The sequence below is a fragment of the Triturus cristatus genome, chromosome 4_1, assembly GCF_964204655.1.
Source record: "Triturus cristatus chromosome 4_1, aTriCri1.1, whole genome shotgun sequence".
Classification (NCBI taxonomy): Eukaryota; Metazoa; Chordata; class Amphibia; order Caudata; family Salamandridae; genus Triturus; species Triturus cristatus.
In genome coordinates, this window is record NC_140585.1 from 1,208,479,950 (window position 1) to 1,209,056,665 (window position 576,716).

General features: G+C 47.2%; 1 protein-coding gene across 1 annotated transcript; it reads right to left on the minus strand.

Annotated features, from left to right (window-relative positions):
* Positions 1 to 51,613: 51,613 nt before the first annotated feature.
* On the minus strand, positions 51,614 to 371,448 carry TMPRSS12 (transmembrane serine protease 12). Its single transcript, XM_085654544.1, has 5 exons — positions 371,355 to 371,448; positions 282,346 to 282,544; positions 259,919 to 260,184; positions 208,891 to 209,033; positions 51,614 to 51,940 (listed from the first exon to the last, which is right to left on the minus strand). Exons 1-5 carry the CDS (start codon positions 371,446 to 371,448, stop codon positions 51,614 to 51,616), a joined length of 1,029 nt encoding a protein of 342 aa, XP_085510670.1.
* Between the last annotated feature and the right edge of the window lie 205,268 nt (positions 371,449 to 576,716).

Consider the following 576,716-nt stretch of genomic DNA (forward strand, 5'->3'; position numbering starts at 1 on the left):
GTAGAGTCTGCGCAGAAACATTCTTTGGCTTTCCGGCTGCCACACCCTTTCCCAACTTATCACAGCAGGGTGGGTCCCACCACTCCCTGTAACGATGTTGGGAAAGGGTGGGGTGACAAGCTCTCCACTCTCTGATTGACATGGAGAGTTAGTGATACCAGGCTTGTATTTAAAATATATATATCATACGAGGTGGGGATCAAAGCATGGATACCTACACCAGTCTTAACGTCCCTACTTATCTGAGCAAAAAAAGGTGCAAAAAGGGCTTGAGACACAATCCCCTAGGTCTCAATGTGAAGAGACCAAAGACAACCCACTTGGTCTCCCCAATACCATACAAAAACAAACAGCCCTGCACACTTATGAGAGGTCAAACATGTATAATACACAGATGATAATTTTTGTGAATGCGAACATGTTTCTAGCCGGGACGGGTACGTGAAGACGAATCGTCGATCTACTGACATATGGTTATCATTGTAAACCTCTGAGTGGATACAACTTTACCGCCCAGAATATTGTTCTAAATCAACTGGCCCTAATACATTGGCATAAGCAAACGAATTATAACATATATTGTGAGCCCTGAAGAAGTTCGATTGTGGACGAAACGCGTTGGCGGTTGCAAAAAACGTTTTTAAGAGATTAAGAAAAATGAATAAAGGATAAAATCAAAAAGCACAAGATGACATCGACCTTTCTTTGGGAAGACAAAAGTTATCATCTGTGTATTATACCTCTCATAAGTGTGCAGGGCTGTTTGTTTTTGTATTTAAAATGCCTGGGGCTAACTTTACCTCCAATTCTTTATCCTGCACCGCACAGTTAACATTTAACATCAGAGCGACTTCAGCGCCACTATCCAGACTCGCAGTTCCCCTGCCCACGCTGCCACGCCCCTAGCGCAACATTCCTGCACATTTTCTGGAACTGCCCCATGCTGCAGCCCTACTGGGACACCATCTACAATGCAGTGCAGGAGATCACGGGCACCGAAATTACTACTTTAGCGGCATGGACAGGAGCATTCAATAAATGGGAAGCGGCAGAGGAGGAAGCGTTCAGTCACCGAGCTGTACGAGGAATATGCAAACGATGCAGCTCCACTGAATGGGTCGCACTCCTCCAGAGCTTCTGGTACCCAAATCGAAAACACCCAGTGCCCCCCTACACTCCCGCGATTGTCCGGGACACCATATTGCACACACCCTCTCGGGGTTGCAAGCAAACCCCCCTCCCTCATCAGAGCCCTCTACACAGCATGCACGAATGATCGACACAACTAGCCCACCCTGGGACCTATCAAGACCACACCTCACCTATGCCCGCACCCCATGACACGTGCAACACACCCAACCGCCCACCCACACCATCTCTATCTTTCAACTCTCCCCAGTGTGCCCCCAAGTTCATAGTTGACCATCCTTCCCCAACTATAGTTATTACCTTCTAACTATCCTCTTCCATTATATATTCCCTTAAAGGTTATTACTACAAGAGGAAAAACTCACCCGAAGGGTAGTACCAGCTTCTGTGTACCATAGCCTATTGCCAGTAAGATGTTAATCCACAAAGTTTCTCTTTGCAACTGTCACATGTCATATGTGCTTCGATTCCCAAAACTATGTATTTGTAATCATACCCAATGACGAACTGTATTACTCTTGAAATGTTTAAAACCCCAAAAAATGGTTTTTTAAAAAAAACAAAAAAACAAGCCTTCCCCTTGGGACGACCCAAGCACTCGACCGCTCTCCTACCCCTACCAACCACTGACCACGCACGCAACCTCTGAATCGTCCTGGACAGCCAACAGGCCATGAAGCAGCAGATCAACGCTGTCTGCTTTCACACCCTCCACATAATATATCAATAGATCCCCGTGTCAACCAGGAAGACAGTCCTCCAGGCCCTTGTCACCATCCCCTCCCCTACAGCAGCTCTCGGAAGATGGAATTTGAGGAGCTAGATCTCGCTCTCTATAGAGCGAGGGGTCCTCTCCCAACCTGAGAATCCTGAGTTGGGATATCCACCGGTTTGAACGCTTTAGGAATAGTGGTGAGCTCAAGGAAAGTTTAAAACCCTTTGATTTGGTGTTCCTTCAGGAGTCCTGGGTGAGAGACGATCAAACAGTAGAAGGTTTTATGGTATTGAACAGCAACAGTCAGAGCTGGTGTAAGGGGAGAGCCTCCCAGGTATTCTAACCCTAAAATCCACTAAGATGATTGAGAAATAATTGGAGGTCATAAATGTGTCAAGTGGTTTACAGTTTTCTGTGGTTGAAATGGGCTTGAGCAATAACACACATAGATGCTTCCTTCTTTTAAATGTTAGACCACTGTTGAATGAAAGGCTTGCTGGAATTATTTAAACTTTATTTCCAGAATCTAGTAGCAAATGACTCCGGAGCAGCAATAATAATGACCAGATATTTTAATGCTCGTCTTTTTCCTGTACAGATGGACTTACTGTTGGAGGAAGCTTTGTTTTGTTTTTTAGAGGTTTATATAGCGCGAACTAGATCCGAGACATTGGGTATCAGAGTGCTTTACATGAGCACTAGTTTAGTTACAGAAGGACACATTTATTTTTGTTAGGCACGGGGAGATTAAGTGATTTGCCCAGAATCACAGGATCTGGAGCGTCATTGCCGAGACTCAAACCCGGTTCCCCAGCTTCGAGGACGACCGCTCTAGCCATAAGGCTGCATCCTATAACATTCCTTCAGCACTTTTTCCTCCTGCCATTATTAAAAAGGAGGCTAAAGTGCTGAGCCAATGGCGGGAGAATAATGGTTTGATCTATTTAAGCGGCCGATATAAAAGTGATTGGCCAACAGGTGCGACCTTTCGTCAGGGTCTGTCTCCAGGACCTATTGACTGTATAATCACGTCCCTTTGGCACTTCAATCTCTTCTTGAACTTTGAAGTGGCAAAATATGAGGGTAGTGACAATTGGGCTACCTTAGTAGTTCTTAGCCTATACAAGGCGGTGGCCCCCAGGTGGGTATTGCCACTAGGGATGGCATATCGGCGGAGGCTTACAACACGCCTAGATCGCATTGATATCAAACATCCAGCTGCTTTTCAATTAAGTGAAAACATTGACATCCTTCCCTGTAGTTTTGAGAATATTATTGTGTGGTACAATGAAATTGTACATCACTGTTCGGGCTGTATAATGTAAATGTAAGAGAGAAGGAACTGAGCAGACCCCCGTATTTAAGGGGGGGGGGGCTGGTTTGATTTTGCTTGCCAAGAGCTGAAGTGATTGGTGAGACTGAGGCAGGAGCATTAGGCAACATCCAGGTACTGTATCCCTTCAGTCACTGCCTAAGCTTAAATTACAATATAAATCCCTAGTAAAGGTGCAACAAGCCTCCTACCACAGTAAGTGGGATGAGATTCAGGAAATTTTCCTCTCCAAGGATCAACAAAAGTTATCGGTGAAGGTCAATGAATCCAGTGACCTTAATAGGGGTACCTTGGTATGCATGATTCCAGAAGATCAGTGGGCTACCTATTTAATAGATTTATATAGGAGACCTTGTATTCTAGCTAGACCCCAGGGAACTCTTGGACAAAAACTCCCTCCTCACTTGGTTTTCAATAATGGAGGTAAGAGCAGTCATTGAGAAAATAAAGCAATGACATTGACTCTGATCATGTCGTCAATGGAGCCATATAAGTCCCCTCTGGTGCGTGGGCATCAGTTTTTCAGCTCTGTAACGCGGATCCGAAGAAGCGGTTCCTCTGGTTGGTTTTTTGACCTGCTCGATACTTTGTGTCGGTGAAACAGCGTGCCTTTGTCTAATGTCTACAGGTTTTAAACCTTGTGGGTCTTGTTGCCGACATATGTCGGTGACGGACCTGCATACAATTTGGATGTGGTTTTTAGGCGAGCACCACGACGATTGTGGCTCCTGCCAGAAACCATAACCAAAGTTGCTAAAGGAGCAGCCTTTGAAGTTGATGGTGGCACATGTGTCACAGTCCTCGGTCTTCATCGTCTCGGGAAGAGCATTTGAGTGGTCGATCTAGGAGCAGAAGCCGTTCTGGAGGACATCGTTCACTGAAGTCAAAAGGTAACCGGGTAAAGTCCCGGCAGTCTCGGACTTCACTGCGTGGAGACTCTGTCTCCTCCCGCGCGACGGTTGAGGAGGCCATATGCAACTTCGCATCGCGTCTCCCTATGTTTCCTGGAGCCGGGGCGTTGATGGCTCAGATGAGGCAATATTGAGATTCCTTACACCTCATCTTTGGGACCCAATCTTCCTCTGGAGTGCCTTTAGGCCCCAAGGAGGTGAGTGGGGCGCCGTTGGAGGATTTTCCCTTGGTGACGGTTGAGCCATTGGAGTCAAGGGGTTAGCGCCTGTTGACGTTGATTGGCGCCAGTCCACAGTCCCTCAGGATCTCGACCTACGAACCTGGACTTCGATCAGCCGACTCCGGAACTGATGTCGGAGGCATCGGTCGAAGTTGCTTCTCCTCCTCCATGTAGGCGTCAGATGCGGAGTTGAGTATTCAAACTGAGGGGAATATACAGGTTTGGATTGCCTCTCAGGAAGATGTTGTGGGAAGACAGTCTGTGTTGATTGAGGCAGAATCCTTTCGACCCATTTCCAACATTAATGTGCCTCAGATGGAGGAGAGCTGGTTGTCTGCTCTGGGAGAGGCTAGTGGCCTGGACTCTTTACCAGCTTCAGGGTTGCTTTCTCGTCCTGGTCTTGCTACAGAGGTAAGTTCCTTTTGAATACATGGTTTTGTGGTTAATCCTTCATTAAAGTCCTTTTGCACATTGTGTTTTATTGTGCAGGGTGGTTTTTCTTTCTGAGCGGACTGCATATCTACATTTTTGTTATACGTGCTTAACGTTTTTGGAAATTGGGCAAGTATCCTCAGAGTTTATGGTGTATTCTTTGGAAGACACAGTTAGTGGCCTTTTCTTCTGTGGGAGAGGCTAGGTAATTAATGTGTTCATTCCTAGAACATGATGGGGGTGAACACTGTATCTTAAGTTGTGCGATAGGTAGTGTCGGAAACAATCTGATGGAGACTTCTAGCTGCAGATTTCTACCTGTTTTCGGTCATACAGTTCATGGTTGGAGTTTTTAGGATTTATAGTAAGCTCTTCTTGTTATTCTCCCACAGTGCTTTTTGCATCTGTCTGGAGGTTATATATTACCTGTCCTTTTGGATATGTATCTATTTTCTCTGTGTTTCACAAGTCCTTGGGAAATCATGATTGTTACTTCTTAAGGTAGACTTGCGCTCAAAATGTGTTTCGGATCACAAGTGTTGTAGCATGCACTTGTTCCTAACAAGGATTCATTTTATATATTATTTCCTTTTAATGTTTAATTTTTTCCTTATTTAATGTTTTGAAACTGCACTAATAGGTGTGTTCCCTTTTGCAATATACATATTTGGCTTCGTTAAAAAAAAAAAAAAAAAAAAGAGAACAGGAAGAAGTTTTTAACTTGAGTTGTGGTTACTTCTCTTCTTTCGCTTGCCTTGGTATTTGGAGCGTGCCCACGGCTCAGAGTCATATTCAGGCTTTCAGACCATGACACTGAGTTGGTAGACCATTCGGACTCTATTGTGACAACATTTTATATATATTATGTATATGTCCAGGTGATGCACCTTTTTTTTTTAACCATATTTTATTGGCTTTTAAACAACTTCAATATACATGTATATTCTCAGTCTCGTATCCAGCGCTTATTGTATATGGCATTCTACCTACATTCTCTGGTGCATTTTCTTCAACATCCCCTTTTAAACAAAACCCTCCCCCCTTGAGTTGCGCTTACGTGAACATGTGAGTGTTTCTACATGCTGTTGGGTTATCATGCTTCAGTCTCCCAGATTCCGTGCGTTGTAGTGCTATATTGTTGGATTTCTTTAGGTTGAATGTCCCTCCTGCCCAGTCTCCTGTTCTGGCTCTGCCAACCTCGGGGTGCCTGCCACACTATTGTTGTCCTGACCGTTTGCCACCATCTCGCACACCAGGCTTTCCCATGCTCTAGCCCTCTCCATTTGCCTATTCCCCGGCTGGCCTCCCTGAGCAATAGTCTGCCTTATGCTCCTGCCCTCTTCTCAAGCTCTTTTTTCCAGGTGGTAATCCAGGGCCCTCCCGGTGTTTTCCAATTCCTGGCTATCTCTCTCTTGGCTAGGACATAGGCAAGGTCCTGGAACTTTCCCGTTGTTTTATTTTTGGCTGTTTGGGGAAACCACCCTAATAGGAAGTGCTCTGGGGCCTACGGAAGCTCTTTGTCAATAAGGTCGCCTACCACCTGCCTTATCTCCTCCCAAAAGGATTGCAATATGGGGCAGCTCCAAAACATATGAAGTATGTGCGCCTCCCTCTCCCCGCATCTTGGGCACACTGCCGTTTCTGTGCCAAAATGTCTCCTAATTCGGGCCGGCGTTAGATACGCTCTATGTAGCGCATAATAGTTAATCAATTTAAATCTCGCATTTCTGGATGCTTTCGGGGTGCGCTCTAGGATTTTGCCCCACTCTCCCTCCAGTATCTGTTTACCCAGGTCTTCTTCCCATTGTAATCGCAAGCGCTCTAGCGGCTTTTGCATATACCCTGTATAGCCTTATATAGGCAGGGCACCGTCTTAATTCTTCATGCTGACGCGCAACATATCTACACCCACCAGTGCCCGTGGTTCTGCACCCCCAATGTTCCAGTGCTTTCAAATCCTTTGTGTGAGTGCCCCATGCTTCAAGAAGTGACCCTTGGGCAGATCGTATACAGTTTGCAATTCTTCAAATTATAGTAGTGTGGAATCTTGGTACAAGTCCCCCATCACTCTTAGTCCTGCCTCAACCCAGTCCTCCAGCCCTGCCCAATGCTCTCCCTGCGGTGGACAGTGTAGCATTGTGATAGGTATGTCAGGGAAATAGGAGGTCGCAGCTCCCGTTCTCCTCAGGTATCTAGCCCAGCAGCGCATCACCACCCTAGTTTTGGTTGTGTCTTCAGATGTATTCCGACGCACTTGCAGCAGGATTTTCGCCAGGGTTGCAGCATCTGGTGCAGCCGGGTATTGTTCCCTGTCTGGGTTACGATCCGCTGCTAGCCATTGGATCAGCCAGTATAGCTGTGCAGCTAAGTAGTAACTCTCAAAATCAGGCACCGCTAACCCGCTGTCTGCAGTGGGGCGTCGCAACGAGGCCAACGCCACTCTCCTACGTCCTGCACCCCAAAGGATTGACGTAACCATTGAGTCAAGCTCTTTGAATATCGCTCGCGGGATCCACACCGGGAGAGTCCATAAGTAGTATAGTAGGCGCGGAAGCGTTACCATCTTCAGGACGTGTTGCTTAAGAATAGCAAGAGGTCGTCAGCATACAATGCTATGAAGTGTTGCACCGTTCCCGTCCCCAGGCCCTCATAGTCCTGGGGAGAGGGGGCATCCTTGCCTCGTACCTCTCTCAACCCTCTGTCTAGACGAGATAGTCCTCCCAGTGCGCACTCGGGCCGTTGGAGATGCGTACATCAGCCGCACCCATGCCAGAAATCCCCCCAGGCCCACTTTAGCCAGGAATTCATAAGAGATATGACTACTCCAGGCTGTCAAAGGCCGTCTCTATATCCACCGCAAACACTGCCGCCTCTCGTTTATCATACCCCTCAGAGCCCATCACAGCCAGGAGTCGCCTAATATTTATGGCCGTATTCCGCCCCAAAATAAACCCTGTCTGGTCCGCGTGGACCAGATTGGACATGTGGGGGGAGTAAACGTGTCGCAAGAATTTTACTTCGGATTTTGTAATCCATGTTTAACATGGATAACGACCTGTAAGCTGTGTAATCGTGTGGTTCCTTCCCTGGCTTGGGTACTGCAACAATAAGGGCTTCCCTGGCACTTTTGGGCTGCACTCCGATTTCTCGGGCCTCTTGGTACATTGTGACCAGGTGAGGGGCCAACTTCTCCGCATACATTGCGTAGAATTCGGCTGGCAAACTGTCTGTGCCTGGGGTCTTGTTTCTCGCCATACCCTTAATGGCAACCTGCAACTCCCGCTGTGTGATGTCTGCTCCCAGCTCTTCCGCCTCTTCTGGGCTCAGCCTCATCAGCCGCAAGTCTGCCAGATATTCCCCTACATCCATAGGTTCGCCTTCTCGCGTCTTGTAGAGTTTGTCATAATAGCAGGCAAAGACTTCATTGATCTTTTCTGTGTGTAGTGTCTAACCCCTTACTCATCCTCTATCTCCACCAGGGGGGAACCCTATTCACCGAGTTCGTCAGCCATGCCAGAAGCGACCCTGACTTGTCCCTCTCAGCGTGAGTTCGCTCTAAGTATTTCTTATAATTGAGGTTTCTAAGCCTCTCCGTCTGCTTCGTCACTTCCTCCTTGGCTTCTAAGAGTGCCTGCTGAAGCTCCAGATGCTCTGGCCTTCTGCATTCCAACTCTCTGAGGGCTGTCTCTGCCCCCTCTACGTCTCTCATGATGACGCGTCTGACTCCCGTGGCACGTGTAATGCATTGGCCCCTCAGGACCACTTTGAAAGCGTCTCACTCTGTGTTCGGCGATGCGGCTGTCGCGCATTAGTTTCGAAATAGGGCGCTATTTCGCTTCTAATCTCTTCCCGGAAGACCTGGTCCTCCAGGGTGTCCGGGCAAAGTCTCCATGTAGGAATTGCTGTTACAGGTGTGCACCCACTTCAGGGATACAACTGGCGGGTGTTGATCTAAAATTGTTTGCGCAAGGTATTCCGCAGCAGCAACATGACGATGAGCATCTACTGAGCACAAAAAGGCATCTAGTCGTGCATGCACCTCATGGACCACTGAGAAGTAGTAGTAGTCCCTTTCCTCGGTGTATAGGGTCCTCCACGCATCTATCAGTCCCCAGCTCTGCCTCCATGTAGTGAATGCATGAGAGGCACACGCTGCTTGAGAGTTTCACAATGTAGGGTGGGATCTGTCTAAAAGTGTGTTGTCTACACTGTTAAATTCACCTCCTACTATGGCAGTACCAGTTAAATATTTCGTTAATCTGTGACTCAGCGTCGCAAAGAAGGCCGGCTGTTCTACATTAGGGGCGTAGACACTGATTATGCTAATCTCTCGACCCTCTAGTCACCCTTTATGGCTGCATATCGACCCTCCAGATCCACCATTGCGCTCATCGGTTGAAATGGAACTCCCGCTTGAATCCATATTAGAGTCCCCCCCCCCCCCCCCCCCGCATAAGTCGTATAAGTGGTGTAAAAGAGCTGCCCCCTCCACCGTCTTTGTAGTGCCTGTCCCTCCTTCTGCGTTAGGTGCGTTTCTTGTAAAAGAGCTATCTGGGCTCCCCGCCTCCGAAAGTATAAGAGGACTTTGTGACATCTTGAAATTGTATGCATGCCCCTAATATTCCAGGGCATACACTTGTATTGCTGTTTATCAGCTATTATTAGGTTTTACTATGCCCTGTTCGCCTCTCTGGCTGTGTTGCGCCACATGTGTGCGCCTGCCACTCGGACCTGCGTGATTTCTTGTGTGCTGCAACTCAAGGTGTCCCCCCACCCCCCAAATCAACATTAAGCATTTTCCCCAACCCCCATCCAAACTAGCATGATGTGTCCGCAAGTGACTGGTTGTAGTTCGATCAGTCAATCACAGGGGGAAGGCTACTCGCCCGTTGCTCTCCCAGTCTCTGCGGCTGCCATCCCCTTCTGTAGTGTTAGAGGTCCCCCTCCGCAGCACTCTCCCTTATCAACCCCTGTACCTTATGGCAGAGGCAACAGCGCCTTGTAGCATTCCAAACCTGTTCTTCGCAGTCCACCTGTCTCTCCCACTAAACTATGTCATGTGCCGTCTGCGGAGTGACGTCTGGGAGCATCACACACTGCGCCTCAGAGTCACCGGACTGGACCCCCTCCATCTCCCGTCCTCACGATGTCAGCCTGTTTGTGCTGGCCGCTTCAGTGCTGCTATAGTCATTGTTCACCGCAGGACCTTGGCAGCGGTCACCTGGGGGCACTCAATTGCCTCTGCTGCTCCGATGCCCGCCCTACCCAGCTGCCAGGCTTGTCACGTGGGGCCCTACGGGGTCCCGATCTCCTCTCTGCCTCGCTCCCCCGGAGTTACTTCAAGGGACCTCCGGGCCCAACAATCAGAACTTGCGCAGGGGGGCGAGGGAAAGCAACTCTAACCGGCTCTCCGCCTCAAGCAGGGCCGTGCAGACAATCCGGTACTCGCTGTGGCTCTCAGTGACCAATGTGCTTGGCCACCTCCCTACTGCTTTTTCGTCCACATTCGTAATATCCAGCTCCCCAGGGGGCATTCAGTCATCCCCACTGCAGTCCCAAAACTTCCCTCTGCTTCACTTCTCTCAGGACTTACTTCAAGGGGCCTTTGTGCCCGGCACTCAATCCTGCACAGGGGGCGGGGGGAAGGCACTCCAGGCCCCGAGCAAGTCCGCACCGATAGACAAGCACTGGCTCTGATTTCCTCAGTACCCGATGGGCACCGCCATTTTGCCGCTGCTCTGAGCCGTATCCACCGCGTCTAGCTCCTCCGCTCCCAGCTCCAGGGGGCCTCCGGGCTCATCACTCAGCTCGGCGCAGGAGGCAAAGGGAGGGGTGGGGCACTCCAGGCCCCTCTGTCTCGGTCAAAGCCACTCAGAAGACCGATGCTCGTCCCGATGTCCTCATTGTACACTGGGCACTGCCATCTTGTCTGGCTGTTCGGCCACGCTCCCAGTCCTGAGTTTACCTGATCTTAGACCGCAGGGCAGGCTCTCCTCGCCTCTCGGGCACACCTCTCCCTTCTCACAGCTGTGGGGGTGCTCTGCAGGGATTCTTGTCCCATTTAGGGCGTCAGGATGGCAGTCAATGGCAGACAGCCGACTGGAGCTCACGAACCCTGCTGCTCACTCCATCGGCGCCAGGCCACACCTCCAGGTGATGCACCTTTGTGGCAATCTTTTTTACAACTTGCGTAATTGATGAATATCCATATTAAATTCTATCAAAAGCCAAGCTCTTGCTCTGCTATTCCTACGTACATTTGGTTGGTTGTTAGTTATGACCGGCTGGTTCTCTTTGAGAACTTTTGTAGGATTTGTTCGCAGACCCTCCTCCAAGTACAAACAAGCATTGGTAACCGTATAGTTTGGAAACTTTTGAAAAGTTTGAAAGAGTTGTGTTTGGCTACTCTGGTCAAAGTAGGAGGACTAAATGAATCAAAAGAAGGTCAAGGGGGCACTAAGTAGTAAATACCTAGCTACCAAAGCGTTTTCCAGTCCAGTTCTGAACTGTACACCACAACCTCCATAGACTTTGATGGTTTAGTCCTGATGCTGTGGATGCAATAGTTGAAGGATGCTCTGGGTGTTGTGCAGTCGACCGAGGTGTCCTGGTTACTCCTCAGTCCACAGGTCAGATAGAGTGACTTTGAACACAGAGTTTGGAGTTCCTTGAAGTCCTCTTTGAGCCAGTAGAAGGCCAGCTGCTGCTGGGATACTGGTCTCCGGTCACAGTAGGTGCAGTTGTATCCTTTGGTGGAGGCTAGTGTCTCTCTTGGGCTACCAATCTGGACTCAGATGACACTTCTGGGACCAGCAGACTGGGTGCCACCTTTAGCCATCGGGATTGCTCTCTTGTGGCGCCCAGCGGCGGGTAAGTGGCGATTATCCAATAGTGCCTACCGAGTTTGGCTACTTCAGCTTTGATAACCCTGATGCTGGTTCCAAGGGGTTAGCCGATGGAGCCTTGGAGTCACTTCTTTAGTCTGGGGCTTGGGAGCGACTTTTCCTCAAGCCAGGCACCACAGGCACAGTCCTAGTCTTTGCTAGCCTAAACGACAGCAGGTGCAGTCCAGAAGATGGTGCAGCCTCTTTTTGCCAGGTCCAGGGATCAGCAGGGCCATCCTTCTTCAGTCCTTTCTCCAGTTCCATGGTGATCTGAGGTTCAGGTTGCCAGGGGTGCCATTTTTATGCCCAGAAAGAGCTCTTAAGGATGATGTGGTCACCAGTGAATGGTCTACTAGGATCCCTTGCCCCCCGTGACGACTTCTGGCTGTTTGCGGCATCAAGCAATCCCAGGGTGCCCTATTCTGCCTACTCCCAAGATGTCTGAACCCTTCCTTGGATGTCAGGAACTTGGTAGCCCACCTCTAAAAGTGTGGCAACCTGTGGTTTACATGCTCCTGGGAAAACTAGTTTGGGCACTGGTCTCCCATCTCTGTTCCAGCCACAGCCTTTCTACCTGAACAAAGGGGCAACCCCTCAACAGTGTGATCGCCATTTGACCACCAAAGGCGGCTTCGCCTTTTGGGCCAAGACCCAAAATGATTGCCTGCACGGGGGAGTTAACACCTCCCTCGAGAGAATGGCTACCATTGTTCCTAAGCCTGGGAGTCATTCACACTATTCCCCAGGAAGGCAGTAAGCTGTCTGCTGGCCAGAAACTGTGAGGCCACTGGACAAACTTTTACAGAGTGACAACTTTCTAAAAGTTGTCTTTCCTTAATAGTGATATTTAATTTGACTTGGGCATCACGTTGGGTTTAATGCCACAATTAATTTGATACCTTGAAGTACCCATTTTAGTAGTCCTGTTGTGAAGTTAGCTGGGTTAAGGGGCAGCCAGCAACTCTGTGTTAGCCAATGGGGCTACTAACTTCCACAGCAAAACAACAATTTGTAAGTGGTATTGTCAGAACAGTTTAAAAGCAAATCTCCTACTTAATAATATATAGCTTTCTGCCTCATGGCTCCATAGGCCTTCCTTAGGGGAGACTTACATATAAAGATAAGGGAAGTGTGGGCTTTGCCATTAGTTTAAATGGTAAAGTCGGGATAGCAGTCTAAAAGTGCTCTTGCAGGCTGGAAGCCATTTTGTATTTTGTCCCACACAGGGTGGCACAACCAGTGCTGCAGCCCTGGGGGGGGCACTCTGGCTTACATGCATTGAGTAACTCTGGTATCATATACTTGGGACTTATAAGTAAGTCAGCCAATGCCAATTGGGGGTAGCAAATTTAACATACACTTTGCATGGGGTTAGAACACTGGCACTGAGGTCTGCTGGCAGTGTTTTGGGGGTAGATGACAGGGTAGAAGACAAGGTTTTGTGGGGAGGGAGCTAGTGTTTTGGGGGTAACATGGGAGGGTAGATTTAATTGTTTTGGCAAAAGTGGGCAGAGTAGGGGTTAGTGTCTTTGGGGTAGTAGACAGTGTTTTGGGGGCAGGGTAGGGGTAGTGTTTTTAGGTGGGTAGCAGGCTAGATGGAGCAGTGTTATTGCTTGGGGGTTTTATTTTGGAAGTTGTGGCAGGGTAATGAGATTGAGGCCAGGGTTTTCGGTAAAGGGGCAGTGTTTTGGGGTAGGGTGGCAGGGAAAGGGGCTAATCTGTTCCAATTGTTTTTTTGTTCTTATGTGGAGTCCCTGAGGGAACAATCTTCCTGTTCTGGAATGGTTGGGCACTTTGGTAACTATATGATGCACTTTGGTATGGGGAGGGAAAAGGGCGAGGCTAAAATGGAGTGTGCTCACGCGCCCGTACGTACAAGGCGGGCTCGATATTCCTGACTTCGAACTTTACTATAACTGCGCGCAGGCACACTATGCGTACTATTGGTATCGGCCTTCCCCTTTCATGCCGCAGACTGCGGTTGAACACTGGTTGGCAGACCCGATCCTGCTGGAGGGAGCGGTCCTAGCTGAAGTGCCTTCGTCTCGCGCAGCACATAACCCCGTCCATACTATGGTACATGCCTGGAGTTTCCTTGCTGGTCACATGGGTACGACGCTACTCTATTCTCCACTGATGCCTCTGGTGTATCACCCGGCCCTCCCACTCTTAGGAGAAGGGCTGTTTCAGCAAATAAAACAAAAAATGTGGATCACTAGTTGGGGTGACCTATTCCATGAGGGGCAGATTTCGCGACCTCCCGCTCCTCTATGGGGACACTGTCCCCACCCCCCTGGAGGTCTTCGCTTTCATCCGGCTCCGCAGTGGGCTACAGAAAATACTGCCGGCATATCCGGATGAACCTACTGTTCTGGAACCTTTCCACTACATGATTGACTCCTCCTCCCCATCGCACATGGTCTCCTCTCTTTATCGGCGCCTATACAATCATATCGGGGGGGAAATATTGAGGTCCCGGGCCTGTTGGGAGGCTGAGATCGGCATTGCCCTCACGGACGACCAGTGGGAGTTTTGTTGTCTACAAACTGAAATGATCTCCTCTAGCAGTAGGTTTTGCGTTATTCATTATAAGTTCCTGCATCGCCTCTACTGTACTCCGGTACAGATGTGCAGGTTCAATCTTCGCGATAATGATCACTGTGACAGGTGCCGCTCTCCCCGGTCGGATTTTCTACATCTGGCCTGGACGTGCCCGAGCATAGATGAGTACTGGAGCCAGGTATACACGGCCTGGGGGAAATGCTAGGGTCCACACTACAACCTTCTCCCTTACCGGCACTACTGGGATACACCCGCGACCTACCTAAGCCAAGCGTCGTATAGCGTGTCGGTGGGGAAGGGGGAGAAGTCCCAAATTTAAGGAATGGCTGCAAGATCTGCTCACTTACCAGGAAAATGTCCTTCTATACTCGGAGCTGCTTCCGCCCGCCTCCCGGCCCACTGACATTTGGGGGCCCCTGACGCGGTACCTCGCTGCACATAACGATCGGACATCTCCCCCTGCTGTCACTGAGGGATAGCCCCCTACGGTCCGGTCTCACCGGGGGGGGCAGATTCCCATGGGCGCCAGTCACGGATAACATCGCATGCTGTCTGCTCACCCTTGCAACGGTTCTCCTGAGACGGATCCTGTCACTTGGGATGTCTGGCCGCGGCCTGCGGCGTCCCTTTTCTGACCCATTCCTTTGCACTAACATAGCACTGCAGTGCTGTCACTCTTGGGGCGGGTCGCGGCTTCCCTCGTTAAGGGGGTTCTGGGGGGGGCACGGAGGGGGGATGACTTCGATCATTAATGGACTTTGGAGAATTGTGCAGCTGACCATGGCCGGAGACCCTCCACCTACTGAATGGGATCATCGAGGGGGCTTGGTTGGCCGGATGGGACTTTCAAATAAATTGGCTGCCGCCCTGGGGGCCCACCGTGGGGACGGGCTAATAAGACTGTGTAATAATACCCAGTGTAAGATGTCAAGGATAATGATGATACTAAGTCTATTCTGCATATGGCCAAGTGTGTGATTTTACTGTTTCTTGTTGAATAAAGACTAAATAAAGAGTTAAAAAAAAAAAAACTATATGATGCACTTGCCCCTGGACTGTATGGGGTTATGTTTACATTTGGGGAGACAGTGCACATTCCAAGACACAGAACTTAAAGGTTTGGGTCCAGAGTTATGGCACTGTCAATTGATGGGAGTAACCTGGAAGCCCCTCACAAAGTTGGCACTGTTGCGGTCCTGGACAGTGCTTGCGAGGTTTAAAATGTGGCCCTTTCACAGGAGCAATACAACTTCAATATTTTCTTTTTCTTGTTTTGGCAAAATATTTTACTTTTTTTGGACATTCATTAGAATCAAGATTGTTTTTGAATATCTTTCCAAAATTAATTTCAGTTACAAATTATATTTTTGGCTCCAGTAACGATTTTGAGTCCATCCATTCACGTTTCATTCTTTAACTGTTTCAGTTATTTTACATCAACAGCATTTCGTTTTTACCGGTGTCCCTTTTCAAACTTCCTTCCTGTAATTCAGATTCAAAAGGTTTAAATATTTTTTGTTCTTGAGTGACTGTTCTATTTTTAGCCTACGTTTGTGGGTCTGTTCTAAATGTTTTCATTTTTTTTTTCATTCTTCATGTCCACCAGTGTTCCATTGCGATGTTGGTGTATTATTTTATGCAGATACTTTAGAGAAGACTTTGTATGACAATTTGGATTTTTCTTACTCAATTTTACTTTCACTTTTTTCCCCCAGTGATTGTTGTCTTCCATTGTTTTCTCACCAACTTTTTGTACTACTCCCTTTACCTTTCCCCTGTGGTACATCAAATAACACTGAGTATAAATACAGACCAGTCCAGCAACATTGCAGAATGCCAAACACCCACCAAAGGACTCCAACTTTCCTAGAGTGATACGTCATCTGCACCACCTGCTTGCAAAGAACCATTGTGTTCCTGTATCATCATCATAAAACTTTATTTTGGTCTCAAGACCATAAAAGTACAAATGCAATACAGTTCGTACAAATATATATCCCCAGGTATTGAAATCCATCCGAAGCATGCCTCAACTGGGACGCCCATGTGCCCCTGCCCTGATGGCCGCAGACCGGGGGCAGCACCGATTTAGCGGGGTTAGTGTGGAGCCCGGAGTTCTGGCCGAAAACGCGTAGGATCTGCAGGATGCGAGGACCCGAGATCCAGGGGTCGGTCATATAAAATAGGACGTCATCCGCATAGTGTGCTATGCGGTCCGGCTGGGATCGCGGCCAGTCAAAGCCCCTGAGCACAGGGTCTCTTCGGACCCACGCCGCCAGGGGCTCCACCGCCAAGGCGAAGAGAAGAGGGGACAAAGGGCAACCCTGATGCGTTCCCTGACCAATCGGAAAGTAGGGGGACTGATACGATTCGCACAGTTGCCGTAGGGGCAGTATATAGACGTCGCACATAAGCTATAAAGCATGGACCGAAGTTGATTGCTTCCAGAAGTCGAAAAAGGTAGTCCCAGCTGAGGGTTTCAAAGACCTTAGCAATATCAGCCAGGAGTAAAGCCGCCGGGCGTCCCAACTCAGGCGCCAGGGCCATCGCATTGTATACCCGGCGAATATTATGTCGTGTGGCTCGGTGCGACATAAATCCGGATTGGTCCGGGTGGACCAAGTCCTGTATACACGACCGCAAGCGGTCTGCCAGGACCTTTCCCAACAATTTAGATTCAAAATGAATTAGGGAGGTAGAGCGGTACTAGGACAGGTCCACTTGTGGGGGGGCCGGGCTTTAAGAAAAGGACAATTTCGGCCTGACGCTTGTCTTGAGGCAGCAGACGCTGTTCCAGGGCTTCGTGGATCGCACCAAGTAGATGCGGGCAATGTGTAAGCGGAGGAAGTCGACAGGGAACCCATTGGGGCCTGGGGCTCGACCGAGATGCAACACATTGACTGCAGCGGAAAATTCTTCTTTTAAGAAGAGCGTCTAATTGATCCCTCATCTGGGCAGACAGTCGCTGAGGGGGAATATCTCACAGGAACTCCGCAATTATATGACCGGAGACCTGTTCTCTCCGGGTATACAGCACGGAGAAGTGACGTACAAACTCAGCCAGTTCCTCCTAGGGGGTAGTACGTAAGGCACCGTCCTCACCCCGAATGGCCGGGACCAAAGCCGGGCCCAGCCTGGCTTGACACATTCTAAGCAGCATTTTGCTTGACTTATCCCCCCACTCGTAGATCCGGTATTGGGACGCCAACCAGATCTCTTTGGCCTCTTCCGTCAGATGTTGATGCACCTGTTGCTGCACCAGAGACAGACCCCTCTGAAGGGTCGGGGTGGGCGCCAATGAGTATTCCGTTTCCAGGGAAGCGCACCTGTCCTCTAATTCGTGCCTCTGAGCGGCACGTTTATGCTTATCATTGGTTCTATAACTAATGTCTACCCCTCTAATGGTAGGCTTCATGGCCTCCCACACGGTAACTCTGGAGGAGGTGGACTCAAAGTATTCAAAGAGAAATACTCTTGGATCCCTACATGAAGGCACTCTTGGTACTCAGGGTTGCGCAGATGCCATAGGGACATCCGCCATCGAAAACGGGGCTGCTGGAACTTCAGGAGGAGTGTCACCCGGACAGGCGAATGATCCGACAACCCTCTAGGGAGGTGTGCAACCCAGGAGAACCTATAGATGTAGCTCCGTGGTGTAAACAAGTAGTCTAATCTATCAAAAGAGCCATGGACCGCCGACATGTATGTAAAGCCCGTCTCAGCTGGATGGTATTCCCTCCAAAGGTCCGCCCAACCCAGTATCCCGGCCAGCGATGACAATTAGGAGGTGCCTACGTGGGGAGCCACCCCGGAGCCCCGTTTCCTATCGATTGGTGCCATTATGCTATTCCAGTCTCCATCCAGTACAGCCAGACCCTCTGGAAGCTCACCCCATACCCGAGTCAAACCCTTAACAAACATAGCCCCAAGAGATGGAGGAGCATAGACCCTGCCCAACGTGAGTTGTTCACCATGTAGCGTCCCTGTCAGGAATACCTACCTACCCTCGGAGTCAGTCCAAACTTTATTATGGGTGATGGGGACTCGGGCGTGAATAAGAATGGCCGTCCCACGGGAACCCCTGGTAAACCCAGAATGAAACACTTGTCGGAATCAAAACCTGCAGAGGCAGGGGGCTTTGTTGCCCAGAAGGTAAGTCTCCTGCAGGAAGAGAATGTCAGCCCTATATTGTTTGGCCTGCCTGAGGATTGCCCCCCTTTTCACTGTGTTGATCAGCCCCGGATGTTTCACGTCACTATCATCAATTCACCTATATGGGAAACCATAGGCGAAGTAGCCATTTGTCTACTCTGGGTCTAAGAGCCATAATTTACCAAATAGAGAGTGGGATGTGTGTCTGCACGTGTAAACCACAATTAACATAACTGTACAAAACAGAACCCCCACGTCCCCCTTCCCCCCCACCCGATACTGCCAATAACAAGGAGGTGGTGAGGGGAACCTCAGGACCCAAACCACAGACCCCCAAGGCCCCCCCTCCAATGGATCCCAACCCCCCCATAGAACATGAACCTTGGGGAACGAGTGGCAATGCAAGCCAGCCACCATTATTAACTTCAAACCCCACTATATCGTATACTGATCAGAGTAGGTCCAACCCCTGGATATGCAGTCATTTATTTGTGGAAGAATCGCCGACCAGGAGTCTTTCCAGAGGCCTGCACCGGACTAGAGGAACGGCACTCCAAGCCAGAGCGATGCCGTCTTTTGGACACTGTGCAGGTGATTCCCCTTTGCGTGATTACCTGGCCTGGCTCCCGATTAGTCCAGCAGAGGACCTGTCCAATGGCCGGCTCAAATGCTCGCGTGGCTGCTCAATCCCAGTGCAACTGGTGGGCACCGCGCCCCTCACCAGCAACTGCAAGACTTCTTGTGTGGCCTAGCCACGAGCAAACGGCTGCGCCTCATCGCCCGGCGCCCCCCTCCTGGGAGAGGCCTCGCACCACCAGGGGGCTCCACAGATGTGGCACACAACACTGCTTCCCCCTGCCCGAGGCCCCAAAGTAGACGGCCCTCCGCGCCAACCAACACCCGGGCCGGAGCAGGCCCCACGGCCGCGGCCGGAAATCCAGCCAGGCAAGAAACCCTTCCCCAGCCCTATTACTAGCCAGCAACTGGTCCACCACACAAGGAGGCTCGTAAGGGCGAGGACGCGGCAGCCAGCCACCCCCGCCAAACGCCCCAGTGCCCCCGTACCTCAGGACAGGCCCAGGCCCCGAACTTCTGCCCTAATCGAGCCGCTACAGAGTCTTTAAGGGCTCCCCTGCATCGGGCGCCGTCCTGCACACTGCTGGTGGCCTAGATGCGGATCAAGTGGGGAAGGATAAGGTCGGATTTATGTGGAGGCCACGGGAGCTTCCTCAAGCTGCGTCCGCCATACTTGCTAGCCAAGCCCTTAATATCATTTTTTGAAAAGTCTTTATCTGTGACATGGACAAAATCCTGGGGGGCATCTTGGAGGGCCGACGCATAAGGCCCTGAGTATAAGAGAGAAAAGTGGTTTATACCATGCTGTAATGAAAATATTAGTCGGAGGTGGTGGCCATTGGTGTCCCCACTAGTTACTAGAAGCCAAAACTTCTGTGAATCTTTCCTAGCACAGGCCTCCATCTATTGTCTTCCAAGTCCCTTTTTGCTCTTACCTGAGCTAACTTGTAGGACCTCTTCAATCCCCCCCACTATGGCCAGATTCTTTGTTCTGATTGCCTGAGAAAGTTGGTGTCTGAGGACTCTTCACTCCTGGTTAAACCAAGCAAACTGAGATCATGACATAAGGCCAGGATTAGGGGGGCGTGAGGGTTTGACAAAATAAGTGGCCATCTGATCAAAGAGGTGAGAGTGGCAGGCTGGGATCTCTTCCAGCCCTCTCCGATGGTTAATTAGGCTTTGAATCTCTGCTGTACTTCTCAGTAGGTTTTGCTCAATTACTTCAAGCTTGCCTTCTTCCAAAGCTACCTTGGGCCATTTATGATGCGGTTCTCATTTGTTGGGTATAACTCCCTTGAGGATAAAACAGGTTTTGGAGAACTGAATGGACCCCCCTCTCCCCCCCCCAGGCGATCCCAGATTAAATTGGAGGGGATTATGATCACTCTAGGTAGTAGGAAGGACACCCATTTCGATCAAACTGGGCCATAGCCTTTGATCCAAGAGAAAATAATCTATATGGCTTGTGATAGACCTGTTGAAAGTATTTGCACCCATTTTGTCTGAGCTAGTACCGCCGTTGGCTGCCCTTAATCCAAACTCCAGGGAAAGGGCGTTAAGCTGGAGAGCCACTTGGGACCATTTTTTAATAGGGGGTTGATCAAGGTAGCCACAGCTCGTCTACTTCCCTTATTCCACAAATGTCCTCCCTCTCCAGTGGTTCGAAAGTAACGTTAAAATTACCAGCTACAATCAAGGCTGACAGTGTGGACCTATCGTCCAAGTGCTCTTCCAACTCCTATATCATAGCCGAACTCCTTCCCACCCTGGTTCCTCTAGCATAGACATTATAAATGTCCAGCAGGACACTATTCTGGCCTTTAAGATGGATAGCTAAAATTATAGGCTTCTAGACGGGAGCTCTCGGATTGTACAATTAAGTGCAATTCTTACCCAAATTAGTAATCCCCTGCAGGGCAGCCGGGCTTGCTAGAGCGCGCTGGTTGATGAAATGTTGCAAATCCTGGAATGTAAATAGGAGAAGTGCTCCAGCTCGCCATTTTCGACCTTACCCCGGCCCTATTCCATGACACTAGTTAGAGCATGCTGGACTCTAGCTCTGCCGAGCTATTTATAGGATTCGCTCGTGACTCGTCTAAAAAATGTCCTGCCTGTACATAAGGCTGTATTTGATTTGTGAGTAGTGCTCCTCTATGCAGCCTTCTTTGAGTAGAAGATAACTTTTTATTGTTTCATTCACCATCAGGCAGGGGAATTATATAAATAATCTTTAAAAGGTTGGCCTCTAATTATATTGGTAGTCTGGGTATTATGAATGTTTTTGAAATATCGTCTTTATAGTCTGGGTATTATGAATGATGAGCCAATCGACCAGTGGGGACTTTGGACGTAGGTGTGTGCCTAAGGTCTGAAGTCAATCATTAGGTGCCGGATTAGAATCTAAATCAAGGTGGGGGACTAAAAAGTGGGCAATAGATGGTGAGGAATGTTGTGGCAATCTATACTTGAATGGAATGCTTGTGGATGTGGGAGGACTGGTTCTAGCTTCAAGAGACATCAGAATGTGGGTCATCTTCCCATCAGCCAGACTCTGTTCAATACAGTCCATGGAGTTGCTAGGACAGGTTACCCTTCTGGCTCTCAGGTTATCATCCCTTATAACTGAGTGGCAGCCCCTCACATCGTGGATCCAGTGAATGGTTTTGTTTAAGAAGGAGTCTTCTCATTCAAACCTTGAAAAAAAGGTAGCTTTTGGTTTATTGATCATGTAGATGGTTTTGGGGGGGGAGAATGGAAAATGATCTCGCCACCCTAGAGGATTGTCTGGATGATTGTGGTCTCGAGTGGGTCTAGGTAGAGGATCAAAAATGGGAAGTAGGCCCCGTTGCATCGGGTGGACCACTAGTAGCTTGCGAGTGAGGTATGCTATCCCCTGGATCTCTATGAGAGGCCACTTCAACAGCGCTACACTTGTGGTTTGTAGTAGCGGTTCATGTAGAATAGAGGATTGTTGAGGCACAGTCTCCGCTAAGTAGATTGGGTTAACATGATTGGTGGGGGTCTGAATGGGGAGTTGAGTATCGCTTTCACCTCCAGCGAATAGGAGCTTGTCATGTCTTGTGAGTTGATTAATTGCTGATTTCAACTTACTAACGTCTCCCCTCAAGTCATCTATAATCCTAGAAACAGAGGAGTCGAGCAAGGGTAACCTTCTGGTTAGTGTATCATCTCCAGCTTCACCTCTATTGTCACCCCCGTCTGCCACTCCTTCTCCTCCCCCTCCGTAGCCTCCCTCCCCTCATGGTCGTGACACAGTTTTGGAGGGGTGCGAACCTATTACTCAGGGTAACGTCACTGTCAAGTAGGCTTTGGGCTGCATAAAATGCAATTGGGGCAAAACTATCTGGTTCTGTCCCAGCATCTGAGCCAGTTGTCTCAGGTTGGATCGACTTGCTACTGCGCGTTAGGTTCCCTAAACATTGCAGGAATGGAAACCTCAGTATAGAGCCAGATGAAAGACCATTCGGGCTACAGGTGGAAACTGGCACAGAAGGATCCAAGATTTTCTCGCATACAACCAGCAGGTCGTCAATGCAATCTAAAACACCATTGCTCCCAGTATTCTAATGGGCCTGCTTAGCTTTATTGGGTTTGGCTGTGCCCCCCCTCGACCCCTCCTCTCCACAGTCTACAGATTTTCTCTTCCCCATTTCTAATCTTAAACCTAGGTTTTATAGGTACAATGGGAGCTAACCACATGAATCTTAAAACCAACAGATAAAGCTTAAAATACCTTGGCTCCAGTTAGCGCCCCTCCCCCCGGTAGCACCACTCTCAAAAAGAAGCGCAATCACTCCTTGCTACTGGTTGCAGTCAATTAATAAGATTAAATGATTGGAGCTGGACAGTCTGGACGGTCCTTCAATTAATTAGCTGAGAAGCCACTCGGGCTCTTTAAATATCCTACTTCATATTAATGGCCTATAGAAAATTATAAACCTGTCCTATAGAACAAAAATGGTTGCAATGGCACTGTACCTTGAGATGGCGAAGATAACCATCAAAGTGTCACAATAGGTAAACGCCGAAGGGAATGGCCCTGCCCTGCCTCTTCCTGTCAATGACGGACAAGGATGGACCCGCCTTTGGCCCGGGCACCGCACGCGATGTAAATTTAAGCACCTCCAGCGCAACGGTGATGCAGCAGGGTCCGGGCCAGGACCAGAGGAGTCTGGGGAGTGTAGTCCTCTTCCCTGTGCAGTGGCTGGTAAGTGCGGGCTTCTCGCACCAAAGGACCCACAATATAAATGTAAGCACCTCTAGGCGTGAAGGTGATGCGGTGGGTTGCAAGCCAGGACTGGAGGAGTCTTGGGAGTGTAGTCCTCTCCCCTGTGCAGTGGATGGTGAGTGTAGGCTTGTGTTCCTGTATGTATTACTGGTTTCAGGTTTTCCTTTCTCTTTATACTGCATTTGTTTAACTTCGTATGAAGAGATTTAACTTTAGCATTTCGTCTTCGTTACAGTTTCATGACTATTTTCTTTGCAGGTATTTTGGAGCAGATCATGGTGCATTTTGAAATTCCATTTACCTAAAATTTTAAATTATTGTATTTATCTTGATTGCTTTTTTATTTTCCTTTGGCGCATGTGCAATAATACTCAGTATTTCTGCAGGCCAATCCAGTAACAGTGCACCACACTATCACATAGGACTCCAAACTTGCCTTAAGGGATCCGACTAGTGAATCAGCTTCCTGCGAAGTGCGTTTGGACTGCCTAGGGAGCTTCCACACGAAGGCGTAATGGTGAAGTTCATCCAGTCTATAAATCTCATGAAGAATCTATCACGGTCAGATAACAGCAGCAGGCTGGGCCAGAGAGTACGGTGATGAAATGCATACTGATGGTGTCATAATATGTTTTTTTTATGCAGCATGGCAGTTAACTGTGCTTAAAGCCCATAGACATGTGCGATCCAAACACCAAATTGAGTGCTGCACTGATGCTGCAGATCCCCACTTTTCCCTGAAATTTGCTGCTGATGACCATGAACTCGTTTTTCACAGAAAGTACAGCTGTTAGTGCGTCAGCCCATGAAATGAGTGGGTCAAAATCTGTACAGCACTGAACATTCCACTGAGCAAAATCGGCAAGACCGTGTTTTTCAAATTCCCTCCTATGTTATTACTAAATGGTAGCACAATCCCCGCAAGTCTTCAGCAAGTTATGCAGGAGATGAGGTTGAACTGGAAAAGCAAACTCGAAATATAGAGCTCAGTGTCCTATTTAACGAGACATCGGATATCGAGAGACGCTGTTTACTGAATGTTGTATTTGCAGTGGAATCATCACAGGGTGGAGGTCAAATCCAGATCCACCTAGCAGAAAAAGGTGTTTCTCCTTCAGTGCAACCATGAGACTTTAAAACAAGCAGTTGTGAGGGTCCTCACAGATTGTAACATTGTCCTTCAGAACGTTCTTTCACATGACACTGTGTTGAAGTCTGTATACAAACTTAATAAGCACCTGGTTGGCATCCATCATCAACATTGTTGGGGGCATAGTTCTTGAAGCCTTTGGTGGAGCTAAATGTTTTCTAGCTGTACTTGCAAATAGCAGAAAAAGAAAGTACCTGCAACTTCTTGGGGAGGCTAATCAAATAAACCTGCACATCGCCTATCCCATGCAATACCCGGTGGACTTCTTGGTTTGCTCGTGTCCACTAACACTGCACCCACGTCTAAACTAGGTTTGTTGAGCCTGCAACTCAACAATTCTCTCCCTGATTTTCGTAATAATCTGCAAAGCATTCTGAGCAGTGACATCAAAAACTGCACTGAAGTTGAATGAGACATTGGGGCAGACAAATGCCAAAACATTTTAGGTCTGCTGGACCTATTTCAGAGTCAGACACCTGTGGAAATCGAAAGCATGATTTTCTTGAGGACCTCCATATGAATTTAACCAATAGTTCCGTTTTCTCCGTGGAATTTCTGTGATCATTCCTTGATTCTGCTGCAGGGGTGCACTGAGACTTGGTCTGAAAAAAAGCAGATAATGAAGCGTTTAAAAACGCCCTTTAAAAGGTTGAAAATCGTTTTAAAAAAAAAAAGCAAAAATAGCAAGTCCGCCTCTTCCATCCTTTATGTCTTTGCATCCTAAACCAGGACACAAGTAAATATTTGGTCCTCCCTGGTTTGAATAAGGATGCTGATCTGGAGCTTTGCCTCTACTTTGAACATGTAGGCCCAGATGCAGTTCAGGCATCAGTCCCTGGGCGGTTGAGACAGACCTCTATTCCTGTGGGATGGCTGACCACATGCCAGTTCTTTCACGGGTTGCAGCTGTGTACAAGGACTGCATAGCTAGTTCTGCAGATGCAGTGGAGCATCAGAATCTATAAAGTTATCATACCAGCCATCACGGAACAAGCCTCCTGTTATGTTGCTGTTTTTGCACTACAAGCAAGAGCAGGATATTCAACTAGAATTTGAAGTACTGGGTTTTTCAGAACCAACCCAGCGGTGCCAGGGGACACACCCAAAGACTTCGAGTTCTTCCTGTTTCAGACCACAGAAACACAGAGTCTTCTAGGTGAAGTCAAAGATCGTATTTATTGGCTGCAGACCAATCACAGGTATCCGAGAAGTACACCACGATGTATGTTCTCAGGAGACTGCTCCCAACCAAAAACCAGTCTTTTCTTATATACAGAATATTACGCTCTGGGCAACACCGCCCCTATTTTACAAGTGGTCGTTCACATATTTTCGCTTCAAAGAAAGAGCACAGTCATGATGATAATCCCACATTTCAGCTCGGTCAGCACGTAATTATTTACCCAGCGAGGCTCAGAACCCTCATCAGATATCAGCAGACCCCAATAAAACTGACATCTCCTACTCGTAAAACAAGCCATAAAGTAGGAAACAGAGTCAGGTGTAAAAGAGATTAGTCAAGGTTCGTGTGGGAAGAACGACTTTATGGTGTGTCAAGCCCTGGTGCTAATCCCATTTGGCCGCAGTAAAAGGAACCGGCCGAACAGGACTGACCTCGGGTCGTGGAGTCAGGTTTGCACAGGTCACGAAGAAGGCACAGAAGGTGTGCGTGTCCTTTAGGCCTAAGCATGGCCTTATTTCGCTGCCTATGTGAGGGCAACAACAGCATGGTTACCGTTCTAAAATGGAACCCGAGGGTACGATATGTAGTACCGTATACACGGTGAATTCATCGGTGAAACGTGACGAAAACACTCATACATACCGCATTAGTCATTTGCGGTTCGCTGATACCAAAATCGGCATGGTGGGACCATGCCTCCAACATGGTTCCGAAATTTACAGTACCACAGACCCTCCTTTTGCCCTTACATAGGCAATAACTATACTCATACTAATCTGATATAATAGTCCAGATCTATATTCATAAGGCCATGGAGGTGTTGCTGTAGCATCATCCTATTGCTCAGCTCGTCCCTTGATACAGGTCTCCTTACACATGATGTAACACAGAGGCTACACATTACAGGAGCACACGGTACACATAGACAGAACAGGAAAAGAATGGCTAAGATCGTCCCGGTGACCATTAGAATCTTCCATCCCCAAGCTGATATCAGTCCCCAGAACCACCCCATCATCGACCAATCTCCTTTATCCACGTGAATGGATTCGGAAATCTTATGCAGTTTGGAGATGGCTTGATAGACTGTCGGAGCGTTATCTGGTATGAAAATACAGCAGCTTGATTGGATAACCTTACATACCCCACCACGGTCTGCAAGTATGACATCTAGAACCATACGGTTCTGCAACGTCATGAGGCGATCCGCTTGGAGCTCAGCTGTCAAGTTACCAAGGGCACCAGCCGTTACATTAACAGTGGTTTCAACTACACGAGTCAGTTGTCTCAGGTTCCTACTATTGACCATTGGTCCCCAAAACTGCAGGAAACCCAGGAAAAAGTCTCCCGCTTCCTGACCGGCAGTATCCTCCTGACTAGCAACGCCTCTCACAACTCTGGTCTTGTGATAATCAGAGGCGGCAGTAAATGTCGGCGGTAGCAAATTTGCAACATAACACGTGCCCGAGAAATCAGGGGGCAACCATGTATATGCTCGATCATTACAAACAAAGTATGTACCCTTGGCAGCCAAAAACGCAGGGGAAAACTGTGACGGAAAAATGTATGTTTCAGTACAGTCACTCTTCCCTAATTGAGCTCTTGGATTCTGACCATTACCTTGTAAACAGAACCGACCTATGTGGGGTACGACCCAAAGTGGGGATGAACTTTTACGCTGTTTCTCGCCCAGACTAATGCTATACCCCGTCGCGTTCCAACCCACATAAGCTCGCAACTCATCCTTGGGAATAGATGAATATGCATCGATATCTCTGCTCATATCAGCAACTCCTTTCATCAAGGCCTTATTATTCGTGCTAGGTCTAATGGAACGCGGTGGTCGTGGGGAATAGGTCTCAAGTGCAAAAAGAAACATAGTCTGGAATGCCCATGATGACCCATTATAGCTAAACGGCAGCACTAGATATGGGATACCCTTATTAATGGTATGCGGCATCAAACCACACACCCAGCAATTTGTCGTATTCATAACTAGTTGGTGCTGGTGCAGAAGTTGAATAAACGAATTGTTTACAAACTCAGAACTTCTAGCTTGTTCGTGTTCAGGCAGAGGGTGGAAAGAGTGTGAGGAAACAGTAGGAGGAGGTATGGGCTGTATAGTGGGTGCAAACGGCACTTGAAAGGACAATAATTCATAACCTACAGAAAACATCATCATGCTAAATAGGACAAACGGACATAATATTACAAAACGTTTGCTATTCATTACTTTACATATTCTGCTCTTAAAATTTATTTCCTCAGCGGGTCTCTTCATCTCGAAAAACTCCATCCTCTAACCATGCTGTTCGCGGCGGATGAGTGTCTTCTGCTAAGGAGTACACCTGTCAGTCCAGGGAACGCCCTAGACCAACCAGACCGTTGACCTAACATCTCCAGCTTGTACCCCAAAGTCTTGGCACCGCGACCCTGCAGCTGAACCCGGATGGCGGTTCGAAAAAGCAAAAATAAGAAAGTTTCTCAGATGGAAGAGAGAGCTGCACTTCTCAAAAAATATAAAAGAAAAATAATTTTTATTTGTCCATAGTTCTCGGCCTCAAATTGTAGCGACTTCTTGTAGGTACTGTTTGATCTTGAAACAGGAGTTCAGGCTCTGTAGTGTCCAATTGAATTGACGGTGGCACAGTTTCTTGCAAGAGGTCATCGCTTTCCTTCTCAGAAAGCGTTCCTTTTACTCGTGCATCACTAAACGGCAGAAAACGAGGCACAGTCTCAGTCTCTGAGTCAGCGATCCCTTCCTGGACCCACTGGTCGTAAGGCAAAGGGACCCTCTTGCAGTGAACGCCGTGTATCCAGTTCTTTTTCCCTTTTACTCGAACAGCCGATCTCGTGGAAAGAAGGACGAGATGGGGGCCGGTCCAACGGGGCTCATCATTCTTTGTCCTTTTGAAGTTTTTGACCAGCACCCATGATCCAGGATTGATAGGATGTCCTGGAGTTTCAGAGACCTGAGGCAGAGTATCATGCACCTGTTGGTGTAAAACACGCAATTTAGCCGTCAATTCATACAAATAATCAAGCAGTACTGGATGTTCGATCTCACTGAATTTTGTAGGCCTTGGCACTCCCCATATATTGGCCGGGCGGCCAAACACGATTTCGTAGGGACTAAGTCCCACTCGTGAATGCACAGTCATTCTTGTTGATAGGAGTGCTAAGGGCAGAGCGTCAGGCCATTTAAGACCAGAACTTGCTTGAATCTTAGCCAGCTTAAGTTTCAAAGTGCCATTGTAACACTCTACTAGTCCAGCTGATTGGGGGTGATTTGCAGCGTGGAATTTCTGCTTTATCCCTAGTCCCTCACATACATTCTTCATCACTCGTCCCACAAATTCACTCCCATTATCACTCCATACCATTCTTGGCATTCCAAACCTAGGGAAAAATTCCTTGACAAGGACTTTAGCTGTGGATAAGGCAGTATTGTCTTTTAGGGGATATGCTTCTATCCACCTTGAAAAAGCGCAGACAATAACAAGTACATATTTCAAATTGTTGCACCTTTCCATGTGGATGAAATCTAGCTGCAAAACCTCGAACGGATACGTTGGAGGCGCAAAATGACTAGCTGGAGTTGGGGTTCCCCTACCAGGATTGTATTTCAAACATACCATGCAATTTTTGACCACATTCTCTGCACACTTGGGAATTCCAGCATTCTGCCATTCTGGAGCTAACAACTTACAAATCCCTTTCACACTGATATGCGCCATTCCATGTGCCATCGTGACCACTGGAAGCACATATGCATCAGGTAACAACCATCGCCGGTGCTCTGACAAATCAATCCAACAAACATTTTCATCCAATTTTCCCTTACTTTCTTTCCACATACTCAATTCTTTCTTTGTGGCTTCAGCTTGAAGGGACTTCACACTCTCTATCGTGTCTTCACACATTCCAACATCACCAACCCATCTTGCAGGGCCTGCAACATACATTCGATTCGTCACATCTTTTGCTGTTTCTTTCGCGATTTCGTCAGCAAACGCATTACCACGACCAACCTCATCAATAATCTTCTTGTGGGCACTGTATTTCACAATCGCGACTTGTAATGGCAAGGTCAACGACTCAAGGAGATCATTCACCAACTGACCATTCTGAATCTTAGTTCCATGCGAAGTCAGGAACCCACGTTCTTTCCACAAGCGCCCAAAACTATGGGCCACGCCAAAGGCATACTGACTGTCAGTATATATGTTCACTTTCATTCCTTTTGACAACACGCATGCTCTTGTAAGTGCAATTAATTCTGCTGCTTGAGCCGATTTATGTGGTATACGTGCAGTTTCAACAATCGTGTGCAAAGTCGTGACAGCATATGCAGCAGTCGTATCACCATTCGCAAGCTTGAAGCACGAACCATCCACCCATAAGGTACCATCACACTCAACCAGGGGAGTATCTTTGAGATCCACTCTCCCTTTTGTTTCTTCTTCTGTTCTGAACAGACAATCATGCTGTTCAATCTCATCTGTGTCTGCTGAAATCGGTAATAATGTAGCTGGATTCAACGTATTGCACCTCTTTATGTGCACATGACTCGCTAGCAGTGTCAACTCGTACCCTGACAATCGAGCACTAGTTAAGTGCTGTGTCTTGATCCTGTTTAACAATGTGTCCACTGCATGTGGAACCATTACAATCAACGTGTTATTCATTACTAACCCAGCAGACTGTCGAATAGACACAGCTGCTGCCGCTGTGGCTCTCAAGCAACTTGGCAATGCCTTAGCTACTGGATCCAAAGTCGACGAAAAATACGGGCATGGACGCTGTCTGTCTCCAAAAGACTGTGTCAGCACTGACAACGCACAACCTTCTTTCTCGTGAACATACAATGTAAAAGGTTTACTGTAGTCGGGGGTACCCAACACAGGAGCCGAACATAATGCCTTACGTAATTCCGAAAAACTTTTCTGACACTCTTCAGACCATGGGACGGGATTCGGTGTATCTTTGCATGTTAATGCTATCAAAGGTTTTGCCAGCAAAGAAAAACTCGGGATCCACTGCCTACAGTATGAAGTAATACCCAAGAAAGCACGCACTTCTCTCTGTGTTCTTGGCACGCTCAATTGTGCAATGGCCTGAATTCTTTCTGGGGTCAGTTTCCTTCCCTCCTTCGACATGAGATGACCTAAGTAGGTGACTTCTTGTTGACAATATCGCAGTTTTGAGAGAGACACTTTGTGATGAAAGGCAGACAAATGACGCAACAATGACAATGTAGCTTCTTTACAAATCTCCTCAGTATCCGCGGCGATTAGTAAATCGTCAACATAGTGAATAAGGGTAGCACCACTAGGCAAGACAATTGCATCAAGCTGCGCTTTTAAAGCCTGACTGTATATTGATGGACTTTCACAGTAGCCTTGCGGAGCGCGTTTAAAGCGGAAGCTGCGGCCTCCTAAACTAAAACCAAAAATATCCCTGCTTTCCTCTGCAATCGGAATGCTAAAGAAAGCATTCTTTAAATCAATCACTGAGAACCAAGCAGCGGAAGCTGGGATCATAGTTAACAAGGCAGTTATATCAGGGACAACTGGAAACTGTGGCACAACTATCTTATTGACCTCTCTAAGGTCGATCACAAATCTGTAAACAGGTGGCTGAGAGGGGTCAGTACGTTTTAAAACAGGCAAAACAGGACTATTGCAAACGTTGCCTCTTGTCTCTTCGATTACATCCTTTTCAATCAAGTCATAGATGATCGCTAACAACGCTTTCTCACCTTCATTAGAGACCTTGTACTGGGGAATGCGTGGCAATTTAACATTGGCTTTCAAAGTGACCACATATGGCGGTATTTCCAAGAGACCCACATCGTTAGGACCAGTAGCCCAAAGGACATCCGGAAGAGACGACAATTCAGCTGGCAGTTTATTCTTCGACAAATACATTGGAGAAATCACTTCCCTACCCAGTGTAAGTTGTACTCCCGAGGGGGAACAATATAATGTCGCATGTAATCTCTTTAACAAATCCAATCCTAACAGGTTTTCACCACATCCTGTCGTTAGGATAAGGGGTGCTTTCAGCTCACAAGGTCCAACAGAAAGGGGCATAGGACTAGAGATCGGGTTCCTAACCGGGGCGCCAGAAAAACCTACTGAAACATTCATTTCGCCAGACAAAGGCGCGCCAGGGAGTTTTGAGTGCATAATTGAACTCTTTGCAGCACCAGTATCCAACAGAAAAGGCTCTGACACACCCGCTGTAGTCACCTTAACATACGGTCCACTCTGATCCACTGGTACTGAAACAACTCCCTCTCTTTGTCTAGGGCTGTCCTAGTAATCATTATCTTCCGCATTTCCACCTTCTGCATAATAGTCGTTATTATAGTACTGAGCTGTCCCACCAGTTACATTGGCCTGCTGATCAAAACTGTTCATCGTATTTTGAGGCGGAAGAGGACGCACGTTCTGGGGAACGTTCCCACGCCCTCTACCTCTAGGAGCTTACTGACCACCTCTACCTCTCGCACCATAAGCATTATTCGTGCGCTGCAACAATATAGGACAACTATACTTAAAATGACCTTCTTGTTTGCAGTACGAACACTGATTGGGACCCACAGGAACACGCGGTTGGGAATACCCGAACCTTTGCGAGTTACTCTGAAACTGTTGGGGTTGTTGATAGTTATTCTGACCTTGCTTATAGTTATTCTGATCTCCACGGGGCGGGTAAGCCTGCTGAAAAAGAACCTTCGTCTTTAATTCTTTTGTTTTCTTGTCTGCTCTATCCTTCTCATCTTTATCCCTATTTTCGTAATACTGTGTAGTAGCCAGTATTTGCGCTGATGAGGAAACAGCCCAAGAACTCTCTGAATCTTTTAATTTCTTACACAACTCGGGAAGCAAATTATGCACAAATTTATCAACAAATAACCGTTGACCACCTTCCGTACTCATGTCTTGACCACTGTGGTCGATAATGTTGACCACCTTCCGTACTCATGTCTTGACCACTGTGGTCGATAAATGTTTCTTCAAACCTGGTGAAGAAATCAGACACTGTTTCGTCTTTCTTTTGTTTGCATGCGGATAATTTATCCTAATTCACACGCATCGCCGGCATTAAAGTCTTCATGTAGGTAATAATTCTACCAGGGAGTTCTGCTACTAAGGGCTCAGGTTTCGCACCACCAACTTGTCTAGTGTCTGTAGCAATGCTATTAGCCCATGTGCCACCTAATTCTGCAGCATGATCTGTATTACGAATCAACCCCCACAAAGGCTGCGGAACAACATTCCCGAACAACATATCAATGTCAGCTAAATTCATGACACACGATTCTGCGGTTTGTGATAACTCCTTATAATATCCTGCAGGGTTTTTACGGGGGTCAGGCAATGTTCGCTTAAGGGCTAAAACTTCTGATCGCTTCCAAGGAACATGTACCCAAACACGCTGAAAATGAGCTGGCATAGCAGCGATACCTCGAGCGGCATCAGCTGCAACGGCGTCCTTCCATACTGGAGGGACTTCTCTCATAGGGTATTGTTTAACCTTCCTATCAGAGGAGTCATGTTCAAACAGTGACTGAGAAGGACCCTCGATCCTAAAAGACAATAATGTTGCAACTGCTTTCTCAACATCGGGACCCACAATCGTACCTTTTCCAAATTCAAACCGTACATGACACAATTCCTGCGGGCTTAAGTCTAAACCATGATCTTCCAATTCCTCACAGAGGAATTCACACATTTTCTCAAACGTATCTCTGTTTTGGTGCTTCCCATTGATGAAAAACATTTACAACAGATTCTACATCATATCTTGAAGGAAAAACAATCCATTTATATGCCATGTGGTCTAATACTTCTTTCTCTTCAGAACCTGGCAGCTGACTACGCAACTGCGTACGTTGTGAACCAGGGGTCGTACTAGATGACTCGAAGAGAGGCGACATAAAACTAGTGACCGCACTAGCTATTCGTTGTTGTGTAGAAGGAGAAGTTGAGGCAAGAACAGGGGGAAAGACAGAGGGAAGAAAAACGGGTGCAGATACAGGTACAGGGGTCGTATCGGGAAGAGCGCCGAGGGAGGCAGCTGATGTACTAGGTAAAGTCGCAGGAAGCGCAGAAGAGATAGGCAGCGAAACCGGCGGCCCTTGAGAGGGCTGCGCCGTAGGCATAGCAGCCGGCTGAGGTGGAGCTGGCGGCTGCGGTAAGGCTTGCGGCAAATTAACTAGAGGCTGTACATTTAAGGGTTGCGGAGGTGCTGTAGCACTCTGCGCATACGGGGGTGGTGAACTCAGCAAATGTGACATTAGGGGATCTTTCTCCTTTTCTTTTGATGCATCTTGCTGAAGGGGCGGCAAAACTGGGTAGCATTTATCAATCACTAGTTTACGTTGCCTATGCAGCTGCTCATTCATTTGTTCTTCTTCATTGTCTTTAAACTGCAAGGTTGCTTGCATTATCGACACACCTTTCTCTCTTTTATTTTTCTTAGCTAATTTGATTTCTTTCTGTTTGGCTTCTTTTCGCCATAGGCGGAAAGAATCAAACATCGCCGGCCGGGCTTTCTTTTTAAATCATTTAACTTCTAAGTTATCTAGGATTTCTGTGTCGAAACTACCATTTTGGGGCCATTTTAAAACACCATCCTTCTTGGTGTATCGGATCCATACTTCATTATACGCAATGGGGCCCACGCCATGTTTCACATAAAGCTCATACGTTGGAGTTCCAATCGGAGGAACCGGACACGAATCCTCTAATCGGGAGTCCCTATTACAACCCAAACAAAACAAATTTCCAAATATACTAGAACCAGGCATCGTCGCTCACTAGTCTAGTTTCAAACTTCAAAGGATTATCGAATACGATAGTCTCGTGAATACACGAGTCCTTCGGCTTTGGCACTTGCAAGTTCCAAATCAAAGCGATCCCGAAGGGATACCAAACTAAGAACCAAACTAAGAACTGGGAGACGCTCCACTTATACTTAACTGAGGTATCGATGACGTCACCAGAAGACTCGTTCAATCGTTTCGCTCTACCAAATCATCAAGGGTCCAAAACAGGGCGATAGTCAGGGCAGCAGTCCTTTGTAGCCGTCGGGACGCGGAGAACCTCGCAGTAAAGACTTTCGGACCACGTCGACATGCAGGGGTCGATGAAGTGGCGGCCTTCCTCCAGAATTTTTACACGAAGCTCCTCACGAACCTCTGGCTTGGACCGGTACCGCTGAAATCGCCCCACGTTGGGCGCCAACTGAAGTACTGGGTTTTTCAGAACCAACCCAGCGGTGCCAGGGGACACACCCAAAGACTTCGAGTTCTTCCTGTTTCAGACCACAGAAACACAGAGTCTTCTAGGTGAAGTCAAAGATCGTATTTATTGGCTGCAGACCAATCACAGGTATCCGAGAAGTACACCACGATGTATGTTCTCAGGAGACTGCTCCCAACCAAAAACCAGTCTTTTCTTATATACAGAATATTACGCTCTGGGCAACACCGCCCCTATTTTACAAGTGGTCGTTCACATATTTTCGCTTCAAAGAAAGAGCACAGTCATGATGATAATCCCACATTTCAGCTCGGTCAGCACGTAATTATTTACCCAGCGAGGCTCAGAACCCTCATCAGATATCAGCAGACCCCAATAAAACGGACACCTCCTACTCGTAAAACAAGCCATAAAGTAGGAAACAGAGTCAGGTGTAAAAGAGATTAGTCAAGGTTCGTGTGGGAAGAACGACTTTATGGTGTGTCAAGCCCTGGTGCTAATCCCATTTGGCCGCAGTAAAAGGAACCGGCCGAACAGGACTGACCTCGGGTCGTGGAGTCAGGTTTGCACAGGTCACGAAGAAGGCACAGAAGGTGTGCGTGTCCTTTAGGCCTAAGCATGGCCTTATTTCGCTGCCTATGTGAGGGCAACAACAGCATGGTTACCGTTCTAAAATGGAACCCGAGGGTACGATATGTAGTACCGTATACACGGTGAATTCATCGGTGAAACGTGACGAAAACACTCATACATACCGCATTAGTCATTTGCGGTTCGCTGATACCAAAATCGGCATGGTGGGACCATGCCTCCAACATGGTTCCAAAATTTACAAGCTTGAGCAACCCGACTGATCATTTTTGCCCAGAATCTTAATTGCTCAAGGGTATCATAAGGCTGTAGAGATGTCTACATATGCTAATTGCATTGGCTCTACACCAGATCTGATTGCAAGTTGTACCAAGGTAACCAGTACCACTGCATTAAGAATTGTCAACATCCCCTTTCAGTCTTCAGAGGTGGCAAAATCTTACGTTCATCAACCCATTTCTTAGAATGATGTCCTATTGAGCAAATAATTTTGCAAAGGGGTGTAACGTGGGCAGAAGTCAAACATTTTCTGGCTTTTGTCATACTCCCTTTTTCGTAGACTGACACTAGATGTGCCACTTTCCAAACCTCTGGGACCACTCCTGTGTGTACGACCCAACATTCAAAATTGCAGCGTATGACAAACTATCTGGTGTGATGATCGTTGACTTCTTTAACATTCAGATACCACCTGAAGCATAGTGATTGCTACTGTAGGTTAACAGCCCGTCCTCTTGTACTAAGTGATATAAGGCGACTGCATGGTTCATCCATAGAAAGATACTAGTACCTATATCACTATTGCAAGTCATGTGCAGATTCTGTGTCCACTAGTTTCTAGAAAAGACTGTACTCACGATCATTCTCTCTCCCAATCTTTGTCTGCAACTTCTTAATCCTTGTATTTTATTAAAAAAAAAGCTTGTACTGTGGCTTCAAACTGGCAATTAATCCACACTTGGACCCTCTACTCAACAAACAACTCCAAGCTTACCACAGCTCTCAAAGATATTCTTGTTTAGTCCTATATTCTTCCAAGTCTAGCCAGACTGGGCTGGGCTTTGGAGTCCGAGTATTAGGAGATTCTTGGATAGACAATTGAACAGTGAAACTAATGATGAATTCATAATATATCTCAGTCAGTTTCTGATATTCCAAGATCCCACATATAAGGCGCATTGCTCATTTATCCTTCCATCATAGCCTAATGATGTTTCTTAGTTTAATTGCTTAGTGAAACTCATCATGAATTCATAATACCTCTCCGTCAGTTGCTGATTGTCCAAGATCCCACATACGAGGTGCATTGCTCGTTCACCCTTCCATCCTAGCCTAATGATATTTCTTAGTTTGTTTATTGCTTAGTGAAACTAATGATGAATTCATAATATCTCCTAGTCACCTTCTGATTGTCCAAGATCCCACATAATTGCGCATTGCTCATTCATCCTTTCATCATAGCCTGATTATATTTCTTAGTTTGTTTAAATTCTTAATAAATGACTTAGTTCACCATCTACTGTTATATCAGACCAAGCTATTGGGTTATTTAGCCATATTAAGGTACATAAAGGGCACTGATCACTTTCTACTCTACTCATTATCCTAAATGAAAACAGCTATTAAAGCTTTCCCAATTAATAATAGTGATATCTGCTGCCATGCTACTTGCATCTGCAACCTTGATTTCTCTTCCACTAAGTCAGGCCTCAATCTAAATTCAGACATCAGTGATTGCAAAAATCCCCCATTACTTCAGTGCAATTGATTTCGTACTGAGAAGCCATTTTGGATTAAAATAAAGTCTCAAAATGTTTTCTTTGGAGGAGAGGTTACCTTGCGTAGTCCTCAAATGGTAGGAACTCCAAGTACACTTTCACACCGACGTACCTTTATTTATATTTCCTTAGCGGGGTCACCTCTCATATTTCGTTCTCCCTTGTTTACACCCTGGGGGCCATAAGCTATGACCATGAGCCTGTGCAACCCTGTTTGACTCAAAAGCACCCTGCTGTTATCCATGTGAATCTTGCTATTTGGATCTATATTAAGTCGTTTCTTGCAAATTCAATAAAAACATCTTTTTTTTATTTTTTTAAATGATAGGAACTCCAAACAACACTCCTACCAAAATTCAGGGCATTATCATCTGAGATGGGCAACGTGGCCTTGTGTATTATGTTTCTGGAGGTTCTTGCGGACCAGCTGTACCAAAGTATGGCATACTTGCAAAAATGGCTGACGTCTCAGGTGGCTGTTGAAACCTTTGCTTTGAGGGTAACAATAAAAGAGCATTCTGATACGGTCCATATTTATGTTTTGCCTGCGAAATATCATGTGATGAAAAAAAAATCTTAAAAGAGGCTTAGAGTCTGCCCATTACTTACCATTGCCTGACTCCTGCATCGCTCTTGTTTCCTATCTTCCTTTTGGTCAGCGCTCCTCCTGGCCTCTGACCTTCTTCTGGACCTCAGAGTCTTAGTCCAAGCCGTGGAGCTTGGACCTAGTACTGCATACTGTGGCCAGTGTCCTTCTACTGGCCGCAGGTAGTTTTTTTTTCTTCTTTTTTAAACATTTTCCACAAGCACTCTTCAAGAGCGCATATCTGGTGTCCTCTCCATGTGTCTGCAATTCTCTCCTTCGCCCTTCCCTGCTCCCATGGTTTCACTCAAAGCCCACCCTCGCTCTACTTTGCCCAAAGGTATTGGAGCACATTATATGAGTACCAGTTACATTACACCGAGAACACATATCTTTGGGTTTTATTCCTTTTTATTTCTTTTTTTAAGGCACTGGGGATATATATGATTTGCCAACAATCACAGAATGTTGAGCCAACGACGAAACTCGACCTCTGTTCCCCAAGTCCGCAGCTCTTTCATTTTGATGCAGTGTCCAAGTCTTGGGCTTGCTATCCTCCTACACCCTGGTAGGGTCAGACGGATGCCGCGTGGTTCATAAGGCCTTGGTCGTCTGCTATCCTTTGAAGAACCTCTGCAGTAATGCAATCTGCCTCCCTGTTTGGTGGCACTACGCCCTACTCAGGGTTCAGCTTTCATTTCTCCAGTGCGGAACAGCATCACATATACATATTTATGCCACTTCTCTTGTGCCCGGATTAAATGTGTTTTGTTCTCGGGGTTAAATTATGAATATTTGAGCAGGGCATGGTGTTCATATATAACTGATCTGAGCTTTTAAAACGCCAACCATGTTAACTCCGGAGTCGAAATATTGAAATATCTAATTATGAATATTGCAGATGTTTGGTGACTGCTTTAAGATGGTGTGCTACTGGCTGCAAGCTGTAGTTTTCTACTAACTGATAGACTTCTAGCTGCAGATTCCTTACCTTTGAATAACCCCAGGCGTCAAACTGAATCCAGAAAGAGTTTCAAGAAATACCCCTGTGCACCGGTGGGTGGCATTGTTCGGCTTTGTGTCGGCCATGCCGGAAGTAACGTGCATAGTACAAATATAGGCGCCACCTCAGCATGCTGGCATTAGTTCTTTGCTTTCTGTGCCAGTTAGCTCTGATCCGGATTGAGCTACCCCCTCAGTCATTTTTCGAGAGGCCTTTTTCAACTTTTTGTCTGCCTTTTTTGTGAGACTTCATCTCATGGTGTGGGGATGTTGTAGGAAGCGGGCTCTATATAGTGGACCAAAACGAGGTATACTGTGTAAATGGTCCAGGCAACCCTAATTGGTTTATGGAGGCAAAAATGATAACACTAAATGCTCTCTTTTGTGGTAGTGTGGCAAGCAGTTTAGGTTTAGCAGCAGGTAGTGCTAAGCATTTGTTGTACTCACAAGAGGCAATAAAGGAGACACACACTCTAAATCTGAGACCAATTTAGAAAAATTACTTTTGTTTTTATATAAATTTTGATACAAAGAACTTCTTTATCAATTAAGCACTTTTTTAAATATGAATTTTCACAGGTAAGTAAACAGTTCACTTAAATGCGTCTTTACGCAGCAATGCTTCCCTATTGGAGGAAAAGGCATATGTTGCATACAGTTCTGTAGTAGGGGATCTCTGTGTATAGTCATAATCTAGTGAATAGTCCCGCCCATGTGCGCGGACCCCGGAGCAATAAAAAATAATCTCTAAAAGGTGACAAATCATGCAGACCTGCATACACCTTTAAGAGAGAATTTAATTTAAAGACAGATAATGCAGCCTATACCCACAGGCTACACTGTCCAGTACTTCAACTAGAATTCCACCAATATCCACAAACAGCACTGCCTTTCTAGTTTTTCTCCACATAGGAAAAAACCCTGCCTCTACCAGCAAAAGCCTCTGGAATGATAGAGAGGAAGGAGTGGACAGACAAGCCCCATAGGCTGCCATTATGTGGCTTGGAACAGGATACTGTGCCTTTAAGAAAACTTTCCAGTTTTCCAGAACTTTCCCCAGTATCCCAGAATGCCCAGCAGGTCCCATTTACTTTCAGTTCTTTTTTCCGGCTCCTGCTAGCAGGACCCTGGAGCATTGAGCTCTCCCTTTTGCAAGGGTTTCATTGAGATTTTGGCAATTTTTGTCATTTTTTCTTGTGTTTAGTAGCTGGTACTGTCAACATGCCTGGCTTGTTCGACAAGTGCCCGGAATGTGGTCGAAAGAAGGCTAAAACTGACCCACACGAGGTGTGCATAGCTTGCCTTCCCCAGTCCCACGTGCCTGAAAGCTGTACCATCTGCCACTCGTTTTCAGCCAGGACCCTGAGGGACAGGATGAAGAGCAGGCTTCAAGCTCTGGAGGAGCGAAGACTGAAGGCACCAGATGGGTCTGGAGGGGCTGATTTGGCCCATACTGAGGCCTCTGGGGGGCTCCCCAGGGGCAGGAAGACCAGTAAGCGCTCCCGCTCCCCGTCGACGTCGAGGGCGTCGACGTCGAGGAGGATGACCACCGTCTGTTCGCCGTCTCCCCAGGGCTCTGGGGAGAAGCGGCGTCGACGATCGCCGTCGAGGGACCTGAATAGGCCGCCGTCGACTACATCGGCGTCGTCGGCTTCGTCCAGTGGTCGGCGTCGAGTGAAGACCCGGCGTCGGCGTTCGGCGTCGAGGGATCGCAGCTCGCCGTCGATGAAGAGAAGGAGATCGCCGTCGAGGCGGAGGTCGCCGTCGAGGCGGAGGTCGCCGTCGAGGCGAAGATCGACGTCGAGACAAAAGTCGACGCCGAGGAAGAGATCGACGCCGAGAAAATCGCCGTCGAGGCACAGGTCGACGTCGAGGCACAGGTCGACGTCGAGGAGAAGATCGACGTCGAGGAAGAGAGAGTCGCCGGGATCGGTGTACTCGGTGGTGTATACCCCGCCTCGGATGCCTCCGTCGCCTCCTCCTCTCCCACCTCTGCCACCACCACCACCACCTCCTCCTCCACCGCCGCCACCTCCTCCACCAACGTCTCCACCTCCGCCACCGCCTCCTCCGCGGCCGCGGACGCTGTCTCCGCCACCCCAGCCTCTGTTGCTGCCACGCACTCCTGCGGGACCGCCGCCGGTTCCCCCGAGGTCGGTTTCCCTTCGACGGTACCCGACTCCGACGCAGGGGACCCCGAAGCCACGACGCCCACGGTCGCCTGGACCAGCGAGACCGGCGGACAGGCCTAAGCCGAAGAGGTCGCGCTCCCGCTCTCACAGGAGGCGACGATCGCGGAGCCGAGGGCGATCCTCGTCAGACTCAAGACGACGCCGCAGGAGGTATAGGTCCAGGTCGCGCTCCTCGGACAGGGACCTTTCCCCGACGCTGTCGGACTCCCCGGGGACTAGGGTGTCGCCGGTGGACGACTTGGTCTCGTTCCAGGAGGTGCTGTTGCGAGGGGCTGCGAAGCTGAATATCACGGTGACGGTTCCAACACCCGCGACGTCCGTGATATTTGAGACGCTTCATAAAAGACACTTGTCTCGCCCCCTCCTGCCTCTCGTGCCTGGACTGGTGGAACCAGCCTTGGAACTGTTCCTCACTCCCGCAACGGCGAAGGCCGCTCCGTCCAGGCTCATGAAGAAGTATAGGGCCCCGGAGTCGGATCCGTCCTTTTTGAGAGTGGACCCGAAGCCGGATTCGGTTATCGTGACGGCGGCGAGAAAACAACATGCGACCGCCCCGGCCTCCACGGTTCCACCGGACAAGGAAAGCCGCTGGCTGGACTCTGCGGGCAGGAAGGTGTGTGGTACCGCCGCCACCACGATGAAGGCGGCGAGTGCAGGGGCGTTGTTGGGCCGTTACGACTGGGCCCTGTGGGAATCCCTGCAGCAATATGCGGACCTCCTGCCACGAGACAAGAAGGAGGACTTCTTGGAGACGGTGCGCGAAGGCATGCTGGTTTCTAACCAAACGATCAGCGCAGCGGCGGATGTATCGCTATTGGCCGCCCACGCCTACTGTCATGGCGTCCACCAGCGGCGCCATTCCTGGTTGCGCCTGACGTCCCTCAAGCCGGAGGCGCAGCAAAGAGTGGCCAACCTGCCCTTCTCGGGGGAAACCCTGTTCGGGAAGCATGCGGACGATGAGATGGCCCGCATGAAGGCTGAGGCGGAAACCCTGACGGCCGTCGAGTTAGAGAAGGCCGAGAAAAAGAAACGACCGTTCCAGAGGAGGTTCGGGTCGTCAGGCCGAGGGCGTGGGCAGGGCTCGGGACAGCAGCAGCCACAACAGCAGCAGTTCCGCAAGCCCTTCCAGAAGCGCCAGAGGGGTAGAGGAGGCCAGCAGGCTACTACCACAAACAAGGGCCCGGCCGGGTCTCGGCCCTGAGCTGTTACTTCCCCCTCAACCGTTACCCACTCCAGTGGGGGGAAGCATTCAATTTTTTCCGGCAGAGTGGAGAAAAATTACTCAGGACAAGTGGGTGCTGAATATTGTTTGCAATGGATACAGTCTTCGGTTTATCAGCCCGCCTCCAGCGATTCCGCCGGTCAGCTCTCGCTTCCAGCTGAGGGAGCTCCAGGCGGAGGCAGACATCTTGTTGAGAAAAAAGGCGGTAGAAGAAGTACCTTTGTCTCAAAGGGGAAGAGGTCTGTACTCTCGGTTCTTCCTCGTTCGCAAGAAGGACAAGAACGAGTTCAGGCCCATTCTGGATTTGCGACAAGCAAACAAGTGGATTCGCAGAGAGAAGTTTCGCATGCTATCGTTGCACCAGATTTACCCTCAGCTGCAACGGGGAGACTGGCTCTGTGCCATAGATCTACAGGATGCGTACTTCCATGTGCCCATAGCACGGAAGCACAGGAAGTTCCTGCGATTCCAAGTCGGCGCCAATCACTATCAATACACAGTACTGCCATTCGGGCTAAAGTCTGCTCCCAGGACCTTTTCGAAGTGCATGGCGGTGGTGGCGGCACACCTGCGGAGGAACAAGGTGTTTGTCTACCCGTATCTGGACGATTGGCTGATCAAGGCATCATCCTTCGAGGAAGCGCAAGAACACTTCCGATGGACGTGCGAGCTCTTGAACAAGCTGGGGTTACACGTCAACATGTCCAAATCGGTCCCGTCTCCGGTACAGTGCATACAGTACCTGGGGGCCTCCATAGATACGCGGTCAGCAAGCGTGTCTCCTTCGGAGGAGAGACGGTTATCACTCCTTCGGAAGGCTCAGGACCTCAGGACTGCTCCATCGACGACTGTGAGGAAGGTGTCGTCTCTACTGGGATCGATGGCCTCCTGTATCTTCCTCACTCCGCACGCACGTCTACACATGCGACCGCTGCAGGAGTGCTTGGAGGATCAGTGGGATCAGAGGACAGGCTCTTGGGACGACAAGATCTGACTGTCTCTACATGCTCGTCAGTCTCTGAAGTGGTGGTGTTCGGCGGAAAACCTCCTCAAGGGGGTTCCCTTCCACAAGGACATTCCCACGACGAATGTGGTGACGGATGCTTCTCTCCAGGGCTGGGGTGCGCATTCCGGGGACCTGCAGATTCAAGGGAAGTGGTCTCCTTTGGAATCGACGTACCACATCAATTTCCTGGAACTCAGAGCTGTCTTCCTGGCACTGAAGGCTTTCCTTCCGTCCTTCCAGACCAACTCGCTGCTGATACAGACGGACAATACAACCACGATGTATTACCTCAACAAGCAGGGGGGGTCGAGATCGCGCACTCTGTCGCAGGAGGCGCAGGCGATCTGGCGCTGGCTGCTGGCCCGAGGACTGACGATTACGGCCACGCATCTGCCAGGGGTGCAGAATGCTCAGGCGGACGCCTTGAGCAGGCTGATTCAGGAAAACCACGAATGGGTCATAAACGACGAAGTACTAGGAGAAGTCTTCGCAAGGTGGGGGACTCCAGACGTAGATCTGTTCGCCACCGCCGAAAACAGCAAATGCCGAGACTCCGCATCCAGGTACTACCAGCGGGGGACGCTGGGGAATGCGCTATGGATCGATTGGTCGAACAGCTTTCTGTACGCTTTTCCACCCATTCCCCTGATTCCGGCGGTGCTCATCAAGCTATCCCAGTCCAGGGCGCGGATGATCCTGATCGCCCCGGAGTGGCCCAGGCAGTGGTGGTTCACGGACCTTCTTCACCGGTCTCTCCTTCCTCACATGCGATTGCCGTGCAGGCCGGACCTTCTCACGAAGTTCGGGGGGCGGATGGTGCACCCCAACCTCTCGTCTTTGAGTTTGGCGGCATGGCTCCTGAAATAGTGCAATATGGTCATCTGAATCTACCAGTCGATTGTATGGACATTCTGAAGGAGTCTAAGCGACCTTCCACTAGGACATCCTATGCTTACAAGTGGAAGAGGTTCTGTATCTGGTGTAAGTCCAAGAACTTTGATCCGACAACATGTAAGGAAGATGTCATCCTTCCATACCTTTTGCATCTGGCGCAGTCTGGCCTTAATTTCCATTCCATTAAGGTTCATCTGGCTGCTTTGACTGCTTACAGGAAGTGCCCTTCACAGACGTCCTTCTTTCAGATTCCTGTGGTCAAGGATTTTTTGGAAGGCTTGAAGAAGGTGTTTCCTCCTGTCAGACTTCCCTCGCCTTCTTGGGACTTGAATGTGGTGCTGTCCAGACTGATGAGGGAGCCTTTTGAACCTATTCACAAGGCTTCATTGCAGCACCTATCCTGGAAGGCGGCGTTCCTAGTGGCCATTACATCGGCCCGCAGGGTGAGTGAACTTCAGGCATTATGTTGTCAAGAACCTTATACTGTGTTTCATGCTGCTAAGGTTGTGATGCGTACTCACCCTAAGTTCCTTCCTAAGGTTATCTCTGACTTTCATGTCAATCAGACCATAACTTTACCTACGTTCTTTCAGAATCCCTCTTCACCAGCGGAAAGGGCTCTCCATTCCCTGGATGTTCGAAGGGTGTTGAAATTTTATCTGGATAAGACCAAGGATATTCGTAGGTCTGACCAATTGTTTGTTAATTATGGCTCAGTCAGGACTGGTCTTGCGACCTCTAAGCAGTCCATCTCTCGGTGGATTGTGTCCTGCATACAGTTGTGTTATCAAAAGGCTAATAAGACCTTAGGGGGTAAACCTAAGGCTCATTCCACCAGGGGCAAAGCTGCCACGACGGCTTTGCTGCGTAATGTTCCGATTGCGGAAATCTGTAAGGCGGCCACTTGGAAGTTGGTCCATACCTTTGCTGCGCATTACTGTCTGGACACGGATGCCAGGGCAGATACTCAGGTTGGGCAGGCTTCGCTGCGAAATTTGTTCGCACAGTAGTGGTAGTGTCTTGTGTGTTCTCCACCGCTTTTGTTGTGTGGGGATGGGCTTGCCATTCTATTCACTAGATTATGACTATACACAGAGATCCCCTACTACAGAAGGAGTAGTTTCTTTTCTGTAACTCCAGTTCTGTAGTAGGGGTATCTCTGTTATAGTCATAAGCGCCCGCCCTCCTCCCTGGTGGAGAGATACTTATTCATATGTAGAATGCTACAGGTCTGGCGTGCTACGCCTTCAAAAAGAACTGAAAGTAAATGGGACCTGCTGGGCATTCTGGGATACTGGGGAAAGTTCTGGAAAACTGGAAAGTTTTCTTAAAGGCACAGTATCCTGTTCCAAGCCACATAATGGCAGCCTATGGGGCTTGTCTGTCCAATCCTTCCTCTCTATCATTCCAGAGGCTTTTGCTGGTAGAGGCAGGGTTTTTTCCTATGTGGAGAAAAACTAGACAGGCAGTGCTGTTTGTGGATATTGATGGAATTCTAGTTGAAGTACTGGACAGTGTAGCCTGTGGGTAAAGGCTGCATTATCTGTCTTTAAATTAAATTCTCTCTTAAAGGTGTATGCAGGTCTGCATGATTTGTCACCTTTTAGAGATTATTTTTTATTGCTCCGGGGTCCGCGCACATGGGCGGGACTATTCACTAGATTATGACTATAACAGAGATACCCCTACTACAGAACTGGAGTTACAGAAAATAAACTACTCCTTATTTACAGTCGATTTCTGGGGGTCTCCTTTGGGGCTTAGGGTTGTAGGGGGTCAAGGTCCAAAATACTACCAACAGTTACTCGTTCCCTGCCCTGGGATGTCTGGGTGCAGAGGTGCTGGTCGGGTTGATAGCTGTGCGTACTTTCCCAGTGGAAAGAAGGGAGCCACCTAGAAACAGACTGGAGAGGGGGACTTTGGGACAAGTCTGAGAGGTCCCAATGCAGGGCTTGGGCCACAAGGGTCCTGGAAACGAGGGGTCATAGCCGGTATGTCGTTAGCGGGGCTGGACTGCTCAGTTGCAGAGTGGCAAGGTCGACTGGGCTTTGTGCATTATAGGGCCTTGGGGTTGACGGTCTTGCCGGTGGAGGGTGCAAAATCAGGACAGCCGGGCAACTCTGGAAGTGGGTCTCTGTGATGTTGGCGTCCCTCGATGGCTACTCGGTCTCGGTGCATTGGGAGTCCAGATTGGATTCTCATGGGCTCTGTCTGCTGCAAGGGGTTTGGTACCCCGGGGTGTTGATACTGGGCAGTTTCGGTTGGTCCTGGTGTCCTCTCTCTAGGTGGGGGGACAGATCTGACATTCAGCAGCACATGGGTAAAGATGCCTTTTGTCGGGTAACCAACTCCTCAACCCATTACCTTACGCATTTAACAGACTAAGTTTTATTTGCAACTAGACGGCATGCCTAACCAGTAATTAATTCATATAAGACCTTGAAACCCCAGGAGTACCTGATAGCTCATTTTCCCCTTGCTTCAAAGCAGCAGTTCATATCTATTTAGGATTTTAGAAACTAAAGAATCTATCCCAACCTGGAAGAATCCGTCAACAAACTTAAGTTGCCACCTTTGCTGACATAAGCAAGAGTCCTTATTACATATCCTCTGTCTATGCCCAGTGCCCATGGTTCCAAGGAAAAAGTTGTTGAAGCCAATTTTTAAAACTCCAAATTCGCTCTTGCAGGCGAGCAGTTACCACCTGGCTAAGTGGCACCTCCATCCCTCCAGCCTGGCAGGGATTAGAATTCTGAAAACCGCTTCTAAAGGAACTGAAGGGCCTTGGGCCAGAAAAGGTGCAAGACCAGGCAACATTTTAGGAATTGTTTTTGCACAAGTGCCTTGCACTTTACAACCTGTTTCAAGGGGATGGCATTTGCACTATTCCAATGCTCTCTACAATTGTTACAATTAAGAATTGTGGAGATCATGGTTACAATCCCTCAAGCCTTACAGGGATCAACAATTCTTAACTACTGTCTCTGAAGGAACTGAGGGGCATTGGGCCAGTGAAGGAGCAAGTCCAGGGAACATTTGGAGAAATCTTTTTGGACAAGTCACTTGCACTTTACAACTGGTTTCAAGGAGTTGAAACTAATCTTTTTAAAACTTCAAATTCACTCTTGCAGGAAAGCAGTAACCACCTGGCTAAGTGGCACCTCAATCCCTGTAGCCTCCCAGATATTAAAATTCCTTAAACTGCTTTTAAAGTAACTAAGGGGCATTGGGACAGAGAAGGTGCAAGACAAGGCACCATTGAGGAACTCTTTGCACAAGCCACTTGCACTTTTACTTGCACTAGTTAAACGCACTTCACAATCGAAATAAATAAGAACCGAGGTCATCAAGGTTTCGATACATAAGAAGTCTAAATTGCGTCAATGTTTTTAACAGTTTTTAAGTTCTTTTGATCACACATGAACGTATTAGTTATTGTAAGAAATAGTTTTATTTAAATCTGTATGCAATGGTTTTAAATAGGTACGCAAATAAATAAACTTCAACATGTCAAGTTTTTTTTCCAAAGACCATCTCATATTGTGTAGTTTGAGGGGCATATAGCCTTCAGTAACCAGGGACAATGGAATGGAGAAGCTAAACTGGATCACATGATATTCAATCCCAGTGACAGGGTAGTTTTTTATAACTGAGATGCTGTTGAAAGGGGCAAATATGCTATATGAGGAGGCCGAGAAAACCAGTCCGATGAAAGCTAATTGCTTGGGTGTATGCTGGATGTCTTAGGTTATGAGAAATGTGGATGTGAAAGTTGAAGATAGATGCTTTGGATGAGTAGATTTCCATTCCGAGGCTGCATAGTCCTGGCTACATTTAATCGGAAGGGTAGTTTTGTGGTGGTTAGATCTCTACTAGACAACTTCTTATAAGTATTTTATAACTCGAGTATGAGGTTTCATATAGTTTATATGCTGCATAGTCACATTAGACATAACAGCAGATCAGGTTTGCAATCCTATATAATTCATATTCGGATAGTTCTTGTTCATCGACCTTGTGTTAATGAGTGTACGGTTGAGGAAATGACTAAGCTTTAGAGATATATCGGAGTTGATAGCGGATGAAGTCGGTGGTCTAGGTGCATAAGATCACTGTCTGATTCAAGCAAGCTCAGTAAAACAAATAACAGGTTCTGGAAAAGGTGGGGTGAAATGTACAGGAAGAGATGCATTAGGAGAATTAGTGCGAGGTTTATTTTGATGGAAATGAGTCCAGGTGGAAGAGGAGAAGAACGACTGAGGTGGAGAGTAGAGGGGAGCATAAGAAGAGGACTGGGTTACCCTTAAATGTACCTGGAAGCGTGGTGGGCTGGAACTACCTAGCTTGGAGTTATAATATCTTACTGCACAGCTAGAGCATGCGGTGCATTGGCTAGACAAAGGGGAGAACTGGTTGAAAAGACTGCTGTGCTGCACGTGTGGTGGGAGGCCTCTGCCTGAGCTCCTGATGTTAAGGGTGGGGGCACAAGATTTGATCCAGCACGTGAGAAGGTAAGTGTGTCGGGCCAGGCAGGGGGTGGTCCTGTGGGTGATACAGCACTCTATGTGTTGAACTTATCCATATAGTCTTAATGGCTGTTTACAAAAATAGCACAAACAATGGCATTAGATTGGTGGCGAGCGGGGGGGTGGGTTGGACACATTGTGGGATCTTTATCCAAATGAAAGATTTGCTACTCTGACAGATGTGGTGGAAACGTTTAATTTAGGACATGGGCAATTCTTGCAATTCGCTAAAATAGCTGCCACAGCACGTGGTATCTGGCCTTCATTCCTAGATGGGCAAAAGAGTTGCATACAGTGACTTTACTAAACTTGGCAAGGGGTCGTAAGTTGACCTCCTTTGTGTACAGGGCGCTATGGGCAGATATGCCACTTCATGAATTACTAGGTCTGGGCAGGTGGCAGGACATACTAGAAGAACCATTTACAGAAAAGGAGTTGGAGGGCATCCATGAGGGAGTGAGGATCACCTCAGCTAACATAAGATTTGAATTAATACAATGTAAGGTTATACACCAAGTATATCTCACCCCAAAATACTGCATGCTATCGACCTGAGGCGGGCGCCCACCTGCCCCCGCTATTTGGCAGGGGCAGCAGACTTTATGCATATGTTATGGTGGTGCCCGAGCTGGACACATACTAACAGGCCATAGTTGATAGGTTAAACAAGGCCAAGGGGTGAGGGGTCTCCAGGGATGTTAAGCATTCCCTGTTTGGTTTGATACGACGCGTAAGAAGAAAGGCCTTAGTGGGAGTATTTTGGTGCTTGGGTTGGTCATCACTAATCACAAAGTGGCTATCCACTGGATGTCAAATACTCCTCCAGAAGTGACCAAGTGAATGAGGGATATGATTGAATGGGCAGTGGCTGAAGAGAGCCACATGCAGAAGTTCTGGAGAGACAATAAATCAGCAGATGATTTGCAGACCTGGGCAGCAATGCTCGCTGACCTACTACAGTTATTGGATGCTAGGCCCTCGTGTGAGGCGAATTGGACAGCTCTGTGTGATGTGAATGTGATGAGTGGTCAGGACCTTAAATGGGGCAGGGGCGAGGGTGAGTGACAGTACAGACGTGCTGGGTGAAAAGAAGAAAGTAAGCACATGACTCTAGTGCTGGGACAGGCTACTCCAGACCCCACAGTCTCTCTTTTTTGACCACAAAGAGCATCCATTGATCAGTCTTTTGTAGAGGTTGCAGTAGAGCCGGGGGAGGGGGGAGATGGAGTAGGGTGGGGTGGGAGGCGTTGGGGTGTTGTCTTTATACCATAATTTAGAATGCATCTCATTGTCTTAAATGCCAATAAAAATCTATACTACAACAACAACAAAAGAAGAGGATTGGGCTGGTTGCAAAAGACTGAATTAGTAATGGCATCAGATGGGAGGCAGAGGGAGTTTTAGGGTTAATATTAGGAGGTACATTATGAGGGGTATGAGCTTGTGTAGGAGGTAGGTACAATGTGCAATTTGTAAAGGAGGACTTGCATAGATCAAATCAAATGGTGAGTAGTGTACAGAATGATGGTAGTGGAGGTTTGTAGCTGATGACGAGGTAGGAAGCGATCTAAAAAGTAATAGAGACATAGTGGTGTAGGGCAGGATAGATGTAGATGGAGAAGACAGGTATTGGTGAGGGGACGGTGGTAGGTTTGAGTGGGAAGAACAGGAAAAGACATTAGGAATGGTGTAAAGAATGTAACTGGCCATTGCAGCCCTTGAATTTCAGCAATAAATGATCCAGCAGAAGAGCCAAGCCTTTTGGGAGAGCATTTTGATTAGCCCTGTACCTAAATATGAAAAGGTTTCCATGATTCCCTGATCATGAAGCACACAAAATTAACATTGGCTCATTCATCATAGCAGGTGGCCTGTACTGACAGGTGAATGTGAACTAGGAAGTGACATCGGTGCTAGGGCATCTCTAATGTATTTAGTTATAGCCACAGTAATCAGATTTGAGTTAGCACTATAAAATATATTTATTTACTGCAGTATTTTGTAAAGCCTGACATACACCAAGAATAGGGTTTCTTGGTGCTAAGAAGATGAGGATCAGATGTAAACACCTGCATGGATCTTGAATACCAGTGAGGTTTGGAGATGAGCTATGAATTGACATGTTTTCTGAAAGGGAGAAGCTTAACTTTCAAATGATTTAAGGGAGCGAGGGTAGAGTCTAAATGAAGGAGACCATGTCTGAGAAGGCCGTGCCAACAAATATCTTCTTTTCGAATCTTTGGAAGTGTTAACAGGCCTAGTATACTTTGCATGATTTTTGAGGCGCAGCAATCGAAGAATGGTTGGTGGTGTGGCCTACTCATGCACCTCCCTGAGTTCAAAGTGCTTGGCCCACAAACGTACATATTGCTCACTGACCACTAAGTGTCTGCCCCCACACCCTGTAAAATATGTAAAATCGTTGACTTTATATCTTCCTTCCCATCTACGGCTTTCTTATTGTACCTTCGTTGTTTGTTTTGGCTGAAAGGCTCGAAAGAGACTGCAAGGGGAAGTGATATCTTCCTCACACACATCTACTATTGTTTACCTGTTAGGGAAAAAGCGGTTGGGCGGCCGAAAGGCTACATTCTGACACTATACAATATAAGCAAATTTATGCTCAGTGCTAGTATGTGTAAGGTTAGTTGAGAAAGGGCTGGGTATATGTCCTTGCCTGCCTGCTCCCCTGGTCAGTACTGCACGTAGAGAAGTAGGTGGAGACCGTATTTACCGTTTGACTATCCCTCTCCAGATGGTTTCGGTGCTACTCCTGGAGCGCCTGTGAAGAATACCATGATATGCTTTGAGCTTGTAATTAAATTACGAAACGTTTGTAATCTTTTCAATTCTTTACATATAGGCTGTCACCTCTCGATAGCTCTGTGTACTGAGACAAACTTTTAAATGGGTAAACGTAATGGCTACTTTGAGTAAACATTGTAATTTTAAAGTGTTTCCTAAAAAACAATTCATGATCTAAGAAAAATGTACACATATGTACTATGCAGCTTACATACAACGTTTTCAAATAATAATATCACTTTGTTTATTAAAGAAAAAAATAACAGTGCAACACCAGAAAGTAAAGAAGGCTGTAGTTTTAAGTGACTCCCTGGGAGGGGAGTTGCTAAGTCTGACTTCCTGGGTGTCCATCGCTGCCGCACTGTTTTCATCAAAGATTAATGGCTTGTGCAGTATATTGTATTTTATCCAGTTTCTGTAGTTTTCCACGCGTGTGTAAACTCCAGGATGAGAAGGCTTCCCGCATTCATATCCAAAACTGGTAATGCCCATCTGATAATACCTCATGTATTGTGGAATATAGCATACAAATGGCCCTCCGCTATCTCCCTGAAACGAAAAATGCAGGAGTTTATTTAAGTGCAAAACAGAGCAGTGTTGCTGAACAGACACAGCAGGTTCATTTGAGGCATAGAAAACTTTGGCAGCTTTTTGTTTCATAAGAATTCTGCAACAGAGGGGCGTGGTTTGGCCACGTAGGAAGATGGCCGCCTAACTGTGAGGCTCTGCTCTGGGTCGGCACTCAAATGGATTGAACATCTATTTGCAGGTGTCTAAGGATGTTCTTTTGGCATTTCTGAGTAATCGGAACATTGAAGCTGTCAGCTGTGAAAATTCCGTCCTGCTAGACCATCTCTAACTGGCTTTTCTGAGGTGTGGATGCATTGTGGCTTGCCGGGCCTAGCAGATTCCTAGGATCCCCGGTGCTTGCGTAACTCCCGATGACCTCACTGCTAATTGGGCTGTGACTCCAGAGACACCGGCTGGAGGAAACATTCCCCGTCAAAATTATTTTTTCTTTATGAGGTAAACCGGCCCTTTTTATAATCATCTATAACTGAAGTGTTGTATTCTGAGGAAAAAAACACGTCACAATTCCCTTTTATTATACAAGACTGCTAATACAACAATTTTAAGAAATACTGCTCCTCTCATTTTATTAAGTTGCCTTTTTAAGCATTTTTCCACAGTTCCTTTTCAAGCAAGAAACATTGTTTCAATACACTTCTGCCAGGCCCAGCAGTAATTTATGTTCTCTGGGTTAAGGTTAAGCTTTTTTCAACTGCTTCAGTGAAATAAGAAACATTGCTTCAACACAAGGCTGCCGGGCCCAGTAATAATATATGTTCCCTGGAACATGTGTGACTTGTATTCCTGCTGACTCCTCTGCTAAATGGACTAAGAATGGAACAATGTGAATCTGGATTTAAGAAACAATCTTTATTTATGAAAAAAGGCAGCTTTACTTTTTGCTAAAAGTAATCGGTGTACAGACATGTGTTAAAAAAGGAAGTGAGTTGATAGCACATTATATTCACTACTTACCTGCTAATTGGGCTACAAGTGTTGCAGGCGTCAGTCTGGATGTAATATTCCCGGTCTCATGTTTTATATATGATGAATGACGACTCCACTTGAGGCTTAACATAATCAAAGTGCAGAACTACGCAATCTGCATTTTTTTTTCTCTCACATGAGGATTGTTACTCAAAGAAAGTGAGGGAAATCATTGTTGCAGTGATTTTTCCAGCATTCCCTGAAAGGTTTAATGCTGTCTGCATGTACATCAATATGCATCAATGCTATTCATATAGAGCAAACTCCTCATTTCTTTTTCTCCTCACAACTTAAGTCTTTACAATATTCCATTTAGACATATGTCTATCAGCTTAAGAGCTCATTTTTGTTGGTCATGCTTTTCATGCTCTACCACAATACTAAAATGATATCATCAATATTTATACGCAACCTATTTCTCTCATGATAATTTTTCATTAAAATAAGGAGATTTTTCAGCTGCAGGCCTACTGGTTGCTTACTCTACTAATCTACATAAAACTGCTGCGATATTTTCCTCAATGCTTTTTGACTCCAATAGCACTTGATTATATCTTGCTTTGTGGAATCTGGCTCATATGTCATTTAAGTGCTAATTCATTTAATATCCTCATAATTATTTATATATTCACAACTGAAGATTACTCATCTTGGTGCCTTACATTCGCTCTACTTGAAGGGTTGTTTGTCTGCAGTTTTAAATATTCCCCGACATTTGAAGTTAGAAGTGAATGTCTAATAACAAGAGTGGAAACAAACCTTCTCATTCACTTTTATTTGCTGATGTATTAAAACAACCACGCAAGATGTCTAGGCAAAACTCCACTGCATCAACTTCTAATAAGGCACATAATACTTCCTCGGCGGTATCCAATGCTGCCATGGATCGTCTTTTCCAAGAAATTTCAACAATCAGCTGTCGGCTAACAGGCATGGATATAAACATTTCATCTCTTACCTCAGAAACTAAATCAATACGAGCTGACATAGCACTATTCCATGCTAAAATGGAGGGTCTTGATCAACGTTTGACAATTGTTGAAAATTAAATCGCTTCAACGCAGTCTAGAGATGAAGAACTTCTTTTTCTGCGTAGTAAATTAGTGGATTAAGAAGACCGCAGCAGAAGAGACAATATTCGTTTTTTGGATTTCCAGAAAAAATTGAAGGCCAGAATACCAGAGCCTTTTTGTGTGATGTAACCGCTTGAGATCCAGAGAGCACATCGATTAGGTTTTCCACGGAACGGTAAAGACACGCGTCCAAGACCCCTTATTGCTGGTTTCCTAAGGCATGAGCAAGTTCGACAACTACTGATAGCAGCACGTACTCAGGGTTCCTACTCTTATGAAATACGATTGGCAGCTGATTTTTCCCGTGACACCAATGAAAGGAGAAAAGCGTTTCTCTCCATGAGACCTCAATTGAGGAAATTAGAAATTAAGTTGTTTGATCCAGCACGCTTTCAAGTCTCTAAGAATGGGGACACCAGAGACTTCTACAATCCAGATGAATTACAACGTTTTTTGGTTGACATGACATCTCAAGACATGGACACACAGTCTGCTCCTACCCCTGCTCCTTCTCGGAATCCTCAAGCTATTCCCACATCTGTGGATGACATGCGTCGCAATCTACATGAATCCCGTCAAAGAGGCAGAGAATTTGAACGGTCTATTCGCAGTCAAGATGATACATCTTCCGCCTTAAACACTGTCTCCACCTTAACTCAGGAACAACGTCGAGATAAGTCCCGTTCTCCTCTAAAGTCTGCCTTTAATGAGAAATAATTTTGATGTCATGGCTCCTATATAACTTATTAAGCCATAGGTTGCAGCTACTTTTGCTTATGTCTCTCTAATTGACAGATATAGAGGAACTCTGTGCTGTTTAACTGGTTAAATTCTCTTGTCCTTTTGGAATGTTCTATTTATTTTCCTGTATTCATGAATAGATAGTCACAACTCTGTAGCATTTTACATATATTAGCCATCAAAATGTCTCAGTATTAACTTTTCATGCTTATCTTTTATTAGGGCTATTATTTAGGTTATGGATTTTGATTATTCACTACTATTATATTTCTTGATGATGTCCTTTATAGGTTATTAGTGCATGATTTATCTATCACATGCAATATAGTTATTTTATCTATGATGTTGACTATTTGACCTATTCTTAGATATTTATATATTTCAAATTCTATATCTTTATCAATATTTAGTTTACTATGACTTAAATCTTCTAATATATTTCCAAAATGTTATATTATAAATGTTATGCTCTCTTAATATGCTATCCTTTAAAGGGCAGATTTTATATCCCTTCATATTCCTTACCAGCTTAGTTCATATTTTCTATTTTTACTTTATTCTTTCAGGGTTTTTCTTTCCTAGCTTCTCATATCAATGTTATTGGCCACTTTAAATAGTTTTTTTTTTCTACTTTTTTCTCTCTTTAAATGTTCTAGCCCTGGATATTCCTTATTAATGGAGTCCCGGCCCAGAGCTGTGCTCTAGTGCTCCCAGACCCGCGGTTAAAAGTCTATAGTTATTCTATTATACTCTTTCTATTATTCTTTTGTAATCTATAAATCTTTCTTTATTTGCTTTCTATATCTTTATTTATCTTTCTTATTGGTGGGTTTTTTCCTTTCCTCTTCTATACCCATTTCCATCACATCTTTTTGCAAGTCTCTCTTTTTTTAATTTTTGTATTTATTTTTTTATTTTCATTTCTAACATGGTCCTTGCTCATGATTTATGTGCTATATCCTGGAATCTCAATGGATTAACACACTATATCAAACGGAAGAAGGTTCTTTCCTATTTACAATCTAAAAAGGTGGATGTGGCTCTTCTTCAAGAGACTCATCTTAAAACACTCAAGTCTGACAAACTTCGTAGAGATTGGGTGGGTAAAGTTATCCACAGTAGTATCAGCAATGGGACTTCTTCAGAAGCAGGCCCTACTCGAAAATGTGGGGTAGCAATCCTTATCAGAAAAACATTACCAGTTCGTGTACTTAAAACATGGGAAGACTCACAAGGCAGATATGTTTTTGCAAAAATGTGCATTGGTAATTTTCATATATGTGTGGGTTCAGTTTATGCTCCTACTGGTGCTAAAAAGATTTCTTTATACGTTTGAATCGTTTGCTGTCGGAGATTGATGCCTCACAATACATCATCGGAGGCGATTGGAACCTGGTGAGAGATCCAGTTTTGGACAAAACTGGACCTCTTGATAAGAATAATGCAGCGGACAGAGCCTTTATGAATGATATCATTGCAGACAACGGCCTTATAGATCATTGGCGCTTATCACACCCAAATGATGTTGAATATACATTCACATCTCCCTCCCATGGCACCTTATCGAGATTGGATTACTTTTTAATTTCTCAGAGAACGTTCCAATCGATCTAAGATTCTTGTATGTTGGAGGCATCCATCTCTGATCATTCTCCGGTCCTCTTGTGTCTACAGACTGGGACACCCAAACCAGGTCGTAAACCCTGGAGAATGAACATCCAACGTCATAAAACACCCCTTGGTAAAAAACAATTGCAAGAACATCTTCATGATTATCTCACATTTAATCAAAATTCAGTGGATTCTCACAGGGTCATATGGGCTGCTGCTAAAGCTGATATTCGTGGTAGACTTATGCGAGATGCAGCCCAGTTCAACAAACAAAATATTGCTAAACAAAATCAATTGGAACAGGACATTAACAATTTCACACGTTTATATACTAAAAGCCCTACTTTACAAAATCGCAAATTACTGGAACAATCACGCATGGCATTAAATTCTCTTTTCACCTTTAAGGCGGAATATGCCTTACAAAAAATGAAAGGGAGGCATTATGAACAGGGTGAAAAAGCGGGTAGAATTCTAGCAGCACAATTGAAGCAAAGAGAGGTTGCTATGGCTATCCCTGCTTTACAATCCTCTAAGGGTTCCATGTTAACATGTCCTCAGGATATTGCTAATGAATTTGCCACATACTATAAATCTTTATACACTCCAGACGCCCATATAGATCAGGGTAAAATGTTGTCTTTATTAAATGGATTAGAACTACCATCTCTTTCTGATGAAGATAGATCCATACTGGATGAAGACATTAGTAAAGAAGAGATTTCTCACGATATCCTTACACTTCCTTATCACAAAGCACCAGGAGAGGATGGTTTTCCAGCAGAATTTTATCGCTGGTCCGGAGATAAAATTATAGACTGCTTGCATGCGGCATTTCAAGAAGCTGAACGTACTTCCACCTTAGGTTATATATCTAATAAAGCAGTAATAGCAGTTTTACCAAAACCAGGAAAAGATCCACTTCTTTGTAGCAGTTATCGTCCCATTTCACTTCTTAACAGTGACATTAAAATATTAGCTAGTATTCTTGCTTCTCGTCTGCGCAGAGTTATTCCCTCTCTCATTCATAATACTCAGGTGGGCTTTGTACCTGGTCGATCTACCAGAAATCATTTACGCTCCCTAGCTCACACTCTGCATACTGCTAAATCTTTACAGGATGATGCTTTGGCATTATCATTAGACGCTGCAAAGGCATTTGATAGAGTGGAGTGGGATTATTTATTCCTAATCTTAGAAAAATTTGGTTTGGGAGAATAATTTATAAGAAAGATTAAATTGTTATATGAACAACCCACTGCACTGGTCAATTGTGGAGGATTTACTTCTGATACTTTTACTATACAGCGAGGCACCTGCCAGGGATGCCCCCTCTCCCCGCTTTTATTTTTATTAGCCATTGACCCTTTAGCGGCCGCTATTCGGCAATCTTCCAATGTGGTTGGTATTTCCTTACCGGTGGGTGAATCTAAACTTTATCTATATGCGGATGATATACTGCTCACTATTACTGATTTAAACAGATCTTTACCATCATTACTTCAAATTATAGAGGAATTTTCTTATTTTTCTGGGTATAAAATAAATTAGGATAAGAGTGAAGCACTTCCCATTTCAGATGGCACCTCAAGGGATGTGATACAGGGATATCCATTTTATTGGCAACCTTCTCGGTTAAAATATTTAGGTATCTTGGTAAATAAGGGATTGGACGCCATGGTATCAGATAATTTAGGGCCTTTAATCATTCAGATGCAACGAGATTTTGATAAATGGAAAGCGCTGGGTCTGTCTTTATGGGGTAGAGTTCAAACGGTGAAGATGGTTACGTTACCGCGCTTTCTTTATATTCTTGTTATGCTTCCTCTTCATGTTCCCTTATCCACATTGCACCTTATAGATTCCAAAATTAAATCTTTCATATGGGGTTCTATTAAACCTTGTCTGGCTATACATAAATTAAATGCTCATCATTCCTATGATGGTCTCAGTCTTCCCTCCATTGAACATTATACCATTGCCTTGCATTTATCTCAGCTCTCATACATGCTCCAAGATAATTTAAATACACCACATTGGGTCCATGTTGAGCGACATCTTCTCTCTGCAACAAATGGTCTTGCAGTTTTATATGGATCTGGTTCAAGCCGAATAGATCCACGTAACCCCCTATTGTCTGCAATGCGTAAGGTATGGCAAAGAGCGCATGGTATTTTGGGCATTAATTCTCGATTGCATGTAAAGGCTCCTATATGGAACAACTCCAGAATACGCATTAAAGGTAGAAGCTTTCTATGGCCTCATTGGAAATCAGCAGGCATTCTCACGCTAGACCAAATTCTCCATGACGAGGATCTTAAACCTTTATCACAGTTAATGGATTAATTCAACTTACCCCCGCTGCAGCATGCCAAATACGATCAACTTAGAAAATCTCTTCTCAAAGCTCTTGGTTCCACACCTTGGTCATTATCTATATCACCAATAGTGTTTTATTTACAAATTTGGGGCAAACAGAAAGGTGTTATTTCAGGTCTCTACAAAACAATTACACCTCAATTATTTTCACACCCATTATCCTGCGATCTCCGACATAAATGGCAAACACGTTTACAGACTTCTTTTTCAGATATGGAATGGATGAATATACTAGATGGTTTGGATAAGGGAGCTCGAGAAGCTCGTTTAAAGTTTTGCTTATTTAAAATTCTACGTGACTGGCATTGGTCGCCGGTTAGATTATATAAGGCAGGCTTGTTACCGCATTCCAATTGTTGGAGATGTAATGCTTCTGGATGTGATATTGTTCATATTCTTTGCACGTGTCCATTGGTTAAACATTATTGGTCTTACATAGGTCAGACCTTACATAAGTCTATCTCACTACATTTGGCCCTTTCCACAGCTAATATCATATTACATGATTTCAGAAATATTCCCACTCTTTCTAAACCACAATCTCGTTTCCTACATACCGCGCTTGCAACTGCTAAAATCTGTATATTAAGACAATGGAAATCTTTCACTCCACCATCTCAAGAGTCCTGGTTATCTGCTATGATTCAAAATGCTTCGCATGAAAGGATTATATATAATATTCAAGGTCAACTAGAGTTATTTTCACAGATATGGAATCCTTTTTTACTTTCTTAACATGTTTGTATTTATCATTTAGTTTTTAAAACTTGATTGTATATGCTTTTTCACTCTTTCCTTTATATATTGTTATATATATTTATTGTCCTAGATAGCATAATATTAAATATTGTTTTATATATGGAAAAAAAAAACAGAATTCTGCAACAGCAATTCCCCAGTCAAGGGAGCAGAACAATAAAATACCCCCTTGAATCCATGCCTCAAATAGGTCTGAGCGAGGGAGTGAGGCAAACAAACCCCACACTTGATTCGGAGATTGCTCCCGGCGGGAATTCTGAAAGTCTTAACATTCCTTCCTTGCTTTTCTCCATCCTTGTTTCAGTCCTGTGTCCTTCTTTCTTCACCCTTTCTCTACTTGTTCCACCTATCCTTCTTCCTCTCTAGGCTTTTCTTTTCTCTCTTCACTTTCATCATGCATCTTTTTTTCTTGCCGTCCATCCATCTGTCTCTCCATCATTCCTTCTCTCTAGCCATCGCTCCCACTATTGCTTCATCTTACCTTCCTTCTTCCAACCATCACTCTTTTCTCTCCATCCATTCATCCTTTTCTTTACCCATCCCTATATCCTTCTCTCCATTCAGTCATCTCTGCACCCATCCATGACGCTCTTGTCCCCTGTGAGGCAACACCGCAGAGCCTGGCAGCATTTAGGAAACATATAGGTACTTATCTGCAACATTCACCTCAGACGGGAAAGTTTTAAGAGTGTGATTATCAAAAACGTATGGTGGGCGTCCCCCACACTAGCGTGGAATTATGTCTTTTTGTGGATACAATTTCTGTAGCCCTTTGTAGCTCAAAGGCCTGGTTAGAAACAATAGATTTTAGTTTATGTAGAAAACTGTACTGGAGCGATTAGGCCAGGACTATGTTGGAATTCTGTGAAGTTCCTTGTTAATACAGACGACTGCTTTTGGTTCGGTCAGTCGGTCTAGCATGGTATTCGTTCATTCTGAGGCTTAATTCCAGAGAGAGATTAATGAGAAGACTAAGATGAGGTCAGCTCCGAAAAGTGCAGTTGCCAAAGTTTCGATTCCACTGATGTCTTTTGAAGAGAAGGCGACCACCTGGGACATCATTTTATCTTCAGTTAGCCCAAGCGCAATCCCTTCAGTTGGTGCTTTGAGACACCCTTGACCTGATTCGCAAAGGTAAATTTACACTTTTGTGTTTAAAGTTTATTCTATTTTAGTATTCACAAACTACAATTTAATAGTTACGTTACGACTGCGGAGACTCCGTAGTGGGGGGGGGGGGCTCAAAACATTAAAAGATAGGCCTGTACTATAGCGAGTGAAAGCAGTAGCTTGTTGATAGTTTTTTGTCGCTAAGCTTTTACCAACTCCTTTTTTACTGTTTTTAAGGCTTTTTTTTTACTCTGACGTTATCAAGAGGTCCAAAAGATGTATTTTTGTAATTTTAGTGACTTTAAAAAAAAAATTGAAATCCATCATAGCAAAATGCAGAATCACCATGTACTATACACCAGTACCTACATACATGTGCAGAACACATTTCAAACCAGTCAAAATCCATTAACAAACAGGTCAGACCTCAGATTACACAATTCATTATACATGGAATATCAAAGCAACAATCTGCTCTTTTACCCCTTACCCAGGGATTTCCGCCATTAATTGACCCAAAATGTTATCAAATTTCGTAGTCCCCCCACAACGAAGAGCGTACAGCCACTCTTTATCTTTCACTTGCTTTATCTTCACCACACACTCACCCACAGAGGGGATCAGCCAAGTTTTCCACCTTCGAATCAATTAAGATATGGCCACCACATTTGCATCATATAGTATTTTTTTTAATCTGGCGGCTAAACGAATGTCACAATCACAACCTATGAACATCAACCACATACTAGGAACTAGTTGTATGTGCCAAGCTGCTTCCAGAAACTGGAATATCTCTCTCCAGAATTCTTGAATGGTAGCCCACTGCCCAACTACATGGGACCAATTCGCAACAGCACCTGAATCGCATTTAAAACAACTACTTGCAGGGTTTATTTCGGCTAAAAATGGCAGGGCTCTACAGAGAAACTGCTTTGTGTAAAATTGCATTCTCTGCCAATTGGCCACTCTCAAGATCTTAAAATGTGATCTATTCATTTTATTCCACATCTTCCTTGTATATTTGAGCCCTTCATATTTCTCTCACGTACGTTTTCGTCCTGGCCCCTTGAGATACCTCTGTAAAACAATTGATGTCCAGAGATTTTCATTTTTGATTTGTGCTTTTGTATCATTTGAGAAGTTATTTAGCTTGGTCAGTTATTGCAAATCCGGGCTAAATTTATCTGGATGACATTTTTTTAAATGGCAGAAGTGTTGCAGTGATGATGTAGTATTTCAGGAACCATGAGACCTATATACTTCCTTTTTGTGTGAAAACATAAGTTTTCGGGATCAAGTATTCTTAAAGAGATAGAAATTAAATCCTCAGAGCAACCCTTCCACCATTTTTCAAAATGGTGGCTCTATAATGATGTGTTTTGTCTATCAAATTGGTAATTTATTTTAATATTGTTTTTATTTCAGGTTTTCCATTGATTCAAATTCATAAACCTGAGCGAAGCAGGTGGTAGTAGAGGATCTTTACCGCCTGACAGAGTGTTGCTAACTGCAAATTCTGAGGACTCCTTCAACAAATAAAAATTTATCATATGCCAAACTAATCCGAAAGAAAAGTTAACATCAGCTGTAGCTGGACAGAAGAGAATATGACATGCTGCAGAAATACGGCAAGACGGAGTTCACAAAAGATTAAAACTGATGGGTGAAGAGGATCAAATATTTTATTATTCTAACAACAAGTGCTACAAGTAGTATACAATGCAAAAAGGCCTGGATTGTTTTGGGGCAAACAATAGCAGAAACCAGTGAATCACAACAAGATTCTGAGTCTTCTGAGAAAGCGACAACAATCAGACCCAATGCCCATCCACTTACAAGATCGATGCCTACACTTCAATCCACTTACAAGATCGATGGCTACTCCTCGTCCATCTCTTACAACTGACCAGAAAGCTGAGGTCTGTGGTGTAGCTAGAACAAGGCTCAAAGGGATTGACGAAAGAACAAAGTATAGAGTATGTGAGTCTCAAAGGGCAAATGTGTGGTCTTACCAAAAACACTTGGGTCTTACACTATCATTTTTTTTTACAACATTTTCCCTCATGCTTAGAATTTTCTCATGAGTCATATGTTACACCTGTTCCATCTGGCATCACATTGCTTTTATATAGAGATCAATTATTTGAGGTTTCACTAAGGGTGACTTTAGAGCACATCATGTACACTCTTCGTCACGTTTTGTTTCTCGTGTTTTATACCGCCACGATGCTTGCGCCATGCAACAACCCTTATGATAGATCATTTGGAATTCCTTCTCTTCTCATCTCTATAATGTGAGCTCCCGTTTTCCTGTTTGTTTCGAATATCGATGCACATGTCTTACTTACCGACTATGTTAGTCGTATTTCTGTAACCTCATGTCAACCTTTGGTGACATATTTTATTCTCCTTATTTGCTTCCAGCCCTGAAGAAGTCAAGGGTTTCATACCCGTTTGACGAAACACGTGTTGACTGGCCTATGAAGTGATACACCATTAATAAACAATACTTCCAGAAAGAACATTTGATTTCATCTTTGTTATTGTTTACACTGTATATTGTTCATTCACTCTCTTGCATGTGCACAGGGCCTGCTGTTGTTACCCGCTTAATGCCTTCCTGTGAAAAGAAAAATTCAAGCTTCTCACTCTGGCCCAGGTCTTGTCTGATCCCGACCATGGAGACTGAAAGATAGCGTTGGACCTGCAGGACACTTATTTACACACCCAGACGCTATCTGCGGTTCACGGTGGGGCAGGAGCATTTTCAGTTTTCTGTGCTCTCCTTTGACGTCACCAGTGTTCCTTGGGTGTACACAAAAGTCATGGTGGTAGTTGCAGTACATCCTCAGAGGTCAGGGGATGCAGTCTTCCCCTACTTCAACGATTGACAGTTAAAGGTGGGCCTGCACCAGGCAGTCATCACCCACCGCCAGACTACAGCAAACCTCCTCAATTCATTGGGGGTCACTATAAACATGCTAAAGTCAAATATGAGTCATTTGCAGATGCTCCCCTTCATTGAAGACGATCTGGCCACAATGCAGTTTTGTGCTTTTTACCTGGGAGGGAGAGTCCAACATTCAGGCTATGAGTCCAATGTTTTAGCCTCTGTCCTGGATCTCAACGAGGATGACTCTGAGGCCGCTGGGACTGATGTCCTCCTGCAAATTTATGGTCAAGCATGCAAGGCGGCATATGCAGACTCTACAGTGGGATCTGAAGTCACAGTGGGCACAGCATTAAGGGGACCTCTCCTATCATGTCTAGATTTTAGAGGAGACTGCCAAAGATATGCAGTGGTGGCTGCTGGACCAGGATTGGGTCAATGGCAGACCCCTCACCCTACCCCACCCACAGCTAACACTTGTGACCGATGTTTCACTTCTGGGTTGTGATGGCTACTTGGTAGAGATAAGAAGCTTCCGGTCTCCAATGGAGTCCCGGTTCCACATCTACTTCCTGGAGCTATGGGCCATCCGCTTGGCAATTAAGGCCTTCTTACCATCCATCAAAGGGAGTCTGACAGAGGTTCCCAACAATAGCATCACTTACATGTGGTACTGCAACAAGCAGGGCTCGATGGGGTTTTGGAGATACTACAACTCTGGAAATAGCTGGAATGTCGGGGAATATTCCTGGTGGTACACCATGTGGTGGGTTCTTTAAACAACAGGGTGGAAAAACATAGTCGCCAATGCCTAGCGGATGATGAATGGCATTTATACCCGGAGAGGGGGGTGAAGGGCAAGTTGTGTGCCATTATTGGGGATAACCGTGGCTCAATCTGTTTGCCACCGCTGCAACAGCACTATGGCAGCATTTTTCCATGTTGGAATTACCAAGGTGTCTCCTCCTCAGGGACGCATTTCGCCTAGAGTGGAACTCGGGACTCCTGTGCACCCTCCCACCAATACCTCTCCTGCCCAGAGTTCTGAACAAGATCAGGAATGACCGGGCCCAAGTCATCCTAGTGGCATCAGATAGGGCAAGGAGAGTGCGGCATCGAGAATTTCTGGGCATGAGGATGTTTCCTTCAATCAGGTGGCTGCCTCGGGCGAGCTTCTGTCACAACAGCAGTACAGGGTTCTGCAATCTTCACCTCCATGCTTAGAGATTGAGCAGGGACAGCTGACTGTCCTTGATCTCCCTCCTGCTTTGTAGATGTTATCTTGGCAGCCAGATGTCTCTCGGCCAAAGCAGTATACGCCTAACGCTGGGACAAGTTTGTGTCTTGCAGCGGTACAGAGCATTTTGACTCACTTCAAGCTAGTTTAGTTGAAGTTTTGCATTTTGGAAGGACTTTCTTTGGGCACAGCTAAAGGGTACCTGTCAGCTCTTTCAGAGTTTTGCGGTTGCCAGATCAGCCCTCTTTGTTTAAAACACCCATTAGAATGCTTTTTGAAGGGATTGCAGAATTTCTTTCCACCCCCTTTCTTTATTATACCACAGTGGAGCCTTAACTTGGTCCTCACCTTCCTGGTGTGTGCTCCCTTTGAACTACTAAACAGCTGCCTAAAACAGCTTCTTACCTGTGAGACAGCATTTCTCATCTCCATAACATTGGCATGACAAGTGGAGGAGCTGCAAGCCATCTATGTCAACATACCATACACTACTTTCTTCCAAGCCAAGCTGGGTCTGATAACCTCAGCTTCCTTTCTTCTGAAAGTGGTGACTCATTTTCACATTGTTCAAAATATCAACCTACAGTGTTCTTTGCTCCACCTCACCACTCTAAGCAGGAGGAGAGACTCCATTGGCTGGAGCCTAAAATATCTCATAGCTTTTATATTGATCATATCAGGAACATCATGTGGACAATCAGCTCCTTGTGGAATTCGCTGGATCGAAGATGGGCACGGCAATGCAGAAGAGGGCCATCTATCGATGGGTAGTGCTCTGCATCCAAATTTGCTATGCATTGGCCAAGAAGCAGCTCCTGCAAAGTTTACAGGCTCATTCCCCCAGAGCCAAGGCTGCTATTACTGGGTTGGCATGCTCTGGATATTTGTCAGTTGGCTAAGTATTTTGTCCCTCCGCACGTTAAAGAAGCACTACTGTCTGGACAACCAGGCCTGTCGAGATGATGATTTTGCTGGCTCAGTTCTGCAGGACTTTTTAGTTTGAGGAAGTTCACAGACCCACCACCTGGGAAGTACTGATTTGATATCTGTTCAAAAGGTATGGAATCTGTGCTTAGAAGTATCTATCATAAAATCAAGTTACTTGCCTTCGGCAATGCTTTTTCTGGAAGATACTCTATCTAACCCAAATTCCTCACAACCCTCCTGCCTCTCCGTTCTGTAAACCGGGCACTTTTTCACCTAAAAGGGTCCTAAATATAGAGATCTGCACACTGGTGAAGCCTATTTGCTGTTGGCCATTGGGGGGCAGGAACAGCGTAGAAAGTAATTGACATCAGCACAAGCAAGTTGTGTTTATATGAATTTCTGCTCGTCACTTCTGGAGCGGAACGTCAGTGCAGAGCCACATAACTCCATCTACCGGATCGAGGGTACTGCTTTAAATGTTTCTAATTGCATTTGGATGTCTGTGAAATATTCAAAATCTAAGAAATCTGTGGATAAATGGAGTATCTACGAGAAAAAGTGCTATTGAAGATAACTAACTTGTTCTTCTCTCACTTTAATTCCTGCCTCTCTGCGTTCTTCAAGGGCACTGGCCCCTTGAATTATAAGAAAGTTTTCTTTATATGACTTACACAGCCTTACACAGGCTGAAAGAAACTGACGATTCTATAATAATACTGTGGTATCAAAGTTTAAATCAAAATTGAAGCATAAAAGTTGTCTTTACCAACTGAAAAAGTCTTACTTTGGTACTTTAATCAAACATGGCTCAAATTCTGTTTAAACCTTGTTTAAAGTTGTTGGAGACCGTATTAGTGCCTCTTGTTTAACCAGCATTAACCACCATGCAGGAGCAATATGACAGACTCTCTTCTGAAGTCAGAATCCCTTTCAGAGGGCCATGGGGCAAGCAGGGGTTACTGAGCCCAAATGTGGAGGATGAAGCCTTTTACTCCTGATGTCCTAGGACCCGACTTACCATGGGCTCTGAGTAACTGGGCCATGTCCTACCCCTTCAGCACTTGCTCTCTGTGAAAGTGAGGGTCAGGCAGTCCAGGGCTTTCTGGGGGGGAGGTAGATGCTTGGTTTCACAACCACAAGACTCAAAATACACACAGTAACCCCAATAAATGGATGTCCAGCTAGATATTTGCTTTTATGAAAAAAGTAGTATTTATATACGAGCACAAAGTGAAATACAGCACACCACAAATAATACACAGTGGGATATATTCTCAAGAACGTGGGATAACCATCGCAAAAGTTACTTAATGCAACCCTCAACATCGCAGTCCATCATTGGAAATTTACGCCATGTTAACCAGGTATTCACAACACGGCGGTACCATGCGATCATCAAATGGCCGCGATAAAATCAACGCCTTGCCGTAATAATGCGAAACACGAACGCAATAAATCCTGCGCTGAGGCCAATCGCGGTACAAAAAGCACCGAAAACCAGCGACCGGCCTGCAAATCCCACGCGTCTGGCGGGAAAATGTAACATAAAAGCAGAGTAAACCAACGGTGAGATGACAACCTGCGAGCACAAACCCACAGCTGTGACACAGAACAAATGACCATTGTCCAAATCAGTTAGGCATTTCGCCACAATGCACATAGACATGCATTCAGTATGTAACCTGCGCCAATTCGGAAACAAAAATGGTACACACTGTGAAACCGCATCTCCCTCTCACATTGCAGAGGAACAAACAACACCCCCCTGCACACCAACGTGCCATGTCCATGAACAAACAAGAATGAAAGCACGGACTAATGTAGGGGCAGTGACTCCCCCTTATGCACATGTTGCCCATGTCGTGGGACTTGAGTCACAGGGTGCATCCCTGCATCATGGCGGCACATATCAGAGCACAAAAGAATCCCTGTTGTCACCTGTAGGCCACAAATGACAGCCAAAATGGAATGATTTGGGACACATGTGAAACGCCGAAGAGTGGGATACCGTAACAACTGTGACACACAGAACTGGCAGTTAGAATACGTGACACCATAAACCGCCTCACTGCACAGAGGTGACACACCCACCGTCCATCAACAAATCCCTCAATTGACAGCACAACATGTCGCACCCACACTTGTCTGAGTGAAGTGCCTGAACAGATGAGTGACATGCACGCAGGGAATGTGTATCGGAATGCTTTTATTAGCACATGCAGTGCCTGTGGCAGTCAACGTACTGTGCCATTACTGCGAAGGACCCACACAATGTGACGTCAACCAGAGAAGAAATTGTCAATGATGTAGTCCCTACGGGCTATTCCTGCTGCGGCTGCAGTGGGGTGTGGTCAACCTGCCTCATCTTCGTCATCATCGTCCAGTGCATCTGGCACTCGTATCCATGGGGATTTGATGCGTACACATATGTTGTGCAACACACAACAATCATCTTGCACATGTGGTCTGGGCTGTACAGGAGCCTTCCACCTGTGACGTCCAGGCACCTGAAACGTGACTTTAACACGCCAAATGTGCGCTCCACGATGACCCTGGTGCGTTTGTGGGCCAAATTGTACTGCCTCTGGGGCTGCGTGTTCGGGGCCCGGAGGGGTGTCATCATCCAAGCGCGGAGTGCATATCCTGGGTCACCTGTGACAGTGCAGAGACATGAGTCAATAGTTGGTTCTGCATGATGTTTTGGCAGGCTTACTGGTTCATTGGTGTGTGATATGTGTGACTTTGTGATTCCTGTATGACATGTACTGCGCTGCGTGTTTCAAATGAGCTGCATCACTGTGTACTACGTAGCCTCACTGCTGCACCTCCCCCGAGCACATTCACTAGTGTGCGCAGCGCGATTACATCACATGCAACACTACGGCACACCATTGACATGCCTGTCTGCGCATGTCTACAAGCCAGAGTACTACACAGTGATGATGCTGCGCAGAATGTGTCCGGCTACGTGTGTGTATGCCCATTGCAAGGACAGTGCTGACACAGATGTAGAGCACCTGCCTGGCTGAACTCGACATGCCGCTGAGGGTACATCTTTGGCTCATGCTGCGCTAATAGCGACACACACAACAGTTGGCATGTGTGATCCCTGACCCCGACCAGGCATGCCCTCCCCCATGTACCCCTTCGGCCGACCATGCACACTGGGGACATGTCACATAGCAACGTTGTCGACTGCGTGACGGGTGGCGCAGACACTTCGACAGAGACCCACGCATCAGCCACATCCTTGGCAAGGCCCACAATGAACCACACCCAGATCCATGTGTGGAGGAGCCACACCCCTAAGCAGTACTGTCGTACACCTGTCCACCCCGCTTACGCTCACATGAAGATATGACACGGTTACATGTCCCAGGTCTTCACCACTGCCTGCAGTGACATGGTTGCGCACGCTGTACACAACACAATGTACTGTGGAATGGCCCCGGTCCCACATGCATATATAATGACCACACGGACAGACTGAGTGAGTTTCTGGGACTGGCTACGTGTACGTGCGCCCGGCCCCTTTTATTGCCAGGGTCACATCTCCAGTGACGCCTGTGCTGGATGGGTGTTGGGTAGTGTAAGCCACCACTCAGGGGTTAGTTGGTGCTGGCAAAAACCACCACAGTGAGCAGACAATCAGCAGTACACAGAGTTTGTGGCCCCGGATGCACAGCGGCCGGCACTGGCACGCCACCAAGGGACGGTGACTTGCGATGCACTGAGGTAGGGCCACGTGAGCTGAGCATGTACTTGTCGGGGTCCAAGGGGAATGTCACGGAGGGGTGCGGGGGACAGTGGAAGGTGCCCCTCCAGGGCATGATGCAGAGGCCAGAAGCAAGCAGGAATAGGCAAATTGCAGAGTTGAATGCTACAGACTCCACTTTTCCACCTTGTCAGTATCAGCTACATGTAGAGGAAGACGACCTCCAGCCCATGGGCCCAGACGCTACAGACATACAGACAGATATCGACCATGAAATTCAGGGCACACACTCGGGGGCAACAGAGCTGGAAGAGGATGCAGTATTCGAGGAGGCCTGTACAATGACATGGACTCTGCCATGTAGAGGGCATGACTCAGTTCCAAATGTGTGACCTACTAGTCCACTGTGTATGCCGGTGGAGTACGTCAACGAGAATGGAGCACTGCGCGTCTGTGTCGCCTGTGATGGTCTGAGGAGGCTGCCAAGGTTGCGGGCCTCGGGTTAGGAGCTTGCACTGGCACGTGGTGGGCCCTCTTCGACACACGCCGGTGTCGGCAGCTGGGCATTGAGGGCTGGGTGCGCAGGGGCGGGAAAGACTGGTTCGGGAACCAGCTGCCTGCAGTGGCGGTGTGTCCATTAAGGGCGCTTGGGCGTTGCCCCACAAGCCGCCCGCACCGGCAGCTCCCTCGGCGTCGAGGGAGAATTTTGTGACAATCATGTCAGTCACAGTCAGCAGACAGCATGAACTCGGACTGCCCACCCCCTTCAGATTCTGAAGGGGGAGGGCGGTCCGACGTCATGCTGCAGTGCTGAGTGACTGACATGCAGCAGACCAGGGATGGCGCAGAGCGATCAGCAGGCAGGAGTGCGCATGCTGGGTGAAGGAGGCGAATTTTCGCTTCGTGCCCAGTCATGCGCACTACTGTCTGCTGTGGCTAGCGCATGCCCATTAGGAGAGCGAGGGTTGAGCAAAGGCTCAAACCTCGGTCTCCTAATGGGCAGGCGGGCGGTGAGTCACCCTGCTCTAAGCCAATGCTGGCGCTGCTGGAGCAGCGTCAGTATTGGCTTAGAGGGGTTGCCAACCAGTGCTGTGCCTGTTCCTTAGAAGAGGCGCCAACAGGACCGTCACCCGGCCGAGAAGCAGAGAGGCGCCGCACGGACCTGGTCTGGTAAGCTTAGCTTTCGTTTTAAATTGTAATCCCCCCACCCCCGGCGACCTCCTCCCCTCTCCCGCTATGTCTAATCATGAATTTATTTCAGGCTTTCATTTCAGACATTGTAGGTATTTTAAGATAAGTGAGATGTTGTCCTACTCTTTTTGTAGATGATAAAAGTCTTACTATGGAGTGTAGTGTGGTTAACGCGCATGATTTTTGTACTGGCGCCTTTTACCTAACGTGGATCTTGGCAACCCTGAATTTTATGTGAGTGACTGACGAACCTTGCATGTTGTGACAAGAATTTTAACGTCAAAAAGAATCTCCTCTTTAATTTATATTCTGAGGGATTAACTCCACATTTCTGGGTCATGTCACGTCAAGATTGGAAGCTGTGTTGTTATCATCCTCCTCCCCAGCGGCACGTAACAAGCAGCTAATTGTCTTACCTCATACGGCTTCTTCCTTATGACATTAGGTGCGTATTATCGTGAAAATCATTTTACAGCGCAGCGGTGTATGTTCAAGCATTCTTAGTGGAAAGTTCTCTTGTCAAATTGTCGTAAGCAATAAAGCAACATGTATTGATAGTCCTGCTCCAGTTACGTCATCGTCTAAATCTTTATAAGGAACAAATATATACTTTTGAGTGCGGCGAGGTTGAACTGCAAGCACATCTTATTTATGGTAACTGTTGTACATTACCAAGCAGATTTCTTTCTCAAATAATTCGGAACTGTGACTTTAAAAGGTACTATATGTACTGGGTCATACCAGGCTCAACTGCTACATTCTGGAAATATTTTGGAGGTTCTAAACTTGGAGAAGATATTGACATTGTTTGAATTGTCCTTTGTTTTAATCATATTTCTCAGGTTGTTCTGTATTGTTCATAAATGTATCTTATTTTTTGAAATTATTACTGATAGTTAACATGGAGCTATGGAGTTTAGAACTGTTTTCAGTAGTGTGAGAGAGGACTGAGGTATGCCCGTCAATAAATTATCAAGATTCGAAATCGCAAGTGCTTTTGCACCAGAATTTAAGTGGGTGGGAGAAAAGAATTTTAAAATATTTTTAAGTTCATAGGTGTGATAATTAGCTGCTCTTAGTATGCAAGGATAATGGTAGAGTGGAGTCAAGGATGAAGCTCAGAGATTTTACTGTGGACTGAATGGATGGGGAAAAGAATCTACATTGACTTAATGAGAAGTTAGGGATTGTTTTTTTATTTATTTTTCCTCGATGAGCAGAAACGTTATGAATATACTGTCAGAAGGTTCTTCAACATTCTTTGTCAAGCAGGAGGGATGACAGGCATGGAGCTGAATTAATACGTTTTCGAGAAAAATACACACATATTAATGAAAGTAAACATCTTCCGGTTCAAATAATGAATGCAGCAGTTGTAGATAAAGGTTGAAAAGTGTGAGTGCAAGGACTGACACTTGTGGCTGGCACACTGCAAGACATCAGTGTTTTGTCCAAGATGTTCATGATGGGGACGTTGAGAACCAGCTCAGTTCTCGTCTTTACAAGCCCATGCAATTCTCTGGTAAAGAGACAAGGGACGGATGTCCTTGGATCCATCTTCTTAAAGCTCTGCAAAACCCAGCTATGTGCAACCCTTTCAGCACTTGACTCAGTGTTAATGATGGGGAACTACCACAGGCTTCTCAGGAAGGTTAGTGTGGGCAATACAGCAGGCTCAATATTCAACCGCTACACTACAGCAAATTAACTGATTGTCCAGTCTAGAGCTTAGCTTTGTAAAAAGAAAATTACTTTGACACAGAGTGAAACTTAACAGTACACACTACACAAAAGTATTTGGTACTCGGAGTCTCTGGTAGCCCTTTGGCAAGAATGTCCCATTGTGCCCCCTTCTACCACCACTAAATCTGAATGTATCCTGGTGTGGGCTAAAGCACAGGTGCAGGGCACCTCCCTTTGGTCTGGTAGGCATTAACAATACTCAGTCCCTCAATGTTCAAATCCCCTGTATTCAAGGCCTGTGATTGGCCTTGCATCATCCGGCTACTCTTCTGTCCTGGCTTTCCTGCAATCAGGGAAAACTGTGTCAGCCACAGGTGTGTGGCATGGCTACACCCCTCCTTGGCGCATAATGTGGGCTGCAGAAGAGTCTGAAGGCAGCGGTAGTGGCAGCAGCAGCTATAATCAGCTAGCCGCTCTCTTCCATGCAATCGGTTGGCAGTGATGGGTGGCCACACAGCTTGTGTTAGGGCAGTCTCAAGACTTTAGTGAGAAGGTCAAGTGAGTGGCTTTGTTCTCCTTGGTCAATGTGGTGATGCAGTCCACTTCTGGCGTGGATCCAGAGAAGCAGTTGAAGAGCTTCAATGTGCCTCAGCAGCAGTGGTTGAGCTAGGATCATGGCACACTTCCATCAGTAACTCAGTAGCTGCACAGTCCTTTGGGCACCCTCTGGCAAGTGCTGCAAGTCAGCAGCTTCGTTCTTAAAGCGTTGTACATACAGGTAGATGATTGGCAAGTGCTCCAGGGCTGGCCACTATCCGTGTGGGCACACGAGGCAAGAGTCGTGTGCTTACTCGGTCTCTTCTTTAGCAGTACAGACCTCTTTGGAACACTTTGGAGCATGTATCATGGATGCAACAGCGAAGACTTTAGCAGCACATTTGGCAAGTGCCATGATCTGGTAATAGTCAGGTTCAGGATGTTATTACAGATCCTGTCATACTACTTTCGCAAGTGCTTTATCAACCTTCCTGCTTCCTCAAATTTGCTTGAAAATGCTCCATTTAGCCACTCTTTTTTTCAAAATTTTCTCGGAGGAGTTATTAGGGCTCGCTCGCCTCAGTGCAGTACCATGATAACTTTACGCCGCACCACTTTCAAATGTCACCAGCCGCCACTGGCTGCCTGGGGTGCTTCAGGCCCACAGGATTGTAGGCAACACCGCTCACGGCAACGGCTTCGTGGCGGGGCGAGAGGTGCCGCCCTGGCAGAGACGTTGGGCATTCCGGATGAGGACCACGCCCAAAGCTAGGTGCTTTTTATTCACACCCCTACGCTGGCCTGGCGTACGCCGGGCCAGCCCACTCCACTCACGCTTACAGGGGGGACCTAACAAGCTACATATCTGCGATCTTCCCCACTGGCTGGGGTGACATGGTTGCGTCCACTGTCCACTACACTCCATACACCAGCGGTGTGTGTCGACATGGATATGTGTGTGGTCTGCATACTGCAGTGTGGCCAGCACATCCACGCCACACTTGGCATTGTGTACATGCTTATTAATGGGTCACTTGCCTCCTTCGCACATGCCTGGTTCCCACCTCTCCCCACAATCTGCTATTGTGTGGCTGAGATGCCATGCCATTGATGGCTTGTGTACATGGCTAGCCCAGATTAACACAGTAAGTTGTGCTGTCGTGTCTGGTAGGTGGCCATGTTGTTTGGCATGTTGTATGTGAGTTTGTAACGTGCATTCCCAGAGTTGTGAGTTGCACGATTGTGGAGTTGAGGTGTGTGGTGTGTTCATTTGGTACTTACCAACGAGCAGAGCATTTCCGTAGGTGCCATCCTGGAAGCGCCGGTTGATGATGGACTGTCGGAAGATTTATGAGTCATGCACACTGCCTGGGTAGTTGGCGACGACATTGGTGAAGAGTCCCCGGTAGTCCACTATTGCCTGCACATTGATGAAATGCGTGTGCTTTCTGTTGCAGTAGTTGTGTGCAGTGTCGGCAGGGGGCACAAGTAGGACATGTGTGCAGTCAATTGCCCCCAACATATGCGGGAATGCAGCTATGGCATAGAAGCCTTGCTTGGTCTCCAGCTGTTCCTGCGCAGTGGGGGGGAAGTATAGGTATTGAGGTACCAAGCTGATGATGGCATCCATGAGAGGTTTGAGGAACTTTGATAGGGCTGGCTGTGAGATCCCTCCGACTCTGTTGGTTGGAAGGTACCAGAGGCCAACAGGTGCAGCACAGCCAGCAGCCTTGTCTTAGGTAGGATGTTGGTTATCCGCTGTGTTGGTACCGTCAGCCTGTGGGCAATGATGTTCAGGATGCGGAGGATGGTTGTCCTTTTGAGCCTGTAGTGGACAATGACATACTCTGATGTCATGTCTGTGAGGCTGGTGCATTTTCTGAAGGTCCGCGGTCTGCGCTGCCTCTGTGGTGGTGCGGGGGGGCATCCGGGGGCTGGTTGCGGTTGGTGTTGTGGGCCTGTTGGGGCTCCGAGCTGCATGATGAGTAGCTCCATGGCATCTGTTGTTCTTCAGGTGTGGCTGTGGGCTGGGCTCCCTTTTCTGGTGCCTGCTCCCGTCCGACTTTACACCAGGTCAGAGCAGTGTTAATTTCCTGCTGCTAACGCGCCTTAGCGCATGTTTTGTGGTCGTATCGCCGTTCTGGCTGGTCGTTGTGAATATTGCGGTGTGGTGGTGTTGCGGATTTTTGCTCGGGAACGCCTACTCTGCATTTCATTAGCGATAGTTGCCGGGGTCATCTGTGGCGATGTTTTTTGCTGCTGCTATCACAGGTAAATTGATGCTATGGGCTGTTAGCACCAGCTTGTGAATGGGGTGATAAATTTATCGCGAGTTTGACTGCGCTAAAGTGCCATTAACTCAGCGATAGCTCCTTGAGAATATGGCCCAGTATTCGTAAGGCCAGCACTCTAGTGTTGTCTGGGTAAGATACTGACTTCCACTTCCACATCTCTGGAGTGTGGTTGTTCCTCATTTGGTTGAGGTAACTTTTAGCTTCGGCCCTGCTAGTGAGTCCAAGTCTCATAAGTTCCACAATAGCTTTTTGAAAAAAGTAAAAAAAAGAAAGTCAAAGTTTCCCAGTGTGTTGTGCTACAGTAACAGTAAGGTTACCTAGTTACAAATTCCCTAAGAGGCTATGTGGTCCAGTGATCAGTGTAGCAATGCAGAAGGCCCGGACACATGTCAACGGCTTGGTGATGAGCTGGTCAAGTGGTAAGTCCTCCTGATTCCAGTGCTGTTTTGGCTTGCTTTGGTGGTTAAGTCGATGCTCTGCTTACATGGGTTGCAGCCTGTTATGCTTCACTTTTACACGCAGAGGCACACAAGGCAACAGCACAGTGGCCACTGGCGACGGACCCTTAAGGCCACAGCAATGTACCAGAGTGATGGCCCTTAATCTTTATTGTGGCCCCTACATGCCATATGAGGATTGCGAACAGCACTAGAGGGAGACGGTCACTCAGAGTCACAGCACTGCACAGGGGCAATGGCCCTCTTCGTCACAGCAATGCACCAGGGTGAAACTCTAAAACTTCACTATGACACATCTGGTAGGTGGGGTCATGAACAGTGGCACATGGGCAGATAGCTCTATCGATGCAACAGTCTGACAGGTCTGGAATCTCAAACTTCACTTCAGGGATTCACTCGACAGGATCCTCAATTGGACTCTGTTTTTGATGGCAGGCAGATGCTGGTGCTCCAGTCTCCAGGGCAGGTGGTCTTCATTCTCCCTGTGATGTCCCCTCACCCAGCAGGGAGACAAGCAGACCTTGGTTCCCAGTCCTAGTTACAACTGTCAGAATTTGTGCTGAACTTCTCCATGGAGACGTACAGACACAGTTGGCTGTCCAACACTTGACAATTTGGGAGAATCAAGCTCCCCTTTTTATAATCCGATTCCAGACATAGATATGAGAAAGTCTCTCAGTCTTTGAAGTTCAGTTTGTGGTTGTTCCTTCCTTTGAATTACCAATTCCACCAACCTGTCCTTCATCGAGGAAGTAGTTTGTCACAACAAGAAAGACTCCAACTTTGATAGCAAAAGAACACAGGCCCTGAGAGTGACTCGAAGTTCACATCTGAATGTCAGCCTCATTGATATATGCCACAGAATAGGTTACAAAGGCCCCAGCCTTACTCTTTATGATTCCCTGTCTCTGCAGTTGTCTGCATTGCTTATCTTTTATGCCCCATCCTCTTCCTGATGATGTGCCTGATCCTCAGTAACGAATAATCTTTTCAGAATCAAACAACCCTTTTGAAGTACACAGAAGAGCCGGAGTCTCCCTTCCTTTAGTGCGTGTCCCACCAGCTTTTAGCAATGGGTCAATCCATAAATCTGACTGGGATGGCTCCTACGCTGCCACATGGTTTCCAATATGGAACCACAAGTCTCCATGTACTGTAGCACATGCAGGCACACATACATCACAGCATTATATACTAACAGGGTGTACCCAAGGATGAGTTAAGCAAACACACAGGCAACTCTTTACCTGAGAGGACCGGAAGGCCCCACTCTAGTGACACAGGTAAAAAGGCCTGTTCACTCTACTGATAAATATTACAAAAATACAAAAACACAGTGTTTTACCACCACAGCGTTTGTGTTACTTAACTCTTGCTAAGGGTAGTAGCCCTTTACCACTGCAAGGGTAAAGCTTTGTATGCCTCTCCTGGTCTCACAAGTTCACAATCCAAGAGACAGTCCTAAGTCTTGGCACACACACACAATCTGTTTTTGCCCATGACCAAAAATTAGTACCAAAGATCCAGATATCACAGCAGCTGGAGCACTCAGGGAAAAGAAACACGTCTGTCACCATGAAGTGGAAATTTCCCTCCCAACTTTTTACTTTGTTACGAAGATCCAAACAATTTACAACATCAGAAGTGATCTAACTGAACATGGAGGTGTTTTAAGTTCTTGTGAGGCAAGACGAGCTTAGAGGAGTTCTTGATCTTTCTGAGACGAGAAATCCCAAAAGCAAATTCCATTCCAGATACTCCTGGGTCTCCTACACTCAGTTAGGTTCTCCAACTGCACTACCAGAATTCTATATGTCATTGCTGAAACAGTAGTTACCGCAATTAGTTATTCTGAAGCATTATTTTGATTTAGCCAAAAAAGTGGTAAGAAAGTGAAGTGAAACCTGATTTGATTTTTTTTTATCTGGACCCATAGCCATCTCTTGGATTTAACAGGCCTATATCTCTTCTTCACCTTACCATAAAAATTGGGGAGAAGTATCTTGCCGAATGGTTATCGAATCACCAGGAGCAAAACATCTTTCTAGACTTGATTCAAACTAGCTTTCGACCTCAAATGGATACGGAAACAATACTGATCTCCATCCTAAGATAAGGTTGACTATGAAAATTGGACACCCAGCAGGTCTGATTCTTTTGGACCTGTCCTTGGCTTTAGATACAGGCGACCATGCCATTCTGATTGATTTATTTGTGGATGTAGGATTTGCAAACACTGCTCTTGCTTGGTTCTCTTCTTTTCTTGCAGATCAAAGTCAATTATTATCACTTACACCTTTCTAATCAAAGTGACACAGGTGAGATGTGGAGTTCCTCAAGGTTTGTCATTGACTCCGAGTTTGTTCAATATCCATACAAACCTTGATACTGCTCATCCATTCCTTAGGCCTTTATTGTAAGTCATATGCTGAAGATATTTAGCTCCTTTTTCACTTCGACCACTCTCTTGACATGATACAGCAATTTCTAAAGCCTTGCCTTCCTGCTATTCAGTTGTGGATGAGCAAAAATATGCGCAAATGAAATAATGGAAATAGAGACCTTCTGATCTGTGGTTCCGACTACTTTTGGAGTGATAACTTCTGGCCAGTAAGCTTAGTATCTCCACCTAAACCAGTTAGTGTTGAAGGTGACGTCTGAGTTAGCCCACATGAATTTCGTTCTATGGGAGTGGATGCATCCACCCTCTCCAGGCTTGACTATGCCACTGCTTGTTACTTGGGTCTTGTCTGGAAAACTTCTCTCCAGATTGCAACTGATCCAGAACACAGCTGTGAGACTGCACAAATTTGATCAGATCACTGAGGCCAGGCATAAACTGAACCAGCTACCCGTGAAACAGAGAGTACTTTTCAAAGCCTTACGTTTGGACCAAAAAGGGATTAATTGTATTACTAAGCACATTCTATACAAGCTCTGCATTCTGCTTCGCAAGACATGGCAGTTGTTCGCCTTTTAAAAAAAAAAAAAAGCGATATGGAGGAAATATGTTCACAGTATTGGCCTTGAAGGGATGGAATCTACTACCATGTGCTCAGTGAACCATTGCTTACCATAGAACTTACAGTAAAAACCGAAAAAATTATTCTTTTTGTTTAAATAAGGACATGAACAAGCCATTACGAGTAGTTCCTGAATGTTTCTTAATGAACCTGCTTGCAATGTTTTTATTACCTCTTGTGCTCGCGTAGCCTAGATGCCTTATTGGTGTACTTTTTGAGCTTTAAAATTATTTGCATTCATTCAACACAAAACAATCAAGAAAGAAATTGTATAAATACTTATACGGCAATGTGTCATGAACATTGCACTTCAGTCTGAGGACCTTTTATATAGATATGTTTAGTGCCTTTCTTAATGATAGCTGGAAAGATGGCAGTCTCAAGCAGCACATTCAAAATGATATGGTTGCGGCAGGAAAACATTTGACTTGATGCTTTGCCTTTCCTCATTTATGCACTCTCAAGTGTCATCATGATTTACTGCTTGTGTTGAGGCCATTTCCTGAGATTGTTAAGTTATTGCTAATGTAGGTGGGTTGAAGGTGAGGTAGAATCTTTGTGTGATAAAAAGTGATGCACCAGTGGCACATGGGACTTGTAAATAATCCCCTTTGTTTTCACTTTCTTGGTCTGCCATGCCTTGCATGTAGGATCCGAGATGAAGAAATCAGTGGTGGTCAAGTCACACCACCTTTGACTGATGGGCCACTGGGTCAAAAAGTCTGACACCAGGCCTGTCTGTAGTATGAGAAATTTGTTAATGTGTTAGTTTATTGTAATACTGTGTCTATGATATTAATGTACACAGTTGTTTAATGCTGTTACTGTTGTTGTAAGTAATGCATCACTGCATTCCAGAAGGAGAATGTAGGCAAGGTTCTTGGATCACTCAGGAAGTATTCTTTCTTCTGCTGATGAGAAGATAGAGCCTCCTACCCTTCTCTCCTCTGTTGTGGGTTGTGATGTCTGGATTTAGAAATAAACCACTGCTTTTCTACCATCTGCTGGCTGCCATTGTTTATTTCCCCATACCACATTTCCCTGCTTTTTGTCAAGCTAGACTGGTTGGAACCTTGACAGGGGAAGAGAAGAAGTTCCCAGAAGTGGGGCTAAAATAGAGAATCCCCCACTTTAACCCCTTCGCTGCCAGTCCTTTCCCCCCTCCTGTGCCAAGCCTTTTTTTGGCTATTTGGGGTAGTGCGCGATGAGGCCCCTGTAACTTTTTGACCACATAAGGTATCCACGCCAAATTTGCGTCCTTTTCTTCCAACATCATGGGGATTCTAAAGGTACTCGGGGTTTGTGGATTCCCCTGGAGGGGTCACAGAAATTAGCCAAAATACAGCAAAATGTTGTTTTTTTTCGGAAAAATGTGAAAAGCGGGCTGCAAATGAAAGCATCTGGGTTTTTCCCTGCAAATGTTATCAAAAAAGGGTTTGTGGGGTTGAAATCACCATTTTCTCAGCTTTTCGGGAATACCAGACTTTTGTTAGAAACCCAACATTTTTTACACAGTTTTGGCATTTTTCTGGGACATAGCCTATTTTTGCTATTTTTTGTGCTTTTGACCTCCTTCCAGTTAATGGTAGAAATGGGTACAAAAGCAATAATGGATCCTGGAAAGCTATACATTTTAGAGAAGTAGACAAAATTCTGAATTCAGCAAGGGGTCATTTGTGTAGATCCATCAAGGTTTCTTTATAGAAACTAACAGTTAAATAGAGGATACATTGAAAATTAGTTGAAAAAAACGGCCTTTTGTGTCAACGTTTTCACCTGTAACTTCTTCTAATTATGACAGCTCTTTGAAAGCAATATACCATTACATCCGCTGGACATTACTGGTTGTGGGGATATATAGGACTTGTAGGTTCTCCAAGAACCCGACGAACCCAGAGCCAAAAACTGAGCAGCAACTTGCAATGGTTTTTTATTATGTACCGGGTATATAGTAATTATTCTGTAAAAATGTGTACATGGAAAAATCGGTATGAAAGACACCTATGTATTTCTGAAATGGGAACAAAATATAGAGTTTAGAAACAGTAGATATTTGCACATTTCTGAAATTGGGAATACTCATACTAGCATGGGAATTATCAGTCATTTTTTAGACTTACTTCTTTTTTACACAATATCTTTCATTTGGAAGGCAGAAATGCATCGAAAGTCAATAGATAATAACAGTTCCTTTACAAATCTGAATTACCCTAAGTCTCCCGATAAAAATGTTACCTCACTTGTGTGGGTAGGCATAGTGCCCGCGACAGGAAATGGCGCAAAACGCAACGTGGTCACAACTCAATATCGCAGTGAAAAATGACCCTTTTTTGGCAAAATGTCTAGCTGTAGTTTTTTAACCCTAGCTCTGCGGGCACCTTGGGTAACCTAGCAAACCTATACATTTTTGAAAACTAGACACCCAGGGGAATCCAGGATGGGGTGACTTGACTGCCTCTCACCAGGGTCTGTTACCCAGAATCCCTTGCAAACCTAAAAGATTGTAAAAAAAAAACACATTTTCCCCACATTTCTCTGGTGGAAAGTTCCGGAATCTGCCTGGATCCACAAATTTCCACCCACCCCGTGTTCCCCAAGGTCTTATGAGAAAAACCGTACCTCACTTTTGTGGGTCGGCATAGTGCCCGCGACAGGAAATGGCGCAAAACGCAACGTGGTCACAACTCAATATCGCAGTGAAAAATGACCCTTTTTTGGCAAAATGTCTAGCTGTAGTTTTTGAACCCTAGCTCTGCGGGCACCTTGGGTAACCTAGCAAACCTATACATTTTTGAAAACTAGACACCCAGGGGAATCCAGGATGGGGTGACTTGACTGCCTCTCACCAGGGTCTGTTACCCAGAATCCCTTGCAAACCTAAAAGATTGTAAAAAAAAAACACATTTTCCCCACATTTCTCTGGTGGAAAGTTCCGGAATCTGCCTGGATCCACAAATTTCCACCCACCCCGCGTTCCCCAAAGTCTTATGAGAAAAACCGTACCTCACTTTTGTGGGTCGGCCTAGTGCCCGCGACAGGAAACGGCGCAAAACGCAACGTGGTCACACCTCAATTTCGCAGTGAAAAATGACCCTTTTTTGGCAAAATGTCTAGCTGTAGTTTTTGAACCCTAGCTCTGCGGGCACCTTGGAAAACCTAGCAAACCTATACATTTTTTAAATCTAGACACCCAGGGGAATCCAGGATGGGGTGACTTGACTGCCTCCCACCAGGGTCTGTTACCCAGAATCCCTTGCAAACCTAAACAATTGTCCAAAAAAACACATTTTCCCCACATTTCTGTCGTGGAAAGTTCCGGAATCTGCCTGCATCCACAAATTTCCACCCACCCCACGTTCCCCAAAGTCTTACGAGAAAAACGGTACCTCACTTGTGTGGGTCGGCCTAGTGCCCGCGACAGGAAACTGCGCAAAACGCAACATGGTCACACCTCAATTTCGCAGTGAAAAATGACCCTTTTTTGGCAAAATGTCTAGCTGTAGTTTTTGAACCCTAGCTCTGCGGGCACCTTAGGAAACCTAGCAAACCTATACATTTTTGAAAACTAGACACCCAGGGGAATCCAGGATGGGGTGACTTGACTACCTCCCACCAGGGTCTGGTACCCAGAATCCCTTGCAAACCTCAAAAATTGTCAAAAAAAACACATTTTCCCCACATTTCTGTCGTGGAAAGTTCCGGAATCTGCCTGGATCCACAAATGTCCACCCACCCCGCGATCCCCAAAGTCTTACGAGAAAAACGGTACCTCACTTGTGTGGGTCGGCCTAGTGCCCGCGACAGGAAACGGCGCAAAACGCAACATGGTCACACCTCAATTTCGCTGTGAAAAATGACCCTTTTTTGACAAAATGTCTAGCTGTAGTTTTTGAACCCTAGCTCTGCGGGCACCTTGGGAAACCTAGCAAACCTATACATTTTGGAAAACTAGACACCCAGGGGAATCCAGGATGGGGTGACTTGACTGCCTCCCACCAGGGTCTGGTACCCAGAATCCCTTGCAAACCTAAAAAAATTGTCTAAAAAAACACATTTTCCCCACATTTCTGTCGTGGAAAGTTCCGGAATCTGTCTGGATCCACAAATTTCCACCCACCCCACGTTCCCCAAAGTCTTACAAGAAAAACGGTACTTCACTTGTGTGGGTCGGCCTAGTGCCCGCGACAGGAAACTGCGCAAAACGCAACATGGTCACACCTCAATTTCGCAGGGAAAAATGACCCTTTTTTGGCAAAATGTCTAGCTGTAGTTTTTGAACCCTAGCTCTGCGGGGACCTTGGGAAACCTAGCAAACCTATACATTTTTGAAAACTAGACACCCAGGGGAATCCAGGATGGGGTAACTTGACTGCCTCCCACCAGGGTCTGGTACCCAGGATCCCTTGCAAACCTCAAAATTGTCCAAAAAAAACACATTTTCCCCACATTTCTGTCGTGGAAAGTTCCGGAATCTGCCTGGATCCACAAATTTCCACCCACCCCGCGATCCCCAAAGTCTTACGAGAAAAACGGTACCTCACTTGTGTGGGTCGGCCTAGTGCCCGCGACAGGAAACGGAGCAAAACGCAACATGGTCACACCTCAATTTCGCAGTGAAAAATGACCCTTTTTTGGCAAAATGTCTAGCTGTAGTTTTTGAACCCTAGCTCTGCGGGCACCTTGGGAAACCTAGCAAACCTATACATTTTTGAAAACTAGACACCCAGGGGAATCCAGGATCGGGTGACTTGACTGCCTCCCACCAGGGTTTGTTACCCAGAATCCCTTGCAAACCTAAAAAATTGTCAAAAAAAACACATTTTCCCCACATTTCTGTGGTGGAAAGTTCCGGAATCTGCGTGGACCCACAAATTTCCACCCACCCCGCATTCCTCAAAGTCTTACGAGAAAAAACGGTACCTCACTTGTGTGGGTCGGCCTAGTGCCCGCGACAGGAAACGGCGCAAAACTCAATGTGGTCACACCTCAAGTTCGCAGTGAAAAATGACCCTTTTTTGGCAAAATGTCTAGCTGTAGTTTTTTAACCCTAGCTCTGCGGGCACCTTGGGAAACCTAGCAAACCTATACATTTTTGAAAACTAGACACCCAGGGGAATCCAGGATGGGGTGACTTGACTGCCTCTCACCAGGGTCTGTTACCCAGAATCCCTTGCAAACCTAAAAGATTGTAAAAAAAAACAACATTTTCCCCACATTTCTCTGGTGGAAAGATCCGGAATCTGCCTGGATCCACAAATTTCCACCCACCCCGTGTTCCCCAAGGTCTTATGAGAAAAACCGTACCTCACTTTTGTGGGTCGGCATAGTGCCCGCGACAGGAAATGGCGCAAAACGCAACGTGGTCACAACTCAATATCGCAGTGAAAAATGACCCTTTTTTGGCAAAATGTCTAGCTGTAGTTTTTGAACCCTAGCTCTGCGGGCACCTTGGGTAACCTAGCAAACCTATACATTTTTGAAAACTAGACACCCAGGGGAATCCAGGATGGGGTGACTTGACTGCCTCTCACCAGGGTCTGTTACCCAGAATCCCTTGCAAACCTAAAAGATTGTAAAAAAAAAAAACACATTTTCCCCACATTTCTCTGGTGGAAAGTTCCGGAATCTGCCTGGATCCACAAATTTCCACCCACCCCGTGTTCCCCAAGGTCTTATGAGAAAAACCGTACCTCACTTTTGTGGGTCGGCCTAGTGCCCGCGACAGGAAACGGCGCAAAACGCAACGTGTTCACACCTCAATTTCGCAGTGAAAAATGACCCTTTTTTGGCAAAATGTCTAGCTGTAGTTTTTGAACCCTAGCTCTGCGGGCACCTTTGGAAACCTAGCAAACCTATACATTTTTGAAAACTAGACACCCAGGGGAATCCAGGATGGGGTGACTTGACTGCCTCCCGCCAGGGTCTGTTACCCAGAATCCCTTGCAAACCTAATAAATTGTCAAAAAAAACACATTTCCCCCACATTTCTGTGGTGGAAAGTTCCGGAATCTGCGTGGATCCACAAATTTCCACCCACCCCGCGTTCCCCAAAGTCTTACGAGAAAAACGGTACCTCACTTGTGTGGGTCGGCCTAGTGCCCGCGACAGGAAACTGCGCAAAACGCAACATGGTTACACCTCAATTTCGCAGTGAAAAATGACCCTTTTTTGGCAAAATGTCTAGCTGTAGTTTTTGAACCATAGCTCTGCGGGCACCTTGGGAAACCTAGCAAACCTATACATTTTTGAAAACTAGACACCCAGGGGAATCCAGGATGGGGTGACTTGACTGCCTCCCACCAGGGTCTGGTACCCAGAATCCTTTGCAAACCTCAAAAATTGTCAAAAAAAACACATTTTCCCCACATTTCTGTGGTGGAAAGTTCCGGAATCTGCGTGGACCCACAAATTTCCACCCACCCCGCGTTCCTCAAAGTCTTACGAGAAAAACGGTACCTCACTTGTGTGGGTCGGCCTAGTGCCCGCGACAGGAAACGGCGCAAAACTCAATGTGGTCACACCTCAAGTTCGCAGTGAAAAATGACCCTTTTTTGGCAAAATGTCTAGCTGTAGTTTTTTAACCCTAGCTCTGCGGGCACCTTGGGAAACCTAGCAAACCTATACATTTTTTAAAACTAGACACCCAGGGGAATCCAGGATGGGGTGACTTGACTGCCTCTCACCAGGGTCTGTTACCCAGAATCCCTTGCAAACCTAAAAGATTGTAAAAAAAAAAAAACATTTTCCCCACATTTCTCTGGTGGAAAGTTCCGGAATCTGCCTGGATCCACAAATTTCCACCCACCCCGTGTTCCCCAAGGTCTTATGAGAAAAACCGTACCTCACTTTTGTGGGTCGGCATAGTGCCCGCGACAGGAAATGGCGCAAAACGCAACGTGGTCACAACTCAATATCGCAGTGAAAAATGACCCTTTTTTGGCAAAATGTCTAGCTGTAGTTTTTGAACCCTAGCTCTGCGGGCACCTTGGGTAACCTAGCAAACCTATACATTTTTGAAAACTAGACACCCAGGGGAATCCAGGATGGGGTGACTTGACTGCCTCTCACCAGGGTCTGTTACCCAGAATCCCTTGCAAACCTAAAAGATTGTAAAAAAAAAAAACACATTTTCCCCACATTTCTCTGGTGGAAAGTTCCGGAATCTGCCTGGATCCACAAATTTCCAACCACCCCGTGTTCCCCAAGGTCTTATGAGAAAAACCGTATCTCACTTTTGTGGGTCGGCCTAGTGCCCGCGACAGGAAACGGCGCAAAACGCAACGTGTTCACACCTCAATTTCGCAGTGAAAAATGACCCTTTTTTGACAAAATGTCTAGCTGTAGTTTTTGAACCCTAGCTCTGCGGGCACCTTTGGAAACCTAGCAAACCTATACATTTTTGAAAACTAGACACCCAGGGGAATCCAGGATGGGGTGACTTGACTGCCTCCCGCCAGGGTCTGTTACCCAGAATCCCTTGCAAACCTAATAAATTGTCAAAAAAAACACATTTCCCCCACATTTCTGTGGTGGAAAGTTCCGGAATCTGCGTGGATCCACAAATTTCCACCCACCCCGCGTTCCCCAAAGTCTTACGAGAAAAACGGTACCTCACTTGTGTGGGTCGGCCTAGTGCCCGCGACAGGAAACTGCGCAAAACGCAACATGGTCACACCTCAATTTCGCAGTGAAAAATGACCCTTTTTTTGGCAAAATGTCTAGCTGTAGTTTTTGAACCATAGCTCTGCGGGCACCTTGGGAAACCTAGCAAACCTATACATTTTTGAAAACTAGACACCCAGGGGAATCCAGGATGGGGTGACTTCACTGCCTCCCACCAGGGTCTGGTACCCAGAATCCTTTGCAAACCTCAAAAATTGTCAAAAAAAACACATTTTCCCCACATTTCTGTCGTGGAAAGTTTCGGAATCTGCCCGGATCCACAAATTTCCACCTACCCCGCGATCCCCAAAGTCTTACGAGAAAAACGGTACCTCACTTGTGTGGGTCGGCCTAGTGCCCGCGACAGGAAACGGCGCAAAACACAACATGGTCACACCTCAATTTCGCAGTGAAAAATGACCCTTTTTTGGCAAAACGTCTAGCTGTAGTTTTTGAACCCTAGCTCTGCGGGCACCTTGGGAAACCTAGCAAACCTATACATTTTTGAAGACTAGACACCCAGGGGAATCCAGGATGGGGTGACTTGACTGCCTCCCACCAGGGTCTGGTACCCAGAACCCTTGCAAACCTAAAACATTTTTCCAAAAAAACACATTTTCCCCACATTTCTGTCGTGGAAAGTTCCGGAATCTGCCTGGATCCACAAATTTCCACCCACCCCGCGTTCCCCAAAGTCTTATGAGAAAAACCGTACCTCACTTTTGTGGGTCGGCCTAGTGCCCGCGACAGGAAACGGCGCAAAACGCAACGTGGTCACACCTCAATTTCGCAGTGAAAAATGACCCTTTTTTGGCAAAATGTCTAGCTGTAGTTTTTGAACCCTAGCTCTGCGGGCACCTTGGGAAACCTAGCAAACCTATACATTTTTGAAGACTAGACACCCAGGGGAATCCAGGATGGGGTGACTTGACTGCCTCCCACCAGGGTCTGGTACCCAGAACCCTTGCAAACCTAAAACATTTTTCCAAAAAAACACATTTTCCCCACATTTCTGTCGTGGAAAGTTCCGGAATCTGCCTGGATCCACAAATTTCCACCCACCCCGCGTTCCCCAAAGTCTTACGAGAAAAACGGTACCTCCCTAGTGTGGGTCGGCCTAGAGCCCGCAACAGGAAACGGCGCAAAACGCAACGTGGTCACACCTCAATTTCGCAGTGAAAAATGACCCTTTTTTGGCAAAATGTCTAGCTGTAGTTTTTGAACCCTAGCTCTGCGGGCACCTTGGGAAACCTAGCAAACCTATACATTTTTGAAAACTAGACACCCAGGGGAATCCAGGATAGGGTGACTTGACTGCCTCCCACCAGGGTCTGTTACCCAGAATCCCTTGCAAACCTAATAAATTGTCAAACAAAACACATTTTCCCCACATTTCTGTGGTGGAAAGTTCCGGAATCTGCGTGGATCCACAAATTTCCACCCACCCCACGATCCCCAAAGTCTTACGAGAAAAACGGTACCTCACTTGTGTGGGTCGGCCTAGTGCCCGCGACAGAAAACGGCGCAAAACGCAACATGGTCACACCTCAATTTCGCAGTGAAAAATGACCCTTTTTTGTCAAAATGTCTAGCTGTAGTTTTTGAACCCTAGCTCTGCGGGCACCTTGGGAAACCTAGCAAACCTATACATTTTTGAAAACTAGACACCCAGGGGAATCCAGGATGGGGTGACTTGACTGCCTCCCACCAGGGTCTGGTACCCAGAATCCCTTGCAAACCTCAAACATTGTCCAAAAAAACACATTTTCCCCACATTTCTGTCGTGGAAAGTTCCGGAATCTGCCTGGATCCACAAATTTCCACCCACCCCGCGATCCCCAAAGTCTAACGAGAAAAACGGTACCTCACTTGTGTGGGTCGGCCTAGTGCCCGCGACAGGAAACGGCGCAAAACGCAACATGGTCACACCTCAATTTCGCTGTGAAAAATGACCCTTTTTTGACAAAATGTCTAGCTGTAGTTTTTGAACCCTAGCTCTGCGGGCACCTTGGGAAACCTAGCAAACCTATACATTTTTGAAAACTAGACACCCAGGGGAATCCAGGATGGGGTGACTTGACTGCCTCCCACCAGGGTCTGGTACCCAGAATCCCTTGCAAACCTAAAAAAATTGTCAAAAAAAACACATTTTCCCCACATTTCTGTCGTGGAAAGTTCCGGAATCTGCCTGGATCCACAAATTTCCACCCACCCCACGTTCCCCAAAGTCTTACAAGAAAAACGGTACTTTACTTGTGTGGGTCGGCCTAGTGCCCGCGACAGGAAACTGCGCAAAACGCAACATGGTCACACCTCAATTTCGCAGGGAAAAATGACCCTTTTTTGGCAAAATGTCTAGCTGTAGTTTTTGAACCCTAGCTCTGCGGGGACCTTGGGAAACCTAGCAAACCTATACATTTTTGAAAACTAGACACCCAGGGGAATCCAGGATGGGGTAACTTGACTGCCTCCCACCAGGGTCTGGTACCCAGAATCCCTTGCAAACCTCAAAATTGTCCAAAAAAAACACATTTTCCCCACATTTCTGTCGTGGAAAGTTCCGTAATCTGCCTGGATCCACAAATTTCCACCCACCCCGCGATCCCCAAAGTCTTACGAGAAAAACGGTACCTCACTTGTGTGGGTCGGCCTAGTGCCCGCGACAGGAAACGGCGCAAAACGCAACATGGTCACACCTCAATTTCGCAGTGAAAAATGACCCCTTTTTGGCAAAATGTCTAGCTGTAGTTTTTGAACCCTAGCTCTGCGGGTACCTTGGGAAACCTAGCAAACCTATACATTTTTTAAAACTAGACACCCAGGGGAATCCAGGATCGGGTGACTTGACTGCCTCCCACCAGGGTTTGTTACCCAGAATCCCTTGCAAACCTAAAAAATTGTCAAAAAAAACACATTTTCCCCACATTTCTGTGGTGGAAAGTTCCGGAATCTGCGTGGACCCACAAATTTCCACCCACCCCGCGTTCCTCAAAGTCTTACGAGAAAAACGGTACCTCACTTGTGTGGGTCGGCCTAGTGCCCGCGACAGGAAACGGCGCAAAACTCAATGTGGTCACACCTCAAGTTCGCAGTGAAAAATGACCCTTTTTTGGCAAAATGTCTAGCTGTAGTTTTTGAACCCTAGCTCTGCGGGCACCTTGGGAAACCTAGCAAACCTATACATTTTTGAAAACTAGACACCCAGGGGAATCCAGGATGGGGTGACTTGACTGCCTCCCACCAGGGTCTGGTACCCAGAATCCCTTGCAAACCTAAAACAATTGTCAAAAAAACCAAATTTTCCCCACATTTCTGTCGTGGAAAGTTCCGGAATCTGCCTGGATCCACAAATTTCCACCCACCCCACGTTCCCCAAAGTCTTACGAGAAAAACGGTACCTCACTTGTGTGGGTCGGCCTAGTGCCCGCGACAGGAAACTGCGCAAAACGCAACATGGTCACACCTCAATTTCGCAGGGAAAAAGGACCCTTTTTTGGCAAAATGTCTAGCTGTAGTTTTTGAACCCTAGCTCTGCGGGCACCTTGGGAAACCTAGCAAACCTATACATTTTTGAAAACTAGACACCCAGGGGAATCCAGGATGGGGTGACTTGACTGCCTCCCACCAGGGTCTGGTACCCAGAATCCCTTGCAAACCTCAAAATTGTCCAAACAAAACACATTTTCCCCACATTTCTGTCGTGGAAAGTTCCGGAATCTGCCTGGATCCACAAATTTCCACCCACCCCGCGATCCCCAAAGTCTTACGAGAAAAACGATACCTCACTTGTGTGGGTCGGCCTAGTGCCCGCGACAGGAAACGGCGCAAAACGCAACATGGTCACACCTCAATTTCGCAGTGAAAAATTACCCTTTTTTGGCAAAATGTCTAGCTGTAGTTTTTGAACCCTAGCTCTGCGGGCACCTTGGGAAACCTAGCAAACCTATACATTTTTGAAAACTAGACACCCAGGGGAATCCAGGATGGGGTGACTTGACTGCCTCCCACCAGGGTTTGTTACCCAGAATCCCTTGCAAACCTAAACAATTGTCCAAAAAACCACATTTTCCCCACATTTCTGTGGTGGAAAGTTCCGGAATCTGCGTGGATCCACAAATTTCCACCCACCCCGCGTTCCTCAAAGTCTTACGACAAAAACGGTACCTCACTTTTGTGGGTCGGCCTAGTGCCCGCGACAGGAAACGGTGCAAAACGCAACGTGGTCACACCTCAAGTTCGCAGTGAAAAATGACCCTTTTTTGGCAAAATGTCTAGCTGTAGTTTTTAAACCCTTAATTCTGCGGGCACCTTGGGAAACCTAGCAAACCTACACATTTCTGAAAACTAGACACCCGGGGGCTTCCAGGGAGATATGGCTTGCGTGGATCCCCCAACGTTTCCTTACCCAGAATCCCCTGCAAACCTCAATTTTAGCTGAAAATATCACATTTTTCACACATTTTTGTGTGGGAAAGTTGTGGCATCACCGGGCTCACTCAAATTTCCCACCACCCAGCGTTCCCCTGGGTCTCCCGGTAAAAATGGTGCCTCACTTGTGTGGGAGGCCCAAGTACCCGCGACAGGCAAGGGCCCAAAACGTAGTGAGGCGACATCAAAATTGCCTATCTCAAAACCACCTGGTTTTGCAAGGGGCGTCACTTGGGTTTTTGGCCCGGTGCTCGGCGGCCATCTAGGGAAACCTACCAAACCCATACATTTCTGAAAACTAGACACCCAGGGGCTTCCAGGGAGGTATGGCTGCGTGGATCCCCCAACGTTTCCTTACCCAGAATCCCCTGCAAACCTCAATCTTAGCTGAAAAAATCACATTTTTCACACATTTTTGCGTGGGAAAGTTGTGGCATCACCGGGCTCACTCAAATTTCCCACCACCCAGCGTTCCCCCGGGTCTCCCTGTAAAAATGGTGCCTCACTTGTGTGGGAGGCCCAAGTACCAGTGACAGGCAAGGGCCCAAAACGTAGTGAGGCGACATCAAAATTGCCTATCTCAAAACCACCTGGTTTTGCAAGGGGGGGTCACTTGGGTTTTTGGCCCGGTGCTCGGCGGCCATCTAGGGAAACCTACCAAACCCATACATTTCTGAAAACTAGACACCCGGGGGCTTCCAGGGAGGTATGGCTTGCGTGGATTCCCCAACGTCTCCTTACCCAGAATCCCCTGCAAACCTCAATTTTAGCTGAATAAATCTCTTTTTTCACACATTTTTGTGTGGGAAAGTTGTGGCATCACCGGGCTCACTCAAATTTCCCCCCACCCAGCGTTCCCCCGGGTCTCCCGGTAAAAACGGGGCCTCACTTGTGTAGGAGGCCCAAGTACCCGCGACAGGCAAGGGCCCAAAACGTAGTGATGCGACATCAACATTGCCTATCCAAAAACTACGTTTTGGGCCCTTGCCTGTCGTGGGTACTTGGGCCTCCTACACAAGTGAGGCACCATTTTTACCAGGAGACCCGGGGGAATGCTGGGTGGTGGGAAATTTGAGTGAGCCCGGTGATGCCACAACTTTCCCACACAAAAATGTGTGAAAAATTTGATTTTTTTCAGCTACAATTGAGGTTTGCAGGGGATTCTGGGTAAGGAAACGTTGGGGGATCCACGCAAGCCATACCTCCCTGGAAGCCCCCGGGTGTCTAGTTTTCAGTAATTTATGGGTTTGGTAGGGTTCCCTAGATGGCCGCCGAGCACCGGGCCAAAAACCCAAGTGACCCCCCTTGCTAAACCAGGTGGTTTTGAGATAGGCAATTTTGATGTCGCCTCACTACGTTTTTGGCCCTTGCCTGTCGCGGGCACTTGGGCCTCCCACACAAGTGAGGCACCATGTCTACCGGGAGACCCGGGGGAACGCTGGGTGGTGGGAAATGGAGTGAGCCTGGTGATGCCACAACTTTCCTACACAAAAATGTGTGAAAAATGTGATTTTTTCAGCTAAAATTGAGGTTTGCAGGGGATTCTGGGTAAGGAAACGTTGGGGGATCCACGCAAGCCATACCTCCCTGGAAGCCCCCGGGTGTTTAGTTTTCAGAAATGTATGGGTTTGGTAGGTTTCCCTAGATGGCCGCCGAGCACCGGGCCAAAAACCCAAGTGACCCCCCTTGCAAAACCAGGTGGTTTTGAGATAGGCAATTTTGATGTCGCCTCACTAGGTTTTGGGCCCTTGCCTGTCGCGGGTACTTGGGCCTCCCACACAAGTGAGGCACCATTTTTACCGGGAGACCCGGGGGAACGCTGGGTGGTGGGAAATTTGAGTGAGCCCGGTGATGCCATAACTTTCCCACACAAAAATGTGTGAAAAAAAGTGATTTTTTCAGCTAAAACTGAGGTTTGCAGGGGATTCTGGGTAAGGAAACGATTGGGGGATCCACGCAAGCCATACCTCCCTGGAAGCCCCCGGGTTTCTAGTTTTCAGAAATGTATGGGTTTGGTAGGTTTCCCTAGATGGCCGCCGAGCACCGGGCCAAAAAGACAGTTGACCCCCTTGCAAAACCAGATCGTTTTGACATAATTCGTTTTTGGTTTCTACAGCGTGAGAATTACGGCACAATATTGCAAGGAAAATGTGACAGACATTTTGAGGTTTGCAGGACATTGTGTATAAAATTACTTTTTGGAATTCACAACAGAGACATCACCATGAACTCCCGTGGGTTTACGACAACATCTACAGTTGGTGGGTTATTCTTACATGGAACATACACCTTGGCAGAGAATTAAAAAAGACAAAGATTCCTGCACAGCCATCTATTCCTCAAACACACACACATACTGGTTGGATTTGGCACGAGGGCGAGTGATGGTTCAGTATATTACATTTTATTAACAAGAGATTTCACAAAAATGAAATGCACTGTCAATAATTAAATGGAGAAAAAAACTGAACCAATGACTTGCATCTCGTGAGCTGTAAAGCCACGGCAAGGCACCAGCCGCTTTACAGGCCATTCACACACCTTTCATACGTGATACACACAAGACCATTTACACCACCAGGCACAAAACCAACATATCACAACATTCACAAAAAGGGACAAGGTACACCCTGCTTCAGGAAGACAAAAAAAGACAAATATTACTGCACAGCCATCTAATCCTAAAGCACACACACATACTGGTTGTATTTGGCACGAGGGTGAGTAATGGTTCAGTATATACAATTGTATTAGCAAGTGATTTCACAAAAATGAAATGCACTATTAATAATTGAAAGGACGAGAAACTGAACCATTGACTCACAGCTCGTGAGCTGTAAAGCCACGACAAGGCACCAACCTCTTTACAGGCCATTCATACACCTTTCATACATGTGACACATACAAAACATTCACGCCGCCAGCCGCGGGCCCATCACATTACAACACTCACACCAGCAGACAGCGCCATTCAAGGGCCCATCACTTCCACACGCCCACATTCCTGACACAGCAACTACACAAACTGATGGATTGTGTGGAGTGGCGCTCAGCTAGCAGTGTGTGTAGTGACCAGCAGCAAGTCACTACTCACACACCGCCAGCCGAGCGCCAGTCCACACACACCGCCAGCCAAGTACCAGTCCACGCACACCGCTAGCCAAGCACCCTTCCACGCACAACGCCAACCAAGTGCCAGTCCACACACACCGGCATCAAATTTAGGATTTTTTTAGACAAAAATAAAAACACAAACAAATCGCAAATAGATACAAATCTACAAACACAAAATCAGAAACTAAATACATTGCACTAACGCCAACCTTGAAACAGAATCAAATTTTTCAAAGAATACAGACCAGGCAGTTCACTTTACCACTCATGAATGCTCCCAAAAATTCTTTTGCGTGTGGTACGCTCTAAAACAAGCAGGGACACACAACCCAGGTTTAGAAGGACAGTCGGGGCAGTACATACGAATCTCCTTCCGCGTACCTCTTCGCCAACAGACTCTACATCTCCTACATGGAAAATCTTTTGAGGGTGTGGGAGGAATGAGATCAGGAAAGTGGCGATCTCTCAATCTAGCAACATCCTCCACCACTCCAAATCTAGGAACACTTGCTTGTTCCACAACAACAAGGCTAGCTATCACAGAGTGCTGAAACTGAAGAAATGTCAACTTTGACGCAGGAGAACACTCCTTGAACACAATAAAAGCATTGAAATTTGCTAATTCGAAGAAATCGATGGCCAACTTCTTATACCAAACATAAGCCTTCCGAATAGCAGAGTAAGGTTCCAACCTCTGATCTACTCTGTCAACACCACCCATGTGCTTATTGTAGTCTAGAATGCACACAGGTTTGTGCACTTCAGCAACCTGACCCCAAACAGTCACAGGTGAAGTACTCTCATCATGGATGGTAGTCAGCATGTACACATCCCTCCTGTCCACAAATTTTACAGTTAGTAGTTCATCACTACGCATGGAACTGCACTGCCCCCTCTGAAGTTTTTTGCGAACAAGCTCTTTCGGATAACCTTTACGGTTAGAGCGGATTGTGCCACATGCAAAAGTGTCCACTTTATACAATTCCTTAAATAATTGCACAGCAGTATGGAAGTTATCAAGGTACAAATGGTGGCCTCTGTTAAATAGTCTTCTTGCAAGATCCCACACAATTTTCTCTGAAACTCCAAAAGTGGACGGACAACCTGGGGGGTCAATAGTAGAATCTCTACCAGTGTACACACGAAAATTAAAAACATATCCTGTCCTACTATCAGACAACATATACAGCTTAATTCCATAGCGTGCCCTCTTGCTAGGGATGTACTGCCTAAAAACCAAACGGCCCTTGAACAAGACCAAAGACTCATCAATAGATATTTCTTTCCCTGGAGTATAGATCTCAGAAAATCGATCTACAAAGTGATCAAGAACGGGCCGAATCTTAAAAAGACGGTCACAGTCAGGGTGATCTCGTGGCAACGCCATAGAATTATCAACAAAATGCAGCATACGTAGCAAAAGTAAATACCGATTACGAGTCATAACTGCAGGAAATATGGCAGTTGCCAACAAGGGGCTAGTAGACCAATATGAAGCCAAGGTTGGCTTCCTTAACACACCCATCAATAAAGTCAAACCCAAAAACTTCTTAATCTCTTCCAGATATGTGGGAGTCCACCGGGTAGCTCTAGACTGGGGCCTAAGTTTGTCACTGTTGTCCCTCAAAAACTGTTCAGCATACAAATTCGTCTGCTCAACAATCTCACCCAAAAATACATCATCCATAAACAACTGAAAAAACTGTATAGGCAAAAAGTGTTCACAATCCACTGTACACCCTGCATCACCGCTAAAGGCAGGCAACACCGGCTGCACCATGTTTGGATCAACCCGAAGTCCAGCACTTCCAGTAGGAAGCCTAGCAGCCTCAGACTGCAATCCAGATGCCTCTTGCACCATCGGCACAGCAGTTTCCTCCTCTAAAACAGGCACTTCATCCGCACTGAGAGTTGCTTCATCCACACCAAGAGTACCTTCATCTGCACTGAGAGTACCTTCATCATCCGATGATTCCATGTGGAGAGAAAACACACTGCCAGAATCTTCCCCTCCCTCCTCTCCCTCAGACGCACTGTCAGTCTCATAATCATGCTCAGAGGAAGATTCAAGAAGCATACCAACCACCTGTTGAGCAGTCATTCTACGGCTAGCCATAATGCTTACTAAAAAAGGTAACTTGTCAAACAAGTCAACAACAACAAAAACTTTGTAAAATAAGTAATAAACAAAAAGCACCTTTATCAAAAACACATATATACTCCAAAACAATACCACTTACTTGCCAGAGGCAGCTAAACTACTCACCACCACCTACTCTGCACAGACACTGTATGGATCAACAATATCCCACTAAAAAAGAAAGAGAAAAGAAATTACACATAAGACTATGCAAAACACATCGCAAAGCATTTCATGCTCAAACCACTAACTAAATATGCTGCCATTATGACATCACTTACAAAAAAATTAATTAAAACATTACAATATTACTCATTTGGAGTAAATACAACAACAAACAAATTCTTACCAAAACAATGCAACTACACAAAACTGCAGAACAACCACTGTCGAAACCGGAAACAGGAATCAAAAGCTTTAGACTAGAATAAAAAGGAGAAAAAAACATTAATGTCACATATGCATATAATGCTCTAGACCATCACGTACTGCGCAAAATGTATTGCTTGAACCTCCCACTTTCAAGAAGGAAAGATCGATGGCCCAATCCTTTACAGGCAACGCGTCGAGAATCTGGAACTCACGCTCAGCTCCGGACCACCCCCTCTTCCCAGTCCTTCAAAACTGACCTCAAAGTTCTCCTCCTGCAAAGACACTTCCAAACTTAATTCACGCCCTCTCTATTGTCTGAAGGAAGTCTTTACATTATAGGAAATTCTGTTCTCCATGCCTATAGAAGTGCCTTCCCAGTGTGTTCCTGTGGTTTGAGTGTCTGCCATTTATTGCACTTTTATACCTCTACTTGTACTTTGTACTCTTTTGTAACTTGCACACATGTCACTTTTCCTCTTGTAACGTATTGTTTGCTACCTCTTGTATTTTGTTTGCTTTTGATACATGTACAATTACCACCGTTGCCTCATGTAACGTAACGTTTGCTCTTGTTTTCTGAGTGTCTGCCATTTATTGCAGTATTTTACCTCTACTTGTATTTTGTACTCTTTTGTAACATGCACACATCACTTTTTCCTCTTGTAACGTATCTTCTGCTACCTCTTTGATTTTGTTTGCACTTTAAAATATGTAAAAAATAATGTGGCCATAAGGGGAGCGACCTTTGACTAAGGCGCCGCTCCCACAAACAACCCCAAACCTAAAACACGAAGAAAAAAAAACTGGCGCTAGTGGCCATTCCTGCTGCACGATCGTGCAGCAGGAATGCATAAAAGAGACATTGGGGGCAGAGGCGTAGCTAAAGCTTGTGGCGCCCGGGGCTATCTCGCAGATTGCCGCCCCTGGGGAGGTGGGGTTGCTTGGGGGAAAAAACAGCGACCACTTGAAAGAGGTCCGAGAGACACGTAGTATCGCCGCTAATAGTTACCTCGATCATGCAAGTTACATGCACATACATGACACGGTCCAAGGCTACACAGTTGAATACACCGGTGACTGGCAGTACAAAAGAGAACACACAGACTGCATGATCTATCTCGGGGCTCAGAAAAACCACATGTGACATCCATCAGAGAGCTGCGTGAATAGTTACCTGGTAATCCCCTGAGCACAATGCAAACATGCACAACCATGACACTGTTCAGGGATCTATCATCTACAGCTGACATTAAATGACCATTCATCATGGTCCCCCCATTAAAGCAGTGCACTTTGTGATCTGCATGGTACATGTTCTTTGCAGCAGGCACATTAACCCTCTGTGCTACCTTTCCAGGAGTCAACCCTTCCACTAGACAAAACTCAATCTCTCTCTAGGAAGAACATTAATCACCAAAGTTATCATGACATTTTTGTTGTTTCTGAAAATTGCTGGAGGCCAGGAAGGAGGCAGCAAGTTTTTTCCAAACCATAATATACTTGCAAACGCTACGCACCCACCCAAAATAGGTACCCAGTGAGGTCACACTGTTCGCATCGCCCTAATGTGCTCAAGGTTCATGTGACCTCAGTGACAGAGTCACAGCGACTGGATCACTGTTGCTCTAGGGTGTGCTGCTTTGTAGGCCTGCCCGCAAGACTGGAGATGGATTGTGGTGGACAGGCCTTCAAGGTTAACCCACAATAGACACCACTAGGGTACACCTGCTTGTGCCAAGACTTCAAGCCTTCTAAGGTCTAGTGGGGCCTTCTACGGTCTAGAATGGGAATGTGCTCCCTCAGTAGAGTGGTCTGGTGGACTGGTCATGAAGGCTGAAACCGGTTCCCCAGTTCCAAATTCAACAGCTCTGGCCATAGTGCCACAACCTCTCCCCCACTGAACACCATACTTCCCCACTGAGAGAAACTCGCTCTGCCTTCAGCTACAAACTAATTGTGCCCGCTATAAACACTTGGGTGTGGCTCAAAACAAATTATGCACTTGATAAGAGTAATATGCTGCCTTAAAAAAAGTAAAAGCAACCACTCATAGGGAATGCAAGATTAAGTAAAGCATGTGAAATGTAAGCAGAAACAACATGGTTACCTTAACGATCTCTCACTCACTATTCAGAAATCAGCGAGTGGTTTCACCTGAAAAGTTATGGACATGATTAGAGAGCCCTGAAGGGAACAGTTTCAATGTCCATTGCTTATATCCTTACAAAACGTAAGCAGTATGGTATAAAAAGACCACATCCATAAACACAGAGTCATGGTACACATTGTGTTTTCCAATCCACCCATCAACCAGGTATTGCAGTACCTCCAGGAATGGTACACTCTCCCAACCTGGGAACAACAATGCTGTTCAAAGAAAGACGAGAAAACGAAAGTAGCGCTTCACTGGCAAACTGTGATGCTGGTGTATTTGGATGTAAATAAAATCAATCTGGCCCCTTTGCAACCCCTCTGTCTTGCTTTATTTAGCTAAGCATTTAATTTTCGTATTTCTCTCCAACCCGCTGCACTTTGGAATGGAACAATGAGAGAAAAAGGGCATCTCTCGCAAGCATGTGTTACTTTTTTGGATCTATTTCACAGGGAAGCAACTACAATAAGCACGAACCGAGCGGAGCCTTGACTAAAACATTTGTCCTCCCCCCAACATTGTGCCCCCACCCTACCTAACCCACCGATCGCGAAATACCCCCCTCCCCAGCCCCAAAACTCACCTTTCCTCTCTGACGCGCAGGAAGCAAATGGCTTCCTGCGCCTCAGAGAACAAAGGGGAAACCTCCAATGACGTCAGCGCGGCTCGCGCGCGGACGTCATTGATGACGCGGGGGCGGGGGGAGGCAGGGGAAGGTCTTCCCCTGCCTTCCCAGTAAAAAAAAAAAAGATTGACCACTCACGGGGGGAGCGCCAGCGCTTCCCCCGTGGGTGGGTGTCATGACGTGCTGGACACGTCATGGGCACAGCGCGACTGTGCTCCATGACGTGTCCAGCACGTCATGGGCACACAAGGGGTTAAACACTGGCACCAGGTATAACTGTTGGAACTCCCGAGCCACTCATCAGTACATCCGTTGACCTGTGGCGATTACAGAAGAAGGACTGCCTTTCTCCCCAGAGGACTGTACTGCTGCTTGATGTCTTCCTTGCTCCCCAGAGGCCTGCCCTGCTTTTAACAGAGGACTGCCATGCTGCTTGAGGACTGCCTTTTCCCTCAGACGGCTGCCCTGCTGCTTGATGACTGCCCTACTCTGAACCTGCTCCCTTCATCCCAGCCTAATCTGAGTGACTCCAAGGGTCAGTATGCTCATCTGTCTGAGCTAAAGGGACACAACATAGTCCAGAGGCCTCTGTGCAACTGCCCAGCTGACCTGCTGCATTGGACCTGCCTGAGCCCTTCTGGCCTCTGCTCAAGTAAGTTGCTGATCTCCAAGAGGTGCCTCCCCATGTCCTGGACCATTGGCTATTGTCAGCTGAGCTTCCCCAAAGAGGAATGGTGAAATCCTGAAGCTTTGGCCTCTTTGCAACCGCAAATGGTCCCCTTTACGCTGAGACTCTGCTGTTGGTGACGACCACTAACGTGAAGCTCCAGTGACCCGACACTTTACGTTACCGCAATCACCACTGATGACTGGCAACACTAGATCTGCACTTTGCACTACAGCAATGACAGCCTGTGGGGACTGCCAACGTGCCGGACTTTGAGCAGGTAATTTTTTTAGCGGGACTAACCTGATCCCTGTATCCGGCCCACCCTCCATCGCGGTTGACCTGAACTTGTGACTTTTTCCAGGCCTAACACAACCAAATGTCTGCGGGCGGCGCTTTGTGCTTTTAGGCACTATAGCTACCTAAAACTTTGAAATTGCATATCTCCAGTTCTAGTGATTGGATTCTTGTTGTTCTGATATCAATTTATTTATTAAAATCGACTAACTTTATTTTACTAAATTGGTTTGGGATTTTTTATGTGTTGTGTTTTTACTTTATTACTGTTTGTGTGTAGCATAAACACTTTACACGTTGTCTCTAAGTTAAGCCTGACTGCTTTTGTGCCTAACTACCAGAGGGTTAAGCACAGGTTAATTTAGTGACTTTTGTGGTTCATCCGGACAAGGATTTTGGCTGTTGTCTGAGTGGGGCTTCCACCCTACTCAACCAATAACCCGATTTCTTGCAGGGTCCCAACAGTGGACAGAGTTTTTAATACAGTTGTCTGGGGAGCCTAGTGGGCCCTGGTGTCTTGCTGTTCTGCATTTGTATTACAGCCTTCATTATCTCTTCCAGGGAGAGGTCTTCATCCGGGAGTTCCTGCCTTCAGTGCTTAAATTTGCCAGGAGTAGTTCTCCCAGGAAGTCACTGATATCACCCTCTGGTTTTTCCCTTTAAGCTGTACATAGTGTCTGGTAGTAGCTTGGAAATGCTTGTGTTATGGATCCATCAGTGTCATCTTTCGTACTGTTGTCTCTCTACATTTCCCCCACAACCTACATTTCTCCTCTCTCTTCCCTAGCCAGGCCATAAATCGACCAGTCTTGTCCCGTCTCATATAACTTCCTCATTTTTGAGAAAGAAAGTAGTGTTTGGAGGTTTCCCTTGTGATGAGCTTATATTCCTCATTCTCAACTCCAACTGACCCAGTATTCAGGCGCCATTGTGTCTTCATAAAGTGTTTCTCACTCCCTAAGTTCCTGCTCTAGGGTACGTTGGAGTTTTACGCTTCTTACTTTGTGCACTCAAATTTTGAGTACTTGTGCAATCACATTTTGGGTCCTATCCTTAAGTACGTCTTATAAGCTTCCCACATGTGAGTGTATTAAACACTTGTTTTCTAAAATTTACACTTTAGTATCCGCTTTGAGTATGTCACTGTCTTGCAATGCCCAGGTGTCCAGGTGCCACAATCTCCTCTCCTGTTCCGACGTCTGCTCCCCCAACACAACCAGGAGAGAGGAATAATACAAAAAGGCTTGTGGCTAGGTAGTCTGCCTTTTGAACTGGTATGGCCTCTACTTTTGAATATATATTCTTGAGAATGTCTTGTGTGCTCCTGAGTAGAACGAGTACTGCAGATCAAGTAAAACTTTGAGTCTCCACATGTCCGCCAGGCCAAGCGTGTGGGTAAACTGTACTAGGCTAGTGACCTCACGTACTGGTCCAGTCTGGGAGTGCTTCGGTCAAAGTCTCTCTCAACAACATTGTTAAAGTCTCCCCAAACTATATGTGTGGATGCCGAAGCCTCTAGTAGGATTGGACCTAAGTTAGCCAAAACATTATGTTGAATCTTGGGCAGGGCATACACATTCAGGATCATAAGTGACCATCTACCAACAATTCCTGTAGTCCAACATAGCAGTCACTAGGGTCCACCCACTGCCTAGTCAACGGAATTGGAAGTGTCTTCCTAGCGAGAATTGCTACTCCTTTAGAATCTCTAGTGAAGCCAGCATTGACCTCTCTGCAGACTACTACAGTTGGTTCCCAACAAATGTGTCTCCTGGAGCAAAACCAGATCTGCAGTCTGTCTGCGAATGTATTGGGCCAGCACACCTCTCTTGACCCTTCTGGCTGAAACCATAACTATTCCCGCATAAACATTGGTGCTGCTTTTGCATCAGGTTGGTTTCTAAGTAACCTCTTAGGACCACATCACCTAGGGTCCTAAAGCCGCTGGGCCTTCACACAAGATGACACTGGGAACTTGGATAACACACACACCCCAGTGTCTTCTCGAGTCAGTAATTACTCCTACTAAGCGACATAAGGCAGCAGAAAAGCTCTTCTCCATAGGGCTTGAAAGGGCCTCCTTTGCTCCTTACGGACCTCAAAACTAATTCCCCTGTCCTTATGGTGGTACCACAACAACGAATATGCACAATTTTAAAAATGCCCCAGCGCCTAATTGGTTGCTAATACTCCTCAAGGGCGTTTTGTTTGATGTAGCTGCTATGAGCCAATAAGTCTTTACTTCTCCTTTAACGCGCCCACCGGCGATGCTACAACTTGCTGTTGCACCTGTCCTTTTGGGGCACCCACGGTCCGTCTTCAATCACGTGGTCCCACAGCTCTCCAATTCATCTAGCTTTTGTTGCTAGAGGCCAAAGAGAGAAGATGCTTTCTGTTGCATTCCTCAAGCAGCTGACTCTAAATGAGTGTAATGGGGCTCAAGAGTATGATTACTGTCCAGGATGCCTGAGACACTTTCTACTTTACAGTCATGATTCTCTGGCCCGAGGGCCCCCCCAGGGGGATTGGTTCTGGCTGTAGTCCCACACCTTAAAGTAAGAGGGTAAATTACTGAAACTGTGCAACCTCACTCAAGGTCCTATGAGAGGGCGCCTGGCCCCACAGGTTTCCCGTGGGAAAAGGAACAATCCTACTTTTGATTCTCTGACATGGCGGGTGTTACTTTCTTCCATGGCACCCTATCCAGCACACATTCCATAGCACACAAGTGGCTACTTCTTTCTACCATATCTCCGTTCCCAGTCCACAGATTTGCACATAGTTTTAAGCCTTCTGCTACTAGTGATAGATTCGAGCCATTAGTGCCACTTTCCAGTGGCCTCCTGATCCCCAGAATTAAATGATCTTTGTGTTTTTTGACATTCTTGCCAAGCTTGGCTCTAATTTTTTAGACAGTGTACTCCTGCAGAGGGCATTGACATTCCCTTTTAACAGTGAATCTGCTTCTTTCTCCAAAGCTTATTCCACGTCTCGAGCAAGGTAGGACTAAATAATGGTGTGATATGGAGTAGACGGTAAAGTCCTTACCAGTTGGATTGTAGAGTCTCTAGATGTCTTTAGCATCGTGTGTTTTGCAGAGGCTGGACTTTTGTCTGTGCAATCTAGGTTTTTTTACTGGAAGAGTATGATTTTAGTACAAATCCTACACTAGAAAGCACACACGCCCCTCTACACCACTGTTCAAAGGTTGTGCGTTGCGCTAGGCAGTCTGTGTGTGCTCCAGCATAGTGGTAGTGAGCAGCAGTAGGCCATTTTGATTAAATATGGATGTGTGCTGCTGTCTCCCCGTTTGCGCAATGCAGCACAGTAACATTGGGTGCTTCGCTGCCTAGCACTAAAAAAATGAAACCTGCCCCCCTTAGTGTGCATGCCTGCCTAGCCTTGGCAATTAAATTAAAAAAATAAGCTTTTTTGTGATTTCCCTCTCCTTAGTTCACCCCACCTCTTCTACCTTAACCCTCTCTCTTAACCTCTCTATCTAGCCCCATTTCTCTATCTACCTTGATCTTTCTCTTTATCTCAAGACAGGCGATAAAATTATCGCCGCTTTAGCGGCAGAAAACTGCCGCTAAAGCGGCGTTAATGGGCTTGATAATATGCTCTATGGAATTCCAATTGAAGCCCATGTTAGATGTCCTTCACATCTAACATGGGCTTCAATAAGAATTCCATAGAGCATATTATCAAGCTCATATCAAGCTAATATGCCCCTATGTCTCTACTACCCTACCTCTTTCTCTCTCTACCTCACCACTCTTCCTTACTTCTGTATTTCATTTCTCACTCTTTTTCTACCCCACACTGCCTCTCACTACCTAACCTCTCAACTTACCTCACCATTAGTTTACTGCCTACCCTCTCCATCTCACCTTATTCTTGTTATACCTCTATTCCCTTTCATTCACCTCTCTATCTTACTCCTTTCTGGCTATCTCTAATTCACTCACTCTACCCCTTTTACTCTATCATTAGCTCCTCTCTCTTTTTCACAAACACATATCTATCTGAACCTTCTTCTCCATTTCAGCTCTTCCCGTCCAGCTTAACTCCCTCTCGCTTCACCTTTCTTTTCTATCTTTATTGATCTTCAGCTCACAAGGCTAAAAACACCTCCTCTTTCTCATTATTTCACAGAAGCCTCTCAACGTTCTCTTTTCGCTCGACACCACATTTCTCTTTCAACATTTCACCACTTTCTCTACCTTTCTCTCTTCCCCTCCACTCTCTTTACCTACCTGACTTCTTTTCTATACCTATTCTCATTTTGCTGTTTCTCTACTTTACCTCTTTGTTTTTCCTCAAGTCTGTGTAACTCTATTTCTTGCTGCCTTTATCTCTAAATTACCTATTTTTCTACATCACCCCTCTCTCCACCCACTCCTTGCAGTACTGTAGTCCTCTGTCTATCTACCTCAGTCTCTCTCTACCACACACTTTTCTTTCCCCTTTCTACCTCCTCTTTTACTTTCCTGGCTCTTCACTCACGACCAGAGTCCAGTACCAACGCGCAGCACCTACCTGGCTCCATTGCTCCGCTGCAGTCTGTCTCCCCCGCCGCCTCTCGCTCCTAGAGGCCGCTGTAGGGGGAGACTACAGCCCCCAGCATCCCGCCTAGGCCCGCCCACTTCTGGCGGAAAAGCGCGCCCGGAGGCGCTACATCAGCTGAGGCTCCCTCGGTGGAGCGGGGGATCTTCACTCACGACCAGAGTCCAGTACCAACGCGCAGCACCTACCTGGCTCCATTGCTCCGCTGCAGTCTGTCTCCCCCGCCGCCTCTCGCTCCTAGAGGCCGCTGTAGGGGGAGACTACAGCCCCCAGCATCCCGCCTAGGCCCGCCCACTTCCGGCGGAAAAGCGCGCCCGGAGGCGCTACATCAGCTGAGGCTCCCTCTGTGGAGCGGGGGATCTTCACTCACGACCAGAGTCCAGTACCAACGCGCAGCACCTACCTGGCTCCATTGCTCCGCTGCAGTCTGTCTCCCCCGCCGCCTCTCGCTCCTAGAGGCCGCTGTAGGGGGAGACTACAGCCCCCAGCATCCCGCCTAGGCCTGCCCACTTCCGGCGGAAAAGCGCGCCCGGAGCCGCTACATCAGCTGAGGCTCCCTCGGTGGAGCGGGGGATCTTCACTCACGACCAGAGTCCAGTACCAACGCGCAGCACCTACCTGGCTCCATTGCTCCGCTGCAGTCTGTCTCCCCCGCCGCCTCTCGCTCCTAGAGGCCGCTGTAGGGGGAGACTACAGCCCCCAGCATCCCGCCTAGGCCCGCCCACTTCTGGCGGAAAAGCGCGCCCGGAGGCGCTACATCAGCTGAGGCTCCCTCGGTGGAGCGGGGGATCTTCACTCACGACCAGAGTCCAGTACCAACGCGCAGCACCTACCTGGCTCCATTGCTCCGCTGCAGTCTGTCTCCCCCGCCGCCTCTCGCTCCTAGAGGCCGCTGTAGGGGGAGACTACAGCCCCCAGCATCCCGCCTAGGCCCGCCCACTTCCGGCGGAAAAGCGCGCCCGGAGGCGCTACATCAGCTGAGGCTCCCTCTGTGGAGCGGGGGATCTTCACTCACGACCAGAGTCCAGTACCAACGCGCAGCACCTACCTGGCTCCATTGCTCCGCTGCAGTCTGTCTCCCCCGCCGCCTCTCGCTCCTAGAGGCCGCTGTAGGGGGAGACTACAGCCCCCAGCATCCCGCCTAGGCCTGCCCACTTCCGGCGGAAAAGCGCGCCCGGAGCCGCTACATCAGCTGAGGCTCCCTCGGTGGAGCGGGGGATCTTCACTCACGACCAGAGTCCAGTACCAACGCGCAGCACCTACCTGGCTCCATTGCTCCGCTGCAGTCTGTCTCCCCCGCCGCCTCTCGCTCCTAGAGGCCGCTGTAGGGGGAGACTACAGCCCCCAGCATCCCGCCTAGGCCCGCCCACTTCCGTCGGAAAAGCGCGCCCGGAGGCGCTACATCAGCTGAGGCTCCCTCGGTGGAGCGGGGGATCTTCACTCACGACCAGAGTCCAGTACCAACGCGCAGCACCTACCTGGCTCCATTGCTCCGCTGCAGTCTGTCTCCCCCGCCGCCTCTCGCTCCTAGAGGCCGCTGTAGGGGGAGACTACAGCCCCCAGCATCCCGCCTAGGCCCGCCCACTTCTGGCGGAAAAGCGCGCCCGGAGGCGCTACATCAGCTGAGGCTCCCTCGGTGGAGCGGGGGATCTTCACTCACGACCAGAGTCCAGTACCAACGCGCAGCACCTACCTGGCTCCATTGCTCCGCTGCAGTCTGTCTCCCCCGCCGCCTCTCGCTCCTAGAGGCCGCTGTAGGGGGAGACTACAGCCCCCAGCATCCCGCCTAGGCCCGCCCACTTCCGGCGGAAAAGCGCGCCCGGAGGCGCTACATCAGCTGAGGCTCCCTCGGTGGAGCGGGGGATCTTCACTCACGACCAGAGTCCAGTACCAACGCGCAGCACCTACCTGGCTCCATTGCTCCGCTGCAGTCTGTCTCCCCCGCCGCCTCTCGCTCCTAGAGGCCGCTGTAGGGGGAGACTACAGCCCCCAGCATCCCGCCTAGGCCCGCCCACTTCCGGCGGAAAAGCGCGCCCGGAGGCGCTACATCAGCTGAGGCTCCCTCGGTGGAGCGGGGGATCTTCACTCACGACCAGAGTCCAGTACCAACGCGCAGCACCTACCTGGCTCCATTGCTCCGCTGCAGTCTGTCTCCCCCGCCGCCTCTCGCTCCTAGAGGCCGCTGTAGGGGGAGACTACAGCCCCCAGCATCCCGCCTAGGCCCGCCCACTTCCGGCGGAAAAGCGCGCCCGGAGGCGCTACATCAGCAGAGGCTCACTCCGCGTCGCGGGACGCGCGGGCGGCGCCAGGCTGAGCCCGGGCAGAGGGCGGGCCGTCTGTGGCCGTCTGGGGCCAGAGGAGGCCGGGTCGGGCCACCCCCCTTGCGACGTCTCCCTGATGTACTGTTAAAATCTTCCTGACCGGACACTGGAAATCATCCACTGTCGGATTGCCCTACTCGGACCAGCTGAAGACATCAGACGGTATCTTGCACATTAACTCTTCCTTATAGCTCATTAACATGGAATCACGTAAAAGTACAGTGGGCACTTTAGATGCGTATCTACTGAGAGCTGAATCCCTACTCATCCAGGAAATACAAACCACCGAAAGAAGACTCTCACTAGAACCATCGTTAAGATCAATCAGACTTTCTGACGCTCCCAGCCTACCCTCACCGACTAGATCTCCCACCAGGACAATGGCCACTATGGACCCCCCAGCCCACCTCCCCTCTATCTCACCGGGCCAAAAAGGAATACAGCAGAAAGTCACCTCTCCACAATCAAAAGGGCCCTTAACATGTGGGAAAGCTAAAATAAAACCAAGTATTGGGAGGGGGGCACATAGAAAGGGCCAATTTGCTAAACCTGGGAAGACACTAACCCATTTAATTACTAATGACACAGGCACCCAAACAGATGAACCAATCCCACTCTCCCACGCTCGACTAGATACCCTCGAAGAAATGATCAAGATGACAGCACAAAATAGTATGAAGGAAATTCAAATAGCTGTTAGCCATGACATAGAAGAAAAACTGAGTGAAATGATTTCTTTACTTTCCTCGGTTTTTTAAGACAAATTTGCCCAACTTACGAAAACTTTACTCGATGGCAGCACACAACCACATCTTTCTAACACCTTGTTTGCATTAAGTCAATCCAACCCCCAGCAAGCACGAAACCCATCTCTACCAACAGAACACCTAAATAATCCCACTGCAATTACTTCCACTACTGTCTCAAAAGCAAGTTCGCCGAGCAAACAGGGCACAAAGGGAGTTGCCACACCACACATAGCAATGGAACAATCTGTGACATCTCGCACAACTTTAAATTATGACAACAGGGTAGACCCGACCACCACCACAATCCCAAACAAAGAAAGTTTACATCTACCGCCAGCTGCTCGACCATACGTTTTGGTCCTAACAAATGTCCCGCCCCTACAAAAAGATTCTAAAGAAACATGGGTCTCATTAAGGAACAAGGTTGCCAACTGGCTCACTAACAACACCTATTTCCACTCCAGGCATATAAATCAGATCCTGATGGTGAGAAGAGTGGGCTGGATTGGGGACCTTAAAAAAAAAAGCCCTGGAGACTGTATAGTCATAAACTTCAGGTCTCCAGGTCTAGTTCGCTCCCTTCTCAGGATCAATAGGGGAATAATACACGAAACCACTAACATCAACCTGGTGTCACTTGATTTTTTCTATCGTATTGAGCAAACTAAAGCTTACAGAGGGAATGGGTGCATCCTCACTCAAAACAGGTACGAACAACTCTCCACGCTAGAGGAGGTGGAATGACAGCTAATACCATCGGATACTCCTACTCCTCCAATTTCCACTCTGCCCCCTCCCACATTAAACAAACATTCTAGCTTACATCCTGACAAAAATAAGACCTCGACCATACCTCCCCTTATCTACCCATCACCAATAGCTCAATCGGGGACCCTTTTAAACCCCGATCACAGCAGTGCTCCTGAAAACATCTCGTTCCAAACAGCTAGATCCTGTAGGGTGGACGCCAACACTCCCACAGAGCACACTCTTGTGGGCAAACAAATTACATCTAGGACCCCTAACAGAAGTAACGGAGAAAGCTCCGTTCTAACCACAACATTCTGGAACATTTCGGGCCTTCTCTCAAAGATCCAGAATGAAGAATGGATCAAATTTTTGAAAGCAACCGAAATAATTGCTCTCCAGGAGACATGGGTAACCACCCCTATCCATATAAACGGTTTCAAGACTTTCTTTAGTCCAGCACTCCCCTCAACATCTGGTAGAGCAAAGGGAGGACTAACCATCTACGTCTCGAATTTAATATCCACTCTGGAAGCCTACCCCCTTAAAAACGAATCACAGTATCAGATTCTACGAGTTACCATAAACAGAATGCCACCAATTCTAATAGTTAACATCTATAATAACCTCACGGACTCCAGCTTTATGGAGGTCATAAAAGAAATTCGTTACTTCTTACAAAAACAACTCACTCAAAGAAAAGGAAATGACCCTATAATAATCTGGGGGGGGATTTTAATTTGACACAATGCAAAAGTACCTTAAACGGAAACTGTGGTTATATGGACCATCAACAAAATTATATCCCCCACTTTGTGCATTCACACAAGGGGTCAATCCTGAACGAGACTATGATTCTTTTGCAATTAGCATTTGCAAACGAACACACTGTACCTCTAGCTCCCTTTGCTCCAACTTTTAATGGCAGAGGCCTATCTTCCTGTATTGACTATATTTTAGTGGGGAATATTCGCCCAAATCAGATCCTCGATGTTACTACACACGATTGTGTTTTTAGTGACCATTTCCCACTATCTGTTGCCATTCAAATTACCACTTCGCGAGCAAACCTTCAAACAATACTTCATGACGATCTTATTTCTATGTCTCGTCCAAATGGCTACGCACTTAAATGGTCAAACATCGACCCCGCAGACATTCTAAAAACTGTCATCACCGCAGCTCGTCCAGCCTTTGAAGTCTGCTTGACAGAAACTTCATCTCCCGCCGAGATAGTGACCAACTACGAAGAAATAATCTCAGCGGTAAGAAATGCCCTGACAGTGTACCCCAGGGGACAAAAACCGACAAAGGACAAACCTAAGTTCAGATGGTTTAACCCAGCATGTTCCAAAGCCTATAAACATCTTAAAAGATCTTTAAAAAAAATCCCCAGAAACACGCTCGAGGTCCAAATGGCCAGGCAAACTTACAATAAAACAACAGCATCCAGAAAAAAGGAACTAAAAGAGGAACACTGGACTGCTTTACATAATAGTTGCCTAAGCAAAGACTCGGTTACTTTCTGGGAGATTGTAAATTCCCCTTTCCTGACGGGTCCAAAAGGCAGTGGAACACTTGAGTCGACCATCTCTGAACAAGAATGGTTCACCCACTTCTCAAAAATATTTTCAGCCCCAATAGATCAATCCCCACAGACCTTAATCTTACCACCGGCCAAAACTAACCTTGCAGCGATGAATTTCAATCTTGCCGAGGTGGAGCAGGCCCTGAACGGCAGTAGATCAGGAAAGGCCCCAGGACCAGACTCGGTTCCTATGGACCTCTACAAATCAAACATCGACTTCTGGGCCCCCCTGCTACTAAACGTCCTAGTGGCCCTGGGACAGGTAGGACTGCCAACATCCTGGTCAGACTCGATTTTAGTCCCTATTTTTAAAAAAGGAAATAGGAACTGCCCTACGTGCTACAGACCTATATCCCTACTGGACTCTTTTGGCAAAGCAGTTGGTAGAATTCTTTTAGTATGACTACAAAACTGGGCAGAGACAAATAACATTCTATCTGACATCCAGTTTGGTTTCAGAGCCGGAAGAGGCACTACAGAACAGGTTCTTAACCTCACTCTCTTGAGAGGGAAGTATGTTCATGCAAAGGGTGGCAGCCTTTACATGGCATACGTCGACCTATCGGTAGCCTTCGACTGCGTAGACCATAACAAGCTCTGGGCCATAATGACTAAACTGGGAACTGATATAAACCTAGTCAATTACATCAGAGAAATCTACTCGAATACTACCACAAGAGTTAGATTTGGCACAGGGGGCCAGCTAACGTCATCTTTTGGTGTCGAACGGGGAGTCAGGCAAGGCTGTGTCCTGGCTCCCTTTCTTTTTAATATTTACACCAACGGTTTAGAAGCAGCTCTGCTAAAAGGTAGCCAGGACCACCCACATATCCAACTGCGCCCAATCCCCGCCCTTCTTTATGCGGACGACGCAGTCATAATAGCCCGTACCCCTCTGGAACTACAAAGGACTTTGGACAGATACACAAATTTTATGCACTCATTGGGCTTAAACATCAACGCCAAAAAAACCTTCACAATGACATCAGGTAAACAACTGCGCAAAAGGAAAAATATCTACTCAAGTGACTCTATAATAGAACATACTGCTACCTATCCCTATCTGGGAGTCATAATAGACAACAAATCCACCTGGAATAGTGCCGTAGAGAACAGAAACTCACAATTCCTAAAAGCAACAACGGCACTGAGAGTGTTTGCTCGGAGACTGGGAAAAAGAGCATCCAAAGAAATGCTAGACATTTACAACTCAAAATGTCTTAGCACGGCGATCTACGGGGCAGGGATATGGGGTAGCGCACGAGTCACCTCAATCCAAAAAACAGAGAATTCCTTCCTGAAATTTTTGCTGGCAGCCCCGTCATCCACCTCAACTTTTAACATTCACAGCGAACTGGGCCTCCCATTTATCACAGACGTAATACGAATGCAGCCAATTCTTTTATGGCACCGCATCTGGTCCACACCGGAACTAAAATTTACACAGACACTCATTTTAGACTGTATGGAACTGGAGTACGGATCACGCATCACTTGGCTCACTTATGTCAAAAACTTTCTTACCGATTTAGGACTCGAACATTTTTTTACCAATCCCCTAAATACCAATCAAATCTCCAGAAAGAAAATACGCGACATATGCACAACCCATCTAACAGACCTACGTCTGGCACTTGAATCAATCAAAATTTCCGTGCAACCGTTTCTTCATATCCAGACAATAGATCAAATAGAGCCCTATCTGAACTCCGCCTTAACTAACTACGAGAAATATTGCGCTTGAATATATTCCACCGCTTAATCACATTCCCTGTGATAAACGATTGGTCAGCCCAATTGGCCCTATGCCCTTGTGATGACTCCTCTGTCCAGTCGACCCTGCACACAATCATGTTCTGTATATTTTACACCGAGGCAAGAAAGCTTCACCTGATTCCTGTTTTGAAGTATCTGGGCCTAACTCAATGTAGACCAGCTTTCATGACTCTTCAAATGTTAGAAACAGAAATGCTGGCAACTAACATGGCGAAGTTCCTAAAATTCTGCGTGCGACATAGAGCAAATCTCTAAACGAAATCTCACCCAGACGGCCCCTTGAGTCACTTAAACATACCCTACGATGAACTGGGACTAGCCCCCCTTGCACCCTAAACCTGCAATTGGGGGGTTTTGTTTTTTGGGCACCGTCTGTATATTCTTAAATTTTTAATGTTTTAAAATTTGTATGGAATTGTGATGAATTATTTTATATGTATACTTGTATGTGCTTTTATGGTATGCAATTTCCTTACCGAATAAAGCTTTTTCATTCATTCACTTTCCTGGCTATGTCACCTTCCTTTATTTACTTTACTACTCTCCAAGCAGCACATATTGTACACATCTCTATCTCTACTTTTTCCCCTCAACTTCTCTGTCTCTATCCATCTCCTGTATTCTGCCCCATCCCAATTCTCTTACTCAGCAGGGTCACAGGTTACTGTTAAGCCAAAGAAGTGCCGATACACGAAGAGGAGAAGTGGGTCAAAGTAGGGCAAGAGAAATTAGGAGAATATTATTATTGTTTTACCCAATGCTTTGCTCAATAGACAATAAATCAGAAGAAAATAATCAGACCCAGGTTATCGGGGGATGGCTATTTAAAGACAAAGGAGAAGAAGAAGAGAGAAAGAAAAAAGTGGTACAAAAGCGTCCATTACCCAGGGGGAAGACAACAGTTACGTTCTTTCATTCGATTATGGACTTGTTCTAAGCTTTCGATGAGAGGGACCATATTTTTGTGGCCCTTACCATTTCCTCCAACTCACTAAACCAGTTCAGTTTCCATTTCATTTTTCAGAACATCCATACATTCTGTAGTACCACCACTTCCTGGTACTACACCATTGCCATTCTCCAACCTCACCATATGGTTTTTAATATACATCTTAAATGGTTTCCATGTTCTATAAAGTCTAAGCATTTTATTAGCCGGTATCACTGACAATTTCTTAATTGAGCAAATATGCCAAATCTTTGCCCACCCTATACAGACTGGGGGTGGGATATTTTGCTTACTGCATGGGACTAGGGTCGTTCTATGAGCTAACAGGAAATGTGTGATCACTTTTCCCATATGTAGTATAGCCTATCCTCTCCTGGGTGGTCCATCAGTATTACAACCAGATCAAGCCAGTATATCTATACCTGTTATATATTTTAAAAAGCAAAGCAAGAATGGTATCTTTAGAGAAGTCTTGAAAGACTCCAATTTTGGAACTGTTCCAGGTTGTAGGCTGTTGCTTCCTCAAATGTGAGAGGATCATCTTACAATGATTATAACTCAAAAGCTTAAATATGATGACTCTTGGATGTAATTGTTCTTGGTTTCAGCGCTGGTAGTCTATGGGCTCTCTCAGTCTCAGACTCCCTGTCAAACCTGATGCTGAGTATTTGGAGGAATCCATGACCCAGGAAGGCTACACATAAATTTGCCTTGTCCTCCGAGCCTTCAGCGGGCAACATTGTTTTCAGATTGCCTCTCTCTTGCGGTCTTCCAGCTCTTTTTGCATTTTCAGCTTAGAATTTTCCATGCGGCTGAATCTCGCTTCAGTTTCAAAAGTTGAATCGGTAGAAAGGAGTTGACAAATATTCCTGTCCATGGAACTGAAAGTACTTCCCCTTGAGTCATGAGAAATCACCACCGGCTGCTGAAGCGTTGCCTTTTGGAATCCTCCGGTGTTGTGAAGAGGTTTACAGGAGGAGTACCTGTACTTTGAAACATAACGCACAGTTGTCTTGTGCCTATCTTACAATCATGGTAGGCAGCATCTCGTCGGCTATGGGCATCCGCCCAAACTTTGTATAAGGCTGGCACATGTCCACCATCAGTGATGCCATGTCATAGAAAACAATGCCACAGATGTTGATTTTTTGGGATAGGACAAACAACTTTGTGCCACCTTACTTTCAAATATAAGATAACATTGTCGAGGTCTGTACTTAGCAGGATCTCCAGATATTCAATGTGTGGCACAAAAGCTTCAGGGTGAGCCTGAATGTTCTGAGCTCCAACGCATGGATATATTATGGCCAATCGTGTTGCATTCAGGATCTGCTTGTTAGGAGCTCCTGAAGGTGAGCAGGCCATGCACCCCTTCATCAAATTGGCTTTCATCAGGTGGAATTAAGGATTTGAAAACACAAGCCCTGACCTGTGAAAGATGTGAATGTCTTCCATCTACCTCTGGAGGTTAAATTTGATTGTTTGTGTTAGGTTAATTAGATTGTGCCAGTTTCTGGTGGGATTGTTGCTCTTGGGGGTGCAGTAGTTCCTGTAAGGGTAAATCATCAGGCAACGTGTTGTTATTCTACCTGACCTTCACCATGCATCCTGTATAGATATGTCTGAGGAGGTTACGTATTGGCAAGTCTAATTCCATATCCTCAATCAAGCACCAATGTTATAATTTGTTAACGCAGTCAAAGGCACTCCACAAATCTATGAAGGCCATAGAAACAACACATTTTGGGCCACATTAAATTTATTAATCACTGGGGTAAGGTTTAAACATTGATCCAATGTGGCCATACCCTGTGGAAACCCATATTGCATGTCAGATAGTATCGCATCACCATCAGACCAAACTTTAAGTCTAGCAAGCAATATCCTCCCTTTCACCTTGACTAGGGAGTCCAATAGTAAAACTGGATGGTACCATTTCGGGTCATCACGATTTCCTCTTTTAAAGATAGGAACAATGATGGATTGTGACCAGGTATCCAATTTCTCAGAATTGCAGACTGAACGCAATACATTAGTGAGGAGAGGGCCACATAAATCAATTTTTTCCTTAAAACATTCAATTGGTACTCCTTCCCACAACAGACCTTTCCTGCTCCAGCTTTTAGGAATGGCTAAAATAACTTCATCTAATGTAAAACACTGGGCCGATGTTAATTGTGTTGCCTAGCTATACTTCCATAGACAATTCTACTTACCTGACCTCCCCCACTTCCTTAACGGAGATCCTATAAATACTGACAAAATGATTGACCCATTCCTGTGGGGGAATAGCCATCCTTTACAAAGGAAATACCCACATCACTAAAATAGGGTTGGTTGATCACCCTCCAAAAGGCTGCATTATCCTTTGTCTCACTTTCTGCGAAGAGTGGTGCCCAAGCCTCTTCATTTATAGCTTTTTCCTTGCTGCCAGGATTGACTTGTGTTTCCGCCTACATGCATGTATTTGCATTTCTACCGCCTTTCCTAAGAGTTCTCTTTAATTCTCTATGATCCTTGTTACAATTCTTGTCAAATCAGTCTTTCTGTTTGAGTCTCCTGCCGGATGAATTTGCTGTATAAACTTTTTTAGTTGTGTTAGAGATAGTGGCGAAGGCCTTCTTAATTTCTGTGTCTCTGGCTGAGTCATCCAACCAAATCTCAAAATACTTCTTATTAGTCGTTATTAAGTTAGATAAAAAGTTCTTGGCATTCACCTTATTCCATCTTATAGTAGGATTATTTAGCCTAGCCACGTCTGTGTCCTCCACACAGTCCGATATAGTTACAGTCTCAATAATGTTCCTAATTAAGACATCAACACTTAAAGGATTGTGATTACGCATACATTTGACCTGAGTTCTAAGGTGCATCTACCAAATATTTTAAAACCCCAGTCTGCTGAATTACAAACAACTCTTGGTGAACCTTTGAATTTACAAGAAATATGCTCTGACCAGGTAACCTTGGAAACTGCTGCACAGTAGAAAGGTACATTTTTTCTATTAAGTAATGATATCATGGCTATGCCAAGTTCATCCATTGACGTTGCTTACAACAGAACTTTCAAAACAATGCCCATCTCAAATTGGATAGTTTAGCTTTACACAGGACTTTCATGTGGGAGTAGCATTTCATAATGAGGCTGAGTTTAGCTCACTGAGAGGAGGAGGCATCGGTGGATGAATGCACCTATCAAGTTTTTCATGAGAATAATTAAAAAAACTTTCTTCAAAGACAACAGCAGAGCCAGTGGTCTAGATAGGTTTTAAACACCCAAATATGAGCTGAGCCAGCAAAATAAACACACGCTTTCCAAGATGTTTTACAAGTATTACAACAATTTATGTTCACAGTCAGGTGCATGCAAACACACTCTCGCTAACTATTAGCTCTTCTCACTCCCTCCCTCACTTTCACTCTTTCAGTCACTCTCACTTACCACCTCTTGCTTACTTACACCCTCATTTTTGTTCACTCTCCCTTTCATTCACTTCCCTTTCATTTTTGTACTTTTACTCATTAGAATTTACTTTTTCACTGACCTGCTTTCTCATGTACTCCCTCACACCCTTCTTTACTTCTACTTGCTCTCTGACTTTCACACTCCCCTTTCCACTCACTGAATCCCTACTTTTCCTGCACCCCCCTTTAACTTACTGACTCCTAGTTTTACTCACTCTCTTGCACACATTCACTCTTTATTTGTCTCCTCTCACTCAGTCTCACAAACTTTCAGACTTTCTCATTCTCTCACATGCCCAGTCACTCGCATCCTCTCTTACTCCCTCCTTCACTTTCACACACTGTCTTTCATTTTACTACATACACCCGCCTTCCTTCATTTTCAATCGGTGACTCCCTAACTTTACCTCACGCTCTTACTCTTTACTCACTCCCTCTTACTCTCCCTTACACTGTCACACCTATCTTCACTTTCCTCCACTGTCTTACTCACTCACCCCCTTCTAATTTACTATCTCATTTTCTCCTACTCAATCTTTGACTCACGTGTGACATTTATTTTACACACAGTAACACGTGCTTTTGTTCAGTCTCATTCATTTTCTGGCACCCTTTCGTTCACTCACTCAAACCCGTCTCACTCAATATCTCTGACTCGCTGTCTATCTTATTTTCATATTCACCAAGTCAGTCCCTCTCACTCACTTCCTCCCTTTCACGCACACTCTCACTTCCAGTTTAATTCACTCTTTTGTTTTGCAATTTCGCCCAGTGTTTCTCACTAACTAAAAAAACTAACAAAATATATTTTTTAGCCTTTTTTAACATTAAAGTTCGCTCTAAAAGAAAAAACATGTTTTGTTTTTGTAGGTTTCATTTTTTTGGGGTCATTTTTAGAGATGCAAACAAAAATATTACTAGTTTCCTGATACCAGTATTTTTCAGAATAAGTGCAAAATGGAAATAAAGAATTGGTATAACATAAGATAAAACATAATTTTTGCAGATCTTCAGATTTTTTTTATTTGCCTCAGCTGTGAAATGGCATCCGGCATGATTGCAGAAAATGTACTTGCCTCTTCGGAGTCCCTCTGTCTCTTAATTTTTTCAGAAATGAACTGCTATTCATACCACCCATTGAGTGCATAAATGTGGTTCTGAAGCTTTATTTTTCTCGGCTGTCCTTGCTCGGCTTCTTTTGCACAAAGGGCATATCACAAGTTTGAATATACGTTTTTTTTCACCCGGAGGAATGGTAAAAGCTTTCCCCTACATTGGATTCTGGTGGCAGCCTGGAATTATCAGCCGGAACATCTTCCGAATCTCAGTTCTTAATTTCCTTCTACTGGACTTCTCTTCAGTTCTTCTTGTCCAGAACTCATCGAAAAAGTAGAAAATGTTTTGCTTTCACAAAAAAAAAACTACAGAAAACAAAGTCTCCTTTGTTGAAGAGTGTGGCAGACACATCCTGGTTTAGCGATGCAGATTCCAGTTCTGTGAAACCCACAAGGCTTAAAATATTGAAAAAAAAATTAACACTACATGTGACTTTTAAGTTGTTCTAAGATTATCACTACTTTCAAAAAACCTAGTATAATTAGCTTAACATAAAAAAAAATTCTGGTGTTCACAGTACTTGTTATAGTGCTCAGAATAGAAATCCTGCTTCATGCGAGATTCGCAGATCTGGAACCAGATTCCAGATCCTAAAGTATTATGTTGACGGCTGGAGATGAAGAATCAATGAGGAGATGATGGACGGAATGCTGAAACATTTCACCCCCAGTCAAAGATCTGGATTGAATCCTCATCATTCTTTAGTTCACTTCGCCACCTCACTTCAGCCCCAGCTATATGCAAATCAGTCTTGACCCTGTACCTCATGGGAACAGTCCAGCCTGAACTGCCAAGCCAGGTCTTTCCTGAACTGGAAACAAGCATCCTGGGAACGGTTTCTGGTTAACATCCTTCATCAGCCAGGCTAACTTGAATCCAGTAGCAAAGTGAGCAAGAGACCCACGTCTGGGCATACCCTGCCAACTTAGGGCGAACAAAGCAAACACAAGGAGATGATGGACGGAGCACTGAAACATTTCAGACACTCACCCACAGTCACAGATCTGGGTTGAATCATCATCCTTCTTTAGCTCACTTCGCCATCTCAGTTCAGACCCAGCTATATGCAAATCAGTTTTGACCCTGTGCCTCATGGGAACAATGCAGCCCGAACTGCCAAGCCAGGTCTTTTCTGAACCGAAAACAAGCATCCTGGGACCGGTTTCTGGGTAACACCCTTCACCAGCCAGGCTAGCTTGAATCCAGTGGCAAAGTGAGCAAGATACCCACATCTAGGCATACCCTGCCAACTTAGGGCGAACAAAGCAAATACAAGATGATGGACAGAGCGCTGAAACATTCCAGACACTCATCCCCAGTCACAGATCTTGGTTGAATCCATCATCATTCTTTGGCTCACTTCGCCACCTCAGTTCAGACCCAGCTATATGCAAATCAGTCTTGACCTGTGCCTCTTGGGAACAGTTTAGCCCAAACTGCCAATCCAGGTCTTTCCTAAACCAGAAACAAGCATTCTGGGACCGGTTTCTGGGTAACACCCTTCATCAGCCAGGCTAGCTTGAATCCATTGGCAAAGTGAGCAAAGGACCCACGTCTGGGCATACCCTGCCAACTTAGGGTGAACAAAGCAAACACAAGGAGATGATGTACAGAGCGCTGAAACATTTCAGACACTCACCTCCAGTCAAAGATCTGGGTTGAATCCGTCATCATTCTTTAGCTCACTTCGCCACCTCTGTTCAGACCCAGCTATATGCAAATCAGTCTTGACCCTGTGCCTCATTGGAACAGTCCAGCCCGAACTGCCAAACCAGGTCTTTCCTGATCCAGAAACAAGCATCCTGGGACCGGTTTCTGGGTAACACCCTTCATCATCCAGGCTAGCTTGAATCCAGTGTCCAAGTGAGCAAGGGACCCACATCTGGGCATACCCTGCCAATTTAGTGGGAACAAAGCAAACACAAGGAGATGTTGGACAGAGCGCTGAAGCATTTCAGACACTCACCCCCGAGTCACAGATCTGGGTTGAATCCATCATCATTCTTTAGCTCACTTCGCCACCTCAGTTCAGACCCAGCTATATGCGAATCAGGCTTGACTTGTGCCTCATGGGAACAGTCCAACCCGAACTACCAAACCAGGTCTTTCCTGAACTGGAAACAAGCTTCCTGGGACCAGTTTCTGGGTAACACCCTTCATGAGCCAGGCTAGCTAAATCCAGTGGCAAAGTGAGCAAGGGACCCACATCTGGGAATACCCTGCCAACTTATGGCGAACAAAGCAAACACAAGGAGATGATGGATGGAGCACGGGGGCGAGGGCTTGACGCCGATGTCAGGGGAAGCAGAACTCGGAGCTCCTCCATGGCTTCCCCCCACCATCAACGATCCTGAAACACTGGGGGGGCCCCCTTACCGCATATTATCTGGCAGAACGCCTGGTGCCCTTGCAGGTCCACTAATGAGGAATGCTGACGCCGGGTGAAAGGTAGAAAAAGCAGTTTACTGCCCTGCTTGCACTCCGGAGGCGGCAGCACTAAGATGGTGGCCGCGCGCTGAAATGGAGCACCTCGTACACGGAAACGGTGGGGGGTTGCGCACTGTCGCTGGGCAGCTGAACGGAGTGCTGAGCTTCGCCCCACGATGGGGGTCCACTGAGGTAATGACCCGAGGAGAATGAGCCAGAGCAACAAAGTCACCAGCCAACCCCCATACTGAATTCTGCCCCCAAGATGGCGGCCCCGTGAGGCAAAGGTGAGCACGGGTGACGACGGAGACAGGCAGCCGAGTGAGGCAGAGTGGCGAAAAGCACTGCATGATGGAGTGCTGGGAAGGGGCTGCAGCGCTGACGACGTGCCAGAGAAGTTAACGGCGGGGGAGGGCCGGGACTAGAGCCGGCTAGATTCCAGAGTAGCTGGGAGGAGGCTCGTGCAGCGAGGTCGCGGTGATTCTCCGGGATTGAATTGGTGGAGCGGAGGGCAGCTCGGAGACTATCTGCATTGAGCTCCCCTACTGAGCAGAAAGGTGCCTACCATGAAGAATCGTCCTACTACCCAGGGGGACCGTGGCACACGTTGGAGGGCCGTGGTGCTATATTTGTGAGTCGCCATAGAGACCGCTGACTGTCCTTGGAATTTGACCCGCAATATCAAACAGAGAGACCCCGCTGGGTGGCAGCAACTGTGTGGCGGCACTGCAGAGAGAGGTCGGCTGGTGCCTGGGAGATGAGAGGCTACGGACTGGCTCGGGGCACTCGCTGGGAGACTTGGTGACGACGTGGGACCACTTGGTGAATGCCGACGGCTCCTGAAAGCCTCACTACCATTGCACGCAAGCAAGCACTACACAACGTGAGGACCCCTGTGTTCAACACGAGAGAGGACGAGCCAATGGAGGCAGTGCTGTGAAGATACACTACCTGCTGAGTGACGGAGACAGACACAGAAGAGTAAACAGTCGGAGGATCCCTCACAGAACACCTAGATCTCTATAATTGCCCGTGAGCTTGAAGTCATACGAGGGCCCCACGACATACTGTCCCTCATTGTGGCAGGAAACACGATGGGGAGAGTACCTAAACGGAAGGGGTTTGAGGTCCTGCGAGTGGAAGAAGCTGAGCAACATACAGAGGATGATGAGGACGCGCCCGGGAGACGGACAGAGAGGCCTCTTGGAGACCCTACTCTAGCCGACATTATGCAAGCCGCCATTACCTCATCAAGAGAAGCGCTGGAAACAAAAATTGATGCAATAGGGACGGATCTCAACTTGCTAAAATATGACCACCGTAAACTTAAGGAGACAGTGACCACCAATGAGAAAGCCATGCAAGACGTTCCGGCAGCGGTCTCTACCATACAGCGCGACCTGAAAGCGGTGGAAACTCAGATCAAAGTGTTACAAATAAGGGCTGAGGGCAGTGAAGGGCGCTCACGGCGCAACAACCTGCGTATAGTTGGAATCCCGGAACGAGAGGAAGGGGCTGATGCTGTATAGTTCTTGGAGGCTTGGTTAAAAGCAGAGGTGGCCCCGGAGGGTCTCTCCCCCTTTTATGCACTCGAACGTGCCCACAGAGTCCCGGCTCGACCCCCCCCCAAGCCTGGAGCTCCTCCTCGCCCGTTGGTGGCGAGGCTGCTTCACCACCGCAATCGAGACTATATCCTGCAGTGAGCACGTGAGAAACGAGATCTGCAGATTGGGAATAGCAGAGTGATGATCTTCCCGGATTTCACCAGGGAAGTCCAGCGTCAGCGGGCCTCTTTCCTGGCCGTTAAGTGGAAACTGCGGCAGCTGCAGCTCCTTTATGCAATGTTGTTACCAGCACGACTCCGGGTGACTGTTGATGCAAAGACACATTTCTTTCTTTCCTCACATGAAGCTTGGGATTGGCTGGAGACCCGACGAACTACTGCAACTGGAACGTGATCAAGCAGTACAAGCGGTGGCGGAGATTAGCCATGGAGCTCTGAGCCCGAACAGTGATATCACTGAACATGACATGAACAAATCTGACGGCTCAAGGTCGAGCAGTGTCCATGAGGCATCTGATGCTGAATTCCTGGACATTACGCCTCAAACTGCAGACGGCATAATCTGAAGGACACATGACAGGTCGTATGAAAAGGGATTGGTTCTTAGTGGGAGATGTCCTTCAGTAACACTTGAGACTGCTTGGGGCACCTTGGGGACACCATCGGAACGGGGGGGGTGGCGCTACCTGATCTACGAGGGTGGGGGGAGGGATCCGGGTCCAACGGGGTCGGCATACGTCTCACAACAGTCATGATCCACTGTTCCTGTGCCTTAGTTTGGATGGGACCTTGTTTGTGTGTACCTGTACTGGGGAGAGGGAGTTGGGGAGTTTTTAGGGTTAAGGGGAGTTGGGAATGGGACAGGAATGTCGCTGGGAAGGAGCTAATCCGGGAAAGGCTGGGGCTCACACTATGGGACCCACCGTAGGTATTAAATGTATCTCCTGGAATGTTAGGGGGATGCACACCATAATTCGGCGCCACAAAATACACGCATACCTGATCAGGAGAGGAACGCATTACAGCGCCGATGGAGGGGACAGGTGTTTCATACTACGTATTCAGACTTTGCTAGAGGGACCCTGGTCTGGGTGCGTGCAGGAGTCCCTTTTCAGTGTGTCAGACAAATAATAGATCCAGAGGGCAGGTTTGTGGTGGTGTCGGGGAGGTTAGATGGACGAGATTGGAAGTATATACTCCCCTAATGTCAATCAACTTGCATTTCTGGCACGACTATCACAGACACTAGCGCCGGTATTGACTGGCTTGGTGCCTATAGGGGGGGATTTCAACAGTATTGCGGACGTCAACTTGGACCATTCTCACCCGCCGCTCCCTGACGCACCTACACATAGAGTCGCTGAGGCTAGACGGGACTGGCAGAGACACTGGGGGTTGACTGACACCTGGAGAGCTCATCATCCGGGGGAGAGGGACTATTCTTACTTCTCTGCCCTGCATGAGTTACACATTCGCTTAGACTCAATACTGAGCACCCCGGATGTGCATGGTGGGATACTATGAGTGAGTACTTAACTAGGACGGTTTCTGATCACAATCCCTTGCTGATGTCCTTGGACTGTGTACGGACTAGACTTATCATTCCTAGCTGGCGCTTGAGACCGGAGGTGTTGGAGGATCAGGCGTTTCGAGTCACGATAGGCACTGCTATAGAGGATTATTTCCTAACTAATGCCAACACGGCAACTAGCCCACTCATCTAATGAGATGCTTTTAAAACTGTCATTAGGGGACAATGTATTGGGGAGGCGGTGGGGGTACAGAAGGTTCTCCTGGGTGATGTACAGACCGCAGATCAGCGACTATGGGATGTAGAGAGGGATAGACCGGAGATGGTGGACAGACAGGTGGATCTCCTCGAGGCTAGAGAGACACTGGCGACGCAGGTGGAAAGGCTGCGCTGCTTTGATTACAGGGCCTACACAGCCCGGGCCCATGCGGAAAGAGACAAGTCTGGTGCATTGCTGGCCTGGCTGGCCAACCCAGCACGCAGAGGGATGATGATCCTAGAACTACGGGATAGGAACAACAAGGTCTACTATAGCCAGCAGGATATTAATCGCCAGTTTCTGGAATATTATACTGACCTCTACCAGAGTAAGCTAGATCCCACAATGTTAGAGGGGGCGGGATTCTTAAAGGATATTGAACTCCCTCAGATCGATGCAGATACTATGGAGACCCTGGGGAGGGAAGTCGAAATCTGAGAGGTACTTGGGGCCATAAAGCACATGGCTAGAAACAAGACTCCGGGGCTGGATGGACTCACGATTGAGTTTTATTGGACATATGTAGATGTGTTGGCCCCCCATCTGACGGCCCTGTATAAAAGAGCGAAGCGAGATGGCCAGCTACCCGCTTCCACGAGGGAGGCGGTCATTATTCCGCTTCTAAAACCTGGCAAACCAGCTTGGGATTGCACTGCCTATCGACCCCTTGCTATGCTCAACTTAGGTTGTAAAATATTGAGTCGCTTTTTAGCGAGTCGACTGATGATTCATATGACGACGCTCGTACACACGGACCAAGCGGGCTTTATTCCATCCTGGAATGAATATACGCAGACTGCTTCGGCTACTGGATGCGACCACATGTAACAAAGAAGAGGCTTGCATTCTATCAATCGACATCGAAAAAGCTTTTGATAGCCTTGAGTGGCTGTATCTTTTCAGTGTCCTGAGAGCATTTGGGTTGCGGGAGGGGTTCGTAGCTTGGACAGGAATATTGTATAAGAATTCTACTGCTAGAGTTCGAACGGGAGGCCTGATTTTGGAGGCCTGTGCAGTGGGAAGGGGAACGAGACCGGGATACCCGCTGTCTCCTCTCTTGTTCGTGCTGGTGGTGGAACCTCTGGCCTACATGCAAGATCGGGTCGTCACTATCAGGGGCTGGAAAGGATGGGTCAGCCCCAATTCATAGCATTATATGCGGATGATCTCCTGATGTTCCTAGCTAACTCTGGGGACGCCTTACAGGGAGCCAAAGATCTCTTGAGTAGACTGGGGAGAATTGCAGGGCTCAAGGTCAACTGGACAAAAATGTACTTTTCCCTTCTTTGGCAGGAAGGGTTGGCCCACTAGCCACAGCAGATGTGGTGTGGGAAATAGATGCCTGACTTATCTGGGTGTTAAGATATACCATGACCCCGCAAATGTATTAGAAGGTAATATAGGATGAGCGATACGTGGCACCAAGAGTAACTTCGAATTCTGGGGGACCCTCCCGCTGTCAGTGGCAGGTAGGGTGGCACTCTTAAAGATGGTCACACTGCCTAGGCTACTCTATTATTTCGGCTCGTTACCACTCTGGATCCCGCACAAATTCTTTGCCCAGCTCAACACCACGATCACGGGTTTTCTGTGGGGCACCAGGAGACGCAGAGTGGCGCTTACCGTCATGATGAGGCCGAGAGCGGAGGGTGGCTTTGCGGTGCCAGATTTTGAGGCTTATTATCATGCAGCGCAATTACAGTGGTTCACAAAGTGGATGGTAGGACGACCCCGAAATGCGGAGGACCTTGAAAGTTCGGATCTGGGTTTGCGACTCTTATCCCGTGTGTTGTTATGCCTCCCTTTGAGGGGGTGGGGACGCCCCAGCGGACCTACGAGCGATGCACCGCTGCTGGAATAGGGCCTGCGGCCGAACACGAACGAATCCACGGTATGCACCAGAGATTCCACTACTGACCTGCGAGGCACTGCCTCATGGGGGAGACTGGCACAGACTGCGAACGTAGGAGGAGGTGAGGATATCCACTATTGGAGATCTCTATGAGGACAATGTTTTACTCCCTTTTAATGACCTATTAGAGTGATACGACCTTTCCAGAGGTGACTTCCTTTTATATGCGGACCTGACGGCAGCTATCTGTAAACATTGGTGAGAGGGACTGACGGAACCCCCGACCTCGCTGGCTTGCCAGTATATCGTAGTAGCGGTTGGAACGGTTAAAGCAGTCACCTGTCTCTACCGACACCTTACGCAAGAGGCACGGTGACCCCTGACAGCCCTGCGTCTCAAGTGGGAGGCAGACCTAGGCGAGCCCATAGATGAGAAACCGTGGGCAGAACTGGTAGAAAGAGCTTGGAAAAGCTCTCAAAATGCGCGCTTCTAGCTGATACACTTTTTTGTCTTCCATAGAGCATACCTTACCCCATGCAAGATCAACAAATATTTTGGGGCCCGATCTGCCTGCCCACGGTGTAATCTGGAAAATGCGGGATTTTAACATATGTTCTGGGATTGCCCGTTACTGGTAGAGCTTTAGAGAGGGGTAACGATGCGATTAGAGGACACTTCGGAACATGACATAGCCCTGACACCAGGGTATTGCCTGCTACACTGGTTTCCCCACACTGCCAGGAATAAAGTCACCAGCAAATTAATAGACCTGGGATTAGTATTGGCCAAAAGAGAACTCACTAGCCATTGGAAGGCGAAAAGAGCCCCTAGCATACTGAGATGGACAAGGGAGTTTATAAAGTGGGTGGACTGCGAGGGGATTTTTAGATTACAAATGGCCCAGAGGACTGGAAGCGAAAAGACACTGGAGGTGGCGAGAGCATGGGGGGTGTTAGTGGAGGTGCTAAAACAACAGGCGGTGATACTGACACACCCCCTGGTTGAGCGAACCAGGAGGTGAGGAACTAAGTACCTGAATTAATGAATGTCTGTGGTGGCCGTCCAAGAGATCACGAGATCCACAAGGGAACTGGTTAGGAGCAGACACTTATGGGGAACTAATCTACCTGGAATAGCATACCTGATGCCTAACATTGACATGCAGGGAATTAGATGACTAAGCGACATGCCTGGGGGGCGGGTGAGGGAGGGCATTGGGACGGCGAGTGTTTTTCTTGTTAGGTGTTTTGGGATACGAATGAAACAGAATGCTGCAGCGCTGGGTGACTACTAGGGAGTACAGAGACTGATAAGCCCGAGAACCCTGAACTGTACTAAGGGACCTCACAATTTCTTGGGCTAGAGCAAGACCAATGATTCCTGGAGGGCGTCGGCCAGAGATTGCTGTGTAAGGATGTAGATAACTAAATGTTAGCAGTGACCTGTATGTCAGGCTCATCTATGTAATGTTACTGATTGACCTGTTGCCAAATAATAAAATCTGTTTAAAAAAAGAAAATGATGGACGGAGCGCTGAAACATTTCAGACTCTCACCCCCAGTAGCAAAGTGAGCAAGGGACCCACGTCTTGGCATACCCTGCCAACTTCGAGCAAACAAAGCAAACACAAGGAAATTATGGATGGAGCGCTGAAACATTTCAGACACTCACCCCCAGTCACAGATCTGGGTTGAATCCATCATCATTCTTTAGCTCATTTTGCCACCTCAATTCAGACCCAGCTATATGTAAATCAGTCTTGACCTTGTGCCTCATGGGAACAGTCCAACCTGAACTGCCAAGCCAGGTTTTTCCTGAACCAGAAACAAGCATCCTGGGACCGGTTTCTGGGTAACATCCTTCATCAGCCAGGCTAGCTCGAATCCAGTGGCGAAGTGAGCAAGGGACCCACGTCTGGGCATACCCTGCCAACTTAGGGCGAACAAAGCAAACACAAGGAGATGATTGACAGAGCGCTGAAACATTTCCGACACTCACCCCCAGCCACAGATCTGGGTTGAATCCATCATCATTCTTTAGCTCACTTCGCCACCTCATTTCAGATCCAGCTATATGCAAATCAGTCTTGACCCTGTGCCTCATGGGAACAGTCCAGCCCGAACTGTCAAGCCAGGTCTTTCCTGAACCGGAACCAGGCATCCTGGGACCAGTTTCTGGGTAACACCCTTCATCAGCCAGGCTAGCTTGAATCTAGTTGCAAAGTAAGCAAGAGACCCATGTCTGGGCATACCCTCGTCTGCAAATACCTGAGTGTTGACTCTGACGCTGTTAAGTACGACTCGGGAGGATGCCAGATGCTAGGCCCTGGACTCCAGATGCTGGACGGTTCCGGGGGATCTATTGTCATTAATCTCTGACCAGCCCACTGGTTAGAGATTGTTCTTGTGTCCTGCTGTCCTGCTGGACACAGTTTAGTGTTTTCCTTGCTTCTGTCTCGAGGACACCCACCCCGCACCCATCCAACACAGGCGTCACCGGTCAGGTGACCCTGCCAATAAAAGAGCTCGAGTACACGTGCTCGTGGACAGTTCTAGGTACACTAGTAATAAGTCTGTGCCTCACTTATTTACAAAGTATGTGGGCCTAGAGCCCACGACTTTACATTGGCGACGAGGAGTCGACGTGGTGCGAAAGTCTTTTCTGCGAGGTTCTCCGCGTCTCGACGGCTACGAAGGACTGCTGCCCTGATTAATCGCCCTGTTTTGGACCCTTGACGATTTTGGTAGAGCGAAACAATCGAGAGAGTCTTCTGGTGACGCCATCGATCATCGATATTCAGTTAAGTATAAGTGGAGCGTCTCCCAGTTTGTTTGGTATCCTTAGGGAATTTGGTATCCTTCGGGATCGCTTTGATTTGGAACTTGCAAGTGCCAAAGCCAGAGGACTCGTGTATTCACGAGACTATCGTATTCGATAATCCTTTGAAGTTTGAAACTAGACTAGTGAGCGAAGATGCCTGGTTCTAGTATATTTGGAAATTTGTTTTGTTTGGGTTGTAGAAGGGACTCCCAATTAGAGGATTCATGTCCGGTTCCTCCAATTGGAACTCAAAATGGTAGTTTCGATACAGATATCTTAGATAATTTGGAAGGTAAATTGTTTAAAAAGAAAGCCCGGCCGGCGATGTTTGATTCTTTCTGCCTATGGCGAAAGGAAGCCAAACAGAAGGAAATTAAGCTAGTGAAAAGGAATAAGAGAGAAAGAGGTATATCAATGGTGCAAGCAGCTGTGCAATTTAAAGATAATGAGGAGGAACAAATGAATGAGCAGTTACATAGACAGCGCAAACTAGGGATCGATAAATGTTACCCTGTTTTGTCACCCCTTGTGCCAGATGAGACAAAAGAGATAGAAAAGGATTCCCTAATGTCCCATTTGCTAAGTTCGCCACCCCCGTATGCGCAAAATGCCACAGCGCCTCCACAGCTCGTGAATGTGCAGCCTCCAGTAAATATGCCGTAAGCCTTCCCACAACCGCCAGCTCCTCCTCAGCTGGCTCCTATCCCTGCAGTGCAGCCCTCTCAAGGGCCGCCAGTTTTGTTACCTGTTGCCCCCGCGCTTCCTGCGACTTTGCCTAGCACATCAGCTGCCTCACCTGGCGCTCTTTCTTACACTACCCAGGTACCTGTATCTGCATCCTCTTTTCTTCCCTCTGTCTATCCCCCCGTTTTCGCCTCAACTTCTCCTTCAACACGACAACGACTAGCTAATGTAGTTACTAGTTTAATGTCGCCTCTCTTTGGGTCATCTAGTATGACCCCTGGTTTACAACGTAAGCAATTGCGTAGTCAGCTGCCTGGTCCTGAAGAGAAGGAGGTGTTAGATCATCTGGCGCGTAGGTGGATTGGTTTCCCTTCACTCTATAATGTGGAATCAGTTGTTAACGTTTTCCACCAATGGGATGCCCCAAAACAGAGGTATGTGTTTGAGAAAATGTGTGAATGCCTCTGTGAGGAATTGGAGGATCATGGTTCAAACCCAAACCTGCAGGAGTTGTGTCGAGTGCAGTTTGATTTTGGAACAGGTACAATTGTGGGTCCCGATGTAGATAAAGCAGTTGCGACTTTACTGTCCTTCAGGAATGATGATTGTCAACAATCATTGTTCGAACAGGAATTCCCTGTGGGGAAAAAGGGAAAAGTGCGACAATACCCTATGAGAGAAGTCCCTCCTGTATGGAAGGAAGCCGTTGCGGCTGATGCCGCTCGAGGTATTGCCGCTGCTCCAGCACATTTTCAGCGTGTTTGGGTACATGTCCCATGGAAGCGTTCTGAGGTGTTAGCGCTTAAGCAGACATTGCCTGACCCCCGTAAAAACCCTGCAGGATATTATAAGGAGTTATCACAAACTGCAGAATCGTGTGTCATGAATCTGGCTGATATAGATATGTTGTTTGGGAATGTTGTTCCACAGCCTTTATGGGGATCCATTCGTAATACGGATCATGCTGCAGAACTAGGGGGCACATGGGCTAATATCGTTGCCGCAGACACTAGACAAGTTGGTGGTGCAAAACCTGAGCCCCTCGTAGCAGAACTCCCTGGTAGAATTATTACCTACATGAAAACTATAATGCCCGCGATGCGCGTGAATTGGGATAAACTATCCGCATGTAAGCAGAAGAAAGATGAGACAGTGTCCGATTTCTTTACAAGGTTTGAAGAAACGTTTATCGACCACAGTGGTCAAGACATGAGTACTGAAGGTGGCCAACGGTTATTTGTTGATAAATTTGTGCAGAATCTACTTCCCGAGTTGTGTAAGAAATTAAAAGATTCAGAGAGTTCTTGGGCCGTTTCCTCTTCAGCGCAAATACTGGCTACTGCACAGTATTACGAAAATAGAGATAAAGACGAGAAAGATAGAACAGACAAGAAAACTAAAGAACTGAAAACGAAGGTCCTTTTACAGCCGGCTTATCCGCCACGTGGAGGACAGAATAATTATAGGCAAACCCAAGGTATCTATCAGCAACCCCAACAGTTTCAGAATAACCAGCAAATGAATGGGTATTATCAACCACGTATCCCTCTAGGTCCCAATCAATGTTCATATTGCAGAGAGGAAGGTCATTTTAAGTATAGTTGTCCTAAATTAATGCAGCGTACTAGTAATACGTATGGCGCAAGAGGTGGAGGTGGTCAGCAAGCTCCTAGAGGTAGAGGGCGTGGAAATGTTCCCCAGAACGCGCGTCCTCTTCCGCCTCAAAATACGATAAATAGCTTTGATCAGCAAGCCAATGCTACTGGTAATACAGCTCAGTACTATAATAATGATTATTATGCAGAAGACAACAATGTGGAAGGTAATGATTACTAGGACAGCCATAGACAGAGAGAGGGAGTTGTTTCAGTACCAGTGGATCAGAGTGGACCGTATGTTAAGGTGACTACAGCGGGTGTAACAGAGCCCTTTCTGCTGAATACTGGTGCTGCAAAGAGTTCAATTATGCATTCAAAACTCCCTGGCGCGCCTTTGTCTGGCGAAATGAATGTTTTAGTAGGTTTTTCTGGCGCCCCAGTTAGAAACCCGATTTCTAGTCCTATGCCACTTTCTGTTGGACCTTGTGAGTTAAAAGCACCCCTCATCCTAACGACAGGTTGTGGTGAAAATCTGTTAGGGTTGGATTTGTTAAAAAGATTGCATGCAACGCTATATTGTTCTCCCTCGGGAATACAACTTACATTAGGTAAGGAAGTGATTTCCCCGGTGTATTTGTCAAAGAATGCAATGCCACCTGAATTGTCATCCCTTCCGGATGTCCTTTGGGCTACTGGTCCCAATGATGTGGGTCTCTTGGAAATACCGCCATATGTGGTCACTTTAAAAGCCAATGTCAGATTGCCACGTATTCCCCAGTACAAGATCTCCAATGAAGGTCAGAAAGCGTTAGCAATTGTCAGTGATTTGATTAAAAAGGGTGTAATTGAAGAGACAAGAGGCAACGTTTGCAATAGTCCTGTTTTGCCTGTTTTAAAACGAACGGACCCTTCACAGCCACCTGTTTACAGATTTGTGATCGATCTTAGAGAGGTAAATAAGATTGTTGTGCCACAGTTTCCAGTTGTCCCTGATATAACTGCCTTGTTAACTATGATTCCAGCCTCCGCTGCATGGTTCTCAGTGATCGATTTAAAGAATGCTTTCTTTAGCATCCCAATTGCAGAGGAGAGCAGGGACATTTTTGGCTTCAGTTTAGGAGGTCGAAGCTTCCGCTTTAAACGCGCTCCACAGGGCTACTGTGAAAATCCATCAATATACAGTCAAGCTTTAAAAGCGCAGCTTGATGCACTTGTTTTACCTAGTGGCGCTATCCTTATTCAGTACGTTGACGATTTACTAATCGCCGCGGATACTGAAAAGATTTGCAAAGAAGCTACATTGTCATTGTTGCGTCATTTGTCTGCCTTTCATCACAAAGTGTCTCTCTCAAAACTGCAATATTGTCGACAAGAAGTGACCTACTTAGGTCATCTCTTATCGAAGGAGGGAAGGAAACTGACCCCAGAAAGAATTCAAGCCATTGCAAAATTGAGTGTGCCAAGAACACAGAGAGAAGTGCGTGCTTTCTTGGGCATTACTTCATACTGTAGGCATTGGATACCGAATTTTTCTTTGCTGGCAAAACCTTTGTTAGCATTAACATGTAAAGACACACCGAATCCTATCCCATGGTCTGAAGAGTGTCAGAAAAGTTTTTGGGAATTGCGTGATGCATTATGTTCAGCTCCTGTGTTGGGTACCCCTGACTACAGCAAGCCTTTTACATTGTATGTTCATGAAAAGGAGGGTTGCGCATTATCAGTATTAACACAGCCGTTTGGCGACAGACCGCGTCCATGCGCATATTTTTCGTCAACCTTGGACCCGGTAGCTAGGGCATTGCCAAGTTGTCTGAGAGCTACAGCCGCAGCAGCTATGTCTATTCGGCAGTCTGCTGGACTAGTGATGGATAATACATTGATTGTAATGGTTCCACATGCTGTGGACACATTGTTAAACAGGACCAAGACACAGCACTTAACTAGTGCGCGATTGTCAGGATATGAATTGACACTGTTGGCAAACCATATACACATAAAGAGATGCAACACGTTGAACCCAGCTACATTATTGCCGATTCCAGCAGACCTAGATGAGATTGAGCAACATGATTGTCTGTTCAGAACAGAAGAAGAGACGAAAGGGAGAATAGATCTTAAAGATACTCCCCTGACTGAGTGTGATGGTACCTTATGGGTGGATGGTTCGTGTTTCAAGCTTCCGAATGGTGATACGACTGCTGCATATGCTATCACGACTTTGCACACGATTGTTGAAACTGCACGAGTGCCACATAATTTAGCTCAAGCAGCAGAATTAATTGCCCTTACAAGAGCATGCGTGTTGTCCGAAGGAATGAAAGTGAACATATATATCGACAGCCAGTACGCCTTTGGTGTGGCGCATAGTTTTGGGCGCCTATGGAAGGAACGTGGGTTCCTGACTTCGCATGGAGCTAAAATTCAGAATGGCAAGTTGGTGAATGATCTCCTTGAGTCACTGACCCTACCGTTACAAGTTGCGATTATGAAATGCAGTGCACACAAGAAAGTCACTGATGATGTTGGTCGTGGTAATGCGTTTGCTGATGAAATCGCGAAAGAAACAGCAAAAGATGTGAAGACTCGAATGTATGTTGCAGGCCCTGCAAGATGGGTTGGTGATGTTGGAATGTGTGAAGACACAATAGAGAGTGTGAAGTCCCTTCAAGCTGAAGCCACAGAGAAAGAGTTGAGCAAGTGGAGAGAAAGTACGGGTAAATTGGATGAGAATGGTTGTTGGGTTGATTTGTCAGAACATCGGCGATGGTTGTTACCTGATGCATATGTGCTTCCAGTGGTTACTATGGCACATGGAATGGCACATATCAGTATGAAAGGAATCTGTAAGTTGTTGGCTCCAGTATGGCAAAATGCTGGAATTCCCAAGTGTGCAGAGAATGTGGTCAAGAATTGTATGGTATGTTTGAAATACAACCCTGGTAGAGGAACCCCAACTCCAGCTGGTCATTTTGCGCCTCCATCATATCCATTTGAAGTTTTGCAACTAGATTTTATCCACATGGAAAGGTGCAACAACTTGAAATATGTACTGGTTGTTGTTTGCGCTTTTTCAAAATGGATAGAAGCACACCCCCTAAAAACACTGCTTTATCCACAGCCAAAGCCCTTGTGAAATAATTTTTCCCTAGGTTTGGAATGCCAAGAATGGTGTGGAGTGATAATGGGAGTGAATTTGTGGGTCGAGTGATGAAGAATGTGTGTGAGGGGTTAGGGATAAATCAAAAATTTCACGCTGCAAATCACCCCCAATCAGCTGGATTAGTAGAGTGCTACAACGGCACTCTAAAGCTCAAGCTGGCCAAAATCCAGACGAGCTCCGGTCTTAAATGGCCTGACGCTCTGCCTTTAGCACTCCTATCCACCAGAATGACCGTGCATTCACGAGTGGGACTTAGTCCATATGAGGTGGTTTTTGGCCGCCCGGCCAATGTATGGGGTGTGCCAAGACCGAAGAAATTCAGCGAAATCGAACATCCAGTACTGCTTGATTATTTGTATGAATTGACGGCTAAATTGCGTGTTTTACACCAACAGGTGCATGATACTCTCCCCCAGACCTCTGAAGCTCCAGGACACCCTATCGACCCTGGCACGTGGGTTCTCGTGAGGAACTTCCAGCGAAAGAGCAACGATGAGCCCCGTACTTCTGACGACAAGGTCAGCGGTTCGAGTAAAAGGGGAGAAGAATTGGATTCACGGCGCCCACTGCAAGCGGATCCCTTTGCCTCTACCATATGACCAGTGGGTCCAGGAGGGTATCGCTGATTCTGAAACAGACACTGTACCTCGTTTTGTACCATTTAGTGATGCACGCGTAAGAGGCACAACTTCAGAACAAGAGAGTGACAATATTTTGCAAGAAGCTGTGCCACCGTCAATTCGATTGGACACCACAGAGCCTGAACTCTTGTTTCAAGACCAGACAGTACCCGGCAGAAACCGCTACCACTTGAGACCAAGGCCTATGGACAAATAAATATTCCTCTCCCTTACCTTTTTGTTTTTGATATCATAGCTCTCCCATCTGAAGAACTTTTTGATTTTTGTTTTTCGAACCACCATCCGGGTTCAGCCGCAGGGTCGCGGTGCCAAGACTTTGGGGTACAGGCCGAAGACGTTCGGTCAACGGTTCTGGTTGGTCTAGGGCGTTCCCTGGACTGACAGGCGTACTCCTTAGCAGAAGATACTCACCCGCCGCGAGCGGCACGATTAGAGGATGGAGTTTTTCAAGATGGAGAGACCCGCTGAGGAAATGAACTTTAAAGCGAAAATATGTAAAATAATGAAGAGCAAACGTTTTGTATTACTATGTCTGTTTATACTCTGTAGTATGATGGTATTTACTGTAGGATTTGTATTCTTCTCCTCTCAAGAGCCCTTTGCACCCACTGTACAGCCTATACCTCCTCCTACTGCCTCCTTGCACTCTTTCCACCCTCTGCCTGAACACGAACAAGCTAGACAATCAGAGTTTGTAAACAACTCGTTTATTCAGCTCCTGCACCAGCACCAACTAGTTATGAATACAACCAATTGCTGGGTGTGTGGTTTAATGCCACATACCATTAACAAGGGTATTCCATATCTAGTGCTGCCGTTTAGTTACAATGGATCGTCATGGGCATTCCAGACCATGTTCCTTTTTGCATTAGATGCCTACTCCCCGCGACAACCGCGTTCCATCAGACCTAGCACAAATAATAAAGCTTTAATGAAAGGAGTTGCCAATATGAGCAGAGATATCGACGCATACTCATCTATTCCCAAGGATGAATTGCGAGCTTATGTAGGTTGGAACGCGACGGGGTATAGTATTAGTCTGGGTGAAAGGCAGCGAAAAATCTCATCCCCAATTTGGGTCGTACCCCACATAGGTCGGTTCTGTTTACAAGGTAATGGTCAGAATCCAAGAGCTCAACTGGGGAAAAGTGACTGTACTGAAACGTACACTTTTCCATCACAGTTTTCCCCTGCGTTTTTGGCTGCCAAGGGTACATATTTTGTCTGCAATGACCGAGCATATACATGGTTGCCCCCTGATTTCTCGGGCACATGTTATATTGCAAATCTGCCACCGCCGACATTTACTGCTGCCTCTGATTATCACAAGACCAGAGTTGTAAGAGGCGTGATTAGTAAGGAGGATAGTGCCGGTCAGGAAGCGGGAGACTTCTTTTTGGGTTTCCTGCCGTTTTGGGGACCGATGGTCAATAGTAGGAACCTGAGACAACTGACTCGTGTGGTTGAATCCACTGTTAATGTAACGGCTGGTGCCCTTGGTAATTTGACAGCTGAGCTCCAAGCGGATCGCCTCATGACTTTGCAGAACCGCATGGTTCTAGACGTCATACTTGCAGACCGCGGTGGGGTATGTAAGGTTATCCAATCTAGCTGTTGCATTTTCATACCAGATAACGCTCCAACGGTTTATCAAGCCATCTCCAAACTGCATAAAATATCTGAATCCATCCACGTGGATAGGTTCTGGGAACTGATATCTGCCTGGGGTTGGAAGATTCTGATGGTCATTGGAATGATCTTAGCCATTCTTTTCCTGTTCTGTCTGTGCATACAGTGTGCTCCTGCGATATGTGGCCTCTGTGCTACATTATGTGTAGGGAAACCTGTATCGAGGGACGAGCTAAGTAATAGGATGATGCTACAGCAACATCTCCATGACTTCGTGAATATAGACTTGGACTCGGATTGAAATGAGCCTAGTTATTGCCTATGTAAGGGCAAAAGGAGGGTCTGTGGTACTTTGAAATTTGGGACCGCGTAGGAGGCAGTACCCTACACCTGTCTATTCCGGTATTAGCGAACCGCGAATGGTCAATGCGGTATGTACAAGTGCTTTGTATAACGTTTTAGCGATAAATGCACTTTGTATACGATATTTTACATTGACTTCGTGGGTCCCATCTTGGAGCGGTGGCCATCTTATGGTTGCCCTCACATAGGCTACACATTACGAACTAGTACGGGCCTTTAGAACACATGTACTTTCTGTTTGACTTCTCTGTGACCTGTGCAGCTTGGCTCCGCTGCCCCAGGTCAGTCCGGTCCCACGAGCTCCCCGTCCTACGGCCACCTGTGATTAGCATCAGGGTTTGACACACCATAAAGCCTTTTCATCCCACACAAGCCTCCGGCTAATCTCTTTCAGACCTGACTCTTCCTGCTTTATGGCTTGTTTTACAAACAGGAGATGCCCGTGTTTATTGGGGTCTGTTGATATCTGATGTGGGATCTGAGCCTCGCTGGGTAAATAATTGTGGGCTGGCTTAAACTGGAATGTGGGATGGTCATCATGACTCTGCCTTTTCGTTTGTAATGAATACATGTAAATGACCATATCGTAAAACAAGGAATGTGTGCCTGAAGCATGATATTTTGTATTTAAGGAGAAGCCCGTTTCTGTAACTTTAAGCAGTCTCCTGAGAACATACATTGTGTTGTACTTCTCGGATACCTGTAATTGGTCTGCAGCCAATAAATCGATCTTTGACTTCACCCAGAAGACTCTGTGTTTCTGTAGGTCTGAAACAGGAAGAACCCGAAGTCTTAGGGTGTGTTCCCCTGCACCGCTGGGCTTTAAATTCCCAGTACTTCAAGGAATGCAGAACCCCCGCGTAGTTCGGCCTGCGGTCATCTGCGAGAGGGGCCGATAGCTCTCCCATGGTACCGCCGCTATTGCCTGCATTAAGGGGAGGGGGTCATGTCGCCCCATGTAGAGGGGACCCTCTCCATGCTGTGAAGGGGAGAGGAATGAGACTGCTTTACCTCTGACCCCCGGTGGCAACGCTCAGGTCCTGCGGAGGAGGAGTTCATGCAGTGCCGCCATGAGCGTCCCCCACCCCAAAACTAATCACCTGATTGCAGGACAGGACCCTGTTTTACATGCAGAAGTACTACGGCTCGGCAAAGTACCGTCCTGGCCTGCTGCTGGCACCGACAGTCAAATACTGCATCTCCAGCCGCAGGAGAGATGTGCATGGCCAAGGGCCCGAGGCTGCACCAACATGGAGGTTTTTTTCTCGCAAAGACAGCGCTCGAATGTCAGAAGGACGGGCAGCCGTGACCCCACATTTCCTGCAGACTCGCTTTTTACTTACTCTGTATATTTAAATAAAATGCAGGCACCCTAACAGAATATGTGAGAAGCTGGCCTGGTATATGCTGTCCACTAGTTATAGTGGGCACCTTGCACCAGTCCAAACAACCCTTATTGATGATTAGGTTTAAGACAACCTTCATTGAAAGCTATCCTAGTGGTAGCTATGGAGAGCAGCCTTCAGGCTAAGTCTTGAAGTAGTGTAAAGCAGCTTGGTTTACCAGATTCTAACCTCTTGAATATTCTAAATGAAAGGAGATCCACACAAGGTATATATATAAAATATATGTATTTATTTCTAAACACTCTCTACTAACCTCTTTATGAAGTTAGAGAGCAAGGCACACAATAATACAGTTATTAAACGACAGTAAATAGCACAATATACAATGGGCCCCAGGGGGAGACCAAACCAAATATTAACAAAGTGGTATAAGAACCTAGAGCAAGTAGAATCGCTGGGACCCCAAGGAACCACCCAAGGCAGTGACACAGGTGACCCATGGGGGACGTGTGCAGTGTGAGAACACAGCCGCGAGCCCCGTACAATTCAATGGTAAAGTCGCGGTTGGAATTTTAAAGAATAAGGACACTTAGGAGGGGACTTTGAGCAAACCCTTTCAGACTTAGAGGGTTCTAGGGCCAGCACCCATGGGAGCACCGGAGTACTCGTGTTACCTCACCCAGGGAAGCCGGGTGCATAGGTGTCAAATGGTGTCGGAAATCGTTGTTGATTTCAATGGCGATGTGCTGCAAAGTGATGCTGCTGTGGAAAGGAGAAGTGTCTGGTGTAATCCAAGCCTGGATCGAAGATGTGAAGAACCTGAAAGCAGAGGGGACAGAGTCTGGGCACGATAGACGAATGCCCACCAATGTCGGGTGTTTCAGGTGCGTAGAGGTGAAGCTTGACTCCACTGCCACGGAGACCAGGAAGCGTTGATAATGACCACAGTCTGCAGGCGAGCTGTCCCACGAAGGATGTCGAGTGCTGGGGGTGTCGGTGTCCGGATTGGAGACCAACAAGCCTTGACAACGGCAACCCACGTGGTGAGAGAAAAATGGCTTTGGTGTAGACCAGCAAGGTCCTGTGGACTCCCCAAGTGATGGAGAGTCAGGGCACGTCTGGAGCAACCAGGTAAGCCTGTTGAAAGTCAAAGTACCCTTCTCAGGGACCCACAAGTCGATGGACAAGTAATCGCGAAGGGACCTCGAGAGGAATCACTAGATACCAGCCCACGGGTCACTCGAGGAGTGTAGGCCAGCAATATTCGGTGGAATCACTGCTCGGGGTCTGGAGGGTTCGGGTTGCACGGTCCCCACGAGGGCTTTGGATCTCTGGTTTGCTGAGAGCACGGATCGGCCTTGGGGAAGCTTGGAAACCCACCTCCTGTGTTGCAAAATCGTCGGTGTCCTTCGAGAGCAGCATCGATGCAAACCAGACAGATGCGTCTTTGGTGCCTGCCTTGCAGGGGAGTAACTCCTTTACTCCAAGGGAGATTCTTCGGTTATCCAGCGTCGTGTAGATAGTAGAAGTTCTGGGATTCTGTGGCAGAGTTTCGTCCAGGTAAATCTAAAGTCCTGTAGTCAGGGGTTCCTCCTTTATACCCAAGGAAGGGGTGAGACAAACTCTGGGGACCCACCTATGGGAGGGTCAGGACAGAGGGGTGGCTACACCCATGTCCTTTGTCCAGTTTCGTGCCACAGCAGGGGCTGAGTGCCCCAACAACCGGTTTGAGCAGGACTATGCACAGGGACACTAAATGTGCCCCCACTGCAGACATCAAAGCACTCTTGGAGTGCACCCACCCAGCCCCAATACACTAAAGCCTGTCTGGGAGATGGTTACACCTCCCTGTGACAGGAAACCTATTGTCCAGACCTCCCCTGCCGGTGTTTTGTCCAGCAGCAGGAGGGCAGACTTGTGTCTGTGGCTGGCAGCATCAATTTTGTGATGCCAGGGTCTGTGAAGCTGGTACCGGGTGTACCGTTGAAGTCATGGTTCTCTCTCTAGTAGGGTGGAATCGTATGTGGAGGTATGACTCCAAGGTGTTTAACACCAAACACAACATGTTTCCGTGCAACCATTCCAAAGTTAGCATTTTCCGCAAGGTTATAATACACTATAGAGTATATGGTTTGGCTGCATCACAAACAACCCCGGAATAAAGGTTACGAAGGCTGCAGAGGGGCTCTGCTCATGCATGGGCACCCTCTCCCATAAAACCCAGCACCCTACCTGCAGGATTGATAAGACCTGCCATAGGGGTGACGGATAGGTTTATATGTGAAGTGATAGGGAGAGATATAGGGAACCTATATCTCAGTAAGGGGTGCATACACCACCTTACACAGGCTGCTGTAGCTGACCTGTTGTGTCATTTTAAATGGCTTCCCAGGGGTGGCACAATACATGCTGCAGCCCCTCGTAGGCCTCTGGGGTACCTATGCCCTGGGTACATAGTATACCATATACTAGGGACTTATAAGGGTACCCCAGAATCCAATCTGGAGTGTACCTAAAGTACATGCAATCAATTTAGAGAGGAAGCAGCTCGGCTGGGGCCCTGAATAGCAGGGTCCCAGCCAAACTAAAGTCGAAAAACAGTGAAACATCAGCAAAAAGTGGGGCTAACCATAAGAAGCAAATCCTACTCTCCTACAGAATATACAAACCAATTACTGCAGGCTATGCTTCACGTGTATTGAGCTCAGAACGAGACGTGTTTGACAACACAGCAGTCCAGTAGTTTTCCAACCAGCTTCTTGTTTACGAGCAACAGAATGCAGAAGTGATTTCTACCCTTAAGTATTTTGCAAAAGTGGTGGATGAGTGTAACATTCTTCATAACGAGTTTGTAAAACAGCTGGCAGACACAATTATTCCCCCCCAGTAATGCAGTTTTCTACAAAAAGAAGTTAGCACTCTGAGGAACCTGTTTTGTATGGGCTAGTAGCGAACTGACATATCAATTGCAAAGTACAGAGGTCTGCCAAAATGAAGAGAGAATGAAAAGTTGAAAGCACAGATTGCAAAGCAGGTGGCGAATGCTAGAATAAAAAAGCATGTTTTATCTCTACATCACTATTGTGTGCCCAATGCTCGGCAGTACAGTAAAAGAATAGCTGTGATGGAACCGATGCTGTGTTACACACAAGGGCAGATCCAGTTTTTCAAGAAGGAGCTCCAAAATCACTGCATGTTGAGCAAGACAGAAGGCTGACCTGGGGCATTGAAGGTGAGAGGTTGTTCCAGGCCCGTGGTCAATATCGCCCCTAGTGGCCGCCTGAAGAGACTGTGTGCTTTTAACTTTTAACTTAATTACTTTGAGGTGAGAACTGAAGTAGTTGCTCAGTTTCTACAACAAATTTATTCTTGAAAATGTATTCTTTGTTCTTATTAAAACGCATATGCCACTATTCTGATATTCATCTCCTGAGAACTAGATGCTTCTCGCCATTTATAATACTACGATATGAGCGAAGGTAATGGGATATCTTAGAGTAATGTGTATATACATAGCTTTTTTCCTGTAGGGTTCTATGTATGTCTCCGACCTTAGTTGGATGAAGGACCATTAAGCAATATACAAGTCTCCACATATGAATGGGAGCTTGATAATAATCAACACACACTATATAATATAGACAGACAAGTACATATAGACCTGTACCCGGATGTTGTGTGGCATTAAGTTGTGAAAGATACAGGGTGTCTGTTATGGAACACTCCTAAAGGATGTGTAAGAACTTATATATTCTAATTGTGGCTGTTTAACACTAGACCTACATGCCCTTATGGTATAAGGACTGATAATGTGAGAGTTTTGTGAAGAACAAATATTTCTGACTTACTTTATGATGACAAAAGTTTCTGACTTTTATTATGACGATAGATGTCTTCAATTTTGAAATGCCATAATTGAAAAAAGATTTTTGATGCATTATGTGGGGAAATTTTTTTTTTTAATTTAATTAATTTGTATTATGTATTATGTTAGGTACACTAATTGATATTGAATAAGGAAGGAAAATCATTGTTAGTCCTGAAGAAGGTGGTCTTATCCATTTATCCCCACCGAAACACGTCGACGCAGAGAGTTTGGTTAAATTTGATATGGGATAAGAATCATAGAAATCAGGGACAACAGTTCTCTGCTAAGTCTTGTCCACATAAGGTTCAAATGAACACTGTAAAGGCATAATTTGAATGCCTTTGTATATTTCCCTTCCATGTGGTGTTCTTTTGTTGTACTTTTTAATGATGAGATATTAACTGTATTAGTCATGTACTTTTGAATATGTCTTTTTAGCCCGTGTAGGGTACCATGTTACTCTTTGATGTGTTTTTATGATGAATTTTTATGTGATGATTTATTGCTGTGAATTTCACTATTGATACATTAATAAATCTTTTTTAATATAAGGACTTTCATATCTTGAGTGGAGTTGTTCCAAGTGTGTGATAGATCTGACAGAGTGTTGTGACACTGGTTACTTGAGAAAACAAAAAATACAAGTTCAAAGGGAATCTTTATAACTATATAGTTGCTTTTAAAAGAAGCCATGCTGAACTGGTCAGTACCATTACACCCACCACTGCACAAGCTCTGCCACAGACTGGAGCGACTACATTAAAAGGAGAGTGGTGGAGGAGCACCTCCTGGTCGTCAGTTGCAGGAAGCACAAGAGAGAAGCAGCCACCACGTTCAACGCACATGACAGACTGAGCGTCTACTCACTGGTGTGCATAGACAGTGAGTGGCTACACGAAGGAATGTGTGCCAGCCAGCTGCCTCAGCACCGAATGGCCACTGTTGTTCCATCAAAGGAGATTGTCACACGGAATTACCAACATTGCCAAGTGCACGTAAACCTAGGCAGGATCTAGCACCATGATGGAGCAGCATCGAGGCACAAGCGCTGCACCCTCGAGCGAAGAGGAGGCAGAAGGGAGGTTACCCACCATTAATGAAGCTAAGCACCAAGGAGATCCCAGAGGTGAGGTCCTGTGTGGCCTGAATGCAGAAAGAGTATCATCTACGCACCTCAACTGCAATAGCAAAGCCCTGCAGGGGCCAGAGACTATTCAGGGAGTGCCCCCAACACTTCTTTAAGACTGTGTCGCACATCGTCCCACTACAGGCAAGAGGAGAATCGCATGTCCCCTAGTGGCAAGCTGCCACCACCGCAAAATGAAGGAGTCTCTTGCCTCCTACAGCGATCCTGCGGTTCAGCTAGAATACCTTGTTGAGGAGAAGAAGGGTATGGAAGACGCTGACGAACAGATCCATCAAAGCACACCTACCACCACTGCCGTCAATGAAATGGCTGACGCACCTGAGAAGGCGCACAGTCCTTCAGACAGGACGGGAACTGCGAGTAGTCATTGGCAGTGACGTCTCGGGAGATAGTTCAGTAGGAGTACCAAACGTTAGCCGCCTAAATGCGCGAACTGTGTATCTGCCCCATGCTTCACAGTGTGACCATCCAGCCACCTGTCACCGGCTGCTTAAAGTCAATAGCATCCCTGTTTGCTTACACACATGCCGAATAAGAAGAACTGTACCAAGTGTCCAACGAGCTACATGACTGCAAAGATCCTCCAGTCACCCTTACTCCATGGAAGTCAGCACCACCTGTCGTGCAAGTCGTCTCATGGCAGCCACTCCATCATTTGCCATGTGGAGCATCAAATAACATGACTGTAGTTCTGCACCATTGCCATACAGAGTGACGATCTGAAGAACCGGTGACCATTTGTTTGGCTTACATCCTGATCCTGGTATCGGGAGCATGTTCTGACCAGGACACATCCACCCCCGACGTTGCACGAGTGACTAGGCAGTGGCTCTGAGGTAGTCTTGCGGCTGTCCAGATGCAGACCCAGTGCAACCCATAGGCAGTTCTGTGGCAGCTCATCCAAGGGGCCTCCCCCATTTGTGAGAGATGGACTTTACTTTGCTCCACCAATGGATTCCAGGAAGTAGCCAGGCCATGCAACAGAGATTTCAACAGGTCACCAAATGCCAAGACTGTCTTCAAAGGATCAAGCAACATTATCATCAAGGGTTCACAATGGACTCCACTCATGCTCCTGATGCACCTACATTTGAACTATAAGACACCAGTGTCCTCACAGCAAGAGTATGCTGGACCTACTAACATCACATAGGTGGACTGTCACTCAACTGACGCAAAGCTGAAAGGTCTGGACTTCATCAGTACCGTGTTTGTTTCCAGATGTACCTGGTTAAAGTATGGATATGTGCCAAGATGCCTGGGTGCTCCCAGCTGCACCGGTCCACTGCTGTCCTGCAGTCTGCCTCTCAGAACTGTGAGACTTCAGTTATTTGTAGTTGTCTTCTCATTCCTTCCCACAAGTTAGACTCGTTTGTTGTGTTTTTAATAACATTTGGGAGGAATGTTGTGTCCTGCTGGACACAGTCTAGTGTTTTGCCTGCCTCTTCCTTGAGGGCTGGCCCATACACCCACCCCACACCTATCCAACACAGGCATCACCAGTCAGGTGACCCTAAAATAAAAGATCCCGAGTGCACGTGCTCGTGGCCAGTTCTAGTACACGACTAATGAGTCTGTGCCTCACTTATTTACAAAGTATGTGGGCCAAGAGTCCACTACTTTACAATCGTGTCACTTGGTCACCGGTCCCACCCTCCATATGTTCCTAGTCAGTAAAGTAAGATTATGTCTTGAGTTAGTTTTGCTTTCGCTATAATGTTGTGCCCATGAGAGCCACTCTGCAGCACCCCTCGCATCCACAACTCCATTGCACAGAAGCCATCAAGAAAACAAAAATCTATCCCAAACTCCCCAACCCGAGAGCAGTCTGGCAACGTCCGCCCACCCAAACTTCAGTGTAAAAACAGTGGTCTAAACATGGCTCCTCTACACCTCAGACAGGGCCCAAGCGATGTGGGAAAGGCGAGTGCGTGCAGTCTATTCTGCACCAGCCCGATTGTAGAAGTGTTCGTCTGATGCCAGCTGGTTCAGGTCAGTAAGTAGCCCTCTATCTCCCCCAGGAGGGCCGACGTCTGTATCCATGGCTTGTCTTTGTGTTGTCAGGTACTAGGGCAGCAGTAGTTCAGACAAGCAGGTTGTCACTCCATCGGACGTGGGCAGGGCACTCTCGGTTTTACCCCGCGGTCGTCAGAACGTGCAGCACACTCGCTGCTGCAAGCTACGAGCTACAGTGAGCCCAAACTCGGCTCCACCGTTTGGTCCACTAATCTGGACCTTCCAGAATTTCAGAACTTTGACTTTCCCAATCTAGCCGGGATGGAAGTACAACCGGCAGAGAGAGCTACCACATATTTTCATCTTGCCTATAAGCCCTGAAGAAGACTTGGGGTATTCCCCAGATGAAACACGTATTGGCTGGGCAATCGTTCAGAAATAAAAAAAGAAGAACAATTAAAACTCCTGAATGTTCTTCTTCTTGTGTAATTTACTGTGATAACACTGTCACACCAATGTATCTGAAATTTTGATACAGAGAGATTGCTTTCCTTACACCATCAACGTGTGCACAGGCCCATTGTTACTTTGCTGACCATGTGTCTATTTTCAGGGGTTCAGGGTTAGCCCCCACCTGTGGCACCGTCATATAGTCATTCTAGCTCCATACCAACGCACACCCGCAGCAGGTGCCATCGAATACCACATACCCTTAAACCCTGTCCTTTGTAGATTTCCCTGTTATGACAAACCTCAAATCCTGAAACCAAAGAGGAAGGTGCACCAGCAAAAGAGTCCAGATTCGAAGTAAAGTCCTTAATATTTCTTTTATTCATCATCAATAGACCGATGAACAATATAATCTTTCACAATGGCGCATTGTGTGTGTTTTTTGTATGTAATTGTATTGCACATTCTGTGTATGATATCATGCCCTTTGTTTAGTCATTTTTCTTACACGTGATTTATTGTCTCATGTTTGTGTTTTGTTTTGTAATTTTTGAAAGTTTCTTTTGTTCATTGGTCTATTGAGGATGATTATGGGGCTCCATAATTGCTGACTTATATCTCCATTTCAGTCTTTTGATGAAAATACTTCTGTGTTATTTATATTAATGTTTTATACTACACTTGAAAAGCTAATAAATGTATCTTTTTGACTATACTACTTGTCTATGGGATATGTTAACTAGTGGATATATTACCCGCTCTGAAAACTATATATAGGGAAACTGTACTTGTTGTTGGCCATTGTATTTCCCCTGCTCTCCCTATTTATCTGCATCAGGGGCCCTCCGATGTTTTGCCGGTCAGCAGTGATTCAAAGAATGTGGCTACTGAGTTGTCAGAATGTGCTACTTCAACTTTGGTCACCCAGATGCTGGTTCCAGGAGGTCAGCCGACTGACTCCTGGAGTCACTTTTTTAGTCTGGGGCTCAGAGGCGACTTTTCCATGAGCCAGGAGCCACTGGCACAGTAATCTCTTTGCTAACTCAAGGTGTGGCAGGTGCAGTCCAGCAGTTGGTGCAGCCTCTCTGCCCAGGTCCAGAGGTATTTTCTCTAATTCTGTAGTGATCTGAGCTTCAGGGTGCCAAGGCTGCAATATTTATGCCTAGAACGTTCCCAGGGGGTGATGCCTTCACTAGCCAATGGGCCAACAGAATACTGCCCATCCTGTGATGACTTCCTGCTGTGTGTGGCATATGGCAATCCCAGAGTGCACTGTACTGCTCACTCTTAAGATGTCTGAAACCTTCCTTGGATGTTAGGTGCTTGGTAGCCCACCCCAGAGTTGTGGCCACCTATGTGCTACACACCCACGTGAAAACTGGTTTGACCACTGGTTTCCCCTCTCTGTTCTCGATGCCAGTCTATCTACCCCGGCAAAGGGCCAGCCCTACCTGAAAGTGATTGCCATTTGCCCTCTATAGATGACTTTCCCCCTTGAAACTCGTATTTTGGGCCACCAGCCTGTGTGACTTCATACAAGGGTCGAGGTGAAACCTCCCTCAGTAGAAGGCTTCTATCTTTGTTGAGCCTGGGAGTTATTCACACTACTCCTCAGGAGGGTAGAATGCTGTCTGATGGCCAGCAACTATGCTGGGCCACTGGACAAACTGGGCAACAGATTTGCACCGTTATGAAAGTTGCTTTACCTTAAAGGTTACATTAAAATCAACTTCAGCATCAAGTCGGGTTTAATGCCATGAATAATTTGAATTACCCACTTCAGTAGTCCCATGCAGAAGTTAGCCGGAATGAGAGGGTCAGCTGGTAACTCTGTGTTATCCACTAAGGCTACTAACTTTCCAACAAAAACGACAATGTGAAAGATTTTCTTGGGACACATTGGAAGAATATGTCCTACTTAACAATATACTCAAAAAAATCCACAAGAGGGTCGTATAACGGAAAAGGAACATTTTCGGAAAAACATAATGAGAATGGAATTTACATGAACATTAAAACAAGAGAATGCATCAACTGGTTTAAAAATGACTACATCACCCACAATCCAAAGGGTGAATGGGTCAGAGGCATCAGGAGATGATGTCAGAGAACTTCCTTCAATTTACTTTATTAAAAGAACATTTTGTTACATGCATTGAGCAAACAAACGACCGTGAACAAGGTATATGGTATACCGAAACGCGTTGGGAATTGTTGGTTCTGCAATCACAAGGATTAAAAAACGGAGTAAAAGCTGTTTGGAGTGCGACCTCTTCTTCCTTCTGTGGGAGTGCTGTGGTGGATATATATATACATATATATATATATATATATATATATCTATATATATATATATATATATATATCCTAACTATAACTATCTACTGGCGACCGCCAGTAGATAATATATATATTATCTACTGGCGGTCGCCAGTAAATAGTTATAGTTAGGGCCGAGTTTCCATAGGAAATCTGAAAATTCTATTTTGAATATCTTTGGCGTCGGTTGACGAATCCTCGCGAAATTTTCAAAACTAATGGGGCGCTCCGCTCAGCTCCTACCCTGAAAGTCTCGGGGTGATTCGTCAAGCGGGGGCTGAGAAAAAAGGGGGGTCCCAAAACGCGTTTTCCCCATGCATTTTCCCATAGGACCTTTAGTCGAAGGTACAGCCCGAACGGCTGAACAGAATTACTTGAAATTTGGCAAAGAGGTAGTCCTCAGGTCAGGGATGTGCCTTTTGCATATATGGAGTCAATCTGTTCAGTAGTTCCGGAGAAAATTGCAGTTAAAAGTACATAAATATCTATAGGCGCGCACCGTGCGCGCACCTTAACGTGCGCGAGCGTAATTCTGATTGGTGGTTACATGTCAGTCAACGTTCGAATCGGTCGAAATCAGGAAGTGTCAGCCGCCGTTTTGTGTGTGACAGTGAAAAAGAAAGGTGGAGAACGTGAAAAAGGGGCAGGGTAGAGAGTTCCTGACCCCCTAGTCTTTGTCAGGGGGTCCCTGAATGACCCCGAAGGGTGAAAAAAACATTTATTTTTTTTCAAAAAAATCGCTGGGTGCGCGCACGGTGAAAAACCTAAAAAAAAAAATATATATATAAAAAATATAATAAAACATACATAACTTAGCATTTAAAAACCTTACAAATTCACTTAAAAAACCATAGGTTTCACACACGTTATAGTTAGGAATTAGCATTTAAAAAACCTTGCAAATTCACTTAAAAAACCATAGGTTTCACACATGTTATAGTTAGCTGGACATTTCACTCGTAAAAAAACATTGAAATTCCCCCGTTATAGTTAGTTCAGATAACTATAACTCGCGCGACCGCCACTCTATCACAAGGATGATGTCATCAGTGATGTCATGAGTGATGCCACTGACCATGTCATGAGTGATGTAATATGTGACGTAATGAGCAGTGGATTGCGGGCGCGCGAGTTATAGTTATCTGAACTAACTATTACGGGGGAATTTCAATGGTTTTTTAAGAGTGAAATGTCCAGCTAACTATAACATGTGTGAAACCTATGGTTTTTTAAGTGAATTTGCAAGGTTTATTAAATGCTAATTCCTAACTATAACGTGTGTGAAACCTATGGTTTTTTAAGTGAATATATATATATATATATATATATATATATATATATATATATATATATATATATATATATATATACATATATATATATACATATATATATATATATATATATATATATATATATATATATATATATATCCTTTCAAGATTCCCCAGCTTCAGAGGCGCACTCCACAAGGAACAGTTCATCCGAACTTTATTTCACAGCAGACAGAATTACCAGCCTGGTAAGTTAATGTCCTCGACGCGTTTCGATGCTGCCAGCATCTTAATCATGAGGTGGGTGATTCGGAATTTCAGAAACGGATTGCCACTTTATTTCCCCTTGCGTGCCTTCTCCAGTGAAATGCATGCTGGTAGTGGCAGTCCCAATTACTCCCCTTCGGTGGGGTCCGTTATTCCAAACATAGTTGTTGCCCCAATTTATCGTTGCAATGTTTGTTTACCCTCCAGTGGGTCCCGGGTTGGTAATTTTGCCTTTACTCCTTTCGTTCCTCGCGCTGGATACAGGCTGCACAATGGCATCCACACAGACCTTCAAACGGTGTAGGCGGCGGTGCGAACCTCCCACGGTCGGAGCCACCGTGTCAAAACATCCTTTCAAGATTCCCCAGCTTCAGAGGCGCACTCCACAAGGAACAGTTCATCCGAACTTTATTTCACAGCAGACAGAATTACCAGCCTGGTAAGTTAATGTCCTCGACGCGTTTCGATGCTGCCAGCATCTTAATCATGAGGTGGGTGATTCGGAATTTCAGAAACGGATTGCCACTTTATTTCCCCTTGCGTGCCTTCTCCAGTGAAATGCATGCTGGTAGTGGCAGTCCCAATTACTCCCCTTCGGTGGGGTCCGTTATTCCAAACATAGTTGTTGCCCCAATTTATCGTTGCAATGTTTGTTTACCCTCCAGTGGGTCCCGGGTTGGTAATTTTGCCTTTACTCCTTTCGTTCCTCGCGCTGGATACAGGCTGCACAATGGCATCCACACAGACCTTCAAACGGTGTAGGCGGCGGTGCGAACCTCCCACGGTCGGAGCCACCGTGTCAAAACATCCTTTCAAGATTCCCCAGCTTCAGAGGCGCACTCCACAAGGAACAGTTCATCCGAACTTTATTTCACAGCAGACAGAATTACCAGCCTGGTAAGTTAATGTCCTCGACGCGTTTCGATGCTGCCAGCATCTTAATCATGAGGTGGGTGATTCGGAATTTCAGAAACGGATTGCCACTTTATTTCCCCTTGCGTGCCTTCTCCAGTGAAATGCATGCTGGTAGTGGCAGTCCCAATTACTCCCCTTCGGTGGGGTCCGTTATTCCAAACATAGTTGTTGCCCCAATTTATCGTTGCAATGTTTGTTTACCCTCCAGTGGGTCCCGGGTTGGTAATTTTGCCTTTACTCCTTTCGTTCCTCGCGCTGGATACAGGCTGCACAATGGCATCCACACAGACCTTCAAACGGTGTAGGCGGCGGTGCGAACCTCCCACGGTCGGAGCCACCGTGTCAAAACATCCTTTCAAGAATCCCCAGCTTCAGAGGCGCACTCCACAAGGAACAGTTCATCCGAACTTTATTTCACAGCAGACAGAATGTGCGCCTCTGAAGCTGGGGAATCTTGAAAGGATGTTTTGACACGGTGGCTCCGACCGTGGGAGGTTCGCACCGCCGCCTACACCGTTTGAAGGTCTGTGTGGATGCCATTGTGCAGCCTGTATCCAGCGCGAGGAACGAAAGGAGTAAAGGCAAAATTACCAACCCGGGACCCACTGGAGGGTAAACAAACATTGCAACGATAAATTGGGGCAACAACTATGTTTGGAATAACGGACCCCACCGAAGGGGAGTAATTGGGACTGCCACTACCAGCATGCATTTCACTGGAGAAGGCACGCAAGGGGAAATAAAGTGGCAATCCGTTTCTGAAATTCCGAATCACCCACCTCATGATTAAGATGCTGGCAGCATCGAAACGCGTCGAGGACATTAACTTACCAGGCTGGTAATTCTGTCTGCTGTGAAATAAAGTTCGGATGAACTGTTCCTTGTGGAGTGCGCCTCTGAAGCTGGGGAATCTTGAAAGGATGTTTTGACACGGTGGCTCCGACCGTGGGAGGTTCGCACCGCCGCCTACACCGTTTGAAGGTCTGTGTGGATGCCATTGTGCAGCCTGTATCCAGCGCGAGGAACGAAAGGAGTAAAGGCAAAATTACCAACCCGGGACCCACTGGAGGGTAAACAAACATTGCAACGATAAATTGGGGCAACAACTATGTTTGGAATAACGGACCCCACCGAAGGGGAGTAATTGGGACTGCCACTACCAGCATGCATTTCACTGGAGAAGGCACGCAAGGGGAAATAAAGTGGCAATCCGTTTCTGAAATTCCGAATCACCCACCTCATGATTAAGATGCTGGCAGCATCGAAACGCGTCGAGGACATTAACTTACCAGGCTGGTAATTCTGTCTGCTGTGAAATAAAGTTCGGATGAACTGTTCCTTGTGGAGTGCGCCTCTGAAGCTGGGGAATCTTGAAAGGATATATATATATATGTATACCTTCCTCAGGTAGTACAAGATGGTTTGCTCTGTGACTGCACACATGACACAGCTGCATTTTTCAGAAAGCATTATGAGTGAAGATTCCATTTGGAATGTGGAATCAATGCAGTCCTGAGAGCTCTTGAGATATGCAGTAATCAGGTTGTGTTTTATTTCTTCGTGACTCATTGTATCCTTTGGTATCCAGATTTTTGCCCTGGCTGGCTGTTGTTTTCTTGCGATCCTTCATCTTCAAGTATATCTATATATCTATATATATATATATATATATATATATATATATATATATATATATATATATATATATCACACACACATATTGTTAATGGAAATGGGGGCGTTGCCATTGGTTTAAGCGGCAAAGTCGAACTAGCAGTTTTAAAAAACTGCTCTTCCAGACTGCAGTGGCAGGCTGGGAGCCATTTTGCACTTCTTCACACACTGGGTGGCATAATCAGTACTGGTGGACACTCCAACCTACATGACTTGGGCACCATTGGTACCATATACTATGGAGGGACTTATAAGTAAGTCAGCTTATGTCAATTGGGAGAAGCCATTTCAACATGCACTTGGTAATGGGTTAGAACACTGGCACTAAGGTCTGGTTAGCAGGCCTCACTCAGTGCACTCTCAGAGTCAAAAAACCAGCAGCATCAGTCCAAAACTTTAGGGTGATCATGCAAAAAGAGGCATTTCTTTACAGTCGTGATTTAGAATATGATGGTTTTAGCTCTGTCCATCAAGGTGGCAGAGGACATTATGTCCACCACTCTGACGGACGGAGGATTGCCATATTTAGAGGTCACTGCCAGCTCAAAAATGATAGGTGTCTGTCCTTAAGGAGGCCGTGCCCCAAACTTTTTTCTTTTTCAAACAGGAAGTTTATTTTTGAAAATCAAATATATAATGACCCAGACATGTTGGGAGTTTTCTCCCACAGCGTGGGGTGGTTTTTTTTCTGTTTGTGGCCACCAGGTTTTCCCTGGCAGCAATGGATCGAAATACAAGGACATCATACCACCTGCTCTTAATAAGGCAGGTGGTTTGATGTCCTTGTTTTGACTGTGCCTACTCTGCTGGACCCTTAAAGTATGTTTTCCAACCGTGAAGCCGGGGAGGGGGGGTTACCGCCAATGAAAACTCATAGGGGCAAATTAGCAAGGCTGAGCGATAATTATCGCTAAGCGTGCTTAGCGCTGTATTTTTTATCGCCGGCTACCGCTGGTTTACATCGCGGAGATAACGCGTTATTATCAACGTTTATCTCCAAGGCGATAATAAACCAGCGATAGCGGCGATTCACCAGCAATAACGCGGGAATTCCAGCGATAAATTCCCATCGCTAAGGAAAAGGTCGCTAATAGGCAAGTGAGGATTCAGCCGTAGAATCCACCTCCCATAGAAAACAATGGCTACGTCAGGATTTTAGCAGGTGTTAAAATCCAGCGATAATCGCGGTTAGCGCGAGTTTTTTTATCGCTTCGCAGGCATTGCTAATAGGGAGAAGTTGTGTTAGCGAATTCTTCCTATTACTTTTAGTGAGGAACGCCTACTTTGCATGTCATTAGCGATAAATATCGCTGACATGCAAAGTGGTAAAAAAACGGCCGCTATCGCCATTAAGCTGTCGCTAACAGCTGTTAGCGACAGCTTGCTAATAGGGCAATACAAATATCGCCGCTTTATCGGCAAAAAGTGCCGCTGATGCGGCGATACTGCCCTTGCTAATATGGCCCATAGTCTCCCTGAGTTAGAATAGGGCAGGTAAGCCAAGTTGCATAACAGTGTGCCCTCGCCGCCAAACTCTAAATGAGGCCCTTAGTCTTAGATTTTTGTGTACCTTTTACTGTGTACTTTGTTCCAATACTTTCCTGTTTGTTGTAGCTTCTCATTTCTGGATTTCAGTGTTCCTTTATCCGCTTACATTGTATCTAGTTTTATCGCTATTCTAATCTGATCATGCTTTGCCCTGAGCTTCCTTGCTCTGTTTTCTTTTGTCCTCTCTTGTGGTTGTGTTGGCATCTTGATTATTACAGAGGGTGCAAGTGAGATCCCGAGGCTCGGTGCCTCTGGCACAGAGACTTACCCAGCACTCTTCTTCCATAGGAGCTGCTGGGTGTCTTTCCAGACTCTGTGAGATTAACTGCTCCTTACCTTCTTGTGAGATCTTTTCCCTCACATAGAGTGATCACTTTGGAAGGAGCATACAAACTGTCCTTTTTTTTTTTTTTAACTTATTTGTATTGCCATATTCATATTTTACACATTGTACATCATACAAAACTTTCAAATAGTTATGTCAGATTGTACATCCAATATTGGTACACATCAACTGTATATACCGGTGATTCGTCACCGAGGAACATAAACAACGTACAGATTTATCGTGATGTGTATACCCTGTTGTCTCAGGTTCCAGATATGGCACAGAAACTGGGGTGTAATGCAGGCATAAACTAGGGGACGGGCATGGAAGAACACATCCAGCTACTCTGGCAAGAGTATGTAGCGTCGTATGGGTAAGGCACCTCTGTGACTCAGGATCGCCTATCCTATTTGGGTCGACCTAGAATTGCGATAGCATAACTGACGCTGGGGTAAGTTATGAGATCATGTGGTCGGAATTTCGAGAGATTGGTTGGGCAGGGTCTGTGACTGCGTGTGCAGGGCTGACGATGTGGGCGGGCCGTCTGTTGGATCTGCTCCCGGGGATAGCTGCTTGAACTGATATAATAGCATGGCCCATTCCATTGATATAGGGTGTTTGCGGACCCCTCTCACCTCCTCCTCCCGCAATGTCTCCTCCTCCGCCCACTTGTGTGTAGCTCCCACCCAAGCCGCCAACGGTAGACCGGTGGGGGAACGCCAGTGCATGGCGATGCAGCGTTTGGCCAAGAGCACCGCAAGGGAGAGGAAGCGAGTCCACACCCTGTGCTGCTTACCTGCGCGGAAGATGCCTATGGCGCTGGCCTCCCATGTGGTCATGCAGGTTAGCCCTGTGAGGGTACCCAATGCTGTGTGAATGTGGTGCCAGAAAATTTTAATGATGGAGCAAGTCCAAAACATATGTTGGAAATCTGCATTCCGTTCATGGCATCTGGGACATAGGAACTGAGTGTCAGGGTAGAATCGTTGGAGGCGTGCAGGTGTTAAATAGGCCCTGTGCAGAATGTAGTATTGAATGTTCTTAAAGCGTGCGTTTCTAGAGACCTTCTTAGGGTACTCCAAAGCTCTCCCCCACTCCCCCTCATGGAACACATGCCCGATTTCAGCCTCCCAGGTGGCTCGCAGGGTCTCCAGTGGTTTGTTAGTCAGTTCCCGTATGGCATTTTAAAGCCAGGTAGTGAGAGGGCTCCCCGCGCCCATGCGTAGAATCGTGTGGAGTACTGGGTGTGTGTGTGGCTCCCCTTTGATTAGGTCCTGATACGGTCGGTAGCTATCTAGGAGTTGGCGGTGAAGCAAGAATTGTCCCGGGGGAAGATCGTACTCTTCCACAAGGCTATGGAACGGTCTTAGTTGCCCCTCCTCGAATAGGGACTCCACCTCTGTTAAGCCACACGATGTCCACGTGTGGAGCACGCTATTTGTGTAGTAGTGTTCCTGTTTGGGCCATCCCACCAGGGTGAGCAGAGGGGAGTACAACGGAGCCCCCGGGGACATACGGTGTATCCTCAGCATGCACCTACGCGCCACCAACACTTGTAAAGGGTATGTGCGTTTTGGTTTAGTGCCAGGAAGGAGTAGGCGACGGATCTCCGGAACCGATATCCGTCCTGCGATGGTATGAGTTTCCACAGTATACTTGTCCGCCGTCCAGTGAGACAACCATTGCAGCTGCGCTGCCAAGAAGTAGGCCTCGAATGAGGGGGCTCCCAAGCCACCCTGTGTGGTGGGCAACTGGCATACAAACTATCCTTAATGAACAAGTTACTTACCTTCGGTAACGATGTATCTGTAAGAAACATTAGTTAGTTAGATTCCTCACCTTAGAATATCCCCAGGCGTCAGACTGGATCCGGAAGATTTTTCGTCAGCAATACCCCTTGCGCGTCGCTAGGCGTCGTCTGCGGCTCCGCGTCCGTCGTCGGCGTCGTGCGCCGGAATGACGTCGTCGGAGTACTTAGACGCCGCCCTCGCGCGCTGACGTCAGTTCTTGTACATAGCCTTCCGCGCCAGGAACGCAGAGCCATGCAAGATACCGACACTGGTGCCCAAAAATTCTAGGGCCCTGAAAGGGATAGCCTTAACCCTAGATGTCAGTTCGCAGAACGGGGAGGATGGGTGGGTCGGTGAGGAATCTAACTAACTAATGTTTCTTACAGATACATCGTTACCGAAGGTAAGTAACTTGTTCATCTGAAAGAAACACGTTAGTTAGATTCCTCACCTTAGAATAGATACCCAAGCAATACCATCCCCGGTGGTGGGTCTGCGAACCAAGATCACACCAGAAAGTCCTGGAGGACAGAACGGCCAAAGAAGCCATCCCTCCGGACTTGGCTGTCAAGGCAATAATGCCTGGCAAACGTGTGTAGCGAAGCCCACGTCGCCGCCTGACAGATGTCCTGCAAAGGGACACCCCGTCCCAAAGCAGTAGTAGCCGCTGTGGCCCGAGTAGAATGGGCGCGCAGCCCAACAGGAGGGTCCTTTTTTGCCAAGGAATAACAAATTTTGATGCACAAAACGACCCACCGAGAGATGGTCCGTTTGTGCACAGCTTTCCCCTTCTTTGCACCCACGTATCCAACGAAAAGTTGGTCGTCCACCCGGAACTGCTTTGTGCGGTCCAGGTAAAAGGAGAGCGCACGTTTTGGGTCCAGACGGTGGAGCCTCTCTTCCTCTTTGGAAGGATGCGGAGGCGGAAAGAAGGTGGGCAATGTGACAGACTGCCCAAGATGAAAGGGGGTCACCACTTTCGGAAGAAAGGAGGGACAAGGCCGAAGGACAACCTTGTCCGGATGAACAGAGAGAAAAGGAGGCTTTGATGATAAAGCCTGGAGCTCACTCACCCGTCTAGCCGAGGTGATGGCTACCAGAAAAGCAGTCTTAAGCGTCAGCAGACGAAAAGGACAATTATGAAGAGGCTCAAAGGGAGCGCACATTAGAAATGTGAGAACAAGATTCAAGTCCCACTGAGGCATTACAAAAGGGACAGGAGGGAACGTGTGAGTAATGCCTTTTAGAAAGCGTGTAACTACAGGGGACTTGAAATGAGAAGGCTGATCAGGAAGCCGCAAGAAGGCAGAGATGGCAGCAAGATAATCTTTCAAGGTGCCCAGGGCAGAGCCCTGCCGGGCCAAAGAAAGAAGAAAGAGGAGAACCTCAGAAAGAGGGGCGGAAAGGGGATCCACAGCCTTTGCTGTGCACCATGCCACAAATTTGTTCCACTAGCAGGCGATACCGTCTTTGTGGAGGGACGCCTGGCTGCCAGAATGATATCACAGACTTCAGGAGGCAAGTCAAATGGCATCAACTGCCGCCGCTCAATCTCCACGCATGGAGGTGGAGGCTGGACAGGTTCGGGTGGAGGACCGTCCCCTGCTGCTGCGACAGAAGATCCTCCCGAAGGGGCAGGCGTATCGGAGGATCGGTCAACATACTGAGTAGATCGGGATACCAGTACCTTCGTGCCCAATCCGGAGCCACAAAGATGACTTGGGCCCGGTCGCGCTTGATCTTCTTCAGCACTCTGGGCAGAAGTGGTATAGGCGGAAAGGCGTACAACAGACCGCAACTCCACTCGCGACGAAAAGCGTTGCCGAGCGAGTGCCGCCTTGGAAATTCCAATGCGCAGAACTGCTGACATTGCGCGTTCTCGTCGGTGGCGAATAGATCTAACCAAGGCTCTCCCCACTGCTGAAAGAGACCTTGTGCCACCTCGGAGTTCAGACGCCATTCGTGATCCATCATGCACCGGCGGCTGAGTTCGTCTGCTCTGGCGTTCAGAGAGCCCGCCAGATGTTGAACCACCAGGGTGACGCCCTGGTGTTCCAGCCATGTCCAGAGGCGCAGAGCCTCCTGACAAAGGGTCCACGACCCCACCCCGCCCTGTTTGTTGCAATACCACATGGCGGTGGTGTTGTCCGTGAACACCTGCACGACACTTCCCCTGACAGAGGGAAGGAAGGCTTTCAGTGCAAGTCGGATCTCTCTCAGCTCCAACAAGTTGATGTGGAGGCGAGACTCCGCCGGAGACCAGAGGCCTCTGATCTCCGCCTCTCCCATATGGCCACCCCATCCCAGGAGGGACGCATGCGTCACTACGACATGCTCCGGTTGGGGAAGGGAGAGGCTCTTGCCCGTGACCCAATCGCGGTCCATGAGCCACCACTGCAACTGCTGTGCAGTGCCCTCCGAGATCAAGACACGGTCAGACAGGTTGCCGTGATGCTGGGCCCACTGAAACTTCAGGTCCCACTGCAGAGCCCGCATGCGCCGCCTGGCGTGATGCACTAGTAGGATGCAGGAGGCCATCAGCCCCAGAAGCCGCAACACTAGCCTGACCGAAACCCAGGATCGAGGCCGAAAGATGGGAATCAGGGCCTGAATATCCCGGACCCGCTGTTCCGGTGGATAGACCCGGAACTGCGCCGTATCGAGAACCGCTCCGATGAAGAGGAGTGTTAGAATCCGGGGTCTCTGGTTGGCGCAGGTATGCACTTGCGACAAGCAGGGACCCTTTTCATCTAAGTCAGGGCAAAGGATCACCTCTTTAAAAATAACCCCTGCTCACCCTCTAGGTAACGTGGCGCGAGCAGTCAGGCTAAATTTCCAGAGGGCATATAGGTTAAGCGTTCAAGTTGTCCCACACAATAATCACCACCCCACCACACAAAGACACAAGGCTGTATTTATGTCCAAAATATAATTCTTTATATAAAAGGTTTTCTTTCAGGCAGGTTGCATAAATACAGTTCTCTTGGTAAAATAATCCAGTTACTCTCAAAATGCTTTACGGGCAGTCCACAGTTGTAAAAATGGCACAGTTCTCTTTAAAATAGGTTTCTTAGGTCTTCTGGGCACTTCGTAGCGCCTTTGGGGTGCCTTTGGCAAGGTTTTTACAGTGCCTTGCCGTTTCCCACGCTTCTCGCGTGAGCCGGAGTACGCTTGCCGAGTCTCACTCTTCTCGAGTGAGCACCGGTAATGCTTTTCAATGCAGTACGGTTAAAACGTAGGTACGGTTCGAACCTTGCTGTTCCCAGGGTAAGTACGGGTCGAACCAAGGCTGTTACGGCTCGAACTCAGCCAAAAGGAGCACTTTTCAAAGCGCCATTATTTCAGCTGGCAGTACGGTGCGAACCAGGCACAAGTATTTACAAGGCGGGTACGAACCAAGGCACTTCACAGGCAGTACGGTGCGAACCAGGCACAAGTATTTACAAGGCGGGTACGAACCAAGGCACTTCACAGGCAGTACGGTGCGAACCAGGCACCCGTAGTTACAGGGCAGGTACGGTTCGTACAAAGGCAAGTACGGGCCGTACTTTTCACGCGCTGGCACAATACCTTGCAGATTTCACGGGGAAGGTTCGTGGCGGCCTCGCGGTCCAGTCCAGGGGTGTCCCACGTCGCGCTGGTGTCCCCAGTGTCCAGGGGACGGCGGAGCTTCGTGGGGCGCTCGGGCAGGATGCAGGTTGCCACGAAGGGGGTCAGAAGCAGGAGGGCAGCCTCGGGGTGAGATCACAGCGCCGCGCGCTGTTAGCTTCGGCCGGAGACGCGAACCAGGGCACTTTAGTCCTTTGCAGAAGCCTCTACAACCCGGCAGGGGTCACAGGGACTCGGCGCTCAGGCGCGGAGATCTCCACCTTACTTTGCGAGCTACGGCTCGAGGGGGCAACTGTTCACGGTGCTCGGGCTGTCAGGCCTTTACGTTGTTTGCAGCCACGCCAGCAGCAGAAGTCGCGTTGCTCAGCGAGATCAGGGGATGCACAGGTTCTCCGGGGTCAGCTTGCTGAATCACTTCAAGGCACTTCTCCTCTTCTTTCAGGATGGTAGCGCCCACTGTTCCTGGGGCGCAGGTCAGGGGGCAAGTTCACACGCAAGCCCTTGGAGATTGTTTTAAAGGCACAAGTTGAATCAAAGTCCTTTTCTTCAGGCTTTCCCTCTCCTTCCAGCAGACAGGCACCCACTGCAGGCCAGTCTCTCAGGCAGAGAGACAGTATTCCTCCTTCAGCTTCTCCAGGTCCTTCTCCTTCAGGCAGAGTTTCTTCTTGGCGCAAACAGGATCTGATTTCTTAGGAGCCAGGCTCCTACTTTTATAGTGCGATTCTTTTGTTCTTTAGCGCCAGGGGGCCTGGGCCTGGCTCAGTCCAGTTCTGGAGCACTTTGTTATGGTGACTCTGCTCTTTCCTTTCAGCAGCAGGGCAGAGACATCAGCCGCTCCACAGGGGGCGGCGCCGGCTTTGTGCTGTCAGAGCACAGGTCTATTCAGAGTCAAGGGTGGACTCCTCCCACCCATCCTGGTGTAATCTCTCTACCCACCACCTGGCAGCCAGCCTGTCTCCTGGAATTCCCCAGCCCTGCTCCTTACTGTTGCTAGGCAGAACACACACACACACAGCGCAGAGGCGGACTGAATGGCCAGATCAGTAAATACTAACTTTCTAAAAGTAGTATTTACAAACACAGGATATTAAAATAAACTTTACTAAAAGAAGTATTTTATTATTCTGAGTCCAGGCATACTAAACATGACTTTCTACCATGCTCTATGAGTCCACTGGGGTCACAGCGTGTAGTGACTCCAGCAGCCCATTCTGGCCTATGGAGAGCAGGTAGCCTTCAATAGTGAAAAACGAAAATGGCTGTAATTCACTATTAAGACATGCCACACACATCAGGGCATGTCCTACCTTATGCCTACAATGCACCCTGCCCTTGGGCCTACCAGAGGGGTGACTAATATGTAGTTAAGGGAAGGTTTAGGGACTGGCAAGTGGGTGCACTTGCGCAGTCAGCGCGACGGTACCAGACCGCACGCAGGTTCTGCAGTGGCAGATCCTAGACACATTTTACTAGGCCGCTTCTGTGGGTGGCACAACCAGTGCTGCAAGCCCACTAGCGGCATTTGTATTTACAAGCCCTGGCACTCCTGGTGCACTCTACTAGGGGCTGACAGTAAACCAAATGAACCAATCATGGACACCAATCAATGTATACATTTTACCATAGGGAGAGCATATGCACCTTAGCACTGGTCAGCAGTGGTAAGGTGCCCAGAGTCATAAATCAGCCAACACCAGGTCAGAAAAAATACAGGAGGAAGGCAAAAAGTTTAGGGATGACCCTTCAAAAAGGGCCAGGTCCAACACAACCCCCTTCCAGCCAAAACGCAGGGTAGACCAATCACCACCGTGATGGTCTTCCCTGCTTGGGGCGATAGAACAAGGACCTGGCCCGCAACTGCAGGGGCAGACTCCAGTTCTACGCCAATCTGAACCTATTGGACTCCCTCTGTCCATACTCTCAGGGCCCACCAAGCCAATCCATGGGGAACCCTTCTCCTCACCTGTGGACACCACCTGTGCAGCACCTAACCTTAACTGGCCCACAGGTGTGTCCCACCAGAGAGACAGCAAAATGCTACAGTGGCCACTGACAGTAGTCAGGGATGAGACCCAGGCCGTATGCCTCTCAGGGCTCTCAATCCTCTGTGGTGCCAGGGAGCAGGGGCCAGTAGCCCCAGGTGCTTGGCACCCTTTGTCCATTCTCCCCCTTGTCAGGTCAGGTATGACATCCTGGCACTGACCCACCAGCCCCGGGACTGTACCCAGCGGCTGGACCAAAGACTGGGGTGGCCTCTCCCACACCCGGTCCTCCTCCTTGGGGCTCTGTACCCTCCCACCTGGAGTGGCACCCCCTTCCAGAATTGCCACGGCACCTGTGGCAGGTGTCCTGCGCAATTCGCCCACCAGTTCAGGGGTTCTATCCTGCAACTGGGTGCCCAGGTCAGGGGGGACACCCTGAACCTGGCCCTTCAACCTAGGGTCTAAACCCTTCAGTTGAGCCGGGGTCAGAGGCGAGGACTCCCTCCCTCTGCACCCCCTTCCAGAGTACTGCCCACTCCCAACTGGCGTGGTACCCCTAGAAGCAACATGGGTCAGGACACTGATTACAGTGGTCCCACCCTCCAGGTCAGACAACACCTGAACCTGGCTTCCCAACCCTGGGTCCAACCCATGCGGTTGAACGCTCGCCTGGCGCACCAGGACTTCCCGGGGAGCACGCATGCCCCCCCTGAGGGTGACACATAACTCATGTGTCGTGTGACAGTCTGCCTGGCGCTGATCTCCAGACCCCTGTCCATCTGACAGTGCCTGAAGATCCCCCAGGACAGAAGTGGTGTCACCATGGTCACTCACGGGGGACGCAGCCCTTCTGGCTGGCCCCTGACCCACTGGTTCTTCCACTGGGGACTCTTTCCCCCTCTCACCCCTCAATCTGGACCTCTGCACCCTCCCAACTGGAGCGGTACTGCCAGACACCAGAACTGATGGAGGCCTGCTTACAGACACTCCCAGCTCACCAGACACTAGGGGATCCCCCTCAACGGGTGGCCCATCAGGACAGCCTAGGCTCCCCGCCTGGTGTTCCCTTAAAGAACCATCCAGGCTCTGAGACTGGGTTTCGGGCACCTGGGGGCACGCAGCCCCACACTCACTCCTTCTCCACTGAGACAGGACGTGAGCCCCTACACCCCTCCCACTACCATGGGACCTAGCTGGGCTACTCTGCACCACTTCCACCACTCTGGGTTGGAAGATACCTGAGCCACTCCCCACAGGGTCACTCCCCAATGCCTCTCCAGACCCTCTGGAATCCACCAAAAGGTCTACCTCCAATGTGAGCTCTCTGCGGTCAGAGAACTCGGTCTCCAACAGGTGTTGACATAGCTCTGGAAAACAGGGACTTAAAATATGCTCTCCCACAATTGGATCACACAGCCCCCTAGCAGGGTTAACCAAACTAGCCTTCACCTTACCATCCAGTGCCTCACACACGTACTCCACACCACTCTCCTGAGACTGGCAAGACAGTATCTGACTGTCTCTGTCACACAACCCACACTCTTCTGGGCGGTCTTCACACTCACCTACCAGGACTTCAATGTTGGGGGAACCCCTCTCCCTGCGCCTCTCATCTAGAGCCAGTAGAGTGTCCCTCCCGCCACTAGGACTATGAACCCCTGCGCCAGTTACCCTATTCCCTTCAGGGATACTGCGCACTACTGGAGCTACCTCATGCCCTTGAACCTCCTGGTGTGTGTTAACCCCCTCCTTCAAGTCAGGCGCCACATCTCTGGGTGTGCGTACTACTCTTTCAGCACTAGAGAATTCTATACTGCTGCCACCATCTGAGCTGGATTCCTCCTCCCACTCAGAAAAGCTCAATCTCTGAGCTACGCACCTTTCTTGCTGCTGGGCTGAGACACTCATGGCCTCAAGCCTCTCGAGCTCCATATCATATTTCTTCATTAGGAAGTCATGCTCCATCTGAATCTTTCTTTCTTCAAGAGCCATTTTCTTTTCTTCCAGAGCCAGCTTTCTGCTTTCTAGCTCCAATTGGATTTTTAATTCCAGCTTTGCCAATAACACTTCGTGATCCCTGGCGGCCTGTCTGTCTGCCAGCTCCTCTGGCAACAGGCCTCTGCCAAAACTGCGAACGCTTTCCGCTGGTTTCAATGGTGTAACTTCCTTAGTTGCACCCCTTGATTCAATCCAGGCTTTCAGCATCTTGTAGAGATCTGATCTGTTCTTGCATCCTGCATGTGGAACCTTGAGCTTCCTGCAGAAGTACTTGAGTTCAGTTCTCTTGTAGCTGTTCAGTTTTGACTCATCCCATTCAACCTCTCCAGCCTCAGAGGCTTCAGACGCGGTTTTCTCTATGCTGTTTGAGCCCGGCATGGCTTCAAACGCAAGGGATCTTCTTTACTTGGCAAGCGAAATTAAATCATAAAAAGTTCTGTGGCTTAAGCTACTGGACCGTCTACTGTGCAATGGTTAGTAATCACTGCGCAGACACCAAGAACGCAAATCCGTAAATCCCACCGCTGCCACCAATGTTAGAATCCGGGGTCTCTGGTTGGCGCAGGTATGCACTTGCGACAAGCAGGGACCCTTTTCATCTAAGTCAGGGCAAAGGATCACCTCTTTAAAAATAACCCCTGCTCACCCTCTAGGTAACGTGGCGCGAGCAGTCAGGCTAAATTTCCAGAGGGCATATAGGTTAAGCGTTCAAGTTGTCCCACACAATAATCACCACCCCACCACACAAAGACACAAGGCTGTATTTATGTCCAAAATATAATTCTTTATATAAAAGGTTTTCTTTCAGGCAGGTTGCATAAATACAGTTCTCTTGGTAAAATAATCCAGTTACTCTCAAAATGCTTTACGGGCAGTCCACAGTTGTAAAAATGGCACAGTTCTCTTTAAAATAGGTTTCTTAGGTCTTCTGGGCACTTCGTAGCGCCTTTGGGGTGCCTTTGGCAAGGTTTTTACAGTGCCTTGCCGTTTCCCACGCTTCTCGCGTGAGCCGGAGTACGCTTGCCGAGTCTCACTCTTCTCGAGTGAGCACCGGTAATGCTTTTCAATGCAGTACGGTTAAAACGTAGGTACGGTTCGAACCTTGCTGTTCCCAGGGTAAGTACGGGTCGAACCAAGGCTGTTACGGCTCGAACTCAGCCAAAAGGAGCACTTTTCAAAGCGCCATTATTTCAGCTGGCAGTACGGTGCGAACCAGGCACAAGTATTTACAAGGCGGGTACGAACCAAGGCACTTCACAGGCAGTACGGTGCGAACCAGGCACAAGTATTTACAAGGCGGGTACGAACCAAGGCACTTCACAGGCAGTACGGTGCGAACCAGGCACCCGTAGTTACAGGGCAGGTACGGTTCGTACAAAGGCAAGTACGGGCCGTACTTTTCACGCGCTGGCACAATACCTTGCAGATTTCACGGGGAAGGTTCGTGGCGGCCTCGCGGTCCAGTCCAGGGGTGTCCCACGTCGCGCTGGTGTCCCCAGTGTCCAGGGGACGGCGGAGCTTCGTGGGGCGCTCGGGCAGGATGCAGGTTGCCACGAAGGGGGTCAGAAGCAGGAGGGCAGCCTCGGGGTGAGATCACAGCGCCGCGCGCTGTTAGCTTCGGCCGGAGACGCGAACCAGGGCACTTTAGTCCTTTGCAGAAGCCTCTACAACCCGGCAGGGGTCACAGGGACTCGGCGCTCAGGCGCGGAGATCTCCACCTTACTTTGCGAGCTACGGCTCGAGGGGGCAACTGTTCACGGTGCTCGGGCTGTCAGGCCTTTACGTTGTTTGCAGCCACGCCAGCAGCAGAAGTCGCGTTGCTCAGCGAGATCAGGGGATGCACAGGTTCTCCGGGGTCAGCTTGCTGAATCACTTCAAGGCACTTCTCCTCTTCTTTCAGGATGGTAGCGCCCACTGTTCCTGGGGCGCAGGTCAGGGGGCAAGTTCACACGCAAGCCCTTGGAGATTGTTTTAAAGGCACAAGTTGAATCAAAGTCCTTTTCTTCAGGCTTTCCCTCTCCTTCCAGCAGACAGGCACCCACTGCAGGCCAGTCTCTCAGGCAGAGAGACAGTATTCCTCCTTCAGCTTCTCCAGGTCCTTCTCCTTCAGGCAGAGTTTCTTCTTGGCGCAAACAGGATCTGATTTCTTAGGAGCCAGGCTCCTACTTTTATAGTGCGATTCTTTTGTTCTTTAGCGCCAGGGGGCCTGGGCCTGGCTCAGTCCAGTTCTGGAGCACTTTGTTATGGTGACTCTGCTCTTTCCTTTCAGCAGCAGGGCAGAGACATCAGCCGCTCCACAGGGGGCGGCGCCGGCTTTGTGCTGTCAGAGCACAGGTCTATTCAGAGTCAAGGGTGGACTCCTCCCACCCATCCTGGTGTAATCTCTCTACCCACCACCTGGCAGCCAGCCTGTCTCCTGGAATTCCCCAGCCCTGCTCCTTACTGTTGCTAGGCAGAACACACACACACACAGCGCAGAGGCGGACTGAATGGCCAGATCAGTAAATACTAACTTTCTAAAAGTAGTATTTACAAACACAGGATATTAAAATAAACTTTACTAAAAGAAGTATTTTATTATTCTGAGTCCAGGCATACTAAACATGACTTTCTACCATGCTCTATGAGTCCACTGGGGTCACAGCGTGTAGTGACTCCAGCAGCCCATTCTGGCCTATGGAGAGCAGGTAGCCTTCAATAGTGAAAAACGAAAATGGCTGTAATTCACTATTAAGACATGCCACACACATCAGGGCATGTCCTACCTTATGCCTACAATGCACCCTGCCCTTGGGCCTACCAGAGGGGTGACTAATATGTAGTTAAGGGAAGGTTTAGGGACTGGCAAGTGGGTGCACTTGCGCAGTCAGCGCGACGGTACCAGACCGCACGCAGGTTCTGCAGTGGCAGATCCTAGACACATTTTACTAGGCCGCTTCTGTGGGTGGCACAACCAGTGCTGCAAGCCCACTAGCGGCATTTGTATTTACAAGCCCTGGCACTCCTGGTGCACTCTACTAGGGGCTGACAGTAAACCAAATGAACCAATCATGGACACCAATCAATGTATACATTTTACCATAGGGAGAGCATATGCACCTTAGCACTGGTCAGCAGTGGTAAGGTGCCCAGAGTCATAAATCAGCCAACACCAGGTCAGAAAAAATACAGGAGGAAGGCAAAAAGTTTAGGGATGACCCTTCAAAAAGGGCCAGGTCCAACAAGGAGCTTCTGAGAGGGACTCAGGTGTGACTTCGGCACGTTGTTGGAAAACCCCAGCAAATGCAGGAGATCCGCCGTAGTCTGGAGGTGGGAGACGACTGCCTGGGGCGAGCCCGCCTTCAACAACCAGTCGTCGAGATAGGGGAAGACTGGAACCCCTGATCTGCGCAGATGAGCTGCGACCACCGCCATCACTTTCGTGAACACCCGAGGGGCACTGGTGAGGCCGAAGGGGAGCACGGTGAACTGAAAATGCTCCTGGCCCACCGTGAACCGCAGGTAACGCCGGTGGGCCGGCAGGACGGGGATGTGGAAATATGCGTCCTGCAAGTCCAACGCTACCATCCAGTCTCCAGGGTCGAGGGCAGCTAAAACCTGAGCCAACGTCAACATTTTGAACCGTTCCTTCCGGAGGAATGCATTGACGTTCCGGAGGTCCAAGATAGGGCGTAGGCCCCCTTTGCCCTTCTTGGGAACCAGAAAGTAGTGGGAATAACAACCACGACCTACTTCTGGGCTCGGAACGCGCTCGACGGCCTCTTTGGCCAAGAGGGCCGAAACTTCCTCTCGCAGAAGATTCAAATGATCCTCCGAGATACGGTGGTGCTGCGGTGGCATGGCTGGAGGGGTCGTCTCGAAGGGGAGGGAGTAGCCCCTTTGGACGATTTGCAGCACCCACCTGTCCGAAGTGATGGTACGCCAGTGGAGCAGGTGATGGCGAACTCTGCCGCCCACTGGCGAGGAATGGGCCGGAAAGCTCGGACTAGGAAGGCTTGGAGGCGGATGCTGCCGGGGTGGATGTGGGCTGACCGCGTCGTCCTCCAGAACCGCCTCGGCGGAAACCACGTCCGCGACCGTGCGCAGGTTGGTTCTGCGGCTTGTGGCTAGGCGTACGTGAGGAGGCACCCCTTACTTGGCCACGAAAGGGCCAAGTTTGGCACCGCGGGGCCGAGAGGCCCAAGGACTTGGCCGTAGCCCGGGAGTCCTTAAAGCGATTCAGCGCACTGTCCGCTTTCTCACCAAAAAGGCGAGTGCCATCAAAGGGCATGTCCATGAGAGTGCTCTGGACATCCCCCGAAAAGGACGTGGACCGCAGCCAGGCATGACGTCTAAGCGCCACCGTGGTAGAAATCGCCCTACCCAGCGAGTCCGTAGTGTCAAGCCCACATCGGATTGCATGTCGTGCTGCATCCCTCCCATCGGCCAGAGCATGGGTAAGTCGTGTCTGGGCCTCCTCCGGACATAGGGGCAGCACGTCCTCCATCGTATCCCACAGAGAGTGGGAATAACGGTCCAAAAGACAGGCGGTGTTCAAGGACCGCAGACCCAAACTAAGGGAGGAGAACAGCTTTTTGCCAAACTGTTCCAGTCTCTTGGAATCCCGGTCCGGCGGAGCGGTCGGGAAGGAGGATTGGGAGGTAGAAGCCTGGATAACCAGGCTCTCGGGGGTTGGGTGTTGGGACAGAAAACTGGGGTCGCCCGGAGCAGGGCGGTGGCGCCTGGCGACGTTCCTGTCCACAGGAGGGACTGTGGAGGGCTTGGACCAGGTGCCCTGCAGAACGTCAATGAGGGCCTCATTGAATTGCAGCAGAGGCTCAGTGGAGCTTGCTGCAGACTGAAGCACCTCAGTGAGGACGTTAGTCCTCACAGCCACGGCAGGCAGCTCGAGCCCAAGGGCTGCGGCCGTCTTGCGCAGCACCACAGAGAAAGCAGCACCCTCCTCCGAAGCCACAGTCGGAGGAGAGATGAATCCAGTGTCTGGTGAGGTATCCAGACCACTGGCCTCCCCCAGTTCATCTGCCCAGTCCTGTGACAGCTGGGCCTGAACGGCCATAGGGTCATCGGACCCCTCCCAGTCGGCCCCGTCATCCGATTCCTGGTAAACAGGAGGAAGGAGTGGAGCCGGACGATAGACATAATGTGTCTCTAACGGCGCCGAACGCGGCGTCCATCGACGCCGTAACGGCGCCGGATCCGGAGCGGGGCTGAACTGGGGCTCGACGCCGAGCGGAGCCGGCGTCGGAGGTGGAACCGGTGTCGACGCCGGCGGAGGAGGCGTGACGAGGTCGGCCGGCGTCGGCGGGGACTCGGGGACGAGTCCCTCGGGAACCTGCGGCGTCGGGGCCGAAGCCGGCGACGGCGCCGCTGCCGGAGCCGCCAGCATGCAAGGTTGCCCAGTCGGGTCCGCGGGGCCCGAAGGCGCGCCAGCGGGCGTCGACGGCAGAGCCAGGCTCCTCATGGCCGCGAGGAAGGCACTGACTTCCGCCGGCGCCGCGTCAGTCCCAGGGACCGGCGGGTATGGGGACTTGCGCGGCGCCTGCGGCTCCGCTGGAGCCGCGGGGGTGGAACCACCCTGACCCTCGGCCGAGTCGCGCGACCGGCGAGGGGAGTCCGAAGAGCGGTGTCGCCTCTTGGACTTCTTGGGGTGCTTCGACTTACCCGAAGACTTGGAGCCAGACGAGCGATGATGACGTCGGCTGCGGCTTCCTGACCGATCCTTGGACCTCCTCCTGGACCGGGATCGAGAGGGGCGCGGAGCCGAGTGGCGAAGCTCGAGGAGCTTACGGGACCGCTCCCGTCTAGCCTTCGAGGTCAGGGCCTTGCAGTCCGAACACGACTCCGCGTCGTGGTCGAGGCCCAAACAGTAAAGGCACCGGCGGTGATGATCCGTAACCGACATCAAGCGGTTGCAGTCAGCACAGGCTTTGAAACCAGGCATCCTACCGGCACCGGAGTCGAGACAAGATCAAAAAGGATCAAAAAACTTAGTCAAAAAAGACTAAAAGGGGTAGCTCTCCCGGATCTGCGCTTACTGGTGCGGAAAAAAGAAGAACTGAAGTCAGCGCGCGAGGGCGGCGTCTAAGTACTCCGACGACGTCATTCCAGCGCACGACGACGGACGTGGAGCCGCAGACGACGCCTAGCGACGCGCAAGGGGTATTGCTGACGAAAAATCTTCCAGATCCAGTCTGACGCCTGGGGATATTCTAAGGTGAGGAATCTAACTAACGTGTTTCTTTCAGATGATGTTTTTCCTATCCTTCTTGGATTACCAGTCTGTTCTAATATTCGGATTCTTAGCTTCTGCCGTGCACTACGTCTACCAGACTTTCCACTCTGCCCCTGTGTAAACTAAACCGGAATAACCATGTCCTTGCAAAGACCAAGCTTTTCTTGCTCGATAGTCCTGTTTTGATCTAAGCAGGGCCCCTGGCACCTGGGGTATTAATCTTGTTGCTGCATTGCAGAAATTATTTGAGTTAACAAAGGGGTGCACTTTTGTATGGTGCACAAGGGGACCTCGGTGGATGATCGGCGGCCATTTTGTGACTCTGCTTCTCCATCTTCTCCCAGGCGGCCATGTTGTCTTTGTCTGCACGGGCTGCGGGGCCTTCATGTGGGGGCTAGTCTAGTCTTGCGCCCGCGATCGGGCCAGGGCTAGATTGATTTCTATCACCATGGTGTCGCGGATGGGCTGGACTGGGACTGGAACTGTCTGCATATGTTGTGCGCACTCGTCGCGATTTGTCTGCCTTCATTTATATGGTTGTCACACGTTATCTTCACACGACCGCCTTCGGGTGTAGTGGGTTCTTAGTGTGTGGAGACGTAGTTGGCCGGTGGTTTCGGGCGCTCCGAGGTTACGTGGGCTCCTCCCCGCTTTCTTCTTTGTTTTCTTATTTTCTTTACTCTATTCCTACTTTCTCTCTTGTCTATATTTCGGGTTCATTGGGCGACAGGCACTATGCCGGGGGGGGGCAGGCCGTAGCCTCCGCATTGGTGTAGGGTGGGGGGGTAAATTACCTTTTCTTTTTAGTTCTATGGGCCTCTTTCTTCTATGTCTCTGCGCTATACTTGTTTCCGATTCGGGGTCCGGGTGTGGGGTGGATTGAGTGAGGGCGGCTTTGGAGGGGTGCGTATTTACTCATGTGACTATCCTGTTCTATAACTGCATCACCTCACTGTCTGAGATTTTCTATTGCCGTTTTAATGATGCTGCTGCTCTCCCGTGTGATGAAGCCATCTTGCGGACTCGAATCTCCTTGGTTCTATCCTCTACTGACTTTTTCCTCGATAAAATTATTTTGAAAACCTTAAAATTAACCTTTACTTCTCCTTCCCCTGGTGTCCAGGATCTCTCCAGTGTATAACTCCTGAATCGTTGCTAATCTTGACCATTGACGCACAGGGGTTGTAATGTGTGTCTCAGTGCTTAACCGTTTTGTGGCCGGCCTGATGGTTGTAGGCCCGTATTTGTCCTTTTCATATGCACAAATAAAGGTTTTTAAAAAAATAAAATAAAAAAATAAAAACAAAGGGGTGCACGAGTAGCAGCATGGACGACTATACAACAGCTGGGGATGGGTGGGGAGAAGGACTGCTACATCACAGGAGATATAAATGGAGCCTTCTATGGATGTGCACCACGGGTGGAGGGGTTGAGGTCTGGGACTGGTAATTGAAGTTCCTTTCGTTTACCATTCATAACTGTATTACTATGTGAGCATCAATTTGGATGTAATGTGTGTCTTGGGTATCTCATGTTATATTTAATGTGAATGTTATATTCAGATATAAGAAAATGCTGATCTGAAAAAGTGTTCCAGGACAACAAACTAAACAAAAGTATTTATGATTATCAATAAACATTTTTAAGATCTAGCATTACAAGTAAGTAACTATTCTCTTTTCACTGTGGCTGTGTTAATCTAAGGGCCAGACAGAAAGTTTGGTATTTATTTTTGCCATGGCTCTTCTATGCCTTTTCTACTTAGGTATAACTAACAGTTGAGGAGGGGCAAGTCCCTTTCCTTTTTCTAGAGCTTCAATAACCACTACATTTTTAGGTCTCACCTAGGCAGCGCTTGCGCTGTCTCTTCGAGACATGCTGTATTAAGAATATGTGAATAAAGCTCCGCCCACTTTTCGCCCATCTTTTTAAATGGCTCCTGTCCCTGTCCTTTGTAAATGGTGGCTTTTCATTGGGCAATAGACTTAGTAGTCCCTCCTTAGTAACCACCTTGTCTCTTCTTGCAACCTCCCATAAGAACATCCGCTGTTACGTGTGCTATTACTCCCTAGATATTAATTGCAACCTCAAGGGACTGTTTTCTTAAAAGGCTTCAGGCAAGACAGACACTTGCTCCTAAGCTAGGCTTGCAGTGCTGATTTTACTCACAAGAACATCTCACATTTATATGAGAGTGTCTATTAATGTCCCTTCATCAGCTCCACACAGAGTGGAACCTAATCCGGAATTAATTCTTTTGTCATGTTTCAAAGCTATTAATTTTATATATGGACATAGCTAGTTGAATGTACTCGTAGTACTGTCTTGCATGCAATGCATTATGGTTAGGGTGGATTTACCATATCTTCTGCAGGGTGCAGTACCATATGTGGCCAAAAGAGGTTCCCTGGGACCTCTTTTGGCCACATATGGTACTGCACCCTGCAACATGTCTAGATAAAATAAATTGGCATTTATAATGCCAGTAACTCCAACAAATGCAAGACCAATTGCATTTCCAATGCAATAGGTCTCACGTTTGTTAAAGTTAGAGCTGTTGGTATTGAAAATGACAATGGTTTTTACTTTTGCTTTTTTATACCATTGGCAATAGTGCAAAGCAAATATAATAATTCCACTGCAAATAAAAACAAAACTAAACATTCTGCCCCATTTTTTTGATTGGTTCCTGTCCTTTGTAAATGGTGGCTTTTCATAGGTCAATAGGCTTAGTACAGCAGAACACAAGCTATGACATCTGAAAGGCTGGCAGTGGTTACTTTACTCACTAGCACATCTCACATTTATATGAGAGCGTCTATTAACTTCTTTTCATCAGTTCCACACAGAGTAGAACCTTATCCGTAACTAATTATTTTGTCATGTTTCAAAGCTACTAATTTTATATATGGACAGCTCACTGTCAAAGAGAAGAAACCCCTAGACAGGTTAGTGTGTGTATCAACATTTGGCCCTGACACAAACAAATTTGGACAAATTGTTTTGAAGAACTGGCACCTCCCTGAAAACCTAGAATGCCCTTTTCCCAAACCACTATTTGCAATGAAAAAGAGCCAACGTATTGGCCAGCAAATAGTCAGAGCCGATACCTCCCTACCTAAACAAAAAAGTGATTTATTAACACATGGAACTTGAAACCTATTGAAGGTCATCACAAGTGCGGCAATTGTGTCGCTTGCCACTCTACAATAGAAGGCACGGAATTCATCCACAACAATATCAGATGGAAACATCATGATTTCACTAATTGTAGAACCAAGAACGCGGTATACGCCATAGTTTGCCCATGTTCTAAAATATACATAGGCAAAACAAACCAAGTCAATGCTAGGATCACACAACACAGATCACAAATAAGGAAAAAAGTGAACACTGCACCAATGGTAAACATTTTTGGGAGAAATCTCACAGTGAAAACGACTTCAAATGGACTATACTGGCGGTCATTAAGACTTCTAAACATCAAATTGATATTGATGATGCGCTACTTAGAAAGGTGGCTTACCTCATTCTTAAGTACAACTGTACACTGACAGGTCTTAATAGTATGTCAGAGTTATCAAAAACTTAAAAAACTACTGCACCCAGAATGCATTGTAATGGTTTTTCAAGGTAATAGGGTCCTATTGGCCAACACTCAGGAACTACAACCCCCAAGCAAATGGATGCCATATTAGTTTGAACACCGAGAATGAACTCCATTGCTGGCTAAACAAAGAAGGAGTTGAAAGCAATTGCAGAATAGAGATCTAAAATGAGGTAAGCGGAAAAAGCTAAAAAAAGATATGGCAGCAATAGTTTGCCAAAATAGACACAGAACGATAACCAGTAACCTCGTTCTGAAATATATTTCCTGCAGAGTATGAGAGTGAAGAACAAGTTACTTACCTTCGGTAACCCTTTTTCTGGTGGATACAGTATCTGCCTGTGGATTCCTCACCTTGTGAATATCCCCTGCGCCAGCATTCCACGGAACTTTTTTCCCCAGCTCGCTACGCCGACGTGGACGACGTCATAATGCATCGGCTCCGCTCGCGACTCCGTATGATGTCACCGGAGCCATAAGAGAGCCACGTCGGCGTGATGACGTCAGTTCCACCCATTTTTTCCGTGCCTCCGAGGCGCACAGGTGGACCAACGACAGATTCAAAGTATACACAGTATACAATATACAATCAAATATACATAGTACATAAACAAAAGGAAAGCTAAATAAAACAAGCATTTCCTACCAATGTACTCGAAAGCATAACAACATCTCAAGCAAGACATCTTTTAAGGTGTACAAAGGTGGACAACGGGGAGGCGGGTGGGCCAGTGAGGAATCCACAGGCAGATACTGTATCCACCAGAAAAAGCGTTACCGAAGGTAAGTAACTTGTTCTTCTGATGGATACATCTGCCAGTGGATTCCTCACCTTGTGAATAGATTCCCACAGCAGTCCCCACTCCCGGAGGAGGGTGTCCACCTTCCTATACCAGAAAGTCTTGCAAGACAGAGCGCGCGAAGTGGCCCTCCATTCTCATCTCAGAGTCCAAGCAATAATGCTTTGCGAAAGTATGGAGGGAGGCCCAAGTCACGGCTTTACAAATATCTGCCACAGGAACACCCCGGGCCAAAGCAGATGTAGATGATTTAGCTCTAGTTGAATGAGCCCTAATACCCTCAGGAGGAACCTTACCAGCCAGGGCATAGCAGATCTTGATGGCAAGGATGATCCATCTTGATGGAGTGCGCTTGTGCACCGCTCTTCCTTTGGAATGTCCAACATAACCCACGAAGAGCTGATCGTCCAGACGAAAGTCCTTCGTTCTGTCCAAGTAAAAGCTCACAGCTCTCTTTGGGTTAAGGCGATGAAGTCTTTCCTCCTCTTTGGAGGGATGAGGAGGAGGATAAAAAACAGGGAGAGTAATAGACTGCCCCAAATTAAACGGAGTAACAACTTTGGGCAGGAAAGCAGCCCTGGTCCTGAGTACCATCCTTTCAGCATGTAATGTTAGAAAAGGGGGTTTAGAACTAAGAGCTTGAAGCTCACTCACCCTCCTTGCCAAGGTTATGGCTACAAGAAAGACCGTCTTAAAGGACAACAGCCTCATAGGACAACTATGAAGAGGCTCAAACGGGGACCCCATCAGAAAAGTTAAGACAAGATTAAGGTCTCACTGTGGCATTACAAAAGGAGTAGGAGGAAACTTGTTTGTAAGGCCTTTGATAAACCTCAGTACAACCGGAGATTTAAATAATGACGGTTGATCAGGTAGACATAGAAAAGCCGATAAGGCCGAAAGATAGCCCTTTACCGTGGCCACAGCACAGCCCTGCTGAGCCAAGGAAAGGGCAAACTGGAGCACCTCAGAAATATGTGCTCTTAAAGGGTCAATGGATCTCTCTCCACACCATTTTACAAACTTGGACCACCTGTAGGAGTAAATGGACTTGGTGGAGTGTCGCCTGGCCGATAAAATAACATCCACCACATCAGGTGGGAGAGAGAAAGAACTCAGGTTGCCCCGTTCAATCTCCAGGCATGAAGGTGTAAGCTCTGGAGGTGGGGGTGTAGAACCTGCGCCTTCAACTGCGAGAGGAGGTCTGCCCTCAGAGGGAGACGGTGCGGAGGGCACGAGGAGAGGTGGAGAAGATCTGTGTACCACACCCTTCTTGGCCAATCCGGGGCGATCAATATGACTTGGGCCCGGTCTTGGCGAATCTTCCTCAGAACCCGAGGAATCAAGGGTATGGGAGGAAACGCGTAAAGGAGTCGTGAGCCCCAACTCAACTGAAACGCATCCCCCAACGCCCCCTGCATCGGAAACTGGAGACTGCAGAATGACGGGCAGTGCGCGTTCTCGCGGGTGGCGAACAGATTCACCCGAGGGATTCCCCACGTCCGAAAGACGTAACGAACCACCTCCGGATGGAGCCTCCACTCGTGGTCGGCGGAGAACTGCCGACTGAGACTGTCCGCACACACGTTCAGAACCCCGGACGGATGATTTGCCATCAGACAAATCCGATGGTCCTGAGCCCAGGACCAAAGACGCAGGGCCTCTCTGAAGAGACAATGCGACCCCACTCCTCCCTGCTTGTTGACATACCACATCGCGGTAGTGTTGTCCGTCAGGACTTGAACAGACTGACCGCGAAGGGAAGGTAGGAAGGCCTTGAGTGCCAAACGAATCGCCCGCAATTCCAAAAGGTTGATGTGAAGCAACCTCTCCTCTGGAGACCAAAGACCCTTGATCTCCAGATCCCCCAGATGAGCACCCCACCCTAAGGTGAAGGCATCCGTTATCACTGTGGCCACCGATGGAGGTAGATGGAAGGGCTTTCCTTGAGACAGATTGCCCTCCACGCTCCACCAAGATAGATCCGCTGCAGCTTCTCTGGAGATCCTGATCGACTCCCTGAGATCTCCGTTGTGCTGATACCACTGCCTGCGGAGGCACCACTGGAGCGCCCTCATGTGCCAGCGTGCATGGTTGACCAACAGAATGCAGGAAGCTAACAGACCGAGCAGGCGAAGGACCTTCAGAACCGGAACAACCGCTCTATTGTGGAATAAAGGGACCATCTTCTGAATGTCGAGAATTCTTTGAGGTGGAGGAAATGCTCGACACACAGTAGTGTCCAGTACCGCCCCTATGAGCAGGTTGCGTTGAGAGGGCACCAGGTAAGATTTGGGCACGTTTATCGAAAAACCCAATTCGAACAACAGCTGAGATGTTACCTGCAGATGATGCTGCACCATCTCTGGGGACTCTGCCTTCAGAAGCCAGTCGTCCAGGTAGGGGAAAACCGGAATCCCCGACCTCCTGATATGGGCCGCTACCACTGCCATCACCTTCGTGAAGACTCGAGGTGCGGTAGTAAGACCAAACGGGAGGACCGCAAACTGGTAATGTTGCGACCCAACCGTAAAACGGAGATACTTCCTGTGCGACTTCAGGATTGGGACATGGAAGTACGCGTCCTGCAAGTCGAGCGACACCATCCAGTCTCCTTGCTGCAACGCTTGAAGAACGTGTGCAAGGGTCAGCATCTTGAACTTCTCCTGTTTCAGGTAAAAGTTCAAGACTCTGAGGTCCAGTATCGGACGCAATCTGCCGTCCTTCTTGGGAATCAGAAAATACCGGGAGTAGCATCCCTGACCCCTTTCCTGCTCCGGAACCACCTCTATCGCACCTTTTTGAAGCAAAGCTAACACCTCCTTCTGCAGAAGAAGCAGATGGTCTTCCGAGCAGTAACCTTGGCAAGGAGGGTAAGCGGGAGGAAACTCCCGAAAGGGAAGGGCGTACCCAGTCTCCACGAGGTTTAAAACCCAAAGGTCTGTTGTAACAGATTTCCAACCCCGCAGAAAGTGGGACACCCGACCCCCCACAGGTCTTACATGTTCCAGGATCTAGGGATGCTTCCCTGAAGCTTCATTGGGAACAGAGGAGGCAGAAGATGAAGAGGGGTTGCGGCCAGAACCTCTCCGACCTCTTTGTCTCCCTCTATAGGACCTATAGAGGGGATTCTGCTGCTGCTGCTGCTGAGGCTGCCGGTAGGAGCGAAACGAAGACCTCCCGAAACCCCTGAACTTCTTAAGTCCAAATCCTTTAGCAGGAGCCTGCAGACCTAAAGATTTAGCTGTTACCCTACTCTCCTTAAATCTCTGTAGGTCAGAGTCGGCCTTCTCACCAAAAAGTTTTTGACCGTCAAAGTGCAAATCCACCAAGGTGGCCTGAACGTCCGTAGAGAAGCCAGACGAACGAAGCCACGCCTGCCTCCTAGTGGCTATAGACGACCCCATTATTCTCGCCACCGAATCAGCCGTATCAAGGCCCGACTGAATCACCTGTCTCGCAGCGGCCTGAGTATCTGCGACCACCTCCATAAAGGACGCCTTATCACCATCTGGCAGCTTAGGGGCTAAAGATTTCATCGAGTCCATCAAAGCATGAACATAGCGCCCTAGCAAGCACGTGGCATTAGTGGACTTAAGCGCCGTGCTCCCAGATGAAAAGGTTTTCTTAGCGGCTTGATCAACCTTTTTGGACTCCCTGTCCGCAGGAGTCTGAGGGAATGCCCCTGAAGCATGCTTCGAGCATGACGCCTGCACCACTAGACTTTCTGGCGAAGGGTGCGAAGATAGAAAATCTAGATCCCCAGGAGCCACCCTATATCTTCTCGCCACCTGCCTAGAGACCGCTGGTGAAGATAACGGCTTACGCCAGACTTCCACAATTTGCGCCAAAATAGCCTCATTGAAAGGCAGCAAAGGCTCACTTGTCGAGGAAGGTGAGTGTAACACCTCCGTCAAAAGGTTAGGCTTATACTCCGCAGAGGGCAACTGCAAATCCAACAGCTCTGTGGCCTTTTTTATCACCATATGATAGGGAGCCAGTTACTGCGGTGGAGAGGACCTAGTTGAAGAATGCTCCCACTCGGGAGTCGTGTCCAGGCCACTAGCCTCCTGAATCCCCTCAAACTCATCAGAGGACGTGTCAACCTCGCCTTCCTCCACCTCCACTCTATATCGTTCTTCATCCAAGACCCTTTGGGCCTCTCTTCTTGAGCGGATCCGTGGAACCGGCGTCGCCGGCACCGTACACGGAGTCGGTGGAGCCAGAGGTGTCGAGGCCGGCGGTGCCGGGGTCGGCGGCGCCGGACGCTGCGCCGAGGTAGATGGCAACTGCGTCGAGGAAGGCTCCGAAGAAGGTCGATCCATTCGAAGCCGAGATGGATCCCCATTCGGCGCCGGAAACTGCCACGAAGGCGCCATCGGCAGGAAGGGCATAAACGGGGCCTGAGCGTAATGCTGCGGCACCCCCAGAGTATAAGCCATAGGACCCACGGGACCAGTAGGTGCACCGGATGGGAAGGCAGCCCGTTGGAAGATTCCATACATCGTATTCAAAAAATGAGACGAATCCATACCCGGAGCCGGAAACTGTGGATAATGGCCTGGTCCCGAATCCGTCTGCGGAGTACCTGGTACCGGCGCCGCAGTATCCTCCACAGGCGCCGCAGGCTCATCAGGCTCTAGAGAAGACTCTTCTCCTTGCTCTTGCTCAGCCTCAGAAGCCAAAGACTCCCCTGGAACCGGTGACGGCGCCGGTGACTGCGCCGGGGACTGCGCCGGGGACTGCGCTGGAGCCCGCTTCGGAGAAGGAGATCCCCCAGGAGACTTAGAAGGAGAAGGAGAAGGAGAAGGAGATATATCCTTACTTCGGCATCGAGGCGAAGTCGATCTCGACGCCTTGCTCTTCGAAGACCGGCGCCGAGAGGAATGCTTCCTCTTCTTATGGTGTTTCTTCGACTTCGAAGAATGCGAAGTCGACGACTCCGGCCTCGATCTCTCCTTCTTCCTACCTCTCTTCTCCTTTTTGGCCTTGGCCATGAAGAGCTTCCACCACAAACAATCATCATGGGGGTCTGTCATAGACATGTAGCCCCCACATTCCCTACAGGGTTTAAAATCCGACTTCCTTGTCGAAGACATGACAAATTTTTTCCAACAGTAACACCAAACGACTACAAAGTAACAGAAGAGTGCTGGAAAAACCGTTGCGCGTCGACGGCGCGGAAAAAAGGGAACTGACGTCATCACGCCAACGTGGCTCTCTTATGGCTCCGGTGACGTTATACGGAGTCGCGAGCGGAGCCGATGCATTATGACGTCGTCCACGTCGGTGTAGAGAGCTGGGGAAAAAAGTTCCGTGGAATGCTGGCGCAGGGGATATTCACAAGGTGAGGAATCCACTGGCAGATGTATCCATCAGAAGTTAAAAAGCAAGCCCCGTAATTGTAAGGAGACGCTGCAACACAGATTTGAAACGCTGTGTGCACAGCAGGTCGTGAATGCCCAGCCAGAAGGTACAATATATAACGAGTCCATACCGAGAGAAAAATAGAATAAGTTAAACTTTGTTCCTCTAATGCAAAGCGCACCATTAAGCCTGTTTATTGTTTACAGGGCTGCAACTATCACCACACAACTTTGATAAACGGACTTAAAAAGAAAGAAAGGTAGGAGACAGCTGCTGTGAGAAGTTGGCCTGATGTATGATGTCACTAGTTCTAGTGTACACCTTATATCAGTCCAAGCAACCCTTATGGTGATTGGTTGTAAAGTCAACCTTATAGACCAGCTATCCTAGTGGTAGCATGGACAAGAGCAGTCTTAGGCTAAACTCTAAATGGCATGTGAAGCCAGCTGTTATACCATATGCAATCCCTTGAATACCAAATGAAAGGACACCACAACAGATATATATTTATAAAATAAAGTGTATTTATTCTAGTCAAACCCTCAGCACTCTTTATGAGATTCGAGGTAAGTACAACACAGTCTTATTTAAGCATACATTAAGTCACACAGGTAAGTAATACAGTTAGGCCCTAGGGGCCATGCAAACCATATACTAAGTAAGTGGTATAAGGACCACTGTCACGGAAATAGGATAGGTCTAGGCCTAGGGAATCGCTGGGGCTACACTATACTACCCAAGGTTAGGAAGTGGGAGGCCCACGGGATTCAGGTGCAGAGTGGAAACACTCACGCGTAATGCGTATAATCGATAGAAATAGTTCAGTTTGGAATTAATAAGATTTAGGACACTTCTGGAGTAACTAGGAAGTCGAGACTTGAGAACTAGACACTAGGATAGTCAATACCCTGATGAGCACCGGAGTACCCAAGTTACCTAGCCCACGGGCTGCGGGTGCATAGGTGTGAACTTGCGTCGGGTTTCGTCGTCGACTCCTATGGATGCCTGAAGGAAAGATGCTGACTGGCAGTCAGTGAAGAGTGTCCGGTGGATCCCAAGGCCGGGATCAAGAAGGAAGGATACCTGCAAGCAGAAGGGACAGAGTCTGAGTCACTAGCCAGTGACCACGTGGAACCAGGAAGGAACCAGGCGATGTCGGGAGATTGCAGGTGAAGAGGTGAAGCTTGTCGCAGCAGCCACGGCTACCAGGAGGCGTCGAGGACGACCAGGAGGCGAGCTGTCCCACGAAGGCTCTTGCTATCGGTGGCGTCGAAGTCGGACTAGGACTCACCAAGCCTTGGCAAGCGGAACCCTCGAAGAATGGAGGACTTGCTTCTGGTGCAGACCAGGAAGGTCTGGGGTGCTTCTCGGTTACAGAGGAGCAGGAGCCAGTCTGGAGGAGCCAAACCAGCAGTGGAAAATCAAAGGTGTGTCGTCGCAAAGGTTGCTAGCCAACGGGCAAGCAACCAGACAGACGCGGCAAGCAGGAAAATGCAGAAGGGCCCCACGCAGGACTCGTGGAGTGTGGGGGGCTGATCTTCGGTGCAGATGGTGCTTGGGGTTGGGGCTTCTCAATCCCCGGTGCACAACCTCGAGGGTGCCTCAGAAGCTGCGCTGGAAGATACTCGCCACTTTTCCCAGGTAGCCGGTCCCACGTCTCTCGTCGCCTCCACGGATCTCAGCTCGGCTGTGGATGTGGATCAGGGTCGGAGAAGTCTGGAAGTCAAGGCTCTGGTCGGGCTCTGCAGTCAGTCCCTCGTGGAACTTCAGCAAAGCAAAGGGTAAGTCTCTTGATGGTGCCTGTTCGCACAGGGTGGCCACTCCTTGGCCACAAGGGAGATTCTTCAGTCTTCTTCTTTCGTCGAATGTCGAAGGTCCAGAGTTTCTGTGCAAGTTGCAGGTTCAGGATAATCTAATCTCCTGGGGCCCAGCTACCACACTTATACTAATCTGGGGGGTTGGGTTGCCTTCTAGGTCACACCTTATGGGTGGGACCTGGGAGGGGGGTGGTTACACCCCCTTCCCTTTGTCCAGTTTCGCGCCAGGACTGGGGCTGGAGTGCCCCAGCACTGGTTTGAACTGGACTATGCATGGGACACCTTGTGTGCCCCAGGCAGTGTCTCGTTTCTTTCATCCCTCCCTGCCCCAATACACTAAGGCCTGTCTGGGGTGGTGCTCGCACCTCCCAAGGCAGGAAACCTATTGTCCAAGCCTCCCGTGCCGGGATCACTCCCAGCAGCAGGAGGTCAGACTTGTGTCGTGGCAGCAGCATCCATTTTGTGATGCTGGGGCTCTGGTTAACTTTAACCGGGTAAGTAGGTTTCAACATGTCTTCTCCTTCTAGAAGGGAGGGATAATATCCTCATCACCAGAAATGGGATGGGGGTATTATTCCAAAGTGTTAGACACCTTACACGACATGTTTTGATAAAGCCAAACCATAGTTACCATAACCGTTTAAGATTATAAGGCACTTTAAGAGTATATGGTAGGCTATATCATAGAACAGCTATAAGGACATGGTTCCGAAAGCTGCAGACAGGCTCAGCTCATGCTAGAGCACTATCTCACATGTTACCAAGCACTCTGCCTCCAGGATTGTTAAGGCCTGCCATAGGAGTGGCTGATAGGTACACATGTGTCTATATATAAGGTAGGTATAGGAATACTACACCTAAGCAAGGGGTGATTACACGACCTTGCCCCAGCTGAGTGATCAGCCAGTTGTGTCATAATGGAAGGCCAGGCCAGGGGTGGCATAAAACATGCTGCAGCCCCAGGTAGGCCTAGGGTACACCTATGCCCTGGGTACCTAAGGTACACTGTACAGGGGCCAATAAGGTGACCCTATCCAATTGGGTTATGCACCTAAAGTACATAGTATTAATTTAGAGAGAGAACAGCAGGGCTGTGGGTCTGATTAGCAGGCCCACAGCCACATCTAAGTCGAAAACCAGTAAAGCAAAAGCAAAAAGTGGGGGTGACCATAGAAAGCAGACCCTACTCTCCTACTCAACCCCCCCCCCCCAAACTTAGGGACATTAAACTAACCTTGACCAGTTGAGTCTTCATGTTCTAAGTGGAAATATCTGGAGAGTCCATCTGCATTGGCATGGTCAGTCCCAGGTCTATGTTCCACTGTGAAGTCCATCCCCTGTAGGGAAATGGACCACCTAAGAAGTTTGGGATTTTCACCCTTCATCTGATTTAGCCACAAGAGGGGCTTATGGTCTGTCTGAATCTTGAAGTGAGTGCCAAACAAGTATGGCCTCAGCTTCTTCAGGGCCCAAACCACAGCAAAGGCCTCCCTCTCAATAGCTGACCAACGTTTCTCTCTAGGGGTCAGCCTTCTACTTATAAAAGCAATGGGCTGGTCTTGACCATCTATATTAAGTTGTGAAAGAACAGCTCCCACACCCAACTCAGAAGCATCTGTCTGGACAATAAACTCTTTGGAGTAGTCTGGACTTTTCAGAATAGGTGCACTGCACATGGCCTGCTTCAGGTCATCAAATGCTTTTTAAAACACACAAGATGATGGACGGAATGTTGCACAATGGCAAAACACTCACCCCCAGTCACAGATCTGGGTTTAATCCATCGTTATTTTGCTCACCACACCACCCCAGTTCAGACATGGCCATATGCAAATCAGTCTTGACCCTGTGCCTCATGGGAACAGTCCAGCCCGATCTGCCAAGCCATGTCTTCCCTGGACCGGAATCAAGTATCCTAGGACCGGTTTCTGGCTATCAGCCGTCATCAGCCAGGATAGCTTGACTTCAGTGGCGTAGTGAGCACGGGACCCACGTCTGGGCATACCCTTCCCACATAGGGTGAACAGCAAAACACACAAGATGATGGACGGAATGTTGCACAATGGCAAAACACTCACCCCCAGTCACAGATCTGGGTTTAATCCATCGTTATTTTGCTCACCACACCACCCCAGTTCAGACATGGCCATATGCAAATCAGTCTTGACCCTGTGCCTCATGGGAACAGTCCAGCCCGAACTGCCAAGCCATGTCTTCCCTGGACTGGAATCAAGCATCCTAGGACCGGTTTCTGGCTATCAGCCGTCATCAGCCAGGATAGCTTGACTCCAGTGGCGTAGTGAGCACGGGACCCACGTCTGGGCATACCCTTCCCACATAGGGTGAACAGCAAAACACACAAGATGATGGACGGAATGTTGCACAATGGCAAAACACTCACCCCCAGTCACAGATCTGGGTTTAATCCATCGTTATTTTGCTCACCACACCACCCCAGTTCAGACATGGCCAATGCTTTTTGACAGCTTACTGTCCACTGAACTTTCTTTGGCATTTTCTTGGAGGTCAAGTCATTAAGTGGTGTCACAATGGACCCATAGTTCTTAACAAACTTTCTGTAGTACCCAGTCAGGCCCAAGAAAGCTCTGACTTGAGTCTGGGTAGTTGGAGGAGTCCAGTCCTTTATGGTGGATCTTGCTCTCCAGTGGTTGAACCTGACCCCCACCAACTAGGTGGCCCAGGTACACAACCTTGCTCTGCCCTATCTGGCACTTAGTGGCCTTGATATTGAGGCCTGCCTTTTGCAGGGCCTCTAAAACATTCCTCAGGTGGACCAGGTGATCCTCCCAGGTGGAGCTAAAGACAGCAATATCATCAAGATAAGCTGCACAGTAGTCATCCAACCCAGTAAGGACTTGATTCACCAGCCTTTGGAAAGTGGCAGGTGCATTCTTCAAACCAAAGGGCAATACCACAAATTGATAATGTCCTCCTGGGGTTGAGAAAGCAGTTTTGGCCTTTGCATTCTCAGCTAGTCTGATCTGCCAGTAGCCTGCTGTCAGGTCAAATGTGCTCAAAAACTTAGCAGCTGCCAGTCTGTCAATGAGCTCATCTGCCCTAGGTATTGGGTGGGCATCTGTCCTAGTGACAGCATTGAGACCTCTGTAGTCCACGCAAAACCTCATCTCTCTCTTACCATCTTGGGTGTGAGGTTTTGGCACAAGAACTACAGGACTAGCCCAAGGGCTCTCTGAAGGTTCAATGACTCCCAGCTCCAACATCTTTTGTACCTCAACTTTTATGCAGTCCCTGACATGGTCAGGTTGCCTGTAGATTTTACTCTTCACAGGCAGACTGTCACCAGTGTCCACCTCATGGGTGCACCAGTTTGTCTGACTTGGGGTCAGAGAGAACATATGTCTGTAGGATTGCAGAACTTGTCTGCAGTCCTGTTGCTGATGGACAGTGAGGCTGTCAGAAAAGACCACACCATCAACTGAGCCATCATCAGGGTTCTGAGTCAACAGGTCTGGGAGAGGGTCACTCTCTTCTTCCTGCCCCTCATCTGTAGCCATGAGTAAGCCCATGTCTGCCCTGTCAACATATGCCTTCAATCTGTTGACATGAAGCACCCTGTGGGGGCTTCTGGGAGTCCCGAGGTCCACCAAGTAGGTGACTTCTCCCTTTTGTTCAACAATAGTGTGGGGTCCAGACCATTTGTCTTGGAGTGCTGCTGGGGCCACTGGCTCCAACACCCACACTTTCTGCCCTGGCTGGTAAACAGTCAGCACAGCCTTTTGGTCATGCCAAGCTTTTTGGAGTTCTTGGCTTGCCTCAAGGTTTTTAAAAGCCTTCTTCATATACTCTGCCATCCTGGAGCGGAGACCAAGTACATAATCCACTATATCAAGTTTGGGTTGTCTGAGAGGTCTCTCCCATCCTTCCCTTACTAAACATAGGGGTCCTCTTACAGGATGCCCAAACAAAAGCTCAAAAGGGCTGTAGCCAACCCCCTTTTGTGGGACCTCTCTGTAAGCAAACAGAAGGCAGGGTAAAAGGATGTCCCATCTTCGCCTAAGCTTGTCTGGTAAACCTTTTATCATTCCCTTTAGGGTCTTGTTGAATCTCTCCACAAGCCCATTGCACTGTGGGTGATAGGGTGTGGTGAACTTGTAGTTCACACCACACTCCTTCCACATTGCAGTCAAATATCCTGACATGAAGTTGGCACCTCTGTCAGAAATGACCTCCTTTGGAATGCCCACTCTGGAGAATACTCCAAGTAGGGCCCTTGCCACAACAGGAGCTGTTGTGGTCCTTAGGGGAATAGCTTCTGGATACCTGGTGGCATGGTCCACTATCACCAGTATGAATCTGTGCCCATATGCTGTTTGTGGGTCCATTGGTCCTACAATATCTATGCCCACTCTTTCAAAGGGAACCCCCACCACAGGTAGTGGTATGAGGGGGGCCTTTGTGGTGCCACCTGATTTGCCAATGGCTTGGCAGGTGACACAGGAGCGACAAAACTCCTTGGTATCTTCTGACATACGAGGCCAGTGAAAGTGAGGGACAAGCCTGTCCCAAGTCTTCTTCTGGCCTAAGTGTCCTGCAAGGGGAATATCATGGGCCAAGGTAAGAAGGAAGCCTCTGAACTTCAGTGGTATGACCAACCTCCTGGATGCACCAGGCTTGGGGTCTCTAGCCTCTGAATACAGCAGCCCTTCATCCCTATACACTCTATGGGTACCTTGAGCATTCCCTGCAGCCTCAGCAGCAGCCTGCTGTCTGAGGGGTTCAAGAGAGGGGCAGTCTAATTGTGCCTGCCTCAGATATGCCCTTGAAGGTCCCCCTGTCCCAAGAAACTCAACCTGATCAGGTTCAAGTTCTTCTAGGACAGTTCCTTCAGGGCTCTCAGAATCATCCTCCTGTGAGGGCTGATCCAGTACCTGAGGCAGGGGGGAAGGCACAGCCTTTACCCTACTGCTCTTTCTCTTGGGTTGTGACTGGTCCATGGTTCCAGGATCCAGCACTTGTTCAGTGTTGCACTTTTTGGCCTGTGACCTGGTCACAGCAAGGACATGTGCATCTATCCCCAGCATTTCTGCATGGGTCCTATACTCCACTTCAGACCAAACTGAAGTTTCAAGATCATTGCCCAGTAAACACTCCACAGGAAGGTCTCAACTAACAACAACTTTCTTGAGGCCAGTTACCCCTCCCCAGGAGAAGTTAACAATTGCCACACTATGGGAAGTAGTGGCATTGCTAGCGTTGGTCACTAGGTAATTCTCACCTAGCATGATCTGTCCAGGGTCCACAAAGGCAGGTGTCACCATTGTGACACTAGCCCCAGTGTCCCTGTAGGCCTGAGCCATTCTTGGTTGATAAAAGGAGTCTGTCTGTACTTGCCCAGGTTACTGGGGCCTATAGTAGAGGACAAAGCTATGTCCCCATCACAGATCAGAACAGCCTGAGTAGGTATCCTGACTAGGCCAGAATCCTCCTCAGTTCCCAGGGTTAACCCTACTACACCCTTTTGCTGGGAACCACCACTTACAGCTGAACTAGGGGGTACAGTTGCCTTAGGGGCAATGGTGGCTGGGGGCTTATCCTTTTTGGTGCACTCACTAAACCAATGTGAGTTTGACTTACAATAGTTGAACCATGGTTTCTTTTGGCCATCTTTCTTCTTATCCTTTTTGGGACCACCCTCCCCCTGAGCCTTTTGGGGGCCTGGTGAAGACTTCTGGTCTTTTTGTTTCTGATTATTACCCTTCTGGTCTGCCTTTTTCTGATCACCGCCCTGGTTCTGGTTTTTCTGCTTAACTCTAGTCCTGACCCATCTATCTGCCTTCTTTCCCAATTCTTGGGGAGAAGTCAGATCAGAATCAATCAGGTGTTGATGCAGTAGCTGGTTTTGACAGTTGTTAAGGATTTGTTCTCTCATGATAAAATTATACAATCCTGTATAGTCCTTAACCTTACTTCCCAATAGCCAGCCTTCCAAAGCCTTAGTGGCACAATCTACAAAGTCAGTCCAGTCCTGAGTCTGTGTCTTCTGGGTATCCCTGAACAACAACCTGTATTGTTCAGTGGTTAGGCCAAACTCATCAATTAGAGCACTCTTCAGGACAGTGTAATTGTCTGCATCCTCATCACTAACTGTGAGGAGCTTGTCTCTACCTTTCTCAGAGAAGGAGAGCCACAAGATAGCTGCCCACTGACTTTGGGGTACCTGCTGTACTTTGTAAGCTCTCTCCAAAGCAGTTATCCATTTGTGGATGTCATCCCCACACTTGTAGGGAGGGACAATCTTGCTCAGGTTTCTATTGTCATAGGTCCTGTCTCTATCCTTAGGGATATTGCTGCCACCAGTGGGTTCTAACCCACTTAACTTCTGCTCTCTAGCCAGAGCAAGCTTCTCCTTGGCAAGGGCAAGTTCTTCCCTCTCAATCCTTAGATTAGCTTCCCTCATTCTGGCTTCATGCTCTTTTCTCTGGGGGGAAGTCATTCCCCTGTGAGAAGAGGCATTAGAGATGCTAGAGACATGGGAGTTGATGGATTCCCTTGAAGGGGATCTGTCTCTCCTATTTCTCTGGTTAAGTCCACTTGGGGGTCTGAATGGGGGGACCCCATGCAGACTCCCATGTAAGCTTAAGTTAGCCTGGCTAAGTCTTCTAACTTTGACCTGGCTGTCTACCTCCTCATCTGAAGTCCCATCTGACTCATCTGTAGCGGGTAGACCCTCACCTGTACCTAGGGTACCAACCTGGGAGGCCCTAAGAGCATCATACTCCTCTAGGATCTCTACTAGCTGAATGAGGGTAGGGTTTGCACCCTGTTTTAACTTTCTGGAGGTACACAATTGTCTCATCTCCTGAAAAGTTAGGGTATCATATCTAGAGGGGATATTTCTAAGACCTACCCCTCCTGAGAGAGAATCTGCTTGATCTCCTCCCAGAGACATGATCTAGTGAGGGTGTGGTGTGTGCACCTACCTACACTAGTTGTATCTACTAAACCTCTCTAGTAGTTGTAGTCAGGGTGTGCTAGGCCCTTCAACCTACAACAACTAAGTCCAGTAGGACTTAAGTATTTATAATCTATGTTATATGTACCTAAACAATATCTGTGTGATCTTTCAATTTAGTATCTCAAGATTACAATGGTATTACAACAGCAAGCTCAGATCCCAACCGCTGCTCACCAATGTGAGAAGTTGGCCTGATGTATGATGTCACTAGTTCTAGTGTACACCTTATATCAGTCCAAGCAACCCTTATGGTGATTGGTTGTAAAGTCAACCTTATAGACCAGCTATCCTAGTGGTAGCATGGACAAGAGCAGTCTTAGGCTAAACTCTGAATGGCATGTGAAGCCAGCTGTTATACCATATGCAATCCCTTGAATACCAAATGAAAGGACACCACAACAGATATATATATAAAATAAAGTGTATTTATTCTAGTCAAACCCTCAGCACTCTTTATGAGATTCGAGGTAAGTACAACACAGTCTTATTTAAGCATACATTAAGTCACACAGGTAAGTAATACAGTTAGGCCCTAGGGGCCACGCAAACCATATACTAAGTAAGTGGTATAAGGACCACTGTCACGGAAATAGGATAGGCCTAGGCCTAGGGAATCGCTGGGGCTACACTATACTACCCAAGGTTAGGAAGTGGGAGGCCCACGGGATTCAGGTGCAGAGTGGAAACACTCACGCCTAATGCGTATAATCGATAGAAATAGTTCCGTTTGGAATTAATAAGATTTAGGACACTTCTGGAGTAACTAGGAAGTCGAGACTTGAGAACTAGACACTAGGATAGTCAATACCCTGATGAGCACCGGAGTACCCAAGTTACCTAGCCCACGGGCTGCGGGTGCATAGGTGTGAACTTGCGTCGGGTTTCGTCGTCGGCTCCTATGGATGCCTGAAGGAAAGATGCTGACAGGCAGTCAGTGAAGAGTGTCCGGTGGATCCCAAGGCCGGGATCAAGAAGGAAGGATACCTGCAAGCAGAAGGGACAGAGTCTGGGTCACTAGCCAGTGACCACTTGGAACCAGGAAGGAACCAGGCGATGTCGGGAGATTGCAGATGAAGAGGTGAAGCTTGTCGCAGCAGCCACGAGTACCAGGAGGCGTCGAGGACGACCAGGACCAGGAGGCGAGCTGTCCCACGAAGGCTCTTGCTGTCAGCGGCGTCAAAGTCGGACTAGGACTCACCAAGCCTTGGCAAGCGGAACCCACGAAGAATGGAGGACTTGCTTCTGGTGCAGACCAGGAAGGTCTGGGGTGCTTCTCAGTTACAGAGGAGCAGGAGCCAGTCTGGAGGAGCCAAACCAGCAGTGGAAAATCAAAGGTGTGCCGTCGCAAAGGTTGCTAGCCAACGGGCAAGCAACCGGACAGACGCGGCAAGCAGGAAAATGCAGAAGGGCCCCACGCAGGACTCGTGGAGTGTGGGGGGCTGATCTCCGGTGCAGATGGTGCTTGGGGTTGGGGCTTCTCAATCCCCGGTGCACAACCTCGAGGGTGCCTCAGAAGCTGCGCTGGAAGATACTCGCCACTTTTCCCAGGTAGCCGGTCCCACGTCTCTCGTCTCCTCCACAGATCTCAGCTCGGCTGTGGATGTGGATCAGGGTCGGAGAAGTCTGGAAGTCAAGGCTCTGGTCGGGCTCTGCAGTCGGTCCCTCGTAGAACTTCAGCAAAGCAAAGGGTAAGTCTCTTGATGGTGCCTGTTCGCACAGGGTGGCCACTCCTTGGCCACAAGGGAGATTCTTCAGTCTTCTTCTTTCGTCGAAGGTCCAGAGTTTCTGTTCAAGTTGCAGGTTCAGGATAATCTAATCTCCTGGGGCCCAGCTACCACACTTATACTAATCTGGGGGGCTGGGTTGCCTGCTAGGTCACGCCTTATGGGTTGGACCTGGGAGGGGGGTGGTTACACCCCCTTCCCTTTGTCCAGTTTCGCGCCAGGACTGGGGCTGGAGTGCCCCAGCACCGGTTTGAACTGGACTATGCATGGGACACCTTGTGTGCCCCAGACAGTGTCTCGTTTCTTTCATCCCTCCCTGCCCCAATACACTAAGGCCTGTCTGGGGTGGTGCTCGCACCTCCCAAGGCAGGAAACCTATTGTCCAAGCCTCCCGTGCCGGGATCACTCCCAGCAGCAGGAGGTCAGACTTGTGTCGTGGCAGCAGCATCCATTTTGTGATGCTGGGGCTCTGGTTAACTTTAACCGGGTAAGTAGGTTTCAACATGTCTTCTTCCTCTAGAAGGGGGGGATAATATCCTCATCACCAGAAATGGGATGGGGGTATTATTCCAAAGTGTTAGACACCTTACACGACATGTTTTGATAAAGCCAAACCATAGTTACCATAACCGTTTAAGATTATAAGGCACTTTAAGAGTATATGGTAGGCTATATCATAGAACAGCTAAAAGGACATGGTTCCGAAAGCTGCAGACAGGCTCAGCTCATGCTAGAGGACTATCTCACATGTTACCAAGCACTCTGCCTCCAGGATTGTTAAGGCCTGCCATAGGAGTGGCTGATAGGTACACATGTGTCTATATATAAGGTAGGTATAGGAATACTACACCTAAGCAAGGGGTGATTACACGACCTTGCCCCAGCTGAGTGATCAGCCAGTTGTGTCATAATGGAAGGCCAGGCCAGGGGTGGCATAATACATGCTGCAGCCCCTGGTAGGCCTAGGGTACACCTATGCCCTGGGTACCTAAGGTACACTGTACAGGGGCCAATAAGGTGACCCTATCCAATTGGGTTATGCACCTAAAGTACATAGTATTAATTTAGAGAGAGAACAGCAGGGCTGTGGGTCTGATTAGCAGGCCCACAGCCACATCTAAGTCGAAAACCAGTAAAGCAAAAGCAAGAAGTGGGGGTGAACATAGAAAGCAGACCCTACTCTCCTACAGCTGCGAACAGCATAAACATTTAAATATAGTAATACAGATGAACAACAATGACGGTTTCTTCTGTTTCACACAGAACTACCGCCTACTGTGAACAATTACCTGCTGGTTTAAAATATGCAAAGAAGAGAAAGATAAATAAGAAGCCTAAGGTTAATTACCCAACCACTATTAATGAGACAAGTGAATTAAAGGCAAATAGAAAGGAGCCCCTTGTAATAATTGTTTTATGTCACATACCCTTACAGAAATCGCCATTGCTGTTTAAATACAATTGCCCTGATGAGTTTCCTGGTACTTCGCGCCCAGGAACAGAAACGCGTCGGCAGATAAATATACACAGGGTTACTGAACAATTTAAACTTGTGATCAGAGAGAAAAATCTCCAGCTTTTCACAAAAATCCAATGTGCCCTGTATAAGATTGGATATCGAATATAGACATTAAAGAGTCTTAAGAATCATAACCAAAAGCATACCCCCAATAGCGATATATGTATTGGATGTCTTTTTTGTCAAAATGTTTTTTCATGTAAAAAGTGTTTGTGATATATGTTGTATTGCACATTTATGTCTTACTTAAGTGTGTTTGCTAAATAGTTTCGAGAACAGCACATTTATGTTTTATTTAATTGTGTTTGTAAATTGTTTTTTGAGAACAGGGATGTATTGATATGACAGGACACATGTCTTTTTTCAGATTGAAAGAAATAACTAAGAATAAAAAATGGTGATAATAAAAAGGTGAAAATAAACACACCGGTTCAAACTAAAATCAATGGGTTTGGCTATTTAGCAAAGACATTTAGCTTTCAAATAAATGCGAGGCACAGGCACATTCTTCTTTAACAAGTTATAATACGGCCCTGCTTGTGCCTCGCCCCCTTGGGCCTGACTCCTCTCTTTTTCCTGTACATAATAAAAATGGCATTTATAATGCCAGTAACTCCAACTAATGCAAGACCAATTGCATTTCCAATGCAATAGGTCACAAATTTGTTAAAGTTAGAGCTGTTGGTAATAAAAATGCCAATGTTTTTTACATTTGCCTTTTTTATACCATTGGCAATAGTACAAAGCAAATATAATAATTCCACTGCAAATAAAAACAAGACTAAACATTCTGCCCCCTTTTTTTAATTGACTTCGGTCACTGTCCTTTGCAAATGGTGGCTATTCATTGGTCAATAGACTTAGTACAGCAGAACACAAGCTATGTCTTCTGTAAGGCTGGCAGTGGTTACTTTACTCATTAGCACATCACACATTTATATGAGACCTTCTATTAATTTCCCTTAATCAGCTCCACACAGAGTAGAACCTAATTTTGTCACATTTCAAAGCTACTAATTTTATATATGGACATAGCTAGTTGGATGTGCTTGTGGTACTGTCTAGCATGCAGTGCATCATGGGTAGGGTGGATTTATCATATCTTCTGCAGGGTGCAGTACCACAAGTGGCCAAAAGAGGTCCCCTGGAACCTCTTTTGGCCACATATGGTACTGCACCCAAAACATGGCTAGGTAAAAAACATTGACATTATAATGCCAATAACTCCAACTTTTCAAGGTGCAGTACTATATGTGGCCAAAAGCGGGCCCATGGGACCTCTTTTGGCCACATACAGTACTGCACCCTGCATCTTGGCTAGGTAAAAAAAGACATTGGCATTTATAATGCCAACAACTCCAACAAATGCAAGACCAATTGCATTTTCAATGCAATAGGTCTCGCATTTGAGCTGTTCACATTGAAAATGACAGTGTTTTTTACTTATGCTTTTTTATACCATTGACAACAGTGCTATGCAAATATAATAATTCCACTGCACATAAAAACAAAACTAAACTTTATGCCCCATCTTTTTAATTGGTTCCTGTTCTTTGTAGATAGTGGCTTTTCATCGATCAATAGGGTTAGTAGTTCCTCCTTAGTACTACCTTATCTCTTCTTGTCTCCTCCCATGAGAACACTTCCTGATACATGTGTTGTTACTCCCTAAGTTTTAAGTACAGCCTCAAAGCTCTATTTTCTTCAGGGGCTTACAGACAGGGCACAAGCTTTGTCCTTTGTAAAGCTGGCAGTGGTTACTTTGCTCACTAGCACATCTCACATTTATATGAGACCTTCTATTAATTTCCCTTCATCAGCTCCACACAGAGTAGAACCTAATCCGGAATTGATATAATAGTTATTTTGTCACATTTTAAAGGTACTAATTTTATATATTGACATAGCTAGTTGAATGTACTCGTGGTACTGTCTTGCATGCAATACATTATGGGTAGGGTGGATTTACTATATCTTCTGCAGGGTGCAGTACCATATGTGGCCAAAAAGGTCCCCTGGTACCCCTTTTGGCCACATATGGTACTGCACCCTGTAACATGTCTAGATAAAATAAAACAAGCATTGAAATTGCAATAGGTTTCGCCTTTGATTAAGTTAAAGCCATTTGCTTTGCTAATGGTATTGTATAGCAAAGCAAATGGCTTTAACTTAATCAAAGGCGAGACCTATTGCATTTTTTTTTTTTTTTTTTTTTTGAAACCGTTTATTACAAATCTCGAGAATATACAGGTATGGGCCTACAACCTTCCGGCCGGCCGCTAGGATGACATGAGCATATGTCATACGTTCATAAAACACTTGGTGTTGCAGAGGAGCATAATCAGGAGGTATCAATGCCGTAAGCCATATCAGTCAGACCCCACAATACGGTTTCATTTTATATAAACAACAAGAAAAAAACACACCCACAAGGAAACCCGCAATCGTCAGTAGCAGCACGTGCTCCCCGAATGGGGGACCCCAAGTAGCCACAGGAGTCTAAAGAGGGGAAGGGGAACAGAGCAAGGACTGGGGGAACCCTGTGCCCGGAGCTGGGGGAAGGAGTCAGCTAAGGGGACGGGCCGGTGAGGCAGCAGGCAGCAGTGGTGGCGCGCAGATACCCCCACGATAGGCGTTCCAGGGGCCCCATACTTTCACCCATGTCCCAGGCTTACCCCTCGCCACATACACCACCTTCTCTCGAAACATGCACCAGTCCATGTGTTCTTTCCAGGCCGACACCGCCGGGGGCTTCTGGGATCCCCACAGTTGAGCAATATCACGCTTAGCTACCATATATCCCAGAGTCACCCACCACATCTGCGGAGCCGTGTTGTCAGTCGGTTCCCACACATTCAACAGGCACCTCCTCGCTTCAGGCAGCAGCGCGACACGCGTAACCACTCGCAGGACCTCGTGCACACCACGCCAAAATCGCTCCACCTTCGGACATTCCCACAAAATATGCATAAAGGTCGCCAAAGCACCACACCCACGCTTACACAGCCCATCCTCAGCATAGCCCATACGCAGAAGCCTTGGCCCCGTCATGTAGACCCGGTGGAGTATCTTAAGCTGGACGAAGCGAAGGCGAGCCGGTATGGCCACCTCCTTCGGAGAGGCCACCGCGGAGGTCCAGTCCTCGTCGTCCAACTCCAGCCCATCGGCAACCCAAGCCTCTCGGAGGCCGGTTAGCAAGCCCGAGCGGTCATTAATCAGCTTTTTGTAAATAAGGGAGATCGTGCTGTCTGGGACATGGCCATCTAGCACTCTGTCCTCCAGGGGGGAAGACTCCGGGATGGAGGCAACGTCTGGGAAGACGGAGCCCAGTGCATGACGGACCTGCAGGTACCGAAAGTATTCACTGTCCTGCAGCTGAAACTCCGTCTGCAGCATCTCGAATGTTTTAAATCCCCCCCTCGTCCAGAGATCCCCGACTTTACTGATGCCTATCATGTCCCACTTCTCGAAGCCCTTCGAGGTCCACAGGGAGCCCAACCTCTCAGATGCGTACAGCGGTGACGCCCGGGTCAAACGGTCCTTCCACCCCATAGCTGCATTAGCCGCGTGCCATACTCGCACCATGACACGCGTAGGTCCCGTCAGGCGAGCGTCGGGCGCGCCAGAGTAGAGCGCTCGATTGTAGTCGCCACCGGGCAGTAGCATCTTGTCCATTTCAAAGGCCGGGTTCAAGGCGGGCCCGTAGAGGCCATGGTTGATTGCAGCTAACTGGGAGGCCCAGTAATACCGTTTAATATCCGGGAGGGCAATCCCCCCGTCGTACCATGGGAGCGTCAACTTCGCCAGGGCAATACGCGGCCTCCCGTCCCAGAACAGGCGGCGCTGTAGACTCTCCACCTCACGGAAGTAACGCGCCGGGACTAAATCCATAGTGTTCTGGAGAGCGTACAGGAAGCGTGGCAACGACATCATTTTAAACAGCGCCGCCCGGCCGAGCGGCGAAAGCGGCAGGCGCCGCCAGCGCGCGACGTCCTCCTTCAAGCCCTGGAGGGGGGGAAGCAAGTTCCGCTCATAGCGGGCCTCCGGGTCCAGAGTAATGTAGACACCCAGGTATCTAAACCCCTGAGCGGCAATCTGGATCGGACAGCCCCGCGGGAGGACGGGAGCCTCCCCGGAGAGCACATACACACATGATTTAGCCCAGTTGATGACAAGGCCTGAGTTGCGGCCAAATGAACGTAAAACATCAACCAGGACTATTAGTGATTTACGTGGGGAGGCTAGGTACAAAAGGATGTCATCAGCGTATAGGGACACGCGGTCCTCGTACTCGGGGGTCCAACGGAGACCACGGATGGAAGGCTCCCACCGCAGCCACTCCGCCAGGGGCTCCAAGGCCAGCGCAAACAGGAGCGGCGACAAGGGGCAGCCCTGCCGCGTGCCCCGGCCCAGCTCGAATGGGGCCGATACTCTTCCGTTTACCACCACCTGCGCCAATGGGCCCGAATACAACAATTTGACCCAACTGATGAAACCCGGGCCAAATCCAAACTTCGCCAGCATCGCCCAAATGTATGGCCACTCAAGCGTGTCAAACGCCATGGTGGCGTCTAAGGACGCCAGTATGGCCGGCTCCCGCACGAATGGAACACGTGCGAGCACCCCGTGCAAGCGCCGCAGATTAAGGGCTGTGTTGCGATGGGGAATAAAGCCGGACTGGTCTTGGTGGACCAGATCGCCCACCACGCCGACCAGCCGATTGGCCAGCACCTTGGCAAGAATTTTGGGCTCCGCATTTAAGAGCGAGATAGGCCGATAGGATGTAACCCGGTCCCGAGGTCTCCCTTCCTTGTGGATCACCACGATTGTAGCCAGACGCTGGTCCAGCGGGAGGGAGCCCAACGAGTGGGCCGCTAGGAACATCGCGCGAAGGTGGGGTGCCAATGCATCCGGTCGCAACTTATACAACTCGATAGGGATGCCATTCGGGCCCATGGCCTTGCCAGAAGCGACCGAGCGTATGGCGAGGGCAATTTTGTCGGAGGTGGGAGCGGCATCCAACGACACCCTGTCCTCCTCCGAAAGGGAAGGGAGCGCGATATCCCTAAGCAGGGCATGGGAATCCTCCTCCAAGCAGGGAGAAACCGGGGAATACACTTCACGGAAATAATCCGCGAAACAGGAGACAATTTCTTCTGGCTCGGTTACACTCACTCCATCCATCCTCTCAATCAGCGGGACCACACGATTCGCTCTCTCCTTTTTATCCAACCACGCGAGCAGTTTACCAGCCTTATCACCCACATCATACAGTCGCCCCTGTTGCTCCCTACTGAGGCCCCTGGCCGCCTCCGTGACGAGGGCCCTGTAGGCCGCCTGCTTAAGCTGTAGGACATGTAGCGCAGCATCTGTCACCCCACCCTCTAGATCACCCTCCAATTCGACAATTTCGGCCTCCACCCGGGTCACCTCCTCCCGCTCGCGCCTCCGGGCATGGGAAATAAGGGATAGGGCCTCCCCTCTGAGAACTGTCTTGAAGGCTTCCCACAGGGAGATAGCCGAAGAGACAGACCCCACATTCTCATCAAAGTATCGCTGTAAGGATTTAATCAAGTCAGCGCGAATGATGGGGTCGCGCAGGTACCAGGCATTGATTGGAACTACCCTGCCCTCACCCCTCGGGAAGACATCAATGTGTAACAGGAGCGGGGAGTGATCTGAAATACCCCGCGCCAAATGGCGCACCTCTCCTACCCTCCAAACATAGGCCACCGGGACAAGGACATAATCAAGCCGTGAGAGGCTACCATGGGCCCCCGAGTGGAAAGTGTACTGCAGCTGCGTGGGATGTTTTAAGCGCCAGCAGTCCACCAATCCCAGTGTATCCAAGAGGCCGGACAGCCACGCCTGTGCCCGGGGGAGGTCCCTAGGGGGGTGACGATCCACAGTCCCAGAAACCACCGCATTGAAGTCCCCCCCAACCACCAGAAGCCCCCCCGGAAGGCCAAGGAGAAGGCGCCCCAGGTCTGCAAAAGTGGTCGACTGTAGTCCCGGTGGGACGTATACTGATACAAAGACAACTACTTTGCCCTCCATTCTCCCCACCAAGACAGTGTAGCGTCCCCTATCATCATGAAGCACCTCATCAATTTCCAACGGGAGCGAGTTCTTCACCATGATGCCCACACCCCGTGAGCCCGACGTGAAGCCCGAGTGGGCCACTAAATGGTAGCCACGCCGATTCATGGCACAAAAAGAATTACCAATAAGGTGTGTCTCCTGCAAAAAGACTACATCGGGTGAGATTCGTTTCAAATACTGCAGGACCACACCTCGTTTGATCCTATCCCCCAGTCCATTAACGTTCCAAGACAACAAAGTCAAGTCCCTACCCCCCATCACACACAAAAGCCATCATTCGTCCCCCGAAGAGCACCTTAAGACCAATACAAAAAAGGGTTTGCCTTGTGGTAAAAACGAACAACACCCCACCCCAACCCACCCACCCCAACAGAACTCCCCCCTCCCTGCACCCCTGCATGAGCCCAAACAGCCCCCCCAAAGTGCAGTGTGCCTGTCGCCCCATAGATGGTTAAACTAACTAAGCCCCCAGAGGAGGAGGGAGAACCCCCAAGAGACCCCACACGACCTCCACAGGAGGGGAACTTACTCGAACAGACGAACAGTCCAAAGTGACATCAATTTTGTCCAGAGCGAGGCCTAATATTAGTCCCTCAGTCCTGATCCGGCGAGCCCTCTCCCCCAACCGCTCCCCCCCCGCCCCCCCGAGCCCGATCCCCAGGTAAAGTATCCAGCCAGTCCCCAGCCGCTTCGGGACGATCAAAAAAGTGCGTGCGGCCATCCACCTCCACCCGCAACTTAGCTGGGAAAAGCATCGCATACTTGAGGTTAAGGTCTCGTAGACGACGTTTGACTCCGAGAAAGCTCAGTCTCTGCTTTTGGACCGCTGGAGTGAAATCAGGATAAAAGTTGATGTCCATGTTGTCGAGTCTGACCGGTCCCTGTAGTCTGGAGGATTGCAGAATAGCATCTCTGTCCCGAAAGTTGAAAATCCGGGCGATGAGAGGCCTCGGAGGGGCTCCGGTCTTAGGCCTTCCCCCGGGAACCCTGTGGGCCCGTTCCACCGCGAAGAATTTACTCAGCCCCCGGGGCTGGAGATGAGTGAGAATCAAGTCCTCCACGAATAGGTCCGCCGCCGCCTCCTCACGTCCCTCAGGCACCCCGATAATGCGGACATTGTTCCTCCGGGCCCGACCCTCGGAATCCTCCAAGCGGCGGTCCATCAGCGCACTCGCCTGGCCAAGCCGGCGCACCTCCTTTTGGAGGGTCGCCACATCTGTCATGAGGCCCGATGTGGTGTGGGCCAAAGAATCGACCCGATCATTCGTCTTGGATAGATCGGCCCTCACCAAGCCAACATCCACGAGGACCGAGTCTATCTTCTGCGCCAGTGTATCAAAACGCTGGCTCACCGAGGCCTTTATCTCGGCGATAGCACCCATGACATCCCGCAGGGTCAGATCCGCGGGCAGGGCAGGAGCATCAGTCGGGCCCTCGGGGGACCTACGCGGCACTTCAGGAGATCCCTTCTGGAGGGTGTAGCGGTCCATGCAGTTAGACTGCTGGGCTGCGCCACGTCGGGTCGATTTCACCTTTGCCCGGTCACCATCTTGCTTTGTGGACATGGTTCCAGTCCCCCGATCGTGCCAATCACGTCGCAAAGGGCAGGTAAGCCGGTTCACGGGCTCCGGGGGTGGGCCACCACAGACCCGCGGGGTGGATCACAGCCGGCGGGCCGGCAGGGTACCCCAACGAGGCCACACCACCTCACAGTGCCCCGCGACCCAACCTCGCCAAGACAGCAAGGAGGGTGCAAAAGCAAAAGTGAAAGTGCGGGGTACGCGAGTCGCCGAGCCCTGCCCGCCGCTGTTGTTCACTTTGTCTCCGGATAGCCCCACAGATCTAATCCGGGGTCCGGCGTGGAGAAGGCCGCAAGCCTCGATCGATGTTTCCGCCGGTGTCCGAGGTCCAATTTGGAAGCGGAAAACGGGTGCCGCCTCAGCCCGGGCTCACCAAAACAGTCCCCTCATCTAGGACAGGATATTTTCAGGATATGTGTAGGAGGTCACGGAGGTCCTCGGGAGCCTCGCACCTACGCGGCCATCTTGGTTGCGCGCTAGGCTCCTCCCTCCTAAAATAAGTTTGAAGCGATACTTGGCTACCCAGGCAGTTCACCGTATTGCATTTTTAATGCTTGTTTTGCATTGTATAGTGTTATAATGCAAAGCTTGAAATGGCCACTAAATTTACAAAGACATACAGTACTGATAAAACTATATTGCACACGGATGCTAATGTTAGAAAGTTGGGTTTCAATGAATATTTATAATGTGTGCATCACCAAGTAGTCTTGATGTGTTTTGATTCTATTAAAATCTTTTTCATCACACTTCAGAATTACAAACAAATGAGCTTCATTTTTGCTTTCCTATCTGCTTAATGGGCACAGTTTATTTCCATTTTGTTAGTTCCATTTTGTTGTGTTGCAGTAAAATAGCCTCCTACAGCATTTCATTTGAGACTGCACCAGCAACATTGTTACATAATTCACTTTACTTTTCTTTCTTTGACTGGAAAGTGAGAGGAGTTTGTAAATACCAATTCCTATGCCAAAAACCACGAGCAGCAATTTGTCAGAAGACATAGCCTGACATTTGATGTCTGTCTTTGTAGCGCACTAGTTGTGACAAGATAAATGCAAAATTTACATGCATCTTTATTTATAGTTTGGACTTGGCGAAACGCCCAAAAAACTAGTCAATTCAGTATTTTATCACATTTTATTAACTTTATGCATTCCCAGGGACCCAAATAATGTCAGTGAATTCCTGTGGCTCCCTACATCACCTACCTACATGCCCGCTCTCCAGGGACTCGTGAGATCCCATTTAAAATAGGACTTTATCAAACCACCTTATGCATCGTAGTGGCCCAGCCATGTTATCAACAAAGCAAATGTTAGGACATGCATGCCTGACCCGTAGGTCCCGACGTTAACATTTTAAATATGTATGTTTTTAACATGTACAATTACTTTTTAAATACTCACCAGCTTACATTCTTTTTTATAGAGTATTTTTAAATTGTATAAATTAATAATACAAATAAAGGTATACTTCACTAAGGCTCTGGCAGAGTTAGAAGTAGTCACCAAGATTCAAAGGAATTCCCCCCCCCCCCCCTTCCCTCCTCACCCACCGCCCTGCAAAAGAGCTGTAGCATAAAGTTTTAGAGGCATATTAACAAAGAACAGGGAAAATTAACGCTAAGGGCGCTTCGTGTTAATTTTTTTAACGCCCGCTATCGCTGGATAATATCGCCTGGTTATCGCGTTGTTAACAACGCTAACCGCCTAGGTGATAAAAAATCCAGCGATAGCGGCATTTTGGGAGGCTATCGCTGGTAATGCAGCGATAAAACTACAAGGATAGGGATATCCTTGTTGATAGCCCATGGGTGACTTAGCCATGTAATCCACCTCCCATTGGATTACATGGCTAGGTCTGAAAATTATCAGACGTAAAAAAGCAGCGTTAACCGTGGTTAGCGCTGCTTTTTTTTGTCTCTAACAGGGTTAGCGTGAAGCTTGTTAATAGGAGAAATGTCGCTTAGCGACATTTCTCCTATTATTTTGCTCTGGAACGCCCACTTTGCATCTCATTAGAGATGCAAAGGGAAGCGTAGTGAAAAAGGGTGCTAACATGCGATTTTGCATGTTAGCACCCTGTTGTTGATAAGGCGATATTTTTATCTCCGCTTCTTTGGCTTTTAAAGTCAAAAAAGCGGTGATAAAGCCCTTGTTAATATGCCCCTTAGTTACCATAGTAGTGCAAAGCAGCTCACGGTAACGTCCTGCCGTGGTTTTGGGATGCCAGAGCTCTCATGTTTCCCGGACCCAACCATGAGCAGCTCATCCAGTTCGGGTTTTTGCTTTTCATTTTGACACTTTTAGTCCTTTTCCTTACATTGTAAAATTAGGAGAAGTCAGAAATGCAAAACAACAACAGACAGCATCAGCTGTTGGTGCATAAAACTCGAGAGACCTGGTATAAGAGATGCCTATCAAAAGGCACGACGATACGAAGTATTTTACGAGCGTGCACCCACTGGACTACATTATCAGTTACTGTTCTTTTAATCTCGCCAACCATCTCCACTGACCTCTTATGGTACATAGCAATATGGTGCAATATATGAAATCAAATCACTTCTATTTAGATAGACGCCGCAAGATGTCAGCTAATAACTAATCCCTTTACTACGGGCCTCGTGACAAGTTGCCCCAGATCGGTCACAAGTCTTATTACGACCCCCGGAATGACATTTTAGTTTCCTCAAGTTCCCTCCATTTTGCGGCACCGATGGGTTTCCGTCGTAACCTGTGTTGAATGGCGGAAGCAACTGATAAGAGTACCAGCAAATTCACAAAGACGCCCCACCCTTGAAAGCCAGCTTAGCCGAACAAATCATCTATCAACAAGGATTCATTTCCCCGGTTTTCACAGAGAAGGGCAGATTCATCGGAAGCTCTTGTCAACAAATCTCACAGATTTAGAATAATGCTTCCACAATTAACTCACCAGCAGACACCCGGGTGGAGCCCAGCCTGCTGCATACATCAGCCGCATCCCTGGACTGGGGCACACGGACTCAAAGCGACAATTGACCTCATTGTTCCTATATTCCCTCCACCAGGAAGACTCCCGGGGAACCAATGGATCGCGATCCTCCACATGCCAGGACCACTTTCCACCCACCTGTAATCCCTTTATGGGCACTTATGGCACATTTGTGAAGCCCTCAGGGCAGCTTGTTGGATTTGGGCGCGCTACGTGACCACACAGACTGCGCCGTCTCATGCAATCCGGTGCCACTGTTGGGCTTCTATGAAAAAAGACACACAATAGTGCACCTAGCGCAGAGGTGGAGGATTAAAAACCAAGCAGTGCCCCGGGGCACAGAATACTCAAGGATGACACCATTACAGGTGGTGCCAAGGATAAGCCACACAAATAGAATGAAGCTGGAATGGCAACAGATGCAAGTCCAACATAGTGCTGCGGGCAGTGGCGCTCCTTATGTAAAACTCTTTACACTGCTCGCCCAGCTCTCAACTAAGAGTTAGCCACAGCACGACTATTTTTCACCTAGAAAAGTTGCATAGCAGCACACGGATTTCATCTGAATCTACACAAAAAAGGCACGGTGTGGATACCAATTAAAAACAAGCGCTCGCCAGGCAGCCGCTGTTTATTTTTGCATCGCGCTTTCACTTTAAAGTGAAAGCGCGATGCAAACATAAACACGCGGCACCCTCTCTCCTTTTGAGACGGCCCATCCGGACTGGCTCTCATGGCTTGTTTATCTAACACGCCTCCTAAAGATAAGAAATTGCTTTGCAACAGCCGCAAAGCAGACGAGCCAGTCCGGATGGGCCGGACCAAAAGGCGAAAGGGTGGTAACAATGAAGCCTCATTTTCAATGGAAGGCCACCGTTTACCATAAACGATGACGCATTCCAATGAAAATGAGGGGCGGGGCTTCAAGCCCTTTTCACAAAGTGTGCAATAAATCTCGCGAGGCGAGCAGCGCATGCGCTGCCACGCCACGCGAGACCTAAAAAATGGCATTTATAATGCCAGTAACTTCAACTCCAACAAATGCAAGACCAATTGCATTTCCAATTAAATTGGTCTCGAATTTGTTAAAGTTAGAGCTGTTGGTGTTGAAAATGACAATGTTTTTTACTTTTATATACCACTGGCAATAGTGCAAAGCAAATATAATAATTCCACTGCAAATAAAAACAAAACTAAACGTTTTGCCCCATTTTTATAATTGGCTTCTGTCCCTGTCCTTTGTAAACAGTGGCTTTTCATTGATCAATAGGTTTAGTAGTTCCTCCTTAAAATTGCCTTGTTTTTTCTTGTAACCTCCCATGGGAACACTTCCTGGTACATGTGTTGTTACTCCGAACCTGTCTTTTGTAAACCGTGGCTTTTCATTGGACAATAGATTTAGTTTAATTATAGCTTTAGATCACTGCTTTCCTAAAGGATTTACAGACAGAACACAAGCTAAGTCCTCCATAAGGCTGGCCATGGATACTTTACTCACTAGCACATCTCACATTAATATGAGACCTTCTATTAATTTCCTTTCATCAGCTCCACACAGAGTAGAACCTACTCCGGAGTTAATATAATAATTCTTTTGTCACATTTCAAAGCTACTAATTTTATATATGGACATAGCTAGCTGAATGTCCTAGTGGTACTGTCTTGCATGCAATGCATTATGGGTAGGTTGGATTTACCATATCTTCTGCACGTGCAGTACCATATGTGGCCAAAAGAGGTCTCCTGGGACTCCTTTTGGCCAGATATGGTACTGCACCCTGTAACATGTCTAGATTAACAAGCATTTGCAATGCAATAGGTCTCGCATTTATGTGAGTTTAAGCTATTGGCATTGTAAATGACAATGCCTTTTATTTGTGTTTTAAAAACCAAAACATAAATAAAAGGCATTGTCATTTACAATGTCAATAGGTCAAACTTGCTTAAATTCGAGACCTATTGCATTGCAAATGCTTGTTTATTATTGAGTGGGGCCTTGACTAAACCGCAATAGATTTTCACATCAGAAAGGCTCCATATTGAGCAAGGGATGCGCCGGAATCAAAGGTATGAAAAAAGATGAAAAGAATTGCGGGGCATATCATCAAGACAATTATCGCCGCTTTAGCGGCCGTTTATGGCCGTAAAGCGGCGATAATTGTAACGCGGTATCAACAAGCACACGCTAACAGGCTTTAGCGTGTGTTTCCTTGTATTATCACCCATTTCACTAATGCCTTGCATGTCATCGCTAATGAGATGCAAGGTAGGCGTTCCCAACTGAAATTCAGCAAAAATAGTCGCTAACACAGCTTCTCACTATCAACAAGGATATCGCTAACCCGCCTAGCGACATAAAAAGTTGCGCTAACCATGTATATATCGCCGGTTTCTATGACCTGCTAATTTTCTGACTTACCTATATGTATCATGGGAGGTGGATTGAGAAGCTAAGTCCACATCTCCCTATCAACAATGTTTTCCCTATCGCTGTTTTTTATCGCTGGAAATCCAGCGATATTGCTGCTTTTCGCCGCTATTGCCGGGATTTCTGTCGCCTCGGCGATGCGCGTTGTTAATAGTGCGCTAACCGGGCGATAGAATCTGGCGATAGACGGCGATGGAAATGTTCACGCTACACGCGGCCAGCGATAATTATCGCTGACGCTTGATGATATGCCCCATAATGTTTACTTAGCAATACAGTACTATGTGAAAAAGGCATGCAGTGTGAAAGGGTTTTTGCTCATCCTGAGAGTTTGGAGAATGTATGTCAATGTAGTTCCTCACCCAAGGAAGACTTTTCTTGTGTAAAGTGTGGGTATGGTAACTGGGAACAGTAACCAGTGCAATGTTTGGTGTTGGTGCGGGATTTAAGCTTTTACCTAGTGGCCAAGTCACCAAGAAACTCCAGGTGAGGATGCCATTGAAGATGCAGCACATTCTGTTAACTGCAGGAGAAGCTGGGGTCAGCAAGGGGGCTGAAGGAGTACCCTTTACAGTATGTGGAAAACATTAAACACCACTCGTCTAGGAACCTGCAAATTAATGAAGAACATTGGCAGTTTTTCGTCCCTGCGGTTGGTGTTCAGTCTTGCCTGGGAAACAAAGAAGCAAGTCCCAAATGGGAAAGTAACTATAGAGAGAACTGTAAGGACGATTCTTCAGCCCATCTACAGAGATTGCTAAATAATTGTTATGGAAGTACTGTGAAGAATCAAGATTCAACACATTCTTCATCAGGAAATTTCTATAGCCTCCATAATATATTGTAGAGAAGGACTAGGTACTGACTTCAGCACTTTTACTTCACCTGATTTCAAGGAAATCTGAATTTTTCAGCGTACTAATAGTTCTTTTCTCCTTTTGTTTTTATTCATGTGTTTTTTGATCAAACATGAGGCAGGAGATGCTCTGGAAACAATTTCTAGTGTCATTAAAATCACGAGCAAGCTTTCTATTCTTTTAAAAGTGCTCATCAAGTAATTTCAGGATAGGACCTTGTGTTTTCGAGTTTTCCGGTATAGAAGTACTGATCCCAGGTTCTGCCAGCACAGATGCTGTATCGGAACCTAAAAAGAGAAAATTCAACCTTGAAGTGAGGACTAGTCCAAACGCCCAAAAACCTCTTTGGTATTTTTGGCTACAGGGGCCTTATTAATTCCAGGAGGATCTACGCCCATTCTATCGAGTTCAGAGGTAGGAGTGCTAATCTGTGGTATTGTTTTAATTAAGATCTGGAATGAACACGTCATTTAGTACTGGAGAATGAAAAATGTCCTAGTACACATGAAAGAAAGTTTCAGTTCTATTAAGGACAATGGAGGCGAGGATTATGCTCAACTTTCTTTTATTTCCATATCCAGCAGTGTTTAATTTTAACAAAAAAACTATCATTCCCAAGAGTCCTAGGGAAAGGTCAACAAGAAGGTGGACCAATCAGACGTCATGAACTCCCTGAAAGGCACAGGGCTTCTGGAATACGTCCTCTTTCCCACTTAGCGCTCACGGTGCAAACACAAGTCTGTGCACCAGACGAAGACCAGAACACTGCAGTGTATTACAGAAAATGCACTTTTCCCAGAGCAGCTGCGGACCCGCGCCTGTACTGAGGACAGCACATTAGTGAAAGGGTGACCGGCTGTGGCAAGGCGCCTGTCCAACTATCACTGTGCAGGTGAAACCCCGTCCTGCATTTCAAAATGAGGCGTGATCGACGTACAGGTGCGTGCAGTTAGTGCAGGAAGATGCCTGTGACCCCTTTTACTCTCTTTCATGAGGGGCACCTGGAGCGCGCACTGACGGCGTGCCACCTCTGTGTGGTGACGGCCTCTTTGCCTCTGCAACAGCATTTCTATTACAGCGCAGGAGCAAAGGATTCCTTCATCCGCATGGGGCCTTACCCTTACCTCATGCAAAAGAGGCAGCATCTTTGCCTCTGCACCAAGCATTCCCAAACAGCGCGGGAGCATAGGATTCCTTCATCTGCATGGGGCCTTACCTCATGTAAAAGAGGCGGCATCTTTGCCTCTGCGCCAGCATTTCCAATACAGCGTGGGAGCAAAGGATTGCTACATTAGCATGGGGCCTTACCTCATGCAAAAGAGGCGGCATCTTTGCCTCTGCGCCAGCATTTCCAAACAGCGCGGGAGCACAGGATTCCTTCATCTGCATGGGGCCTTACCTCATGCAAAAGAGGCGGCATCTTTGCCTCTGCGCCAGCATTTCCAAACAGCGCGGGAGCACAGGATTCCTTCATCTGCATGGGGCCTTACCTCATGCAAAAGAGGCGGCATCTCTGCATGGGGCCTTACCTAATGCAAAAGAGGCGGCATCTTTGCCTCTGCGCCAGCATTTCCAATACAGCGTGGGAGCAAAGGATTGCTACATTAGCATGGGGCCTTACCTCATGCAAAAGAGGCGGCATCTTTGCCTCTGCGCCAGCATTTCCAAACAGCGCGGGAGCACAGGATTCCTTCATCTGCATGGGGCCTTACCTCATGCAAAAGAGGCAGCATCTTTGCCTCTGCACCAGCATTTCCAAACAGGGCAGGAACACAGGATTCCTTCATCTGCATGAAGCCTTACCTCATGCAAAAGAGGCGGCATCTCTGCATGGGGCCTTACCTAATGCAAAAGAGGCGGCATCTTTGCCTCTGCGCCAGCATTTCCAATACAGCGTGGGAGCAAAGGATTGCTACATTAGCATGGGGCCTTACCTCATGCAAAAGAGGCGGCATCTTTGCCTCTGCGCCAGCATTTCCAAACAGCGCGGGAGCACAGGATTCCTTCATCTGCATGGGGCCTTACCTCATGCAAAAGAGGCGGCATCTTTGCCTCTGCACCAGCATTTCCAAACAGGGCAGGAACACAGGATTCCTTCATCTGCATGGGGCCTTACCTCATGCAAAAGAGGCGGCATCTCTGCATGGGGCCTTACCTAATGCAAAAGAGGCGGCATCTTTGCCTCTGCGCCAGCATTTCCAATACAGCGTGGGAGCAAAGGATTGCTACATTAGCATGGGGCCTTACCTCATGCAAAAGAGGCGGCATCTTTGCCTCTGCGCCAGCATTTCCAAACAGCGCGGGAGCACAGGATTCCTTCATCTGCATGGGGCCTTACCTCATGCAAAAGAGGCGGCATCTCTGCATGGGGCCTTACCTAATGCAAAAGAGGCGGCATCTTTGCCTCTGCGCCAGCATTTCCAATACAGCGTGGGAGCAAAGGATTGCTACATTAGCATGGGGCCTTACCTCATGCAAAAGAGGCGGCATCTTTGCCTCTGCGCCAGCATTTCCAAACAGCGCGGGAGCACAGGATTCCTTCATCTGCATGGGGCCTTACCTCATGCAAAAGAGGCGGCATCTCTGCATGGGGCCTTACCTAATGCAAAAGAGGCGGCATCTTTGCCTCTGCGCCAGCATTTCCAATACAGCGTGGGAGCAAAGGATTGCTACATTAGCATGGGGCCTTACCTCATGCAAAAGAGGCGGCATCTTTGCCTCTGCGCCAGCATTTCCAAACAGCGCGGGAGCACAGGATTCCTTCATCTGCATGGGGCCTTACCTCATGCAAAAGAGGCGGCATCTCTGCATGGGGCCTTACCTAATGCAAAAGAGGCGGCATCTTTGCCTCTGCGCCAGCATTTCCAATACAGCGTGGGAGCAAAGGATTGCTACATTAGCATGGGGCCTTACCTCATGCAAAAGAGGCGGCATCTTTGCCTCTGCGCCAGCATTTCCAAACAGCGCGGGAGCACAGGATTCCTTCATCTGCATGGGGCCTTACCTCATGCAAAAGAGGCGGCATCTCTGCATGGGGCCTTACCTAATGCAAAAGAGGCGGCATCTTTGCCTCTGCGCCAGCATTTCCAATACAGCGTGGGAGCAAAGGATTGCTACATTAGCATGGGGCCTTACCTCATGCAAAAGAGGCGGCATCTTTGCCTCTGCGCCAGCATTTCCAAACAGCGCGGGAGCACAGGATTCCTTCATCTGCATGGGGCCTTACCTCATGCAAAAGAGGCGGCATCTCTGCATGGGGCCTTACCTAATGCAAAAGAGGCGGCATCTTTGCCTCTGCACCAGCATTTCCAATACAGCGCGGGAGCAAAGGATTGCAACATTAGCATGGGGCCTTACCTCATGCAAAAGAGGCGGCATCTTTGCCTCTGCACCAGCATTTCCAAACAGCGCAGGAACACAGGATTCCTTCATCTGCATGGGGCCTTACCTCATGCAAAAGAGGCGGCATCTCTGCATGGGGCCTTACCTAATGCAAAAGAGGCGGCATCTTTGCCTCTGCAACAGCATTTCCAATACAGCGCGGGAGCAAAGGATTGCTACATTAGCATGGGGCCTTACCTCATGCAAAAGAGGCGGCATCTTTGCCTCTGCGCCAGCATTTCCAAACAGCGCGGGAGCACAGGATTCCTTCACCTGCATGGGGCCTTACCTCATGCAAAAGAGGCGGCATCTCTGCATGGGGCCTTACCTAATGCAAAAGAGGCGGCATCTTTGCCTCTGCGCCAGCATTTCCAATACAGCGTGGAAGCAAAGGATTGCTACATTAGCATGGGGCCTTACCTCATGCAAAAGAGGCGGCATCTTTGCCTCTGCGCCAGCATTTCCAAACAGCGCGGGAGCACAGGATTCCTTCATCTGCATGGGGCCTTACCTCATGCAAAAGAGGCAGCATCTTTGCCTCCCTTGCACCAGCATTTCCAAACAGCGCGGGAGCACAGGATTCCTTCTTTTGCATGGGGTCTTACCTCATGCAAAAGGGGGAATACCTTCTTGAGACTACCCTAGCACACATTTAACACCAACTAGCTCAGTATTACAAAAAGTGACTCAAATGATTGCAGCGTCGTGCTTAATACCAAAGTGCCCCGGGGCGCAAACATTGGGTGAGGAAAGATAGGTCTTGAATCAAGATTGGGGAAGTCATAACATGAGAATGAAGCAGTAGTTACCGAGGAGTCTGGTGTAGGACGACATGGTATTGTCCTAAAATCATGCCGGAACTTGATGTATAATATGAACCTTGGGCATATTTAGCAGACTCTCTGAAATGCAGGACACAACATAAGGCAACTATTTTAAAAAGGAAATAAGTGTTTGTAAAAACATTTTGTATCTGACCCAAACGTGAGCGAGATGATCCGGGAAACATCCCACACTGTCTTCCTTTAATGACTTTTCTGATCAAAGCCAGTATTATGTACCACGAAAAAGAAACAGTTTGTTTTACTAAATCGCCATAGACAAATTTAACACATATATGTGCTTAAATATTTAGCAAATTACCAACTATAAATAATGACAAGGTACCTATCCAAAAAAAGAATTTACCTGGCAAGAATCAATACCTCCATCTGCATAGCCGGCACAAATCATATTTGATGAAATGACACCATCATACCATCCTGGCTTGTTACATAGAGAAGTAGAGAGGATGTCCACTTGTGCTTCCTGTAAGAGTATAGATGATGTGCCTATAATAGAACAAGTCATGTTTTAATACTGTACTTGTGTGCTCTTAGAGCTTAGGGGGTTGCTAAAGCCAAGGGAGTATCAAAGTGTGGAGTTCATGTCAATGGGGAAACTCAATCATCCTGTAGATTATATTCCAGCAACAAGAACCTCACCCGGAAAGTAATTTACCAGCTAAAAATGTCAGTGCCTCCCCCATCAATATCAGGAGGGCCAGAACGGAAAATCCTATGTTATTGCTGTAATAGTCTAACATTAATCATCAGAGTAAATGCCAAAGTGATCTCGGTGAAATTTCAGTTTGCCATGTAGGAAGTATACCATGCAGGAATTGAAGGCTTCTTGGAAATATTGAACATTCCCTGGTGACCTTGTGTGTAGTGGAAGCAGGAGAAGTGGATATAAGTACTTGCATTATTGGTGCAAATTCTGTCTCATATTGAAATGATTCCATATTTTATCAATGGAGGTTTATCAAACTTAGAAACCTGAGAATGAATATAAAAGGCTAGTGAGAAGCTTGAAAAGGTCTTATAAAGAGAAATGCTGGGAAAACCTGTTGTAAGCCATCGAAACAAAAAATGTACGGAGGTTCTGGAAGCAGATAGAGGCAGCATCAGGACAACCAGTTGGGGCCATGAACTGTGTGGTTGAAGAAACCGCATGGGAAGAATACCTGAAAGAATTGTATGGGAAAAGTAGTACACCAGAAATAGGTGAACCATAGCATTGGGGGGGGGGGGGTGTTTAGTGAAAGATCTAAAACTAGACTTCACAGTAGAGAAGGTGAAGAACATGATGAACAAGTTACTTACCTTCGGTAACAATGTATCTGTAAGAAACATTAGTTAGTTAGATTCCTCACCTTAGAATATCCCCAGGCGTCAGGCTGGATCCGGAAAGATTTTTCGTCAGCAATACCCCTTGCGCGTCGCTAGGCGTTGTCTGCAGCTCCGCGTCCGTCGTTGGCGTCGTGCGCCGGAATGACGTCGTCGGAGTACTTAGACGCCGCCCTCGCGCGCTGACGTCAGTTCTTGTACATAGCTTTCCGCGCCAGGGACGCTGAGCCATGCAAGAGACCGACACTGGTGTCAAAAAATCTAGAGCCCTGAAAGGGAGAACCTTAACCCTAGATGTCGGTTCTCAGAACGGGGAGGCTGGGTGGGTCGGTGAGGAATCTAACTAACTAATGTTTCTTACAGATACATCGTTACCGAAGGTAAGTAATTTGTTCATCTGAAAGAAACACGTTAGTTAGATTCCTCACCTTAGAATAGATACCCCAGCAATACCAAACCCGGTGGTGGGTCTGCGAACCAAGATCACACCAGAAAGTCCTGGAGAACAGAACGGCCAAAGTGGCCATCCCTCCAGACTTGGCTGTCCAGGCAGTAATGTCTCGCAAACGTGTGCAGCGAAGCCCACGTCGCCGCCTGGCAGATGTCTTGCAAGGGGACTCCCCGTCCCAGTGCAGTCGTGGCCGCTGTGGCTCGAGTAGAATGGGCCAGTAGCCCAACAGGAGGAACGTTTTTCGCCAAAGAATAGCAGGTCTTAATACACAACACGACCCACCGAGAGATGGTCCGCTTGTGTACCGCTTTACCCTTCTTAGCCCCTACGTATCCAACAAAAAGTTGGTCGTCCACCCGGAACTGTCTTGTGCGGTCCAAATAAAAGGATAGCGCACGTTTAGGGTCCAGACGGTGGAGCCTCTCTTCATCTTTTGAAGGATGCGGAGGCGGAAAGAAGGTGGGCAGCGTGACAGATTGCCCGATGTGAAAGGGAGTCACGACTTTAGGCAGGAAAGAAGGACGTGTCCGGAGGACAACTTTGTCTGGATGAACTGAAAGGAAGGGAGGCTTGGATGACAAAGCCTGGAGCTCACTCACCCGCCTAGCGGAGGTGATGGCAACCAAGAAAGCAGTTTTCAAAGTCAAAAGACGGATGGGACAGTTATGAAGGGGCTCAAAGGGAGCGCACATCAGAAAAGTGAGAACAAGGTTCAAGTCCCACTGAGGCATTACGAAAGGAACAGGAGGGTAATTATGATTAATGCCCTTGAGAAAGCGTGAAACAACAGGGGACTTGAAAAGAGAAGGCTGATCAGGAAGCCGAAGGAAGGCGGAGATAGCAGCAAGATAACCTTTCAAGGTGCCCAGAGCAGAGCCCTGCTGGGCCAAAGAAAGAAGAAAGAGGAGAACCTCAGAAAGAGGGGCAGAAAGGGGATCCACAGCCTTTGCTGTGTGTGAGAAGTTGGCCTGATATATGATGTCACTAGTTCTAGTGTACACCTTGTATCAGTCCAAACAACCCTTATGGTGATTGGTTGTAAAGTCAACCTTATAGACCAGCTATCCTAGTGGTAGCATGGACAAGAGCAGTCTTAGGCTAAACTCTGAATGGCATGTGAAGCCAGCTGTTATACCATTTGTAACCCCTTGAATACCAAATGAAAGGACACCACAACAGATATATATATAAAATAAAGTGTATTTATTCTAGTCAAACCCTCAGCACTCTTTATGAGATTCGAGGTAAGTACAACACAGTCTTATTCAAGCATACATTAAGTCACACAGGTTAGTAATACAGTTAGGCCCTAGGGGCCACGCAAACCATATACTAAGTAAGTGGTATAAGGACCACTGTCCCGGAAATAGGATAGACCTAGGCCTAGGGAATCGCTGGGGCTACACTATACTACCCAAGGTTAGGAAGTGGGAGGCCCACGGGATTCAGGTGCAGAGTAGAAACACTCACGCGTAATGCGTATAATCGATAGAAATAGTACAGTTCAGAATTAAGCAGTTTTAGGAAACTTCTGGAGTAACTAGAAAGTCGAGACTTGGAAACTAGACCCTAGGATAGTCAATACCCTTGTGAGCACCGAAGTACCCAAGTTACCTAGCCCACGGGCTGCGGGTGCATAGGTGTGAACTTGCGTCGGGTTTCGTCGTGGACTTCTATGGATGCCTGAAGGAAAGTTGCTGACAGGCAGTCAGTGAAGAGTGTCCGGTGGATCCCAAGGCCGGGATCAAGAAGGAAGGATACCTGCAAGCAGAAGGGACAGAGTCTGGGTCACTAGCCAGTGACCACGTGGAACCAGGAAGGAACCAGGCGATGTCGTGAAGATGCAGGTGAAGAGGTGAAGCTTGTCGCAGCGGCCACGGGTGCCAGGAGACGTCGAGGACGACCAGGACCAGGAGGCGAGCTGTCCCCCGAAGGCTCTTGCTGTCGGCGGCGTTGAAGTCGAACTAGGACTCACCAAGCCTTGGCAAGCGGAACCCACGAAGAATGGAGGACTTGCTTCTGGTGCAGACCAGGAAAGTCTGGGGTGCTTCTCTTTTGCAGAGGAGCAGGAGCCAGTCTGGAGGAGCCAAACCAGCAGTGGAAAATCAAAGGTGTGTCGTCGCAAAGGTTGCTAGCCAACGGGCAAGCAACCGGACAGACGCGGCAAGCAGGAAAATGCAGAAGGGCCCCACGCAGGACTCGTGAAGTGTGGGGGGCTGATCTTCGGTGCAGATGGTGCTTGGGGTTGGGGCTTCTCAATCCCCGGTGCACAACTTCGAGCGTGCCTCAGAAGCTGCGCTGGAAGTTACTCGCCACTTTTCCCAGGTAGCCGGTCTCTCGTCGCCTCCACGGATCTCAGCTCGGCTGTGGATGTGGATCAGGGTCGGAGAAGTCTGGAAGTCAAGGCTCTGGTCAGGCTCTGCAGTCGGTCCCTCGTAGAACTTCAGCAAAGCAAAGGGTAAGTCTCTTGATGGTGCCTGTTCGCACAGGGTAGCCACTCCTTGGCCACAAGGGAGATTCTTCAGTCTTCTTCTTTCGTCGAATGTGGAAGGTCCAGAGTTTCTGTTCAAGTTGCAGGTTCAGGATAATTTAATTTAGCAGGGCCCAACTAGCTGCTAATATACTGGGCTAGTGGGCTGGGCTACCTGCAAGGTCCCTCCTATGGGTGGGACCAGGAAGGGGAGTGGCTACACCCCCTTTCCCTTGTCCAGTTTCGCGCCAGAGCTGGGGCTGGAGTGCCCCAGCACCGGTTTGAACTGGACTATGCATGGGACACCTTGTGTGCCCAAGGCATGTCTCATTCCTTTCAGCCCTCCCTGCCCCAATACACTAAAGTCTGTCTGGGGAGGTGCTAGCACCTCCCCAAGCAGGAAACCTATTGTCCAGGCCTCCCTGGCTGGGAGGGCTCCCAGCAGCAGGAGGTCAGACTCGTGTCTGTGGCAGCAGCATCCATTTTGTGATGCTGAGGCTTTGGTGAGAGTTAAACAGCAAAGTAGGATTTTAACATGTCTCTCCCTCTAGAAGGGAGGATTAATATCCTCATCACCAGAAATGGTATGGGGGTATTATTCCAAAGTGTTAGACACCTTACACGACATGTTTTGATAAAGCCAAACCATAGTTACCATAACCGTTTAAGATTATAAGGTACTTTAAGAGTATATGGTAGGCTATATCATAGAACAGCTATAAGGACATGGTTCCAAAAGCTGCAGACAGGCTCAGCTCATGCTAGAGCACCATCTCACATGTTACCAAGCACTCTGCCTCCAGGATTGTTAAGGCCTGCCATAGGAGTGGCTGATAGGTACACATGTGTCTATATATAAGGGTAGATATAGGTATACTATATCTAAGCAAGGGGTGATTACACGACCTTGCCCCAGCTGAGTGATCAGCCAGTTGTGTCTGATTGGAAGGCCAGACCAGGGGTGGCATAATACATGCTGCAGCCCCTGGGAGGCCTAGGGTACACCTATGCCCTGGGTACCTAGGGTACACTGTACAGGGTCCAATAAGGTGATCCTTACCAATTGGGTATGTACCTAGGGTACATGGAGACCATTTTAAAGAGAGAGCAGACAGCCTGAGACCCTGGATGGCAGGATCTTAGGCCAACTAAGTCGAAAAACCAGCTAGACACTAGGCAAAAAGATTGGGGGTAACCATAGTCAGATATTCACCTTCCTACACAACCCCCCCCCCCAAACGAAAGGATATAAGGCTGTCCTTGACAAGGTAAGCCTCTATTGCCTAAGTGGCCTTATAAGGAAGAACCAGCACTGGCAAGGTTACCCCCTGTCTCATGGTCCACTAAGCAATCCCTCACCCTAAAGGTATCATAGGGTCTCCACCATAGGGAATCTCTACCTTTGGTGTGTCTTTGCAAAGTAAAAGGCTGGTGTTGAGCTGGAGTACTGAAGTGAGTGTCCTCAAAGTGAGGCCTCAGCTTCCTCCAATCATCCTCCACCGTGGATGCCTTTCTTTCTTTCACTGAGTTGCACTGTGCTCTCAGGGTCAGCCTCTGGCTACCTAAAGCTGGAGGCTGGGTCCCTTTTGTGTGCTTACTGGAGGGACAGGTCAGGTTTGGGGCCCTAAGGTCCCATGTTTGCCTGTGCCCATCAGAATCCCTCTGGGGGAGGTCCCTAACTACCTGTAAAGGGGATCCCTCAGGAATGTTTTTAACCATCACCTGGCTAGGGCTACTAGCCAGGCAATCCTCACTCTTTTGATGGGGGGGTTCTTGTGGACAGGGGCCCTCTTGGGGTCCACTGGCCTCCCTGTCCTCTGCAGCCCTGGGCTGACTGAGGCAGGGTAGAGAGAGGCAGGCTACCTGCACCAGACTGGGTCCCACCTTGGAAGGGTCCACTGACATCAGAGGCTCTTCCAGGCTAGGTCTGGCTACCTCTGGGGCAGTTCTTTCACAAGGTGTGAGGTCAGATCCCTGAGGAGGCTGACCTTTTCCTAATTTCTGGGGAGAGGGAGACTTTTCTTCCTCCCCACTACTCTCTGTTTGTGTGGAGTGATCCATAGTTTCAGGCTTCACTACACCTATGTCAGTCTGAGTATGGACTGAGACCATTACAGTCCTGCCAACCTTTTCAGGGAGGCACTCAGTTTGGGTTTGAGCTGTGACTGTCACAGCTCTGCCAATCTCTACAGGGAAGTCTGTCTTTGCCTGGGCTGTGGCTACCACTGCCCTTCCAACCTTTTCAATGAGGAAATCTACTTGGACAGGGGTTGTGGCTGGCACAACCCCACTACCCTTTTGTTAAAGGCCTACCATTTTAGAATGGGTGTCTTGTTCAACTCCAGCCCAAGCTGAGAGTTCTAAGTCATTCCCCAGTAATCAGTCTACAGGCAAGGTTGGGGACACTGCCACCCTTTTAGGGCCAGTGACACCTCCCCAGCTGAGACATACCTCTGCCATGGGATGACTGTTCTGTTTGCCATCAATGTTAGTTACCTGGTATGAGAAACCAGGCAAAAGCTGCTCAGAGGGAACTAGCCTATGGGCCACCATAGTGATGCTAGCTCCAGTGTCTCTGTAGGCCTCAGCTTTTCTACCATTGATGTAGGGCTCCTGTCTGTACCTACCCAAAGTGTTGGGACAGGCAGGAAAGTTGGCGAACCCCATGCCACCATCACAGACAAGAGTAGCTGCTGTAGGGGAATTGGCTAAGCCAGGGTCCCCCTGTGTTCCCCAAGAAAACCCAACCAAATGTTTGGGGGCACTCCCACCACCTGGGGGATTACTGCTGACAGTAATAGGTGGTGTGACAGGAGTAATTGGAGGAACAGTTTTGTTTTTAGCCTTTGGGCAACTGCTGTCAGTTTTCCAATGCCCAGGAATTTTACATTCATGGCAGTAAGGCTTTTTAACTGTGGTAGAGGAGGGAGCTTGGGACCCACCACCCTGTGTGGAGTTTTGGGGCCCTGAGGAAGATTTCTCTTTTGTTTTATCCCCACCCTTCTCTTGAGGCTTGGTGGTATCTTTCTTTTGGTCACCACCCTGATTTTTAGGCCTAATCCTGGTCCTGACCCATTTATCTGCCCTCTTTCCCAATTCTTGGGGAGAGGTCAAATCTGAGTCTACCAGGTGTTGATGGAGAAGCTGGTTCTGACAATTACTAAGGATCTGCTCCCTCATAATCAAGTTGTACAATCCTGTATAGTCCTGCACCTTGCTGCCAGTTAACCAACCCTCCAAAGCCTTAGTGGCACAATCCACAAAATCAGACCAGTCCTGTGTCTGTGTCTTCTGGGTGTCTCTGAACAACAACCTATATTGCTCAGTGGTTAAGCCAAACCCATCTATCAGAGCACTCTTCAGGACTTTGTAATTGTTAGCATCCTCATCACTGACTGTGAGGAGCTTGTCTCTACCTTTGTCAGAAAAGGAGAGCACAAGATAGCTGCCCACTGACTCTGGGGTACCTGCTGTACTTTGCAGGCCCTCTCCAAAGCAGTCATCCACTTGTGGATGTCATCCCCATTCTGATATGGGGGGACTATCTTGCTTAGGTTTCTATGGTCATAAGACCTATCCCTATCTCTAGGAATGTTGCTGCCACCAGTGGGTTCTGACCCACACAATTTTTGCTCTCTGGCCAGAGCAAGCTTCTCTTTGGCAAGGGCAAGTTCTTCCCTTTCAATCCTCAGTTTGGCTTCCCTAATTCTGGCCTCATGCTCTCTCCTCTGGGGGAAGTCATCCCCCTGTGGGATGAAGCATTGGAGCTTCTTGAGTGATAGGAGTGGAGAGAGTCCCCTGAGGGAGATCTACCCCTCCTATCTCTCTTTTTAAGATTACTTGGGGGCCTGTAAGGGAAGCTCCCATGCAAGCTCCCATGCAAGCTTAAATTAGCCTGACTAAGTCTTCTGACTGAGGTCTTGCTACCTCCCTCTTCCTCTGAGGTCTCTTCTAACTCATTTGTATCAGTTAAGTCAGGGGTCTCTTCTGTGGAGGGGAGGCCCTTATCTACAGCTATGGCACCATACTTGGCAGCTCTTTCAGCATCATAGGCCTCCAGAAGCTCCACTAGCTGTCTAAGGGTAGGGTTGGAACCCTGTTTTAATCTCCTGGAGGTACACAGTTGTCTCATCTCCTGGAAAGTGAATGCATCATATCTAGAGGGAATCTGTCTAGGATTCTCCTCTCCTGAGGGAGTATCAGTGTGAGCTCCATTCAGGGACATGATTCTAGTGAGGGTGTGGTGTGTGCACCTACCTACACTAGTTGTATCTACTAAACCTCTCTAATAGTTGTAGTCAGGGTGTGCTAGGCCCTTCGACCTACAACAACTAAGTCCAGTAGGACTTAAGTATTTATAATCTATGTTATATGTACCTAAACAATATCTTATGTGATCTTTCAATTTAGTATCTCAAGATTACAATGGTATTACAACAGCAAGCTCAGATCCCAACCGCTGCTCACCAATGTGAGAAGTTGGCCTGATATATGATGTCACTAATTCTAGTGTACACCTTGTATCAGTCCAAACAACCCTTATGGTGATTGGTTGTAAAGTCAACCTTATAGACCAGCTATCCTAGTGGTAGCATGGACAAGAGCAGTCTTAGGCTAAACTCTGAATGGCATGTGAAGCCAGCTGTTGTACCATATGTAATTCCTTGAATACCAAATGAAAGGACACCACAACAGCTATATATAAAAATAGAATGTATTTATTCTAGGCAAACCCTCAGCACTCTTTATGAGATTCGAGGTAAGTACAACACAGTCTTATTTAGGCATACATTAAGTCACACAGGTAAGTAATACAATTAGGCCCTAGGGGCCAAGCAAACCATATACTAAGTAAGTGGTATAAGGACCACTGTCACGAACACAGGATAGGCCTAGGCCTAGGGAATCGCTGGGGCTACACTATACTACCAACAGTTAGGAAGTGGGAGGCCCACGGGATTCAGGTGCAGAGTGGAAACACTCACGCGTAATGCGTAAAAGTCGATAGAATCACTAGCAGTTAGAAATAAGCAGTTTTAGGACACTTCTGGTATAGCTAGAAAGTCGAGATTCGGAAACTAGACCCTAGGATAGTCAATACCCTTGTGAGCACCGAAGTACCCAAGTTACCTAGCCCACGGGCTGCGGGTGCATAGGTGTGAACTTGCGTCGGGTTTCGTCGTGGACTTCTATGGATGCCTGAAGGAAAGTTGCTGACAGGCAGTCAGTGAAGAGTGTCCGGTGGATCCCCAGGTGGGGATCAAGAAGGAAGGAACCTGCAAGCAGAAGGGACAGAGTCTAGGTCACCAGCCAGGAGCCGGGAAGGAACCAGGAAGGAACCAGGCGATGTCGTGAAGATGCAGGTGAAGAGGTGAAGCTTGTCGCAGCAGCCACGGGTACCAGGAGACGTCGAGGACGACCAGGACCAGGAGGTGAGCTGTCCCACGAAGGCTCTTGCTGTCGGCGGCGTCGAAGTCGAGTCAGGACCCAACAACCCTTGGCAAGTGGAACCCACGCTGGATGGAGGACTTGCTTCTGGTGCAGACCAGGAAGGTCTGGGGTGCTTCTCTTTCACAGAGGAGCGGGTGCCAGTCTGGAGGAGCCGGACCAGCAGGATGAAAGTAAAGGTTCGTCGTCGCAGAGGCTACTAGCCAACGGGCCAGCAACCGGACAACACGTCGAGCAGCACAGGTGCAGAAGGGCCCCACGCAGAACACGTGAAGTGTGGGGAGCTGATCTTCTTTGCAGATGGTGCTCAGGAGTGGGGCTACTCAATTCCCCAAGCACAGCCTCGAGGGAGCCTCGGAAGTCGCGCTAGTCAGTTACTAGCCACTTTTCCCAAGTCGCCGGTCCCACGTCCCTCGTCTCCTCCACGGGTCTCAGCTTCGCTGGAGATGTGGATCTGGTTCAGAGGTGTCTGGAAGTCTCGGCGCTGGTCAGTCTCTGCAGTCGTCCCTCGTAGGATTCAGTCGCAAAGCAAGCAGCGGTCGCTGGATGGTGCCTGGTTGCCCAGGGTGGTCACTCCTTGGCCACAAGGGAGATTTCTTCGGTCTTCTTCCTGAGGTCGAATGTCGAAGGTCCAGAGTTTCTGTTCAAGTTGCAGATTCAGGTTAATCTAATTTAGCAGGGCCCAACTAGCTACTAATATACTGGGCTAGTGGGCTGGGCTACCTGCAAGGTCCCTCCTATGGGTGGGACCAGGAAGGGGAGTGGCTACACCCCCTTTCCTTTTTCCAGTTTCGCGCCAGAGCTGGGGCTGGAGTGCCCCTGCACCGGTTTGAACTGGAGTATGCATGGGACACCTTGTGTGCCCCAGGCAGTGTCTCGTTTCATTCAACCCTCCCTGCCCCAATACACTAAATCCTGTCTAGGGTGGTGCTCGCACCTCCCGAGGCAGGAAACCTATTGTCCAAGCCTCCCTCGCTGGAAGGACTCCCAGCAGCAGGAGGTCAGACTTGTGTCTGTGGCAGCAGCATCCAATTTGTGATGCTGGGGCTCTGGTTAACTTTAACCGGGTAAGTAGGTTTCAACATGTCTTCTCCCTCTAGAAGGGAGGGATAATATCCTCATGGCCAGAAATGGTATGGGGGTATTATTCCAAAGTGTTAGACAACTTACACGACATGTTTCGATAAAGCCAAACCATAGTTACCATAACCGTTTAAGATTATAAGGCACTTTAAGAGTATATGGTAGGCTATATCATAGAACAGCTATAAGGACATGGTTCCGAAAGCTGCAGACAGGCTCAGCTCATGCTAGAGCACCATCTCACATGTTACCAAGCACTCTGCCTCCAGGATTGTTAAGGCCTGCCATAGGAGTGGCTGATAGGTACACATGTGTCTATATAAGGTAGGTATAGGAATACTACACCTAAGCAAGGGGTGATTACACAACCTTGCCCCAGCTGAGTGATCAGCCAGTTGTGTCATAATGGAAGGCCAGGCCAGGGGTGGCATAATACATGCTGCAGCCCCTGGTAGGCCTAGGGTACACCTATGCCCTGGGTACCTAAGGTACACTGTACAGGGGCCAATAAGGTGATCCTATCCAATTGGGTTATGCACCTAAAGTACATAGTAGTAGTTTAGAGAGAGAACAGCTGGGCTGTGGGTCTGATTAGCAGGCCCACAGCCACATCTAAGTCGAAAACCAGTGAAGCAAAAGCAAAAAGTGGGGGTGAACATAGAAAGCAGACCCTACTCTCCTACAAGGCCCCTAGACTTTTTTGGCACCAGTGTCGGTCTCTTGCATGGCTCTGCGTTCCTGGCGCGGAAAGCTATGTACAAGAACGGACGTCAGCGCGCGAGGGCGTCGAATAAGTACTCCGACGTCATTCCGGCGCATGACGCCAATGACGGACGCGGAGCCGCAGACGACGCCTAGCGACGCGTCTTTCCGGATCCAGCCTGACGCCTGGGGATATTCTAAGGTGAGGAATCTAACTAACTAATGTTTCTTACAGATACATCGTTACCGAAGGTAAGTAACTTGTTCATTAGTGCACATGTTTCCCCTATGCAAAGAAAAAGGGGAGGAAAAAAAGTGTAAAAACAAACTCACGAATTGTGTGAACATTTAAACAATGTGAAGCTAAAGAGCATCTACTGGGACGATTAGGTCAGAATCTGTCAACGTAAGGTGAAAATGACTTAACAAAGCAGTTTTACAGTATTAACTTCGAGCAATACAATCCCAACAGTCATAGCGGCAAGTCACCCCAGGCCGCTGCATTACCGTGAACCATACCACAATGTTCTTGAGTCTCTCATTGAGTCAAGCTGCTAAAGTGCCAAGTTGACCCCGGCCTATTCAGACTCTTAATATAGCCGTCGTGGAAGTACAGTGAAACCATTTAGCATCTGTGCCAAGTGGGTCAGCGCCTGCGTTGCTGGCACTTGCGTCTCTGAAGTTGCAAGGGGTCTATACCAGCTGCTTCTTGTCCCCCATCTGTGTTGTCTTCTTCTTCTCCTCCCCCTTCTAGATCTTTCGGTACTGGTAGATTCAAGATGGTTGCTGCCTCCATGAAGGTAGTCGTGTTAATGGCGTCCTTCCTCAATTTCTCTGTGATAGGGTGAAACTGCTGGCGCCGAGCCAGGGTAGCAGGTGCTATATCCTGGAACAGTGTACAGATAAAGCCCTGGAATGACACCTTCCCTGCTCTCTGTGCCGCCTGTAGGATTGTTTCTTTTATCTTGAAGGAGTGTAGTTTTTAGAAGTCCGTCTCTTAGTCTTTTGTTGTTTCCTGGGGTTGGAGGCCCCACTCTGTGTAATCTGTCTGTTTTTACTGTGGTTCCGGCAGTGCCCAGCAGTTCCGTGAATAGTCCCAGTACAAACGCCTCCAGGACGGGTCCCTCGGCTCCTTCCTCCAGGTTGCAAATGCAAATGGTCTCCCTCTGGGATCTGTTCTCTAAATCTTCGCATTTTATTAGAGATGCCTGGAGATTTATCTGGAGACGTTTCGCTGTGGTCTCCACCTTGTGTAGACTTTGTTCTAGATTTTGTGTTTTAGTCTCTAGATCCACAGTGCGGGTACCCACTGAGTCCACATCTTGTTGAAGAGAAGTGAGTTTGCCTTGAAGATCTGCGTGCAAATTATCCAGGGAGGACTTTATATCTGCCTTCAGGTCTTCCCGTAATTCTTGTTTGAACTCCCTAAGAGATGTCATTAGGTTTTCCCTGGTGAGCGACATGTTATCTTGTCTATTCTCAGGGGCTCCACCCCTCGTGTCCGCTGATGTAAAATAATTAGAGACTCTATTTGCCTGATTTTTCTTCGGAGGCATGAAGTCAGGAGGTGTCTGTCTGGCATTTTGAGAGCAAAAGAAGGCCTCTCCTCACCACTCGTCTGGTTTACAAATGCCTTAGGGGGAGTTATCCCGTATGCGGAGGTCTGCAGTGTGGGTGCCACCGTCCCTCCTAAAGAAGAGAGTGATTAGATACCTCTGTAACTGTTTTATTGTCTCTCTTTCTCAGGAGTACAAGCTACGGCTGTATTCCTTTCAAGATGGTTTAGTTCTAGAAGGATATAGTTGGGATAAAGGTCTCACATGCCCCCCAGGGTAATAGGAGTCGCTCAATGCCAAGGGCTTCCCAGGCCCGTTAAGACTGTCCAATCTCCATTAGAACGGAGTGTCTAGCAACACCAGGGATTACGGAGCCAGGGCCTCTCATCAGCAGACAGTAGAGCCCGACGGCTCTCGGAGCACATCTCTGTCCCAGGGGGCCACCATCTTGGGGTCAGACAGCCACGATCTCCCGTTTCCTAAGCGCACTAGCTCTCTTGACCGTCTTCCTAATAACCCTGTGTAGGACTTGGTCTTTTTGACTAAAGTTCCCCAAAGTTTTTGCTTTCCCCTAAACCGTTTTCCTGACATAGAGTTGCCAATTTAGATGCTTTGGGTACTTTGCCACTGCAGATTAGTGTCAAAGTACAAGTGTTCCCCGTGTAAAGTGTAATGGTAATTGGTTGGCCATGATTGGTATGTTTGCCTTACTAGTAAAGTCCCTAGTGATGTGCACTGTGTGTGCCAGTGCTAATAATGCAAAGGTGCGTGGAGAAGGGAACTCAGGCCTGCAGTGTAGGGCCTGAGCGCAGTTTGCCAAGTTAGCATGCTGTCCTGACAAGTGCAACCACTTGTCAGGCCTTACTTTCCCTTTTGCGTACACAGTGGGCACCCATGTGATAGGTCCCAGGTAACCCCTGGGCAGTGTACAGTGTAAGTAAAAGGCAGGACATATACTGAGGTGTGTGCTATGTCCTGACAGTGAAAAACACTCCACTTAGTTTTCACTGGTAAAAAGGCCATCCTGCCCATAGGACAGAATGGGGGAGGCTGGGTATTTTGTTTGTTAGCCTAGTTTCCCATAAGTTTAAAATGGAGAGGTGAAGTTTTGTATGTATGAACTCACAGTGTCGTAACACATCTTTCTATGAAAGTGTTTTTGTCACTGTGTGTTCAGAAACCACTCTTTTAGAAAGTGGCTGAGTTTTGTGCTTTAAGCATTTCTGTGTGTTTCTGTGGTATGTTGATTGACTGTCTGGATCTGAGAGGTGAGAGGAGCTGGGGGAGGTCTTGACCCAGGGAGAGGTTGAGATGGCACCATGCTGACCTGCATCTGGAGAGTAGGCGGAGGAGAAGCCCCGGGAGGTGAAGAGGCCTGGGTTGCTGCTATGAAACAATTGACCCGTCTCCTGCTGGGTGATTAAGGATCCAGACCCCCAGTATCAACGGGAGAAAAGTGACACTGGGAGGGAGACACCCAGAACTGATTTAGGCAGGGGTCAGGGACCCCTGAGCACAACAAACTTCAAAGATATTTAGGGGTATAACTATGAGAGCAGAGACCCCCAGAACGTTGGAATAGAAATGGATTGAGACTGAAAAGACTTGGACCCATTTTGTGGTCAAGAGGATCCTCTGCTAAGGAAGGAACAACTGAAGAGACTGCTGGGACGGACTGACCCTTGCTTCGTGATCTGGGGCTGGTCTGCAGTTTGCTGTTTTTCCCTTTAACCAAGGAAGAGGCTGTTGGGACTGTGCTTTGTGCGCTGGGCCCCCCTGCTTGAGGAAGACTGTGCGTTGTGCAGTGTCTTGTTACCCCAAGGGCCCGAGGTGAGCTGGCTCCCTGTTTGGAAACACAGGAACATAAAAGTTTTCGGAGAAGCTTCAAGCGACGCGGTAGGCGCGTGTTGTGGCAGCTTGAGACCCTCGGAAGGTGTGCCCTGTGATCTTGGACACACGGAGAAGTGAGACTCGGATGCGCTGGGTGTGTGTCGTGGTGCACAGGAGGCGTTGGTGAAGAGCGCCTGGTCAACGTGTGCATCGAAGGTGAAGTGAGTCTCGGATGTGCTGGGTGCGTGTCGTGGTGCGCCACAGGCGTTGGTGAAGAGCGCCTGGTCAGTGTGTGCATAAGAGGTAAAGTGAAACTCGGACATGCAGGGTGCGTGTCGGTGCACCGCAGGGACTGGTGAAGAGCGCCGGGTCAGCGTGTGCATCGGAGGTGAAGGGAGTCTTGGACGCGCAGGGTGGGTGTCGTGGTGCACAGAAGGCGTTGGCGAGGAGCGCCTGGTCAACGTGTGCATCGGAAGTGGAGTGAGTCTCGGACGCGCAGGGTGCGTGTCGGGGTGCACCAGAGGCACTGGTGAAGAGCGCCTGGTCATCGAGTGCCCCGGAGGAGAAGTGAGGCTTGGACACGGTGAACGTGTCGGGGTGCGGCCGAATGCATTGATGAAGAGCGCCTGGATATCGGGACACTGGAGTTGGGGTAAGTCTCAGTGAAGCAGTGTGCGTGCTTTGGTGCAACCTGGGACTGTGGAGGTGATCGGCTGATTATCGTGTGCACCAGAAGAAAGTGAGTCTCTGCAGCGCGGGGTGCGTGTCTTGGTGCCAACTAAGACCGCAGGAAGGAGTGCCTGGTGAACGTGCACTCGGAGTCAACGTGAAGTCCCATCAGTGCTGTGTGTGTGGCTTCGTGCCAGAAAAGACCCAGAGGGTGCTATGGTGAACGTGCATCCGGAGTAACGTAATCTCAGAGGCGTGGGGTACGTGTGCCCTGCGGCCACCTGAGACCTTCCTAACAGTCACGGCCTGGACCGGCAGCCCCGGAGGAGCTGAGCTGCCAGGCCGAGCCGCTAAGGCCCATTGAGAAAGTTCTGCACGGAAGGCCCAGTTCGCTGAAGGCGGAGAGTGGGGTCGTGCCCCCAGGTAACGTGGATCACTGCCTGGGCGGAGTGCGGGGTTGGAGGGACAATCTCTCGGCCTCTCATTCCTTCTGGCGACGTAAGCCTTTGCTTTGGCTCAGATTGGGGCCCGTACTGACCAAAGGAGTGGCAGTACTGGGGCCAGAGTGAGAAGCTGTACTTTATGTAATCGTTGATACGTGTGGGGGCAACTGTTATCGAAGAGGCTGACTGTCGTTATACACAATGCCAATATTGCCGCTAACGAACTGCGAGACTGTCTTATGACACCTGACATTATTTCTGCATAACGAAGTACACGATTGTAGCGCTACGCATTGCATTATTTCTCCATTGCAAAGTAAAGGAGTGTAGCGGCCCGCATTGCATTATTTCTTCATTGCAAAGTACATGATTGGGGTGTGACGCATTGCATTATTCCTTCATTGCGCAGTACATGATTGTAGCGGTACGCATTGCATTATTTCTCCCATAGCAAGGTACTGGGGTGTATCATTACGCATTGTATTATTTCTCCTTTGCCCAGCACAGGATTGTATCGTTACACAGCGCACTATTGTTTGTTTATTGCAACATGTGTGATTCTAGCATTGCGACCAGCATAGCATTTTGAAAGTGGTGGTTTGGATTTAAACCTACCAGCCAGCCGGAACTAATATTATCCTTTATTATATGTTGGCTTTTGTATTGTGTGGTCTGATCGTATATCTTTTTATGTAAAGTTTATACTTGTTTTATCAAACTCGTGTGGAGTCCATTTGTGGTGTCACCAGTGGGTTGCTGGGAGTGTGGTTGCACATACTGTACACTCATGCCTTGGAGATAGGCCTGGCTGCTCATACCAAGCTACTAAGGAGGTGAGCAGGGCTATCTCAAACTGTGTCCTTACTTGGCCTAACGTTGAGTGAGGAGTCCCGGGTCTCTCATTTGGTGACAGTGGTGCGGGAATGGGACTCCGGCTTTCAACACCCCTTGAGAATCCTTTGCGGTTTCCTTTTGAATGGACTCACCGGTATTACAGATGTATCTCTCAGGCTGCCCAGTTCGGTTCCACGCGTGCTGCAAGGTTTGCGGCCGAGTACCGCCCTCAGCCTTCTTCGGTCTCTTTCGAGTTTTTCTTCTCCTCTGTTTCCCCGTCTGTGTGCATGTTCCTCGACGCTCTCCCCCGTGCGTCTTGTTGCGTTGGTGCTTTAGCTGCCCCAGGGGTTGCACCAGCCAGCTCCGGGGGGTTGCTCATGTTTCACGTACTGCATGCCGCGCTCCGACCCGAATACCTCATCCAGTTATATCCCCCTCTTAATGGCCTAATCGTCAAGTCTCTCTGGGTTCCGCCATGTAACGCCGCTATTGCCGCTCTGGTAGAATAGCTGAGAGCCACTAGAAGTCTTTTTTAATGTGCCATATAGCAACCTTACACCGAAACCCTCGCGGTTCACGTCCGCTCAGCCATCTTGGCTTGCCACGCCCCCCTGTTGTTATTTTTTGTCACTGTTGAAGTTGCAAAAAGAACAATTGATGGACAATTGTTTGTTGTAACACTTTTCGCCCTAAGTGGGATGGGTATGCACAGACGTGGGTCCCTTGCTCCCTGCGCCACTGGATTCAAGCTAGGCTGTCTGAAGAAGGGTGACATACCCTGAAACGAGTCCCAGGATGCTTGTTTCCGGTCCAGTGAGGACCTGGCCTGGCAGTTCAGTCTAGACTGTTCCCATGGGGCACAGGGTCAAGACTGATTTGCATATGGCTGGGTCCAAACTGCGGTGGCGTAGTGGGTAAAAGAACGATGGATTTAACCCAGATCTTTTGACTGGGGTGAATGTTTGCATTGTCAGCATTCCGTCCATCATTTGTTTTCTGTAACACTGTTGAGGTTGCAACAACTTTTTTCGCCATGAGCAATCCTGTGGATGATTGGGAAAAGGGATAGCTGGAGCCTGGAATTTGTCATTTGCGGCGTGAGGAATTCTTTTCCTGTCACCCTGCTCTCCCTCTAGGGGTAGATCTAGAGTATGCCCCAGATTGTGGTTGACACTGCGTATACTGTGGTTGATACGGCTGAGAAGAGGAGTTGTAAGAGGGATTCTGATATTGCTGGTATCCACCTTTGTATGATGGAAGACCTCTTCCTCACGCTCCCCTAAAGGGTATCTTTGGGTACTGAGGCAACCCCAACAACTTGGCAGTGTTGGTGTCTTTCTTTAGATCCTGAAGCGTGTTGTTGATGTGTTTTCTAAATAATGCCTCTCCGTCGAATGGAAGGTCAAGGATTGTATTCTGCACTTCCAGCCTAAAAGGCGTAGCTTTCACCCATCATTGATGGGGTAACACTACTGCGCCTCCCAGTGATCCAAATGCTGTAGTGGCAATTTCCATTGCACAATCGATCACCGCTGCAGACGCCCTTTCTTGGAAGATCTTCCTTGCTTCCATTTTACTGTCCTCAGGAAGCTGATCTATGTACGGAGTTAGGTTGCACCACATTTGTCAATCATATCGACCCAAAATGGCGAGAGCATTGGCTGCTCTGACCACCAGAGCCGACATTGAAGAGAATCTTTTACCAGCGTTGTCAAGGCACCTGCCTTCTTTATCTGGACGTATGGTGATTGGAGCCAAAGGGTTCTTGGATTGTCTCTGTGCGGCCTGAGAGATTGCTGAGTCCAGTTTCGGATGACCCACAAGGCAGACAGGAGCATCTTGTGGAGCTTTATATTTTTTCTCCAATCTGGATAACATTGGAGTCACTGGGGCTGGGGTTTCATGATCTTGAGTTCTTCCTTCCATATGTAACTTACAATCGGAATAGCTCCTACTGATTTTCTAAAGGGCTCTTTCAACTCATATTTAAAAAAATCAGTTTTAGATGTTGGCATTGGTAAGTCAAACCATTTGGCAGCCCTTTCAAGCAGATTATGAAACCCACTAATGTCCTCCAGTGGTGAATCAACAGACACAGGAGAGGGAGAAGATGGTGTGGGTATGAGGTAGTCATCCAATTCTTGGTGTGCATCTCTGAGTTCCCCCTCCTGCTAGTCATCATCTGTTGTTCCTGGATCTTGCTGAGGAAGAGGTGGTGGTGATTTTAGAGGAAGTACTGACTGTAAGTCTTGACCTAGCTGCGGAGTAGATGGGATAGATAGCATCCGAGGGGGTAGTGTAGACTGTTCAGGAGGAATGGATACAGGTGGAAACCTTTTTCTGTAGTCTGCCGATGTCCGTTAATAATGACAATGGCTTGGAGACGACGTCCTCCTGATATCCATGATAATACTCCTGTTTAGGAATATAATACTGTTGCTCCCCATACTCCTCATCAAAGTCATTCTCCAGGCATTTGACGTGCAATTCTGATGGGCTATTTGCGTAACCGAAAGGTCGATCATCATCATCATCCTCATCCTCAGAATCCTGCTCTTCCAGAAGATGAGACGGTAGCAAATGTGTAACCCTGCTAGGTGAAGTAGCCTCTAGCATAATGTGTCTTGTTCTGAACTTTTCTCTCTTTTAGGCAATTTTTCTCTTGTCGCCAATGTCGTAGATGGTGGTGCCAACGAAGCCCCCATCAGTGATGCAGTTATGGGTTTGCATTTCAGATGCCATAGTTGTTGGTGTCGCCTCAGTGGATGCTGTCGTTGCTTTTGTTGTCACTGTCATTGCCATCGTTGTCACTGTTGTTGCCGTCACTGTTGTCGTCGATGCAGTCATCACCACTGGCCTCGTCGATCATGATGTAGTCAGTGGGATAAACAATGGTGATGAGCCTGAAGCTTTTAATGATGACGGTGTCGTCGGCAATGGTGTCGACGGTGGAGTGGCACTTACCTTTTGCTTAGATGCTGAAGACCTAGTGGGCATCACTACTCATCTACGACAATGAATATTTCTTCACAATGGAGTTTACGCTGAAGGTCTTTCATTAGGGAGGACAGAGGAAGGCTTTTTAAAAGAGTGCCTGCCTTGAGGTGTTGTTGAAGAAGGCTCAGAGCATGCCTTTGTTGTCTTACTGTGCCCAGATAAATGTCCTTTTCTCTCATTCCCAGTTTCGTGAGGCGATTTAGAGGGACTGCGCCAATGAGACCCATGAGAGGTCTTTTTGAAGGCTTTCTTTGGACATTTGCTAGAAAGATGAGCGTGAGGTGATCTACCCCTCTTACGAGACCTCTTAGATGATGAAGAAGCTGCCTCATACCTGTCATCACTCGAAAGCAATTCCTTTCTGGCCTTTAGTTTCTGAAGCCAAATTAAAAAGCGCCCCTCACAATCCCTCAAAGTCTTATTTGAAAAGGTACGACATACCTTACAATCCTTTTCCTTATAGTTGAGTCATGCTGAGGTGGTGGTGCAGTGCTAGTGCTCAGGTGGTGCTGAGCTGGTGCTGAGTGATGCTGAGTTGGTGCTCTGCTGGGGTGCTGCACTGATGCTGAGGTGGGGCTGCACTCGTGGTGGGGCACTGATGCATAGATAGTGCTGTTCTGATGCTGAGATGGTGCTGTGCTGATGTTGAGGTGGTGCTGTGCTGGTGCTGCGCTGGCCCTATGCTAGTGCTGCACTGGTGACGGTGCACTGATGAGGAGGTGGTGCTGTGCTGTTGCTGAGATGGTGCAGTGCTTTAATGGTGTTGAGGTGGTGCTGTGCTTATGCTGAGGTGGTGATGCGCTGATGCTGAGGTGGTGCTGTGCTGATGCTGAGGTGGTGCTGTGCTGATGCTGAGGTAGTGCTGCGTTGGTGCTGAGTGATACTGTGGTGGTACTGGGGATGCTGAATGATGCTGTGGAGTTGCAGAGTCATGCTGAGGTGGTGGTGCTGAGCTGGTGCTCAAGTGGTCCTGAATGATGCTGAGTTGGTGCGCTGCTGAGGTAGTGCTAAGCTGATGCTGAAGTGGTGCTGTGCTGATGCGGTGCTGCACTGGTACGGAGGTGGGGCTGCGCTGGTGCTGAGGTGGTGCCGCACTGGTGCTGAGTGAATGGATCCCATTGCACCGCCGGTGTGTCACTTTTATTGACACATGGCAGCGCAATGAGCTTCCCCATATTTACAAGGCCATGTAAAGTCACCCTGCATCACTTTTCATGGCCTTGTAAATATGTTTCCCTTTTATGCAGAACTCTGCGTGAAAGGGTCGTTGCACAGGTGTTGCTGTGGGTGTTTCCATGCAACATCCATGGAACTTGACACATTCCCAGATTTACAACATTTTGTAAACCTGGGAATGCTCACAATCCTACGCTTCCCTAGGGGAGACGTAAGGAGGCACACCGAGGAGAAATACTTTTTTTTCTCCTCGTTTTTCCCTTATTTCTATGCCATAGAAATAGGAAAATGACTTTAATGAGTCTCAATCATCTCCTCAGCGCAGGCACCCTTGCAAAATTACGCAAGAGTGTCTGCCGTGGCGCACGCCTGCTGTTTGTGCACCAGTGCAGGGGAGAAAGACAGGAATGTGCCTTCTCTTGTAGATACGGTGCACTCCTGCCCTTTTATTTTGATGCATGGCAGCAAAGCAGGAAGGCTTGATGCGCTGCCGTGCGTCAAAATATTGTAAATGAGACCCTAAGTGTTTTTTCTCCATTATGCACATTTTTGAGAGAATGTGCCAAGTGATCCCCCTTTCTAAACAAGAAGTAAAGAGGTTTGAAATGGGGTAGTGACTCGTATAGTACAGCTAGTACAGCTACATGTTCCTGACCCAGAGACTACACACCAAACTCCAAATTCCATTCTTAACCCTTTCGGTGTGCATGACGGAATGCTTCTGTCATGTGCCACAGTGCTTGTGTGTGCATGACGAAACCATTCTGTCAAGTGCACACAAGCACTAAATCCCTCTGCTGTAAACAGCAGAGGGATTGCCTTTTTAGGTCTCGCTGAATCAGCGGCATGCGCTGCTCGGAGAGACTTTAGTAGGTGAGTTTTCAAAGTGCTGCTGGCTGGCGACAAGCTTGTGTTCACGCGAGCGTGCACGCGCGAACCGCCAGCCTTCAGCAACACTTTGAAAACTCACCTACTAAAGCATGTCTTGTAGCGTGTTTTCTTTACTTTTGGTATAATCGCGGCACCCGCGCTTTACTTTTAATGTTATAAGTAAAGCGCGGGTGCAGCGATTATACCAAAAGTAAAGAAATAGAAACAAACATCTACTTCTTTACTTTTGCTATAATCACGGCATCCGCGCTTTTCTTTTAACATTAAAAAAGTAAAGCGCGGGTGCCGCGATTATACCAAAAGTAAAGAAATAGAAAAAAACATCTATTTCTTTACTTTTGGTATAATCGCGGCACCCGCGCTTTGCTTTTAACATTAAAAGTAAAGTGTCGGTGCCGCGATGCTTCTTTTTCTGGAGGTGAAGAGGGTAGGTAGGTGATAGATGAACCTTTGAAAGAGCTATTGGCTAAATCTCGGGTACTGTGTGTTTGTCTGACCCTCCCTGTCTATCTAACTTTCAGTACAAAGATGCTTATTGTATAAAGCTGGTGTTTCAAATAAGCTTTGCTTTCATTCACTGGGTTCCCCAACAGACAAAGATTCAACATAATAAAAAGTTATTTCATCGGCTTTGGTGAATTTCAGATGATTAAAAATCCCCCAGAATGTGACCTGGACATGATGTCCTGGAAACAGAACAAGACTGCTTCCTGTGATCTGGAACCCTGCCCTAAACACAATAGGTTATGCTGTTGGCGTACCACTTTCTAATGTATCTGAGACACTTCTTTAGAGTTGATTGGAAAATGTGACACAAATTGGTCATTGTGATGCCACCCTAGTATTCACAGTTATTAGTGTCAATTTAACTTTAAAGGGGGAATATCATGGAGACAGCGTGTCCACATTTTTCACACAGTAAGATGCAGTTAGCATCACTTTCAATCACAGAACTGTTAAATGGGCGGTAAAGCATCATGCATTTAGCATGGCTTTATCGCACTTTCGAATTTTTCAAAATTACCTTTTGTTATTGTGTTCATAGGAGCTGAAAGTTAATTCTATAACATCCAACAGATCTGTGGTCACATGGCAACCAAGAAAACACCAACAAACAGTAATAGTGTAGATTACTTAAAGTGTTTGTCTTTAGGTTTGCGAAGTTATAATGGTAGAGTTATTTTCCTGAGCTCAGATGTTTTGTTAGCTCGGTTTTTTGTTTTAAAAGAAAAATCTGTTTTTCCCATCTTTCTTTTCCTTAGCTAGCTCAATTCTGCCTGAAAAATCTGTCCCACAACCGAGCATCTTGGTACTTAATGTGGCTGATATTTCTTGCAGGCCACTCCAGTTAGGTTATTCTTGCATATCCGGTCAGCTGATTTGGTTTTGATAATTTTTGTGCATTCTTTGCGTCTGTTGCTCACACATCGAACTTCCCTTAAATTCCTGGAAAACCATGTGCATATTTTCGTCCTTTTTACATCAAATAAAAAAATACTCTTAAAAATGGTACAGTGCTATTTTTTCGTCCTGTCAGTGCTTGTTGCAATGCATCAAGATAGAAAGGTATTGGATTTCAACGACATCACTTATGAGTTTTAATATAGCGCATCTCCTGTGATTGCCATGTAGTTTTTTCTGTGCACTTTGGCTGTCCTCGGGTCATGGTCTCTGAGCTATTCGTACGCAGCTAAACTGCCGTTTTCCTTCACTCATTACTATGAGATGGCTGTTGCCATTGACTTCCAACTTCTGCAGCATTTGCATTGGAAATTTAGTTTTCTCTGCACGCTCTGCTTGCAGCGGATTTTTCCATTGCTGTTTACTAGCATGCAGGGTAGGTTCGTCATAGTTGAAGCGTTCGGATTCTTCGAAGTGAAAAGGAAGGTACATCATGGACGCATGGAATGATGAGATCTCTGTCTCTGGAGGCTCAGCAGCTATCCAGTTAGATCAAAAATGTAAGATGCCTGAGACAGCTGCCAATTGGGCTTTCGCCTTGGGCGGGACTGAAGCAGTGCTGTTGCCTGCTTGGACGCCTTTAGGCAAATCGTGGATGAGAGCAGTGAGCAGCGTTGGTACTACTTGGCAAGTTGGCAGCATTTGCTATTGTCACCAATCTCCCTTAGGTGGGGCAACAAGGGGTTAGGACGTTGATGCCCCACCTAAGTGAGACTGGCATACAGGGAAGCAGTAGTTAACTGGCCAATCAGTCTCCAACCTTTTTTCATCCATTTCAACAGAACAGTGTGGAGTTATCTATTATCACCTATCATGGCAACCAGCGCCCCTGCTTATCTTGCAAACAAGCGTACTACCTCTGTTGGCTCTCGGCACACCTGCAGCCAGGACACCATCAGACTGCAGACTATGAAGGTAAGAAGAAACAAGCATTGGCATAGCCAGTAGGTCTCGCCTTTGGGACCTTATAAGTATTTAGTTATGCAGCACAATATCCTTGGAGCAACAACATCAACTGTTGCATGGCTAAACACTTATAAGGTCCCAATGGAGAGACCTATTGGCTATGCCAATGCTTGTTATTTTTTTTGCCTCAGGAGGTGGGGAAGAGCTTCCCTAACTCCCGAGGCATTTTTTTTAATGACGATCGCCCCCCAGGCCCGAAACACACTGGAGAGGTATCATTGGAAAGGGGAGAATCTCCCCTTTCCAATGGCACCCCTGCCTAGTGGATCCCTGCTTGGGGTTTGCCGCAGGATGGCAGGGAGGTGGGAGTGGCCCCTTGGGCAAGGGCTTTTGCTCCCCCCAATGTTTCAGTCAGTCTTTCTGCCCCCTCCCGAGGGGGGGGTGAAGGACTGGGAAACTTCTAAGACCCAGCGGTGCCAGGGGACAACACCCGAAACCTTCGAGGTTCCCCTGTTTTGGCGTACTTAACAAACAGAGACACAGGACTCTTCCTCTGGCGTCAAAGATCGTCTTTAATGACTGAAGTAAGTAACAGAAGTCACAGAAGTATCATACGAGATAGATTCTAAGGAGACTGCTCGATTTGTACAAAGCAGGTCGCTCCTTAAATACTGAATATTCCTGCAAATTTACAATAATTCCCGTTTCTGTATTACAGGCAATAAGATCTCACAATATCACATTCCCATCTCCAGGTGCCTGGCCTTCAATCACATATTTCTGACATCCCCCTATTGAAAGGTCGGACCGCCCCATAATAAAATTGGTCACCTCCTCATCATAAAAGGCTAAAGGAAAATGCAGGAACAGATGCAGAAAATAGAAGAGTCAGATAAGACATATTCGTAGGCAAATAAAAGAAGCGTGGTCTATTGTATCAGGGTCAGTAATCTTGCTCAGGCAAGACAGGACAGAAAACCAGTACGGCAGGGTCCACCACAGGCGACAGGGTCAGCTTTCGCCAAGTCATGCAGACTTCGGCAGAACACGCACTAGGGACTACGTGTCCTCGAGGTTACTTAATCAGGGTCATTGTTCGGACATCGCCCATTCACTGACTATGTGAGGGCAATGATACAAAATGGACGTCGTGCACGAAATGGAACCCGTAGGTTCGAACACGAGAACCAGCAATACATGACGAATCCTTCAGTGCAGCGTTTGCGAAAACGCTCGCTCATATTAAACTCATCATTTGCGGTTCGCTAATACCAGAATCGTCACGGTACCATTAGTTCAGAAACATGGGTTCAGTTTTCACGGAACCTCAGACCCTCCTTTTGCCCTTACATAGGCAAGCACTAATCGATATCTGAGTCGATACCTATTTTCATCAAATCACTGAGATGTTGCTGAAACATCATCCTTTCCATCAATACCTCTCTAGTAACAGGTGGCCGTCTCATACACGTCGTTGCACAAAGGCCACATAAGGCAGGGCCACACTGGACACAGAGACAGCACGAAAACAGGAGAGCTAAAGCAATCCCAATGACCAGCAGAATCTTCCATCCCCACGCAGATAATAGGTTCCAAAACCATCCAGTTAGCGACCACTCCCCTTCATCCATATGTATAGAATCCGAGATCTTATGCAACTTGGAAATGGCCTCATAAACTGTCGGAGCATTATCCAGAATGAAAACACAGCAACTCGATCGGATCACCTTACACACTCCACCTCGATCTGCAAGTACCACATCTAGAACCATACGGTTCTGCAACGTCATAAGGCGATCCGCTTGAAGCTCAGCTGTCAAGTTACCAAGGGCACCAGCTGTTACATTAACAGTGGATTCAACTACACGAGTCAGTTCTCTCAGGTTCCTACTATTGACCATAGGTCCCCAAAACGGCAGGAAACCCTTGAGGAAGTCTCCCACTCCCTGACCAGCAGTGTCCTCCTGACTAACAACACCCCTCACAACTCTGGTTTTGTGATAATCAGAGGCAGCCGTAAATGTCGGCGGCAGTAAGTTAGCAACATAACATGTTCCCGAAAAATCAGGGGGCAACCATGTGTATGCTCGGTCATAACAGACAAAGTATGTACCCTTGGCAGCCAAAAACGCAGGGGAAGACAGTGATGGAAAAATGTACGTTTCAGTACAGTCACTCTTCCCTAGCTGGGCTCTCGGATTCTGACCATTGCCTTGCAAACAAAAACGATCTAAGTGTGGTACGACCCAAATCGGAGACGAGCTCTTGCGCTGTTTCTCACCCAGACTAATGCTATACCCAGTCGTATTCCAACCCACATAAGCTCGCAACTCATCCTTGGGAATGGATGAATATGCATCGATATCTCTACTCATATCGGCAACTCCTCTTACCAAGGCTTTATTGCTAGAGCTATATCTTGTGGAGCGCGGTGGTCGCGGGGGATAGGTCTCAAGCGCAAAGAGGAACATAGTCTGGAATGCCCACGATGACCCATTATAGCTAAAAGGCAGAACTAGATACGGGATACCCTTATCGACGGTATGCGGCATCAAACCACACACCCAGCAATTAGTCATATTCATCACTAGTTGGTGTTGGTGCAGGAGTTGAATAAATGAATTGTTCACGAACTCAGAACGTCTAGCTTGTTCGTGTTCAGGCAAAGGGTGGAAAGAATGTGAAGAAGCAGTGGTAACAGAAAGGGAAACGTGAGGAGGCACCGTAGACATAGCAGGTACGAAAATTAACTGGGCACCAAAAACAATTCCACCCATCAGAGTTACTAAGACAATCAAAAACATTAGGGCACACTGGATCAGAAAACATTTGTTGTGCAATATTTCATGCAGTTTCACTTTACGCTTAATTACAGTATTAACACCTCGCAGCACAGGAAGCTCCGTCCTCTACTCGAGCCGTCCGTGGCGGTTGGTTTGTACCTGTTCGGAAATGCGTCCGTTAGCCTTGGGAGTTCCCAAAGACTAACCGGGGAAACCGACCTAGTGTCTGGTAACCTTGCAAATCAAAACTAGGCACACGTCACGGCCCTACGGCGAACCCGGATGGCCGGTTCAAAAACACGCACACAGCAAACTTCCTGGCTGAGGAGAATACAATTGTCCCAAGACGAGTTGTCAGGGCAAAGGAAAACAAGGAATGGTATTCAATTTATTAGTCCTTGGAATGGGAGCGTAAAGAGTAACGATGTCTTCCAGGTTGTGTCTGCTTTTCGAACAAGGGACCAGATGGTGAAACAGTGTTCAATTGTTCAGGTGAATGTTTGAACGGAGTAATGTTCGAATCCAGGGGCAAAGGCACAGTTCCAGGTGGAGTAGCAGTGTTCTTCAGTTTGGCAGACTCAAGACCTTTAAATTGTGCATCGCTGAACGGGACAAGCCTAGGAACACATTCTGTCTCAGAATTGCCAATTCCCTGTCTAATCCATTTGTCATACGGTAAAGGAAGCGGTACAAGTTTCGTATGGGCAGCGTGTACCCAATGCTTTCTTCCAGCCAATCGAATAGCAGTTCGTGTTGACAACAGGACCTGGAACGGTCCGATATATCTTGGCTCCAAGTTTCTCGATTTCCCAAAGTTCTTTACGACCACGAAATCGCCAGGCTGTAACTTGTGTCCTGGTCCCTCTGTTGGTTTTGGCAGAGCCTCAAAAACCTGTTGATGAATAGCACTTAGTTTAGCAGTCAAGTCATAAAGGTAATCGATCAACATGGGATATTCGAGCTGGGTAAATTCCTTAGGTCTAGGGACTCCCCAAACGTTCGCAGGACGACCAAACACAATTTCATACGGGCTAAGCCCTATTCGAGAGTGAACAGTCGCCCTAGTGGATAGAAGAGCCAAAGGCAATGCATCTGGCCATGACAATCCAGTAGTCGTTTGGATCTTGGCTAACTTCAATTTCAGAGTCCCGTTATAACCCTCAACAAGACCTGCGGACTGTGGGTGATTTGCACTATGGAACTTCTGTCTAATCCCCAAACCCACACACACACTCTTCATAACCTTTCCCACAAACTCACTTCCATTATCCGACCATACAATCCGTGGCATGCCAAACCTAGAGAAAAACTCTTTGAGAAGGACTTTGGCTGTGGACAGGGCTGTATTATCCTTCAAGGGGTAGGCTTCAATCCATCGTAAAAATGCGCAAACTACAACAAGGACATACTTAAGGTTGTTACACCTTTCCATATGAATGAAGTCTAATTGGATAACCTCAAAGGGACAAGTCGGGGGAGGAAAATGACCAGCTGGAGTTGGAGTTCCCTTGCCAGGATTATGCATCAGGCACACCATGCAATTCTTAACCACCCTCTCCGCACACTTAGAAATTCCATCATTCTTCCATACTGGGGCCAACAGCTTGCAAATTGCTTTCGCACTAATGTGTTGCATTCCATGTGCCATTGTAACTACTGCAAGCACATACGCATCAGGTAACATCCATCTTTGATGTTCAGACAGATCGATCCAACAACCAGTCGAATCCAATTTACCCGTACTGTCTTTCCACACATTCTTCTCACTCTCAGTAGCCTCATTCTGAATTGACTTCACACTCTCAATCGTGTCTTCACACATTCCAGCATCCGTAACCCATCTTGCAGAACTTGCAACATACATTCGACTCATCATGTACTTTGCCGTCCCTTTCGCAATCTCATCTGCAAATGCATTACCACGACCAACATCATCCGTGACCTTCCGATGAGCACTACACTTCACAATCGCAACTTGCTTTGGCAAAGTAAGTGATTCCAGCAGCTCATTCACCAATTGTCCATGCTGTATTTTTGTCCCGTGGGACGTCAAAAATCCTCTCTCTCTCTCTCCATAATCGTCCAAACGCATACTGACTATCGGTAAACACGTTCACTCTCTTTCCCTCAGCCAAAACACACGCTCTCGTCAACGCAATTAACTCTGCAGCTTGTGCAGAATTCGGACTTACTCTCGCAGTCTCAACAATCGTACTCAATGTCGTCACAGCATACGCGGCAGTCACATCACCATTCGGCAACTTAAAGCACGAACCATCCACATACAAAGTACCATCCGAATCTGACAAAGGGGTATCTTTCAAATCGATACGACCCTTCGTTTCTTCTTCAGTTCGTAAACAACAATCATGTGGTTCTGAATCACTCGACTCTACAGTAGTCGGCAACAATGTGGCTGGATTCAACACACTACATCTCTTAATCTGAATATGACTTGCCAAGAGTGTCAGCTCATAGCCTGACAACCTAGCACTCGTGATTTGTTGAGTTTTCATTCTGTTCAATGGAGTATCTACTGCATGTGGAACCATTACCACTAACATATTATTCATGACCAGACCAGCAGACTGTCGAATAGACACAGCAGCTGCCGCTGTCGCTCTAAGACAACTCGGCAATGCTCTTGCTACTGGATCTAAGGTTGAAGAAAAATACGCACACGGACGCTGTTTATCACCAAATTGTTGCGTCAACACGCTCAACGCGCAACCCTCTCGTTCATGAACGTATAGTGTAAATAGTTTACTGTAGTCGGGGGTACTCAACACAGGACATGAACACAACGCATCGCGTAGCTCAGAAAAACTCTTCTGGCAATCATCAGACCATGGCAGAGGATTTGAAACATCTTTGCACGTAAGACCTAACAAAGGCTTCGCTAACAATGAGAAGTTTGGGATCCATTGCCTGCAGTATGATGTGATACCCAAAAAGGCACGTACTTCCCTCTGAGTGTTTGGCACAGTCATTTGAGCAATTGCTCTAATTCGTTCTGGGGTCAACCTTCTTCCCTCCTTTGACGAGAGATGACCTAAGTAGGTTACTTCTTGGCAACAATATTGCAGCTTAGAAGGTGACACCTTGTGATGTAAATCGGATAAATGCTGTAGCAAAGAAATCGTAGCTGCTTTGCAAGTTGTTTTGTCATCAGCAGCCACTAAAAGATCGTCTACGTACTGGATCAAAGCAGCCCCAACAGGCAATACAAAGGTATCAAGCTGGCTTTTCAGAGCCTGACTATATATCGATGGACTCTCACAATAACCTTGAGGTGCGCGCTTGAATCTGAAGCTACAACCACCCAAGGAGACACCAAAAATGTCCCTACTTTCTTCTGCTATCGGGATGCTAAAGAAGGCATTCTTCAAGTCAATCACCGAGAACCAGGTAGCTGAAGCAGGAATCTATGTCAATAAAGCTGTGATGTCGGGAACCACAGGAAACTGCGGAACCACAATCTTGTTCACTTCTCTAAGATCAATTACGAAACGATACACAGGAGGTTGGGAAGAATCGGTACGTTTCAAAATCGGCAAAACAGGACTATTACACACGTTACCTCGTGTTTCTTCGATCACACCCTTCTGGATCAAATCGTGGATGATCGCTAAAAGTGCTCGTTCACCATCGCTCGAAATTCGATATTGCGGAATTTGCGGTAACCTAACATTCGGTCTGAGCTGAACAACATATGGAGGAATTTCCAGAAGACCCACATCATTAGGACCCGTAGCCCAAAGAGATTCGGGGAGCGAACGCAATTCTGGTGGAAGCCTATCTGTCGACACATACATAGGAGAGATCACTTTCCTGCCCAATGTAAGTTGTACTCCCGATGGGGAACAATGCAATGTCGCATACAATCGTTTCAACAGGTCCAAACCCAGCAAGTTCTCACCACAACCAGTAGTCAAAATCAACGGTGCTTCTAACTTACATGGTCCAATTGAAAGGGACAAAGGACTAGAGACTGGATTACGAACAGGGGCGCCAGAGAATCCTACTGAGACATTAGTTAAGCCAGACAAGGGTGCGCCAGGGAGTTTAGAATGTATGATTGAACTTTTTGCCGCACCAGTATCCAACAGAAAAGGCTCAACCACACTTGATAAAGCTACTGAAACGTAAGGCCCACTCTGATCAACTGGAACTGACACTACTCCCTCTCTTTGTCCATGGCTATCCTAGCAATCATTATACGCAGTACTCTCGCCCTCGACATAGTAATCATCTACATGGTACTGCGGAGATCTACCAGATTGCACCTGCGATTGGTCAAAACAATTAAGAGAACTTTGTGACGGAAGAGGACGCTCATTCTGAGAAAGCGTGACACCACGTCCTCTACCTCTAGACACTTGTTGACAACCACGACCTCTCTGAACTGGTACACCATTCATACGCTGTCGCAAAGCAGGGCACTCGTTCTTATAATGACCCTCTTCCTTGCAGTATGCACATTGATTCAGTCCTAACAAGTGCCTGGAAGCGAAATACTCCGGTCTCAGTTGTACTTTCGGAAACGGTGTCTGTTGCTGAAATTGCGTACGTTGCTGCGAATCGTTCTGATTCGAGCGAGGCGGATACGCCTGCTGCAACAATACCTTAGTCTTCAAGTCCTTCGTTTTCCTCTCTACACGTTCTTTTTCTTCCTTATCTCTGTTCTCGTAATATTGGGCTGTGGATAGAATCTGAGCCGTCGAAGAGACAGCCCAAGCACTTTCTGAGTCTTTCAATTTGTTGCACAAGTCGGGCAGCAAGTTAAACACGAACTTATCAACAAATAGTCTCTGGCCTCCCTCTGAACTCATATCTTGACTGCTGTAGTCCACAAAAGTCTCCTCAAATCGCGTGAAAAAGTCGGACACACTTTCATCCTTCTTCTGCTTACAAGCCGACAATTTATCCCAGTTTACTCTCAACGCTGGCATCAACGTCTTCATTAAATTAACTATCCTATTTGGTAACTCCGCTACTAGGGGTTCAGGCTTTGCACCTCCTACTTGGAGAGCATCCGCAGCTAAAATAGCAGTCCAGGTACCACCTAACTCGTTCGGATGATTCTCATGGCGGATCTTTGCCAACATCTCAATATCTGCAATGTTCATAATACAGGTGTCCACTGTCTGGGACAATTCCTTATAGTAACCAGCAGGATTCTTACGTGGGTCAGGCAAAGTCTGTTTTAATGCTAATACTTCAGACCTTTTCCATGGGACATGTATCCAAACTCTCAGAAAATGTGCCGGAGCGGCCGCAATACCTCTCCCTGCATCAGCCTGTACTGCATCACGCCATACTGGCGGAACCTCTCTCATAGGATACTGTCCTAATGTTTTCTTTGCCGAGGAATCATTCGCAAACAAAACTCTAGACGGTAATACAGACCTATAGGCAAGAAGCCGTTCTAACGCATGTCTAGCATCAGAGCCCACAATCATACCTTTCGAAAATTGACTCTGGAGTTCAAGCATTTCAGCAGGGGCTGAGTCTAATTTGTCTCGCAACAACTTACACATCTCCTCAAACACATATCTCTGAGTCGGTTCATTCCATTGAGAAAATGTATCGTAAACTATACGAGAACTATACCTACCGGGTTTCAAAATCCACCTATGAGCCATCGAATCTAATAATGCTCGTTCCCCAGACTCAGGGAGCTGGCTACGTTTCTGCATAGAATCAGAAACGACGGGCGCAATTAGCGACCCAAAAAGAGGAGTCAGAAAACTAGGGACGGTGTCGGTTACTCGCCGACGAGCGGAAGGTGAAGTAGACATAAGAGCAGGGAGACAGCATTCAGTGAAAGCAAAGGAGCAAAAGGGGTAACAGAAACAGGAGTAACAGACGTAGTAAGGTGAGGTGTAGTAGTTAAAGACGAAAAAGGCAACCCAGGCAGAGGGGGTGCCGGAGGAACATAACCCTGCTGAGGAATAGGCGGTGGAGGAGGAACTACCACGTGCTGACCAGCAGCCGGTTGTACAGCAGGGGGAACCAAAAGGGCTGTAGCACTTTGTACATAAGGAGGTGGCGACTTCAATAAATAAGACATCAGAGGATCCTTTTCGGGGTCCTCTTTCGGCTTATCGGGACATGATGGCAAAACAGGGTAGCACTTATCAATTGCCATGCTATGTTGTCTAGTGAAAATCTCGGTCGCTTTCTCTTCTTCATCTTCCTTAAACTGCCTAGCAGCTTGCATAATTGAGACACCTTTTTCTCGTTTATCTTTTTTAGCCTGTTTGATTTCTTTCTACTTGGCTTCTTTGCGCCATAGAGGAAAGGAGTCAAACATCGCTAGCCGGGCTTTCTTCTTAAATAACTTCGCCTCCAAATTATCCAGAATTGCAGTTTCAAAACTATCATGTAGTGGCCATCTGAGAACACCATCTTTCCTCGTATAGCGGACCCATACCTCGTTATACGTGATAGGGCGCACACCATGCTTCGAATAGAGCTCATAAGTCGGAGTTCCAACCGGAGGTATCGGACAAGAGTCCTCCAATCTGGAATCCTTGTTGCAACATCCAAGACAAGGCAAGAAACCAAGACTACGGTTAGGCATTTTCGCTCACTAACCGAGTTTCAAACTTCAAGGGGCTATCTCTACTGTAGGAAGGTGGATATCTGACTATGGTTACCCCCAACTTTTTGCCTAGTGTCTAGCTGGTTTTTCGACTTAGTTGGCCTGAGATCCTGCCATTCAGGGTCTCAGGCTGTCTGCTCTCTCTGTAAAATGGACTCCATGTACCCTAGGTACATACACAATTGGTAAGGATCACCTTATTGGACCCTGTACAGTGTACCCTAGGTACCCAGGGCATAGGTGTACCCTAGGCCTCCCAGGGGCTGCAGCATGTATTATGCCACCCCTGGTCTGGCCTTCCAATCAGACACAACTGGCTGATCACTCAGCTGGGGCAAGGTCGTGTAATCACCCCTTGCTTAGATATAGTATGCCTATATCTACCCTTATATATAGACACATGTGTACCTATCAGTCACTCCTATGGCAGGCCTTAACAATCCTGGAGGCAGAGTGCTTGGTAACATGTGAGATGGTGCTCTAGCATTAGCTGAGCCTGTCTGCAGCTTTCGGAACCATGTCCTTATAGCTGTTCTATGATATAGCCTACCATATACTCTTAAAGTGCCTTATAATCTTAAACGGTTATGGTAACTATGGTTTGGCTTTATCAAAACATGTCGTGTAAGGTGTCTAACACTTTGGAATAATACCCCCATACCATTTCTGGTGATGAGGATATTATTCCTCCCTTCTAGAGGGAGAGACATGTTAAAATCCTACTTTGCTGTTTAACTCTAACCAAAGCCTCAGCATCACAAAATGGATGCTGCTGCCACAGACACAAGTCTGGCCTCCTGCTGCTGGGAGTGATCCCAGCCAGGGAGGCCTGGACAATAGGTTTCCTGCTTGGGGAGGTGCTAGCACCTCCCCAGACAGCCTTTAGTGTATTGGGGCAGGGTGGGCTGAAAGGAATGAGACATGCCTGGGGCACACAAGGTGTTCCTTGCATAGTCCAGTTCAAACCGGCGCTGGGGCACTCCAGCCCCAGCTCTGGCGCGAAACTGGACAAAGGGGAGTGGGTGTAACCACCCCCTCCCAGGTCCCACCCATAAGGCGGGACCTAGCAGGTATCCCAGCCCCCCAGATTAGTATAAGAGTGGGAGTTGGGCCTCAAGACTTTAGATTATCCTGAACCTGCAAAACTGAACAGAAACTCTGGACCTTCGACATTCGACGAAAGAAGAAGACTGAAGAATCTCCCTTGTAGCCAAGGAGTGGCTACCCTGTGCAAACAGGCACCATCAAGAGACTACCCTTTGCTTTGCGACCGTTCTACGAGGAACCGACTGCAGAGCCCGACCAGAGCCTTGACTTCCAGACTTCTCCGACCCTCATCCACATCTGCAGCAGAGCTGAGATCCGTGGAGGCGACGAGCGACGTGGGACCGGCTACCTGGAAAAAGTGGCTAGTAACTTACAGCGCAGCTTCTGAGGTACCCTCGAAGTTGTGCACCGGGGATTGAGAAGCCCCAACCCCAAGCACCATCTGCACCGAAGATCAGCCCCCCCACACTCCACGAGTCCTGCGTGGGGCCCTTCAGCATTTTCCTGCTTGCCGCGTCTGTCCGGTTGCTTGCCCGCTGGCTAGTGGCCTCTGTGACGACGCACCCTGAAATCTTCTGCGCTGGTTTGGCTCCTCCAGACTGGCTCCCGCTTCTCTGCAAAGAAGAAGCACCCCAGACCTTCCTGGTCTGCACCAGAAGCAAGTCCTTCGTTCTTCGTGGGTTCCGCTTGCCAAGGCTTGGTGAGTCCTAGTCCAACTTCGACGCCGCCGACAGCAAGAGCCTTCGTGGGACAGCTCGCCTCCTGGTCCTGGTCGTCCTCGACGCTTCCTGGTCCTCCTGGCTGCAGCGACAAGCTTCACCTTCACCTGCAATCTTCACGACATCGCCTGGTTCCTTCCTGGTTCCACGTGGTCACTGGCTAGTGACCTTGACTCTGTCCCTTCTGCTTGCAGGTTTCTTCTCTTCTTGATCCCAGCCTTGGGATCCACCGGACACTCTTCACTGACTGCCTGTCAGCATCTTTCTTCAGGCATCCATAGGAGTCGACGACGAAAACGACGCATCTTCACCCCTATGCTCCCGCAGCCTGTGGGCTAGGTAACTTGGGTACTCCGGTGCTCATCAGGATAGTGACTATCCTAGTGTCTAGTTTTCAAGTCTCAACTTCCTAGCTACTCCGGAAGTGTCCTAAATCTACCGTTTTCTAAACTGTACTATTGCTATTGACTTTTACGCATTACGCGTGAGTGTTTCCACTCTGCACACGAATCCCGTGGGCCTCCCACTTCCTAACTAACGCTAGTGTAGTGTAGCCCCAGCGATTCCCTAGGCCTAGGCCTATTCTATTTCCGTGACAGTGATCCTTATACCACTTACTTAGTATATGGTTTGCGTGGCCCCTAGGGCCTAACTGTATTACTTACCTGTGTGACTTAATGTATGCATAAATAAGACTGTGTTGTACTTACCTCTAATCTCATAAAGAGTGCTGAGGGTTTGCTTAGAATAAATACACTTTATTTTATATATATATCTGTTGTGGTGTCCTTTCATTTGGTATTCAAGGGATTATATATGGTATCACAGCTGGCTTCACATGCCATTCAGAGTTTAGCCTAAGACTGCTCTTGTCCATGCTACCACTAGGATAGCTGGTCTATAAGGTTGACTTTACAACCAATCACCATAAGGGTATTTGGACTGATATAAGGTGTACACTAGAACTAGTGACATCATACATCAGGCCAACTTCTCACATCTACCGATATACTCGTAAATGTACGAGACCCTCGGTTTTTGGGAACTGCAGCTACCAAATAATCCTAAGGACCAAACTAAACCAAATGCAATGGAACCATGCAAACCAAAACTAAGGACCAAAGAACTCGAGTTACCAAACAAAAGAACAAACCTAAGGACTGGGAGCGACCCACTTATACTTAACTGAAAGATCAATGACGTCACCAGGAAGACCCGTCTATCGTCTCGCCGTACTAAGGACTACGCCAGGCTCCAAAACAGGTCGACAGTCAGGGCGCCAGTCCTTTGCATCCGTCTGGAAGCGGGAACCTTCGCGGGGAAAGACCTTCGGACCACTTATGCGACATACATGGATCGATGAAGTGGGGTGCACCTCCCTCGGAAATTTCACACGAAGCTCCTCACAATCTTCAGGCTAGGACCGGAACCGCTCGATGTCGCACCACGCTAGGGCGCCAACTGAAGGACTGGGAAACTTCTAAGACCCAGCGGTGCCAGGGGACAACACCCGAAACCTTCGAGGTTCACCTGTTTTGGCGTACTTAACAAACAGAGACACGGGACTCTTCCTCTGGCATCAAAGATCGTCTTTAATGACTGCAGTCAGGAACAGAAGTCAAAGAAGTATCATACGAGATAGATTCTAAGGAGACTGCTCGATTTGTACAAAGCAGGTCGCTCCTTAAATACTAATTATCTGCTTCGGGCAAACATTCCTGCAAATTTACAATAATTCCCGTTTCTGTATTTCAGGCAATAAGATCTCACAATATCACATTTCCATCTCCAGGTGTCTGGCCTTCAATCACATATTTCTGACATCCCCCTATTGAAAGGTCGGACCGCCTCATAATAAAATTGGTCACCTCCTCATCATAAAAGGCTAAAGGGAAATGCAGGAACAGATGCAGAAAATAGAAGAGTCAGATAAGACATATTCGTAGGCAAATAAAAGAAGCGTGGTCTATTGTATCAGGGTCAGTAATCTTGCTCAGGCAGGACAGGACAGAAAACCAGTACGGCAGGGTCCACCTCAGGCGACAGGGTCAGCTTTCGCCAAGTCATGCAGACTTCGGCAGAACACGCACTAGGGACTACGTGTCCTCGAGGTTACTTAATCAGGGTCATTGTTCGGACATCGCCCATTCACTGACTATGTGAGGGCAATGATACAAAATGGACGTCGTGCACGAAATGGAACCCGTAGGTTCGAACACGAGAACCAGCAATACATGACGAATCCTTCAGTGCAGCGTTTGCGAAAACGCTCGCTCATATTAAACTCATCATTTGCGGTTCGCTAATACCAGAATCGTCACGATACCATTAGTTCAGAAACATGGGTTCAGTTTTCACGGAACCTCAGGGGCAGAGAGCAAAGTAGGCATCACAGATTTATTTGCTTTGTGTATATAGGGGTGGGGGCTGCCCAAAATGGGCATGCCAAAGCCCCCACCCCTGAAACAACCTCCACAGTCTTTCTGGCCCCCCTGGGGGGCGAAAGGGGGTTATTACCCCTGATCTGCCCCCTGGGGGCCAGAAAGCCCACTAAACACCAGGGATTTTTTATTTTGATAAGGGGTGGAGGTTGTACACAATGGGCAAGACCATGTCTCCACCCAAATGTGTTTGAGAACAGTCTTTCTGCCTCACCTGGTGGGGGGGGACACACGAGGCACCAGAGATCTAGAGATTTATATTTATGAACATTTTGGGGTGGGGCTGCCCAAAATAGGCATGCAAATGCCCCCACCTCCATAAAAAAAATTGCCACAGTCTTTTTGCCCTCCTAGGAGGCAGATGGGGGCAATAGCCCCTGATTTAAGCACCAGGGATTAGGGTTTTTTTAAACATAGGGGTTGGGGCGCTGGCATGTCTATTTTGAGCAGCCTCCAACCCTACTAATTGGCAGTCTTTCTGCCCCCCTTGCAGCCAGGCACTATTTCTTTTGTAGTTTGGGGGGGTGGGGCTGCCCAGAATGGGCATGCCAATGCACTCACCCCCTAAAAAATATGCCACAGTCTTTCTCCCCCAGAGGGCAGATGGGGACAATAAGCCCACTAGGCACCGTGATTATGTTTTGTTATTTTTATATGTAGGGGTTGGGGAGGCCCAAAATGGGCTTGCCAGTTCCCCCATTTCCACAAACTGAATGGACAGTCTTTCTGCCCCCCTTGGGGGCATAAGGGGCTAATAGGCCCTGATGTGACCCCCCCGGGAGGCAGAATGCCCACTAGGAAGCCTGGGACTATTTTTTAAACAAATTTCTAGGTCAGGGGTGGGGGCTTACTAGAATGGGCATGCCAATGATCTCACCCCCTAAAAAAGTTGCCACAGTCTTTCAGCCTTTCCCTGGGAGGCAGATGGGGCAATAGCCCCTGATCTGCAGAAAGCCCATTAGGCACTAGGGATTATGTTTTTTTTATACATAGGGGTGGGGGCTGCCCAAAATGGACATGCCAGTGGCTGCCCAAAATGGACATGCCAGGGGCTCATCGGATCCCCAAGGGAGGTTGAAAACCACTAGATACCAGGGAAAGTATCTGTGTGTATGTGAACTGGAGTTTCAGCTGACGGTCTATATAGCAAAAGCCTGAATTTCGCTGACACTTCTGACTGAGGTCAAGGTAAGAAGTAAAGCCAACTTCCATGACAGGAACTTGATCTCCGCTTTGTGAATTGGTTCGAAGGGAGGTTTCATCAATTTCAAAATAACAGTGTTAACTGCCACAGCGGAGGCCACATAGGAGAAAAAACACAAAAGTCCTTTGAGGAACTCTTTGATTATTCTAGAAGACCATAATGTCGGAGAGGAAAGAGATCTTCTATAACGGATAAATGTCTGCTAAGTGAACCTTTATCAAGCTATGCGTCAAGCCTGATTGCCCCAGATCTAAAAGGTATGGTAAGACTTGGTCTGGATATGAAGAAAGCGGATGTATTCCTGCTTGATGGCACCAGATTCAGAAACGTTTCCACTTGAGGCGGTAAGTTATATTGGTACTGTCTGCTTTGGCTAAGATTTCTCTACATTATCTGGAAATGTTCAAACATTGGAACTCATTGAACTCAGGAGCCGTGCTGATAAGTGGAGGTGCATGGGATCTGGGTGTAGGATCTGCCCTTGGTTCATCATCAGAAGATTGTGAAAAACTGGAAGTCAGATGTGTGGGACCTTGGATAGGAGAATCATCTCTTTGTACCAGTATGGACGTGGCCATGCTGGAGCAATGAGAACCAGTTTGCAAAGTTAGACCTTCATCTTCCTGAGAACTCTTGGGAGGAGAGGAATGGGAGGAAAGCATAAGCAAATATGCTGGACTATGCAATTGAAAAAGCATTCCCACATGACCCCGGTTGGGGATGCCAACTTGCACAGTACTGGCATTTGCGGTTTTGGGAATTGCAAACAGATCCACGTCAGGTCTGCCCCAGCAGAGGAAGACTCTGTGTAGGGTCTGCTGGTGGAGTTCCCACTTGTGGCATGATGTCGTGAGCCTGCTGAGTGTGTCCTCAAGCGTATTTTGTTTCCCCGGAACGTGCTCCGCTCAGAGGCAGGTTTTGTGTGCTATCACCCACTCCCAGAACTTCTGTGCTTACCTGGAAATTGGAGGAGATCTTGTGCCGCCTTGCTTATTCATATACTGCATCGTTGTGGTATTGTCCGTACAGATGAGCACTATTGAATTTAGTATTCTGGGAAGAACATTTTGTAGGGCCAGATGCACTGCTTTGAGTTTCAACAAATTTATGTGGGATTGACTTTGAGTCCGATGCCACTTACCACTTACTTGGAGTTCTTGGAGGTAAGCTCCCCATCCTTCCAGGGAGGCATCTGTAGTGATTACCAATAGTGCCGGTATTTGTTGTAGGCACAGCCCTACGGACAGATGACTTTTGTTTGTCCACCACTCCAAGGCTTTCAGCATGCGTGGAGTTACTTTGATGATGTCGTCGAAGGAGCCGACTGCTTGTACGCACTGCCTGTCCAGATCCTCCTGAATGGGACGCATCTTGAGACGACAGAAAGGAATCAGCAGTATGCATGATGACATCATATCCAAAAGTGATTTGTATATTCGGACCGAAAGAGACTTTTTGTTTTGTAATAGAATTTGCTAGAATGAGAAACCATTGTTGTTGTTCTTCTGCAGGGCACGCTTTTAAGCATACTGTGTCTAATTTGGCTCCTAGGGATACAATTGTTTACGATGGATTTTATCAGTATTTCTATAGACTGGGAGTCCGACCCAATCCCCGGAAGAGTGTTGTACAGGCTTATGTGGATGCTCTCGCTTCTGTCTTGGAAGGTGCCTTGATCAGCCAGTCGTCCATATAAGGAAAGACTTGATGTTGGTGTTGTCTGAAAAATTCTGCGACCAGAGCACGGCACTTTGTAAAAATTCTGGGCACGGACTTCGGACCAAAAGGGACCACCCTGAATTGGTAGTGGCGTCCGACCACCATAAACCTCAGTTATTTTCTGTATCTTGGGTGAATGTGTATGTGGAAATAAGTGTCTTGGACGTCTAGGGTTGTCGCGCTGGTTTAGGAGCTGCAGTACTTCCTACAATGTGACTTCAAGTAGAGTGTGAGGTTTCTGAGGTCTTAAATTGGTCATCACTGCCTTAACTTCTTTCTGATAAAAAATAAATGGGAGTAGAAACCTGTGCCCCTGCTGGATAGTGGGACCTTCTCTATAGCTCCTTTGCAAAGCATGCCCTTGACCTCTTGATGAAGAGCCTTGAGATTCCTCCGGAGGCAGGATTGTGAGTGGGGGGAGTTATCGGTGGTTTTTGAATAAATTCTACAGTGTGTCCAAATTGTACCAGGCGAAGAACCCGCCGATCTGTGGTAATGGCTTGCCAGTGGTGGAGGTAGTTGGAAATGTTGCCTCCTAGGTTCAGGTTGAGGCTGAAAAGACTGAGGAGGACGTGGAGGAGGAAGAGTTGGAGCTGAAGCCTGTATAATATCATTGTCAGCGGTTAGTATCTTTAACAGCCCATGGTGGTTTCCTATTTGATCTGATGTAGGATATCTGGGGTGGTTGTCTCTCCTGGAATTGAGGCCGGTAAGACTGGGTATTCAAAGTATGGGAAGGGTATCAGTGCTACTGATACCCCCTTCTATTGGATGGCTTCCCTCTTCCTTTTGATCCTCGAAAAGGGGTTTTCCTGAACTGCAGCGTCCCCAAAGACTTGGCGGTATCCGTGTCCGCTTTGATGGTTTTGAGGGCCTCTTCCACATGACTTCCAAAAAGAGCTTCTCCATCATACGGGAGATCCAAGATCCTATTCTTAACTTCCAGATAGAATGATGTGGCTTTGAGACATCTCTGCCTTCTTAACCCCTTCGACGCTTATGACGGAACGGTTCCGTCATGCACGTCGGTTGGGCTGTGCTTATGACGGAACCGTTACGTCATGGCCCCGCCCGCGCTCAGAACCTTCAGCACCGCGCGGAAATCCGCGCAGCGCTGAAGGGGTTAAAACTGCCGCTCCTCCTAGCTGCCTGAATCCTGTGATAGCAACGTCCATTGCCGAATTTCTTATCTTATTGGATTCCCTCTCTCCTTCATGCAAAATCTTTTTTGCTTCTTCCTTGGCATCCTCCGGCAGTTGGTCAATGTAGGGTGCAATGTCTGACCACATCTGGCGATCATAGCTCCCTAAGATCGCCAGAGAATTTGCTGCCCTCACTGTCTGTGCTGACATTGGCGAAAATGGTTTGCCAATGGAATCTAGACGTCTTCCCTCCTTCTCAGGAGGTGCAGAAAGAGGTGGGGTCCCCCGGGCAAGAAGTAGGTTATTCGACCGGAGGCGGCTTTGATGAAGGTTTGACTAAAGGCCCCTCGATCCCTGGCTTCGACCATAACGTAATAGCATAGCGTTTCAAAAATACAGATTATCTCATTAACAAACCATATGTATACATAGTGCATGCGCAATAAGTGTGCATATTTGTTTCCTTATTATAGGATTGTTTAGGAGTGGTACACACGGGGCTGGACCCTGTGGAGTCCTGATGAAAAGCCAATAGGGGAACGGCTCAAAACATGTTGGCTATCCATTACTGAGACAACCAGACACATTATCGTCTCGTTTTTTCTCTCAGTCACAACCCCTGATTTTAACCTTACCAACTAGGGGCGGGAATAAAAGAGTGGCCCACTAGTTAGGTATTTAAAATGTTTCCTTCTTCCACTCCCCTTCACTTCACCTACACCAGTAAGTGCTCCTGCATATTCACAAGTCGCAGCACGCCTCAATACGTAGAGGATTGAGATGAACCCCAATGATGAAGCATGCCACCTAGGGGAAACCCTGGTGGGTGAGGTGTCTCTAGAAAAAAAGTATTTTTTCTAGATAAGCGATTGCAGCGGATTCTCGCTGTATCCTATCATAATTTCCTTGGGCAGGTTCTCTTCAAATGACTCGATTTTTGTTTGTTGCAGAAAGAGGGGCCACAGGATTTTTTTGAGCGGCGTTGAGCAGCTTGCATGACTACTGAATCTGGTTTTGGGTGCCCTGTGAGGAATGCTGGGGCGTCATCTGTAGTCTTATATTTTTTCATCAAGGTGTGGAAGTACCACCAGTATAGAGGCTGGGGTTTTCATGATCTTAATACCTTCATCCCAGATGTAGTCAATTATGGGAATAGCCCCAACAGATTTACAAAATGGTTACTTGAAATCATATAAGAAACACTCAGCTTGTTTAGAAGGCATTGGTAGAGCAAATCTTTCCGCTGCACGCTCTAGTAGATTGTGAAATCCCCCAATGTCGGGGAATCTACCGGAGGAAGTGTTAGTGAGGCAGGTAAAAACATCATGTAATTGTCCCATTCCGTGGCCGTGTCGCGAAGCTCTCATTCTTCTGTTTCCTCATCCGAAGAGATCTGTCCCTGAAGAGGAATAGACTGAGGAGTATTTGGAACAGAAAGCATGATAGTAGAGGAGTATTTACCTGTACTGGTGATCCCACCTGAGGAGGTGGAGATTTATTAACAGACACTGAGGGTGGGAAGCGCCTTCGATAATATTCCAGCATAAACTGCAGATCCAATAGCAAAGCTGAAGGCATTATGACCATCTCTTCCTGATATTGCTGATGGCCTGGGTCCGGTTGGCCATAATAGGCCTGACTATAGTACTGTTGCTCATCCTCGTCATCATCCGGTTGACACTTAACATGTTTGTCAGACGGACTATTTGCCTTCTTCTTCTTCAGAATTTCCCTCCTCCTGGAGATTAGTGGGTAAGAGAGGCGTAATTTTACTGGGGGAAGTATGCTGTGGTGTAATCTATCTTCCTAGATGAATAACTGTCGTCGTTGACTGTGAAAAACCAATCTGTGATGGTGATCTGGTCATTAACAGTTTTTTGGCTGTGAAGGAATCCTCGCCGAGGAGAAAGCTTTCGTCGACGGTGTTCTCATCGACGATGTCTTTGCTTCCGTTATCTTTACCTTCTTATTTTTTTAAACAGAGTTTTATATAGCACGAACTTGACCCGGTATCACCAGTTGCGTTACATGAGGACACATTCATTTTTGTTAGGCACGGGGAGATTAAGTGATTTGCCCTGAATCACAGGATGTTCAGCGTCGTTGCCGAGACTCGAACCCAGTTCCCAGATTCGAGGTCGACCGCCCTAGCTGTTAGGCCAACTCCTCTTTCCTTCGTCTTTGACTGTGACTTTGTCGAAGACGGTGACCTGGTTGACAGCTGTGAATTTGTCGACAGTGGCGCCTTAATCGACGGCGGTATCTTCATCAACCCGGTTTCTTCGTCAATGAAGATGGTAATTTCTCCGACAACACTTTCAATGTCAGCTTCAATTTTAAAGGCGACGAGGAGTGCTTCGTCAACAATCGGTTGACCACTTTAGAGGAGGATGCTAGAGGAATAGTCTAAGAATTGGAGCATGAGTCGATTACGATAAGGATGTCGTCGTCGATAAGACGGCAGGAGAGAAAGTAGGCGACGTCCCTGAACTGCAGCTTTTTTTAAATCGACGGTGCTGACCAACTTTTCTTCGCCAACAGAGAGCTCGTTGACTACTTGTCAAAAGAAGGCCTTTTGAAAGTCAGTTTGAGCTCTGGAGGTTGCGTTTTCAGCTCAGATACAATGTTGGATGGCTGTTCTTTTTTGTGAGAACCTTTTTTGCGCTCAGAGGAATATTCATGAGAGACGTTCTTGGCGCACTTGTTGTAAGGTTCCTTCACTGAATGTGAAGAATCAATCTCCCTTTTGAGGGAAATTTGAGAAGTAGACTGCTCCCTTTCAGAGACTGATACAGGCTCAACCCAGGGCTTCATTTTTTGGAGCCAGATGGGAAGATGTCCTTCATGGTCTTTGAGGGTCATATTTGCAGTCTTACATTTTATGAGATGGGTACAAATAATAAATGCAGTCTTTGTGAGGTTCCTCTACATACAATCTCTTTTTCAAGCAAGTGGCACACTCTCTGAAGAGAGCCTTTTTTGCCTTTTCAGAAATAGTTCAGTCAGTTTTTATGTCAAATAAATAGATATAAAGAGTGGAATATATATCTGTCTGAGAGTATATACCAAATGAAAGTACTTTCCTGAAGAATGAAGTCCAGGACTCTACTGTCAGAAGGTGTAGATTGAGAAAAGCTGAGCAGAGCTTCGAGGAAACTCCCTAGCACAACGTGCAGTAGAAAATCTAAGCTACTGAGCTTCTCTCAGGAGTGTTCTAGAGGATGATTCATGCTGATTGGTTAGGGCAAAACGTTGGTCTCTTTTTTTAATAATGACTAAGATAGGTTAATAAACTAAGAGGCCTAGGCCTTTTTTCTAGTCTATACCTGTCATGGTACTACAATTAAAGGTACTGTGGACTACCATCATGAAGACGGGGAATGATTCAAGCATGTGAATCTGTGAAAGTTCCAATACTGGAGTAACAAATACATAGCTTTGCTGTAAAGTTCTGCACGGTAAAGATGGAAATACTTACCTGTGTGGTACTTGCCTGCATGGTAAGTGCTGTTTCCCCTGAGGCAGGACAAATTCCTGCCCCTTCTTTAAAAACTATCCTGCCATCACCCCAGCATCCCTAAATGTTTTGGGGGCACTGTCGTTTTACCCTTCAGTATTTTTGGTGGGCTATCTTCACCTCTTTGACAGTTTGCCCCTTCAGCTCCTCATGCCCTTTGCTTTACGTCTCGCTTGAGATAGAGTAAGCGCTGTTGCTTGCAAGTCATTTTGTTTAGTCACTGGTGGCTCAGCGCCCAATCATTGCTTATCATTGGTTGGTGTTATCAGCACTCTAATTTCTTTGCTTCCCTTTGGGGAGCTAAGGCTGCTTCACTTCCACTTTGTGTGTTTGTCCTCCTATGGAGTATGACCCAAGTACTGTTTCCATAGTCCAGTGTCCTTCAACTGCTCGCTACATTCAGAGACCCTTTTTCCCTTTTACTTGCACCCCTTTAATCCCTCCCGCATTGTTGCTTGCCCCTCTCCCCCACCCACCTCCTGAGATGCTGCTTGCTTCGTCTGCCCCACCCCTCCCCCTTCATTGCTTTCCTCTTCCCGCCGGCAAAAAAAGAGCCCAAAAATCACACCAATGGGTTTCAAGATGCTACAAAAATGCAGACATCACTGCGCTCCCTGCTCTGCACGGCCTTTTTGGTGCGGTCATTATGCGGGGCCAACACAGCGAACTTCAGCTCAGAGGTAAGATAACTAAACAAGTGAGTTTTTTTCCTTCAATGCCTTTAATGTATTTGTGATCCTTCTCACTTTTGACAACTTCAGACCGTGTTAAGTAGATTGCAAGCCTCATACTCATTTGTAGATGGTAGTTATCATTTATTTTTGTTATTATTGCTTGATGTGTGTTTCGCTCAGCACCCTCAGCCTTTGGCTCACATTGCCTACCCCCATTAAAAAAGATAGACGCAGAAATTTGTATTTAAATTTACTGTTAATTTACCTTTGCTGGCAATTAGTTATTGTGCTTTCTTCCTGAAATCACTTCTTTTTTTGTGAAGGCAGAGAATAATCCCATACAAGTCAAGTCAAACTTTATTTGCAATGTTTCCATCGCATAAACGCCACACAGTAAAATTGATAACAACATATTGCATTAGAGCTGAAACAGTACATCCAATGTTAAAAACATATACTAGGATATGTTCAAAGGTGAAAGCTCTCCATCATATATCTCTTTAACATCATCAGGCAACAAACCTCAAAGCCTGTTACGTCCTCAATGCTGGCTTCCAAAGAACTGTGCGACAACTTCGCCAATTTCTTTAATGACAAGATCAACAAGATCGAACTCTCACTGGTCACCAACAACACCCCCCCTACCAATAGTAGCACCTCTGGGTCGTATGACATTGCACCCAAACCTCCCACCAAACCCTGGTCACTCTTCCGCCCCATTCAGGAATCAGAGATAGTCAAATTGATCTCCACCTCCAATCCCTCATATCACGTCCTAGATCCTTTACCCCCCCAACTGACCAAAATGCTGAAATTCTCCCTAGCACCGCTCTGGTGCAAGATCATAAACAGCTCCCTGAAAAGCGGAATCGTTCCTGACTGCCTTAAAGTTGGACAAGTCACGCCACTACTAAAAAAACCGGGCCTTCACATAAAGGACCTGAATAACTTTAGACCGGTCTCCAACTTACCTCTTCTCTCCAAAATCCTGGAAAAATGCGTACTTGAACAACTAACCCAACACATGGATAGCATCAAACTCCTAGACTCACACCAGTCCGGCTTCAGAAAAGGCTGCAGCACTGAAACCGCAATCCTCAACGTCATTGACGATATCCTCAAATCACTTGATTCAGACCATTACTGTCTCCTCATTCTCCTAGACCTATCGGCAGCATTCGACACGGTCAATCACAATCTTCTCATCAAGGCCCTCCAATAAAGGGCCGGACTTGACGAGGTGGTCCTTCACTGGTTCTCCTCCTTCCTACACAACCGCGCCCAAATAATCAAAATCAAAAACTGTACGTCCGACCTACTCCCAGTCAGCAGGGGAGTCCACCAGGGCTCAGTGCTCTCCACGCAACTTTTCAACATTTACATGGAACCCCTCACCCCCCTACTCAAAAAAGCCAACATTCCCTTCCATCTGTATGCAGATGATACTCAGATCTACTTGGAAACCTGCTCCATCAAAGACATTCAAAGACTTAATGACACATTGAGAGAAGTCCAACACTGGCTGTCAAGTAACCACCTCAAACTAAATCAAGACAAAACGGAATTTCTTCCATCTCGAACAAAGAAGAGAACCCCCAAATTGCGGAATGGCTAAAAGCTATTGATGCGCTCAACGGGAACCTCACCCTGGCCGATTCTGTGAAATCACTAGGTATCATGCTAGACCCGAAACTGGACATGAACAAACACATTAATAACTCAGCTAAGAGCGCCTTCCTTAACCTGAAGTTACTGAACAAAATAAAACCTTTCATCCCGCCCAACGATCTCAAACAAGCCACCCAAGCGTTAGTGTTGTCAAGTCTAGAATACGGAAATGCAGTCCTCTCAGGCATAGCAAAATCTCATCTTGCTCCCCTCAAAACAACTCTCAATGCAGCAGCCAGAATGGTAACCGGAATCAAGAAATTTGACCACATCTCACCTGCACTCAGAGAACTAAAGTGGCTCCCAGTTGAAATGCGGGCAAACTTCAAAACAGCCTGCCTCACACACAAAGCCTTGCACACCGGCAAACCGGAATATCTGGCTTCCAAACTCAAAAAAGGTGGTCAGACCAGGAACCTCAGAAGTCCAAACACTCTGCTTCTCATCCCGCTGAAACCACGCACACAAAAAAACGCGACCCGGTCCTTCGCCGGGCACGTGCTCAAAGTCTGGAACTCTATTCCCCCTCTCATCAGAATTATTCCATCTTTTGCAAAATTCAAAAATCAGCTCAAAGTCTTGTTCCTCGACCGCTCCCTAGTGAACCGATAGGTACAGCCGGAATACTGAAGCAGACACCTCGCTACGCTTCGACTCTGTGTCCTCAATGACTTCTAACCCCGCCGCGCCCCTGATCCCGTTCATGTCACGCCTCCCCAAAAGTGGAGCTCCAATCAGGACAGTAACTTTCCTCTAAGACTTTCAAAGACCTCAGCGCCTCATGGCTATGCTGCGACCCATACTTGCTATGAATGTATTGTGTTATTTTCTGCAATACAACTGATGTAAAGCGCTCCGATACCCTTGGGTCTGGCCAGGGCTATATAAAACTTCTAAATAAATAAATCATATCTAGCACAATACTACATACAATTTTAAAGTGCTAAATGATGTATCCAATAGCAGCAAAATCAGTAAACATGTCAAATTCATCAAGAAATTAATAGGACAAAGGGATCACATTAAAAAATAATATACCAGAGAAATAATGATGAAGCACATTAACATTTCTAGATAACTCATACCTGATTACATAGACCAATTGAACCAACACATTTCTCTCATAAAGCCAATTAAGTTCTTTCCTACGTAGATAGGCTGCCCAACGAAAAGAGGTAATTATATAAAACACAGCAGGTTTTTCGAGGCGTTGTAAAAACTGTAAAACATCCTTTCGGTAAAATCCACTCCTACTGAGTAAGAAAAGTACTAAAATACGGTGCCTCTGCTGCTTGTAAAAATGGCAAAATAACAAAATATGCTCAGTAGATTGATGGGAGACTCCATCACATGGGCAACGTGAAAGATTATTATTAGAATCGGAGTTAGCTGGAAAACCCATCATCAAAAGGATGAGGTTCAATCTGAATCTCACCAACATGAATCAATGCTGTAAGTTTGAAACAAATGCCAAATATGAGTGAAAACTATGGCCCACCCAGGGAACAGAATGGTATAGGCCTACAGAGGTCTTGTTCCCATACTAATCCCGTCTTTTCAACACTGCTGAAACCTGAAAAGCCTGTTTCAGCTTAGCCGTAGGGAGAATAGACAGTTGTCAGGGGCGTCAAACAAATCGCTCAACCCCAGTTCTGTCCAAGTTGCCGGAACATACTTTAACCAGGGAATCTCCTTAACCAGATCTAATTTAAGGCAATCTTTCAAAAACCTCTTGGTTTAACATCGCTCCCTATAAAATACCACAGTAACAATGGGGCAAGACGTATAACGTCTGCTATATATGATAGACCCAGCTCGCTACGGGACTGATAACTGCAGCAATTTTTGGGAAGTGACAGAAGACCCTTAAGAAAGTTATACTCCACACGTTGAAGAGAATCAACATCTGCCATGCCCTTAACTGCTGCACCATACTTGGCAATGGTCTTAGCATTTGCCTCATAGATAAGCAGAAACTCTGGAATAGGTATGTGCCCAACTTTGTTTGCAAAAATTAAATAATGCTGCTATACGTCTTACAAAAAGGAGGACTCTATCTGCAACCATATCTTTCCACTTATATTTACTATTAAAGATTATCCCCAAATAGAGGGAGGAATAAACCACCTCAACTTTACACTGGGCTGATTGATCCTGGTCTTTAGTTCACATACTGCCTGTCACATACGTCCCCTGGTAGATGGTTTTTATTAAGTTTAGTGTTTTTTGTTACACATAAGATGGGTCACGTACTGGGGACTATTTTGTTCCATTACTAATTATATGATCATTTTGGGCATCCATTATTAGCCACACCTCAATAGTATGTTCTCTGAATCTGAGATGCATCGGACTATATATGGCAATTATTTTACAGAGACGTGAGGGAGCCTAAACTGTAAGGCTTGTCCCCCAGAGGGGCTGGACACTTCCTTCATGACACTCACTTGGTTTCCTTTGCATCTCTAAAGTTCAATATGTTTTGATCTCCTTCTTGTATTTTTTTCCTTTCTGTCTGTATTTGTTCAAATTGTGAAAATTGCTTCCTTTTGTTATGGATATTTGTAAAATGTATTTTTAGGATTATGTCTGTTCACCCTCACATGCGATTCAAGTTGCTGATAACTGAAGCACTGACGTCCTTATATGGGAAAGGGTGGAGTTATTTGGAGGTATAGTACGAACGACAGTATACAGTGCATAGAAATGTAAAGATTGTTGACTATTGATTTGGAATTTTTCTTAAATGCCAATAAAAATGATATTTAAAAAAAAACTTTACGCTGGGCTGCGTAGAAGAATGATTGTTTTTTGTATGAAGACCAGTGATTAAGATGGTAGATTTTTACTCATTAACGTGAAGACCCAGGGCCGCCATAAAACTAGCATAATCCTCAATTAATCTCAGTAGCACTCTTGGGGTTCTTGGCTACAGGAATGCATCATCCGCATAAAGGAGGATAGGGAGAGGGGATGACTCGATATATGGTACATCCTTGGCGCATGTCTTTAATACCATCTCCACTTGATTCGTATAAAGGGAGAAGAGAAAAGGGCGAGCAGGCAGCCTGCCTCACTCCACATTCTATACCCAAACGGTTGGTACATCCCCCTCTCTTCCATATCTTACACTAGCCACTAGCTGTAGCCCCTGAGTATAGCTGCCTGATGAAACGGATTATCAGGGGGTCAATTCCCATATGGGCCGTGATCTCCCAGAGTTTGGTATGAATCATGTAATTGAATGCAGCTGAGAGATCCATGAAAGCCATATACATGTGACCCTTTTTTGCTAATGAGTACTTAGCTATCATTACACTTGAATTTAAACATTGGGCGATTGTCCCTCTGTCTTTCCTGAATCCCCCCCCCTTACAGTGCCTTGAGACCCTCACAGGTGAGTAGTTGCGCTTTACAAACCCTGACTGATTGTCAAAAAATAGGCAGTTCTCTAGTTGTCCCATTAAGATAGCACTGCTGCTGTCATTCCATGCACACACTTGTAGCTTGAATAGATACATTATTACTATAAGCAGTAGTAGCTGTAAGCCTTTGTGCCCGGCGCTGTACAAAACAAAGGAATACATACAAGCAAGGAAACATTACCTACCGCCTTGAGAAGTCGTTCCCCAGCCAGTTATGAAGCACTGTAGATTAGTGGTGTTGGATGAGATTTCACCCGGTATACAGACTGGCTGTGTATAGTTGCTATACTCTACCGGTGCAGCAAGTTTAAGTAGGGCAATGTCGTTTTCCTCTGTGTGTTCATTATAATATCGATGAATGATGATTCCTTGAATAGGTCTAATTTGAGTTGAATTGCCATGAAATATCATGTTCGTTAGTCCAGTCAAAGCTCTCCAATTGATTAAATCTCTGCAAAAAAAGTAAATACAATTACAACTCATAATTGATTCTAATAAACAAACAAAAATTGCCTTGTTACTCTCCCTTGCTCCTCCTTTCCCCTCTGCATCGCACCCCTCCCCACCCAGAGAGCTAGTCTGCACTTCTAGAATGGGCACAGCCGGGTGCAAATAAGGGAGTTGCAAAGACAGTTTACTTTAGTGGGAGGATGTGCTGCTTCTGGAGAAAGGAAAAGGATGATGTGATTCCTGTTGGATGGGAGCAGAGTCAGGGGGAGTGAGTAGGCGGGATCAGTGTGGCTTTGGTATCAGTCAGAGTAAAATGTAACTGAACGCACTTGTCTGTGGAATTGCCGAAGAGATGGAGGTGGGAGGAGCGTATTTTTGTTCATGAGTGCCCCCTGGCTGCAAAGCAGGGGGGCACATAGGGTTGGCGCTTCAGGTTACGAGGTGGTAGTCTTCATTACACAGAGTCAGACAGGCAGGTACCTGTAACCATACAGATATTTTTCTTCAAACCTCTCCCCTTTCTCCAAGGGGAAGGATAAGGTCACCCTCGCTATTCACAAAGCCATACAATCATCAATGCCCACCACTCCTAGATTTGTAGTTGGACTGGACCAATAAGTATTCAGGGCATTTCATCCCTCTTCTTCACTTTAGCCAGCAGTTAAGATGCCTGAACCAAGACACCCATTTCCAGGGACACTGCCAAATTGAAGCAACACTCGACAGGGTGCATTAAACAAGAATCACACGTGGAGGGACATCCCTAAAATTCTACGCAGCATCCCCCAGCAGGAGTCAGCCTACAAGGTAATGACTCAATGGTATTATACCCCGGTTCGGCTCCAGAAGATGTTCCCTAAGACGTCTCCTCTCTGTTGGCGATGTACGCAAGCGCCGGGAGATTTCATACACATTTGGTGGTCCTGTCCCCTCCTGGCGATCTTTTGGAAGGAGGTACTCAGTCATATCAAACGGGTGTTGGGGTACCCTCTGCCTGAGGATCCGCTAGTGGTTGTTCTGGGCCTCAGGCCAGGGGCCGTGAGAGCTATGACGGGGCGGGATCGGCACCTTAGCCTCCACATGTTGGGCGCCGCCAGACAGACAGTGGCGCTCTACTGGAAAAAGGCTGAGACTCCCTCTGTAAACGTTTGGTTTACCCGCTTGTGGCAGGTGGTGGCAATGGAGCTGCTCACAGCCCGTCTTCAATCCCGTGAGACTCAATATGAGAAACTCTGGAAGCCCCTGGTAGACCATCTCGGGCGGATGGAGCATGCTCGGATGCAACCGCCGCGACTGCGAGCCTTGAGGCTTTTTGAGGACGCTGTTTGCCCGGCGGATCCAGGACGCCTTTGGGGGATGTCTGCAGACGGAATGGGGGGGCTTGATGCCGCCCCCCCACCCCCGGGGAGAGGGAGCCCCGATCCTGCATACTCGGGATCTGGTGGCCTCGGCGGATTGGCCTAGTGGTAGCGTTACTGACTCTTTTGCCTTCCATCCCCCCCACCCCCCCTCCCCTCCGCCTAGCCGGTATCCTCCCTACCCTCCCACTGTTGTTTCACTTTCCCCTCAGTTAGTTGACCGCTTTCTGGACACTCCTGGCATCAGGGACTACCTCCAGGGTCCCGTGCATGACCACCCCATTACTGCCGCACCTGAAATGCCTGGGGGATGGCTTTACGTATGACGTGGCTGGCCGGATAGCGGCTCTGCTTACCCGTACCTTTCCGGTCCCTAGGGCTCGATGCTGGGTATTCAGGGATCACCACCCCGGTCTTAGCATACTGGCTGCGTGAGCATGGGCTGCTCGAAGCGAGGCGGGAATGGTGGGGCATTCACCCGGGGTTAGACAGTTTAGACACACCCTTGCCTCCAAGGCCGGGGCCTTGGCGCATCCAATGCCATCATACAGGAAATTTAGCAGCCTAAAGGGATTTCCAGATCTCAACGCTCTGCAGGAACCTACCCGCGATGTAAGGGTTGCTACAGCTGGGGGGCTTTGACTGGCGGGAGCGGGGGTCCCTTTAGAGGATGGAACTACATGGGTTCTTGTGCTTAAGACATGACATGTAATCTTGACCTCCCGGGCCTTCGCCCTTGGTTGCTTGAAGAAGGTTGCTGCCGGCCCCTGTGGTTGTAGGCGAATAAGCTGTGTATTGAAGCCGGAGTGCTCCATTCCATTTAATAAAATAAAAAGTTGTTTATAAAACAAGAATCACACAAAAGCTCAGCACAGCTGATCCAAAAGCACTGTAGCCATTGAAAAGGCAATTTAGAACACAGTGGAAAACCCAACAGTGACCAGGTAAACCACAATAAGGCACACAGACCGGACACACCCCAAGAAGCAGACGCTTCGAAGTGGAACATACAGAAAAGGGCAGGTACTCTAGGAGAAGGTTAAAAAGAAGCCAAGGCAGATAAAAGCCACACTAGAAGGATCCCAAACGTTAACCAACACTTGATTTAGTAGAAAATCATCAGGGCAAGCTCCCTAGAATAAGGAAAACACCACTGGGCAGATAATCAGAGAAAACTCCAGGCACAAAAAACAGAAGGGACTCTTAGTGGACAACCGTTGACCGACTAAAGGAAAGTCCAAGCAGAAAAAGATCAACAAAAACGAATCCCAGATAGGGCAAAGCCCAAACAACCTGAACAGAAAAACAGTGGGCCACACCAGCACATACCCCAAAGGAAGAGCAATACAGACATATAGGCACAAAAAGCTGCACCCACAGTTGCGGAGAGACATATAAGCACAAAAATCCCAGACAGAGGTGGAACCATGCCTGTGAGAGTGCTAGGCCACCAACTACACTATGGCCAGAAAAAAATATTCCAAGTACACTGCAAAAGACTGGGTGAAAGAGCCAAGGCGATTGCTACAAGGAAGAACCTCCATTCCTTCAAAGTGCAGACCTAAACCCTTGCCCAAACATGGAGGGAAAACACCCCATCTGACAGGAGGAGAGAAAAGGACATCCAGGACACGTGACCAGACCAGAGCCGAAAAAGTCAACAGCATGCAGAACAGCACTGACCAAGGAGAGCCAGTGAACAACTGAGAATGCCAGAGCGGAGTATAAATATTACTGTGTATGTTTGAAAACGAGGGAAACGGAGCACAGAAATTCGAAGGCTTAACGTGTGAAAAGAAAGCAAGTGCAAAACAACAAGCAGCCCCAGGAGTACCAACAGTCACGAAACTCCAGATGCAAAGTGCAGGAAGAGATCAGACACCCATACAGAAGTCAGTTTGCCCAAAGAAAAGCAAATCAAGGATTTGGTAGAACAAGAAGAAGGAAGCAGCCACTGTAATGCACAGCCTGCACTAAGTTCCACAAGGAACCAACTGCAGGAGAGTGTCGGGCCTTCGCGTCAATCGAAATAGGATGGCTTCTCCTTGGCATCCCTGGCTGGGATCGATGCATCTGACCTCCCTAGGGTGGGTCTGCCATGAGAGAATTGGAGAGGAAATGGCTGTATGAGACCACAATTCATAAGAATGGTTACAGTTGTGGCAGCAAACAGCTTCCACATGTGGAAAAGAGCCATACAAATAACAGATGAATGCTTAGGGCAAGCACAACTAGCCCCACCGATGTGAAACCAGCAGGAAGGAATCAGCATTACTGTGCATAAGGATGGATGCACAATCCTGCCTGGCAATGCAAGGTTTGGACACTCAGCAAAGAGGCCATAAATACTAAGGAAGGTGAGACAAGAATACAACCAACCCTGTTAACAGGAAGAAAAGAAAAGGAAGACACTCAGATCAGAAACCACTAAGCAGCAGCAAGACTGATCAAACCACTGCATGAAGGGCAAGGGCCTGGACACACCACCAGAAGACCATGGCCAAGGGGCACAACTTAAACCCCAACTCGGATTGTGTCAGAAGTGGGATACTGCTAGCAGGTACAAGGTCCAGACCACAAAACCACAATCAACTCTTTACGATGAGTCGATTGATGCGGGCTAGAGTCCTGAATAGAAAGAGAACAGGGAGATGTACCCATATGAATTTACGGAGGCTCTTCCATGTGAGGCATGACCCCCGAGTCACAGTAATACGGGCGCCGCTGATCGCCTTGGATATTGAAAAGGCGTTTGAATCTCTGTCCTAAGAATATGTATGGGAGGTGTTTCGGCAGATGGGCCTGGGTCCGGGATTCCTGTAATGGGTACGTCTTTTATACACAGCCTCAAGTGTGAAGGTGCGTACTTGACAGGTGGATTCTGACATGTTCCGCATTGAACGGGGTTTACGACCGGGCTGCCCACTGTCGCGACTCCTGTTCGCACTTGCCATGGAGCCATTAATGATACATCTGAGAACAGAACTTCGGGACTGCGGTGTGTGGGTGGGCACTGTGACACATATTGTGTCAATGTATGCTGATGACACTCTGTTGTATGTGTCCAACCCTTAGCCCTCAGTCCCCCTCCTCCTTGACTGGTTTCCGGAGAGTGTCGGGCCTTCGCGTCAATCGACATAGGATGGCTTCTCCTTGGCATCCCTGACAGGGATCGATGCATCTGAGCTCCCTAGGGTGGGCCTGCCATGAGAGAATTGGCAGTCTCGCTATTTGTGAAGCAGATAACGACACAACCACTATCTACAGTATGAATGAATATGGGTAGAATGATGGATGGCCTCAAGGAAAACAGAAGGGATGGCCTGTGTCACCAGCCCACTTTCATGCACCAGTTAAGGATTGAATTGTAAATCCAGGATTTTGAGCTTGCAAAAACATAATGAATCCACCTTACCCAATTTTTCTTGATATCAAAACTAAAAGCCACTGCTCAGGAGGCGAACACAGTTTTGAGGAATGTGAAAATTCAGAAATGACACATTTAGACTATGGAGAACAACTTTGAAATAAATAATTACAGGAGTTTGAATTCAAATCCTGTTATTTTTTCAATGAGATACAAAGCAGTTTCTAATTACTAAACAAGAAAAGCCATTCTAAGACCAAGTGTAACCATAATTACCCGGCTAGCTTCAGAAGAAAAGAAGCACAACGAAAACAGGTGAAAACTCTTCTCAGCACTTGAAACGTCTGTGCTACAATACCCAAATAATACCCTACAAAACAGGAAACTGAAGCAAGTGAGACAAGCCCCTGCAGACGTGTGGGAGGAGTCTAGAGTTCCAAAAGATTCACAATGGAGAACACAATCTTCTGTGCCACTTATACCCAAAACCATATCTGGCAACACAAGGAGTTTAAGATGATTGCCAACAAAGAGATATTCTTTACACAATAGGAAACACCATCACCTGTAAGTAGCTATCTACGTTAGTCAATCACAGAGCTTTTCAAATGCTCATCGTGGGAACGCCGCTCAACAAACTATACAGTTAGTGCCAAGAAGCCAGAAACAGCAATGGAATGAAGCCCACTCAAGAATCAAAATTCTACTCAAAAGTTAGGTGTAGGACCAGCTGAAGTGGTCTCTGGAGCTTTATATTTCTTTACCAGGCGAGGTATCACAGCCTGAACTGTAGCTGGATTCTTCATTACTTTAAGCCCTTCTGACCAAATAAAATCCAAGATTGGAATAGTGCAGGTTTCTGATATTGTTCTTAAAAGTCGTAAAGAAAACATTGTTGATCAACGGGCTTCATAGGAAGATTACACTTCTTTGCAACTCTTTCCAGAAGAGAATGACATTTGCAAATATTACCTATCTGAGCTTGAGGGAAAGATCTATCATTCCCTTCTCTAAGAGTCACCATATCATCTTGACTTCCATCATCTGGTGAAAGTTCACCTTCTTTCTCTTTTACATCGGTATAGATAGAATGATTGGAGTCATCGTCAACCATATATCCAGGGCCTCATTTATGAAAAGTATTGCATCGCTGGTTAAAAACATCGATGCAACACTTTTCATTGCACCCTCCTTGCGACACCATGGAAGCGCTGTATTTACACTACGGGGCTCCATGTCATAAGGATTGAACAGATGCGTCAGGAATCCTGAGGTATCTAGTGGCGCAGTTATGACGCATTGATGGAATGTGTCGGAAAACACACGCAACTCCAGCAATGTGTCATTAAACAATGGGCGAGTCCCATGTGACAGGCCCTGCATCAGTTCTTACCCCTTCTTGAAGCAGGCGTAAGAATTTGATACAGTGAAGTCGTAGAAGTGGCGCAGTGAAATCTCATAGATTTAACTGCGCCACTTCTACAAGCCTTTATACGGGGGAACGCCCACCCTGCATACATTAAACCTGACGCAGGTATAATGGTGCTCAGGGCTTTACAAAGTGACGCATCTGCCTAGATGCATCACTTTGTAAATAGGGTGCAGTGTGGTGCATCGATTACGCAGCAGCAGTGTCAAAAAAATGTGATGAAACATCAGATAAGCCCTTCATAAATAAGGGCCCCAAGCATGGGTGGAACCATTGGTCTATGAACTACTCTGAGTGATGCTCTAGGAATGGTGGAGAGGGAATTGGCAACTGCTGTGGAGGAGGATTAGCTGATACAAGAGTAGGGTGTTGCGGTATTTGTTGTTCTACCAACTTTTGGAAAGTTTCCATAATTTGTCGTAATGTAGTCAGAAAAGCCACAGGCACTTGAACAACCTTAGGGCGTCTGAGTCTAGGAGTAATGCAAGACCTTGAATCATGAGAAAAGCTATACTGAGGATATTCAAAGTCTGAATAAAACTAATTTTCCTCCATGTCGCCACCAAATACCAGGACATATGGCACATTCAACTGAGTTGGGCTATACGCAGTCTGCAAACCATATTCACTTGCTAACCTTCCTGATCAGACTGCAGAATTTGCGCTGGTGGTATTGTTGATACCTTTAAGGCATGACAACGGCATTTGATGGTGTCAACAGAATGGTCGTGATGGCATTGACGTCAATGGCATAGTCGAAAATGGCATGGACGTTGATGTAATTATCGACTATGGCATTGACGTTGATGGCATTGACATTGATGTCATCGACAATGTCATCGTCGTCGAGGGCACAGGGTTTAACATCGATGGCATGGTCACCTTTGACATAGCTGTCATTGACGGGGCTGATTTCTCCTTCAACAAGGTTGAAGTTGATGGGTCCACAGTCGACACCATTGGCACTGTCATTGTAGATGGTGCTTTCGCCTTTGACAAGGAAAGTCTAGTTATGAACGGTTTGTAGATGACGCCGTTGACAAGGTCATCGGCGAGGATTGTGGTTTTGTATATTTTGTCTTCTTCTTTAGATGCTGATCCTCATTGGCATCTGATGACCACTTAGAGGCATGTTTTCTATGTTTACATTGAAAGAGGGAGACTGCAAGAGCTGTCCCTGATCCAACTCAAGAAGCTGAATAAGCCTCCTTTTTTGCGCTGCCTTTGTGGAAGTGCTTGGAGGAACAGTTTTCATTGATTCTTCCCCTGCAGAGGGGTCATCTCCTTTAGAAGGAGGAATATTCTCCTTTGCTATTAGATACAGAGTCAACCTCCTTTATCTCTCCTTAAGAGTCTCAGAAGAAAAACCCCTGCAAATGCCATATGTTTAGAATAATGGCAATAAATACACTGTAAATGCGGATCTTCAATGAAAATCTTGTAAGATCACAAGGTGAACAAGCCTTGAACAGAGATTTCTTGTCCCTGTCAGGCACGGTGACAGTCGATGAAAGTTGACTGTCCAGTAAGTTGGACCTCCCTGGCCCAGAGATTTTAACGGTTTTCCTGAAAACGACTCACAGTACTTCTGCGCTGAAGTTAGGGCTGGTCCAAATCCAGGTCAGATCAAGAAAGTAACAAATCTAAGGTTCAATGACAGCTCAGAGTAGAGCTCTGTCAGGAGACTCCCTTACACGCGCTGTGCAGAAGAAATCTGAGCTATGGTGGCCTCTAGAGGGAGTATGAGTGCTTGAGCTTCCAGTTCTTTGGCTGAAGTTTGGGTTCTTTCTAATGAGGTGGATGTGCTATTAAATATATAAGGTTGTTTCAGGCCTATGGCAATTTTACACACTGTTCTATATGTTTTGTATATTTTATACTGAATGCTGTTGTTTTAATGTACTGGGGATTCCCAGCCTCACAAGGGGAAAGGATTCAAGCATGTGAATATATAAAATATTCAATGTTTGAGAAGTACTACCTAAAACGTAGTACTTCAAAGCATATACAACATGCACAGTTATCATATTGGCGATGGGCTGCTGCGCCTTGTAATCTGCCCCACCTAGCTCCTCTCTTGGGTGCTGCCCCGGCAAGACTAGACTGATCTCAACACCCTCCCGCCCCCGAGGTTAAGTATCCCGTATCCCTCAGGCAAGTGTTAATGCTTAAGTGCTGATTACCCTTAATTATAGTACTTAACGTTCAGCGCCTTTGATGGCGGAGGCTTACAGCACACATCACCTGCTGGCTGAAGGCTCGGCCCACAATTCAATCTAGGGAGGACCACAGCATCACAGTAGCAGGAGCCAATGTACTCGCAGGCTGGTGGCAACTCTGGTGAGCTATGGACCCCCTTCTAGGTCACAGTTCAGTTGTGGTCGGCAGACTGCCAAAGTCAGAGGTCACAGCAGCACAAGGTCAGCTACCATGGGAGCCATTGGTGCAGTAGCACAGCACTCCTTCGATGCAGTTGTTTAATGGTGTTGGCATCGTCTACCTTTCAGGCAAATGTCTGGAGGGTAGAACAAGCTTCTTGTAGGTAACAACAACTACCACTGTCCAAAATTCATGTGAACATTGCCCACAAAAGAGTCTGCAGCCAACATGCCTCATGGCAAGCAGAATACTCTCCTGAGCCTTCCTTCAGCCAGCTGACCCACACAGCAATGGGGGAAAAGCTACTGAAGCACTTAAGGTCAGTTGCACCTTTGCAGGGTTGGCAGGTTTGTTCCCTCTATCAGGAACAGGCTGGCTGCAAAGTGCTTCATGTCAGAGCTTCAGCTGCAATATTCAGCTTCTTCCAGCAAGGCCAGACTAGAAAAACAAATGGGTCAGTGGCTCTCACTTGTATGCAGTCTAAGCAGATAGGGGATGCATATTCTCTGTCTGCAATTTTAGAACCATTTTTGGGTGGTTCTTCTGTCCTCACAGACTGTTCCTCAGACACAGCCTTTGTGCAAAGTGATGCTTCTCACAGCACAGTAGTCTTTAGTCGGGAGTGCCCACAACAGAAGCACTAGGAAGTGTGAGGTTTCTGCACCCAGCTCTTCCACAGCTACACTGATAGTGATCAGTAAAGAGACAAAAGACTGGTCTCAACTAAAGGAACCTTTTTCAACCTTGACAGCAGAAACAGCAGCCCCAGACTTCACCCCCACCATCCCCAAAATGGCAGTACTAAGAAAGACTTATTAGCAGCTCCTCTCAGGAAAAGAACCATACTGAATTTCAAATGGAGCACGTCTCGACTTTCCCCACTTCAGGGTCTGGTTCCCCTACCCCCAGCTTCAGTGATGTCAGCAATACACTTCCACTGTCTGAAAAACAATCTCACCCACATCTTTTCAACAGGAACAGATCATGTTCTTCCAAAATGTAATCCACAGGCCTCCGTTACCCTGGTTAACCCACACACATAATACATGTACAGCACAGGACAAGTACAAGCACAGGTATTACATACACTTGGGATGTCAGCGCTAGAACCTGGGATAGTGCATTGAAGTGTTACTTTGCATGAATATGCCTATACTCCAATGACACAGATAAAATGGTATGGTCATAGCTACTGATTCACAAAACATGGTATATTGCCAACACTGCTCTCTACGCTTACCACATGACATAGGCAATGGTCCTTGATTACTAGGTTTTTTGAATGAGGGCGCACTTGGTACAACCCTCCAGGTCACAGGACAGGTCTGGGACGTCACTCATGTAAAGGGACAGGCCTGAGCCTTCACGCACCCACTAGATAAGTGTACATTACATGAATATGCCTCCACTCCAGTGACACAGAAAAAAGGTCTGGTCATAGTTACTGATTCACAAAACATGGTATACTGCCAACACCACTCTACACGCTAACCACACGACATGGAATATAGTCCTCAGTTAGTTGAATGAGGGCACGCTTGGTACAATCCTCCAGGTCCCGGAACAGGTCTGGGACCTCACTCATGTAAAGGGCCTTCGTACACATGCTAGATAAGTGTTAGGGTGAGGCCAAAAAACAAATCACTATACAGGATACTCACAGTCGAGCACTCAAGGCATTGGAAAACGACTGTACGCCATTCAGGGTACATTTCACACACATGTAAAGCTAGAGTATAACTCATGCACCAGTTTAACCTTTGAAGTTTTGAAAGGAAGTAACCCTTTTAGGGTTGAAGGAGCAAAGCTCAGGGAAGAGGTCTTCCAGACGTTCAGTTGATTTTGCCATCTTGAAAATCCCAAGTAGGTTGTAAACGGGAGTGGTTTAGCTCCACAAAATGTCAATTAGGGGTGGAGAAGCAACGTGGCATCTCTAGATTCGGTGGGGACATCCACTTTTGAGAACTCTTCAATTCCACTTGGAAACCCCTGTGCAGAGACTTTGACAAGAGTGGGACCATAGATGAGGAAGAATGGACAAGCTTGCTGATGAATCCTTGCACTGGTGAAACCCTGTCCAGAATGGAAAGAATCTAGTGTTGAGCTTATTGGACTCAACTGAACTCTAACTTCAGAGCCACTGTTTTCTCTATTCACATTTGGGGGGGGGGGCCCTAGGCCCAGCCCCCCATTTACATGCGACCAGTCCTCTAACCAGTGCATGGCCCTTTCGGATGTTGCTTGCTGCCTTGCAGCTCCTGCTTCAATCCTTCATGTCTCTCTCCCCCGGTCTCCCACGCACCTTCAGATCACTCTCTCTTTCTGTCTCCCCCTGCTCGTCGCAGTTTCCTATCATCTTCTTGTTAGCCTTTTCCCTTTGCACTTTTGCTCTCTTCACCAGTTTTTCAGCCCTTTTAAGCTATTTCTGGTTCAGCCCATTTTGCACTTTTGCTTTAGAGCCTTTGTTCGCCTTTTTCGTTCTTTTGCTATTCAGGCCAAACCTTTGGTGCTCTCTGCTGACCTTGGCCCCTCTCACCCTCCTAGATTTTTTCCCACCTTCCCCACTGCTTCCCTGCTTCTGCCTTCCCATGCTTTTGTTCTCACTCTTCACGTAGACCTTGTCCACAATCAACTACCCCGTGCTCCTCCACCCTCATAGGATCTACTTAACGGCAGCTGCTATAGGAATATATCCGTGCCTGGACTGCACCCAGTGCCACAAACCCTGGTCCATCCACCCCCTCAGCGATACCCCACGGCTCTTCTTCTTTTACTCAACCTGGGATGCCTCTCCCGTCGCTGCTGCAGCACCACACACCACAGTAGGAGCCTTACCCTGCATCCACTGCCATTTCACCTACAGTAACCTACTGACACCCCCAAGCAAGCACCAGCCACACCAACAACAGATCCTAACAGCAACACACACAGCAGCAAACCAGCACCCCAAGACTCACTGAAATGCATGCTACTTAACACCAGCTCACTCAGCAAATATGCAACTAAAATCTGGCACCTGGTGAGCAGCGACTCGCCAAACCTCCTATTCATCACAGAAACCTGGCTAAACCCTAGACCAGCATCTGACATCGCCACAGCAATCCGGGCAGGCTGCAAGATTGCACAACAGGCCCGGCTTCAGAAGCTAGCAAGGGGCGTTGCGATCATCTACAAAGACACCATCAAATGCTCAACGACCACAGAGAACGCACCTCCGTTCATGGAGCATCTATACTTCAAGCTGCAAATCTCCAAAAACTTGCTGAGACCACTGCCACAATGTTTTTAGTGGTGGGAGTGCACTGTAGCAGTATTAGTTTGAGGGACACCTGAGACTATCCAACGTGGCTTGTGGGGAGGGGGCTTCTCCATACAAGGAGAGCCCTGCAGAGCTTACACCCCTCTTGCTACCTGTGTCTGTATCCAGAGGGAGTGGGAGAGCAACCATTGCCTGTTTGCATCACAATGCTGGGCTACAGCAAGAGAGGCAGATAAGGAGACAAGCAGCAGAAGCCACCTCCCCTGCTGACACTAATAAGGAGTGTGCCAGGTGGGCCAGGAGTAGGTTTGACTGCACTGGATTTTAGACTGCTGTAATGTCTGCAACCTGTGCTGTGTGGGTGTGCTTCAAAGACAAAGGCTTCTGCTAGGGTAGCTCCCATTCCCCATCCTCCCTTGATCGAGTGCTTTAAAGTACAAAGAAAACAAAAGAAAAAGGGTTAAAAAGAACCAACATCAAAGCAAGCATCTTTTACAGGCAAGCTACACACTAGAAGCCCCTGTGAGGTCCAAAGGAATTTGCATTTTTGTTGTGACAGCGATCCGAAAGCAGATAAGCCCTACTCACAGAGTCTGATGTCCTGGGAGCTGCCTGGAGCATGGTAGACCACTTTGGAACCCACTACCATCAATTTGGGACTCTACTCACCCTACATCTCCCTAGGTCCAGAGATAGTGACTCTGGAGAAGGCTTTAACATTTGTCAAGAACTTCAAGATTTGGGGCTATGCCCCCAGGTTTTTTAAGGAGTAGATGGACCTGTTTATGTAGGTCTTCAGTTTCTGCTAGTTAATCTTTAAGGTAGGAATACAACTCTGGAAATACATTTTCACTGTTTTATGTTTGCTAATCCAGGAATAGTATGGTAACATTGAAAGTAAAAATCAGTGCATATTTCTGGTACATCTGAATTTTTTCTGATTGTTGTAATATTTAATTGAAGCTGAGGGGCTTATATTCTGCCAATTGATTGCATATTGACATTCCTGGCATATCCAGTCGGGTTCACTTTTCACTACTACATTCCTCATGACTGCGTTAGACACAGAGGAGGGTATTCTGTTCTTAGGAATGAGGGCTTGCTAATGTGCAAACTGTTAAAGGTGCCTCTGACATTGTGGGCCTACTCTACATATAGGAGTTTATTTAACTTTTCTGATCCTTCCTTTTGTGCAATCCTTGTAGTTTGCGAGGGCCTTTAGAAGGTATTCCTATAGGCATTTCCACACACCTGTTTGTATACTTGTTAATTTGTGCCTATTATTTAGTTATGTGTGTAATTAAGCACTTATTCTTTTTTAATAAGATACTTACCTTCGGTAACGCCTTATCTGGTAGAGACAAAACATCTAGCCGCAGATTCCTTACCTTTGAATTATCCCACGGCGCCAGACTGGATCTGGAAACTTTTCTACAACAGTACATCTGCGCGTCGGTAGAGGGCGTTAAGAGACTCTGTAACAACATTATCCACCGGACGTAATGTCGACCGAGTCCATATAAGCCCTCCCCCGACACGCTGACATCAGTTTCTTCCGCGACTACTTTCCATGCTAAAAAGCCGAGTCACGTAAAGAAACAACAATGGGCCCAAAAAAATTGTCAAAATTATCTCTGTGTTTCATTTTTTTAACATCTTTGCCTATGAGGGCATGAGAAGACATAGAAAGGATCGGGAAGAAAGTGGAAGATTAATACACAGAGCGGGGAGGATGGGTTAGGTCGGTAAGGAATCTGCGGCTAGATCTTGTCTCTACCAGATAAGGCATTACGGAAGGTAAGTCACTTATTCATCTGATAGGAACGTCTAGTCGCAAATTCCTTACCTTTGAATGAGATACCCAAGCAATACCATCCCCGGATGAGGGTCTACGAACTAATCCCACTAAAGGTCCCCAACTGGGGTATCAGGTCTGGTATAAAAAAGGAAAGAGAGACCAACTGCCAGGAAGGGAGGTGAGGAAGATGAAATCTCACCCGAAACAGAGTGGAGAACTCTGTACGGAACTGAATCCGCAAATAGTGCAAACAAACATGAGAAAAACACCATGCCAGAAAAACAAAGACAAGTTGGAAAGAGTAGGACATAGAAACATAATACTACATCATCACCTTAAGTCAACCAGGCCAAGAGAACGGAGCAGTAGGCCAAGGTCAGTAGCTAAAATTGCCGAGCCAAGGTTTCTAGGCACAGAAGTAATGCAGAAAGCACCAGCTGATAGTAGAAGAGAAGCCGTGTGAGCAAGAGGAACAAGTGAGGCCACAGACACACGTGGTCAGAGGAATCACTTCCAGGGCTAGCAAGCGTAAACCCCCTACAGGGGAGGATGTGGGGGAGCAGAGCAAGAGAAAGCAAACACATGCGAAGGCCTCCCCAGAGTACAATGGAAGGCAAAACCACACTCCTCCCTAAGAGAACCAAGAGAAAATCACTTACTAAAGAGAGACTCATAAATGAGGTATAAAACATAAATAATATATATACATGCCTGAATATATATATATATATATATATATATATATATATACATACATACACACACATATATATATATTCATATTCAGGCACGTATATATATTATTTATATGTTTTATACCTCCTTTATGATACACATACATATCTATATATAGCTATGGATAGAAACAAATACATATACAGACCGAACACTGTATAACAAAAGGTGTTTAAGAAGGGCACATAAACGGTCAAAAAGCTAAGATGTAAAAACCGCGAGCTGGCAACCAACCATATGGCCTTGTACCAGTGAAAATAAAACCCAAATGGGAAGAGGAAAACCCATGTAGAGTAGAGAATTAAGACTACTATGGAGAACTGTAAAAAGGGGTCAAGATAAACAAGGCCAACAGAGGGAGGCCTATGCAGATAATAAGTACCCGTCTGAAGAAAGAATAGCAGATGGAGAAGGAACCTGGCTAAAGCAGCAGAGAAGATAGAGGAACTAGTATGGGAAGGCCAACGCCAAAAGCAAAGATCCAACTAAAGAGCCAATGTAATGAACCGAACTAACAAATGGAGAGGCAAGCCCACAGCCTAACAAGCGTAGAGGTTAGAAGAAAAGGAAAGGTTCCGGGAGCACAGGATGACCTGTGCCCGAACAACAAGATGGATGCCATCATGAGCGGGGGTTCTGACGTCACCCAAGATAATATTTAGGATGGTCCTTAGTGGAAGGGATAACTAACTTCCCCCCAGGGTGTTGGAACTGTAGCCAAGCTCTTAAAAGCGAGGGAAAACTCCCTGGAAAGAATCCCAACGTATCACCAAGCTCTGTACAAACCAACCCAGATTGGGTGGTCAAGGAATGCATGTTCGAGAAGAGAACCATAAGTCCAAAAGAGGTATAAGGCACATCTGAAGAACAGCCAGGCCAATAATAAAAAGCGGGGGTTGGTACTGAGGCATAAGGGAGATGACTCCAACAAACACAAACATATGCCAGAACAAAAAGCAACAGTAGTTTCCTGCAGACTGAAGCAGATTAACAAAGGCCATGCAGAGGCAAGAAATGAAAAGGGCCGGCACAGTAGGCCACCTGTGGCAAGGTATGGACAAGGCACGTCCACAAGGGACCTAAGAGAGAAGAGAAAGGGCAAGAACCTGTACTGCCTGAGTACAGTGTAGAGTAGCACAAGAAGAGCTAATGCCCAAAAAAACATAAAGAAGAAAGAACACCACCTCGGTCAAGGTCGGAAAATGCACCCTAGGCCAAGAAACAGGCCCCATCCTGTGTGTCTGCTAGAAAAGAAGTGCACCAGATAGAGTGGAAGGAAACACCTCCCTGGCTAATGTGTATAAACACTCAACAACAGGGGTGGGGGAGCAAGAGGAACCCCTGTGCACCATCTTCCGACTCACACTGTTGTATCAAAGCACAGCATGTGCAGTCCCCTATAAAACGTACTATCACATCAGAAAGAAATAGAGGAAGACCTGGAAGACATACAGATGAAATACCCTGACGGACATTGCACAAGGCAACTTTGCATCCGTACAACACCTGGAAATTACCCCAGTCATCACTTGGGGAGAAAACAAAAGAACACTGTGCAGCCCCCGGCTGAGGACCCAAACACGACTAAAAAATAATATGTGTCCTAGAACAACCAGGGACCACAATCTGTCATCGACAGGTAAGAGTAACGGAAAAGAGAGTACCTGCCCGGGGCAGGAGCCCCACACTGGATGCCACTCGGAGGTGACAAGTGAAAAGAAGAAGACAACTGCACTGTTTTATAATGGTTCATGCAGAAAATAAATCAAGGAGGCCATACCCGAACAGACTGAGTACAGGGGAAAGAAAGAAGGCGGTATAGCAAGCAGGGCCTAAGTTTTCGCTCCATCCTGACTATCCTGAAAATGGCGTAAAGCAGAGTCAGCTTTAGTGCCAAACAAATGTTGACCATCAAAAGGCATGCCCACCAAAGTGGATTGAACAGCCTCAGAAAAGCCAAAAGTGCGTAGCCAGTTACGCAGGCAAAGAGCTACTGAAAGAGCCACTGCTTGTCCGACAGAATCCATGCTATCTATGCCGCAACAAATCAGAAATTTAGCCTGAAGCACCTAAGTAAGAGAGTTTCCCTGATGTCATCAGGGATTGAAGAGAGAAGGTGCGAGACTGAATCCCACAGCATGTGAGAAAACGGCCCAAAACACAAGCAGTATTAAGGGATCGCTAAGCGAAACCAGTGGCAGAAAAGATATATCACCAAGAGCATCTATACTTTTAGACTCTCTGGCTTGAGGGACTGCAGGCAGGGTGCCGATGTCGGGGGAGGCTGCAGCAGCTTGAACCTCAAAGCTGTGCGGAGTAGGCTGTCGGAAGAGGCAGATAAGGTCTCCAAAAGAAGGACGATGCCTATGAGCTATAGACCCGTCCACTGAGGCCCTTGAAACGGGTTTAGCCAAAGAGCCCACCAGAATATCAAAGAGGGCTTCACTGAAGGGAAGCACAGGTTCAGACCCCATCTGGCCCTGACAAAGCACCCCGATTAGGGGATCAGTGGCCACCTCTGCAGTAGGGAGTGGCAGCTCCAGAACCACAGCAATTCTCCGCAAAAGCACGGCAAAAGAGGAGCTAGCCTCACTAGCAAGACCAGGAGAAGATAACAAGTTCGAGGATGAGGAAGAATCAAGGCCACTAGCCTCACCAAGGTCAGACACCCAATTAAACTCCGGAGGAGGTTGAGTAGTGTCACTTATGTCATAACCAACATCACCAAAATACTTGGCTCCCAAGGGGAAAAGGGCAGAAAAGAGCAGGGGGCTTCTCTGAAAGCAAAGAAAGGTAGCCTGAAAAGAACTGTTTGGCCGATGCCGTGCCCGACGTCAATCAGCATTGAGGGGACGACTCCTCGCTGTTGCTGAGGAGAGACAACGTAGGAGTGATTGGCGCTGCTGACATCGGTGTCAGCTGGTCCAACACTGGCGTCACAGGTGCTGAGGGAGATCCCACCCTGCTTGGAATCAGTCAAGGCTTCACTGACCTCCTTGGGGCCGAGACGCGCACCAGAGGGAGGTAGAGATCCAAAATTGGCATGAAGGGAGAGATAGTATTCCCTCATCTGTTCCAGAGTTGCCTCAGCACTGAGAAATACAAGAAAGCACGCAGCAGATTCTCGCTCTGACTCCGTAACTGGAGGAATAGGAGAAGTGTCAGAGACACCGCGCATACAGGGTAAAGGCGGGAAAGAGCGCAGTGCCCACTGCCTACAACTGGGCTTACCAACCTGAGCGTGAAGACGAAGAACTGCAGGAGGTGGCCCTGGAGTAGTCCTCGGAGGGAGAGGAGGACCGTGACCAATGAGGGATCTTGGACCACCGCGTCGCCAACAGCATCATGCGTTGCTCCTGCAGCGTGACGACCGAAGCTGAAGACATGAGCCGCACCCTTCGGAATCAAAGTGCATGCCCAGATGCAAATAGAACGGGGGGGGGGGATCGACCTCGTAGTTCACAGGACACCAAAAACGGCCAGAAAAAAGCACACTGCAATCGACAGACGTCGAAATGGGACAAAATGGCCTGAGGTACCACTCTCTTTGATACGCATGTAAGCGTCAAAAGGAAGACACTGACGTCAGTGCGTCAGGGGAGGACTTATATACACTCTACCAACATCACATCTGGTAGATGATGTAGTTACAGTCGCTCAACGCCCTCTACCAAGGCGCAGAGCTACTGATCTAGAAAAGTTTTCAGATCCAGTCTGGTACCTGGGGATAATTTAAAGGTAAGGTATCTGCGGCTAGATGTCTCTATCAGATAAAAGAAAAATCACTGCCTCAACAGTGGTTTAATAAGTGTTGCTTATGACGTTGATGACTTTTGAGTCACTGGCACACACCAGCTCCACAGAATACGCTCTAGAATACTCTACCTTGCAACCATGAGCCTCAAGTGCTACAAAAGGTACTTGGCTCACAGGGTTCTGCAGTTTGACAGTATCAGGACTTCAGGGGCGAAAGAAACCAATTATTACAATTGGGGCCAGTACATTCTCACGTCCCAGGAACTATATGGCCTCAATCATTTTTGGAATCAGATCCCTAACCCTTTCTAGGTCAGTGTGGTGTTTTTATGTGCAATCTCTTTTGGTGCAGAGAGGAGATCCCCTGGCTAGTTAGAAATATCTGGAGCACAGATGTGTCAGACCAAGGTTCCTGCTGTATTAAGTTGTTTGGCTAACACAGTAAGGATTTTAAAGATTCTCCATTTCTTTATTTCACCATGTTCGAGCCAGAATAGACTAGTGGCATTTCCTCTTCAGCCGCCATCAAAGAGGTTACTGCCTTCATTGACACTCTCGATAGAGCGGGAATAAACAGCCTGTGTTCACCGAGTTATCATAACATTAAACACTGAAGATAAAGGGTCTTGTACACTGGCTCAAAACCTTAGCTGACGAGGAGGAGGAATAGAGTTAGACGATTACTCTGGTGAGCTTAAATCATTAGGTCAAGAAGCTTGAAATGCAATTAACGAGAATCCTTCAAGAGATGAAAACCACCACTCAAATGTATTGGGAAGGTCTGAACTACTACTCTGAATGAGTACTTAAAGGCAGTTTGTTGACCAAACTGGGAATCAATATCAATCACCAGTTGCGGAGTACAATCAGTAGGTGCGAGAACAGGTGCCAAAAAGTAGTACTTCCTCTTCTTTTGCCTGGCCTTGCTCTTGTGCTTTTTTGTGGTGCACAACAGAAAGAGCATAAAGAGAAAGTATCTGGTTTAGAAACTCACAAAAACATATTTTTTAATTCCTTTTCTCTCATGTTATGTTATGGTGTGATTTCTGTTGTACCTATAACAGCCTTAATTGTTTTGGGTTGCACAGAACAGCCTCCCGTGATATGGGAGGAAAAAACATTTGGCAGGGGATGAATAGGGTATCCAGTACAGCAGGACCCCAATTCTTGGCATTGAGATTGTTCTCATATCTTGGTAATTTCAACAGCATGTGCCTGGAGAATATACTGCCCCAAAAGGCAGGTGATTGTCCAGCAAATGGGAGCAAAGGAGCTGGAAAGATCCTTCCACTCTGAAGCTCTCTTGAAAGCCTTGACCCTGTTGACTATGTAACTCTCTCCAACACTTTTTAAACCCTGCTCTGCTTTCACTCTAATCTCAGTATTATTATACCAAACCGCTAAATTCTTGGCACAGTAGACCTTTTTGTCCCCACAGGTCAAAGAGATCATAAACTGGAGGTAGAACCTTACACCACCTATCATTTCCAGATTCCTACACAAGTGTACACTGTTTTGACATTCATTTTTCTCAGCTTCGATCTGCAATGTGTTCCTTGCTTTACTTTTTATGACTTCTGAATTCTTTGGTATTTCCCTTTCATAGACTCTGTGTAACAGTCACGCTCGAGGCAGCCCTATGAATCCCAGTATCTTGTTAGTTGCTTACACCTGGATGTCTGTTTGCAACTGTCCTCCTTCACAAACTGTGTATTAAATAATCCCTGTGAACATGTTACTCTTTGTACTCTCATCCATTCAACCTACTTTGACATTCCTTGGCCTAGCTTTTTGTACTGGTCTGCTTAATAGTCAATTTTTTGCTCTTGCCTTTTGTGTAGGTTTCTGATTCCTTCACTCCTAGTTCTTCTCCTGGTAAGTTTGACTTTTTACCTTTCCAGAATCCTAGTATGGTGCTATAAATCTTTCAGTTTCTGAATTATCGTCCTTTGTGCTAATGTTCACTCTTTTTATAAATTCCTATTCTAGAATGTAATCCTTTTCTGGTGCTACATTTGTTTTTTGATTTTCAAAAACCTTTATTGACAAAATTGCAGAGACAAAATACATTTTTGCATCGAATCAGAGCACCGTACACAGTGATACATTTGCGGATTGCAAAGAGTGTCAGTGAAACAAATCAGCATTGGGCAGCAGTTTACATAGACACCATAAAGACACCGTTGAACAATAAACAGTTGTAGGAGTGAGGCATACCAATGTGAAAAAAAAGGGGCAGGCCTGCCTGGAGGGGAGTGAGGACAGGGAGGGGGCGGCTACTGACCTACACCGGCGTCCGCCGCAGGCAGAATGTCGGCGGGGAGCGCAGGAGAGGCAGTTTAGCTCAGGGGTGAACGAGTATAAAGGTATGTCACAAGGGGGCCCCATATGTTGAGGGGCCGAGATCTCGCAGGCATAAGGTCCCAGAATTCAGATAAAAGGGTCTGGCATCGCGATGCGTCCTCGAGCCATTGGGTGAACTTAGGCGCAAGTTTGGGACCCCAGCACATGGATAGCCTACGCCGCGCCCGGACGAGCAGCATAGCAATCAAGCGGCGGGAGGCGTTCTGGTGCTACATTACTTCTGTTTCTACAGTCCTGTAAAAATTTCTAGTTCTAGGTTCTTGTCTTTTGTGATTCTTTTGAAGCAGATGTGCTGGCTGACCTGCATTTCAGTGTTCCCGTTTCTTACTGCATACTTTCAATCCTTTATCTGTTTTCCCAGTTAGTTTAGTTAGGTTTGGTCTGTCTGCTATTTATGTGTCCTGTTACTCTTGTCCTTCAGTTGCTCTTGCTCCCTATATTTAATAAATTGTGGTAGATTAACTGTTACCTGCCTCCATTTAAAGACTTTTCAGGTAGCAAACATAAGCTCATTTATTCTATTGTACCATGCCTTTGATTTTATTATGTTAATTGTCTCTATATTTCTTCTATATGATATTACTAGATTTTCTCTGTTTTTTATGCTTCCGCTCTCTACTCTAGTTTGTTTCTCCAGTTCCAGCCCAGCCTTCAGCTTGTAGTCCACTCAAGCCTTCATGTCTCATGAAGTTCCTGTTTAATTAAATCCAGTCTTCTACTCCAGCTTGTTCCTTACTTTCCTAGTGTAACAGTACCCCGTTCTGTATTCCACACTTCCTCCACCCAAATCCAAATGTGCCTGCAGTGAGCAAGCATTCCATATTAGCTAGCCCTGCCTTAGTTTCAGTAGGGTGCCTGCCAGCGACCTTCAAATCAGTAAAGATAGGTGAAGCCAAACAGACACTGGACCCGTCGCTGAATCCCTCTTATTTAGATGTGCTTGTCTGCATGCTCCACAGCCTCAATAGTCTACTCTGGTACTGGCACTACCTCGGGCATTGACATCCCTGGGGATCTTAGTTGGAGAAGTACACTGAAAGGAGACACGCTCACTGGATGAGATCTCCCAAAAAGACACACAAATCTTGTGAGGATCAGCTACTGAGAATGATTTGTTCCCCAGAATGCATTGCTTGAAGATGGTATTCAATGGCATAGGGAGAAGAGTGGGGCATTTTTAATCCCATTAACCACTTTTTAAAATTAATTAGCAGTAGATGCATAGATAAAAACACCCTTCAAGGAAGGGGAGAGAGCAAAAGGCAAAGTTGAAATAACTTGAAACCGTAGGGAGTAAAAAACGGAACTCGAAGCAGTGGTTGGTAACACACCAGTAAGGGGTGATGCTGGTAAGGGGGGCAGTGAGCTTCATAGAACCTTTTTTCCGGTCTTGCTTGCAGTACAGAAATTTCCAACTAGCTGAGAAGAAGGGAGTGTCAGACATCAGGCATCTTTTGGAATAGCCTGTATAATCGGTATTTGGTTGCGGGAAAATACCGTACTCTTTAACGTCCTGAAACTATTTTTATAGATACATGGCTTTGTGAGGGGGAGAAGTAAGCAAATACATTGTATGTAACACGATATCCCTATTTCACTGTGGTAATGTTTTACAATCAGTCACAGTCAGGATACACAGATATTGATGTGCTTTCTTATTCTAGAAATTTTACATCCACAACACAAAAAGTTTCATTTTAATAAGAGTCATACATACCTTCTTTGTGAAAAGCAGTGTGCAGCAGTCATCACCCAACTGTTGTTGATAAGTGATCCCCCACAGATATGTCTATAACCACGTGATGGAGACATGTACTGAAGACTAACTTGCCATGGCCATGCCCCAGGCAGGGCATCTTGGCCGCCTATAATTCGAGAGCCTGACACCATATCCACCAGTGTTCGTTCTCCGCAGGCTATAAAACCAAAAACAGGAAGCAATTATGAAACTACAGTGTATCACAAAGTATTCAAATAATGGTATAAGAAAGTTAGGCATGCAAACCAATGTAGATAAAATACATTGTCTACATGTATTATGTTATTATTATTATAAATGTATAATTCTTACAATTAAAGCAATTTTAGGAACGTGCAAACCACTCCCCTTTTTTACAAATATACCATAGGTTTTCCTGAACACGGCAGAATATACCAAATGTTTTGAGGGAAACTTGATGAGCACAGTACATCAAGGACCGTAGTCAGCGGTGTCCCAAAATGTTCTTGAGTCAACTTAACTATGCCGTCACTGTCACTGACTATCCTATAAGGTAAACTTGATGCCTTAGCTTGATGGTAAGTGATATCCAATAATACTTTAAAATATGTAACAGCCCCAGCAGAAGCTATTTTCGGGAAGATGTAAAAAAGGGAATACACAAAAAGAGCCTTAGCTGAGAAGCTACATTCTAATTTTGATGAAGCGATTAAGAAGCAAAAGGAAGATAATCTAAAGGTGATCAGATGGCAAAAAGTTAGGAGGAAAACAAAATATTCTTAAACTCTTACACATAAGATTGATCTAAATCAATGGCTAAAGTTCAATGCCCTATCTAACTTCTAGCAAAGACACTGATTGTTCTTCCCTAGAAGTTAAATAAGGCAATATTATTGATCAACACATGATGAGAAGATTTAGCTATTTTGTATCCTCTGAGACTTTATCCGCTATATGTCAAGCTTGAGTGCATGTTCATTCTTGGATAAGGCACTTTATAGTTTTGGACATCAATGACTTACATTTTATTTATATGACAAACTTGCATGAGCCCCACGTATCCTTCTGTCTCCTATGGCTCAGCGCAAAGGGCTAGATTAACTGTTTTTCTTGTTTTTCAAATGTTTGCAGTTTTCTGTTGTAATTTATTTGACTAGTTCATATTGTGATACATTGGATACAGGGCCACTGGGGACTGTTTGAATTTATATGGATTGTTTATTACCCAGGGATGTAATGGATGACATAGTTTGGTTGGCATATCATTGTGTTACATGACCTAGATATTCCATATACTTTTCCCCAGTAATTAACCCACTTAGGCCACATAAAGGGATGCTCGCCTTTTGCACGATGCAGTTTAATCAAATATATTTCTCATTAAGGCAGTTTTGTGATTTGTATTTTTCTCCATTACGGTACTTTTTTCATTAGATAATTTTTTCATTTCTTATACACTTATCTGCAATGTGTACAGCACAAAACTGTCTATTTATTGTGTGACTGCAACATAGTTTATCTGTTACATTGTATTGTTAAAGCCCTTTGCAAGATGGTGCTTTGTTTTCACTTGTTGTATTTAGCACTGCTATGTAATGAATGCCATTTAGTGACCAAGGCTCTTTTGAATCAAAACGTGTCGTAGGACTTTATTGATTACATTTTCGCACCAAGTTATCTTGAGTGAGCAAATACTTCCTTAAGAAACTTAAAAGGTTTTCACCATTTTTACAACCGAGGTCTGCCCCCAGCAGATGCGCTACTCCGCTGATAGGGTCATACAGCCTGTACAACAGACTATATATATATATATATATATATTCCACAGCAGGATCCCAGGGGTACCACCATCCAAAGAAAGGCGCAACACCAGCAAACAGACTCCAAAGGCAAAGTTGAGAGTTAAATGATGATTTATTCAAGCATCAAGTGTCCAAATGACGCGTTTCGGCCGCCAGACATGCGGCCTTGATCTTGAGATATATATATATATAAAAACGCTAAATAAAGGATTTAAATTTGCCAATCACGTGAGTGCGCCTTCCTTCGTGGGTGAAGGAGTTTGTGGACATTAATATCGGCCTGGTCTCGCCGCTAAAGACGCACCACCCGACAAGAGCGCCACAATGTCCTGCCATGGACCAAGTTTGCGTGCAGTCGTAAGACACACAGGGGTATTGGCAGCCACCTCGGACCTGCCGAGGTAGGGGTCCGCGCAGCCTCCAAAGTAGGCTTGCGAGGGAACGTGACTGGAAAAACAGCGAGAAAAGAATAAATAAACGGACATCAGTAGATCAGGCATTCACCCACTGGAGGGTTGGAAATGTGCAAACCACAAGTCCCACAATGCAGTAAAAGTGACACCACCGAGGAGGTCCAATGGGAGCCAGCAGTATAAAACCAGCAACTTGTTGGGACGGAAGGTTTTGCAACGATGGTTAATGCTGGACTATATCCTTTGAGAAAGGTCGCTGAGACTGAAATGCGTCAGGTGTGATGTCCGATGGAAACGCTAAATAAAGGATTTAAAATTGCCTATCACGTGAGTGCGCCTTCCTTCGTGGGTGAAGGAGTTTGTGGACATTAATATTGACCTGGTCCCGCCGCTAAAGACGCAACACCCGACAAGAGCGCCACAATGCCCTGCCATGTACCAAGTTTGCTTGCAGTCGTAAGACACAGAGGGGTATTGGTAGCCACCTCGGACCTGAGGTACTTTAGGAGTTACGATTTTGCAAAGTTTGGAAAATATATCACTTTTGTGAGCAATTACGCACCATAGGAAACAATTAGGAAAAAGCAGACAAATGCATATAAAATCAGGCTATGCTGTCACAAGGTTCACCTTCTCATTTTAGGTCGATGTCGGGACCAGGTCCAAAGTTCCAACAGGAGAAGTTTGGGTTTTGGAAGCTGGTGCACCAAGATTAAGGGGGAAACTTGAAAGTACACTCCATAGGAGAACTTACAGGTAAATCCGATAGGGCTCTTTCGAGAGAGGAGGTTGCAAGGGCATGAGGAACACAGGGGCGCAGCAGGGTGGTCTGTGCTGGGGCCGGTGGGGCCAGGTGCAGAGCGAACATTTCAGCAAAGTGTTGTGCATCTTGATGTCCCTGCAGTCAGGAGCAGGCAACTTGGAGAGGCGATCAGGAAGTGGATCTCGCTATATATAGCAGAGAAATTTGGGGGTACACTAACCCTGATAACCTTCAAATCGCTGAAAATAAATTCCTGATACGGCTTTTATCCATTTCTCAGGGTACCTCCTCTTTCACTGTACATGAGGAGCTTGGTATGACATATATAACTGACCTGATAACGTATTGCCCTGTATCTCTTTGGCTAAAAATATGGGTCGGTAAGGGACAACGTTAAATAAAATCATTTTAAAACACTGCTTGGCTCTTGATTATGCCTTATGTGTGCAGTGGCTCAAGTACATTGAAGAGAGCATAACGAGCATGGGGAGAGGGGATCTCTTTACCAACCCGGACCAGACAACCAAGATAGACTTGAACCTTATAAAGGTGGCCTTTTTTGTGCAGCGGGTCACGGCAAGGGAAGAAAAGGAGCTCATGAAGCCCGGTGTACGTCGCTTTGTCATGATAAAAACCACCCAGATGGCAGAGCCGTTCTTTCTGGGATTCATAAACTCATACGATAGATTTCTGCTGATGAAGTTTCGGTTTGACCTTTTCCACCTCCTCCTTGTCCATCCCAGGGGTCATAGTAAGGGCCAAAGTTTGCCGTCCTGTGGCTGAAATGGTCAATCTCCACAGGACATGATTAATTTTATGATGTTTTGCAGTTTTTATGACACTCCTAGAAAGTCCTTCTTAATTCCGATTTTGAAAAAGGCTAATTTTATGCAAGTGCGCCCAGCTTTTATTTTTTCACAAATGCTGACAGGTAGCACTGTCTTTTATGTACTCAACTTTTAAAAATCTGCCATCAGGCTCAGGTATAGTTGTGATTAACCAGCTTGCTCCCTTTATCCCTTGCACAGTATCATGTATTTTATATGGTCTTACTCTTCTGTATGTCATCTCCTCAGATCTGTGTTTTACTGCATTGATCTTGATTGAATTGTTTTATTGGTATAGTATGAGTGACATTGGAGCCATTGAATCTTTGCATTTCCACTGTTACAAGTTATTTTTAAATGCCGGCTGATCCCTGTGAGGATTGTTGTTTATCAGATGTTATTATTATATGATTATATTTTATCATGTGCTTTCATGGCTTCAATATCTGAAACCGAATAAAGATTATTTGATTGATTGAGCTGGACCACTCAGGAAGTAGGTCTTGGGTCTCTCGACATCCCTCAATATGTGCTTGCCTGGTGCTTCTTCTTGGTGTTTGCAGTTGGGGGTCCATTACCCGGGGTATTGGTACGCCGCAGCTCCGATAGATCCTGGTGTCTCCAAACTTGATGAGGAGTCAGATCTGACCCCCCGGAGCCGTTGTACCTTTTCCTACTTAGGTGCTGAGTCGAGGTCGTCTGGGAGCAGCAAGTTGACACACTGGACTTCACAAGAGCAGTGCCTGATTGCAGGGGAGTGATACCTTCACTCCAAGGGAGATGCTTGACGATTTCTTGAAGGCTGGAGGTGCTACGGGGTTCTTGGAGTCCTTTTCAGGTTCAGGACGATACAGCAGGTAGTGATTGTCGAGTCCTTAGGGCAGCAGGTAGGGTTTGGCCACCTCTTTCTTCTGAAGCAGGGCTTCAGTTCTCGTGCAGCAGGTTTTCTTTGTCCTGGTCTTCTCTTGTCCATCAAATCCGATATTCATGTCTCGGGATGCCACCTAAATACTGAATTTAAGGGCGTTACAAGGGGAGACAAGTAGTAGAAACCATTTTTCCTGCCTCTCCTCCTGCCAAAAGTGGAACAGGAAAGGAGGCTTAGCTTCCCCCACTATCTGGAAGTTCCTGGGTTGGATTTCAAACTTTGAAGCTACCTGTCCTGGAAGGTCATCCTGCCCTGGAGGAGGTATGAAGCACTTCCAAACAGAGCTGGCTTTGTCTCTGTCCTCTAAGAGAGCTGGCTCTTACCCCTGAGGTCAGAATCATGTCTGGTGGTGGCAGACTGACGAAAACAAGTCAGAGACCACACCAGTACTTGGTAGGTTTCCAGGGGACCATCTAAAAGAGTCTCCTGCGTGAATTTATTAATAAAACCAAACCAACACTGGCAGTAGTGAGGATTTATTAAGACAAGATACCAAAAATCTTAGAAATCAGTGAAGCCATCATGGAGCTAGGAAACTCGTGCTGATAAGTATCCAGGCTGTGTACTCCTCATGGCTTCCCTGTGAACTTACATCTCAGAATAGACTGGACATTGTAGGGGCATATCTGCTTATGCGGCTACGCCCTCACATAGGATATAGTGCACCCTGCATTAGGACTAAAGACCTGCAGTAGGGGTGACTTACCTATACCTTATGCAGCGTATGGGTGGCATGGCACACATGTCCACTTTACGGATTCTCTGCACCAAGACCCGCAGCCTTCAAAGGCAGAGTGCATAGCCTTGGCGCGTGGTTCCTGGGGTGGCACAACCAGTGCTGCAGCCCCAGAGGGGTACCATTTACTAGGGACTTACAGGGGTAGCTGAAGTTGTGCCAATCATGGTACAGTGTTTGGGTAAAAGATCTGGCACTGCACTGGGGACCTGGTTAACAGGGACCCTGTGAATTTACAGTTCGAAATCACATCAGGCAATAGTAGGGGCTAGCCATACAAAAAGAGGTACTTTCCTACACTACAGTATCCATCAGCATCTGGAACACCACTGTGGGATCTGATTTAAGTATCAAATAACCAAATCACCATCATACAAGATGACTGCAAAGAAGGGAAAAGCCTCTGATAGGCTAAAAGTTACGAGGCTACACGCTATATAGACCTGAGTCCTGAGACATGAGGGCTCCAAGGCTTTGGCCATGCAAGCAGGGGGAGAATCTCCATTACAAGGCAACTTAGCCCTGTGTGAAATATTGGTCCCCCATATGATCCTAGAACCTTCGGGGTGCTCCTGGTCAGACAAGAGGAGACTGAATTGATGAAGATTATTTGACACAAAGTACGCCCACTGTGGAAGATCGCCATTATAATCCCCAGTGCATTTTGGTAGGAAAACAAAGCAGTGCTAGAACAGAAGAGGCAGAGGAGTTTAGTAACAGAAGCAATAGGCATTAACAACAAGAACGGTGACAACTTGATCCCAAAAATGTTGCCAACATCCATCCTCCCAGGAAAAAGACGGAGCAAGTTATTCCTCTACCAGCAAGTATTAGGGAAGATTAGAGGGTGTGTACAAACAGTTAAAGTGAGAGTACACAGGGATCCTGACCCTTCTCACCAAGTTCAAGTGGCAAGAGATCAGTGTTGAAGATAGCTGACTTATTCTTTGTGGATTTTCCTGAATGTAAAATGCCATCTGTAAGTTTGCCTACAAGTGCGGTTTGAAGGAATACCATCTTACCTGAGACCCTGCACTCACAGCATACCGTTTTAACCTCAATATTGATGCTCTTGGAGAAGACACTTGGTGGGTCTGACCACACAATAACTCTCTGCCATATTACAGATGCTTGCAAATTCAAGCAAAAATAAAAGGTTGCGATAACACAGATAGAGGAGCTCTGTCCAAAGGAGAAAGACCGAATGGGTGTAAAAACCTGTGACAACCAGGAGTACTTGACCGATGAAAGTGATACAAGTCCTGGGAGTCTAGGACGGTAGTATTGCGGGGGATGCAGAAAGATATGAGCAGTGCCTCGCAATTCTTACCCTGCCACCACATTAAACCGAAGAAGACGGCTTACAAACTGGGCAGTTGTCTGCAGACGCCCTCGTAACCTCTTCGAAATTACAGCAGGAAAAAAAACGAGAAAGAAGGGTAAGAAGCAATATATATATTCAATGAGATCTTTATTTAGACAGGTTTCTACTAAAAGGGTGATGAACGTAGCTGCAGAAGTGGGAGCCGGAGTAACTACTACTAAAGACCATATACATTACGATATGCATAGTGAGGGGATGACTAAACAAATCGATAAAATTCCTTACCCCATTTTTGAGATGAAGGTCAAAGCAAAAGCGACAAATAAATCCCCGACTATACGGCATGCCAGCAAATAAAACTCGATCGATAATCCCCAAAAAATAAATATAAAATTGCAAAAAAGAAAAAAAGGTACAAAAAGGCGTTCGCGATTACTAAGTAAGAAAAACCTCCGAAAAGGAGCGTCGATGATAGCCGTTCCTATTACAAACTATATAGCCCTAATGGATCAGCGGCCTGATGTGGAACAAAACAAAATAACAGTATCAACAGACATTAGTCTAAAACAATTGCGTGTAACAAATCTAAACCTATATGCTGACCCCTACGGGAGATGGATTATTGAGAAATGCAGAGTGGCACCCAAACACAATAAAAAAGTAAAATCCAGCGGTACACCCCCAACATGAACTTGAATGACTGGGAATAACCAGTGTTAGGACTCCAAATTATAGACTTCACGGTACACCTCCATCTGGTCCAGTAGGCAATAAAGCATCAGAGATGATGAGTCATTATGAATTTATCCAGATGCTTTCAGACCTGAACTGCTTCAATCCACTAAATAGGAGCCACCTATTTAATCTTTTCCACATGGTCCCAGCGCTACGAGTCATAACATCTAGCGATATTAAGAAAGTGCCACTGGAAACCAAGGAGGCTTACGGCTAATCTCAGAAGCACCCTAACCTCCAAGGTCGGGTTTGCCTTCACTAACTTTGGCAGACTATTACTCCAACACCTGGACGATCTTCATGTAATTGGCATAGATGTGTAACCGTTCAAAAATAATACAAATCTGAAGGAAGGAGTAAAATCATCTAATAGTTCCACCTATACAGCAGAAATTACCCAGTGGCAATCTGGGAGAGACAAATCCACAACCTTGGGAAAAAGGTGACTAATAATCAGTTCCAAGCTAAGGGCGTCGAAACCCTAAATATTACAATGATTGATAACAGCTCGAGATAGTTATAATAGCCCATGTTCGAGTCAAGTGACTGCAGAGCAGGCAATAAATATCGACTGAGATTGGGGATGGGCATCTCAGAAGCTGGGCGGCAGAAGTACAGGGAAAGTATTGGGGGAGAGAAATTTGAACACACAGATTGGAAGTATGTACAGCATGGATGATCTTGAACACAAAGCACTTCTAATAATATGGTCACAAACAATATGAATATTCTGACTTGGAACATCTCTGGACTGGGGCCAAAACTCTAAGACAGTGATTGAGTGAAGTTTGTCAATAATTTTACTATTTGTTGTTTTCAGTAAACATGGTCCTTATTCGAAGATAGTCTCCGGGGTTATCAGTAGTTCCATACCTCGGCTGTTAGACAGAAAAGGGGTGCACCGTGTGGCGGTTTGACAGTCTATGTTGAATATAAACTAAATTGTGAGACGGTCCAACGTTCCACGACACTAGTGGGCTCCAACTTACTCTATGTTAGGTTGCTGAAACCAAATGAGGAAGTTGTTTGCATCGACATAACTAATGTTTACATTCCACCAGGATGGAGGGGGGGGATGTACAGTTGATACGGTCTAATTAAATGATTTATTTAACGTCCCTAAAAAGCAAAGCCTCTGCATGGGGGAAGCCAAGGCTGAGAGGGGCAAACATCTCCTTTTGATCTGTGGGAATTTCAATGTCTGTCCAATGGACGGAATGGTTAATGATGACATTCTGATAGAGCATCGCAGTTATACTATACCAGAACCTGATATGGCATGGGGCAATCCATGCAGAAAGGGTGAGGCATTTGCCATGCAGACTGGGTGAGGCCATTAAATGGTTGCACCATTTCTGACTCCCCAGTCAAAAACACTTATAGAATAGGCGTTCAGTCATAAATGTTGTCCTAATCAACCTTGAGAACTGGGCTAATGTAAGCAACCTGCCTGTAGTGAGGCGGGTAGAAAGTGATCATGGCCATCTCACAGTGAGACATGCACTCGGAGTCAGTAGTATATAGACCCAGATCTACACCGATAACTACTATCCTGTCCCAATCAAAACAGCTAATAATAGGATAACAATACGCTGGCAGTATGATAAATATTTAGCCAAGTTGCCCCACCTAGAACCTCTATTAGATAGTATGGGAGAGGTCTTCTTTACTGTACAGGATGTAGCAAACGAAATTATGTTGGACATCTTTTAGACATTGCTAAGAGAGATCAAATTAATGTGGACACGCCTGGCTAACCCTACTATCTAAGGCCACGTTAATAAACCTAGACTTGCTTAGTATGACCAGGAATTTTATCAGGAAAAAAGGTGAGTCTCACAGGCCCTAATTCATCAACACCGTGACAGGCAAAGGGAAATGTATTTTCAGACCCGCAGGCAGCCCTACAAGCAACTGCTAACACCAGGAAACTTGGTCAACACCACCTGTTATGGGAGGAATTGAAGTAGGCAACAGTCAAGTAGAACTCCAGGTACTTTTGGAGATTAGTTAGCAATGCTGAAAGAGGACCCACCAATGACAAAAGCCATCACATCTGTTCAAAGGCCTGGGAAGATTATTTTAGTAACCTGTATAGGCTGGACAAGGAGGGGGACCAGGGTGTCCATCAGACAATGGATATGGGCACAGGAATGCAGGTCTAAGGGAGATCGCTTGTCTGCAAATTTTAAGACTAGAAGTTGAGCGACCCAGAGGGTGTACCTTTAGATATATACCAGATGGACCCAAGTTACTGGTCTTGGGTCCTGACTAAGGTTTTTAACGTTGCCATAGACAGTGGCAGTATACCGACTTCCAAGTGTTCAGCAATCCGAATAGCAGTACATAAAAAAGGTGGCCTACGGAATCCATCCAACTATCGCACAATCCCCCTCCTTGATGGAGCAGGAAAAATATTGGAGAAAGTATTAGTCCATAAACTACAAGGTATGGTAGATTCCGGAAAATTATTGACAGAGCTGCAAGCTGGCTTAAGTTCAAAAGTTGGGACAGTTGAGGAGATATGTCTCTTATACTTGGTGTACTGTAAATACACTGTTATCCATAAAACCTTGCTATACCTAAACTTTATCAACCTGAAATTAGCCTTCGACCTGGTCAGTCGCTATAAATTATAGGAAGCCTTGGAGGGACTAAGAGTTGTAAATCCATTGATACAAACTATACATGCATCCAGATAATACCACCTTCGTTCGTTATGAGAAAATGGGGAAGTGTATTGCTCCATTCTTGATTGAAAAGGGGGTAAGACAAGCATGTATTTAAGCCCCACTTCTTTTCACTTTATTTATAAATGATATAGTGGAATATCTTCGGGGAATCCCCTTTGATGTCTCAAAAATCGCAGGCATAAAGGTCCCAATCCTCTTATTTGCAGATAATGCGTTACTAATTACCAGGAATGAGAACGCCATGCATAAATTGCTGACGAGATTAATGGATTATTGTATCAGCTAAGGCCTAGTCATTAACATCACTAAAACAAAAACAATGGTAATACATCCATCCCCACCACTTAAAGGAAAGTTCAGGGTAAATGAAGAGCGAATTGAGGTGGTTAGCTATTATGATTACCTTGGTATCCATCTGATCAGTAAATTAGGCTGAAATTATCATGTAACCAAAGCAACCATTATTCTGCAACAAACCAGTTGAGTGGTATAAGGCAGGGTCCCAACACTTAAGTATTATCCTGCAAATTTACAAACAGAAGGCGGTAGCAGCCACCTTGTATGGAGCCAAGATATGGGAGTATGAAAAAATGAAGAATCTAAAGGTAATTGAAAACAATTTTTTCATCTCTTTGTTGAACTTGGGAGTTAGTACCCCGGTCCTTGCGGAACTGGGCGTTGTCTCTATTACGGACCAGACCAGAATTCAGCCAGTTTGTACTGGATTATATTAATCAGAAATGTAAAGCCCTATTACACCTTTACAAGGGATATTAAGGCCGGGAGTTCTTGACCCAGCGGTCTAATAGACTCCTATCTCAGATCTAGAACTGAGGTAGGATTTGAAGATTACCTGGACAAAATACAGCCTAACCAAATAAAGCGGTATACATACTGTTCAGACTACAGAGATCTCCAACAAGGACATATCCAGTAAAAATGAAACGACAAAGAGCGGAGGACACTATGATCCACCTGCTGCTGTTCTATACAACTTTTGCATCCATTCGATCCAAGTGGCTGCAGCTTCTTTGTGAGTTATATGGGATCCTCAGCACCAAGGACGCAATCGAGTTATGAAATAGGACAGATAGGGAGGATATCTATAAAAATGTATTAGCCTTTCTTTGGGGGACCTAGCCGGTGATCAAACAATTGATAGAAGTACTTAAAACCTCCTTTACCAAATAGGGCTTACAAACTGGTAACAAGTCATACATAGTGTACCTATGCATAAGAGATGCAGGGAACACTGCATCGCATTGCACGCACAGGTCTTATACCGACAAACAAACTTTACCTGTAATAAAATGAGCTGAGTGCACGCCTCCGTATAACCATTTCTTACTTTGCACGCACATAAACTGTACCTACAACCTAGTCTGATGTCTCTCATCATAGGCTTCTTATAACAGTTAACTTTTTATATCAAGCGGCGCACTAGCTGGTGAACAGTATGCAGATCTAAAATGATGTCTATCATACTGGGCACTCGAATATTGTTTATAGTTTATATCAACCGGTGCCTTAGCTGGAGACAGTACCCAGAGTCAAGTCATAAAAGTAGTAATTTATTGGCTTGGTTATACGGCATTTGGGTGGACTCAAAGTCCAGATTCCCTTGATATCCTAGCATTGCTTAATACAGACTGTAGTAGTGATGATCTGTGCTAGGTTGTGAAACAGCTGTAGTTACCCGTGCCTCTACCTTAAATACCCTACTATCGAACAAGTTACTTTCCTTCGGTAACGATATATCTGTAAGAAACATTAGTTAGTTAGATTCCTCTCCTTAGAATATCCCCAGACGTCAGGCTGGATCCGGAAAGATTTTTCATCAGCAATACCCTTGCGCGTCGCTAGGCGTCGTCTGCGGCTCCGTGTCCGTCATCGGCGTCGTGATCACCGGGATGACGTCGTCGGAGTACTTAGACGCCGCCCTCGCGTGCTGACGTCTGTTCTTGTATATAGCTTTCCGTGCCAGGAACGCAGAGCCATGCAAGAAACCGACACTGGTGCCAAAAATTCTAGGGCCCTGAAAGGGATGACCTCAACCCTAGATATCGGTTCGCAGAATGGGGAGGATGGGTGGGTCGGTGAGGAATCTAACTAACTAATGTTTCTTACAGATATATCGTTACCGAAGGTAAGTAACTTGTTCATCTGAAAGAAACACGTTAGCTAGATTCCTCACCATAGAATAGATACCCCAGCAATACCAACCCTGGTGGTGGACCTGCAAACCAAGATCACACCAGAAAGTCCTGGAAAATAGAACGGCCAAAGAAGCCGTCTCTCCGGACTTGGCTGTCCAGGCAAAAGAGTTTGGCAAACGTGTGCAGCGAGGCCCACGTTGCTGCCTGACAGATGTCCTGCAAGGGGACTCCCCGGCCCAGGGCAGTGGTCGCCGCTGTGGCCCGAGTGGAATAGGCCCTCAGCCCTACAGGAGGTTCCTTTTTAGCTAAGGAATAACATGCGTTGATACACAAAACGACCCACCGAGAGATGGTTCGTTTGTGCACCGCCCGCCCCTTCTTAGCGCCCACGTAGCCAACAAAGATTTGGTCGTCCACCCGGAACTGTTAGTTGTGGTCCAGATAGAAAGACAGCGCTCACTTTGGGTCCAGACGGTGGAGCCTCTCTTCCTCTTTCGAGGGATGCCGAGGCGGAAAGAAGGTGGACAGAGTCACAGACTGGCCAATGTGAAAGGCAGTTACCACCTTTGGGAGAAAGGAAGGACGAGTCCTGAGAACAACTTTGTCCGGATGGACAGAAAGGAAAGTAGGATTAGAAGAAAGAGCCTGGAGCTCACTCACCCGTCTAGCAGAGGTGATGGCAACCAGGAAAGCAGTTTTAAGAGTGGGAAGACGAAGGGGACAATTATGAAGTGGCTCAAAGGGAGCGCCCATCAGAAAGGTCAATACAAGGTTCAAATCCCATTGAGGCATTACGAAAGGGACAGGAGGAAACATGTGAGTAATGCCCTTAAAGAATCGAGAAACAGCAGGGGATTTGAAAAGAGAAAGCTGATCAGGAAGCCGTAAGAAAGCAGAAATAGCCGAAAGATATCCCTTGAGGGTGCCCAGAGCAGAGCCCTGCTGGGCCAGGGAAAGAAGAAAGAGGAGAACCTCAGAAAGAGGGGCGGAAAGGGGATCCACAGCCTTTGCTGTGCACCATGCCACAAATTTGTTCCACCTGCAGGCGTATACCGTTTTTGTGGAGGGACGCCTGACTGCCAGAATAACATTACAGACTTCAGGAGGCAAGTCAAATGGCATCAACTGCCGCCGCTCAATCTCCACGCATGGAGGCAGAGGCTAGACAGGTTCGGGTGGAGGACCGTCCCCTGCTGCTGCGACAGAAGGTCCTCCTGAAGAGGCAGTTGGATCGGGGGATCGAGCGATAGACTGAGTAGCTCGGGATACCAGTACCTTCGTGCCCAACCCGGATCCACCAAGATGACTTGGGCCCGGTCACGCCTGATCTTCTTCAGCACTCTGGGCAGAAGTGGTATAGGCGGAAAGGCGTACAACAGGCCGCAACTCCACTCGCGACGAAAAGCGTCTCCGAGCGAGTGCCGCCTTGGAAACTCCAACGCGCAGAACTGCTGACATTGTGCGTTCTCTTCGGTGGCGAATAGATCTAACCAAGGCTCTCCCCACTGCAGAAAGAGGCCTTGCGCCACATCCGAGTGTAGACGCCATTCGTGATCCATCATGCACCGGCGGCTGAGTTCGTCTGCTCTGGCGTTCAGAGAGCCCACCAGATGTTGAACCACCAGGGTGACGCCCTGATGTTCCAGCCATGTCCAGAGGCGCAGAGCCTCCTGACAAAGGGTCCATGACCCCACCCCGCCCTGTTTGTTGCAATACCACATGGCGGTGGTGTTGTCTGTGAACACCTGCACTACACTTCCCCGGACAGAGGGAAGGAATGCCTTCAGTGAAAGTCGAATCGCCCTACCCATGTGTAACGCTGTGACCACAAACTGAATGCCCAATAGCTGGAAGTTATTGGGGTGCACCGCCAATAACCGAAAAGCAGACTTTATATCACATTTTGCCATCTCTGGCCCTTTCTCCACGCTCTCAACCAGTCTCCTGGCTACCTCTATAGCTAAGTATGAAACAGAGGCTAGTTCCTCCGATATGAAATTATTTATTGGAAATCCCTCTGGCCAAAACAAGAGCTACATCAATCTGAACAGACCTGATTATTTCCCTGGAACCACCCCAATAGGTGAAATGATCAAATCTCTGATCTGCCAATTAGTAAATGGGCCTTTATTCTTCCCTCTGCAATTCTTGGAAACAGCTTCTCCCGCACCACCGCCTTATGTGAATCGACTGACCTTAAATATGCTGCCCATCTGGTGGACTCAGGTCCCTCGTACCCTAGTCTAAACCCCTCCTGGAGTCCTTGACATAACACATTGCATCCTTTTTGCCGGGGAATTATGCTAACCAAGCATAAAAGCATTATTAATTAATTGGTGTATGTGCCTGCTCCCTTAGGACCTTGCACCCTATGCCCTCCCTTGCCCCCTGATGTCTGGTGTCCCTGCTGCCCCTTGGCCAAACTGCTGTCTTAGACTAGTGAAAACCCCGTCCAGAAACATTGACGAGTGGGTGTCGTTCTGCACATTTCCAACACTGTAGTCAGACTCTGCAATACTCTCTTGCCCAGAAGTCTTTGTTAAAGTCCCCAAAAGGCTCCCTGAAATCATCCCGATGTTTCATTTTTTTTATAATCCCCCCCTCCAATGGTGCAGTTTTGAAAGGGCCAGTATACTAACGGGAGACTGCTATCTGTAGTCCATGTAGTTTCCCGAACTTAGCCAATTCCATCATCTGCTGGTACAGATCTGTCATCTCCCCTCATTTATCATCAGGGTCCCAGTCTAGCCGGGCCCTAAATTCCTCATCATAGTGTGATCAGGCATATGCTCCATGTGTTACCTGTGCTCTCCTGATCACATCCGTGTATTTGAATAAAAACACAGCTCTCAGGGTATTTCTCATAATAAACACTTGCAAAATTCAGGAAAAATTGCAGTCCTATCCCTCTATTGTCATCGGCACCTAGACCTCTTAGACAACTCTAGTTCCTGTTCTTTTAGCCCTTCCTTTGGGCTTAATTCTCTGGGAAGCAATTTTAACTTCTCCATATATTCCCCTTTCCATTTTCTCTTCAGCTGCTAACAATAAATGCTCCCACGTGTTTCGGCACTCCAATGTAAGGTAGTTTCTTTATTTCTTAATTTATAAAGTTTTCTATAGCGTGAACATGAACCGTGAGGGTATCAGAGCGCTTTATGGGGGGAGTGAATAACCCAGTACAAGACACAGTAATAAAGTGCAGTTACGACATAAATACAATGATAGAAGAATAACAAATCGGGGAGCGCAACCTCCCGAGGAGATCAAAGGGAGGTAGTCATGATCAACAGAATGAGAGTACAACAGATAAGGTCGATCGATATATGGTATGGTGATGAATATTAGGCCAACATTTTATTCATCTGGAATATTTTCACTTCTAATTTGAAGGAGGCGGTAGAGGGAATCAGCCGGATTTCTTTCAGAAGAGGATTCCAAATTTTCGCTGCGATGTCTGAAAAAGCTATGTTGCATGTTTTCTTTTTTGCAGAAAATCTGTGGTTTCAGTAGCATGGAGCTGTTACTTTGCGATGATCTACATCCGCCAGATAGTTCCAACTTTTGTACTAGCTACCTGGGAGTGTTGAAATGTAGGGCTTTATGAGTCGTGCAAGCGATTTTTAGATGAATTTGTGCTTCATAAGAGAGCCAGTTTAGGGATTTTAGGACAGGGGAGATATGACTGTTTCTTTTTGTTCCGGTGATGAGTCTGGCTGCAGTGTTAAGAGATGGGCAGTTTGTATCTGGGAAAGCCGCTGAGCAAAGCATTTATGTAATTGAGCCGTGGGATGACTAGGGCTTGGACCGCAGATTTAAGATAATCCTGGGGAAGGAAGGGTTTTAATTTCCTTAGGATGCTCATCTGGTAATTCGCTCCTGGTTGTGTTACTGATGTGGTTCTGCATATGCAGATGTTTGTCTAGTATAATTCCCAGTGTTCTCGCAAAGTCTACAAAGTGTGGTGTACAATTGAGGGCAGTTAGATGTTTCATCCAAAGGTCGATCTTAAGATTGTGTTTCGGTGGGGTAATGAGGAGGAATTCCGTTTTGATAGTGTTAAGTTTGAGATGTTTGACCGCAAGCCAATTCTGAGTATTTTGAAGAGTAACATTGAGGGTATTGAGCAGTTCCATTTTGAAGCCCAGCTGGACTGTTCCCATGAGGCACAGGGTCAAGACTGATTTGCATATGGCTCTGTCTGAACTGGGGTGGTGTGGTGAGCAAAATAACGATGGATTAAACCCAGATCTGTGACTGGGGGTGAGTGTTTTGCCATTGTGCAACATTCCGTCCATCATCTTGTGTGTTTTGCTGTACACCCTATGTGGGAAGGGTATGCCCAGACGTGGGTCCCGTGCTCACTACGCCACTGGAGTCAAGCTATCCTGGCTGATGACGGCTGATAGCCAGAAACCGGTCCTAGGATGCTTGATTCCGGTCCAGGGAAGACATGGCTTGGCAGTTCGGGCTGGACTGTTCCCATGAGGCACAGGGTCAAGACTGATTTGCATATGGCCATGTCTGAACTGGGGTGGTGTGGTGAGCAAAATAACGATGGATTAAACCCAGATCTGTGACTGGGGGTGAGTGTTTTGCCATTGTGCAACATTCCGTCCATCATCTTGTGTGTTTTGCTGTACACCCTATGTGGGAAGGGTATGCCCAGACGTGGGTCCCGTGCTCACTACGCCACTGGAGTCAAGCTATCCTGGCTGATGACGGCTGATAGCCAGAAACCGGTCCTAGGATGCTTGATTCCGGTCCAGGGAAGACATGGCTTGGCAGTTCGGGCTGGACTGTTCCCATGAGGCACAGGGTCAAGACTGATTTGCATATGGCCATGTCTGAACTGGGGTGGTGTGGTGAGCAAAATAACGATGGATTAAACCCAGATCTGTGACTGGGGGTGAGTGTTTTGCCATTGTGCAACATTCCGTCCATCATCTTGTGTGTTTTGCTGTTCACCCTATGTGGGAAGGGTATGCCCAGACGTGGGTCCCGTGCTCACTACGCCACTGGAGTCAAGCTATCCTGGCTGATGACGGCTGATAGCCAGAAACCGGTCCTAGGATGCTTGATTCCGGTCCAGGGAAGACATGGCTTGGCAGTTCGGGCTGGACTGTTCCCATGAGGCACAGGGTCAAGACTGATTTGCATATGGCCATGTCTCAACTGGGGTGGTGTAGTGGGCAAAAGAACGATGGATTTAACCCAGATCTCTTGACTGGGGGAGAATGTATGCATTGTCAGCATTCCGTCCATCATTTGTTTGTTGTAACGCTTTTCGCCCTAAGTGGGATGGGTATTCCCAGACGTGGGACCCGTGCTCACTACGCCACTGGAGTCAAGCTATCCTGGCTGATGACGGCTGATAGCCAGAAACCGGTCCTAGGATGCTTGATTCCGGTCCAGGGAAGACATGGCTTGGCAGTTCGGGCTGGACTGTTCCCATGAGGCACAGGGTCAAGACTGATTTGCATATGGCCATGTCTGAACAGGGGTGGTGTAGTGGGCAAAAGAACGATGGATTTAACCCAGATCTCTTGACTGGGGGAGAATGTATGCATTGTCAGCATTCCGTCCATCATTTGTTTGTTGTAACGCTTTTCGCCCTAAGTGGGATGGGTATTCCCAGACGTGGGACCCGTGCTCACTACGCCACTGGAGTCAAGCTATCCTGGCTGATGACGGCTGATAGCCAGAAACCGGTCCTAGGATGCTTGATTCCGGTCCAGGGAAGACATGGCTTGGCAGTTCGGGCTGGACTGTTCCCATGAGGCACAGGGTCAAGACTGATTTGCATATGGCCATGTCTGAACTGGGGTGGTGTAGTGGGCAAAAGAACGATGGATTTAACCCAGATCTCTTGACTGGGGGAGAATGTATGCATTGTCAGCATTCCGTCCATCATTTGTTAATTGTAACGCTTTTCGCCCTAAGTGGGATGGGTATTCCCAGACGTGGGACCCGTGCTCACTACGCCACTGGAGTCGAGCTATCCTGGCTGATGACGGCTGATAGCCAGAAACCGGTCCTAGGATGCTTGATTCCGGTCCAGGGAAGACATGGCTTGGCAGTTCGGGCTGGACTGTTCCCATGAGGCACAGGGTCAAGACTGATTTGCATATGGCCATGTCTGAACTGGGGTGGTGTAGTGGGTAAAAGAACGATGGATTTAACCCAGATCTCTTGACTGGGGGAGAATGTATGCATTGTCAGCATTCCGTCCATCATTTGTTTGTTGTAACGCTTTTCGCCCTAAGTGGGATGGGTATTCCCAGACGTGGGACCCGTGCTCACTACGCCACTGGAGTCAAGCTATCCTGGCTGATGACGGCTGATAGCCAGAAACCGGTCCTAGGATGCTTGATTCCGGTCCAGGGAAGACATGGCTTGGCAGTTCGGGCTGGACTGTTCCCATGAGGCACAGGGTCAAGACTGATTTGCATATGGCCATGTCTGAACTGGGGTGGTGTAGTGGGCAAAAGAACGATGGATTTAACCCAGATCTCTTGACTGGGGGAGAATGTATGCATTGTCAGCATTCCGTCCATCATTTGTTTGTTGTAACGCAGCACCCAAAAGGGACATTGACACAAACTACATTACCCAGAATCCATCAGGTGAAGCTCATTCGAGTCGCCCATCTGAGGGCTGTTAATTATAAATTAAAGGGAGTGTCTTAAGAATGCTTTCCTATGTCGGGCCTCTGAAGACGAGCAACATGGCTCAGAAACGCGTCAGGCTTTCACCCGTGACAGGGGAGCTGCAGCTGACGGCGCGCATTGGGGTCCTCTACCCGCTAAAATAATACCACTGTTTGAGTGCGAGCCTGCCAGCAGGCAACTTGGAGCTTTGAATATATATATATATCAAGGCTCACCCCAAGTAGAAACGCGTCAGGACCGTGCAAGGGAATAAAAATTATTCAAGCACTACACCGTGCTCCGTTTCCGTCTGTGCAGGAAAGCTGAGGAGTGACGGAGTGCATGCATATAAGTATATATATATATATATATATATGTATACCCAGGAACAGGCACTGATGAGAGCCATTTGAAGGCTTGAAACGCGTCTGCCTTAGCGTTTCAAGGGACTGCCAGCACCACGCGCATTTTACTTTAATAAAGCCCTTGCTTCGAATTCCGGAGTGTGCTGTGCTTTTTCCTATTTTGGAGGAGGCGTTGGACTTATGTGTTGTCAGCAAGCAGGTCGCTGACTAACAGCACACCCTCTCGGTCTGGTGCACCGTGTTAAGACCAGCAAATCTTTTGGAATGATTGCACGAACTGCAAAAACACGGAGCCCCCCCCGAGCAGCTTGGACTGCCAACATGGTGTGATATGCTGCATTGGGGAGAGAGGAGGCGATATTTTCGCCTGATTAAGGAGTCGGGTGAAAGGCTTTTGGTCATCCTGCTGGGCACTTGAGCTGGAGTGTGGCCCTGATCCAGCATTTTGGGACATCACTTGCTGTGAGGAGTGTCTTTGTTACTGAACGAACACCCCTCAGGACTACATCTACCAGCATGCTTTAGCCTGGCAGGCTGAAAGCGCGAGTGGTCAGCATACTACCCATTGGAGGAGAATGTGATGACATCATAAAGGGGAGCGGTTTTCAACTCACCTGCACCTCGTTTTGCCCATTACAGAGAGCGCGAAGACCCAGGAACAGGCACTGATGAGAGCCATTTGAAGGCTTGAAACGCGTCTGCCTTAGCGTTTCAAGGGACTGCCAGCACCACGCGCATTTTACTTTAATAAAGCCCTTGCTTCGAATTCCGGAGTGTGCTGTGCTTTTTCCTATTTTGGAGGAGGCGTTTGACTTATGTGTTGTCAGCAAGCAGGTCGCTGACTAACAGCACACCCTCTCGGTCTGGTGCACCGTGTTAAGACCAGCAAATCTTTTGGAATGATTGCAAGAACTGCAAAAACACGGAGCCCCCCCGAGCAGCTTGGACTGCCAACATGGAGTGATATGCTGCATTGGGGAGAGAGGAGGTGATATTTTCGCCTGATTAAGGAGTCGGGTGAAAGGCTTTTGGTCATCCTGCTGGGCACTTGAGCTGGAGTGTGGCCCTGATCCAGCATTTTGGGACATCACTTGATGTGAGGAGTGTCTTTGTTACTGAACGAACACCCCTCAGGACTACATCTACCAGCATGCTTTAGCCTGGCAGGCTGAAAGCGCGAGTGGTCAGCATACTACCCATTGGAGGAGAATGTGATGACATCATAAAGGGGAGCGGTTTTCAACTCACCTGCACCTCGTTTTGCCCATTACAGAGAGCGCGAAGACCCAGGAACAGGCACTGATGAGAGCCATTTGAAGGCTTGAAACGCGTCTGCCTTAGCGTTTCAAGGGACTGCCAGCACCACGCGCATTTTACTTTAATAAAGCCCTTGCTTCGAATTCCGGAGTGTGCTGTGCTTTTTCCTATTTTGGAGGAGGCGTTGGACTTATGTGTTGTCAGCAAGCAGGTCGCTGACTAACAGCACACCCTCTCGGTCTGGTGCACTGTGTTAAGACCAGCAAATCTTTTGGAATGATTGCAAGAACTGCAAAAACACGGAGCCCCCCCGAGCAGCTTGGACTGCCAACATGGAGTGATATGCTGCATTGGGGAGAGAGGAGGTGATATTTTCGCCTGATTAAGGAGTCGGGTGAAAGGCTTTTGGTCATCCTGCTGGGCACTTGAGCTGGAGTGTGGCCCTGATCCAGCATTTTGGGACATCACTTGATGTGAGGAGTGTCTTTGTTACTGAACGAACACCCCTCAGGACTACATCTACCAGCATGCTTTAGCCTGGCAGGCTGAAAGCGCGAGTGGTCAGCATACTACCCATTGGAGGAGAATGTGATCACATCATAAAGGGGAGCGGTTTTCAACTCACCTGCACCTCGTTTTGCCCATTACAGAGAGCGCGAAGACCCAGGAACAGGCACTGATGAGAGCCATTTGAAGGCTTGAAACGCGTCTGCCTTAGCGTTTCAAGGGACTGCCAGCACCACGCGCATTTTACTTTAATAAAGCCCTTGCTTCGAATTCCGGAGTGTGCTGTGCTTTTTCCTATTTTGGAGGAGGCGTTTGACTTATGTGTTGTCAGCAAGCTGGTCGCTGACTAACAGCACACCCTCTCGGTCTGGTGCACCGTGTTAAGACCAGCAAATCTTTTGGAATGATTGCAAGAACTGCAAAAACACGGAGCCCCCCCGAGCAGCTTGGACTGCCAACATGGAGTGATATGCTGCATTGGGGAGAGAGGAGGTGATATTTTCGCCTGATTAAGGAGTCGGGTGAAAGGCTTTTGGTCATCCTGCTGGGCACTTGAGCTGGAGTGTGGCCCTGATCCAGCATTTTGGGACATCACTTGATGTGAGGAGTGTCTTTGTTACTGAACGAACACCCCTCAGGACTACATCTACCAGCATGCTTTAGCCTGGCAGGCTGAAAGCGCGAGTGGTCAGCATACTACCCATTGGAGGAGAATGTGATGACATCATAAAGGGGAGCGGTTTTCAACTCACCTGCACCTCATTTTGCCCATTACAGAGAGCGCGAAGACCCAGGAACAGGCACTGATGAGAGCCATTTGAAGGCTTGAAACGCGTCTGCCTTAGCGTTTCAAGGGACTGACAGCACCACGCGCATTTTACTTTAATAAAGCCCTTGCTTCGAATTCCGGAGTGTGCTGTGCTTTTTCCTATTTTGGAGGAGGCGTTGGACTTATGTGTTGTCAGCAAGCAGGTCGCTGACTAACAGCACACCCTCTGGGTCTGGTGCACCGTGTTAAGACCAGCAAATCTTTTGGAATGATTGCACGAACTGCAAAAACACGGAGCCCCCCCGAGCAGCTTGGTCTGCCAACATGGTGTGATATGCTGCATTGGGGACAGAGGAGGTGATATTTTCGCCTGATTAAGGAGTCGGGTGAAAGGCTTTTGGTCATCCTGCTGGGCACTTGAGCTGGAGTGTGGCCCTGATCCAGCATTTTGGGACATCACTTGATGTGAGGAGTGTCTTTGTTACTGAACGAGCACCCCTCAGGACTACATCTACCAGCATGCTTTAGCCTGGCAGGCTGAAAGCGCGAGTGGTCAGCATACTACCCATTGGAGGAGAATGTGATGATATCATAAAGGGGAGCGGTTTTCAACTCACCTGCACCTCGTTTTGCCCATTACAGAGAGCACGAAGACCCAGGAACAGGCACTGATGAGAGCCATTTGAAGGCTTGAAACGCGTCTGCCTTAGCGTTTCAAGGGACTGCCAGCACCACGCGCATTTTACTTTAATAAAGCCCTTGCTTCGAATTCCGGAGTGTGCTGTGCTTTTTCCTATTTTGGAGGAGGCGTTGGACTTATGTGTTGTCAGCAAGCAGGTCGCTGACTAACAGCACACCCTCTCGGTCTGGTGCACCGTGTTAAGACCAGCAAATCTTTTGGAATGATTGCACGAACTGCAAAAACACGGAGCCCCCCCGAGCAGCTTGGACTGCCAACATGGTGTGATATGCTGCATTGGGGAGAGAGGAGGTGATATTTTCGCCTGATTAAGGAGTCGGGTGAAAGGCTTTTGGTCATCCTGCTGGGCACTTGAGCTGGAGTGTGGCCCTGATCCAGCATTTTGGGACATCACTTGATGTGAGGAGTGTCTTTGTTACTGAACGAACACCCCTCAGGACTACATCTACCAGCATGCTTTAGCCTGGCAGGCTGAAAGCGCGAGTGGTCAGCATACTACCCATTGGAGGAGAATGTGATGACATCATAAAGGGGAGCGGTTTTCAACTCACCTGCACCTCGTTTTGCCCATTACAGAGAGCGCGAAGACCCAGGAACAGGCACTGATGAGAGCCATTTGAAGGCTTGAAACGCGTCTGCCTTAGCGTTTCAAGGGACTGCCAGCACCACGCGCATTTTACTTTAATAGAGCCCTTGCTTCGAATTCCGGAGTGTGCTGTGCTTTTTCCTATTTTGGAGGAGGCGTTGGACTTATGTGTTGTCAGCAAGCAAGTCGCTGACTAACAGCACACCCTCTCGGTCTGGTGCACCGTGTTAAGACCAGCAAATCTTTTGGAATGATTGCACGAACTGCAAAAACACGGAGCCCCCCCGAGCAGCTTGGACTGCCAACATGGTGTGATATGCTGCATTGGGGAGAGAGGAGGTGATATTTTCGCCTGATTAAGGAGTCGGGTGAAAGGCTTTTGGTCATCCTGCTGGGCACTTGAGCTGGAGTGTGGCCCTGATCCAGCATTTTGAAGGCTTGAAATGCGTCTGCCTTAGCGTTTCAAGGGACTGCCAGCACCACGCGCATTTTACTTCAATAAAGCCCTTGCTTCGAATTCCGGAGTGTGCTGTGCTTTTTCCTATTTTGGAGGAGGCGTTGGACTTATATGTATACATATATATATATATATTTCTGAAGCTCACACTACCTCAATCTTACCGACCAAGCTACGCCCCTGTCTACTCCACTCTAAGTCACTCGGAACCCCTCAACGCCACTGTACGCTACACCACTATACTCCACTCTGCACCACTCTACTGTACCCCACTTCACTCTATGCCACTTCACTCCACTCTACTGTATGTCACTTGACTTGACGCTCGACTCTACCCCATTTTACTCTACCCCACTTCACTCTACGCAACTCTACTCTATGCCACTCTACAGCACTGTACTCTATGTCACTTTACTGTATACCACTCCAAGCCACTGTAGTCTAATCCATTTCACTGCACTCTACTCCATTGTACTCTACATCACTGCACCTTACTCAGCACCAATTTACTCTACATCACTCTACTCTGCACCACTCTACGCCACTGCTCTATTCACCACTGTACTCTACTCTGCACCACTCTACTCTACACCACTGTACTCTACGCCACATTACTCTACTTCACTCTACCCTACTTCACTCTATGCCACGCTAGTGTAAGCCACTCTACAGCACTCTACTCTACCTCACTTAACTCTACGCCACTCTACTGTACTTCAGTCTACGCCACTGTACTCTACGCCACTCTATTGTACCAACCCTACACTACACCACTTTACTGTACTCCATTTCATTCTACCCCACTTCAATCAACCACACTTTACACCACTGTTACTGTTTGCCACTCCATGCCACCCTACTCTACCCCACTTCACTGTCCCCGACTTCACTCTAGCCCACTTCGCTCTAAGTCACTCTACTCTACTCCACTTTACTCTATGGCACGGTACTCTATCCCACTTCACTCTACTCCACTTCATTCTACACTACTCTACTCTAACAAACTGTACTGTTCGCCACCCTGCTCTACTCCACTTCACTCCACCTCTGTTCACTCTACCCGACTTCACTCTGCTCCACTCTACTATACAGCATTTTACCCTATGCCACTCTAGTGTATGCCACTATATTCTACTACACTCTACCCAATTTCACTCAACCCACTTCATTCTACCCCACTGTACTCTTCACCACTATACTCTGCCCCACTTCACTGTCACGCACTTCACTCTACCCCACTTTGCTGTACGCCACTCTACTCCACCCCACTCTACTTTTCCCTACATCACTCTACCTCAATTCACAGTACCCCACTTCACTCTGTGCCACTCTATTGCATGTTGCTCTACTTTATGCCACTGTACTATACCTAACTTCACTCTACTACACTTCATTCTACTACACTTCACTCTACACCGCTATACTCTACACTACTGTACACCACACTACTCTACATCACTGTACTCTATGCCACTCCAAGCCACTGTACTCCACTCTATGCCACTATATTCTACTCCACTGTACACCACTGCACTTCACTCAACACCATTGCACTGTACGTCACTGCACTATGCACCCCTTTACTCTAGTCTGCACCACTCTACTTTACGCCACTGCACTGTAAGCCACTTTATTCTACTCTGCACCACTCTACTGTATGTCACAGCAGTCTACGCAATCGCACTGTATGCTACTGCACTCTGGGACACTCTCTTCTATGCCACTGCACTCTATGCTACTGCATCTACGACACTGCACTGTACTCTAGGCCACTCAGTTCTACACCACTCTTCTGTACTTTTCAACACTCTACTCTAGGCCACTACACTCTATGCCAATAAACTCCACGCCTCTGTGCTATGCACCACTATACTCTATGCCACTGCACTCTATGGTACTCTACTGTAGTCTGCACCCCTCTACTCCAGTGCACTCTTCCCCAGTGCATTATATGCCACTCCACTCTGCTCTGCCCTACTCTACTGTACGCTACTGCACTCAAAGCCAAAGAACTGTACTCTGTGCCACTCTACCCTAAGCCACTGCACTCTATGCCACTCTACCGTATGCCACTTCAAGTCACTCTTCTCCACCTCACTGTATGCCACTCTACTCTACTCCACTCTACACCACCCAATGCCATGCCACTCAAATCTAAGACACTCCTAAGGAAATTATTGAGAAAGTATTGCGGTCATATTCAATATAAAAAAAGAATAATACCAAAATAAAATCTAACATCTAACTACAGACCAATTTTGTCCAAACAAAAAAAACCCATAGAAATTCAATGAAAAAAACAAAGGTTGAAGATAAATTATAGTTAGGAAAATGTGATGCATAATTTTTATACACAACCACCTTAAACTACAAAAACCATAGAAATTAGAAAGTTATAGTTATAACTTAAAGTTTTCATTTCTAGTCTGACCAAAACTTTCTATAACTCGCACACCTTCACATAGAGTATTGGAAACTTGCTAAGCAGAACTGCTCTGAGTGAAGGAAACTTGGCATTTCCGTCTCATGAGCGTATATTCAGAGCGAGGAAAGCTTGCAAGTTTTTATATTCAGGATCTGTTCTTATTAAGGGACGCCTGTATTTGTTTATGTGTTAGACCTGTTCTGAGGGTGTGAAGCATACATGTCTTCAAGTGTATACCTTGTCTAACTGTGGAAATCTCGGAACTATGCATGTATTATACCTGTTCTGAGTGACGGGAGCTGGACGTGTTCAGAGTGTGTGATGTTCCTACTTTTGCATGTCAAAGACCTATTCTAAGAGAAGAATGCATTCACCATTCACCGCTTCCTATGTTCCGTGTAAAGGATGCTTTCACTACATCACTGTGCCTTTCACTTCACTGTTATGGAATGGAGTCAATGAGAGTGAGCACAATCTGGTCCCTTTATGTGTCCCGCTATATGCATCTGAGTGAGTGTTATAGTATGTTATGTAGATTTGTATAGTGCAACTTATCACCCGTGAGGGAATCCAGGTGCCAGAGCAGAAGCATAGGTCTGGAGTTGAACATCCAGGTCTTCAGCTTCTTGCAGAAGTCGGGGAGTGAATTGCCGGTCCTGATTTGTAGGCGGAGTACGTTCCAGCTTTTGGCTTCTATGAAGTAGAAAGCGCAACCGCCTGTCTTGCATCTGCGGATGTTTTGGATTTGTGCGAAGGAGAGAGAAGTGGAGCATAGATGTCTGGAGAGTTGGAAGAGTTGCAGTCGGTCATTGAGGTAGGCTGGTCCTTTGTTGGTGTGGATGAGAAGCATGAATTTGCAGTGTTTCTGGATGGGAAGACAGTGCAGTTCCGCAAGACTGGGCGTGATGTGCACGCTTCTGGGGAAGTCAAGGATAAGTTTGGCAGCAGTGTTCTGTATGGATTATAGTCTTTGCATGAATTGGCTGGAGATGCCGAAATATAATGCATTGCCATAGTCGAGCCTGCTGGTGATGAGGACCTGGTGACCGTGCATCTGGTGTGTGTGGGGAGCCATTTGATGATTTTGCGAAACATTCTGAGAATGTGGCAGCAGAATGCAATCATGGCTTTGACTTGTTTGTTCACCAAGAGCCTGTCGTCAAACATGATGCAGAGATTTCTGGAGTGGTCTGTGGTGGTGGATGTAGGACCCAGGTCAGGTGGCCACCATGGAGAGTTTTTATTACTGAAGATCAGGATTTCTGCTTTATCCATGCTGATTTTGAGACAGTTCTCTTGCATCCAGTTTGCTATGTTGAACATGCAGGCGGTGAAGTTGTTCCCGGTGGTGTTGTTAGTGTTGGTGAGAGAGAGGATGCGCTGAGTGTCATCGGCGTAGGAGACGGTGTTGGTGTCGTGGGTTTTATGATGCCGGCAAGAGGTGCCATGTAAATGTTGAATAGGGTTAGAATGGAGGGAGGAGCACTGGGGGCCTCCGCAGAAGAGCAGCTTAAGTTCGGAGGTGAAAGTGGAGAATCTGACCCATTGTGTCATGAGTGGTGGTGGGCGAACACATGTCCCTGTGTGTGACTCTGACTATGTCAATGTGCCATTGCCTCCAATGGTAATTCACGGAGTCACTGATGGTGAGCACATTCAGGTCCCTCAGTGTTCTTTAAGTGTGAGCCTCCTGAGTCCAAGAAAGCCAGTCATGTCTGATTCAAGACTCTTCACAAAATGGAGGTGGTTTCTTATGCATAGACTAGTGGCTCTTCCAGTCAATCACATTTGATGAAAAATTCAAATGTAATTAAAAGAAGTCCAAACAGACAGAGATATAAAAAAGTGTTAAACATTAAAAGCCCTATTTGGAACATTTTAAAAACTAATATCTGTTAAACTAATGGACAGATAAAACCAACAAAATCATGCTTTACTATCCTGCCATGTTTACTGTAAATCCGTTGAATAGTTTGGGCTGTAGGCACATGCAAAATTTCCTGTAAGACTTAAAATGAGAAATCTTATTGACCGACTAATGCCCCCACCAACCACTCAAAACTCCTTAACTTATTTTTCCCTGTACAGATCGGCAAAGAATTTGGCATTCTGGGCCTTAAATAACTACACTAAACAAATTACAAAGATGGTGCAAATCTGTTCACAGGATCAAACAAGCATTGGCATAGCCAATAGGTCTCGCTTTTGGGACCTTATAACTATTTCGTTATGCAGCACAATATCCTTGGTGCAACAACATCAACTGTTGCATGGCTAAACACTTATAAGGCCGCAAAGGCGAGACTTATTGGCAATGCCAATGCTTGTTTGAGTTTAGTACCGGCAGCTCATGCACTATCTCTGAGAGTGTGTGCTTTAGATAGTAAAATGTTTTGAAAAAAGGTTCACATCTCTGCTTTGTTCCAACGCGCACTTTTATGATATTGCTCCACACCCTAAAAATACCAAATGAAACAATTAAACGCCAATAAAATATGTAATGCTTCCTTTTTTGTGGCACTACTAAGTACCTTGAAGTCCCCATGAAGTGCCTCAAGGCAACATGTTTGAATGAATGGAAAAGTTAATTCTCTTCATGGAGCAGTAATGAATGTGTGGATTTTGACAGTCCCCTTCTCGGTTCAACCTATCCTGGACTACTCTTAAAGAGAAGAAAGATACTACCTAAATAAGGTAATCCACATTAAAAGTACATGCAAAGGCATACTTGTGCGCTTGGGAATAGTAACTAAAAAACAAGGTCGAAATGAAAAGATGCGTGCGCTCTTAAGCAGGAGATACAGAGATTAATATCGGCACGGCAGCATAGCAGGTAGATGGGAATCATACACCTGCATGAATAAAAATATTTTTGTATCATATTTATCTATCTCTATGGTCTTTCTTTGCGTGTCAGTGTGTTTAGTAAAGAGGACATTTTCAAAACACATTGAGTTAGCTCAATGGTTTCATAACTAATAACCCTTAAGCTCCAAGAAGATGATCAGTCTGTGATGTTTGCTATAAAAAGGGTTACTACAACTGAGTGTGTGCATAGGTGGCCGCTTGATGCCGATGAAGAATCTTGGGGTGCACCCCGCTGCATACTTAAAGAGACCCCAGTTCGATGCATTTTCTGTTCTCTAGACTAGACAAGTCTCCTACCTATTCTGGCCTCCTGCTCTCTGGGTTGTAATTGTTTCCTCTAAAATATAACCTGTGGGGGCGTGGCTTAACAGGCCAGTATGGCGGATGTGTGTTAAGCGAGCTCCGTCCAGCCCGCTATTAATCCTGCATGTATCCTGTTCCCCCTGACACCTAATCGATTCTGGAGGAGTCTCTGCGGCGTTGGTCCACCATAGCTACCGCCTGATGTGAGCTGGCGGCGTGTCCGCAGGTTCTTGCCGGAGCGATCGCGCAAAGAGGGCGGCGCGGCCTACCTGCTGAGGAGGAGCTGGGGTGTTGCGTGATTCTGCCTGGTGGTGTCGGGTGTCCCGTTAGATCTCACCCGCGGGCGGAGTTGGCTGCCTGAGGGGCCGGAGGACTGCGGGGGACGGCAGCGCCAGCAAGAGGACCGGCAGTGACCCGGCTGCTTTGCGGATATGCTGGTGATGGGACGACAAGAGAGTAGACGGCGGCCGGATCGGGCCGCATGGGTGAGAAGGGGCACAGCGTGGCCGGAGTGGCGGTAATGCCCTAGACCTCAGTCGGGCAGAGCGCGCTTCGGTGGGGGGGCCCCGTGCAACGGAACCAGCGGTAACGGGTGCCAGATCTGTATTCCCCCCCCCCCGCGTGGGACCGCAGCCTGGGATCGGCGGCAAGATCGAGCCGCGGGGGGGCTGCCGGACAGTGCGGATTGGTCCTGAGCCCTCTTCCTCCTCACCTATACTGAGCGCTGGTAGTGGCGGCCAGCACGACAATGGCCCTCTGCATGTGTGGGTGGTGGAGTGTTTAGGGGGCCCTAGAAGCACGGTTGATCGGCAGTGGCAGCCTCTGAGGCCGGCTGCCCCATTGCAGTGCTGCACAGTGACCTGAGTTGGTTGAGGTTCCGAGTCACACTTCCGCATGGGGTCCGCCATTTTGTACGCACGTGTCGCCACAGTCTGCCCACGGTACGGCACGACACTGCCCTTCCCTATGGCTAGCGGTCTAACTAGAGATCAGGTGACCCCCGGTGTCCTTCGCATTATCAGCTGGAATGTGCGCAGGGCCCTAGACAAAATGAATACTGCATCAGGCGAAGAGGGCCAGGGCCGACATCCTCATGCTGCAGGAGACTCATCTTATGGGGAAGAAGGCGCTCTGCTTGCAGAGATATGGATTTCAGCAAGTTTTTCATGCAGGGTTTACGAGGGGCTCCAGGGGGGTGGAGATCCTAGTTCATCGTAGGGTCCCCTATGTACACGCGCAGCAGTGCACTGACACACAGGGACGGTACCTGTTCATCCGGGGCAAGATTGGGGAGGACCCCTTGGTGCTAGGATGTGTCCCCCACCTACAGTGGACTCTTGTGGAGCGGCTACATGCCATATGGGCGGATGTGCTCTCCGTGGTGGGGGGGAACTGGAACGATGTTATGGAACTAGCCAGGGACAGGAGTGGGGCTGGAGGGGGCTCAGGGAGTGGTCATCCCACGAAATTATACTCGCTAGTGACAGATCTAGACTGGGTGGATGTGTGGAGGCGTGTCCATGGGGATAGACGAGAGTTCACGTACCTTTCGGCGGTTCATAAATCCTTCTCCATACTCGATTACCTCTTTATTCCCCGAGTGATGATTAGTAGGGTGCCGGCGGCTGAGATCCTGCCCCGAGGCCTCTCAGATCACTCCCCAGTGTCTCATGAGCTTTATTTAGGTAGGGGGCGACAACCCTTCAGATGGCGCCTCTCGGTGTGGCACCTACAAAATGAAGAATATGATACACATATGAGAGAGGCCATCGACCAATACCTAACCTTAATTGAGGGGTCAGTGCCTGGCGCTGCGACGCTATGGGAGGCCCTGAAGCCTATCCTGCGAGGCGTGGATATATCCTGGTGTGGGGCGGCTCGTAGGAAGCGTAAGGAGGAATCGATTCGGACGGAGGCCGAAATAGAAGCACTTGAACACCAGGCGCGGGAGGGGAGAGATGACCGACATGTGAGACAACTTCTTCTGGCCCAACAGTCCTGCGCCGCCCTCATGATGGAGGAGGCCCGCCAAGTCTGGTTGGTGACATGTAGCAGGGTCTATCAATGGGGGGACAAGTCTGGCAAGATGCTCCATCGGCTGTGTCAGGGCACTTTTCATTCTCAGGCCCTTCCAGGTGTTCGGGACGTGGCGGGGATGCAGATTGTTGACCCCGCTGCTATAGCAGATAGCTTCGCTGCATATTACGCTGATCTATATGCCCCCCAGGAGTGTTTGCCAGCCTACACAGTAGATAAATTCCTAGCTGACCTACCGCCCAAAGCAGTGTCGGACGAGGTGCGTGACCAATTGGAGATGCCCCTGACTGAAGAGGAGCTGAGCACGGCCCTGGGTGAACTCAATTCCGGGAAGGCTCCTGGACCCAATGGGTTCCCGAGTGAGTTCTTCAAGCGCTACAATATGCAGTTGGCCCCTCACTATCGGGCGGTGGTTGAGGAGGCCCGGGAACAGGGCTTGCTTCCCACAGATTGGTGGCATGCAGAAGTGGTGGTGTTCCTTAAGCCCGGCCGGCCCCCGGAACAAAAAGCCTCATATCGCCCCATCTTCCTCCTGAATGTGGAGGCCAAAATCCTGGCCAAGGCATTGGCCAATCGCCTTTTGCCTCATATCTCGACCCTCATACATCCCGACCAGGAGAGATTCATGCCCCAGAGGGCGACTAGGCACAATATAAGACGGGCAAATATTGCAGTGGCGGCAGCTCGACAGATGGGGGAACTAGCAGCACTCTTCTTAGCTGACATGGACAGGGCATTTGATTCCCTTAGTTGGGTATATCTCTTTGCACTACTGCGCAGGCTTAACCTTGGCACGCGCTTCCTCTCCTATCTCATGCTCCTCTATACAGATCTTACGGCTGCGGTACGGGTGGCTGGTGCGGTCTCTTCCACATTCTCGATCCAGAAAGGGCACCCAGCAAGGATGCCCTCTATCTCCATACTTATTCGCCTTGGCCATGGAGCCGTTGGCGGCATGGGTGCGTATCGATGCGCAGATTCGGGGATTCGAGTGGGCTCCGGGTGTGTCCGACAGGATTGCGCTTTATGCGGACGATGTTATGTATTTTCTCACAGACCTGGACAGGACGGGGCTGCGCCTCTTGCGGATTATGCAGATCTTTGGCGAGACTTCGGGACTCTATATGAACCCCCGCAAATCTACACTGTGGGTTCTGGGTGACCGACCGAGAGTGGGCGATTGGGCAAATACGATCCAGCTAGCAGTTGGGGGTCTGAAATATTTGGGGGTATTCCTTACAGACATGCCAGCTATTTCCTGGGAGCAGAACCTGGCCCCGGTATGGGAGCGAGTTCGTACAGACCTCAAGTCTTGGGCGCGTACGCCCTTGACATTGTACGGCAGATCAGCAATTTTTAAGATGGTAGCGCATCCTCGGCTGCTCTATCAGCTGCAGAATCACCTGTACCCGATCCCTGCTAGACGGTTCCGACTGCTGAACTCTGTGTTTGGACAGTTTCTGTGGGTGGGGGGCAGCTTCCATGTGGCTCTGCGAACATGCTTTTTATCCACCTATTGTGGAGGACTTGCGTCCTCCGATATCCTCTCATACTACCAGGCTTCACACCTACTTGTCCTCAATGAATCGTGGTATGGGGACAGGGGAGACCCAGTCTATGCATTAGAGCGGCGACTCATGGGGTCCAGCATGCTCCATACCATCTTGTACTTAGCGCAGCTGCGGAGCAGGATGCCGTCGGCCACACGGGTGGTATTCGCAATATGGAAGCAGACGTAGCGCCGCATGGGTTGGTGGAATACCCTGACTAGGGAGACCCCCATCTGGAATAATGGGTGCCTGCCTGAGCTAGCGGCCTTACAGGGGTTCCGGGGATGGGACGATATAGGTATCTCGACTCTGGGTGATGTGGTTAAAGGCACGACACTCAAAGAATTCTGTATGCCTCAATCACAATTCTATAGGTACCTCCAGTTTCGTCATGCACTGTCCCCTAGTTTGGAGGGGTTGGAATCTCTCCCCGAGTTCAGTCCTTTGGAGGCGAAGATCTTTATGGGGGACCTAGAGACCAAAAAGATTTCCAGGATCTACCAATCCCTAGTCACGCACTGCTCTACCCCACTCCAGAAGCTGCGCGGGGACTGGGAGAAGGATGTGGGCACATTGAAGGAGGAAGACTGAAGGGAGGCCCTGGCAGCTCCACGAGGGGCGGCTATAGCGATGCGCCTTCGCCTCATCCAATTTAAATACCTACACAGGGTCTATTTTACCCGGGCTTGACCCTATAGGGCGGGATTGGTTGCCTCCCCAGAGTGTCTTAGATGCAGTCGGGAGGAAGGTACATTCATACACACAGTCTGGCAGTGCCTCTCCCTGGATTGATTTTGGAGAGGGGTGTTCTCCTGTCTCTCAGAGGTTTTGGGATGGGAGCTCACGCGGACGCCGCGGCTAGCTCTGCTCCATATTATGGAAGGAATAGGGGGTAACATCTATAAAAGGCACCTCATGCAACTAGGCTTCACGCTGGAAAAGCGTGATATCGCCAGGGCGTGGAAAGCGCCACGGGCCCCATCGGTGGCCACTTGGAAGAATGGTTTAGACTTTTGCATGGGGCTGGAACAGCCTGTATTTGTAGCTAGAGGATGTCCCCGTAAACATTATAGAATATGGAAAAAGTGGGCGGATTACCGGGGTTTGTGGCTGGAGCCACCAGTGACCGTAGCAGCGCATTAATGGGGATGACCTCTGATGTACATAGAGATGTGGTGATGCAGGGTGGGGGGAAGGGGAGGGGGCATGTGTTATCGTGCTACGACTCAATTGTTATGTATAACAGCAGTGGCTAGGGCTATGCGGACTTGGTGTGACTTGAGGGGGGAGGACGAGTGAGGGGGGGTTGGTTGTCTGGGTTTGTGTATTTTCATTATTTATATGGTTGCCACCTATAAAAGTCAGTTGCTCCTGTGTCACTGTATGGTTTTATGTGGCAGTTGTCTTTGATATACAGAGCCCTGGGATGTTTATGCAATTGACTAATAAAATATGTTTTAAAAAATATATATATATATATAACCTTGTGCTCTAGTGTCTGTAGCTGGCTCCGTAATACCTTCCTGCTCTTCAGGTTGTGGTGCGGACTCTCCACTGTATACTTTACTCTTCCAACTATATTGAAAGTCTCTTAGATGTGTAGTGATTGCCTTAGCAGGTTGCACATGTCTCTCGCAACTTAAAAATAAAAGTAGTGAAAAAATAATGCGTTCTAGGTTAGCAAAGTGGTGTCTCATGAAAACTATTTCCTGTATGTGGAATGGCATGCTAGCCAATACCTTTCACTTAAGATTCAAATACTACTGCTCTTTTGACAAAAAAAAGGCTACTGATTCCTTGGAATTATTGAACTGCTTGTGCTAAAGACTGAACCTGTTAAAAGGTGTACTTTACCGAATGAGCAGGTCCTTAAAGCTGTGTAGAGGTCTGAAATGATGGCCTCGCAGCTGCTGATGGAACTAACTGAAAACACTGCAGTGCACAGCTAATGTTTCCCGGCAAAAAGATGCGTTAGCAGGGATATAACTAACTAGACTGTACAAGGGTCACTACTTTAAGTCATGGACTTTATATTACATGTACTTTTAATCAAGTCCCTAAGTATGCGACTGCTCACAATAGGAGAGGCAATATACTACTGATCGAGTTATGCAGGACACCTGAAAAAGACTATACCGCCAACTAGGCTAGAACAACACGGACTCGTGGTGATTAAGGTACTTGGGCGTTACCAAAAACTAACAATTTGAGTTGGCGGTTGAAATTGGTGAACACTGCAAAATCGTTGAGTGGCACTAACATGATGGATCTTCTAGTACAAAACACGGAGTACGTTAATACTTACCTATACGATCCTGAGCAACAACTATATCATCACACTGAAAAAGCTCTTTTTCTGCATTTATATTGGGTGTTAATTCAGCAGATGTTCAGGATGTTGGCTACAGAATAAAACAAGCATTGGCCGCGCGTGCGAGACGCCATATGTGGTGGGGGAGGGGGAGAAGCGAGAGTTGTGTGCGCGCGCGGCCAAAGCTTGGAAAACAAGCATTGGCCGCGCGACGCGGGCGGAAAAAGTGAAAGCTCCAGATGGCGCCTCGGGCGCTGAAAGCTGCCGGCTGCGCGCGTGAACGCAAGCGCTAGGCCGTGTGGCAGCACTTTCAAAACCCGGACACTAAATGTCTCGGCCAGACCAGCACATGCGCTGGATCAGGCGAGACCTAAAACTAGCGGCAAATCCAAAAATGCCTTTTCAATTGGAAATTGTGGCTGAACTATAAAAACACACTGGCGTCCGCCACTAAGTAAAATATATATATATATTTATGTTAATGGAGTTAATGGAATAGGCTACATACATATATGTAAAATGTAAAAAAAATTTAATAGACACAGAAATTAAGAAACACATATATAGCTAAATTAAATATCTGTATCATCATCTTTGTATCTTTGATTCTCTCTCTCTCTATACATATATATATGTATATATATATATATATATATTACCTACTGGCGGTCGCCAGTAGGTAGTTATAGTTAGGACCCTGTTTCCATAGGAAATCCGCAACATTCTATTTGGAATAACTTTGGCGCCGGTCGACGAATCCTCGCGAAATTTTCAAAATAGGTGGGGCGCTACGCTCAGCTCCTACCCTGAAAGTCTCGGGGGGATTCGTCAAGCGGGGGCTGAGAAAAAAGGGGGGTCCCAAAACGCGTTTTTCCCATGCATTTTTCCATAGGACCTTTAGACACAGCTACAGCACGAACGGCTGAACAGAGTTACTTGAAATTTGGCAGAGAGGTAGTCCTCAGGTCAAGGAAGTGCCTTTTGTAGGTCTGGTGTAAATCTGTTCAGTAGTTCCTGAGAAAATAGCATTTAAATCAATATATATATCTGTGGCAGCTTACGGTGCGCTTACCGTGCGCTTACCGTACGCGTACGGTGACGTGCGCGATTCTGATTGGCTGTTAGATCTTAGTAAACATTCGAATCGGTCGAAACCAGGAAGCGGCGGCCGCCATTTTCTCTCTCGCACTCAGACGTGGGGAGGCAAAACAAAGGGAAAAAACATATAAAGGAGCTGTATAGACTGCTCCTAACCACCTAGATTTGATGTAGGTGTCCCCAAAGAACCCCCAATGGCAAAAAGTCAATATTTATTTTTTACGAAAAATCGGCGATTACGGGTACGGTAAAAAATTTAAATAAAAAAAAATTAACAATATTCTCCCCACCCCGTGTGCAAATGGTGCCCGAAGGGCACCATTTTTTTGCATGGCAAAATTTTGTAATGGAAATGTAAATTTTTAAAACAAAAAAATTAACCATACTCTCCCCACCCCGTGTGCAAATGGTAGCCGAAGGGCACCATTTGTGCATGGCATCTGTATGCACGGCACTAACTGCGTAAAGTGGGCGCGCGTAAAGATATTCACTCACCCCAACAACTGTTATAACATGTAGTTTTAACTTCAGATACCTGCTGAATCAATTATTCACACATCTTTGGGCAGTCACACACACCCCACCGAACCACACACACATTCACTCTCCCATACAAATACTCAGTTAACTAATCAATAACTAATATAGACTTTCACATGGCTAGTAACCAACTGGAGAAGCAGTTTACACAACAACTGACAAAGTGATACAGATATTCACACAGTTTAGTCACTATCCAATATATTTAATGAGACACTATAAATTAGTCAAGTAAACAGTCAATCACACTGCTACTAAATGCTCCATCCAGATATTTATATTTATATATCCGCTCATTCTTCAATTCAAATTGCTATATATATAATACATATTTAAATAACGAACCAAACCACATTCACTGGATGATGTCATCAGTGATGTCATCAGTGATGTCATTTGAGATGTCATCAGTGATGTCACTGACCATGTCATGAATGATGTAATATGTGACATCATCAGCAGTGGATTGCAGACGCGCGAGATGTAGTTAGTACAACTAACTATATCGGAGGAATTTCAATGGTTTTGTTCGAGTGAAATGTCCAGCTAACTATAACATCCATAAAACCTATGGTTTTTTCAGTAAATTTCAAAGGTTTTGTAAATGAAATTTTTTTTAAAAAATTATTTTTATTAACTTTGCTCAGACCATCAAACAATACAGGACATTTAGCACGATACATGCGGTGAATTACCCATCCTCTGAACAATGACCGACCTTCAAGGACACAATTGAGACAAATAACAATAGCTGTTAGGGTCCTAGTCCTACCCCCCCCTGTCTGCCTGTATTTCCGCCATGACCCCCATACCTTACGGCATTTTTTGGTGCAACCTCTGCTTTTGTAGATAGCTTCTTCGGCCCTTTGGCACCAGTCTATGTCCTGTACCCATTGGTCCCATTGGGGCGGGGTCCGCGAGCCCCAGTCCCTCGCGATATTCCTCTTCGCCACCCCCGCCGCCAGGGCCAGCCAAATCTCCTTGTGTCTAGTCCTGTCCGACTCGCTCCTAATCATTAATAGCAGCCATCGGGGCTCCAGCGGGACCACTGAGCCCACCACTGCCGTCATCACGTCAACTACCTTGGTCCAAAACGGGACTATCTGCGGGCACTTCCATAGGGTGTGATAGAAGGTGCCCTCGCTCCCCACATCCCCGTACACAAAGGGCCGATCGGCTCCTCCCCCAGACGTACAGATGGGTGCGGGGGTAATTTACTCGGTGCAGAATCTTAAGCTGTACTGACCGGAACCTACAACGGATTGCAATCTCCCTTGGGCTCTGTAGGGCGTCCTGCCAGTCTTCGTCATCCAGTTCACCTATGTCCCCCACCCATCTCTCCCGCAATGTCACCAGGGGGTCCGTCATCTTATTGATGAGTTTGCAGTATATTGTGGAGGTGGGTTTTCCTGCTATCGGTTCCAGGAGCAGCCTATTCTCCAGAGGGGAGTACTCTGGGATGGTCGTGCCGCACCTTATGTGAGTCCGCAGGGCATGGGTGAGGCGTAGGTAGTGGTAGTGTTGGGAGTCATGTAGATCATACTCTTTTTTAAGGTAGGAAAAAGACCGCGGAGCGTCTCCCTTCCAGACGTCCCCCAGGTATTCGATTCCTATGAGTTTCCAGCCCCGAAACCCTGTCAAACGAGTCACATCCAACAGCTGGTCCCCGTGCCATAGAGGGGTTCTTCCCGTCAGGGAGTCCGACCACCCCAAATATTTATTGTGTGGTACTTTAAAATTTGGGACCGCGTAGGAGGCAGGGCCCTACCTCTGTCTATTCCGGTATTAGCAAACCGCGAATGGCCAATGCGGTATGTACAAGTGCTTTGCATACCATTTCTTTGATAAACGCACTTGGTATACGATATTTTACATTGACTCTGTGGGTTCCATTTTACAGTAGTAGCCATCTTGTGATTGCCCTCACATAGGCTGCACGAAGGCCATGCTTAGGCCTAAAGGACACGTACACCTTCTGTGACTTCTCTGTGACCTGTGCAAACTGACTCCACTGCCCGAGGTCAGCCCTGTCCGGCCGGTTCCTTTTACTGCGGCCAAATGGGATTAGCATCAGGGCCCGAGGCATCATAAATTCCTTCTTCCCACACGAACCCTGACTAATCTCTTTCACATCTGACTCGGTTTCCTACTTTATGGCTTGTTTTACGAGCAGGAGGTGCCCGTTTATTGGGGTCTGCTGATATCTGATGAGGGTTCTGAGCCTTGCTGGGTTAAAAGATTGTGGGCTGAACGAACTGGAATGTGGGATTGTCATCATGACTCTGCCTTTTCTTTGAAGCCAAAATATGTGAATGACCACTTGTGAAACAGGGGCGGTGTTGCCCAAAGCGTAATATTCTGTATAAAAGAGAAGACTGGTTTTTGTTCTGGAGACTGCCTCATTCAGTTGCTAAGGCTTCTGTGCGACGTAGTCTCACTCATTTGAGTTTAATAAAGATGTCTTTTTCATATTTCAGCTTCTTTTGCCAAGTTCTTTGTTACATTACCATGAGAGTGGAATTTTATAATACTACAGCAACAGGATAACCCGAAGTCATAGGGTGCTACCCCTGGCACCGCTGGGGTCCTAAAATCCCCGGTACTTCAATTGGCCTCCCTCCAACATTGAATCACCACTCTGGTGTGTGACGGCCAATCCCTACCCTGTTTACGGGCATACAACAGGGGCTCGCAATTACCGTTCGGCATTACCCATCGGTCCACCCTGTAGGGCGGTTCTGACTGATCCGCGTAGACCCAGTCGTTTACCACCTGTAACTGGGAGACCCAGTAATAGAGCCTGACGTCTGGAAGGGCCAGCCCCCCATCAAAGACCCCCCTCGTCAGCTTGGGCAACGATATCCTGGGACTGCCACCATCCCAGAGCAGGACACGTAGATCCTGCACTATCTTCTTAAACACCCCCGCTGGTATCGGGTATGGCGTATTTTGCAGGATGTAGAGCAAGCGCGGCAATGCGAGCATTTTAAACATTGCCGCCCGACCCATCAGGGAGAGAGGCAGCGACCTCCAGTGGTGCACGTCAGTTTTAAGACGCGATAGTTGGGGTTCCAGGTTCCTGGCAAAGCACTCCGCCCTGTCCCGTGTAATGTAGAGTCCCAGATATTTGAATCTGTACACTGCGATGGAAGCGGGACACCGGGTCAGGACTCTCTCGGTAGAGGGCCTGAGAGTGGGAAAATCACTGACTTTCCCCAATTGATCGTGTAGCCCGAATAGCTACCGAACAAATCAAAGAGGTGTAGCGCCTGTGCGATCGAGTTGTAGGGCCTGGCCATGTATAACACAATGTCATCTGCGTATAGAGAAATACGCTCCTCCCACTCATCACTCAATGCCACGCCCCAGAACGACCTATCCCTCCTAATCCAGTGTGCCAGCGGTTCCAGGGCTAATGCGAAAAGGAGGGGGATAGAGGACCCCCCTGCCTGGTGCCCCTTCGTAGCGGAAAGGCTCTAGACACCGCCCCGTTCACTCTCACCCTCGCCATTGGTTGTTCGTACAAGAGCCGAACCCAACTACGGAACACGGGACCGAATCCCAGTCTGCGGAGCAACATAAACAGATAGGGCCATTCGATACTATCAAAAGCCATTGAGGCGTCCAGCACCATCAATGCTGTCTGGATGGCCCCCACCTCCTCTGTCATATATAGCACTCCAAAGAGGCGACGTAAGTTGTGTCGGGTGCTCCTACGGGGCATGAACCCGGACTGGTCCACGTGCACCAAATCCGGCAGAACCGATAGCAGCCTATCTGCCAGGGCCTTAGCCAATACCTTAGGTTCTACATTTATGAGTGATATCGGGTGGTAGGACGAGCAAAGCTCGGCTGATTTGCCCGCTTTGTGGATCACGACAATCGTGGCTTCTCTTTGGTCAGGTGGAAGCCTGCCCACCTCTCGCTCCTCTCGGTACATCCGGAGGAGCGGGTCCATGATCATATTGGACTGTCGCTTGAAAAGATCCACCGGGAGGCCATTGGGTCCCTGCGCCTACCCAGACTGGAGGGAATTGAGGGCCCTTCCTATTTCTTCCACTGTGAAGTCTGCCTCCAGTCGGTCTATTTGTTCAGTCGACAAAGTGGGGAGCGCAAAGTCCTGCAAGATTTCCGCGCACTCCTGTTCAGTGTGGGTGCAAACCGGGGTGTATACCCCTTCGTAATAGGATGCAAAGGCCTCCGCTATCTCTGCACTCTTGGAGACCAGTGAGCCCGCAGGGTTGCGCACCTCTTCTACCCATGAGCGCTCCCTATCTCTTCGCTCGAGCCACGCCAACAGCTTGAGAGCCTTATCCCCCACACCGTAGATTCTATGCTGGGTTGCGATAGAGTAGGCTCGCGCCTCACCCTCCGCTAGGGCTCGGAGCTCCTTCTGTTTGAGAGCCAACTGGTGACTGGCATCCAGCGCATGCGATGCACCGGCCTCCCTCTCCATCTCCTCAATCTCCCCCTCCAGCCGGGTGGCCTGCAGGGACTCTTCTTTCTTTTTTGCCCCTATCAGAGCCTGGGCCTGTCCCCTTAGAACGGTTTTGAAGGCCTCCCAGAGCGTGATGCAAGACTCCACCGACCCCTTATTTTCCTCAAAATACAGCTGGGAGCCCTCGTGGAGCCGAGCACTGATAGTATCATCTCGGATGCGCCACGGGTCCACCCTCGGAAAGGAGGCCCTGTTAATCAGTGGCCCTTTAATCGTCACCCCCACTGGTGAATGGTCGGAAATTCCCCGGGCTAGGATGCGGGGCTCCGCAAAGTCGCCCAGCTGGGCGGTATTCGTGAAAAAGTGGTCCAACCTGGAGAAGGACCCATGTCTAGCCAAAAAGAATGTGTATTGTTGTTGTGTGGGGTGATGCGTACGCCATATGTCACTGAGCCCCAACGAAGAGATGAAGTCCCTCAACCCATACTCTCCCCGGGACCCCGCCCCTCGCTCGATCGGTCCAAGTTAGCATCCATTACGGCGTTGGTGTCCCCACCCATCAGGAGGGTACCCCATGGGAGGCCAGTCAGGAAAGAACCCAGTCGTGTGTATGTTGAGGAGTGAAGTCCAGGCGGGACGTAGCAGGATCCCAGTACTATGGTTCGTTCCTCCCACCTGCCTGCCACTGCGACCAAACACCCCAAGTCGTCTACCCAGGTGCCCGATAGTAAATGACAATTTTTAATGTATTAATTGTTATACTGATTTTTTTAATACTGATTTACTACATTTTTTAAACTATTTATTTTTAGATATTTTTTTTTATTACATTATAATTACATTATACATTACAATACAAAATATACTTTCTCAGAATGAATTACTTTAGTTTAAATACTTTGCAAATAGGCAATAGACTTTAAAGTACAGTAGTTACAGTTGTTGCAATGGGCAACACAATTTCAAACACAATGCAACACTGAGCTCAATGTGAATTTCTAGTCAAATGCAATTAGTTACTTTATGGATTACTTTTCTAACCACAGGACTGGATCCTAGATCCTCGCGGGCTCCAGGAGGGGGGCCACATGGCCCCCCACCCACCTTCTTCAAAGCCCCGGGGGGTGGTGGTCCCCGGGGCTCGGGGTCCTTAGAGGCCCCCCAAAAATTATCATATTAAGCCCCGGGGTGTGGCGGTCCCCGGGGCTGCGGGGGGCTCACTATTAGCAAAATGCCCCAGGGTGGCGGTCCCCGGGGGTGGCGGTCCCCGGGGCTGGGGGGCCCCTTTGGGCCCCCATAACAATTAAAACATTGCCCACTGGATTTGGCCCACCCGGGGTCTAAATAGCAACGAAGCGCGGAAGCCCGCGCTTCGTTTATTTCAGCCGAAATTCGCGGTGGGTGCGCGAATTTCGCAGATTTGTTTGTTTTTTTTTAATGCTTTTTTTGGCCCTGGGAGTCCTTGTGGGACCCCTGAGCAGGCCTAGGGGGTCAGGGTATTTCTACCCTGCCCCCTTTTTGCATTTTACGCGTTTGTTTCTTAGGTTTCTTGTGCCTCGGTTCTACCGAGGCACAAGATGGCTTCCAACACTTCCTGATTTGGAGTGTTGACAGCCAATTAGAATACAGCTCGTGCACGGCAGGGTGCGCTTAGGGTACGCGGACCCTCCGAGGCCATAGATATATATGTACTTTCAAATGTCATTTTCTCAGGAACTACTGAACGGATTTACACCATTTAAGCAAAAGGCACAAGTCTGAACTAAGGACTACCTCTTTGCCAAATTTGGTGTAATTCCGTTCAGCAGTTTGGGCTGTAAAAAGCGGCGACAGAGCTGGAGCACCTAAAATGGCCAATGAGATCCACTAAACGGGCAACGCTACCTGGAGACGGCCGCCTGGAGACTCGTGCTCGGCAGATTGAAGGTGGCGAAAGGCACATTACCCGCTGCAGCCGTTGAGTCGCGGAACCGGGATCAAGGTGAGGGAGCACTATCCTTCCCCTCAGTGCGGGAACAGGAAAACCAGCACACTACCCCCCGCACTCGAGCTACAAATCCGGATGGCCGCCCGTTCGTTCGCGGTGAGCTGTTTGAAGGTGTGCGTGTGCAGACGATCTCCCGAGAGCAGTAACTAACGCTGGGGTGGCCCGGCGACAGAGATTAACAAGAGGCCAGGGGCGGTCGGGAGAGGCCAAAAAGAAGAAGAGGAGCCGCGGAAACTGGAGGGGAGGGGGAGGGACTCATCCCCACCCCATCAGACTTGGGGGCGCTGTACTGTTGCGATGTTGGCTGGCCCCAGGCTGCATTTTACCCCGGAGGAGGGGTTTGCCCGGGTAGCAAAGTTCCTCGGTGAGATCCCTGGGATCCCCGTTGAAGGCGCTGGTGACTGTGTGGCCTGGTGGGACGGCCTTCACCCTCCTCTCCCTGGAGTGGGCTGCATTTTTGGGGATTAAGGCTGGTGGACTGACGGCCCCCCCCATCCAGGGGAGATACGGTGCTCGTCAGGGGCATGACCCCCCCCCCCGTATAGTTATAAACACCCACAGAGGCAGGGTAAAGCTAGAGACCATTGGCCATATGTTTCCTGGAGTGACCACACAAGGCTCAGTTCCTGACGCGTTTGAGGTGCCTTTGTGGGGCGCCTGAGGAGTCCGGAAGCCTGCCAGTGCCTTGTTCTCCCTGGGGCAGTTCGGCGGACCCCCCCTCCCCCCCCCCCCCCCGAGACCAGCGGTGGTGGAACGGATGTGCCCGTGATTACGGGGGCGGCCTGCCCGGTGCCATCTGGGGGAGCCCCGGACTGTGAAGCTACTGATACAGCGAGCGAATGATTGTGGCCGCGGAGCTCAAGGTGAGCGACCTGGTGACTCCCGCCCCCCTTTTGCGCCGGTGATAGCCTGTATCTATTCCAGGCGCATACACACACGGGATGAGACACTACCTCGGGACCGCTGCCCAGTGGGTCCGCTGCAAACACAATCGCCGAGTGCCGGCAAAGGACGGCATGGGCCCCGGCGCGCTATACTAGAGGGGGAGCGGGGCCTGAGGGCTGATTGCGGAGGAGCACCTACTGACACAGCGGACATTATAGGAAAGTGGCTGGAACAAATCACCACCGGACGAGGCGCTGTCTGGGGGCTGCAGCCTGCTGTGAGCGCTGGGAGCATTGCATGGCCATCTAAAAGATGGCCGATGTAGACTTAGCTCTTTTTGTGGGCCCCGGAGGTTTGGGATCGCCATCGGCAAAATCCCGAGTAAACCCTGGAAATCGAGCCTATCAAATAAAGCTACTTGCTCCATATTGCTAAAATATGACATAATATTATAATATTAATATAATATAATTGCTCCCCCACAGACTATTGTTTTTGGATTTTATCTTTTACTTTTTGAGGTTTGTGTTTGTTTACCTATTTAATTTGCTCCAATTTTACGATGTAATCTGTTTTGCTACCTAATCTGCTCTTGATTTTAATTCCTCCCTTGTTTATCCTACTCCCTTATTTTATCGTGTTTGTTTACCTATTTAATGTGATCCATATTAGCACTGGAATCTGCTTTTACTATCTTATCTGCGCCTGACTGTAGTTCCTCACTTGTTTGCCCCCTTGCTTGCTCCCTCCCCAGCCTTTCATGGTGATATTGATATCTCCATCTTCAAAACAGGTAACATCCTCATACAAGCCTCGCCATCCCACTCTCTATCTTTGAACAGCACGTTAGCACTATGTCTCTCCTCCTTAACCACTCAGCGCCTAACACTCCTCCTCACCAAACAAACAGAACCCCTCAAACCTCTTCCTCCCACCTCCCCCCACTCTACCTCCACTCTCAACCTCCAAAAATTGACCTCACCATCTCCCTCCCTGGACCCCCCTATTGATAATGACTACCCCCATCCCCAATTACCTACTTCTCATCCCCCACTTATCTCCCTCTCTCCCCCTAACCCCCTTAACCCTTAATCCTCGGACCCCTCCTTGAATAACGGTAGCCCCAAACTCCTGTCACCTACTTATCATTCCCCTCCCATGACCTGCCCTCCCCCTGTCCCCCAAACCTCTCTCCCCCTGACCCAACCACTCACTTACTCCACCGTCTTTTCCCCGCAATCACCTATCACAACTCCTCACCCCCCTACTCCTACCAATCCCGTACACCCTCTGCTCCTCCCCATCCTCTCTACCCTCCCCCTCAGGCTCTACCTACCCAACCCCTCACCTCAACCCCCTATAAACACCCATCCCCCTCACACCCCCTCACCCCAACCCCCAATAATCACACAACCCCATCACACCAATATATTTGTTTCTCACTCGCTTCATGCCCTTTTATCCTCTCTGACCACATCACCTGAAGATGTATGCCCTCTGTATAACCTAACCCCTCCACTCACACTTAACAGCTCCGTCACCCATCACTCCATACCTACTACCCCCACATAGCAGGCCTCCATCCGCAACTAATCACGACCACTCCCTATCCCCAGACCATTCTCCTCCCACCTCCTACGCCCCTTCATTCCTTCCCTGTACCCGGAATACCCCGAGCCTACACAACATTGTACTCGACCTACCTACTTTAACTACCAAACCCCTCACTCCTCCCAGCCCTATCACCCCTCACCCCACACCATCTACCACATCTCCCCCCTCACACATTAGTCCACCCTCTGCAAATAACACAGATCACCCACTCCCGATACCTCCCCTCTCCTCAATTGCCCAGATCCTACACAACATTGAATGTGACCTATCTAATTTAACTACGGAATTTGCCAGACTCAGAAAAGATTTCTTCTTCCACAGCACCAGAACCATTCCTCACCATCCTCCCTCCCTCAAACATCCCCAATAACAAACACAACCTTTAGAGATCGCTCCCTCTCCGATGCCGTAAGCATAGACCTCTCCACACCTCGAACCATCTCTCCCCGTCTGACCTCATCGACCTATGTAACTCCTACCTTCCTAATCTGCCAACCACCAACCCTCCACTCCCCTATGACCCCATCCCTGTTATCATAGGGACAAATAGAACCCCCTCCTCCCCCGCTTCCCCCAGACCACCACCCCAACTTACGCTGATCCACTCTTGCCCACCTTCCATACCCAACCCCACACCACTGAAGTGCATGCTAGTTAACTGTCGCTCCGCGGTTCCACACGCCACGGAAATCTCGGAAACCATCCTGAGTGAATCCATTGATGTTGCATTCCTCACTGAAACCTGGCTAAATGACCACTCAACGAGCATACTTGACCTACTCTCCCCCCCCCGGGATACTCTATTCTTAGAAAAGACAGACCTAACAGAGTTGGGGGAGGGCTAGCCATTATCTTCAAACAGGAACTTCAGATTTCCCTTGTCACTAACACAGGCTACTCCTCATGCGAATACCTGGAAGCAGAACTGTTAATTCAAAACTCCCTCCCAATTCTTCTACACAACATCTATCACCCCCTGGGACCACCACAGCCCTTCATTGAAGACTTATCGGATCTACTGGCGCAATCAGCATTATCCAACTCAAAAAATCTCTTTCTTGGGGATCTTAACCTCCATTGGAATGATACCAATGACCCCACCATCTCCCTCCTCACTACACTTCTTGAAATCAACGAACTCAAACAACTATGCCAGTCTCCAAGTCACACTAAAGGATCCATACTTGACGTCATTCTGTCCAATGAAGATCTGACCTCCGTTACCAATATCATCCCCATTGACTGGTCCGACCATCACCTTATACTGTTCACCATTGCTACCTCAGCAAACCTCCCCGCCCCTAAAACTACCAGACCTAAGAAATTGACCAGAAACCTAAAAGGCATCCCCCCAGGTGTTCTACAATCGAAACTCCAAGCTCAACTTCTTCTCATTCCCCCCTCACAAAATGCGAATGAGCTCACTGAACTATTTAGCAATACTGTTATAGATATTCTTGACCAACTGGCCCCGCCTAAACTCAAAAACCAAAGAAACACCCCATCAAACTCTTGGTTTAATACAGAGATAAATAATGAAAGACAGGCACTCAGACTGTCGGAAAGAACCTGGAGACACCATCCCTCACCCTCCCATCTTGCACTTCTCAGACGTGCTAGATCAACTTACAAAAAACATATCCTCAATGAAAAGGCATCATTCTTCCGCACTCAACTTGATCGTGCCAAAAACAGACCCAGGGAACTCTTCAAAATCATGCGAAACCAAACTTCCCCTGCACCTCCAAATATGACAGCCTCCTCAGACAGATGTGAAGAAATTGCCCACTTCTTCTTGGAAAAAATTGCCAAAATTGATCAATCCTTCCTTCCCACACAACTATCCTCCAACTCCCAATCCAATCTTGTCCTCACCTCTAATGCCTACTCCACATCCCCCCTTCCAGACGACACTTTCTGTCCTCTGCCCTCTATCCTACCGCTCCCAAGCGAGCCTCCTCACCCACCCATGTCCATACCCCCCCACCACTCCACAGGCCTCTCACCTTCCACATCTCCAGTAACCAACTCCCCTAAATCTCAACTTAAGAACAATGCCTCCTTGCTCAACTTTCTCCCCGTCACTGAGCTTGAAGTCCTCAATATAATTGGCAATCTAAAGCCGTCCTCCCACACAAAAGACCCAATACCCTCCAACCTTTTCCCTGCCCTTAAGAACATCATCACACCATTCTGGACCAAAATCATCAACACCTCTCTCTCCACGGGCTGTGTCCCCACCTCCCTTCAGCTTGGTCAAATCTCGCCCATAATCAAAAACCCCAATGCTGACCCCAATGACCTAAATAATCTCCGCCCCATCACTAACCTCCCCCTTCTCTCAAAGGTACTTGAAAAATGTGTCCTACTACAACTAGACAAACACATAGAAAATTTCAACCTTCTCAACCCCTTTCAATCTGGCTTCAGAAAAGGCTGCAGCACCGAAACGGCAATGCTCAATGTCACAGATGACTTCCATCAATCACTTGACAATGGCGAGACCTGCCTTCTTATACTTCTTGATCTCTCCGCAGCATTCAATACAGTCAGACCATTCAGCCCTACATAATGTGCTTAGGACCCGTTTCGGCCTTAATGGCACCGCCTACAAATGGTTCATCTCTTATCTACAACACCGTGCTCAGCAAATCAAATTTAAAAACTGTCTCTCTACCCCCACTCCTGTCTGCCTTGGAGTCCCCCAAGGATCTATTCTCACTCCTTCCCTCTTTAACCTCTTTATGGAACCCCTCACCCTCAATCGTAACCAAGCAGGCATAAATGACCACCTCTACGCCGATGACACCCAAATCTATTACAAGATTAAAACTCATGCTGACATCTTACACCTGAACAACAACCTTACCAAGATCCAAACCTGGTTCCATTCCAATCATCTCAAACTCAACCCTAACAAAACTGAAATCATTCTCTTCTCCCCCAAAAATAACCCTCTACCCGTTCTATCTTGGATCTCTGACCTCAATGCACTCAATTGCTCACTCACCCTATCCAACTCCGTCAAATCTCTTGGCATCACTATCGACAACACCCTAACCCTTAATGTTCACATCAAAAACTCTGCCAAAGGAGCCCTCTTCACTCTCCATCACCTCAAGAAAATCAAACCATTCATACCCACAGATGATTTCAAACTCGTAGTTCAGTCTCTTGTTCTGTCACGTATTGATTATGGTAATGCCATCCTTAATGGAATCCCCAAGGTACACCTAGCTCCAATCAAAGCTGTGCTCAACCTTGCTGCCAGGCTCATCACGGACTGCAAATGCTTCGATCATATATCCCCGGCTCTCAAATCTCTTAAATGGCTCCCTATTGAAGGCAGATCTGCCTACAAAACAGCCTGCATTACTCATAAAGTCCTCCACCAAAACACTCCGCAGTACCTCTCAAAGAAACTCCACATTGCGGGCTCCACTCGACCTCTGAGAAGCACCAAAACCCTACTCCTAATCCCCCCTCTGCATAAAAAGAAAGCCACACAATCTCGCTCCTTCTCTGGCAATGTCCCTATTATCTGGAATGCCCTACCAAAAAACTTTTGCAGTAATCCCTCCTATTCTAGTTTCAAAAAAGACCTCAAAACCCACCTCCTCAATTATTATTGGGGTTCCTAACCTGTGTCCTACTCCTGATCTCTTATCAATCATACTATATTTGTTCAGTAATATATACCCTGTTCTCCTGTTCACCATTCACCTAAATGTATAGCTCCTGCCCCTGTTTATTTATCCTGATTTGTATAATGCTCATGTTGTTTGTTCTTTGTATATTTCAAATTTTTGTTGCGCTACCTTTCATATGCTTTTATACCCTATGTGCCTTATACTATCCTTATCTTGTAAAGCGCTCTGATACCTCTGGGTCTAGCCAGCGCTATATAAAACCATCAAAATAAAAAAATTAAGTAGCTGCGGCTAAAGGTCCTATGGGAAATTGCATGGGGAAAAGGTGTTTTGGGACCCCCCTTTTTTCTCGGCCCCCGCTTGACGAATCACCGTGAAACTTTCAGGATAGGAGCTGACCGGAGCTGGCCAAAAGTTTTGAAAATTTCGCGAAGATTCGTCAATCGGTGCCAAAGTTATTCCAAATAGAATGTTGCGGATTTCCTATGGAAAATAGGTCCTAACTGTATCTACCTACTGGCGACCGCCAGTAGGTAATATACATATATATATATATATATATATATATATATATATATATATATATATATATATATATATATATATATATATATATATATATATATATAGTGAGGTTCATAATTAGATAAATATTAAATGGATAAGCAACCAAAAAATAGCACTCTGCATGTTTTATGCCTGTGGCCTGTGTATGCTGTTTGTATGTGTTATGCATCTGTACAGAAAGAGTGATAAATGAAAAAAGTTATAATACAACAAACAAAATTAATAAAAAAAGATGTCAGGGAAGGTCGATTTTTTTTAACGTTTTTGTTGTGATAATTAACTTAATAGATTAGCCTGGAAAATGTTTTTTTTCATACGGAATCATATTTGCCAAATTTGAGATATATCTACATTGAGAAAAAAGAAAACACAAAGACAACGATCAGGAAGAGAATTATAATTCAGTTTTTAGTGCAAACTCATGTTTACACCAAGGAGAAGATTAAAAAAGCAGGTGAAAATTTTTGGTGAAACCTGCTGCAAGTTAGTGAATGCACAATTTGTACCTGTACTTTGCTGCAAATGTGTGAAAGCTTGTACTGAAAATCTGACTTTTCTTTTAAAACATGCAAGTATTTACAAAAGACCTTTGAGTTCACACACGCATTCTGTATGCATTGAGATGTTTTGACCAACTCTTCTTCCCCAGGAAATGATATGCTGGTGCTTCCACTCAAGCAATTCCAAGTAATGCTCCAGTCCAATTGCGGACATGCTACTGACTGATTCTGGTGATGCGCACTGAGTGCCTTCTGTCAATATCCTGGACCCGGCTCGTGTATACTGACTAACCAGCACTACGGACCCAGAAGCCTTTTTAGGTCAAGAACCGAAGATTTTCCTAGTTATCCGGGACCATTACCGGCTCCCATTCCACAATGCAATCACAACTGCGACCTCCCCTCCATCCCCACTTGTACCTTGTTTCGAAGGCCCACAACTCTGCCCACTGTGCTCCACACAAGTAGCTCACACGAACAGTGCCTCGCACGTTACCTTACATGTGCCTTTGCTCAAGGGATCCGCCTTGCTACTCTGTGATGCAATCTCAGCAGTAGCTGTCTCAGATGAGGGCAGCAGGATCGCTCTGGAGTGGCTGATTCCTCAGCCCTCCAGGGCACTCCTGGAGTGCTCCTGACCCCCTAACCCTCACAGTCAAGAGGCCCCAGCTCACAAGAAGCTAGAAAAGTAGAAAAAGCAATGGTAGGGCCAGGCACCGGCAACTGCCAAGACTCTAGCCACCATCCACGCACGGCTTAGCTCGGATTGACTTGGTTAAGAACCTATGGGGGCTTGGATTGAGAGTTTCTGTAGGGTGAAGGGCAGGGGAACAAACCGAGAATAGGAGGGCCGGTGGATGCCCTGAACACTGAGATAACGCCGAATAACAAGGTAAGGCGAAGACAGGGCAGTAAGGAAGGAACAGGACCATGGAAGACTGAGAAACACTGCTAGACCTGGCTGGGACGCCGGAATCACAGGGACATGTATGCACACACTCACCTCCCGTCGAAACCAATACATTTGTTTATTCATTTATTTATCTAATTAGGTCATCTTAATGTAATTATTTATTTTATTTATTTCAGTAGTGTTTCCACTGAAACAATACAACAAAATATTAAATCATCCAATTTAAGAATTCATAAAATAAAAATTTGATACAAAATACGATTACCGTTTCAGAAAAGAACCCAAAATATATCCGTCAATAACAGATATTCATAGTTCGGTTTCGCAATACATATAGCACATCCTCATAGGTGTTACTAAGGTATAAAATATTTGACTTGAAAACTCAATAATCTCGGGCAAACAAAATAGTAGATGAGCCTTATCTTGTACATTGTTACCAGAAAATTGGCACCCGGGATCAGAACTAGTCCCATCCCTTTTAATCAATACAATTTCTCCAATTTAAACTTGATGAACACCCTTCGTGCTAATTGGCACATGTTGGCTTACAAACAGAATTGCATTACTCCGCATCTTAAAAATAAATGTGCTTAAATAGAATTTTTTTATTCTAAGGCAGTCTTATAAATAATCCTGAACACTTTTTATCCTGTTAATTTATTTAACCATGATGTCAAACGATTGCTGTATTTATATGATAACACCTTATCCTTATAAAACCCCAACATGGTCAAACAGCAAAAAATGAAATGAAAAGGAAATACTGTGACATAGGCCTTATGGACTTGAATGGCACCAAGGGCTTTGAGGGAACCACATTTGCAGGTTTTAGTTAAACATCTATGCCCGTTTGTGAAAAGAGGAGCTGTGCTTCCATCCAAAGTAGATAAAGACTCAAAAGGAAAATGCGCATTAGACTCCCACCCGCCTTTACAATACAAAATCAGCTGAACTAACTCAATATCCTTAATAGTAAAGGGCCTAAGATCGTAGAAGTTATAAAAAAGATTCAAAATAACTTGACAATTCAGAAATTAAAGTAATGTTCACCTGGAATGGGGAAAAGCTCAGTTAATATTAAAGTGCGACTGTGCTCTGGAGAGATTAGTTGACTATTAGAATTTAAGTTCGGACTCGAAGTTTCACTTTTCCTGTTCACAGAGTGCGTAGATTTTTCAACTTTTTCAGTTTTTTTTAAAAATTAAAGTTGCATATGCATCACAGTCAATAACTCTTGAACTGTCTAGATACACAGTCAAGTTGGAACCACTTATTAATGGTGCAGCCAATATTTTCTCCATGTAGCGGGAGATTAAAGGTTTTACTTCCTGGTGAGAACCGTCCAAGGTTGGATTTAGCAGATTGAGATTGATTGATAAACGTAATCTTTTTAGGAGGATTCTTCTTTAGTCTTCATAATTTTGTGCATTTGTTCTTTAAATTATATCTTTCAGAACCACCCAACGTCAGGTCATGACTATTGTTATCCCTCTTGCAGTCAATTTATTTTTCTGTAATATTAGGAATTGGTGAGTCTGAAATCCTATTTGTTAAATAAGATTATATTCCCACAACAGGTCTTGTTCACGTTTGTCTCTGGTAAAAGCAAACTTTTATTTTTATGAGTTGTCTGTGTAAAAATGGTTTCCAAAATTTCCTCATTATTGAGTCGATTGTTATTAGTAGTCTTTGTTCCCAACTAATCAGTTGGAGTAGCTGATATCCACGACCTATGAGATAACGTAGCATCCTTTGTAGCATCCTTTTTATTCTTCAAGAGCCCCTCCGGTGGTGCCTAGAATTTAAACGAGGGGCATTCAAAAAAATTATATTAGCAGAGTGACTAGGCCCAAAAAAACTATTTTGGTGGCTAATACGCATTTACTCTCCAGCAACTTTCAGCCTTTGCTCAGCCAGGGAAGCATTGTGAAATGTCTTTGAGGAGTTCATATTAGCCTGACCTGAACGGGCCAAGATGACTCCTCTGAGCGCATGAGAATATGCGTGTGTGTGGGGGGAGGGGGGGCAGTGGCAATCTGCTGACACCACAGTGTCAAACCATGCCTGACAGCCCTGTTGAGCCACATGTAACACTTTCAACACTTGAAAGGGAGTGGACAAGATCCCAGAACAATTCTTGTGCATTGCCTGTCTGATTGCTGATGGACTATGCTTTTGTTCTAGTGGACTATTGTCTCTGGATTTGTTTTGGGTTGCTTCAATTGGATCTTAGTGTTAGATATTGGAGGACACAAGTCACAGGGCTCAAAAAATCCACTCACCCGCTCACATTTGCGAGCCAGATTTAATTAGGACTGGTTATTATTAGGTCCTACTCGCCCTTTCTGGCTAGTAGGAACGCAAACTTACTTTTGACCTCTGGCACTGAAAGCGGAGCAAATGTGACAAGATAGCAAGATTTAAAGGCATCTTTATTCCTCACAAAATGAATGAGCAATAAAAATGCCTTTAAATCTTATTAACTTGTCACATTTGCTCGCTTTCAGAGACAGAGGTCAAGTGCATTACAGTTAGATCGAGTAGATGTTTCAAGTTACTAGACCTGTAGGTGTAGGGAAATTGTTATGATTTTTCGAGCCCTGAGTGATAACTATGTACATTCCCAACACACCTCAAACCCTCGGAGCCCAAGATTAGTGTAGCTGAAGACTTTCACTGTCTTGAAAATGACCAGACACATGGAATGTTAGGCCTGTTTGCAGTAAGGCAAACATAAACTCCTGACAATGTGGATAGAATTGCCCCCAGGAACTTTTACATCATGTGTTAGGGAGTGTGCAGGAGCCATCCCCAACTACCATTTGATGCCAGTAATAAAAGTGGCATCCCAAGGCACCTTGAGACAACACTTTCTGGACCTGCGGAAGAACAGAAGAGGACTGGACCCATTGTCAGTGACTCATGAGGATCCACCAAAGACTGGATCTGCTCCCTTTTGTACCCAGGGCAAAGACGAGGACTACAAGGGTTAGTTGACCAACTCCAGTATGGCCACTGGAACACAAAAAGCTTCATGAGGCCTTTTTCTTAAAGCGCCCAGTTGACGAGTGGATACTGAACTCTGACTGAACTCGGCTTTTGCCCTCTGATTGATGCCCTGGGAGTTTCTAAGTGCCCACCCCTAAGTTCCCGGAGGGTCTTGTAAGTGTACTCCTGTTTGATTTTTGGGGACTAGGACAAAGGACCTGATTTAGAGTTTGACAGACCGGTGACTCTGTCACAAACATGACGGATATACTGTTAGCTGTATAACAAGTAAATTATAGCCAATGGCACTTGTAATAAGGCGGACATGATATCCGGCACTTTTGTGACAGAGTAACCTGTCTGCGGGACTCTAAATCAGGCCCACAGTTTAGAAACCTGAAAAAACGTTTGCTCCATAAACCCTGAAGAGCTGATACTTAACAGATTATGACCATCGTAAGAGTACTCCACCCGTTGTCTGTAGAGATGTCCGCTGCCCCTGTGGACATCTGTTGCACTTCCAGGAACCAGAGTCACAGCTGTTCCTTGAAAGACATTGTAAATGTGACGGACAGCTCTATTAACATGACTGTTCCTTACGTCAAACTTCCAGCTTTTTTTTTTTAATGTTAAAAAATAAAATCCCAAAGCGGGATTTAAAAGTTTTTACTGCCCCTTGCCACCACATTTATCATGGCAGTGTTGGGCAGTGAAAACTGCTCGCGTGTCCACCCACTCTTAAGTAGAACGTGCAGACACATGACCAAATCTCCAACGGCCTGCACTCAATCGGGCTGTCACAGGTGTAAGCAGGCAGCAGAGATGGAATCATCTCTTCTTTCTACAAAATGAAGGTCTGACTCACTCTGAGGTAGGTGGACGCTGTACCCTTTCCACCAACATATAAATTAGGCCTTAAGTAAGAAGGTAAAATCTTTGACCAGGATGAAACTTGTTTGGTGTATATGACCCACACTTAATCGCGGTCAGCCTAAAATCGCATCTAGGGCTCAGTCTACCACGACCATAGACTATCACTTTGCTCTTTTTGGAACTATTTCTACATAAATCTTTAAAAATTCACATCGTCTGAGCCCATATTTGTTTTTTGGTGTCATTTTGTTTATTAAATTTCACTCTGTGTTATTAATCCAGTTTGGGATTTTTATTGCATGGTGTTTTGAATTTGCTACTATTTTGGTACTACATAAATACTTTGCACGTTGCCCTAAGTTAACCATGTCTGCTCTGAGTCATAGCTACCGGGGGTTGAGCTCAGGTTAATTTAGTGACTTTAAGGGTTTCCCTTAAATCAATTTAGATTATTCCTTGAGGTGGTCAGTTGCTTGCCGCAAAGAATAACCAATTTCTAAAGGGAAGATATATGGTTCTTTTGTTATACCCTGCTGCTAGCGAGGTTCTAATTGATTCCCGTTTTGCCTTCAAGCTAGCTTTCAGGCTAGTTCCAGATATGCTCCTGTACTGCTCTCAGCAAACACCTTTGGTCTGGTATGAGTAATGCTCTAGTGCTTGCACAAGTAACACCCTCAGTTTGGTACCCTTTGTCTGGTTTCAGTGATGCCCCTGCACAGGTTGCATTGAATCTGTGTTTGGTTCTAGCAATGCCTCGTGCTGGTTCTAGTGATGCATTCTAGATGGTCCAACTATTTTATCTTCGGGGTGATTTTGTACGATGCCCATTGCTCCTTTCAACTGTTGTCCTCATTTTTCTAGATTCCCTAACACATCAGCGGATTCTTTCAACCAGCTCTTAGTACACCGCCTAACTCGTTCCACTGATGTTCTCATATTGAGTCCAGTATTATATCCTTGAATTTATTCCACTGATTATCTTTGCCTAATTTTGTGATGCCGGCTAGATTGTTAAGCTGGTACCTGAATATAGGTTCTGTTGATATCCTTTGGTTGGTTCGGGTATTAATCCCTCACACTGCTTCCAGTGAAGCTCTCAAACTGTCTCCTGTACTCTCCTGGTTCTGGATTTGAAGCTGGGGTAGTTTCAGTAATATACAACTGGGATACAGCAGTATTCTTGAACTCATTCCAACAGTAAACTTCAACTGGTTCGATGGATACCTTTGTGTTAGGTCCTTTAGCTGGTTAGTGGTTTTGCTTTTTTACCATAAAGCCCTAGGAATGTTGGTTCCCTCACACTGGGTCTGATGATATCCACTTGTGTATGTATAGTGCTACAAGGTGCCACTCTGTGACAGAAAGCACTGTGAACTAGTAAGTAATTATTTTAAACTTGTATTACACACAGTATAAGGTAGGCTGCTACAAAATTCGGAAAAAGGATTAAGGTAAAAAAGGGCTTCTAAAATATAAATTTTAGTAATACCCAGACTGTAGAAGTGCAATTGTTTTTTATAACTTTCACTTAAAAGCACACGCTTCACAACTTAGCTGGTAGCTCCCTTACAATACCTCTTCAAAAGGATAAATGTTTGTCTTGAAGGATCTTCAAGTGATTCCATCAATCAAAGCCAATACCGGCTCCCAAGCACCCTTTACATTTGCAGATTGACCAGTTGCACACATTTGCATTTCTTTCAGGAAGGCTCGTTTAGCTGTCTGCCCCAGCCCTTGGTTTCACATCACAAGAGACTTACTCCCTGCCTTCATTGACGTCAATTCTGCAAAATGTCTGGGGTAGTAGAACTGGCATGATGTGCACTTTGACCCCTGAATGACATCACAGGAAGTGATATCAAATGACCCTTTAATCCGAATACATAATTGGAAGAGACAGAGTGTGACCTTTTAGCAAAATGGAATCACAGCAAATGACATCATGGAAGTGGATGGAAAATTAATACCAGAACATCTCACTGTGGCAGGGCTACATTTAAAACCCTAAACACAAAAACAATTGCACAAAATCAGTCAAAACTGATCCAACGGATGTAGGTGGTACCTGACAATATACTCACTTATAATTAAGGCTCCCTGTTTTCCGTTTTTACGAATTTTTACAGATAACTACAGACAGAAAACAATGTATTTTCTGTCAGCAATTTTTCAAAGTGGATAAATACAGAACATTGTGCTTCTTTTAAGTGACTCTCTGTGCTGTTGATGGAGCAGGTAAAACAACATTTTGTATACCTCCTCTATTTTGCATGAAATTAATTACGTAATCATTCTAATTATTAACTCGTACTAACTAGTGTGAAATGGCATGACTAATCAACCTTTGCACCTTGATAAACACGAGATTCACATGGGACTAAAATGCTAGGTGTATGGCAAACAATTAAAATAAATGACTGTGGTACGCAAACTAACCTTAGAATGTGGTGAAATAGAGAATTGCACGATTCATGTTGCTTTAGTGATGGTTTGGGATTAGCGTGGGTTTAACATTAGAATCTTCATTTCTATATTTTAATTATTGTTATGTTTGTTTTTGCTTAAGTTGGCATTCGGGCCTACTAGCCCGCAGTACTTAAGATGGAGTTCTGAAGAGGCCACCGTCATGTGAGCGCAATGTCTACTGCGCAGAATCGGATGGCTCTGGAGATCTCCAAGTGACCCCCAACATGAACCAGAGTGTTCCTTGTCAAGGATAGGAACATGGAGGACTGCCAAAACGGAGAATGGTGCGAATGATCGAGGGGACAATGAAGGACCTGTACAAGAAAGCTTGCATGTTGTTACTTCGGAACTTTTTGCCTGTGAATTACCAAAAAGAATACAATTGAGAAATGTCATGCCCTGTCTCATGGGAAACAGGCAAACATGGGAACATCTGGGAGACTTGCAAGTTGAAATTGGTTTAGCATATCAGAACACTTTCTACCCCTAAATTGTTGCACATTTCACTAAAAGTAAGAAGGAAAGAGGTATAAAAAGTCCATGATCTGGCAGAGGGGGGTTCGTTCGTTCGCACATTCTTGGGTTGATTTGTTGGGACTGCGCCGAGCTGAAAGAGATTTTCTGGTTTACCTGGGTTTTCTTTGAATACAAGAGGATGATTCCATCTGAAGGGTTTTGATTATTGCTGTGGGTTGACGGGTTCTTCTGGAGATTGTCGCAGAAACTGGAATAATATTCCGGGTGGTCGGAAGGTCGCCAATATCCAAAATTCGGTAAATATAAATGTTATGTAAACTTTTATGCTAAAGATCAAAAGATTGGAGGTCTCTTAAATAGATGAATTATTTGTACTGTAACCCTGAATATGCTAATGCAGAGTGAACTAAATTAAAGAAACAAAAATTGGATTAATAAGTAATGAGTTTGTACTTCTTTAATAAGGTATTGCAAGTTAACCGAATGTTTCCGAAGCTTTAATTGTGTTTTAGCTGGTTCTAAATCACCATCAACCAGTCCAACTAATTGGTCCATCGACCAAGTGGTGGAGTGCCTTAAAGTCAAAGTTAGGATTCTATAGGTACAGATATATATAATGTATATAGTGTAAAGGAATTACTCCCGATAGGTAACAAGGTATCCCCACATGTCCAGCGCTTCTTTCCCTCCTGTGCACAGATGCGATTAAGACGTATGAGTGTTGGTGTTATGGGCCTCACCAATGAATGAAGGTATGAATGAGTAAATGTGATGACGAGTCTGTGACATAGGGAGGATATGTAAATTTGCCCTTTTCCGCTGGAGCAGTTTTCTGGTAGCAGAGTTATGGTTATTTTTGGCTAGTTTGGTGATTAGTAATGGGTTTATTACATTGGTTTGGCAATTATTGATTTATGTCTAACACTTTATGTTGAGTCGTGTTGCGTTTTATGTTGTCAATTGGTTTAAAGACTTCCGGGACGTAGGAAGTTGGTTGCCCTGTACGTAGACGGGGAAATGTGTGGCAAGTGAAGTCGCACAGTACATTGTCCGGTTGCCCTGTATGTAGACGGGGAAATGTGTCGCAAGTGAAGTCGCACAACGCATTGTCTGGTTTCGAATTGATAACATCGTTGTGTGTTATCGGTAGGGACATTTTCCGTATGAATGTGTGTGGGTGAAATAGCAACAGGTTCTATTGTGAAACTCTGGCCTTAATTCTCAGGAGCATTGTAGTCTCCACATGTGTTTTATCCCCAGAGAATCGGCTAGCCTTTTTGCTTGTTAGAAGGGTAAGGTAGAGGGAAGTGCTACTTTATCAACGAAACTGAATAATTCTGTGGTAGGGTAGAGGTAAGCGCTGCCTACTGGAAATACAGAATTCTTGTGTAAATGGACAAAACTATCCCTTTGGATTAGCGAAACAGGCAATGGTGGTGTTTTTATGTTGTTACTAACAGATTTGATTAAAAGAAACGTAAGAAAAGTTTGCTGATAAAATTTGTAAAGGAGGGGTCAGCAGAAGCAGGAGTAGCAAGAAAAGCTGACGTCAGAAAGACCGCGCTGGGAGTGGCCAGCCGTAGAGAGATAAAAGCTTTCACAGATTAGGGCGTTAGAGTGAGCCGCGCTAGGAGTGGAGAATTTGCCAGTGTGATGTAGACACCCCGGATTGGTGCATTAGTGTGAGTCGCGCTGGGATTGGAGAACTGCAGGAGTGACTTAGACGCACAGGATTGGTGCGTTAGTGTGAGTCGCGCTGGGATTGGAGAGCATACGGATTAGCCGCAAGGGAAGTGATTTGAAAAGTCTAGTGATTCAGAACTAGGAAAAATAAAAACGATGTACTACGATCCACCTGAGAAAGAGAAAAAATCATGGCTTGGGAAAGTTTAAAATCTATTTAAAAGGGATAAGCTGATTGTGACTAGGGAAGGACAGATACTTCCTCCACCGAAATCGCCTGCATCTTTTATGGTAGCGAAATATGGGTACCATACATGTATTTGGTTAGAGAATTGGGCAAAGTATACAAAAGAGGATGGAGTTCTAGCGTTTCCAGAAAGTGGTTCATTCAGTATGGCTGTATTAAGAAACTTAAGAGAAAGAATGATGAGGTTAGAACCGAGACCTAGACCTACTAAGTTCGAGGCTTTGACGGAGTAGGAAGAAGAGATGTATGAAAGGGAACGGCATCGGAGTGGAAGAAGGTATAATTACATGTTTGGTAGACAGTGTGGACAGGAAAATCATGATGACAGAATGAGAAGATGGTGGAATGCAAATATGACTGATGGTATGTTTCCTTTGAGAAATACTGAAGAGACAAGTGGCAGAAAGTGTACAGAAAAGAGAAATAATACAGGGTCAGAAGGTTATAAATATGGAGTGAGTGAATCGGAGGATGAAGTGCTAGAGGACATGTTTTATAAAAATCCTCCGACGTATCAACCAAATTCTACATTGCTGATGCCGAGTGCGCCGGTAAAGGAAACCATGCTAAATAAAAATCTTGAGCAATCGTTACCCGATTTGGAAAAAATGATTCCATTTAGAGACTCTGAAATGCCAAAACCTGTTAGGACGGGAAATGAAAATTCGTTTGAACTAGCTAGAACTACTCTGGGAATAACTGAGAAAATTTGAGAATTAACCAAAAATATGGAAGCAGTGACCGTACCTGTAACTATAGGGCCGGTGATGCCTGTCTTTGATAAACAGAAAGATAGTGAGCATTGTTTAACAGTTCCCTACAATTGCGGTAAACAAATCGAGACAGAAAGAAGTAGATCTGGAGGAAATGCATGGAAAACATGGCAGGAACATCAGGTTTAAGTACTCCTAAAAATGTGACTGTAAATCAAAGTCCAGCAAGTAAGACACTGATGACAACAGAATCGGCAACAGAAACCCCATAGAGAAATACGGATAGAATAAGAAGTGAAAAAAAAACCTGTAGGTCCCACCTCTGAAGAATTAAGTGATTGGTTAAGAAGTTTACAGCGAAAAGATACAGAACCTCAACCTTTAGATGTGGCCAAATTAAAGGTAACCTTGGAAGAATTAATAGTAGGGACTATTCCAACTGAAAAATTGAAAGCATATCAGGATGAGGAGCTTATGTTCCTCACCAAAAGTATAACTTGGAGAGCGAGGAGTTTACATGAGAAACTGGAAGAGACAGCGAGTGAAATGAGTATTGACTTTGGGAAATAAGATCATTACAGAAACCATATAGAGTAGATTTTTCTGACAAGGATATTAAAAATCTGAATACTGCGGGGAGATTGACTCAAATTAAAGAACTGATTGTCTTGTTAAGGAAATGGGGTGATGTAGATAGGTGGAAAAGTAGATGGTTCTGAAAGAGAGAGGATACGACAGATAAGGCTTTTTCGGCATTTCCAGTAAGAGAGAAGGAGCCAGTGGTAACTGAATGTCCCATGAGGGAGATCCCAGGAGGGGGTTATGTACATGTTCCCTGGACTAGGCAGGATATTTTGTCATTTACCAATAATTTTCCGAGGTTAAGAGAAAAACCAGTTGAATGGTACTGACAGGTAGAAAGATTTGTTAAACTGTCGAAAGTGTTGTGGATAGATTTGAATGTTCTTTTTGATATAATTGTACCTGCAGATTTATGGGCAGAATGTAAAATTACAATAGGTTGGCCAACTCAAGAGTACCCTAGGGATCCTAAGACGGGAGCCCCTGATCCGGAGGTAATGAGGAAATATGAACAGGTAATTCCCTTTTTGAAAAATAAAGTGCCGCCAAGAGGTTACAGAATCTGTTCATGCTTACTATGAAAGGTTGCTGTTAGCCTTTGAGCAATACAGTGGAGATGAGAAATTAAGTGAGAAGGATTTAAGTCATTTTGTATATCGATTTGTCTATGGTTTAAGACCTGAGGTAAGCGAAATGATCAAACAGCATACAGTGGATTGGCAGAATAAAATGATAGATGAAGTGTTACAACATATATTTTAGTGATGAAATTGAAGCCAAACAATGTAAACTGAAAGAGAAGGCAATGTGGGCACAATTTAAGGTAGCGGAGAGACAAGAAGCCCAGCTGATTGAGCAAGCTAATGGCATGGGCCAAGCTAGACAAAAACCTAATATTGGAAAAGGAGAGGGACAAATCAGTCTAGAGGAAGCAAAAAAGAAATGGCCATGTCATAATTGCGGAAAATTAGGGCACTGGAAATCCGAGTGTAAATTGCCCCCGAGTGCTAATGGTGATAATGCTTCATTGAATCCACAGGTGCCGAATGAGGTGAGTTGTCAACCGCCGCAACAGCAGCAGGTTGTTACCCAACAGTGTCAGGTGCCAAAGCCACCTTTTCCACAGAGCGTAAATCCTCAGAGATACAGTGATGAGACAGGATTCTACACCGAGGAACAGGTAACAAAGGTACCGCGCGCTAGTGCTGTTTCGCAGTATTGGCTGCAGCGCGATGAGAGTGAGTCAGAAGAGAGTTATTGGCGGTGCCTAGGAGAGGAAGAGGAGTGCGTACTAACTGTTAGATCAGCTGACGTAAAAAATCTTCCCCTCTCTGGTGACACAATCCAAGTAGTTGGAGTTTCAAATAGACAGATAAAAACTTATCTTACTGATCCTGTTAAAGTTCAAATAGGGAAATTGACCGACATGCATCGATTTGTCGTATGTGACACTAGCCCCGTGAATTTGTTAGGGAGAGATTTGTTGTGCAAAATGAATTGCACTATTTTCTGTACCCCTGATGGCATAGACTTTCAAACTCCTGATGAAGATGTACTGTAAAGAATGACAATGGCAAACTTAGAACCTGAAACTACTGAGGCATTTGTTGTATTTAAGCCGGAGGAATTGCCTCAGGAATTGAAGAAAACAGTAAAACCCAAAGTATGGGATTTCACAGGAGAAGATATGGGATTGATGAAAAGAGTAGATCCTGTGAAAATAACTGTAAAAGAAGGAGTAAACTACCCGAATATTCCTCAGTATAAACTGACACCAGAAATAATTGCAGGAGTAACGCTTGTAATAGACAAGATGATTGAGTAAGGAATTTTGAGAGAAATAATGAGTAGTCCATGTAATTCTCCAATCATGGGTTTAAAGAAGCCCAATGGAACTTTCAGGATAGTGCAAGATTTGAGAAAAGTGAATAAAATCGTTGTTCCCTGCTGTCCCATTGTACCGAACCCTTCGGTAATCCTATATCAGATTCCCCATGATGCGGAATGGTACACAGTCATCGACCTGTGTCATGCTTTCTTTTCTATCCCATTGCACCCCGATAGCCAACACATTTTTGCGTTCCGGTTCGGCGAACATACTTTGGCATGGTGCCGTATCCCACAGGGGTATACAGAAAGTCCATCAATATTTAATCAGATTCTAAAGAAGTCCCTAGAAGATTTGAAGATGCCCGAAAGTTCAGTGCTCGTGCAATACATCAATGACCTATTGGTGGAATCGAAGACGCGAGAGGCATGTTTGGTGGACACAGTTGCACTGTTGAATCATTTGGCAGATGGAGGACTCAAGGTATCCCCATCAAAATTACAATTTTGTAAGAAGGAAGTACAATACTTAGGTCATAAGATTGAGAAAGGCCTGAGGAAAGTGACTGCAGACAGGATCAGAATAATAAAAGGAATGAGAGCACCAATGACTCAGAGAGAAGTGAAAATGTTTCTTGGGATGGTGGGATATTGTCGCCAGTGGATAAGCAACTTTTCGCTGATTGCGAAACCCTTGGTATGCTTGACAAAAGTGATGTGAAAGATCCTCTTGAACTGAATAAAGAAAAGATGAAGGCTTTTAGACAACTGAGAGACAGTTTGTTTGCAGCACCAGCTCTTGGAATGCCTGATTATGAAAAGGAATTCGAGCTCTATTGCAGTGAGAGAGATGGATGTGCACTCTCTGTGCTAGTCCAAAGGCATGGAAAACTAAGACGACCGGTTCCATACTTTTCGGCTGTACTAGATCCCGTAGCCTTAGCTTTGCCTGGTTGCTTGAAAGCAGTAGCTGCTACCTGTAAGAGTTTGGAATAGAGTGAAAGAATTGTGATGGGATATCCTGTGAGAGTGTTTGTTCCCCATGATGTTGCAATCCTTTTGACAAGGAGCCAAACCCAATTTATGACGCATAGTCGTCTAACTAAATATGAAAAGGTCATTCTGGGTGCTACAAATGTGAGCCTTGTAAGGTGCCTTAATGTAAATCCATCGACATTGCTACCTGATGCTGTGAATGTGGAAGTGAAGGATGATGTGGATCATGACTGTTTGGAAGTGCTTGATTTTTGCACTAAGCCACGTCCGGACATAAAAGATGTGCCTCTGAAAGAAAGTGACTATGTGATGTTTGTGGATGGGTCATGTCTGAGAACTGGAGAGGGAATTTTTAGTGCTGCATATGCAGTATGTACTGTAGCGGCTGTGTTGGAAGCATCTTGCCTGAAAGGAGTAAAATCAGCTCAAGTTGCTGAATTGTTTGCACTGATCCGAGCATGCAAGTTGGGAAAGAACCTACGAATCTATGTGGTTACTGATAGTCAGTATGGGTTTGGAGCGGTGCATGATTTTGGACAGATCTGGTCCCGAAGAGGTTTCCTGACGTTGAGTGGAACTCCAATCAGAAATGCTGAAGTGGTTGGAAAATTGCTTGAGGTGATACAGCTGCCTGCGCAAATTGCAGTTATAAAATGTGCGGCCCATTCACGGGGCACAGACTACGTGTCAGCGGGCAACAAATTTGCGAATGACATAGCGCAGTATTGTGCGCGGAATCAAAATTCCTTAAATCGGAATCGGGAAAAGGAAATGAACTCATGTCCCTTGCTTTTTACTAACACTGTGAGTACCTGGGATGAGGTGAGGCAGTTACAGGAAGAGGCAGGAGAGGAGGAAAAGAAACAGTGGAGAAAATCAGGATGTGCACCACGTGAGGTAGACAGAGTTTGGGTTTATCGTAATGGAAGACCAGTAATGCCCGATAGCATGGTCTCTACCATGGCACGGATGTACCATGGGCAGGCTCACATAGGTAGGGATGCCATGATTAGACTTTTCAAACAGACCTGGTATAATGCCAAGTGTAGGAAGGTGGATATCTGACTATGGTTACCCCCAACTTTTTGCCTAGTGTCTAGCTGGTTTTTCGACTTAGTTGGCCTGAGATCCTGCCATTCAGGGTCTCAGGCTGTCTGCTCTCTCTTTAAAATGGACTCCATGTACCCTAGGTACATAACCAATTGGTAAGGATCACCTTATTGGACCCTGTACAGTGTACCCTAGGTACCCAGGGCATAGGTGTACCCTAGGCCTCCCAGGGGCTGCAGCATGTATTATGCCACCCCTGGTCTGGCCTTCCAATCAGACACAACTGGCTGATCACTCAGCTGGGGCAAGGTCGTGTAATCACCCCTTGCTTAGGTGTAGTATTCCTATACCTACCTTATATATAGACACATGTGTACCTATCAGTCACTCCTATGGCAGGCCTTAACAATCCTGGAGGCAGAGTGCTTGGTAACATGTGAGATGGTGCTCTAGCATGAGCTGAGCCTGTCTGCAGCTTTCGGAACCATGTCCTTATAGCTGTTCTATGATATAGCCTACCATATACTCTTAAAGTGCCTTATAATCTTAAACGGTTATGGTAACTATGGTTTGGCTTTATCAAAACATGTCGTGTAAGGTGTCTAACACTTTGGAATAATACCCCCATACCATTTCTGGTGATGAGGATATTATTCCTCCCTTCTAGAGGGAGAGACATGTTAAAATCCTACTTTGCTGTGTAACCTCTGACCAAAGCCTCAGCATCACAAAATGGATGCTGCTGCCACAGACACAAGTCTGACCTCCTGCAGCTGGGAGTGATCCCAGCCAGGGAGGCCTGGACAATAGGTTTCCTGCTTGGGGAGGTGCTAGCACCTCCCCAGACAGCCTTTAGTGTATTGGGGCAGGGTGGGCTGAAAGGAATGAGACATGCCTGGGGCACACAAGGTGTTCCTTGCATAGTCCAGTTCAAACCGGCGCTGGGGCACTCCAGCCCCAGCTCTGGCGCGAAACTGGACAAAGGGAAGTGGGTGTAACCACCCCCTCCCAGGTCCCACCCATAAGGCGTGACCTAGCAGGTATCCCAGCCCCCCAGATTAGTATAAGAGTGGGAGTTGGGCCTCAAGACTTTAGATTATCCTGAACCTGCAAAACTGAACAGAAACTCTGGACCTTCGACATTCGACGAAAGAAGAAGACTGAAGAATCTCCCTTGTAGCCAAGGAGTGGCTACCCTGTGCAAACAGGCACCATCAAGTGACTACCCTTTGCTTTGTAAAACGTTCGACGAGGAACCGACTGCAGAGCCCGACCAGAGCCTTGGTTTCCAGACTTCTCCGACCCTCATCCACATCTGCAGCAGAGCTGAGATCCGTGGAGGCGACGAGCGACGTGGGACCGGCTACCTGGGAAAAGTGGCTAGTAACTTACAGCGCAGCTTCTGAGGTACCCTCGAAGTTGTGCACCGGGGATTGAGAAGCCCCAACCCCAAGCACCATCTGCACCGAAGACCAGCCCCCCACGCTCCACGAGTCCTGCGTGGGGCCCTTCAGCATTTTCCTGCTTGCCGCGTCTGTCCGGTTGCTTGCCCGCTGGCTAGTGGCCTTTGTGACGACGCTCCCTGAAATCTTCTGCGCTGGTTTGGCTCCTCCAGACTGGCTCCCGCTTCTCTGCAAAGAAGAAGCATCCCAGACCTTCCTGGTCTGCACCAGAAGCAAGTCCCTTGTTCTTCGTGGGTTCCGCTTGCCAAGGCTTGGTGAGTCCTAGTCCAACTTCGACGCCGCCGACAGCAAGAGCCTTCGTGGGACAGCTCGCCTCCTGGTCCTGGTCGTCCTCGACGCTTCCTGGTCCTCCTGGCTGCAGCGACAAGCTTCACCTTCACCTGCAACTCTTCACGACATCGCCTGGTTCCTTCCTGGTTCCACGTGGTCACTGGCTAGTGACCTTGACTCTGTCCCTTCTGCTTGCAGGTTTCTTCTCTTCTTGATCCCAGCCTTGGGATCCACCGGACACTCTTCACTGACTGCCTGTCAGCATCTTTCTTCAGGCATCCATAGGAGTCGACGACGAAAACGACGCATCTTCACCCCTATGCACCCGCAGCCTGTGGGCTAGGTAACTTGGGTACTCCGGTGCTCATCAGGATAGTGACTATCCTAGTGTCTAGTTTTCAAGTCTCAACTTCCTAGCTACTCCGGAAGTGTCCTAAATCTATCTATTTCTAAACTGTAACATTGCTATTGACTTTTACGCATTACGCGTGAGTGTTTCCACTCTGCACACGAATCCCGTGGGCCTCCCACTTCCTAACTAACGCTAGTGTAGTGTAGCCCCAGCGATTCCCTAGGCCTAGGCCTATTCTATTTCCGTGACAGTGGTTCTTATACCACTTCTTTAGTATATGGTTTGCGTGGCCCCTAGGGCCTAACTGTATTACTTACCTGTGTGACTTACTGTATGCATTAATAAGACTGTGTTGTACTTACCTCTAAACTCATAAAGAGTGCTGAGGGTTTGCTTAGAATAAATACACTTTATTTTATATATATATCTGTTGTGGTGTCCTTTCATTTGGTATTCAAGGGATTATATATGGTATCACAGCTGGCTTCACATGCCATTCAGAGTTTAGCCTAAGACTGCTCTTGTCCATGCTACCACTAGGATAGCTGGTCTATAAGGTTGACTTTACAACCAATCACCATAAGGGTATTTGGACTGATATAAGGTGTACACTATAACTAGTGACATCATACATCAGGCCAACTTCTCACATTGGTGAGCAGCGGTTGGGATCTGAGCTTGCTGTTGTAATACCATTGTAATCTTGAGATACTAAATTGAAAGATCACACAGATATTGTCTAGGTACATATAACATAGTTTGTAATACTTAAGTCCTACTGGACTTAGTAGTGGTAGGTTGAAGGGAGTAACACACCCTGACTACAACTACTAGAGAGGTTTAGTAGAAACAACTAGTGTAGGTAGGTGCACACACCACACCCTCACTAGATCATGCCTCTGGGAGAAGATCAAGTAGATGCTCTCTCAGGAGGGGCAGGTCTGCAGAAGACCCCCTCTAGGTATGATACCTTAACATTCCAGGAGATGAGACAATTGTGTACCTCCAGAGGAATAAAACAGGGTGCAAACCCTACCCTTAGACAGCTAGTGGAGCTTCTGGAGGCCTATGATGCTGAAAGAGCTGCCAGGGATGGTGCCATAGCTGTAGATAAGGGTCTACCCACCACAGATGAGTCAGATGGGACTTCAGAGGAAGAGGTAGACAGCCAGGGCCAAGTAGGAAGACTTAGCCAGGCTAACCTAAGTTTACATGGGAGTTTGCATGGGGTCCTCCCATACAGACCCACAAGTAGACATTCACAGAGAAGCAGGAGGGACAGATCCCCTTCAAGGGAATCCATCCACTCCCATGTCTCTAACATCTCTAATGCTTCCTCTCACAGGGGAATGACTTCACCTGAGAGAAAGGAGCATAAAGCCAGAATGAGGGAAGCTAATCTGAGGATTCAGAGGGAAGAAATTGCCCTTGCCAAAGAGAAGCTTGCTCTGGCTAGAGAGCAAAAATTGTGTGGGTCAGAACCCACTGGTGGCAGCAACATTCCTAGAGATAGGGATAGGTCTTATGACCATAGAAACCTAAGCAAGATAGTCCCCCCATATCAGAATGGGGATGACATCCACAAATGGATGACTGCTTTGGAGAGGGCCTGCAAAGTACAGCAGGTACCCCAAAGTCAGTGGGCAGCTATCTTGTGGCTCTCCTTTTCTGACAAAGGTAGAGACAAGCTCCTCACAGTCAGTGATGAGGATGCAAACAATTACAAAGTCCTGAAGAGTGCTCTGATAGATGGGTTTGGCTTAACCACTGAGCAATATAGGTTGTTGTTCAGAGACACCCAGAAGACACAGACACAGGACTGGTCTGATTTTGTGGATTGTGCCACTAAGGCTTTGGAAGGTTGGTTAACTGGCAGCAAGGTGCAGGACTATACAGGATTGTACAACTTGATTATGAGGGAGCAGATCCTTAGTAATTGTCAGAACCAGCTTCTCCATCAACACCTGGTAGACTCAGATTTGACCTCTCCCCAAGAATTGGGAAAGAGGGCAGATAAATGGGTCAGGACCAGGATTAGGCCTAAAAATCAGGGTGGTGACCAAAAGAAAGATACCACCAAGCCTCAAGAGAAGGGTGGGGATAAAGCAAAAGAGAAATCTTCCTCAGGGCCCCAAAACTCCACACAGGGTGGTGGGTCCCAAGCTCCCTCCTCTACCACAGTTAAAAAGCCTTACTGCCATGTGTGTAAAACACCTGGGCATTGGAAAACTGACAGCAGTTGTCCACAGGCTAAAAACAAAACTGTTCCTCCAACTACTCCTGTCACACCACCTATTACTGTCAGCAGTAATCCCCCAGGTGGTGGGAGTGCCCCCAAAAATTTGGTTGGGTTTTCTTGGGGAACACAGGGGGATCCTGGCTTAGCCAATTCCCCTGCAGCAGCTACTCTTGTCTGTGATGGTGGCATGGGGTTTGCCAACTTCACTGCCTGTCCCAACACTTTGGGTAGGTACAGACAGGAACCCTACATCAATGGTAGAAAAGCTGAGGCCTACAGAGACACTGGAGCTAGCATCACTATGGTGGCCCATAGGCTAGTTCCCTCTGAGCAGCTTTTGCCTGGTTTCTCATACCAGGTAACTAACATTGATGGCAAACAGAACAGTCATCCCATGGCAGAGGTATGTCTCAGCTGGGGAGGTGTCACTGGCCCTAAAAGGGTGGCAGTGTCTCCAACCTTGCCTGTGGACTGCTTGCTGGGGAATGACTTAGAACTCTCAGCTTGGGCTGGAGTTGAACAAGACACCCATTCTAAAATGGTAGGCCTTTCCAAAAAGGGTAGTGGGGTTGTGCCAGTCACAACCCCTGTCCAAGTAGCTTTCCTCCCTGAAAAGGTTGGAAGGGCAGTGGTAGCCACAGCCCAGGCACAGACAGACTTCCCTGTAGAAATTGGCAGAGCTGTGACAGTCACAGCTCAAACACAAACTGAGTGCCTTCCTGAAAAGGTTGGCAAGGCTGTAATGGTCTCAGCCCACACTCAGACTGATATAGGTGTAGTGAAGCCTGAAACTATGGATCACTCCACACAAACAGAGAGTAGTGGGGAGGAAGAAAAGTCTCCCTCTCCCCAGACATTAGGAAGAGGTCAGCCTCCTCAGGGATCTGACCTCACCCCTTGTGAAGGAACTGCCCCAGAGGTAGCCAGGCCTGGCCTGGCAGAGCCTCTGATGTCAGTGGCCCCTTCCAAGGTGGGACCCAGTCTGGTGCAGGTAGCCTGCCTCTCTCTACCCTGCCTCAGTCAGCCCAGGGCTGCAGAGGTCAGGGAGGCCAGTGGACCCCAAGAGGGCCCCTGTCCACAAGAACCCCCCCTTCAAAAGAATGAGGATTGCCTGGTTAGTTGCCCTAGCCAGGTGATGGGTAAAAACATTTCTGAGGGATCCCCTTCACAGGTAGTTAGGGACCTCCCCCAGAGGGATTCTGTGGGGCACAGGCAAACATGGGACCTTAGGGCCCCAAACCTGACCTGTCCCTCCAGTAAGCCCACAAAAGGGACCCAGCCTCCAGCTTTAGGTAGCCAGAGGCTGACCCTGAGAGCACAGTGCAACTCAGTTTGAGAAAGAAAGGCATCCATGGTGGAGGATGATTGGAGGAAGCTGAGGCCTCACTTTGGGGACACTCACTTCAGTACTCCATCTCAACACCAGCCTTTTACTTTGCAAAGACACACCAAAGGTAGGGATTCCCTATGGTGGAGACCCTATGATATCTTTAGGATGAGGGATTGCTTAGTGGACCATGAGACAGGGGGTAACCATGCCAGTGCTGGTTCTTCCTTATATGGCCACTCAGGCAATAGAGGCTTACCTTGTCAAGGCCAGCCTTATCTCCTTTCGTTTGGGGGGGGGTTGTGTAGGAAGGTGGATATCTGACTATGGTTACCCCCAACTTTTTGCCTAGTGTCTAGCTGGTTTTTCGACTTAGTTGGCCTGAGATCCTGCCATTCAGGGTCTCAGGCTGTCTGCTCTCTCTTTAAAATGGACTCCATGTACCCTAGGTACATAACCAATTGGTAAGGATCACCTTATTGGACCCTGTACAGTGTACCCTAGGTACCCAGGGCATAGGTGTACCCTAGGCCTCCCAGGGGCTGCAGCATGTATTATGCCACCCCTGGTCTGGCCTTCCAATCAGACACAACTGGCTGATCACTCAGCTGGGGCAAGGTCGTGTAATCACCCCTTGCTTAGGTGTAGTATTCCTATACCTACCTTATATATAGACACATGTGTACCTATCAGTCACTCCTATGGCAGGCCTTAACAATCCTGGAGGCAGAGTGCTTGGTAACATGTGAGATGGTGCTCTAGCATGAGCTGAGCCTGTCTGCAGCTTTCGGAACCATGTCCTTATAGCTGTTCTATGATATAGCCTACCATATACTCTTAAAGTGCCTTATAATCTTAAACGGTTATGGTAACTATGGTTTGGCTTTATCAAAACATGTCGTGTAAGGTGTCTAACACTTTGGAATAATACCCCCATACCATTTCTGGTGATGAGGATATTATTCCTCCCTTCTAGAGGGAGAGACATGTTAAAATCCTACTTTGCTGTGTAACCTCTGACCAAAGCCTCAGCATCACAAAATGGATGCTGCTGCCACAGACACAAGTCTGACCTCCTGCAGCTGGGAGTGATCCCAGCCAGGGAGGCCTGGACAATAGGTTTCCTGCTTGGGGAGGTGCTAGCACCTCCCCAGACAGCCTTTAGTGTATTGGGGCAGGGTGGGCTGAAAGGAATGAGACATGCCTGGGGCACACAAGGTGTTCCTTGCATAGTCCAGTTCAAACCGGCGCTGGGGCACTCCAGCCCCAGCTCTGGCGCGAAACTGGACAAAGGGAAGTGGGTGTAACCACCCCCTCCCAGGTCCCACCCATAAGGCGTGACCTAGCAGGTATCCCAGCCCCCCAGATTAGTATAAGAGTGGGAGTTGGGCCTCAAGACTTTAGATTATCCTGAACCTGCAAAACTGAACAGAAACTCTGGACCTTCGACATTCGACGAAAGAAGAAGACTGAAGAATCTCCCTTGTAGCCAAGGAGTGGCTACCCTGTGCAAACAGGCACCATCAAGTGACTACCCTTTGCTTTGTAAAACGTTCGACGAGGAACCGACTGCAGAGCCCGACCAGAGCCTTGGTTTCCAGACTTCTCCGACCCTCATCCACATCTGCAGCAGAGCTGAGATCCGTGGAGGCGACGAGCGACGTGGGACCGGCTACCTGGGAAAAGTGGCTAGTAACTTACAGCGCAGCTTCTGAGGTACCCTCGAAGTTGTGCACCGGGGATTGAGAAGCCCCAACCCCAAGCACCATCTGCACCGAAGACCAGCCCCCCACGCTCCACGAGTCCTGCGTGGGGCCCTTCAGCATTTTCCTGCTTGCCGCGTCTGTCCGGTTGCTTGCCCGCTGGCTAGTGGCCTTTGTGACGACGCTCCCTGAAATCTTCTGCGCTGGTTTGGCTCCTCCAGACTGGCTCCCGCTTCTCTGCAAAGAAGAAGCACCCCAGACCTTCCTGGTCTGCACCAGAAGCAAGTCCCTTGTTCTTCGTGGGTTCCGCTTGCCAAGGCTTGGTGAGTCCTAGTCCAACTTCGACGCCGCCGACAGCAAGAGCCTTCGTGGGACAGCTCGCCTCCTGGTCCTGGTCGTCCTCGACGCTTCCTGGTCCTCCTGGCTGCAGCGACAAGCTTCACCTTCACCTGCAACTCTTCACGACATCGCCTGGTTCCTTCCTGGTTCCACGTGGTCACTGGCTAGTGACCTTGACTCTGTCCCTTCTGCTTGCAGGTTTCTTCTCTTCTTGATCCCAGCCTTGGGATCCACCGGACACTCTTCACTGACTGCCTGTCAGCATCTTTCTTCAGGCATCCATAGGAGTCGACGACGAAAACGACGCATCTTCACCCCTATGCACCCGCAGCCTGTGGGCTAGGTAACTTGGGTACTCCGGTGCTCATCAGGATAGTGACTATCCTAGTGTCTAGTTTTCAAGTCTCAACTTCCTAGCTACTCCGGAAGTGTCCTAAATCTATCTATTTCTAAACTGTAACATTGCTATTGACTTTTACGCATTACGCGTGAGTGTTTCCACTCTGCACACGAATCCCGTGGGCCTCCCACTTCCTAACTAACGCTAGTGTAGTGTAGCCCCAGCGATTCCCTAGGCCTAGGCCTATTCTATTTCCGTGACAGTGGTTCTTATACCACTTCTTTAGTATATGGTTTGCGTGGCCCCTAGGGCCTAACTGTATTACTTACCTGTGTGACTTACTGTATGCATTAATAAGACTGTGTTGTACTTACCTCTAAACTCATAAAGAGTGCTGAGGGTTTGCTTAGAATAAATACACTTTATTTTATATATATATCTGTTGTGGTGTCCTTTCATTTGGTATTCAAGGGATTATATATGGTATCACAGCTGGCTTCACATGCCATTCAGAGTTTAGCCTAAGACTGCTCTTGTCCATGCTACCACTAGGATAGCTGGTCTATAAGGTTGACTTTACAACCAATCACCATAAGGGTATTTGGACTGATATAAGGTGTACACTATAACTAGTGACATCATACATCAGGCCAACTTCTCACACCAAGTTCCGGCTTGTAGCTGAAAGCCTTTGTCAAAGATGCCTTATATGTCAGCAATATAATCCAGGAAGAAAAACGGTGGTGTGTTTGGGAACTATAGGACGGGAGGGAGGTCCTTTCACCAGAATGCAGATTGATTTCATTGAAATGCCCCAGTGTAATCGGCTAAGATATGTCTTAGTAATCTGTCTGTTTTCACGTTAGGTGGAGGCTTACCCGACCAGAAGGAGTGATGGAGTTACTGTAGCGAAACTTCTATTGAGGGAGTTCATTCCTAGGTTTGGTTTCCCAGTAACGATTGAATCAGATAGAGGGAAGCATTTCCAAAATGAAATTATAAAATTGATTTGTGAAGCATTGAATGTAAAACAAAAACTACATTGTGCCTATCGCCCAGAGGCTTCTGGAGTAGTGGAACAAACGAATGGCACCATTAAAAACAGATCGGGAAAAATGTGTTTGGCCACAGGTCTAAAATGGCCAGATGTCTTGCCTCTTGTGCTCATGACTATTAGGTCGATTGCTGATAGGAGCACCGGTCTGAGCCGCTATGAAATTATTATGGGATGAGACATGTTTTCATTCCTGTCAACAAACTACTGCCTATATCTGATGACTTTGTTTTGGATTATTGCAAGAGGTTGGCTGATACCGTTCATTCTGTGTTTCATCAGGGTGGACCAGATGCAACCACCCTTGAAAAGAAGCCAGCTCATGATTTAAGTCCTGGAGACTGGGTACGAATCAAAGTACATAGAAGGAGAAATTGTCTGGTTCCACGCTGGGGGAAACCACGTCAAGTGATTCTGACCACAACGACTGCTGTGAAGTGTGCCAAGGTAAAGAATTGGATTCATGCTAGTCACACTCTTCGAGTCCCTGGTCCTATAAATAGACCTGAAGAAGAGTATTTGGAAGAGTCTGATACCAGTTCTGAGTCAGAATCAGAAGAAACAGGAACAAGACAAACCCCAAGAACGGGAGAAGCGGATTTGAGCCAAGTTGCGGAGCAGGAGAATATACCATTAAGGAGGCGACTCGAAATTTCCGATACTAGCTCAGAAATAGAGACTGAACAGGTGGGAATACAAGACAGGATAAAAGAAAATATTGAAGAAACTGAACAAGAAATTTTTGATAAAGAAGCACCAAGTACAAGTACAAGAGAAATTCCGTCTGAAATCCTAGAAATAGAAGGTGAGGAATTAGATACAGAGAGTGAGGGTAAGATTATTGCGGAAGACCCCCGAGGAGGTGTAGGGATGACACACATCCAGGTAGAGAAAGGGACAGTTAGTCAGCAGGAAGATTGCGTGGAAGAAACACGAGGAGGGATAAATGTAGATAGTGAACCTGAGGTCCTGAGAACACAATCCAAAGAAAGTAACAGTCAGACCGATACGGAACCTGAAGAGAGTGAAGAAGAAAGTTAGGGAGGAAGAACTTTGAGGAAAAGAGCTTGGAAAACATAGCGAGAAGAGAAGGAGAAAAAGTTGAAGAGGCCGTCGAGAGAAGAAATCTGGCCTAATAAACTTAAAAGATTGAGATACCGACTAACGAGAATAAAATCTTCTAATGCTGAACAAGTGAATGAAGTGTCTAGTCAAGAGAAATCAGAAGATACTGATTAGGCACAATTGAAAGGAGCAAAGAGCATAAAGAAACCAAACCAGAGGTACAAGTCATCAGAGTGGACGTATGTGGCACTTCCTGATATACAAGAGGAAGCAGATAGCCAAGAAAGTCTAGGAGTGACTGTGCAGGAAGTGGTTGAAGTAGAAGAAGATTCAGAAACCCTGAGAGTTATCTTATCTGATAACAGAGAAGAGACGGATGATCAGGAAGTTCTGAACCAAGATTGTGAAAACCGAGACAAAGACGTTCCATGAACAGGTTGAAATGACAAAGAAAGACGCAAAGGATTAAAACGCTGGACAAGACACATGACTGAAAGAACCAAGTAGGCAATCAAAGCCTCAGGTTTAGATGAAAATAAATTGTGAACGAAAAAGAGGCTAAGTCAAAAGACACTGATCATTTCCGAAATGGCAAACACAGAAGGTAGAAAACCTACATTTGGGTTTCTCCGAAGGTGGTGTAAAATGTGTTTTTGTTGTACAGGATTACTAATGCTTGTATGGATCATATTAGCAATAACGGTTTCATTTAGAGTAACATTTGAAGAGGTAGAAAACCACACCGAGAACAGGACTAATAGAGGAGAGATTTATGATACTCATGTTACTAAACTGGTAGATAGAACAGATTTTCACAAAGATAAGTCTATAAATGATTTCTCTAATAATGTTTTTTCAAAGTTGCTGTACGAATATGTAAAGACTATGGAAGTTAGAGATTATTATGTTTGTATGCAGTTACCTGCATCGGTGTCACCTATTATCACCTTCCTTTGACATATCGGATAACTTGTAGTGTGTTAGCAAGTTTGTTCTATAGAACAGGGAAATTAGAATACTATTCTACTAATGTAGATAATGTTTTCTCACAGATACCTGTAGTCCCCGAACTAAACAAGGTGATTCCTGGTAGAATTTTAGGTGAATTTTTCTTAGAAACAAGAGAATTAACTTTAGAAGAAGTGTTTAAGAATAATCTTACTTGTAGTCTGAGGAAAGAAGAAAAAACATTCTTGAACATGGTGGAGAGGAGAATTTAGATGCAAAGAAAAGTGTCTGGGGAGAAGATGGAAACAACATTTTGGGATGCTAAGAAGGAAAACTATTTAAAGGGAAAAACAAATCCTGCAATGGCTTTAGATTGGTTTCAGAGAGGGAAATTGTGCATCAGTAGAGATAACACTGCTTATTATAATCATTTTGTAGGTGCAAGTGAATGCCATGATTTATATAAAATCATGAGAGGCTGGGGATTTAACCCCTTCTGTGCCCATGACGAGATAGTCTCGTCATGGAGCGCGGTTGCGCTGTGCCTATGACGAGACTATCTCGTCATGGACCCCGCCCGCTAATGAAAGGGCCGGCACAAGAGGGGGAAAGGGCGGGGCACTCAAGGGGTTAAAGGAGGAAATGATCCGGTATTCCCTGGAATATATTACATCTGTGAGAACAGGGCTTATTATAGGTTACCGGACCACTGGTGTGGTACATGCTACCTAGGCCTGGTCTTCCCAAAAATATTTCATGTGGGAAGGGGAGAGGACGGTTTGCACGAAATAGGTAGACAACTAACACGTAGAAGGAGGGAGAGTTGGTCAGAAATTATAGGGGATATTTTTGGAGCACTGATACCAGCCGTTGGAATATCTCTGAATGCACATAAAATTAGAAAATTGTCTACAGTTGTGGATTCCTTATCGACGAGCACAGCTGGAGGGTTCTTAATGGTAAATACCGAAATGGTTGCCATGAGAGCCATGATTATGCAAAATCGACTTTTTATTAGCCAAAGAGGGAGGAGTCTGTGGAATGCTAAAGATACAACATTGCTGTACTTATATTCCTGACAAGAGTCAAAATTTAAAGAAATACATTAAGAATATAACTGATTTGCATGAAGAAATTGTTCCACTGGAGGTTGAAAGTGTTTGGGAGAAACTTGGTAAACGCTTTTCTACTATAAAGAGTTTATTAACAAAATTAGGTAGTTCATTTGTAGGTAAAATACTAATACCAGTGACTTGTGTGGTAATGCTGATACTGATATTAAGATTAGGGTGTGTATGTATAAAAAGAAGAAAGTTACAAAATAAAATATAAAGAGAGATTGAGAAAAGAAAGGAGACGGAAATAAGAGAAAGAGAAGTAGGAGATATAGAACTAGAAGAATGGAAAGAAAACATGTACAAGAAAACAAGAGACGATGAGATGGGAAATACTATGAGGTAACGTAACAAATACAAGGGAACTGAGTAATCATTTCTGTAGAAAATTTGACATTTTATTGTGGTTTGTGGACATGTTAAAAATCACCAAAGGGTTTCACACGTACCAGTGGAAACGGACAGCACACAACCCACTCCACTGATTGCTTTTGTGTCTGACCCGAAACCCCACATAAATAGGGACAAGATCCAACCTGTGCACTGTACTTCAAGCGCACGGTACGAGCTGGCACACAGGGCAAATAAATTACCTATCTACGCCCCATCACTTCCCGTTGCTAATCATCCGAAATTATCGGTAACACAAGAGAAAAAAATGACATTGCTGCTGGAGGATATGAAAATCTCCACAATGAAGGATGTCTTCCCTAATGGCAGATTCATCCAAAGAAGCGACCTGTCATTAAGCACACACAATACACCAATGAAGATGTTTGCCCACTTGCGACTGCAAGTGGCGGTTAGGGAACTATATACCACTTACCCGGAGGAGCCACCAACGCTGCACGCATTACAAGCCCTACTCATAGGGCCAACACGTCAGAAAGTAGTTACCCGCCTGTACAATGCGTCACAATCGGAACAGGTGGGATTGACAACAGTTCACTAACTAGGTAGTAAACACTGATGGGAGACCAGATTGACGAGTGGAACTGAGACTACAGCTGCACACAACTACAATTGCTGACATCAAACTGTAATTTGCGGATAATACACTTTAAATTTCTACATCAATTCTATTATACCCCGACCCACCTCCACAGATACGGCCTTAGATCGCATGATAGGCGTCATAGGTGTGACGCCCTGAATGCGGATTTTCTACACCTGGCGTGGGCATGCTCCCAGATACATAAATACTGGCAAGACGTTACGGGAGCGATCACTGCAATGTTAGCTGAATTAGTGCCGTACACTCCTCTTATGTGCTTATTGGGGATCTACAAACTAACGCCGGCAAGACGGCGGAAATTTCTAGCTGTAGTGCTACTGTTAGCGAAACGACGAGTTGCCATTAGATGGGGCAGTAAACGACCCCCTAGATTCAAAGACTGGCTTATGGACATGTCCTAATGTAGGGAAGGTGTACGTGGAAGAACTACCGCTGCAATCAAGGCCCCACGATTTTTGAGAACCACTGAAACAATACCTTTTGGCAATGCAGGAGGATGATTAATATATGTTAATTGATGAAAATGTAAGAACATGCGATGTCTGTTATATCTTTGCCTTTTTTGCCACTAAGTGGAGGAAGTATGGATGTAAGATCATTTCCATGTGTAACGTAGTGCATACCACATGACAAATGCAGTGCTGTAGACTTGTAATACTGGGGGCTTCATCGTAACACTGCAATGTGACGAAGAGTTCACTACCAGCCTCAGGCACACACGAAGACAGAAATTACTAATGTAAACAGCTGTATAAATATGCTATGATATGTACTTTGTGAACAAATTAGTTACATTGTATATGTGAATTGAAATGTTGACCAGACGAAATAAATAAATTAAAAAATATATAAAAAAATCACCAAAGGGGGGATTGATGGAGCAGGTAAAACAAGATGTTGTATACCTCCTCTATTTTGCATGAAATTAATTACGTAATCATTCTAAGTATTAACTTGTACTAACTAGTGTGAAATGGCATGACTAATCAACCTTTGCACATTGATAAACACGAGATTCACGTGGGACTAAAATGCTAAGTACATGGCAAACAATTAAAATAAATAACTGTGGTATGCAAACTAACCTTAGAATGTGGTGAAATAGAGAATTGCACGATTCATGTTGCTTTAGTGATGGTTTGTGCTTCCAGTGCTGCAGAATGGTGAGTATAATTGCTTTAAATGTTGCTACAAGCTAGGAAAATACTAATATATATTGGGATTAGCGTGGGTTTAACATTAGAATCTTCATTTCTATATTTTAATTATTGTTATGTTTGTTTTTGCTTAAGTTGGCATTCGGGCCTACTAGGCCGCAGTACTTAAGATTGAGTTCTGAAGATGCCACCGTCATGTGAGCGCGATGTCTACTGCGCAGAATCGGATGGCTTTGGAGATCTCCAAGCAACCTCCAACATGAACCAGAGTGTTCCTTGTCAAGGATAGGAACATGGAGGACTGCCAAAATGGAGAATGGTGCGATGAGGGACCTGTACAAGAAGGCTTGCATGTTGTTACTTTGGAACTTTTTGCCTGTGAATAGAAATTTGCCTAGCGCACGAGTAGGTAAGTTTCAATTCTATTAAGGACACGGAGGCGAGGATTATGCTATCTCTTCCTTCGCTTTAATACGAATAATTTTCACAGCAGCTTTATTCAAACAACATGAAACAACTACATTTCCCAAAAATCCAGGGAAAGGAAAAACAACAGTCACTAATAGTCCTTTCACAGTGTCTATGGCTCTCATCCCATAAATCTCAACCGTCTCTCTTGCACTTCCTCTTTCTTCGCTGGAGGAACTCTCCCTTGTTTACGCATCGTGTTTCAAATTATCATTCCCTGAAAAAAAAAACACTGATCAGCCAAAGAATACAAATCCTGCAAAAGCATATCCAATCAACAGTACATCATGAAAAAGATCATGTAAATCACCGTACTGAACAAACATGAAGGCACAGTTCTTGGTAAAGCATGAAGATAAATCAATTCAACACCATCAAATGACCTTTAAATCAGACTGAAAAGATTACTTACGACCATACAGGGGGGGAATCCGCAACCCGTGAGTTGGCGGAGAAGGGATAATCCTCGCCTCCGTGTCCTTAATAGAATTGAAACTTACCTACTCATGGGCTAGGCAAATTTCTATTCTATGTCAGGACCGGAGGCGAGGATTATGCTCCTTTAAAGCTTATCAATAATCACCTGAGCCACATTCAGCACTGGCTTAAAATAGAACCTTTTAAATGTAGAATCCGATGACCAATCTGCGGCGCTCATCAGGTCTTCTAACCGAGCGCCTAGGGTAAATGCCTTCGAAGCCATAGCCCCCTGTGCTGAATGGGCACCAAAAGCTCTTGTGTTGATGCCCGCCTCTTGCATCACCCACCGCACCCAGCGGGCTATAGTGGGAGAAGAAACTGCCTTGAACGGTTTTTTAAGGGCTATCAGGAGTTGTCGTTCACCTGGAGGGCGGACTTCCTCCGTAGCCTCCTCATAGGCTTTAAGGCATTGAACCACACAGAGCTTTGGAGATTCCCTGAAAGCAGGGTAAGAGATTGTGCGAGTACTGGACTTAGTACGTCTACTCACCGTGAAGGTAACCCCATCAGGGGAAAAAACTCTTGCCGTGATATCGAGGGCTCGGACGTCAGAAACCCTTTTTGCAGGACACTAGACATAGCAACATCGCCAGCTTAGCCGACAACTCCTTCCTTGAAAGGAAGCGGTTGGGTTGCCAGGACAGAAACAGGTTCAACACCTGGTTCTCGTCCCAAAGGGCTGAGTAGCGGGGTTCAGGAGGCAACGACAAACAAATGTCCCTGAGAAGCTTGCAAACAAAAGGATGTTCCCCCAAGGGCGCTCCATCCACCGGAGCGTGCCCTGCTGAAATAGCGGACTGAACCGTGTTCACGGACCTATAAGCCAAACCTTTTTTAGCGAGGCCAGACAAATAATTAAGAACGTGGGTCAAATCTGCGACCACGAGATCCACTTCCCGTCGCAAACACCAACATACCCAGCGCGTCTAAGCTGATTTGTACCTTCTGGACATGCTATCTGCCTAGGCTCTGGAGAGTAGGAGCTCAGCGTGTTCCGAAAGGCCCGGCAGTCTCCATCGCTGCCTGTAATCTGCCAAGCCATAAGCTGAAGGGATCCGTCCTCCACCACCCGGTGAGGGACACCCTCCGGACTCGTGAGTAGGAGGGGAGTCTGGGGGAGTTGGATTGGAGAATCCCAAGAAAGTTCCAGTAGAACCGGAAACCAAACTTGCGGCGTTACCAGAACCACTGAGGCCCTTTGCCTGCGAACCAGGGCTGCCGCCCGAGTGATCGTGGAGAACAGGGGAAACGCATACCCGCTCTCCTGGTTCCAATCTTGAGTGAACGCATCCGTCGCCACAGATAGTGGGTCTGGTCTCCAACTGAAAAACCGCGGGAGCTGATGATCGAGACGGCATGCAAGGAGGTCGATGGAGAACGGTCCCCACCGCTCCTGCAGACGGAGAAAAATCTCCGGATCCAGCTTCCACACACTGGTGTCCCGCAAGTATCGGGAGTGCCAGTCCGCAACTAAATTGGCCCGACCTAGGAGGTATTCTGCCATCACCGAGATCTGATTGGCCAAGCAAAACTCCCAGAACTCCTTGGCCAGATTCGCCAAGGCTTTGGACCGAGTGCCACCCAGGTGATTGATATACCGGACCGCCGACACATTGTCCATTTTCAGGAGCAGTGAAGTTTGGACCCGGTCCTTGGTCCAGCAACGGACTGCGAAAGAGCCCGCCAGCAACTCCAAACAATTGATGTGAAGTCGCTGCTCTAAAGGAGACCAACTGCCGCCGGTGGAGAAATCCCCGCACCGCGCTCCCCAGCCTGAACGGCTGGCATCCGACTCTATCCCCAAGTCGGGAACGGAACCGAAGATAGCTCTCCCGTTCCAGGCCTCCATGTACGCTAGCCACCACTCCAATTTGTCTTTCACGGCCTCTGTCAGGGGCACCACCTGCGAATACGTCAGACCTCTTCGCAGATGATGCGCCTTCAAACGCTGAAAGGCCCGGTAGTGTAATGGACCCGGGAATATTGCCTGGATGGAAGCCGAAAGCAGGCCCACCAGACGCGCAATCTGCCGCAGCGAGGTCCTCTGCTTGGCTAGAGTGTGGCGGATCTCGTGACGGATCTTCACCACTTTCCTGGAGGGCAGGCTGAGTGACGCCGAGACGGAGTCTATAGCGAAACCTAGGAAAACCGCTTTCTGCGTCGGGATCAGGAGCGACTTCTGTTCGTTAATCACAAACCCCAAGTCCTGAAGCAAAGACACTGCCAGCTGCAGATGGGAGCGCAACTGTACTGGGCATTGGGCTAAGATGAGAATATCGTCTAAGTAGACGATCAAGCAGACTCCGTGTGCCCTCAAGTATTCCACTGTCGGTTTGAGAACCTTGGTAAAGCACCATGGGGCCGACGATAGACCGAACAGGAGACACACAAATTCGTAGGCCAGACCGCACCAAAGAAACTGGAGAAATCGCCTGTGCGGTGCGAATATGGGTACTACTAGGTACGCATCCTTCAGGTCCAGACGCACCATCCAATCGAGGGGCCGGAGAACATCTTGGAGCAGATGAATGCCCTCCATTTTGAAGTGTCTGTACACCAGCCACTCGTTGAACTCCCGGAGGTTGATCACCGGTCTCCGCCCCCCATTGGACTTGTCCACCAGGAAGATGTTGCTGAGGAAACCCCCAGGATGAACGTCCGTACGGCAGACCGCTCCCTTGCGGAATAAAGCCCCCACTTCCTCGTCTATCATGATCGCGTCGGAAGAGGAGAAAACTATGGTTCGAGGCCTGTCGGCCTGCGAGGGGAACCATAAAACTCTATCTGGAACCCCCGCACAGTCTGTAGAACCCAAGCGTCCCTTGTAAGCGCCTCCCAAGCGGGGAAGAACTGCGCCAGCCTGCCGCCAACTTGCAACATCGCCACGGGCAAAACACTCCCCGTTGGGGTTCCCGTTATTGTCGCCTTTGTATCCGCCGCGGCCCCGGAAGCGTTGTCCTCTGGTCGGGTAAAAGTTGGTGAAACGCTGGTCCGTTTGGTACTGTCCACGTCCAGAGCCTTGCCCCCTGCCCTGGGGGTTTTGGGTCTGAAAGCTGCCGTCCGGACGGCCCCTGCTCCGACCGGCCCCACGGAAAACCCGAGGATGAAAAACCCTTTTCATGCTCGCCTGCGCTTTATCCAGGGAAGTAAACGTGGCGACAAACTTGCCCAGTTCCTCGACGAAAGGCTCGGCAAAAACAAACCCCCTTGCGCGACCGCTCCTGCCTCCGAGCACGCCAAGTCGCCTAACTTAGGGTCGACTTTGGTCAAGAGCAACCTACGCCTCTCAGTCGAGAGGGCGCAATTCGCGTTGCCAATAAAACAAATTGCACGTTGCGTCCACGCGGACAGGACTTGCGGGTCAATCAAGGAGCCCGAGCTACGGGCCTCCTCCGCCCTGTCCAGGATTTTCGGCATTGGACCAATGGCATCCAACAGCTTGTCCTGACAAGCGCGCCAGGAGCGATCAATCCCTTTCTTAGGGTCCTTTATAAACTTCGCCAGGAAAGTAGCCATTTTACCCTCAATATCTGGGGTCAGGGCTACTTTCCCCCCCAACGTAGGGCGAGGGCACTCCGCTCGCAATCTACTCCGGGCCTCGTTTTCCAAGGGCTTCCTAAGTCTAGACGCTACATATTGGGCCGCTTTTTCACCAGGGACCCACTCCGCCGAGCGGCAATGGATGATATCATCTGGATCTAACATATCCGAAATACCTGCCTTCGGCCGTTCCGTAGAGCCAGACGGCCGCCAAGACCTTGAGGAAGCGGCCTCATCGTCCGACCCATCGGGGGAATCTCCTGCCTGCGTCTGAGGGGAAGCCGATCGCGGGTCAGGGTCCGATGGCGTTGGTACTTGGGGTAATTCATTAGGCGTAGTGCGGTCTAAAAAGGCCTGCTTAAGGCGTGCAAACGCATCCTTGTCCACCCCAGCCTCACACTTTTTCTTGGGGGGAGGAGGTCCTTCATTGTCATTCGGGTTTCCCACTGACTCTCCGCCCGGCGCCGAAGGACCAACCGGGGTCTGACCTACTCTTGCGCACAACTGCTCAATCTTATCGACTAGGCGCTGTTCCATAGGGGTCATCATCTCGTTGACCGCCCTATAGATGGAATCATCTACCGCAGCGTAAAAATCGTCGTCCCATTGTAGGTAGGACAAAGAATCCTCCTCCTCATAATACTCTTGCGCCATGTTCACAGGTCGCTCTTTTACTGAAGCAACAAAACCTGGAGGAGCAAGCACGCAGAGCGTGAAGATTAGGGCTGAGGGTCTCTCAGGAAATGTGTGGGGCCAGAGGCACAAATTTTATCGGGTGAACCACCCTCGGACGCCAACACCCACAACTATGACAGGGTTCAAGCTGCCTGCCAGGCGTCCACAACAAGGCCTTAGGCCAAACAGTACCTACCCCACCATACAGAGTATGCAGAATCACTCACGGTGCACCGCACCACTACCGACCCGAAAAACGGGCGTTTTGTAAAGTTTGCAGGGGATAATACAGACCCAGGAGCCCTGGGCGATACAGGCAGCAAAGCAGCGCGGACAGTACCAGCCTAGCGGAGCGCGCGACAATACTCTATGATTAAGCGCGCTCCGCGGCTGGCAAGTCACGGCAGCGTCCCGCAGCGCCCTCTAGTGGCGGCGAGCCGCACCGCGGTCGCGAGTCAAAACAGGGGAAACGAACCGCGTAAGGAGCGCAGAGCGTTCCCGCGGCCACCAGGGAATCTGGAAAGAAAACGCGCATTAAAGTATCGGGTGTTCGTTTCAAGCACAGACCCCCAATCAACCGTTCCACCAAGCAATCGGTAAGGGGAAGAAAAGCACTTAACTCTAGCTGCTGAGCAGAGAAGAAAGAGGAAGTGCAAGAGAGACGGCTGAGATTTATGGGATGAGAGCCATGGACACTGTGAAAGGACTATTAGTGACTGATATTTTTCTTTTCCCTGGATTTTTGGGAAATGTAGTTGTTTCATGTTGTTTGAATAAGGCTGCTGTGAAAATTATTCGTATTAAAGCGAAGGAAGAGATAGCATAATCCTCGCCTCCGGTCCTGACATAGAATTACCAAAAAGAATACAATTGAGAAATGTCATGCCCTGTCTCATGGGAAACAGGCAAACCTGGGAACATCTGGGAGACTAGCAAGTTGAAATTGGTTTAGCCAATCAGAACACTTTCTACCCCTAAATTGTTGTACATTGACCTAAAAGTAAGAAGGAAAAGGGTATAAAAAGTCCATGATCTGGCAGAAGGGGGTTCGTTCGTTCGCTCCTTCTTGGGTTGATTCATTGGGACTGCGCCGAGCTGAAGGAGATTTTCTGGTTTACCTGGGTTTTCTTTGAATACAAGAGGACGATTCCATCTGAAGAGTTTTGATTATTGCTGTGGGTTGACGGGTTCTTCTGGAGATTGTCGCAGAAACTGGAATAATATTCGGGGTGGTCGGAAGGTCGTCGATATCCAAAATTCGGTATATATAAATGTTATGTAAACTTTTATGCTAAAGATCAAAAGATTGGAGGTCTCTTAAATAGATGAATTATTTGAACTACAATCCTGAATAAGCAAATGCAGAGTGAACTAAATTAGATAAACAAAAATTGGATTAATAAGAAATGAGTTTGTGATTCTTTAATAAGGTATTGCAAGTTAAACGAATGTTTCCGAAGCTTTAATTGTGTTTTAGCTGGTTCTAAATCACCATCAACCAGTCCAACTAATTGGTCCATCGACCAAGTGGTGGAGTGCCTTGATGTCAAAGTTATGATTCTATAGGTACAGATATATATAATGTATATAGTGTAAAGGAATTACTCCCAATAGGTAACAAGGTACCCCCACATGTCCAGCGCTTCTTTCCCTCCTGTGCACAGATGCGAGTAAGACGTATGAGTGTTGGTGTTATGGGCCCCACCAATGAATGAAGGTATGAATGAGTAAATGTGATGACGAGTCTGTGACATAGGGAGGATATGTAAATTTGCCCTTTTCCGCTGGAGCACTGTCTTTCATGAATTATAGGCCAGCAGCTAAGCAGATGTACAGCATGGGAAACTAAAAAACAGGATGACATTACTTTAAATAATGTCAACATACATTTATGGTATAATGATAGTATTATCCAGTGGCGGTATTATTAATATTTGGCAGCTTAAATAGCTAATACACAACAGACATCATAGTATGAGTGTGCGTCTATCAGTTAAATAAATATGGAAATGTACAGTTTTACAACTTCATTTATATGCAAAACACTAAATAAATTTGGATAAATACAGATAAAAAGGCCCAAAAATAAATATGGATAAATGCAGATGGAAATGTTAAAAAAAAATATACCATAAAACCAGGAGGCTTACTTATAACGCTGCAGGGAAAAACAGCCCTTCTTAACTTTACACGATTCCCATAGTGCAGTGCAGGGTTGGAGTGGGATTTAAAATCGGCCTGGGTACGCTAAAAAAAAGTGGCCCACATTGGCATATTGCCTTTCCACAAAACACTTCTTCGGCGAAGTTTTATAAAAAGAAGGGGGGGTGAGGTCTCTGACTGAGGCACGTTTTCTTAACTGTACTTATATAAAACAAAAGGTGCATGGATTAGTTCACACTGGTGAAACACACCTGAAAACAAGTGAGGCCACTTTTGCTCAGGCCCCCTGGCCCTGCTCAATCTTCAAACATTAATGGGCTGGCCCAGCGAGAGAAAGGGAGTGACAACTCTGCCCCGTTGATAAAAGGGAGGTAATGGACGCCCATCTGCCTCCAGAAAAGCCGCTCAGGCACCCACTGAGCTGCTGGTGGCATCCGAACAACAGAGACACAGCCCCAATTGGGCCTCCAAGGGTGCCCACAAAAGCAGCCCACAGCTGGAACTCGAATACCAGACCGTCAGCCATTGCCCGCCTTACCAATCCGACCCTGGTGCGATGACTTTGATAAAAACTCTACCAATGAGGCTCAGAAATGTCCAATGGCATACTAAGTGAAAAGCCATATCCTCTTTGAGAGCTCATTATATAAGAAAAATGGGTAGGGTCACCTCTGGTAACAGCTGCTGACTAGCATAACAAGAAGCAGAGAAAGAGAACCGGTTATATTGTCCAAAGCAAGATTCAGGTGTTCTCGTTATAACTTTGACTAGATACCTGTAACACTGACCGAGATTAATAGTGACTCTCTGTTCAATACTTTCTGTAACTATTTGACTGCACTACATAGCAAGCGCAGTAAGCAGTGTTAACATTGAGAACTGGTGCCATTCATTATAAAGAACAACAAATCTGCTATTTTAATTAGCAAGGACATAGCCCTCCAACATTGCATAAAAATTGAAAGGCATGATTGAATAGGATTTAAAGCAATTAAAAAGTGCCTTATTATTATTACAGAGAGTTATATTTAAATCCTGAAATGGTTAAAGCGAATCTGGGATATGATTTCATTTTTAAAGTGTAGTGACTGCACAAAGAAACAAGACCAAAACATAACTGCATTTATGAGACCCTGCCGACTGCAACAATTTCTCAAGTATGGGCACTGGCCTGCGATACATGAAAGATTCTGCTTACATTATTTTACGCGTTCATCCTTTTCAATTCTATTATCAATTGAATCAAAATGCAGCATTCATGCAATATGTAAATAAAATATTAAATCAGTATTTTATCATAGACTGCATGTGCCTGAACTACTGAAGCACAACAAGGTGCAAGCATTTTCAGATATCTGCTCATATAACACAAATTCACTAGAATTCGTTTTTTCAAAGTTATTAATTAATTAGCTGAAGTCAGGGGCTGCTTAAAAAGTGCAACCCTTGAAACTGGTGGAGCTCGGAGATGCCAAGATCGCTTACGAGCTGCGCACACCTCTAATTTGCCGCACCCGCACACACAAATTGCACCTGCAATACCACTAACCACTTCGTAGATTGATTGGAAGTTTACTTCAGGACTATGCCGCTTTGGGCCCACGTTTCATTTAATTGATCGTGCCACTATTCGCCATGTTCCTGTAAGACTGGCAGTCCCACAGAGGAAAAAGACGTTAGCCTTGCCTTTGACTTTAACTATGCTCTGCAAATATGGACTCTATATGTAAGGCGTGCACACAGCGTAGCTCTGGTCTGACTCCCTTCATTGGCTACCATTTTGCTCCTAACACCAGTGCCCATGCAACAGGAATATGCACTAAAGCTACTCACGCGCTGACGTAATGCATGACATGCAGTCAGCCACTGGGCCCCTCCACTAAGTTTGAGGTCTTTGTTAAAAGAGGAGCTAACTGGAAAATAAATAGGAGCCCAAGTCGTTTGGTCCCTCCACTTCGGCCGCTGCTCATATCACTATGCATCACTCTGCTTATGTGGCAGCCTTTGATGGCTCCTTGAAGCAGTCTCCAGTACCTGCCTCCAGCGGCTCTGCCTCTTCGGTGGTGAGCACTAGACCGGAAGAGCAAAGTAGCAGCAATATTATCGGTCCGCACAAGTGTTCCCTCATCGCCTACAAGTCCGTTACTATCGCCATTCGACACGTTGGGGGCGCAGCACGTGCTACATACAGGTTCCGCGCTTCCGCGAGAGCGTAGAACCACTTTAATTATTGGAATGAGCCGGGTAGGTTCAACAAGTAATAGGTAAAATTGTGGCGACCATATTGGTGCTTTGCGATAAGCGAAATCTCTGCATACTTAGTAAAGAAACACTCGTTTTTTTATTTTAAATATACCGAGGCGTATTCATTTAAATTTATGTACGTAATGACAAACAAAACATGCTCTTGTTTAATTTACAAAGGCCCAACCACTGGAAGGTTATTTGGAGTAAACTGGCCTTTTAGCCATCTCTCTACAGGTACGGCATCTGTTCTGCCGTGTACGTTTTCTGCACATCAGAAGCTATTTCCACTGAGTCGGCGTGTAACGTAGCCTTTCCCTCTCAACTTCCAGACAGTATCGGCGACCGATGGCAGTACACACATTCTTCTGATTTTAGTAACAGCGTTTGCTCTGGCAGACTAACCAACTAATCGATGACTGCTAAATCAATTCTGGTGAGCCTGTATACCCCATTTTTATTAATATATATACTGAGATTATTGGTTTTAGTGGGACCAGAATTCGCACTGCCTTATTGTCTTCAGTTTAGTTGAACTTCCGCGCCCTTGAAGATGCAGAGATGATCGCCGTCGTAGCCGTACAGGCGCCACCTGGAGGCAGGCAGGCGGCACCGCGCCTCGCAGAGTCCCAACACTACGTAACGCGGACTCCTCGGCACGTACTTCAAGCTCTGAGGGAGGCTGCGGAACGCGATTCCAGACCGCTTTCGCGACCGAAAGTCTGTCTCCTCGACTAAAAGAAAGAGGGAAGGAAAGGACAGAAAAAGCGGTGGAAGTTCAAGACAAAGGAGACTGGAATCACATAACTATACAAGAGAACACCGCAGAGAGAAAAAAAAGACACCTAAAGGGTGATAATCAGAGGGATGTCAAAGATAAGTAGGTCAACCGAAAGAGAAAAAAACCCTGGAAAAGTAAAGAAAGGAGGAAAGAAACAAACCACGGATAAGCACTTATAGGAAAATGACGTAGCAGATATCGGAACATGCACCCAGTCGGGTATAAGAGGTGAGCCATGGCGTGGACGCAAAAGATGGTGGGCAACACGCATGCATGACAGGGCCAACTAACACGTCATTGCACTCAGTGGTCGAAGTGGGCGGGATCGGCAGGGCACGGCGTGCCCCTACTTTTTAAATTTATTAGAATCCGTTCCCCTACTTTTTTATTTAAAAAATGCATCCCAGGATGGTAGAAATAGTCAAGGTATAGATAAGGCTCGGCTGTTTGGGGCCATTCGGAAACGGTAGGGTGTTTTCCTTCTTGCACATGGAAGACAAAGACAGTGTCCACCTCTCTTGCTCCGCTGCTGTCAGCTGCCCCCCCATTACTTCCTCTTATTCCCTCTCTTTCTGTCTCTCCTCCTCACTTGCTGAATGAAAACATTGACTTCAAGAAAGGGCTTTTACCCTGTCCTTCCTTCATAGTGACCACACCGTCATCCGCTTCAGTCAACACGCATACACAGACGTCACCCAAAGATTACACTGACACTTTATTTGTGGGTGAAGAACTGCTGCAGGTTTATTTCATACAACACAGTATGATAATAAAATTGGGTTATCTTACGGGCGATCCAGGGCAGGCAGCCCCTTGCTGCTCCGCCCGCCTGGTGAGCCAGCACACACGGTGGGTCGATGCCCGGCAGTGTGGCACATAATTATTTACAGATCATCCACTGGGTCACGTGATCTGTCTCCTACTCCCGCCCCTTCCGACAGGGGCGGAGCGTGTTGTGGCACACCCCCGGTTGGTCAGGCCCCCCAACCGCCCGAAGGACTAACGGGGCGCCGTCGCGGTCTTCCCAGAACCCCCTTCGGCTCGTGGACCTTGGCTCGGGCACCCTTACTGTGCCGGACAGGGGTACCCTTACTGTACCGCCTGTCGCAGAGGTACCCTTACTGTACCCGTCTGCATCCAGATCGCCCTGTAACTCCGCCTGCAACGCAAAAAGAAAACATTAAAACATTCCAATAACGCGCTGTGCCTGACACGTGGGGTAAGTGGAAAGGGTGGGATAACGCGTGTCCAGGCTGGAGCGGCGCGCAGGGAACAGAGGAGGAACTGGGCGAGAGGGCCTCCTAAGTAGAGGGGCAAGCCGCGCCCCCCCGCCCCCAACAGCCCGCCTCCAGCTCCACACTATAGGGGGTCATAACCCTAGTGGGCGTAGCCTCGCGCGCGAGGCAGCAAGGGGGGAAGGCTCCGACGGGCGGCCACTAGAGTGCTGCCCTGCTGATGTCCCACTGCTTGGGACGCGGGCAGCGGCATAGTGACCACACCGTCATCCGCTTCAGTCAACACGCATACACAGACGTCACCCAAAGATTACACTGACACTTTATTTGTGGGTGAAGAACTGCTGCAGGTTTATTTCATACAACACAGTATGATAATAAAATTGGGTTATCTTACGGGCGATCCAGGGCAGGCAGCCCCTTGCTGCTCCGCCCGCCTGGTGAGCCAGCACACACGGTGGGTCGATGCCCGGCAGTGTGGCACATAATTATTTACAGATCATCCACTGGGTCACGTGATCTGTCTCCTACTCCCGCCCCTTCCGACAGGGGCGGAGCGTGTTGTGGCACACCCCCGGTTGGTCAGGCCCCCCAACCGCCCAAAGGACTAACGGGGCGCCGTCGCGGTCTTCCCAGAACCCCCTTCGGCTCGTGGACCTTGGCTCGGGCACCCTTACTGTGCCGGACAGGGGTACCCTTACTGTACCGCCTGTCGCAGAGGTACCCTTACTGTACCCGTCTGCATCCAGATCGCCCTGTAACTCCGCCACAGCTCTGGGGAGGCTACCGTCGCTGCCAGAGCCCCCCTTCCTCCCTTCGCTGTTTATAGGTGCCCGCCCCTGCGAGCCAGCTTTTAGTGGGCTAAATAATGGGTCCTGTCCTGTAACCGTAAATATACGGCATTAAGTTGCAACATTAGTCTGAAGCCCAGGGCAGACTAACAACGAATGACTCTTGGCCCCAATGCCGCTCAGCTTAGGCGTGACTGGAGTTACTAGCCTTCTTAGCGATGCCACTGCAGATCTTCCTACGTAATTATGGGAAGATCTAGCACCTACATATGCTGCGGGGATTGCATGATTTCTTTAGCAGGACAGAAGATTTTTACGTAACTGCTAAATGGACGTATTCTTCTTTCATGACTCCGGATAAAGCCAATATGACTGACTGAGCTGCCGAAGGTACATCGCTCAGCTCGAGGACCCAAATTCGTGAACGTTTCCCCCCTCCCTGGCTCCAAGAAAGGCTGGGCGAGAAGAGTAACACCTAAATCTGATTCTCGGGCTGGAAAATATGGCATCGGTAACAAGGCATTGGTGAAATAGGCGCTTATGGACCTGCAATCCCATTAAGATTTTTCAATTGGCCAAATTAGGTGCCACCTGGCACGGAATTGTGTTCCCAACAGCTACAGCACCATAAGCAGGGTGAAGGTAACGTGTGATTTAACCACTTCACCTACGTATATAAACACAAGCTGACATCACGGTTACCTAAATTTGCTTCCTTTCACATCGTATTAGTCTATTGTTTACTACAAACTGGCCCCTATCTTAGCAACATCTCCTCGTTTTAGCCTCTCAGCTTGCAAATTAAGTTACCTTAAATTGGACGATAGGGTCTTATACTAGTCCCGCTGTTATCCCACTCTTTTCTTACTCTCCACTGGGACAGCGTATCCAATTACTTGCTTGTTGAATAGCAGCTAGCTTTGGACTCTATTGCTGCTGAAAGGAGTTAATATCTTTGCCTACAGTCCTTGTTATACCGGTGTTGCTGTGCTATAGGTAAGTCGTGGCACCGACATCGTGGCTTGAAAACGAAACTTCTCATTTCTATCAAATAATTTGTTGTGAGCCCCAGTTATGATTTCGTTCCTAACCCATAATTTGCAGTGTCTCTATCTTGCCAGCACCTCGGTCACGTCCTCCTTAAATCATGACAATACATCTGGCTTTTCCGCTAGCCTTGCCCATTAACCTGTCAAATGTCAGTGGAGAGCAGCACATCTCTGGTCATGCTTATTTCAGAAGGTGATAAGCCCTTTTCATCACTAGAAAGTTTAAGTGCAATATTCGAGGGGTATGGTCGCTCTCAGCTCTCTCAATTATTACCATGTAGATGAGGGCATGCCATTCCCGGGTGTCTGGTTGAAGTATGCACAGGTAATTGACACACATTCTGTGGTGTCTGGGTGAAGTATGCACAGGGCATTGCCACTCTCCCACGTGCAGTGCTGTGAACCGTTTGAAGTAGTTCATCAGATTCAGCCAACCACCCCCTAGGTGGAGGCTTGCACTCCCAAACTTCTGCTCGTGGAAAACCCGGCCACACCTTCAGTTCAGGGAATTTTAGTAATTCACGACACTGACAACCTCAGGGGCCAAATACTGCGCTGTGTAAATGCGGCCCAATACCACCATGAACAATTAGCTTGGAGGGATGGGTGTTAACCTAGGCTGGCTGAAGGCAAAACCTTTGCCAATCACTCCTGGCAAGATGTGCCACCGCAGGTAGAATAAAGAGTTATCCAGCCCTCCTGCCTTCCTTTCCCAGTTCGACACAGTTCGAAGAAGAATGCCCCTTCCAGAAAGGTCACGGCCTTATCCCTGAAGCTTATCCATCCAGCATTCTACCGGAAATCTAGAGCAGTGCCTTGTAAAGCTTTTTTTTTTTTTTTTTTTTTTGGTGTTCCACAATTATTTGTGGTTGATATGCTCTCCCTCAGTCTGAACAAATCATAGCTCATCGTACGCCTGCCTAATACCTAGGGCTGTCTGGCTTAATGCTTACGCCTTGAATAGCCCCACCAAATGAAGCCTTGAAATGAACTTAACTTGGCTTTCTCAACCATCCTTTTAGAGCTTGGAACGCCCCCCGTGCTTACTAAATACCTTTGCCATTTGTACTCCTGCTACCACGATAACACATATATATATATATATATATATATATATATACACATATATATCCATCCCCTCCCTTGTCCTGTTGCCCCACTCGGGACACACAAGGTTCGTCACTTCGTGAGAAATGACTTTACGGATGGTTTGCATGACTCCAACCCAGACCCTCCGCTTGTCTTAAAACAGCTCAGGCTGCTGACTGTCCTGTATAGACTAGGCTGAACATTACACCAGCTGTTTCCGAATAGCAAGGCTAAAGATGAAAGGCAGCAGCATCTCCTGACCTAAGCGTGGAACTCACAATAATGAATCAGTATTCCGAAACCAGACATTTAACCAATACCCGCTCTCATGTGACTATCTTATCCACCATCAGCCAGGCCTACTACCTTAATAAAATCGCGAGTGGCTGGCAAGGGGTGCGTTCGCAATATCAAAGACATGCATGTTCAACATGCAGACAGGAATCGAAGGAAAGCTTGGGGGCGATAGTGTGAATACTGAAGGTGGCATCTGGTTCACGGCTTTCAGGAATGAAAACAGCCTTCAAGGTCAATTTTTTAAGTGTATGGTAGTGCTGCACGACCAGCAAGGTATCGAGTGTTTGCGCGCTTTACCTGCGCACCAACTAACGCTACACCAGGGACACACTCTTTTCTTATTAGGCACGGGGAGATTAAGTGATTTTCCCAGAATCACTGCATATTGATAAGGCGCTGAGACTTCTCTCTTCGTATGCAAATCTACAGTTGTCTTGAGGCATCACACCAGAGGTGTTTGACTGCATTTCCTACGTAATGAAAACACGCTTATATATGATTAGATATTATGGGTTTTCCAAGCGCCACCTGTGTTTAAAACACATCTAGAGTAAGTGAACTTATTTGAGAAGCGGCATTTGTTGTAGGAGTTGTGACAGTCTGAAATTTAGAAAGTAAATATGTCCCCCCATTTCCAAACACGATAAAATATATGTTAAGGGGTTCACACGGAAGGAATTACGAATAAATACGGGTGGATTTATTATACTATATGCTCAAGGCCAATATGTTCATTGACCTCCCCTGGTTCTTACCCTTTTTGATATCTGGCTTGACAGTGCATTTTTCTTATGACATTATAGCTACAAATGCTTTAAAATTCGAAATGGGATAGAATGTGGGTTCCCCAGAGCAGCGTTACTCACATCATGTTACTGGCTGCTTGGTGGATTATTCCACCTCCAAGTGAATGCTTTCATTGAAAGTATCAGGGACTACTTAACATCTCCAAAGTACCGTATATCCTCACACTCTTGTTTTCCCCATAGATGCATCAACTAGAGTGACCAATCGTTATTGCTTTATTTTCTCTGCCTTTACGTTTTGTAGTTAGGATACAAACTGAATGCTCGCCAGGCATATCGGCTGTGCCATTGGTTGCTTAAGTTTGTATTATTGTTAGGGTCAGTCTGGTACTTTGGTGTTTATGTGTGATTTTATTTATTCTAAACATAATAATCGGTTTACATGAAGGTCAAATGCCTTACAATGTAACTACTCATATTTATCAATGTAGGAAGTTTCATGATAGATGGTAGCTATCAAGGCTGCCAGAACACTAAAACGTCTAGCACATCCGTTGCTGCACGTAGGACCCAGGTTCCTTGTTCTGTGAATGCAAGCACCGACTGTGAGGCCCCCACCCCCTCACCGGCTTAAGGCCACGGGGCTGCCGGCGAGACGGTGTGCAGACCACTGGGCACAACAAACGAGACAAACTGCCCTCGTGTAGCGGCGCCACGCACAAACACGACACCACACCTGTAAAGCGTGAACAATCACCCGTCAGGGCCACCAGGCGCCGATTCGCAGCCGGCTCCGGGGAAAAGCGAGACCTATTGCCTTGCAAATGCCAGCCCGTGTTAGGCAGGGGCAGATAGGGTGATTTGCAGGATCACAGGATGCTCCGCGTCATTCCCGAGACTCTTTCCCATTCCCAGCGCTAGGATGAGCGTTCGAGCGCACTGTTGACTATCAGGGCTTTCAGATATATCCTGCAAGTAACAAAGGATGCCTCTTTTGAACCTACGAACCTGCTGACCTATTTAAATCATACGCCCTCTGCAATCCGTTCTGCACACGTTCTCTGCAGCAGGCACACCACTCTCCGCACTAGCCACACTGAAGCACAGTGGCCCGCGGCGAAAGCAGGCATCATCGGCGCACAACGACCGAAACCGCTGCGCACCCATACAGCGCGAACTCGACCCGAAGGCAGCGGAGCGCTTCACATGAGCACAGAATCAAAAGAAGCGGAGGCGACCCCGAGACTCGAACTCCGGCACCCAGCCCCAGTCGGCAGGCTAGCCGGAGCTCCACATCCCCTCCCCGATTCATACACGGGCCCGACCACCATGTGTAGAGCGCGACTCCGCCGAACCGCCCTGGGACGCACCAACGCTAGAACCCAGGGATTCACATCGGCCCGTGACAACATCACACACCGCTGGCAATCGCGTTCAAAACAACCACAATTGTAAGGGGCGAAGCGAAAGAGCAGGAAGAGGCATGAAAGTAACCAACAGGCTTCCTCTGTAGTTTTTCCTCAACAGTATACCATTAACAAACAATGCACATTTTGCTGCGTGCTGGCCAAGCGAGAAATATAAACACAATGAACATTATGAAATGGCTGCCATATTTTTAAAGGTGGAACGAGGCATAGCTGAGGCCTAGTTTAGGCTAAGCAAAAAACACATTAAAGCACAACATAACGATTTCGTTTCAGTTGCAATCGTTTCCTGTTGTTTCACGTATATAATTCAAATGTGGTTTAACGTCCAAATATAAACACAATGAACATTATGAAATGGCTGCCATATTTTTTTTTTTTTTTTTTTTTTTTAGATGATATAAGCAACTTTGTGAAGTACAAGAGAATCACACTGAACTCCAAAACTTATAGTCATCAAGTAAAAGCAGACAACAAATCATGTGAAGCGAAGAACCAATCAAAAAGAATAACATCAGTATTATTAAACATTTTCCCTGCGAGACTGTGAGCTAGCACACGGAACTGCCAAGAATTCCGAAAATCTGCAACTGCGCAACCGGAAACCCACGGCGGCTATGCACATCGATCTCTTCTTGGCCAAGCGAAACTCCCCCTCACGCCAGAAGAGAAACTACAACCACTAAACTTGCGGCTTCAAAAGCATCACGTAGCCACAGTATATTGCGTGGCACACGGACCCAATCGGGGCAGAATCTTTTCCGTAGGCACGGGGAGATAGAATGCTGTTCCCGGAGCCAATAGCCCAACCATCGGATTTAGAACAGTGGTGTAGCTCCATGCGATGCCCCAGCCAGCGCATAGCCAGGGAAAAAACCTCGTGTTTGTAATCAGGAAGGTGCTAGTACTGGGCACTAGTACTTGTTTGGGGACTGCAGCGGAAGTTATAGAACTGTGCACGCGCCTCAGGGGTGTCTGCGTATTTGGGGGAGCCGTGTGTGCGTATGCTAGTACCGCGCACTGGTATCAGCAGAACCTGTTTTAATGGGCCCGCAACATGCGTGTGTGACGTGTACTCGAGTTGGGCACGCGTGTTGGGTGAGTCTTCGTCCTACTTGGCAGCAGTGTGTGCGAGCGCGCGAAATAGTACTGTGCACGACACGCATGTCCGTAGTGTCCACGCGGTCTGACTTGAATCGTGCATCCCTCAAATGACACCTCCCTTAATCCTCGGTTGAATGCGAGGAGCGCTGCACGGCATCCTCGGTGCGTTGCCGCCACCGGAGAAGACCCAATACTTCCGGCATGTTCCAATCCGACGTGGGCAGCAAAGACGCGCGCGGACCGGCAGTGCGTGTACTGCACGACTGGAGGGGATCCAGGGGGGGGTAACAATTTGCGCGCGCAGCGGAGGGCCGCGGACTCGACCCGAAGGTATTGGCGCCCTTACATGAGCGCCTTAAAACCGGGGCAAATGTTTGCATATTAATAAGTCGCGAACCTGACCAGGATGTATTGGAGCGCTTACATGTGTACCGTAAAGCGGGGGCAAACGCTTGCATATTACCCAGCCCCCGGGGCTTGGAGGCGCAGACCCGGCATCCCCGTCGCAGTCCGGCCAGGCAAACGGCTCCGCGAAAACTAACAGCTTCCGGGGAGCTGCATGTCCGACAAACCGAGGTACAAAAGGCTGTGACCAACCATCCCGCATAAACATGCTAGACAGACCACACCTGAAATAAGCAAATACATGCTCCACCAAATTCGTAATCTGACACTCTGCCAACAATTAATCAGGAGCCCCATCTACCGCAGTGTAGACGCGAGCCCCAACAACCAGGCCCCTTTCTCGCTCCATGCAGCCCTCACCCCACATTCCAGTATCCGCAAGGGCCAAACCCGCGACCGCATATCACTCCACATCCGTATGCACCCGTGCTCCCGACGGGACTGCGAGTCACCTTGCATATCCCGCTCAACGGCCTCCGGACACCAGACTGGGGATCCAATCGACCGGACTAAATGATGCGGAACCGCGACCAACACGCACACAACTCCAAAAATGGACACCATTTCGGCCTGAAAGCAATGTCTATACCGCATGTCCAGCCGGACACCCATAGAATACCTGGGACCCTGCGCACACTGCCTCCTGTCCCCCAACTACGTAGGCATGACTGCCCTGCCTCAGGCCCCTCCCAGCATCATACAAACACTTGGCGCCCTTAGCACGCTACCCTTACCGCTCAGCATACCTCTCGCTCCCCACCGGCCTGCCCCCAAGCCACGCCAGGAGGCCGTGCCCAACCCGGCTGCTCCCACGCCACACAGCCAGGGGGTTTGGGGACACCAACGAGTCGAGGGCCCAGATCCCCGCGAGCATGAACCAGCAAGGCACTCACCGGTTCAAGAAAACCCGACGCCAGACCAGGACGAAGCAAACGGCGTCAGGGCAGCGGGAGAAGAGGAACGCGTGTCCAGGCTGGAGCGGCGCGCAGGGAACAGAGGAGGAACTGGGCGAGAGGGCCTCCTAAGTAGAGGGGCAAGCCGCGCCCCCCCGCCCCCAACAGCCCGCCTCCAGCTCCACACTATAGGGGGTCATAACCCTAGTGAGCGTAGCCTCGCGCGCGAGGCAGCAAGGGGGGAAGGCTCCGACGGGCGGCCACTAGAGTGCTGCCCTGCTGATGTCCCACTGCTTGGGACGCGGGCAGCGGCATTCGTTCCCCGGTAAATTGGATCCAAAAAAGAAAAACGCTTTTGCTGGAAATATCTTTTTCTGACATTTTTCTATTTCAGTGTGCAGCCATGGCACAGAGAAGAAAAAAAATGGTTCGAAATACGAAAAATATATAAACTATATAAAGTAAAACAGAGTGGTTATAGAGTGGCCAGATTATTTTCATTCACATCCAAACAAATTAGCTCAATTTTACTGAGTTTGCCAGTGAAACACTGTTTGCGTTTTTCGCCTTCCCTTGAACAGCATTGTTTTTTCCGGGTGGGGAGGTGCACCATTCCTGGAGGTACTGTAATCCCTGGTTTATTCGTGGAGTGGAAAACATTTAATGTGATCCTTATCAGCTGTTTTCCTTATTTTAGTTTATGAATTGTGAGCAGGGGATGTGTTCAGGGATGTGATCTATTTAAACCATACTGCTTACATTTTGTAAGGAAAAGGATATATGCAATGGATTTAGAAACAAGTCTTTTCCAGGCCCCTGTAGCCATGTCCTTAACTTTTCAGGCAAAACACTCATTGATTTTTGAATAATGAGTCTAAAAGCGTTAAGGTAACCATGTTGTTCCTGCTTACATTTCACATGCTTTACTTAATCTTGCATTCCCTATGAGTATTTGCTTTTTCCAGGATGTTGTTATTTTTTTTTTTATCTAGCAGCATATTACTCTGGTCTAGGGCATCATTTGAATTGAGTTGCATCCAGGTTTAAATAGCAGGGCACAATTGGGTTGTAAGTGAAGACAGTGCAAGTTTCTCTCAGTGGGGCAGTATGGTGTTCAGGGGGGTAGAGGATGTGGAACTATGGCCGAAGCTGCCAAATTTGGAACTGGGGAACAGGGGTGTGAAATTTAATAAAATATCTACTTGTCCATGGGGCAGGTTGCTTCATAAATCTACTTATCCTGTAACAAAATCTACTTGTTCCTTTTGTGCCATGTAATGCGGCAACAAATTACGCAGCAATCTTATTATATACGAGTTCTGATATATTTTATTTATTTTTAGAGTTTTCTATAGTGCTGACCAGACCTAGAGTGCTTTACAATGAGGGCACAGTACGAATAAAACAATTAGCAAAATATTGCATACATAAAATCAGCATATTTTACAAAGTACGGAGGGTCGCAGGCGTGAGAGTATTTCTGAGCAGCGAGGGTGTCAGAGGGATAGAAGAGGCAAGTTTAACGGTGTAGACTTGGAATTTACAGGAGGAATTTGCACATAAGGAATGATTTTGCTTCTATTTTGAACAGAGTAGAGGAGATTTTTTTGATGTATGGAGGAAGCGAGTTCCATATTCTTGGTGCTGCTCCCGAGAATGCTCTGTCAGAGTTTTATTTCTTGTTGAAGCGAGAGGGTTTCAGGAGTAAATTATCGGCGCTCCTAGAATGTCCGATTCCTCTAGATAAGGTACGTTTTTGGGATAGGTACTGGGGATTATTGTGGTGAAGTGCTTTGTGAGTGATGCATGCCATTTTTAGGTGGATTCCAGCTTCATAACGGAACCAGTTGAGTGCTTTCAGGTGTGGCGGTATGTGGTCAAATTTCCTAGATCCTGTTAGGACTTGAGACAGGCTTTTAAAGGAGCAGTTGAGATTTTGGGAAGCCCTGCGAGGTGGTGCATCTGTACTCCAGCCTTGAGATGACTAAGGACTGAACTGCAGTTTTGGGGTCCGGGTTCTCGATGAAAGGTTTCATTTTCCTAAGATAGCTGAGGTGAAAGTGTGCGTTTTTAGCTAACAGGTTGATGTGTGTTTGCATGTTAAGTTTCTTATCTAGTGTAATTCCAAGTGATTTGGTGGAGTCCACCAGAGTTGGCGGGCAATTCAGTGCAGTGATCGACTTGGTCCATTCCTTTGTCTCCTGGGAGTTATTAGAAGAAATTCTTTTTTTTGCGAGTTTAGCTTGAGGAAGTTGGTCGTTAGCCAGTGGACGGTCTTTACGAGTGCCACGTTCATCGTCTTTATGTCTTCAATGGAGGAGATCTTGATGTAAAGCTGAGTGTCGTCCTCGTACATGTGGTAGGCTATGTTCGCCTGCTGTAGTAGTTCGGTTAGTGGTTCGACATAAAGGTTGAATAGGGTGGAGGATAGGGTAGAGCCTTGTGGTACTCCTAGAGGGTTCGTTGTGGAGGGAGAAATAGTTTTGTTCACCATGAACGATTGCGTTCTGTTTTCCAGAAAGGATTTGAACCATTGAAGGACTGTGCCAGATAAACCCATCCTATTTTCCAGTCTTCTTAGAATTTTGTCGTGATTGACCGCGTCGAAGGCTGAGGAGAGGTCGAGCAGGACTAGTGGACAGGTTTTGTTGCGGTCAAGAGCAAGGAGGGCGTCGTCCACTATATGCAGAATGGCTGTTTCTGTGCTATGGCTGGGTCTGAAACCTGATTCATGGTTGTTCAGAAGGTTGAAGTCCATGATGTGTTGGTTCAGTTGTTGTTGAACACATTTTTCCAGGACCTTGGCTAGCATCGGAATGTTGGCTATGGGTCGTAAATTCTTGGGGTCGGAGGTGTTTGCTGTCGGTTTCTTTAGTATAGGGGTGACTTGACCCGTTTTTAGGCAGTCCGGTATGTGCCCTTGAGCTAGCAAGGCGTTGATGATTTTGGTCCAGAGAGGGGAGATGACTTGGTAGATGTGGGTAAGGAAATTTGAGGGGACTGGGTCATTGAAGTGGTTGTTGAGTTTGGTGATTGCTAAAGTTTTGGTGATGTCATTAAGATCGTAAAGTTTGAAAGTGGACCAGTGAGAGTTATTTTTTGGCAAAAGCAACTCGGGTTGTTCAGCGTTTTCAGCTTGAAAGTTCTTTGGGGTACCTGAGTTAGTTGCTGCCGTGTTAAGCTCGAGTTGGAGGGAGTTCGTTTTTGCTGTGAAGAATGAAGGAAATTCTTCACTGCTAAGCTGTGATTTCGAAGTCAAGAGAGAGGAGGATTTAGCCAATTTGTTAGATTGTTGTTTTAGAGTTTCAAAGAATTTCAAGAATTTCAATATAGCCTCTCTGATTATGCCAGGGTTCGTACCATAGTAGTGTTTGAATATTAGCAATTTCCTTATTTAAAAAAAAATATATATATTTGTATTAATTTTGCAAACATAACAGTCAGAGTCCATTTACAAAAATGCGGGTTGCATATCCACTAGGGTATCATTTAGACAAGATCGGTGTTACAATCAGTCTATAGGAACCTAGTTTTCAATTGGAAATCATAATACAGAGCATTAAGTCATGCGAATACCAGTGTTCTACAGAAAAGTCTGACCAGTCCAATCTCAAGGAGATCCATGCAAGGATCAGTGCGGCTCCTATACTGAAAAACCAAATCAAATGAACCCCCCCCAGTCCGAACAGGAAATCCCTCCCCCCCCCCCCGTTCCCTCCCTCCCTACCAGACGTGGCACAAAACAGGAGAATCTATAAAAATAAAACACAGTAGCACCCGAATACATCCTGGCGGTTTAATTAAGCACAGAGATAAATCCCCCTGAATTGCAGCAGGCTCTAAAATGTAATAAGATATGTCACCCAGCAATCCCCCAGAGTCTTGGAGATACAGTACTTGAGTAATCATCAGACCATCAGGAAGTGGCAAATCAATCACTGGTAATAGAACTCGACTCCGAGCTCATTTCTGATGTCAGTAACAATGCAAGGGCTTTCCAAGCCCGGGCAGATTCTAGCGCTGTTTCGCTCTGCGTGCGGCTTGCTGCTTGTAATCGTGTCCTGCCCTCACATTCAGCCCATTTGGTCAAGACCACCCTCCATCTCTGATAGCTCGGGCCCCTCTTAGCCTTCCAATGCGCTGTTATTTCCTTTTAGCCAACAGGAGTCCCAAATCCAGAAATTTACTGGTGACTTTCGTTTTGGAAGTGTGAGGAAACCAATGAAGCAAGCTTGGGCCTGGGGCCAGGTAAATTCTGCGCTCAGTAAGCTCACATAACAGCTCTAACACCTCCGTCCAATATGGTCCCAACTTGGGACAATCCCATAGCATGTGTTTAAAGTCTGCCCCCTCTTTGCCACATCTAGGGCATAGTGCTGTGGTCACTTTGAAGTACTTGTTAATTTTTGCTGGAGTCAGATACGCCCTATGCAAGATAAAGAATTGTATCAATTGGAATCTGGCGTTCCTAGTGCATTTCCAGGGTCTTTCAATTAGTTCAGCCCAAACCTTTTTGGGGATCTCAGTGCCCAAGTTAGCCTCCCATTTTTGTTGCAAAGTCGCTAGAGGGGCAAGTCTCTCAGACGTCATCCGCCGGTATAGGCATGTTACCGCTTTTATGGTACCCGCTGCCAATACCACATATTGGCAAACCACGGATGTCTGTGACTCAGACAGGCCCTCCCACCAATATTTTTGTATGGCCGTCACCAACAGTGAATGTATCAAATAGTCCCCTCGAGCTAGATCGTATTGCTCCCTCAGGGTCTCGAATGGTAAAAGGGTGTTCTCTTCATACAAATCCCCCACTGATGTCAGACCCAGTTCGGCCCACTGATCAATCGCCGTCCAATTCCCCCGTGTGGGAGTGCAGCGTACATGGTAATGGGAATCTCAGAAGCATAGGGTCGTACTCCCTGTACTGTCCATATGCTTCTATTCCAGCATAGTCTAAATGTCTTGATCTCCGTGGAGAGTGGTTCAAGGCTGTTGTAAAATGATAGAGGCTAAGATATGTTGGGGCATGCACACTCACCTGTACTCGCGAGCCACCGCCTGAGTAAGCCATTGTAATTGGGCTGCTAAAAAATAAGATTCACAATCCGGTACCGCCAATCCCCCGTCCCCTCTCAGACGCTGCAAAGTCGTCAGGGCTATCCTCCGCCTACCAGTACCCCAGAGGAAGCCCGTGATCATTGATTGGAGTCGTTTAAACATTGTTGCTGGGATCCAAATGGGAAGGGTCCTAAAATAATACAGGAGCCTAGGGAGTGCCACCATCTTAAGCAGCGCTTCGCGGCCCGCCACTGAGAGTGGGCGCGTCCTCCAAAACTCCATGCAACCCTGTAGGCCCTGAATGGCTCTGCCCACATTACCCTCCAACAGATCTGCATGTGCATGATAAATGCGGGTCCCCAGGTAGGTCAAGCAAATATATTCCCACTGCACCCCGTTGGTAGTCAGAGGTCCTCTTTCCACCGGGTCAACAGGAAACAGAGATGACTTCTCCCAGTTCACCCTAAGGCCTGCTACCAATTCAAGATCCGTCAACAAATGCCGTGCCCCCAAGGGGGCTTCCTCCGTATCTGCCAAAAACATGAGGAGATCGTCAGCATAAAGAGCTATGTATTGGACCGCGCCATGCACCTGAAGACCGTCATACCGGCGCCCCGTCCGAGCTTGAGCCGCCAGGGGTTCTATGGCCAGTGCAAATAAGAGCGGAGAGAGCGGGCATCCCTGCCGCGTCCCTCGGCCCACCATGATTCGTGCTGTGGAATATCTATAAAGCAATGCCGTCCAACTGATAAAGTCCTCCCCCAAGCCAAAGGCACGCAACACTCGAAACAAGTAGGGCCATTCTAACTATCAAAAGCCTTTTAAATGTCCACTGAGAAAATGGCAGTGGTCGATCTACTAGCAATTTCCTTATGTTGCTATGTTTCTGCAGGTCTAGATACTGGGCTGAAGGAAGTGGTAAGCAATAGTTCCAGAGCTGGAATGCCCCTTTTATTCTGTGCAAACCTACTAAGGTGCATATTTTAAGGGTGTTCAACAACTCTTCTCTAATCTTTTCCCATACTGATAAAGGTTGGAAATTTTCTCCTGACAGAGGCAGACATAAAACTTCTTCCAGGGTTGGAAAAAAAGTGGCTGGAGGAAAAGTGAACGTGAAAACACTCAGATTTTCACATAAGCAAATTTTAAAATTTATTAGAATCCGTTCCCCTACTTTTTTATTTAAAAAATGCATCCCAGGATGGCAGAAATAGTCAAGGTGTATAGATAAGGCTCGGCTGTTCGGGGCCATTCGGAAACGGTAGGGTGGGCAGAGAATTAAAAGGACTCTGTGTTTTCCTTCTTGCACATGGAAGACAAAGACAGTGTCCACCTCTCTTGCTCCTCTGCTGTCAGCTGCCCCCCCATTACTTCCTCTTATTCCCTCTCTTTCTGTCTCTCCTCCTCACTTGCTGAATGAAAACATTGACTTCAAGAAAGGGCTTTTACCCTGTCCTTCCTTCATTCGTTCCCCGGTAAATTGGATCCAAAACAGAAAAACGCTTTTGCTGGAAATATCTTTTTCTGACATTTTTCTATTTCAGTGTGCAGCCTTGGCACAGAGAAGAAAACAAATGGTTCGAAATACGAAAAATATATAACTATATAAAGTAAAACAGAGTGGTTATAGAGTGGCCAGATTATTTTCATTCACATCCAAACAAATTAGCTCAATTTTACTGAGGTTGCCAGTGAAACACTGTTTGCGTTTTTCGCCTTCCCTTGAACAGCATTGTTTTTTTCCGGGTGGGGAGGAGTAAATTATCGGCGCTCCTAGAATGTCCAATTCCTCTAGATAAGGTACGTTTTTGGGATAGGTACTGGGGATTATTGTGGTGAAGTGCTTTGTGAGTGATGCATGCCATTTTTAGGTGGATTCCAGCTTCATAACGGAACCAGTTGAGTGCTTTCAGGTGTGGCGGTATGTGGTCAAATTTCCTAGATCCTGTTAGGACTTGAGACAGGCTTTTAAAGGAGCAGTTGAGATTTTGGGAAGCCCTGCGAGGTGGTGCATCTGTACTCCAGCCTTGAGATGACTAAGGACTGAACTGCAGTTTTGGGGTCCGGGTTCTCGATGAAAGGTTTCATTTTCCTAAGATAGCTGAGGTGAAAGTGTGCGTTTTTAGCTAACAGGTTGATGTGTGTTTGCATGTTAAGTTTCTTATCTAGTGTAATTCCAAGTGATTTGGTGGAGTCCACCAGAGTTGGCGGGCAATTCAGTGCAGTGATCGACTTGGTCCATTCCTTTGTCTCCTGGGAGTTATTAGAAGAAATTCTTTTTTTTGCGAGTTTAGCTTGAGGAAGTTGGTCGTTAGCCAGTGGACGGTCTTTACGAGTGCCACGTACATCGTCTTTATGTCTTCAATGGAGGAGATCTTGATGTAAAGCTGAGTGTCGTCCTCGTACATGTGGTAGGCTATGTTCGCCTGCTGTAGTAGTTCGGTTAGTGGTTCGACATAAAGGTTGAATAGGGTGGAGGATAGGGTAGAGCCTTGTGGTACTCCTAGAGGGTTCGTTGTGGAGGGAGAAAGATTTTTGTTCACCATGAACGATTGCGTTCTGTTTTCCAGAAAGGATTTGAACCATTGAAGGACTGTGCCAGATAAACCCATCCTATTTTCCAGTCTTCTTAGAATTTTGTCGTGATTGACCGCGTCGAAGGCTGAGGAGAGGTCGAGCAGGACTAGTGGACAGGTTTTGTTGCGGTCAAGAGCAAGGAGGGCGTCGTCCACTATATGCAGAATGGCTGTTTCTGTGCTATGGCTGGGTCTGAAACCCGATTCATGGTTGTTCAGAAGGTTGAAGTCCATGATGTGTTGGTTCAGTTGTTGTTGAACACATTTTTCCAGGACCTTGGCTAGCATCGGAATGTTGGCTATGGGTCGTAAATTCTTGGGGTCGGAGGTGTTTGCTGTCGGTTTCTTTAGTATAGGGGTGACTTGACCCGTTTTTAGGCAGTCCGGTATGTGCCCTTGAGCTAGCAAGGCGTTGATGATTTTGGTCCAGAGAGGGGAGATGACTTGGTAGATGTGGGGAAGGCAATTTGAGGGGACTGGGTCATTGAAGTGGTTGTTGAGTTTGGTGATTGCTAAAGTTTTGGTGATGTCATTAAGATCGTAAAGTTTGAAAGTGGACCAGTGAGAGTTATTTTTTGGCAAAAGCAACTCGGGTTGTTCAGCGTTTTCAGCTTGAAAGTTCTTTGGGGTAGCTGAGTTAGTTGCTGCCGTGTTAAGCTCGAGTTGGAGGGAGTTCGTTTTTGCTGTGAAGAATGAAGGAAATTCTTCACTGCTAAGCTGTGATTTCGAAGTCAAGAGAGAGGAGGATTTAGCCAATTTGTTAGATTGTTGTTTTAGAGTTTCAAAGAATTTCAAGAATGTCAATATAGCCTCTCTGATTATGCCAGGGTTCGTACCATAGTAGTGTTTGAATATTAGCAATTTCCTTATTTAAAAAAAAAATATATTTTTATTAATTTTGCAAACATAACAGTCAGAGTCCATTTACAAAAATGCGGGTTGCATATCCACTAGGGTATCATTTAGACAAGATCGGTGTTACAATCAGTCCATAGGAACCTAGTTTTCAATTGGAAATCATAATACAGAGCATTAAGTCATGCGAATACCAGTGTTCTATAGGAAAGTCTGACCAGTCCAATCTCAAGGAGATGCATGCAAGGATCAGTGCGGCTCCTATACTGAAAAACCAAATCAAATGAACCCCCCCCAGTCCGAACAGGAAATCCCTCCCCCCCCCCCCGTTCCCTCCCTCCCTACCAGACGTGGCACAAAACAGGAGAATCTATAAAAATAAAACACAGTAGCACCCGAATACATCCTGGCGGTTTAATTAAGCACAGCGATAGATCCCCCTGAATTGCAGCAGGCTCTAAAATGTAATAAGATATGACACCCAGCAATCCCCCAGAGTCTTGGAGATACAGTACTTGAGTAATCATCAGACCATCAGGAAGTGGCAAATCAATCACTGGTAATAGAACTCGACTCCGAGCTCATTTCTGATGTCAGTAACAATGCAAGGGCTTTCCAAGCCCGGGCAGATTCTAGCGCTGTTTCGCTCTGCGTGCGGCTTGCTGCTTGTAATCGTGTCCTGCCCTCACATTCAGTCCATTTGGTCAAGACCACCCTCCATATCTGATAGCTCGGGCCCCTCTTAGCCTTCCAATGCGCTGTTATTTCCTTTTAGCCAACAGGAGTCCCAAATCCAGAAATTTACTGGTGACTTTCGTTTTGGAAGTGTGAGGAAACCAGTGAAGCAAGCTTGGGCCTGGGGCCAGGTCAATTCTGCGCTCACTAAGCTCACATAACAGCTCTAACACCTCCGTCCAATATGGTCCCAACTTGGGACAATCCCATAGCATGTGTTTAAAGTCTGCCCCCTCTTTGCCACATCTAGGGCATAGTGCTGTGGTCACTTTGAAGTACTTGTTAATTTTTGCTGGAGTCAGATACGCCCTATGCAAGATAAAGAATTGTATCAATTGGAATCTGGCGTTCCTAGTGCATTTCCAGGGTCTTTCAATTAGTTCAGCCCAAACCTTTTCGGGGATCTCAGTGCCCAAGTTAGCCTCCCATTTTTGTTGCAAAGTCGCTAGAGGGGCAAGTCTCTCAGACGTCATCTGCCGGTATAGGCACGTTACCGCCTTTATGGTACCCGCTGCCAATACCACATATTGGCAAACCACGGATGTCTGTGACTCAGACAGGCCCTCCCACCAATATTTTTGTATGGCCGTCACCAACGCTGAATATATCAAATAGTCCCCTCGAGCTAGATCGTATTGCTCCGTCAGGGTCTCAAATGGTAAAAGGGCGTTCTCTTCATTCAAATCCCCCACTGATGTCAGACCCAGTACGGCCCACTGATGAATCGCCGTCCAATTCCCCACGTGTGGGAGTGCAGCGTACATGGTAATGGGAATCTCAGAAGCATAGGGTCGTACTCCCTGTACTGTCCATATGCTTCTATTCCAGCATAGTCTAAATGTCTTGATCTCCGTGGAGAGTGGTTCAAGGCTGTTGTAAAATGATAGAGGCTAAGATATGTTGGGGCATGCGCACTCACCTGTACTCGCGAGCCACCACCTGAGTAAGCCATTGTAATTGGGCTGCTAAAAAATAAGATTCACAATCCGGTACCGCCAATCCCCCGTCCCCTCTCAGACGCTGCAAAGTCGTCAGGGCTATCCTCCGCCTACCAGTACCCCAGAGGAAGCCCGTGATCATTGATTGGAGTCGTTTAAACATTGTTGCTGGGATCCAAATGGGAAGGGTCCTAAAATAATACAGGAGCCTAGGGAGTGCCACCATCTTAAGCAGCGCTTCGCCGCCCGCCACTGAGAGTGGGCGCGTCCTCCAAAACTCCATGCAACCCTGTAGGCCCTGAATGGCTCTGCCCACATTACCCTCCAACAGATCTGCATGTGCATGAGAAATGCGGGTCCCCAGGTAGGTCAAGCAAATATATTCCCACTGCACCCCGTTGGTAGTCAGAGGTCCTCTTTCCACCGGGTCAACAGGAAACAGACATGACTTCTCCCAATTCACCCTAAGGCCTGCTACCAATTCAAGATCCGTCAACAAATGCTGTGCCCCCAAGGGGGCTTCCTCCGTATCTGCCAAAAACATGAGGAGATCGTCAGCATAAAGAGCTATGTACCGCGCCATGCACCTGAAGACCGTCATACCGGCGCCCCGTCCGAGCTTGAGCCGCCAGGGGTTCTATGGCCAGTGCAAATAAGAGCGGAGAGAGCGGGCATCCCTGCCGCGTCCCTCGGCCCACCATGCATCTGTCCGAGATCAAGCCACCCGTCCGGATTCGTGCTGTGGAATATCTATAAGCGTTACAAAAAACAAATGATGGACGGAATGCTGACAATGCAGACATTCTCCCCCAGTCAAGAGATCTGGGTTAAATCCATCGTTTTTTTGCCCACTACGCCACCCCAGTTTAGACATGGCCATATGCAAATCAGTCTTGACCCTGTGCCTCATGGGAACAGTCCAGCCCGAACTGCCAAGCCATGTCTTCCCTGAACCAGAATCAAGCATCCTAGGACCGGTTTCTGGCTATCAGCCGTCATCAGCCAGGATAGCTTGACTCCAGTGGCGTAGTGAGCACGGGTCCCACGTCTGGGAATACCCATCCCACTTAGGGCGAAAAGCGTTACAACAAACAAATGATGGACGGAATGCTGACAATGCAGACATTCTCCCCCAGTCAAGAGATCTGGGTTAAATCCATCGTTTTTTTGCCCACTACGCCACCCCAGTTTAGACATGGCCATATGCAAATCAGTCTTGACCCTGTGCCTCATGGGAACAGTCCAGCCCGAACTGCCAAGCCATGTCTTCCCTGGACCAGAATCAAGCATCCTAGGACCGGTTTCTGGCTATCAGCCATCATCAGCCAGGATAGCTTGACTCCAGTGGCGTAGTGAGCACGGGTCCCACGTCTGGGAATACCCATCCCACTTAGGGCGAAAAGCGTTACAACAAACAAATGATGGACGGAATGCTGACAATGCAGACATTCTCCCCCAGTCAAGAGATCTGGGTTAAATCCATCGTTTTGTTGCCCACTACGCCACCCCAGTTTAGACATGGCCATATGCAAATCAGTCTTGACCCTGTGCCTCATGGGAACAGTCCAGCCCGAACTGCCAAGCCATGTCTTCCCTGGACCAGAATCAAGCATCCTAGGACCGGTTTCTGGCTATCAGCCGTCATCAGCCAGGATAGCTTGACTCCAGTGGCGTAGTGAGCACGGGTCCCACGTCTGGGAATACCCATCCCACTTAGGGCGAAAAGCGTTACAACAAACAAATGATGGACGGAATGCTGACAATGCAGACATTCTCCCCCAGTCAAGAGATCTGGCTTAAATCCATCGTTTTTTTGCCCACTACGCCACCCCAGTTTAGACATGGCCATATGCAAATCAGTCTTGACCCTGTGCCTCATGGGAACAGTCCAGCCCGAACTGCCAAGCCATGTCTTCCCTGGACCAGAATCAAGCATCCTAGGACCGGTTTCTGGCTATCAGCCGTCATCAGCCAGGATAGCTTAACTCCAGTGGCGTAGTGAGCACGGGTCCCACGTCTGGGAATACCCATCCCACTTAGGGCGAAAAGCGTTACAACAAACAAATGATGGACGGAATGCTGACAATGCAGACATTCTCCCCCAGTCAAGAGATCTGGATTAAATCCATCGTTTTTTTGCCCACTACGCCACCCCAGTTTAGACATGGCCATATGCAAATCAGTCTTGACCCTGTGCCTCATGGGAACAGTCCAGCCCGAACTGCCAAGCCATGTCTTCCCTGGACCAGAATCAAGCATCCTAGGACCGGTTTCTGGCTATCAGCCGTCATCAGCCAGGATAGCTTGACTCCAGTGGTGTAGTGAGCACGGGTCCCACGTCTGGGAATACCCATCCCACTTAGGGCGAAAAGCGTTACAACAAACAAATGATGGACGGAATGCTGACAATGCAGACATTCTCCCCCAGTCAAGAGATCTGGGTTAAATCCATCGTTTTTTTGCCCACTACGCCACCCCAGTTTAGACATGGCCATATGCAAATCAGTCTTGACCCTGTGCCTCATGGGAACAGTCCAGCCCGAACTGCCAAGCCATGTCTTCCCTGGACCAGAATCAAGCATCCTAGGACCGGTTTCTGGCTATCAGCCGTCATCAGCCAGGATAGCTTGACTCCAGTGGCGTAGTGAGCACGGGTCCCACGTCTGGGAATACCCATCCCACTTAGGGCGAAAAGCGTTACAACAAACAAATGATGGACGGAATGCTGACAATGCAGACATTCTCCCCCAGTCAAGAGATCTGGGTTAAATCCATCGTTTGTCAGCATTCCGTCCATCACTAGTTTGTTGTAACGCTTTTCGCCCTAAGTGGGATGGGTATTCCCAGACGTGGGACCCGTGCTCACTACGCCACTTGAGTCAAGCGATCCTGGCAGATGACGGCTGATAGCCAGAAACCGGTCCTAGGATGCTTGATTCTGGTCCAGGGAAGACATGGCTTGGCAGTTCGGGCAGGACTGTTCCCATGAGGCACAGGGTCAAGACTGATTTGCATATGGTCATGTCTAAACTGGGGTGGCGTAGTGGGCAAAAGAACGATGGATTTAACCCAGATCTCTTGACTGGGGGAGAATGTCTGCATTGTCAGCATTCCGTCCATCACTTGTTTGTTGTAACGCTTTTCGCCCTAAGTGGGATGGGTATTCCCAGACGTGGGACCCGTGCTTACTATGCCACTGGAGTCAAGCTATCCTGGCTGATGACGGCTGATAGCCAGAAACCGGTCCTAGGATGCTTGATTCTGGTCCAGGGAAGACATGGCTTGGCAGTTCGGGCTGGACTGTTCCCATGAGGCACAGGGTCAAGACTGATTTGCATATGGCCATGTCTAAACTGGGGTGGCGTAGAGGGCAAAAGAACGATGGATTTAACCCAGATCTCTTGACTGGGGGAGAATGTCTGCATTGTCAGCATTCCGTCCATCACTTGTTTGTTGTAACGCTTTTCGCCCTAAGTGGGATGGGTATTCCCAGACGTGGGACCCGTGGTCACTACGCCACTGGAGTCAAGCTATCCTGGCTGATGACGGCTGATAGCCAGAAACCGGTCCTAGGATGCTTGATTCTGGTCCAGGGAAGACATGGCTTGGCAGTTCGGGCTGGACTGTTCCCATGAGGCACAGGGTCAAGACTGATTTGCATATGGCCATGTCTAAACTGGGGTGGCGTAGTGGGCAAAAGAACGATGGATTTAACCCAGATCTCTTGACTGGGGGAGAATGTCTGCATTGTCAGCATTCCGTCCATCACTTGTTTGTTGTAACGCTTTTCGCCCTAAGTGGGATGGGTATTCCCAGACGTGGGACCCGTGCTCACTGCGCCACTGGAGTCAAGCTAGCCTGGCTGATGACGGCTAATAGCCAGAAACCGGTCCTAGGATGCTTGATTCTGGTCCAGGGAAGACATGGCTTGGCAGTTCGAGCTGGACTGTTCCCATGAGGCACAGGGTCAAGACTGATTTGCATATGGCCATGTCTAAACTGGGGTGGCGTAGTGGGCAAAAGAACGATGGATTTAACCCAGATCTCTTGACTGGGGGAGAATGTCTGCATTGTCAGCATTCCGTCCATCACTTGTTTGTTGTAACGCTTTTCGCCCTAAGTGGGATGGGTATTCCCAGACGTGGGACCCGTGCTCACTACGCCACTGGAGTCAAGCTATCCTGGCTGATGACGGCTGATAGCCAGAAACCGGTCCTAAGATGCTTGATTCTGGTCCAGGAAAGACATGGCTTGGCAGTTCGGGCTGGATAGTTCCCATGAGGCACAGGGTCAAGACTGATTTGCATATGGCCATGTCTAAACTGGGGTGGCGTAGTGGTCAAAAGAACGATGGATTTAACCCAGATCTCTTGACTGGGGGAGAATGTCTGCATTGTCAGCATTCCGTCCATCACTTGTTTGTTGTAACGCGTTTCGCCCTAAGTGGGATGGGTATTCCCAGACGTGGGACCCGTGCTCACTACGCCACTGGAGTCAAGCTATCCTGGCTGATGACGGCTGATAGCCAGAAACCAGTCCTAGGATGCTTGATTCTGGTGCAGGGAAGACATGGCTTGGCAGTTCGGGCTGGACTGTTCCCATGAGGCACAGGGTCAAGACTGATTTGCATATGACCATGTCTAAACTGGGGTGGCGCAGTGGGCAAAAGAACGATGGATTTAACCCAGATCTCTTGACTGGGGGAGAATGTCTGCATTGTCAGCATTCCATCCATCACTTGTTTGTTGTAACGCTTTTCGCCCTAAGTGGGATGGGTATTCCCAGACGTGGGACCCGTGCTCACTACGCCACTGGAGTCAAGCTATCCTGGCTGATGACGGCTGATAGCCAGAAACCGGTCCTAGGATGCTTGATTCTGGTCCAGGGAAGACATGGCTTGGCAGTTCGGGCTGGACTGTTCCCATGAGGCACAGGGTCAAGACTGATTTGCATATGGCCATGTCTAAACTGGGGTGGCATAGTGGGCAAAAGAACGATGGATTTAACCCAGATCTCTTGACTGGGGGAGAATGTCTGCATTGTCAGCATTCCGTCCATCACTTGTTTGTTGTAACGCTTTTCGCCCTAAGTGGGATGGGTATTCCCAGACGTGGGACCCGTGCTCACTACGCCACTGGAGTCAAGCTATCCTGGCTGATGACGGCTGATAGCCAGAAACCGGTCCTAGGATGCTTGATTCTGGTCCAGGGAAGACATGGCTTGGCAGTTCGGGCTGGACTGTTCCCATGAGGCACAGGGTCAAGACTGATTTGCATATGGCCATGTCTAAACTGGGGTGGCGTAGTGGGCAAAAGAACGATGGATTTAACCCAGATCTCTTGACTGGGGGAGAATGTCTGCATTGTCAGCATTCCGTCCATCACTTGTTTGTTGTAACGTGGAATATCTATAAAGCAATGCCGTCCAACTGATAAAGTCCTCCCCCAAGCCAAAGGCACGCAACACTCGAAACAAGTAGGGCCATTCTAACTATCAAAAGCCTTTTAAAAGTCCACTGAGAAAATGGCAGTGGTCGATCTACAAGCAATTTCCTTATGTTGCTATGTTTCTGCAGGTCTAGATACTGGGCTGAAGGAAGTGGTAAGCAATAGTTCCAGAGCTGGAATGCCCCTTTTATTCTGTGCAAACCTACTAAGGTGCATATTTTAAGGGTGTTCAACAACTCTTCTCTAATCTTTTCCCATACTGATAAAGGTTGGAAATGTTCTCCTGACAGAGGCAGACATAAAACTTCTTCCAGGGTTGGAAAAAAAGTGGCTGGAGGAAAAGTGAACTTGAAAACACTCAGATTTTCACATGAGCAAATCTACACCTGCACATTTGCTCATGCTAAAATGCAGTTCACAAATATTTTCTGGCCTACTTCTGTAAATTCTTGTGAATTCACGGAAACTGTACATATAAACTTAATGCAAGGATGTATACCATGGATGCACTTTGGAGACTTTCTTCATAATAATTGGGCCTCTAATTAGGCCTGGCATTAACCATGATCTTTTGTGTTTTTTTAAATTCTGTCTGTCTCTATCAGCTGGCTTCACTGTGAATGACAGTATTCTGCTCTTTTAGAAGGAGCATATTGACACACAAAGTAGTTTTATTTAATATTTAGAATTTATTTTTTTATTTGTCCTCATTCACCTCAGGAGCACTGTCCATTCCTTCCGCCCTTATTTCGAGAGAGAAACCAACCAATTGCGGGCATTTCCAAATGAACCTTATTCTTCCTGCGGCTATTTCCCTCTCACAGTGTTAACTACACACCGGCAGCTGCTTTAAGTACAAACAGAGGGGCCCTGCAGAAGAGCAGAGAGTTTTTACCGGTGTAATCATCGGACAGATTTATAGTTCATGAACCCCCGTATCTTGCAGCTCCCTTTCCAGACCCATACTCCATACTTGTAAGGACTTCCAAAACCCTTTTCTCTTGGAATCTTTCCCTGACCGGTCCATCCTAGACATATATAGGAGAGACTCCAACCACTCCGAATGCTGCGGCGGTGTAACACTCACCCATTTACGGCAGATTTCTCTTCTAGCAAGTAAGATTGGATGGAACAACAAGTCTCTAAGAAAACCTGTAAGGTTATCCATCACACCAAAGATAACCATTAAAAGGCTTACCTTAATTTGCAATCCCAAATTACCTGATATAGTTGTTTCAACTTCGTCCCAAAAACCCTCAGATTGCAGGACATTGGTAAAACATATGGACATCTGTTGCTTTTTCCAGGCCACATTTTGCACAGCTGGTTCGACTTCCTTTCCCCATCTTTGACAATTTTTCAGGTGTTATGTATGCCCTGTGTAGTGAGAAGATGTAGTTTCTCCTTAAAAAAGCAGGCTTGACAATTACGTAAAGTGTGCACATTGAAACATGCCAAATATTCTGTGACTGCTCCCTCGGCAAGTGTCTTCCCCACAGCTCCTCTGCCAGCATAAAGTCTCCGTCCATAATGTCATGTATTTCCCAATACCAGAATGCGACTTCCTTATTTCCTGATGGATTTGTGACCAGTTGTTCCTCCACGATATTTACCACTCCCAACACCAATTTTCGACTTTGCTCCCAGCTTTTTAATTGCATATATTTAAACTTTGAAAGACTACCCATCGTCAGCCCATCGAGTTCTTACCACGATATAAGAATCCCATCCTGCATCAGATCTCCCCAGATCCTTAGATCCACGTTTATTATGGGTATTGCCAGTTTGTCATTAAGGCACAGAGTTCCTGGTGAATCCCAAATTGGGGCATAGTGGGAATAGTAGTCTAGTTTCGAGAGTCGCCTAATGTGGTACTTTATCCTTACCATTAATTGCAATACCTTTTGCTTGATTTTGTAAAAGTATTTTGGGTCTCCAAATTTAAAGCCGTCTGCATCTCCTTACTTTCTTTTAGCATTGCTGAAAACATAGAGCCTATTACAGAACCGTCTGGTGTCTTTTCAAGCATTCTAGAGTTTGTCAGTTGAAAGGCACATGCATAGTATTGTATATCTGGTAGGGCAAATCCTCCCTTCTCTCTTTTTCTCCGTAGCTTTTTCCAAGAGATCCTGATCCCCTTGTATGCCCAAATAAAAGCATTTATTACCTGCTGGATTTTGTGTATGGTGGCTTTATCAAAATACAGTGGTATGGTATTAAATAGGAAAGTGATCTTTCGCAGTATAGTCATCTTGACCAAATTCACCCTCCTCAGAATTGTAAGCGGAAGGTGTGCCCATCCCTTCATTAGTTGCACAACCTCTTTTAATACTCTCCTCAGATAAATGTTTGCGAGATTTATATTTTGTACTATCTTTAAACCCAAATATCGCATTTCCTTCTTATTCAACTGATTCTCACTTCCCTGATTCCATACCATAACCTCTGTTTTGTTTTCGTTCACTAAGTACCCCAACACCTCTCCGAATTCCAAAGCCGTCCGAAGAATGATTGGTAAGGCCGACCCAAGATCGGAAGAGAAAACCATAAGGTAATCTGCATATAGGGAGACCTCTCTCACCCATTCTCCCTGATGAAAGGGGAGAATGTCAGTTGTGGTTCTGAGTTTGTGCGAAGGGTTCTATATAAAAATTAAACAGAAGGGGGGAAAGAGGGCAACCCTGTCTTGTACCCCTAAGTATTTTAAAAGATGAGGATAAGTTCCCATTCACCATGATTCTTGCTGAAGGTTCTTTATATATTAATTGGATGGCTCTGCAGAAATTATCTCCTAGTTCATATTTTTTTAAGATGGAAAACAAATAGGGCCACCTCACCCTATCAAAGGCTTTGGAGCCATCTAATGTTGTTATTGCTAGTTGGGTTTCATAAATTGTTGCAAAATCGATAGACTCTATTAACTCATAGGTAAGCTCATGTAGATCCCTTCCCTTTACAAAGCCCCTCTGATCTTTATTTATCACTTCTCCTGCTATCCTACTTAATCTTCCTGCTAGAACTTTCGTAAAGATTTTGTAGTCTGAATTCAGGAGGGATATCGGTCTATATGATTCGCACCTTGATGGGGCCTTTCCTGGTTTCAAGATGAGAGTAACAGTGGCCTCATTCCAAGAACGTGGTACCTTCACCCCCTGATCTAATATCTCACCTATCACTAGTGTCAAAAATGGGGATAGCACCTCCCCAAGGGTTTTATACAGTTCCACTGGAATGCCATCTGGCTTGGCAGCTTTACCCCCCTTACTTGACTGAATGGCCAAAGCAACTTCTTCTTGGGTAATCTCCTGATTTAAGATCTTTTGCTGACTGTATATAGGAGCCAGAAGAATTCCTTAAATGCCTCTTCAATCTCACTATCGTTCTTCAGAATATTCCCGACTGGTCCTCTTTGATCTCCTTAATCCGATTCCTATTCTGATCCATCTCAGTCTTCCAAGCCAGGAGTTTCCCTGCCCCCTCTCCATACTCGAAATGTGCTAGCTTGCTGGCATCCCATCTCTTTCTAATCCGAGTTTGGAGGATTTCTGTCATTTGATTCTTTAACAGGAGCAGTTTCCTTTCCGACACAATCTTGGCATCTTCCGTTCCTGATCTTTTTATCTCTGTTTCTATTCCTTCCATTTCATGTTCTAACCGGGAATTTTCCCTCCTATAACATAACTGCACTTGTGATCTTACCTCTCATAAACGCCTTTAACGTGTCCCAGTTGGAACGTAACCACTGTTGATTTTAATAAATTCCCTAACTTCTACCTTTAGACTTTTCATTACTTCCTTATCTGGCAATATTGTATGGTCTAGTGTCCACTTTCTTTCTGTATGTTTGCTGCTGTCTTTAAATGTTAAAATAACCGCCGAGTGATCGGATAGATGAGCTGCCTTATATCCAATATCTAAAATATCCTCTCTAATACTCCAATCTACTAGAAAGTTGTCTATTTTTGATCTATTCCCATATTTCTTATTATGAAATGAGATACCTTGCAGATCTCCAACTCTCTCTCTCCAGAGGTCACACAAAGTGTACTGGGTCATCATGGCTTTTAAAAGGGTTCGCGATTTAGGCATCGGTACAGCTCTAGTTTTATTTTACTTATATAATTTTAGATCCATTACTACATTAAAATCTCCAGCCATAATTACCGCACCAGAGAATTCTAACAAGTTTGAAAGCAAATTATTAAGTGGTTTACAGTCATCCTGATTTGGGCCATAGTATCCTACCAATGTTTATAACCTATCCACTATTTTTACACCTGCTATTATCCACCTACCCCCTTTGCCTGCCCTCATATGTGATACCCATATTTTGCTTATTTTTTCACCACTATTGCGAACCCTCTTATATTAGCACTCTGATCAGTACAGAATATTTGTTGTACCCATCTTTGTTTTCTGAAGAGCTCAACACATTCCGTTTTTACCACATGTGTCTGTTGTAAGATCAGGATTTGAGCTGGGGAAACTCTACGGTATTGCAATATCTTATCCCTGCGCCCCTTCACACGTAACCCATTAACATTCCATGTTAGGATTTGGATAGGCATATTACTGTTTTCCTGAGTCCAATGAATCTTTCTGAGATATTTGAGGATTTTTTAAATCATTTTTCCCATATGGTCCCCAACCAGTGCACGACTCAATCCTTCCCTCCCTCCGCCCCTCCCTGTAGAAACCTCCCATGTTTCTTCTTGGACCTGATGTTAGCCCAAATTTCTTCTTCTGCACCTAAGGCACCCGCCACCAATATTGACTACATATGTATGTAACTACGAGTACAAAAAATATAGCTTCTTTTTATTTACATACCCCTCAACTGCCCCCTCCACCTCTCTTAAGTCCTAACACCTCATCTGCTTCCCTTACGCTTCTTATCATATGCATTTTATTATTGTGCATTTCTCTAAGAGATGCAGGGAATTTGAGCTGCACATTTGCCCCCTATTTTTTTAAATCCTCCATACGCTTACCCAGCTCCCACTGACTATGCAAGGTCACCCGCGATAAATCTGATCTAATTTCAAATGAGAAATGTGGACCTTTTAAGGATTTTAATGTTAATGCAGAGAGAAGGATTTTTTCCTTTAGGGCATATGTCTGAAAGTTGATGAGAATCTTTCTTGGCTTCACTCTACCTGGGTTTTTCCTGAAAGGGTCTCTATGTATTCTTTAGATATCCTTTGCGATGTCCACCTCACTCTCATCCACCTGAACTGATGCCTTTATGGGGGATACCACATAGGTTTTCAAATGATCACCCTCTTTCCCTTTGGGAAAATTCAAAATTCTCAAATTGATTTTTCTGGAGTTATTTTCTAACTGCTCCAGTTTTTCCTGTAGCCCCTGCTCATCTCGGCGCAACACCTGGAGTTCCATCTCAATGTTATTTAGATCTTTTTTTAACTCCTCCACCATGTTCTCAAGTGTCTGTGTCCTATCCGATAATGTATCCATCTTTTTTGAATGCCTCACAGAAACCACAAATTTCACCCTGATTTGCTTCAGATACCGCAGATCCTTTCTTAATATCTACAGTATGTGACGCAAGCATCGCCTCCAAGGTACTAACCAAATTCTCTACTTGGCTTCCTTCTGACTTTTAGAAGGTTCATATGATGTGTAATCACCTTGATCTTTATCTTGAGTACTACCTCCCTCCTGGCGCTTCGTTCCATCTAAACAAACACCTTCAGAGCTCTTTTTCCTGACGGGGCTGCTCTCCACTTAGGCGTACCTCCCCCGCCTCCATTACTGCTGTGCCTGAGTTTCCTCTAGTCCTCTCTGCCCCAGCTTGTATCGGCCTTTGTAGTGTTAGTATTGGCGGATGAACCTTAAAAAAGACCTCAAAGAGGGTGTAATTTTCAATTTTTGGTCGAGTATCTCATTTTTTATTTAATTTTCCTTTTTTTTTAACTTTCCTTCTCGGTTTCTCTTTAAGGTGGCCTTTTTGCAGATATGAGTGTGTGTATGTGGGGGGGGGGGTAGGTAGAAGCCAAATACTCAACCAGTTGCCAATTCAGGAGACTGTTTCTCCTCACTATCTATACATTTTACCCCTTCTTTGTGCAGGTTTCAACAAATGCTTTTCCCCTTTCTCTGCACACTCTAGCCCTGAGGCTGGCCCCCCTACCTTTTTTGTTTTTTTATGCCCTTGCTATTTGTGGTGTCCGGGTTCTCTCCAGCCTGCTCCTCCGCGAGTGTTCCGAAGCTCTACAAACCTTCAGCGCTTGCGGGTGCAGAGTATGTGCTGACGCTGCCACTGCCGGCCCAAAGGAAGCCTCGCGCTGCTGCCCTGCAGTTCTTCCTGAGTTCCAGGACGGCCCTGAACCAGCGCAGTCTGCCGTCGTTGGTATCCTGACACCCCTGCCACTCTACAGAACCCATCGACTCGACAGAAGAACCGGCTGTGGTAGGGCACATTAGATCGTTATATCCAAAGGGGGGGGCTTAAGGGGAGTTAATCCGTGTTACTGGCGGGTGCCCTCGGTGCTCCGCGACCTACATGTTACATGGTTGCCACGTTCTCTGCCTGAAAATGGTTTATTGTAAGGGGATCCGGCACACAAAGTAGTTTTGTTCAGTGCCCAAAATTGCTGTGGCAATTTTTTTAGATCACATTTTTTATTTGTGCTTTTGCCAATGCTTGTTAGAATGGTGAGGGTCCAGCTGCTCCCAAAACTGATGAGGTTTGACAAAAACCATGCCTAAACAAGTCACGCGTTGACAAAACCAAAAGGCTGACCACCAATTTCAGACCCACTAGCTTCGCCAATGCTTATTTATTTTTGTTTCCCATAATCATATTTAAACTGGTTACACTGATTTTCCATTATGAATATTTTCGGGAAATACTATCATGCATCTATCTACATGTTACTAAATGATGCTGCAAAGATATGGTACCTAAAATCCTACAGTAGATTAGCTTAGCGAAATGTTTTTGTTTTCTTACTTGCATTTTTTTGTGAACATTTTATTTTGAAAGCAAAGAATCATCACTCTTGCTTTCAAGCTTCTGCAAATATTTCCATATAATTAGAGAGCATTCTGGGTGCATTATAAAGAGCCTCATATTAGTAACCCCTTCCATGCCCATGACGGAACGGTTCCGTCATGAGCATCGGTTGAGCTGTGCTCATGACGGAACCGTTCCGTCATGGCCCCGCCCGCGCTCGAACCCTTCAGCACCGCGGGGGAATCCGCGCAGCGCTGAAGGGGTTAAATTTTGAAAACGTGTGTACACATTTTTACTGGAACCACCGTCAGTAGTGCAGGCCAAGCTTACAACATTTACTTTTAGTACTCATCCTAATAACAAAGGCTTTGCATTAATAAACCATAAATACAAGTTTGAACAGCATTAACATATAGACACACATATTAACTTAATTGTAGACAATGCCTTTCCTTGATCCATAATGTGGTACTATAAAATGACAGCCAAAGGGTTTGTGCTGCAGGGGGTTGGGCTTTCTTGTCCCAAGGACAAAATACACATGAAAACTTGTTGCCTTGACCCCAATCAATATGTCCCGGGCGTCGGCTATAGGAATTCCACATCCCTGTGGGGAACCAGGTTCTACCTTCATGACCAGTCCAATCTCCTGAGGGAGCACATTCTCATGCTAGACCTTAGAAGACCCTGGTAGACCTTAGAAGCCCTGATGTCTTAGTACCAGTAGGTTGACCTGTCATGTAGTTCCTCCAAATCTATATAGGATCTGAGCGTTTTAGACAACATAAATTAAGGGATTGGTACTCAAACTGATTCCAGACACCCCCAAAGGATATGTTAGTCTGTTAGACCAACTAGCTCACAGTACCACTACGAGCCCCTCTTACCAAGGAGCGAATAGCTTCTGGCAACCATGGAACATGACAACCCTGACTCCTCAGGGATTGTGGAAACCGTACAGTGCTTTTCGCTCAGTCACTCCTGCTTACTTTGTCTCAGAGAGATATACAGAATAAACGGTGGGGAAGTTTTCTATAGGCATTTATTGAACCAGCGTCATTCTAGTATAAAATACGTGTGCTGCAACAACCATTATACAGAAACAGATATACACCATTATGAGCTCCCACAGAGTAAAGAAAAGGTAGAATTCTACCATAGTGCTAAAACAATGAATATACGTCGGCATATAAATACATAACAATAAAATGTGTACTCCTACGATGCAAACCCCAACTAGATGGACCTAAGTGTACCTAGCATGTATGTAGGTGTATAGCCAAGAATCACCTTAGGATAAAGCCAACCCCATTACCTGAAGTGGGAGTGGGAAGTACCCCGTCTTGGTCTCGAGATGGACACCCCGCGAGGGATCTCAGACCACTGCGTGCTGGAGTGTCTGCGTGCAGGGACCTCAGCATCTTGCGTCAGTGTGTCATCATGGAAGTCTTTCTCCTCTGGTTTGCCCAGCGAAGATGTAGTGCTTATATACCCGAAAGGTACCCTCAGGTTCTACCTAGAAGTGTACTATGGGCATATTGGGCAAGGATGACGATACAGGTGACCCTTATACAGAGTTATTATGCAGAAGATGGTAATCCTGCTGTGATTCTGAGAATCCTCATGCATAATACACAAGGCTAGTTTTCGGAGAAAACCACACAACAGTCATGTCGGACCTAGCTAGGTAAAAGGTCAGCGCCAGACCTGTTATGTAGAACAATGGTAGGACAGATGTAGGTAAAAGGTCGTAAAACTACCTAGGCCTATATTGGGGTACATTGGGGTTCATAACACCCACTCCTCATCAGACTGGATGACATAATATTAAATGCTAAAATATGCCTGTTTAAAAGAACATAAAAATCATTGCTAAAATATGAGTATAAAAACATCTAAAAAACACGGTCTATGTTATATAAAAAGTCAAAGCCCTATGACAGTGAGACCAACTGAGCATGCTGAAAGCCATAGAGCTCGGTGAGAGCAGAAGAGGAAAAATAAAACAAAAATTATGTTTTTGAATTACAGTTTTCGTTGTTTTCGAAAAATGGCCGAATTGTTCCCAGCACACGTAGAGCCAAATATTTGTGTCCTGTGCGGGAGACGCAACAACACTGTTGCCTGCCTTCACAGACGACGGTCCCTGTAACACCTCTTGGATCGGGTCAATGGAGCAAAGGTGATCTTCTCCGGTTCCCATAGCTGTTGCTGAGGAATTACTTGATGCCTGTAAGCCTTGTACAGAACTTGTGTCCATTCCAGCAGGAGCTGAAGAATCATGTGGTTGCTCTAAGAATGCCGACATCAGGATTGGAAGACACTGAGGACACTGCACTAATTGGGTTCAGGTCCAGCAGTACATCCACGTCCGGAGGCGCAACCTATGGAAGTGTTGGACAGATGTCCAACACGCATCCGTGTCCGAAGAATAAGTAGCGGAGTACAGGCAAGACGCAGTCTACCTAGACTGATCTGAACCATAGAAACCAATGCTCGCTTAGCTCCCGAAGCTGAGGTGTGCCCAGAAGCAGTACCATGCGTTCGCGACAACATCTCTCCAAGAGCGCTTTTTCAGTCTCCTTGGAATTGGGGATGTCTGTTGCATAGCAGAAAAATGGAAATCGGGAAACCCAGTAGCAGGATCATCGGAAGCCCTCCAAAAATGCTTCCAAATAAGGAATGTATTAGGGGTGAAATAACTACGAAGACCGTCTGAAAGGTGCCTAATAGCCCAGAACCTTTGGTCTTTAATATGTGTACTATCCCACTCGAATCAGACATGTTAAAGATATGTTGTATCATTTCTCCGAAATGGAGCTGGAAGTTAGTTCAGACTAGGGCCTGTATCTCAGCTGAAGACCTTGCAATCAGGAGATCAAAAGTCTCTCTAGCTGAGGTTAAGGCCACCGCCTTCTGTAAAAGTATAGCTCTCAGTCTGCTCAGAGAATCAAACCGTATAAAGGAAACATTCAGTGAAGGCCATAGCGGCGACTCCCTGACTGTGTGGGTTGGTGGAAACAATACTTGCATACAACAAGTAACCCTGGAACTTACTGTGACCAGATATGTGATTACCAATTTTTTTTATTTATTTTTTTTTTTATTTTTTTTTGGAAGACCTTTATTGTTCACAGCTGTGTCATCATACAGTATACATTCACCATCCATGTTGGCTAATCGATTAGACATTAAGCAGAGGTTTCCAGATAATATGAAACAGCCATTCAGCCGGTAACCCGGGGGTCCGGCGGCGTTGTACATGGTGGTATTGTTACAGTCATTAGGTAGTTATCTTAATAAATGACAGGTCTATGTTTTTCCTTTGGCTTAGTGTCGGTAACAGAGATAACGCAGTATTCCAGCTAGCATTGTGGCCATTGCGGTCGTCACCCAAGCCCTTATTGAGAGTTGCGCAAAGCGCCGTGGTTAATCAGTAGCGTGGGGGTCCCCGGGCGGCACTGTGTCAGCGTCGTGTGCGCAATGCTTGCCGGAGCGTGGCAGTAGTGTTTCGGTATAGCTCACTGAGGCATAGAAGCTAACGCTTAAGTTCGGCGAGTCTAGTCTACAGCTTTATAGTTAGGGTCCATGTGCGGGTTGCGTGGCGCACATCTGTCCCCCCATCGCTACACCCCTGAAGCCGCTGGTTATCGAGGCTATGTCCAGTATTCAACTCAATGTGCCCTTGTCAAGATCTCACTGAGAGCACTGGATGTACCCATCCCTTGTAGGGCGCGTATGCCATCGCATCTCTGCTGCCAGAGAGCGGTGTGTGTTTAATAGGGTATCGCTTCGGGGAGTCCAGACGATGCGCCCATCATCTGTTATCCGAGATAAGATAGGAGTCCGGCCAGGGAACTTGACCAGTAAACAAACTGTTCCCTACGCTTGTGTGGCAGTAGGGGGAGTAGGGGTTAGGGTTGTAAATTCAGGTGGGGTCAAGGGAAGGGGGGGGAGATCATCAGGTGCTGCAGCGGGGGGTCAGCAGCCGTCCAGTGGGGCACGGCGGGGCTGTGCACTGTGCGCGGGAAGCAGCGGACGGGAGGGGGGGGAGGAACCCCCAGTCAGGTTGTGAATCCAAAGCGTCGATGCCCACACTCATTTTCTTGGTGCGCAGGGTGCTCTGCTACATTGGGGGGAGAAGGGCAGAGTGGGGCGAGGTGGTTATGCCTTCTTGTTTGTGTTCCCAGCTAGTTGATGTGTGAGTAGCGTCGAATCGCGGCAGCAGCGTTCGTTTGGTGTGTTATATCCGCATGGTGATGTATCTCTGGTGTCGGTCTCATTTAGGGCGGGAGCAGAGACCACCAGAGGCGAGTGGGGGGGAGGGAGTTAGCTCCGCTGCAGCATTAGAGCCGTCTCTGACTGACATCAAGAGATCGGTTAGATCTATAGTCTCAGGTTATCCCTTGTTCCTGGCAGGCCATCTGAAATGTTTTAAGGTGGTCATCCCAAAGCTGGGCGATGGGGAATTTCCGGAGTCCCGTGGTTTCCTCCCGAAGGAGCACCGTACTCTCCGCTTGTGCCCAGTTGATGAAGGAGGCTTTCCAGTGTCTAGTGTGCGGGGGGGAAGATATGTGATTACCAATAGCGTTCCTCAACAACCTTGATCATTCGACATCAAATAACTCCTGTTCGAGAGTAGTTTGAACACTGGATGTATCATGGCAGCTGGGGATCCTTTTAAATGCCAAGATAGGGGAAAGAGCGCTACTCACCTGTGAGGGTCTCAAGGCGCTGGGAGGGGGGGGGAGACGGCTCCGGATCAGTCGAAGAGCCAGGTCTTGATGTCCTTCCTGAACGTGTGCAGGGTTGGGGAGCGTCTGATGTTCACCGGGAGCTCGTTCCAGGTCTTAGCTGCGATGTATGAGAAGGCTCTTCCTCCGGTCTTGTTTCTGCATATGCGGGAGACTTCTGCCAGGGCGAGGTCGGCGGAGCGGAGGTTTCTCTTGGGCACGCGGAAGGAGACTCTCTCGTTGAGGTATTTGGGTCCGATGGTGTTGAGGGCTTTGTAGACTATGTTGTGTACAGTTTGGCCATCCCTCAAAGTGTGAAAGCGAGGGAATCCAAAGTGTGTTCAAGTCCTTCATCTTGTCTAGACCAAGACAGGAAGTTTGTTGCACTGTATGGTTCAGGAAGATAATCTGCTTTGGTATGAGGCATGTTCTGAATAAGGCCTCAGTTCCCTGAACTTGTCAATCTTTAGTCCCCCAGACAAATTTAGTGTCTATGGTGTCCCTCCAAAAGTCTAAACCTTGTAAAAACAGCTGGGAAATAAAGGACGCAGAGTTTATCTGTTTCGTATTTGTGAGCATACTTTTCTCTGCAGGTGCAGGTGCAACCTTGTAGTAATATGAGGTAGGGTCTGAAGTGTTAAAACCAGAAAAATAAGCAAATGTTTGTGCAAACGTTTGTGAAGTCCCTTTTGGTGGTGTTGGGCAATGTTCCCATTTGTGGTAAGAAAAAACTTTACATAGAATACTTGTCTTGTGCAAGAATTGTTGACCAAAGTGTTGGTAACAGTACATTGTGTCAAAATCAGATGAATCATTATACAATTCATTACTTGAAAACGCAGCAGATTGTTTTAAATCTGACAGCATAGTATTTACAGTTTCGAAGTTCCAATCATCAGAGAATGTACTAGAGGTGATGATATCATTCAAAGAAATTTTAAACACATGGTATTGTCAAAAGTTTAGTGGGACAAAATACATCATATGAAACCCTATCCCAAACTATTCCTTCAGGAATCGGAACTGCTGTAATGTTCACAAAGGACAGGTCTCTTCTTTCACGATGAGATGATGTATGTGGTTTCTGGACCCAGTGCGGAGCGTTCTGGGAGATAATGTCCATTCAGGAGCAAGAAAAGACAGGACACCTATTCATAGGACTAGGAACAGTAGACCAGTTGCAATCCAGAGCTGTAGCCAGGGAGAAACAAAGTAAGTCTTTTTCAACTAAAGTTAGATATTATATAATTTTTCTTTGCGGGAAACAGAAGTTGGCAGTAACTCAAGTTCACTTGGATCCAGTGAAAAGGTATCGAAATCGATGAAGTAGCCAGATGCTGTTCGATCTATTTTTAGTAGCTGAGCAGGTTTGGTTGAACTGGCAGATGACTCGTTGTGAGACATATTCACATAGATGTCGGTAATATGCTGAATTGAAATCTGTGTTTCATTTGTATTTTGTTGTTCAGTTTCAATAGGCACAAGTTCCATTCCATTGTTGGCGACTCCGTTATTTCGTAGAGTTGAATCTTCAAACGTTATTAGACTTTCTGTCTGAACTTCCTGTATAGTAGCGAGAGGAGATCGGCAGCTAGCCGGGAGCCCACGCTGCCTGCTATTCAATATCCACCACATAGTGTGGTTTGATCAGATCAATGGAATGAATCTCTTTTCTTTCTTGCCGGCAAGAGGCAGAAGAAGTACTGTTCTTGTTTCTTCAACAACCAGGACAGGTACAGGCCCAAATTCTTTTTTGTCCACAATCTTTTCTCTGACCAGGACCCGATCTTTCGGACCCAGGCAGATCTTGCCGGAGCAGCTTTTACTTCACCAGTGGCAGTGCGTTTTACTTGGACGTTGCTTTGTAATGCCTGGAATTCATTGAGTTCCTGTAAAACAACCAAATGATCATTGATGTCAAATGCTTTTTCATCACCAGTGTGCTGCCACCATCGAGGTCGGGTACCCTCATTCTCGTCCCAAACAGGACCTTGTATGGAGTACGGCCCCCTGGGGAGCTTCTTGGCATGTTATTAAGTGCCCTCTGGACCCCATATAGGTGATTGACCCAACTGCCACCCGAGTCTAAAGCTGTTAAGGATTGTTTTAAGTCCCGTTTTTTCCTTTCCACAATCGAATTTCCCTCGAGATGATATGGAGAGGAGTACCACAATGCTACACCCAAACTTCCCATGGCTTCCACGATCAGAATGTAATGTGCAAATTGCGTATGTCCCTATGAAGACTTGCAAACCCTTTATAACAGTTCAGGTGTCAGCCGAGCGCTGAGGCCAAACCCACAGAAATCTAGAACATGAATCCACTGCCACCAATATGTACTTGTAAACCCCATCAAATTGTCGGGGGCAGCAGTGGTCCAAATAGACATATACGAAAGGTCTGTCTGAAATCAGTAGTGGTGTTCGTGGTGGACGCGCAATAGTGGCGGATTTAAGGACAAAGCCCTTTTTTGTGCATGGTAATACATGGCTACCAATAATGTTGTATCAACAATTAAACTGCTGCAGTGATACCTGCGGGTGCTGAGCCCAGACCCTCATTTGCAGCTAGTATTGAATCTGATCTGTGATCCATGTTTGGTATCACTCTATCCCCCACTCCTGGAATTTGAGCATACAGAATATTTTGTGCGTCTAACTTGTAGGAGTACTTGAGTGGAAAACCTTTTGGCAATGCTGTGCTGTTTTTACGTGAAGCGATGACCACCACCATTCTCTGTCCGTCTATTCTTGCGCGAGAACGAGTGATTGCACCTACAGCATCAGTTCTCATTGTCGCCTTGGCGGCTTCATCAAAGAATTCCCTTCAACGTGCATGCCAACATGTTGATGACTTAGTGTATGAAATACGTGAGCCCATGGCAAGCCTTTTTTCAGCTCTGCTACTTGTTCCCAGAGCAATTTATGCTTTACTGTGCAAACGTTTGAATCTTTGAATCCATTCTTGCCCAAGTAGTGAAGATATTCATTGTATGACTGGACACAATAAAATGAGTTGCACACAAATATGTGTGGAATTCTCGATCCGTATGTTTTAGTGCCAGTATCAGGGCTTTTAGTTCTGCTAGCTGAGCCGTGCAACCTCCTAGAGACTGCGTCTGCGTATTGCTAGGATAGAACTTGCCGTCCCGCATACGACCTTTTACAATCGCACATGCTGCGTTGTATTGCTGTTTACTTTCTATGGCTTGCTGAGCTGAACCATCAGTGTAAATTATATATTCGTACTGAAATAGAGGCATTATTTCATGCGGGAAGGATATTTTTGTTCGTACTGCAGAAATGGTTGTGTTTTAAATGTAGAATCAAATTTGTAGTCTACATCTGTTGCAGTGAGAGAATTAGCCCATTGCATCCATTGTGGGTGTAGTGCTTTAGCGTTAGGAACAGCTGCCAAGGTTGGTACTAGAATCACAACAATTATTCGTTTCCCCTGATCCAGTGCTCGTTCTCTCACCTGCTGTTCGGATTTTTTCAGTCGATGCAAAACTCATCTCAGTGTTTGTGACCAAATGTGATTTGTATGCAATGGGTAGAGTCTCACCTTCACTGAAGGTGAGGTAAGTGTACCCGGATTGACCCACGATTGCCCGGATCACCAAATTCGTAGTGTTTACGTGTGTGTAAGTGCTTGGAAGCTATCATGTCAGTTTGTAGGGAACAAAGTATTTCTGTGTGTTCCTGTGTCCAATGTTGAAGTGAAAAATCAGGTCTAATTAAGTCGAAGAAAGGTTTCACTCTTTCTGCGTAATCCAAAATGTATGTTCTGCCAAAATTTAGGATTCGTAAAATGGATTGCAGATGTTTGGAGGTTGGAGCGGGGAATGCTACAAGGCTTTTCTTTTCACTTGAGAGCTCATATCCCAAAAATAGTACATTGAATTTTTGATTTCTTAAAGTTACATGTGTAGCCCTTTGAGGCAAACCCCCAAATTATGTTGTTCACCCTGGCCAAATGATCGTATAGTTCATCGTCTGTCAAATATATATCATCTACATCGGACAATGCCTCCTCATCAAAATTTTGAAGTAACTGATACTCTTGCTGAGAATAACCCCGGGCTATTCTTATACCCTTGGGGCAGTCTACAAAATTGACGCTGACTCTTGCTGAGAATAACCCCGGGCTATTCTTATACCCTTGGGGCAGTCTACAAAATTGACGCTGAGATCCTAGTGCTGAGAATGCTGTCAAATATCTGCTCTCAGGTACTATCTTTTGCCAAAAGAATCCATTTGAGATATCTAGTGTTGTTTTATATTTTTTTCCGCACAATGTTATTCATTAGTGCGTCACTATGTGCATTTTGTACTGAAAATGGTTTAGTGCATGTGTTCAAATGTCTGTAGTAAAACTAGACGATCTGAATTATCAGCTTTCATTACAGGAAACAAAGGATTTTTCATGGAAGAGGTGCAATTCTCTATTACACCTTGGTATTCAAGTTGGTCTAAGATCTCCCTGACTTGTTTTTTCGCGTCATGTTTTATTGGATATTGTCTCTGTGGAGATGGAGTATTTTTTACTGGGATTACATGGTGAGGTGACTCAGCATCCCATCCTACATGATTGCGGTATAATGCAGGAGCTAGTGCTACCGCCCTCTTCTGTGCGTATGAATGTTTCAGTGATTCTGGAACGAGGTTAGAAAATGCTGGTATAATTACCGTTTCTCCTTTTGGGCAGTCCATAACAAACTCAGGCGGACAATCTTTTTCTGCTAAAAGGATGTTGTATCCAAAGGACAGGTTCTCCCGAAAGAGACCCTTAACTTTGCTGGGTATGTCCCCCTCCATATGGAGCGCTTTTTCATATAACTGGTGTGGGACACTTACCCTAGTATCAGGTGTCTCCACAGTGATATGTTCATTCAAGATCAGTGTCACCAGAAATTCCACCAGGTTCTGGCGAGCTATTGTCACTTATACTGCGCTGTCTAGGATCGTCAGAGCCCATGCTCGTTGAGAAGTTGAGTCATCAGCAGCCTGGGCATTTCTTATTTTAAGGCCAGTTACTTTCTTCTTTTTAAATTGAGGTTTTGATTTTGGTTATCTTCTTTTTTGATATTATAGTCTGAAGTGCGATGTGTGTCTTGTTGCTTGGCTTGCTCTTCCGATCTGTCTTCTGACTGTCCTTCCCTCTCTGAGTTTTTCGATGAACCTTGAAAGGAACGAGAGGAACGTGTATTAGTATCCTGATACCTGTCAGGTTTTCTAATGTTATCACAGTTTCTAAGGTTATACCTCCTGTCAGATGGCTCCTGTTGAGGAGACTCACCACATGATTGCGATGCATTCTGATTATTTTTCTGCTGTTTATTATCCCATTTCTTTTTAGAAGAATCTGGTGCTTGCTTAGTGTTACCGTTTTCAGGATTACCCATTACTTGTGGTTTCATAGGTCTAGTTCCCAAATTATCTCTACCTAATTCATCGTATGTGTCTTCGATACTTTTAGGTAAATCCTGCTCCTGTTGTGCAGGAGGGCACTCTCTTATGCATTGGCGTATAGCCACAGCTGCTGCCTCCCCTTTTTTGTTAGCTAACATGATTGTAGATACCTGAGAAAAATTACCTATTAATTTCATCCCTTAGTTTAGAGCAGGTTCTGCTCCATACTCATTCTGTATTTGTCTTAATACTTCTGGTATCACTGCTATTGAAGGGTTGCCATGAGTCCTGTACCGATGGCAGCGAAGACTGTACCCCTGGTGGTACAATCCTCTATCGAGGGAGCTATCCCCATTGGCAAGCTGATTCTCGGTATTCTGTGTTTTTCTTGTGTGCCTGTGTGTGGAAACACTGCCTCTAACTGTGCTATTTTCGGTGCTATCCAGAACAGCATTTGTTCACATTTAGTGGGCATTCATCCCATAACTGTCCTCCGTGTTTGTGGGGTAATTTACATTCCGGTGCCCTATAGTTGACCTGCTGGGGTAACCCTTGTGGGCTGAAGTGTGAGTGTTCTCATAACGAACTGTAAAGTTTTATTAATTCTTTATGAAGTGGACGTAAGTCTGCTATTGGCAATATGTCAACTTCTGATGCGGAGTGTAAGCAGCCAGAACCGGCCAAGTCACTCCATCTCTGCTGAGCGGACCAAGTCTCACTTTGTGGTGTGTGGAAGGGCACCTTTAGACAAGTTTATATGTTCCTGGCATGTTAATGAGACCTCTATGTACTCGTATGCATTGTATTCTTCTGGTATTTCATCCAGAGTGTAAGAATGAAATGTATGTGTGCATGCATCTGCAGGTGGGAATTTAATCCATGAAGAGAAGACCTCCGTCCTGTATGCTTTGTGTGCCTCAAACACGAATGTAACAGTCCCACCTAATGCAGGAACTCCAAAATCTGCTAATTTTGAAGTAAGTGCATTTCTGACATTTTCGGAAATGTTTATTGCACCTTCCTGCTCTCTTTCCTCCGCTGCATTTGCATGCTACCGCAGCCTCACCTTGGACAGACATTTCAAAAGTTTATGAAGGAAAAATAGAGATAAAGGTTTATGCACAATGTAGGGAACTATAATCCTTTAAGCTTGAATAAACCTACAGCCAATACGTGAGGTATACCTACTCAGCTGCGGCGGATTTTTCCCTTCTCACTCCAGACGTCTCTGGATAAATGTGAGTAGGGGTCTCTGAGAAAGCACGACTGAACAACTCAGTTTTGACAGTTAAATAAGAACCAAACCAACGTTGGCGGCACCATGTCGTGTAGTTCCTACAAATCTGTATAGGAGCTGCATGTTTTAGACAACATAAACTAAGTAATTGGTGCTCAGACTGATTCTAGACACCAGCTAGCTCATAGTGCCACTACAAGCCCCTCTCACCAAGGAGCGAAAAGCTTCTGGCAACCATTGAACATAACAGCCCTGACCCCTCGGGGATCGTGGAAACAGTTCAGTGCTTTTTGCTCAGTCACTCGTGCTTACTTTGTCTCAGAGAGATATACAGAAAAAATGGTAGGTACATTTTCAATAAGCATTTATTTAACAAGCATCATTCTAGTATAGGATGCGTGTGCTGCAACAGCCATTAGACAGAAACAAATATTCACGATTATGAGCACCAGCAGAGTAAAGAAAAGGTAGAATTCTACCATAGTGCTAAAACAATGAATATATGCAGGCATATAGATACATAACAATAAAATGTGTACTCCTACGATGCAAACTCTAACTAGATGTACTTAAGTGTACCTAGCATGTATGTAGGTGTATAGCCAAGAATCTCCTCAGGGTAAAGCCAACCCCATTACCTGATGAAAGAGAGTGAAGGACCCCATCTTGGTCTCAAGATGGACACCCCGCAAGGGATGTCAGACCACTGGGTGCTGGAGTGTCTGCGTGCATGGAAGGCTTTCTCCTCTGGTTTGCCCAGCGAAGATGTAGTGCTTATGTACCCGAAAAGTACCCTCAGGATTTCTACCTAGAAGTGTACTATGGGCATGTCGTGCAAGGATGACTATAGAGGTGAACCTTATGCAGAAGATGGTAATCCTGCTGTGATACTGAGAATCCTCATGCATAATACATAAGGCTAGTTTTCTGAGAAAACCACACAGCAGTCATGTAGCTCCTAACTAGGTAAAAGGTCAGCACCAGAACCATTATGTTGAACAATGGTAGGACAGATGTAGGTAAAAGGTCGTGTAACTACTTAGGTCTAAACTAGGGTACTTTGGGGTTCATAACAGACCCTAATGGTGGCAAGTGTGGATTTACCTTTAAGGCCCGTCCATCAGAATCCATACTGAAGTTCACCTCCGGACTTGCGGGCAGGCCTACGCAACAGCACACCCTAGAGCAACAGTGACTCTGGCACTGAGGGCCACAGGACCCTTGAGGCCAGTCCGCCTCACCCACTGGTACCTCCATTGGCCTTGTTAGTGCAACTCACTAGGGATTGGCAATGCAGGATTTGCACACACACCAAACTAAGTTTGCAAACTTCACGGTCTCTGTTTTATGCACAAGCACTTTTATTGTGCTCCTGCTAAGGGTCCACTGGAATCATGCAGCAATGGATTCCAAAATGTTGTCGCAGTGTTGACTAAATTATGCAGCAAAAAAGGCTGCAGCATAATGCAGTACATTTTCTGATATTTTATTATTTGACATTTTTACACATACTAACAGTCTCTGCAAAGATTTGGCCTCATTAGTACCAGTGTAACATACAAATTCAGCAGTGAGGAAGGCGAATAGTCAAACTTTGCAGAAGGCCCTCTACTTTGCAGCAACACAAGTCACATATTCTAGTAACTTTCGATCTGCTTGAGCTACAAACAATTTTTTTGTTAAAATCGTCAGATTTTGCTGCAGATGATATATTATGTGGCAAATATGCCAGAGCTATAATTATGTGGAACACATTTACAAACTAGGATATTTTGCCATTTATGGTTGAACTGCTCTTGTGGAAAAAGGAAAAAGTGCTGATGACAGAAACTGCATGGGTCAGAGACAAATGGCTCGTGATTCCCCTTATAAGCGTATTTGGGACATTCTGTGACTGGAAACGTATCCCTCTTTGTGAATGTATTTTAACCCCTTCGCTGCTTCTGTCGGCCAACGGCCGTCGCGAGCACTACCTCCGTAGTGCTGCGCACGTCCGTTGGCCGACGTGGCCCTGTCCACTTGATCAAAGCGCCGCACCGCGGCGGAATTTTTGCCGCGGTTAATGTCAATAACTCATATTAAACCTTAAACATGTGTGCCTATTGGTTGAATTAAGTAACGTAATAAGGTGCAACTGGTCAGTGAAATGCCAAACAAATACTACAAATTTGAATGTTTTGCTATTTCTTGCTAGACCTCTGAGTCTGCGGACTGACCCAATCCTCTGGTTATTTCCGCCCTCTGAATCTCTGCCGATAGTTCCCCTACTTTTTTTCCCCTCACTTCCCACCACTGGTTGCACTCTGCCATTGGAGCCCTTGCACCGTTCAGTAAGTTAGCAGACCCTGCCTGCGGTGCCCCAAGGTGGAAAGTATTATATCTTATGCTTCCTAGTCCTTGCTGCTCAGCCTGCATGAGTGTGATGTCATAGAATGTTGGGTGTGTGTGCATGATTTGAATGAGTGGTCTGTTAGATAGAGTGGGGCTGAGCAGCAGGATGCTGCTCCCGGTGGGGCACCCTGTATCATCTTACATGAACTAATAAATCTACTTAACTACATCTCTGGCTCCTGGTCTACCTATCTTGACAGCACATCTTCTGTTACAAGAGTGGCGACGACTGGAAATAAGAACCACATGTGAAAGGCTAGCAACTGAAGAAGCCTAAGAGAAGCCAGCTGAGATTAAGAGAAAAAGCTAACCAACCCTGGCATGCCCCACCGGTGTCTTTTCCAACAGACAGTCCACAGAGGTATGTGTTGGGCGTTGGACATTATGTGGCTCGAGTGGCTTGGAACCCGCCTGCTCACAGACTACTAACTTTAAATGTTTTGGACACCTGATCCTGTCTGGCCACTTTACTGTCTGCTTACACATTAGATGTTTAGCCATTGAATTTTAATATGACCGGATGCCTGAAACTTGCTGATAAGAATTGGATCGTTTTATTCATATGGGAAACTGCTGTAATGTGACTCCTGAGATAAACCTTATTTGATGTGCGGTGAACTGTGTCCAGTTTGACTATTTGACAATGCAACGGAAGAGAGCCTGAGAATTTATCAACCTACTAAACATAGTCAGCACAACTTGGATGAGGATTTATAGTCGAATGTCGTTACAGAAAGTTAAAGTCCCTTGCCGCAGGCTTGATGCTCGAAGTGTGAATTTTCGTGCTGCGCAAAGTTTGTCCTTGTGCAGCCAACCCTGCTTGTCATATCTGCTGTGAAGGAAGCAGATTTCTAGTCTAACAGCTGTGCCGGCTGTTTCAGGTAAAGAGATCACTGACATAGTGAAAACCATGGGCGAGCGGAGCAGAGTGTGTGCCATATGCTTGTTCACGTTATGCTGGCCAGGTCCTTGTAAATGGAGAGCTGAAGCGTGGGGTAATATAAGTGAGAAGGAGCGGCATTTGAAGGGGTTTTCCTAAACAGGATCAAGAGCGCAACTAAGAGACTGTCGAGCGCTTTTCAACCGTAAGATGTGCGGTAAGGAGAGGCACATAGGAGAGTTGGCTGCGAGGTGGGTCTACTGCGTGGGAGACGCGTGTAGATCCGTGGAAAACTAGTTCAGGCAATATGGAGCATAACTTGGGGGTGCAACTTCTACGTACTGTGAGGAGTGCTTACATACTCAGTCTTATTTTCAACAAGTACGTTTATTTTGCTTCAATGAAGTTGCCTATGCTCCAACATTCTCCCCTTTGTGGCAGTTAAACAGTACAATTTTCTTTTCAATCCGACACGGAATCAGTGCACGCGCCACTGACCTTCACTTTGCTCCGGTGTTCCTCCAGCGTCATTCGTCTCCTTGTGACGTCCATCTTCTTGCGTCAGCATCGTTGTGCAGGGACAGTGAATGCACGTTTGTGCCGTGAGCCACCCGCCTCTGCGCAGGTGACGTGCCGCCATCTTGTGGCTGGCTCGAGCCATTTGTTTCCTGTCTACCCTACATGATCCTTGCCAACCACATTACATTAGTTTCAATGGACTTTATCAGTGTGACATGAAATTCAGCCTGACCGCGTACAAGTCCTGACACCTCGTACTTGTTTCTTCAATGCGCTGTGGATTCATAAATTATCTTGATTTGCGTGGGTCAGAAGCGGAATCGTTTCTTGTTTTGATGAAGCATTACAGCATAGTGGTCAAGGAAAAGCTACTTCTGAAATCGGACAACGATGACTACTTTTGTGTTGATTTAGTTTATTGTTTTTGTAAAACTGCTAAACAAGCAAGAAAATATTTACATGTTTACCTGCACTGTTAATGCTTATTGTACTGTGGTAATGTTATGTAAGAGCCATCAGCCAAATTTAATGTGAATATGCTTATAACTTATTTTGGCAGCTTTTGTGATATGCACGCTGTGTATCTTTCTATGCTATTTTTGAGGGTCATGTACCCTGTTTTGCCTAGCCATGCTTTGGGGGTCATGTATTCCAGGCATTATTATTCATTTTTATTTTGACTCGCACGTTAAGGTTGCGTTGGTAGTGTCCCTCACATGTCAGGGTTGTGTTAGGAATGTGCTTTGCCTCGCACGTCAAGGTTGCGTTGTCAGTGTCTTTAGCATGTCAGGGCTGCGTTGGGTATGTCCCTCCCACGTCAGGGTTGTGTTGGGAAAGTGCTTTGCCTCGCATGTCAAGGTTGCGTTGGCGGTGTCCCTCGCACGTCAAGGTTGCGTTGGGAGTGTCCCTCACACGTCAGGGTTGTGTTGGGAATGTGCTTTGCTTCGCACGTCAAGGTTGCGTTGGCAGTGTCCTTCGCACGTCAGGGTTGCGTTGGGTATGTCCCTCACACGTCAGGGTTGTGTTGGGAATGTGCTTTGCCTCGCACATCAAGGTTGTGTTGGCGGTGTCCCTCGCTCGTCAAGGTTGCGTTGGTAGTGTCCCTCGCACGTCAGGGTTGCGTTGGCAGGGTTCCTCGCACGTCATGGTTGCGTTGAAGTTTTTCCATCCTGCTAGTGTTTATCCTGTGGTGTTATCCTGTGTTTTTTTTTTCTCCATCTGGATGTGGTGTGCTGGGCTGCATGTGTGTTCTTGTATGTTCCTTTGCAAAGGGAGATGGGTGTAGTGCGCATTGTCATTGTTCCGCCTTGCCCACTGTGATGGAGTGCAGAGTGTGATTTATGGTCACTTAAATAATTATAAGGTGTGGAGTGTGATTTATCTTTACTATCCTTACCTTGAACTTTTTGGAGTGTGGTGTGTGATTTATCTTTCTTTGAATTTCCTTCACAAGTTTATTATGCAGATCATTTATCTCTTATCATCTTAATTTACCCTATTGACTTTAATATCCAAGAATGCTAAATGATTTTTGTTTTGAACTAAGAATGCATTTACTTATCTAATATGATTTTTGTGACTTGATTTGATGTTATTTCCAAGGAACGAAATGTGATTATTTTCTTCACTTTGCTTCTTGTTATTTTATTGTTTATAAAGGAAGGAGATATGTTATATCTTATGCTTTCTAGTCCTTGCTGCTCAGCCTGCATGAGTGTGATGTCATATAATGTTGGGTGTGTGTGCATGATTTGAATGAGTGGTCTGTTAGATAGAATGGGGTTGAGCAGCAGGATGCTTCTCCCGGTGGGGCACCCTGTATCATCTTACATGAACTCAGTCAGTCAGAAAACTTTATTTCGGCTAAAAGCCATAAAAGTTCATGCCACATAAAACAGTACCAACAAGGTTAAAAAGGGTAATACATAGTTTTAAATATAAATGTTAAATAAAAATAAATAAAAAAACAATGAGTAGAATAGTTAATAACACATGGATTGCCTTAATGTGGTAATAGTCGTCTTCTAATCAACCACATTGAAAACAAGAATTTGGCAATCACCGTAACATATAAGGGAGAAGAATCGTACTTCTGCAGCCTGAACAGATCCCTGTAATTCCTAGCCCCCGTATTATTTGCGAGTTGGATAATCCATCTTCGACGGGGGACTTTATAGGCAGGACAAAAAAGTATAGCGTGGACCTCGGTTTCGTCAGAAGCACTACACCCAGGACAGGGTTTCCAAACAGAGCCAGCCCACTTATTCGTTCTTGAGTGGAGCGGGAGAGAACCATGCCTGAATTGCAAGAATAATTTTTGGGCAGTAACTGGGTGGATCAGATCTATTACTGGCTCAAAGCTATAGGCAGTTTTTATCTCGAAAAAAGCCGAGGTCAAATTAGCAGTATTAACTGATCGAATAGCCTGGGTCAGGTTATGTTCCTCCAAGGTTTTTGCCAATGATCTTTTTGAAACAGAAGGGCGAGAGTCCTCAGGTGTGAGCCAGAGGTCTTCTCTTCCTATCTCCCTCAGCAATTTTTTTTACGTAGGCTAGCCAAGGGATGGCACCTGCCTTTGGTATCAACAGGATGGATTTTATTTCCTCCTGAAAATTTGCAAGTTCAGGGGTGCTCCATATTCGGCGCCAATACATTACTGGTCTGGAAGCGACCAGGTCTGCAATGGGATTAATACCTAGGTCCATCCTAAGCGGCTGGATGAGAGTACTCATTGGGAGTGCAAATAGTTGTCTTAAAAATTGATTTTCTGACTTGGATAAAATCTGGGCTGAGTTATGGCCCCATAGTTCAGCTCCATAAACTACCACCCCCCTAGCCTGGGTTTTATAAATCTCCACCAGAGGGCTAATTAGTTTTAATTGACTATTTTTATACATCTTTGTGATTCCCCCTGATATCTGCGCAAGTTTTAAATTTACTTTTAAAATCTGGGGGCCCCAGGTCATTTTATTGTTGAGTGTCAGGCCCAGGTAGTCAAAGAGGTTCACCCGTTCTAAGGGCAAACCGTCCAATTTTGGGATAGGGCGGTTAATAGTATCTGCGTGGAGGACCATATATTTGGTCTTACTCACGTTAATGACTAAATTCCTTTTCCTGCAAAATGTCGCAAATCCGTCCAGGACTCTTTCCATCCCCATGGGAGTCCTGGAGAGAAGCAGAGTGTCGTCTGCAAACATTAATGCAGGAATTTTCCTACCTGCCAGCTTAGGAGCATCTATGTCTCCTAGAGCCAGAATATCCTCAACCAGCCCATTTAAGAAGAGGGAGAAAAGAGTTGGGGCTAAGACGCACCCCTGTCTGACTCCCTTCTCAACTCTGAAGGGGTGCGTAAGTTCTCCATTAAGTCCAAACCTGACTCTAGCAAAAGTATCTTTATGTAACCGCTCGAGTAGGTCACAGAGATAAAGAGGTGCTCCCATCCCTTTTAGTAGCTCCCACAACTGGCTACGATCCACCGTGTCGAAGGCAGACTTTAGGTCAACAAACGTGAGATAAAGGCTGCCCCCTTCTAGAATGATAGTTTTCCAGTGGATCATTTGCAGCCTAAACAGTTGGTCCACAGTTGACATTTTGGCTCTAAAGCCCACCTGATTGATTGATTGATTGATAAGGGATTTGTATTGCGCTACTTTGCCCAGGGGCGTCAAGGCGCAGAGGGGTTAAAATATTAAAGTCCTCCATCCAGGTTTGCAGTCTCCCCAAAAGAATGCACGCAAAAATCTTCTGGGCGACGTCAATTAGGCTGATAGGCCTATAGTTTGCCGGATCCAGGGGAGAACCCTTTTTGTGTATTGGTATGATCTCGGCACCAGCCCATGTAGAAGGTAGCGGCATTCCAGCTAAGATTGCATTAAAAAGACCATATAGATATGGCACCCAGATGTCAGGCTCGCTTTTATAGAGATCGCCTGGGATCTTGTCTAGACCTGGCGCTTTATTTGGTAGGACTTTACTAAGAGCCACTCTAACCTCTCTAAGGGTGCACCTCTGGGCCAGACCCGAAATAGGGGATGGACAAGCGTTAGGGTTGGGAAAGAGATTGTTTGCTACCGGAGGCTTAGAAGCATACAGGGCTTCAAAGTAACCACGCCATAGTTCTTCCCCAAGATTAGGTTGAAAAGCTTGGTTAGGACGTGACGATCCTGTTTTCACTAAACTCCAGAACGATCTTGAGTCCCTATTCTTAAGTGCTAGAGAGATCTCCTCCCATCTACTTATTTCCCATTCTTTTTTTGCTTTGTTGATGATTTTCTTAAAGTAAGCCCACGCTTCCTTAATTAATGGCTTGTCCCCATTCTTAATGGTTATCAGGAGCGATGACTTTGCTTCCCTGCAAGATTTGTTAAACCAGGTGATGTTGCCCCTCATAGATGCCGGATTTCTCCTGATTTCCCGGCTAAAATGGGTTTCTAGAGTACCACAGAGTTCTAGATGGGTTGCTCCAATCAGATCCAAATTCATGTGAGCCTTTGGCAAGTTGGCTTCTCTCATAGATTTCTCCAAAAGGGGATAAATATCAGTGCACATGGCACAAAGATTCCTTTGGGATTGGGCCATCTTTTCCCATCTAACTCTTCGAGCACCACAGGCTATAACCAAGGGTGCTAGTATGGGTAAATCATTTACGGAGACATGGCAATTGGTGAAACCCTCCATGGTTACAGCAATGGGATTGTGGTCACTTTTGCAACGTTTATTAACTTGAAAGTCCATAATCCTTGGCCACAGGCCCATGCTGAGCATAATATAGTCAATAATGGAGTTTTGGCCATTTCTTTCAAATGTTGGGTTACCTGGGTTGTCTGCTGGGAGCCTGCCATTACATGCCAGCAGCGAGAAGGTAAGTGTAATCGAAGTGAGCTGGAGAACCAGTGGAGTCCAAGCCTTCGTGGGATAGGTGTTAGCTGGAGGGATTGCCCTCACTTCGTCCTCTTCCTGAGATACTGGGGTAATCAACCAATTCAGGGGTTCAAAGTGGCAGTTGAAATCTCCACCAATTATAAGGTGATCAGTGTTGGTAATTGTGGTCAAAAATACCTCTAAACTAGTCAAAGCAGGGGACACTTGGCCATAATTCACTGGATGGGAATAGATGTTTATCAGGCACAGCTCATGGTTATCCCGAAAGGTGATAGCTAAGCACATACTGTCCGGAGAGTCAGTGCTAATTTTCCTGGTAGAACATCCCAAATGTGTTCGTACCCAGATGGACAACCCTCCCGATGGCCTTCCCCCATTTGGCCTTACAGCGGGTTCCCAGAAAGTAGCGAACCCTAAGCGATGATAAGGCTTCAGTGCCCAGGTTTCCTGGAATAGGCAAAGGTCATGTTTGTCAATGAATTCCCCCCAGTCGGGGACTTCTAATAGACGAGATAATCCCGCCACATTCCAGGATAGAATTTTTAGCCCCTCAACCCGAATGGTGGACGGTTTAACGGGGTGTAGCCGATGGGGGGTAGATACAATTCCGAGGGTAGTGCTTGAATTGTCCCTAGTATTGTCTACTAGCCCTAATTCTATGGGAGGCTCAGGAGGTAACGTGTTGGTGAGGGAAATAGCAGGGTAGGACACAGTTGTCTTAGAACTAATACATCTACTTAACTACATCTCTGGCTCCTGGTCTACCTATCTTGACAGCACATCTTCCGTTACAAAAGAAAGTCTGGGTAGACAGACTAGAAAATTACTTTGGGGCCACGTGAGAAAAGGACAATGAAGTCAAGCAGTCCCTACGGCTACACCATGGAGGTGATGAAGTCTACAAACTATTTCAACATCTCTCAAACACAAAGGGTGTTAATGATTATGACGCTGCAATTCGAGCTCTGAACGCATACTTCAACCCCCGACTCAACCCAGATTTCAAACGTTTCAAGCTCCACCAGGCAAAGCAAAGGTGAGAGGAGTCAATGAATGCTTTTTATGCATGCCTATCGGCCTTCGCCACCACCTGCACTGCTGATGAGCTGCAAAAGGAGGTATGATCCCAATTATTACAGGGGTGCAGATTGGTAAACCTGAGCAAGGTTGGCTCGCACATATGAGAGCAAGTGGCGGTGGAGAAGTGTGTGAAAATACAAGCAGCTCAGTAAGGCTTAAAATGGATAGAGCTTTTTATTTATATTCTTGCAGGCGGAATGCGGTGCAACGGCTCATGTGCCGGACGATGTCTCACTCGCCCTTGAGGCACAAGTTAGAGCAGTTACGTCAGGGGATGCGCGTGCCCTGCCTTCCATGGCACTGACAAGTCTACCCATGGGCGTTGGCAGCAGTCGCCCTGGGCAGAGTTAGCAAATCTCCATAGTTCCAGTCAAGGCAGTAAAGAGTGGCCCTAGGCTGGGTAGGGAGACTGAGATCAGCCCACTTTTTGTTGATTGCTTGTTGTTTGCAAGGGGTTTTTGAGGAGTACTATATCAGATGGACTTCCAGGAGTTCAGTGCACATGCTTTATACATGCAGAGATTTGATTGCATGTTTTTGTTACTTGAATAATATATAATCCTGTTTGTTCTGGAAAAGCTGCAGTGTTTCGCCTTTCTAGAGCCTAGTTGTTAACATTACTGAAATACTTATGCTCGTGAAGCATACTCGCTGCTGTTCAGCTTTGCATTTGACCTTTGTGGTCATTTTCATCGGTCACTTCATAGAACTGAAACTATGACATGAGCACAAGGGTTGTGATCGTGAGAGCTACAAGCTTCATCTGTGAAATGTGTGTGTTACTGGAAGTCCCACACAAAACAGATTTCACGAGGCCCACCTCAGATGAGGCCCATACCTTACTGTGCTTCTTTGCATGACGATGGCCTGCAGCTGAGGACTAGAAAGCAGTGGCGGATTACAGAGGGAGTGCTGCGGGCGGTGAGGCGGGGCCGGGGAGGGGCAGTGTGGGGGCGTAATAGAGTCGGACATAAACGACGGCCAGGAGTAAAGAAGGTAAATAAATAAATACAACTATTTACCTAGCGCTCGCTGCATGCCGATAAAGTCGCCTGATAAAGTCCATGGCACTTATTTGTTTGCAAATTAAGCACTGCAACCAAACCTTTCCCACTAGAAAAGCATTGACCGGAGGGCCCTTGTTTAAAGAAATGAGTGCATAATTGATGGATGCTGTAATATTGTTTGGGGTAATATCTGAGCTCTAGATGGTTCTATGAATTTCTAATTTTATTTTGTGTTCGTCCTTATTTTTACCACCTTATTTATTAATTTCCTAAATAACAGAGCCCTATCAGAAGTCTAATCTATAGGCAGAGATCGGCACGCATGTAGATTTGCGCTTGCACCTGAGGGCGTAAATCTCAACCCACTTGCAAATCAGCTACCCCAGATACAGATTTACACCTCACGGGGCAGGGATACCTTCAACTCAAAGTATGTCTATAACATTACTACAGTTAACTTTAGCAGTTTATTTTAAGGGTAAATCTGCCAAATGAAGGTGTCCATACCATGGATGGAGATCTGACTTCTCTACGTAGAACTATGAATGACTATTGTATTAGATGCAGTGCGAAAATGGCTGAATGGCTTTATGTGAAATTTGGCAGGATAATACATTAAGGTGCAGCGATTATGTGTTTTGGGTACTGCAGTTAAGCAGGATAAGTCATTTAAACTAAGTTATATCTGTCATCGCTGTATTTACGTGGAACTTCACAAAATTTGGTGAAAGTACCACTGCAAATGACTATAAACGTATTTAAAACTATATAAATACTTTTCGCCCTATTACCACTTTAACAAAGTGGTAATAGGTAGGGACCTACTACATAGCTATACCTAAGGTACTAATACTGAACATAGCCAGTGTAGTAAAAACAATATGGTCGCAATTTTCTAAAAACAGCTATTACCTCATTATACACTGGCGACGGGTGAAGGGCGGCAACCTCTGAGCCTGAATCCACTTCCTGGGTCCTGCTCCTGTGCTCCAGAAGCAGTGGAGGTCTGGCAGGTGGCCAGCTGGCACAGCGGGAGACACCAAGGCCCCCCACGGCCTGACTGGAAATACAGCTGTGGCCAGCCTGCAAAGCCTAAAGCCCCGAACTCCGCCCATCATGACTGTGGCCTGAGAGCTGGGCCCTGCCACATGCCACATTCCCGAACACAATGCATGGAGGAGGTAAGAGCATGGTGAAGGCAGTAGCCTTCCCCTCCCGCGCCCCCCCTGGAGCTCTTGATTTGATGCAAGCAACATTCACCCCACACAAAAGAGGTACACAGCTGGGACCCACTACACTCGCACCACAATGCCAATGCTTCTACTGCTTTCTTCCATCTGTATTACCCCTGAACCTGGGTTGGGAGCAACAAGCCCTCTACAACTGATGACTGGCTATTAACCTGAACTACCCGAAGCCCCTAAGGAAAGATGGGACACACCTGGACAGGCAGGGGACCCCTGAAAGTCCCTCTGGACATGCCATGTACGTAGGCGCCACCCCGCATCACCTGCAGAACGGCCTAAATGGGGCCCGCCCAGTCAGAGCTGTGTCTGTGAGGCACGCTAGCAAAATAAAGTCAGTACATTACAATGCTGCACTGACGCTGGATTGAGATATTGCAGCGGCCCCCTTCCTGTTCCCTCATTGTCCAGTATCAAGAACACTGGAGGCGTGCTCAGTTATTTTGAGGCTATGGAGTCTGATCTGTTGGGTGAAGAGCAGCACCTCCTTGGGGAGATTTAGAGGAATAGATATCCCACTGCAGCCAGCTATGCTGGTCACCACTGTGAGCCTTATTAAGGGACAATAAGGTGAAACCCAGAGGGGTAAGCTTCCCCACACTGGCAGAGCTGTAACCTTTCCTTTGCCTTCATCAGAACTGGGCACTTTCAACGCTGTGAGGTAGGGGAGACCTCATGAGACCTCACAGAGACATTCAGTGAAATACTTGCAGCCATTTTAAACATTAAATATACCCTGAAGTCCAAATTGGATACTCTCACGATCAACAGAGGCCTCATGTGTGGTGATCACATGAAACTGAAGGAGAGGGTGGATGAGATGGAATCAGCCATGGTGTCACTCCGGCCCACATTCAAAGATGTGCAGTCCCACATCCAGGCTTTCAAAGAGGAGGTGTGCCAAATAAGACAGAGAATAGACAACTCGGAAGGCCGTTCCCACGGTACAATATTCTCCAAGTTGGCTTTCACGAGCGAGCTGAACGCCCCAGCATGGAGCTCTTCTTGGAGGATTGGTTGGTTAATGAGGTCTTGAGGCAAACAATCCACCTTCTTTTCAGTTGAAAAGGCGCATAGGATGCCGGCTCATCTCCCACCCCCAGGAGCAAAACTCAGGTTAGTGGTGGCCAAGCTGTTCAGCTACCAGGAGAGGGATCATATCTTACAGGTAACCAGGGCGCGGAGCTCCAGGCAAGTGGATAACACCAACGTCACCATCTACCTTTGCTACAGATCAGAGGTCCAAAGCAAGAGAGAGTCCTTCTATGGAATAAAGCAATGTCTCAGAGACCAAAACATCCACTACGTATTACTGTTCTCTGCCAAACTGAAGATCATACTTCAGGATCTTACCAAGTTCTACACTTCTCCGGATGATGCATGGATATGGCTCTAGAGTATAGGGGAGGCCACCTCAGAAGATAGGTGATACCATCCGGTGATTGGACAAATGTTGGGATAAGACACCAGAGGAGGATTAGAAGGAAGAGTGTCCCACCCAGGGAGCAGATAGTCATAAAATGAGTGATGGCAGTTGTAGAGGTAGAACCCGCAATGGTACTTCCCCACAATCACCAAAGAGGCTCTCCATGGAGGCTTCTCCAGCACATAGCTCTGGCTGCTTTGTTGCTGCAGTCTTTGTTTTGGGAGATTTCGTTCTCTGCAGAGGCCCAGAATTAACCCAGACTACAGCAGACAGGATAATATACCTTGCTGAACATTTGCTCAACATTCTTGACAGCAGAGGGAGAGCCGAGAATCCCTGAATCTGCAATTAGGCATTGTTGCAGAACTATGTTGCACAGGTAACTGAGAGGGTTTATAACTCCTTGCTGGGATAGTCCTAGAGGACATGTCCAAACCCTTGCATTTGGGGAGGTGACTTCAACACAGTGCCTAATATAAATTAAGACAGATCTCTTCACTCCGCCCCCTCCCCATCTGGTGTCTCCTCCATGTCAGCAACGAGGTGACTGTAATAATGTGTAGAACACTCATGCAGGTGGTGGATATCTGGCACCTACTATACCCAAAGGTGATAGAATATTCCCATTGTTTAGTGGTACATAACTTACACACGCTCATCAACCTTCCATACTGTAGCCCCGAACAGTGTATCAAGTTTGGGTCATCTGAATACCGACGTGGCACTCAGTCACACTGCCTTCAGGGCCACTGTTGGAAAAGCAGTGAATCGATACTTCTTAAAAAACGAGGGCATGGAGTCAGACTTCCGAATGGAATGGAACACATTTTAGGTCGTACTGAGAGGCCTCAGTCTTAAATTCATTTATGACACTAGATTGATGCTTCACTGAGAACCAACACTATTAGAAAGTGATATCCACATGCTCGAATGCTACTCGGTGTGCAATACCAGTGCCCTTCCCAGGTTGCCCCAAGGTAGGACAGACTATAAGACGACCCATGTTGCCTATACAAACTAGATTATAGGGAATACACAGCTTGCCAACATTCAGAGGGCGACAAAGCAGGATGGCAGTTAGCTTGGCTCCTGTTCTCCAAGACCCCAAAGACCTCAATTGCTATGATCAGGACACACCTAGGGGGAATAGTTAATACTCAGGCGGAGGATAACAAGACTTTCAGGGAGTATTACACCAGACTCCAAGATTCCAACAGGTGAGACAGATGACAGTACTATTAAGAGATACTTAGAGGCTTTATGCCCCGTTAGTGTTAGAGGAGATACATACAGCCATCAAACAAATGGCGAAACGTAAGACACTGGATTCATATGGCTGCCACTGGAATTCTATGCCAAATATGTGCAGCAACTTCCCCCAAGTTACTGCAAGTATTTACAGTGGCTCGGATTAAGGGCCAGCTGCTGACTTTTCATGTGGAAGGCGATAATCACAGTCCTCACAAAACCTGACAGGTATGCATTGGTGGTGGGCTTCTACCACCCATTATCACGTCTACACTTAGACTGCAGGGTACTGGGTAAAGTCCTGGCGAATCAATTGGTACCCGTAAGTCAGACCCTGGTGGAGTCAGACCAGAACAGCTATATCCCAGGCAAAAACACCTTCCTAAGGCTCTGTGCCGCCTGTTTCTGATAATGCAATGGGTGTGAACCTCGAGGGTCACCCCCTGGACAACCTCCATGAGACATGGAGAAGGTATTTGATACACTGGGGAGGGGGCATACCTGCTGGTAATGCTGAGGAGAGGCTGCACCTGGGAGTTTGGGTTCTTATCCTGGGTGTGGCTATTAAACCCCACCCCGACAGCACGTATGAAAACAGGAAAAGTAATCTCTGATCCTGTACCGATAGTTAGAGGCAACTGTCAGGGCTGCCTCTTCTTCCTGATTATATTTGCACTAGCCATGGAACCACTGGCATGCACTCTCCGTGCCAGGGGTCCAGACTGGGGTGTCCGCATGGATGTAAGATGGCATATAATATCCCTATATGTTAATGACACCATCCTTTATCTTCAAGATAGCGAGGACAATGTAATTGATATGATTGCCTTACTCGAGGGCTTTGAAGGGGTGTCTGGACTCAAGATAAATATGCACGAGTCTTACCTCTTCCCCCTATGTCCATTATCCGATGCACAACAAGCGGCACTACCTATTACCACATTGGGTTGGCAGTTTGAAACAATGAAATATTTGGGAGTTTGTATCTATCACACTGATAACTATGTGATCACTGGTAATCAGGGTCGGGCTATGACCAGTGGTGGCTCAGCCACTAAGATGGTGGAGCGTCGCCCCACTGCTCAAAAGGAAAAATAAAATGGTAATAACTTATTGTTAAAAGCATTGTATTTTTCCTATTGCAGTCAGTGGTGGGATGTGGCTGGGCAGCTCAGGGGAATGAGTGGTTTGCATTCTCTAGGTGCACATGACTACTTGGCTGGCCCTCTTGGGCCAGTCAAAGAGTCATGCACACTTTGCGTTAATCAGCCTGGTGAGGAACATGCACAGGCTCCCTGTCCCCATCTGAGCACCGAACCACGGCGCTCATACCGAACATAACGCTACTTTGTAGCATTGTGATTGGCTATGGGGAGCTTTGAAAATTAAAATGTTTTTTACTTCAGTTTTTTTGTAGGCAGTGGAGTGATGATATTGCATAGCGTTATTGCCATCTGTATGACCTTGCGCCACTGGAGAACCTGAAAATGGGAAATAGGTAATGAGGGAGGGGAAACAATAGTAATTTGCTGGCTGGAACAAAAAGTAACAACATCCTGGAAATAGCAAACACAGATAGGAAATGCAAAGTAAAGCATTTGAAATGTAAGCAAGAACATCATAGTTACCTTAACACTTTTACACTTATTATTCAGAAATCGTTGAGTGTTTTGCCTGAAAAGTTAAGGACATGACTACAGGGCCAGAAGGGATCCGTTTCAATGTTCATTGCTTATATCCTTAAAAAACGTAAGCAGTACGATTAAAAAAAAACCACATCCCTGAACACAGAGCCTAGGTACACATTTAATAAACTAAAAAAAATAAAAACAGCTGATAAGGATCACATTAAACGTTTTCCACTCTACGCATCAACCAGGTACTGCACTACCTCCAGAAATGGTGTGCTTCCACACCTGGGAAAAGACTTGAAAACGAAAGTAGCACTTCAATGGCAAACTCTGTAAAGTGGCACTAATGTGTGTGGTTGTGAATATAACCACTTTGGCCGTTTTTTGTATTTTTAACCTTATTTTTCCTCTCCTTTACGAGGCTGCACTTTGAGATAGAAAAATGTCTGTAAAAGACGACATCTGCAGCCAAAGTGTTTCTTTCTTTTTTGGATCCATTTAGCAGGGGAACAAATAAAGGAAAGAAAAGGAAAGAAAGGGTAAGAGCCGTTTCAGAGCGGTGCTAGATTGATTTAATTCCAAATCATAAACCACGCTGAATTTATATATACCATTGTTTGAGAGCCAGGCTCAGGTATGCATAAACTTACGTCAGTAATTAGACAGAGGCAGGCTATTAAAAAAAGTGAAACCCCCTTTAATGGAACTTTCTGTGAAGTTTTTAAGCACCTATTCAAGTGATTTTGAAACTGATATTACATCCTGAAACCAGGCAGTCCGAGGTGCATCACTCCCTTCTCCATTGCACTTCTGATGTTGCAACACACTTTCTCAGCACAGCAAACTGCAGAGGCATTGAGGCATACATACATAAGAGGAGCCTCCATGGCAGCGGACACCTATAGAGCCACACTCACGGCATCCACGGCACAGCACCCGGCTGACTTCCTTCTTCAGATTGCGGCCAGTTTCTGGTGGTGGGAAAGAACCATGAAAAAGCCCTGGGCCTGCTGCAGTCTTATGACAGACCTGAAGTGTACTTCCTGCAGACCCGGGTCTGTATTTGCAGAAAGTGCTCTTTGTGAGGCTGGTGGGTGGCTGTTAATTGCAGAAGTGCACGCACTTGAAGATGTAGACAAAGTTGCACGTAAAATCAGCATCTGACTAACCAACCTGCAGCGCGATCTGCAGGAAGACCCGGCCTGGTTCCACCTCTGAAACCGCCGGTGTCTTGGAGCTCTTGTCCGTTTGCAGGAACTGCGGTGAAGGTGTCCCAGTTTTTGCTTCAGGGCAACATAGATGGGGCGGAAAAGGTGGGGGCGGCCCGAAGCTGGTGAATATACCCTTGTTGAAACATAAGACACTGAAGGTAATCAGTTCCTCTGTTGTGGCAAGTATGTGATAGATGTCACTGTATGCCTGAAAAAATTCTGTCGCTGGGAGATCTGAATTTCAGATCATAATGCCCTCACACACCTGTTACGGTGTCATGCTTCATCATAGGGCGCTCCTCGTCAGACCGGCGCTGCAATGTCCAACGGGCCTGGTGGCTTCTTTGGCGGAGTTCTTTTGATCTGAGATCGCCGTATGTGAAGGGTGTATGTGGGCAACAGGTGCTGGGTATGTGATAAAGTGAATATGTCATTTTAAAATAGGCTACAGACCTATGAATATTTTAATTCGAAAACAAGGCTGGGACTATATAAAAACAGTGGTGCCACCAACAGGTCGTAAGGTACCTAGGTAGCTTGTGAATAAGTTTGGTCGACATGGTTCGTGTCATCTGAGCTCCAAAATCGAGCGACACTTCCACAGGACCAGGGTAGGTAATAGTGATCCCCAATGGAGAACACCAAAAAAGAGACACACCCTAATTATGGGGATGTGATTATGTGAGAAGTTGGCCTGATGTATGATGTCACTAGTTCTAGTGTACACCTTATATCAGTCCAAATACCCTTATGGTGATTGGTTGTAAAGTCAACCTTATAGACCAGCTATCCTAGTGGTAGCATGGACAAGAGCAGTCTTAGGCTAAACTCTGAATGGCATGTGAAGCCAGCTGTGATACCATATATAATCCCTTGAATACCAAATGAAAGGACACCACAACAGATATATATATAAAATAAAGTGTATTTATTCTAGTCAAACCCTCAGCACTCTTTATGAGATTAGAGGTAAGTACAACACAGTCTTATTTAAGCATACATTAAGTCACACAGGTAAGTAATACAGTTAGGCCCTAGGGGCCACGCAAACCATATACTAAGTAAGTGGTATAAGAACCACTGTCACGGAAATAGAATAGGCCTAGGCCTAGGGAATCGCTGGGGCTACACTAGCGTTAGTTAGGAAGTGGGAGGCCCACGGGATTCGTGTGCAGAGTGGAAACACTCACGCGTAATGCGTAAAAGCCAATAGCAATAGTACAGTTTAGAAAACGGTAGATTTAGGACACTTCCGGAGTAGCTAGGAAGTTGAGACTTGAAAACTAGACACTAGGATAGTCACTATCCTGATGAGCACCGGAGTACCCAAGTTACCTAGCCCACAGGCTGCGGGTGCATAGGGGTGAAGATGCGTCATTTTCGTCGTCGACTCCTATGGATGCCTGAAGAAAGATGCTGACAGGCAGTCAGTGAAGAGTGTCCGGTGGATCCCAAGGCTGGGATCAAGAAGAGAAGAAACCTGCAAGCAGAAGGGACAGAGTCAAGGTCACTAGCCAGTGACCACGTGGAACCAGGAAGGAACCAGGCGATGTCGTGAAGATTGCAGGTGAAGGTGAAGCTTGTCGCTGCAGCCAGGAGGACCAGGAAGCGTCGAGGATGACCAGGACCAGGAGGCGAGCTGTCCCACGAAGGCTCTTCCTGTCGGCGGCGTCGAAGTTGGACTAGGACTCACCAAGCCTTGGCAAGCGGAACCCACGAAGAACGAAGGACTTGCTTCTGGTGCAAACCAGGAAGGTCTGGGGTGCTTCTTCTTTGCAGAGAAGCGGGAGCCAGTCTGGAGGAGCCAAACCAGCGCAGAAGATTTCAGGGTGCGTCGTCACAAAGGCCACTAGCCAGCGGGCAAGCAACCGGACAGACGCGGCAAGCAGGAAAATGCTGAAGGGCCCCACGCAGGACTCGTGGAGTGTGGGGGGCTGATCTTCGGTGCAGATGGTGCTTGGGGTCGGGGCTTCTCAATCCCCGGTGCACAACTTCGAGGGTACCTCAGAAGCTGCGCTTTAAGTTACTAGCCACTTTTTCCAGGTAGCCGGTCCCACGTCGCTCGTCGCCTCCACGGATCTCAGCTCTGCTGTAGATGTGGATCAGGGTCGGAGAAGTCTGGAAGTCAAGGCTCTGGTCAGGCTCTGCAGTCGGTTCCTCGTAGAACGTGGGCAAAGCAAAGGGTAGTCTCTTGATGGTGCCTGTTTGCACAGGGTAGCCACTCCTTGGCTACAAGGGAGATTCTTCAGTCTTCTTCTTTCGTCGAATGTCGAAGGTCCAGAGTTTCTGTTCAGTTTTGCAGGTTCAGGATAATCTAAAGTCTTGAGGCCCAACTCCCACTCTTATACTAATCTGGGGGGCTGGAATACCTGCTAGGTCACGCCTTATGGGTGGGACCTGGGAGGGGGTGGTTACACCCACTTCCCTTTGTCCAGTTTCGCGCCAGAGCTGGGGCTGGAGTGCCCCAGCGCCGGTTTGAACTGGACTATGCAAGGAACACCTTGTGTGCCCCAGGCATGTCTCATTCCTTTCAGCCCACCCTGCCCCAATACACTAAAAGGCTGTCTGGGGAGGTGCTAGCACCTCCCCAAGCAGGAAACCTATTGTCCAGGCCTCCCTGGCTGGGATCACTCCCAACAGCAGGAGGTCAGACTTGTGTCTGTGGCAGCAGCATCCATTTTGTGATGCTGAGGCTTTGGTTAGAGTTAAACAGCAAAGTAGGATTTTAACATGTCTCTCCCTCTAGAAGGGAGGGATAATATCCTCATCACCAGAAATGGTATGGGGGTATTATTCCAAAGTGTTAGACACCTTACACGACATGTTTTGATAAAGCCAAACCATAGTTACCATAACCGTTTAAGATTATAAGGCACTTTAAGAGTATATGGTAGGCTATATCATAGAACAGCTATAAGGACATGGTTCCGAAAGCTGCAGACAGGCTCAGCTCATGCTAGAGCACCATCTCACATGTTACCAAGCACTCTGCCTCCAGGATTGTTAAGGCCTGCCATAGGAGTGACTGATAGGTACACATGTGTCTATATATAAGGGTAGATATAGGCATACTATATCTAAGCAAGGGGTGATTACACGACCTTGCCCCAGCTGAGTGATCAGCCAGTTGTGTCTGATTGGAAGGCCAGACCAGGGGTGGCATAATACATGCTGCAGCCCCTGGGAGGCCTAGGGTACACCTATGCCCTGGGTACCTAGGGTACACTGTACAGGGTCCAATAAGGTGATCCTTACCAATTGGGAATGTACCTAGGGTACATGGAGTCCATTTTAAAGAGAGAGCAGACAGCCTGAGACCCTGAATGGCAGGATCTCAGGCCAACTAAGTCGAAAAACCAGCTAGACACTAGGCAAAAAGTTGGGGGTAACCATAGTCAGATATCCACCTTCCTACACAACCCCCCCCAAACGAAAGGAGATAAGGCTGGCCTTGACAAGGTAAGCCTCTATTGCCTAAGTGGCCATATAAGGAAGAACCAGCACTGGCATGGTTACCCCCTGTCTCATGGTCCACTAAGCAATCCCTCATCCTAAAGGTATCATAGGGTCTCCACCATAGGGAATCTCTACCTTGGGTGTGTCTTTGCAAAGTAAAAGGCTGGTGTTGAGATGGAGTACTGAAGTGAGTGTCCTCAAAGTGAGGCCTCAGCTTCCTCCAATCATCCTCCACCATGGATGCCTTTCTTTCTTTAACTGAGTTGCACTGTGCTCTCAGGGTCAGCCTCTGGCTACCTAAAGCTGGAGGCTGGGTCCCTTTTGTGGGCTTACTGGAGGGACAGGTCAGGTTTGGGGCCCTAAGGTCCCAGGTTTGCCTGTGCCCAACAGAATCCCTCTGGGGGGGGGGGGTCCCTAACTACCTGTAAAGGGGATCCCTCAGGAATGTTTTTACCCATAACCTGGCTAGGGCTACTAGCCAGGCAATCCTCATTCTTTTGATGGGGGGGTTCTTGTGGACAGGGGCCCTCTTGGGGTCCACTGGCCTCCCTGACCTCTGCAGCCCTGGGCTGACTGAGGCAGGGTAGAGAGAGGCAGGCTACCTGCACCAGACTGGGTCCCACCTTGGAAGGGGCCACTGACATCAGAGGCTCTGCCAGGCCAGGCCTGGCTACCTCTGGGGCAGTTCCTTCACAAGGGGTGAGGTCAGATCCCTGAGGAGGCTGACCTTTTCCTAATGTCTGGGGAGAGGGAGACTTTTCTTCCTCCCCACTACTCTCTGTTTGTGTGGAGTGATCCATAGTTTCAGGCTTCACTACACCTATGTCAGTCTGAGTATGGGCTGAGACCATTACAGCCTTGCCAACCTTTTCAGGGAGGCACTCAGTTTGTGTTTGAGCTGTGACTGTCACAGCTCTGCCAATCTCTACAGGGAAGTCTGTCTTTGCCTGGGCTGTGGCTACCACTGCCCCTCCAACCTTTTCAGGGAGGAAATCTACTTGGACAGGGGTTGTGACTGGCACAACCCCACTACCCTTTTGTGAAAGGCCTACCATTTTAGAATGGGTGTCTTGTTCAACTCCAGCCCAAGCTGAGAGTTCTAAGTCATTCCTCAGTAAGCAGTCCACAGGCAAGGTTGGAGACACTGCCACCCTTTTGGGGCCAGTGACACCTCCCCAGCTGAGACATACCTCTGCCATGGGATGACTGTTCTGGTTGCCATCAATGTTAGTTACCTGGTATGAGAAACCAGGCAAAAGCTGCTCAGAGGGAACTAGCCTATGGGCCACCATAGTGATGCTAGCTCCAGTGTCTCTGTAGGCCTCAGCTTTTCTACCATTGATGTAGGGTTCCTGTCTGTACCTACCCAAAGTGTTGGGACAGGCAGTGAAGTTGGCAAACCCCATGCCACCATCACAGACAAGAGTAGCTGCTGTAGGGGAATTGGCTAAGCCAGAGTCCCCCTGTGTTCCCCAAGAAAACCCAACCAAATTTTTGGGGGCACCCCCACCACCTGGGGGATTACTGCTGACAGTAATAGGTGGTGTGACAGGAGTAGTTGGAGGAACAGTTTTGTTTTTAGCCCTTGGGCAACTGCTGTCAGTTTTCCAATGCCCAGGAGTTTTACACTCATGGCAGTAAGGCTTCTTAACTGTGGTAGAGGAGGGAGCTTGGGACCCACCACCCTGTGTGGAGTTTTGGGGCCCTGAGGAAGATTTCTCTTTTGTTTTATCCCCACCCTTCTCTTGAGGCTTGGTGGTATCTTTCTTTTGGTCACCACCCTGATTTTTAGGCCTAATCCTGGTCCTGACCCATTTATCTGCCCTCTTTCCCAATTCTTGGGGAGAGGTCAAATCTGTGTCTACCAGGTGTTGATGGAGAAGCTGGTTCTGACAATTACTAAGGATCTGCTCCCTCATAATCAAGTTGTACAATCCTGTATAGTCCTGCACCTTGCTGCCAGTTAACCAACCTTGCAAAGCCTTAGTGGCACAATCCACAAAATCAGACCAGTCCTGTGTCTGTGTCTTCTGGGTGTCTCTGAACAACAACCTATATTGCTCAGTGGTTAAGCCAAACCCATCTATCAGAGCACTCTTCAGGACTTTGTAATTGTTAGCATCCTCATCACTGACTGTGAGGAGCTTGTCTCTACCTTTGTCAGAAAAGGAGAGCCACAAGATAGCTGCCCACTGACTCTGGGGTACCTGCTGTACTTTGCAGGCCCTCTCCAAAGCAGTCATCCACTTGTGGATGTCATCCCCATTCTGATATGGGGGCACTATCTTGCTTAGGTTTCTATGGTCATAAGACCTATCCCTATCTCTAGGAATGTTGCTGCCACCAGTGGGTTCTGACCCACACAATTGTTGCTCTCTAGCCAGAGCAAGCTTCTCCTTGGCAAGGGCAAGTTCTTCCCTCTGAATCCTCAGATTAGCTTCCCTCATTCTGGCTTCATGCTCCTTTCTCTCAGGGGAAGTCATTCCCCTGTGAGAGGAAGCATTAGAGATGCTAGAGACATGGGAGTGGATGGATTCCCTTGAAGGGGATCTGTCCCTCCTGCTTCTCTGTGTAAGCCTACTTGGGGGTCTGTATGCGGGGACCCCATGCAAACTCCCATGTAAGCTTAGGTTAGCCTGGCTAAGTCTTCCTACTTGGCCCTGGCTGTCTACCTCTTCATCTGAAGTCCCATCTGACTCCTCTGTGGTGGGTAGACCCTTATCTACAGCTATGGCACCATACTTGGCAGCTCGTTCAGCATCATAGGCCTCCAGAAGCTCCACTAGCTGTCTAAGGGTAGGGTTGGAACCCTGTTTTAATCTCCTGGAGGTACACAGTTGTCTCATCTCCTGGAAAGTGAATGCATCATATCTAGAGGGAACCTGTCTAGGATTCTCCTCTCCTGAGGGAGCATCAGTGTGATCTCCATTCAGGGACATGATTCTAGTGTGGGTGTGGTGTGTGCACCTACCTACACTAGTTGTATCTACTAAACCTCTCTAGTAGTTGTAGTCAGGGTGTGTTACTCCCTTCAACCTACAACTACTAAGTCCAGTAGGACTTAAGTATTATAATCTATGTTATATGTACCTAGACAATATCTGTGTGATCTTTCAATTTAGTATCTCAAGATTACAATGGTATTACAACAGCAAGCTCAGATCCCAACCGCTGCTCACCAATGTGAGAAGTTGGCCTGATGTATGATGTCACTAGTTCTAGTGTACACCTTATATCAGTCCAAATACCCTTATGGTGATTGGTTGTAAAGTCAACCTTATAGACCAGCTATCCTAGTGGTAGCATGGACAAGAGCAGTCTTAGGCTAAACTCTGAATGGCATGTGAAGCCAGCTGTGATACCATATATAATCCCTTGAATACCAAATGAAAGGACACCACAACAGATATATATATAAAATAAAGTGTATTTATTCTAGTCAAACCCTCAGCACTCTTTATGAGATTAGAGGTAAGTACAACACAGTCTTATTTAAGCATACATTAAGTCACACAGGTAAGTAATACAGTTAGGCCCTAGGGGCCACGCAAACCATATACTAAGTAAGTGGTATAAGAACCACTGTCACGGAAATAGAATAGGCCTAGGCCTAGGGAATCGCTGGGGCTACACTACACTAGCGTTAGTTAGGAAGTGGGAGGCCCACGGGATTCGTGTGCAGAGTGGAAACACTCACGCGTAATGCGTAAAAGTCAATAGCAATAGTACAGTTTAGAAAACGGTAGATTTAGGACACTTCCGGAGTAGCTAGGAAGTTGAGACTTGAAAACTAGACACTAGGATAGTCACTATCCTGATGAGCACCGGAGTACCCAAGTTACCTAGCCCACAGGCTGCGGGTGCATAGGGGTGAAGATGCGTCGTTTTCGTCGTCGACTCCTATGGATGCCTGAAGAAAGATGCTGACAGGCAGTCAGTGAAGAGTGTCCGGTGGATCCCAAGGCTGGGATCAAGAAGAGAAGAAACCTGCAAGCAGAAGGGACAGAGTCAAGGTCACTAGCCAGTGACCACGTGGAACCAGGAAGGAACCAGGCGATGTCGTGAAGATTGCAGGTGAAGGTGAAGCTTGTCGCTGCAGCCAGGAGGACCAGGAAGCGTCGAGGACGACCAGGACCAGGAGGCGAGCTGTCCCACGAAGGCTCTTGCTGTCGGCGGCGTCGAAGTTGGACTAGGACTCACCAAGCCTTGGCAAGCGGAACCCACGAAGAACGAAGGACTTGCTTCTGGTGCAGACCAGGAAGGTCTGGGGTGCTTCTTCTTTGCAGAGAAGCGGGAGCCAGTCTGGAGGAGCCAAACCAGCGCAGAAGATTTCAGGGTGCGTCGTCACAAAGGCCACTAGCCAGCGGGCAAGCAACCGGACAGACGCGGCAAGCAGGAAAATGCTGAAGGGCCCCACGCAGGACTCGTGGAGTGTGGGGGGCTGATCTTCGGTGCAGATGGTGCTTGGGGTCGGGGCTTCTCAATCCCCGGTGCACAACTTCGAGGGTACCTCAGAAGCTGCGCTTTAAGTTACTAGCCACTTTTTCCAGGTAGCCGGTCCCACATCGCTCGTCGCCTCCACGGATCTCAGCTCTGCTGTAGATGTGGATCAGGGTCGGAGAAGTCTTGAAGTCAAGGCTCTGGTCAGGCTCTGCAGTCGGTTCCTCGTAGAACGTGGGCAAAGCAAAGGGTAGTCTCTTGATGGTGCCTGTTTGCACAGGGTAGCCACTCCTTGGCTACAAGGGAGATTCTTCAGTCTTCTTCTTTCGTCGAATGTCGAAGGTCCAGAGTTTCTGTTCAGTTTTGCAGGTTCAGGATAATCTAAAGTCTTGAGGCCCAACTCCCACTCTTATACTAATCTGGGGGGCTGGGATACCTGCTAGGTCACGCCTTATGGGTGGGACCTGGGAGGGGGTGGTTACACCCACTTCCCTTTGTCCAGTTTCGCGCCAGAGCTGGGGCTGGAGTGCCCCAGCGCCGGTTTGAACTGGACTATGCAAGGAACACCTTGTGTGCCCCAGGCATGTCTCATTCCTTTCAGCCCACCCTGCCCCAATACACTAAAAGGCTGTCTGGGGAGGTGCTAGCACCTCCCCAAGCAGGAAACCTATTGTCCAGGCCTCCCTGGCTGGGATCACTCCCAACAGCAGGAGGTCAGACTTGTGTCTGTGGCAGCAGCATCCATTTTGTGATGCTGAGGCTTTGGTTAGAGTTAAACAGCAAAGTAGGATTTTAACATGTCTCTCCCTCTAGAAGGGAGGGATAATATCCTCATCACCAGAAATGGTATGGGGGTATTATTCCAAAGTGTTAGACACCTTACACGACATGTTTTGATAAAGCCAAACCATAGTTACCATAACCGTTTAAGATTATAAGGCACTTTAAGAGTATATGGTAGGCTATATCATAGAACAGCTATAAGGACATGGTTCCGAAAGCTGCAGACAGGCTCAGCTCATGCTAGAGCACCATCTCACATGTTACCAAGCACTCTGCCTCCAGGATTGTTAAGGCCTGCCATAGGAGTGACTGATAGGTACACATGTGTCTATATATAAGGGTAGATATAGGCATACTATATCTAAGTAAGGGGTGATTACACGACCTTGCCCCAGCTGAGTGATCAGCCAGTTGTGTCTGATTGGAAGGCCAGACCAGGGGTGGCATAATACATGCTGCAGCCCCTGGGAGGCCTAGGGTACACCTATGCCCTGGGTACCTAGGGTACACTGTACAGGGTCCAATAAGGTGATCCTTACCAATTGGGAATGTACCTAGGGTACATGGAGTCCATTTTAAAGAGAGAGCAGACAGCCTGAGACCCTGAATGGCAGGATCTCAGGCCAACTAAGTCGAAAAACCAGCTAGACACTAGGCAAAAAGTTGGGGGTAACCATAGTCAGATATCCACCTTCCTACACAACCCCCCCCCAAACGAAAGGAGATAAGGCTGGCCTTGACAAGGTAAGCCTCTATTGCCTAAGTGGCCATATAAGGAAGAACCAGCACTGGCATGGTTACCCCCTGTCTCATGGTCCACTAAGCAATCCCTCATCCTAAAGGTATCATAGGGTCTCCACCATAGGGAATCTCTACCTTGGGTGTGTCTTTGCAAAGTAAAAGGCTGGTGTTGAGATGGAGTACTGAAGTGAGTGTCCTCAAAGTGAGGCCTCAGCTTCCTCCAATCATCCTCCACCATGGATGCCTTTCTTTCTTTAACTGAGTTGCACTGTGCTCTCAGGGTCAGCCTCTGGCTACCTAAAGCTGGAGGCTGGGTTCCTTTTGTGGGCTTACTGGAGGGACAGGTCAGGTTTGGGGCCCTAAGGTCCCAGGTTTGCCTGTGCCCAACAGAATCCCTCTGGGGGGGGTCCCTAACTACCTGTAAAGGGGATCCCTCAGGAATGTTTTTACCCATCACCTGGCTAGGGCTACTAGCCAGGCAATCCTCATTCTTTTGATGGGGGGGTTCTTGTGGACAGGGGCCCTCTTGGGGTCCACTGGCCTCCCTGACCTCTGCAGCCCTGGGCTGACTGAGGCAGGGTAGAGAGAGGCAGGCTACCTGCACCAGACTGGGTCCCACCTTGGAAGGGGCCACTGACATCAGAGGCTCTGCCAGGCCAGGCCTGGCTACCTCTGGGGCAGTTCCTTCACAAGGGGTGAGGTCAGATCCCTGAGGAGGCTGACCTTTTCCTAATGTCTGGGGAGAGGGAGACTTTTCTTCCTCCCCACTACTCTCTGTTTGTGTGGAGTGATCCATAGTTTCAGGCTTCACTACACCTATGTCAGTCTGAGTATGGGCTGAGACCATTACAGCCTTGCCAACCTTTTCAGGGAGGCACTCAGTTTGTGTTTGAGCTGTGACTGTCACAGCTCTGCCAATCTCTACAGGGAAGTCTGTCTTTGCCTGGGCTGTGGCTACCACTGCCCCTCCAACCTTTTCAGGGAGGAAATCTACTTGGACAGGGGTTGTGACTGGCACAACCCCACTACCCTTTTGTGAAAGGCCTACCATTTTAGAATGGGTGTCTTGTTCAACTCCAGCCCAAGCTGAGAGTTCTAAGTCATTCCTCAGTAAGCAGTCCACAGGCAAGGTTGGAGACACTGCCACCCTTTTGGGGCCAGTGACACCTCCCCAGCTGAGACATACCTCTGCCATGGGATGACTGTTCTGGTTGCCATCAATGTTAGTTACCTGGTATGAGAAACCAGGCAAAAGCTGCTCAGAGGGAACTAGCCTATGGGCCACCATAGTGATGCTAGCTCCAGTGTCTCTGTAGGCCTCAGCTTTTCTACCATTGATGTAGGGTTCCTGTCTGTACCTACCCAAAGTGTTGGGACAGGCAGTGAAGTTGGCAAACCCCATGCCACCATCACAGACAAGAGTAGCTGCTGTAGGGGAATTGGCTAAGCCAGAGTCCCCCTGTGTTCCCCAAGAAAACCCAACCAAATTTTTGGGGGCACCCCCACCACCTGGGGGATTACTGCTGACAGTAATAGGTGGTGTGACAGGAGTAGTTGGAGGAACAGTTTTGTTTTTAGCCCTTGGGCAACTGCTGTCAGTTTTCCAATGCCCAGGAGTTTTACACTCATGGCAGTAAGGCTTCTTAACTGTGGTAGAGGAGGGAGCTTGGGACCCACCACCCTGTGTGGAGTTTTGGGGCCCTGAGGAAGATTTCTCTTTTGTTTTATCCCCACCCTTCTCTTGAGGCTTGGTGGTATCTTTCTTTTGGTCACCACCCTGATTTTTAGGCCTAATCCTGGTCCTGACCCATTTATCTGCCCTCTTTCCCAATTCTTGGGGAGAGGTCAAATCTGTGTCTACCAGGTGTTGATGGAGAAGCTGGTTCTGACAATTACTAAGGATCTGCTCCCTCATAATCAAGTTGTACAATCCTGTATAGTCCTGCACCTTGCTGCCAGTTAACCAACCTTCCAAAGCCTTAGTGGCACAATCCACAAAATCAGACCAGTCCTGTGTCTGTGTCTTCTGGGTGTCTCTGAACAACAACCTATATTGCTCAGTGGTTAAGCCAAACCCATCTATCAGAGCACTCTTCAGGACTTTGTAATTGTTAGCATCCTCATCACTGACTGTGAGGAGCTTGTCTCTACCTTTGTCAGAAAAGGAGAGCCACAAGATAGCTGCCCACTGACTCTGGGGTACCTGCTGTACTTTGCAGGCCCTCTCCAAAGCAGTCATCCACTTGTGGATGTCATCCCCATTCTGATATGGGGGCACTATCTTGCTTAGGTTTCTATGGTCATAAGACCTATCCCTATCTCTAGGAATGTTGCTGCCACCAGTGGGTTCTGACCCACACAATTGTTGCTCTCTAGCCAGAGCAAGCTTCTCCTTGGCAAGGGCAAGTTCTTCCCTCTGAATCCTCAGATTAGCTTCCCTCATTCTGGCTTCATGCTCCTTTCTCTCAGGGGAAGTCATTCCCCTGTGAGAGGAAGCATTAGAGATGCTAGAGACATGGGAGTGGATGGATTCCCTTGAAGGGGATCTGTCCCTCCTGCTTCTCTGTGTAAGCCTACTTGGGGGTCTGTATGCGGGGACCCCATGCAAACTCCCATGTAAGCTTAGGTTAGCCTGGCTAAGTCTTCCTACTTGGCCCTGGCTGTCTACCTCTTCATCTGAAGTCCCATCTGACTCCTCTGTGGTGGGTAGACCCTTATCTACAGCTATGGCACCATACTTGGCAGCTCGTTCAGCATCATAGGCCTCCAGAAGCTCCACTAGCTGTCTAAGGGTAGGGTTGGAACCCTGTTTTAATCTCCTGGAGGTACACAGTTGTCTCATCTCCTGGAAAGTGAATGCATCATATCTAGAGGGAACCTGTCTAGGATTCTCCTCTCCTGAGGGAGCATCAGTGTGATCTCCATTCAGGGACATGATTCTAGTGTGGGTGTGGTGTGTGCACCTACCTACACTAGTTGTATCTACTAAACCTCTCTAGTAGTTGTAGTCAGGGTGTGTTACTCCCTTCAACCTACAACTACTAAGTCCAGTAGGACTTAAGTATTATAATCTATGTTATATGTACCTAGACAATATCTGTGTGATCTTTCAATTTAGTATCTCAAGATTACAATGGTATTACAACAGCAAGCTCAGATCCCAACCGCTGCTCACCAATGTGAGAAGTTGGCCTGATGTATGATGTCACTAGTTCTAGTGTACACCTTATATCAGTCCAAATACCCTTATGGTGATTGGTTGTAAAGTCAACCTTATAGACCAGCTATCCTAGTGGTAGCATGGACAAGAGCAGTCTTAGGCTAAACTCTGAATGGCATGTGAAGCCAGCTGTGATACCATATATAATCCCTTGAATACCAAATGAAAGGACACCACAACAGATATATATATAAAATAAAGTGTATTTATTCTAGTCAAACCCTCAGCACTCTTTATGAGATTAGATGTAAGTACAACACAGTCTTATTTAAGCATACATTAAGTCACACAGGTAAGTAATACAGTTAGGCCCTAGGGGCCACGCAAACCATATACTAAGTAAGTGGTATAAGAACCACTGTCACGGAAATAGAATAGGCCTAGGCCTAGGGAATCGCTGGGGCTACACTACACTAGCGTTAGTTAGGAAGTGGGAGGCCCACGGGATTCGTGTGCAGAGTGGAAACACTCACGCGTAATGCGTAAAAGTCAATAGCAATAGTACAGTTTAGAAAACGGTAGATTTAGGACACTTCCGGAGTAGCTAGGAAGTTGAGACTTGAAAACTAGACACTAGGATAGTCACTATCCTGATGAGCACCGGAGTACCCAAGTTACCTAGCCCACAGGCTGCGGGTGCATAGGGGTGAAGATGCGTCGTTTTCGTCGTCGACTCCTATGGATGCCTGAAGAAAGATGCTGACAGGCAGTCAGTGAAGAGTGTCCGGTGGATCCCAAGGCTGGGATCAAGAAGAGAAGAAACCTGCAAGCAGAAGGGACAGAGTCAAGGTCACTAGCCAGTGACCACGTGGAACCAGGAAGGAACCAGGCGATGTCGTGAAGATTGCAGGTGAAGGTGAAGCTTGTCGCTGCAGCCAGGAGGACCAGGAAGCGTCGAGGACGACCAGGACCAGGAGGCGAGCTGTCCCACGAAGGCTCTTGCTGTCGGCGGCGTCGAAGTTGGACTAGGACTCACCAAGCCTTGGCAAGCGGAACCCACGAAGAACGAAGGACTTGCTTCTGGTGCAGACCAGGAAGGTCTGGGGTGCTTCTTCTTTGCAGAGAAGCGGGAGCCAGTCTGGAGGAGCCAAACCAGCGCAGAAGATTTCAGGGTGCGTCGTCACAAAGGCCACTAGCCAGCGGGCAAGCAACCGGACAGACGCGGCAAGCAGGAAAATGCTGAAGGGCCCCACGCAGGACTCGTGGAGTGTGGGGGGCTGATCTTCGGTGCAGATGGTGCTTGGGGTCGGGGCTTCTCAATCCCCGGTGCACAACTTCGAGGGTACCTCAGAAGCTGCGCTTTAAGTTACTAGCCACTTTTTCCAGGTAGCCGGTCCCACATCGCTCGTCGCCTCCACGGATCTCAGCTCTGCTGTAGATGTGGATCAGGGTCGGAGAAGTCTTGAAGTCAAGGCTCTGGTCAGGCTCTGCAGTCGGTTCCTCGTAGAACGTGGGCAAAGCAAAGGGTAGTCTCTTGATGGTGCCTGTTTGCACAGGGTAGCCACTCCTTGGCTACAAGGGAGATTCTTCAGTCTTCTTCTTTCGTCGAATGTCGAAGGTCCAGAGTTTCTGTTCAGTTTTGCAGGTTCAGGATAATCTAAAGTCTTGAGGCCCAACTCCCACTCTTATACTAATCTGGGGGGCTGGGATACCTGCTAGGTCACGCCTTATGGGTGGGACCTGGGAGGGGGTGGTTACACCCACTTCCCTTTGTCCAGTTTCGCGCCAGAGCTGGGGCTGGAGTGCCCCAGCGCCGGTTTGAACTGGACTATGCAAGGAACACCTTGTGTGCCCCAGGCATGTCTCATTCCTTTCAGCCCACCCTGCCCCAATACACTAAAAGGCTGTCTGGGGAGGTGCTAGCACCTCCCCAAGCAGGAAACCTATTGTCCAGGCCTCCCTGGCTGGGATCACTCCCAACAGCAGGAGGTCAGACTTGTGTCTGTGGCAGCAGCATCCATTTTGTGATGCTGAGGCTTTGGTTAGAGTTAAACAGCAAAGTAGGATTTTAACATGTCTCTCCCTCTAGAAGGGAGGGATAATATCCTCATCACCAGAAATGGTATGGGGGTATTATTCCAAAGTGTTAGACACCTTACACGACATGTTTTGATAAAGCCAAACCATAGTTACCATAACCGTTTAAGATTATAAGGCACTTTAAGAGTATATGGTAGGCTATATCATAGAACAGCTATAAGGACATGGTTCCGAAAGCTGCAGACAGGCTCAGCTCATGCTAGAGCACCATCTCACATGTTACCAAGCACTCTGCCTCCAGGATTGTTAAGGCCTGCCATAGGAGTGACTGATAGGTACACATGTGTCTATATATAAGGGTAGATATAGGCATACTATATCTAAGTAAGGGGTGATTACACGACCTTGCCCCAGCTGAGTGATCAGCCAGTTGTGTCTGATTGGAAGGCCAGACCAGGGGTGGCATAATACATGCTGCAGCCCCTGGGAGGCCTAGGGTACACCTATGCCCTGGGTACCTAGGGTACACTGTACAGGGTCCAATAAGGTGATCCTTACCAATTGGGAATGTACCTAGGGTACATGGAGTCCATTTTAAAGAGAGAGCAGACAGCCTGAGACCCTGAATGGCAGGATCTCAGGCCAACTAAGTCGAAAAACCAGCTAGACACTAGGCAAAAAGTTGGGGGTAACCATAGTCAGATATCCACCTTCCTACACAACCCCCCCCCAAACGAAAGGAGATAAGGCTGGCCTTGACAAGGTAAGCCTCTATTGCCTAAGTGGCCATATAAGGAAGAACCAGCACTGGCATGGTTACCCCCTGTCTCATGGTCCACTAAGCAATCCCTCATCCTAAAGGTATCATAGGGTCTCCACCATAGGGAATCTCTACCTTGGGTGTGTCTTTGCAAAGTAAAAGGCTGGTGTTGAGATGGAGTACTGAAGTGAGTGTCCTCAAAGTGAGGCCTCAGCTTCCTCCAATCATCCTCCACCATGGATGCCTTTCTTTCTTTAACTGAGTTGCACTGTGCTCTCAGGGTCAGCCTCTGGCTACCTAAAGCTGGAGGCTGGGTCCCTTTTGTGGGCTTACTGGAGGGACAGGTCAGGTTTGGGGCCCTAAGGTCCCAGGTTTGCCTGTGCCCAACAGAATCCCTCTGGGGGGGGTCCCTAACTACCTGTAAAGGGGATCCCTCAGGAATGTTTTTACCCATCACCTGGCTAGGGCTACTAGCCAGGCAATCCTCATTCTTTTGATGGGGGGGTTCTTGTGGACAGGGGCCCTCTTGGGGTCCACTGGCCTCCCTGACCTCTGCAGCCCTGGGCTGACTGAGGCAGGGTAGAGAGAGGCAGGCTACCTGCACCAGACTGGGTCCCACCTTGGAAGGGGCCACTGACATCAGAGGCTCTGCCAGGCCAGGCCTGGCTACCTCTGGGGCAGTTCCTTCACAAGGGGTGAGGTCAGATCCCTGAGGAGGCTGACCTTTTCCTAATGTCTGGGGAGAGGGAGACTTTTCTTCCTCCCCACTACTCTCTGTTTGTGTGGAGTGATCCATAGTTTCAGGCTTCACTACACCTATGTCAGTCTGAGTATGGGCTGAGACCATTACAGCCTTGCCAACCTTTTCAGGGAGGCACTCAGTTTGTGTTTGAGCTGTGACTGTCACAGCTCTGCCAATCTCTACAGGGAAGTCTGTCTTTGCCTGGGCTGTGGCTACCACTGCCCCTCCAACCTTTTCAGGGAGGAAATCTACTTGGACAGGGGTTGTGACTGGCACAACCCCACTACCCTTTTGTGAAAGGCCTACCATTTTAGAATGGGTGTCTTGTTCAACTCCAGCCCAAGCTGAGAGTTCTAAGTCATTCCCCAGTAAGCAGTCCACAGGCAAGGTTGGAGACACTGCCACCCTTTTGGGGCCAGTGACACCTCCCCAGCTGAGACATACCTCTGCCATGGGATGACTGTTCTGGTTGCCATCAATGTTAGTTACCTGGTATGAGAAACCAGGCAAAAGCTGCTCAGAGGGAACTAGCCTATGGGCCACCATAGTGATGCTAGCTCCAGTGTCTCTGTAGGCCTCAGCTTTTCTACCATTGATGTAGGGTTCCTGTCTGTACCTACCCAAAGTGTTGGGACAGGCAGTGAAGTTGGCAAACCCCATGCCACCATCACAGACAAGAGTAGCTGCTGTAGGGGAATTGGCTAAGCCAGAGTCCCCCTGTGTTCCCCAAGAAAACCCAACCAAATTTTTGGGGGCACCCCCACCACCTGGGGGATTACTGCTGACAGTAATAGGTGGTGTGACAGGAGTAGTTGGAGGAACAGTTTTGTTTTTAGCCCTTGGGCAACTGCTGTCAGTTTTCCAATGCCCAGGAGTTTTACACTCATGGCAGTAAGGCTTCTTAACTGTGGTAGAGGAGGGAGCTTGGGACCCACCACCCTGTGTGGAGTTTTGGGGCCCTGAGGAAGATTTCTCTTTTGTTTTATCCCCACCCTTCTCTTGAGGCTTGGTGGTATCTTTCTTTTGGTCACCACCCTGATTTTTAGGCCTAATCCTGGTCCTGACCCATTTATCTGCCCTCTTTCCCAATTCTTGGGGAGAGGTCAAATCTGTGTCTACCAGGTGTTGATGGAGAAGCTGGTTCTGACAATTACTAAGGATCTGCTCCCTCATAATCAAGTTGTACAATCCTGTATAGTCCTGCACCTTGCTGCCAGTTAACCAACCTTCCAAAGCCTTAGTGGCACAATCCACAAAATCAGACCAGTCCTGTGTCTGTGTCTTCTGGGTGTCTCTGAACAAAAACCTATATTGCTCAGTGGTTAAGCCAAATCCATCTATCAGAGCACTCTTCAGGACTTTGTAATTGTTAGCATCCTCATCACTGACTGTGAGGAGCTTGTCTCTACCTTTGTCAGAAAAGGAGAGCCACAAGATAGCTGCCCACTGACTCTGGGGTACCTGCTGTACTTTGCAGGCCCTCTCCAAAGCAGTCATCCACTTGTGGATGTCATCCCCATTCTGATATGGGGGCACTATCTTGCTTAGGTTTCTATGGTCATAAGACCTATCCCTATCTCTAGGAATGTTGCTGCCACCAGTGGGTTCTGACCCACACAATTTTTGCTCTCTAGCCAGAGCAAGCTTCTCCTTGGCAAGGGCAAGTTCTTCCCTCTGAATCCTCAGATTAGCTTCCCTCATTCTGGCTTCATGCTCCTTTCTCTCAGGGGAAGTCATTCCCCTGTGAGAGGAAGCATTAGAGATGCTAGAGACATGGGAGTGGATGGATTCCCTTGAAGGGGATCTGTCCCTCCTGCTTCTCTGTGTAAGCCTACTTGGGGGTCTGTATGCGGGGACCCCATGCAAACTCCCATGTAAGCTTAGGTTAGCCTGGCTAAGTCTTCCTACTTGGCCCTGGCTGTCTACCTCTTCATCTGAAGTCCCATCTGACTCCTCTGTGGTGGGTAGACCCTTATCTACAGCTATGGCACCATACTTGGCAGCTCGTTCAGCATCATAGGCCTCCAGAAGCTCCACTAGCTGTCTAAGGGTAGGGTTGGAACCCTGTTTTAATCTCCTGGAGGTACACAGTTGTCTCATCTCCTGGAAAGTGAATGCATCATATCTAGAGGGAACCTGTCTAGGATTCTCCTCTCCTGAGGGAGCATCAGTGTGATCTCCATTCAGGGACATGATTCTAGTGTGGGTGTGGTGTGTGCACCTACCTACACTAGTTGTATCTACTAAACCTCTCTAGTAGTTGTAGTCAGGGTGTGTTACTCCCTTCAACCTACAACTACTAAGTCCAGTAGGACTTAAGTATTATAATCTATGTTATATGTACCTAGACAATATCTGTGTGATCTTTCAATTTAGTATCTCAAGATTACAATGGTATTACAACAGCAAGCTCAGATCCCAACCGCTGCTCACCAATGTGAGAAGTTGGCCTGATGTATGATGTCACTAGTTCTAGTGTACACCTTATATCAGTCCAAATACCCTTATGGTCATTGGTTGTAAAGTCAACCTTATAGACCAGCTATCCTAGTGGTAGCATGGACAAGAGCAGTCTTAGGCTAAACTCTGAATGGCATGTGAAGCCAGCTGTGATACCATATATAATCCCTTGAATACCAAATGAAAGGACACCACAACAGATATATATATAAAATAAAGTGTATTTATTCTAGTCAAACCCTCAGCACTCTTTATGAGATTAGAGGTAAGTACAACACAGTCTTATTTAAGCATACATTAAGTCACACAGGTAAGTAATACAGTTAGGCCCTAGGGGCCACGTAAACCATATACTAAGTAAGTGGTATAAGAACCACTGTCACGGAAATAGAATAGGCCTAGGCCTAGGGAATCGCTGGGGCTACACTACACTAGCGTTAGTTAGGAAGTGGGAGGCCCACGGGATTCGTGTGCAGAGTGGAAACACTCACGCGTAATGCGTAAAAGTCAATAGCAATAGTACAGTTTAGAAAACGGTAGATTTAGGACACTTCCGGAGTAGCTAGGAAGTTGAGACTTGAAAACTAGACACTAGGATAGTCACTATCCTGATGAGCACCGGAGTACCCAAGTTACCTAGCCCACAGGCTGCGGGTGCATAGGGGTGAAGATGCGTCGTTTTCGTCGTCGACTCCTATGGATGCCTGAAGAAAGATGCTGACAGGCAGTCAGTGAAGAGTGTCCGGTGGATCCCAAGGCTGGGATCAAGAAGAGAAGAAACCTGCAAGCAGAAGGGACAGAGTCAAGGTCACTAGCCAGTGACCACGTGGAACCAGGAAGGAACCAGGCGATGTCGTGAAGATTGCAGGTGAAGGTGAAGCTTGTCGCTGCAGCCAGGAGGACCAGGAAGCGTCGAGGACGACCAGGACCAGGAGGCGAGCTGTCCCACGAAGGCTCTTGCTGTCGGCGGCGTCGAAGTTGGACTAGGACTCACCAAGCCTTGGCAAGCGGAACCCACGAAGAACGAAGGACTTGCTTCTGGTGCAGACCAGGAAGGTCTGGGGTGCTTCTTCTTTGCAGAGAAGCGGGAGCCAGTCTGGAGGAGCCAAACCAGCGCAGAAGATTTCAGGGTGCGTCGTCACAAAGGCCACTAGCCAGCGGGCAAGCAACCGGACAGACGCGGCAAGCAGGAAAATGCTGAAGGGCCCCACGCAGGACTCGTGGAGTGTGGGGGGCTGATCTTCGGTGCAGATGGTGCTTGGGGTTGGGGCTTCTCAATCCCCGGTGCACAACTTCGAGGGTACCTCAGAAGCTGCGCTTTAAGTTACTAGCCACTTTTTCCAGGTAGCCGGTCCCACATCGCTCGTCGCCTCCACGGATCTCAGCTCTGCTGTAGATGTGGATCAGGGTCGGAGAAGTCTTGAAGTCAAGGCTCTGGTCAGGCTCTGCAGTCGGTTCCTCGTAGAACGTGGGCAAAGCAAAGGGTAGTCTCTTGATGGTGCCTGTTTGCACAGGGTAGCCACTCCTTGGCTACAAGGGAGATTCTTCAGTCTTCTTCTTTCGTCGAATGTCGAAGGTCCAGAGTTTCTGTTCAGTTTTGCAGGTTCAGGATAATCTAAAGTCTTGAGGCCCAACTCCCACTCTTATACTAATCTGGGGGGCTGGGATACCTGCTAGGTCACGCCTTATGGGTGGGACCTGGGAGGGGGTGGTTACACCCACTTCCCTTTGTCCAGTTTCGCGCCAGAGCTGGGGCTGGAGTGCCCCAGCGCCGGTTTGAACTGGACTATGCAAGGAACACCTTGTGTGCCCCAGGCATGTCTCATTCCTTTCAGCCCACCCTGCCCCAATACACTAAAAGGCTGTCTGGGGAGGTGCTAGCACCTCCCCAAGCAGGAAACCTATTGTCCAGGCCTCCCTGGCTGGGATCACTCCCAACAGCAGGAGGTCAGACTTGTGTCTGTGGCAGCAGCATCCATTTTGTGATGCTGAGGCTTTGGTTAGAGTTAAACAGCAAAGTAGGATTTTAACATGTCTCTCCCTCTAGAAGGGAGGGATAATATCCTCATCACCAGAAATGGTATGGGGGTATTATTCCAAAGTGTTAGACACCTTACACGACATGTTTTGATAAAGCCAAACCATAGTTACCATAACCGTTTAAGATTATAAGGCACTTTAAGAGTATATGGTAGGCTATATCATAGAACAGCTATAAGGACATGGTTCCGAAAGCTGTAGACAGGCTCAGCTCATGCTAGAGCACCATCTCACATGTTACCAAGCACTCTGCCTCCAGGATTGTTAAGGCCTGCCATAGGAGTGACTGATAGGTACACATGTGTCTATATATAAGGGTAGATATAGGCATACTATATCTAAGCAAGGGGTGATTACACAACCTTGCCCCAGCTGAGTGATCAGCCAGTTGTGTCTGATTGGAAGGCCAGACCAGGGGTGGCATAATACATGCTGCAGCCCCTGGGAGGCCTAGGGTACACCTATGCCCTGGGTACCTAGGGTACACTGTACAGGGTCCAATAAGGTGATCCTTACCAATTGGGAATGTACCTAGGGTACATGGAGTCCATTTTAAAGAGAGAGCAGACAGCCTGAGACCCTGAATGGCAGGATCTCAGGCCAACTAAGTCGAAAAACCAGCTAGACACTAGGCAAAAAGTTGGGGGTAACCATAGTCAGATATCCACCTTCCTACAGATTAGAATAAATATAGGTCCCAGTGAGGGAACCTACCATGCCTCTCCACCTAGATAGAGGGAGACAAAAGGGAAAAGAAAAGCAAGGAGGACAAAAAAGCGACATGAGTGGATCCTGTCCAATAAAATATAATATATTATACACACAAATTGAGTAAGTTCTATAGGCTAAAGTGGTCGCATAAGTGACGGGGTATGGTGATGATTGATCTCACCCCCATCACAACCAAGAACAAATCAGAGAGTGGTATAGTGATAAAATAGAAAATTCTTAAAGAAGTAATCGCTCGCATTGTCTGCAGGATGAGTTAACCAAACCACAGTTGATACCCATAAAGTGTGCAGAACAGAAACAGATATAACCGGATATAAAAACATGGCAATGTTGGGTCTTACCTTACTGGGTGGAAAGACTCTCTTCATGGAAGGTGGGGAAAGTTGGCCCACGTACTCGGTGACCAACTGAAACGAAAATAATGAAGGACAGACAAAACCAAAACACAGCTAAATGAGCTAAGGTAGGTAAAACACGTAAAAAACCATGATTCGGCAAGGGGGGTCTATCTCTGCACGACGGTGTGCGTAGACACAAATATTGTACTAGATGTCACATAAATGTTTACAGTATTCGGGAGGAATAATACGGGTCTGAAGGTATGGTGACATACCGCCTGGAAATGTCAAAATATTGTGAAAACAGCACATACTCGTGCTGTGGAAAGTACTCTTAAGAATATGACTACTGCGAATGGGAATATAGAAATTAAACATGTGTGCAGCCGGCTGCGGCTGAAAGGTAAAGACTACGCATATTACCGGGCGTAAATGAACATCACGTTCACATATAGTAAGTGCCAACAGGGGGTTATGCCTAAAAGTAACAGAAGACGAGTGGTACACTTACCGATTAGAAGGTGGGCAATGCCTGCTCATCTACGTTCTCCCCCCGCTTCCGAATCTTACCATGGATGTGCAAGCTTCGGTAATATAAAGGACTTCCGGGATGCTGATCGCGCTGGCTGTGTGGCGTCGACGTAACGTTAGGCGTCAGAGGTCGCCATCTTGTCCCCGGTATGTATGTCTGACTCTGTGTGAAAAGACTATCTCCTGAGAGGGTGCAGAAACTTCATAACAATGAGGAAGCTAAAGTGACGATGAAAAATAAAGTAATAAAAAGGAGAGGGATAATAACCTCATGGTTAATTGAGTGAGGGGATTCACATGGTAGTCAGAATAGGGATTCTGTGTGACATAGTTAGTGGAGCCCGACAAAAGTCAGATAGGTTATTGGGTACAATTATAGAGGTGGAGATAAAACGGGGGTTACTCATACTGAGACTACTAAGTGGTATTAGAGTAAGAGTATATATGTAAGGGAAATTGGGCCATATCAAGATATCGAATCGACCCCCGATGTTTAATTATTATATCTGTGGGGTCTCTACAGATGCGGTCAGTTATCTAGTCCTATACTGAAGGTGGGAGTGACAGTTTATTCTTTCAAAGGTAGTCAGTATCCATGTCAGAGTTCGGACCAAGAAATGACATCATTCAGGCCCTTCTTTTGTTTTGATAAGCGGAAAATCCATCTTTGCTCGGTTTCAAAAAGTTTTTGCGTCATCCAGTTGATGTTGCTTTCAATCACTGTCCATGACATTTCGTCCGCCCCATGTGGGTGGGACAGGAAGTGGGTGCTCATTTTGCTTGTGGATCTACCACATTGTATGTTGCTGCGATGTTCCATAATCCTTGTCTTTACTGGGCGCGTGGTCATCCCCACGTACTGTAGGTTGCAAGGACATTTAATGAGATATACACAGCTCCTTGAATTGCAATTCGTATGTATTCTTTGGGTCCAGGTTTTACCTTCTTCCAGATTGAGTTCCTTTGTCATCCTTGTAAGTGCGCATACTCCACAGTGTCCGCACGGCTAGTGTCCGCGTACTGGTGTAGTGTTCCATAGTGTACCTTGTGCATTCTTCTGAGTATGTTTTGGTTCCAAAAGTGCCTCTCTGTTGTTGTTACGTGCTCTTTTTTTGATTGTGTGATGATATTCTGAGGATAATCTCAGGCTGCTAAATTTGTACTCAATGTGGCTGCTTCCTTCCTGTAGTCAATGGTAGATTCACAGTTTCTACGGAGGCGCAGAAATTGTCCGAAAGGTAAATTATTCCTCAATGCTTTCGGATGATGGCTCTAATACAGTAGGAGATTGTTACGATCCGAGGGTTTTTTATAGGTATGTGTAGACAGTTGTCCACTCCTGAGGATGATGGTAAGGTCAAGTAAGTGTATCTTAGTATAAGATACAGACCTGGTGAATCGTAGAAAGGGGTCCAAGGAGTTGACCCATGTGAAAAAGTTGTCAAACGTTTGCGTGTCTCCCTTCCAAAAGATAAGGATATCATCTATGTAGCGCCTCCAGAAGATGGTGTTGTTTGTATATACATTGTTACCTGTAAGGTGGAGGCGTTCAAATTCAGCTACATAGAGACATGCCAGGCTCGGCGCGAATGTGCTGCCCATGGATGTGCCCTGGGTCTGATGGTAAAGTTGGTCGTGGAATTGGAAGAAGTTCTCACACATTGCTAGTGTGGCACATTCCATTATGAATGCTACCGGCGTCCTAGACGTCCAGTTCTGAGAGTCTCTGCTTGTGGAATATTAGTGTAGAGCGCCTCTACGTCCAATGTCATCAAGAGGTTTATTTCTTCGCTTCTGGTGGTGTTAGAGATGAGGTTCAGGACGTCTCTTGTGTCTTGTAGGTATGAGGGAATTTGTTTCACCAAAGGTTGTAAAAAGCAGTCGCAGAACTTGCTCAGCGGTTCCAGCAGTGAGCCTATTCCGGATACTATAGGACGTCCAGAGGGGGGTGTCACCCCCTTGTGTATCTTTGGAAGGGTATAGAAGGCCGGGGTACGTGGTTCCAGGTTCACCAAAACTCCTGCTTCATTCTTTGTAATCCAGCCCTTGTTGAAGCCATTTGTTAAGATGCACAGAATACTGCCTTTCACTATTTAAAATATGATTGCAAAATGCTACATATCTTCCCTGCTCCAGACATGTATAGCATAAGTAGCTTACTTAAGGAAGGCGGTTTGTGAAAATGTGACATCAATGATCTTCAGAGAAGTTTTAAGGCATGGGCAAAGTGGGCGCTGGCCTAGGGACCCAGCCTTTCGGAGGGTGTCTGATAGAGCCAGCTCTGTTCTGCAGAGTCTTGCCATGATGACCTTGAATAATTCATAAACAGATTGTTGTAAATAGTTTTTTCTTTTGATGTATTTTTATTGTGGGTAATGTGTGTGAGTCTATTACAGAAAGAGTAATGTGTTTGTTTCTTGTAACATCAGTATAAAAAGTTCCTTTTAGATCAAAACAGGACCTCGTGAGAAATGGGAAGGGGTCACAGAGATTATTTGAAATAATATTAGTGAGCTACTTCTTTGTTACAATATTGAAAACACTGTCACTTTCTCTGAATATTAGATATAAACACATTTAGAAAATGGACCAGTGTGTCTGTGCACTGTCAGTGACCTGGCCAAAAACAGGCATGAAAGAGCTGAAACTGGATAATAAATTCAAAGCTGTTTGGAACAAGAGCCCCCAAAATACTTTTGGCCCTGCCCCCCGAAAATCCTTAAAATGTCCCTGGCCATCCTCATTGTTTCTAGACAGATCCATAGACAGATCCATAAAAGAAACGTAATGGGCGGAAAAGCGATGAGAGATGCTTATTGAACGCAACCGGAACGATTTTTAGGCATGGCCACGCCTTGCTAGACCTGAAACGCTCTGGTCGCACAGTGGGCGTTACCAAACAATCATTCCTTTTCTGTGACTTTTACCAGAACAGCCAGATATTAAGTGCTACGAGAGACATTGTAAATATCGCTTCAACACAGAATTGAGTGATTATAAAATGGGTGGGAGGTGAAGGGGAAAGGGAGGGCACCCCTGAGAGAGATTCAGCGCCGAAGCTGCATACTTAAAGATAAAGCGTGGCATGCCGCACTGCAACAGTTACAAGAGATGCAGCACCAAAGCTGCATACTTAAAAATAAAGCACTGCAACAATTACAAATGAGGATAAACCGCGGCATGCCGCGCTGCAGCAATCATAACAAGACCACACAGGACATAGCCCTTGTTTACAGTACCATTATGCATGTTAAGAGTTCTCCTAACCAGCACAAAAGCAATTAAAAACGTATGTATATTCTACTTGGTCAGTACGCCTGAATGAAAAAATGGAAGTGACGTATCAGCTGCAGAACCAATTAGGAGGCAGCAAAAAAGACTGACGCTGGACTCAGCCTATGGTAAGCAGCAGGCAGGAGCAAAGCCTTTTATTGAATACAACACGTCTTGCAGACAGCGCATGCGCGCTACAAGGCTTGACCTAATAATTGGATATATGCTGAAATTGACACTGTCACAAAGTGCTCAGGCCCTACAAGAAACCGTGCCATGCCACTACACTGGGAGAGGTTATTAAGGGAGGTAGAGTCCAAAACCAATGAGAGACCACTATGAACAGGATACCTGACCTTGTACATCACTCTGCCATATACTTCAGGTCCTTACACTCCCGGACGCACTCACCACATGATTGTCTAGGATGGGCCCCTAAAACTGGATCCTTTTCCCTCCTCTTGAGCATAGGGCTGCATCTTAAATACATGACAAGATCACTTTACCTATAGATATATCAACCATAACACACAAAGATATGATGATTCTGACGCACATCCACCTGCCACCTGAATGTACGTTCTAGTTTTTGGTTCTAAATATAGTTGTTTTTCTCTTCACCAATGTCCTCTTGGAACTGTGAAAGAAGATGGCCAATTGCACTGTAGCACAGCTTAGATAATTCCTTCTATGTATGATGGCCCTCATGCAAGCATGTACAGTGAATATATGGTATGTTGTTGCTTAAATAATAAAGAAATACTGGAAAAAAGAACAGTTAGTTTAGTCATTGCAGACATGAAATAAGTGGTGGGTCATGCCCTAAGTTCATAGACATTCGATATTTCGGATACAGAGCATTTGTACATGTAAATAACTTATAGTTTATTCATGACCTTTATGATTCATTGTCATTGGTAGTAGTTGGTAACCAGTGAATCATTTACTGAAATGTGATAAAAAGATGTTTCCTCATAAAATTATCTACTTTATCAACAAATGTTTGCCTATTATTCGGCATTGCTGCACTGATGATTCTTTGTCTTTTGAAGTTACTGGTAGTCAACCCATCATTTGCCAAAAGTTGGTACAAAAGAGGTTTTGACATATAGTTATCTATGTTATCTGCATTGACATGCAATTACTTAATATTAAGTATTGTTTACAGTACCTGGTATATGAATTCTCATTATACATAATGTTGATATATATGTTAATGACTCAACCACAGTTATGTTTTAACATAATTTGCATTATTGGTTTTCGTTCATGATACATTGCCCTGATATACTTCCTTTACAGATAAAATCTGTGTTTAGTTATCTTGGTGAGTTTGTTCAACATATATGTTCCTGCATCATACCCATGGGTATCATCATTATGAATAGTGATGGTATTGTCCCTTGTGCCCTCTTTATACCTGTCAGAGGGAATTGCCGGGAGGGATTTCTCCTTATTTTTGATCATGATACTTGCCAAACAAGTTACTTACCTTTGATAATGCATTATCTGGTGAAGACAATATCTAGCCGCAGATTCCTTACCTTTGGATTTCCTAGGCATCAGACTGGATCGGGAAGATTTTTAGGTGGCATCAATCAGCTCCACGTGGTGTCGTTTGCGTCGTCCGTTCCAGAAGTGACGTCCGCATCACCTATATCGGCACCACCTCGGCATCATCGATATGTTGACCCCCAGAAATTCAAATACTTTTCCACTTCTCCCATCAAAATACATGCATATGGGGGAGAGAATTTGGCCCCCACAGCCGTCCTTTGCTTCTGTAAGTAGATATCTCAGTTGAAAAGGAGGAAGTTGTTTGAGAGACAAAAATCTGACATCTCCATGACCATTCTTCAATTTTCAGTAGTATTTCCTTGGTATCCAGTATATGGGATGGGAGGTTCTTCATAAATGGTTTCAGCTGGTGGTCAATTTATCTCCCCAATCATGAGCCTAACAAATTTATTCCAGCTATGATGGGTCACCCTTTAGGTAGAACCTCGACCGGGTTTATGGATTTTGAGGACTATGTAGATAGTGACTATATCTGGATGTTTGATATAGAGGTTTTTTTTTTCCAGTGTAAGCAGGCCATGCTGTTACCAATTAATCACTTTACTAAGTAGTTCCTTTTGTATCTTGTTGATTGGATTTTCCATAAGTTTCTCGTAACATCTGGTGGCAGGCATTTGTCATTTGATTTCCCTGATATAATTAAACACATGGAGGACTACCAACCTTAAATGCTTCTTGTTTATTATTTCCTTGTTCTGTTTTAGTTGTGTTTAGTTGGTTGAGTGTTTCTGTCGGTTATTGAGTTATGTTGGATGATTAGATTTTTTTTCTTTTTACAATATTTTCCAAACTCCTTGTCTAGGTTGTTAATTACTGCTGTGTGGAGTACATGAATTGAGTTCCCTGGTGGGGAGTATTGGCCTGAAAATAGATTTTGGTTTGAATCTCCTCATTTGTTGTCTACATTATATCGCTTCCCAGTTGTTCTGCTGCATTTGTTTAGGCTAGTTGTATTCCAGTAGTTGCATCTTCACTGGTTTCTTTCAAGATTTTTATTAAGTGTATGTCTTCCAGATACCGAACTGTGTGTTCACTTCTAATAGGCTGATATTGTTCTTCTGGGGGATGATCAGGTTTAGCTGAAAATAAGGCTTTCAGTTTGAGTCTTCATATACAATTATGAAGGTCTATCTTAGTTTAAGTTAGGTTCCAACTGTGTGTTCACTTGTAATGGGCTGATATTGTTCCTCTGTGGGATGATCAGGTTTAGCTGAAAAAAAGGCTTTCAGTTTGTGTCTTCATATATAATTATGAAGGTCTATGTTAGTTTTAGCTCGGTCTAATTCTGCAGTGGGATAAAAGGATAGCCCTTTATTTAGACTACTTATTTGGGCATGTGATAGGTCTATTGAAGCTAGACTTGTAACTAGTTGGTTAGCTGGTGCTCTCTCTTTTGTTTGTTCCCTCCTCCGTGCTCTCGTCTCTACCTCTGAGATTGTTGGTTTGCTGTCTCTTGTTGGTGGTGGTCATGTTCAAATATCTGGTGCATTATATGTTTCCTAGGCAGTATCTCTGTACCTCTTCTAAAAATTGTACTCTTCTAAAAAAAAATCACTCTTGATGTTGATGCTAATTCCCTTGGTGATTCTATTTTGGATGTGAAATATGTATTTGATTTACATTTTGGTAATGCCTAGGATGGATTGGTTGTTGTGTACCACTCAATATGTTATCATATTGTTTGGAGAACGTATATACTCTGCCCATATGGTAGTCCATAAGATCTCTTCAGAACCTTCTGTTTTTTCCTTTAATAATGCCCTCCGTATACTCACCTTTTGCTTTGTTTAAGATCTCATAATTGTTCTCATAATTGTTTTTGGTGACCTCTTCCCAATTACAGAATTTCGATGCATTTGTTGATATTTGTTCTAGAATGTGAATGTCTGTGTTGATTGGAGTGCATGTTAGTATGACTGACTATTATGATTGAGGCGTGTGGGACATTGTATATGTAATGAATTACCTTTTGAATGTAATCTTGTCATTTACTTATTTCTTTATCGTCTGACTAACTGATTCTGATTATGTGAAAATAAAAATGAAAATTATTTTTGATAAAAGTAGCTGATTATTTGACTATTTCTGCAATTGTCTGTGCCGGTTTTGTTGTGTTAACTATGGGATCCTTTTTGAGGGCCCTAAAAAATAAGCAAGGCAGGTAATTTTTCTTTTGACTGGTTTGCCCTATTCCCCCTGCATTACCTGCCTAGCATCAGCCGTCAGGGGTCCCCCTTCTTAGTGGTTTTGACCTCTTCCCAATTGTCTTCCTCATTTTTTTGTAAGCATATCTACTTCTTCTTTATACTTATCACATCCTTCTTCTGAAATAACTATGAGTTGCAAATCATGTTCTTTGATGCCTCACAAGTTATCCTCCCATTTCTTACGTTTGTCTAGTGCTGTTGTTTCAAATGGTGGAAATATAAGAATCCCCAATCCCCTCAGCATTCTGTCTGCTTCCAGGTATTTTTTTCAGGGAACCAGCTTCTCACCACTTCGTGTCTCTTTCTTTAAGGATTTCTCCAGTATTTAGAATGTAAACATGCCTGATGATGGGTTTAATTTATTATGCAGAATTAATACACAAGGGACTGGTTTACAATAAGAGGTTTTGAAAAGACCAATCTGCTGATCTGAGAAAATCCACTAACCTAGTTTTGAACCAGAAGACTTTTGAAGCCATATCTCCTCTGGTAGAATCTGCTCAAAGAATGATGGGTCCTGCTGAAAGGTATCAAGGGCTGACCAGCAGAGGACGTCCTCTGATTATTTGGTCTTTCGATGTAGACCTTCAGGTGAAAATAAGAGTAGAGTACCCTCATGAAATTAATTTTAGTTCTTCTACAGATGTTGGAGCATGCTATAGTGGACAGAAGAAACATCTAAAACTTTTAAAGAAATCAAGCATAATAACACTGTAAGCTTGTTAGATTGGATCTTTTTTTTTTTTCCAACCAAATTTTATTGGGTTTTCAAACAGTCTCATCTTACATGAATCACATTCACAACACACATTATACATGCATTGTATAAGTTTACTCTCTGGTGTGTCTGATCAAACTGCCCTATAACTAAACTCCCCCTTCACCTCCTCTTGAGTTGCTGTTGGCTCTAAGTAGATATGTCGCTGGGTGCCGCTAATTCATTATAGGTCTTGTCTTGTTTTGGGATGTTGAGGTGCCAATTTACACCTGGCCCGCTTGTTGGCCTCCCCTCTCCTCTTGGTCCTGTGCTATCGATTGCTGGGATTTTGCTCTGCTGGATCCCTGTCTGTCAGCTGCTAATTCACCTACTAGGCATTCCCATGCCCGGTCTATTTTACCTATTCCCTGCCTAGCTTCCCTGAGTCAGAGTCTTCCTTCTGCCCCCGCCCATTTTTCCAATTCCTTTTTCCATGTGCCTACACGCGGCCACCTTGGTGTTTTCCATTTCCTAGCTATCTATTGCTTGGCTAGGACATAGGCGAGGTCCTGAAATTTCCCAGTTGTTTTGTTTTTGGCTGTGTGTGGGGACTATCCTAATAGGTAGTGATCTGGGGTTTGCGGTAGCTCCTTGTTGATGACGTTTCCTAATGTGCGTCATATCTCTTCCCAGAACGCATGCAACATGGGGCAATCCCAGAACATGTGCAGAATGTGGGCTTCTTTCTCTCCGCATCTGGGGCAAGCTGCAGAATCTACCCCAAAGTGTCACCTTATGCGGGATGGGGTAAGATATGCTCTGTGGAGTACGTAGAAGTTTATTAGTTTAAAACTGCTCATTTTTGGATGCCTTCGGGGTTCTTTCCACTATCGTATCCCAGTCATTCTCCGGGATCTGTTTCCCCAGGTCCTCCTCCCATTGCATTCGTAGGCGATCCAGCTGTCTTTGCATATCTTGCTTGATAGCTTTGTAGAAACAGGAGACCGCTTTGATCGTTCCTACCGACAGTGTAACTTATCTGCACCCAGCAAGCGCTCAAGGCTGTGCACTGCCCATGCCCCAGTGCTTCCCAGTCCTCCTTGTGAGTGCTCTATGCCTCAGAAACCGCCCCCTAGCAAGTCATATTCCGCCCGTAGCTTTTCAAAAGGGAGCATTACTGATTCTCGGTATAGCTCATCCATCACTTTTAGACCTGCCTCTTCCCAGTCCTCTAACCCTGTCCAGTGCTCTCCCTGTGGGAGGCAGTGTAGCATTGTCATGCGTAGGTCCGGAGAGTAGGAGCTCCCGTTGCCCACTCGCCTCAAATATCTAGCCCAGCAACGCATCACCACCCTGGTCTCTGCCATGTCTCCCGGCGGATTCCCCTGCACCCGCAGTAGTATATTCGCTAGGGTTGGGGCATTCGGTGCAGTTGGGCACCGTTCCCTGGCTGGGTTCCTTCCGCTGCCAACCATTGAATCAACCGGTACAGTTGGGCTGCTATGTAATATCCTTCAAAGTCAGGGACCGCTAGGCCTCCCTCAGCTGTGGAGTGCTGTAATGTGGTCAGTGCTACCCTCCTGCATCCTGTCCCCCAGATAAAGGACACTATCATTGAGTCAAGGTCTCTGAATGTCACTCGTGGTATCCACACCGGGAGGGTGGCTAAAAAATACAGCAGCTGTGGGAATGCCACCATTTTCACTGCCACTCGTCCAGCCACCGAGAACGGCAATGTCCTCCAGAACTCCATAGAGGAGCGAATCGAGCGTAACGCTCTGTCCACATTGCCGTTTAACAATTCGTCTGAGCCACTGTAGGTTCCTCAGGTCAGGCGGCGGGGACTGTTAGGCGCCTTAGGGTAAAGTTTTGATTTCTGCCAGTTGGCCTTAAGTCCGGATAGCCAGCCAAACTGGGCCTGCGGGTCTCGCGCCCCCAAAGGTCTGTGGCTGTATTGCGGAGAAACAGCAGGAGGTCATCCCTGTACAAAGCTATGTGGTGCCTCACATCTCCTGTCCACAAGCCACTGTAGTCCTGCCCACTCTTTGACCTGCAAACCAGGGGCTCCATGGCGAGGGCAAACAACAGTGAGGAGATGGGACATCCCTGCCTCGTACCTCTTTCCACCATCTGTCTGGGCAAAATAGTTTTCCCGGTTCGCACTCTGGCAGTAGGGGTTGCGTGGAGTATCTTCAACCATGCAAGGAAGACTCCTCTTAGTCTCAGATTATACAGGACCTTGTATAAGTAGGGCATTCCAGGCTGTCAAAGGCCTTCTCCTCCTGCTTGTTGTACTCTTTGAAGTCCATAGCAGCCAGGAGTCGCTTTATGTTAATGGCCGTGTTCCGCCCTGAGATGAACCCTGCCCGGTCTGCGTGGACCAGTGTCTGAATGTTTAGCAAGAGGCGCGTCACTAGTATCTTGCTTAATATTTTATAGTCAATGTTCAGCAGGGATAATGGTCTGTAGGCTGTAAAGTCGTGCACCTGCTTCCCAGGCTTCAGCACTGGGATTATGAGGGCCTCCCTGGTGCTCTCTGGTAATGTTCCTGCGTCACGAGCCGCCTAATGTAATGAGACCAGTCTAGGTGCCAAGTCCTCCACATATGCTGCCGGTAGGTCATCGGTGTCCGGGGTCTTGTTGCTCGCCATGCACTTGATGGCGGCCCTCACCTCCTTCAGCTCAATATCAGCTCTCAGTCTCTACTGGGTCTAAGCTTTTCTTCTGGAATCCCTCTAGGTATTCCCGGACCTCCTCATTATCACAATGCGTTGATCTCTTGTACAATCTGGCGTAATAGCGAGCGAAGACCTCATTGATCTTTGCCTGCCTATAGTACCTGACACCCTCTCCGTCTTCTATTTCCACCAGCGGGAAGCCCCTACCCACTGGGTTTGCCAGCCACGCTCAGAGGGACCCTGACTTATCTCTTTCTGCATGGGTGCGCTCTAGGTACTTCTTGTAGTCAAAGCACCTGAACCTCTCTGTCTGCTTCGCCACCTTCGAGCACTGCCTGGTGAAGCTCTGGGTGTTCTGGTCGTTTACGCTCCAGTCCTCTGAGGGTCGCATCTGCCCCTTCAACCTCCCTTGGGAGGGTGCGCCTGATCACTGTGGTGTGTGCTATGCATTGGCCCCTCAATACCACCTTGAAGGCGTCCCATCCTGCGTTCGGTGAGGAGGCCCTCCCTACGTTATCCGTGAAATATTGTGTGATTTCTTCCCTGATCTTCTCCTGGAAGGCCTGTTCCTCCAGAGTATCCGGGTGGAGCCTCCAGGTTGGAATCGTCAGTATGGGGTGTGCCCATCTCAGTGACAGGACCACAGGGTTATGATCTGATAACGTGCGTGTGAGGTATTCTGCAGAGAGGACTTGGCTCTGTATATCTGCCGTGCATAAGAAAGCATCAGGTCGCGTGTGCACCTCGTGAACCACAGGGAAGTAGGAGTAGTCCCCATCTCGGGGGTGTAAGGTTCTACAGGTGTCCACCAGCCCCCAGACTTGTCGCCACATGTTGAATGCTTGTGAGGCGTGCTCTGCCTTGGAGCTTCGCAGTGGGGAGTGGGATCTGTCCATGTGTAAGTACTATACACTTTTGAAGTCTCTCCCCATTAAGGTAGCTCCGTTCAAGTATGTTGTCAAGCAATAGTTCAGGGCGTAGAAGGCTGGCTGTTCCGCATTGGAGGCGTAAACATTCACTGTATGTAGTTCACGACCCTCCAGTCGTCCCAGTATTGCTACTTATCGGCCCTCCGTTTCTACTAATGAGTCCACCAGTTGGAATGGAACCCCTGCATGTATCAATATTAACACTCCCCTTGTGTATGCCAAATATGTGGTGTAATAGATTTGGCCCCTTAAGCTCCTCTGTAACGCGGTCCCCTCCTTTTGTGTGAGGTGCGTCTCTTGTAGTGAGGCTATCTGAACCCCCTATCTCCTGATGTAGGAGAGGACTTTATATCATTTCGCCATTGTGTGCATACCTCTGATATTCCACGTCATGCATTTGTATTTCTGTCGGTCAGCTATGTGACAGTGTTAGTGTTCTCAGCCCCTCTCCCGTCCATAGCTTAGCTATTGGCATGCGTTCCCCAGTTACTACTGATTGAATCTTTATACATTGCAACTCAAGGTGCCCCCCTTACAAACAATAAACAGGTCTCCCTACTCCCACTCCCAGGACAAGTAGGAAAACGCCCCCCATCCAAACTAGAACCGTGAGTCTGCAAGTGACTGCTTGCAGTTCAATCAGTTAAATGCGAGGGGGAAGAAAGACAATCCGCCACTCCCCCGGTCTCCTCAGCCGCCACTCAGTTCCGAGATCTCAAGAGACCCCCGCAGCGTCCTCCCCATGAGAACCCCAGTACCTTATCGTTGGTACAGGCGATTTGGGTGTCCCTCCAGGCCTTTTTGAGGCAAGTGCCGCCTCTTACGGTCTAGGCGATGTCGTCTGCGGTGTCACATCTGGGAGTACCGCACTCTGCTCCTCCGATTCCCTGACCCTTGTCCAGAGCCGGAGTCTGCCGTTGCATCTGTGCCCTCAGGAGGCGTGGGGTCTCTCCCTTTCCCACTCATCAGCGCCACCACCTGCATCGCATTTTGACGCTCCAATTGTGTTTCCTCTTGCATGGGGGCCTGGGTCTCTCTCACGGCCCATTGACTACGAAAACGTCTCTCCCTTCGTCGTGCTCTCCAGGCTCTCGCAGAGGTTTCCTCCTTCATGTCTCTCCAGCCATTGGCAGAGGAAGGCTTTCCTCTGGCAAGGTACTTCTTCCCATGACCTAGTAAACGAATTGCAGGGTGGTCACAGTTGGCCACAGTTGGGGACTGTGCCAATCCGATATCAGTGTCCTAATCGTCTGTCTCCTAACTCTGCCCCCCCCCCCGAGATTTAAATGTAAAAAAAAACACATACATATACATGACACTTGTCACAGGTCCCATAAGCAAGTCTCCAGCAGGGTGGAAACGCATATGTAATATATACACAGCGTTCATGTCCCAATTTTATTATCCAGATGCCTGTTCCCCAGCGTTTCAGCCCAATATATATATATGTATATATATATATATATATTTATATATATATATATATATATATATATATATATATATATATATATATATATATATATATTCACTGAAAAAACCATAGGTTTCACACACGTTATAGTTAGGAATTAGCATTTAAAAAACCTTGCAAATTCACTTAAAAAACCATAGGTTTCACATATGTTATAGTTAGCTGGGCATTTCCCTCGTAAAAAACCAATGAAATTCCCCCGTTATAGTTAGTGCAGGCAACTATAACTCACGCGACCGCAATCCTCTGCTGATGACGTCAGATATTACATCACTGTATTTCGACACTTATTTACCCATGTCTTCTTCCATTCATCTTTAGCTATACATATATGTGAGAAGTTGGCCTGATGTATGATGTCACTAGTTCTAGTGTACACCTTATATCAGTCCAAATACCCTTATGGTGATTGGTTGTAAAGTCAACCTTATAGACCAGCTATCCTAGTGGTAGCATGGACAAGAGCAGTCTTAGGCTAAACTCTGAATGGCATGTGAAGCCAGCTGTGATACCATATATAATCCCTTGAATACCAAATGAAAGGACACCACAACAGATATATATATAAATAAAGTGTATTTATTCTAGTCAAACCCTCAGCACTCTTTATGAGATTAGAGGTAAGTACAACACAGTCTTATTTAAGCATACATTAAGTCACACAGGTAAGTAATACAGTTAGGCCCTAGGGGCCACGCAAACCATATACTAAGTAAGTGGTATAAGAACCACTGTCACGGAAATAGAATAGGCCTAGGCCTAGGGAATCGCTGGGGCTACACTAGCGTTAGTTAGGAAGTGGGAGGCCCACGGGATTCGTGTGCAGAGTGGAAACACTCACGCGTAATGCGTAAAAGTCAATAGCAATAGTACAGTTTAGAAAACGGTAGATTTAGGACACTTCCGGAGTAGCTAGGAAGTTGAGACTTGAAAACTAGACACTAGGATAGTCACTATCCTGATGATCACCGGAGTACCCAAGTTACCTAGCCCACAGGCTGCGGGTGCATAGGGGTGAAGATGCGTCGTTTTCGTCGTCGACTCCTATGGATGCCTGAAGAAAGATGCTGACAGGCAGTCAGTGAAGAGTGTCCGGTGGATCCCAAGGCTGGGATCAAGAAGAGAAGAAACCTGCAAGCAGAAGGGACAGAGTCAAGGTCACTAGCCAGTGACCACGTGGAACCAGGAAGGAACCAGGCGATGTCGTGAAGATTGCAGGTGAAGGTGAAGCTTGTCGCTGCAGCCAGGAGGACCAGGAAGCGTCGAGGACGACCAGGACCAGGAGGCGAGCTGTCCCACGAAGGCTCTTGCTGTCGGCGGCGTCGAAGTTGGACTAGGACTCACCAAGCCTTGGCAAGCGGAACCCACGAAGAACGGAGGACTTGCTTCTGGTGCAGACCAGGAAGGTCTGGGGTGCTTCTTCTTTGCAGAGAAGCGGGAGCCAGTCTGGAGGAGCCAAACCAGCGCAGAAGATTTCAGGGTGCGTCGTCACAAAGGCCACTAGCCAGCGGGCAAGCAACCGGACAGACGCGGCAAGCAGGAAAATGCTGAAGGGCCCCACGCAGGACTCGTGGAGTGTGGGGGGCTGATCTTCGGTGCAGATGGTGCTTGGGGTTGGGGCTTCTCACTCCCCGGTGCACAACTTCGAGGGTACCTCAGAAGCTGCACTTTAAGTTACTAGCCACTTTTCCCAGGTAGCCGGTCCCACGTCGCTCGTCGCCTCCACGGATCTCAGCTTTGCTGTCGATGTGGATCAGGGTCGGAGAAGTCTGGAAGTCAAGGCTCTGGTCAGGCTCTGCAGTCGGTTCCTCGTAGAACGTGGGCAAAGCAAAGGGTAGTCTCTTGATGGTGCCTGTTTGCACAGGGTAGCCACTCCTTGGCTACAAGGGAGATTCTTCAGTCTTCTTCTTTCGTCGAATGTCGAAGGTCCAGAGTTTCTGTTCAGTTTTGCAGGTTCAGGATAATCTAAAGTCTTGAGGCCCAACTCCCACTCTTATACTAATCTGGGGGGCTGGGATACCTGCTAGGTCACGCCTTATGGGTGGGACCTGGGAGGGGGTGGTTACACCCACTTCCCTTTGTCCAGTTTCGCGCCAGAGCTGGGGCTGGAGTGCCCCAGCGCCGGTTTGAACTGGACTATGCAAGGAACACCTTGTGTGCCCCAGGCATGTCTCATTCCTTTCAGCCCACCCTGCCCCAATACACTAAAGGCTGTCTGGGGAGGTGCTAGCACCTCCCCAAGCAGGAAACCTATTGTCCAGGCCTCCCTGGCTGGGATCACTCCCAGCTGCAGGAGGTCAGACTTGTGTCGTGGCAGCAGCATCCATTTTGTGATGCTGAGGCTTTGGTCAGAGGCTAACAGTTGAAGTATGATTTTAACATGTCTTTCCCTCTAGAAGGGGGGAATAATATTCTCATGTCCAGAAATGGCATGGGGGTATTATTCCACAGTGTTAGACACCTTACACGACATGTCTCGATAAAGCAAAACCATAGTTACCATAACCGTTTAAGATTATAAGGCACTTTAAGAGTATATGGTAGGCTATATCATAGAACAGCTATAAGGACTTGGTTCCGAAAGCTGCAGACAGGCTCAGCTCATGCTAGAGCACCATCTCACATGTTACCAAGCACTCTGCCTCCAGGATTGTTAAGGCCTGCCATAGGAGTGACTGATAGGTACACATGTGTCTATATATAAGGGTAGATATAGGCATACTATATCTAAGCAAGGGGTGATTACACGACCTTGCCCCAGCTGAGTGATCAGCCAGTTGTGTCTGATTGGAAGGCCAGACCAGGGGTGGCATAATACAGGCTGCAGCCCCTGGGAGGCCTAGGGTACACCTATGCCCTGGGTACCTAGGGTACACTGTACAGGGTCCAATAAGGTGATCCTTACCAATTGATTATGTACCTAGGGTACATGGAGTCCATTTTAAAGAGAGAGCAGACAGCCTGAGACCCTGAATGGCAGGATCTCAGGCCAACTAAGTCGAAAAACCAGCTAGACACTAGGCAAACAGTTGGGGGTAACCATAGTCAGATATCCACCTTCCTACACAACCCCCCCCCAAACGAAAGGAGATAAGGCTGGCCTTGACAAGGTAAGCCTCTATTGCCTAAGTGGCCATATAAGGAAGAACCAGCACTGGCATGGTTACCCCCTGTCTCATGGTCCACTAAGCAATCCCTCATCCTAAAGGTATCATAGGGTCTCCACCATAGGGAATCTCTACCTTGGGTGTGTCTTTGCAAAGTAAAAGGCTGGTGTTGAGATGGAGTACTGAAGTGAGTGTCCTCAAAGTGAGGCCTCAGCTTCCTCCAATCATTCTCCACCATGGATGCCTTTCTTTCTTTAACTGAGTTGCACTGTGCTCTCAGGGTCAGCCTCTGGCTACCTAAAGCTGGAGGCTGGGTCCCTTTTGTGGGCTTACTGGAGGGACAGGTCAGGTTTGGGGCCCTAAGGTCCCATGTTTGCCTGTGCCCAACAGAATCCCTCTGGGGGAGGTCCCTAACTACCTGTAAAGGGGATCCCTCAGGAATGTTTTTAACCATCACCTGGCTAGGGCTACTAGTCAGGCAATCCTCATTCTTTTGATGGGGGGTTCTTGTGGACAGGGGCCCTCTTGGGGTCCACTGGCCTCCCTGACCTCTGCAGCCCTGGGCTGACTGAGGCAGGGTAGAGAGAGGCAGGCTACCTGCACCAGACTGGGTCCCACCTTGGAAGGGGCCACTGACATCAGAGGCTCTGCCAGGCCAGGCCTGGCTACCTCTGGGGCAGTTCCTTCACAAGGGGTGAGGTCAGATCCCTGAGGAGGCTGACCTTTTCCTAATGTCTGGGGAGAGGGAGACTTTTCTTCCTCCCCACTACTCTCTGTTTGTGTGGAGTGATCCATAGTTTCAGGCTTCACTACACCTATGTCAGTCTGAGTATGGGTTGAGACCATTACAGCCTTGCCAACCTTTTCAGGGAGGCACTCAGTTTGGGTTTGAGCTGTGACTGTCACAGCTCTGACAGTCTCTACAGGGAAGTCTGTCTTTGCCTGGGCTGTGGCTACCACTGCCCTTCCAACCTTTTCAGGGAGGAAATCTACTTGGACAGGGGTTGTGGCTGGCACAACCCCACTACCCTTTTGTGAAAGGCCTACCATTTTAGAATGGGTGTCTTGTTCAACTTCAGCCCAAGCTGAGAGTTCTAAGTCATTCCCCAGTAAGCAGTCCACAGGCAAGGTTGGAGACACTGCCACCATTTTAGGGCCAGTGACCCCTCCCCAGCTGAGACATACCTCTGCCATGGGATGACTGTTCTGTTTGCCATCAATGTTAGTTACCTGGTATGAGAAACCAGGCAAAAGCTGCTCAGAGGGAACTAGCCTATGGGCCACCATAGTGATGCTAGCTCCAGTGTCTCTGTAGGCCTCAGCTTTTCTACCATTGATGTAGGGTTCCTGTCTGTACCTACCCAAAGTGTTGGGACAGGCAGTGAAGTTGGCAAACCCCATGCCACCATCACAGGCAAGAGTAGCCGCTGTAGGGGAATTGGCTAAGCCAGAGTCCCCCTGTGTTCCCCAAGAAAACCCAACCAAATTTTTGGGGGCACTCCCACCACCTGGGGGATTACTGCTGACAGTAATAGGTGGTGTGACGGGAGTAGTTGGAGGAACCGTTTTGTTTTTAGCCTGTGGGCAACTGCTGTCAGTTTTCCAATGCCCAGGTGTTTTACACACATGGCAGTAAGGCTTTTTAACTGTGGTAGAGGAGGGAGCTTGGGACCCACCACCCTGTGTGGAGTTTTGGGGCCCTGAGGAAGATTTCTCTTTTGTTTTATCCCCACCCTTCTCTTGAGGCTTGGTGGTATCTTTCTTTTGGTCACCACCCTGATTTTTAGGCCTAATCCTGGTCCTGACCCATTTATCTGCCCTCTTTCCCAATTCTTGGGGAGAGGTCAAATCTGAGTCTACCAGGTGTTGATGGAGAAGCTGGTTCTGACAATTACTAAGGATCTGCTCCCTCATAATCAAGTTGTACAATCCTGTATAGTCCTGCACCTTGCTGCCAGTTAACCAACCTTCCAAAGCCTTAGTGGCACAATCCACAAAATCAGACCAGTCCTGTGTCTGTGTCTTCTGGGTGTCTCTGAACAACAACCTATATTGCTCAGTGGTTAAGCCAAACCCATCTATCAGAACACTCTTCAGGACTTTGTAATTGTTTGCATCCTCATCACTGACTGTGAGGAGCTTGTCTCTACCTTTGTCAGAAAAGGAGAGCCACAAGATAGCTGCCCACTGACTCTGGGGAACCTGCTGTACTTTGCAGGCCCTCTCCAAAGCAGTCATCCACTTGTGGATGTCATCCCCATTCTGATATGGGGGGACTATCTTGCTTAGGTTTCTATGGTCATAAGACCTATCCCTATCTCTAGGAATGTTGCTGCCACCAGTGGGTTCTAACCCACTTAACTTTTGTTCTCTAGCCAGAGCAAGCTTCTCTTTGGCAAGGGCAAGTTCTTCCCTCTGAATCCTCAGATTAGCTTCCCTCATTCTGGCTTCATGCTCCTTTCTCTCATGGGAAGTCATTCCCCTGTGAGAGGAAGCATTAGAGATGTTAGAGACATGGGAGTGGATGGATTCCCTTGAAGGGGATCTGTCCCTCCTGCTTCTCTGTGTAAGCCTACTTGGGGGTCTGTAAGGGGGGACCCCATGCAAACTCCCATGTAAGCTTAGGTTAGCCTGGCTAAGTCTTCCTACTTGGCCCTGGCTGTCTACCTCTTCATCTGAAGTCTCCTCTGACTCATCTGTGGTGGGTAGACCCTCCTCTGTACCTAGGGTACCTGCCTGAGATGCCCTAATAATGTCATACTCCTCTAGGAGTTGTCTTAACTGAAGGAGGGTAGGGTTTGCGCCCTGTTTTATTCCTCTGGAGGTACACAAGTGTCTCATCTCCTGGAATGTTAAGGTATCATATCTAGAGGGGGTCTTTTGCAGACCTGATCCTCCTGAGGGAGCATCTACTTGATCTCCTCTCAGAGACATGATCTAGTGAGGGTGTGGTGTGTGCACCTACCTACACTAGTTGTATCTACTAAACCTCTCTAGTAGTTGTAGTCAGGGTGTGTTACTCCCTTCAACCTACAACTACAAAGTCCAGTAGGACTTAAGTATTATAATCTATGTTATATGTACCTAGACAATATCTGTGTGATCTTTCAATTTAGTATCTCAAGATTACAATGGTATTACAACAGCAAGCTCAGATCCCAACCGCTGCTCACCAATGTGAGAAGTTGGCCTGATGTATGATGTCACTAGTTCTAGTGTACACCTTATATCAGTCCAAATACCCTTATGGTGATTGGTTGTAAAGTCAACCTTATAGACCAGCTATCCTAGTGGTAGCATGGACAAGAGCAGTCTTAGGCTAAACTCTGAATGGCATGTGAAGCCAGCTGTGATACCATATATAATCCCTTGAATACCAAATGAAAGGACACCACAACAGATATATATATAAAATAAAGTGTATTTATTCTAGTCAAACCCTCAGCACTCTTTATGAGATTAGAGGTAAGTACAACACAGTCTTATTTAAGCATACATTAAGTCACACAGGTAAGTAATACAGTTAGGCCCTAGGGGCCACGCAAACCATATACTAAGTAAGTGGTATAAGAACCACTGTCACGGAAATAGAATAGGCCTAGGCCTAGGGAATCGCTGGGGCTACACTACACTAGCGTTAGTTAGGAAGTGGGAGGCCCACGGGATTCGTGTGCAGAGTGGAAACACTCACGCGTAATGCGTAAAAGTCAATAGCAATAGTACAGTTTAGAAAACGGTAGATTTAGGACACTTCCGGAGTAGCTAGGAAGTTGAGACTTGAAAACTAGACACTAGGATAGTCACTATCCTGATGAGCACCGGAGTACCCAAGTTACCTAGCCCACAGGCTGCGGGTGCATAGGGGTGAAGATGCGTCGTTTTCGTCGTCGACTCCTATGGATGCCTGAAGAAAGATGCTGACAGGCAGTCAGTGAAGAGTGTCCGGTGGATCCCAAGGCTGGGATCAAGAAGAGAAGAAACCTGCAAGCAGAAGGGACAGAGTCAAGGTCACTAGCCAGTGACCACGTGGAACCAGGAAGGAACCAGGCGATGTCGTGAAGATTGCAGGTGAAGGTGAAGCTTGTCGCTGCAGCCAGGAGGACCAGGAAGCGTCGAGGACGACCAGGACCAGGAGGCGAGCTGTCCCACGAAGGCTCTTGCTGTCGGCGGCGTCGAAGTTGGACTAGGACTCACCAAGCCTTGGCAAGCGGAACCCACGAAGAACGGAGGACTTGCTTCTGGTGCAGACCAGGAAGGTCTGGGGTGCTTCTTCTTTGCAGAGAAGCGGGAGCCAGTCTGGAGGAGCCAAACCAGCGCAGAAGATTTCAGGGTGCGTCGTCACAAAGGCCACTAGCCAGCGGGCAAGCAACCGGACAGATGCGGCAAGCAGGAAAATGCTGAAGGGCCCCACGCAGGACTCGTGGAGTGTGGGGGGATGATCTTCGGTGCAGATGGTGCTTGGGGTTGGGGCTTCTCACTCCCCGGTGCACAACTTCGAGGGTACCTCAGAAGCTGCGCTTTAAGTTACTAGCCACTTTTCCCAGGTAGCCGGTCCCACGTCGCTCGTCGCCTCCACGGATCTCAGCTTTGCTGTCGATGTGGATCAGGGTCGGAGAAGTCTGGAAGTCAAGGCTCTGGTCAGGCTCTGCAGTCGGTTCCTCGTAGAACGTGGGCAAAGCAAAGGGTAGTCTCTTGATGGTGCCTGTTTGCACAGGGTAGCCACTCCTTGGCTACAAGGGAGATTCTTCAGTCTTCTTCTTTCGTCGAATGTCGAAGGTCCAGAGTTTCTGTTCAGTTTTGCAGGTTCAGGATAATCTAAAGTCTTGAGGCCCAACTCCCACTCTTATACTAATCTGGGGGGCTGGGATACCTGCTAGGTCACGCCTTATGGGTGGGACCTGGGAGGGGGTGGTTACACCCACTTCCCTTTGTCCAGTTTCGCGCCAGAGCTGGGGCTGGAGTGCCCCAGCGCCGGTTTGAACTGGACTATGCAAGGAACACCTTGTGTGCCCCAGGCATGTCTCATTTCTTTCAGCCCACCCTGCCCCAATACACTAAAGGCTGTCTGGGGAGGTGCTAGCACCTCCCCAAGCAGGAAACCTATTGTCCAGGCCTCCCTGTCTGGGATCACTCCCAGCTGCAGGAGGTCAGACTTGTGTCGTGGCAGCAGCATCCATTTTGTGATGCTGAGGCTTTGGTCAGAGGCTAACAGTTGAAGTATGATTTTAACATGTCTTTCCCTCTAGAAGGGGGGAATAATATTCTCATGTCCAGAAATGGCATGGGGGTATTATTCCACAGTGTTAGACACCTTACACGACATGTCTCGATAAAGCCAAACCATAGTTACCATAACCGTTTAAGATTATAAGGCACTTTAAGAGTATATGGTAGGCTATATCATAGAACAGCTATAAGGACTTGATTCCGAAAGCTGCAGACAGGCTCAGCTCATGCTAGAGCACCATCTCACATGTTACCAAGCACTCTGCCTCCAGGATTGTTAAGGCCTGCCATAGGAGTGACTGATAGGTACACATGTGTCTATATATAAGGGTAGATATAGGCATACTATATCTAAGCAAGGGGTGATTACACGACCTTGCCCCAGCTGAGTGATCAGCCAGTTGTGTCTGATTGGAAGGCCAGACCAGGGGTGGCATAATACAGGCTGCAGCCCCTGGGAGGCCTAGGGTACACCTATGCCCTGGGTACCTAGGGTACACTGTACGGGGTCCAATAAGGTGATCCTTACCAATTGATTATGTACCTAGGGTACATGGAGTCCATTTTAAAGAGAGAGCAGACAGCCTGAGACCCTGAATGGCAGGATCTCAGGCCAACTAAGTCGAAAAACCAGCTAGACACTAGGCAAAAAGTTGGGGGTAACCATAGTCAGATATCCACCTTCCTACAATATATTACATTTTTTTTTTTTCAGAAAGATACATATGTCATCAGTGATGTAATATCTGACGTCATCAGCAGAGGATTGCGGTTGCGTGAGTTATAGTTGCCTGCACTAACTATAACGGGGGAATTTCATTGTTTTTTTACGAGGGAAATGCCCAGCTAACTATAACATGTGTGAAACCTATGGTTTTTTAAGTGAATTTGCAAGGTTTTTTAAATGCTAATTCCTAACTATAACGTGTGTGAAACCTATGGTTTTTTCAGTGAATTTGTACGTTTTTTTAAATGCTAAGTTATGTATTTATTAATATATTTTTTTAAACAAATCTTTCACGGCGCGCACACGGTGCGCTTCGCGCACCGTCCGCGCGCCCACTTTACGCAGTTCGTGCCGTGGGCACACGAAGCTCTTTGCGCACCGTGCGCGCGCGGTGGGCACACGGTGCGCTTTGCGCACCGCCCGGCCACTTTACAAAGTTCGTGCCGTGCGCGCACGGGGCGCTTCGCCCCCAAGGGCCAAATAGATTTTATTTTTTTCGATAAATCGCGGAGTGCGCGCACGCTGCGCGAACTTCGCAGAATTTTTTCCGTTTCGGTGGTGTGCGCAGGGTGCGCACACTCGGCGATTATTCGAAAAAATAAATAAATATTTTTGGGCCCTTGGGGGTCCTTCTGGGACCCCCTGACCACGGCTAGGGGGTCAGGAACTGTCCACCCTGCCCCCTTTTCACGTTCTCCACATTTGTTTTTCACCCCCTCAGAGTGCGAGAGACAAAATGGCGGCCGACACTTCCTGGTTTCGACCGATTCGAATGTTTACTAAGATCTAACAACCAATCAGAATTGCGCTCGCGCACGGCAAGGTGCGCGCACCCAGCGCGCACGCTGCGCGCCTACAGATATATATATTGATTTAAATGCTATTTTCTCTGGAAATACTGAACAGATTTACACCAAACCTGCAAAAGGCACTTCATGGACCTTATGGCTACCTCTCTGCCAAATTTCACGTAATTCTGTTCAGCCGTTCGGGCTGTAGCTGCGACTAAAGTCCCTATGGAAAAATCCATGGGGAAAACGCGTTTTGGGACCCCCCCTTTTTCTTGGCCCCCGCTTGACGAATCACCCCGAGACTTTCAGGGTAGGAGCGGAGCGGAACGCCCCATTAGTTTTGAAAATTTCGCGAGGATTCGTCAATCGGCGCCAAAGTTATTCAAAATAGAATTTTGAGATTTCCTATGGAAACTCGGTCCTAACTATAACTATCTACTGGCGACCGCCAGTAGATAATATATATATATATATATATACTGTTTCCTCCCTTTTGGCACAATGGAAAAGAATGGGGCTTCTTTCCAAAAATGAATATTTGTTTCTCAAGAATGATCATCCAACTACAGCCACCCTGTACTTTATTCCTAAGGTTCATAAGGGAATTCACCCTATACCTGGCAGACCCATCATCTCTGCCAGGAAGAGCCTTTTGGAAGCCATGTCTAAGTATGTTGACTATTTTCTTCAGTCACATATGATTGCTTTGCCATCCTTTATTAACCCCTTCGATGCTCATGACGGAACGGTTCCGTCATGAGCATCGGTTGGGCTGTGCTCATGACGGAACCGTTCCGTCATGAGGACAGCCCCCGGGGGAAGCGCTGGCGCTCCCCCCCTTGTCCCTCGATCTTGGCCCCCTTTACGGGGGTGGCAGCGGAAGAGCTTCCGCTGCCACCCCCGACCCCCCCCGAGCCCCCCCACGCTTTCTGATGACGTCAGCGCGCACAGCGCGCGCCGGCGTCATCAGGAAGCGTTGGACGCGCTGGAATCCATTTCTTCCAGCGCGTCCGAGGGGAGCAGAGGTAGGTGTTTGGCGTCTGGTGGGGGCCGCGGCGGTGAAATCTCTAGTATTGAGGCATCGGGGGAGAGGAAAGAGTATTTCCTCTCCCCCGATCTCTCAATACAGGGCATTCCTGCTCCACGATCGCGCACAGCGTCGCGATCGTGGAGTAGGGATGCCCCACTAGACACCAGGGATTTTGGATTTGGAGTTTGGGAAGCGACCCCTTAGGCAAGGGTCGCTTCCTTGGGGACGAAAATTTGGCAAAGTCTTTTCTGCCCCCCCTGGGGGCAGATCGGCCCGCTTTCTGCGCGTTTCTGCCCCCGGGGGGGGCAGAAAAGCCCACTAGTCACCAGGGATGCTGTTCCTACTATGTAGGAAGCGACCCCTTGGGCAAGGGTCGCTTCCTTGGGGGCAAATTTTGTTGAAGTCTTTTCTGCCCCCCCTGGGGGCAGATCGGTCCGCTTTCTGCGCGTTTCTGCCCCCGGGGGGGGCAGAAAAGCCCACTAGACACCAGGGATATTGGTTATGCTATGTAGGAAGCGACCCCTTAGGCAAGGGTCGCTTCCTTTGGGGGCCAAATAATTTGAAGACTTTTCTGCCCCCCCTGGGGGCAGATCGGTCTTCTTTCTGTCCGTTTCTCCCCCTAGGGGGGGCAGAAAAGCCCACTAGACACCAGGGATGTCTATTTCGTTATGTAGGAAGCGACCCCTTGGGCAAGGGTCGCTTCCTAGGGTGGTAAAGTGATTAGGAGACTTTTCTGCCCCCCCTGGGGGCAGATCGGTCGTCTTTCTGCCCGTTTCTGCCCCCAGGGGGGGCAGAAAAGCCCACTAGACACCAGGGATGTCTTTTTCTTTATGTAGGAAGCGACCCCTTGGGCAAGGGTCGCTTCCTTTGCGGCCTAATTTTTTAGAATACTTTTCTGCCCCCCCCTGGGGGCAGATTGGTCGTCTTTCTGTCCGTTTCTGCTCTTTGGGGGGGGGCAGAAAAGCCCACTAGACACCAGGGATATAAATATTATTGTAGGAAGCGACCCCTTGGGCAAGGGTCGCTTCCTTGGGCCCCTAAATGTTTTGAAGACTTTTCTGCCCCCTCTGTGGGCAGATCGGTTTTATTTTTTTGCCGTTTCTGCTCCCATTGGAGGCAGAAAAGCCCACTAGACACCAGGGAATTAGTTCAATTAGAAATAGAAGTGACCCCTCGCTTCCAGGGTGCAATTTGTTATATGTATTTGGGTCACCTGCCCCGGGACTGAATAGCCTTTTTTTTCCTGCTGTTTTCTGCCTGACCTGGCACACAAACCGATTGACCATTTGGGTAGTGACATGGCATGTTATAATGTTTATTGTTATATGTTTTGTGATTTCCAATTGTAATGTTTTTTTTGTTTACTTTTTTGTTCTAGGTGAAGGCTTTTCTTCTGTTCACGGTGACATTTTGGTTCTGGTGGTTTTGCTGTTTGTGTAGTTTGGTAAGAGACTGTTTTTTTGTACAATGCAAATGTGTTTGATTTCTCTGCCTGTTTTTTTTTGCAAATGGTGTAATAATAGCAGTATGTTTGGTTTTTGAGTTTCAAAAACTTTTTGCATTGGTGCATGATGTGTATTTTGTTGTCTTGTGAGTAATTTGTTTTTTTTTCTTCTTTCTAGTTTGATATCGTTGGTCTTTGCTGTGTCACTGCAGAGTTTGTTTCTGGTGAGTGTAGCTGTCTCTTTTGATTTTGGATTGTATAGTTTTTGAGTACATTGATCTTATTGATATAAGGTACACATTTCTTTACTTACTTGGTTTGCACATTGTTGGTTGTTGTTGACTTGTTTGTGCAGTCTTCCATCTTAGTAGGTATAATGGCTAGCCGCAGGATGACTGCTCAGCAGGTTGTTGGTTTGCTGTTTGAGTCTTCCTCTGATATTGGGTCAGAGACTGACTCTGCTTCTGAGGGAGAGGGGGCAGGGGACGATTCTGGCAGTGAGTTTTCTCTCCGTATGGGGTCATCGGATGATGAAGATACTCTTAGCGCGGATGAAGTGCCTGTGTTAGAGGAGGAGACTGATGTGCCGATAGTGCGGCAAGAGGCATCTGGGCTGCAGGCTGGGACTGCAAGGCTTCCCGTTGGTGTAGTGCGGCAAGAGACATCTGGGCTGCAGGCTGGGACTGCAAGGCTTCCCGTTGGTGTAGTGCGGCAAGAGGCATCTGGGCTGCAGGCTGGGGCTGCAAGCCTTTCCGTTGGTGTAGTGCGGCAAGAGACATCTGGGCTGCAGGCTGGGGCTGCAAGTCTTCCCGTTGAAAGTGATGACCTCTGGGTTGCCCCTGGCATGGTGCAGCCGGAATTTCCTGAGTTTACTGGTGTTCCAGGGTCTAGAGTGAATACCGAGAACTTTTTGCCTGTAAATTTTTTTCAGTTGTTTATGGACGATGTGTTTTTGGCAGAGATTGTTGAGCAGACTAATTTGTATGCCGAACAGTTTTTGAGGGACAACAGTGCCAGTCTTAAGCCACACTCTAGAGCTACCCGGTGGACTCCCACAAATGTTGAAGAGATGAAGAAGTTCTTGGGTTTAACTTTTTTGATGGGCTTGCTAAGGAAGCCATCATTGGCTTCATATTGGTCTAGCAGTCCCTTGATGGCAACGTCTATTTTTCCGGCAGTCATGAGTCGTGACAGGTATTTGCTTCTGCTTCGGATGATGCACTTTGTAGATAATGGTTTAGCGTTGCCACGAGATCACCCTGATTGTGACCGTCTTTTTAAGATTAGGCCTGTCCTTGATCACTTTGTTGATCGATTTTCTGAGATTTATGCCCCTGGTAGAGAAATTGCAGTGGATGAGTCTTTGGTGTTGTTCAAGGGCCGCTTGGTTTTTAGGCAATACATTCCTAGTAAGAGGGCACGCTATGGAATAAAGCTGTATATGCTGTGTGACAGTAGGACTGGATATGTCTCTAATTTCAGGGTGTACACCGGTAAGGAATCTAGGTTTAACCTCCCTGGTTGTCCGTCCACTTTTGGAGTGACTGAGAAAATTGTTTGGGAACTTGGAAGAGGATTTTTTAACAAAGGCCACCATTTATATGTAGATAACTTCTACACTGGTGTACGGTTGTTCAGGGAATTGGCCAAAGTGGACACTTTTGCTTGTGGCACAGTTCGCTGTAACCGTAAAGGTTTTCCGAAAGAACTTGTTTGTCAAAAGCTTGTGCGGGGACAGTGCAGTGCGTTGCGTTGCCAGGAGCTTCTTGCTGTGAAGTTTACAGACAGGAGAGATGTCTACATGCTGACTTCCATCCATGATGAAAGCACTGCACCTGTGACTGTTTGGGGTCAGGTCGCTGAAGCGCGCAAACCTGTATGTGTTTTAGACTATAATAGGTACATGGGTGGTGTTGACAGAGTAGATCAGAGGTTGGAACCTTACACTGCTCTTCGTAAGGCTTACATTTGGTACAAGAAGTTGGCTATCCATCTTTTCCACTTGGCAATGTTTAATGCTTTTGTTGTGTTCCAGGATTCTTGCCCTGAGTCAAAGATGACTTTTGTTAAGTTTCAGGAGTCTGTAATAGGCAGCCTTGTTGTAGTGGAACAGGCAAGTGTTCCTAGAGTTGGACTGGTGGAGGATGTTGCTAGATTGAAAGAACGCCACTTTCCAGAACACATTCCTCCCACACCCGCAAAAGATTTTCCCAGTAGGAGATGTAGAGTCTGTTGGCGAAGAGGTTTGCGGAAGGAGTGTCGTATGTACTGCCCCGATTGTCCCTCTCATCCTGCACTGTGTCTCTCTGCTTGTTTTAGAGCGTACCACACGCGAAAAAATTTTTGGGAGGATTCTTGAGTGGTAAAGTGAACTGGCTGGTCTGTATTCTTTGGATAATTTGATTCTTTTTCAATGTTGGTGTTAGTGCAATGTATTTAGTTGCTGATTTTCTGTTAGAAGATTTGTATCTATTTGCAATTTGTTTGTGTTTTTATTTTTTTCTAAAAAAATCCAAAATGTGATGGCGGTGTGTGTAGGCTTGCGCTTGGCTGTTGGTGTGTGTGGACTGGCACTTGGTTGGTGGTGTGCGTGGAATGGTGCTTGGCTGACGGTGTGCGTGGACTGGCGGTGTGCATGGACTGGCGGTGTGCGTGGACTGGTGCGTGGCTGGTGGTGTGCGTGGAATGGTGCTTGGCTGGCGGTGTGCGTGGCTGGTGGTGTGCGTGGAATGGTGCTTGGCTGGCGGTGTGCGTGGAATGGTGCTTGGCTGGTGGTGTGCGTGGAATGGTGCTTGGCTGGCGCTGTGCGTGGACTGGTACTTGGCTGGCAGTGTGTGTGGACTGGTGGTGTGTGCGGACTGGTGTTTGGCTGGTGGTGTCCGTGGACTGGAGCTTGGCTGGTGGTGTCCGTGGACTGGAGCTTGTCTGGTGGTGTGTGTGGACTGGAGCTTGGCTGGCGGTGTGCGTGGAATGGTGCTTGTCTGGTGGTGTCCGTGGACTGGAGCTTGGCTGGCGGTGTAGGTGGATTGGCGATTGGCTGCCGGTGTGCCTGGACTGGCGATTGGATGGCGGTGTGCCTGGACTGGCGCTTGGCTAGCGGTGTGCGTGGACTGGCGTTTGGCTAGCGGTGTGTGTCGACCGGTGCTTGGCTGGCTGTGTGCGAGTAGTGACTTTCTGCTGGTCACTACACACACTGCTAGCTGAGTGCCACTCCACGCAATCCTTCTGCCTGTGTAGTTGCTGTGTCTGGATTGTGGGCGTGTGAAAGTGATGGGCCCTTGAATGGCGCTGTGTGCCGGTGTGAGTTTTGTTATGTGATGGGCCCGCGGCTGGCGGTGTGAATGGTTTTGTATGTCTCACACGTATGAAAGGTGTATGAATGGCCTGTAAAGAGGTTGGTGCCTTGTCGTGGCTTTACAGCTCACGAGCTGTGAGTCAATGGTTCAGTTTCTTGCCCTTTCAATTATTACCAGTGCATTTCATTTTTTGTGAAATCACTTGGTAATACAATTTTATCTACTGAACCATCACTCACCCTCGTGCCAAATCCAACCAGTATGTGCGTGTGCTTGCGGGTTAGATGACTGTGCAGTAATATTTGTTTTTTTGAAGCAGGGTGTACCTTGTCCCTTTTTGGTGATTTTTGTACTGTGTTGCTTTTGTACCTGGTGGTGCGAATGGTCTTGTTTGTATCACGTATGAAAGGTGTGTGAATGGCCTGTAAAGCGGTTGGTGCCTTGACGTGGCTTTACAGCTCACGAGCTGCAAGTCATTGGTTTGGTTTTTTGTGAATTTAATTATTGACAGTGCATTTCATATTTGTGAAATCTCTTGTTAATAAAATTTAATACACTGAACCATGACTTGCCCTCGTGCCAAATCCAACCAGTATGTGTGTGTGTTTGAGGAATAGATGGTTGTGCAGGAATCTTTTTTTTTTGTTTCTCTGCCAAGGTACACTTTCCATGTAAGAATAACCCACCAACTGTAGATATTGTCGAAAACCTTTGGGAGTTTATGGTGATGTCTCTCTAGTGATTTGAAAAATATTTTTTATCCCCATTGTCCTGTAAACCTCAAATTGTCTGCCACATTTTCTTTGCAGTATTATTCCTAAATTCTCACGCTGTAGTAACAATAGGTAATCTGGTTATGCAAGGGGGGTTACTTTTGTTTTTTGCCCAGGGATCGGCGGGCATCTAGGGAAACCTTTCCAACCCACGCATTTCTGAAAAGTAGACACTCGGCGGCTTCCAGGGAGGTATGGCTTGCGTGGATCCCCCAACGTTTCCTTACCTAGAATCCCCTGCAAACCTCAATTTTTGCCCAAATAATCACTTTTTTCACACATTTTGGGGTGGGAAAGTAGTGGCATCACCGGGCTCACACAAATTTACCACCACCCAGCGTTCCCCCAGGTCTCCCGGTAAAAATGGTGCCTCACTTGTGTGGGAGGCCCAAGTACCCGCGGCAGGCAAGGGCCCCAAAGGTAGTGAGGACACCTCTAGATGGCCTATCGCCAAACCACCTGGTTTTGCAAGGGGGGTCACTTTGGTTTTTGGCCCGGTGCGCGGCGGCCATCTAGGGAAACCTACCAAACCCAGGCATTTTTGAAAACTAGACACCCGGCGGCTTCCAGGGAGGTATGGCTTGCGTGGATCCCCCAACGTTTCCTTACCCAGAATCCCCTGCAAACCTCAATTTTTGCTCAAAAAATCACTTTTTTCACACATTTTGGGGTGGGAAAGTAGTGGCATCACCGGGCTCACACAAATTTACCACCACCCAGCGTTCCCCCAGGTCTCCCAGTAAAAATGGTGCCTCACTTGTGTGGGAGGCCCAAGTACCCGCGGCAGGCAAGGGCCCCAAAGGTAGTGAGGCCACCTCAAGATGGCCTATCGCCAAACCACCTGGTTTTGCAAGGGGGGTCACTTTGGTTTTTGGCCCCGTGCGCGGCGGCCATCTAGGGAAACCTACCAAACCCAGGCATTTTTGAAAACTAGACACCCGGCGGCTTCCAGGGAGGTATGGCTTGCGTGGATCCCCCAACGTTTCCTTACCCAGAATCCCCTGCAAACCTCAATTTTTGCTCAAAAAATCACTTTTTTCACACATTTTGGGGTGGGAAAGTAGTGGCATCACCGGGCTCACACAAATTTACCACCACCCAGCGTTCCCCCAGGTCTCCCGGTAAAAATGGTGCCTCACTTGTGTGGGAGGCCCAAGTACCCGCGGCAGGCAAGGGCCCCAAAGGTAGTGAGGCCACCTCAAGATGGCCTATCGCCAAACCACCTGGTTTTGCAAGGGGGGTCACTTTGGTTTTTGGCCCGGTGCGCGGCGGCCATCTAGGGAAACCTACCAAACCCAGGCATTTTTGAAAACTAGACACCCGGCGGCTTCCAGGGAGGTATGGCTTGCGTGGATCCCCCAACGTTTCCTTACCCAGAATCCCCTGCAAACCTCAATTTTTGCTCAAAAAATCACTTTTTTCACACATTTTGGGGTGGGAAAGTAGTGGCATCACCGGGCTCACACAAATTTACCACCACCCAGCGTTCCCCCAGGTCTCCCGGTAAAAATGGTGCCTCACTTGTGTGGGAGGCCCAAGTACCCGCGGCAGGCAAGGGCCCCAAAGGTAGTGAGGCCACCTCAAGATGGCCTATCGCCAAACCACCTGGTTTTGCAAGGGGGGTCACTTTGGTTTTTGGCCCGGTGCGCGGCGGCCATCTAGGGAAACCTACCAAACCCAGGCATTTTTGAAAACTAGACACCCGGCGGCTTCCAGGGAGGTATGGCTTGCGTGGATCCCCCAACGTTTCCTTACCCAGAATCCCCTGCAAACCTCAATTTTTGCTCAAAAAATCACTTTTTTCACACATTTTGGGGTGGGAAAGTAGTGGCATCACCGGGCTCACACAAATTTACCACCACCCAGCGTTCCCCCAGGTCTCCCGGTAAAAATGGTGCCTCACTTGTGTGGGAGGCCCAAGTACCCGCGGCAGGCAAGGGCCCCAAAGGTAGTGAGGCCACCTCAAGATGGCCTATCGCCAAACCACCTGGTTTTGCAAGGGGGGTCACTTTGGTTTTTGGCCCGGTGCGCGGCGGCCATCTAGGGAAACCTACCAAACCCAGGCATTTTTGAAAACTAGACACCCGGCGGCTTCCAGGGAGGTATGGCTTGCGTGGATCCCCCAACGTTTCCTTACCCAGAATCCCCTGCAAACCTCAATTTTTGCTCAAAAAATCACTTTTTTCACACATTTTGGGGTGGGAAAGTAGTGGCATCACCGGGCTCACACAAATTTACCACCACCCAGCGTTCCCCCAGGTCTCCCGGTAAAAATGGTGCCTCACTTGTGTGGGAGGCCCAAGTACCCGCGGCAGGCAAGGGCCCCAAAGGTAGTGAGGCCACCTCAAGATGGCCTATCGCCAAACCACCTGGTTTTGCAAGGGGGGTCACTTTGGTTTTTGGCCCGGTGCGCGGCGGCCATCTAGGGAAACCTACCAAACCCAGGCATTTTTGAAAACTAGACACCCGGCGGCTTCCAGGGAGGTATGGCTTGCGTGGATCCCCCAACGTTTCCTTACCCAGAATCCCCTGCAAACCTCAATTTTTGCTCAAAAAATCACTTTTTTCACACATTTTGGGGTGGGAAAGTAGTGGCATCACCGGGCTCACACAAATTTACCACCACCCAGCGTTCCCCCAGGTCTCCCGGTAAAAATGGTGCCTCACTTGTGTGGGAGGCCCAAGTACCCGCGGCAGGCAAGGGCCCCAAAGGTAGTGAGGCCACCTCAAGATGGCCTATCGCCAAACCACCTGGTTTTGCAAGGGGGGTCACTTTGGTTTTTGGCCCGGTGCGCGGCGGCCATCTAGGGAAACCTACCAAACCCAGGCATTTTTGAAAACTAGACACCCGGCGGCTTCCAGGGAGGTATGGCTTGCGTGGATCCCCCAACGTTTCCTTACCCAGAATCCCCTGCAAACCTCAATTTTTGCTCAAAAAATCACTTTTTTCACACATTTTGGGGTGGGAAAGTAGTGGCATCCCCGGGCTCACACAAATTTACCACCACCCAGCGTTCCCCCAGGTCTCCCAGTAAAAATGGTGCCTCACTTGTGTGGGAGGCCCAAGTACCCGCGGCAGGCAAGGGCCCCAAAGGTAGTGAGGCCACCTCAAGATGGCCTATCGCCAAACCACCTGGTTTTGCAAGGGGGGTCACTTTGGTTTTTGGCCCGGTGCGCGGCGGCCATCTAGGGAAACCTACCAAACCCAGGCATTTTTGAAAACTAGACACCCGGCGGCTTCCAGGGAGGTATGGCTTGCGTGGATCCCCCAACGTTTCCTTACCCAGAATCCCCTGCAAACCTCAATTTTTGCTCAAAAAATCACTTTTTTCACACATTTTGGGGTGGGAAAGTAGTGGCATCACCGGGCTCACACAAATTTACCACCACCCAGCGTTCCCCCAGGTCTCCCGGTAAAAATGGTGCCTCACTTGTGTGGGAGGCCCAAGTACCCGCGGCAGGCAAGGGGCCCAAAGGTAGTGAGGCCACCTCAAGATGGCCTATCGCCAAACCACCTGGTTTTGCAAGGGGGGTCACTTTGGTTTTTGGCCCGGTGCGCGGCGGCCATCTAGGGAAACCTACCAAACCCAGGCATTTTTGAAAACTAGACACCCGGCGGCTTCCAGGGAGGTATGGCTTGCGTGGATCCCCCAACGTTTCCTTACCCAGAATCCCCTGCAAACCTCAATTTTTGCTCAAAAAATCACTTTTTTCACACATTTTGGGGTGGGAAAGTAGTGGCATCACCGGGCTCACACAAATTTACCACCACCCAGCGTTCCCCCAGGTCTCCCGGTAAAAATGGTGCCTCACTTGTGTGGGAGGCCCAAGTACCCGCGGCAGGCAAGGGCCCCAAACGTAGTGAGGCAACATCAACATTGCCTATCCCAAAGGTCGCCTCACTACGTTTGTTGTCCTGGCCTGCCGCGGGTACTTGGGCCTCCCACACAAGTGAGGCACCATTTTTACCGGGAGACCTGGGGGAACGCTGGGTGGTGGTAAATTTGTGTGAGCCCGGTGATGCCACTACTTTCCCACCCCAAAATGTGTGAAAAAAGTGATTTTTTGAGCAAAAATTGAGGTTTGCAGGGGATTCTGGGTAAGGAAACGTTGGGGGATCCACGCAAGCCATACCTCCCTGGAAGCCGCCGGGTGTCTAGTTTTCAAAAATGCCTGGGTTTGGTAGGTTTCCCTAGATGGCCGCCGCGCACCGGGCCAAAAACCAAAGTGACCCCCCTTGCAAAACCAGGTGGTTTGGCGATAGGCCATCTTGAGGTGGCCTCACTACCTTTGGGGCCCTTGCCTGCCGCGGGTACTTGGGCCTCCCACACAAGTGAGGCACCATTTTTACCGGGAGACCTGGGGGAACGCTGGGTGGTGGTAAATTTGTGTGAGCCCGGTGATGCCACTACTTTCCCACCCCAAAATGTGTGAAAAAAGTGATTTTTTGAGCAAAAATTGAGGTTTGCAGGGGATTCTGGGTAAGGAAACGTTGGGGGATCCACGCAAGCCATACCTCCCTGGAAGCCGCCGGGTGTCTAGTTTTCAAAAATGCCTGGGTTTGGTAGGTTTCCCTAGATGGCCGCCGCGCACCGGGCCAAAAACCAAAGTGACCCCCCTTGCAAAACCAGGTGGTTTGGCGATAGGCCATCTTGAGGTGGCCTCACTACCTTTGGGGCCCTTGCCTGCCGCGGGTACTTGGGCCTCCCACACAAGTGAGGCACCATTTTTACCGGGAGACCTGGGGGAACGCTGGGTGGTGGTAAATTTGTGTGAGCCCGGTGATGCCACTACTTTCCCACCCCAAAATGTGTGAAAAAAGTGATTTTTTGAGCAAAAATTGAGGTTTGCAGGGGATTCTGGGTAAGGAAACGTTGGGGGATCCACGCAAGCCATACCTCCCTGGAAGCCGCCGGGTGTCTAGTTTTCAAAAATGCCTGGGTTTGGTAGGTTTCCCTAGATGGCCGACGCGCACCGGGCCAAAAACCAAAGTGACCCCCCTTGCAAAACCAGGTGGTTTGGCGATAGGCCATCTTGAGGTGGCCTCACTACCTTTGGGGCCCTTGCCTGCCGCGGGTACTTGGGCCTCCCACACAAGTGAGGCACCATTTTTACCGGGAGACCTGGGGGAACGCTGGGTGGTGGTAAATTTGTGTGAGCCCGGTGATGCCACTACTTTCCCACCCCAAAATGTGTGAAAAAAGTGATTTTTTGAGCAAAAATTGAGGTTTGCAGGGGATTCTGGGTAAGGAAACGTTGGGGGATCCACGCAAGCCATACCTCCCTGGAAGCCGCCGGGTGTCTAGTTTTCAAAAATGCCTGGGTTTGGTAGGTTTCCCTAGATGGCCGCCGCGCACCGGGCCAAAAACCAAAGTGACCCCCCTTGCAAAACCAGGTGGTTTGGCGATAGGCCATCTTGAGGTGGCCTCACTACCTTTGGGGCCCTTGCCTGCCGCGGGTACTTGGGCCTCCCACACAAGTGAGGCACCATTTTTACCGGGAGACCTGGGGGAACGCTGGGTGGTGGTAAATTTGTGTGAGCCCGGTGATGCCACTACTTTCCCACCCCAAAATGTGTGAAAAAAGTGATTTTTTGAGCAAAAATTGAGGTTTGCAGGGGATTCTGGGTAAGGAAACGTTGGGGGATCCACGCAAGCCATACCTCCCTGGAAGCCGCCGGGTGTCTAGTTTTCAAAAATGCCTGGGTTTGGTAGGTTTCCCTAGATGGCCGCCGCGCACCGGGCCAAAAACCAAAGTGACCCCCCTTGCAAAACCAGGTGGTTTGGCGATAGGCCATCTTGAGGTGGCCTCACTACCTTTGGGGCCCTTGCCTGCCGCGGGTACTTGGGCCTCCCACACAAGTGAGGCACCATTTTTACCGGGAGACCTGGGGGAACGCTGGGTGGTGGTAAATTTGTGTGAGCCCGGTGATGCCACTACTTTCCCACCCCAAAATGTGTGAAAAAAGTGATTTTTTGAGCAAAAATTGAGGTTTGCAGGGGATTCTGGGTAAGGAAACGTTGGGGGATCCACGCAAGCCATACCTCCCTGGAAGCCGCCGGGTGTCTAGTTTTCAAAAATGCCTGGGTTTGGTAGGTTTCCCTAGATGGCCGCCGCGCACCGGGCCAAAAACCAAAGTGACCCCCCCTTGCAAAACCAGGTGGTTTGGCGATAGGCCATCTTGAGGTGGCCTCACTACCTTTGGGGCCCTTGCCTGCCGCGGGTACTTGGGCCTCCCACACAAGTGAGGCACCATTTTTACCGGGAGACCTGGGGGAACGCTGGGTGGTGGTAAATTTGTGTGAGCCCGGTGATGCCACTACTTTCCCACCCCAAAATGTGTGAAAAAAGTGATTTTTTGAGCAAAAATTGAGGTTTGCAGGGGATTCTGGGTAAGGAAACGTTGGGGGATCCACGCAAGCCATACCTCCCTGGAAGCCGCCGGGTGTCTAGTTTTCAAAAATGCCTGGGTTTGGTAGGTTTCCCTAGATGGCCGCCGCGCACCGGGCCAAAAACCAAAGTGACCCCCCTTGCAAAACCAGGTGATTTGGCGATAGGCCATCTTGAGGTCGCCTCACTACGTTTGGGGCCCTTGCCTGCCGCGGGTACTTGGGCCTCCCACACAAGTGAGGCACCATTTTTACCGGGAGACCTGGGGGAACGCTGGGTGGTGGTAAATTTGTGTGAGCCCGGTGATGCCACTACTTTCCCACCCCAAAATGTGTGAAAAAAGTGATTTTTTGAGCAAAAATTGAGGTTTGCAGGGGATTCTGGGTAAGGAAACGTTGGGGGATCCACGCAAGCCATACCTCCCTGGAAACCGCCGGGTGTCTAGTTTTCAGAAATGTATAGGTTTGCTAGGTTTCCCTAGGTGCCGGCAGGGCTAGGGTACAAAATCTACAGCTAGTCACTTTGCCAAAAAAAGGGTCATTTTTCACTCCAAAACCACGTTGCGTTTTGCGCCGTTTCCTGTCGCGGGCACTAGGCCGACCCGCACAAGTGAGGTACCATTTTTCTCGTAGGACTTTGGGGAACGCGGGGTGGGTGGAAATTTGTGGATCCACGCAGATTCCAGAACTTTCCATCACAGAAATGTGGGGAAAATGTGTTTTTTTTGTCAATTTTTTACGTTTGCAAGGGATTCTGGGTAACAGACCATGGTGGGAGGCAGTCAAGTCACCCCATCCTGGATTCCCCTGGGTGTCTAGTTTTCAGAAATGTATAGGTTTGCTAGGTTTCCCTAGGTGCCGGCAGGGCTAGGGTACAAAATCTACAGCTAGTCACTTTGCCAAAAAAAGGGTCATTTTTCACTCCAAAACCACGTTGCGTTTTGCGCCGTTTCCTGTCGCGGGCACTAGGCCGACCCGCACAAGTGAGGTACCATTTTTCTCGTAGGACTTTGGGGAACGCGGGGTGGGTGGAAATTTGTGGATCCACGCAGATTCCAGAACTTTCCATCACAGAAATGTGGGGAAAATGTGTTTTTTTTGTCAATTTTTTACGTTTGCAAGGGATTCTGGGTAACAGACCATGGTGGGAGGCAGTCAAGTCACCCCATCCTGGATTCCCCTGGGTGTCTAGTTTTCAGAAATGTATAGGTTTGCTAGGTTTCCCTAGGTGCCGGCAGGGCTAGGGTACAAAATCTACAGCTAGTCACTTTGCCAAAAAAAGGGTCATTTTTCACTCCAAAACCACGTTGCGTTTTGCGCCGTTTCCTGTCGCGGGCACTAGGCCGACCCGCACAAGTGAGGTACCATTTTTCTCGTAGGACTTTGGGGAACGCGGGGTGGGTGGAAATTTGTGGATCCACGCAGATTCCAGAACTTTCCATCACAGAAATGTGGGGAAAATGTGTTTTATTTGTCAATTTTTTACGTTTGCAAGGGATTCTGGGTAACAGACCATGGTGGGAGGCAGTCAAGTCACCCCATCCTGGATTCCCCTGGGTGTCTAGTTTTCAGAAATGTATAGGTTTGCTAGGTTTCCCTAGGTGCCGGCAGGGCTAGGGTACAAAATCTACAGCTAGTCACTTTGCCAAAAAAAGGGTCATTTTTCACTCCAAAACCACGTTGCGTTTTGCGCCGTTTCCTGTCGCGGGCACTAGGCCGACCCGCACAAGTGAGGTACCATTTTTCTCGTAGGACTTTGGGGAACGCGGGGTGGGTGGAAATTTGTGGATCCACGCAGATTCCAGAACTTCCCATCACAGAAATGTGGGGAAAATGTGTTTTTTTTGTCAATTTTTTACGTTTGCAAGGGATTCTGGGTAACAGACCATGGTGGGAGGCAGTCAAGTCACCCCATCCTGGATTCCCCTGGGTGTCTAGTTTTCAAAAATGTATAGGTTTGCTAGGTTTCCCTAGGTGCCGGCAGGGCTAGGGTACAAAATCTACAGCTAGTCACTTTGCCAAAAAAAGGGTCATTTTTCACTCCAAAACCACGTTGCGTTTTGCGCCGTTTCCTGTCGCGGGCACTAGGCCGACCCGCACAAGTGAGGTACCATTTTTCTCGTAGGACTTTGGGGAACGCGGGGTGGGTGGAAATTTGTGGATCCACGCAGATTCCAGAACTTTCCATCACAGAAATGTGGGGAAAATGTGTTTTTTTTGTCAATTTTTTACGTTTGCTAGGGATTCTGGGTAACAGACCATGGTGGGAGGCAGTCAAGTCACCCCATCCTGGATTCCCCTGGGTGTCTAGTTTTCAGAAATGTATAGGTTTGCTAGGTTTCCCTAGGTGCCGGCAGGGCTAGGGTACAAAATCTACAGCTAGTCACTTTGCCAAAAAAAGGGTCATTTTTCACTCCAAAACCACGTTGCGTTTTGCGCCGTTTCCTGTCGCGGGCACTAGGCCGACCCGCACAAGTGAGGTACCATTTTTCTCGTAGGACTTTGGGGAACGCGGGGTGGGTGGAAATTTGTGGATCCACGCAGATTCCAGAACTTTCCATCACAGAAATGTGGGGAAAATGTGTTTTTTTTGTCAATTTTTTACGTTTGCAAGGGATTCTGGGTAACAGACCATGGTGGGAGGCAGTCAAGTCACCCCATCCTGGATTCCCCTGGGTGTCTAGTTTTCAGAAATGTATAGGTTTGCTAGGTTTCCCTAGGTGCCGGCAGGGCTAGGGTACAAAATCTACAGCTAGTCACTTTGCCAAAAAAAGGGTCATTTTTCACTCCAAAACCACGTTGCGTTTTGCGCCGTTTCCTGTCGCGGGCACTAGGCCGACCCGCACAAGTGAGGTACCATTTTTCTCGTAGGACTTTGGGGAACGCGGGGTGGGTGGAAATTTGTGGATCCACGCAGATTCCAGAACTTTCCATCACAGAAATGTGGGGAAAATGTGTTTTTTTTGTCAATTTTTTACGTTTGCAAGGGATTCTGGGTAACAGACCATGGTGGGAGGCAGTCAAGTCACCCCATCCTGGATTCCCCTGGGTGTCTAGTTTTCAGAAATGTATAGGTTTGCTAGGTTTCCCTAGGTGCCGGCAGGGCTAGGGTACAAAATCTACAGCTAGTCACTTTGCCAAAAAAAGGGTCATTTTTCACTCCAAAACCACGTTGCGTTTTGCGCCGTTTCCTGTCGCGGGCACTAGGCCGACCCGCACAAGTGAGGTACCATTTTTCTCGTAGGACTTTGGGGAACGCGGGGTGGGTGGAAATTTGTGGATCCACGCAGATTCCAGAACTTTCCATCACAGAAATGTGGGGAAAATGTGTTTTTTTTGTCAATTTTTTACGTTTGCAAGGGATTCTGGGTAACAGACCATGGTGGGAGGCAGTCATGTCACCCCATCCTGGATTCCCCTGGGTGTCTAGTTTTCAGAAATGTATAGGTTTGCTAGGTTTCCCTAGGTGCCGGCAGGGCTAGGGTACAAAATCTACAGCTAGTCACTTTGCCAAAAAAAGGGTCATTTTTCACTCCAAAACCACGTTGCGTTTTGCGCCGTTTCCTGTCGCGGGCACTAGGCCGACCCGCACAAGTGAGGTACCATTTTTCTCGTAGGACTTTGGGGAACGCGGGGTGGGTGGAAATTTGTGGATCCACGCAGATTCCAGAACTTTCCATCACAGAAATGTGGGGAAAATGTGTTTTTTTTGTCAATTTTTTACGTTTGCAAGGGATTCTGGGTAACAGACCATGGTGGGAGGCAGTCAAGTCACCCCATCCTGGATTCCCCTGGGTGTCTAGTTTTCAGAAATGTATAGGTTTGCTAGGTTTCCCTAGGTGCCGGCAGGGCTAGGGTACAAAATCTACAGCTAGTCACTTTGCCAAAAAAAGGGTCATTTTTCACTCCAAAACCACGTTGCGTTTTGCGCCGTTTCCTGTCGCGGGCACTAGGCCGACCCGCACAAGTGAGGTACCATTTTTCTCGTAGGACTTTGGGGAACGCGGGGTGGGTGGAAATTTGTGGATCCACGCAGATTCCAGAACTTTCCATCACAGAAATGTGGGGAAAATGTGTTTTTTTTTGTCAATTTTTTACGTTTGCAAGGGATTCTGGGTAACAGACCATGGTGGGAGGCAGTCAAGTCACCCCATCCTGAATTCCCCTGGGTGTCTAGTTTTCAGAAATGTATAGGTTTGCTAGGTTTCCCTAGGTGCCGGCAGGGCTAGGGTACAAAATCTACAGCTAGTCACTTTGCCAAAAAAAGGGTCATTTTTCACTCCAAAACCACGTTGCGTTTTGCGCCGTTTCCTGTCGCGGGCACTAGGCCGACCCGCACAAGTGAGGTACCATTTTTCTCGTAGGACTTTGGGGAACGCGGGGTGGGTGGAAATTTGTGGATCCACGCAGATTCCAGAACTTTGCATCACAGAAATGTGGGGAAAATGTGGTTTTTTTTTCAATTTTTTACGTTTGCAAGGGATTCTGGGTAACAGACCATGGTGGGAGGCAGTCAAGTCACCCCATCCTGGATTCCCCTGGGTGTCTAGTTTTCAGAAATGTATAGGTTTGCTAGGTTTCCCTAGGTGCCGGCAGGGCTAGGGTACAAAATCTACAGCTAGTCACTTTGCCAAAAAAAGGGTCATTTTTCACTCCAAAACCACGTTGCGTTTTGCGCCGTTTCCTGTCGCGGGCACTAGGCCGACCCGCACAAGTGAGGTACCATTTTTCTCGTAGGACTTTGGGGAACGCGGGGTGGGTGGAAATTTGTGGATCCACGCAGATTCCAGAACTTTGCATCACAGAAATGTGGGGAAAATGTGGTTTTTTTTTCAATTTTTTACGTTTGCAAGGGATTCTGGGTAACAGACCATGGTGGGAGGCAGTCAAGTCACCCCATCCTGGATTCCCCTGGGTGTCTAGTTTTCAAAAATGTATAGGTTTGCTAGGTTTCCCTAGGTGCCGGCAGGGCTAGGGTTCAAAAACTACAGCTAGACTCTTTGCAAAAAAAGTGTAAATTTTCAGTGTGAAAATGTGGTGTGTTCACCTTAGGTTTTGAGCCACTTCCTGTCGTGGGCACTATGCCTACCCACACAAGTGAGGTACCATTTTTCTCGGGAGACTTACGGTAGTTCAAATTTGTAAAGCAACTGTTATTACCTGTTGATTTTTGATGCATTTCTCCCTTCCAAATGAAAGACATTGTGTAAAAAAAAAGTCATTTTGAAAAATGACCAATAATTGTCATGCAAATATGAGTATTCCCAATTTCGAAAATGTGCAAATATGCACTGTTTCTGAACTCTGTAATTTGTTCCCATTTCAGAAATACATAGGTGACTTTCATACCGATTTTTCCAAGTATACATTTTCCCACAATAATTGCTATATACCCGGACCAAAAAAAAAAAACATTACAAAATGCTGCTCATTTTTCTACTCTGGGTTCGTTGGGCTCTTGATGAACCTACAAGTCCTATATGTCCACACAACCAGGAAGGTCTACCGGATGTAACGGTACATTGCTTTCAAAGAGATGTCATAATTCGAAGAAGTTACAGGTAAAAACGTTGACTCAAGAGGCTGCTTTTTTCAACAAATTTTTAATTTCTCCTATATTTGCCTGTAAATTTCTATAAAGAAACCTTGATGGATCTACGCAAATGACCCCTTGCTGAATTCAGAATTTTGTCTACTTTTCAAAAATGTATAGCTTTCCAGGATCCATTATTGTTTTGTTACCCTTTTCTACCGTTAACTGGAAGGAGGTTGAAAGCACAAAAAATAGCAAAAATAGGGTATGTCCCAGAAAAATGCCAAAACTGTGTAAAAAATGTTGGTTTTCTAACAAAAGTCTGTCATTCCCTAAAAGCTGGAGAAATTGTGATTTCAGCCCCACAAACCCTTTTTTGATACCATTTGCAGAGAAAAACCCAGAAGCTTTCATTTGCAGCCCGTTTTTCACATTTTTCACAAAAAAAAAAAAAAATTGCTGTATTTTGACTAATTTCTGTGACCCCTCTAGGAGAATCCACAAACCCTGGGTACCTTTAGAATCCCCAAGATGTTGGAAGAAAAGGACGCAAATTTGGCGTGGATACCTAATGTGGTCAAAAAGTTACAGGGGCCTAAGCGCGCACTACCTCAAATAGCCCAAAAAGGGCTTAGCACAGGAGGGGAAAAGGCCTATCAGCGAAGGGGTTAAGGACACTGGCGATTTTTTGAAGAAAATACAAGAAGTTCATTGGCAATCAAATTTCATGTTGATCACGCTAGACATTGCTTCCCTTTATACTAGCATAGCACATTCACAAGGATTGACGGCTGTAGAGTACTTTTTGGGCTTCCGCTCCATTAATTTCAAAGAGCATAATGATATGCTTCTTCAAATGATTGACCTTTGCCTCAATAACAATGTATTTCTCTTCAATAAAGTCTTATACAAACAACTCAGGGGCGTGGCTATGGGGGCATGTTTTTCCCCAACCTATGCCTGCCTTTTGGTAGGTTGGTGGGAGGAACATGTCCTCCGAGTCACACACAAGAACATGTGGGATTCACATATTCGATACTATGGCAGGTGCATAGACGATATTTTTATCGTTTGGGAAGGATCTAAAGAGGAGGCTTTCTCTTTTGTAAATTCAATTAACACCAATACAATGAATTTAAAGTTTACGGCGAACATCAGCAATGAGAGGGTAGAATTTCTGGATGTGGAGGTCTTTATTTTAGACAACCTCATAGAAACCAAACTGCATAGAAAAAGCACTGCTGGAAATTCCATCCTACATGCCAGTAGTGCTCATCCACCCCATCTCATATACAGTATACCTTACGGGGAATTTCTTCGCCTACGGCGTATTTGCAGCCGCCAATCTGACCTTGAACAATGTCAGAAGGAAGCCTTTGATCGATTCCTTGCCCGAGGTTACAATCAACTTAACCTCAAAAGAGCACTTGATAAAGCAAATCTTTGCTCACGTGAATCCTGCCTTCCCACTGAACAACCCCTTACCACTTCTTTTGGGAGTGAAGTAACGAATGAGGCTATGCAACCTACAAGACTAATTACCACTTTTTGCAAACAACATAGAAATTTCCGTGGTATCATCTACAAACATTGGCCCATTGTTCTGACTGACATGACCCTTAAATTTGTGTTGCCTGATTTGCCTAACATCACATTCAGGAGAGCACCCTCCATGAGGGATGCCTTAGTTAAATCTAACCCTGAAGTCACGGAAATAGTCACTTGGTTATCACGTTCTGGCTTTTTAAATGCACTTCATGCCGTGCCTGTAAATTTGGAACTAATGTCTCTGAATACACTACAGCGTTCAGTAACATTCCAGTACAAATAAAACATCATTACACTTGTCGTACAGACTATGCAGTTTACGTGCTCGAATGCACATGTCATCTTAAGTATGTGGGTAGCACCAAATTACCGGTTTTCAATCACATTTTGTAACATCTTCGTGCGATTGTTAACTCGGATTCCACATATCCCGTTGCCCGACATTTTAAAGCCATTCATTCCAACAAAATCAGTGACTTGAAATACTTTGTTATTGGGGCAGTGCCCCCTTCAATTCGTGGGGGCAACAGAGAGAAACAACTTCGTCAGCTAGAATCCTCTTTCACCCTATTACTTGACACTAAAATGCCAAATGGGATGAATACGAGTGAGGACCTGCATAACTTCTTGTAAATTCTATATAGAATTTGTATCTGATCCTTTGGATGTTTTTTTATGTTAATGTGCAAAAAAACTATTTGATTAGTCACTTACACATCTAGTTGTTCTATGCTTCTCTGGCAGTTCTCATATCAATTCTATTTTTTAGGAATATTTTTCTTTCTTTGTCTTTTGCTTCACCTCGTTTTCTTTTTCTTTTCTTTTCACCGCTTCATATTACTTTGACTCTCTTTTACTCTTTAATATTTTTTATATTTTCTGATTCAAAGGAATTATTTTTTGTTTAAATTTTTACTTAGAGAATATGAGCATGAAACTATGTTATTATTAATCTATGAACCATGGATCTTGTGATTTAGTGCATTTTTGATTGAGATTTACTACTGTATTCAATTAATTCTGGGGCACTTGCCAGACATTTTTTGTACAGTTAATGTATGCTCAGTATTATGATTTGTACTATTCTTTGTGATTTCTTGGGGTGTTGAATTCTTTGAAATGAATTCACGAAAGTTTCATGGTGATTTCTCGGTTCTCTAGTATTTTGTTTGTGTTTATTGAGTACGAGAGAATTGATTGGGTGTTACTATCTTTTTAAAGGAAGGTCCGGTCTCAGCGCGTCATGTGATCAAGATCGCGGAGGCGATCGAAACGCGTCTGAGGCGGACACTTGTCTGACTAGATGAAATAAATCAGAAACGAAACTTTAAACCGCTTGGCATATTTTCTTTGGACAACAGCAACGTGTATGGTTCGAGGTCCGTACCTGCTTTCTAGACTCCCCAGCTCGGATTGGGAGTTCAGGACTTGTTTGATATATATATATATATATATATATATGTATCTTCAAAACAACTTCGGCGTAGTTACCACCAACGTATCCACAGAACAGAGAGTACACAGTGGTTTGTTTAAGGTATTTTTTATTTTTTCTCCAAACCAAGCGCAAAAGTAAAAGGACGGTCATATATACATATATATATATATATATACACACACACACACAAATCGGCACAGTAAAGTCTGTTAGCTTGTCACCACCCACTCCTTTGAAGGAAAAATTGAACACTGCAGGCCAGAACTGGTGTGCAACGAAGTGTTCTTTTATTTTTTCATATATGGCAAATTACGGACCTAACGCGTTTTGGCTTGTCACCTTGAGCTGTGCTCATGGATGGGTGTGGTCACAAAAAAAGAAGGTTTTAAAGAGAAAGTGCACACATGTTACATTAAAAGGGAAGAAATACTATACAATTGCCTGAATGTAGTTGTCTATCTTATGTTACCTCCTGAAAAAAATACTTATCCCCTTAATATCACAACATAATTACCAATCTGATTAACTAACCATTATTCATAAAAGGTATTGCTAATTTTACAATTTTTTACCAATACCAGACTAGGGTGGTAATAGCATGTGTATAAGTTCGCACATTTCGCTATTTTCAAAAATTCTATATACACATATAAGAAAAGATAGTATATTCTCCAGTATTCGATCTTTCATAGATTCACATGCTTGTATCTTCCCCGTTGTCATGGTGGGAGTCTCACGGTAACAGAATGACCACAGCAGTACTAGAAAAAACTGCTTAGCAAAATCCCATAGGGAATCGTAATATTTGGTAACCAAGCCTCATCATTATTTGGTCCAAGACTCAGCCAATCAGCTGCCAGCCCTGACATCACACTCCCCAGCAGAGCCATCCTACCTCAGATTTCCAACCGCCTTCGTGTGAGGAGGAGTCTCCCTGAGCCTCTCTCAGTTTTGTTCCTGAAGTGAACTTTGGACCTCTTTTCAACTGAAAGTTCTTTCTACTGGATTTGAGGTACTGTGTTTCATATTTTGCTTACTATGGCTGAAAGCTCTAAAAAGAGGCTCTTCGGGCCCTGCAGATCCTGTGGGAAACCTAGACTGTTTTCTGAAGATCCCCACAAGCACGGCTTGTTTTGTCTTCACCCTAAACATGTGCCTAAGGACTGTAAGCATTGCAGAACATTTTCTGTGAAAACCCTGCGTGACAGAGAGGCACGGCTACTGTTGTGGCTTCAAAAGAAGAAGGTCACTTCAGATTCTGACTCTGAAGAGGAAACTAAATCATCTAAAAAGAGGAAATCTTCTGCTCCTGAGGAGAAGGTAGAGCTTAAAAAGCAGAAAACGAAAGACAAAGAGGCTTCTTCGTCTTCTCTTCCTCATACTCCTCTTAAAAAATCTACAGGGTCTAGAGAAGTTTCTTCAGCTCCGTCGACGAAGACTGGGGCGTCGCCGGCATGGATTTCAATGAAAACGTTGAGAGCTCTGTCGACGACGACTCCGTCGACGACTACCATATCGACGGCGACAGCTGCGTCAACGACTAAGACATCGTCGTCAAAGAAAGGCCCGTCGACGACCCCGTCGACGGGGAGACCGGGTACGACCTCGTCGACGACTTCATCGTCGGCGACATCGACGATGACTCCGTCGACGGTAATTCATATTTCCTCGTCGACGGGAGCTCCGTCGACATCATCTTTTAAATCTCCCAAGGCAAAGACGACAATGTCATTAAAGTCTATTCCATCATCGACGGGCTCGTTGACGATGAAGAAATCTTCAGATTTTACCAGCTGGACAAAGATTTCTCCACTTCCTCCATCTAATCTGCTGTCAGAAGATGAAGAGTCATCAGGAGTGGCATATAGTTCGTCTCAACTTCAGATAAAGAGCCAGGAGACTGACGATGAAGAAAATCAGGAGGTTCAGGAAGTATTCTCTTTCCAGGATCGTCCTGTGCAAAAATCTAAAAGATATGGGTCTTTTCAGGAGTCATATGACTACGAGGAGGAGGAAGAACCTCAATCTGATATGAGAGAGGACACTATATCAATGCCAATTTCTCTAGTAACAGACTTACGTCTTATGATAAACGATTATCATCAACGTTTCCCTGAGGTTAACACTCAAACCTCGAAAACTTCATCTACGCCTGCTGAAATTCAACCACCTCAACCCTCTCCCAACATTTCAACTCAAAAAATTCAATCTCCTCCTATTGTTACAATTAGGGATGATTTAGAGGAGAGTGATGCAGATCAACCGGAAGAAGGGGAACTTCTTCAGGGTACTCAGGTTGGGGATGAATGGGATCAATACATTCCACCCACTACGCCGTCTCCATCACCATCGCCGGCGAATGCTCCGCCACAAGATATTGGAGGTTTCCATGACATTATGGAAAAAGCATCAAGAAGCTGAGTGCTGCCTCCATGATTTCAAAGAGGATTCACGGAAATCCATTAGATCTATTCCAAATATTGCTCACATTTGGGAGGAGGGATTAAAAATAATGAGGAACCCGGCTTCGGTTGCTGCCTCGGTGCCCCGGATAGAGAAAAAAATATAGAGCCCCAGAATCTTCTGCTTGTTTAATTGGACATCCGCGGCCGGAATCTGTAGTGATGCAAGCCGCTCAAAGACACTCCAAAAATCCGGTTTCCACTTCTGCAGCTCCCCCGGATAAAGAAGGGAGGCGAATGGATGGTGCGGGGAAGCGCTTTGCTGTGGTGGCAGCGTCCTCCATTGTGAGAAGTTGGCCTGATGTATGATGTCACTAGTTATAGTGTACACCTTATATCAGTCCAAATACCCTTATGGTGATTGGTTGTAAAGTCAACCTTATAGACCAGCTATCCTAGTGGTAGCATGGACAAGAGCAGTCTTAGGCTAAACTCTTAATGGCATGTGAAGCCAGCTGTGATACCATATATAATCCCTTGAATACCAAATGAAAGGACACCACAACAGATATATATATAAAATAAAGTGTATTTATTCTAAGCAACCCTCAGCACTCTTTATGAGATTAGAGGTAAGTACAACACAGTCTTATTTAAGCATACATTAAGTCACACAGGTAAGTAATACAGTTAGGCCCTAGGGGCCACGCAAACCATATACTAAGTAAGTGGTATAAGAACCACTGTCACGGAAATAGAATAGGCCTAGGCCTAGGGAATCGCTGGGGCTACACTACACTAGCGTTAGTTAGGAAGTGGGAGGCCCACGGGATTCGTGTGCAGAGTGGAAACACTCACGCGTAATGCGTAAAAGTCAATAGCAATAGTACAGTTTAGAAAACGGTAGATTTAGGACACTTCCGGAGTAGCTAGGAAGTTGAGACTTGAAAACTAGACACTAGGATAGTCACTATCCTGATGAGCACCGGAGTACCCAAGTTACCTAGCCCACAGGCTGCGGGTGCATAGGGGTGAAGATGCGTCGTTTTCGTCGTCGACTCCTATGGATGCCTGAAGAAAGATGCTGACAGGCAGTCAGTGAAGAGTGTCCGGTGGATCCCAAGGCTGGGATCAAGAAGAGAAGAAACCTGCAAGCAGAAGGGACAGAGTCAAGGTCACTAGCCAGTGACCACGTGGAACCAGGAAGGAACCAGGCGATGTCGTGAAGATTGCAGGTGAAGGTGAAGCTTGTCGCTGCAGCCAGGAGGACCAGGAAGCGTCGAGGACGACCAGGACCAGGAGGCGAGCTGTCCCACGAAGGCTCTTGCTGTCGGCGGCGTCGAAGTTGGACTAGGACTCACCAAGCCTTGGCAAGCGGAACCCACGGAGAACGAAGGACTTGCTTCTGGTGCAGACCAGGAAGGTCTGGGGTGCTTCTTCTTTGCAGAGAAGCGGAAGCCAGTCTGGAGGAGCCAAACCAGCGCAGAAGATTTCAGGGTGCGTCGTCACAAAGGCCACTAGCCAGCGGGCAAGCAACCGGACAGACGCGGCAAGCAGGAAAATGATGAAGGGCCCCACGCAGGACTCGTGGAGTGTGGGGGGCTGATCTTCGGTGCAGATGGTGCTTGGGGTTGGGGCTTCTCAATCCCCGGTGCACAACTTCGAGGGTACCTCAGAAGCTGCGCTTTAAGTTACTAGCCACTTTTTCCAGGTAGCCGGTCCCACGTCGCTCGTCGCCTCCACGGATCTCAGCTCTGCTGTAGATGTGGATCAGGGTCAGAGAAGTCTGGAAGTCAAGGCTCTGGTCAGGCTCTGCAGTCGGTTCCTCGTAGAACGTGGGCAAAGCAAAGGGTAGTCTCTTGATGGTGCCTGTTTGCACAGGGTAGCCACTCCTTGGCTACAAGGGAGATTCTTCAGTCTTCTTCTTTCGTCGAATGTCGAAGGTCCAGAGTTTCTGTTCAGTTTTGCAGGTTCAGGATAATCTAAAGTCTTGAGGCCCAGCTCCCACTCTTATACTAATCTGGGGGGCTGGGATACCTGCTAGGTCGCGCCTTATGGGTGGGACCTGGGAGGGGGTGGTTACACCCACTTCCCTTTCTCCAGTTTCGCGCCAGAGCTGGGGCTGGAGTGCCCCAGCGCCGGTTTGAACTGGACTATGCAAGGAACATCTTGTGTGCCCCAGGCATGTCTCATTCCTTTCAGCCCACCCTGCCCCAATACACTAAAGGCTGTCTGGGGAGGTGCTAGCACCTCCCCAAGCAGGAAACCTATTGTCCAGGCCTCCCTGGCTGGGATCACTCCCAGCTGCAGGAGGTCAGACTTGTGTCGTGGCAGCAGCATCCATTTTGTGATGCTGAGGCTTTGGTCAGAGGTTACACAGCAAAGTAGGATTTTAACATGTCTCTCCCTCTAGAAGGGGGGAATAATATCCTCATCACCAGAAATGGTATGGGGGTATTATTCCAAAGTGTTAGACACCTTACACGACATGTTTTGATACAGCCCAACCATAGTTACCATAACCGTTTAAGATTATAAGGCACTTTAAGAGTATATGGTAGGCTATATCATAGAACAGCTATAAGGACATGGTTCCGAAAGCTGCAGACAGGCTCAGCTCATGCTAGAGCACCATCTCACATGTTACCAAGCACTCTGCCTCCAGGATTGTTAAGGCCTGCCATAGGAGTGACTGATAGGTACACATGTGTCTATATATAAGGGTAGATATAGGCATACTATATCTAAGCAAGGGGTGATTACACGACCTTGCCCCAGCTGAGTGATCAGCCAGTTGTGTCTGATTGGAAGGCCAGACCAGGGGTGGCATAATACATGCTGCAGCCCCTGGGAGGCCTAGGGTACACCTATGCCCTGGGTACCTAGGGTACACTGTACAGGGTCCAATAAGGTGATCCTTACCAATTGGTTATGTACCTAGGGTACATGGAGTCCATTTTACAGAGAGAGCAGACAGCCTGAGACCCTGAATGGCAGGATCTCAGGCCAACTAAGTCGAAAAACCAGCTAGACACTAGGCAAAAAGTTGGGGGTAACCATAGTCAGATATCCACCTTCCTACACAACCCCCCCCCCCCCAAACGAAAGGAGATAAGGCTGGCCTTGACAAGGTAAGCCTCTATTGCCTGAGTGGCCATATAAGGAAGAACCAGCACTGGCATGGTTACCCCCTGTCTCATGGTCCACTAAGCAATCCCTCATCCTAAAGGTATCATAGGGTCTCCACCATAGGGAATCTCTACCTTGGGTGTGTCTTGGCAAAGTAAAAGGCTGGTGTTGAGATGGAGTACTGAAGTGAGTGTCCTCAAAGTGAGGCCTCAGCTTCCTCCAATCATCCTCCACCCTGGATGCCTTTCTTTCCTTAACTGAGTTGCACTGTGCTCTCAGGGTCAGCCTCTGGCTACCTAAAGCTGGAGGCTGGGTCCCTTTTGTGGGCTTACTGGAGGGACAGGTCAGGTTTGGGGCCCTAAGGTCCCATGTTTGCCTGTGCCCAACAGAATCCCTCTGGGGGAGGTCCCTAACTACCTGTAAAGGGGATCCCTCAGGAATGTTTTTACCCATCACCTGGCTAGGGCTACTAGCCAGGCAATCCTCACTCTTTTGATGGGGGGGTTCTTGTGGACAAGGGCCCTCTTGGGGTCCACTGGCCTCCCTGACCTCTGCAGCCCTGGGCTGACTGAGGCAGGGTAGAGAGAGGCAGGCTACCTGCACCAGACTGGGTCCCACCTTGGAAGGGGCCACTGACATCAGAGGCTCTGCCAGGCCAGGCCTGGCTACCTCTGGGGCAGTTCCTTCACAAGGGGTGAGGTCAGATCCCTGAGGAGGCTGACCTTTTCCTAATGTCTGGGGAGAGGGAGACTTTTCTTCCTCCCCACTACTCTCTTTTTGTGTGGAGTGATCCATAGTTTCAGGCTTCACTACACCTATGTCAGTCTGAGTATGGGCTGAGACCATTACAGCCTTGCCAGCCTTTTCAGGGAGGCACTCAGTTTGGGTTTGAGCTGTGACTGTCACAGCTCTGCCAGTCTCTACAGGGAAGTCTGTCTTTGCCTAGGCTGTGGCTACCACTGCCCTTCCAACCTTTTCAGGGAGGAAATCTACTTGGACAGGGGTTGTGGCTGGCACAACCCCACTACCCTTTGGTGAAAGGCCTACCATTTTAGAATGGGTGTCTTGTTCAACTTCAGCCCAAGCTGAGAGTTCTAAGTCATTCCCCAGTAAGCAGTCCACAGGCAAGGTTGGAGACACTGCCACCCTTTTAGGGCCAGTGACACCTCCCCAGCTGAGACATACCTCTGCCATGGGATGACTGTTCTGTTTGCCACCAATGTTAGTCACCTGGTATGAGAAACAAGGCAAAAGCTGCTCAGAGGGAACTAGCCTATGGGCCACCATAGTGATGCTAGCTCCAGTGTCTCTGTAGGCCTCAGCCTTTCTACCATTGATGTAGGGTTCCTGTCTGTACCTACCCAAAGTGTTGGGACAGGCAGTGAAGTTGGCAAACCCCATGCCACCATCACAGACAAGAGTAGCTGCTGTAGGGGAATTGGCTAAGCCAGGATCCCCCTGTGTTCCCCAAGAAAACCCAACCAAATTTTTGGGGGCACTCCCACCACCTGGGGGATTACTGCTGACAGTAATAGGTGGTGTGACTGGAGTAGTTGGAGGAACAGTTTTGTTTTTAGCCTGTGGGCAACTGCTGTCAGTTTTCCAATGCCCAGGTGTTTTACACACATGGCAGTAAGGCTTTTTAACTGTGGTAGAGGAGGGAGCTTCGGACCCACCACCCTGTGTGGAGTTTTGGGGCCCTGAGGAAGATTTCTCTTTTGTTTTATCCCCACCCTTCTCTTGAGGCTTGGGGGTATCTTTCTTTTGGTCACCACCCTGATTTTTAGGCCTAATCCTGGTCCTGACCCATTTATCAGCCCTCTTCCCCAATTCTTGGGGAGAGGTCAAATCTGAGTCTACCAGGTGTTGATGGAGAAGCTGGTTCTGACAATTACTAAGGATCTGCTCCCTCATAATCAAGTTGTACAATCCTGTATAGTCCTGCACCTTGCTGCCAGTTAACCAACCTTCCAAAGCCTTAGTGGCACAATCCACAAAATCAGACCAGTCCTGTGTCTGTGTCTTCTGGGTGTCTCTGAACAACAACCTATATTGCTCAGTGGTTAAGCCAAACCCATCTATCAGAGCACTCTTCAGGACTTTGTAATTGTTTGCATCCTCATCACTGACTGTGAGGAGCTTGTCTCTACCTTTGTCAGAAAAGGAGAGCCACAAGATAGCTGCCCACTGACTCTGGGGAACCTGCTGTACTTTGCAGGCCCTCTCCAAAGCAGTCATCCACTTGTGGATGTCATCCCCATTCTGATATGGGGGGACTATCTTGCTTAGGTTTCTATGGTCATAAGACCTATCCCTATCTCTAGGAATGTTGCTGCCACCAGTGGGTTCTAACCCACTTAACTTTTGTTCTCTAGCCAGAGCAAGCTTCTCTTTGGCAAGGGCAAATTCTTCCCTCTGAATCCTCAGATTAGCTTCCCTCATTCTGGCTTCATGCTCCTTTCTCTCATGGGAAGTCATTCCCCTGTGAGAGGAAGCATTAGAGATGTTAGAGACATGGGAGTGGATGGATTCCCTTGAAGGGGATCTGTCCCTCCTGCTTCTCTGTGTAAGCCTACTTGGGGGTCTGTAAGGGGGGACCCCATGCAAACTCCCATGTAAGCTTAGGTTAGCCTGGCTAAGTCTTCCTACTTGGCCCTGGCTGTCTACCTCTTCATCTGAAGTCTCCTCTGACTCCTCTGTGGTGGGTAGACCCTCCTCTGTACCTAGGGTACTGTGAGAAGTTGGCCTGATGTATGATGTCACTAGTTATAGTGTACACCTTATATCAGTCCAAATACCCTTATGGTGATTGGTTGTAAAGTCAACCTTATAGACCAGCTATCCTAGTGGTAGCATGGACAAGAGCAGTCTTAGGCTAAACTCTGAATGGCATGTGAAGCCAGCTGTGATACCATATATAATCCCTTGAATACCAAATGAAAGGACACCACAACAGATATATATATAAAATAAAGTGTATTTATTCTAAGCAACCCTCAGCACTCTTTATGAGATTAGAGGTAAGTACAACACAGTCTTATTTATGCATACATTAAGTCACACAGGTAAGTAATACAGTTAGGCCCTAGGGGCCACGCAAACCATATACTAAGTAAGTGGTATAAGAACCACTGTCACGGAAATAGAGTAGGCCTAGGCCTAGGGAATCGCTGGGGCTACACTACACTAGCGTTAGTTAGGAAGTGGGAGGCCCACGGGATTCGTGTGCAGAGTGGAAACACTCACGCGTAATGCGTAAAAGTCAATAGCAATAGTACAGTTTAGAAAACGGTAGATTTAGGACACTTCCGGAGTAGCTAGGAAGTTGAGACTTGAAAACTAGACACTAGGATAGTCACTATCCTGATGAGCACCAGAGTACCCAAGTTACCTAGCCCACAGGCTGCGGGTGCATAGGGGTGAAGATGCGTCGTTTTCGTCGTCGACTCCTATGGATGCCTGAAGAAAGATGCTGACAGGCAGTCAGTGAAGAGTGTCCGGTGGATCCCAAGGCTGGGATCAAGAAGAGAAGAAACCTGCAAGCAGAAGGGACAGAGTCAAGGTCACTAGCCAGTGACCACGTGGAACCAGGAAGGAACCAGGCGATGTTGTGAAGACTTGCAGGTGAAGGTGAAGCTTGTCGCTGCAGCCAGGAGGACCAGGAAGCGTCGAGGACGACCAGGACCAGGAGGCGAGCTGTCCCACAAAGGCTCTTGCTGTCGGCGGCGTCGAAGTTGGACTAGGACTCACCAAGCCTTGGCAAGCGGAACCCACGAAGAACGAAGGACTTGCTTCTGGTGCAGACCAGGAAGGTCTGGGGTGCTTCTTCCTTGCAGAGAAGCGGGAGCCAGTCTTGAGGAGCCAAACCAGCGCAGAAGATTTCAGGGTGCGTCGTCACAGAGGCCACTAGCCAGCGGGCAAGCAACCGGACAGACGTGGCAAGCAGGAAAATGCTGAAGGGCCCCACGCAGGACTCGTGGAGTGTGGGGGGCTGATCTTCGGTGCAGATGGTGCTTGGGGTTGGGGCTTCTCAATCCCCGGTGCACAACTTCGAGGGTACCTCAGAAGCTGCGCTGTAAGTTACTAGCCACTTTTTCCAGGTAGCCGGTCCCACGTCGCTCGTCGCCTCCACGGATCTCAGCTCTGCTGCAGATGTGGATGAGGGTCGGAGAAGTCTGGAAGTCAAGGCTCTGGTCGGGCTCTGCAGTCGGTTCCTCGTAGAACGGTCGCAAAGCAAAGGGTAGTCTCTTGATGGTGCCTGTTTGCACAGGGTAGCCACTCCTTGGCTACAAGGGAGATTCTTCAGTCTTCTTCTTTCGTCGAATGTCGAAGGTCCAGAGTTTCTGTTCAGTTTTGCAGGTTCAGGATAATCTAAAGTCTTGAGGCCCAACTCCCACTCTTATACTAATCTGGGGGGCTGGGATACCTGCTAGGTCACGCCTTATGGGTGGGACCTGGGAGGGGGTGGTTACACCCACTTCCCTTTGTCCAGTTTCGCGCCAGAGCTGGGGCTGGAGTGCCCCAGCGCCGGTTTGAACTGGACTATGCAAGGAACACCTTGTGTGCCCCAGGCATGTCTCATTCCTTTCAGCCCACCCTGCCCCAATACACTAAAGGCTGTCTGGGGAGGTGCTAGCACCTCCCCAAGCAGGAAACCTATTGTCCAGGCCTCCCTGGCTGGGATCACTCCCAGCTGCAGGAGGTCAGACTTGTGTCGTGGCAGCAGCATCCATTTTGTGATGCTGAGGCTTTGGTCAGAGGCTAACAGTTGAAGTATGATTTTAACATGTCTTTCCCTCTAGAAGGGGGGAATAATATTCTCATGTCCAGAAATGGAATGGGGGTATTATTCCCTAGTGTTAGACACCTTACACGACATGTTTTGATAAAGCCAAACCATAGTTACCATAACCGTCTAAGATTATAAGGCACTTTAAGAGTATATGGTAGGCTATATCATAGAACAGCTATAAGGACATGGTTCCGAAAGCTGCAGACAGGCTCAGCTCATGCTAGAGCACCATCTCACATGTTACCAAGCACTCTGCCTCCAGGATTGTTAAGGCCTGCCATAGGAGTGACTGATAGGTACACATGTGTCTATATGTAAGTTAGGTATAGGAATACTACACCTAAGCAAGGGGTGATTACACGACCTTGCCCCAGCTGAGTGATCAGCCAGTTGTGTCAAAATGGAAGGCCAGGCCAGGGGTGGCATAATACATGCTGCAGCCCCTGGTAGGCCTAGGGTACACCTATGCCCTGGGTACCTAGGGTACACTGTACAGGGGCCAATAAGGTGATCCTATCCAAATGGGTTATGCACCTAAAGTACATAGTATTAATTTAGAGAGAGAACAGCAGGGCTGTGGGTCTGATTAGCAGGCCCACAGCCACATCTAAGTCGAAAACCAGTAAAGCAAAAGCAAAAAGTGGGGGTGAACATAGAAAGCAGACCCTACTCTCCTACACAACCCCCCCCCAAACTTAGGGACATTAAACTAACCTTGACCAGTTGAGTCTTCATGTTCTAAGTGGAAATATCTGGAGAGTCCATCTGCATTGGCATGGTCAGTCCCAGGTCTATGTTCCACTGTGAAGTCCATCCCCTGTAGGGAAATGGACCACCTAAGAAGTTTGGGATTTTCACCCTTCATCTAATTTAGCCACAAGAGGGGCTTATGGTCTGTCTGAATCTTGAAGTGAGTGCCAAACAAGTATGGCCTCAGCTTCTTCAGGGCCCAAACCACAGCAAAGGCCTCCCTCTCAATAGCTGACCAACGTTTCTCTCTAGGGGTCAGCCTTCTACTTATAAAAGCAATGGGCTGGTCTTGACCATCTACATTCAGTTGTGAAAGAACAGCTCCCACACCTAACTCAGAAGCATCTGTCTGGACAATGAACTCTTTGGAGTAGTCTGGACTTTTCAGAATAGGTGCACCGCACATGGCCTGCTTCAGGTCATCAAATGCTTTTTGACAGCTTACTGTCCACTGAACTTTCTTTGGCATCTTCTTGGAGGTCAAGTCATTAAGCGGTGTCACTATGGACCCATAGTTCTTAACAAACTTTCTGTAGTACCCAGTCAGGCCCAAGAAAGCTCTGACCTGAGTCTGGGTAGTTGGAGGAGCCCAGTCCTTTATGGTCTGGATCTTGCTCTCCAGTGGTTGAACCTGACCCCCACCAACTAGGTGGCCCAGGTATACAACCTTGCTCTGCCCTATCTGGCACTTAGTGGCCTTGATAGTGAGGCCTGCCTTTTGCAGGGCCTCTAAAACATTCCTCAGGTGGACCAGGTGATCCTCCCAGGTGGAGCTAAAGACAGCAATATCATCAAGATAAGCTGCACAATAATCATCCAACCCAGTAAGGACTTGATTCACCAGCCTTTGGAAAGTGGCAGGTGCATTCTTCAAACCAAAGGGCATTACCACAAATTGATAATGTCCTCCTGGGGTTGAGAAAGCAGTTTTGGCCTTTGCACTCTCAGCTAGTCTGATTTGCCAGTAGCCTGCTGTTAGGTCAAATGTGCTCAAAAACTTAGCAGCTGCCAGTCTGTCAATGAGCTCATCTGCCCTAGGTATTGGGTGGGCATCTGTCCTAGTGACAGCATTGAGACCTCTGTAATCCACGCAAAACCTCATCTCTCTCTTACCATCTTGGGTGTGAGGTTTTGGCACAAGGACTACAGGACTAGCCCAAGGGCTCTCTGAAGGTTCAATGACTCCCAGCTCCAACATCTTTTGTACCTCAACTTTTATGCAGTCCCTGACATGGTCAGGTTGCCTGTAGATTTTACTCTTCACAGGCAGACTGTCACCAGTGTCCACCTCATGGGTGCACCAGTTTGTCTGACTTGGGGTCAGAGAGAACATATGTCTGTAGGATTGCAGAACTTGTCTGCAGTCCTGTTGCTGATGGACAGTGAGGCTGTCAGAAAAGACCACACCATCAACTGAGCCATCATCAGGGTTCTGAGTCAACAGGTCTGGGAGAGGGTCCCTCTCTTCCTCCTGCCCCTCATCTGTAGCCATGAGTAGCCCCATGTCTGCCCTGTCAACATATGCCTTCAATCTGTTGACATGAAGCACCCTGTGGGGGCTTCTGGGAGTCCCAAGGTCCACCAAGTAGGTGACTTCTCCCTTTTTCTCAACAATAGTGTGGGGTCCAGACCATTTGTCTTGGAGTGCTGCTGGGGCCACTGGCTCCAACACCCACACTTTCTGTCCTGGCTGGTAAACAGTCAGTACAGCCTTTTGGTCATGCCAAGCTTTTTGGAGTTCTTGGCTTGCCTCAAGGTTTTTAGAAGCCTTCTTCATATACTCTGCCATCCTGGAGCGGAGACCAATTACATAATCCACTATGTCTAGTTTGGGTTGTCTGAGAGGTCTCTCCCATCCTTCCTTCACCAAACACAGGGGTCCTCTTACAGGATGCCCAAACAAAAGCTCAAAAGGGCTGTAGCCAACCCCCTTTTGTGGGACCTCTCTGTAAGCAAACAGAAGGCAGGGTAAAAGGATGTCCCATATTCGCCTAAGCTTGTCTGGTAATCCTTTTATCATTCCCTTTAGGGTCTTGTTGAATCTCTCAACAAGCCCATTGCACTGTGGGTGATAGGGTGTGGTGAACTTATAGTTAACACCACACTCCTTCCACATTGCAGTCAAGTATCCTGACATAAAGTTGGTACCTCTGTCAGAACTGACCTCCTTTGGAAAGCCCACTCTGGAGAATACTCCAAGCAGGGCCCTTGCCACAACAGGAGCTGTTGTGGTCCTCAGGGGAATTGCTTCTGGGTACCTGGTGGCATGGTCCACTATCACCAGTATGAATCTGTGCCCAGATGCTGTTTGTGGGTCCATTGGTCCTACAATATCTATGCCCACTCTTTCAAAGGGGACCCCCACCACAGGTAGTGGTATGAGGGGGGCCTTTGTGGTGCCACCTGATTTGCCACTGGCTTGGCAGGTGACACAGGAGCGACAAAACTCCTTAGTATCTTCTGACATATGGGGCCAGTGAAAGTGAGGGACAAGCCTGTCCCAAGTCTTGTTCTGGCCTAAATGTCCTGCAAGGGGAATATCATGGGCCAAGGTTAGAAGGAAGCCTCTGAACTTCAGTGGTATGACCAACCTCCTGGATGCACCAGGCTTGGGGTCTCTAGCCTCTGAATACAGTAGCCCTTCATCCCAATACACTCTATGGGTACCTTGAGCATTCCCTGCAGCCTCAGCAGCAGCCAGCTGTCTGAGGGGTTCAAGAGAGGGGCAGTCTAATTGAGCCTGCCTCAGATCTGCCCTTGAAGGTCCCCCTGTCCCAAGAAACTCAACCTGATCAGGTTCAAGTTCTTCTAGGACAGTTCCTTCAGGGCTCTCAGAATCATCCTCCTGGGAGGGCTGATCCACCACCTGAGGCAGGGGGAAAGGCACAGCCTTAACCCTACTGCTCTTTCTCTTGGGTTGTGACTGGTCCATAGTTTCAGGATCCAGCACTTGTTCAGTGTTGCACTTTTTGGCCTGTGACCTGGTCACAGCAAGGACATGTGCATCTATCCCCAGCATTTCTGCATGGGTCCTATACTCCACTTCAGACCAAACTGAAGTTTCAAGATCATTGCCCAGTAAACACTCTACAGGAAGGTCTGAACTAACAACAACTTTCTTGAGGCCAGTTACCCCTCCCCAGGAGAAGTTAACAATAGCCACACTATGGGAGGTAGTGGCATTGCTAGCGTTGGTCACTAGGTAATTCTCACCTAGTATGATCTGTCCAGGGTCCACAAAAGCAGGTGTCACCATTGTGACACTAGCTCCAGTGTCCCTGTAGGCCTGAGCCATTCTTTGGTTGATAAAAGGTGTCTGTCTGTACTTGCCCAGGTTACTGGGGCCTACAGTAGAGGACAAAGCTAAGTCCCCATCACAGATGAGAACAGCCTGAGTAGGTACTCTGACTAGGCCAGAATCCTCCTCAGTTCCCAGGGTTAACCCTACTACACCCTTTTGCTGGGAACCACCACTTACAGCTGAACTAGGGGGTACAGTTGCGTTAGGGGCAATGGTGGCTGGGGGCTTATCCTTTTTGGTGCACTCACTAAACCAATGTGAGTTGGACTTACAATAGTTGCACCATGGTTTCTTTTGGCCATCTTTCTTTTTATCCTTTTTGGAACCACCCTCCCCCTGAGCCTTTTGGGGGCCTGGTGAAGACTTCTGGTCTTTTTGTTTCTGCTCATTACCCTTCTGGTCTGCCTTTTTCTGATCACCGCCCTGGTTCTGGTTTTTCTGCTTAACTCTAGTCCTGACCCATCTATCTGCCTTCTTTCCCAATTCTTGGGGAGAAGTCAGATCAGAATCAATCAGGTGTTGATGCAATAGCTGGTTTTGACAGTTGTTAAGTATTTGCTCTCTCATGATCAAATTATACAATCCTGTATAGTCCTTAACCTTACTTCCCATTAGCCAGCCTTCCAGAGCCTTAGTGGCACAATCTACAAAGTCAGTCCAGTCCTGAGTCTGTGTCTTCTGGGTATCCCTGAACAACAACCTGTATTGTTCAGTGGTTATGCCAAACCCATCAATCAGAGCACTCTTCAGGACAGTGTAATTATCTGCATCCTCATCACTAACTGTGAGGAGCTTGTCTCTTCCTTTCTCAGAGAAGGAGAGCCACAAGATAGCTGCCCACTGACTTTGGGGTACCTGCTGTACTTTGCAAGCTCTCTCCAAAGCAGTTATCCATTTGTGGATGTCATCCCCACACTTGTAGGGAGGGACAATCTTGCTCAGGTTTCTATTATCATAGTGCCTGTCTCTATCTCTAGGAATGTTGCTGCCACCAGTGGGTTCTAACCCACTTAACTTTTGTTCTCTAGCCAGAGCAAGCTTCTCTTTGGCAAGGGCAAGTTCTTCCCTCTGAATCCTCAGATTAGCCTCCCTCATTCTGGCTGCATGCTCCTTTCTCTCAGGTGAAGTCATTCCCCTGTGAGAGGAAGCATTAGAGATGCTAGAGACATGGGAGTGGATGGATTCCCTTGAAGGGGATCTGTCCCTCCTGTTTCTCTCTGTAAGCCTACTTGTGGGTCTGTATGGGGGGACCCCATGCAAACTCCCATGTAAACTTAGGTTAGCCTGGCTAAGTCTTCCTACTTGGCCCTGGCTGTCTACCTCTCCATCTGAAGCCCCATCTGACTCCTCTGTGGTGGGTAGACCCTCCTCTGTGCCTAGGGCACCTGCCTGAGATGCCCTATGAGCATCATACTCCTCTAGGAGTTGTCTTAACTGAAGGAGGGTAGGGTTTGCACCCTGTTTTATTCCTCTGGAGGTACACAAGTGTCTCATCTCCTGGAATGTTAAGGTATCATATCTAGAGGGGATCTTTTGCAGACCTGATCCTCCTGAGAGAGCATCTACTTGATCTCCTCTCAGAGACATGATCTAGTGAGGGTGTGGTGTGTGCACCTACCTACACTAGTTGTATCTACTAAACCTCTCTAGTAGTTGTAGTCAGGGTGTGTTACTCCCTTCAACCTACAACTACAAAGTCCAGTAGGACTTAAGTATTATAATCTATGTTATATGTACCTAGACAATATCTGTGTGATCTTTCAATTTAGTATCTCAAGATTACAATGGTATTACAACAGCAAGCTCAGATCCCAACCGCTGCTCACCAATGTGAGAAGTTGGCCTGATGTATGATGTCACTAGTTATAGTGTACACCTTATATCAGTCCAAATACCCTTATGGTGATTGGTTGTAAAGTCAACCTTATAGACCAGCTATCCTAGTGGTAGCATGGACAAGAGCAGTCTTAGGCTAAACTCTGAATGGCATGTGAAGCCAGCTGTGATACCATATATAATCCCTTGAATACCAAATGAAAGGACACCACAACAGATATATATATAAAATAAAGTGTATTTATTCTAAGCAAACCCTCAGCACTCTTTATGAGATTAGAGGTAAGTACAACACAGTCTTATTTATGCATACATTAAGTCACACAGGTAAGTAATACAGTTAGGCCCTAGGGGCCACGCAAACCATATACTAAGTAAGTGGTATAAGAACCACTGTCACGGAAATAGAATAGGCCTAGGCCTAGGGAATCGCTGGGGCTACACTACACTAGCGTTAGTTAGGAAGTGGGAGGCCCACGGGATTCGTGTGCAGAGTGGAAACACTCACGCGTAATGCGTAAAAGTCAATAGCAATAGTACAGTTTAGAAAACGGTAGATTTAGGACACTTCCGGAGTAGCTAGGAAGTTGAGACTTGAAAACTAGACACTAGGATAGTCACTATCCTGATGAGCACCGGAGTACCCAAGTTACCTAGCCCACAGGCTGCGGGTGCATAGGGGTGAAGATGCGTCGTTTTCGTCGTCGACTCCTATGGATGCCTGAAGAAAGATGCTGACAGGCAGTCAGTGAAGAGTGTCCGGTGGATCCCAAGGCTGGGATCAAGAAGAGAAGAAACCTGCAAGCAGAAGGGACAGAGTCAAGGTCACTAGCCAGTGACCACGTGGAACCAGGAAGGAACCAGGCGATGTCGTGAAGAGTTGCAGGTGAAGGTGAAGCTTGTCGCTGCAGCCAGGAGGACCAGGAAGCGTCGAGGACGACCAGGACCAGGAGGCGAGCTGTCCCACAAAGGCTCTTGCTGTCGGCGGCGTCGAAGTTGGACTAGGACTCACCAAGCCTTGGCAAGCGGAACCCACGAAGAACGAAGGACTTGCTTCTGGTGCAGACCAGGAAGGTCTGGGGTGCTTCTTCTTTGCAGAGAAGCGGGAGCCAGTCTGGAGGAGCCAAACCAGCGCAGAAGATTTCAGGGTGCGTCGTCACAGAGGCCACTAGCCAGCGGGCAAGCAACCGGACAGACGTGGCAAGCAGGAAAATGCTGAAGGGCCCCACGCAGGACTCGTGGAGTGTGGGGGGCTGATCTTCGGTGCAGATGGTGCTTGGGGTTGGGGCTTCTCAATCCCCGGTGCACAACTTCGAGGGTACCTCAGAAGCTGCGCTGTAAGTTACTAGCCACTTTTTCCAGGTAGCCGGTCCCACGTCGCTCGTCGCCTCCACGGATCTCAGCTCTGCTGCAGATGTGGATGAGGGTCGGAGAAGTCTGGAAGTCAAGGCTCTGGTCGGGCTCTGCAGTCGGTTCCTCGTAGAACGGTCGCAAAGCAAAGGGTAGTCTCTTGATGGTGCCTGTTTGCACAGGGTAGCCACTCCTTGGCTACAAGGGAGATTCTTCAGTCTTCTTCTTTCGTCGAATGTCGAAGGTCCAGAGTTTCTGTTCAGTTTTGCAGGTTCAGGATAATCTAAAGTCTTGAGGCCCAACTCCCACTCTTATACTAATCTGGGGGGCTGGGATACCTGCTAGGTCACGCCTTATGGGTGGGACCTGGGAGGGGGTGGTTACACCCACTTCCCTTTGTCCAGTTTCGCGCCAGAGCTGGGGCTGGAGTGCCCCAGCGCCGGTTTGAACTGGACTATGCAAGGAACACCTTGTGTGCCCCAGGCATGTCTCATTCCTTTCAGCCCACCCTGCCCCAATACACTAAAGGCTGTCTGGGGAGGTGCTAGCACCTCCCCAAGCAGGAAACCTATTGTCCAGGCCTCCCTGGCTGGGATCACTCCCAGCTGCAGGAGGTCAGACTTGTGTCGTGGCAGCAGCATCCATTTTGTGATGCTGAGGCTTTGGTCAGAGGCTAACAGTTGAAGTATGATTTTAACATGTCTTTCCCTCTAGAAGGGGGGAATAATATTCTCATGTCCAGAAATGGCATGGGGGTATTATTCACTAGTGTTAGACACCTTACACGACATGTTTTGATAAAGCCAAACCATAGTTACCATAACCGTCTAAGATTATAAGGCACTTTAAGAGTATATGGTAGGCTATATCATAGAACAGCTATAAGGACATGGTTCCGAAAGCTGCAGACAGGCTCAGCTCATGCTAGAGCACCATCTCACATGTTACCAAGCACTCTGCCTCCAGGATTGTTAAGGCCTGCCATAGGAGTGACTGATAGGTACACATGTGTCTATATGTAAGTTAGGTATAGGAATACTACACCTAAGCAAGGGGTGATTACACGACCTTGCCCCAGCTGAGTGATCAGCCAGTTGTGTCAAAATGGAAGGCCAGGCCAGGGGTGGCATAATACATGCTGCAGCCCCTGGTAGGCCTAGGGTACACCTATGCCCTGGGTACCTAGGGTACACTGTACAGGGGCCAATAAGGTGATCCTATCCAAATGGGTTATGCACCTAAAGTACATAGTATTAATTTAGAGAGAGAACAGCAGGGCTGTGGGTCTGATTAGCAGGCCCACAGCCACATCTAAGTCGAAAACCAGTAAAGCAAAAGCAAAAAGTGGGGGTGAACATAGAAAGCAGACCCTACTCTCCTACACAACCCCCCCCCCAAACTTAGGGACATTAAACTAACCTTGACCAGTTGAGTCTTCATGTTCTAAGTGGAAATATCTGGAGAGTCCATCTGCATTGGCATGGTCAGTCCCAGGTCTATGTTCCACTGTGAAGTCCATCCCCTGTAGGGAAATGGACCACCTAAGAAGTTTGGGATTTTCACCCTTCATCTAATTTAGCCACAAGAGGGGCTTATGGTCTGTCTGAATCTTGAAGTGAGTGCCAAACAAGTATGGCCTCAGCTTCTTCAGGGCCCAAACCACAGCAAAGGCCTCCCTCTCAATAGCTGACCAACGTTTCTCTCTAGGGGTCAGCCTTCTACTTATAAAAGCAATGGGCTGGTCTTGACCATCTACATTCAGTTGTGAAAGAACAGCTCCCACACCTAACTCAGAAGCATCTGTCTGGACAATGAACTCTTTGGAGTAGTCTGGACTTTTCAGAATAGGTGCACCGCACATGGCCTGCTTCAGGTCATCAAATGCTTTTTGACAGCTTACTGTCCACTGAACTTTCTTTGGCATCTTCTTGGAGGTCAAGTCATTAAGTGGTGTCACTATGGACCCATAGTTCTTAACAAACTTTCTGTAGTACCCAGTCAGGCCCAAGAAAGCTCTGACCTGAGTCTGGGTAGTTGGAGGAGCCCAGTCCTTTATGGTCTGGATCTTGCTCTCCAGTGGTTGAACCTGACCCCCACCAACTAGGTGGCCCAGGTATACAACCTTGCTCTGCCCTATCTGGCACTTAGTGGCCTTGATAGTGAGGCCTGCCTTTTGCAGGGCCTCTAAAACATTCCTCAGGTGGACCAGGTGATCCTCCCAGGTGGAGCTAAAGACAGCAATATCATCAAGATAAGCTGCACAATAATCATCCAACCCAGTAAGGACTTGATTCACCAGCCTTTGGAAAGTGGCAGGTGCATTCTTCAAACCAAAGGGCATTACCAAAAATTGATAATGTCCTCCTGGGGTCGAGAAAGCAGTTTTGGCCTTTGCACTCTCAGCTAGTCTGATTTGCCAGTAGCCTGCTGTTAGGTCAAATGTGCTCAAAAACTTAGCAGCTGCCAGTCTGTCAATGAGCTCATCTGCCCTAGGTATTGGGTGGGCATCTGTCCTAGTGACAGCATTGAGACCTCTGTAATCCACGCAAAACCTCATCTCTCTCTTACCATCTTGGGTGTGAGGTTTTGGCACAAGGACTACAGGACTAGCCCAAGGGCTCTCTGAAGGTTCAATGACTCCCAGCTCCAACATCTTTTGTACCTCAACTTTTATGCAGTCCCTGACATGGTCAGGTTGCCTGTAGATTTTACTCTTCACAGGCAGACTGTCACCAGTGTCCACCTCATGGGTGCACCAGTTTGTCTGACTTGGGGTCAGAGAGAACATATGTCTGTAGGCTTGCAGAACCTGTCTGCAGTCCTGTTGCTGATGGACAGTGAGGCTGTCAGAAAAGACCACACCATCAACTGAGCCATCATCAGGGTTCTGAGTCAACAGGTCTGGGAGAGGGTCACTCTCTTCCTCCTGCCCCTCATCTGTAGCCATGAGTAGCCCCATGTCTGCCCTGTCAACATATGCCTTCAATCTGTTGACATGAAGCACCCTGTGGGGGCTTCTGGGAGTCCCAAGGTCCACCAAGTAGGTGACTTCTCCCTTTTTCTCAACAATAGTGTGGGGTCCAGACCATTTGTCTTGGAGTGCTGCTGGGGCCACTGGCTCCAACACCCACACTTTCTGTCCTGGCTGGTAAACAGTCAGTACAGCCTTTTGGTCATGCCAAGCTTTTTGGAGTTCTTGGCTTGCCTCAAGGTTTTTAGAAGCCTTCTTCATATACTCTGCCATCCTGGAGCGGAGACCAATTACATAATCCACTATGTCTAGTTTGGGTTGTCTGAGAGGTCTCTCCCATCCTTCCTTCACCAAACACAGGGGTCCTCTTACAGGATGCCCAAACAAAAGCTCAAAAGGGCTGTAGCCAACCCCCTTTTGTGGGACCTCTCTGTAAGCAAACAGAAGGCAGGGTAAAAGGATGTCCCATCTTCGCCTAAGCTTGTCTGGTAATCCTTTTATCATTCCCTTTAGGGTCTTGTTGAATCTCTCAACAAGCCCATTGCACTGTGGGTGATAGGGTGTGGTGAACTTATAGTTAACACCACACTCCTTCCACATTGCAGTCAAGTATCCCGACATAAAGTTGGCACCTCTGTCAGAAATGACCTCCTTTGGAAAGCCCACTCTGGAGAATACTCCAAGCAGGCCCCTTGCCACAACAGGAGCTGTTGTGGTCCTCAGGGGAATTGCCTCTGGGTACCTGGTGGCATGGTCCACTATCACCAGTATGAATCTGTGCCCAGATGCTGTTTGTGGGTCCATTGGTCCTACAATATCTATGCCCACTCTTTCAAAGGGGACCCCCACCACAGGTAGTGGTATGAGGGGGGCCTTTGTGGTGCCACCTGATTTGCCACTGGCTTGGCAGGTGATACAGGAGCGACAAAACTCCTTAGTATCTTCTGACATATGGGGCCAGTGAAAGTGAGGGACAAGCCTGTCCCAAGTCTTGTTCTGGCCTAAATGTCCTGCAAGGGGAATATCATGGGCCAAGGTTAGAAGGAAGCCTCTGAACTTCAGTGGTATGACCAACCTCCTGGATGCACCAGGCTTGGGGTCTCTAGCCTCTGAGTACAGTAGCCCTTCATCCCAATACACTCTATGGGTACCTTGAGCATTCCCTGCAGCCTCAGCAGCAGCCAGCTGTCTGAGGGGTTCAAGAGAGGGGCAGTCTAATTGAGCCTGCCTCAGATCTGCCCTTGAAGGTCCCCCTGTCCCAAGAAACTCAACCTGATCAGGTTCAAGTTCTTCTAGGACAGTTCCTTCAGGGCTCTCAGAATCATCCTCCTGGGAGGGCTGATCCACCACCTGAGGCAGGGGGGAAGGCACAGCCTTAACCCTACTGCTCTTTCTCTTGGGTTGTGACTGGTCCATAGTTTCAGGATCCAGCACTTGTTCAGTGTTGCACTTTTTGGCCTGTGACCTGGTCACAGCAAGGACATGTGCATCTATCCCCAGCATTTCTGCATGGGTCCTATACTCCACTTCAGACCAAACTGAAGTTTCAAGATCATTGCCCAGTAAACACTCTACAGGAAGGTCTGAACTAACAACAACTTTCTTGAGGCAAGTTACCCCTCCCCAGGAGAAGTTAACAATAGCCACACTATGGGAGGTAGTGGCATTGCTAGCGTTGGTCACTAGGTAGTTCTCACCTAGTATGATCTGTCCAGGGTCCACAAAAGCAGGTGTCACCATTGTGACACTAGCTCCAGTGTCCCTGTAGGCCTGAGCCATTCTTTGGTTGATAAAAGGTGTCTGTCTGTACTTGCCCAGGTTACTGGGGCCTACAGTAGAGGACAAAGCTAAGTCCCCATCACAGATCAGGACAGCCTGAGTAGGTACTCTGACTAGGCCAGAATCCTCCTCAGTTCCCAGGGTTAACCCTACTACACCCTTTTGCTGGGAACCACCACTTACAGCTGAACTAGGGGGTACAGTTGCCTTAGGGGCAATGGTGGCTGGGGGCTTATCCTTTTTGGTGCACTCACTAAACCAATGTGAGTTGGACTTACAATAGTTGCACCATGGTTTCTTTTGGCCATCTTTCTTTTTATCCTTTTTGGAACCACCCTCCCCCTGAGCCTTTTGGGGGCCTGGTGAAGACTTCTGGTCTTTTTGTTTCTGCTCATTACCCTTCTGGTCTGCCTTTTTCTGATCACCGCCCTGGTTCTGGTTTTTCTGCTTAACTCTAGTCCTGACCCATCTATCTGCCTTCTTTCCCAATTCTTGGGGAGAAGTCAGATCAGAATCAATCAGGTGTTGATGCAATAGCTGGTTCTGACAGTTGTTAAGTATTTGTTCTCTCATGATCAAATTATACAATCCTGTATAGTCCTTAACCTTACTTCCCATTAGCCAGCCTTCCAGAGCCTTAGTGGCACAATCTACAAAGTCAGTCCAGTCCTGAGTCTGTGTCTTCTGGGTATCCCTGAACAACAACCTGTATTGTTCAGTGGTTAGGCCAAACCCATCAATCAGAGCACTCTTCAGGACAGTGTAATTATCTGCATCCTCATCACTAACTGTGAGGAGCTTGTCTCTTCCTTTCTCAGAGAAGGAGAGCCACAAGATAGCTGCCCACTGACTTTGGGGTACCTGCTGTACTTTGCAAGCTCTCTCCAAAGCAGTTATCCATTTGTGGATGTCATCCCCACACTTGTAGGGAGGGACAATCTTGCTCAGGTTTCTATTATCATAGTGCCTGTCTCTATCTCTAGGAATGTTGCTGCCACCAGTGGGTTTTAACCCACTTAATTTTTGTTCTCTAGCCAGAGCAAGCTTCTCTTTGGCAAGGGCAAGTTCTTCCCTCTGAATCCTCAGATTAGCCTCCCTCATTCTGGCTGCATGCTCCTTTCTCTCAGGTGAAGTCATTCCCCTGTGAGAGGAAGCATTAGAGATGCTAGAGACATGGGAGTGGATGGATTCCCTTGAAGGGGATCTGTCCCTCCTGCTTCTCTGTAAATGCCTACTTGTGGGTCTGTATGGGGGGACCCCATGCAAACTCCCATGTAAACTTAAGTTAGCCTGGCTAAGTCTCCTTACTTGGCTCTGGCTGTCTACCTCCCCATCTGAAGCCCCATCTGACTCCTCTGTGGTGGGTAGACCCTCCTCTGTGCCTAGGGCACCTGCCTGAGATGCCCTCTGAGCATCATACTCCTCTAGGAGTTGTCTTAACTGAAGGAGGGTAGGGTTTGCACCCTGTTTTATTCCTCTGGAGGTACACAATTGTCTCATCTCCTGGAATGTTAAGGTATCATACCTAGAGGGGGTCTTCTGCAGACCTGACCCTCCTGGGAGAGCATCTACTTGATCTCCTCCCAGAGGCATGATCTAGTGAGGGTGTGGTGTGTGCACCTACCTACACTAGTTGTTTCTACTAAACCTCTCTAGCAGTTGTAGTCAGGGTGTGTTACTCCCTTCAACCTACCACTACTAAGTCCAGTAGGACTTAAGTATTATAAACTATGTTATATGTACCTAGACAATATCTGTGTGATCTTTCAATTTAGTATCTCAAGATTACAATGGTATTACAACAGCAAGCTCAGATCCCAACCGCTGCTCACCAATGTGAGAAGTTGGCCTGATGTATGATGTCACTAGTTATAGTGTACACCTTATATCAGTCCAAATACCCTTATGGTGATTGGTTGTAAAGTCAACCTTATAGACCAGCTATCCTAGTGGTAGCATGGACAAGAGCAGTCTTAGGCTAAACTCTGAATGGCATGTGAAGCCAGCTGTGATACCATATATAATCCCTTGAATACCAAATGAAAGGACACCACAACAGATATATATATAAAATAAAGTGTATTTATTCTAAGCAAACCCTCAGCACTCTTTATGAGATTAGAGGTAAGTACAACACAGTCTTATTTATGCATACATTAAGTCACACAGGTAAGTAATACAGTTAGGCCCTAGGGGCCACGCAAACCATATACTAAGTAAGTGGTATAAGAACCACTGTCACGGAAATAGAATAGGCCTAGGCCTAGGGAATCGCTGGGGCTACACTACACTAGCGTTAGTTAGGAAGTGGGAGGCCCACGGGATTCGTGTGCAGAGTGGAAACACTCACGCGTAATGCGTAAAAGTCAATAGCAATAGTACAGTTTAGAAAACGGTAGATTTAGGACACTTCCGGAGTAGCTAGGAAGTTGAGACTTGAAAACTAGACACTAGGATAGTCACTATCCTGATGAGCACCGGAGTACCCAAGTGACCTAGCCCACAGGCTGCGGGTGCATAGGGGTGAAGATGCGTCGTTTTCGTCGTCGACTCCTATGGATGCCTGAAGAAAGATGCTGACAGGCAGTCAGTGAAGAGTGTCCGGTGGATCCCAAGGCTGGGATCAAGAAGAGAAGAAACCTGCAAGCAGAAGGGACAGAGTCAAGGTCACTAGCCAGTGACCACGTGGAACCAGGAAGGAACCAGGCGATGTCGTGAAGAGTTGCAGGTGAAGGTGAAGCTTGTCGCTGCAGCCAGGAGGACCAGGAAGCGTCGAGGACGACCAGGACCAGGAGGCGAGCTGTCCCACAAAGGCTCTTGCTGTCGGCGGCGTCGAAGTTGGACTAGGACTCACCAAGCCTTGGCAAGCGGAACCCACGAAGAACGAAGGACTTGCTTCTGGTGCAGACCAGGAAGGTCTGGGGTGCTTCTTCTTTGCAGAGAAGCGGGAGCCAGTCTGGAGGAGCCAAACCAGCGCAGAAGATTTCAGGGTGCGTCGTCACAGAGGCCACTAGCCAGCGGGCAAGCAACCGGACAGACGCGGCAAGCAGGAAAATGCTGAAGGGCCCCACGCAGGACTCGTGGAGTGTGGGGGGCTGATCTTCGGTGCAGATGGTGCTTGGGGTTGGGGCTTCTCAATCCCCGGTGCACAACTTCGAGGGTACCTCAGAAGCTGCGCTGTAAGTTACTAGCCACTTTTCCCAGGTAGCCGGTCCCACGTCGCTCGTCGCCTCCACGGATCTCAGCTCTGCTGCAGATGTGGATGAGGGTCGGAGAAGTCTGGAAGTCAAGGCTCTGGTCGGGCTCTGCAGTCGGTTCCTCGTAGAACGGTCGCAAAGCAAAGGGTAGTCTCTTGATGGTGCCTGTTTGCACAGGGTAGCCACTCCTTGGCTACAAGGGAGATTCTTCAGTCTTCTTCTTTCGTCGAATGTCGAAGGTCCAGAGTTTCTGTTCAGTTTTGCAGGTTCAGGATAATCTAAAGTCTTGAGGCCCAACTCCCACTCTTATACTAATCTGGGGGGCTGGGATACCTGCTAGGTCACGCCTTATGGGTGGGACCTGGGAGGGGGTGGTTACACCCACTTCCCTTTGTCCAGTTTCGCGCCAGAGCTGGGGCTGGAGTGCCCCAGCGCCGGTTTGAACTGGACTATGCAAGGAACACCTTGTGTGACCCAGGCATGTCTCATTCCTTTCAGCCCACCCTGCCCCAATACACTAAAGGCTGTCTGGAGAGGTGCTAGCACCTCCCCAAGCAGGAAACCTATTGTCCAAGCCTCCCTGGCTGGGATCACTCCCAGCTGCAGGAGGTCAGACTTGTGTCGTGGCAGCAGCATCCATTTTGTGATGCTGAGGCTTTGGTCAGAGGCTAACAGTTGAAGTATGATTTTAACATGTCTTTCCCTCTAGAAGGGGGGAATAATATTCTCATGTCCAGAAATGACATGGGGGTATTATTCCCGAGTGTTAGACACCTTACACGACATGTTTTGATAAAGCCAGACCATAGTTACCATAACCGTCTAAGATTATAAGGCACTTTAAGAGTATATGGTAGGCTATATCATAGAACAGCTATAAGGACAAGGTTCCGAAAGCTGCAGACAGGCTCAGCTCATGCTAGAGCACCATCTCACATGTTACCAAGCACTCTGCCTCCAGGATTGTCAAGGCCTGCCATAGGAGTGACTGATAGGTACACATGTGTCTATATGTAAGTCAGGTATAGGAATACTACACCTAAGCAAGGGGTGATTACACGACCTTGCCCCAGCTGAGTGATCAGCCAGTTGTGTCAAAATGGAAGGCCAGGCCAGGGGTGGCATAATACATGCTGCAGCCCCTGGTAGGCCTAGGGTACACCTATGCCCTGGGTACCTAGTGTACACTGTACAGGGGCCAATAAGGTGATCCTATCCAAATGGGTTATGCACCTAAAGTACATAGTATTAATTTAGAGAGAGAACAGCAGGGCTGTGGGTCTGATTAGCAGGCCCACAGCCACATCTAAGTCGAAAACCAGTGAAGCAAAAGCAAAAAGTGGGGGTGAACATAGAAAGCAGACCCTACTCTCCTACAAGCGGAACCCACGGAAAACGAAGGACTTGCTTCTGGTGCAGACCAGGAAGGTCTGGGGTGCTTCTTCTTTGCAGAGAAGCGGAAGCCAGTCTGGAGGAGCCAAACCAGCGCAGAAGATTTCAGGGTGCGTCGTCACAAAGGCCACTAGCCAGCGGGCAAGCAACCGGACAGACACGGCAAGCAGGAAAATGCTGAAGGGCCCCACGCAGGACTCGTGGAGTGTGGGGGGCTGATCTTCGGTGCAGATGGTGCTTGGGGTTGGGGCTTCTCAATCCCCGGTGCACAACTTCGAGGGTACCTCAGAAGCTGCGCTTTAAGTTACTAGCCACTTTTTCCAGGTAGCCGGTCCCACGTCGCTCGTCGCCTCCACGGATCTCAGCTCTGCTGTAGATGTGGATCAGGGTCGGAGAAGTCTGGAAGTCAAGGCTCTGGTCAGGCTCTGCAGTCGGTTCCTCGTAGAACGTGGGCAAAGCAAAGGGTAGTCTCTTGATGGTGCCTGTTTGCACAGGGTAGCCACTCCTTGGCTACAAGGGAGTTTCTTCAGTCTTCTTCTTTCGTCGAATGTCGAAGGTCCAGAGTTTCTGTTCAGTTTTGCAGGTTCAGGATAATCTAAAGTCTTGAGGCCCAACTCCCACTCTTATACTAATCTGGGGGGCTGGGATACCTGCTAGGTCACGCCTTATGGGTGGGACCTGGGAGGGGGTGGTTACACCCACTTCCCTTTGTCCAGTTTCGCGCCAGAGCTGGGGCTGGAGTGCCCCAGCGCCGGTTTGAACTGGACTATGCAAGGAACACCTTGTGTGCCCCAGGCATGTCCCATTCCTTTCAGCCCACCCTGCCCCAATACACTAAAGGCTGTCTGGGGAGGTGCTAGCACCTCCCCAAGCAGGAAACCTATTGTCCAGGCCTCCCTGGCTGGGATCACTCCCAGCTGCAGGAGGTCAGACTTGTGTCGTGGCAGCAGCATCCATTTTGTGATGCTGAGGCTTTGGTCAGAGGTTACACAGCAAAGTAGGATTTTAACATGTCTCTCCCTCTAGAAGGGGGGAATAATATCCTCATCACCAGAAATGGTATGGGGGTATTATTCCAAAGTGTTAGACACCTTACACGACATGTTTTGATACAGCCCAACCATAGTTACCATAACCGTTTAAGATTATAAGGCACTTTAAGAGTATATGGTAGGCTATATCATAGAACAGCTATAAGGACATGGTTCCGAAAGCTGCAGACAGGCTCAGCTCATGCTAGAGCACCATCTCACATGTTACCAAGCACTCTGCCTCCAGGATTGTTAAGGCCTGCCATAGGAGTGACTGATAGGTACACATGTGTCTATATATAAGGGTAGATATAGGCATACTATATCTAAGCAAGGGGTGATTACACGACCTTGCCCCAGCTGAGTGATCAGCCAGTTGTGTCTGATTGGAAGGCCAGACCAGGGGTGGCATAATACATGCTGCAGCCCCTGGGAGGCCTAGGGTACACCTATGCCCTGGGTACCTAGGGTACACTGTACAGGGTCCAATAAGGTGATCCTTACCAATTGGTTATGTACCTAGGGTACATGGAGTCCATTTTACAGAGAGAGCAGACAGCCTGAGACCCTGAATGGCAGGATCTCAGGCCAACTAAGTCGAAAAACCAGCTAGACACTAGGCAAAAAGTTGGGGGTAACCATAGTCAGATATCCACCTTCCTACATCCATTAAAGCTGCAAATGCGTTAGCTCTTATTAGCAGATATAATAGGTAGATGTGGTCAGATATAGCACCTTTGCTGGCTCATCTACCAGAGGATAAGAAGGAGGAAGCGGCCGCCATTTTACAAGATGGAGCTAGGGCGGCTTCGGAATCCAGACATTGCGATGGATTTGTCTTCGGTGCCTGAATGTAGTTGTTTATCTTATGTTACCTCCTGAAAAAATTACTTATCCCCTTAATATCACAACATAATTACCAATCTGATTAACTAACCATTATTCATAAAAGGTATTGCTAATTTTTAAATTTTTTACCAATACCAGACTAGGGTGGTAATAGCATGTGTATAAGTTCGCACATTTCGCTATTTTCAAAAATTCTATATACACATATAAGAAAAGGTAGTATATTCTCCAGTATTCGATCTTTCATAGATTCACATGCTTGTATCTTCCCCGTCGTCATGGTGGGAGTCTCACGGTAACAGAATGACCACAGCAGTACTAGAAAAAACTGCTTAGCAAAATCCCATAGGGAATCGTAATATTTGGTAACCAAGCCTCATCATTATTTGGTCCAAGACTCAGCCAATCAGCTGCCAGCCCTGACATCACACTCCCCAGCAGAGCCATCCTACCTCAGATTTCCAACCGCCTTCGTGTGAGGGGGAGTCTCCCTGAGCCTCTCTCAGTTTTGTTCCTGAAGTGAACTTTGGACCTCTTTTCAACTGAAAGTTCTTTCTACTGGATTTGAGGTACTGTGTTTCACATTTTGCTTACTATGGCTGAAAGCTCTAAAAAGAGGCTCTTCGGGCCCTGCAGATCCTGTGGGAAACCTAGACTGTTTTCTGAAGATCCCCACAAGCACTGCTTGTTTTGTCTTCACCCTAAACATGTGCCTAAGGACTGTAAGCATTGCAGAACATTTTCTGTGAAAACCCTGCGTGACAGGGAGGCACGGCTACTGTTGTGGCTTCAAAAGAAGAAGGTCACTTCAGATTCTGACTCTGAAGAGGAAACTAAATCATCTAAAAAGAGGAAATCTTCTGCTCCTGAGGAGAAGGTAGAGCTTAAAAAGCAGAAAACGAAAGACAAAGAGGCTTCTTCGTCTTCTCTTCCTCGTACTCCTCTTAAAAAATCTACAGGGTCTAGAGAAGTTTCTTCAGCTCCGTCGACGAAGACTGGGGCGTCGCCGGCATTGATTTCAATGAAAACGTCGAGAGCTCTGTCGACGACTACCATATCGACGGCGACAGCTGCGTCGACGACTAAGACATCGTCGTCAAAGAAAGGCCCGTCGACGACCCCGTCGACGGGGAGACCGGGTACGACCTCGTCGACGACTTCATCGTCGGCGACATCGACGATGACTCCGTCGACGGTAATTCATATTTCCTCGTCGACGAGAACTCCGTCGACTGGAGCTCCGTCGACAGCATCTTTTAAATCTCCCAAGGCAAAGACGACAATGTCATTAAAGTCTATTCCATTATCGACGGGCTCGTTGACGATGAAGAAATCTTCAGATTTTACCAGCTGGACAAAGATTTCTCCGCTTCCTCCATCTAATCTGCTGTCAGAAGATGAAGAGTCATCAGGAGTGGCATATAGTTTGTCTCAACTTCAGATAAAGAGCCAGGAGACTGACGATGAAGAAAATCAGGAGGTTCAGGAAGTATTCTCTTTCCAGGATCGTCCTGTGCAAAAATCTAAAAGATATGGGTCTTTTCAGGAGTCATATGACTACGAGGAGGAGGAGGAAGAACCTCAATCTGATATGAGAGAGGACACTATATCAATGCCAATTTCTCTAGTAACAGACTTCTCCAGTATTGGGGTGTCTTTCATAGATTCACATGCTTGAATATTCCCACGGTAAATAAAATAGCAATATATATAGTCATAATATACCTAAATAATCCCATCAATAGAGCTATGTAGGTGTAAAAACACCAAGAATGTACCTATATGAAATCTCCATAGGGAAACATGGAGAGAGAAAAAAGACATTTGTAGTCTATCTCTGTCATTATCTTGGTCCAAACTACAGCCAATCAGGCGTCAGCACCTCTCCAGAACCTTCTCCTCAGAGTTCCTGACCTCAGATTTTCTACCGCACGTCGTGTGACAGGGAGTCTCCCTGAGCTCTGCTCAGTTTTGTCTGTCAGAATGTCTTCAAGTAAGAGATCTCTGTTTAGACCTTGTTCTTCGTGTGGAAAACTGCGTTTATTCTCTGAGGACCCACACAGTAAGTGCATTTACTGTTTGTACCCGGATCATGAGGTGGCAAAATGTAAATTTTGTAGAACCTTTTCTACAAAAACTTTGAAGGACAGGGAAGGCCGTCTCTTATTGTGGCTACAGAGACTTAAAGATAAGGAGGATCCAGTTTCTGATATGGAAAGCCTTATTTCTGGCCGTTCCCAGACAGCCTCAAAGCGCAGTAGTGTGCAGGAGTTGCCATCTCCTTTCCTGAAGAAAAAGAAACTGTCTTTGGCTCTTACATCTGCCACATCTGCTGTTTCACCTACTGTTTTGTCACCTTCGAGACCTAGTTCTCAGGCTATTGAGGCGTCTACTTCCAAGTTTTCTGGAAAAATACTGGCAGCCTCGTCGACGATGCTTCCGACGAAATTTGCAGTGACCAGCTCGTCGACGGTGACTCTGACGACGACATCAGCAGCGTCTTCGTCGACGATTGTCCCGTCGACGTTAGCCTCGTCGTCGGTAACCATCAGTACCACAAGGTCGGTGACTTCTATATTACCCATTACATCGTCGTCGACGAGGAAAGAAAAAGTTCCGTCGACGAAGACTTCGTCGTCGACGAAGGGTGTGAGATCGACTTCGTCGTCGAACTCGTCGACGGCTATTCCGTCGACGAAGAAGAAGAAGATTCCGACGACAGCTTCGTCGACGACGGCTTCGTCGACGACAGCTCCGTCGACGACGGCTTCGTCGGCGACGTCGACGACGGCTCCGTCGACGATGGGTTTGTCGACGCAAATTTCGCCGATGATAGTTCCGTCGACCACCGTTCCACCGACGGTAGCTCCGTCGACGAGGCCCTCTCCGAAAACGTCCTCGGTGAATAACATGCAGCTTTCGACGGCAATTTCATCAGTAAGGATAAAGGTGAACAGATTATCATCTGCTCAAAGGTCATTGAGAGAGCAGCTGCCTCCCACGACTTCAGCGCCGGTTTCATCTTTCGCTGTGGTCCCTTTGATGCCACTGCCACCTAGTACTGGCCTAGATAGGCAAGACGAGATTATTCCTGTAGAGGAGTCGCAGCTTCCGTCACCATTATTTGCGACAGATTCTGAACAGGAGTCCGAGGAAGGTTTGCCTGACTCTTTTGGTACGGCGCAAAGCCCATCCGATTTAATAATTAAATGCCAGGATGACAGTAGTGAGGATGAAGATCCAGTTTACATGCAGCAGGTTCCTGCGAAACATTCAACGGCGACTCTGCCATTGTCACTCATAGCTAATCTCCAACGCATGTTGGACGATTATAACCAACGTTTTCCTCTGTCGCCGCAACATCCTGGGGTTCCGTCAACGCCTGTGGTTCCGACAAATATAACTCCGGTGCCGATTGGAAATCCTTCACCCCTGATGCCGTCAGCACCACCAAGACAGCCTTCAACGAGGGTTTTACCTCATCATGAGTTCGTGGAGGAGGTCCCTCAGGAAAGAGAAGAAGGTGAAATCCCAGATGATGATGGTGATGTTGATAATGATGATGATGATATGGCGGAGTGGGACGAGTACCAAGCACAAACACCATCCCCCTCTCAAGTGGTATCCGGTGACTCACCTCCAGTGGACATAGCGACTTTTCACCAACTAATGGAAAGGGCGGCACAACGTTTTAGGCTGACAACGGAGCGCAGAGAGGAAGATTGTTTCCTTTATGATTTCAAGAGTCAACCTTTTAAACAAACGCATACTATTCCCATTGTGGATTTCATTTGGGAAGAGGGCAAGAAGTTGATGAAAACACCTAATACCTTGCCAGCACAGGTGCCTCAATTAGAAAAGAAGTATAAGGCGCCACTAGGAACCCCAGCATGCCTCACGGGTCAGTCAAGACCTGAGTCCGTCATTATGCCGGCAGCGCAACGTAGGATGAAAAATCCTGCATCTACTGTCACCGCACCACCGGATCGTGACGGACGAAGAATGGATGCCATAGGGCGTAAGTTTTCTTCTATGGCCTCTACTGTGGTTAGAGCGGCTAATGCCTTGGCCATTTTGGGTCGTTATGACCGACAAGTGTGGGCTGACATTTCGACTTTGGTTCAAGAACTGCCGGAGCCATCTAAGGGCGAAGCAATGAAGTTGCTCCAAGAGGGAGAAGCTACGTCGGCGGAAATGATTGATTGTGCAGTGGACATCGCATGCACGGGTTTCCGTCAGCTTGCTGGAGCGGCTGTTCTGCGCAGGCAGGGGTGGTTACGATCGACATCCTTTCGCCAGTAGGTGCAGTCCATGATTTTAAACATGGCTTATGACGGAGAGGCGTTATTTGGAAATCATGTCGATGAAGCGCTCCAGTCCATAAAGAAGGATACTGAGACGGCTAAATCTCTCGGAAATTTACATTTTCAAAGACAACATTTTCGTGGTGCACGCGGACGCGGCACCTCCTCAAATTTTCGAAGGGGAAATAATCAATATAGACCCAATAATCAAGGATCCAACCGCTATTCATATAGCCAGCACCAACAATCATCACGACAGCAGGCCTCCAAGTCGTATAGAGGGAAATCCTCATACAGAGGAAACACGTCAAAAAGACAATGACTCTTACCAGACAAGCAAAGTTGGAGGTCGAATCTCTCTGTTCTTTTCCCAATGGTCCTCAATTACAAAGGACCGTTGGGTTTTGGACATTGTGAAAAAGGGGCACGCTTTAGAGTTCACGAAATTCCCTCCGTCCACACCACCCACCGGACCACCACCAGCTCACTTCAAGGAACTTTTACACCAAGTTCGTCTTCTAAGTCAAAAAGGAGCTATAGAGTTGGTACCAATATCTCAAAGGGGGAAAGGATTTTATTCCCGGTTCTTTCTTATCACAAAGAAGAACGGAGAATGGAGGCCCATCCTCGATCTGAGGGCGCTCAACAAATATATAAAGAGCCAATCCTTTCGTATGATGACGTTAGTAGAGATCTTGCGTTTACTCTCGCAGGAAGATTTCATGGCAACGATAGATCTCCAGGATGCCTATTTTCATATCTCTATATTACAACGTCATCGGAAGTTCCTGCGTTTTCGAGTGGGTCAACACGATTTCCAATTCAAAGTGTTACCGTTTGGTCTGCGCTCGGCCCCTCGAGTGTTTACAAAGGTACTAGCTCCAGTGATAGCGTTTCTGCGACTCCAAGGTGTGCAAATATTTCCATACCTAGACGATTGTCTACTAAAATCACAGACAAGCGCTCGCCTGCGACAACACACGCTTCTATGCCAGGAGATGTTTCGCTCATTAGGTCTCTCCATAAATGCAGCGAAATCCCAGCTTCATCCTTCGCAACAAAAGGACTTTCTGGGAGCCACTCTAGAAACGGTATCAGCAAAAGCGTTTCTATCCCAGGAGCGTCTACAAAAGATACTACGGCTGGTGACTTTGATCAGGTCAAAAAAGTCAGTTTCTGTAAGACTGTTGAAATCATTTCTGGGGATGGCATCATCGTCCATTGCCTTGATTCCTCACTGCAGGCTAAGGACACGTCCTATCCGGGAAGCACTGGATGCTCAATGGCGTCAAGTGTCGGGATCTTTCAACGACATGGTATGTGTCACAGATCAAATGAGGTCAGCACTCGAATGGTGGACAATACCAGCCAACTTAGCAGAAGGCACATCATTTCTGTCGGTGACACCGGACAGGACAATCACGACAGACGCCTCATTAGAGGGATGGGGCGCTCATTTGGAAGATCTTTCTGTAAAAGGAAGATGGTCAACACATCAAAGAACTTGGCACATCAACAGGTTGGAGCTTATGGCGATTTTTCTGGCTCTAAAATCATTTCTACCCTTAATCCAAGGAGAATCAGTGCTAATACAGACAGACAACACAACCTGTATGCACTATGTGAACAAACAGGGCGGAACGAAATCCCAGAGTCTGTCCAGGTTAGCTCAATCAATTTGGGACTGGTCTCTCAGTTATCGCATCATGATTACAGCAGTTCATCTACCAGGAATATCCAATGTCCTAGCGGATTCCCTGAGCAGGTCCTCCTCATCGACCCACGAATGGGAATTACACCAACCAACTCTAGAGAGGATATTCCAACAATGGGGTCGTCCACGGCTGGATCTCTTTGCTACGCCGGAGAACCGAAAATGCCGAGATTATGCAAGCTGGCATCCCCACAAAGGGTCACAGGGAAATGCCCTTTTGATGAACTGGTGCAATCTATTTGCGTACGCTTTTCCTCCAATTCCCCTCATACCTCGGGTCCTTTGGAAGATGAAGAGACAACCTTGCCACCTGATTCTAATAGCCCCACGTTGGCCCCGACAGGCATGGTTCTCAGAACTGCTCCTGCTGTCCCAATGCCAACCAATCCTCCTGCAGTCTCGGACAGATCTGCTCACGATGAGCGAAGGGAGAATTTGTCATCCGAATCCTTCCTCACTGAGTTTATCGGCATGGAACCTGAACACCATGAGTTCGCCCATCTAGACATCCCGCAGGATTGTAGGGACATTTTGGCCCAGGCAAGAGCACCCTCTACAGTCAAGACGTACAAGTTGAAATGGAAAAGATTCTGCCACTGGTGTGCTTCTAACGGAATCCACCCAATACATTCCACGGCACACCAATTACTACCTTTCTTCTTGCACTTGGCTAGTTCCGGACTATCCCATGCAACTTTACGGGTTTTCCTAGCAGCGATTTCCCGTTTCCGACAGGATGGCTCAAATTCCCTTTGTTCCTCAAGAATAATCCGCCAATTCTTTAACCCCTTCGATGCTCATGACGGAACGGTTCCGTCATGAGCATCGGTTGAGCTGTGCTCATGACGGAACCGTTCCGTCATGACCACGCCCGCGCTAGAACCCTTCAGCACCGCGGGGGAATCCGCGCAGCGCTGAAGGGGTTAAAGGCTTATTCCGAAAATTTCCGCCAATTCGGCGTCCTCCTCCGTTGTGGCATCTTAACGTTGTGTTAGCGCAATTGATGAGACCACCGTTCGAGCCCATTCACAAGGCCGACTTAAAACATCTAACTTGGAAAGTGGCCCTACTTCTGGCACTAACGTCTTCACGTCGTGTCAGTGACATCCATGCTTTTACCATCAAACCTCCTTTCCTGCAGTTCAAACCGGATGCTGTAGTGTTGCGTACCAATCCATCATTCCTACCCAAGGTGCCTTCTGATTTTCATATTAACGAGCCAGTCATATTAAAGACTTTCTTTGCTAATCCTCAGACACCTGCGGAGCAAAGGTTGCATTCTTTGGATGTGAAACGATGTTTGAAGTTCTACATCAGCAGGACAGCTTCATTTCGAAAATCCGATCAGCTTTTTATAGCGTATGGACGCTGTCATAAAGGACGTCAGGTTACTAAACCGACGATTGCACGCTGGATTTCGACGCCTATTGTCTTCTGCCATCAAAAGGCAAACAAACCACTGCAGTCTTCAGTGAGAGCTCACTCCACTATGGCTGTATCATCATCTACCGCCTTATTTGCTGGAGTACCTTTGCAACACATCTGCAGAGCAGCTACGTGGTCGACCAGACACACTTTTACTAAGCACTACTGCTTGGCGGCTTTAAGCGAGGAGGATGCTGCAGTGGGACAGGCAGTGCTGCGCAATCTTTTTAAATAAGGTGAGCCTCTTCCTCCCGCCTCCATATTGTTTCCATTTACTGTTCAATATTATTCATTGCATTTAGATACATGCTGTATGTTAACAGATATAGGTATCTATATATATATATATATATATATATATATATATGTGATGTTTTTTATAGGAAGGTTATGATCATTGCGATCTCATGTTGATGTCATTATGGAAACAATAATATGGTTACTGCTTTCTATTCATATTCAAGCATGTGAATCTACGAAAGACACCCCAATACTGGAGAAGAACAATTGTTACTTACCTGTAAACAGGTGGTTCTCCAGTATTGGTGTCTTTCATAGATTCACATGCGACCCTCCCTCCTCCCTTCAGAGGCTTTTTCCTCCTCATAAACTATGCATACACTTTGGTGCTACGAAAATCTGAGGTCAGGAACTCTGAGGAGAAGGTTCTGGAGAGGTGCTGACGCCTGATTGGCTGTAGTTTGGACCAAGATAATGACAGAGATAGACTGCAAATGTCTTTTTTCTCTCTCCATGTTTCCCTATGGAGATTTCATATAGGTACATTCTTGGTGTTTTTACACCTACATAGCTCTATTTATGGGATTATTTAGGTATATTATGACTATATATATTGCTATTTTATTTACCGTGGGACTCCCACTCCGACGACGGGGAATATTCAAGCATGTGAATCTATGAAAGACGCCAATACTGGAGAACCACCTGTTTACAGGTAAGTAACAATTGTTCTTACGTCTTATGATAAACGATTATCATCAACGTTTCCCTGAGGCTAACACTCAAACCTCGAAAACTTCATCTACGCCTGCTCAAATTCAACCACCTCAACCCTCTCCCAACATTTCAACTCAAAAAATTCAATCTCCTCCTATTGTTACAATTAGGGATGATTTAGAGGAGAGTGATGCAGATCAACCGGAAGAAGGGGAACTTCTTCAGGATACTCAGGTTGGGGATGAATGGGATCAATACATTCTACCCACTACGCCGTCTCCATCACCATCGCCGGCGAATGCTCCGCCACAAGATATTGGAGGTTTCCATGACATTATGGAAAAAGCATCAAGAAGCTGAGTGCTGCCTCCATGATTTCAAAGAGGATTCACGGAAATCCATTAGATCTATTCCAAATATTGCTCACATTTGGGAGGAGGGATTAAAAATAATGAGGAACCCGGCTTCGGTTGCTGCCTCGGTGCCCCGGATAGAGAAAAAAATATAGAGCCCCAGAATCTTCTGCTTGTTTAATTGGACATCCGCGGCCTGAATCTCTAGTGATGCAAGCCGCTCAAAGACACTCCAAAAATCCGGTTTCCACTTCTGCAGCTCCCCCGGATAAAGAAGGGAGGCGAATGGATGGTGCGGGGAAGCGCTTTGCTGTGGTGGCAGCGTCCTCCATTAAAGCTGCAAATGCGTTAGCTCTTATTAGCAGATATAATAGGTAGATGTGGTCAGATGTAGCACCTTTGCTGGCTCATATACCAGAGGATAAGAAGGAGGAAGCGGCCGCCATTTTACAAGATGGAGCTAGGGCGGCTTCGGAATCCATAGACATTGCGATGGATTTGTCTTCGGTGCCTGAATGTAGTTGTTTATCTTATGTTACCTCCTGAAAAAATTACTTATCCCCTTAATATCACAACATAATTACCAATCTGATTAACTAACCATTATTCATAAAAGGTATTGCTAATTTTACAATTTTTTACCAATACCAGACTAGGGTGGTAATAGCATGTGTATAAGTTCGCACATTTCGCTATTTTCAAAAATTCTATATACACATATAAGAAAAGATAGTATATTCTCCAGTATTCGATCTTTCATAGATTCACATGCTTGTATCTTCCCCGTCGTCATGGTGGGAGTCTCACGGTAACAGAATGACCACAGCAGTACTAGAAAAAACTGCTTAGCAAAATCCCATAGGGAATCGTAATATTTGGTAACCAAGCCTCATCATTATTTGGTCCAAGACTCAGCCAATCAGCTGCCAGCCCTGACATCACACTCCCCAGCAGAGCCATCCTACCTCAGATTTCCAACCGCCTTCGTGTGAGGAGGAGTCTCCCTGAGCCTCTCTCAGTTTTGTTCCTGAAGTGAACTTTGGACCTCTTTTCAACTGAAAGTTCTTTCTACTGGATTTGAGGTACTGTGTTTCACATTTTGCTTACTATGGCTGAAAGCTCTAAAAAGAGGCTCTTCGGGCCCTGCAGATCCTGTGGGAAACCTAGACTGTTTTCTGAAGATCTCCACAAGCACTGCTTGTTTTGTCTTCACCCTAAACATGTGCCTAAGGACTGTAAGCATTGCAGAACATTTTCTGTGAAAACCCTGCGTGACAGGGAGGCACGGCTACTGTTGTAGCTTCAAAAGAAGAAGGTCACTTCAGATTCTGACTCTGAAGAGGAAACTAAATCATCTAAAAAGAGGAAATCTTCTGCTCCTGAGGAGAAGGTAGAGCTTAAAAAGCAGAAAACGAAAGACAAAGAGGCTTCTTCGTCTTCTCTTCCTCATACTCCTCTTAAAAAATCTACAGGGTCTAGAGAAGTTTCTTCAGCTCCGTCGACGAAGACTGGGGCGTCGCCGGCATTGATTTCAATGAAAACGTCGAGAGCTCTGTCGACGACGACTCCGTCGACGACTACCATATCGACGGCGACAGCTGCGTCGACGACTAAGACATCGTCGTCAAAGAAAGGCCCGTCGACGATCCCGTCGACGGGGAGACCGGGTACGACCTCGTCGACGACTTCATCGTCGGCGACATCGACGATGACTCCGTCGACGGTAATTCAGATTTCCTCGTCGACGAGAACTCCGTCGACGGGAGCTCTGTCGACAGCATCTTTTAAATCTCCCAAGGCAAAGACGACAATGTCATTAAAGTCTATTCCATCATCGACGGGCTCGTTGACGATGAAGAAATCTTCAGATTTTACCAGCTGGACAAAGATTTCTCCGCTTCCTCCATCTAATCTGCTGTCAGAAGATGAAGAGTCATCAGGAGTGGCATATAGTTCGTCTCAACTTCAGATAAAGAGCCAGGAGACTGACGATGAAGAAAATCAGGAGGTTCAGGAAGTATTCTCTTTCCAGGATCGTCCTGTGCAAAAATCTAAAAGATATGGGTCTTTTCAGGAGTCATATGACTACGAGGAGGAGGAAGAACCTCAATCTGATATGAGAGAGGACACTATATCAATGCCAATTTCTCTAGTAACAGACTTACGTCTTATAATAAACGATTATCATCAACGTTTCCCTGAGGCTAACACTCAAACCTCGAAAACTTCATCTACGCCTGCTCAAATTCAACCACCTCAACCCTCTCCCAACATTTCAACTCAAAAAATTCAATCTCCTCCTATTGTTACAATTAGGGATGATTTAGAGGAGAGTGATGCAGATCAACCGGAAGAAGGGGAACTTCTTCAGGATACTCAGGTTGGGGATGAATGGGATCAATACATTCTACCCACTACGCCGTCTCCATCACCATCGCCGGCGAATGCTCCGCCACAAGATATTGGAGGTTTCCATGACATTATGGAAAAAGCATCAAGAAGCTGAGTGCTGCCTCCATGATTTCAAAGAGGATTCACAGAAATCCATTAGATCTATTCCAAATATTGCTCACATTTGGGAGAAGGGATTAAAAATAATGAGGAACCCGGCTTCGGTTGCTGCCTCGGTGCCCCGGATAGAGAAAAAAATATAGAGCCCCAGAATCTTCTGCTTGTTTAATTGGACATCCGCGGCCGGAATCTGTAGTGATGCAAGCCGCTCAAAGACACTCCAAAAATCCGGTTTCCACTTCTGCAGCTCCCCCGGATAAAGAAGGGAGGTGAATGAATGGTGCGGGGAAGCGCTTTGCTGTGGTGGCAGCGTCCTCCATTAAAGCTGCAAATGCGTTAGCTCTTATTAGCAGATATAATAGGTAGATGTAGTCAGATATAGCACCTTTGCTGGCTCATCTACCAGAGGATAAGAAGGAGGAAGCGGCCGCCATTTTACAAGATGGAGCTAGGGCGGCTTCGGAATCCATAGACATTGCGATGGATTTGTCTTCGGTGGCTTTCAGGCAAATGGCGGGTGCAGCGGCCCTCCGAAGGCAGGGATGGCTTAAAGCCACTTCTTTTAGACCAGAAGTGCAAGCAAAAATAGTGGACATGCCGTTTGACGGAGAGAACCTCTTTGGAAAACATGTAGATGATGCCCTCACAAGTATCAAAACTGACATGGACACAGCGCGTGCGTTGGGGTCTCTTCAGCAGGGCAGATTCCAGTCCTTTCGGAGAAGAGGATCTAGAGGACAATATATGCAAACATCTTCTTACCAATCCAATAGATACCAGCCATACAATCAGCAGGGATATCGCCAATTTTCCAATATTCAACAATTTCGATCCTCAAACACATACCAGCAACAGCCCAGAGGGAGATCATCTACGAAAGGTAAATTGCAACAATCTAATAGATGACAGTGACTATGTCGAGGCGCCCGCCACATGTTCAAACGTCAAGAATCATTACCTTTCCTCCTTTTATCCGGCTTGGCTGTCGATAACAACAGACAGATGGCTTTTGGATGTGATTTAACAAGGCCATACCCTGGAGTTCATACAAATGCCTCCAGATCATCCTCCTATATGCAGGAAACAAGAACACCTATCAGCCCTCAAGGTGGAAATTTTATCCCTTCAACAAAAGGAAGCAATAGAAGAGGTTCCGCGCCTTCAACGAGGGAAAGGCTTTTATTCGCATTTCTTCTTAATAAAGAAAAAAGACACATCGAAATGGAGGCAGGTAATGGACCTGAGAGGTTTGAACAAATTCATCAATAAGAAACCTTTTTGAATGTTATCCCTGCAGGAAATACTCCTTCTTGTCTGCAAGGGAGATTATTTAGCATCCCTGGACCTCTTAGATGCTTATTTTCATGTCCCAATTCATATAAATCACAGAAAGTTTCTTTGTTTCATGGTGGCGGGGCGCCATTATCAATTCAAAGTATTGCCTTTCGGTCTGAAGTCGGCGCCAAGGATCTTTACAAAATGTATGGCGCCAGTAGCGGCACATCTAAGACTTCAAGGTCACCAAATTTTCCCTTATCTAGACAATTGGCTTATAAAAGGTACTTCGTTCAGGGAACCCCAACAATCTCTGCAATGTTGCATGGACCTTTTCGGTCGTCTAGGTCTGAGAATCAACCTAGAAAAGTCGCATCTCATGCCATCGCAGTCCCTTCAATTTCTGGGAGCTATAATTCGCACAAAGGAAGTGAAAGCTTATCCCTCAGAGGAGCGTATTAAAAAAAATCATAAACCTGGCGTCGTATTTGCAAATACAAAAGTACGTTTCAGTGAGAATCTACAAATCATTGCTGGGGATGATGTCTTCCTGTATTCCCCTACTTCCCAATTGCAGACTTCACATGAGGCCTCTTCAAGAACTGCTAGACAAGCAATGGATTCAGTCTCAAGGATCCTTCGAAGATCACATAGTTATCACTCCTCAGACCCTAAAGGCCCTGTCATGGTGGAAGGTCAGAGATCATTTGCTGGAAGGACTGACTTTCGAACCGCAGAATCACAGTTTTGTGATGGACAGATGCTTCACTACAAGGTTGGGAAGCGCATCTTCAGGAACTCGAAATTCAGGGTCACTGGTCAAAACGCGAAGCTCAGCTTCACATCAACTTGCTGGAGTTAAAAGCTATTTTCTTGGGACTAAAAGCGTTTCTCCCCAGGATTCACGATTCAACAGTACTTGTCAAGACAGACAGTTCAACATCGATGTTATACCTTACAAGTGGGTACAAAATCAAAAATCCTGTCGAAACATGTGCAGGAAATTTGGAAGTGGCTTCTGATTCACAACATATCACTTCAAGTCCAGCACGTTCCAGGAGTGGACAACACAAGAGCAGATGTTCTGAGCAGATCGTCCAATGTTTCTCACAAGCGGGAATTGGACCAAAGACAGCTTCTCAGAGTATTCCATCTATGGGGCACTCCATCGCTAGATCTGTTCGCGGATCACCACAACTCAAAATGCAAACACTTTGCAAGCAGGTTTGCACAAAAAGGTTTGTGGGGCAATGCTCTTCATATGTGCTGGACAGGGATGTTTGCGTATGCATTCTCTCCATTTCCGCTAATATCGAAAGTCTTGAGAAAGATGAAATCGGAACCGTGCCATTTGATTCTAGTAGCCCCAGCATGGCCGAGACAAGCTTGGTTCTCGGAACTTCTCAAATTATCAGTGGCACCCAGGATACAGTTTCCGTTAGTGCAGGATCTAATCACTATGAACAACGGTCAAATTCTTCATCCAAATTTGAAATCGCTGAACTTGTCAGCATGAAACCTCACGAACATTAGTTCCAACTTTTGAATATTCCTCAGGAATACCGGGATATTCTGTCATGATCTCGAGCAATCTCTACAAATAAAACATATTCGGCTAAATGGAAGAGATTTTGTCATTGGTGTGCATCTAAAAATCTGCATCCTTTTCACGTCTCCTCGGAACAAATTCTTCCATATCTTTTAAATTTGGCTAAATCTGGACTTTCTCATATGTCTATAAAAGTACATTTGGCCGCTATCTCAAGGTACACGAGAGTTCCTGACCGCCCATCTCTTTGGTCTCAAAGAGTTATAAAAGAATTTCTAAAACGGCTTTTCAGGATGTTTCCCCCCGGTACAACGCCCAGTGGTTGCTTGGCAGCTTAATATGGTTCTTACACAGCTCATGAAACCACCGTTTGAACCAGTACATAAGTCAGGCTTACAGTTTATCTCATGGAAAACGGCCTTATTATTAGCTCTCACGTCGGCAAGAAGGGTCAGCGAAATCCAAGCCTTCTCAATTGCAGAACCTTTTCTACAATTCCGACACGATAGAGTTATCCTTAGAACAAATCCAAAGTTCATTCCTAAGGTCCCTTCCAACTTCCATCTGAATGAACCGGTGGTATTACCTACATTTTTGAAAGATCACTCATCATCTGCAGAAAGAGCGCTACACTCTTTAGACATTAAACGGTGTTTGAAATTCTACATCGATAAAACAAAATCTTTCAGAAAAACTAACCAGCTTTTTGTAGCCTTTTCTGATCCCAGGAAAGGTCTGGCACTCTCCAGATCCAGTATTTCAAGGTGGATAACTTCGGCGATCTCCTTGTGTCATGTCAAAGCTGGAAAACCTTTACAAGCCAAGGTGCATGCGCATTCTACAAGAAAAATGGCAACTTCTACGGCTCTATTTGCAGGAGTGTCTTTGCCGGACATTTGCAGAGCAGCGACATGGAAAAATGCGCACACCTTCACTAGACACTATTGTCTAGATGCAGCATGGAAAAAGGATGCAGCAGTGGGACAGGCAGTTCTACGTCATCTATTTCAATAGGGTATTTATCAAATTATGTATGTGTATATATATATATATATATCCAAGAAAGAAGTGACTCAAACAGATAGATTCACCAAAGAACAAAAATATATTTCCACTACAACGTTTCAGCTTCCGCCTTCCTCAGGTAGTACAAGATGGTTTGCTCTGTGGCTGCACAGATGACAGCTGAATTTTCAAAAAGCATCATGAGTGAAGATTCCATTTGGAATGTGGAATCAATGCAGTCCAGAGAGCTCTTGAGATATGCAGTAATCAGGTTGTGTTGTCAGTAATGTTCAGTCCATCTGGATGCAGTGATTTTAAACGGTACATCCAGAAGTTTTCCCTGGAGTCCAGTAGTTCTTCCTTTGAAACATGTTCCACGGGGAAAATCTTCAAATCTGATAGTGAATGATCCACAAGGTTAAAATGATTGGCTACAGGCTGGTCAATTTTCTTATTAATTATTGCAGATTTGTGGTTCCTGAATCGTGTACGGAGGTCATTCACTGTTTGGCCTACATATTGCTTTTTACAGCTTTGCCGTTGGCACTGAATCACATAAATAATGCATGTTGAGCGACATGTAAGATGCTGCCTTATTGCATAGGTCCTTCTCGTAACAGAACTAGTTGCAGATGATGTTTGTAAAAGATATTCACACGTGATGCACCTTTTAGAGTCACAGCAATGAACCCCTGCATTTGTTACAGCTTGCTTGAGTTCAGCTCTCACAATAAGAGATCGTAAATTTGGAGCTCTGCGGTAAGCAATGACTGGTGGTTTTGGAAAAACCTTTTGCAATTTTTCACAAGTGGACAGTAAGGGAAATGTTTTTTGCATTATATTTCTGTAGTTAGGAGCTGATGGATGATAGTCCACTACAAATGGAGTTCTGTCACTTTTGTTTCTGCCGTTGGTATTCGAAATAAGTGCTTCTCTGGGTATCTGCAAAGACTTGTCAATTTGTTGCTGTATGATATGCAGAGGATAGCCTCGCCTTTTAAATAATGTAGCAAGCTCCTGTAGATGGTCTTTACAGGTTTCCTCATTGCTGCAGATGCGTCTTATTCTGAGTGCTTGGCTGTAGATGATGCTCAGTTTAGTGTGGTGTGGGTGACATGAAGTCCAGTTTAGATACAAATGAGCATCTGTAGGCTACAGATGCTCATTTGTATCTAAACTGGACTTCATGTCACCCACACCACACTAAACTGAGCATCATCTACAGCCAAGCACTCAGAATAAGACGCATCTGCAGCAATGAGGAAACCTGTAAAGACCATCTACAGGAGCTTGCTACATTATTTAAAAGGCGAGGCTATCCTCTGCATATCATACAGCAACAAATTGACAAGTCTTTGCAGATACCCAGAGAAGCACTTATTTCGAATACCAACGGCAGAAACAAAAGTGACAGAACTCCATTTGTAGTGGACTATCATCCATCAGCTCCTAACTACAGAAATATAATGCAAAAAACATTTCCCTTACTGTCCACTTGTGAAAAATTGCAAAAGGTTTTTCCAAAACCACCAGTCATTGCTTACCGCAGAGCTCCAAATTTACGATCTCTTATTGTGAGAGCTGAACTCAAGCAAGCTGTAACAAATGCAGGGGTTCATTGCTGTGACTCTAAAAGGTGCATCACGTGTGAATATCTTTTACAAACATCATCTGCAACTAGTTCTGTTACGAGAAGGACCTATGCAATAAGGCAGCATCTTACATGTCGCTCAACATGCATTATTTATGTGATTCAGTGCCAACGGCAAAGCTGTAAAAAGCAATATGTAGGCCAAACAGTGAATGACCTCCGTACACGATTCAGGAACCACAAATCTGCAATAATTAATAAGAAAATTGACCAGCCTGTAGCCAATCATTTTAACCTTGTGGATCATTCACTATCAGATTTGAAGATTTTCCCCGTGGAACATGTTTCAAAGGAAGAACTACTGGACTCCAGGGAAAACTTCTGGATGTACCGTTTAAAATCACTGCATCCAGATGGACTGAACATTACTGACAACACAACCTGATTACTGCATATCTCAAGAGCTCTCTGGACTGCATTGATTCCACATTCCAAATGGAATCTTCACTCATGATGCTTTTTGAAAATTCAGCTGTCATCTGTGCAGCCACAGAGCAAACCATCTTGTACTACCTGAGGAAGGCGGAAGCTGAAACGTTGTAGTGGAAATATATTTTTGTTCTTTGGTGAATCTATCTGTTTGAGTCACTTCTTTCTTGGATATTTTATTTCTTTGTGACTCATTGTATCCTTTGGGATCCAGATTTTTGCCCTGGCTGGCTGTTGTTTTCTTGTGATCCTTCATCTTCAAGTATATATATATATATATATATATATATATATATATATATATATATATATATATATATATATATGTTCTGGTATACATATTGCAAATGTATATATGTCTTCTTAACTGATTATTTTTTCGAATATTTTGAAAACTGTAATGTATGTTAATATTCTAGACAGAAGAGCAGAGCCCACAGACTATTTGGGGTTCTATCCTAGAAATGCAGTTTGGTATAAGTACTGCTCGCTATTCTGATACAAGCATGTGAATCTATGAAAGATTGAATACTGTAGAAAAAACTAGTTACTTACCTGTACACTATGGTTCTCCAGTATTATCTTTCATAGATTCACATGCGGCCCGCCCACCTCCCCGTTTCTCAGGTAGAACCTTTTTTATCTCTAGATATATCCTTGTCTCTCACTTGGGGCTGGAAATCTGAGGTAGGATGGCTCTGCTGGGGAGTGTGATGTCAGGGCTGGCAGCTGATTGGCTCAGTCTTTGACCAAATTATGATGAGGTTTGGTTACCAAATATTTGATTCCCTATGGGATTTTGCTAAACAGTTTTTTCTGGTACTGCTGTGGTCATTCTGTTACCGTGAGACTCCCACCATGACGACGGGGAAGATGCAAGCATGTGAATGTATGAAAGATAATACTGGAGAACCATAGTGTACAGGTAAGTAACTAGTTTTTTCTCTTTAGTGTTTTTCTTGGCAGTGTTGTGCCACATGAAACTTTACATCATTATTCTTGATGACGCTCATATGCTCTAAGATACGCTTTTTTACCTGAAAGATTGTACTGCCAATGTATCTTTTGGGGCAAGGACACCCTGTACAGTATATGAGAAAATAAGTTGCTTACCTGTATCTACGGTTATCCAGTATTGGTATCTTTCATAGATGCACATGCTTGAAACATTCCCTGTCCTCTAGATAGGAGTCCCACGGTAATATAATCAAGCAATAATTAACAAATACCATAGACTACAATGGCCCTAGGGCATGAATTTGAACTGGGAAGTAGGTATTCCATAAAACAAAAGAGGGAAGCCTCTACAGGGAGGAGGAGGGTGGGTTGCATGTTAATCTATGAACGATACCAATACTGGATAACTGTAGTTACCTATTTCTTATCCAGTATTAAGGTATCTTTCATAGATTCACATGCTTGAATCAGAATAGCAAGCATTAACATCAAGGATCATGTTGTCTGTAGAGGATGGTGGGAGACATTTAAAGTATGCATCTATAGCCTATAATAACAAAACAGATACACTTATAGATGTCTGTATGCCCTTCTAATGTTGTACGTGTTGTTACATATCCAAACTGAGAAAGCAACAACCAATTTAACATTTTCTAGAATATAGAATATGAGACAACCTAATTTAGATTCAGAAAAGACACTCATTTCTTGTACATATAAATGTTGTTTTAGAATCCTATACATCTATTTTTTCTAATGAAACGCTTAAATAGATTTTTAAATAAGACCTAGTTTTGCAGAATAGCAAAGAAATGCAAGACAACAATTAAATACATTTGTATGCATAACTACATATACACATATATATACATATATAACCATATTTCATTACATGTAAATACAAAAAAGGCCCTCTTTATTAGAAAGAGACTCACCTTAGTTGAACAGATGACGTAGTAGCGCCTGGCCGACAGCTGCATTTCCACATTGTGCAGATTCCAGGCAATAGTGCTGCGTTTAGGTATGGGTACTTTCCCAGGTTGCAGCGCAGCAAATCTTTTCCAGTGTCATTCCAGCGAAAAGGGCTGCTGACATGAACACTGATCTGGTGGAATGAGCCTTAGTCCTTCTTGTCAAAGGCCTGTTAGCTTAAACGTGACAAAACTGAATTGTTGCAGAAACAGATCTAATGACCGTAGCTTTTGTGACTGCGGTTCCTTCCCTGGCTTGACAAAATGAAGCAACGCCGGTTCCGGATGACATACCTGACCCTTTTCCGTGGTCAGGAGAGATGGTGATGGGGGCAGGTGTATGGGTCTGAACACTGAGCGATGAAGAAGTTACGGGATCCAATGCTGTCTGGGCCAATTGGGAGCTACCAGTATCAGGCACCAATGCTTTGCTTTCATTTTGGTAAGTGCCCTGGGTATTAATGGGATGGGGGGTAGGCGTTGGCATAATTCTCCAGTATTGGGGTGTCTTTCATAGATTCACATGCTTGAATCAGTCCCCGTCGTAGAAGTGGGAGTTCCACGGTACATAAAATAGCAATATATATATACACAGTATAACAATAGCATAACTAAAAAATTCCATAGGAAGTATTGCAACATAGCAATCAATAGGAAAAAAGTTGTCACTTTATTAGCTTGTCCAAGTCATTAGATATAGTCCAAACTCCAGCCAATCAGGCGTTAGCACCCTCCAGGACCTTCTCCCCAGAGGCTCAGGCCCTCAGATCTTTTTTTTTTTTCTTCAAAACAACTTTATTGAGAATCTGCACAGTACATCAGCGTAATGACAATCATCCATGGTATTGCTGAATTATTACGACATTGATTTACACCTTCCCGTGCATATTCTCTACATATAAACATCCCTCTCCCCCCCCCCCCCCCCCCCCCCCCTCTTGTTGAAAGATCCACCCACCGGTCATAGGGTAACTTAATGGTACAGTGCGTGAAGAGCAACACAGTCCCTTTAAAGTCAGATTCTCCAAACAACCGCACAATGCAGGGCATCCTCATATGAATGACAGCTGACAGGTTTCTGCCCCCCCCGCCTCTAGAGCAAGTACCAGGCATGACCCCCCCCCCACACTCCATATGCCACCTCAGCCTTGTATAGACTCCGCCCTGTTGCTCCCCATGCGCTTGTCCCGTATCTGGGAATATCACAATTGAGTGCCCTCGGCTCCCTCTTCTGCGGAGTTCACCTCCTTCCCCTGCAATGTTGCACTGCGGGATGCTCCAGATTCCAGAAGAAAGGCAGTCAATGGTCCCCATGTATCCTTCGGGCGAGATTTCACCGGTAACAGTTCTGCATAATCATGCAAGTGGCTTTGCCACGTAGCCATCTCATTTACCCAGTCTTTGAATTTCGGAGCTCGGCCCCGCCCCCACCTACAAGCTATCTGCCGTTTTGCCAAGAACAGCGCTAGCGCCAGGAATTTCTTATGTACTGTTTTGATGCCCTGGATGAGACCCAAGAGCGCCACAAGCGGATCTGGGACTATAGGCACTCCAATCATAGCGGATAGCCCCTCGAAGACTTGTACCCAGTATGTGGCCACTTGGGGACAGCACCATGCTAAATGTAGAAAGCCGCCCCCTGCTGCCCACATCGTGCACAGTGATCATGCTCCCTCAATCTCAGTTTGTGTAGTTTAATAGGGGTATGGTACAATCTATGCAAATACTTAAAGTGTATGAGGCGTCATCCGTCAGCGGGGCAGCTAGGTCCTTGTCCCACTCCCATCTAGCCCTTGGCGTACCGGAGGAAGACCCTTTCCTAATGTGTTTATACAGGGTTGACACCACATGGCGTGGTGCTTCCACTCGCAACAGGTCATGCAGGGGGGGAATGTGTCCGGTTCCTCCGGAAACGCTGGGGTGACCGCCTTCACACTTTGCCGGAGCCTGGTGTACATGAACCGATCCATAGTGAACGCCATCCCTATCCCGGTAATTAAGAAATCTCGCGATCACTGGGCGCAGTGGGGCCCCCGGGGGCGGGCGGCCAAGGATCTGTGCGCGCGCTCCACCGTTAGGTGAGCCGAGAAGGAATCGCGGCCAAACAGCTCCACCACCAATTTTTCGACAAAGTCCTCCATACGCCCTGTATTTTCCGACTCCGCCAAACCCAGAATGCGCACATTGTTCCTTCGGGAACGTGCCTCCAACTTCTCATTTTTGTCTGCAATCACCTTAAGTAGCCGCTCCATCTGTGAGAGTTGCGCCCCGTGGGCCGTAGCACCGTCCTCCAAATCAGACACCCTAGTTTCTGCCTCCGTAATCCGCTGCTTGTGATGGTCTAGTTGATTAACCACAGAGTCCATGCGGGCATTCATAGTGTCTATCTTTTCGACGATCGTTGTGAGACTCTGTTTCATTCCCAGCAGCAATGACTTCCAATCATCCTCTTGGGCGTCCATAGTGCCTTCATCTGCTTGGTCAGCTGAGTTGGGGTTGGAGGATTTACGCACCTCGAAGGGCAATTTCGCCTGCTTGGCGTCAGTGCGGCCCATTTTGAAGCAGTGAAAGGCCTCTTCCAATAATAGGAGCAGTCTGAGACGGTCTGCGATGCGCCCGGGGCCCCACTAGGTACTGGGGAGACGTCCTTCCCAGCGTCTCCTGACCTCAAAGTCCCACAGCTGGTGTCTCGGGCCCCATGATAATGCCCCTCAGGCGGTCCACACCCCCACCACGGTGGCGCCACAAAGCCGCAGAGTTCCCAGATTGTACGCGTGTATGGTCTCGGGGAGAGGCCGTCCCCTCAGCACTCCCCACTGGGTCCCTGCAAAATGGCCGCCACTCACCACACCGGGCCGGCGATCCAGGCAGCTAACTCCCAGGACGCCCTCATAGATCCACCAGGAGAGGGTTCATCGCACGGTGTCAGGTTCCCCCGAACCCCTTCCAGCGAGGGAGTAGCTCGGCAAGACTCTGCAATAGAGACCTCTCCTCCCGACACACAAAATTGCGACAGGGGGGCCCGCCACTCATCCCGGGTCAGAGCTCGCGAGGGAAGCGTGGCCCGCCACTTACACCTGGGCGGGCTCCCAAGCGGCTGCCGGGTGATGGGTCTCGTGCACGCCGCTCTTAGGATCAGACCGCAGCAATCTCCAGCCGGGGCGGATCGCAGCCGCCACGCCGCTCCGCTGGCCAGCAAGCCCCGTCAGCGCCGCAGGGATCCAAACCGGGCCTCCACCACTGCCCAGAGAGGCTGCGCAGCACCGGCCTTGCGCTTCCGCGGCAGCCGCTCTCCCCTCCAGGGTCCGCGAAGCGCCCAGCCGCAAGAAACTTCCACCGACTCCAGGATCGGCTCAGACAGCAACGGGCGCCCAAGATGCCTCACTTTGCAATCCCCCGCGGTTCCGACACCGCACAGTGCACTTTGCATGGTGTAATAGCAGTCCAGGATACACTGAAGGATGTTATCTCGTCCGGTCGGGTGAGAGCCTTACCGGTGTGCGGCCATCTTGGTCGCGCGCCACCTAGCGGCCCCCCCAGGCCCTCAGATTTTCTTGCACGAGAGTGACATAAGAGTCAAGTAAAAGAGGGGAACCTCTGAGGGGAGGTGGGTGGGTCACAAGTTAATCTATGAAAGACACCAATACTGGAGAACCACAGTTTACAGGTAACTGACTTATGCTCTTCTCCAGTATTGGGGTGTCTTTCATAGATTCACATGCTTGAATCAGAGTAGATAGCAGTAATTCCAGAATTGTACATAGCAAGTTATATACCATCATAGTAATATATAAATATATACCCAAATACATATATAAACATGTATATGTACATATAAAATAATATATATATATATATATAAATATACATTCTGTGTAGGAGGAGGGAAGAAACAGAGGCTCACCTTATTTAAAAAGATTACGTAGCACTGCTTGCCTCACGGCTGTGTCCGCATTGTCTGCTGATTCCAGACAGTAATGCTTGGTAAAGGTGTTTCTGCTGGACCATGTTGCAGCTCTACAAAATTGGTGAAGAGGCACACCAGCAAAAACTGCAGCCGAAGAGGAGACTGCTCTGGTAGAGTGTGTCTTGACCGTTGTTTGAAGTGTCTTTCCCGCTTGTTGATGACAAATGGAAATTGTACTAGATATTCATCGAGCGATAGTCTGTTTGGTTACTGGATGTCCCTTACGCATCCTGCCGTAAGCAACAAAGAGTTTCAGTTTTCCAAACACTGGCTGTTTTTTGCAGATAAAATTTTAAACACCTTTTAACATCCAAAGAGTGTAAAGTCTTTTCCGCCGGCGACTGTGGATTAGGGAAAAAAGTCTTTAAGATGACGGGCTCATTTAAGTGGAAAACAGAAGGCACTTTAGGGATCAATGCCAGGTTAGTTTGGAGCACCACTGAGTCTTTGGTGAATTGAAGAAAAGGTGGTTTAATAGTAAAAGCCTGTATGTCGCTGACTCGTCGAACAGAAGTAAGAGCTAGAAGCAATGAAGTCTTCCAAGCGATGAATTTGAGATCAGCTTTATTAATGGGCTCGAATGGGGACTGTGAGAAGTTGGCCTGATATATGCTGTCCACCAGTTATAGTGGGCACCTTGTATCAGTCCAAACAACCCCTTATGGTGATAGGTTAAAGACCACCTTTATTGAAAGCTATCCTAGTGGTAGCTATGGAGAGCAGCCTTCAGGCTAAGTCTTGAAGGAATGTAAAGCAGCCTGTTTTACCAGTCTATAATCTCTTGAATGACCAAATGAAAGGACAACCACACCAGGTATATGTGAGAAGTTGGCCTGATGTATGATGTCACTAGTTCTAGTGTACACCTTATATCAGTCCAAATACCCTTATGGTGATTGGTTGTAAAGTCAACCTTATAGACCAGCTATCCTAGTGGTAGCATGGACAAGAGCAGTCTTAGGCTAAACTCTGAATGGCATGTGAAGCCAGCTGTGATACCATATATAATCCCTTGAATACCAAATGAAAGGACACCACAACAGATATATATATAAAATAAAGTGTATTTATTCTAGTCAAACCCTCAGCACTCTTTATGAGATTAGAGGTAAGTACAACACAGTCTTATTTAAGCATACATTAAGTCACACAGGTAAGTAATACAGTTAGGCCCTAGGGGCCACGCAAACCATATAATAAGTAAGTGGTATAAGGACCACTGTCACGGAAATAGAATAGGCCTAGGCCTAGGGAATCGCTGGGGCTACACTACACTAGCGTTAGTTAGGAAGTGGGAGGCCCACGGGATTCGTGTGCAGAGTGGAAACACTCACGCGTAATGCGTAAAAGTCACTAGCAATAGTACAGTTTAGAAAACGATAGATTTAGGACACTTCCGGAGTAGCTAGGAAGTTGAGACTGGAAAACTAGACACTAGGATAGTCACTATCCTGATGAGCACCGGAGTACCCAAGTTACCTAGCCCACAGGCTGTGGGTGCATAGGGGTGAAGATGCGTCGGTTTTCGTCGTCGACTCCTATGGATGCCTGAAGAAAGATGCTGACAGGCAGTCAGTGAAGAGTGTCCGGTGGATCCCAAGGCTGGGATCAAGAAGAGAGGAGACCTGCAAGCAGAAGGGACAGAGTCAAGGTCACTAGCCAGTGACCACGTGGAACCAGGAAGGAACCAGGCGATGTCGTGAAGATTGCAGGTGAAGGTGAAGCTTGTCGCTGCAGCCAGGAGGACCAGGAAGCGTCGAGGACGACCAGGACCAGGAGGCGAGCTGTCCCACGAAGGCTCTTGCTGTCGGCGGCGTCGAAGTTGGACTAGGACTCACCAAGCCTTGGCAAGCGGAACCCACGAAGAACGGAGGACTTGCTTCTGGTGCAGACCAGGAAGGTCTGGGGTGCTTCTTCTTTGCAGAGAAGCGGGAGCCAGTCGGGAGGAGCCAAACCAGCGCAGAAGATTTCAGGGTGCGTCGTCACAAAGGCCACTAGCCAGCGGCAAGCAACCGGACAGACGCGGCAAGCAGGAAAATGCAGAAGGGCCCCACGCAGGACTCGTGGAGTGTGGGGTGCTGATCTTCGGTGCAGATGGTGCTTGGGGTTGGGGCTTCTCAATCCCCGGTGCACAACTTCGAGGGTGCCTCAGAAGCTGCGCTTTAAGTTACTAGCCACTTTTCCCAGGTAGCCGGTCCCACGTCGCTCGTCGCCTCCACGGATCTCAGCTTTGCTGTGGATGTGGATCAGGGTCGGAGAAGTCTGGAAGTCAAGGCTCTGGTCGGGCTCTGCAGTCGGTTCCTCGTAGAACGTGGGCAAAGCAAAGGGTAGTCTCTTGATGGTGCCTGTTTGCACAGGGTAGCCACTCCTTGGCCACAAGGGAGATTCTTCAGTCTTCTTCTTTCGTCGAATGTCGAAGGTCCAGAGTTTCTGTTCAAGTTTGCAGGTTCAGGATAATCTAGTCTTGAGGCCCAACTCCCACTCTTATACTAATCTGGGGGGCTGGGATACCTGCTAGGTCACGCCTTATGGGTGGGACCTGGGAGGGGGTGGTTACACCCACTTCCCTTTGTCCAGTTTCGCGCCAGAGCTGGGGCTGGAGTGCCCCAGCGCCGGTTTGAACTGGACTATGCAAGGAACACCTTGTGTGCCCCAGGCATGTCTCATTCCTTTCAGCCCACCCTTCCCCAATACACTAAAGTCTGTCTGGGGAGGTGCTAGCACCTCCCCAAGCAGGAAACCTATTGTCCAAGCCTCCCTTGCCAGGATCACTCCCAGCAGCAGGGGGTCAGACTCGTGTCTGTGGCAGCAGCATCCATTTTGTGATGCTGAGGCTTTGGTTAGAGTTAAACAGCAAAGTAGGATTTTAACATGTCTCTCCCTCTAGAAGGGAGGGATAATATCCTCATCACCAGAAATGGTATGGGGGTATTATTCCAAAGTTTTAGACACCTTACACGACATGTTTTGATAAAGCCAAACCATAGTTACCATAACCGTTTAAGATTATAAGGCACTTTAAGAGTATATGGTAGGCTATATCATAGAACAGCTATAAGGACTTGGTTCCGAAAGCTGCAGACAGGCTCAGCTCATGCTAGAGCACCATCTCACATGTTACCAAGCACTCTGCCTCCAGGATTGTTAAGGCCTGCCATAGGAGTGACTGATAGGTACACATGTGTCTATATGTAAGTTAGGTATAGGAATACTACACCTAAGCAAGGGGTGATTACACGACCTTGCCCCAGCTGAGTGATCAGCCAGTTGTGTCAAAATGGAAGGCCAGGCCAGGGGTGGCATAATACATGCTGCAGCCCCTGGTAGGCCTAGGGTACACCTATGCCGTGGGTACCTAGGGTACACTGTACAGGGTCCAATAAGGTGATCCTTACCAATTGGTTATGTACCTAGGGTACATGGAGTCCATTTTAAAGAGAGAGCAGACAGCCTGAGACCCTGAATGGCAGGATCTCAGGCCAACTAAGTCGAAAAACCAGCTAGACACTAGGCAAAAAGTTGGGGGTAACCATAGTCAGATATCCACCTTCCTACACAACCCCCCCCCCCCAAACGAAAGGAGATAAGGCTGGCCTTGACAAGGTAAGCCTCTATTGCCTAAGTGGCCATATAAGGAAGAACCAGCACTGGCATGGTTACCCCCTGTCTCATGGTCCACTAAGCAATCCCTCATCCTAAAGGTATCATAGGGTCTCCACCATAGGGAATCTCTACCTTTGGGGTGTCTTTGCAAAGTAAAAGGCTGGTGTTGAGATGGAGTACTGAAGTGAGTGTCCTCAAAGTGAGGCCTCAGCTTCCTCCAATCATCCTCCACCATGGATGCCTTTCTTTCTTTCACTGAGTTGCACTGTGCTCTCAGGGTCAGCCTCTGGCTACCTAAAGCTGGAGGCTGGGTCCCTTTTGTGGGCTTACTGGAGGGACAGGTCAGGTTTGGGGCCCTAAGGTCCCAGGTTTGCCTGTGCCCAACAGAATCCCTCTGGGGGAGGTCCCTAACTACCTGTAAAGGGGATCCCTCAGGAATGTTTTTACCCATCACCTGGCTAGGGCTACTAGCCAGGCAATCCTCATTCTTTTGATGGGGGGTTCTTGTGGACAGGGGCCCTCTTGGGGCCCACTGGCCTCCCTGACCTCTGCAGCCCTGGGCTGACGGAGGCAGGGTAGAGAGAGGCAGGATACCTGCACCAGACTGGGTCCCACCTTGGAAGGGGCCACTGACATCAGAGGCTCTGCCAGGCCAGGCCTGGCTACCTCTGGGGCAGTTCCTTCACAAGGGGTGAGGTCAGATCCCTGAGGAGGCTGACCTTTTCCTAATGTCTGGGGAGAGGGAGACTTTTCTTCCTCCCCACTACTCTCTGTTTGTGTGGAGTGATCCATAGTTTCAGGCTTCACTACACCTATGCCAGTCTGAGTATGGGCTGAGACCATTACAGCCTTGCCAACCTTTTCAGGGAGGCACTCAGTTTGGGTTTGAGCTGTGACTGTCACAGCTCTGCCAGTCTCTACAGGGAAGTCTGTCTTTGCCTGGGCTGTGGCTACCACTGCCCTTCCAACCTTTTCAGGGAGGAAATCTACTTGGACAGGGGTTGTGGCTGGCACAACCCCACTACCCTTTTGTGAAAGGCCTACCATTTTAGAATGGGTGTCTTGCTCAACTTCAGCCCAAGCTGAGAGTTCTAAGTCATTCCCCAGTAAGCAGTCCACAGGCAAGGTTGGAGACACTGCCACCCTTTTAGGGCCAGTGACCCCTCCCCAGCTGAGACATACCTCTGCCATGGGATGACTGTTCTGTTTGCCATCAATGTTAGTTACCTGGTATGAGAAACCAGGCAAAAGCTGCTCAGAGGGAACTAGCCTATGGGCCACCATAGTGATGCTAGCTCCAGTGTCTCTGTAGGCCTCAGCTTTTCTACCATTGATGTAGGGCTCCTGTCTGTACCTACCCAATGTGTTGGGACAGGCAGTGAAGTTGGCAAACCCCATGCCACCATCACAGACAAGAGTAGCTGCTGTAGGGGAATTGGCTAAGCCAGGATCCCCCTGTGTTCTCCAAGAAAACCCAACCAAATTTTGGGGGGCATTCCCACCACCTGGGGGATTACTGCTGACAGTAATAGGTGGTGTGACAGGAGTAGTTGGAGGAACAGTTTTGTTTTTAGCCCTTGGGCAACTGCTGTCAGTTTTCCAATGCCCAGGAGTTTTACACTCATGGCAGTAAGGCTTTTTAACTGTGGTAGAGGAGGGAGCTTGGGACCCACCACCCTGTGTGGAGTTTTGGGGCCCTGAGGAAGATTTCTCTTTTGCTTTATCCCCACCCTTCTCTTGAGGCTTGGTGGTATCTTTCTTTTGGTCACCACCCTGATTTTTAGGCCTAATCCTGGTCCTGACCCATTTATCTGCCCTCTTTCCCAATTCTTGGGGAGAGGTCAAATCTGAGTCTACCAGGTGTTGATGGAGAAGCTGGTTCTGACAATTACTAAGGATCTGCTCCCTCATAATCAAGTTGTACACTCCTGTATAGTCCTGCACCTTGCTGCCAGTTAACCAACCTTCCAAAGCCTTAGTGGCACAATCCACAAAATCAGACCAGTCCTGGGTCTGTGTCTTCTGGGTGTCTCTGAACAACAACCTATATTGCTCAGTGGTTAAGCCAAACCCATCTATCAGAGCACTCTTCAGGACTTTGTAATTGTTAGCATCCTCATCACTGACTGTGAGGAGCTTGTCTCTACCTTTGTCAGAAAAGGAGAGCCACAAGATAGCTGCCCACTGACTCTGGGGTACCTGCTGTACTTTGCAGGCCCTCTCCAAAGCAGTCATCCACTTGTGGATGTCATCCCCATTCTGATATGGGGGGACTATCTTGCTTAGGTTTCTATGGTCATAAGACCTATCCCTATCTCTAGGAATGTTGCTGCCACCAGTGGGTTCTGACCCACACAATTTTTGCTCTCTAGCCAGAGCAAGCTTCTCCTTGGCAAGGGCAAGTTCTTCCCTCTGAATCCTCAGATTAGCTTCCCTCATTCTGGCTTCATGCTCCTTTCTCTCAGGGGAAGTCATTCCCCTGTGAGAGGAAGCGTTAGAGATGCTAGAGACATGGGAGTGGACGGATTCCCTTGAAGGGGATCTGTCCCTCCTGCTTCTCTGTGTAAGCCTACTTGGGGGTCTGCATGGGGGGACCCCATGCAAACTCCCATGTAAGCTTAGGTTAGCCTGGCTAAGTCTTCCTACTTGGCCCTGGCTGTCTACCTCTTCATCTGAAGTCCCATCTGACTCCTCTGTGGTGGGTAGACCCTTATCTACAGCTATGGCACCATACTTGGCAGCTCTTTCAGCATCATAGGCCTCCAGAAGCTCCACTAGCTGTCTAAGGGTAGGGTTGGAACCCTGTTTTAATCTCCTGGAGGTACACAGTTGTTCCATCTCCTGGAAAGTGAATGCATCATATCTAGAGGGAACCTGTCTAGGATTCTCCTCTCCTGAGGGAGCATCAGTGTGATCTCCATTCAGGGACATGATTCTAGTGAGGGTGTGGTGTGTGCACCTACCTACACTAGTTGTATCTACTAAACCTCTCTAGTAGTTGTAGTCAGGGTGTGTTACTCCCTTCAACCTACAACCACTAAGTCCAGTAGGACTTAAGTATTATAATCTATGTTATATGTACCTAGACAATATCTGTGTGATCTTTCAATTTAGTATCTCAAGATTACAATGGTATTACAACAGCAAGCTCAGATCCCAACCGCTGCTCACCAATGTGAGAAGTTGGCCTGATGTATGATGTCACTAGTTCTAGTGTACACCTTATATCAGTCCAAATACCCTTATGGTGATTGGTTGTAAAGTCAACCTTATAGACCAGCTATCCTAGTGGTAGCATGGACAAGAGCAGTCTTAGGCTAAACTCTGAATGGCATGTGAAGCCAGCTGTGATACCATATATAATCCCTTGAATACCAAATGAAAGGACACCACAACAGATATATATATAAAATAAAGTGTATTTATTCTAGTCAAACCCTCAGCACTCTTTATGAGATTAGAGGTAAGTACAACACAGTCTTATTTAAGCATACATTAAGTCACACAGGTAAGTAATACAGTTAGGCCCTAGGGGCCACGCAAACCATATAATAAGTAAGTGGTATAAGGACCACTGTCACGGAAATAGAATAGGCCTAGGCCTAGGGAATCGCTGGGGCTACACTACACTAGCGTTAGTTAGGAAGTGGGAGGCCCACGGGATTCGTGTGCAGAGTGGAAACACTCACGCGTAATGCGTAAAAGTCACTAGCAATAGTACAGTTTAGAAAACGATAGATTTAGGACACTTCCGGAGTAGCTAGGAAGTTGAGACTGGAAAACTAGACACTAGGATAGTCACTATCCTGATGAGCACCGGAGTACCCAAGTTACCTAGCCCACAGGCTGTGGGTGCATAGGGGTGAAGATGCGTCGGTTTTCGTCGTCGACTCCTATGGATGCCTGAAGAAAGATGCTGACAGGCAGTCAGTGAAGAGTGTCCGGTGGATCCCAAGGCTGGGATCAAGAAGAGAGGAGACCTGCAAGCAGAAGGGACAGAGTCAAGGTCACTAGCCAGTGACCACGTGGAACCAGGAAGGAACCAGGCGATGTCGTGAAGATTGCAGGTGAAGGTGAAGCTTGTCGCTGCAGCCAGGAGGACCAGGAAGCGTCGAGGACGACCAGGACCAGGAGGCGAGCTGTCCCACGAAGGCTCTTGCTGTCGGCGGCGTCGAAGTTGGACTAGGACTCACCAAGCCTTGGCAAGCGGAACCCACGAAGAACGGAGGACTTGCTTCTGGTGCAGACCAGGAAGGTCTGGGGTGCTTCTTCTTTGCAGAGAAGCGGGAGCCAGTCTGGAGGAGCCAAACCAGCGCAGAAGATTTCAGGGTGCGTCGTCACAAAGGCCACTAGCCAGCGGCAAGCAACCGGACAGACGCGGCAAGCAGGAAAATGCAGAAGGGCCCCACGCAGGACTCGTGGAGTTTGGGGGGCTGATCTTCGGTGCAGATGGTGCTTGGGGTTGGGGCTTCTCAATCCCCGGTGCACAACTTCGAGGGTGCCTCAGAAGCTGCGCTTTAAGTTACTAGCCACTTTTCCCAGGTAGCCGGTCCCACGTCGCTCGTCGCCTCCACGGATCTCAGCTTTGCTGTGGATGTGGATCAGGGTCGGAGAAGTCTGGAAGTCAAGGCTCTGGTCGGGCTCTGCAGTCGGTTCCTCGTAGAACGTGGGCAAAGCAAAGGGTAGTCTCTTGATGGTGCCTGTTTGCACAGGGTAGCCACTCCTTGGCCACAAGGGAGATTCTTCAGTCTTCTTCTTTCGTCGAATGTCGAAGGTCCAGAGTTTCTGTTCAAGTTTGCAGGTTCAGGATAATCTAAAGTCTTGAGGCCCAACACCCACTCTTATACTAATCTGGGGGGCTGGGATACCTGCTAGGTCACGCCTTATGGGTGGGACCTGGGAGGGGGTGGTTACACCCACTTCCCTTTGTCCAGTTTCGCGCCAGAGCTGGGGCTGGAGTGCCCCAGCGCCGGTTTGAACTGGACTATGCAAGGAACACCTTGTGTGCCCCAGGCATGTCTCATTCCTTTCAGCTCACCCTGCCCCAATACACTAAAGTCTGTCTGGGGAGGTGCTAGCACCTCCCCAAGCAGGAAACCTATTGTCCAAGCCTCCCTTGCCTGGATCACTCCCAGCAGCAGGGGGTCAGACTCGTGTCTGTGGCAGCAGCATCCATTTTGTGATGCTGAGGCTTTGGTTAGAGTTAAACAGCAAAGTAGGATTTTAACATGTCTCTCCCTCTAGAAGGGAGGGATAATATCCTCATCACCAGAAATGGTATGGGGGTATTATTCCAAAGTTTTAGACACCTTACACGACATGTTTTGATAAAGCCAAACCATAGTTACCATAACCGTTTAAGATTATAAGGCACTTTAAGAGTATATGGTAGGCTATATCATAGAACAGCTATAAGGACTTGGTTCCGAAAGCTGCAGACAGGCTCAGCTCATGCTAGAGCACCATCTCACATGTTACCAAGCACTCTGCCTCCAGGATTGTTAAGGCCTGCCATAGGAGTGACTGATAGGTACACATGTGTCTATATGTAAGTTAGGTATAGGAATACTACACCTAAGCAAGGGGTGATTACACGACCTTGCCCCAGCTGAGTGATCAGCCAGTTGTGTCAAAATGGAAGGCCAGGCCAGGGGTGGCATAATACATGCTGCAGCCCCTGGTAGGCCTAGGGTACACCTATGCCCTGGGTACCTAGGGTACACTGTACAGGGTCCAATAAGGTGATCCTTACCAATTGGTTATGTACCTAGGTCGGCGAAGAGGAAAACCTGGACTCATTCATAACATATCTTCACACATGTCAGTCTACTCTCACCTTTACATATTGTAAAAACAAAGAAATGGTACCGTTTTTAGACCTCAAAATTAGATGCCGGGATGATCATCTAAATGTAACACTGTACCGAAAACCTACGGATAGGAATACATTATTGCAGTATAACAGTTTCCACCCTAGGTCCCTCAGAGATGGCCTACCATATGGCCAATTTCTGAGGTTGAGACGGAACTGCACAGAAAAACATGATTTCTTCCTAGAGGCAAACCTTTTAAGTTCTAGGTTGCGTGAAAGAGGATACCCAAAAAGGTTGGTGAAAACCTCAATGAAGAGAGCCTGGTTTAGCCCACGAGAGGTTTTATTAGAAAAAACGGTGAGAGAACCGATGAAAAAAGCTGTTTGTGTCACTACCTTTTGCCCCTGGAGTACACAGATACAGCGGATAATCAAAAAACATTGGTCCACTTTAAACACCATGGATTGCTGTAAAGAACTGCCTTTGTTTTCATTCAAAAAAGGAAAAAACATCAGAGATCACCTGGTGCATTCAGACACGAGCCTGTATCAGAATGAAAAGACTATACAGGAGCTTTGGTCACTACCGGCTATAACAGGACATTACAAATGCGGTAACTGTGTGGCCTGTAGTCTGACAAAAGAAACCAAATTCTTTATACATGGCAACATTAAGGCAAAACTGTACGACCATACCAACTGTTCCACATCCCACGTCATCTACTGTATCTGGTGTCCCTGTAATTTAATCTATATAGGACAGACCACACAGCCAGTTAAGACACGGATCGGCCAACACAGGAGCCGTATCCGGTGCAAAGTGAGGAATGCCCCCCTGGTCGATCATTTTATTGAAAAGGATCACACGTTCAATGATTTGACCTGGCAAGTGGTTGAAAAAGCTAAGCTTCCACGTAGGGGTGGTGACATCTCTCTTATTCTCCAATCCCTAGAATGCAAATGGATAGACAAGTGTGGGTCCATCAAGAATGGATTAAACAGCCTTGAGGAATGGCGAAAATTCATTAGTTTACATTAATTTACATCAGTGTGACTCTCTTTATTATCTTTAGATAGCTATGTATTTGACAGGGCTCTGTCATGCAGTAGACTATTGGAAAGGATTGAGATTAGGTAGGATCATATGCTGAAATATTTCGTGTTTTATTTGGAACAATTTTTAAAAAAATTTACCCTTCCCTTTCTCTTCCACCCATCCCTCCTCCCCTCCCTCCCTCTATTTACCTCCCCCTCCCTTGCTCTTCACTCAAGGTTCAGGATATCCTCCTGTGTTGAAAAATGGATGTTTCAATTGGTATGACTGTGTCATACAGAGAATTAATGGTTTATGTATTGATGTATTATGACTAAAGATCACACAATGACAGTGAAATGTTCATTAATATACTAGGACCATGCCATTAGACAGGATTCTATGTTATATTATCTCGTGTTCCTTGGGAAGATTTTGTATAATTTATTAAGTATTGTAGGGGTGTATCTTCCTCCTACACAGTGTCCCTCCCTTTCTCTCCCCCTTCCCCCTTTTTTTCCCCCTTTCCGCCCCCCCCCCCCTCCCACTCCATTTCCAGGTTAAAGATATCCTTCTGTGCTCAAAGATTGATGTTTTGTATAGTATGATTATTGACTTTTAAAAATGAGATAAAGGTGTATGTCTAGATGTATTGTCACCCAATGGCAGTAACTGTGCTCATGCCAGAAACAGCACTGACCATTTTGAATAACTAGTGGTTTCGCAGCGATGAGTTTTCCTACCTCAATGACAGATGTCCACCATGTTTAGATATGTGCGAACTATTACGTTTAACCACTGTATTAAATTAATTAAATGACTCGCTATTTGACCGCCATATATACATACATTGTATGGAGAGTATTGTTCCCAATTCAAGATGGCCGCAACGAGGGTACAGAAAGGACCTCCTAGTTCGTAATTGATCTTCGCAACTAAATAATTCTTATACAGTCCCTCCTCCCCCGCTTCTGTCCTGCACTTGATCTGTAGGCTCACAGAGTTAAGGTACTTAGAGTTCCGAGTCTAAGTCGAGTTAAGTGATTTTGCCATTACAAGATGGCTGCTGCCGGCGCCGTCTCTAAAAAAACGGCATTTATTTGAAAAGCGAGGGCAATGGCGAATCACAAATGTGATCTACTCCGCCGTTCCAATGCTCCCCCACCTAAATGCATCTAAAAAAGAAATAGGCATAATTATTTTCAAGCTACGGCGAGATTTTTACCATTACAATATGGCGGCCGAGAGGGCGTTCTTCGCTTAGGATCGCTAGTTATAAAAGAGCAAGATCCTGGCCCCTCTGCTGGCTCGATTAATTCAGCTGAGAGCTCTGCGTGGAGAATACTTATCGACCGCGGTGCCATGAAGTAAGTTGCCCCCATGCATAGAGGGATTTATATATACTTTTAAAGTGAGCATTATGAGGGACATGGTTTAATTCATGAATACCCTCGTTTTTTACAGTGGGTGAGCACTGCCTTATTGAGTATACAGAAGAACCGTTATTGATTACATGAGTTCCTTTGACACTGAATATGTAAGTAGATCAAGTGGTTTTTAATTGGATTATCCCCTTCCCCCACCCCCGCCCGTTCTTTTGCCACATGAATATTGACCATATTTTTTCAATACGTTCCAGAAGTGTTAAAACAGCACTCCAAATCTCTCAATATATCCGGTGCAACATTGCCTCTTATTATTGGAGGATAGAAAAGAACCTAAGTAAGTGCGTTAACACTATACACTTGGGTGATAATACGGAATAACCGAGACTGTGTCTTTACTAAATGAGTATCCCTTACTTATAGGTTTGGATGTAACTGTCATCCATCACATCTCTATACATACTGGATCCTATACGGACGATTGTATGTTTCAAACCGGTAAGCCAAGAATTTGTAAGTCTCGTAGGTACCCTTATTTTATTAAATTAGTATATGACTTAGAGTATAGTTACTTTCCCTTTTTTCTTCTCTCTCAGCCCCTAGAATTACAGTCCTGATGAGACCCGGTATTTCAAAGTGGGTCGAAACGCCGTCGACAACAAAATAAGAGACAGCCTAGACTGAATCACTGTATATTGTATATAAACTGTCCTTATATATATTTTTTCCAATAACCTTCCACCAATCCTTTTTGTTTTGTCACATTGTATGAGGTTATGGTTTGTTTCACTGGGGCTCACGATTCACTGTAAATGTAAGAGAGATTTTGTGTATATATAAAATGTGTTTTTATTTGTGATATAAAAAAGTGATTAATAAATAAAGACCTCGGCTGAGGCTTAGTAGATTTCAGTAGTTTAAAAGGGTTTTGTGTAGACTTACTGTGTTTATTAATGATTTGTTCTTTTTTGAAATAATTGTGTTTTTCTTGTTCTTGACTTTCTGGTACGAGATTAATTCCAAGGCAATCATTGAGATTGTATATAATTGAAAAAATTTCTAAATGAGTTCCTTGTGAACGTTGTTTTACAGTACATTGTACTTACCCGGTTCACAGGGACACAAGGGTCGCTCTTGTAAACTTTAAATATTGATTGTGCAGTTCTTCTGCAAGAGCTTTATTATATATTGCTTCTACCCAGTTGTTGGGTTGTTTGTTTGTAATTGTTTTTTGTGTTTTGAGAAAATTCTTTTCTTTGTGATTGTGATTAGTTGATAAACTGAAGTGTTGTATATAAAAGGATGTCAGAAGGAGAGGCACCTCTCTACACTGAGGAGTATATTGCAAAGGTCATTAGTGGTCCTTCACTCTTTTCCACCACTACACAACTTACCAGTACCAATCCCAGAGTAATTCTATTAGATAAACTCGAACGGGCTAAAAAGAAACATGTCCGTACAGAACTGCATGCCCGTATGTTAACTGAGTACTTAAGAGCTAACATTATTCCACAGGGTTTAGTAGTGAGGAACATTCCAGGCATTTTCAGAGACGACAAAAAATTCAAAGGAGGTTTTTCTCATATTTCAATCACGTGCTCAAGACACTGGATGGTCCTGGGCATTGAAACAGCTTTAGAACATAGTAAGCAGGAATTGATTGAAATTGAAAATTTGGAAAAAGAGCTGTTCGGCTGTGATAACATTGAAGAGTCGAAAGCAGCCTTAGAGAAATTGAACAAAACTATACAAGAGTTTAACTCCTTTGAATTGAAGAAAAAAGCAGATAAGGTCCAGAAAGATATTAACGCCTATAGTAAAGAGAAAGCGTTTCCTTATCTAGTAGAGGACTTTTACGTCCAACCACAACAGTTCAAAAAGAACGTGACTTGGGGACGTTTCAAAAACAACAACCTGGTTGGTTTCTCAGAGTCATCAGCAGGGTCGGAATCCTCAGACGACGCAGGAGAAGGCACTATTGCACAAGCAAGGCAACAACAGCAACCTTTTTTAGGACAGGCCCGGAGAGGAAGGGGGTCCAATCGGAATCAAAGAAGGGTCTGGCACCAATTTGCCGGAGAAAGACAAACGCGCCGCCAATAATAAACATGGGGCCCCAACAGCTAATAACCCTGGACAGGGGAATAATACAGAACATTGGCAATGAACACACGACGGACATCTACACTGGAGACGTTGATCAACATCTGGGTCATGAGGTGGTGGTAGGACCTACTAATTTTGATATCACCATACCAGTTGAAACAGTATTTTCAGATAAAGACAAGGAATGTATACCAATTTTTAATCTGACCACGCATGTTATGAACATCCATGAATTATCACTCTTGAGCAAGGGCTTGTCTTTTGTCTTGACTGAATCAACCAACTTTTTCCAGTTACAGACAGAATTGCATAAATTTTTCAGATCTTTACGTCTCAGAGTCTTCTTCAGTGACCGTGAAGAAATTCCTACTCCTACCAGATCTCAGATGCGCCCAAAATCCACCTTTATTCCAACCAACAACATGATGCCACCGGAAATTCTGGCATTTGAAAAGGGTGTTTTGGAAGACATTTCAAAATTGAAAGATCAGAAGAAATTCACCCCTTATAACATCTCCAAATTCGAACGTGATGCCTTGATTTCCTTGAAGAATAATGATGATATCATTTTGAAACCCGCGGATAAGGGGGGTGGGATCGTCATCCAGGAAAGAGCTAAATATGAGGCTGAAATAATGAGACAAATAAGTAATGAAGAGCACTACAAAAGACTGCCTCGCGATCCCCTAAAAGATATCCAAAAATTGATAAAATCAATAACAATGAAGGGATTGGATGATGGTTTTCTGACGAAACATGAATTTGATTATTTGAATAAATGCTGCCCAAGAACTCCGGTTCTATATACGTTACCGAAAGTACATAAAGATTTGGAGAATCCTCCGGGACGACCAATTCTTTCTGGCTGTGGATCGGTAATGGAGCCATTGGGACACTACATCGACAGCTTCATAAAAGAATACGTTCCTGCCCTACCCACCTATGTCAGAGACAGTACACATATGATCAATTTGATTGAAAACATGGAGTACAACCCAGAGACAGAGACTCTGGTTACAATGGATATCAATTCATTATATACAAACATCCCTCAACAGGAAAGCATTGAGGTTATCAAAGAGATTTTGGAGAAAAGACCAGCACCAACAGAGGTTCCTACAGAATTCATCATTGACTTATTGAATGTAGCTCTGACTAAAAATTACTTCAGGTTCAACTCTGATTATTACCAGCAATGCTCAGGTACATCTATGGGCGCAATTTTTGCCCCAAATTTGGCAAATCTTTATGTGGGAGACCTAGAAGAAAAATATATCAACAATACCAGCAATCCCTTCCACACTAACATCAAGTGTTGGAAGAGATATATAGACGATATTTTCTTTGTTTGGGTCGGCGAAGAGGAAAACCTGGACTCATTCATAACATATCTTCACACATGTCAGTCTTCTCTCACCTTTACATATTGTAAAAACAAAGAAATGGTACCGTTTTTAGACCTCAAAATTAGATGCCGGGATGATCATCTAAATGTAACACTGTACCGAAAACCTACGGATAGGAATACATTATTGCAGTATAACAGTTTCCACCCTAGGTCCCTCAGAGATGGCCTACCATATGGCCAATTTCTGAGGTTGAGACGGAACTGCACAGAAAAACATGATTTCTTCCTAGAGGCAAACCTTTTAAGTTCTAGGTTGCGTGAAAGAGGATACCCAAAAAGGTTGGTGAAAACCTCAATGAAGAGAGCCTGGTTTAGCCCACGAGAGGTTTTATTAGAAAAAACGGTGAGAGAACCGATGAAAAAAGCTGTTTGTGTCACTACCTTTTGCCCCTGGAGTACACAGATACAGCGGATAATCAAAAAACATTGGTCCACTTTAAACACCATGGATTGCTGTAAAGAACTGCCTTTGTTTTCATTCAAAAAAGGAAAAAACATCAGAGATCACCTGGTGCATTCAGACACGAGCCTGTATCAGAATGAAAAGACTATACAGGAGCTTTGGTCACTACCGGCTATAACAGGACATTACAAATGCGGTAACTGTGTGGCCTGTAGTCTGACAAAAGAAACCAAATTCTTTATACATGGCAACATTAAGGCAAAACTGTACGACCATACCAACTGTTCCACAACCCACGTCATCTACTGTATCTGGTGTCCCTGTAATTTAATCTATATAGGACAGACCACACAGCCAGTTAAGACACGGATCGGCCAACACAGGAGCCGTATCCGGTGCAAAGTGAGGAATGCCCCCCTGGTCGATCATTTTATTGAAAAGGATCACACGTTCAATGATTTGACCTGGCAAGTGGTTGAAAAAGCTAAGCTTCCACGTAGGGGTGGTGACATCTCTCTTATTCTCCAATCCCTAGAATGCAAATGGATAGACAAGTGTGGGTCCATCAAGAATGGATTAAACAGCCTTGAGGAATGGCGAAAATTCATTAGTTTACATTAATTTACATCAGTGTGACTCTCTTTATTATCTTTAGATAGCTATGTATTTGACAGGGCTCTGTCATGCAGTAGACTATTGGAAAGGATTGAGATTAGGTAGGATCATATGCTGAAATATTTCGTGTTTTATTTGGAACAATTTTTAAAAAAATTTACCCTTCCCTTTCTCTTCCACCCATCCCTCCTCCCCTCCCTCCCTCTATTTACCTCCCCCTCCCTTGCTCTTCACTCAAGGTTCAGGATATCCTCCTGTGTTGAAAAATGGATGTTTCAATTGGTATGACTGTGTCATACAGAGAATTAATGGTTTATGTATTGATGTATTATGACTAAAGATCACACAATGACAGTGAAATGTTCATTAATATACTAGGACCATGCCATTAGACAGGATTCTATGTTATATTATCTCGTGTTCCTTGGGAAGATTTTGTATAATTTATTAAGTATTGTAGGGGTGTATCTTCCTCCTACACAGTGTCCCTCCCTTTCTCTCCCCCTTCCCCCTTTTTTTCCCCCTTTCCGCCCCCCCCCCCCCCCCCCCCCCTCCCACTCCATTTCCAGGTTAAAGATATCCTTCTGTGCTCAAAGATTGATGTTTTGTATAGTATGATTATTGACTTTTAAAAATGAGATAAAGGTGTATGTCTAGATGTATTGTCACCCAATGGCAGTAACTGTGCTCATGCCAGAAACAGCACTGACCATTTTGAATAACTAGTGGTTTCGCAGCGATGAGTTTTCCTACCTCAATGACAGATGTCCACCATGTTTAGATATGTGCGAACTATTACGTTTAACCACTGTATTAAATTAATTAAATGACTCGCTATTTGACCGCCATATATACATACATTGTATGGAGAGTATTGTTCCCAATTCAAGATGGCCGCAACGAGGGTACAGAAAGGACCTCCTAGTTCGTAATTGATCTTCGCAACTAAATAATTCTTATACAGTCCCTCCTCCCCCGCTTCTGTCCTGCACTTGATCTGTAGGCTCACAGAGTTAAGGTACTTAGAGTTCCGAGTCTAAGTCGAGTTAAGTGATTTTGCCATTACAAGATGGCTGCTGCCGGCGCCGTCTCTAAAAAAACGGCATTTATTTGAAAAGCGAGGGCAATGGCGAATCACAAATGTGATCTACTCCGCCGTTCCAATGCTCCCCCACCTAAATGCATCTAAAAAAGAAATAGGCATAATTATTTTCAAGCTACGGCGAGATTTTTACCATTACAATATGGCGGCCGAGAGGGCGTTCTTCGCTTAGGATCGCTAGTTATAAAAGAGCAAGATCCTGGCCCCTCTGCTGGCTCGATTAATTCAGCTGAGAGCTCTGCGTGGAGAATACTTATCGACCGCGGTGCCATGAAGTAAGTTGCCCCCCATGCATAGAGGGATTTATATATACTTTTAAAGTGAGCATTATGAGGGACATGGTTTAATTCATGAATACCCTCGTTTTTTACAGTGGGTGAGCACTGCCTTATTGAGTATACAGAAGAACCGTTATTGATTACATGAGTTCCTTTGACACTGAATATGTAAGTAGATCAAGTGGTTTTTAATTGGATTATCCCCTTCCCCCACCCCCGCCCGTTCTTTTGCCACATGAATATTGACCATATTTTTTCAATACGTTCCAGAAGTGTTAAAACAGCACTCCAAATCTCTCAATATATCCGGTGCAACATTGCCTCTTATTATTGGAGGATAGAAAAGAACCTAAGTAAGTGCGTTAACACTATACACTTGGGTGATAATACGGAATAACCGAGACTGTGTCTTTACTAAATGAGTATCCCTTACTTATAGGTTTGGATGTAACTGTCATCCATCACATCTCTATACATACTGGATCCTATACGGACGATTGTATGTTTCAAACCGGTAAGCCAAGAATTTGTAAGTCTCGTAGGTACCCTTATTTTAATAAATGAGTATATGACTTAGAGTATAGTTACTTTCCCTTTTTTCTTCTCTCTCAGTCCCCAAGAATTACAGTCCTGATGAGACCCGGTATTTCAAAGTGGGTCGAAACGCCGTCGACAACAAAATAAGAGACAGCCTAGACTGAATCACTGTATATTGTATATAAACTGTCCTTATATATATTTTTTCCAATATCCTTCCACCAATCCTTTTTGTTTTGTCACATTGTATGAGGTTATGGTTTGTTTCACTGGGGCTCACGATTCACTGTAAATGTAAGAGAGATTTTGTGTATATATAAAATGTGTTTTTATTTGTGATATAAAAAAGTGATTAATAAATAAAGACCTCGGCTGAGGCTTAGTAGATTTCAGTAGTTTAAAAGGGTTTTGTGTAGACTTACTGTGTTTATTAATGATTTGTTCTTTTTTGAAATAATTGTGTTTTTCTTGTTCTTGACTTTCTGGTACGAGATTAATTCCAAGGCAATCATTGAGATTGTATATAATTGAAAAAATTTCTAAATGAGTTCCTTGTGAACGTTGTTTTACAGTACATTGTACTTACCCGGTTCACAGGGACACAAGGGTCGCTCTTGTAAACTTTAAATATAAATAATACATGCTGCAGCCCCTGGTAGGCCTAGGGTACACCTATGCCCTGGGTACCTAGGGTACACTGTACAGGGTCCAATAAGGTGATCCTTACCAATTGGTTATGTACCTAGGGTACATGGAGTCCATTTTAAAGAGAGAGCAGACAGCCTGAGACCCTGAATGGCAGGATCTCAGGCCAACTAAGTCGAAAAACCAGCTAGACACTAGGCAAAAAGTTGGGGGTAACCATAGTCAGATATCCACCTTCCTACAGTATATATTTAAAATATATGTATTTAAGATAAAACACACCCCTCTAGTCTCTTTATGAGGCTGGAATTCGAAGTACTTAAGTTACAAGTCAGTATTCAACAGTAAAAGCACAAATACACGTTTGGGGCCTAGGGGCGTACCAAACCATATACCAATAAAGTGGTATAAGAACCACGACTGAACTAGACACAAGGCCTAGAGCCTGTAGAAGTGCTTGGACCACCAGGAACCACCCAAGATAGTGACACAGGAGACCCACGGGGGACGCGTGCAGTGTGAGAACACAGCAGCGAATCGGCGATAACATCTATGGGGAAAGTCGTGGTTGGAAAATAAAAGTTTAAGGACACTTAGAAGATGTCTACGAGGGAACCCTTTTGGACTTAGAGGTGTCTAGGGCCAACACCCACGGGAGCACTGGAGTACTCGAGTTACCTCACCCAGGGAAGCCGGGTGCATAGGTGTCAAATGGTGTCGGGTCGCGTCGCTGTTTTCAATGGAAGATGCTCAGAAAGTGCTGCTGCCGTGAAGAGGAGAAGTGTCCGGAGAGATCCAAGCCTGGATCGAGGATGGAAGGACCCTGAAAGCAGAGGGGACAGAGTCCCACAGATGTCGGGTGCTTCAGGTGAGTTGACGGGTGTCTTGATTCTTCAGCCACGAGGTCCAGGAGGCGTCGATGACGACCAGGAGCTGGATTCGAGCTGTCCCACGAAGTCTGTTGAGTGCTACGGTGTCGGCGACCAGATTGGACCCTCCAAGCGTACCTGCCGAAAACTCGAAAAAAACTGGATCCGTGAAAGAACACCGGAAAGCTGCACAGCCCACAAGAACGCAACCCGCTGACACCACCACCTCATCAGATCCGCCAAAAGGACCTCCTTCAAAGACCGCCTAGACAACAATGCACAGAACAGTAAAGAGCTATTAAACATCGTGAAGGAACTCTCCAACTCCAGATCCAACACCAACGACATCCACGACAGCTTGAACGCCGTCGCCACCCCGGCAACCGCTGAGACCCCCGCTCCCTCGACCACCACCCGCACCAACCGCCTCCTCGCCTGGAACAACATCAACGACACCATCAAGATCATGAACACCATCCACTCCGGATCCCTGGAAGACCCCCCTGGCCAAACCACATCTTCAACAAAGCCAGCAGCACCATCGCACTCCATCTCGGGAAAACCATCAACATCTCCTTCGAGACAGCGACCTTCCTGGAGAGCTGGAAGCATGCAGAGATCAACACCTTACTCAAGAAACCCAAGGCGGACCCCAAGGACCTCAAGACCTTCTGACCCATCCCCCTGCTCCCGTTCCCGGCGAAGGTCATCGAAAAGGCCGTCAACAAACAACTCACCACCTTCCTCGAGGAGAACAGCATCCTGGACCCGTCCCAGTCCGGGTTCCGCAGCAACCACAGCACCGAATCTGCCCTCATCGCTGCCACCGATGACATCAGGACCATGCTTGACAACGGAGAAACCGCGGCCCTCATCCTCCTGGACCTGTCAGCCGCCTTCGACACTGTATACCACCGCACACTGCAAACACGCCTCTATGACGCCGGAATCCAAGAGAAGGCCCTGGACTGGACCACCTCCTTCCTCTCCAGCAGAACAAAGAGCGTCCGCCTCCCCCCCTTCCGTTGCGAAGCCACCGAGATCATCTGCGCCGTACCCCAAGGCTCATCCCTCAGCCCAACGGTGTTCAACGTCTACATGGCACCGCTCGCCCACGTCGCACGACGGCATGACCTCAACATCATCTCCTATGCCGACGACACTGAGCTGATCCTCTCCCTCACCAAAGACCCCCACACCGCCAGAACCAACCTCCACGAAGGAATGAAGGATGTCTCCGACTGGATGAGAAACAGCCGACTGAAGCTGAACTAGGACAAGACAGAGGTCCTCATCCTCGGACCCACTCCCTCGGCCTGGGACGACTCCTGGTGGCCGACTGCACTAGGAGCACCCCCTACACCCACCGACCACGCTCGCAACCTAGGGGTCATCCTCGACTCCACCCTCTCCATGACGAAGCAGGTCAACGCCGTCTCCTCCTCCTGCTTCAACACCCTCCGCTTGAACTAGGACAAGACAGAGGTCCTCATCCTCGGACCCACCCCCTCGGCCTGGGACCATTCCTGGTGGCCGACTGCACTAGGAGCACCCCCTACACCCACCGACCACGCTCGCAACCTAGGGGTCATCCTCGACTCCACCCTCTCCATGACGAAGCAGGTCAACGCCGTCTCCTCCTCCTGCTTCAACACCCCCCGCTTGCTTCGCATGATCTTCAAGTGGATCCCCACCGAAACAAGAAGGACGGTCACCCAGGCCCTCGTCAGCAGTAGACTGGACTACGGAAACGCACTCTACGCAGGAGCCCCGGCCAGACTCCTGAAACGGCTCCAACGCATCCAGAACGCCTCTGCCCGCCTGATCCTCGACCTCCCCCTCCGCAGCCACATCACACCCCACTTGAGAGACCTGCACTGGCTCCCCATCAACAGGAGGATAACCTTCAAACTCCTCACCCACGCACACAGGGCACTCCACAACACCGGACCAGCGTACCTCAACAGCCGACTCAGCCTCTACACCCCCAACCGCCATCTCCGCTCCGCAGACCGCGCCCTCGCCACCGTCCCCCGCATCCGAAGAGTGACCTCCAGACATGGAACACCCTCCCCATCCACCTGCGGCAGACCGAAGACCTTCTAACCTTCAGGAGACTTCTCAAGACCTGGCTCTTCGAACAGTAGCAGCTTCCCCCCCCAGCGCCTTGAGACCCTCACGGGTATGTAGTGCGCTTTATAAATGCTATGATTGATTGATTGATTGATTGATTGAACAAGCCTTGACAACAGCAAGTCACTTGGAAATAGAAAAAGGACGTCGGTGCAGACCAGCAAGGTCTGGGGGACTCACCCAGCGAGGGTAAGTCGGGGCATGTCTGGAGCAACCAGGAAAGCCCAATCAGAAGAGGAGTTGCCTTCGTGGGGACCTACTAGCCAACGGGCTAGCGATCGCGAAGGAGCCTCGAGCGGTCGCACTGGAAACTGGCCCGAGGGTCACTCGTGAAGTGGAGGCCAGAGATCTTCGGTGCAGGAGGTGCTCAAGGCTGGGGCTACTCGGAGCCCAAAGCACAACTTCGAGGAAGACCAGGAAGATGATGGATCAGCAAAAGATCACGGTGTCCAGGGGTCACGGTTCCACGTCACCCACGACATGCCACGGGCCTCAGCTTTGCTGTGGACTCATGGTAGCCTCGGGGAAGTCTGTAAATCCACCTCTGGGGATGCAGAGACTTCGGCGTCCAGCGGGAGCTTCAGAATTGCAGACCGGACAGTTGCTTCTTTGGTGTCTGCCAAGCAGGGGAGTCACTCCTTGACCCCAAGGGAGATTTCTTCAGTCTTCTAGTTAAAGTAGAACGTCGAAGGTCCAGGATATATGTTGCAGAGTTTTGTCCAGGGTAATCTAAAGTCGCAAGGACTGGGTTCCCATACTTATACAAAGTTTGGGGGTTGTACATACTCTGGGGACCCACCTATGGGAGGGTCTGGAAAGAGGGGTGGTTACACCCATTTCCTTTGTCCAGTTTCGCGCCAAAGCAGGGGCAGGTAGCCCCTGCAACCGGTTTGAACTGGACTATGCACAGGGACACCAAGTGTGCCCCCAGTGCAGGACTTCAAAGCACCAGAGAGTGCTCCCGCCCAGCCCCAATACACATCTACCTGTCTGGGGAGGTGGTTACACCTCCCTGGGACAGGAAACCTATTGTCCAGGCCTCCCCTGACGGAGTTTCAGTCAGCAGCAGGAGGCCAGACCAGTGTCTGTGGCAATGGCATCCATTTTGTGATGCCAGGGCTGTAGAAAGTCTTTACCGGGTTAGACCAGTGTGAACGTTTGACACCAAACACAACATGTTTCTGTGCAGCCAGTCCAAAGTTAGCATTTACCGCGAGGTTATAATGTACTTAGAGTATTTGGTCAGGCTGCACCACAAACGGCATCAGAGGAGGTACTCCGAACGCTGCAGAGGGGCTCTGCTCATGCAGCGGCACCCTCTCACATAAAAACCAAGCACTCTGCCTTCAGGATTGTTAAGGCCTGCCATAGGAGTGACTTTTGGTTTTATATGTGTGTGCAATGGTAGTGAAATAGGCAGCCTATACCACAGTAAGGGGTGCAAGCACCACCTTACCCAGGCTGCAGTAGCAGACCTGTGGTGTCATTTTGGAGTGCTTCCCAGGGGTGGCATAATACATGCTTCTGCCCCTGGTAGGCCTCTGAGGTACCTATGCCCTAGGTACATAGTATATCATGTACTAGGGGCTTATAAGGCACTCCAGAATCCAATTAGAAATGTACCTAATGTACATGGAAACCATTTTAGAGAGGAAGTAGCTAGGCTGGGGTCCTGATTAGCAGGGCCACAGCCAGACTAAGGTCGAAAAACAGTGAAACACCAGTGAAACACCAGCAAAAAGTGGGAGTACCCATGTGAAGCAGATCCTACTCTCCTACAGGGACTTCATGAGTTGAGCCAACACAACGTTCAGTTGCCAAGACGGAGGTGGACGTCGAATTGGTGGGAAGATTCGAAATAAGCCCTTGAAAAATTGTTGTATTATTCTTGTTGCGCTGCAATCCCCTACGGGCCCCCGAAGGGTCACTTTATCGGAGATCTTTTATAGGACTGCCGGATGGTGCATGAGGGTGTGTGGGGAGTGGGTACAATGAGGATAAAAAAGAGAAGGGGAATGTGCGTGCAAGATAATTGAGTTTAAAAGGGTCAACATGCAGCAACAGTTTAACTGTTGTACCCTTCACAGTCCAAAAACCGCTGAATAAAACATTGCCCCAAAGGCACACTATGCCCGGGTGTCAAGGGTCATAGGTCAATTGTACCCACTCCCCACACACCCTCATGCACCATCCGGCAGTCCTATAAAAGATCTCCAATAAAGTGACCCTTCGGGGGCCCGTAGGGGATTGCAGCGCCGGCCCCTTTTTGTCTTTTTTCATTCACATTTCTTTTTCTGGTAAAATGCACGGGTGACTTTGCACCCTTAAGTGTGGGTGACATTTTGCACCCTGCTTTAATAACAGTGTCCTTCTATTGGTTTGAAATGTGGAAATATGCGTCTTCCAGATCGAGGGAGGTTATGAAGTCTCCTTTGTTGGGGCGATGTAGGATATCGGTCAGTGTTACCATTTTGAATGTTTGTTTCCTTAGGAACTTGATGAGTTCCCTGCAATTCAGTATTGGTCTCCACTGCCCTGATTTCTTTTTAATCGTCTCCTTTGTTGTACTGGGATCTCTTCGTTTGCTTGCTTGGAAAGCATGACCTTGGCCTCTTTGTGTAATAAGGGAAGACGAGGGGGAAGGGCTCCCCTGGGTGGGGCAGTGGGTGGTCTCTTTGTGAACTCCAGGGTATGACCAAAGGTGACTATATCCTTTACCCATTGGTCCATGGTTATATCCTTCCACTGTTGTAAGTAATTGGAAATTCTCACACCCACATGATGAGGAGGATGGGAAGTTGGTAACCGGTCTGGTTCATTGCTTTCTGCCTGCGTCTCGGCCATGGGTAGTGTTAGAAATGGGGGTCTCTAGTTGGCAGTAGTTTGCACCTTTGTCCAAATAGGGACCATACCTTCTAGTCAGGATAAGGGGGATACACTTCGGAAATATCCCCTGCTCACCCCCTTGGTAGCTTGGCACGAGCAGCCAGGCTTATCTCAGAGGCAGTGTGTGAAGCATTTGCACAAAACATACAGTAAAACAGTGAAAATACTACAAAAGGACCCCACACCAATTTTAGGAAAATAACCAATATCTATCTGTGCAAACAAGACCAAAACGATTAAAGTCCAACATGCAATAATCAAAATCTGTTCTCTGCAAGAATACCCTTATAAATGCAGTTCCTTGAAGTCAGTAGCTCCGTCTGGTGCAACCGGGGTGCTGAAAACATCCAAATACAACCGGGTCGGTCGACCAAGTCGGTACGGACCAGCATCGGTGTCAGAGGACGTGTAAGCAGTACCTTTGTTGTTCCGGCCGACCGCGGCAGTGTGTTGCGGCAGCGGTCGTTGAGGGTGCTGTGTGAGCAGAGAAGAGCGGCGTGCGGTGCCCTTAGGTCACGGTGCAGGCAGCTGAGAGGTGGTGGTCGTCCAGCGGCATCGGCAAAACCAGGGCTTCAGTGCAAAGCGGAGCATTGCTTGTTGTTGTGCTGATAGTCACAGTACACGCTTTTGCGGCCGTCCCCAGACCACGGTGCTGACCACAACAGTGATGTCAGCTGGCAACAGTGTTGTTGATGAGACCAGGGCGGTGGAGTGAAACGAGGCAGTGCTTAGTGCAGTGCCCACAAACTCGCGGTGCAAGCAGCGGCTCGGTGGTGGTGGTTGTCATCACCGGTGAGACCAGGGTTGCGGTGTCTTCAGGTCACAGAACCG

Bases quoted from the DNA above. Each gene is read 5' to 3' on its own strand.
- TMPRSS12 (XM_085654544.1), bottom strand. From the start codon at position 371,448: ATGAGGGAACACTTGTGCGGACCGATAATATTGCTGCTACTTTGCTCT. The intron at 209,034-259,918 runs GTAGGTAATGTT...GTTCTATTATAG, and splicing joins GGGAACGACTTCTCAAGGCG to GCACATCATCTATACTCTTA. The intron at 51,941-208,890 runs GTAAATTCTTTT...TTTTCGTTTCAG, and splicing joins GAGGTATTGATTCTTGCCAG to GGAGATAGCGGAGGGCCATT.